The 552898-nt window shown below is 38.0% G+C and overlaps 13 protein-coding genes across 20 annotated transcripts in view; 5 read left to right on the top strand and 8 right to left on the bottom strand.

The window, feature by feature from the left end:
• Positions 1-22065, top strand: part of LOC127409789 (E3 ubiquitin-protein ligase RNF19B-like) — a 22146-nt gene extending 81 nt beyond the window's left edge. Inside the window, exons 1-10 of one of the 2 annotated variants that reach the window (XM_051644611.1) lie at positions 1-76; positions 3919-4319; positions 6448-6899; positions 10356-10558; positions 11832-11979; positions 17004-17166; positions 17881-17995; positions 19730-19861; positions 20760-21003; positions 21106-22065. The exon at positions 1-76 is cut by the window's left edge and continues 81 nt beyond it. In XM_051644611.1, the coding sequence (XP_051500571.1) occupies positions 4017-4319; positions 6448-6899; positions 10356-10558; positions 11832-11979; positions 17004-17166; positions 17881-17995; positions 19730-19861; positions 20760-21003; positions 21106-21289 (1944 nt within the window). In that variant the 5' untranslated portion in view covers positions 1-76; positions 3919-4016 and the 3' untranslated portion in view covers positions 21290-22065. Of the gene's footprint in view, positions 77-3918; positions 4320-6447; positions 6900-10355; positions 10559-11831; positions 11980-17003; positions 17167-17880; positions 17996-19729; positions 19862-20738; positions 21004-21105 lie in introns of both variants that reach the window. The other variant, XM_051644610.1, reaches the window with a different exon arrangement.
• An 8311-nt stretch (positions 22066-30376) lies between these two features.
• si:dkey-71h2.2 (low density lipoprotein receptor adapter protein 1-B) lies at positions 30377-82292 on the top strand. 4 transcript variants are annotated; one of them, XM_051644646.1, is made up of 10 exons: positions 30384-30661; positions 53727-53869; positions 56079-56191; positions 62596-62710; positions 63487-63559; positions 63757-63837; positions 64451-64569; positions 66069-66103; positions 72918-72946; positions 79254-82292. In XM_051644646.1, exons 1-10 carry the CDS (start codon positions 30577-30579, stop codon positions 79298-79300), a joined length of 840 nt encoding a protein of 279 aa, XP_051500606.1. In that variant the 5' UTR covers positions 30384-30576; the 3' UTR covers positions 79301-82292. The 4 variants fall into 4 exon arrangements, with proteins under 4 accessions (XP_051500608.1, XP_051500605.1, XP_051500606.1 ...); XM_051644647.1 differs by having other exon boundaries at positions 30386-30661; positions 72918-72955; XM_051644648.1 differs by lacking the exon at positions 72918-72946 and having other exon boundaries at positions 30377-30661; positions 62596-62632.
• Positions 82293-84372: 2080 nt separating this feature from the next.
• On the bottom strand, positions 84373-136640 carry LOC127409817 (fibronectin type III domain-containing protein 4-like). Its single transcript, XM_051644655.1, has 6 exons — positions 136187-136640; positions 117862-117977; positions 113812-114016; positions 95528-95617; positions 93621-93754; positions 84373-85671 (listed from the first exon to the last, which is right to left on the bottom strand). Exons 1-6 carry the CDS (start codon positions 136260-136262, stop codon positions 85630-85632), a joined length of 663 nt encoding a protein of 220 aa, XP_051500615.1. The 5' UTR covers positions 136263-136640; the 3' UTR covers positions 84373-85629.
• A 19948-nt stretch (positions 136641-156588) lies between these two features.
• On the bottom strand, positions 156589-172370 carry LOC127409796 (tyrosine-protein kinase Blk-like). The gene is made up of 15 exons (XM_051644624.1): positions 172069-172370; positions 171760-171801; positions 171421-171506; positions 171239-171332; positions 170977-171010; positions 170534-170621; positions 170124-170222; positions 168503-168606; positions 164804-164953; positions 162280-162432; positions 161557-161736; positions 161364-161440; positions 159952-160102; positions 159324-159455; positions 156589-158532 (listed from the first exon to the last, which is right to left on the bottom strand). The coding sequence occupies exons 4-15, from the start codon at positions 171329-171331 to the stop codon at positions 158330-158332; spliced, it is 1464 nt and encodes a 487-aa protein (XP_051500584.1). The 5' UTR covers position 171332; positions 171421-171506; positions 171760-171801; positions 172069-172370; the 3' UTR covers positions 156589-158329.
• Positions 172371-228700: 56330 nt separating this feature from the next.
• Positions 228701-233495, bottom strand: LOC127409804 (transcription factor Sox-7-like). The gene is made up of 2 exons (XM_051644636.1): positions 233051-233495; positions 228701-231884 (listed from the first exon to the last, which is right to left on the bottom strand). Exons 1-2 carry the CDS (start codon positions 233265-233267, stop codon positions 230923-230925), a joined length of 1179 nt encoding a protein of 392 aa, XP_051500596.1. The 5' UTR covers positions 233268-233495; the 3' UTR covers positions 228701-230922.
• Positions 233496-241556: 8061 nt separating this feature from the next.
• LOC127409805 (PIN2/TERF1-interacting telomerase inhibitor 1-like) lies at positions 241557-279426 on the bottom strand. Its single transcript, XM_051644637.1, has 7 exons — positions 279363-279426; positions 278890-278999; positions 278238-278330; positions 278053-278134; positions 277564-277653; positions 268095-268180; positions 241557-242390 (listed from the first exon to the last, which is right to left on the bottom strand). Exons 1-7 carry the CDS (start codon positions 279379-279381, stop codon positions 241722-241724), a joined length of 1149 nt encoding a protein of 382 aa, XP_051500597.1. The 5' UTR covers positions 279382-279426; the 3' UTR covers positions 241557-241721.
• A 12129-nt stretch (positions 279427-291555) lies between these two features.
• On the bottom strand, positions 291556-298654 carry LOC127409807 (L-threonine 3-dehydrogenase, mitochondrial-like). Of its 2 annotated transcripts, none has more exons than XM_051644640.1 (9): positions 298505-298654; positions 296557-296756; positions 296373-296415; positions 296175-296245; positions 295229-295378; positions 294754-294926; positions 294570-294660; positions 293100-293369; positions 291556-292741 (listed from the first exon to the last, which is right to left on the bottom strand). In XM_051644640.1, exons 2-9 carry the CDS (start codon positions 296744-296746, stop codon positions 292602-292604), a joined length of 1128 nt encoding a protein of 375 aa, XP_051500600.1. In that variant the 5' UTR covers positions 296747-296756; positions 298505-298654; the 3' UTR covers positions 291556-292601. The 2 variants fall into 2 exon arrangements, with proteins under 2 accessions (XP_051500600.1, XP_051500601.1); XM_051644641.1 differs by lacking the exon at positions 298505-298654 and adding an exon at positions 297333-297460.
• Positions 298655-304983: 6329 nt separating this feature from the next.
• Positions 304984-320413, bottom strand: LOC127409794 (myotubularin-related protein 9-like). 2 transcript variants are annotated; one of them, XM_051644621.1, is made up of 11 exons: positions 320283-320413; positions 319706-319911; positions 319513-319621; positions 319246-319371; positions 317656-317829; positions 317358-317575; positions 316636-316797; positions 313720-313861; positions 313346-313566; positions 311473-311624; positions 304984-305419 (listed from the first exon to the last, which is right to left on the bottom strand). In XM_051644621.1, exons 2-11 carry the CDS (start codon positions 319885-319887, stop codon positions 305256-305258), a joined length of 1650 nt encoding a protein of 549 aa, XP_051500581.1. In that variant the 5' UTR covers positions 319888-319911; positions 320283-320413; the 3' UTR covers positions 304984-305255. The 2 variants fall into 2 exon arrangements, with proteins under 2 accessions (XP_051500581.1, XP_051500582.1); XM_051644622.1 differs by lacking the exons at positions 319513-319621; positions 319706-319911; positions 320283-320413 and having other exon boundaries at positions 304987-305419; positions 317656-319160; positions 319246-319261.
• Positions 320414-334951: 14538 nt separating this feature from the next.
• Positions 334952-475725, top strand: LOC127409792 (XK-related protein 6-like). The gene is made up of 3 exons (XM_051644618.1): positions 334952-335523; positions 471771-471967; positions 474752-475725. The coding sequence occupies exons 1-3, from the start codon at positions 334952-334954 to the stop codon at positions 475723-475725; spliced, it is 1743 nt and encodes a 580-aa protein (XP_051500578.1).
• Positions 475726-485750: 10025 nt separating this feature from the next.
• Positions 485751-514283, top strand: LOC127409802 (cerebral cavernous malformations protein 2 homolog). 2 transcript variants are annotated; one of them, XM_051644632.1, is made up of 10 exons: positions 485751-486083; positions 494535-494711; positions 501470-501553; positions 501734-501917; positions 502041-502171; positions 504971-505106; positions 505370-505424; positions 505512-505647; positions 505841-505979; positions 511402-514283. In XM_051644632.1, exons 1-10 carry the CDS (start codon positions 486054-486056, stop codon positions 511686-511688), a joined length of 1359 nt encoding a protein of 452 aa, XP_051500592.1. In that variant the 5' UTR covers positions 485751-486053; the 3' UTR covers positions 511689-514283. The 2 variants fall into 2 exon arrangements, with proteins under 2 accessions (XP_051500592.1, XP_051500593.1); XM_051644633.1 differs by lacking the exon at positions 485751-486083 and adding an exon at positions 492710-492906 and having other exon boundaries at positions 494535-494712; positions 501468-501553.
• On the bottom strand, positions 505988-530441 carry LOC127409818 (protein FAM167A-like). The gene is made up of 6 exons (XM_051644656.1): positions 529184-530441; positions 523481-524154; positions 517628-519357; positions 509757-509813; positions 509589-509636; positions 505988-508828 (listed from the first exon to the last, which is right to left on the bottom strand). Exons 2-3 carry the CDS (start codon positions 523829-523831, stop codon positions 519094-519096), a joined length of 615 nt encoding a protein of 204 aa, XP_051500616.1. The 5' UTR covers positions 523832-524154; positions 529184-530441; the 3' UTR covers positions 505988-508828; positions 509589-509636; positions 509757-509813; positions 517628-519093.
• On the top strand, positions 530430-537568 carry LOC127409800 (ectonucleotide pyrophosphatase/phosphodiesterase family member 5-like). Its single transcript, XM_051644630.1, has 4 exons — positions 530430-530543; positions 532851-533714; positions 533794-533970; positions 535317-537568. The coding sequence occupies exons 2-4, from the start codon at positions 532880-532882 to the stop codon at positions 535697-535699; spliced, it is 1395 nt and encodes a 464-aa protein (XP_051500590.1). The 5' UTR covers positions 530430-530543; positions 532851-532879; the 3' UTR covers positions 535700-537568.
• A 1591-nt stretch (positions 537569-539159) lies between these two features.
• On the bottom strand, positions 539160-551719 carry eif5 (eukaryotic translation initiation factor 5). Its single transcript, XM_051644635.1, has 12 exons — positions 551645-551719; positions 551139-551374; positions 550318-550597; positions 547124-547205; positions 546862-547034; positions 545214-545325; positions 543730-543851; positions 543392-543553; positions 543107-543268; positions 542753-542917; positions 539664-539804; positions 539160-539527 (listed from the first exon to the last, which is right to left on the bottom strand). Exons 3-12 carry the CDS (start codon positions 550387-550389, stop codon positions 539429-539431), a joined length of 1290 nt encoding a protein of 429 aa, XP_051500595.1. The 5' UTR covers positions 550390-550597; positions 551139-551374; positions 551645-551719; the 3' UTR covers positions 539160-539428.
• Between the last annotated feature and the right edge of the window lie 1179 nt (positions 551720-552898).

The following is a 552898-nucleotide window of genomic DNA, read 5'->3' as shown; positions in this document are numbered from 1 at the left end:
TGTGCGTCCTCGTCCGCTCAGTGGGAGGAGCCAACTGGTGGTGCTGAGCTGCAATAAGAAAACGCGCTGAGCAGAGGTAAGAGACTGATTTCATAAAATTATTGTGCGCTACTGTTTAGTCAGAATATTTTTTCTCTTTCTACGTATGGATATAATAAGCTGCATTTAACCATGAAAGTATTATATTTGGCAGGGGTAAAAGGCAATACGTAATAACCTTGCCACTCCCTGCAGTGTTGTGATGCCCTGGTCAGACCCTCTGATTAATTATTAAAAATTCTGCTTATAAACAAAACATTGTAGTGAATGATCTTTAAAGCAAGTATAAATAGACACATGTAAGCACAATAGAGAAGTGCATGTGTTTACGTGCAGAGTCGTGTCAGTGAAATTTAAAGGTCTGTGTGTAACTGTATCACTAAAGTAACAGTTGGTGTAAATTACTGATGCACTCTTGGCCGAAATGTGGAGGTGTGTCCTCATCTAACGTCAGAAATGGCATTTTGCCACGATGCTGACCTGATCACAATGCTGATCCAGTTATTTGTCAGGAAGAGAGCCTGATATACAGTAATTGTTAAGCTGTGATGACATTGCATCAGCCTTTGATATTTTTGGTTTGCAAAGTTGTTGCCCCACTTCGTTTAATGTGGTTTAAAAGCAGTCCAGGGAACACACAGAGAGAAACAAAACACATAAAAGTCAATCCAAAAATCTCAGCCACAGGATTTCTGGCCAAAGAAGCCACATTTGAGCTCTTATCTTTGAGGTCCACTGTCACTGGAATATTTCTGTTTTCATTTGAACTAATTTGAATATTTCTTCTTCATTAATGCAATGAGCAGGTAACACTTTACAATAAGGTTCCATTCGTTAACATTAGTTAATGCATTATATGTAATGAACAAACAATTAACAATATATATTTTACAGCATTTATTAATCTTTGTTCATTTTAGTTAATAATAATACAGTTGTTCCATGTTAGTTCATAGTGCATTAACTAATGTTAACACAACATTTGATTTTAAAAATGCATTACTATATGTTAAGTTTAACATTAAGATGAATAAATGCTGTAAAAGTATTGATCATTGATAGCTCATGTTAACTAATGTGGTTAACTAATGTTAACAAATGGAACCTTATTGTAAAGTGTTATCAATAAGCATATCATAGCAATTTCAGTTAATATAACTGAAATCAGTTCAGTCGTTTCTTGGCTCTAACATTTCATTTGAATGCAGAATGTAGAAATGCAAATAATATAATTATGTTTCTATTCCAAACAAGAGTTATCTATCTATCTATCTATCTATCTATCTATCTATCTATCTATCTATCTATCTATCTATCTATCCATCTTGTAGAAGAAGGGATAGATATGTAGAATGCTGATTTTTGTCTTTTTTTCCTCAGTGTTCAGAGCATTGTTTATAAATCTTTCCTTAACTGTGGAGCCCTTGCCTAACAGGGATCAGATTTGCGCTCACATTCACTCCAGTGCATTATAAGAGCCCTGCTTGTCAATTGTGTTGAATGGCCTTGATACTGTAGGTCTGTCCTCTTCATTGGTTTCTGTTCTGTTGAGTAATGGAGCAGTCAAATGCAAGACATAGGCTCTCAGGTTTATTATGTAATGCTGCGAGAGGGCTGATGTTGCTTTTAAATGTGAGATAAAAAATGGATTTTTAGAGGATCGTGATTTTTGTAAATATTTTATGAGAACAGGGTTTTAATATTCAGCTCTCTATTACAAATGTGCACAATGCAGAAATGACATAAAATTCATGAGTTTGTTTTAAACAGGGGACAATGTAACAAATGTAGTTGCTGAACTCTTTAACGTCCATTACCATAATAATAAATCACAAGGAGTGCCAACACACTCTCACGGTGAAATCATCAGGATTCGTACGACTTTTCTAAATTTGGCTAATTCGTATGATATTGTGCGACTGCACTCGTTTGAATTCCTACGACTTTCACTATAGCCAATGACATCTGGACATTGTTTCCATCTAATACGTGACAATTACTTGCTTCTGTCACACACAACAGCTTCCTATCATGTTTACACACTCTACTGATTGGTTAAGTTTAGATAAGGGCATAATATTAATAAGTATGTCATTAACGCCTTGTACACGGAACTCGCGCTTCCGCATAAGACATCTGGGAATTTGCACGTGATGAAGTCGTACGAGTTTATGCGAACAACAGCGTGCAAGACCATACGAAATAGCCAACTCGTAAATTATTGACAAATTTTCATGAGATCGGGTTGGGAGTGCCATAAACTGGGCATGAAAGTCTTTTCAGTCATTGATTTTTTTTAGTGCTCGTTCTTTTGTTTTAATGACCATGGAACATCAGGTACTGCTTCTTTAAATTGCTTTATACTGTAGGCAGTATCACAGAATTGAATCTGCATACTGTAATAAAAGGCTGACAATCAAAATTAATGTTGGACTACATTTCCATCTGCAAAATTGTTTTTGTGAATCCCGAAAGAGATTGATCCTCATGATTATATGCTTTCTCTTTAGATAAAATTTGTATATTTTCATTCTTCAATAAAAACTATGCACAAGATGTCAAATGAGTTCAGATTTTGAAGTTAGGTTTGTCTGGTCCATTTGGATGAGTTGGGAGATTACATGATCACATTTTATGAATATCAAGTTATACTGGCTACTCACTCCATTGCACATACTGTAACAGCTTTCCTCTCTTGGTCTCTAAGAAATTATGTGCATGTGTCTTTTACAAGCCAGTAAAAATAATCAGAGTCTTTGGAAACATCTAGTTGTAGTTCATTAATCAGTCACACCTTGAAATTGAGATACACTGTTTGCTATATTAATAACACTGTTTTTAATTTCAGTTTAAAGTGATGTTATTTTATTTAATCTCCCATCTCAATAAAATAACATGTTTTTTATGATTCATTATACATTTACTGTGAGTTGCATGCAAAAAGTATTTGGGCACTTAAAGGGGTCATGACATGCCTTTTTTTTTTTTACATATATGTTCTTTAAGGTTCACTTATAATATTAGTAAAGTTTTTTGCACAAAAAACAGTCATATATTTGTAGCACATGATCTTTTTCCACTCTCATTCTAAAGCTCTGTCAGAAACGCTCGGTTTCGGTGCTGCTTCTCCTGTAAGACTTGACAGTAAACGGCCACTATTATGATTGGCTCTCTGCTCTTGACTGACCTACTCTCTCTACTTGCCATGTCACTGCTCACCGCTGCTGGGCGGGGCTATGGAAGTGATTAAAGGTAAAGTAGGAGTTGATGTGTTGAGGAGGCGGTCACTTGCAAATACCTACCACAGCGTGACATCACAATGTGGAGGAAGTAGAGAACTAGATGTTTTGGCAGCTTGGTTTCAACGTGCTCTTTTTGCAGTGAGGAGGAAGTTTTGAGTTCTGAAACTTACAGTAGGTTTTTATAGTACAATGACCTCTTATACATCAAAAGATCAAGGAAAATTTGATTCCTCATGTCATGACCACTTTAAAAATGTATGAATTTAATTGCATTGGAAAACCAAATTATCAAACCAAGTGGTATTTGCAAACAAATAATGCTAGAGCTTTTCTCAGAACGACACTTTTCTGAGCCATTTTGCAATTACTTTTAACTGACATGTTCCACTAATGTTTGACAACTTCTTTTTGTGAAATTCTTTATTTGAAAAGTGTGTTTGTTCTATTTATTTGAAATAGATTCCACATGGTTTAATATTGTGCTATGTAATGCAAACACATTCATACATTTTTTAGTGTGGCTTAAGTGTCCAAATACGTTTTGGGGCAACTGTACAGTATGTGCACTTAGACATATGTTCTACAACAATCTTACTTTCACAACAATCTTACTTTTAAACTTACTTGTATTTTGCAGGGCTGAAAATGTCTAACTGAAGGAAAAATAAATGTAGAGCAAGCCTCGTCTTTACGTGAGAAGAAAACAATGACCTTAATGAGAGAACGGTGTTGTGGATGACTTTCTTACTTCCTCACAATGGTCTCTTTACCAATATTCACTGTCAGACCATAAAGAAACAGACCCACTTCCAGAGACACACAAACAAAAGGGGCCTGACTCACTTATGGTGTTGTGGCTGGACTGTCCAGCTCTGTACAATGAAGAGACCCAAGCAGCAGTCACAGTCCCTTAGTTTTCTCAGCTTCTTCAGCCGAAAGCCCAAATCTGAGCCCAAGATTGAAAAGCCCTCTGAGACTTTGAACAAGGAGGAGGTGGCCATCACTCTCACACCCAATGAGCATAAGCATGTGGAACAAGTAAGATAGTTGACGTCTACACTTGTAATCTTTACATGAGTTTCAATTTATTTCAGTTTATTAGAATTTATACAGTTATGTCACTTTGATTATAACAACTGGCCACATTTTCATCCCTGCTGAAAAGACCAGCTTAAATCAGTCTAAGGTGCACTGAAAAAAAGTGTAAATAATGTGGTAACATCTAAATTAACTGGTTTGATTCAAGTCAAAAATATTATTTAAAATGTTCAACCTGACTACATTAGGTTTCACCAACAAAACCAATTTTAAAGGGATAGCTCATTTATTCACCCTCATGCCATCCCAAGTGTGAATGACTTTCTTTCTTCTGTTGAACACAAGTAAAGATTTTTAGAAGAATATCTCAGCTCTGTAGGTCCATACAATGCAAGTGAATGGTGACTAATACTTTGAATCTCCAAAAAGCACATAAAGGCAGCATATAAGTAATCCATAAGTCTCCAGTGGTTTAATCCATGTCTTCTGAAGTGATCTAATCAGTTTTGGTTGAGAACAGACCAAAATTTAACACCAGAGTGCTAGATGTGTAATCGAGCTTGAAATCATGATCACCAAGAAGACTGCAAATGTCAAGATTTATAGTTCTAGACATGGATTAAACTACTGAAGACTTAGGGGGTATTTACACTTGGTCATTTCATGCTTTTTCACTGATCGGATTGCTATCTGTTTGAAAATGCTGATTCCATTTTTACTTGGCCACATCAATGTGTTTCCGCCAAACGGATTTAAATCCGGTCTTTAATTCTCTTGCAATATGCAAATAAATCAGAGTTCACTTCGATGTTAATGCTAATGTCAGGCAGTGAATTTAAAAGATGTGATTTATTATTTGAATGCAAGTGACTTTGCCCTGTGCGTGTGTGAGCGTGTGCATTGTGTATTTTCTCCCTAGGGGCTTCTCGTATGTAAGATGCATCATGCGTGTCAGCTGCCATCATTTTCAGTGTTTAGTTTCAGTTTCGTCAGCAACCTGCATAAAATAAATGAAGAAAAATGTTCTGTCTCTCCTACAACGTGCATTAGTTTCTTAATTTGTTAATATGTATTGCGCAATGCGAGCCCTAAGCAAATACACGGTAGCAGCTGTAATGTTTTACATTTTCCGTATGCTGACATAGTGGTGTTTGGGTGGAGTAAAATTTCCATATGTGGCATTAACAACCAGATGCATTTACACTTGACCGAGTTTTGTTTGTTATGTGCCTCAAATCACCTCCAAAGGTAAAAACGCATGAAGTGACCAAGTTTAAGTGTTATGGATTGCTATTGTGCTGCATTTATATGCTTTTTGGAGCTTCAAAGATTTATTCACCATTCACTTGCATTGTATGGACCTACAGAGCTGAGATATTCTTCTAAAAATGTTGTGTTTTGCAGAAGAAAGAAAGTCATACACATCTGGGATGCCATGATGGTGAGTAAAGGATGAGAGAATTATCATTCATGGGGGAACTATTGTTTTAAGGTAATAATTGCAGGTTAACACTTTTTACAGTGGCATTTGCTGGACTTAGCTGGTTTAAGCTGGTCCCTCAGCGTGGCCAAGCTGGTGTTTAGCTGGTTTAGCTGGTCAGCCAATTGGTCTCCTTGCCTGACCAGTTGACATGTGCCTAAAACCTCTCCTAAACCATCCTACCAGATCAGCCTGATCAGTGAAAACCAGCCTGGTGGCTAGCTAAGACCAGCAAAACAAGTAGGGATGCTAGCTAGTCTTAAAGGGATTGTTTACACAAAACAATTAAAGTTCTGTCATTATTCACTCACATTTTGCTTCAAACCCGTATTATTTTTTCTTCTTCTGTGGAACACTAAAGAACATATTAGGCAGCAAATTAGCTTCAGTCACCATTCACTTTCAATGCATCTTTTTTCTTACAATGAAAGTGAATGGTGACTGAGGCTGTCATTCTGCCCAATGTCTCTGAAAAATGAAGATGAAAAAGTCATACAGGTGTGGAACAACATGAGGGTGAGTAAATAATGAATCAACATGAATAATTTTTGGCTGAACTAACCCTTTTAATAAGATTGAAGCGAGTCGTTACTTGTATAACATTTCTTGCAGTGCTCTTAGTAACTTTGTTTCTCCTCTCATGACCAGGCTCAAAGTGAAAGAGGTGGCAGTGGAGTGGCTGGAGGAGATCCCAGGAAAGGTAAAGGAGGTGGAGTGGGAGATAGTGAGCAAGGTGCAGAGTCTGGCAGCAGGGGCTCAATGGGAGTACTCTCCTTGTCCTCCTCCAGTCAGGAGCAGCTGCTGGAGCACCTGGTTGAGTGCCCACTCTGCCTCCTGAGTCAACCACATGGCCACTTCCCCCGTCTGTCATCCTGCCATCATCGTGCATGCACAGACTGTTTGCGCCAATACCTACGCATCGAGATCTCTGAGAACCGTGTGGGTATTGCCTGCCCACAGTGCCCTGAAGTGTTGGCGCTGCCTGATGTCCGTGCCATCCTTGATGACGGTACACTGCTGGAGCGGTTTGAAGACTTCCAGCTGCGCCGCTTTCTGGCTGCTGATCCAGACACTCGCTGGTGTCCTGCACCAGACTGCAGGTTAGCCATGTAACATCAATGTAATTAAATGCTGAAACAACCATTTTTCCATCTCTGTGTTTGGGTGCCATTGTATAGAGTTATTAGACGGCTCTCTGCACTACTTGATTCTGATTGGTCAGTAGTGGCATTCTGCAATCAAATATATTGTATAATGCCGCTAAACTGTATGGTTTTTCCAGAACGATTTCTTACATAGCTGTTCTGGTTTAATTTCTCTAGTATCACTCTCTGGTCTCTTTCTTCTCACATATTAAAGGAATATTTCGGGTTCAATACAAGTTAAGCTCAATCAACAGCATTTGTGGCATAATATTGATTACCACAAACATTTATTTTGACTTGTCCCTCATTTTCTTAAAAAAAAAAAAGAAGCACAAATATGGGTTACAGTGAGGAACTTACTATGGAAGTGAATTGGGCCAATTTTTGAACATTAAAATGCTCACTTTTTTAAAAGTATAGGCACAAGTCATAAACAATATGTACACTGCCAGGCCAAAAAAAAGTCACATACTCTAATATTTCGTTGGACCGCCTTTAGCTTTGGGTGCGCATTTGTCGTGGCATTGTTTCGACAACCTTATGCAACGTCACAACATTTATTTCCTTGGAGGCTTGTATAGTGGGTACTATGCATGACAGATGCATCGCTTCATGCGTTTCCCTTCTTACCCTGACGCGCCCATCGCTTTGGAATAGGGTAAATCTGGACTCATCAGACCACATGACCTTTTTCCATTGCTCCACAGTCTTCATGCTCTCTAGCAAACTGAAGTTGTTTTTTCTGATTAGCCTCACTAACAAGTGGCTTTCTTGTGGTCACACAGCTGTTTAGTCCCAACCCTGTAAATTCTCATCGCATTGTGCATGTGGAAATGCTCTTAATTTCACTATTAAACATAGCCGTGAGTTCTACTGTCGATTTTTTAAGATGTGACATCACCAAGCATTTTAGTGATCTCTGATCACGATCATTTAAGATCTTTTTCTGACCACATTTTGAAGCTGACAGTTCACCACTATCCTTCCAGGCTTTAATAATGCATTGGACAGTTCTTAACCCAATTCCAGTGATTTCAGCAATCTCATTAGTTGTTTTCTTTGCTTGATACAGACCAATAATTTGCCCCTTCTGAAACACAGTAACACCTTTTCCACGACCACGGGATACGTCTTCCAACATGGTTGTTTAAAAAATTAGAAGCTACACACTGCATCAGTTAGGGTTAAAATAATTGTTGTCAGCCTAAACATATTAATCACTGCAATAATGATCCAATTATAGGTTCTTAAGTATCTGCTTATTTAAATCCAAATGGCAACTTTTTTTTTTTTTGGCCAGGCAGTGTATGTTAACATGATTTTAGTGTGATAAAATTACATAATTACCTTTTTTGTTTAAAGTTATAGCCAATTTTACAACTTTGTCGCCATGATGATGTAATGTCAACAAAACCTAAAACCCAAAAAATGACAGTAAAAATTATGATTTAAACAACTTTAAAGCTCAAATAACAGAAGAATTAATGTAAGTGCTTTTATAAAATTGTTGGCTTCATATTTCTGCTTTCAAACCCTCCAAAAATTAAGTAAGTGCCTCACTGTAACCTTGATTTTTGCTTTTTTTTAAAGAAAAGGAGGGACGTGTCGAAATAAATGTTTGTGGTAATCCACATTATGCCACAAATGCTGTCGATTGAGCTTAACTTGTATTGAACCTGGAACATTCCTTTAAAATAATTGTAATTGAAATTAATAACTCCATAATAAATGTCAAATATTTCCATTTATGTGTCCATTTATTTATTTGGTAAGTAGCATGTTCTAAGCAGGATTTTTTATTTATTTATTTATTTATTTTTTTTTTTGTGAGATAATAACTGTAAATTATCCCTAATGTGTGACCAACATTAATTTTCCTCTGCTGCTAGTCACAGGAGGTTAGACTGTGTTTTCATCAATAAGCTTGCTGACATAGCAGCAACACATAATATATCACAATGCAATTGCCAGTGAGAAAGAGAATAACTCATTCAAAGAAACTAATATGAATCAAAATGAGTTCTCCTAGAAAATATAATCTCTCAACTTGTAAAGCTTTAGGAGCACTTCAGACCAAATTTATTATAGCGCCAATAAAAGCGCAACAAAGTGTCACTAATAGAGTAAAACACTGAACGTCTAGAGACACATTTGGAACAGTTGAAGTTGTTTTTAACTTGATACTACATCTAAAAAATGCGGCGCTCCTGTGCAATACGTGCTTTAACAGCCAAAGACATCCATCTAGAGCAGAGGCGTAGATTCCAGGGACCCCCCAATAATCAGAACAAGCAAACACAACCATGATCAATGGAAACATGGATAAATGCTTCATGCTGCAACACCCCCAATGTTCATGCCAAATCTACGCCCTTGGTCTAGAGCATATCTACATAGGAAAACAATTGAAAAACATAGGTGGTCTACCAGCTCTAACCAGCTAGGTTGGCCTCAACCCCACCAGTTGGCATTCTAGCTAATCTACCACTTTAACTAGCTTCGACCAGCTAGGAACTATTTAAAATCATATCAAGCTGGTTTTAGCTGGATTTTCCAGAAGACATACTTGCTGTTATTTTCTTTAATAAGCATTGCATGTGTTATAAAGAGTATAAAAATGGGGAGAAAGGCAGATCAGAGTGTCACCCGTGCTGCAGTGTGAATCACCCTCTTCTCCATGGTGCATTATGCATAGTTCTGGATGCTAGTGTTAGGTTTCGCCATGGTAACTGGATCGGAGTAGTGATGGGAAGCCATGGCTAAATGGCAGTATGCTTGGTATACCTATCAACAAGGTGGTATTATGTATCACCTCCCGCCGTCACACCACGTGGGGCCTCAGAGCATTCTCTCTCTTTACTACTGTGACTGATGAGAGGAGCAAAAGGACAATACTGGATGCTTTGTTGATAGTAAATGCCACAGTATCTGCTAACCCACTGACATATGTTCATTTATCAAATGTGTTTAAAGACCCCATGAAATCAAAATGAGAGTTTTGTGGCTTTTAGTTCATGTCTATCTGATTTGAAGCCATCTATATACTGTATAGTGTTCTCCTAAAAGTTGACAAAATTAACCTTTAGCAGATATACACATGCATAATGTAGTGTCTTCCTCTACCAAAAAATGGACCAAAAATATTGATGACTCATCTTGCACTCCACAGATTTTTGTCCAGTCCATTAGTAAGTTGCAAAACATGGTTTGTGACTGTGATGTAACAAAAGCCTATTTTAAAAAGAAAGAAAAATGAGCCCCGCAAAACTTCTTTGCATTGGAAATATGTCAACATAGGAAATAAAACTGCGTTCATCAAGCCACGTCTTGGGGTCTTTTAAATATTGATAAACACAACCAGCGTTCTTTGCTATTTCCTCATTTAATTGTGTTGTTTGTGTTGTTCATTAGCTATGCAGTGATAGCTTATGGCTGTGCGGAGTGCCCCAAACTAAGCTGTGGTCGTGAAGGTTGTGATACAGAGTTTTGCTACCACTGCCGCCAGCTGTGGCACCCAGACCAGACCTGTGACCAAGCCAGACGTCAGCGTGCTCGCCACACGGCAGGGGCCAATGATGTTTCCACACTCTATGTGTTCAACGAGGAACCTGGTGGTATGGCACAAATATTTTGATAGTGTCTTAGCCAATATATGTTGGTATATCTCAGTTTCCCAACTAAAGCTATGTTTGGAATGGAATACTTGCTTACTGTTTACTAAAAACAGTAATTGAAGTTTTAGGCCACGTCCACACTAATACATTTTCGTTTGAAAGCACACGTTTTTCTCTATGTTTTGGCCTTCTGTCCACACTGAGGCGGCGTTTTTGACAGCGAAAACTAAGCTTTTTGAAAACGCTCTCCCAAGTGGATAAATTTGAAAAAGTCGTCTTCACCTTGTAGTGTGGACAGGAAAAACGGAGATATCTGAAAATTATGACATATTTGTTGTCATGTGACCAGTCATGTGATCCATTCATCCCAAAACAATCAAGATGGCGGCCCATGTTAAAAGCGGTGTTGTTGTGCCTGCAATTTACTTTGAGAGCATTGTTAAAGATAAATGTTACTTTGTGCAATCTACACTTTGCATTCCATCAAAGGCATGGAATGCAATGTGTAGGTTTAACCGGAACTGCTGTTCTGCGACGGAACTCAAGGACAATTACGTTTCAGACTGTACATGGAACGGCTATTTTTTGCATGCGCAGTAAGGTGATTGAAGAGTTTTCACACGTTTAAGTGTGGACAAGCAACTTTTGGAAAACACGTAAAAACAGCAGTGTGGTCCGAGAGCGTTTCAAAAAAGAAAACACAATTTTCAGATGTATCCAGATTAATGTGGACGTAGCCTTAGGCATAATTCCAAGATTTCAAGTAGTATGCTACATAGTTGTCACATGACCTTACTTTGTTTGTCGCATGACATCATCACGTTGCATATGAGTAGCGTCTAGTCATCATCTAAGAAATAAAAATAGTTATTTTGCATTTTTAATCCAATTTTGTGCAAACATATCTCAACTTTCTGATCAAAAAATTTGTCAAGCAGCTGTAATAGCTTTTGGGATACAGGATTGTGCATAGTGGCTATATTCAGAATAGCATACTAAGTAAGAGTAATATGGTAGTGTGCTCATCTGAACATAGCCAGTGTGTTCTGGATGGATACTGCACATTTATTCAATTGCTGTAGGTCATTCCATACATATAGAAAATTTGCACACTGTACACAGTATACAAACTACATACAGTACAGTACAGCAACAATAGTAAGTAATGTGCTAATATACTATGAAGTATGCTGTAATAGTAAGTAGTATGCTAGTATGCTATTCCACAGCCTATGCATCTTCTCTAAAGTTTATTCTGCTCTCTCTGTTAAAGATGCAGAGGAGATCAAGCCCTGTCCACGCTGTGGTGCCTACATCATGAAGACTAATGATGGCAGCTGCAACAGAATGAACTGTACAGTGTGTGCCTGTCAGTTCTGTTGGCTGTGTATGCAGGAGATCACGGATGTGCACTACCTCAGGTAAACACACACACACACACACACACATGCACAGACGTCATGTTGCAGTAATAGAAACCCATTCTGCTGTCAAATATACCTGAATTTATTAAGTTCACACAAAATGCTGTAGGGTACACTTCACTCTCTCTAATTAACAATGCGAGAAATTGTATCCAGTGTATTTAGCACAGTGGCTTTCACAGACAAATATAAGGCATTTGCCAGCAACCACATACTGTAGCCCACATTCATCACCAGTGCCAGAGTTTGTGTGCTGTTATTAAGCTACACTTAAAACACATTCGGTCCAAGCTAAACAGTAATCCTGCAGCACAAGAATGTAAAATATGTTTTTCCAGCCCTACAGTACTGACGTTGTGCTGAGTTGCTTGTTTAGCTTTCTTCCTGAACATTTCAGATTATTAGATTTGGTTAATTACTCATTATCAAAACAAAGCTTTCAAAGGCTGATGCATTACAGAAGTCTGTGATCTTTAAAGTAGTGACTTTGCTTCCAGTTTCAGTGGACTATCACTGCACTAAAGTTGATTTCGGATAGATTTTTCCACTCTTGGATGCCGGCCAGCACAACTTTCATCAATTAATCAGTACAAATGTCTGTTAATTTTTCCCTGTCCATGCAACCTAACCCCCAGTATTTGTTAGAAGCAGATTTTCTTAATTTAATGAATACCCCATTTTGCTGGGCTCCAGCCAGGTGGAGAGAGTTTTTCAATAAACTAAATTAACTTTTGACAAAAAAAAAAAAAAAAAAACTTTTTGCCACACCTGCTAATGGCTGATGAATTAAGAATATTTAATAGGCATACATTTTTATTACTGGCAAAACTGTATTTTGCATAATTTATTATTAATTAAAAATATTTATATTTGTATTTATGAAAATGGGATTATTTAGCTGTTTTTCCTTGCATATTCAAGAATTTTAAATACAAATTCTCTCATCATTTACTCACCCGCATACCATCCCAGATGTGTATGACATTCTTTCTTCTGCAGAACACAAACTAAGATTTTTAGAAGAATATTTCAGCTCTGTAGGTCCATACGATGCAAGTGAATGTGCACCAGAATTTTGAAGCTTCCAAAAGCACATAAAGGTACCATAAATGTAATCCATTAGACTCCAGTGGTTATATCCAAATCTCCAGAAGCAATATGATAGGTGTATGGGTGAAAATCAGATCAATATTTAAGATTTTTTTCTATCAATCTCCACCTTCACTTACACATTCTTCTTCTTTTGTTTTTGGCGATTCTTATTCTTCATGTATATCACCACCTACTGGGCTGGGAGGAGAATTTGTAGTGAAAAAGTACTTAATTATTGACCTTTTTCTCACCCACACCTATCATATCGCTTCTGAAGACATAGATTTAACCACTGGAGTCTTATGGATTAATTTTATGCTGCCTTTTATGTGCTTTTTGGACATAATGTTCATTTTTGTGTGAACTATCCCTTTAATGACAAACTGTAGGCCATTGTGTCACAGGAGATTAACCCGTTTTGCTCACCCAGAGAAACTGCACAAAAACATAAAGATCATCATTTCATGGAGCTTTAGTCTTTAGTAGACGGTTTGATTTGCAATTTAATAGATGTATTATGTTGCATTTCATAATAAAGGTACCGACCAACTATGGGATCCAAATCCCGTCAAATGTATTGTGGTCACGGATCCAAAAATAATAAGCGCAGATCAAAAAATAACAAGCATGAATCAAAAATATATAAACACATTTAAAATATGCTGAAAAAAAAAAAAAACAACAGAAAAATTAAAGCGAAGTCATCAGAATTGCAAACATGTTTTCCTTGGTTATATTACTGTTTTTTGTGCTCTCTGACAATTTTGCTCATATTTTCAATTTTTTTGTACACTTACACTGTATTTTTCTTTGCTTTTGTTTCCAAGTTCTGCGCTTGCTGGCAGGCTTTTCCCCACCTCTCTAGAGCTGGGGAGGGGGACGAGGGGAGGGAAAAACAAACAAAAAATGAGGAGAGGGAAAGGGCAAGGTGGAGCGACAGTGAGAGAGAGAAAGAGGAGAGAGAGAAGAAAACACTGCTTCGCTGCCTCATGGAAATGCCACCATGTAGTCCTCTGCCAGCTGGATGGCCTCCTCCAGCAACACTGGGCAGTGGCACTGGACCCACTTGGACATGCCTCGAGGAAGTTAGGAGATGAACTGCTCCAGCACCACCAGATCGACAACTTCCACGGCGCCGCGGGTTCCCCCAACACAACCGTTTCCGGCAGGCGTAATGGAGCTACTGCCCAAAAGCGAACGGGCGGTCGTGCTTCCTGAAGCTCAGGGACCTGAAGAGCTGCCGACTCTGCTCTGGGGATGACCGACCCATTGCTGGATGGCCTTTTTCAGGTGACTGTAATTAAGGAGGCTGGCGGCGGTAAGTTGCTGTGCCGCTAGCTGCGCCTCCCTGGAGAGTAAGGGCAACAGGCGGGCCACCCACTGATCGGGAGGCCACCTCCATGCCTTGGCTGTCCTCTCGAAAAGGTCGAGGAAGGCCTCCGGATCATCATTCGGCCCCATCTTCATCAGGGCCGTAGGTGGGGTAGGCTCCAGGGAGATCGCAGCGACAGCCCCCTCTCTGGCGATCAGGCTCCGGAGCACCTGCCGGTCACATGCCTGGAGCAGGACTTGGAAGCGTTGTTCCTGCTCCAGGCATACCTCCATGAGTGCTTGATGCTGGTTCTGCTGGATGCTACTGAGGGTCTTGAAGACTTCGCCCAGCAGTGAGGACTCCATAGTGGCATTCTCCTCCAAAGCTGGGTTTTCATCACCAATGTAACAAGGTTGACGTGAGAAAGGAGGAGGCGGGAACCAGACGAACCATCAAAATAATGTTTAATGAAAACAAAAAGACACAAAACACAAACACACACACTGCAGCTGCATGTGGCTCTCTCTCTCTCGAACTGCCACGTCCTGCTGTACTTATCCCTCTGCGTGTATAGTCATGGCCCGGCCCCGCCCACCTCCTCATCACAGTCGCAAATTTAGGGACCGTCTCTAAAGATACAGGCAACATTGGAGCATACATATCAAAAACATTCACAAACATTTCCATAACATAGAGTATACAACTTCAGTAACATTTGAAGCAAATTACTTACAGTCATACAACCAACTCCAAAGTGTGCATGTATGTGTCAACAATAATGCACACCTTTTAGATTTTTGATATAATAAAAAAAATGTCCAATTATATGTAAGCATTTCTATATTCATCAGTATTGTAATAGGCCTTGATGTCGGGATCTGGATTTTATTTCATGAAAAAGCGGATCAAGTTGGGTTTTGAACTTGCGACTACATTGGTACAGCTTGTAAAAACATGCATCAAATATCCACACCAACCCAGCCTTGTTTTTTTTTTTTTTTTTTTTTTTTTAGATATGCAGCCAATAACCTACAAACAAGGAGGTCTTAAATAATGCCTAAACTAAAACTCTGCTAAATAAATTCAGCTGACTCGATACATGTGTTAACAGACTATGATAATGGTCTACTCGGACAACACATTTTTTCCTAGAGCTGGCAGAAAATACTCAAAACAGACACAAGCAGCGTATCTATCAACCACAAATAATATAATATTGAGCAGCTGCCGTCAGAGTTGCATTGGTGTGACGTCATCTCCCCTCTTCGAATGATTGGCTAGAGGAGGAGACGTCGATCAAGAACTAGTGGACCAATAGGGATGCAAAATGCCCCCTGATTTACATGAAACTCTACTCACAAGTTTTGGAAACCAAGCGCAGAACTTGGAAATAAAAGCAAAGAAAAATACAGCGTAAGCGTACAAAAAAAGAAAAGAAAAAAAAAGAAAATATGAACAAAATTGTCAGAGAGCACACAAAAAAAACAGTAATATAACCAAGGAAAACATGATTTTGTTTGCAATTCTTATGACTGCTTTAATTATTTTTTTAATTTATTTTTTTGCAGCATATTTTAAATGTTTATCTAAAAAGCTTATTATTATTTGATCTGCCCTTATTATTTTGATCTGCACTTTTTATTTATTTTTGCGCTTATTTTTTATTTGCGCTTATTATTTAGATTCACGCTTATTATTTTTGGATCCTTTAGATGGGATCCCATAACCAACTGGTGAATTGTATTTTTCTTGGTAAAGGCATTTTTTTTTCTTTCACCTTTAATGCTTGTAGAGTGTTAATTTTGGAGTCTGGATAGTATTTTAACATAATTCTATTTTAGTAGAACTATATCATTACGAGAAGATGTTAGGAGAATGCCAAATCACCAATTGTTAATAGCTCTCTTCAAAAATTAGAAAACTCTGTCATTATTTGCTCACTCTTATGTTGTTTCAAACATGTATGACTTTCTTTCTTCTGTGGAGCACAAAAGGAGATGTTTTAAAGAATGTTGAGATGCTGATTTCCATACAATAGCAGTTGATAGTGTCTCAATTTAATCTTAAAAAAAGCTCCTAAAGTTTCATAATTCATGCAACTCATGCGTCATATTCCAAGTCTTGTTATTTACTCTGAAATCAAATTAAGTTGTAAATCAAATATGGCGACACGTCAATATCATCAAGCCTCATTGGTTCTTGTGCATCTCCTGACCAAATGTCATGACGTTGTGACACAAGAACCAATTAGGTTTGATGTTACTGTAGTGTTGCCATATTTGATAGAGTTTATTAATGATTTGATTTGAGAGTGAATAACTTAAATTACTGTGTTCATAATACAAAGTGATTCTGCCTTCACAATCTTTACAGTAAGTCACTATCAACCCGTATTATATGGAAATCAGTGATTGCAACATTCTTTAAAATATATCCTTTTGTGTTCCACCAAAGAAAGAAAGTCATTAGGGTTTGGAAGGAGTAAATAATGAATTAATTTTTGGATGAACTATCCCTTTAACACAAAATGTTGTACTGTTGTACTTGTCTGCTTTATTTCTGTCTGATGGCTTTAAAAGTGCTTATATTCTCTATCTGTTTACCTATCTTTCTTTAGCCCCTCTGGCTGCACTTTCTGGGGAAAGAAGCCATGGTCACAAACCCGAAAGGTTTTGTGGCAGGTTGGCATGCTGCTTGGGGCTCCAGTGGTGATATCACTCATAGCGGGCATTGCAATACCCGTCATCATTGTGGGCATCCCAATTTATATGGGCCGCAAGGTAAAGACCTAAACTGTGTTACATTATTTAACTCAAAATACTAACCCATCCAGTGAGCTGCTATGTCTTTTCTCTCTGTGGTGAAATGGATCAGGTGACCGTTTAATAGCTTTGGACCCCTGGTTGTATGCTCATCATAACAAAAGTGCTGCTGTACGCATGAATGTAAATTTATGTAAATCAACCAGACCTGTCCCCTTTACAAGGCAGGTAAATGTAATATAAAAAACTTCTGTAGGGAGTCTTTCACTGTTCCATTTGTTTATGGAAGCCATTATGCAAAGGTGAAGTGTATTATTTTTCCATTGTTAAATTGCAGAGATAACTGTAAGTAAGCCATTTATAGGTTGATTTCCCCCCTTTTTCTCTGTGGCGCTATCACAACATTGCTCTGTTTGTTTGAGCATCCCAACCAGCCCGACATAGCAACATTGGCTCAACCAAAAGCATCAGTTTGGGGCGGGTCTATCTTTTTGTCAAACAATAGCAGATGTGTTCTGGAAACCTGTTTGTAAAACAATTGATTATTTTTGCAATTCTGTTTGGTGCTGGTAGAAGCCCACCTTTAAGGACTCCAAGTCAAGAGCAACTGCCAAGATATTTTTTAGTAAATCACATAAATCATAAAATGTGATTACTTCCCTTTGTAGGTAATGCTTTATTCTAATTCTTTTACGCACCTCTTTAAGTCTGTATTTGTTGCTTGCCTCTCAGGTCCACGGTCGCTGTAAGAAAAACAATATCTCAGGAAGTAAGCATTATTTGACAGTGGCCAGTGGGGTCATGATGTCTGTTTTTGTGTCTCCAGTCATAGCGGCTATTACTGTGGGTAAGAACCTCATCCATACATTTTGATCGAGGTTGTGTATTCATGGAATGATGAGCATTTGAAATATTGTGGTAACTTGCCCTATATGTAACTTGCTTAGCTTTGCATTGTTTTAAACGTAATTGAGGTAATTTTATTTTATGTATATTTTTTGTTTCTAATGCTAATTGAATGCAAAATGGCAATTGATGTAGAAGAACGGTCAACAAGTAGGGGTCATATTGTTGGCTTACAGCAGTGTAAAAGTGCTGAGTTGAGCAGTATTTCTTCATATTAATTCCTCTGGCATGAGTCCAAATTATAGCGACCACGAGGAGGTTACCCCATGTGACTCTACCCTCTCTAGCAACCAGGCCAATTTGGTTGCTTAGGAGACCTGGCTGGAGTCACTCAGCACGCCCTGGGATTCGAACTAGCAAACTCCAGGGGTGGTAGTCAGTGTCTTTTACCACTGAGCTACCCAGGCCCCACACAGGTTGCTTTTAAGAAACTCAGATCCTTAGATCTTTCAGCATACTGCTGTTTCATTCATATCCACACATGCATATGTGCACACACAGCAACTGCCTCAATCGTCTCTGATGACTCATCTATCTTCTGCTTGGCACCCCTATTAGAGCTGCAAAAGGGAGGGAAAAATTACAGCAGCTGGCTGCAACTCAAATGTCAGAGTGATCTCCATGGCATAACGTGAAGTCCTGAGCACAGCGCATTCATTACTCTGTCCACTCCACCCAAAACCCAAAGCTTGTGTTCCATCTCTTTCTCCCCTCTGAATAACCATGTGTGTGTTCTCCAGCTCTGACCTCTCTTTAGCAGAGCCACAGAGGGGCCTCGTCCCCTGAATACTCATGCCAACAAAGACACTCTGTTTGTATCTGTAACCCAGAGGATGATGGCCTTTTGTGTCCTGTGTTGTTTGTGGATTGTTGTCCTTGTCTTTACTGTTGCATTATGCCTCTGTGTTATGCTGCCATTTTGTGAATTATTGCCCCCATTTTGCCTTCTTCAAAATTATTTGATTCAAAATAAGAGACCGTTTATTTAACTGTGTCTAACCTTTGATCGGAATATTTCCCTGTGTAGATTTTTTTCACATAGGGACTTAACTCATACAATTATACAAGATTTACTGTAATTAATATTAATTAGGGCTGTCAGGCACTTAAAATTTGTATTATCAAATTAATTACATTTGCTGATTAATTAAATCATTGAACATAAGCCTTGCTTACAGTCCACAGCAATACATTTTGCAATCGAGATGTCAAGCCATGGTACACTTAGGAGCCGTTCACATGGGAAGTGTTCTTGTGTTCCATCTGTGCTATTTTTTTAAATTGTTTGTCTATGTATGCGTACAGATGGATATTTTGAAACACTAAAGTAATTAAAAAAGTAGATAAATAAAATGTAAAAAAAAAAAAAGCGCCTCTCAAACCCCTGCATTCTGTTCCATTCTGTTGTGTCTTGCTGTTTTGAATGCAAGAATGCACCGTCTGAACGACTCCTTACAAATTTTTGCAACCAGCTCTTGGGCTAAAATATGATATGCAGAGTTGGTGCTTTATGCTTGAATTGCTCTTATTATGGAATTGACAGTATGGGTCAGGGGGTATGATTAATTGCATTAATAATTGTTGTTTTTTTATTATTATTATTAATTGCACTAAATTAACACATTAAATTGACAGCCCTAATAATATCTAATTAAATATTTTTTTCTGTTTTAAGGGGTTGGAGTGCCTCTTATGTTGACATATGTCTACGGGGTAGTGCCCATGTCGTTGTGCCGGAATGGCTGGTGCAGGCCACAAACCGGAACTCCTGAAATACGGAATATACAGCTTGAAGATCTGGCCAATTGTAAGTTCAACTTTAAAGTCCACCTTTCCAAAAAATTAGAAAATATGATAATATATAACCCATGATGTAATCCCTTTTTACCAGAACAGGATAACGCCTTGCTGTATTACAACACAGCTAACCTTCATTGGAATAGTTCACCCAAAAATGAAAATTATCTCATCATTTACTCACCCTCATGCCATCCCAGATGTGTATGACTTTCTTTCTTCTGCAGATCACAAACACAACATTTTTTAGAAGAATATCTCATATCTGTAGGTTATCACAATGCAAGTGAATGGTGACCAGAACTACACATAAGTTCACATAAGAATTTATCACATAAATTCAGCATAAAATTAGTCCATAAGACTCCAGTGGGCTATGTCTTCAGAAGCGATATGATTGGTGTGGGTGAGAAACAGATAATTATTTAAGTCCTTTTTTACTATAAATCTCCACTTTCACATTCTTAAAGTGAAAGTGGAGATTTATAGTAAAAAAGGATTTAAATATTGATCTGTTTCTCACCCAAAGTGATTGCATCACTTCAGAAAACCACTGGAGTCTTATGGATTATTTTTATGCTGCCTTTATGTGATTTTTGGAGCTTGAAAGGTCTGGCCACCATTCACTTGCATTGAAAGGACCTACAGATATGAGATATTCTTCTAAAAATCTTTTTGTTCGGCAGAAGAAAGAAATTCATACACATCTGGGATGGCATGAGGGTGAGTAAATGATGAGAGAATTTTCATTTTTGGGTGAACTGTCCCTTTAAACCTTAGTCTGCAATACCCTTACATTTGAGTTTGCATTCGACAGAAAGTATTAGGATTGTTATATTAAGCTCTCAGTTTGGCCTGATCTGATGACATTTAAACTTCTCTTGAAGATCTTCTATTTTCTCATGTAGTCAGTGACCATTGGACTGGCCAGCCCAATCCATCTTTAACTGATGGAAGCGTACAGGAAGAGAGTGTCAGTGTGGAGGAAGTGATACCGCTTCCCGGCACCAGTGTGGTCCAGTCAGGAGCAGAGGGCTCCACTGAACCGCCAATGGATAGACATATTGACAGCACTGAGCAGGATGTCCAGTCAGATGAAGTGGATGTAGTTGAGGAGTGTGCCTTCAGTAGCACACAAACATTTGCTCTGAGGTGAGCACATTTCATATTGTAAATAAAACAATAAAGAAAGCCAGAGAACCATATTTTTATATACTGTATTTGTGCCTTTGTGTTTTTTCTTAAAACGAGTAGAGAAGGGGTCAATATTGAGGTTCGTGTGGAGATCGAGGCCCAACCACCTGGAGGCCGGAAGCCGAGTCTCAGCAGTATTCTGTCTAGTAAGAGTCTGTCCTCAGAATCACTCAGCCATCCCTGTGAACCTCTGTGTGCCTCTCAGCAGACAGGGAGCACAGCTCCTGAGATTGACAGCATCTGAACGACTCCTCGGAAACAACTGCTTCCACCACACACCAATACTCTCAACAGGTGCTTCCAGCCTCTGCCTGCTAACGTGGAGAGTCAGCTTCATGGAAACCAACAGAGAGAGAGAGTGTGTGTGTGTGAGCGAAAATAAAGACAGAAAGACAAACAAAAAAAGGGAGATGAAAGTCCAGGGCAGCTGCCAAAATACTATAAAGGGGATTAAAGACAACAATATAAACTGAAATGATCAAGCGCATGTTTGTCAGCAAGTTTAAGGAGTGCTAACCCCAACTTTTTTACTGCGTTCTATTGAAAACAATGCCAATCTGGATGCTGATCTGATTAATTTATTTGATAAGCTCTTCTCTAGCTCTTCTTAGTTAAACTCTTTTATCTAATGACCATACGGTTTATGTCCTCTGACTGATCCCAAGAAAAAAAGCGGATTAAAAGCATGGATTGTTCTGCAAGGATTGGTAGCCTGATGTGACGTGACTACCAACATGGTGAAATGCAATACCTCTTTGTCTGAAGATTAGTTTGCTGCAGGTTAATGCTTACAGAAAATTGGTAATGGGCTTTTCCCTCATGGTATTCATTAATTTGAATTCTGTAATGTTTTACATAACATGGGTTGCTGTCACATTTCATGAAGGAGCGGCGAGATCTGTGGGATTGAGATTTAGTCCCAATTCTCATTCTGTTGCTATTATATCCTGAGAATGATAAACTTAGGTCAAAGTTTGTGATCTTTGGGGAAAGTTAACATAATAAAGACTGTGATTTTGATTGCTGCTAAGAAAACTGATCAAAATAACCAGCATGTCAAATTGCTCCAAATCAGTGGTTCTTAACTGGTGTTTTGCTACTTGCAGGTCTAATGTGCAACTAAGCATATTATTGTTTATAGTTAGGATTGCAAAATAAATAGGCTAATCAAATTTTAAAAGGGAGGAGAAAACGCTTGTCTTTTGTTATTGACATCAAAGGCAATCTGTCCAATAAAACACTTATCAATCACTTAGAAGCTAACCAAATAAGGTAGATGCCAACTTGGACAAAACTTTGCAAGGTACAAGAAAATTTTACATGCAGCAAGGATAAACATGATATTTGTCATTCATAATATGTTTTGTATGGTTAATTATTTGGCAAATAAATCTAATTAATAACAAATTTGTAAGATAAACAATTTTGGTTCTGTGTTGGGTCGTCACTTGATGTCCAGTATAAAATCTGGGTCCTGATGAAAAACCAGTTGAGAACCACTGCTCTATATATTGTTTCTCTCTTAACCCTTCTATTGTCTTAGGGTCATTTTTGACCCGGGACAGGTAAAGAAATGTTCCCTATCTGTCACTCACTCGACGTTGTGTCGATGTAGTGACACTAGGGGTCACTCTTGGGAGTCCGAGACACCTCTGGTCTTTGATAAAAGGCCAATGAAAACTGGTGAGTGGTATTTGCATACCACTCCCCGGGACATATGGGTATAATAGGAGCTGGTATGCAACCACTCATTCAGATTTTCTCTTCGGAGCCGAACGGTCGATGTTTACTGAGCTGACTGTTCATTCACCTCTGCTGGATCTGATGGCGCATTTCAGCGGCTTCTCCCTCCTCTGCACTGGTGCACTGCAGAGAACGCCCCTGAGCACTTCGGCAGAAATAAGAGTATATTTTTCTAAAAGAGTATATTTCTCTAAAAGAGCAGCGCACATGGAACGTCTTTTTAAAGAGACGCGTCTTTTTAAAGATGCCTTTCCGTTTGTGTGTTATTCATGGTTGTGGTCGTTATCTCTCAACTTCTGACGGTCTTTCGTGTCTGGGCGCGACCCACGCGGAGACAGTGTTCATGGAAGGAACATGTACTCATTGCGAGAACATGACCATGGCAACGTTGCAGTCGCGGCTTGCTTTCATAAGAAAGCAAGCCACCCCAGCGGCTTTCCGCCTCGGTCCTTCTACCTACGGGTATGTGGCCAGCGCGGCTAGCACTGGGGGCGATTTGGGGACCCCAATGGGATCACCTCCGCCGGGTATCCCCCCACTGACCTCCCATTCCCCAGCACACTCGTCTGCCCAGATCGGGCTTCCGGATGAGTCTGTGGCTTGTCTCACGGTGAGTTCGACCTCTTGTTCGGAGCCCGCGAAGCTGATGAGTTCTCGAGCGCAGCATCGGAGAGCGGGCTCATCCAGTTGGACGTGGAAGCCTCAGCTGGGCTCCCCCCCTCGGGTACGGTCGCCCAGTCACAGGCTGACGCGGAAATGACGGACATGCTTTCCCGGGCAGTGTCGGGCTAGAGTGGAACCCTCCGCTCTCCCCTGAACCCTCGCGGCTCGGTGATTGGTTCCTGGGCTCGCGGCGCCGCTCACAGCCATGCCCCACTCCAGTTGACAAGGTCGTGGGAGGCACCTTTTACTGCCCGGTCCCGATCTTTCAGCTCCCCCGCCCTCACTACCCTCGATGGTGGGGCGGCCACAGAGCCAGCAGAGCGCCACCACCTGGCATGGGCGCCCAAAACTCCCGTCCAAGGCCTGTAGGTTTACATCATCCCTGACGGCCAAAGCCTGCAGTGCCGCTGGACAAGCCGCCTCCGCCCTGCACGCCATGGCTCTCCTGCAAGTCTACCAAGCCAAGGCGCTAAAGGAACTGCACGAGGGTAGTTACGCCCCAGATTTGATGCAGGAGCTGCGCTCGGCGACCGACCTCGCTCTCCGGGTGACGAAGGTCATGGCGCAGTCTCTCGGGCAGGCGATGTCCACCTTGGTGGTCCAGGAGCGCCACCTTTGACTCAACCTGGTTGAGATGGATGAGGCCGACAAGGCACGGTTATGGTAAACTGCGTCTTCCTTGGGCAGAGGCCCCTCTGCCCCAGTCCCCATGCTTGTAGAAACTCCTCCCCCGCAGGGTAGGACCTACCATGGGACTTCTCCACATGACATACTTCTGACAAAGCTCGGCAAGACCATGTGACGTATTTTCACTCAAAATACCCACCCCCCCCCCTTTGGGCGGGGTGTGGTCTCCGTGGTGTCTTCCCCTTGGGGTGACACCCCCCGACTAGACCTGGTGGCCCCAGTTGGTTAATTCCTTTTTTTTGGGGGAGAGGAAAAAAAAGAGGATAAGAGGCCATGACTGGGCTAGCTCATCTCTATCTTTTGGGCAGTCAACTTGTCCCTAAAGGACCGTTTGACACTCATAACAGTGTGGGGGGAGGTTACGTGTCGGCCTGGTGCGCTGGCTACGAGGCACACAGTGGTCTGCCCGTCACACACTGCCAGTTCACGTAACACAGTTCAGCCAGTTGCAGCATTTCCTATAGGGACCCCTAGTGTCACTACATCGACACAACGTCGAGTGAGAGACAGATAGGGAACGTCCTGGTTACTTGCGTAACCTCCGTTCCCTGATGGAGGGAAGGAGATGTTGTGTCCCTCCTGCCACAACGCTGAACTACCCGCTGAAATGGCCAGGACCTTGTCTCGGCTCCTCAGCACAAAACCTGAATGAGTGGTTGCATACCAGCTCCTTTTATACCCGTATGTCCGGGGGAGTGGTATGCAAATACCATTCACCAATTTTCATTGGCCTTTTATCAAAGACCAGAGGTGTCTCGGGCTCCCAAGAATGACCCCTAGTGTCACTACATCAACACAACGTCTTCTTCCCTCCATCAGGGAATGGAGGTTACGCAAGTAACCAAGACCTTATAAATACTCCATAGATTTTGGTACTGGAACCAAACATTGTGACTTTGTCAAGACCATCAAAACAAACAAAATAATAATAATTAAAAAAAATTGTAAGTTATTGTTCAAGAGAAATAACCATTTAAAACAAATTGTTCCTTATATTGTCTTAATGGGTTAATTATGACCCGTATGAAAAGAACCAGTTGTGTCCTTTCACCTTCTGACTTTCTGAATGTTATACAGCTTTAAATATGGGCACCTGCAGGATTTCATCTGAGGTTACCGCACAGAAATCTGCCCAATACAACCTTATCCAGGTAGGTCCGGGGGCATGCTATATATATTGTGTGTGTGTGTGTGCAAAAACAACACCAAAGAACCCGAATGCAGCACTCCCGTGAGAGATGCTAAAAACACAATGAAACATGATGCAGTTGTCAATAGACATCCATCTAGCGAAAAACAGCACGAGCGGACGCAAAAACACGTTCAGTTTGAACAGCCCCTTGTTCACATGACACAGCACTAGCTTAAGTTTCTCAAAGTTACCTCTCAAAAAGTCAGACTTTTGTTTCAGCTGATTGTAGGTAAATTTACACTGTATCCAGCGCTGTATTCGTAAATATCCCGATACTGTTTTACTGTGTGAAAAACCACTCTAAATGATTCAGTGTGAGAGCGCTCTGAACTAATTGTACTGAATCACGAATCGATTCAGATCGTTTTGCAAGCCCGTTTGGCCAATTCAGTGAAAAGAACCGACTCAAAAGAATTATTCATTCGCAAATTGGGCATTGCTAGTTCTTTTAAACAGCCAACAGAAATACGGGTCACACTTCATGATTATGAAATATTCTGAGAGTAAATATTTCTCAGGTCAGTCAGAGCGCTCATTGTACACAGTGAGTTCTTCCGTACGGCTGCAGGCGCCACTGACTTTAAATCGTTTTTTGTACATCTATGAAACGAATTTGACCTAAAAATACTTCCTCAAATTTAGCCCCGAGCCCCATACTGTTTTCCAACCCCCTCACCTGCTCCACTTGGTACTGCATCTTTTCACAAATTACTTTTTTTTTTTCTTCCTTTAAAACGGGTTTGTTCACACACCCACACACACACACACACACACACACACACACACACACACACACACACACACACAGAGAGAGAGAGAGAGAGAGAGAGAGAGTAATTTACAGTTTTGAACAGGTAGTCTATTTGTAAATAAGTTAAATAACATAATTTTATATGATATAAAATCATATAGATGATCAAATAAATATAATAGAATATGGAGTATAATTTTCTCCTAAAGCATCGGCAGAAAGGATGCAATGAATGTGCAAAGTAGGCCCATTTTGACTGCTGGAAAAGGCAACAGAGTTTAATTTGTGAAATAGGCATGTACTAAAATTGTAACTCTAAAATATACACTGTTGATTTACTACAAGCAGCAATTGTTGAAATATAGTTAAGATATTATAAAATGACAGAAGTGATTCAAATAAATGTAAATTGAGACAGCCTTGGCCAATGTTTGCCAAGTTTTTAAACTTATTTTTTATTTGTTATTCTTTAAAACGCTATGTTACTTCATTAATATTCAGTATGTACATTTCCCCCCTATCATTATACACTTTGGGACCACAATAAAACACATTTTCTTTAAGGGGGTCTTTAGTGCCGTTGTACACTAATCAGGAATTTATGCATTTGTTTTGTTTTTTAATACGGGTCAAAAATGACCCGAATGACAAAAGGAGCATGCAGTTTCGTAAGACAATAGGAGGGTTAAAACACAAACTTTTTACTTATTTCTGCAGTAAAGGCATTTTTTTTTTCCTGTTTCTTTTGGGTACTTTATGAATCAAGAGTTTTAAAAGTCCTTCAACTAAAGAAAGTACCTTATTTCAATACCTACTTTTATTTTTTTAAATGCATGGTTTCAAAGGAAAAACCCAGAATGCCAGTTCAGGTCTCTTACCCACTATCCCACACATAAAATTTTTCCAGAGGCTGACTCTGAAGGTCAAAATAAAAAAGACCTCCAGGAGTTTCAAATGCTGAATTTACACTGCAGATTGGGAAAACTGAGTAAATCCGTAAAAAGATTTGTATCAATCTTTAACTGTGCACTAATCTAATGCTAAACCGGGGTTTATAAAAACTACTTAAGGGGTTTAGAGATACTACTTAAGCATGGGGTACTTGCAGGGGTGGAAAGAGTACTGAAAGATCATACTCAAGTAGAAGTACTGTTACTTCCCAAAAAATGTAGTGTGAGTAGAGTAAAAGTAGCTGTCCTAAAAACTACTCAAGTAAGAGTAAAAGAGTAGCTCATTTAAAAGTACTCATGAGTAGTGAGTATTGAGTACCGAGTTGCAAAAACCTATGCCCCATTATAATGAACACTGTATGCCAACTTTTAAAATATATCACTTATCTATGACAAACACTACATGAATCTGATTCCAAAAAATATAAGTGAGACATGATAACAGAAATGAAAAGATTAAAAAGTTATTTTCAGTACACTGATCACCATTTTAAATCGTAATGTATGAAGCAATTACATTAAAATCAGTTTATGTGTAAGGTCTAAATTTCCCTTAATGCTGACAGAGCATTATTGTTGTGCATAAAATATGTTCAAAACAATGCAAGGAATGCAAAAAAAAAAAAAAAAAAAAAATGCTATATAAGCAGGATCACTTGGCACATCATGTCCTGCACAACAGAGGAGGTAGAGCAGGCATGGGAAAAGTTGTTTGGTACAGGGGTTACCTCACGCTTAAGGAAGGAATAATTTACACAGAAATGAAAATTCTCTCATCATTTATTCACCCTCATGCCATCCTGGATGTGAATGACTTTCTTTCTTCTGCAGAACACAAATTAAAATTTTTAGAAGAATATCTCAGCTCTTTTGGTCCATACAATGCAAGTGAATCGGTGCTAAAATATTGAAGCTCCACAAATCACATAAATCAGCATAAAAGTAGTCAAATCTAAACGCATTAGCGCCTGTCAATCAAACAGCACACGCCTGTCAATCAAACAGCTTGCAGCTACAGATGTCAGGAAATAAAAAGTCAATCTTTTATATTATATCTAGATCAACCAACCAGTGGTGCTCTTGCTATTGCGATCATTGTAATGAACACCCCTGTTCTAGATAACATAGGCTAAATATAGAAAATTACTCAAAAGTTTGATCGAGGACATCTCTCTTTTTTCCGATAAACATTTAGATCATTTTATTGATTGATAACATTGCCTTAATCTCTCACAACAGCCCAATAATCTCAGTGATAGATAGTTAAATTACAGGCTACTTTATAGACACAGAATTTAGTAAGTAGAAATATGAAATTTACCTCGATATGTTTCTTGAAATTAAAGGCAGGATTAATGCTGATATCTGGCTTGAGCAAGTTAAACTCACATGGCACAGTCAAGCAATTGGCCTTTTTCACTGCGAAATGCCCTTTCAGGTGCGGCTGTGATGTTCAGGTGTAAACAGTGCTTGAGGCATCCATAACAGTTGGCGCCAGATCTGCAGCTGCTGTTCAAGTTTTTTACGTGTGATTTGATTGGACGGGAGTCAGGAGACTCTCCCTAGCCAGTCATGTTGATAGATAAAAATAAAATCAGGACAGGGAAGTTGCGAACACAGACGTGGGAAAATAGCACAGTAAAAGTACAATTACAGCACTTAAAATGTACTCAAGTAAAAGTATACAATTTTTAAACTACTTAAAAAAGTACAATTCCTGGGAAAAACTACTTAATTACAGTAACGTGAGTATTTGTAATTCATTACTTGCTTTTGCTTATATATATATATATATATATATATATATATAAGTGAAGTTCTGTGAGGTTCATGCCATCTGTTGCAATGCTCCTTGTTCTTCTTGCAAAAGGAATGTTCAGGGATGCAAACTAAAACATATAAACAAAAGCACGCACATACAATTTACCAAAACTAAAAGTCCAAAAGTAGAAACAAAGGAGATGCACACCTAAAACAAAATTCTCATCAACAGGATTTTAATATAAATAGCAACGTTTCGAGCATTCCACTCTTCATCAGACTTATAATTCATTCTAAGAACCGCCATCTTAAATAGTAAAGTTATACTATACAATCATACAATAAAGTATACATGTATAAATATACATAAAGATAAAATACAATATATACATTTCCATGCCATTAAATATATTCAAAACAGTTGCATAAATACAATATATAAATGGCATTAATACATATTTGAAAGAATCCTGAACAAATTCAACATACACAGTCTGATGAAGAGCGGGATGTTCGAAACGTTACTATTTATAAAAAACCCTGTTGATGGGAATTTTGTTTTAGGTGTGCGTCTCCTTTGTTTCTACTTCAGGGATGCAAACTACTCACCTTTCAGCTAAAGTCACCTTTTCTGGAACTAATTTGCCCAAATTGTTTGGTAAATGTTTTTCCTTATAAAAATAACTTGAAAAGGTTACTTTTAAGCTTAAACACTTAAAATACAACAAACGCTTTTCACACAACAAGCAAATCAACTGAAAATATACATCTGGAATACTTATGACTTTCTCACCTTTTTTTCACCTCTCATGAGTTTGCTTCCTTGAATGTTTGGAAGTCTAAAATTGATATTTCCTATTCACACACTAAAGCTGAAGATATAAAAAAACTTCTTAAGACAAATGCTTTTGTGAAACATCTTAAGTGCCTAAAACTTTTACACCATACTGTATATTTAATTTTTAAATTATTATTATTACTGACAAAGGATATCCAGTATAATATGAGTTAAGTTATCGTAGTAACAGTATGGCACAGACAGAGGGCGCAAGAGTTCTAAAAACTGTGCGACTAGATCAGGAATATATCCATATTCCAACCGATTTCAGCACATGTATGCTTTTAGAAGAAACCCAGGCAATACAGAGGTTTTCTATATTTCATATATTCTATATAAGTTTTCACAAATTAATTAGGTCTAGTTAACTTACATATGAAGCTCGATACTGTAGATGCATTGTTTCCTTTTTTTTTTCAACTAGCCCATGTTTTAGTTTGTGTAGCCTACTCATTCAACGCGTCCATAATCAGTTTGCCCCTTAAAATTTAAAATAGACTTGAAGTCTATATTTTTTTTCAGATTTGTACTACCATAAGTGTTTTTCATTGGAGAGTAATCCAAAAACATAGTAGGCTTATTATGTTTTTGGATTAATCTCCAATGAAAAACACTATTCTGAATTGTCAGGGTAAATGGATAATTACTGTATGTTTCAGTCTCCGCTCCATAAGTTTTCAATGACTGCACATCATCTCATTCAATGTCACGAGAGACGTCACAAGTCATGAAACAAATGTAAACGGAGCACCTCGTGGATTCCTCACAGACAGTGGCAGGACAGCAACGGGTTAATGTTACTGTACAGATACAGAAGTGTGTGCGGTGCATGTAGGCTGCTCGTGTCCACTCGCTTCATCACTCGTTGCATGCTACTTTACTTTCCCCATTCCCACAGTAGGCACCAAAGAAGAGCTCTGCACCTGCTCTGCAGACACCATTCGGCATGGATGCGTTAAAATCAGCCGGGAGAGCAATAATCAAAAGTCCTGGAGTTCCGCGGCACACATGGGGAACCTCCAAGCATGAAAGTGAGTATGTTTATGTGTGTTTATAATTACTGAATACAGCAGCAACTAGACAACATGCTGATTACAATAACATTTTAAAATGAGAGTCTCAAGATTGCCTTCTTTTTTACAAGAAATTGTCTTCTAAGAACTATTAAAATCTATTATTTGTCCTCTCACTGTATGCAAGTGAGCAATATATTTGGTTAATGCAGTATAATTTGCACAATTGTCTGGTTTACTTATTTTCGGCTCTGCATGTTGTAAGATGTTACGCTGTTTCCATTCTACAGTTAATAAATTGCTGCTACACTTCTTCTAATGTGATAAATGCAATTTGAAATCATTCTGCAATTTTTATTACACTATACAGGAAGGATCATTGCACAAATAATGACCCTATAGGTAACAATCCGGTTATTGTATAACAAGATCTCCATCTGTTTCTCACTTTCTCTTTTTCCTAGAACTGTATAGTAAAAAACGATAACACTTTACAATAAGGTTCCATTCATTAACATTAATTAATGCATTAGGTATATGGAGGACCAGGACTGCAAAAACAAAACAAAACAAAATAAATATATAAATAAATATATCTTTCAATAAATGTAAAAAATGAAAATAGTGTACATATAAATAAATAAATGCTAAAATCTGACATAAATTAGTATTTATATTTTTATTTCCTTATTTGTGTATTATTGTATTTATTTATTTCCATATTAATTTATTTCCACATGTATTTATTTCCTCATTTATTTTTTCTACACTTATTTATTTTTACATGTATTTATTTCTACATGTATTTATTTCTACATGTATATATGTCCATATTTATATATGTCCACATTTATATATTTCCACATTTATTTATTTCTACATTTCTGTGTCTGAATGGTAATGAGGGGGCATGCTTTCCACTTCAGGCACAGCAGTCGAGCTCAGAGTGCTCCAGAGTGAAGCTTGGAGGCCACAGTGACATCTTGTGGTTGACAAATGAAATGCACAGATGGATGTGTACAATTTTTTTTTTTAAATGTACCTGTGAGTAGAGAAAGTCAAATAGGAAATTAATTATCTGTATTAAAGTAATGACTTATACTGTAGGTGGGCAAAATGACCAAAATCTTATTTCACTATTGTTTAACTAATTTTATATCTCTATGACTCTGTGTACCTTGAGTAACCATACCGGAACAGACTTTGAAAAATCCTGGCTGGGATTTCTAAAATGTCCGGGATAGTGCTGAATACTTTGGCTGATAAATTAAACAGAAACTCAACTTCAACAGATCTGATAACAGACACTTTGATATTGACAAAAAGCAGCGCATGCACGTGAAATGATCCAGCATCCAATTTTACGCAAACGTGTGAATGTTGGTGATAGAAGCTTGCCTTCATTTTGGACCAGCACGTATAGCCGAAATAGGCAGGTCAGCGAGGGTGGCAAAAGGGCAGGGTGAAAGAGTTAGAGAGAGGGAGAGAGAGATAGACACATGGCTATGCTTTTGGAATGATCACTGTCAGATCACAGAGCACATTTGATATTAAACAAGATGTGCAATGCACCCACTCAGATCCACGCCAGTGGACATGCACCTTTCAGGGCATTTTACATGGCACGCAGTAACAGAGGGTTGCCACTTCATTTTCGATTGGAGAAGGTGACAGGAGACAGAACTGAGTGTGACAATTCTAATGCTTAACAAATACTGAAGGATGGGCTACTGATTAATAAGGAGCGTGTCTCATTCAAACAGATCTCATGCATGCACCTGTCTTCTCCATACCGTACATAACATAGTGAAACACTAACACAACCTCTATTTATATAAATAAATGTTGAAATAAATACATGTAAAAAATAAATAAATGTAGAAAAAATAAATGAGGAAATAAATATATGTGGAAATACATTAATATGGAAATAAATAAATACAATAATACACAAATAAGGAAAGTATAAATACTAATTTATGTCGGATTTTAACATTTATTTATTTATATGTACACTTTATCATTTTTTACATTTCTTTAAAGATTTACAAGATAAATATTAGATAAAATATTTAGATAAAAGATAAATATCTACATATTTATTTTGTATTTTATATTTTGGCAGTCTTGGTCCTCCATATAGGTATCATGAACTAACAATGAACAATATATTTTTTACAGCATTTACTAATCTTTGTTAATACTAGTTAAGAAAAATACAATTGTTCATTGTTAGTTCATGTATATACAACTTTTGATTTAAAAAATGTGTTACTATATTTTGAAATTAACAACAAACATCTCTTTTATGCACCGATCATTGATGCAGTAAGCCCCAAGTAGCCAAATATTTCATATCTGCTTTTACCTTAGGCAGTTTTCTAAAACAATGAGCCATTTCTTACTTGTCTGTGAGCTTGCTTGGCTGAACAATCCATGTTATACCTTAGGTGTCCAGAGCAAAATATGCAGTCCAGAAGGAAAAGCATGCCAAACAAATCATCAGAAAAATATGTTTTCTATATATTCTTCTATATAACTATATAGTATGTTATATATCATTGCAATGGAGAGGATTCCAGCTTTCTAATGACACCTAGAATGAGCTTCTAGTCCACTCAGAGGCCAAGATATGTAATGAAACATTGGAGGCGGTGCATGAAATGAAAATTAGACAATGTCTATGGACGAGCACATCTGTGAGGGCTAAAATGTGTTAGAGTGCCACCTACATTTCAGATGTGTATATTATGATGGAATGTGATGGAGATAATACTTGCTGCCATCTAGTGAAATGAAATAAGACTTTTCAAAGTGAGATAGAGTAAACAGAACCAGAATAATATGCTTAACAATTTAGGAAAAAACAAACAAACAAAAAACTTTCTGTTTATCATAATATTATAGACACATTAAATAATAATTATGAATAATTTGAGTCTTTTTTTTTTATTTGGGGGTTTTTCTGAAAAATGAGTCCAATTTTTTGCAATTAGTCCAAAGTGTGTGTGAATGGTGAGCTTTTAAATGAGTGTTAAAAATTGCAGACGGCAGCCCAAAAATGCACCAGAGTTTAAGGGGTTAAACATGATTAATAAATGTTGTAAAAATATTGATCATTGTTAGTCCATGTTAAATAATGTTATAAACTAATGGATGGAACCTTATTGTAAAGTGTTACCGAAAATCCAATATGACTGTATTCTGAACATAGCCTACAGTATTTGCACTGTTAAGGTTGACTGGTTCTATGAAATGTGTTCAAACTTGGTTTAAAATATATTCTGGCCAAACTGTACAAGTGAAATCACAGCCTCCATTCCTGATGTTCACACTTTCGCTGACTCTGTTGCAAAACACACTTTCACACTTCCCCCATCTATGCTATTAATTATTAAACCAATTGGCCAGTTCTTCAGTCTTGTCAGCTGTTGTTCTGTGAGGAGGAAGAATTCAGCGCTCTTGTATGGAAAAGAGGGCAGTGGTATTAGGAGACAGCCTGTGTCACATCAGCAGTGACAGGCGTTTGTGGCAGTCTGAAGCCTGAGGCTCAACACGCTGTCATTCTGATGTGTGAGATGTGAAGTTCAGGAGACACTCTGGGCAGAAAACATCCCAGTTTCCCACTTGAACTGTGTTTCAAGCATACAGCTAGGGGGAAACTGACCCTCACACTGTGTCTCATTTATGAGAGAATGCATGTTTGAATGAGAACCAAGAAAATAAGCTTGCTGAATTATTAAAATCAACATGTGTATTGGGAATTTTGCTGTGATGTCTGAGGATTACATTTTTATGTTTTGATCTGTCTCTTCAGCAATGCATTGTATAAGAGATAGGGTGAATGATCTAGTTTCAAGCAGACAGGGTTTAATTGTTGGTTACGAACTTGACTGGCGACCACTTAATATCATCTCGCTCTACCTGATGATTTCTCACAAATGACTATTATTATGCTAATTACTCATCATGTTCATTGTATAAGTTCAAAGAAACCACTAGCAGTGTCAGAATATGAATGAAAATGGCAATTAGCCAAGATGTGATACCTAGCTTCCAACCACAACAGACATGTAATAAATGATATAAAAATAATTATTAACTTGCCATTATAAAAGAATTGCCTGCGTTAATAATGATTTGTGTGTATGGAGATGCTGCTGAAGCAATGCTGATGAATGTGAACTGGTGTTTACACGATAAGAATAGCTTTGCCTCAGATAAGCGGGTAGTGGAGGAGTGTAACGCTACATTATGTTTTATTCACCCCTCATTGCATATTTGAAAAAATGACCATACTTTGTGCTTCCATGCCAAACAACACTGAGATTAATGAAGTATTGTTAATTTAAAGGGATAGTTTGCCCAAAAATGAAAAGTATGTTGTCACTTACACATCCTCATGTCTTTTCAATGTTGTATTACTTAAGCCTAATTTATACAATGGAAGAAGCCAAACTTTTTTCTAGAACTAAAGCACCCTACACAGACGAAGTCAGCGTTTATACTATGCCTGCCATCATTTTAAAATTAGTTCGTTTAGGGTGACGTCACAGTGTTTAATATACTGTTCCAGCCACGAAAGTAATGCCAATAATGCAGTTCTTTTTTTGGATCGGCACTTTTAGTGCTGCATCACTTGTCTCTGTGATTATATATCCCTTTCACTTTTGGCGACAAGTTATCTAAACTGACATCATAAAAACAACAATCTTTATTCGTGTATTTGTCTTGGCCATGCTGTCTTTGTGGAGTTTATGTTGTGAATCATGTAAAAAACTGTACTTATACTTTAGCTATACATTTTTAACGATAGTGACCTAGGAGGCAACTACTCCTCAGCTTGCACACATGATTGTAAATAAAAAAACGCCACGTTCAAACCACACCCATGATTAGTTTAAACCAATCATCAACACTCATCAACCAGCCAAGTTATCCTAGGACAAGAACTTCAGAGATGTGTATGAACAGGATAAATATCACCAATCAAACACCTTGGCAGAACAAAAACGTCATAAATTAGCCTTTACTGTCTTCCATGAAACACAAAAGGAGAAATAGTGAAGAATGTTGATGCTGCTCTTTTTTACCCCATACAGTGAAAGTAAATGGTGACTATAGGTTTAGATTACATGAGGGTGAGTAAATGATAACAGAATTTTAAATTTTTGGTGAACTATCCCTTTAAGAGCAAGAGGGTGCTGGTACAACACACAAGTAAATAAATAAGCTGTATGTGTGTAGGTATGATGAATATTCTTGAAAGGGTGGTGTTGTCTCTCAACTGTGCATTTGAGTTTTTAATGACATATAGCTGTAGTTGTCATATAGCTTAGAGATACATGTCACATTTTCCCCTGGCACTTCTTTTATCTGCTATCAGTAAAAACAAAAGTCAATTCGTTTGTGTTGACAAGAGGAAAAGTTAGTGCTGAAATATCATGGTGAGACTCCTATAAATATTGCCATAATTTCTTTGAAGTCACAGGGTTGATATTTGTACAGTCAGGATACGTGCACACAGAGAGAGGACACTATCCCTTCTTAATGTGTCATTTACTGTAAATACTGACAGTTCAAAAGGTCACATTAGTTGCTACAAATGGTTGACACCCAAGTTTTTTACTCTGCAATGATTTGCAATTTCCAAAACAATTGTTTTGCAATTTCCTTGATTGGGATTTAACATAGAGTAAGCGGGAACTTCCCTGCTTTACTCAGGTAGAATTAAAAAAACACTATTTGAAGAATAAAGGGTTTAATGTAGATGAAACTTATGTGCTCCATACAGTAAATCAACTGATTAAGAGTTAAAGTTCAGTTAAGTTAAAAATTCTTTCATAATTTACTCATCCTCATGCCATCCCAGATGTGTATGACTTTCTGTCTTCTGCTGAACACAAACAAAGATTTTTAGAAGAATATCTCAGCTTTGTTTGTCCTTTGAATGCATGTGAATGGTGGCCAGAAATCTGAAGATCCAAAAAGAAGATGTTAGCAGCATAGAAGTAATCCATAAGACTCCAGTGGTTAAATCTATATCTTCAGAATACATATGATAGGTGTGGGTGAGAAACAGATCAATATTTAAGTCTAACCTTCTACTCTAAATCTCCTCTTTCACTTTCAGATGTGAAAGAAACTAAACAGGTGCCACATGTGACTTTCAGATGTGAAAGTAGATATTTATATGATTAAAGGACTTAAAAAAGTATCTGTTTCTCACACACACTTATCACATCGCTTCTGAAGATATGGATTTAACCACTGGAATTGTATGGATTACTTTTATGCTGCTTTTATCTGCTTTTTGGACCTCCAGATTTCTGGTCACCATTCACTTGCATTGAAAGAACCAACAGAGCTGAAATATTCTTTTAAATATTTCTTCAGCAGAAGAAAGAAAGTAATACACATCTAGGATGGCATAAGGGTGAGTCAATAATGAGAGAATTTTCATTTTTGGGTGTACTATCCTTTTAAGGCTAGACTTCCTCTGCATCAGTCAAGTGCTGATTACCTGTGCACAATGGAAAATAATGCAAGAGATCAATATGTCCGATCCGTACAGCCCAAAGGTACAGTTGAGTAAGTCCATGTTGAGCTAAGGCAAGCATTTTGGCTCCTGGATGAACATGCTGTGACCAGTTTCAGTGTGTGCTGTTCGCTTCTCTTCTCTTCTACAAACACTTTACTGGTGATACTGTAGGCATACTGTCTTACTTAGACATGTGTGCAGTTCTGGATAAAAAGACCCCATTAGGTTTTATAAGCTTGCTGTTTACTGTATTTCAGAGTGTGTCCAACAGCTTGGCACTAAGGACAGTTTTTATGAAGACTGAGCAGTATCTTTCATCCCCTCCCTTAATACTGACCTGGAAGGCACAAAGGGACAGAGAAAAATAGACACACTTCTTTATTACTTCTAATCCCTTCTGCTATGACTTGAGGCCTCGCTGACTCCCAGACATTGTTATTGCGATCACTCTCAGATCAGACACTATGACAGCTCTGCGCAACAGCATGTTTGCCTGTAGTTGTCTCAGCACAGGCCACTTATGTTGACCAATAAGGTTTTTATTTCTTTACAAGAAATCGTAGAAACGATCGCATGAATCATCTTAGAATTGTTTCTTAGACTGTTTCCCAAAAATATCATAACTTAAGTAGTACTTAAAAATTGCTGAAGATCTATGAGCACGCTAGAGTAATTGTAAAGCCCTTAAAGGGATAGTTCACCCCTCCCAAAATAAATTCTCTCGTCATTTACTCACCCTCATGTCGTCTTAGATGTGTACGACTTTCTTTCATCTGCAGAACACAAATGAAGATTTAAAAACAATATTTCAGCTCTGTTGGTCTTCACAATGCAATTGAATGATGACCAGAACTCAGAAGGACCAAAAAGTACATAAAGGAAACATAAAAGTAATCCAAACAACTCCGGTTGTTAAATACATGTCATCAGAAGTGATATGATAGGTGTGGGTGAGAAACAGATCAATATTTAAGTCTTTTTTTATTATAAATCTCCACTTTTCAGTTTGTACAACGTGCCCGCATACATTTATAAAAAAAAATTAATTCAGAGGGAATGGAGATGTTATATTTAGGTGGAAATCTTGGCTCGTCTTCTCAAATTTCTCCTCTTCTACACCCTCCTCATCTTCCTCTTTGACACGCAAAGGGTGCTGTGGTTCGCACCACAGCATTGTTGTACAGCACTGATGTCAATATTTTAGGAGCAAAGAGCAGACGACCTCTTGATCAGTAAATGTATGCACATGTACCCTTTATATAAGTGCTTCTACTGCATATTGTGCACCTTCCAACATGGTAAACCTCATTGTACTCAATATCATTGTCATTGTCTTGGACCAATCACAGGGGATCAGTGGATAAACACTTCTGTTAACATATGTCACTGACCCTGGAAGCTTGACACTCAAGCCACAAATTAATTTGTGAAAACGAAACATTGAAAATGCACATATGATGAACAAAGCAGTGATTGTGTCGAAATAATAGATCGTTCTGAGAGAATAACTTTAAACATTTCCCAGCAAGGTAAATTACAAGTATTTACAAAGTTATGCACAAAGCTATAATGAAATTACAATGACGAGTGACACTATACAGTCTCATTTCATCACTTTACTTATGTGACACTTAAGAAGCACTTAAAGTGTGTCGTTGCGTTTGTATTAAGTGCAGTTTTGGAAAAATGCACTTGAAAATGGATAGAACGTTTGTAACTTCACACGCAGAGAATGCTCATAAGAGCTAAGATCCATTGTTATTGGGAAATGCAGCCGTTTGTTTGAACATTCTGACCAGGGGTGCGTTTCCCGTACAATGATGTAACTCAATGCTTAACAACCATTGTACGATGCATCTTTGGAGAAATTAACTAGCTACACACAACTGTTTCCCGAAACAGTAGTAACTATGTCACTGTGGAGCGGGATGTGGTCGTGTGTCTGTCACTGGGGAGAGAGGAAGCGGTAAGGACCATCACTTGGTGATTAATGATGCATAACACCTGTTTCTCGTTACAGTGACCACGGAGATGGGCTTAAAAAGGCAGCTGAGAATGCCAGTGAGGAAGGGAGAGTTGCATGTAGCTGAAAGCCACGACTGTGTCTGAGAACCTGTTTAGTGTTACGTGAAGCTGAAAAGCCTGCTCTTTGTTACATGAAGCTGAAAAGCCTATACTTTATCTGTGAAGCTGAACGCTGAATAAAAGCTGATTTACCTGGACTGCCAACCCGCTTCCCGCTTCCTTCTTGGTGAAACCTTTATAGTCACACATCCACCGTTCGAGCCATATTGGTTCAGCAATACAGAGCTGTCGTTAATGATATTATGCAGGGTGTGGAGTAATAACTTCCGTAAATATATAAGAATAAAAGCTTATTCACACGTACACCAGAAAGACGTTTAATGCAAGAAAGCTGTTGAAGACAGGAATGCTGCATGCATTGTGTAGATACATACGCTGCAATAGATGGGTTTCCCTTTACATCAGACTTTGGGGTTCCCCTGACGCACTAAACGGCACTTATGCATTAACATAAACACATAAAACCCGTGTTTTCCGACAGAAACAGCGTGTGTTAAAGCACAGTTTTAGAACAGTGCTTTCTGCAAAACCTCGGAATAAGCCATTTTCTTAAATGCATGTAAACGTGGTCAAAGAAGTGTTGACAGAATGAATGAAATATATGGAATAAAAGATTTAGAAGGCTCAGCGAAGTGAAATAATGTCCACACTGCAAACTAACAAGGAACTATGCTTCTAAGTACAGGTAAAGAGCTGTCGTTCTAACCACAGAACTTTGCAATGCTGTTTGAAAATGTTCTTTGGAACTACGGTTTAGGGAAAAAACAAATCATTGAACTATGTTTCTAATGATGGAGCTTGCGACCATAGTTGGCTAACGATGCTTTCAGGAAATGCACCGCAGCCTGACACAGCAACATTGGCTCAACCAATGAAGTGAATGTTGGCCGGTGATCTGTTTGTCCCCAATGGAAGATGGGGAAAGTGATGCAAGTGGCACTGAAATGACCCATTTCAGCTTTTACATAAATTTATTTGTGAATTCTAGTAATGCATATTATCATTGTTCAAATCTTCCACTGCATGACTTCATCTGCTTAGATAAATATCTGGCTGTAAGTTTGAAATGGTGTGAACTGTGCTGTTTTGCTGTGTTGTAAAGTGAATATTATATTTTGACAGTTTTTTTGGAATTATTTTTTTCTGCTTTCAATATAAATGTATTCAGTTTGAACTGCCAGCTCTCACATCTGTCGGCAAAGAGAGATTTAGCTCAATAATTACCCGTCCCTTCTTTTTAAACCAAATGACAACCAGTCTCTCCGTTTTCCCCTCCTCTTTTGATTTGTTTACTTGCTAGCTCCCAAATGACTATCATACAAAGGCAAAATCCCCTCAGACCATGGACTAGGTCTCTTTCTCTCTCTCCTTCTTTCGATCCTCTTGTCTTTGTCATTATTTTTCCTTAGTGTCTGTGCACACAGAGGCTCCCTGTGGTTTGTTCCCTTAAGGGCAGGTTGTGAATAAAAGAGGAGAAAAGGATTTTAGAGAGAGACTAATGCACAAAGGCAGTATCTGGTCACACTCAAGACACAATCTGCAAAAACCAAGCAATCACATTCTCTCCTCTGTCCAAGATAAAGAATAAGGAATATCTATCCATCCATCCATCTATCTTCTGTCTGTCCATCCGTCCATAATGGACGTCTCTCTCTCTGTTTGGCCCATATAACCTTCAAACTTTAAGCTTCAAACTTCCTTTTCTACTGTTTATTGTAATCAGTAACATGTAATATGTGCAACATTGGCACTGTTTTACCATGATCAGTATTTACAGTATGATAGGCTAGGACAGAATACTTGTGATAAATGGCATTATTTCTCAGGTGAAAAGCATGGGGCAGTACTGGTAATGTAGGGTGAGCTCATTTTACAGTTTATAATTCAGATTGGATAAATTTGCATATCTACATAATTTTATCACGGTTTTCCCTTAATTGCATTACCTTAAACAACCAATTCACCTTTGCGCTACATTTATCTATAAAGTTACTGGTTTATGCTTATCTTCTAAGTTGCATGGGTTTTTAATTAGTCTCAGCCTGCTTTGCCTAAATTAGACTTTTGAGAGAGGTCAGTGTCACAGCCCTCCCAAATATATATTTTCTCATGTTCACCAAAACTAAACAGCATTATACACTTATAAGTCTTCACCTCTGCATTATATTATACTAATCCCATTGTCAGGTTGTGGAGACATATACAGTATAAACATCATCTGAATTTAGTTAGTTGGATAAAGTGTTAGTTAAAATGTTACTCCTCAGTTGAGTCATGGAATGTGTGCTTCTCGACAGCAGGATTTAAAAAAAAGATAGATTCTTTGCACTGGTGACATAATATTTGTAGTAATATAAAAATATTTAAAAAAAACTTTGGTGGATATTGAATGAATACAATTCTTGCTGATATAAACTGATCGATCTTTGTAACATGGTAATAGTAAGTCTAAATGGACACCAATACTCTAGAAAGAATGAAGCATTAAATTTAGTTTGCCTTCAGAAATTCCAACAGACGTTCTGAACTTTAATCAAGAGTCTCTAATAAGAGTCTGATGAAAGGAATCCAAACTCATTCGCACTTTCAGAATAATTTTTTAGCCTTATATAAATTAGGTGTTTTTACTTTTTTATGGATGTTATAGACAACCTCTTATAAATGTTACTGGTTTTAATACCAGTAAATTTACATCTGTATTCCAATTCAAAATCAATGCCTTACTGACAAATGTGCATTTTAGTTGGGCAACATATGCAATATTATTGGTAATTGCACATGTTGTTGTAATACAATAATAACATCACTTTTATTATTAGTTTCTGTCTTTAAATGTTTCATTTTATAGCCCCTGACCCCCACCCCCCACCGGTGCTACCAAATCAGGTAATGGTGCTACTATCTGAAGAACTCAGTGGCACTGCTCTCATACTGTATGTTAGTCTGGAGCCCATGCACATGCTGCATGAGAAATACAGAGTATTGAGTATCTAGAGGCCTCCACATCCTCCCTTAGAGAGAGAGAGATCAGTGACATCCAAACCTTCCTCCCAGTTTGACAACCTCGATAGGCATCAGGGAATTTGACACTCTCTCTCTCTCTCTCTATCTTTCTTTCTGTCTCATTCTCTCTGTCTGTTTCTCTCTCTCTCTGCTCTTCCCACTCATCTGACAGCTCTCTTTTCATCTGTTGATTTTAGGTACCTCTTCCCTATGTTCCCTAGATATTCCCTTGTTAATTCTATTTTTGGCCTTCCCAGCTTCCAGTATTATGAGAGAGAACCTTGTCACTGAGCCTTCTCTTGTTCTGTCTGTCAGTCTCGCTACATACTTTATTGTCTTTTATCTTTGCTGTTGAGTTCGGTGGGATTCAGACTGCTCTGAGCACCTGAAAAACAAACTGCTTCTCTCACCACTGATAGACTGATGACGGGTTAAAAACTGTGATTTGTGTGTTTCAGCCAATGCATATATTATAGTATGAATGTCATATATGCAATATTGTACAATCCATCAATAACATGTAAACTGGGCTATAGAATCAAGTAATATCACAGGAGCAAGAGTGCTAATTTTCAGTACATATTGGTGCTCTTTAACATAGCTTAATGAGGCAGATTATTGTTGTTAATTACACAGTTACCCCAAATTCCTTGTGTTTTGGTGGGAAAAAAAGGCCTTGTATGTTTTAAATCATATGACAACAGTCTTACAATCTAAGTCACAACAGTATTTCTACCTGATCTAACCTTTAATTAATTTTTACTACTATTATTATTTTTTTCTTTTTTTTTTTGGTGTAATCTAAAATAAAATCATTTAATTTAGATGTTATAGCACATGAAGCAATTTTTTATAGGTTGCATTGTTTTTCTGCGTATAGTGTAAAGCTTAGTTCCTTCAGTTTAGCATGCTGATGTTGCTGTTGCACTTCTTTCATCCTTTGGCAGTGTTTTCAATGCTTTGAACTTTAACCTCAGCCATTACTGAGTGTGAGCAGGGTGTGCGGCCTCCTGCTCAGAACCAACCAAATCCCACCAAACAGCCACACTTAGAGGGGCTGCATTTTAGAGCCAAACACCCATGGGACACCACTTATGCTATTCACACCAGCTGAGGGCCTTTGATAGACATGAGCCTGTTTCTCATAATGAGGCATCATCATAGAAAGGAAATACAGTAGTGGGCTGTTTACGCTGGTGGTGGGGGGGGGTCCATTACTGAGTTCTTAAAGGAGATTTGCTGATGCCTAAATATAATACTGTGCACCTTGAATAACATTAAACTGTGGATATGCAACAGCGATAAGCTATTTTATAAATTACATTTCATCTGACACTAGTAGTTGAAAGCATGATGTTTTAAGTGGTGGTTCAGACTATGACATTTACAGAACTACAACAAAACCACTCAAATCTAAAACATTTAACATGATTTTACCCATCACATTTGGTGTCAATATTTATATTTCTTCATGTGTTTCCCAGACAAAGCATCAGCTAAAATCAGACTATAACCAGTCAGCTTATAGCATGAAGTGAAAAAATTAAATAGATAAGTTGATGTGCATACCCCCCCCACCCCACCTCCCCCCTTATTTATGGTAAAAAAGGACTTAAATATTGAGCTGTTTCTCACCCACACATAATATAGCTTCTAAAGATATGGATTTAACCACTGGAGTCATTCTGGATTACTTTTATGCTGCCTTTATGTCATTTTTGGAGCTTCAAAGTTCTGGCCACCATTAATTTGCATTGTGGTACAGAGCTGAAATATTCTTCTTAATATCTTCATTTATGTTCTGCTGAAGAAAGTCATACACATCTGGAATGGCATGAGGGTGAGTAAAAGATGAGAGAATTTTAATTTTTGGGTGAACTATCCCTTTAATGTTCGGGTTGTATTTTCTTTTGACTTGTGTAGTTTTGCTCTGGGTTTTGAGGATGAGGGCATGTCATGCATCCTGCCCAACTAATATGACTAGCTTCTACCAAGATTACTTTGAACCAAAATACTGTAGAGATTAATTGAATACATGGCCTTTAACATCAAAAACAAAATATATGGGAAGCTTTTTCTCCTTGCTTTTAAAAGTTCTATGTTTTTTCTATGTATCTTAAAAATGTATGATTATGCCTTTGTTGTTAGTTGTATTTTATTATTTGCATTTAACATTGTTTTCCCCACTGTCTGTGCACCTCTCAGAAAAGAATCACAACCTACAGTATATTTTAGCAATCAAGTTTAGAAATTACACTTGATGCTGAGCTAAATGTTACCAGCAGTGTATTTGTCCCCTATATACAGTGCATTCAGAAAGTACTCGGACCCCTTCATTTTTATCACATTTTGTTATGTTGCAGCCTTATGCTAAAATGCTTTAAAAAAAATAAAAAATTTAACATCAATCTACACTCCAAACCCTATAATGACAAAGCAAATAGCAGATTTCTGACAACTTTGCAAACTTATTTAAAAAAAAAAAAAAAAAAGAAATATCACATTGACATAAGTATTTAGACCATTTGCTATGACACTTGAAATTTAGCTCAAGTGCATCCCATTTCACTGGATCATCTTTGAGATGTTTCTACACTTTGATATGAGTCCATCTGTGGAAAATTCAATTGATTGGACATGATTTGGAAAGGCACACACCTGTCTATATAAGGTCTCACAGCTGAAAATGCATATCAGAGCAAAAACCAAGCCAAGAGGTCAAAGGAACTGCCTGCAGAGCTCAGAGACAGGATTGTGTCGAGGCACAGATCTGGGGAAGGCTACAAAAAAATTCTGGCTGCATTGAAGGTTCCCAAGAGCACAGTGGCCTCCATAATTCTTAAATGGAAGAAGTTTGGAACAACCAGGACTCTTCCTAGGGGGAGAAGAGCCTTGGTATGAGAGGTGACCAAGAACCCTATGGTCACTCTGGTTGAGCTCCAGAGATCATGTGTGGAAATGGGAGAAACTTGCAGAAGGACAACCATCACTGCAACACTCCACCAATTTGGGATTTATGGCTGAGTGGCCAGACAGGAGCCTCTCCTCAGTGCAAGACACATGAAAAAGCACCTAAAGGACTCTCAGATTGTGAGAAACAAGATTCTCTGGTCTGATGAAATGAAGATTGAACTGTTTAGCCTCAGCTCCAAGCATCATGTCTGGAGGAAACCAGGCACCGCTCATCACCTGCGCAATACCATCCCAGCGGTGAAGCATAGTGGTGGTAGCGTCATGCTGTGTGGATGTTTTTCAGTGGCAGGGGGACTGGTCAGGTTTGAAAGAAAGCTGAATGCTGCAAAATACAGAGATATCCTTAATGAAAACCTGGTCCAGAGAGCTCAGGACCTCAGACTAGGCCGAAGGTTCACCTTCAAACAGGACAACGACCCTAAGCACACAGCCAAGACAATGCAAGAGTGGCTTAGGGACAACTCTGTGAATGTCCTTGAGTGGCCCAGCCAGAGCCCGGACTTGAACCCAATCAAACATCTCTGGAGAGACCTGAAAATGTCTGTCCACCAATGGTCCCTATCCAACCTGACAGAGCTTGAGAGGATCTGCAGAGAAGAATGGCAGAAAATCCCCAAATCCAGGTTGCAAAGCTTGTCGCATCATACCCAAAAAGACTTGAAGCTGTAATCGCTGCCAAAGGTGCTTCAACTAAGTACTGAGTTAAGGGTCTGAATACTTATGCCAGTGTGATATTTCAGTTTTTTCTTTTTAATAAATTTGCAAAGTTATCAAAAATCTGGTTTTTGCTTTGTCATTATGGGGTATGGAGTGTAGATTGATGTGAGAAAAAAAAAAAAAGAATAATTTAAAGCATCTTAGCATAAGGCTGCAACATAATAAAATGTGAAAAAAATGAAGGGGTCTGAATACTTTCTGCACTGTTGAATGCACTGTTGTAACGGGGTTCAAGGATGGGCAAGGAGGAGGCGGGAACCGGCAGAACAGTCAACATAACTTTAATGACGTAAGTCAACTTAAACAAACATAAACACACAGACACACACACAGCGGCCGCGTGAGTCTCTCTCTCTCTTGAATTGGCACCTCTGGCTCGTCTTTATCCCCCTCCCGGCTGATTAGGACAATTCACCAACTGTATATATTGAAACTTTGTGTTTCCACTTAAACAAGAGAGGCATTGTGCCTGGCCTCTCTTATCTAGCAAAACTTCCCTCTGAAAAGCAAACCTTGAAAAATGGTTTCAAACATGACCTTTGAATATGGGTTTTCTACAGCCTATAGTTTTTTGCCTGCTCTCTTATCAGGACTATAGCATAAAACATGCTGAGGAAGCACTCATAACTCAAACTAATAGAGTGTGTAACAATTCCTATACAAAGTTTTCTTCTTACCAGAAGTTAGACCTGTTTCATAATTTTTATGTGCATTTCCTTGAAATACTCAGCACATACTTTTGTTATAGAATTTGATCTTACTCCTCATTAAACAATGCGGATTCAAAATCAATGTACTTTTTATAGCATTTCAGATCATTTTTGACATATGTTAATGGTGTGCCTGGCTTCAAATGCAACAGACCTATTTTTCCTAAAAGAACTTTGTATTCAGTTGGACATAGAACAAAAGGGCTGTACAGAAATAATCCCTGTCTGTTCCGAAGTACAAATACATTTTTACATTTTCTTAGAATCAAATGTTAGCGTGCATGTTGTCCAATAGAATGTGAATTTGTAATATAAACAAAACCAGAAGGCACTAAGTTTGAGTTGCTGTTTTGCTACAGATAAGACTCAGGGCTTTTGAGATTTTGAATTTCTTTTTTTTTTTTCATCGAAGCTAAAAAAAGCTGCATTGCATTTGGATTTTGGATTAGTTTGAGATCAAAAGGCAAACATTATTATGCATTCGCTTTTTGTATATTTAAAAGGATTTGGCGGGACATTGACTTTGTTACAAATATGTAAGCTTTGTTGTGAATGCGAATGTAAAATGGGAGAAGAAAGAATGGCCATTATAAAGGATAATTCATGCAGCTCATTACTGAAGTTGATTATATTACTCACTAAGTTCTGACGGAGCAGATGCCTCTCAATGTTTAGACAAAATCTAATCATTCTAACCAAAAGAGAGGTGAAGTTGAAATCGCAGAAGATACCATTGATGAAACACATGTAAATATCTATGAATATGTGTGCTATGTTGTTAAGGCAGCTCTGTATGTATTAGTTCCCATTGGTTGGCAAGTCATGCAGCAAGTCATTAATTCATTCAGTTTTGGGAGACAATTCCCCTTGTCGCCTTGAGGCAGGAGATGTTGTCTTTCTTCTCTCAGTCATAAGATAAACCTCGTTTTCTCTGTTCATTAATTCCATTTTCGCACTCAAGCATATGAGTGATAACATTCGTAATTACAGGCCTTTGCAGACGTGGAAATACTTTGGAGTATAAGGAACTGAAGTCTGAGATAAATGAGGGTTGTTTTCAAGTAATTCTTTAGCTTTAATCAACTGTATGAATCATAAGATGAGATTACATTGAGTCTCTGAAATTACTCTGCAACTTTGTAACTCTAAATCATTTGTAACTTTTTTACATTTGTAAGTCTTATAGGGAGAAAAGAATGAATAAATAGGGAGATTACTGTAGATTAGGAAAATTAGGAATAAAGTGTGTTCTCTAAAGGCCATGTCCACACTTATACATTTCCGGTTGAAAACGAATCGATTTTGCTACATTTTCGCCTCTCATCTGCACTGGAACAGTATTATACACATATATACAGTATATATACTATATATATATATATATATACTTATATAATATAATTTTTTTAAATAAAACTATTTGTAATTATATCATCATTATATATTGAATTGTTTTATTTGAGGGGCTTAATTATTCTAATTATTAGCATATATGGAATTTTGTGACAGGAAAAAGGTGACAGAAATCTGTAGTGTTTTATCTTTCAGAAAGATATGCAATATTACTTTTTTGAAATATTGCTATTGCCATCATTTTATGATCTTCATTATGATACTTACATAGAGTTATGAGTGTACTGTGACTGTTGATGTTCACATGCTAACACCCCCATTGTAGGACTGTCTCCCATTGACTTTTGTTGCTAGGCAACGCAGCTTGGTCTGACACTACAGTGGTCTCCTTGGCATGCGGTTGTCCTGAGCAGAGATTTGATGAAGATATGGCATGTTCAACACAGCTTCTACATCTCTGTGTCTAAGAACACAAAACTATATATTGAGTCCTTCCTATTTTTCCTCCTCAGCAACATATACACATACTCAGGTGTCTTGAATATGATTGAACAGAATCTTTGTATTCCACTTATGGGTCGATAGAATCAGTTCTATTCCCCAATTGCTCTGTGCCCTCCCTCTCCACCTTATCAGTCTCCTCATGTCCTATATTCTGTTAATGTTATGCCCTAGATTCTTACCAACACTCATTATTTAGACACTCTAAATTGCAGAGGAGAGATTGCTGTCAACACGTTTGTAGCTGAATGAAGTGAATTTAAGAGGATTTCTCTCTTTATGGGGACTCCATTAGGAAACCATCTCTTTTTCTTTTGTAGACTGAAGGAAAAGCCATTCAATTTTAAGGCATTCCTATTGAACGATATACTGTATGTGATACATACAAATGCTGTCAATAAGTTTCTGTGCACATATAATGCTTCATCATTCCAGAAATCTGGGCATTTGATTTATTCGTTGCTATGGGCAACTGTCCTGGCCATGTGTCCATGTGTGAGCTCATGTTTTAATTAATCATCTCATCATGGAAATGCAGTTTTTGTATTCACTGGAGTTTGACACGCTTGAGTATTCATTTGGCTTTTGAGTGTAACTGAGACCATTAAGCCTGCAGTATTCATATCTGGTGGCCGTCTCACTCACTTTCCTTCAGTGCTACAGTTAAACGCACCACATGCACAATTATCAAATGTGTCAGTGAGTTAAAAACACCCTGATCGCAAAGAAAATTAACTGCATGTTCTTCTCTTCTGTCTAATCTGTGCTGTATTTAAAAAACAAAACATTTAATCTTGAGGCAATATTACGGTTTAGATTTTTTGCCTGCAAAAAATAATTTTCTTACTTGGTATTTTTGTGTTATTTTCCAGTAAAAATATCAAAAAAAAAAAAAAAAAAAAAAGGAAGAAGAAGAAGAAGAAAAAAAAGAAGCAGTATGATTTAAGATGTTAAGTCTGTTTTCCAGAGATATTTAATGAAATGTAGTAAGTATATACAAATATAACAGAATCTATTGGGATTTATGCTTAAAACAAGGAAAAAATCTATTTGCCAATGGTGTACATTTTTTCTTTGAATCAAGTTTTTCTTACCCCATTGGCAAATAGATTTTTTTCTTGTTTTAGACATAAATCCCACTAAATTCTGTTATATTTGTTTGAAAACAAGACAAAATATGTAATTTTGCTTCTCAAGTAAATGTATCTTGTTTTAAAAATGTTTAAATAATTTAACTGGAAATCAAGACAAATATACTTAATATTTTTTTTTTTTTTTTTTTTTTTGCAGTGCATGCAAAATGATAAAGCACTGCTCTCTCTCTCTCTCTCTCTCTCTCTCTCTCTCTCTCTCTCTCTCATATATATATAGTAATATTACATTGTAACACTTCTAAATATATATATATATATATATATATATATATATATATATATATATATATATATATATATATATATATATATATATATATATTTTAACCCTTAAATGCATTTCACCAAACACTCTTAAATATACAGGTCCTTATAGACCCGGCACGTATATCTATCACAAATGGATCTACAAAATGCCCAGATAGTGTAAAATTCTCAAAATATTTTCAAGACAATTAGAAAATAATAGAATAAAATATATTTTTATATATTTTGATGTTTTCAAATATCAAAGAGATAATGCAACAAATCAGGACAAATCTAGAACAGGATTCGTTACTTTCACACTGAAATTGCCTGAGACACAACTGGTTGTAAAACACATATTGAGCTACACATATCACATAATCTACACATAAACTACAAACAAGTATTTTCTCAGGCACTTATTGAGTCTAAATAGATGAAAAATGTAATAATTTCAGTAGTGCTGTTCATCTGTTGTACTTGTTATAGTTTACTATGTTGTTTCTTCATCAAATAGCAATGTCATATGTAAATCAAGTCAATGGGGGGGTGGGGGGGGGGGGTGCAGGCTTCTGGTAATCGCATTTTATGTTTGCATAAATCGGATCACTCTATCACGGTGACACGTACCTACCCAGACATCAAATTATGTGCTGTTAAAAATGCCACATTCACACCAAACACCCAATACTGGCTGTTTCTGTTTTCACATGCACCCTGCTGTTAGAAATAAACCTGTAAAAATCCAATTACCATCAGCCCTCTTTGCTTTATTTGTTTGTTTCACATTATTGTCATAACATTTGCAAGGTTTTAAGAAAGTAAACATGTCCTAATTCAATCTAATCTGAGCAAAGGCCTGGAGTATCAACATGAATCTGATATATTATTAATTTTAGCAGCCTGGTGTACGTATGGAGGCATCACTCCATTAAGAGAATGATGCTAGTTGTTGAAGCTGTTGTTGAAGATTTTTTTGCTCAAGTTTTGTGTGTGTCAGCATTTCCACTCTAGGATTTCAAACAGCACAACAAATGCACTGCAACAACGCAAGGAAATGTAATGAGCTTACATGCCAGGGAGGCTTCCTTAGAGCTTTTTGGCTACTTCTGTTATATTTCCTTGCCCTGAATGCCTTCTGAAACAGGCTAGAACAGTTCGGGATGGCTGCACTGCTGAGCGTTGAGTGTTAGTTTTCCTGCCTGTTGAGTGCTAAGATAGATTTTGTGTCTTTGTAGGTTAATAATTTAGTTGCAGGTGGACAAGGCGGGATGGCAGAATTGTCTTCCTAGCTCCAAACAGCTGGTGCTGCTGGGAGGGCCAGATGGCTCCAAGCACAGAGCTGTCAGAGGACACAGGACACTGTCATATTAGACGAGTTTTCTGCTCCCTAGAAGCATTTTTAGGAAAAAGAATACGTAGCAATTAGTTATAAGTGATCTAATGTATAATTCAAGAAGGTGATCTTAGCCCTTCGTGCTTCTCTGCTTGCTTAAAACGTCTTTTCAATGAATTAGTTGAAACGGTTCTCAAATCAGTCTAAATGGTTCATAAGCGAACCAGTCTCAATCAAAATTATTTCAAAAAATCTGCATCCAATAATTCCAATGACTGGAAAGGCCAAGGAAATTCATTTGTCAAAAAGTGTGGAAACCCTGTTTTTTCTTCCATAAGTAATTTAGTGTAAAATACACTATAAAATAATGTATAATATATGTGTCATTGTACAGTAAGCTAGAGGCTTAATAATTAATAAGTAACAGTGATTAGGGGTGGGTAAAAATATAGATTTTCTGATGCATCGCGATCTTCATTTGAACAATCTCGATATCGATTCTTAAATCCCAATATCGATCTTTTACTTTATATGCAACCTTCCACTACAATTAGAGGAAACTACTCGCATTTGCAACCAAATTTCATGCTATGTGACTAAAACGTATGTATTTGTCAACTGGCTAGTTAAAGTTTACATTTCACTCACCAATAATTGTGTAGTATAGTGTATTGTGTATAGTGTTGTGTAGTTCTTTCACTGCGTGTTGAGAGTAAAAGTTGTTCTGTGTAATACATGTCCAAAGTTGAGATTAATGCAACCCATCTGTCAATGAATAATGTCTCTTTTAATACTCTTTCTGTTCTCTGCAGTCAGTTGTTGATCAAAAACAATGTCAATGTTACAGATGAGATAAAGCCAATGGAGTCTTCTCCTGTTAACATGTACTCATTTACAGATGCTCTTTACAGAAATGCCGGTTCTGTTAAAGAGACAGTACCAGGGGGGCCTGGGTAGCTCAATGAGTAATGACACTGACTACCACCCCTGGAGTCGCGAATTTGAATCCAGGGTATTCTGAGTGACTCCAGCCAGGTCTCCTAAGCAACCAAATTGGGCCGGCTGCTAGGGAGGGTAGAGTCACATGGGGTAACCTCCTCGTGGTCACAATTAGTGGTTCTCGCTCTCAATGGGGTGCGTGGTAAGTTGTGCGTGGATCACAGAGAGTAGCATGAGTCTCCGTGGTATCATGCAACGAGCCACGTGATGATGCGCAGATTGACGGTCTCAGAAGTGGAGGCAACTGAGACTTGTCCTCCACCACCTGGATTGAGGTGAGTTACCGTGCCACCACGAGGACCTACTGAGTAGTGGGAATTGGGCATTCCAAATTGGGAGAAAAGGGGATATAAAAAAAAAAAAAAAAAAAAAATAGACAGTACCAGTTTTAGGACGTGTTCAACAAATCAATCTTAATACTTGTAAAAATAAAAATTATGCAATTTAACAATAAACTTGTAACAAAAAAGTTATATATGCAATATAATATCTTATTTATTGATTGAATACATGGATTTGTTCATTTTAAAAAGCTAAAATGTGACCAAAATGAAGAAACACTAATAAAATATAATTAGTAAAATTAATATTTTCCTAATGTACCTGGTCCCCTGTATAATTAACAGCATTAGATGGGAGATAATTTATTTCAGATATAAGCAAAAGGGACATTATAACTGAAATACACCCATATGAATGGATATCGAATTGGAACTGAATCGAATCAAGAGCCTGTGAATCGGATTCAAATTGAATCGGGAAATCTGCATCAGTATCCAGCCCTAACAGTGATAGTGCTTCAGTTGCTTGCTTCATATAGAAATTTGGTCCAGAATAGCACTGGCAGGGCAGTAAATGTCCTGTAGTCAGGTTCAGTCTGTTTTCCATATCTGACGATCCAGCTCTGAACTCTTGCAGGGCATTGTACTGGACCCAAAAGGAACTAAAATGCTATTTAAAGCTCACTGTGTGGCACAGTTTTTAGAATTTCTACTTACAAGGGAAGGAGCCCCACTTTTCCAAATGGAAATAGGTATAAAACCTGTCATCAATGTTCAATGAGAGAATTGTGGAAAATTTTTATTTCATCAAAAACATTGATGAACATTTTTTTTTCATTTCCATGTTTTGATCTCTTGTGATATCCTGCAGTAATAATCAATGAATGAAAAATGTTCATTCATTTTTCAGGTAATTCATTTTGACCCCTTTGTTCCTCCCAAAGTTTCTTTCTCATCTACTTAAACATCTTAGGAAGTTTGTTCTTGCCATGGCTGCCTTTAATGTGATCACTGAGGGGTTTGAAAGGCAATATTCTTTGTAAAGCTGCTTTGGAACAATATGCATTCGCTATACAAATAAATTGAATTGAAATTGATTTTTTAAGCTTTAAATATTTATTTATTTATTTATTTTGAAGACCATGCAGCATAATGTTTTATAATGTTTTATTTTGTGTTTTTAGAGCTCCCAGAGAACTGGACAGACACCAAGGAGACACTCCTGGAAGGGATGGTGTTCAATGTAAAGTATCTAGGCATGACACTGGTTGGTCAACCTAAAGGTGAAGACATGGCAGCGGCTGCTATCAGGAGGATTATAACCACGGTCAGTCACCAAAGTAACAGGGTAAAAGGGGGGTCTTGAGATTAGAAAGTAACGAACATCAAATTGGTCCAAAACCTGGTAAAGCAGATGGATTGTGTTATTTAGCTGTTACATTTTTATTCCTTTGACAGTTTGTAGTGAATGATATATAATGATGTTCATTGTACCTCCATTGTACCTCAATATATTTTTCTTATTTTTTTTATTTTCTTTTGTCTTTTGAGGGGATAGCTACTGGAGGTCACGCTAAGAACATTGTGCAGAGTTTATTGCATGAATGTCCCATTGCTCCCATTAGTGTCCAGTTGATTAACAAAACAAAACTGAAACCAAATGCTTTATTTGATCAATAGACTAGGCCCCACCTATATTCACCCTATTGTGGGTGGTAAAATGTTGCAGAGTACAAAAGTATCCCAGACTTTCAATGCAACCTGCTTGAAACACTTTGAAGAGTTTCCTTCTCAATCCTCATATTATATAGGCCCCACATGGGATTCAACTTAAAGGAATAGTTCACCCAAAAATGAAAATTCTCTCATCATTTACTCACCCTTACGATATGTCGTGTCAAGCTCGTTTGACTTTCTTTCTTCCCCGAAACACAAATAAAGATATTTTAATGGATATATGATGTCTGTTTGTCCATACAATGCAAGAGAATGGTGACCTAATTTTTAAGCTAAAAAGCACATAAAGGCAGTATAAAAGTAATCAATAAGACTCTAATAGTTTAATCTGGATGTTTAATGATAAATGTGGAGTGGTGGTGGCATAGTGTGCTAAAGCACAGAACTGATAAGCAGAAGGTTGCTGGTTTGATCCCCACAGCCACCACCATTGTGTCCTTAAGCAAGGCACTTAACTCCAGGTTGCTCTGGGGGGACTGTCCATGTAATAAGTGCACTGTAAGTTGCTTTTGATAAAAGCGTCTTATAAATGCAAACGCAAATATTTTCTGAAGCAATCCAAGTGATTTCCTTGGTGATCATGATTTCAAGCTTGATTACACTTCCTAGTGCCATCTAGCACTCTGCGCATGCCTCAAGCAATAGGAAGTGTAATTAAGCTTGAAATAATGATCGTGCCAAGAGACAGCAATGGCAAGATTCCGCAGAAGAAGTCATATGTTTTAGAGACGACATAAGGGTGAGTACTTGATGAGAGAACGATTATTTTTGGTTGAACTATTCCTTTAAGTACACAATATGAAAAATAGATGTGTTTCTTATAATAGCACAACCAAATCAGACTGTATAAAACTGACAACTTTCTGTCCAAACTAACTGTCAGCCTTTGAATCCCTGAGATGAGTATAACTGCAGTCTTCGTCATTGTCCGGGGAGGGAGAACGGCCCTCCAGATATGGTTTGCCTGATTTCCTTTGTCCTTGACACATGTCTCCTCTCTCTCCTCTTCTGCATTTGAACCATCATTTCCCCACATCCTCACCCATTTTTCTTTCATGGCAGTACACTTCAGTAATGTACCAATCTGTTCATATGGCTGGATCACAGTATCACAACTTAAGCAAGGTCGAATATGCACCATATGCATGAAGTGTCATGTCTTTTTAGCTCTTGTACCTACAGTATAGAAAACCTTGTTACAGTTAAAGGTCCACACAAACTTTGCTGACCTTTTGAGGTTATTGTTTATGGTCGATGAGTTATGAATGATGTTTAAAGGTTGAGTATGACAAATTTGTTTGTCTAAGGCTCAGACAAATTTTATTGCTCAGAGATTGCACTTTCAAAGCTCTGGAGACATAATGGAGGTCTCAGTTATGTTTTCAGTTATGTCAACTTTTTATCAACTTTGTCTCAGATGTTTTTCCTAAGACTCCATAGGAGAAATAAAAATAGCCCCAAATGAGACAGTTGTTGGCATACATTAAGAGTAAACCGCTTGTGTAAATAGAATAGCCCTGTGAATTTGGTCTTGGAAGAATTTGATAAAATAGAATAGAATAGAATTTGATGATAAATGTTAATGTCATATTCAAATTTCTGACTTGTAATTGCAGCCTTTGGTATCTTGGCATCTAGAGAAGACACATACTGTATAAGATTACTAAATTATTTTTGAGAGAAACATCTGAGAAACATAAGTCTCTCTTTGCTCTCAGTTTAATCTCATTGATGTCTTGGAGAAACTATAAAGATGTTAAAGATTGAATTTGTATATAATAATTTTTTCCCATGGACAGGCTCATGCCAGTGCGAAGAAGTTTCAAAAAGTGACCCTCACTGTCTCCCCTAAAGGAATCATCATCTCAGACACTGAGACCAATGACCTCATTGAGGACGTTTCCATTTACAGGTAATAACCCACATGAAAATGGACATCCCTCAGGTTCTCAGGAATTTTAAAAGCCATTAAGTCAATTCTTTGGATAAGCATCCCTACTTTACTCCCTCCCAATCAACTGTGTAAAGATTTTCTGTCAGTCTAGGTCTGCAGAGCTTCATGTTTTTTTTTTTTCTTCTTCTTCACTGACAACAACATGACCTCTGCAGTCAGATCACTAATCAGTGATTCATTAACATTTAAGTATGTCAATCAAATGTCCACGCAAGGGACAACATGCTTGGATATTTTGGATATAGATGTCCTATATGAGATTCAGGGTTCTTTAAAATGCAAATAATTTTTGGTTGAAATAGAAATGCTGTATTGTGCACCTCTGTTAAAGGGAGGTGTGTAATTCAAAATGGGTACAATGGGTGATTCAAAGTGCAGAGAGATTCAGATCATATTATTATATATTACTAAATCAATCTGAATACATTAGGTTAAACCAAATTCTCTCATCATTTACTCACCCTCATGCCATTCTGGATGTGAATGACTTTCTATCTGCTGTTAAACACAAATACAGATTTTTAGAAGACTATCTCAGCTCTTTAGGTCCATTCAATGCAAGTGTATGGCGACCAGGACTTTGAAGGTCCAAAAAACACACAATGGCAGCATAAAAGTAAATAATCTGAATCCAGTGGTTAAATCCATGTCTTCAGAAGTGATATGATAAGTGTGGGTGAGAAATAAATCAATATTTAAGTCCTTTATATATATATATATATATTCTCCTCCCTACCCAGTAGGTGGCGATATGCACAGAGAATGTGAATTGGCAAAAAAAAAAAAAAAAGAATAAGAAGAATGTGGAGTTAGAGATTTATAGTAAAAAAGGACTTACATATTGATCTGTTTCTCACCCACTTCTAGTATATTGCTTCTGAAGATATGGATTTAACCACTGGAGTCGTGTGGATTATTTTTATGCTGCCTTTATGTGCTTATCATTCACTTGCATGGACCTTTAGAGCTGAGAAATTTTCAAAAAATCTTTGTTTGTGTTCAGCAGAAGAAGGAAAGCCATACACATCTGGGATGGCATGAGGATGAGTATTTACTCAGATTAGATGAGGAATTTCATTTTTTGGTGAACTATCCCTTTAAGGATTAGACAAAAAAAAAAAAAAAGCTCCTTAAGGTAACAATGCAGCCTGGTGTCATAGGATCATGTTACTATACCTACATTTTTGCTAAATGATTTTTACATGGCTTCTAGTTCTTAATATTTGCATTACATAACCAACTACATTCGAGCCAGATCAAATTGTGCAGTAGCTTAATTGATAAAGCGATGCAAAGGACGGGGGTCGACATGTGAGCACAAATTGTCAAGCTTCAGCAATTTTGTTCTTTATCTTTGCTTTTATGACATTATCGTTAGGTTTAGGTTTAAGATTTAGGGTAAGTAGTTATATTTTTTATTTAAAACTCGATGGAGCGTTATATTTAAAAACCTTATCTGGGCTCATCTTACATTTGCTTTTTATGACACCATTGCTTAGGTTTAAGGTTTAGGGTAGGCAGGTAGTTAAGTTTTGTTCATTTTAAACCGGATACAGCATTAACCTCAAAAACCTTTGTAAAAAAAGAAAATGTAAGTAGTTTTTTAGCAACTTACCTTGAAACTGCCGCAAAAAGTGAAAGAAAAAATTACGCCACTGTAATTTTCATGATATCAGGCTGCAGGTGACCACTTTTTACAGTGTACCCACATACACCACACACGCCCTCTCTGTCTCTCCTCTCAATGCCAGCAAAGCATCAGGTCTGCCACCAAACACACTGTCCTTGCACCTGGAACTCTTCCATCCCTGGTACAGTCCTGCCTGCACCCTTCAGTGAGCCTCAGCGGGGCTCTGGCTATTTAGTGTAATGACATATGGATTTCTGTGTAAGACTGCGGAATGCAGAGAGCTCACATATCAGGACAAAATGCTCTTCACAGCACTGAGCTTCTGCTTATATTTTAAGTCTGTATTATTAGTCTGATTCAGGTAATGCATACTTTGGTCTAAAAGAAAACACCCTGGGGATGTGAGTCTTATATGGAAGAATGCAGTCAGAGTAGACTTTGATCATGCAGCCTCAGTCTGACTTTCAAAGGGGGCAGGAAAATAAACACAAGTGCCAGGGGATGATTCCTCAGAGTTCAGTCGAAATGCTATAGCAAATGCTGTTTCAACCCTAAGGGGGTTTTGGACAGAGGGTGAAGCACATAATCATGGGCAACTGACCCACTGACAGTAAAGAGAAATGGGGAAATTTGGAGCATTCTGAATGAAGTGGTGGGGGTTTGAAAAGAAGAAGAAACATCTTTGCCCTGATGATATGAATTCTTTTCCTCATCTTTATTCACTCTTTTGAGTCCCATTCCCCGCAGCCGAGTATACAAATAATGAAGGAAAATGACATCTCTACTATTTTTGTGAATAAGACGAGATGATGTTTTGTCTAGGCTCAGTTTGAGTTGTCAGTTTTATTACATCAGAAATTGTAAAGGTTCGAAAGGCAATCTGAGTCTTTTTTTTCCTTTTCTTTTCTTTTCTTTTCTTTTTTTTTTTTTTTTTTGCAGCTTCTGTTTTATTACAGTCAATGCTCACTGTCATTTATAATTTTTCTGTGACTTGTTATGCAGATATGTCAAATTCAATACTGCCAGCTTGTCTCTTTCAAAGAAAACATCTATATTTGTGTGCAAGACTGTATTTTGCTAAGCAACAAATCTTTCACAGTGATTTGTGTAATGAGATTCACTACGGTGCAGCATTAAGTGTATGGGGTTCATGAAAAGATTAAATGGCACTCTGGCTTTTCCCCCCATTATGTTCCACTGTAAAGTGTTCGGCAAGAGAGGGGAGGCAGCAGGGAATATGTGAGGGAGCAATCTGTGATATTGTCACACATTACCAACATGGCTGCAGCAGAATTAATGCAAACAATGTCTGAAAGCCTAAAAGAAGCAAGGGCTTGTTCTTGTTTTTCTGTATTCACAGACTGATTTCATCGATGTACAGTACGCAGGTATACACTATATTTTGCTTTACATTGCTCATGAAGCTCCTGTGAAATTTGGAAGCTCCTGTTCTCATCAAAGCCACTAGATCATGTTAGTTAGCCTTGAGTTATATGTGTGAAAGCCCCTAATTTATCTTTTTTCTTGATAATGTACAATTGTACGTGACCTGGCTGTGGGTTGTGCATTTGTTGAAATGTTAAAAACGTTTGTCTCCTCCTTGCCTATAAAAGGCTACAAAAGCTCATTTTGTAGATGATGAATGCTCAGACTGTGTGCATGGCCACTTTACTGTATCTATGCTTTCCGCTTGGCCTGGAATCAATTTCTTAGTGTTTAAACAATTAACCATATTTGTGTCCTCATATAAAGTGGGGTCCAGAAGTCTAAGAGCACAGTGAAAATCTGGATTTCTCAATTTCTTTAAACCTGAAAAAAGCAAAGTTTTAGGATTAGAAAACAATGAAAAGGTAACATTTTTGATGAATGAAATGTAATGCTACGATGTAAAATTAATAATAAATAATTAAGATTCTGCACTAAACCTCTTCAAACACTGCGGACTCGCTGGCAGGTCCAAAAGGGGGCACTATGTTGCGAAATTTTTTTACACTTAAAATGTTCAAGTCTTTGAAAACATAAGTCGCAAATCTCATGATATTTGTAAGACATCAAACACAAACCTCTCATTTATGCACCAGTCACTGCTGCTATAAGCCCCAAATAGCTAAAAGCTTTATATCTTCTTCTTCCTTAGGCAGTTTTCTAAAAAATTTGCCATTTTTACTTGTCTGTGAGCTTGTTTGTGTGAATAATCCAATGTTATATCTTGGATGTCCAAAACAAAATATGCAGTCCAGCAGGAAAAGCATGCTAAACAAATCATTGGAAATATATGTTATCAGCTATTGATGATAAAATGTTGGGGGGTTGCAGCGTGAAGCATTTATCCATGTTTCCTTGTTTTGATTATTGGGGTGGTAACTACCCCCATCCCCCCCAGAATCTACGCCCCTGGTTATACATCATCACAAAGGGGAGGACCTAAGCTTTCTAATGACACCTAGATGAGCTTCTAGTCCACTCAGAGTCCAAGATATTAGATGAAAAAATAGTTGTGGTGCATAAACTGAAAAATAGACTATGCAATAGGTCTATGCATGAGCACATCTGTGAGGGCTAACGCATTAGAGCGCCACCTAAATGCCCCAGAATTGAATAGTTCACCCCCCCAAAAAATCTGTCATATTTACTCACCCTCAATTTGTTCCAAACCCATATTACTTACTTTCTTCTGTGAAACACAAAAGTAGATATCATGCAGAATGACTAGTTGCCTCAGTCACCATTCACTTTAATTGTTTAAAAAAAGATGCAATGTACTGTAAGTGAATGGTGACTGAGGATAACATTCTTCCTATCATCTCCTTTTCTGTTCCACAGAACATAGAAAGTCACATGTGTTTGGAACAACATGAGAGTGAGTAAATGATGTTTGAATTTAGGCCTCTAAATTAAATATAAGTAAATCTGTGACATTGGCCATGTTACCGCTTCGCAAGAAAATTCCTTTGCTTCTATTGAAGATGCTCTTTGGAACATTCTCAAATCATACTGGGAAAACTAAAAAAAGAAGATTTTGCACTAAAGAACAATTTGAACTTTTCACTCCAATTTTTATATTGATAATATAATTTATAATGAAAAAAAAAAAGTTTCAATAGCAGTCTCAGACCCCACGGTATATATAACTCAGCAAAAAAAAAAAAAGAAAAAAAAAAAAAGAAACGTCCCCTCACTTTCAACTGCTTTTATTTTCAGCAAACTTAACATGTGTAAATATTTGTATGAACATAAAAAGATTCAACAACTAAGACATAAACTGAACAAGTTTCACAGACATGTGACTAACAGAAATGGAATAATGTGTCCCTGAACAAAGGGGGGGTCAAAATCAAAAGTTACAGTCAGTATCTGGTGTGGCCACCAGCTACATTAAGTACTACAGTGCATCTCCTCCTCATGGACTGCACCAGATTTGCCAGTTCTTGCTGTGAGATGTTACCCCACTCTTCCACCAAGGCACTTGCAAGTTCCCTGACATTTCTGGGGGGAATGGCCCTAGCCCTCACCCTCTGAGCCAACAGGTCCCAAACGTGCTCAATGGGATTGAGATACGGGCTCTTCACTGGCCACAGCAGAACACTGACATTCTTGTCTTGCAGGAAATCTTGCACAGAATGAGCAGTATGGCTGGTGGCATTGTCATCCCTGTAAAATTCTAAATGAAGGGCAGAGATACCTTCATCAGTTCCTATTTGATTTTAATTACAGCAAAGATTTAGATATTCATGGCAGTAGAGCTGATGTTGTTCAGGGTTGAACCTCCCCCTTTCTATCTACATTCAAACCAGCATTCTACTTTTAGAGTTTCCTTCCCTCTCTGCTTTTCTCCATTCAAAAATGAAGTTTTGAAATGTACCACAGACAGGAATAAATGACAATTCACCACACCCCCCATGTTCAGAGTGAGAAAGGGAGGGAAACATGGAATAGAGAGTCTTGGGCATTTTTATGTAGGTCGTGCATCAGAGGCAGAGCACAAACAGTTGTCTAATGCATCTCATTATTTATTATAGAATGCTTTTTTATGCAATGCTCTAAATTTCTGTATTCATTCTCTTAAAAAATGAAAGTTGTCATCCCTGATAGCACATGTACATCACCCAGATGTTTATTTGATGTGTGTGTGTGTGTGTGTTTACATCTGGAAGACATATTTTTGTTGTCTGCTCATATACAGACATACAGTAGATTTCTTTGAGATGTTTATTATTTAGAATGTTTGTAAATCTTTTTAAGATGTTTATTAAATTATGACATCTCAGACATGTACCTGTGCTATCTGGGTAGTGTGCAGACAGTCACAATTCACTAGTATGTTTCTAATGGTTCATAATTATTTTCATTGATCTTTTTTGAAAAGGCTGTGGTTATGATTTAATATCTGATAATGTCAGCATTGGGTGTGCAATTGTCATCTTTACACAGTTTTCCTCGTTGTTGTGGTGTGTGAGCTCTCTGGCCCTCCACCATTGACTGACTCATTCCTTCGCAGAAACTAATTGAACTCTTAAGACTGACAGGTTATTACCACACGACAGTGGCTAAACTAATCATTTAAGTGCAGATATATTAGGAAAACCAAGACCCAACCAATACATTGTTCATTCCCTGAAAGTTTTAAAGAAATAAGTGTTATGATTATATGAGACTTATGAGTCTGCTAAGTCCCTTATATGGGAAAAAGTACAGTCGACAATTAAATATCTTGTATTTCTTTTCTCTGCAGAATTTCTTACTGCACAACAGATAAAACTCAGGATAAGGTATTTGCCTACGTCTCCCAAAGCCAATTCAATGAAACTCTGGAGTGCCATGCCTTTCTATGCCAAAAAAAGAAAGTAGTGAGTGTCTTCACATGCATATTCAAATATAACAGATAGCACAACATACAGTAACAAAGGTCCTAGCTATCTTCTTTTATTTACACTCAGTGTCTCTGATTCACTTTTATTATTGTTTGTTACAAGTTACCATTTTGATTGTTTTGCTGTCCTGCATCACTGTGGCATTTTGCCTGATTAATGTTTAGCTGAATAACTTGCACTGTAATTTACACACTAGTTATTGGGAAAACCTTTGCCTTTTCTCTTGATCTTAAAGGAATAGTTCATCCAAAAATGAAAATTCTCTCATCATTTACTCACCCTCATGTCATCCCAGATGTTAATGACTTTCTCTCTTCTGCAGAACACAAATGAAGATTTTTAGAAGAGTATCTCAGCTCTGTAGGTCCATACAATGCAAGTGAATGGTGACCAAACTTTGAAGCTCCAAAAAGCACATAGATTCAGCATAAAAGTAATCCATAAGACTCCAGTGGTTTAAATACATGTCTTCTGAAGCGATCCAGTCGGTTTTGGGTGAGAACAGACAACTATTTAAGTCTTGCCATTGCAATCTTTAGGCATTGTATGGACCTACAGAGATATTCTCCTAAAAAAACTTTGTGTTCAGCAGAAGGAAGAAAGTCATACACATCTGGGATGTCATGAGGGGGAGTAAATGATGAGAGAATTTTCATTTTTGTGTGAAATATTCCTTTAATGTTTAGATGGTATCTAACGCCATCTTGTGGACTACAGCATATTCAAATAATTTTTGCTCCATGCATCTGCAGGCTCAGGCAGTGACTTTGACAGTAGCACAAGCTTTTAAAATAGCACTGGATCTGTGGGAGATTGCACACGAAGGTGAGGTTTTATGGAAATTTGATGAACAGATAAACATATAGACATTGCATTTGCTTTTTTGAGTGAATTGCACATAATCCAATGCGCAAACAGTGCAAAGCAAAGATATCAAATAAAATGTGTTTGATGAACATGACTATATGCATACTTTAGAATTTAAGGGAACTAGAATCATCATAAATGCTTTCCCTTTTCAGACAAAAGTAAGAAAGGTCGCACATGCTATTCCTGTACAGACCCCGAATCTCAGCCTGAATCAGATCCAAACAGTGTTTCAGGTACAAAATTACAGCATGCATTTATCAGTTTAAACACTTCTGTAAAGGTATTGCTTGGTTTGCGGTCATAATATTGTTTAATTCATTCGAATATTCAAGTTCAGTTTTCATTCACAGGCTTTATTAAAGCCTACCAACCCATTCAGAACAACCCCAGACCTAATCTGTGTATGGCAAAACATGTAAAACACTTATACAGTAGGACTATAATATGTACTGTATGTTCATACATGGTTTCACTGATATAAGAAAATATGTCACAAACTGTCACATACATACATTTATGTAACACATTTCAAAATACTTCAAAATACTGGCTGTTTTCATACATTTTCCCAAATACAAACATATATATGACATTTATTTTTCATAAATTTCTACATGTCACATGTATTGATATATGTATAAGATTGTATAAATGAAAAACCATGTTCTCCGCTTCATGTTTGCACATGTACTTTAGAATATATGTCATAAACAAATAGTGGGATTGTTAATATGTACATAAATGCACATATTTGAACTACATTTATTATATATATATATTATATTTGTATATTAATTATATTTAGGACTATTCTTTTCTAATGCAATGACTGTACTTGTGTGACAGAGGAGGAGAAGACTCAGGCTATGATGGAGCACAAACTTAGAAAGCCCTTCTTGCCTGCCTTTCTTTTACCATCTCCACACAGCAACACTAGGAGACGGCCAATCAAACATGACTCCTGGGTATGATGTCATCCTTTTTGTCTGAGATCTGGACTCTATATTAACAAAGCTCAATGTATAAAATAATATACAGTACTGTGCAAAAGGTTTAGGCACTTAAGATGTTTCACAAAAACTTTTGTCTTAAGATGGTTGTTTATATCTTCAGCTTTAGTGTGTCAATAGGAAAAATACATTTTAGACTCCCAAACATTCCATTTGCAAATAGAAAAGATTAGAATAGAAGAACAGGGAACCCTGCAACAAATGTCAGTCTGAGATTACATGAAGAGACAGAAGCAATTTAGACCTGTGGTGAATTCTCCAAGCAGCTTGGAACATCCTATCTACCAACAACTAAGAAAAACTGTTTCCAGGTGTACCTAGGAGAATTGGGGCTGTTTTAAAGGTAAAGGTGGTCACACCAAATATTGATTTAGCTTTTTTATGTTTACTGGACTTTGTATGATGTTAATTGATAAATGAAAACTATTTATGGCATTATTTTTGAAGACATCCTCACTATGCAACATTTTTCACAAGTGCCTATAACTTTTGCACAGTACTGTATCTCTACTGATTTCCTCTACACATATTCAACTGAGGTTTTGAAAATGGTAAAACTTTGCTGAATGAGGCTGAACAGATGCACCGGTACAGTAGTGCTGTGCTGGGGTTATTTTGAATCATTTCTCTTGCATGTGCTAAAATATGGCTTAAACATCAGGTCAACCTTTTCTGGTAAACGTATATATAGTGCTGCACCTCATTTGCATTTTTGATAATTAGAATCCTTGCTCATTTTTATTCATTTCCTAAAACAGTGCTACTATTGTGTTAGATATTAGCTCCAAAATTCATTTGTTTTGATATAAAGCAACATGCCAAATACAGTACAGTAATTACCATTTCCATTGGTGAATTTGTCTTATAATATCAGTCAGCATGGCCTCTCCTGTTGCGATAGCACATAGTCACCACTAAGTGGCGATCTTTATTCATGTTTTTTGATTAAACATTTGACCACTAGGTGGGGAGCTGCCTCTTCCAGTTCCATTCCACGAGTTGCCTCTCCATAGTTTGCTTACTGGGTCTCTGTTATAAAAGATTGGATCCATCAGTCTCTGTCTGTGCACTTAGTTCGGCTGTGTCTTTGTTAATTACTTTTCAGCACAGTGATTGAATTCCTTTCACTGCTGAGGCAGGTTCAATTAGAATCTTCATATGCAGGTCTCAGATAATGACTGTCAAAGAGGCTACAATAGATTAAGTGTCTGGAAATGCAGAAACAATCTAGAGCACATGACAATGACTTGCTGGAGAGATTCTCAGAGTCTGTCGTTGCTTATGTTATTTGTTTACATGAAGTTAGGGGAGAGAAGGGATAATTGTAAGACTATACATGTCGTCTATAATCTTAAAATAATGTATATCATGGTATAGATGTGATCTGTTGTGTGTTTATTTAGGTTAACACTGAAAATGTTGTATTTAGTCAGTGTTCTCTTCTTCATTTTCAGGATGTGGAAGATAGCCTTGATGATGCATTTTCAAGGTAAGTTTGTGTTGCCTCCTACGCACTTTTGATCACATCTCTCTGTCAGGCCTCACAGAAACTGTGAATTTAGAGAGAGGAGGAGGAGATCACTACTTATCTTTTGATCTGCTCACATTAGAGAAACAGTGCATATTGATCGTAGTGCATATTGAACACAACAATTGAAAGCACTCTCATGTGCTAACAGTGGTGAAACTAGGTCATATGAGCCCCAGTGCACTATTGATGGTTCCCAGTGGTTTTTTAGTTCACACAGTGAGGCTAGATGTTTCAAACAAGTGCTCTCAAACCAGCTGCATACAGTACACACAAACAGAAAACATCTAACTGTGACAAAACCATACTTTCTGTCTAATAAGAACATAAAATTAGAAATGTTTAGAGCTAGACTTTGTAAAAATGCCACCTCGCTGGCCCAATGGCGGAATCCAGCGAAGTGGTGAAGGTATCTGTGCATTCGTCTTTTACGTGCACGTGTGGCTGTAGCATCATCACTATCTGATTTAGTTAAGACTGAATCTGACTCCATTAATAATTTAATCTAACTCCAATTATATTAGACCTCGAATTTAGTTTGAGATTCCAATTATTATTGATCTTCAATTGAGATCTTCTCTAGATTTGGATACTTGATAATTCTAGTTAATTCTATACTTTACATTGCACTCATTCATTCGGATTCCTGTTAGTAGAGTCTACGCACTGGCCGGGTTATACGTGAGCCATTAGTTTGTACTAACACTGATCACAGATATGTGTCAATAAGGATTTAACATAATCTACTAAAGGCAATAATTTCAGAATAAGTCAGAATAGAATCAAGTTAACAATTTATTAATCAGGTAAATATGTATCAAGCCAATTACATAATCAATTCAGAAATAATCAATACAAAACATCTAATGCTCAAAGATGAATCTTAAGATGAACAGATGCATTCCTAACTTCAGCAAAGTACGCAGTGTAAGCACCAAGGGGGTTTCTGGCTACAGAAAATTCCAATGAACAATGTGCTAGATTTCCTTAAATACCCAGACCACAACCAAATGGAATGAAAATAAGAATTTGGGGATGAATAGGTTATGAAGTCCTGGAGTCACACCTTATCTGCATACAGGAGGTAGGCATGCCTACAGAATTGGCCAGAATAGGAGAGAGAACAGATGTAGAAAGACAACAATGAGGCAATTCTTGCTCAGTTGGGTGTGAGATGGTATCTTTGTGAGAAAGTTTCTATGCTGATTTTCTCAGAGGTCATACATTTGCTCTATGCCTCCCTGGGGAGTTTTGTCCTTTGAATGCAAACACCTTGGCACCACACCTTATAACTTCTAATCTCATTTTGCTGTGGAGATTCAAAATATCGTCCTTTATGCTTAGACGCATATGCAAATAGTCAAATTTTCTTTGCTTATGTCTCTGCTCATATGCAGGCAAGAAGAGATGGGGTTGATTTCCCCCCTAAGCCTTTAAGATTAGGTGTTTTTAAAGATTTCCTTTGTTCAGTGGTATGCCCAAAATTAAAGGCTTATTACTCTACAAAAAACCCAAAGATGGTCAATTGTTTGGTATCATTTTAAAGAACATTTCTCAAATTTTTTTAATGATATATATTATGATAAATGAGACTCTCAACTTAAGAAAATGCTGAAGGAAAAAAAAAAATTAGCCAAACATTTACTTTTTTTCTTATTTTTCTGATTTGACATTATATATATCTCAGGGTGGAAATAACGTATTATGTGTTGATACGACAAAGTAATCAAAAGTTATAGCATTACAAAAGTAATTTATCCAGTTGTCAAAATGCCTCTCCAAACAAATAAAACATGATAATTGTGCATAAGAACTCATTACACATGCAAATACAACAATGACTAAAGTTATTTTCTCTCTCCAAAGCATGCAGGCATGAGTAACAAGATTTATTTCCATTCTGTGTAATTTGAGTCATCACTGAGTCTGTGTCATGTACTTGACGCCATCTCCTGGTGGTCTTATACAATTAGAGTGAATGATCCTCTCTGCCCATATTTGGATGACTTCCACCTCTGGTTGCAGCAATCTTAATCCTAATATGACTGTTTTAGCATTCCATGAAGCTGGACAACGTACTACATAATTTCTGATTAAGTCATCTGATCCAGGAACGTTAATGTGTTTTTAGCCAGATAGCAAATGATATGTTGTATGCACATTGTGCTTTGTATGGATTATCTAATGATCTATGCATCCGATTACGTTGTGTGTGGGCTCGTTTTAATAGGAACCCCCTCCTCTAAGTAATGATATGTGGTATTTAATTTTTTTCATGAAGTTATAATCGAAAACACGGCTTATAAGCAACAACTGTGTACATGTAACATGTATGTCAAAGACATGTACTTAGATATTACTCGCTATATTTTTGTCTGAGTAAAAAAAATAGGCTGGTTTTATTCTACTTTTAGAGAGCTTTGACACAACGACATATGACACATGGCTATTTGATCAGTTTGTTGTTTTTACTGATTAAAATAGTATGTACAGTACTTTACAAAATTATTAATAATTAATCAGTTACCAAAATGGAATACTTCTGATTTGTCTGCAAAATTCAAAGCACTTGTTCAGTTTTGGTCATAATTTCTACATGCATTGTAAAGTAGAGCTTCTAAGCTTTAAAACAATTTCTATTTTGTGTTGGTTAAGTTTGTAGTTATTAATATTTTGATCATTTGGGCCAATCTGAGCTTATAGGGTTAAGTGCCTTTTGGGTTTGATGTGGAACTATTTGGAAAATATTTAGCCTCATACAATCAGCTAATGTGCTCTCACTCCCTTATATGTAAAATTGTTTCTCCATAAAGTGGGGAAAGAAAGAGATTTGCCACGCAGTAAGAGCACTGAAACACATTAGCAGCTCCAGCTATGCTTTAGATTAATGGACATGTAGAAAAAACTTCTTCTGAATGTCTCTTCATATAGAATTATAAATATAAATTCAAAGAGAGCAATGGAAAAAAATGTGATGACAGTTTGATGTTAGAAGTTATTCATGCCTAGTTAGTATTAATGGTTAGAAGTAGATGGTATATGAAGAATATTTCATGCATTTTTTATACTTTCTGTTCTACATTTACATTTACAATTATTCTTGTAGTACAATCTTTTATCAAAAGCAACTTGCAAATGACAACATTACAAGTGGAAGCAGTTCTGTTCTGTAATAATTTCCTATAACTGAACGATTGCAGGTGTTTATAAACACACATTATATGATGAATATATTCTAATTACCCAAATTAACAAACAAACAGGCAGGCAGGAACAAAACCAAAGAGAACTGGCAGAATTTTGTCCCCAATGTTAATACGTTTATAGGACTAGAATCGTTCGCAGCACATTTATTCATGTTGAATATTTGCTGTCACTTTAAATAGTCCTTTAGTTAATAATTCAACCTCATTTGCATGGTAATTTGCTCAGACGAGCTATCTTAAGTTTTTTTTTGTATTATTGAGTAAGAGTTGAGAGTGTAGTTAGGCTGCCTCAGAGGCAGTTTTTCAAGCTATCTATCAAGAAAAGGCAAACTACTGGACATTTTCTGGTGAACAAGGCCTCTGAATGTCTGTGATGAGAATACCAAAAAAACAAAACAACAACTTTGTTTTCAAGCCTGAGTTCTTGGCAACTGTTCAATCCACAATGAATCATGTTTTTCCCCAAATTATATTAGATACTTAAACAAATACAGTGAGGAGTTTAAATTACAGTCTGTTTGTATGGGCACCTAGCAAAGCAATTGGCCACCAAGCAATACAGTAACCAACATCAAGCATTCTTAAACACATGAATGTGCTTTCTAGGAATAAAAATCAGTCAAACACATGATAAATGTTATGTTAACTTTTTAAATAATTTCTCACCACATTGATTCAGGTTCTCTGCCATACTGTGGCAGCTGTAACTGATTGTTAAGCCAGTGCACTACTATGACTTCATTATTGGCATGCAGCAGGTCAGAATCTGTTCTCTCATCTTGACAATGGAGGCCATAAATTATTAGCAATGTAATGGGCAAAAAGGACCATTATATTACATTACACTACTTTTAAGTAAATCAGACCAGGTGAATTCAAAGAGTCAGCTCTCCCATTCAATGAGGAGCAAAACAGCATGCAGACAAATCTTCTAAATGCAACTTAAAACAATTACTAGACCACTAGCACAAACAAATTATATTATGTGTATTATAAAGATAATACAACCATAATAATAGATTAAGATCTTCACTTGCTGACAAAGGCCGAAGGTTGGAAGATATGTCTGGAATAAAAGGCTAAGGACCCAAGCGCAGAGATAAAATAACAAGGAATTTATTTAAATACAAAAATGAATCAAAAACAAACCAAAACTCCCTCAAGGGGGAAAACAAACATAAACTAGAGGGTAACAGAAACGAGCTGGACTGCAGAATGGGGAAAACACACAGGACATACTGGATGGGGAACAGGACCGACTGGAACAAGACCAACCAACAGGACTGACTAGAATACACACAAGACACACAAGACAAACTGGCCCTGGACAGCACACACGAGGAGACTAAAATAGGGAGAGAAATCAACAGGTTAACATGACAGGGCAGGTGTGACTTATAAACTAATAATGGGCAAACAAGGAGGCAGGGTATGACGTAAGACATAGAGACACGCAGCGATACAGAAACAAAGCAAAGCCACGTGCTCTCACAAGACAATAAAACACTGAATGTCATGAGCACACAACGCCAAGACAATAAGGACAATAATGACCTCCTTGGTAGTGAGCACTGACAGGGACAGGGGAACAGTCTCAGTGGCTGTGAGCACAGGCAGTGACATGGGAATGACCTCCGTGCTCATGGGCACTGGCAGGGGAACAGCCTTTGTGTCTGTGAGCACAGGCAGTGATAGGGGAATGGCCTCCATGGCCGGGGGCACTGGCAGTGACGGGGGAACAGCCTTCGAGGCTATAAGCACAGGCAGTGACAGGAGAACAACCTCCGTGGTCGTAGGCACTGGCAGTGACAGGGGAATGGCCTCCGTGGCTGGGGCACTGGCAGCGACTGCTGTGGGAGTGGCTGACATGACCGAAGATGCTGGCACTGGGACGGCCGAGGCTTCAGGCACTGGCCCTGGGACAGACGAGGCTTCAGACACCGTCTCTGGGACGGACAAGGCTTCAGACGCTGTCTCTGGGATTGACGAGGCTTTAGACGCTGGCTCTGGGACGGACAAGGCTTCAGGAACTGGCTCATTGACCATAGCAGGCATGGACGCTGGCTCGACCGTGGCAGGCATGGGCACTGGCTCGTTGGCTGTGGCAGGTGTCGGCACTGGCTCATTGGCCATTGCAGGCATGGGCGCTGGCTCATTGGCCGTGGCAGGCATGGGTGCTGGCAGCAGCAGGGGAATGACCTCCATTGCTGTGGGTGCTGGCAGCAGCAGGGGAACGGACTCCATGGCCGTGAGCGCTGACAGTGGCAGGGGAACAGCCTCTGTGGCCGTGGGCACTGACAACGGCAGGGGAACAGCCTCTGTGGCCATGGGCACTGTTAGCAACTGAGGAGTGGGCACCCTCCTCCTCTTCTGGGCGGAGGAAAGTACTGCTGCTGTAGCAGCCTCCTGGTCAGCAGCAGTGGGCTCAGCCAAGGCGTCCACTTCCGTGTGGAGGATGCCCTCGTCCTCGGGTTGGGATGAGGATTGGAAGTCCCCTGAGGTACAGGCCATAATGTTCTCCTCCCATTTAAGGGCAAACCTGTCTGCCTCGGGAAACTCCGCATCCCCACCCCATTCTTGGACAATGGATCTAATGGGCTCGTTCAGACCTGCCCAAAAAGATCGATTAGGCAGGACTGATTGTATCCCAGACATGAGGACAGTGATAAAAATTCAAGGGCATAACCCCACACGGGCTTATCATCCTGCTGTAGCCCATAAAGCTGCTTATCCAGAACAAGACCAACCAACAGGACTGACTAGAATACACACAAGTCATACAAGACAAATTGGCCCTGGACAGCACACACAATGAGGCTTAAATAGGGAGAGAAATCAACAGGTTAAAAAGACAGGACAGGTGTGACTAATAAACTAATAAAGGGAAAACAAGGAGGTGGGGTATGATTTAAGACAGAGAGACACACAGCGATACAGAAACAAAACAAAGCCATGTGCTCTCACAAGACAACAAAACACCCAAATGGCATGAGCGCACTCCCCCAAGACAATAAGGCAATATACGCCCATGCCAACTGACAAACAAGACGAGAGAATGCGTAGCAACGGCAAACAAAGCGATGCCATGCATTCTCACACTAAACAAAACCTGAGCAAACCCGAAACCTCAGACCAAAGTGACCGAACCTCAGTACAACATGAAGACAGCTTTCGACCCGGTGACGCAGCGCAAAGCGAGCACAACGCGTGTCCACAGTCACGAGAGACAGACATAAATTATTGACGCGAGTGCATGCCACCAAGCTGACAAGTGCAATGCACTCACGCCAATACAGGACAAGACATGGAACATGAGTGTCCGGATACTGACACCAAAACCGAAACAGAACCAGACAGAAGGGTCAGGATCCAGACACCATGCTCCAGACATGAAACAAGACTGACCGAAAACACAAGACAGACATGGGATGATAATGCCACAGTCCTGTCAGACAAAAACCCAGATTGACAGAGTGACAGGACCATGACATGATAAAGTTGCGATACTAGCTAGTGATGGAGAAAGATCTTGAATGTAATTGTTTGTCATTCTCTCACCTTCCATGCAGCAATATGGAGGTGGGGGAGATGGACACAGGTAAGTGAGGTGAGAGATTTCAAAAACATTCTTTAGAAACTGTACTACGCAAAGGTGTTTGTCATATTGTGTTATCATCAAACAAAAATAGAAGTTTGCAAAAAAAAAAAAAAAAAACTCAAACTTTCATCAAAACACTCTGAACTTGCATCACCAACAGCATTGTCTTCTGTGAAGACTTTAAAAGCTTGATGCATGTGCATGCTGCAGTATCTCTGTTTCTTTTGGTGTGATTGATATTTACAGGCACACCATTGCATTTTCTCAAATCCCTGGCAAAATGAAGTACTTTTGAGCTGTATACACAAGGAGGTCTATAATACCTCAAGAAAGTTATTGTTACCATTATCATGGCAATTTATGTTAATCAGTTGGCACATACAATGCCAGTTGCAACCCATTATTGTTGGTGCCAGTATACAATTTGAATTTTGCCATCTTTGCTCATAGACACTTAGTTCCACATTCAGGTATTTTTGAGGCAATAACCTGAGCCGTAAATGTCATATGACTAATAATTCCGGAGCTACGGGAATATGACATCATGACAGTGCTGATTGACTGTTGGCACTACAAGAATGTGTCCCAATGCCTAATTAACCCTTCATTACTATACTGAGCAAGTCAAAGCCACCATAAAAATACAGTGACAATTTGCACCTAAGTGTAAATAACACCTGCCACACAGTGCGGCTGTTTGCACCCCAATGGTCTAATGCAAACATAGAAATTTACAACAAACTGCGAAAAAATTGTGAGTGTCACTTCAGTTATATGGGCCATAACGCCGGTGATACTGTCCCTTTTCGACCTGGGTTCAATTCCCGGTTGTTGTACTCTTTTTGTCATTCTGTTTCCTGTCTCTTAATATTTTCTTTAATATTTTTTGATAAAACATAAAAATAAATATAAAGCAACTACCTTTATTTGCACCAGGGTGCAATTAGCATCTGCCATAAAAAATAAGTAATTTTTAACTCTATTAAGAAAACTGAAAAATAACATCGGTCAAAGCAAAGGTGCAAATAGCATCTGCCATAGCAAATAAGTAATTTTTAACTCTATTAAGAGAACTGAAAAATAAAATTGGTCAAAGCAAAACATCTACTATAAAGTAATGAAATATTTGATATTGCTTGCAAAAAGAAAAACAACAAAAAACACCAACAACTATTAAGTCATAATACATGGATACTGTAGTACGGAGCCCCCTAGAGGACAGGGAGGGAATTTATTTTCTATAATAGTTTTCCAGAAACTGAAGTTCCCCTTCTGTCACTCACTCGACGTTGTGTCGATGTAGTGACACTAGGGGTCACCCTTGGGAGCCCCAAACACCTCTAATCTTTGAGAAAAGGCCAATGAGAATTGGCAAGTGGAATTTGCATGCCACTCACCCGGACATACGGGTATAAAAGGAGCTGGCTCGCAACCACTCATTCAGATTTGTTGTCAGCGATTGTGTGTCAGCGAGCTGAATTCCACTGCCGGTCCATTCACCTCGAAAGAAGCGTATGCTGTTGGATATACGGCGCATTCCAGCGGCTTTCTCTCCTTCTGCACGCTTAGTGCAGACTATGCCCCTGGGCGCTTCGACAGCGCTACTAAGAGAGTACATATCTCTGCAAAGAGTATAATTTCCTCTATTAGATCAGCACACTGATGTGAACATCTTTTTAAAGATGTGTCTTTATAAAGATTCTGTTCCGTCTTTGTGCATTTCCTGGATGCGGTCGTTATCTCTCTGCCTCCGATGGCCATGGGCGCTGCCTCACGTGTCTGGGCTGTGCTCACACTGAGGCAGCATTTGTGGATGGTTCGTGTTCTCATTGCGAGAACATGACCATGGCAACGTTGTGGTCGTGGCTTTCCTTCCTCGGAGGGGAAGCCACTCCAGCCACCCACCACGCTGGGCCTTCTACCAATGGGTATGAGGTGCTTTGGGGACTCCAATGGGCGCGGCCTCACCGGGTAAATCCCCGTGGTCCTCCCGTTCCCCAGCACGCTCATTTGCCCCCGTCAATTTCCGAGGTGAGACCAGCTCGCCTCACGGCCAGCTTAACGTCTCCTTCGGGGCTTGTGAGCAGGATGAGTCCTCGATCGCTGCATCGGAGAGCGCGCTGGCAATGTCGGATGCCGAGGACTCGACTGGGCTGCCACCTTCGGGTGTGTCCGCCCAGTCTGAGTCTGACGCAGAGCTTACCACCATGCTTGCCTGGGCTGCCGCGAGTGTCGGGTTGGAGTGGAATTCTCCACCCTCCCCTGAGCCCTCGCGGCAAGATGATTGGTTCCTGGGTTCGGAGTGCTGCTCACAGCCACTCACAGCCTTTCTTCCCGGAAGTGCATGACGAGCTGACGAGGTCATGGAGGGCACATTTTTCTGCCCGAACCCAACTTGCCAGTTCGTCCGCTCTCACTACTCCTGATGGCGGGGTGGCCCACGGGTACGCGGAGATCCCTTAGGTGGATAAGGCGGTTGTGGTGCATCTTTGCCCAGCAGTTCTCGGCGGTGAAGAAGCAGACTGAGGTGATACAGCATATCGTGCCCTGGCACGGCTCAAGATCCCGTACCCCGTCTGCTCGCCGAGGGCGTCCCCCTGTGGCAAAAGCCCAGGCGGCTCCGCCACAGCCCGAGCCCGGTTCTCGGCCTCAGCGTAGAGCCCCCCGCATGAAGCCGATGCCCCCCGCCTCACGACCGGGCGCCGGGTACATGGAGCAAGGTAAGTGCATCGAGGGCCCCCTCAGCGCAGCCACGAGTTGGAGACGAAGCAAGGCTCCTTGACATGGTGTCTAGCACACTCTCGAGAGTTGCTGTGCGCACACAGGGACCTGGCGCTCAGGCACCTCAGCCATCTATGGCTTCAGGTCAACTGGGAAAAGAGCAAGCTCTCCCCGGTTCAGAGCATCTCTTTTCTCGGCATGGAGTTAGACTTGATCTCGATAATAGTGCACCTCACAAGCAAGCGCGCGCAGTCGTTGCTGTACTGCTTGAAGTCATTCAGGCAGAAGACAGCGGTTCCACTGAAACACTTTCAGAGGCTCCTGGGGCATATGGCATCCTCGGCAGCAGTCATGTCGCTCGGGTTGATGCATATGAGACGCTTCAGCACTGGCTTCAGACTCGAGTCCCGAGATGGGCATGATGCTGTGGCACACATCGCGTGGCTATCACGCCACTCTGCCACCACTTATTCAGCCCTTGGACAGACCTTGCATTTCTGTGGGCAGGAGTCCCCCAACAGCAAATGTCCAGATGCATCGTAGTCACTACAGATGCCTCCAATTTGGGCTGGGGCGCTGTGTGCAATGGACATGCAGCCGCTGGCTCCTGGACAGGACCACGGCTGTGTTGGCACATCAACTGCCTCGAATTGCTGGCTGTACTGCTCACCCTGCGGAGGCTATTGCTCCGGGGCAAGCATGTGTTGGTCCGGTCGGACAACACAGCAACAGTAGCATATATAAATTGCCAAGGCGGTGATTGCATGTTGCAGCTCGCCCGCCATCTCCTCCTCTGGAGTCAGCAGTGGCTGAGGTCGCTGCGGGCCACTCATATCCTGGGCAGCCTCAACGCCACTGCGGATGCGCTGTCGCGGCAGGCAACGCTCAGTGGAGAGTGGAGACTCCACCCCCAGGTGGTCCAGCTGATTTGGAGTCGATTCAACAAAGCACAGGTAGACCTCGTTCGTTTCCCGGGAATCCTCCCACTGCCCGCTCTGGTATTCCCTGACGGGAGCCCCCCTCGGGACAGATGCACTGGCACACAGCTGGCCCTGGGGGCTGCGCAAATACACGTTCCCCCAGTGAGCCTACTTGCACAGATCCTGTGCAAGGGTAGGTGCTCCACAGGTGCCGGTTACTCCGGTAACCCCTTGTGATGTATTTTCCACAGTACGGTCTCCCTGTCGGCAGACCCGCGTCTCCCTTGGGCAGAGCCCTCTCTGCCCCGATCGCCATGTTGTAGAGCTCCTACCCTTCAAGGTAGGACCTACCACCGCACCTCTTCCATGTGTGGCTGGTCGAGCCCACATGACGTATTGCCACATGTTACCTCCCCTTCGGGCAGGATGTGGTCTCTGCGGGGTCTTTTCCCCCTGAAAGAATAGGAAAGGGAAAGAACACCTTCCCCGATGCGTATAATAGCGTTAGATGGCCCCAGCCGAATCTAATACACTGTGGAGAGAAACATAGAGAGAAAAGGCCGTGGCTGGCGTGATCTGCTCCCATGCTAGTTACATCGCTTCCCCCCCTCTGGGATCTGGGGAACTACATGATGTCTTGTGGGGCATTGGGGGAGGTTACGTGTGGACTGATGCACCTGCTATTACGCATGCAGCAGCTTGCTTGCACCTGCATCGACAGTTCACGTAACATGGTCCAGCTGTTGTGGCGTTTTTCTATAGGGACCACTAGTGTCACTACATCGACACAACGTTGAGTGAGTGACAGAAGGGGAACGTCTCGGTTACTGTTGTAACCTCCGTTCCCTGTTGGAGGGAACGAGACGTTGTGTCCCTCTTGCCGCAACGCGGTACTATCCGCTGAAATGGCCGGGACCTTGTCTCGGCTCCTCAGCACAAAACCTGAATGAGTGGTTGCGAGCCAGCTCCTTTTATACCCGTATGTCTGGGGGAGTGGCATGCAAATTCCACTCGCCAATTCTCATTGGCCTTTTCTCAAAGATTAGAGGTGTTTGGGGCTCCCAAGGGCGACCCCTAGTGTCACTGCATCGACACAACGTCTCGTTCCCTCCATCAGGGAACGGAGGTTACAACAGTAACCGAGACGTTTTCGTAAAGGTAAAATAATGAGTCACAATAGCTCTTATAAAAATTAACCATGGTTTTACAATAGTGACTATATTTTGACCATGATATTCATGATAAAACCATAGTAATAACAGATGAAAAATGTAAAGAATAATTTAAAAAAAATCATCACTATTCTGGAAAAAAAGATGAAGAAAAAAATTGTTCCATAGTTTTGGTTCTTACCACACACACAAAAAAAGGTTACTTTATAGTTATACTACTAACAATAGATCATTTTTAGAAGGTTATTTTTGTTGTTGTTGTTGTTTTATTTTTATATATAAAAAAATTATATATTAAAATCATTACAAATTATTATTTAATATGTTATTTATTTAATATAGTATGTTTTTTTCAGGTATTTCCCATTAGGCGCAACTTGTGAATAAAGGGAAAAAGCATGGGGAAAGGGCAGAAATGTTTTTCTGCATAATTTTTCCATTTTGGACCAAATAATAATAATAATAATAATAGAAATAATGGAAAGATGACAGGTTTTGCGCTTACATCTTTATACTCTATGCGAACTTTCACACAATATACACATTGACGTTTTGATAAAAACAGAATTTCTCTCATTTTGAGACACACTTTAAAATGTTTCGATGCTGACTGCAGAAGGCCTACCACTTTGCTGGTGTTCACGTTTCATGCCCTTGTAGCACTCGTGGGTGATACTTTTCTTGTTGAGCTTCCATGATTATTAAATTCCATCATAACAGTGCAAATGACATGTTAAACATCCCATGCATGCACACTTGAGCAAGAAAGAGAAAAGCGCTGCTACTACGATCTTGATCAGCTCAGATTCCGATCAGGTTTTAGAAAGTCACACCGAACAGAATTAAACATTTTGATGTTCATTACTAAATTGGTAAAAAAATAACCGAGTTAAGCGTTGTATTATCACATTATTTTAAATAAAGAATGCACAAATTAGCTTTCCAGGGGGTCTCCTGTTGCATTTAGATGGTCTGAGACCCCCCTAGACCCCCCATAATCCACACCATGATTATAACTATGTTTTACTACAGATATCATGGTTAAAATATGGTTACTGTAGTAAAACCATGGCTAATTTTCATACAGGATTGATGAAGCTATTGTGAGGGAAGTCAGGGAACCCAAGATAATTGCGAGGGAACGAATAACTTATTGTGAGGGAACCGAAAAAAATTCCCTCCGTGTCCTCTAAGGGGCTCTGTGCTTTTCAATGGCCGTCAATGAAGAAAGCTGCTTTTGCCTCCACATGGTGTAGCTACGCTATCTACCAGCAGGGGCGAACTGCCCATGCTTACCATCCAAACAATGACCACTTGTGTATACATAGATTTACGATCTATATGTTTTATGACTTTCCATTCTCACATACTGTTTGCCTCTTGTGGACTGTGATCAGGTTTTTATACATTTGAATTATTCATCTTGGATTTTTCTCTCTCACCCTCTCTTCCTCTTCTGTCCTTCTTTCATTCCCGCTCTGCTCCATCCATCAGACTGGCCACGTCCCGCAGCAGAACTGTGTCTGAGGATGCAGCTGTGAGTCCAGCAGAAGAAAATCTTCTGTCTTTCAGCACCGAGGACTCATAATGAACACACATCACTCTCGCCAGCCTATCAGAAAGTGCCCTCAGAACACAATACATCCCAGCACTTCACACAAAGTGCAACTCATGCCTCAGTAAATGACTCACTTCTGGACTGTAGAAAAGACCACTGCCACAATATCTTCACTTAGAATCGTTTGTACTACCTAACAATACTACAGAGAAAGCAGCATAGATTTGTATGATTCAACTAGATGATTAATTAATGGAATAGTTCACCCCAAAAATGAAAATTCTGACATAATTCACTCACCCTCATGTAGTTCCAAACCTGTATGATTTTCTGTTTTCAGTGGAACACAATAAGAGGTATTTAGTGTCCTGGCTACTCTTCCATGCAATGAAAGTAAATGGGAATTGTGGGTGTCAAGCTCTCAAAAGGACAAAAAAGCACCATAAAAGTAGTCCAAACAACTCTCACTCTATTTCAAGTCTAATGAAGCCATAAAATAGCATTTTGCAAGGAACAGGCCAAAGCACAACTTACTTACTGAAAACCTGGCTGTGGTCACCATTCACTTCCATTGTATCGAAATGAACTTGGACTCTTATATATTACTTCTTTTCTACTTTTCTACTGCTAAATAACTTATTTTGTGTTCTATGGAAGATAGAAAGCCATACAGGTTTGGAACAAAATGAGGGTGAGTAAATGATGACTTTTTAGTAAACCAATGCCAATGTACTCACATGACAAAACTGTAAGTTCAGGGTAACTTCTTGACAGCGTACAACATGTATGAAATTGCATGTTTTACTACATATATAATGTAAAGAGTGTAAAAACTTTACAATGCATTGGTGCTATCTTGTAGATAATTTGGTCATGGTAAATAAATAAATACACAATAAATGGAAACATGTTCTTGAAAGAGAGACCAAATGCACATTCCAGGTAGAATAGCTGTCTATCCTTCAGCCCATCATTAAGAAATATCTATTCCTTATTTGTAATGCTCTGTATGATGCCCTCTCCAGTGTATCTCATAACTCCAGTCTATATTATATTAAACTCCCACAGCAACAAGACCCTCATCTGATAGTTAGAATGCATGGGTCATCCTAATCGAGTGTGAAAAAAAAAAAAAAAAAAAAAAAATGAGGATCAGTATTGTACTATACTTGCTTTGCATAGATCCAACCCAAAAAGCTGTGCATGTTGTTTAGATTTGCAAGGGAACTTTATGTCCAGTTATAATCTCTAGGTAAAGTGTGTAGAATTGTTCAGGATTAATTTATATTATTTATATAATAATGTTTGTATTTTTAAGCACTGTAATTAAATACATATTGTAGGTCAGGGGACATTTGCTTAGGCAATCATTACAGATGTTATTTTCTGTGTACCATGGAACTTTGATATATTGTAAATATTTAAATGTGTATACTATGGCCTCAAAACACTTTTGATTTTGTCTTCTTTTGATTCATTCTCTAATTGTCTATATATATATATATTATCCAAACTAGTCCTGTCAAGAAACTTTTCAAGACTGGCTTTCAAACATAGATTATCATTAGTTAATAACCCTTTTAAATATACACAACTTTATATGCTTAAGGACCTGGGCTGGGTTTTTGGAAATTGTGACATGATCAAGTCAGATCATTTGATGTCGCACACCACAACACATCAAATGATGTCAAAACCATTATTGGCATTGTCAAACATTGGACAGACAGTGACTTGAAAAGAATGTAGTGTCTGTGAATGCAACATCATAAAGGGAGCAATACAATGCCAGTGATGATGAAAGATATCTGTTTATCATGACAAGCAGGAATAATATTACATTAAATGAAATTTCACTGTGTTCCATGAAACATCATCAGTAGACTATGCCAGTAACTATGCCAATGGTGTGATAAGCCAGAGAAAAGGTCATAGACAACACACTGATACATTATAGAGGGATCATTTTGCTTGTAATATAATAAGATCTTATTTAATAAGAAATGTAAAAAGATCTTATTTAACATTTGTATTATTTCTGTAGTTTTGTCTGCCATGCTATCTTTGTTTTGTAAGTGCTGAGCTAAAGAATATTATACTTTGGCATTTAGAAATGAAATATGATATATTTTTCCTGGGGTTGAGAGATACCCCCTCAGTTTCCAGAAGCTATTAAGTGTGAAATAATTTTATACTGTGACTCCACTATTTTTTAACTCAAAGTTATACTGAAATGCAACCCTCTCTTCATCATTCTCTAAAATCATTAAACGTTAAGGTCTTTGAGTCCAAGTGGCTCTGTCAGCTTTTTTTCTCCTTTGTGCATTTTTGAAAAGAGGTCCGTCCATCCAGTATTTTCTCTCAACATTACAGATCTATTTTACCTTTTTCTTTACTTCTTAAATTGGAATAAGCTGAAAGTAATGAGAGAATACAGTATACAATACTGTAACAGTGTCTTAGTTCAATTAGTGGTGTTCTAGTTATTTTGATTTATCATGTTGTATATCTCAGTTCTGTATTTCATTATTTGTAATGTTTGTTATTGTTTGACTGCCTAATTTAAGATAAAGCCAGATCAATGTAACAAAGATCAATCAATCATAAAATCAATGTATTCTATGAAAGGATTTGGGAAACTTTTACAGCAACTGCTACAACCCCAGCACAACACAACATTTTTATTATTAGATCATTAGTTGTGACTTGAGATCTCCATTTAAAAAAATGAAATGGTTTCTTAAATATTGTTAAATGAGAAATAGTGTAGATTTTATAATGTGTATTTTATTTTATTGATCTTTTTCTTATAAAATTTGAGGTTGGTGCTTATTAATAACAAACTATGCAATATATGTTTGGATTTGTATACACTAATTGTATTATTTAACCATCACCAAACTAAAATGGAGCTTAAGACATTGCATACATTGCAACATTGATTGATATTTAATAATGTATAATAAAATATTTGTTCGAAAATGTGAATGTCATTTATTTATTATTATTATTATTTATTACATATGTATTAAAAGTATTTATTTATTATACATCAGTGGCATGAGGTGGACTATTGAAATGAGGCAGAGGACCATCTCAGGGTTCATGTTTTTTTTTTAGTCCAATGTAAATTCATAATTCAGTTCAATTAGACTTTACATAGTTTTCAGGCTAAACCCAAGCAGAAATCTGATATTAAAGCAATATCACATGAGTAAGAGTGCTGTAAGGCCCTATATCAGCACGGCTGTGTTTCGGCCACATAGCTGTGCTGATTTAGGGCCATAAAGCATGATTGCAAGCATGATATTGCTTATATATAACAGTTCAACGAACAAGTAAATAAAAAAATATCACAAAAATACACACTTGTGCATGGAACTTCTTTCTTACACCACTGATCAGGATCTGCCATTGCTAGTCTAAAAGATGCACACAAGCATCGGTTACTAATTAAAAATGTCACTTGAGAACTAGAAACGACGGCTTAGGCGGTTTCTTACAAGTTATTGGAGAAACAAGGATGTGTGTGCATTTGAGAGAGAGAGACAACGATTGAGATTACCTGCAGTCTGTCATGACTCCCAAACAGAGATGAACAATAAAGCTACAGCTGCTTAACTCTATTCCTCAGCTTTAGTGTAGTGTTAATAATGTCATTTTGGTAAAAACCTCTTTTACTTATTTCGTGGTTGCCGTGGCGGTGTGCAAGAGTCATTCACTATAGAAACCGTACTAACATCTGCCATGATGAATTTTTGTTTACATCTCCTCCCAAAACAGACACTCCAGTATCCAACAGAATCAGGTAAGCATATGTATGATTACTCAGTCTGTTGTCGCGCAACTCGCACATAACTCACAAAAATGGTCTTTTGTCGCCACCTGCTGGCTAAAATCTTTAATGTCACAGGGATAAATGAAAAGACACATCTAGCTCTTTTACACATCTACGCTGCTCTTACACTTTAGTTTAGAATGCCAGGAACACAAGCAGAGTGATACAAACAGTGAAGCATCTGAGCATTTTACAAGCATTTTTTTTTTTACCTTTTTAAAAAATATTTTAAACCTTGCTATATCCTGAAATATGTAGTATATAGAAGAATTGAATAAATTCTTTATCTACAATTTTAATCCACCAACAGTGCTTTTGCAATATTTTGGTCTATTTTTTCCAGTTCATGCTGCTGTCAACCATAATAATTGCTGCAGAATAATTTTTGAGTCTTGTTGGTGACCTACTGTGTCTGTCTCAGTGCTGATTAATTCTGAAGAAAAATTATACTGCATGTCTGGTTGGTAATTATCACTTATTCAGTAACTTGTTTAAGCCACAGTGAGTCAGTCCATAGTCTCCTATATCATATGCTTGAATCTGATTCTAACTGTCACAAGACAAAAAGAAAATTGATAATTTTCCAGACTATGCAGTATGCACAAGAATTGAGAGATACCTAATGGTTTTAGTAATTCACAAATTGCTTAAATGATGGACAGAAGTTTTGTACCCCCTTTCCATACTGCATTATGTGCTCAGTGAATTGTTTGGAACAAAGCCAATCAGTTTCATCCTAAATTGCACATTAAAGTCCTGAGTGATGCATTACTTTGAGCTAGCTTCTAACATATACATTTGTATCTCAGGATCTGACTGGTGAATCAGTGCACATCTTTGTAAAACATGCAACCCTAAAATGCATCCCACATCTTTTCATGTCCTCTTTATGTGGCCAATTAGACTAAAGAATATTTTTCATAGTTAAAGACAATAAAGTGAAAAGTTTATGATGAACGATAATTCTTTTTTTTTTTTTAATATATTGTCCCATGAGAGTGATTAATTACCTAATGTTTTGAAAATGTTAATGACTGTTAATGTACTTAATTTGATGTTTGAATTTACTATTAAATTACTTTTCTCTTCATGAATACATCTAAAAACACCAGTTTGTGTTTTTATGATAGTTCTATCACATTATTGTATGTGTAGATTATACTTTGCCATTATGCCAAAAGGAAAAATAGAAAACCCCAAGCTTCCATCAAGCCATTCATTATCTTTATTAAAATTGATGACAAGGAGAAGTAGAAGATACCAAAATTGAATGAACTGAGTGCAGAATGTACAATATGCATTTAGAAGAGGTAAGAACTATGCATGCACATTTCATGATGAGGTTTATGGCATATTCTTAATATTCTAAATAACAATCATCCAGTCATAATTTACACTTTTTCATGATATCTAAATTTTTTATACACTATACAATGAGATTAGTAGTTATGTACATTATTTACTGTGGCAGATTAACATATAAAGTAGTGGAAAAGACTATATGCAGTACTACTTAGGGGCACCATACAGTACACACATGTGCATAAAAAACCCATATGTATTTTCTCTTTATGAAAATCAGTTGTTACTTTGTGAAGGGCTATTTTTACCGGATCAGCTGGCTTTATGAAGAAAATGAAATCACTTATTCCTCATTCATCAAATGGTTTAAAAGGTAAATTATTTCTTTCATACTCAACATCTGTACTCCCTATTCTTGCAGAGTATCCATACAGGTACCTTATTAAATCATATTAACATCTAAAGAAACAATAAATACACACATACATATTTCTAGTTGTATTTAGGATAAGTAGTAAACACTGTTAGATGTATTTAAGAGGGTGAGCTGATGAAAATATTTGCAAGCAGAGATTACAAAATTTTGCCTCAATCTCTTCTCTCTAATAAGAAGAGCAGGCACAATTTCATCACTTTTACCATCAATTCAAAATAAGACCACAAGTTTAATCTAATGACCTGCCTCTGTACACATCTATAGTATCTGTATAATTCCAACAAGCTACTGGACAATGAGATGTGCATGCACAAACTATACAACTTAACTGAGCTGATAAAGAGTAGAAACCCTTTAATACTGCCAATAATCAAAAATACACTTCCCTTACTATACTATACACTAAAGAAAACAACCGACTTAGTCTGTTGCAATACAGTAACTAAGTTTTGGGATTTCTCCTTCCATTGTATGGTCATAAAATATAGACATACAGTCATATATTAAATGCATGATATGTTATTTGCAGCCCCACTGCTGGACTAGATTGCTTTAATATATATCTGCATGTTTGTATATGGGTGGGCTGGACATGACTATAAAATGCAGTAAATGTTGTAGTAGAACCCATGTTGATTCTTGACTGTTTGGTTATGGAGGCTTTGAGTGATTTCCTGTCATCTTGAAACTGCAGGTGGTGCACCGGAGAGTTTGACTGGCATCTACAATACTTCCATCACACATCAATGATGTTGATAGATGACACAGACTGGTGAAACTGCAACAGACACAAGGATAAAAACGGAAACGTGACTCTCCTCTGAAGGGCCCATTTCTTCAATAACTTCAATAATTTTGAAAGTGCAGCAGTCTGGGAAAGGACTTGGAAAAGATGGGTTCTTGGATGGATAGAATGCTGCTAGATATATTTGCTGCAAGAGATTATTGCCCCCATGAAATCAAAATGAGAGTTTTCTGGCTGGCTTTTAAGTCAATATGTGTTAGCTTTGAGGCCATACACATAGTGTACTCCTAAATATTGACAAAATTCACTTTTAGCCAATACATTTTTATTATTATTATTTAAAATGTACAGTCTTTCTCTTCTAGGAAAACAGAGCAACTATTTTGATGACTCATGTTGCAGTACCAGTGTCGGGGAATCTACTTTGAAACTGTAGCTTCGCAACAAGCTATTCATAACATTAGTTAAACTAAAGTCAAGCTACTCTTTTAAAAAAGCAGGTTGCTACACTACAAGCTAATAACAAAAAGTATCTCACTACACTGAACCTATTTAAAATGGAAAACATTTTAGTCAGTAATACAGCAATCAGTTCTGATTACAGAATTCAGTCATATCAGCTGATAGTTATATAATTAGGGTGGCATTCACTTATGCAAATTAACCATGGTTTTACTACAGTAACCATAGTTTAACCATGGTATATGTAGTAAAAACCATAGTAACCACAAAATTAACCATGGAAACTACAATATTACTATAGTAAAACAATGGTTCCCTGTCTGTCACTCACTTGACGTTGTGTCGATGTAGTGACACTAGGGGTCGCCCTTTGGAGCCCCAAACACCTCTGATCATTGGGAAAAGGCCAATGGGACTTGGCGAGTGGAATTTGCATGCCACTCCCCTGGACATACGGGTATAAAAGGAGCTGGCTCGCAACCACTCATTCAGATTTTTTCTTCGGAGCCGAGCGGTTGTGTTCAGCGAGCTGACTCTTCTGCTGTTCCAGTCACCTCTAAAAAAACTGTTGGATTTACAGCATATTACAGCGGCTTCTCCCTCTCGTGCACCGGACCTTCGTTAGAGGGAAAGCCACCCCAGCGGCTCCCCGCCTCGGTCCTTCTACCTACGGGTTTGAGGCTGCGTCGGTTAGCACTGGGGGCGATTTGGGGACCCCAATGGGAGCTGCTCTGCCGGGTAACTCCCCACAGACCTCCCATTCCCCAGTACGCTCGTTTGCCCGGTCGAGTTCTGAGATGAGACCGCCAGTTCGTCTCAGGTCGAGTTCGCGATCTCATTCGGCACTCACGAAGTGGATGAGCTCTCGATTGCAGCATCGGAGATCCAGTCTGACACTGAGGACTCGACTGGGCTCCCACCTTCGGGTGCGCTCAGCTGACGCAGAGCTGGCGGCCATGCTTGCCCGGGCGGCTGCAAGTGTCGGGCTGGAGTGGAACCTCCACTCCCCCTTAAACCTCGCGGCTTGGCAATTGGTTCCTGAGCTCGGAGTGCTGCTCACGGCCGTGCCCCACCCAGGTCCCTTTCTTCCCAGAGGTGCATGAGGAGCTCACGAGGTCGTGGCGGGCACCTTTCACTGCCTGGACCCGGTCTCTGAGCTCCTCCAGTCTCACTACCCTCGACGGTGGGGCTGCCAGGGGGTTCTCGGTGATTCCCAGGTGGATAAGGCGGTTGCGGTGCACCTGTGCCCGCAAAACGCCACCACCTGGCAGAACCGCCCGAGACTCCTATCCAGCGCCTGTAGATTTACGTCGTCTCTGGCATCTCAGTGGCCCAGCCCCGGTGTAGAGCCACCCGCAGGAAGCAGACGCCCCCCGTCTCACGGCCCACCGCCAAGAACCCGAGGAAGGCTTCTAGCCACCCCGTAGATGGGTGACCTAGGCACGAGGAGACCTGCTGCAGGCCTAGAGATGGTAAGCAGACCACTCCATCCCCCGGTGGAGGGCTGGGAGGAGAATCCTTTGCTGCCTTATCTTTGATTCGCCACATGCTGAAAAGCTGTGGTACCCACACGTTCAGAAAAGGAGCGGTTTCCTAATTTCCTGGGTCACACACCTGGTGTTTACGGCCATCATTATTGTGATCACCGGACACCGCACATTTATGGCAGGCACGACGCTGTGGAGGCGGGCCCCCCACCCCTGCATGCCCAGCTGCGGCATAACACACCCGCCTGGGCAGTTGTGACGGATTACAAGGATGGTTCCCTCCTTCCCCTTCGCTGACTGGTCATATGGTGGGTACCCAGAGCCAGGTAAGTGCTTCGATGTCCCCAGACTCAGCACGGCCATGAGTTCGTGGTCCGAGCCCCCTCAATGTGGTGCCTCCGGCTCTGCCCCGCCGCGAGGCCCCACCCCAATCGCTTTGGCATACCACGCCCAGGACGTGCTGCCCCCCTTGGGGCTTCGGGCACACTCCACCAGGAGTGTGGTGGCCTCCTGGGCTCTGACCAATGGCGCCTCTTTGGCAGACATTGAGCCGGTTCGTCCCGTGTGTTGTCAGGCACGAACAGGTAAGTTGGCGGGACAACTGGCCCAGTGTACCGCTTGTGTATAGCACCTTTCCCCTCCTGGAGGGGGAGACGTGCGCTTGTTAACCCCCAGTCGTGTTCACGAGTTTGTGGACCCTTGATGTCCCTCCTCGTTAGCCCCGTGGCAGGCGAGTTCATGGAGAAACTCGATGCCGGCACAGTACGTGTGCTATTAGGCCCTGTGCTGGGGTAGGTGCTCCACATGCACTAGTTGCCTGTTTGTAACCCCGTGTGATGTATTTTCCGCAAGACGGTTTCCCTGTTGGTAAACCCGCATCTTCCTTGGGCAGAGTTCCCCTCTGTCACCGGTCGCCATGTTTGTAGAGCTCCGTCCCTTCAGGGTAGGACCTACCACAGGGACTTCTCCACATGCGACACTGCCGACAAGATTCGGTAAGACCATGTGACGTATTTCCACACAATTGCCTCCCCTTCGGGCAGGATGTTCTGCTGTCTTCCCCTTGGGAATGGACACGCCCTGACGTGGACATTTATGGCCCCCAGCTGAATGATTTCCATTCTTTTTTGGGTAGAAAAGAAGAGGCCATGGCTGGGGCGGCCTGTCCCCATTTTGGGCAGTCGACTTGTCCCCGAGGTGCGGGGGACCGTACGATGCTCATAGGAGCATTGGGGGAGATTACGTGACGGCCAGGTGTGCTGGCTACGAGGCACGCAATGGTTTGCCCATCTCGCACCGCCAGTCCACGTAACACAGTTCAGCTAGTTGTGGCGTTTTGTATAGGGACCCCTAGTGTCACTACATCGACACAACGTCGAGTGAGTGACAGATAGGGAACGTCGTGGTTACTTTCATAACCTCCGTTCCCTGATGGAGGGAACGAGACATTGTGTCCCTCCTGCCACAACTCTGAACTACCCGCTGAAATGGCCGGGACCCTGTCTCGGCTCATCAGCACAAAACCTGAATGAGTGGTTGCGAGCCAGCTCCTTTTATACCCGTATGTCCAGGGGAGTGGCATACAAATTCCACTCGCCAATTCCCATTGGCCTTTTCTCAAAGATAAGAGGTGTTTGGGGCTCCCAAATGCAACCGCTAGTGTCACTACATCGACACAACGTCCCGTTCCCTCCATCAGGGAACGGAGGTTACGAAAGTAACCAGGACGTTTTCACCAAAAAAAACAAAAAAACATGGTTATTACAGTCATGGTTACTGCAATATTACTATAGTAAAACCATGGGTAATTTTAGTAAGGGTTAAAAAAATAGGATGAGAACATACGTTTATTCTTAAAGGGATAGTTCACCCCAAAATGAAATTCTCTCATCATTTACTTACTCTCATGCTATCCCAGATGTGTATGACTTTCTTTCTTCTGCTGAACATAAATGCAGATTTTTAGAAAAATATTTCAGCTCTGTAGGTTCATACAATATACATGGTGGCCAGAAATCTGAAGGTCCAAAAAATCAGATAAAAGAAGCATAAAAGTAATCCAGTGGTTAAATCCATATTTTCAAAAGCGATATGTTTAGTGTGGGTGAGAAACAGATCAATATTTAAGTCCATTTTTTTTTTCTTACTATAAATCTCCACTTTAACTTTCAGATGGGAAAGTGAAGCTAAAAAGGCACCACATGCATCTTTCAGAAAGTGAAAGTGGAGATTAATAGTAAAAAAAAGGCTTATATATGGATCTGTTACTCACCCACACCTATTGCTTCTGAAAATATGGATTTAACCACTGTAGTCTTATGGATTACTTTTATGCTGCTTTTATCTGCTTTTTAGGCCTACAGATTTCTGGCCACCATTCACTTGCATTGAAAGCACCTACAGTACAATGCTGAGATATTCTTCTAAAAATCTTCATTTGTGTTCTGCAGAAGAAAGTAAGTCATACACATCTGGGATGTCATGAGGGTGAGTAAATGTTCATTTTTGGGTGAACTATCCCTTTAATATACACTAATAAACAAGAAGAATCGCTAGTTAACTGTATATAACTGAATCAAAATATAGTAATAAACAGCTGCAACTCACGAAATATTTCGCTTTAAAAAAGAAGGCAAAGTCTCTTTAAGACTGCGCGGGGCTCAAGTGAATCAGTGAATCATTTATGTGAACTAGTTAATTTACACAAACTGTCCGACAGAACCATCTCACTAAAATAATTAGAAGTTCCCAATGCAAAATATAAGGGAATTGCTTATTTTAACCAGTTCAGCACTGATCCACTTAAATAATTTGATTTTCTCAGCACTACATGAGAGAGAAGACAGTTTAGGTGAGAGTGTTCGATTACTCCCTCCGTTCCATTATTGCATGGAATGTAGCGTTTTGTAACACTACAATGCTACATGTTAGAAATTGTAGCCTGTCACTGGAAAAGCTACTATTGTGCAAAATAGCTGAACTATTTTCACACAATTGAAAAAAGTATTTAAGTTAGTAGCATCGATACTTTTAGTTAATAATTCCCTGACACTGTGCACTACACAGATTTTTGTCCAATCAAATGCTCTGTAGTATGAGTATGTCCCTCCCCTTAATACAACCTACAACCAAATAGCAAGCAGGAAATTATGGCTCATAGCTATGAAGATACTAAATCCTATTGGCTATTTAAAAAAAAAAAAAAGTAAGAAAAAGAAGAGATGAGCCCTTCGATATGTCCCACTCAATCTTCCTGTCTGAATAGGCAGTGCTGGGCAGATTACTTCTGAATTGTAATCTGGTACTAATTACAAATTATATTACTAACATTTTAGTCAGTAATGTAATCTGTTGGATTACATTTTGAGGTAATCTAATTGTTTTCAGATTACTTTTGGATTACTTCTGGTCTAATTCTAATTTATTTGATGTCAAATGCATTTGAGTAGGATAATCTTGTACCATTTTGACATAATTTTGCTTAGATGCCTAAGGGAAAACTTAATGGATCATTTTTGAAGCTGAGTACAAAAGCATTTAGTGAAACTAAAACTAACTTTACCACACTAATGCATTCGGTTCGACATTTATGTGTGGATTACCACTCCATCTTGAGTGTAATTATGGCTGATGTATCAGGTCTGTGTATCAGGTCTGTGTCTGCATTTCCACCACAATTTGAAAACACTCGAAGACTTACCAAACGTATAACAGCTGTAGGCTGATTTAGAATGAATTAGAGGGATCAGTAAATTAATATGTGATCATGTAATCCATAAAAAGTAATCTGATTATCAGTATTTTAATATTTAATTTAATCTAATTACAAGTACTTGATTTTTGTAATCTGATTACACAATCCTGGTTACACGTAATCCATTACTACCCAGCACTGTCAATAGGAAATATGTCAACACAAAAATAATAAATTAAAGTGATGAATAAAAAACAATTTCAGTAGTACAATATGGTAGAAAACTACAATCCAAGTACAGGAAATGAAAGTCATTCCAGGGAATGGCATAATCACAGGGCCTGATATTGATTTTATCATGTGTCTGGTCTTTGATGTGTTATAAGCACTAATGGCCAGAGTGGAAAGGGTGAAATGTGAAGCATCTGTCCTTTTTTCTCATGAGAAAGTGCCAAGTGAAGAACTACAGCCAGGATGTGGGTGAAAAAGAAGCACACAAGAAGATTTCGACATTATGCTACAGTCTGTCTCTTCATGAATAAGACACAGAATAAGCAAATGCTTTGATGAAAGATCTAGTTTTATTCTAATTCAATTAAATGTGTTCTAATTTAGTAATGTTATAGCTGCTGTTCTATATTTACAAACAACCAATAATTTTTCTGGGACACTTTTGCTCCAGTAAATAAATATAAGTTCCTCGTACAATTTGTTTAGCATTACTAATTAGAGGCAGCCAATTAGAAGGAAAACAATGAATTCTAACATTGCTCCCACCAATATAAGACTCAACACTTCGCTTTGTTTATGATCTTATACAAATGGTACAAGAGAACAAGACCCTCAGGCTTTTCAAATGGGTAGAGTGAGGGAATGCAGGAGTTTGAGAAGGTGAGACAGACTGGCTGTAAACGGTGGCCACATAGTATTTAGTCTCATCCCTCACAGCTGGCAGATTTCATCAGACAAACAGCAAAAAGGTTTTATTAATCAAGGGTATTGGCAGGTCCTGGGCAGACGATTTCTGTGAAAAGTGAGATGGATTGCTATATAAATGCTTTTCTCCATTCTGTTTAAGTCTTTCTGAAGGTGTTGAAAGGGATTGGGTTGTTTTTCCCATTCTCATAGCTCTAAATGCTTATGCCGCTATTTATTAAGAACAAATGGAGAGTATGGTGTCTAAATTTACAGGGGAAAAGATTTCTCCATTTCAACTCAGTTTGTTGTTTTGAAAATGGGAGAATGGGGAAAGTCACAGAAAAAAGTACAAATCTACCAACACACTCTCATGGCTTTTCTAAATTTGGCTAATACGTATGATATCGTGCGACTGCACTCGTTTGAATTCCTACGACTTTCACTACAGCCAATGATGTCGCTGGACATCGTTTCCATCTAATATGTGACAGTTACTTGCTTCTGTCACACACAACAGCTTCCTATCATGTTTACACACTCTACTGATTGGTTAAGTTTAGATAAGGTGTTTGGGTAAGGGCATAATATTAATAAGTATGTCCTTAACGCCTCGTACGCAGAACTTGCGCTTACTTCCGCATTAGACATCCGGGAATTTGCACGTGATGAAGTCGTACGAGTTTATGCGAACAACATTGTGCAAGACCATACGAAATAGCCAACTCGTAAATTATGTCCGACTTTTCATGAGATCGGGTTGAATCTACAACTGTTTTACAATGCAGTTTACTTACTAAATATAGCTGATCTGATCTGATGCAAAAGATTTCGTTTATAGAGTGAAAGAGTTGACTCTACAGTAAAAATCAGTCACAGCACATTAATTTGCAGTTAGTCTTGCTCTTTTTGGTTTACAGTTTTCAGTGGTGATTTGCTTCATGATGTAGACAAATCTGAGAGGCAGGAGACTTAAAGGGATAGTTGCCCAAAAAACGAAACTTCTGTCATTATTTTTTCACGCTTTTGTTCAATTCCTCTGTGGAGCACAAAAGGAGATGTTAGGCAGAATGTTAGCCTCAGTCACCATTCACTTTCATTGTATCTTTTTTCAAGTACAATGAAAGTGAATGGTGACTAAGACTAACATTCTTTTTGTGTTCCATGAAGAAAGCCTTAGAGTATGAGTTTGGACACAACATGAGTGTGATACATGAACATGGGATGAACATAAGTAAATGATAACAGAATTTGCATTTTCCGGTGAAGTACAGCAAAATTATCCCTTTGCTCTCCAATTAATCTCGTTGTTTAGAAAAAACAATGGAAATATGTGTGTTCTAAAAACTATTTCTGAAAACTGCATTATAAGAACAGATGCTTTGATGTTGAGAATGAGATGCAGAGGGTCACAGATGTTCCACCTTGCTCCGGAGCAGTCCCCCACTGTGATGCTCTGGTGTGCTTCTCTCTGAAGAAGGTTTTACTTTCTCTTTACTATTGCTGGAATCATTGTCCTTTATTATGTCATACTGCCGGCAAAACAGGGCAATTACAGCTGCAAACACAAAGAAGAAATGGTGATTTTGCACTTAAGAGTCTTTATACAAATTCTAATGCAACTACACAAAGCTCTGTAGAAAAAGACTTAAAGGATTAGTCACAAGGGACAAAGCATCCAACCCTATAAGAGGAATTGTTGAATAAACGATTATTTCTCTAAGTATGACTATCTCTGTCTCATTATAGGGATAGTTCACCTAAAAATTTAAATTCTGTCTTCATTTACTCACCCTCATGTTGTTCCTAACTTGTCTGACTTACTTTCTTTTGTCGAACACGAAAGATGTATGTTAGTCCAAGTTCTTATTTGCTTTAAAGGAATATTCCGGGTTCAATACAAAATGCAATCAACAGCATTTGTAGCATAATATTGATTACCACAAAAATTTATTTCGACATCTCCCTCCTTTAATTAAAAGCAAAAATCTGGGTTACAGTGAGGCACTTACAATGGAAGTGAATGGGGACAATCCGTAAACGTTAAAATCCTCACTATTTCAAAAGTATAGCCACAAGACATAAACAATATATGTGTTAACATGATTTCAGTGTGATAAAATCACTTACTAACTTTTTCTGTTTAAAGTTAAATCCAATTTTACATCTTTGTTGCCGTGAAGACATAACGCTGTAAACCCTATAACAACCGTAAACATTATGATTTAAACAACTTTACATATCAAATAACACATGAGTTTTAACAGAAGAATGCATGTAAGTGCTTTTATAAAATTATAAGCTTCATATTTCTGCCTTTAAACCCTCCAAACATTGGCCCAATTCACTTCTATTGTAGTGCCTCACTGTAACCCCTCTGTTTTTTTAAGAAAAGGAGGTACAAGTCAAAATATTATTATTATTTATTTATTTATTTATTTTTATTTTTTTGTGGTAATCAACATTATACTATAAACGCTGTCGATTTAGCTACTGTAAATGGTGACTAAGGCTGTCCTTTTGCCTAAAATGTCTTCATGTGTACACGGATGAAAGAAAGTCAACTTGTATGAAACAACTCAAGGGTGAGTAAATGATGACAGAATTTTCATTTCTGGGTGAACTATTGCTTTAAGTATAAAATGGGAATGTACATACTAATGAAAGGTATACCTCGAATGCAAGTCGCATTGGGTAAAAGCATATGCCAAAAGAAATACATGTAAATGTAAATTCCTGTGTGTAAACATAGAGAGATGCTGAGCCTATTTTTAAATCTCTGTTTCTCAGGGTGCAGGTCTGACTCTGCTCTTCATGTTGACACGTTCTGGACTGAAAGGTGCAGACAGAATTCCTTTCAGTAGTCAAAGTTGAGCTGTGTAAGGACATTTCTTGTTTGCTGGAGGGGCTGTTGCAGTTGAGCACATGAATAATTTTGTGAAAGGGAGGCAGACATGCTCAAGTGTCTTATATAAGGAGTGAAGCGCTCCTCTGTTCTCGTGCTTTTCTCAGTATTCAGCCAGGATATTTCATATTTTATCAGTTTAATGCAAATTATGGTTTGCGTGCGTTTACAAGGTTGGCATGTACAGTGAAATTTCATGGACCACTAACCTCAATTGATTTTGAAATTATTCAAGTGAAAAATTAATAACCATTAACATATACATGACTAATAAAAATTATCTCTGTCTCTCCCTCTCTCTTTCTCTAAATCATTGTTGGTGGTTAACAATTGGTGAGGTAATTTCATGTTTGAAAGCATAGTTTGTGATTAATATGTGATTAATAGATTCAGCACATTTTCCTTGAGCTGAAATCAGTGTCTCACCTGCCCACATTAGAAGTACCACCACAATAATGATCATCTCCCCTGTCTGCAGGTGTCTAGCTTTATCCAGGCCTTGGACAGTGGGGTCATCTGTTAGAGGAGAGAGAGGGTCATCTGTGAGTGATTGTGTTGAAAATTGAGTAGTCATTTATAGCTGATACAGACTGAGCCAACTCTGAAATGAAACAAAAGACAGCATAGCACATTAATCAATTAATGTTGCACTCAGTTATTTTTTCCTACTTAAATAGTACTTAGTGAAATATGCTTAAAGGAATAGTTCACTCAAAAATGAAAATTCTCTCATCATTTACTCAACCTCATGTCATCCCAGATGTGTATGACTTTCTTTCTTCTGCAGAACACATCCAAAGATTTTTAAAGGAATATTTCAGCTCTGTAGCTCCATACAATGCAAGTGAATTGTGACCAAAACTTTGAAGCTCCAAAAAAGTACATAAAGGCAGCATAAAAGTAATCCATAAGACTCTAGTTGTTTAATCCATGTCTTCTGATGTGATCAAATCAGTTTTGGATAAGAACAGACCATAATTTTATTCATTTTTCACTGAATCTTGACATCTGGAGATTCTTTGGCGATCATGATTTCAAGCACGTTACACTTCCTACTGTGCCATCTAGTGCTCTGCACATGCGTCAAGCACTAGGAAGTGTACTCAAGCTTAAAAATCATGATCGTGCCTAGAGACTGCAATGGCAAGATGTACAGTGAAAAATTAGTTATATTTTGGTTCGTTCTCATCCAAAACCGATTAGATCACTTCAGAAGACATGGATTAAACCACTATAGTCTTTATGCTGCCTTCAAAATTTTGGTCACCATTTACTTGCATTGTATGGACCTACAGAGCTGAAATATTCTTCTAAAAATCTTTGTGTTCTACTAAAAAAAGAAAGTCAAACACATCTGGGATGGCATGAGGGAGTAAATGATGAGTGATAAGGGTGAACTATCCCTTTAAAGTCATGTACACTCACATGAGATGAAGACTCCAGTCATTTCAGTAGCCTAATAAGAGCTGTTTTAATTTACATAGCTGGGCTGCCAACACAATCACATGGGAAATCAACATGTTGCTTCAGAAAGTTAATGTACCCTGAAATCAACCCCATACTGCAGAATTACTGCCAACCCTATTTTACCATTTCCCATCTGACATTATTTAAGAGTGAACACATGGGGGTGGGGTTTACACATGCTAGGTCAACAGGTTTCCCCGAAGGGAATCGACAATTTCGAGTCAATTCTCGATTCCCAATGCCTCAGAATTGAGGAGTCCCAGCCCAACGAGGAATTAGAGCGCACTGGGAATTGGGCATGCCAAATTGGGGAGAAAAGGGGATAAAATAAATAAATAATACAACTTATTTTTTTGGGGCCTGGAAACTGAAGCTCACACCTTCCCATATGTTTAACAACTTTTTCATCTTCAGCTACTGGGGCAGTGATTAAAATTTTGGTAAACACAGATCGATTTCTGCAACAGAAATTTTGACCTCCTGTTGCCAAATTTGCAACTACTGTATGTGGAAATGTGCCCCGTCAGCACATACATCTTATCTCCAACTTCACATCTTGTGAATAATAATAGAGTTTATTCTTCATTAAATCTCATCTGGTGAAATATACACTCATTTAGCACTTTATTAGGAACACCTGTACACTTACATATTCTTGTGATTATCTAAGCATCAGCAGTGAAATGCATAAAATCATGCAGATAATGGTCAGGAGCTTCAGTTAATGTTCACATTAACATCAGAATGGGGAAAAAATGTGATCTCAGTGATTTTGACCGTGGCATGATATTTGGTGCCAGACGGACTGGTTTGAGTATTTCTATAACTGCTGATCTCCTGGGGTTTTCATGCACAACAGTCTCTAGAGTTTACTCATAATGGTGCCAAAAACAAGAAAAATACAGTAAGCGGCAGTTCTGCGGAAGAAAACGCCTTGTTGATGAGAGAGGTCAACGGAGAATGGCCTGGGCAGCATTTACCAAAAGCATAGTAAGCCTAAGTAGATTGGAGCCAATAGTCTCTATGATCAGCTTAAGCTTGCCATGCTTTTGGGAGACGCAGCCCAGACTGGATCGAGCTGACAGAAAGCTATAGTAACTCAGATAACCACTCTGTACAATTGTAGTGAGCAGAATAGCATCTCAGAATGTACAACACATCGAACCTTGAGGCGGATGGGCTACAACAGCAGAAGACCACGTCGGGCACTTTACTAGGACCATAGTGTTCATAGTGTATATGTACAAAACCCTTCTTATGGTGAATATATTAGCTATGAAAAGCTTAATTTTGTTAATTGTTAATATAGAGCATTAAAACAGGGTCAAGTCTCCATTTCAAAGAGTCCCCAATATGTTTCAGGCTTGTTTATAGTTGAAAGTCCCACGTTATGCACCAATCTTCATTTTTTTCTGGTTATTACTGGGATTTTGGTTGAACAATATACTGCATCTTGGATTTTATTCATTTTGGACTCTTGTAGCCTCTGTGTTTATGCTCATTATAGTAAGGGAAGTATAAGAAATTTTTTTAACATTCTATAAATCAATTTTAAAAAATATCGACCAATTAATCAGTTATCAGCCTTTCCCACCACCTAAGTTATCAGTATTGGCAAAATACATTATCAGTTGACATCTATTTTCAGCAATGGCATTGGTAACGAAAAAGTATTGCTTTTGCGTGATGTGGCATCCAGGACCTTAAGTGACAGTGTAAGTCCCAGACAACTGCCATATCAGCCAGTGCAACCTAAACAACATTTTAAAAAAAATACTGAGTGCCTCTTTAACGCAAAAACATTTTTTTTTCTTGATTAACACTTTGTATTGACTCCAACAAATGAAACAGAAAAACAAAACATATATGTACAGAATCAACTTTTAACCCCTATTATTCCCTTTCCCACTCCCAATCACCAACCCCACCCTGACCCCCAACAAACATCCCAGTGGTCAAAGCTAAAATACACACAAACACACACACACACACACACACACACACACACACACACACACACACACACACACACACACATAATAATAATAATAATAATAATAATAATATAATAAAAAAATAAAAAAATAATAATCACACACATTTAAAACTATAAATCCCTCTCAACTGCAACTCCCTGAGAGCCTTCCAAAAAGGTCAAATAACTGCCCCACTCCTTTTAAATACCCCCAGGTTGCTTAGCCTTCTATCTGACATTTCTTCAAATGCTGCCACCCTGCCCATCTCCGTGCACCACTCCCAAAATGAGGGCGCTCCAGCCAACCTCCATCCCCTAAGGATAATCTGTCTGCCGATCATAACACTGGCTAGAGCCCAATTTCTTATGTATTTATCCCCTATATTAATGACCACCCCATCACCTAAAATACAGAATCTGGGGCAAAATGAAATTTAAGTGCCCAATATGTCACATATAAAACTCTGAACCCTCAACCTTAATTCTTGGATCTTAACACACCACCAAAAGAGAATTTTTTTGCTCAGCCGACAGTTTAGGAAGTTCTAATGGTTCCACAAAGTTTCTAATTTCCTCTTCAGTAGACAAAGATGTGGAACTATAAAGATCAAGATAGAATTCTTTAAAAGCCTTATTAATATCAGTGGCCGAGGTAAATATTTCACTACCAGAAGATTTCACTGAGGGAATGGTAGAAAAAGACTCTCTCTGATTTATATATCTAGCCAGAAGCCTCCATGCTTTGTCCCCCGACTCAAAGTATGACTGTCTTGCCCTGAATAGCCAAAACTCCTCCTTCCGTGACAAAATAGTATTATATCTGTATTTTAGTCGGGTCAATTCTCTGAGGCCATTAGATGACATTCGGTGTTTCAGCTCTGCCTCGGCACTTTTAATTTTCCCTTCCAATTTCACGAGTTATTGTGCTTTGGATTTTTTGGTGAATGTGGCATACTGTATGATCCGGCCCCTAAGAACCGCCTTAAGTGCCTCCCAAGCCACGCCCACAGCGGATACTGAGGACCAGTTGGTCTCCATATAGACACTGATTTCAGCCTTTAACATTTGTTGGAATTCAAGATTTTGCAAAAGGGATACATTAAAGCGCCAGCTATATGATTTCCTTTTCTTCATATGTGGCAACACCTCTAAACACACCAGGGTGTGATCTGAGACTAAAATGTTTCCAATTGAGTAATCAACAACAGATGGAATGAGGGACTAAGATTTTTTTTTTTTTAAATCTATTCTAGAGTAAATCTTATGGACTGATGAAAAAAATGTATAGTCCCTCCCAGATGGGTTCAAAAGTCTCCAAATATCTGCAAGACCAAGATTTTTACACATCCTGTGAAGCGTCAATGTTGCTCTAGGGGGCTTGCACACTTTTGCTTCACTATGATCAAGGACTGAATCCATCAAAAGATTAAAGTCTCCTCCCAGTATCATATCATGAGGGGTGCCAGTGGCTTGCAGCATCCCTACAAGATCTATAAAAAAGCCCTGATCATCAACATTAGGTGCATAAATATTAGCCAAAATAAGACTTTGCCCCTGAATTTCAGCTAAAACAATAATGACTCTTCCTAATTTATCTTTAATCTGCTTGAGACATTTGAATTGTAGATGCATTTATTGAAGAGACACTATATCATATTTCTTACCCTTAAGAAGAGAAATAACCTTCCTTCTTTTTATCGGGTGCCCCAACCCATTCACATTCCACATGGAGAGAGACAATCCACTCATATTAACATTTGACATTTTAACATATAAGAAAAAATAGATTGTGTGTCAAAAACAAGATTATAAAGCCCACATTCCAACATTAGTGCATCCATCAAAGCCAGAACATCCCCGAGAACCAAACAAACAGAAAAAAGAAAAACGTACGCATTAACCCCGCGCACGACAGCGCCAACTGGCATCAAACAGTCCATGTACGCCTACGAGAACCTCTGCGACAACTTTGCCTTCGGATTACTCAAGTCTGGTTTTTCTATACAAATTTTATGAGACAGAATTACACGGCAAAAGATAATCTATAAAACAAACTCCAGGCAATTGGCGGAATAAACACAAAGAGCGTGTAGCGCCAATTCCCCAAACAGTCAAACGGATGTTCAGTGAGCTGGTCCACTCGGCTGCAACATGAGCACAACAAATTACTTAATCACTCCAATGTCTTGCAAGAAATTCTCCACAAAACAAACTCCAGCCAATAGGAGGAATAAGTACAAAGAGCATGTAGATTCATCCGTAAGCTGTCCTGAAGGTTTGTTGCTCTACAAAATAAACTCTAGCCGCTAGGCGGAACCAGCACATAAAAAAAAAAAAAGTGCTCAGTTTCCTCGAGCAGTCAAGTGAATGTTCAGTGAGCCGGTCCACTTGGCTGCAACACAAGATCTTTATCGGATGATCTCAGAAATTTGGCCAGAATTGATCGGAGCATGTCTCCCTCTGCGGATCTCTGAGCCAGAACCCTGTGAGCTCACTCGATTTCCAGTTTATGGCCTGTTATGTTGAGCAGATTTGGAAGGAGCCCATCAATGAATTTCACCATATCTTGACCCTCTTTGGCCTCAGGAACTCCGACAATACGGACGTTATTCGGCCGGCTACGGTTCTCCATGTCCTCCAACTTCTCTCAGACACGCTCCAAATCCACCTTGGTCACTAGCGGATTAGCAGATAATTCCCTCTCCGATGACTCCAGATAACCTATCCGTTTCTCAACATCCCCCACTCTTGTAACAACCTCATAGAACTTCGCCTCCATGGCAGTGATCGATCGACATATCACAGCAAGATACTCCAAGTCAGCAACGACCTTCATTAGCACTGCCGACATGCCCAGCATCTCTCGGCGCATCTCCCGCATCTCTCAGACCAAATATATTCCCAGGCTCGTGGCCCACTCGGGGATGCTTGAGCACGTAAGTGTCTTTTAATGTCTCCAGAGCCAGAGGATTTTGAATTCTTTGACATATTGTCCTCCTAGAACAGTTATGGAACAGAGTATATCGAATCTCACCGATTTATATCATTAAAAGTGTTCAAACTAACAAAGTGCGCAGAGCTCACCGTTCATCACGTCCGATCCTCGCATGGATTGACTCCCCAAAAACGTAAAAAAAATTATAATATGTATGACTCTAGAATTATACACAAAGACTAGGGCCATGAAAAAATTTCTAGTATGCCTGTAAAATGCAGACAGATGCTAATGTAATTAATTTCACTTTAGATCAGCCCACAGCTGATCAATTACCAGCATCCCAATCACCATCACCATCCAACCACAGCCCTACGGAAGTGCTGATCTAACCAGCCATCTGTCTTCATTATGAATCCAGTGTTAAAGGGATTGACTGCAGACTCATTTCCTCGTCCAAATATCTTTTAACCTGTGTGGAGTTGGTCCAGAGCACCACTTCTACCAATTGATATTGCTTTCTGGATGAAAGCAGCGCTGGCATAGAGACATCTGCTGTCATAAATTGAAAAAAGAAGGGGTTGGGGAGGGACTCTTCTCACTCAGCCAATTATGGGAAAGATCACATGTATTGCAGTGATTTTCAGTTACAGTTTCATGGTATTGAGAAGAGTGCTGCTCCCGTTTGCATTCTCCGCCACTAAAGAGTCGCAGCATAAGGCAAGCAAACTGTTCCTCTTATCAGCCTGATGAATATGTAAAATGTCAAGTGTGGAGTTATTTCACTCATCTGTGGCAAATGAATAAATAGTATCAACGCAGTATGTGCTCCACAACGTGAGATTGTTAAGCAGTTCCAGCACACCCTTGTCACCTTTCTCAACAGCAATAAGAGCCTCGTGTGGGAGGCTGTTATTTAACTGATTATATTCCAAAAGCCCAGAAAGGGAGCCCTTTAGAACCCTTTAAAGAGAGCATGCATTTGCTAGACTACATAATGCTGCCTCGCTGTACTTTGTCACTAGGATCCAAAGCAAGACATCTGCTCATAAGTTCTATGAACCTACAATCAGTTCAAAGACACATGTATGCATCACTGTGACATTCTTGTAAGAAATAAAAAGAGAATCACTGCAGTGGCAATTAAGTGCCAGCAAAACCCATAACAAACCCTGCTGAAAAGACCAGCTTAGATATCCATTTTTCCATGCTTGTGTAAAATGATTTATGCAAGTTAGGTGCTGGTCTAGCATAGCCAAGTCAACTTATATATATATATATAGACTGGCAGCCAAAAGTATGGCCTTCCACATCTCTTTCTGTCCTGGCTGGAGCCAGTTGTCCTTTGTCTTTGAAGACTGTAGTGTACACCTTTGTATGAAATATTCAGTTTTTTGGCAATTCAAGCATTGTGTAGCCTTCATTGTTCAAAACAATTATTGACTTGTACCAAATTAGCAATTTAGCATGATTATGCAAGGATAAGGTGTTGGAGTGATGGCTGCTGGAAATGAGGCCTGTCTAATGTCTAAAAAAATTACTTTTTTCAAATAGTGATGGTGCTGTTTTTTACATCAGTAATGTCCTGATTATACTTTGTAATGACCTGAATGCCACTTTGGTGAATTAAAATACCAATTTTCTTCCAAAACAGCAAAATCTGTACATTATTCCAAACTTTTGGCTGCCAGTGTATATACTCTCTCTCTCTCTCTCTCTCTCTCTCTCTCTCTCTCTCTCTCTCTCTCTCTATATATATATATATATATATATATATATATATGCAGGTGCATCTCAATAAATTTAGAATGTCGTGGAAAAGTTCATTTATTTCAGTAATTCAACTCAAATTGTGAAACTCGTGTATTAAATAAATTAAATGCACACAGACTGAAGTAGTTTAAGTCTTTGGTTCTTTTAATTGTGATGATTTTGGCTCACATTTAACAAAAACCCACCAATTCACTATCTCAACAAATTAGAATATGGTGACATGCCAATCAGCTAATCAACTCAAAACACCTGCAAAGGTTTCCTGAGCCATCAAAATGGTCTCTCAGTTTGGTTCACTAGGCTACACAATCATGGGGAAGACTGCTGATCTGACAGTTGTCCAGAAGACAATCATTGACACCCTTCACAAGGAGGGTAAGCCACAAACATTCATTGCCAAAGAAGCTGGCTGTTCACAGAGTGCTGTATCCAAGCCTGTTAACAGAAAGTTGAGTGGAAGGAAAAAGTGTGGAAGAAAAAGATGCACAACCAACCAAGAGAACCGCAGCCTTATGATTGTCAAGCAAAATCGATTCAAGAATTTGGGTGAACTTCACAAGGAATGGACTGAGGCTGGGGTCAAGGCATCAAGAGCCACCACACACAGACATGTCAAGGAATTTGGCTACAGTTGTCATATTCCTCTTGTTAAGCCACTCCCGAACCACAGACAACATCAGAGGCGTCTTACCTGGGCTAAGGAGAAGAAGAACTGGACTGTTGCCCAGTGTTCCAAAGTCCTCTTTTCAGATGAGAGCAAGTTTTGTATTTCATTTGGAAACCAAGGTCCTAGAGTCTGGAGGAAGGGTGGAGAAGCTCATAGCCCAAGTTGCTTGAAGTCCAGTGTTAAGTTTCCACAGTCTGTGATGATTTGGGGTGCAATGTCATCTGCTGGTGTTAGTCCATTGTGTTTTTTGAAAACCAAAGTCACTGCACCCGTTTACCAAGAAATTTTAGAGCACTTAATGCTTCCTTCTGCTGACCAGCTTTTTAAAGATGCTGATTTCATTTTCCAGCAGGATTTGGCACCTGCCCACACTGCCAAAAGCACCAAAAGTTGGTTAAATGACCATGGTGTTGGTGTGCTTGACTGGCCAGCAAACTCACCAGACCTGAACCCCATAGAGAATCTATAGGGTATTATCAAGAGGAAAATGAGAAACAAGAGACCAAAAAATGCAGATGAGCTGAAGGCCACTGTCAAAGAAACCTGGGCTTCCATACCACCTCAGCAGTGCCACAAACTGATCACCTCCATGCCACGCCGAATTGAGGCAGTAATTAAAGCAAAAGGAGCCCCTACCAAGTATTGAGTACATATACAGTAAATTAACATACTTTCCAGAAGGCCAACAATTCACTAAAAATGTTTTTTTTTATTGGTCTTATGATGTATTCTAATTTTTTGAGATAGTGAATTGGTGGGTTTTTGTTAAATGTGAGCCAAAATCATCACAATTAAAAGAACCAAAGACTTAAACTACCTCAGTCTGTGTGTATTGAATTTATTTAATACACGAGTTTCACAATTTGAGTTGAATTATTGAAATAAATGAACTTTTCCACGACATTCTAATTTATTGAGATGCACCTGTATATATATATGTGTGTGTGTGTGTGTGTGTGTGTATAAATTTATATAAGGGCTGTCAATTGATTAACATTTTCTATTGAATTAAATACATGAAATGTCGATTAGAGAAAGGCACCCAAATAAAATTAAATATACAATATACAGTATAATGATTAAATAATTATAATCACACACACACACACACACATATATATATATATGCTGTCAGTCAATTAAAATTGTTAAGCTAATCACAATTAATTGCAGATTTTGAAAGTGCTGAAATATGACTATACATACTTCTTTTTCTGTCAAAATATTAATAGGCCGGCAGACTGTGGCCATCCACTTTGCTATATCAGTTGTGAAGCCACATTCATGATTTGAGTCAGGGCATCAATGCCAAGCACCGCTGAACTCCACATGAGAAGTGCTGCAGACATCTTGTTCTGCTTTTAGCGCTTTCACTGCCCACATAATGATGGGCTGAATTGGCCATAGAATTATCTGAATTGCTGTTTTGGTGAGAGTGAAAATTTAATCTGCTTCTGTGTTAAATAAATTGTGCACTACAGAGGCTGCAAAATACTTGATTTCTGTTACAAGTCCCATCTGGGTTTGTTTTGTACAACAAATAGCGTTTTACTTTTATCCTTCATAATTATTTTCATTTTATAAGTACTAGAGCTACATTCAGGGGCGTATCATCTATTATAAGGGCATATGCATTACAGTGGTTACTGTACACATTGTACACGCGTTCACATAACTTATCAGTGTGCCTGATATCAACATAAAGAGTTACAGATGAAAAGCACACACATATCTTTGAAGCTCAGTTAACACAGGTACTCCACTAAAATAACTTAAAATTCTGCTCTAAAAGTAATATTTGTGATTATAGTTAATGCAAGTATAATTGGCACTTTTTAGTGCTTTCTTTTTGTTAAACTTTTTTGCGTTTTATTATCATGCATTAACACACTGACATAATGATTTATGTATGCAGTCATGAAATGAGAGACCCTCATCCTCAAAATCCAAACACAATTGGTCAAAAGAGACGCATACCAGGTGTAAATGGTTATGCTGCCTGTTAATAATCTTAACGCATCTTAATACCAGGGATCAAACAGGGCACACACACACAGCGGGAGTGTGAAGTCAAAACTGATGCACTAGGTTAAAATTATTTTCTTCTTTCTATTTTATCTGTCAAAATATCAGACAGCATTTGGAATTATCTGTCAATGTTTAAAAAAATCAGTATATGACGGAGAATTTTCAGTTAATGCAAACTGGTTCAGAACTCACATGGAGCTGAATAAAATGTAAGAATCGAATAATCGTGTTAAAGAAAATCGTGTTAATCTTGCTAAAGAAAAATTAACTTGTAAACATTTCAAATTAATCACATGCGCAAACACATTAATTTTGACAGTTAGAATATATACACAGTACATATAATTAAGACAAATAAAATACAGTACATTACATTATAGTGGCAAGTACAGCATTGGTAAGGCAATCAAAAATGTGGCTTTAGAAGCCAATATATTGTTTATTTCCATTGTTCCATATTATTACCTTCAGTGGACAGCAATCCATTTTGCAATTTAATTCGTCAGTCTGTTAGAGGTAGATTTACTATAAGAGCTTTTCTTAGGACCACATGAATCTGGCAGACGCTTTTGGAGTGTCTCACTTTGGTTGCGTCGTGCATAAACAGCCTTTTAGAACACTGTGTCAAGTTAAACATAGTTTGAAACTTAGAAATACATGTCTCGAGACCCCCTGAATTTGGAGTTGTGCTCCATCCAGCTGTGTTTAAAGAGCACTAATATATCAGATATATCAAAGACAAAAAATAAATTAAAAATATATTAAAGATATCTTTTATTTTTATCTTTATATTTTACAGTATATTGCATTCCTTTTTATTTTTTTTATTATTTTTTTTGTCATTAATTTATGTCAACACCAGCACCTAGGGAAATGTATATACAGTACTTGTACTTTTATAATTTATAATTTGTTTGACTCACTACACAAATATGCTTCTTCACGGAACCAGTCGGTGATTTGAGTCTGAACGGGACAAATCGGTCATCTTGTTCGTGAACGAGCGAGGATCAGGATCTGTTGAACGACTGAACGAGAGGAGGAAGCATGTCTTTCCTTTAGTTTGGTAATCTCGTTCAGAAAACAAGGAGTGAGATGGCCTGGATTCATTATGAATTAAAGTGACTGATGGCATTACAATGACATCAGGACTTAATCGAAACGTATAATAATTTGTTATTTTTATATATAGATACGCTTGGCTGTCATTAGTAGGGAAAATGCTTATAATGCTTAAACAATGCTGAATTATGCTAGTAGATTTGTAGACACACACATTTAAAAAAAGTATAATTAGACTTCTTTCATTCATACAGCAGTCGTAACTGAGGGCAAAAAGGAATGATGAAACGCGATGCCAATAAATAGACAGTTACAATAATATATAGTACGGTATGGTTTGTCTAGATTCTTCAAGCGGTTTCAGTTATTTGTTCAACTTTGCACATCTTATTGTGTCATTGAGGGCTAGACCTCCCTAAGATTAAATTCTAGAATCGTCCCTGCTCATCAGGATGCACAAGTTTGTTTGTTAGACCTGCAGGGCCAGGTTTTTGATATTGACTCAGCTTCTACAGACAGACTCCTTTGAAGTTTCACAGTAATTGTGTCCAATGGGAATCATCTACATCTGAGTCTGACAGCACATGAGAGATACATGAAATACCCCAGTAACATAGAGATGTGAGTGAAACTGTCGGGAGTCAGAGAAAAAAGACACATTTCTCCATGAGTTGGCACCCTTTCCTATCTCTCGATTATCTTTATTAAGAAGACTTTTTTTTCTGTTTGTATATTGCTCAGATTCCTTAGGAAATTATGGCAAGTTGACTTTGAGAGTTCACAAATTGCACCATGCATTGGACTATGTTTCTGTCTATAAGCAAATGGCAAATACTCCATGTTACTGATCAATTCATAATTTTTTCCATTTCACATCTATGCATTGATGGGGGCAGGGGAGACTGGAAAATGTACTGTATTTAACTGTTTACATGCTGATAAAAAAAACATTTTAATAGGACCAGGGAGAGATGCACTGAAGATGTCTTCTCCTTATTGATTACTAAACTTTTAACATGCAGTAAACTATTGGATGAATTAAGTGCTCGGTTGTAACAGGCTCTTCAAATGACTGTCTAAGTGTCACCCAATAAATACTGATATTTGAACGATACAGTTCAGTAATTTCTCTGGAAGCTTTGAAAGAACACTTAAAATACCTAGTGACCATTGCATTAAAAGGACTTAGCATATCTCCTTTTATGTTTGTTTGTTTGTTTGTTTGTTTGTTTCACCTTTATTTAACCAGGTCACTTAAGAACAAAATTCACATTTACAATAACAGCCTGGCTTGACGATGACAATACCATAAAAGTTAAAGGGGCATTCTCAGGAAATGGTGTCATTTGTGCCATAAAATTTCAGGGAAATATTTTTCATCATTTCATTTGAAGAAGTTACTGCTCAACTTTCAAGAAATTATTTTACAACCTCAAACCCAAAGTACTAGGACTGGAACCACCAGTGACATCAAAAATGTAATTTCATCTGAATAAATTTACCTGACAATTGAAAGGGTTAGATGGGTTAGTTTAAGTAGAAATATATCCTTGAGGAACAATTGCAGGTTACCACTTTTTTTCAATGAACACATTTTTTTTTCTTCCAACTGCCAATTCTTAAACTATTACCTTCAATCCTAAATATGTGTTCATAGTCTTGCAAAGCACTAATAGTTCTTTTTGCTACTAGGGTTAGGCTACGCGTTACATTATTTCAACCCTATCACAATGAGTTTGAAATTCATACAGTATACTTTTTTTATTTAAATAGATAACTGAGTAAATTCTGATAGTATCACTCAGTTTTGGTGTGTATTGAAATAAACCACACATTATAAAAAGAACAAATATTAATAAATGTTATGAGCCAGCCATGTTAATTAAATTTATTGGCACTGAATTTTATAGTACACCACATTATTTATATTCAGTATTCTTGCCAAATCCAATATTTTTTTTTGTACAAAAATGATCATTGTTTTTCCCAAAACAGAACAAATGAGCTTGACAAGGCAAATGTTAGTGTAATCATAATGAAATACTGATTACAATAATTAAATACTGTAAGAGAGACTTACATCTTTTTAGACCATAAAAAGTATTATGTTACATTGTTAAATATGATGTCAGAAAGATCAAAACATTATTCAATAATTAAAGCAGGGAAATATCAGAGCATAGTGGGGTTGAATTGAGAGTGCAGGGACAAGCATAAATTTTTTTTTTTTTTTAAAAACCTACTTAGCCAGTGAAAGCACAATGTTTTAATTATAATAAAAGCTAAATATAGAATTTTATTTTACATAACTCATTGCAAATTGGCAAGAAGTGATGTTTTATTTCAAAGTTATTTTGCATTACACACAAGTTATGCTGTGTGCTCTATATGTGCATGTGTGTGTGCGTGTGTGTGTGTGTGTGTGTGTGTGTGTGTGTGTGTGTGTGTGGGTTTGGGTGGTTTTTTTAGGTTACAAACTGGTAATTACAAGGGTATTATGCTATAAATGTGGTTTATGAGGACATTTCTAGTGCCCCCACAATTCAAATCGCTTAAAAAACATATTAAACAATGTTTTATTGAAAATGTAATAATGCAGAACGTTTTTTGCGAGGGTTAGGTTTAGGGGTAGGGTTAGGGTTAGGGGATAGAATCTATAGTTCGTACAGTATAAAAATCATTATGTCTATGGAGAGTCCTCATAAGGATAGCCACACCAACATGTGTGGGTATGTGTGTAAATGGTTTCCTTCATCAGAGTGGTACAAGTCTTGGTGATTTTTCCTGCATTTGCCATCTGAATACACACGCACACACACAATCTGAATTGGTGGTTTTATCAAACACTGTAACACCTTTTACTTTCCCAGTCAAATTTGAATGAGCATAAGATAAAATAAAGAATTAGACCACACACAAACACATACAGAAGAGGTAAGGTACCAAAACTACCACTCATCTATTTTGAAAACAAAATTTAATGTAAATTTATACGTGTCTTTCTTAGGCCTTGCTCACACTTCTATTTAAGCAGCACAATGATGAAATAGTGTTCCTTACATTATGGTTTGGTCATTTTTTTACCAATTTGTAGTGTTAATTTCGTTAACGAAAACTATGATGAAGAATGTTCGTCGATGACCTTTTTTTCCATGACTAACACGAGACGATGACGAGATGGCACCGACGTCATTAAACACAAACTGTGACTATCAACATGCAATATTTTTGACGAAAAAAGACGAGACTAAAATGTAGTTTAAAAAATAAAATCTTTACCAAAATCTCTCTTTATTTTCGTCGGAAAAAAAAAAGATGATATGAAGGCTAACCACAAAGAAATTGAGGTAGGTTAATGTCTTGTTGGTAATGTTAGGTTGTTGTTGTTGTTTTTTTTAGCTATACTACAACTAGTAACAACTATATTAGACAACTTAATAAGCTATATTAAGACAAGGCGGTGGTGTTACATTATGTAGGCTGTGTTTTATAGCTAAACCAAACTCATTAAGCTAATAGGCTTGCAAATTGTTGTGAAGGAGTTGAAAATTAGCGGCAAAGGTAACGTAGGATTGAGTATAGACCAATGGCTTATGTATCTGGCATGTATTTGCTCACAATGCTGTGTTTATTTGTCCTTCACATTACCATCAAAATGAATTTGATTTGGCATCAAAATGAATTTGATTTGCCATCAAAATGAATTTGAATGTTATAAAAACTAATTGCCTACAAAAGCATATCTCAAAAAAGGAGTCTGCAGTAATATGCCTGCATAAATACTTTGTGAGTATAATACCACCTAGTTTTGATTGTGTAGAATTTTCATTTTCTGGATACTCAGGGTTTGTGTTATTAAGTTAAAATCATAGCAATGATTTACTTATAGTGCAACACTTGGATTTCTTGATGCTGCATCTGTCTAAATGTGACTAAATGTGACTAAAATACGTCAACAGTTTTCATTGACTAAAACTAGACTAAAATACAGAGGGTTTTCTTTGACTAAGATAAGACTACAATGCCCAAACATTTTGTCAACTAAAACTTGACAAAAATAAAACAGGATAAGGTTGACTAAATATGATAAAAACTAACAAGGACATTTGACACAGTACTAAGACTAAGACCAAATAAAAAAATAGCTGACAAAATGAACACTACCGATTTGACTTTTGTTTTTGTAATAAAAATGGTTTCTATCACCTAAATGGTACAAGGCTTGGTGATTTTTTCTACACTTGGCATCTCAACACACACACACACACACACACACACACACACACACACACAAACACAAACACAAACACACACACACACAAATGCTAATAAGTCTGTGTGATTTTAAAGACTTTATTATTTATTATAGGACTTTATTGCAAACAAGACTTAATTCTATTCCATTTTTATTACTGTTTTTTTTTTTGAATAATTTGTATATTGCTGTTCATGATCTTGCAGTTCATTATCTTGCCATTTTTATACTTTATTTACTGACTGAATTTGAATAGAATTTTCATTTTTGCAAAATAAATGGTTTGTAAAAAAAAAAAATGCATACTCTAAGTCTTCTCTTTGTAACACCATGGTCAAGTTTGTCTGCAAACATAAAAAAAAAGAAAATGCTGATAAATGTCTGATAAAATCTAAATATATATCCAAATTCATAACTTAATATCTAGAAATGAACTTTGTTACAACCAGTGGCAGATTTAGGCATGGGCGACATGGGCAGCCACCCGGGGCGGCATCTTGTGGGGGTGGCTTCAGCACCACCCACCCGCTTGTTAGTTAAGGCGGGGGGGGGGGGTGACGTTCGCACAGGGCGCCATCCAAGCTAGAACCGCCACTGGCAACCTATGGCACACGTGCCAGCATTGGCAAGCGTAGGGGTAATCATTGGCACGCCAGCAATGGCGAGAGAGGAGTAGACTATTTTATTTATATAAATTCCGCACCTGCATTCCAATCTACATCTTGATGTAATCCTTCCTCATGATTACGCAGCATGTTTTCTTGAGCTGAATGGGAGGCTAAACACTGTTAAAGTGTGATGAGACTCGCGCGGCGCATGTAGGCCATTTGCACATCACGAGCTGGCAGCGCTTCACTTTTGGTTAATCGCATGAGTAAATGCGCCCGCTTTGCACAGCCATTGACCAGGAAAATAAAAAAATGGCACTCCATTTGAAAAAGGTTGCCAATTCCTGGTCTACAGTGACCAGGCAGCATGTGTGGATCGCTGCAGCCATCTACTGGTTATAATTGTCATTTCATGTAAATATATATATATTTTCCAGCAGATGCTCCAAATGCATGACACATTTTCTTATTTTTTCAGTTTATTGAAGTGTACTGTATGTTTTTAATTAAGTGAAAGTAATATAAAATGTGTTTATTTTATATGAAAATAAGTGGTGTATTTTATTCATTTAGAGGTAAATTAGGTCTAAATACCATACAGTTCCAAAAGAAATGCATTAGTGTTATAACTTTAGTGAAGCTACTTTTATTACATTTCTTTAAAAAAATTAAATAATATACATGATTACTGTATCTGTTCAATTTTAACCGGGGATATTAAGAGTGTCAGCCTTTAATGAGGAACGGGTTAAAATGCTGTTATCCAAGCGTACTGCACTAGAAACTGTAAAGAGTAGAAAAAAGTAAGAGAATGAAAAACAGAATCATACTTTTAAGGATCTCACGTGTGAACAGTTTGAGAGTGCTGAATTTCAGCCACTGTAAGATGATAAGAAAGAAGTATGGGGTTTGGATGGTTTTGTGTATGGTGAAAAATACCATTTTCAAAAATAAGCTTAGAAAATGAGTGGGAGCTGGCAGATCCTTTGTTTATTATGAAGAACCTTTTTTAATACCTCACTGTGTACAGTTTCTGTCCAGGTTTCTTCTGGTTGGGCAATTTTAATGACAGACCTTTCCTCTTCACTGGGATAAATTTAGACTTTGGCTTTATATATATGACATATGACAGCGAAGATGGAGCTTTATTCAGACTCATATGAAAGCAACTGTATGAAAGATAATACATTTTTACTCATTTTAAAGGTAACTTGAAGTTCTGTTGATAAATGTGTTTTCTACATACTTCCTTAATTACATGCCTTCTTGTGTCAATAAAAGTAAAAAAGTTATTTGAATATGTTATTTAGTTCAATGCAGGAGAACATTAATGAACTATTGAGCACAATACTGAACTACGTGCATTTGTGAATGATCTGATGATTAATGCCGAGCACTCCATCTGTGCGCATATGCCTGGATGTTTTGTTTTTATCAACATGGCTAGCAAAAATAGCTCTCATATCGAAAGCTACTTCATTGATCTGGTTTTGAGTGCTCAGCCGGATCTCATACTCTACATATAAGAGAAAATCACTCAAAAAACATCAGACTTAAAAACATCTCTTATCAACACAGCACTGAAAGGGGGTATTAACAATCCCCTAAACTGGACAGCTACTAGGGCCCACCAGTGCACAATGCCAATATACAGCTCATTCCCCTGAGAGGCAGTGAGCTGATTAAAAATTGGAGCTGAAACAAAAGGCAGTAACATGGTCTACCTGCATCCATATGTGAAGAGTTCATCAATAATTAATTGGGTTGTAGGACAGAGAACTATTGAACACAGTGGCAGAATCCGCTGAGAATATTAAACGGTCACTGCACTGTGGCATGCACATGCACATTTTAAAGCACACAAACTGTCAAACAATGGTGTATTGCATCTTAATGAAAAAATCATGAGAGCAGAAAACCATAAGAGGGTGTGTTGTTACCTTGGTTTGAACTGTTTGAGGGAAACCGGTCAGTTTTCTTCAAGGTTCTGAAGTGGACACGTTTGCTGGCTTGACTCTCTCCGTACAGGCCGATGGACTGCACCTGGATGATGTAATCTGTCTCCTCCTCCAGGTCCCATAGCACACAGGACCTGCTGGTAGTGTTCACCTCTCTGATAAACCTCTGCATTTTGCCATCCATTCTCTAGAGGAGTTAAACCACCAGTGGTAACAGGACCATAACCACCACAGATATTGAACAAGACATGATATACAGTAGATTCATGACATATATTTATATATATATATATATATATATATATATATATATATATATATATATATATATATATATATTTATATATATATACAGTATAAAAAAAAAGTATATAAAAAAGGTCTGAATCAGTGTTTCTCAACTGGTTTTGCATCAGCACCCAGATTTTACATTGCACATCAAGTGAAGTGATGATGATAAAAACAGTTTATCATTGACAACAAAAGTAAATCCTTTAAATTAAGCGTTGAAAATGATTAATATCACACCATGAACCATTAACCCTTAAATGCAGACTGCACCTCATTCCACCCTCTCTACCTCATCCATTTTTTTGAGTAATTTTTGGCCCCCACTTCTTTAGTATTCCTCAACTATTCTCATAGGGATAGCATAACAATAAAAAAAATGGCAAAATTGCAAAATATATAAATTTTTTAATTGCTTAAATACCAAAATTTTATAGGGTCATCAGTGATCCGAGATATGAAATAATGTTGCAATATACACTGATAAGCCAAAACATTATGACCACCTGCCTAATATGCTGTTGATCCTCCACGTGCCGCCAAAACAGCACAACCTGCCGAGGCATGGACTCTACAAGACCTCTGAAGGTGTCCTGTGGTATCTGGCACCAAAACATTAGCAGCCATGGATCGGACTTGTTAGCACATTCCACAGATGCTCAATTGGATTGAGATCTGGGGAATTTGGAGCCCAGGGCACCACCTTGAACTCTTCATCATGTTTCTCAAATCGTTCCTGAACAATGTGTGCAGTGTGGCAGGGCGCATTATCCCGCATTATCCTGCTGAAAGAGGCCACTGCCATCAGAAAACACCACTGCCATGAAGGGGTGTACCTGGTCTGCAATGATGTTTAGGTATAGGTGGCCCTCCACCGGCTTATCGTTTTCCCACAGTGCATCCTGGTGCCATCACTTCCCCAGGTAAACGGCACATGTACATGGCCGTCCACGTTTGTTCCTTAAGCTGGCACTGTTGTTTCAGTGGCTGACTTGTTTTACATTTGACATTGCTATTTGACAAAGAAGTAGTGTGGAATTAAGCTAAAGCAAGTACAACACATGAACAGTATCATATGGCTATTGCCTTTTAAGTGAATACTGAAATTTTGTAAGTTATACGTCTATTTAATCTCAATAAGTGCCAGAGAAAATACATTTGTAGCTTATGTGTTATATGTAGGTCAATATGTTTCTGATAGGGTGTTGCATTTCATTAAATTTTGGCTGGAAAACAATAAATTCCATTCTATGTTTTGTTGAATCATCTCTTTGATCAATGAAAAATAAAACATAAAAATATAACAAATCATATTCTATTCTGTTTATCTGAGCATTTTGTAGATCCATTTATGATAGATAGATGTGACAGGTTGCTAAAGACTCAAGTTATGTAATAATGATTGGCAAAACACCCATTAAAAGTTGATAAGCCAATTTGTTTTGCTATTGTAACTATGCTTATGCTATAATTTGCATTTAGAATTGTTTTTCCTACTGTCCTCGACACTATCAGAACAGACCCACTATCTGAAAGCACACTAGCAGAGATGGTTTAGCAGAGACGGGCCACTTCTATTAAAATTAATTGGAGAAACTGGAAAGCCAGTTCAGAAGTCCTGCATTACAGGTAAATGAGCCATTCACCTTTTAGATACAGAAATCGCCTGTCAATCAACTCGAGAACGCGCATGTGCAGTAATTAGCTGGTATCTATAAAAATAGCTGTCCAGCCTGCCTGGGTGCATTCCAAAGATGGCAGCAGAGTGGACTGACTTGCCTTGAAAACACCTTTGATCACTTGTCTAAACTGCCTGCATTAAGATGTTCATTCAAACAACAAAAACTTTGCACGGTTTCCCTTGAATTGACAAATTCTGAAGCATCATCTACAGTGTTAGCTTGTTATTTGCTGACATTTCAAACTCCTCACACTGTCAAGAGGTCAGCAGTACAGTAACAGTAAGCATTTTCTTTGAGGTCACCTACTGTAATAAATATAAATCACACATTAGGGCACTAAAGAATCTTCTTGAAGTCCTAAGAGTCTTTTACTTCCATTATTATTCTCCCCTTTAACTTAGTGTTGCATTTAAGTCTGGCTCTGTTGGTCTTTAAAGTCTGCAAATAGATCCAAAGCACTTTCCTCTGCCCTTGGGCTCTGAGGCTGCCTTCCGGTATGGAGGAGTCTGATGGAAGCTCATGGCTAAATGAATAATACATAACCATTACAGACATGCAGACAACCTATTGCATAACATGACTGACAGATTATTTGTAATTGCTTGAATACAAAATGCAGTTAGCCATTTAGACAGAATAAATAGCTCCTCAGGAATGTCAGAAAACAAGCATGTTAATCTTTACAATGAGGATCTGGCAGACATCACCTTACAAAATCTACATTTACTACCATAAAGGTATAACTACTGACAACATTTTAAATAAATGGAGAAAGGAGGCATGAAAGTTATGGCTCTGTTTAAATGTTAATATGATATTCAAAACAAACATACAATGACAATATTCACCCCACTCAATGACTAACACATAATGCTTAAATTGTGTTAAATTATATTTCAATTAATATTGTGGCATTATTATTGTTATTATTATTATTATTATTTTATTTATTTATTATTATTTATTTTTTTGGAAGAGTACTACAAGGGATTGTAGATTCTCTTCAGTCACTTGATGATCAAAACTGAACACTTCACGATACCTGAACATGAGATGATCTTTCAAACAAAAATGGAAATATAAAAAAAGAGATAAACAGTGAAAAAAATTTCTGGTAATAGACCTTTGAAATCCCTATCAGAATGCAATCAAAAATGTTGTGGCTTTTAGTCCATGTGTTGCCTAAACACTGACAGGAAAAGGAACGTCTTTAAAGGGATAGTTAACCTAAAAAATGAAAAATTCTCTCATCATTTACTCACTCTCATGCCATTCCAAATGTGTGACTTGCTTTCTTCTGCTGAACACAAACAACGATTTTTCAGATGAATATCTCAGCTCTGTAGGTCCATACAATGCAAGTGAATGGTGGCCAGAACTTTGTAGGTCCAAAAAGCACATAAAGGCAGCATTATCCATATGACTCCGGTGGTTAAATCTATTTCTTCAGAAGCGATATGATAGGTGTAGGTGAGTAACAGATCAATATCATATATACTATAAATTCTTCTTCCTGCCCTGTAGGTGGCGACATGCACAAATAATGTGAATCACCAAACATAAAAGAAGAAGAATGCAGAAGTGAAAGTAAAATTTATAGTAAAAAAGGATGTACATATTGATCTGTTTCTCACCCACACCTAACATATAGCTTCTGAAGAAATAGATTTAACCACTGGAGTCTTATGGATTACTTTTAAGCTTTTATATGCTTTTTTGAGCTTCAAAGTTCTGACCAATATTCATTGCATTGTATAGACCTACAGAGCTGAAATATTCTTCTAAAAATCTACATTTGTGTTCAGCAGAAGAAAGAAAGTCATACATACCTGGGATAGCATGAAGGTGAGTAAATTAGAGAATTAGATTTTTGTGTGACCTATTCCTGTAAGATTTAAAGTTATTCTCTTCCAGGAAAAGGGAGCAAAAACACTGATGACTATAAACAAATGCTCTCCAGAATGAGCATGTCCCTCCCCCAGTGCCACCTACAACCAACTAACAAGTAGCAAATCGTGATTCATGATCAAACAAACAAACAAAAATGCTGAAAACGAATTACCTGTTGGGAAATGGAAAAGCCAATGATGATGTCACCATCGGGCACCTCCCAGGACACTGTTGCTGAGTCAGCTCTCAGGTGCATGACTGACACATTCACTGGAGCAGGTGGACGGTCTAGATGCACAAGATAGAAATAAATGCTAAATACATTTTGAACCCTCACCTTGACGCCAGTTCATGTAGAATACTTTTAACTAAAGCTTGGCAAGTTATAAAAGTGTTTACATAGTTCTTTATAAATGTTCAAAGACGGAAGGAGAAAATTATATTGACAGAGTATGATTAAAAATAAGCGTACATACTGTAGAAAATAAAATGCAAATATAAATAAAAATATATACAGTAATAAAAGCAAAACTAATAAGAGATAATTAAAATGCATGAGAACCCTACTAAACAAGTGTGCTTTGAAATACTTTTTAAAAGTCCTTATTGAGTCAACTGCTCATAGACTGTCCAGCTAGAAGTTGAATAATGGCATATTTTTTCAAGTGAAAATAATATAATCTATGTATCTTAGTGTTGAACTTATGAGTAATATTACATCATTTGTTCATTACTGGAGACAAACATGCACCAGTTACTCAAAATAATTCAAAAGAAAATTGTTCTTTGTAGCGTCTGTGCAGTAATTCACAACTTGACAGGCCTCATTGCGCAGAGAGAACATGATGTATGTTATTAGATGCAGGGTGGTAGTGATGGAAATCCTTTGTTACTATATACTTAAATTTATATATTGTTATAATATACACTGTAATGACATGATGACATAATAATTTCACTCTTATCTAAGTGCGGAGACTACCATACTACATTCAAGATATATTTTCAAGAAAGTCTCTAAGCAATAACCTGGCATTTTTACTATTAAACAGAATTCCATGAAAGTCGTGGACAAGCTATTCACTTCTCCATGAAGAAACAGCAATATTCCACAGGTCTGAAAAATGTTGCCGTGCCTTATTTTTTATTTGTTTTCCTTTTATAGGCTGGCTGAGTTGCTTGCCAAGAAAGCTTTCCAATCTGGCCAATCAGATTTAGGATGTACAACATCTACTCTATGGCTTGATCTCTTCTGGCTGGTTAGCTGTCTACGAGTCTACAGTTCTCTTTAAAAGCAATCCTAACAAAGCACCCAGAGATGTGAAATGCAAAGCTAAATACGTATATAAAAAAGCTGCTCTCTTGCGCGAGATGCTGAAATAACAGGAGTTGTGGCAAACAGTAAGAAAAAGTCCCTCTAATGCATATTCACATAGAAAATCAAATGAAAATCAGCACGGACAGACACAAAAACACACTCGGTGTAAACTAAACCCTTAAATTGTGTTCTTGTCATAAATAATCAAATAATATATTTTATTATATATAATTTGTCAGTTAGTGTATCTATCAACATTTCATGTTTAAAACTTTATAACATTATTTCTGCTATAGTAATTTCTGTGTAAATGAATCTTTGCTGCTTCTGTGCAGCATTAAACAGAGTAAATGCAAGTTTTCATGGTAAACATCTACAGTCTATGCTGCTGCTTCAGATACAGCTTCAGTGCCACCCTTAAAGATGGTAGTGTAAAGATGGCATTAGTTGTGGTTTAAGTGCATTTCTCTTTCCTTATATGGTGGTCAAGGGATTGTTTTTCTTTGTACAAAAATGTAATGAAAACAAATGTGGCACTGTAAACACAGTCTTGAAATTCCCTTTTTTTAGACATAAATGTTAGGAAATCATATTGAATCAAAATCTGATTTTGTCATAGCAGTGGCAGACATCACTACCAATTTAATCAAAGAATCAAGGCTTACCATGCAGGATTCGGAAACATATAAACAAATGGAAATGGAAGGATACAAAGCAGATGTGCTCTCCTCATAACTATATTTTAATTTAAATTTCTTTCTGAAATTGACTGAATTCAGTACATTTTATGTGGGTCCTTCTTTTGATATAATTCAGCTCAGCTGTAGGGTGCTCGATCATGACTTAGGAGGCAATATACAAGATAATAAGCCTCACAAAAAGCACAGCGACACAGTAACATAACTTGTGACTTGAGCACATGCCTCTGTCACTGTTGAGATAAAAGGAAGATGGTGAACTCGGCTGAACTGCATGAGCATTTTCGAGCATCTCCTTTGAGCAGAGCTCTAATGGACTTAATGTGTTTGTGTGGATGATTGTAAAAAACGGGTAATGTACTTTTTGTTCCAGTACCCAAACCTATGCAATAACATCAATAATAACACATGCCGACTCTTAGCTTAGTTACATAACAGCCTGTTTAAAAAAAGGAAAAACTGGTTTGTTGCACAGCGATTTCATTGCAGATGTATAATGGCACCAACATGGTACAAACACATACACACAGAAAAACAAAAAGCTTCCTCAATGATGGAATAATCTTTCTAACTCTACTAGAACAGGAGCAGCCTTTAAAAATCACTAAAGACACAATTCCTCTGTGAGCATTTGACACAAAACTACACTGAAAACCCTAATAAGTTGACTTTACTCAATAGTAAACTCGTCCCTCAATTAAATTGAGTAATGCCGTTTCCAAAACTTGTGTAATTAAGTTAACTTGATGCTCATATAGAATAAACATACAGTAACTATTTAAGTTCAGACTAAACTCAGATTTGCTATTTAAATATTGTTCTTTCTACTCAATAATTTTAATTGAAAGGGCTCAAATTTAGATCATGCAATAACACAGCTCAAATAAAGTCGATTAGAACTGATTCTAGGTGAATCATAAAATAAATTTAATTCTCCACAGAAATGCATATATGCCTATATTTCAGTTGCACGTGCACAAGAAGAACTGAGATAGTGTTAACAAGGTCCAACTTTACCATTCGACCATCCCTTAGAATAGAGACATCACACAAAATAACTATTTGCAACAAATCAACATTAATAATACTACAAAAGAGCTATAATTCAAACTTCTATGAATTCTTAATAACACCTATTTAAATGCCTCTATAAGTTCCCTTTGACCAAGGAAGCATAATTTTGGATATTCCACATAGCCTTAGTTTTGTACGCAATCGTTTGAGAATTTAACTCTATGGATTTTTAAGATAAATAAGTTCAAGGAGCATAGATATTTGAGTTATAAGCCCAAAACCTGACATTTCAAGTACTGTTTAATTAAGACAACTGGATTTTTCCAGTAAAGACAGCATTAGGGTATACAGTGTATTAAAGGGATAGTTCACCCAAAAAAATAAAAAATACAAAAATACAAAAATGAAATTTTGTCATCATTTATTCACCCTCATGATGTTCCAAAACAGTATGACATTCTTTTTTCCATGGAACATAAAAGGAGATGTTATGCAGAATGTTAGGAACTGACATCCTCAGTCACTTTTAATTTACATTACATATTTTTTTCCAAACAATTAAAATAACTTTTTTCACTACAACTCTAAGTACTTTTGTACTTTTGGAACTTTGTACAGCACTTTTTATTTTTCTGTTCCCTCTATGAATCACTTTGGTTGTTTTATTCCTCATTGTTGGATAAAAGCATCTGCTAAATGAATAAATGTAAACATGAATGTAATGCTTCTCTTACTCTAAGCAAAACTAAAAAACAAAACTTTTTTTGGCATGTATAATCTTGCATCTGCATTTATTTTTCTGTTGTTCTCCAATGCATGCATTCCTGCATTTATCTGCAGAAAAAAGAAAAGAAGAAGAAAAAACAAAACAATGCATCACAATGCTGAAGGATCACACTCCGTATCAGACTGATAATTAATGTCCTGTGTTGATGCAATGGGAGATCACAGGTCTGATGCGATGGCAGGCACTCCTTACATTTCAGCTATGATCACACACAACAGGGGTCAGGGCTGCTTATGCTGGTCTTCCTTGCATGGAGTCATCAGCAATGGCTGTTTAAATTGGATGGAGAGAGGTCTGACTCCAGCTCTGCACCACAGAGAATCATTCTGAGGGGTGAGAGGGCCACCTTGGTGCAGGCAGATTGTGACATCATAGTGTATGTGGGTCACATGCATCAAACCATCCATTTTAATGAATATCCTATGTTTCTTTTTATACACTTTATAAGGAACACTATACTAATACTGGGAAAGGCCTCCTTTGTTCTCAGAACAGTCTTTGAAAAATTCCTTTGAGATTCTAGTACGTTGTTATGATTGCATCATGCAGTTTCTGCAGATTTTTCAGTTGCACATTCATGCTGCAAATCTCCCATTCTACCACATCCCAAAGGTGTTCTTTTGGATTCAGATCCAGTGACTGGGAAGGCCACTGAAGAACAGTGAACTCATTGTCTTTTGCTTTGTGACATGGTGCATTATCATGTAGTAAGTAGCCATTAGAAGATGGGTAAATTGTGGCCATGAAGGCATGCACATGGTCAGCAACAATATTTAAACACGCTGTGGAATTCAAGCGATGATTGATTGGTATTAACGGGCCCAAAATGTGCCAAGAAAACATTCCCCACCCCAATACACCACTTCCACCAGACTGAACTGTTGACACAAGGCAGGTTGGGTCCATGGATTCATGCTGTTGGCGCCAAATTCTAACCCTACCATCTCTGTGCCTCAGTAGATATCCAGATTCATCAAAACAGACTACGTTTTTCCAGTCTTCAACTGTCCAGTTTTGGTGAGCCTGTGCCCACTGCAGCCTCAGCTTTCTGTTCTTGGCTGACAGAAGTGGAACTCGACATGGTCTTCTGCTATTGTAGCCCATCAGCCTCAAGGTTCGATTTGTTGTGCATTCTGAGATGCTATTCTGCTCACTACAATTGTACAGAGGGGTTATCTGAGTTACTGTAGCCTTTCTGTCAGCTCGAACCAGTCTGGCCATTCTTAATTGACCTCTCTCATCAACAAGGTGTTTCTGTCTGCAGAACTGCTGCTCAGTGGATGTTTTTTGTTTTTGGCACCATTCTGAGTAAACTCTAGAGACTGTTGTGCATGAAAATCCCAGGAGATTAGCTGTTACAATAATCCTCAAACCAGCCCATCTGGCACCAACAATCATACCACGGTCAAAATCACTGAGATCACCTTTTTTCTTCATTCTGATGGTTGATGTGAAAATTAACTGAAGCTCCTGACCCATATCTGAAAATATTCAGTACAACAGCACAATTGCAAGTGTGATATTGCCTTTATACAATAGTTTTATAAACAAAAAGTTATTATAGATAAACTTTTATTTTTGAATAGGGTCCCAACTGTCCCGGGACGTCCCTTATTTTTGCCAAAAATGATATCCTGTACGGGAAGCCTATTGTCCCATATTTTAGCAGCGAAATGCTTGAGGGGAAACCCTGTCCTGAAATTGAAGCACTCAAAATGCAAAAGCGTCCCATATTCGTGTGACAAAAAGTTGTCAATTTAGACAAAATATTGCCAGCCATTTTATTTCTTTTTGCTGCACCAACAAAAATAGTTCCAAAAGAAGCCAATGACCAAAAGGATCAACCACTGTGTGTTGGAACGCAGTGCGCAGCTGTCAGCTAGCAAACATGCATAGATATCCAAATGAAGATACCACATTCAGCACGTTTGGAAACGGCAGTTGTGCCACCATCTTAGAATCGTCAACAACGAGACCGGTTTGAATGCAAGTCAATGGAGAAGAAGTCTTAGTACGCTGCATAAATTGCTTTTGTGTGGAAACAGTTCCTCATATAATAAACTGACTGCCGGAGTGCTCATTTTCAATGTTTCCATTAAATATTCATTTGTAGGGAACTTTTTTTTTTTTAGTTTGCCAAACTTCTCTTATAATGCTGTTTTATAAGAGAAGTCATGGGAATTAGTAGGATTTATTTATAGCACTAAGTGTTGAAAGCATTTTCATATCAATGCTTGTTATAATCAGAAATAAAAAGACTGGCTAACGTAATGTAAATTATGTATACTGCACTGTAATTATTTAATAATTATTCCTCATTTGTAAGTCGCTTTGGATAAAAGTGTCTCCTAAATGACTAAATGTAAATGTAATAATTCTGTTTAATACAAACTCATTTTATGGTAAGAATATGGATGTCAAGGATTTATTATGAATGAGGACCCAAATGCAGGAATGAGTGAAAAATAATATTAAACAACAGAACAAGCAAAACAAAACTCAAGGGAGAGGAAACAAACAAAATAAACCAGAAAAAGATATAAACAGGAACCAACTGGAAACAGAAACACGACAGGAAAACAAACCAACTCACAAAAACGATCTGACAAATACAAGAGGGAAGAGGGTGCAATATATAGAGGCAAGGCACATGAGGAACAGGTGAAGGCAATTAACATAACGAGGACTAGACAAGAGGGTAAGGCCAGAGGGAATAAGGAGGTGGGTTCAGGAGAGAGCATGACTAACACAAACACAGACACAGCCAATTGCTCATACACATGACAAACATACAGAAGGGAGGGCAGAAGACAGATCGAGGAGGGGGTGGGTGTGGGAGACCTGGGGAATAGAATAGAACAGGGCGAGGGGAAAATGGCAGACCAGGGAGGGTGGGTGGGGGAGACCAGGGGGTAGTTTAGGCAGGACAATGGAAGGACCAGGCAGAGCAGGAGACCATGGTGGAGCTGGAGGAGAGCCCGGAGAGCAGGATGAACCAGGAGGACATGACAGACCAGGGAATCAAGGTAGAGCTGGAGGATGATAAAGGCCAGAAGATGACAGGACTGGCTTGCTGACCACAGGAGAGGTGGAAAGTGAGTTGATGGTGGTAGAGGAAGGGACTGGGTCAGACTGGGTTGCTGGGAACAGAGAAGGGTCAGGCTTGGCGGCTGCAGGGAATACAGCAGATTGGGTGAGGACAGCAGAGGGCTGGACAGATTGAACAATACCCCCAGAGGGATGGCCAGATTGGATGGAGGCTGCTGGTGAGGGGCTAGTCAGGGTGCCGACCGCTGGGCAGGGGTCAGTCTGGGTGCAGGCCGCTGGACAGGGGCTAGACTGGACAGCGGCTGCTGGCATGGAGACCGACTGGACAGGTTTGACGACGGCCACAGGGGACTGGACAGGTTGAGTGGTGACCGCAGAGGGCTGGACGTGGTCAGACTGAGCGGCGACCACTGGAGACTGGATAGACTGGGCGGCGGCCTCTGGCACCTGAACAGACCGAGTGACAGCTGCTGACGAGGGGTCAGAGTGGGTGACAGCCGTTGGCGACTGGACATGCTCGTCGACCCCTCCAGGGGGTGCTGCAGTGGGCTCGCAAATAGGGACCCATTTCCTCCTTCTCCTCTTCTTGCCGATGGTGGGCTCCCCCGCCTCCTGACGGTCCGCAGCGGGTTGGACGAGCGACCAACCTGTACACTGCCAATGAGGGAGTATCGTTGTCCTCGGGCTGGGATGAAGGAAGGAAGTCCTCCGAGGCACAGGCTGAGATAAACTCATCCCAATTCATGGCCAACTTGATGGTAGCGGTAAGACTTCCCCCTACACCCATCTCTGGGATACAAGATCTAATGGGCTCATTCAGACCAGACCTAAAGAATTGCATAAGGCTGGACTGATTGTAACCCAGACCCGTGGACAGCACCAAAACTCCAACGTATACCCCTTCACTGACTTATCCTCCTGCTGAAGTTCAAAGAGCTTCCTGGACTGCTTAGCTCTATGATGTGCGGGAGGATGTGAACGAAAAGAAAAACTCATTCCATCTGGGTCCATGGTTGGTCAGATCATTCTGTCAAGGATTTAGTAGGAATAAGGACACAAATGCAGGAATGAGTGAAAAATACATTATTTTATTAAACAACAGGAAACAAAACAAGCAAAACAGAACTCTCACAGGGGAGAGGAAACAAACAAAACATAAACCGACCAGAAACAGGAAGACAACAGGAACAAACAAATTCACAAAACGATCAGACAAATGCAAGTCAAGTCAAGTCAACCTTTCTTTATAGAGCAGTTTTAAAAACAACAGAAGAGGGAAAAGGGCACAATATGTAGAGGCATGGCACATGAGGAACAGGTGAAGGCAATTAACTTAACGTCGAAGACAAGAGGGTGAGGCCAGAGGGAATAAGGAGGCAGGGTCAGGAGAGAGCATGGCTAACACAAACACAGACACAATTGCTCATACACACAACAAACACGCACAGACAGAAAACAGACAGGGACCTCAAAGCAAACAGTGCGGGATCATGACAATGGATGTACATGTCTGCTGTATTGCACTGCAATGATTTATTATCTCAGTTTAATACAAGCCCAGGATCAGGTTTATAATAAATTTACATATGGATAAAAAAAATGTCTAAGCAAATATATTATGGATGTTTTTGGAGCTAGATTAATTTATGGTTATGACCTATCCATCCCATTGCATTTAAGATCACTAGTCCCACCGCTTTTATTAGAAGCTTCAAGTAATCAGGATGTGCTTTGATGATCAATATTTTTTATTAGTGGTACCAATGCTCTATTTAGTTTTGACTTAAGTCATCTATAATAAGCAGAACTGTCTGACATATACTGCATGACAAATCAAATTTTGTGAAAACTGGTTTGAAAAGACTGTTCTTGCCAGTAGCAGACACATCTGTCAGTTTTCTTTCATGTGTTTACATATTGGAACGCGCTCGTTAAATCAAATTAGACAACCGGAACTAACTGTTTCATAAAGTGTGTTGATATATAATTTGGAACTATATGTCAAGCCAGATTCATTTGTCCAGTTTAATATCAACTTTCAGAAAAATGAAAGATTTTCATAAACGTAGAGTACATCTGCAGGGGTCATGTTTGGCACATTAACTAGATATGTATTGTGTTTGTGCCTCAGGGTCAGCTATTATCTGTCATGATTACAATGGTGATTCATCAAAAAAAAAAAAAAAACATTTTACATTCAACTTTTTTTTCAACATATTAAACACAGTCACAGATAATTCAGTCTGTTAACAGCACAGTTTGATGCTAAACGAATATAAAGCAGGTAATATATTGCCAAGCACCACATTACGTACTCACAGGTCCTCCTCATATATATATATATATATTCATAAATTCACTTAATGTAGTAAACATTCCCCACTGGCCAGGAACAGAAGTTTATGAAATCATTCATCAGGCATATTTCATTTTAGCCATGACACTTACCTCAATTCAAGCTCTTCCTCCCAGAGAGCTCATTGTCCTGGAAGTAATAGGGGTTACATGTGAAGGTAGTTTAAGTTAAGGTAGTTTAATACATGGCTATGCATATGCTCTATTTTTTTATGTGGAAAATAATTTTGTGTATAAAGGAAAACATACATTATCGTGGCACTGTCAGTATTTGCTGTTCACAGATGAAAACAATGTTTTGTTTTACTGCCTGAAAGTGCTGTCAGTCGATAAAAATGTTAAAATTGCAATTAATTGCATAATTTTCCGTAGTAAATCATGATTAATCGCAGATTTTATTAAGTGTTGAAATTTAATTCGCAATATACTTATTTTCCTGTCAAAATAAATGTATTTCCTTCTTAGAAAGAAAACAAAACAAAATGTAACAATATAATGCTTTATTAACATTTTCCAAACAAAGTCTTCCACAGTTTAAAGATAAAAATGCACTAAAATAGCACCAATTCAAGTAACTTTAAATGTTTCCCAAAGTCTAAGTGGGAGTTTGACTAATTGAAAGAACTAGTCCCCACATAGGTTGCATATTTATTGCAATAGGCAATAAATCTCTTTACCTCTTATCCTCCACAATATTAATCAGCCAGCAGACTGTGGCTATCCGCTATGTTACAACAATCGTGAAGCTGTGTTCATGATTCGCATCAGGGCGTCAAAGGAAGTGTCAAGTACCACTTTAAACTCTACATGAAAAGAGCTTGCAGACAACAAATAGCATAAAGAGCTCCTTTCCCCATCACTTTATCACTGAAATTGAATCACTGCTGTGTGTGTGTATAGTGTGTGTCAGTGTAATGAGTCTGGGCAACACACTGCAAAGGTTCTGCCCTTCCAACCAGTGTTTATGAAGGTTTATGCCACATTAACGGTAAATGCGTTAAACCTTTTAAATTAATCACATGCGTTAATTTTGACAGCTCTAATAGAAATATTTAAAGGAATAGATCACCCAAAAATTTACACTTTGTCAATCAACGCAATCCTGTATTGTTCTTGTCACATTTATATATTTCTTTCTTGAAACACAAAATGAGATCTTAGGCAGAATGTCCAAGCTACTGTTTTCCATACAGTACATGATGATTAATACTGCAGTTCCAAAATTTGGAAGAAAGTTCCAAAAAGGACACACAAGCACTATAAAAGTATCATAAAAGTTGTCTATTCCTATTTGGCCCTGATTTACTAAAGGTTTGCATGTATAAAATTGTGCAACATGCAGACTTTACAGCACGTCCAAACTGATCTACGTACTAACGTACTGTAGTCTTCTACGTACTGTTGTTTGAGTATACATTAGTGGTGCTGTGTGATGGCTTAACGCGTTCTTAATATTGTCTTCTTTGTGAATTATGAATTGAAGCAATTTTAATCCTTAGCAACTACTATGCAGGCAGGGATTTTATGATGATATTGTATAATCCTAAAAAAAGATGTTAGTAAATCAGGGCCTATGTATGTTTCAACCAGACCAACGTCATTGATAATCTTCCTCTCTGTCATAGCTCTGCAGTATCAATGAGCCAATGGTGTTTGGAGTCAATGACCTCAAACTTGGCTCGACACATCTCAAAGGAGCATTTCTGAATTGAACACAAGCGTGAAAGAGATTTGAGAGCTCCAACAGAGGGGGAGATTATCAGTGAACATCAGCCTAATTTTTATCTGTTCCTCACACCAAGCTATCCTATGTCTTCAGAAGACTTGCAATATACAGTAGTTCATGAGTAGTATTGACTAATTTAATGATACATTCTTGTCCTTTTTGGAGATTGGCAGATTAAATCACCTTGCACTTTCATTGTATGGAACCTCAGGCATTCTTCCTAACATCTAATTTTGTGTTTCACAAAAGAAAGAAAAATACCACAGTTGGAAAGACAAAATTTTCATTTTTGGTTGGTCTAACTTTTTATTACATGTATTCTCTGTCGAAAATCCTGCCAAGCCTCAACCACCCAAGCACAAATCAGAAGCACTCAAATATTTTACTTAACAGAAAGCTGTGCAAAGTTCACTCTGGGTAATACACTGAGCATAGAGTTAAATACGAAAGCCCTGAACCGCAAGGTGGAAAAAAACAATTACGGTGAAAAAAAAAAAAAAATAGTGTCTCAGTTCCTTCCTGAGCCTAAATCTTACATTTTTTTCTCTCTTCCTAAAATGTTTTTTTCTCTCTTCAAAAACATTTTTTTTCTCTCTTCAAAAAAATGCATGCGGTACCAACCTTGGCCACCAGGTGCCACTATCAGTAAACATGTAATCTTATGCTTTTAATGCTTTCTCTGTTGCTATATAGCTGAATAATACATTTTGTCTTAAGGCTTGCAAACCCTTAAATAAATAATAAATGTATTATTTAAGAAAAAAAAAACTTTGAAGAGAGAAAAAAAAATTTTTTTGAAGAGAGAGAAAAATTATTTTTTTGAAGAGAGAAAAGAAAAATTTTGAAGAGAGAAAAAACTATCTTGCGGTTCAGGGATTCTGTAAAAAAGCAAGAAGTCAATTGGGACACAGGCATCCTGTCAGAGTAACTCAAAAATAGACATAGTAGACTTCAGCTGCTCTTCATAGTCTATCCTGGGAGCAGATACACGCACTTTCATAAATTTTATTTTTTATGATTACTTAATTTTTATATAAGTTTACTATCACATGATATATATTTCTTTGTTTATTACTAGAGAAATTAATACTATATTCATAAAAAAAACGCTATCTATTAAATATATATATATATATATATATATATATATATATATATATATATATATATATATATATATAGACTCAATAAGTGCCTGAGAAAATACATACTGTATGTGTAACATATATGTAATTTAGGATTAGCTGATGTGTAGATTATGTGTTATGTGTAGCTCAATATGTGTTTGACAACCAGTTGCATCTCATGAAATAAAGAATCCTGTTCTATTTGCACTATCGCTCTGATCTATTAAAAATAAAACATCAAAATATATCAAAATATTTTTTCTTTTATTATTTTTCTAATTGTCTTGAAAACATTATGAAAATTTGACACTATCTGGGAATTTTGTACATCCATTTTTGATAGATATAAGTGCCGTGCCAGGTCACTAATGACCCGAATATGTAAGTTTTTGGGGAAATTACCATGCATTTAAGGGTTAAATCAACCTAGTCTCATAGAATGAACATTACTATAACTAAAATTATGCAAACTGAGTTTTACATGCTGAATTCAACATTTCGTTGCAGTTTCCTGGTGAAATAAACACTAGAGGCGCTAAACAAATTGTGTGTTTTATTCACTTTCACACAAATTATGACTACAATGGCTGATTATGACTTTATAAACACTTATTATTCACTCTATTATCACACACTGCTATGTTATGATATGGAAACCCTTTTATTATAATGCATCATATGAAAAACGATACAGTAACGCTTGTTTGACAGACTCACCTATATTTACACACTTATTCCAACCTCTCCAGTAGATCACCTGATACAGTGTTGGACTTTGGACTTGGAAGTCCGCAGTTCAAGATCACTGATCTAAGACTAGCCAGCACGCAAACTGACATGTGGGACGGAATTGTCGTAGAAGTGACACAAGATAACGTGGTTGCTTTAGAAAATGTGCTTTTCATTTCGCATTTTGTTTTTGGACACTATTTGTTAGGTTTAGTTTAAAGTTTTAAGTTAGGGAGGTACGTTTTACTCCTTAAAACCTTCATCTAACATTCACCTTAAAAGCCTTGTCTTATTACGACACCGTTGCACTCGCTTTTGGCGCCCCTCACTGGACATTTGACTTAGAAACTGCAGCGAAATGTTTAATAAGGCACGCAATTTCCTTTTGCAAAAACATTGCCAGGATCACGTAACGTTCATGAGATCAGGCTGCTTTCAATTCTGTCACAGGCGTATTTTGCATGGTTTTAAACCTGCTATAGCTAAAAATACACATGATGTTTATGTAATTCTTTTCCCTCCTCTTTTTCTTTAAAATTCAAGAGCAGTACTCCCAGTTGAAAACTGCAAGAGTATATATTGATTCTTTGAACAACTGCTTTCTTGTCTGAATTGTGGATTTAAATGAATTGTCTTGCTACAACAGAAGGTCCATTTGGTGAGTGCAATAAGAGAACACAACAGAAAATAATTTGTCTTCACAACCTCAATCTGTCATCTCTCTCGCACCATCTTGGTCCATCACCATGTTATCTTTCTCAGACTCCAGTAATCTAATGACCTCAAGGCATGCAATGGATTGTGGTGAGGGGTTAGTACTGCATGACAGATTTCAAGAAATGTTGTACTGATCCTCTCAGGATAGACAATGCACTCAGAGATGAAGCTGCAGGATTTTATCAACACAAAGCCACAGTGGGAGCATTTCTCAGCCTCAGAGGAGCATTACACTTTCCCTCTGGAGTGAGGTACAGTACCTCACTACAGCACCCCACACTGCTCTTAAAAAGTTATCTGTAATCAGCCTGCAAGGTTTCCTAAGGACAAGTTGAAGAATTCAAACTCAGGGTTATGCTTGAATGTATAAATGCAGGAAGATACGAGATATTATGCTGTCTTCTATAAGATCTTAAATTCCCTATGTTTTATGTTCTTCTCTGATCAAATTCAGATTGATTTGTATAGTTTGATTATAACTGTATGTAAGGCCTCTTGACCTTGGCGGAAATTCTTAGCCATTGTTGCTACCGTATGTTCTTATATCAAGGCAAAGCACTTTTCAAAGACACGTAATAGAAGACTCAAGCACCACTGAATCTTTAACTCACTGTTGAAATGTTTTTCTTTTTTGTAGAATTATACTGTATAATTCGTGTAAAAGAATTGTAAAATGGATAATTCCAACACTTTGTTTGAAGCTGTTGTAAAATGATTATAAATACATTTACATCAATGGACCCATTTTACATTTCTGGGTTCAGAACGCAGAATTAATCTATGGGGGGTTAAATCTAAATATAGAGAGATGGATGGCAGTCAGAAAAGAGAAATATGACAAATGTAATGTCACTTCCTCAGCAGCAGTATTAGAAACCCCATCACAGCAGTGGTGACTGTTTTTATTTATTTATTAATGCCAGGGCAATATAACACAAAGAATCATATATTATTTTTATTTAATTTACATCAAATAACAAAAAAAATTGAAAACATAAAAATGTGATAGATTTACACTGCAAATACAGGTAGAAATGAGTTATACCAGTCATAAAAGTTGCTACATTGCTTGGCGACCACAAACAGTCTACTGTTAGGGTAATGAAGCATATTAATACAGGGAAGAATTCATTATTCCAATATCCATTAATAATAAATGTAACTCTTTATTGAACATTGTTTTCTTTTATCTTAAAAGGACAGTTTACCCAAAAATGATAATTCTCTCATCATTTATTCACTCTCATACCATTTCAAATGCATGTGACTTTCTTTCTTCTGCGGAACACAAACAAAGATATTTTGAAGGATGTATGATGTGGTTTTGTCCATTCAATATAAGTCAATGGGGTCAAAAACTTTCAAACTCCAAAAAGGACATTAAGGCAGCATAAAAGTTATCTACAGGACTTGAGTGGTTTAATCCATGTCTTCTGAAGCGATACGATTGCTTTGGGTGAGAAACACACCAACATGTAAGTCCTTATTCACTATAAATCTTCATATCTGGCCTGATTGGAACACTGCAGACTTCAAAAAGACGTTTATTATTATACATCAAAAAGACATTGCATTTTAATTTTCTACTGTTTACAATCAACATTGGTAACTGTGGTACGTTTTAAAGGTGCAATCAGTAATTTGGGGCTAATTTAAAAAGTTTCACACATTAACAAATTAATTGTGTTTTTGTGAAGAGTGATCTGAATGGTGTACACTCACATGAGGTGAAGACTGTATATTCATAACAGTTTTCTATAAAAAGTGTTTTTATTATACACGGTGCGGGTCACCCCCTTCAATGTGTTTTGCCATGTTGAAATGACATGACCCGCTGTGTTTCACTAAACGTCGAAGAAGAGAATCCTCGCACTAATTGGCTGCCGCCTATGTAGATACGCTTAGCTATGCTTAGAGCAGTGTTGTTTGGTGATGTGAAGAGCGAAAAGAACACAATAGGACATACTTATTATCGTGCTTTAGAAGCGGAGACAATGGGAGATTCAGTGGCTGTACTCCCGAAGAAGGTCTGAAGCAAGAAAACAGAAAGACCAGCAAAGACAAAAAACTAAAGTAAACATCGGTACAGCATACACAAGGTGGAAAGATTTGATGATGGAGATCAATCTGAGTAGTGATGCCAATGTTGCTTCTTTTTTGTTGGACAGGTCAGAAATTATTAATTGTTGACCACTCTCTAAAATAGTATCAGTGGAATTGATAGAAAACTCATGCAAGTTTCCCTCAAACTTTTTAAAACATAGTCAGCGCACGTTTGTAATGGACAGTTTTCAGCAGTGTTTACAAACACAACCAGAAAGTAATGTGTAATTTTCTTTTCTTTGATATCACAGCTATAGTAAGGGGGTCCCATCTACCTCCACCTCAATGAAATGGCATACGTCTTCATTCGTTTAATGCAAAGTAGCTTGGCACAGCGATTGTTGTGGATTTTTTGTAAACCATGGTTTTGGTTGCTTCGAAACATAAAAAGTTCGCCAAATACAATATTCATGGACATGTTAAATTTGATCATCAAAAACAATTCTAATCTTTCCTAAGTTATGACTCGATCAGTTTAATTTGCGTCTGCATTTTCATAAAAGACCAACTGTGCTTAAAAACGGCAAAGCTTGCATGCATCAAGCATGTAGAAGTGTGTAAACGAGCTTCTCTCATCAGTGGCCGGGCCAGGAGTTATTCACAGGGGTGGCCAGGCAGGGGCCAGTGATCAGTCTGTGGTGGCACAGACATTTTTGGGCAGCATTTTCGTATCGTTGGACAGGGGGGTGGTGGTTGTTGGTGTAGAAAGTGGAGGCACGTGGATACAAAAATGGAGGGGAGTGGATATAGTGACACCTGGGACGGAGAGGTGCGGCGACCTTGGTGTGAGCACATGTTAAGTCTCCTGTGTGTTGTGGTTGTACAGAGATGGTTCCACCTCTAAAAAACTAAATTGTGCCCAAGACAAAAAATGATCAAAATGGCAATTGAGAGTGGGGTTGCCAGGCTTCGGTCCATGGTGGCCATCCCATAGCTCCGCCCCTGTCTCTCATGAATGTACCAAGGAGACTGTGGATGTCAAGATTTTTAGGGAATAAGGATTTACATTTTGGTGTGTTTCTTACCAAAAAAGATTGTATTGCTTCAGAAAACATGGATTAAACCACTCAAGCCTTAAGGCTTATTTTTATGCTGATTTTATGTCCTTTTTTCGGAGCCTGAAAGTTTTGGACCCCATGAAAATTTTGGATTGACTTACACTGTATGGACAAAAACACATCATACTGTAAATCACTCAAAATATCTTCATTTGTGTTCTGCAGAGGAAATAGAGTCATACTAGTTTGTGAAGGCATGAGAGTGAGTAAATGAGGGTGAACAGTCCCTTTAATGCTGTTGCTCGCATGTTATAAAAGCAATAAGCTACTAGAGCCTGTGTGTTAGAGTGATTTTACCATGGGTTAGAAGGGCTTAACGTCATGCCTAAGAACACGCCTTACTCACTGTAATGAACAGCCCCTCCTGACTTCTTGCTTTACTTTTCTTTGTTCCAAATGTTATCAATAGCCACACTACACACAACACATACTATCATACATGCATGTCACCTGTGCACAAGTGCAGCCTTATATCCTGCTGACAATGGCATCCCCAGTTATGCAAACTCATTTGATTGGTTTGTTTCTGCTCTAGCAGTGATCCGTGAAAAATTCCCTTACTGGGTGCACAAGGGGCAGAGTAGGACTATGTGACAGTTTAAGGTCAATGTAATCGGTTAACACAGTCCACCAGGTCTGGCCTGGAAATGCAATTCTCCTATCATCTCACCACTGGCCAGACAAGGTGTTGGAAGACTGACAACTTTTAACAGGCAGCTGATTTCTGCCTAAATTATCTGGATGTACAACACATTGCTCTATTTCACCAGCATCAAGCTGAGTCTTGATCTACATTGAGTTTTATCAAGCTTGGTTTTCCTGTAGTGTCAAGAGCAATGTTCTGCATGACACTAACAACAGTAGCTCATTCCAGATGTCTGTTGATGAATTTAAATTATTCTCCAATCCAAAATCTCTGTCTCTGCAAAGAAGTGTATCTAGATACAGATTTCAGTCCGTTTGATCACTTGTAAATTGATCCGTAATACAAATTTAATCCAGTATTGTATAGTAGACACACTGGACACAATTATAGTATCTACAGTTTACATATATTAATGTTTGAGATTCTGCTCTTATGTCGAATGCATAACTGGGGAGAAATGAATACAGTATAATGGCTGTTAAGTGTTATGTGATAAATTACTGAATTTAATAAGCAGTCAATGATAATTCTATTATGCTACCTCTGACAGTTCTTCATTATTTTGCAGTGGCATAGATGTCCTGCTTTCTAAAGAGATCTTAGCAACTTCCAGCACTGGGAGCATTCATACTTGCCAACTACTGCCTTATTAATGCTGCCACAAAATCCCAGATTACTCAATTAGGAAAAAGCAAGGGAAGGGATTAGAACAATGCAGATAAGAACCTCCAAAACAAGGTTAAAAATTATAAAAGTGTTCACTATTTATTTTTATTTTTTTAACATTCAGAGGATTTGAATTAGAAAGAAATGCAATCAATATTCTGAGGTAAACTCTTGGGTCAGTGCATTCGAAGTGTTTCGCTAATTTCTTAATCTGTCAAAGCACACCAGAAGTGGTCAGCATGTTAACATATGTCCTTGGCATTGTTAAAGCATGCATGATACTGGATATTGTTGTAATTTAATCCTTTGCATTACATGATTTTGCTCATAGATTTACAGACACACAAAACCCACCAACATACAGCATCCATGCAAAATCAAAATAAAAGCAAATGTTCAGTTAAATCCATTTCAAAACGCTCACTGTCACGCGCATCCAGGCAATACAGGACAGTACACTATCACAGACAATTACGGGAATGTTTCACAGTAAGTATAAACTTACTTGCTCCCACCAGAAACATTTCACTACCGAAGAGCAACAGTCCGACAGAGTTAACGAGGACAAGAAGGCGAGCCATTTCTAGACCTGACTAGGTATTTTCCTCCACTCAAAACGCCAAAGAATCCAAACGGATGTTGTTGTCGTCTTGTTGCTTCTGAACGGCTTCGTTTATAACATGATAATTGATCCGTCCAATCAAACACGGCTTAAATAAAGTAAAGAAGCTGAAAGAATCTCACGATGGACATAATGTTCAGAATTCTATAAAAACACGTGTCGGAACGTCCATGTCAGCTGTGGGTTTAATATTGAACTCCCCTTGTCTTCCGAAATGCAGTGTTTTATGTTTCCTCTATCTCATGTTGAAATTCTCCGCCGCTTCACTTTACTCATGATGTTCGATTATTTCTCGTTTTCCCTCGAAAATCCAGGTTGTGACAAGCACTCCAGAGTGCAGTCTGGACGATGGGGCGTGGCGACACAAGTAGCTCCGCCCACATCTGCTTTCATTGGTTTATACAGAAGAGCTTATTGGTCTATAGTGCTGAGAAGTATGACGCTTTAAGCTAAAGACTAGTCTCTAGTTTTATGAGTACATAAATCATTACGTCTGTGTATTACTGAATGATAATAAAGCTCAAAAATGAAAAAAACATAAATGAAGAGAAAGAAAGCGCTAAAAATCGGTGCACATTTTCTCTTCATTATAAGCAGTGAATTATAATCAAATGTGAAGTCCAGTGTTATTTTAGTGCAGTGTCTGTAACTGAGATTCTCATGTGAGTGCATGCCTCTCATATCTGTCCCTCATGTTGATATCATACACACTGAATCATTTCGTGAAGTTTTTGTGCATGTTCATGCATTTGCTTTTTAAAATGCATGAACATGAACGTGCGGTTATTTCCCTTTTAAATCCTCACATAACTGGCAAATTGTAAACTCTTGTTTTATTATGCAACGCTCCGCTGCTGTGGAGCAACGAGCTCAATGTCTGAATGTGTTTGCAGTGGACAGCACAGAACTGTCACAGCTCCAGCTGACTATTATTATGCTGCTAAAATACTTTACCTAATTTCACTTTTAATGCTTAAGGTTACAAATATGCCTAGCAAATAAGTGTCATATGGTTTTTTAACATCAAAAGCTTAAGAATAACATTTCAGCTTTAAAAAATTAAAAGAACCAACATACTGGCCCGTATACATATTTTATTAAAAAGCAAATGAGGGACACATGTGATGAGTTTGCCATATCTTTTTATTAGCATGTATTCTGCAATGCAAAGTAACTTTATTATTTTATTTGGCTTGCATTGTAGTGGACATCTTCTAATAATATGTCTCTTGCTGTTGCTGGAGAAAAAAAAAAATTCTCTCTCCTTCTGCTCCTGTGAGCGTGTTTTATCAATTTAAAACTACACTATGTACTTTTGACCCTCTAGTGGTTGTGCATCTTGCAGAAGAACATTGTTTTGTTTGTGCTTCGGCTCTGCTCCTCTGTGCGGATGAATGTGGTTTGAGGCACCGGTGTACACATGGATACAGGACATCTTATCAGAGCGAATGGACACATAAATAATGAAAGAAAGGAAAAGACGGATATCCGAAAACATGTCATCTGAGCAGGTATTGCCATATATTATGCTGTTGTTTTGACTTATTGGAAACATTGATGTTTTGAAATAAATGACATTATAAAAGTTAGGCAATGTTCGTTAACATTAGACACAATGATTGCTAGTCTGATAAGGTCAAACGTTGTAAAGTTTTTATAACTGCAGGATATTCTGGCCAAATAGACCATGGTAGTTATTAATTTATAGATTGTCATTGTTACCAACCAGTGGTCAACATCATTTCAAGACTCACATGTCCTTGACAAGACTAGGACTAAAGGATTTATTTACATATATTATTGCCATTATAAAGAAAAATACACATGTGTGCTAGGAAATGAAAAGTTCTGCACCGATTACAGTATAATTATTGTATTACACTACACACAGAAGTGTGTGTGTGTGAGATTACACAACTATTCATAAACCACATCAATAAAATATCTTACCTGATAAGTAAGAAAAAAGCCATCTCTGGGTCGCTTTTAAATCCTTTCAGATCTTGGAGTTGTCGCCACCTCTGAAAAGCCAAGCCGATTCGGGTTTTATCACGGAATCTGTCGCTTTCCCTTTTTGCTTGTAGACTCTGTTCTGTTTGGTGTTTCTTTGTTTTTACAAAGTGATTCCCTGGAGGTTTGAAGTTTTGAATGATCCATGGTCAATTTTTCTCTTTAATTGTGGCAACAAACTTTCAGCTTCAGCTACTCCCACACGCGCGCTACAGTAGCCGGTAGTGATGGGTCGTTCATGAACGATTCGTTCATTTTGAATGAATCTTTTATGTGACTCAGATGAACGAGTAGTCTCAGAGAGTGATTCGTTCATTTTGTGTTGGCCACGCATTGCGCAACCTCCGTTCATTTGTTACGTGAAAACCGCATAGGCGCTATACAGGAAACAGAAATAATTAATTCACCTTTCAACTCCTTTTTTTAAATTTTTTTTTTTTTGTTTTTTTTTTTGTTGTTTTTTTTTTTTTTTGGCTATTGAAAATGTAACATTTTAATTTAATTCTGTTCAAATTAACAAAATGACTTGAATAAAGATTTGTTCATTTGACTGAACGAGACTCAAAGATCCAAGTCAGTAAAATGATCCGATATTCCCATCACTAGTACCCGGATCTTCTTTTCTATGTGGATATGACATCAACACGCATGGGCGAATGACGTATGTATGCAATTTCCCGCAAAATCCGTCTCGACAGCTCTAAAATATTTATAATATAATATCATTATTATAGGTTTATCAAAGTGTACTGGGTAAAGTAAATACATGGTTTGGAAGATGGATTTTTGTTACACTCTCTCATTAATAACATTTTATTTTTTTAACAAAAAAAAAAAAAAAATTACATAGTGTAGCTTTAATATAGCTACCAATGTATTGAAAACCATTTTACAATATGCCTTCTACTGCTTACGTTCTGTCTGTGATAAGACAGTATGGTGCTTCATATTTGATGTGAATGACACTGAGCTATGCTTAAGATTTTAAGCCGCATTCGATTCTCGAACATCGCGTTATTTATTTTTTGAAAATATATGAAAATATATTAACTTTACAACGACCAGTTTCTCTAATCTCTCGCACCCAACAACGTCCTCACGTTCACCCTCCCCTAAATCGTTCAACTGTTTTAAGTTTGAACTGCTGCATGAGTCGGAGCTATTTGGTATTTAGGGGCGGGGCGCCCTGCCCATCGTCCAGACTGCAAGCTGGGGCTACTCGGTTGTGAGGGAGTCAAGTTCAATATCAACGTCGGAGGTGCTCAAATCTAAAGCTCGTGCAACAGAAATATTTATTTCTATATGTGCTCCTCGTATCAAGTCAATGTGGAGATTTCATTGTCGCAACATTCCTCTCTCAGCGTGCGGTGATTGTTTAATTCCTCATCAATCTTACTTCGCCTCCTGGCCACAGAGAGAACGAGAACTCCAAACGCTTTCTCGGCGAATAACTCATTCATGAGGAAAATGACATGGGCCATAGACTTCATTTTCCCCCACCTTCTGTTTGTGTCGTAGTATTAGTTTGCCCTGAATACAACTGACTTGTATGTGTGCTAAGTGTTCAAGGCAGATCTAAAGACCGTTAGTTTACCTTCAATTGGGTGGCAATATGTGTATTGTGAGTAAACTGAGGTAGCTAACAGCTAACCTGTTGGGATTTCATGTTGAACTAAATATTTATTTTTATTTTATCTTAATGCTTAAACCACAACACAAACCTTTCAAATGTAAAAGAACATAGCGTACTATTTTTCTCTTGACTCATTGGGTGAATTCAGAAAATCTATTCTAAGAACTAGCTGTTCCAATCCAACATACAAAATCACTGACAGACAAAACACACATTTGATTAATTGGATTCAAAACCTTAAAGGGATAGTTCACAAAAAAAAAAATAATAATAATAATAATAATAATTAGCCCCATTCACACATGCAACCAGTTAAATTACAGTAAAATCTTTTAGTTGCCTTTACAGGTAAATGTACCAAATGTGCTGTTCACATATGAAACTACTTTCCATCTTTTTCCATTTTGCTACCATTCACACATCAGCACCAAATGCCGTTAAACTATGTGATGTTGTTTGCCGGAAAAGACGGCTGTGCCGGAAATGTGGGCTTTTAGTTTGAAAACATGATGGAGTACGATTTTGTAGCTGAATGTATGCGGTCAGAAATGTTGGTGTTTTTTTTTTATATATATATTTTAATTTACGCACTTGCTTGAGACTCAACGACACCATATGCGACGACTTCAAATGAGACTGTTGAAGTACAGAGAACAAAATGCTGTCACTAGCATCCGGAGATGCTATCTGAGGCTGAAAAGCACAGTAAAGGCAGTTTTACACGGGACGCGGCCACCGCGCGTTTCCGTTTTATTTTCAATGAGAGAGAGGCGGCAGTTGAAGCAGCGCCACTTTCCAAGCTCGTACACGAGAATCCTGCCTCTTTGTTTTGCACAACTCTTTGCGGCGCACACCACGCAAGATGCAAATATTTTATCTCTCTGCGGCTGCCGCTTGTCATTGTCATAATTTATTCACAACCAATCAAATTACATTTAGCTTTTATATGGTCAAACACAAAATGGAGAAGACGTGGCCTGTCGAGACAGGGTATGGGGTGTGGCCTGGTGAGACAGGGCATGGGGCGTGGCCTGGCGAGACAGGGCATGGGGTGTGGGAACAGGGCAAAGCCAATGGAAAGTGGGGCCCTGAGAGGCTCGAGGGGCAAAGCCGATCGTGATGAGAACCAAGGCAAAGCCGCAGGGATGGAGGTCCCCGGTGAATCAGAGGTGGGCCTGGACCATGGAGCAGAGGCGGGCCTGGACCGTGGAGCAGAGGCTTGCTTGTGACATGGCATGGAGCAGTCTGGGGCTTGGCTGAGACATGGCATGGAGCAGACTGAGGTTCAGCTGTGACATGGCATGGAGCAGACTGAGGTTCGGCTGTGACATTGCAGGGAGTAGTCTGGGGCTTGGCTGTGACATGGCATGGAGCAGACTGAGAATTGGCTGAGACATGGCATGGAGCAGGCTGAGGTTCGGCTGTGACATGGCATGGAGCAGACTGAGGCTTGGCTGAGACATGGCATGGAGCAGACTGAGGCGCAGCTGTGACATGGCATGGAGCAGGCTGAGGCGTGACATGGCACGGAGCAGACTCTGGCGTGGCGGTGACATGGCACAGAGCAGACTCGGGCGTGGCTGTGACATGGCCTGGAGCTGACTTGGGCGTGGCTGTGACATGGCCTGGAGCTGACACGGGTGTGGCTGTGACATGGCCTGGAGCTGACACGGGTGTGGCTGTGACATGGCCTGGAGCTGACTCGGGCGTGGCTGCCATGACGTGGAACTCAGGCTTGGTGGCCATGACGTGGAACTCGGGCTTGGCAGCCATGATGTGGAACTCGGGCTTGGTGGCCATGACGTGGAGCAAAGTCGTGGAAGTTGGAGCCATGGGAGGCTCAAGGGATGAAGCCGTGGCAGGCAGAGCCGTGGTAGGCTCGAGGAGTGATGCTGTAGAAGGCAGAGCCATGATAGGCTTGAGACTAAAAGTCCTGGATGACTGGGAAAAGACCTCAGTGGTCGTGAACATGAGCAGAATCTTGGGAGCGTCCTCTGTGGTCGTGGGTATGGACTGAGTCTTGGGAACGACCTCTGGGGTCGTGGATGTTGACAGAGACTCAGGAATGACCTCTGTGGTCGTAGGCATGGACTGAGACTCGGGAACGACCTCTGTGGTCGTGGGTTTAGACAGAGACTCGGGTACAACCTCCGGGGTCATGGGCGTAGACAGAGACTCGCGAATGACCTCTGTAGTCGTGGGTGTAGACAGAGACTCGGGAATGAACTCTGTGGTCGTGTACATGGGCAGAGACTCTTAGATGACCTCTGTGGTCGTGAACATGGGCAGAGACTTGGAAACGACCTGCGTGGTCATGTACATGGGCAGAGACTTGGAAACGACCTCCGTGGTCGTGTACATGGGCAGAGACTTGGAAACGACCTCCGTGGTCGTGTACATGGGCAGAGACTTGGAAACGACCTCTATGGTCATGTACATGGGCAGAGACTTGGAAACGACCTCCGTGGTCGTGTACATGGGTAGAGACTTGGAGACGACCTCTGTGGTCATGTACATGGGCAGAGACTTGGAAATGACCTCTGTGGTTGTGAACATGGGCAGAGACTTGGAAACGGAAGCCTTTCTCCTCCTCCGGGAGGTCGAAGTTGGCAACGCAGGCTCTAGGACGGACGAGGCTGGCAACGCTGGCTCTGGCCGTGGCAGGCATGGGAGTTGGCTTGTTGGCCGTCTCCCATACGGTGAATGGTGAACCACCCATCAATAGGGCAAGGTCAATATACCGAGCAAGGCCATCGGCACACCGACCATCAGGCATCAACGAGGAAATCGGCTCATTAAGCCCGAAACGGAAACAGTCCTTGGGGGCCACCTCATTAAAATCCACCCTGCAGGCCAGAGCGCAGAATTCCTCCATATACTCCTCCAGGGGACGACTCCCCTGGCATAGACGAAAGAGCTGAACTACTGGGTTCATTATGAGCAGTCATGTATTCTGTAACGATGCTGGCAAAGACAATGATGAAGACAATGATGATGAAGTGACGAACCCAAGTGCAGTTTATTTCCAAACGTGATAACCAGTAACCCTAACTATAAATGTGAACAAAACAAAACATATACATTAACGACTTAACTAAACTTAACTTGACATGACATGACTATCGACTTGACTTGACTTGAAACATGACATGACATGACATGACTTGACTTGACTATGGACTACATTACATTAACAATACCTGACACTAGACAATGGCAAACATGAGGGCTTAAATACAAGGACATGGGTAACAGGTGAACAAGACAACCAATCACAAGACTGAACTATAAACAAGATAACAAGACTAAATGAATTTAAACCAATGAAAAGACAAGACTAATAACAAAGTAATCAAACAATGAACCAATGAAAACAAGATACATGAGCAGGGGAAACACATGACAAGATCACATGAAGGAACAGGAAATCACATGCCATGACAGGAACAGGAACTAAATTTGAAAATAAAACACATGAAAACAAGAACAAAATATATAAACATGACACTTGCATAGTTTCTGTTGGAAGACAGACGACTGTGCACTATATGCAAATGGGCCGTATACTTAAATTTTCTCTTCTGCAACAGGTGTCTGAAACATCAACTTTAGATAAACATAAAATACCATTTCCCATGTTTATTAGCAGAGTATTTTGTGGATTTTGAATGTTCATTTGTAGCCCTCCCATTTTAATGATTGATGTGTTGTTATTTATACTAAATCAATTTGGCAATAGAAATATAAAGTAATGTAGTCTGTTTCTAAAGTCATTAAAAAATGTGGAATTCATCAAATGTGGAGACAGATGGCAAGACGCCATCAATACTTACAGTTATATTATTTAGCTATTTAACCTTGATATTTTACATTAATTAAAAAAAATAGATTATTACAATATTTCTAGTTATAACAAATTTTTTGGAGAAATAAGTGCCATTTTATTTATGTGCAATGACTTACATGAAAACTAATACAGTATTTACAGTAATCACCTTAGAGATCCAGTATCTGAGCAGAAGCAGTAGGGGGCATTGTTGCACTTCTACTGGCGTGTTTCACACCGCATCTCGTGTGAATGGAAAACGGCTGTACAAACGAGAAGCGGCAAGGTCACAAGCAAATCCTTCTGCCCATCGAGTCCCGAGTAAAACCGCCTTAATATGTATGTATTTCGCTACACAGGTCTGCGTGAAGAACAGAGAATACATGGGAAATCGCTAACTGTTCGTTTCAGCTGTCTGGAAATGTATTCATCCGCTTGGATTGAGAGAAGCGCTCTAGTATCACTATCTGACCAGTTTGTTGACCGGTGTTAAACGGCACAGAGTAATTGCGTTATCTCCATCAGTCGTTCTTACGTCAGTGCGCCCTGAACTCGTACGAACTCAAACCGGTAATCTTCTGGCTCTGTTCGCACATACCATCAATAAGGAAATTTATAGGTAATGATACAACTTCGCGTTAAGGAAAATTGGGTCATGTTCACACATGACCTCTAAACTGGAAATTTTAGGTCATTTTCTGAAAAAGGCTGTATGTATAAACCTGACTATTATTTACTCACCTGTGTGTTGTTATAACCCCATATGACTTTCGTACATTTTCTAAACACAAAGGGAGAAAAATTTTTTGTGCTTAGTGATGTCATACAGTTTTATGGTGTCCTCCTCTTCAAGCTTCATAAAGGATGCAAAAGTATAATTCAAAAGTCTAATAAATGATTGTGTTCTGAAGGAAAATGATATGGTTTGGTGAGAAACAATCTGAAATCAAATGTATTATTTGTGGCATTGGGGATGGGGCACAGAGTACTCCAGTTCAAACAAATAAGGCTGGGCATAGAAATGCATCTTCTCGTCGACTTCAAACTTTTCAGACATGTTTTGTAAGATCGGTTTTCTGGGTTGTGTGCAGCTGTGTTGTGTTTTCTGTTGTTAATATCTTTGGTGGTCCTGTTGAAGTAAAACAAAGTGGTTTCTCCCTTGAATGCCCTATCTCGCGAGCATAGCCAGTGTAACTGCTGCTCTCGTGCACTCTCATGAACATGCACAGGAGACCAATGGTAGGTCAGACTTTTCACTAAATAATACATTAGATTTTGGTTTGTTTCATGCCAGACCATATCATATTACTTCAGAACAAGGCATGAGTCTTATTCAATAATTATAGACTTCTGAATTATAGCCTACTTTTGCATCCTGTATGAAGCCTGAAGAGGTGGTCACCATAAACTACCATTGTATAACATCTCTGAGAACAAATTTTTTTCACAATTTCTTCCTTTGTGTTCAGAAAAAGAAAGAAAGTCATATGAGGTTATAACAACACAGGGGTGAGTAAACAATGACTGAATTTTCATTTTGGGGTGAACTATCCCTTTAAGGAGCAAATAATGACAGAGTTTGAAGTTTGAACTAGGCCTAAATGATCCACGGAACATGGAACTCGTGATTTCTACCACAGCATTTAGGACAAACACTTTTTACCTTACAATAATCTAACTTAACTTAATTGGAACTTGACTAATTTAAATTAAGTGTAACTTAATTATCAAAGATGTATATATTTTGGTCATGATGCTTGTTTTTTGCTGAACCTTTAATGTATTTTACTGATGAAACAAAGTTTTTTAATGTCCTTTAGACACCCATGGAGTAGTAAAAGACTCCTGGAGACAGTAATCAATACATGGGTAAGTAATATGTCTTTCTTTAAAGGCATAGCATTTAATACATTTATCAAATGTTATACATTTCTAATTGTTTGTAGATTTTTTTTCTTCAATTTGTCACACTCATATTCCACAAGCTCTTGAAATATGATTTAACTGCTTTAGAAGCACATATAATATTTATAGGTTAGATAATAGAGTTAAGATTACTGAGCACAGAGAAGCCACTAAATGCCACAACTGGTTTTCTTTTTCATTTTCATTTTAAGAAGCCATGGAATGAGATCAAAAGACGGGAGCATTACAGTGGCTGCATGTTTATTTTTATAAATGCATAAATCATACGCATGTGTGTGTGTGTCTGTATGGGCAGGTTTTGGTGGTTTACGTGGAAATTTTTTATGTTACAAACTGGTAATTACAAGGGTATTATGCTATAAATGTGGTTTATCAGGACATTTTCTAGTATCCCCATAATTCAAATTGTTTAAAAAACATACTAAACTATGTTTTGTTTTTTTTTGAAAATGTAAAAATGCAGAACGTTTTTTGTGAGGGTTAGGTTTATGGATAGGGTTAGATGATAGAATCTATAGTTCGTACAGTATAAAAATCATTATGTCTATGGAGAGTCCTCATAAGGATAGCCACACCAATGTGAGTGTGTGTGTGTGTGTGTGTGTGTGTGTGTGTGTGTGTGTGTGTGTGTGTGTATGTGTGTGTGTGTATGTGTGTGTGTGTGTAAAAAAAAATCTTAAACAAATAGAATGTTTACTGAAGCTACAACGTGTCAAAGTGAAGCTTTTGGAATAATATGATGTAGAAAGATTCTAATCAGGTCTGTCCTGAACCTCTTATTCCACTCAGTTCCATTATTCCATTATTTTTATACTTTGAACTACAGGGAATAACAAAATATTACAGATGTTTTGCTGTGAAGAAGGCAGACATGGTCTCATCATTATGAATTCTACTCGTACTGTGAAGTGTATTACAGCCTGATTTGCGAGAGAACTGGAGAATGTAGATCTGAAGATGAATGTACTTACCTTCAAAGAATAGCTGTAAAAATGGTTCTTTCCCATTGGTTTCAGTCCAAATAAAATTGATTGCAAAAACATTTAAATCATGGGATGAAACAGCTGAGAAACTAAATTCTCGCCATGAAAGTAAAACTTTCAAAACTGTCTTATCTATTTGTTTGGTAAATGTTAAAGAATAAGCACGTATAGCTATTGATTTTTGCTGCAACATGCTCCTTAGAGATTTATTGTGCTGGTTCCGCCTAGCGGCTGGAGTTTATTTTGTGGAGTAACAAACCTTCAGGACAGTTTTATGGATGAAACTACATGCTCTTTGTACTTATTTCTCTTATTGGCTGGAGTTTGTTTTGTGGTGTATTTCTTGTAAAGTCATTGGAATGAGTAAGCCATTTGTTTGCATTCATGTTGCAGCCAAGTGGACCGGCTCACTGAACATTTGCTTGACTGTTTGAGGAATCTGCATGCTTTTTTGTGCTGGTTCCGCCTATCGGCTGGAGTTTATTTAGTAGAGTGTCACACCTTCAGGACAGTTTTATGGATGAAACTACATGCTCTTTATGCTTATTTTGCCTTATTCTGAGTTTGTTTTATAGATTATCTTTTGCTGTGTAATTCTGTCTCAAAAAATTTGTATAGAAACACCGGACTTGAGCAATCGAATGGCAAAGTTGTCATGGGGGTTCTCGTAGGCATACATGGACTTTTTGAGTTTGGAGGGATGGATGCCAGTCGGCGCTGTCGTGCGTGGGGTTAATGCGAACGTTTTTCTTTTTTCTGTTTGTTTTGTTCTGGGGGATGTTCGGGCTTTGATTGTTGCACTAATGTTGGAATGTGGTCTTTATAATCTTGTTTTTGACACACGATAAATTTTTTCTTATATGTCATAATGTCAAATGTTAATATGACTGGATTGTCTCTCTCCATGTGGAATGTGAATGGGTTGGGGTACCCTATAAAAAGAAGGAAGGTTATTTCTCTTCTTAAGCGTAAGAAATATGTTTAAATAAATTTTTCTCTGCAGGAAACTGAAAAATTTGGATGGATATGGGGTGGGCATGTTTTCTTTAATGCTGGCTTGAGTAAGAGCAGGGAAGTCATTATACTGATAAGTAAACATCTACAATTCAAATGTCTCAAACAGAGTAAAGATAAATTAAGAAGAGTCATTATCGTTCTAGCTGAAAATCAGGGGCAAAATTTTATCTTGGCTAATATTTATGCACCTAACATTGATGATCAGGGCTTTTTTATAGATCTTGAAGGGATGTTGCAAGCCACTGGCACCCCTCATGATATAATATTGGGAGGAGACTTTAATCTTTTGATGGACTCAGTCCTTGACAATAGTGAAGCAAAAATGTACAAGCCCCCTAGAGCAACATTGATGCTTCACAGGATGTGTAAAAAATCTTGGTCTTACAGATATTTGGAGACATTTGAACCCTTCTGGGAGGGACTATAAATGTTTTCATCAGTCCATTAGATTTACTCTAGAATAGATCCCTCATTTCATCTATTGTTGATTGCTCAGTTGGAAACATTTTACTCTCAGATCACGCGCTGGTGTGTTTAGAGGTGTTGCCACATATGGAGAAAAGGAAATCATATAGTTGGTGCTTTAATGTATCCCTTTTGCAAAATCCTGAATTCCAACAAATGTTAAAGGCTGAAATCAGTGTCTATATTGAGACCAACTGGTCCTCAGTATCCTCATTAGGCGTGGCTTGGGAGGCACTTAAGGCGGTTCTTAGGGGCCGGATCATAAAGTATGCCTCATTCACCAAAAAATCCAAAGCACAAGAATTCGTGGAATTGGAAGGGAATATTAAAAGTGCGGAAGAGCTGAAACACCGAATGTCATCTAATGGCCTCAGAGAATTGACCCGATTGAAATACAGATATAATACTATTTGGTCGCAGAAGGTGGAGTTTTGGCTATTCAGGGCAAGACAGTCATACTTTGAGTCGGGGGATAAGGCAGGGTAACTTTTGGCAAGATATATAACACAGAGAGAGTCTTTTTCTACCATTCCCTCAGTGAAATGAACATGCTGGTGGTGAAATATTTACCTCGGCCATTGATATTAATAATGCTTTTAAAGAATTTTATCTTGATCTTTATAGTTCCATGTCTTCGTCTACTGAAGAGGATATTAGAAACTTTGTGAAACCATTAGAATTTCCTAAACCGATGGCTGAGCAAAAATATATCTTGATTCTGAGATAACCTTGGAGGAGCTTGGCGAGGTAATTAAGGCCTTGCCTACAGGCAAGTCTCCAGAGCCAGATGGCTTTGCTGCTGAATTTTTTAGATCTTATGCTACAGAACTGGCTCCACTTTTGCTAGAAGTTTATACAGAATCAGTGAAGAATGGAAAGCTTCCGCCATCCATGACACAAGCCCGGATCAGTCAGATTCTTAAAAAGGACAAAGATCCAAGCGAGTGTAAGAGTTACCGTCCAATTTCCCTGATCCAGCTAGACATTAAAATATTGTAAAACAAATGTGGCTAACCGATTAAGTAAAGTTATGACATCTCTTATACATATAGATCAGGTGGGGTTTATTTGGGGCCGTAACTCTTCTGATAACATTAGGCGTTTCATTAATGTCATGTGGGCAGTAGCGAACAATCAGACTCAGGTCGCTGCCATCTCGCTTGATGCCGAAAATGCATTTGATATGGTAGGATTGGAAATTACTGAGGAAATAAGGAGGAATGAGATCAGAATACATCTCAGGACAGATTCAAATCTGCATCATCCATGTGAGCACCTTGCCTTCACATGTTGGGGGTTTTAAAAGAAAAGTTTACCCAAACATTATAATTTTTGGGTGAAATATCCCTTTAAAGTCAATCTGTAACGTTGTTTGCAACCCATTTTTACATCTGTAAGCTGATGTATTTTCAGAGTGAAAAGGAACATTCAATGAGGAAAAAATGGTAACACTTTACAATAAAGTTGTATTTACTAACAATGAGTAATAGTTTTACAGCATTATTAATCATGATAAATGTTTTTAAACATTTTTAGATAAGGTACATTTGTATAAAGTGAGAGTTTGGGCAGTTTGCTAAAGTTTCAAAGAAAGAAAATAATTTCACCCTGGATCTGATTATATCCATCTACTGCTTTGTATTCATATCACTCTCTTTCCACTGATGGTGAGTAAAGGAGGAAGGGGTGGAGTGATTGTGAGGAGAATATTTTGATCTTCCATCTGGGGGATGTAAATGAAACAGAGCACAACAAAGTCAACTGAAGTGCATGCAAATGCACTATGTGCTCTAAATGAGACCCTCTTGATGTCGTCTGTCTACCAATAGGATTTATCATTTCATTTTCTATTAATACATTTATAGGAAAGCATTTAGTCTTACAAGTGCTTAAACTTCCCTGAAACTCTGTATACACTTCAGTCCCCATTCATTTTTTCTTCCATATGTCTCAGATTTTCAAAGAAAAACCTCTAGTGGTAAGTGCACCCATTAGGCCCATACCTTTTAAGCCCACTTTTAACTTTGAAGTGAAATAAATTTAATATATATATATGCATCTCAATAAATTAGAATGTTGTGGAAAAGTTCATTTATTTCAGTAATTCAACTCAAATTGTTCCTGCTGGAAAATGAAATCAGCATCTTTAAAAAGCTGGTCAGCAGAAGGAAGCATGAAGTGCTCCAAAATGTCTTGGTAAACGGGTGCAGTGACTTTGGTTTTCAAAAAACACAATGGACCAACACCAGCAGATGACATTGCACCCCAAATCATCACAGGCTGTGGAAACTTAACACTGGACTTCAAGCAACTTAGGCTATGAGCTTCTCCACCCTTCCTCCAGACTCTAGGACCTTGGTTTCCAAATGAAATACAAAACTTGCTCTCATCTGAAAAGAGGACTTTGGACCACTGGGCAACAGTCCAGTTCTTCTCCTTAGCCCAGGTAAGACGCCTCTGACGTTGTCTGTGGTTCAGGAGTGGCTTAACAAGAGGAATACGACAACTGTAGCCAAATTCCTTGACACGTCTGTGTGTGGTGGCTCTTGATGCCTTGACCCCAGCCTCAGTCCATTCCTTGTGAAGTTCACCCAAATTCTTGAATCGATTTTGCTTGACAATCCTCATAAGGCTGCGGTTCTCTCGGTTGGTTGTGCAATTTTTTCTTCCACACTTTTTCCTTCCACTCAACTTTCTGTTAACATGCTTGGATACAGCACTCTGTGAACAGCCAGCTTCTTTGGCAATGAATGTTTGTGGCTTACCTTCCTTGTGAAGGGTGTCAATGATTGTCTTCTGGACAACTGTCAGATCAGCAGTCTTCCCCATGATTGTGTAGCCTAGTGAACCAAACTGAGAGACCATTTTGAAGGCTCAGGAAACCTTTGCAGGTGTTTTGAGTTGATTAGCTGATTGGCATGTCACCATATTCTAATTTTTTGAGATAGTGAATTGGTGGGTTTTTGTTAAATGTGAGCCAAAATCATCACAATTAAAAGAACCAAAGACTTAAACTACTTCAGTCTGTGTGCACTGAATTTATTTAATACACGAGTTTCACAATTTGAGTTGAATTACTGAAATAAATGAACTTTTCCACGACATTCTAATTTATTGAGATGCACCTGTATATATATATATATATATATATATATATATATATATATATATATATATATATATATATATATATATTGTTGCTTTTTTATATTTACATTTTTTATATTTTAATTTATATTTAAGTCTAATTGCCACTTGAATGTTATTTTAATTGCAAGCCAATCGGATTAGCCAAAATTTAGTTTAGGGCTGCTTTGTGCAAGCATTCCCTGGCGACCACACGATAAGTGGAAAAAAACCTTTGGTGTGAAGAGATCCTGCAAATGAACACATATTTAATCTATTAAATAAATAAATAAATAAATAAATAAATAAATAAACATATATATATTTTTATTATGTACAATCTACATAAATTTAAGAGATTAATGGTTTGTTTATGCATGTAATGAAATATCAGTATGACAATAACTAACCTTTATTTTGAAATGGAGAGATGAATTTATATATATATATATATATATAATTTATTTTTATTTTTTTTTGTTTTGTTTTTGTTTTTGTTTTTTTTTAATCTAGGCCTTGTCAGTGAATAGGCTTCATAATGTTGTGTACTGCCTCAGCATCAAACACATTAACCTTTACATGATGTCTAACTCATAAATAAACCATAAATAGATTTTATCATTTCTTTCAGGTTGGCATAAATGGTACAGTAGCACAAAAACCAAGCTGCACATGAATGAGAATAGCAAATTATTTTTAAACATGAGCGGATATTTTTTTGTCTGATGTTTTACTTTACCCAAAACTTCTCTCATTATTCACTTAGCCTGATGCCATCCCAGATGTGTATGACTGTCTTTCTTCAGCAGAACACAAATTAAGATTTTTAGAAGATGACAGAGCTCTGTGAGGTCCTTATAATGAAAGTACACGTGTGACAGCACTTTGACGGTCCAAAAGTCATATTTAGGCAGCATAAAAGTAATCCATGTGACTCCAGTTGATCAATGAATATCTCCTGAAGCAAATCGATATGTTTGTGTAAAAAATAAATATTTAATTTGTGTTCTGCTGAAGAAAGTCAGTCATACAAATGGATGGCATCAGGGTAAGTGAATAATGAGTGAATTTGTATTTTTTGGTGAACTATTCCTGTAAGTGTTCCTGTAGCTCAACTGGTAGAGTATGGTGCTGGCAATGCTAAGATTATGGGTTCATTTCCCAGTGAACACACAAACTGATCAAATGTATAGCATGAATGCCCTGTAAGTCACTTTGGATAAAAGTGTCTGTTAAATGTAAATTTAAATGTAGACTCTAGATGTTTTTTATAACTGTCTTGCATGTAGTAACTAATATTATTTCTTTTTTGCTGTACCATTGAAACCCACTATTCTCCCCACATCAGTGTTTTTCAATGGGGAATTTCTTGCTTTTAAACCTGAATCAATTTTCACTGTACTTTTGCCAAATGCTTATTCATCAAAAAAAATTCTTTGCATTCAATATTCTTTCTTTATCTGTAGTCTGCGGTTAGGTCCTCTGACTGAGGTCAGTTTAATATGCGTTAATGTTTGTTATAAAACTGCTTAGAATACTTGCTGTCTCCTGCCTAGTTAGGCAGCTGTCTTCTATGGCAGCATCCATAAGACAGATCAACATTTAAGTCCTTTTTTATTACAAATTCTCCTTCCTGACCAGTAGGTGGCGATATGCATAAAGAATGTGAGTCACCGAAAACAAAAGAAGAAGAAAGTGGATATTTATAGTAAAAAAGACTTTAATATTGATTTGGTGAGTGTATATATCGCACCAAATGCGTGTTTGAACACAGCGCTGCAACAGCTGGCTGATCAGATCACAGACATGGAACAACAATAACCGGACTCAGTTATTATTATTCTTGGGGATTTTAACAAAGCAAATCTCCCACGTGAACTGCCCAAATACAAACAGCACATCACATACCCCACCAGAGACATACTGGATCATTGTTACACAACAATAAAGGATGCATATCGCTCTGTCCCTAGAGCAGCTTTGGGACTCTCTGATCACTGTCTTCTTCCAACCTACAGGCAGAAATTAAAATCAACCAAGCCAGTAGTAAGGACTATAAAGAGATGGACCAATGAAGCAGAGCAGGAACTACAAGCCTGCTTCGATTGCACGGATTGGAGTGTTTTTGAGGCTGCAGCCACAGACCTGGACGAGCTCACAGATACTGTTACATCATATATCAGTTTCTGTAAGGATATGTGCATTCCTACTAGGACTTATTTAAAGTTCAACAACGACAAACTGTGGTTTACAGCAGAGCTCAGGCAGCTTCGTCAGGCCAAAGAGGATGCTTACAGGGGTGGGGATAAAGTATTGTACAATCAGGCCAGGAACACACTGAACAGGGAAATCAGAGTGGCTAAAAGAAGATACTCTGAGAAGCTGAAAAACAAGTTTTCAGCTAACGACCCTGCATCAGTGTGGAGTGGCATGAAACAACTCACAAATTACAGGACTCCTACCCCCAGCCCTGTGGTGGACCAACAACTGGCTGACGACCTGAATGTGTTCTACTGCAGATTTGAAAGGCCCAATCTCACACCCCACACCCACTCTGACCTTCACTTCACACAAACACCAACACCTCCTGCAACCTCCTGGAGCAGTGTGAAGTCCCATGCTGCTTCAAACACTCAATCATTATTCCTGTCCCAAAGAAACCAAAAATCACAGGACTTAATGACTATAGACCTGTCGCCCTGACGTCTGTGGTCATGAAATCATTTGAGAGACTGGTGTTGGCCCACCTGAAGAACATCACTGGACTCTTTCTAGATCCCCTTCAATTTGCTTATCGAGCAAACAGGTCTGTGGATGATGCAGTCAACGTAGGATTGCATCATATCCTGCAACATCTGGACAGACCAGGGACATATGCAAGGATCCTTTTTGTGTACTTCAGTTCAGCTTTCAACACCATCATCCCAGCTATACTCCAGAATAAATTACACCAACTCTCTGTTCCCATGTCTATCTGTCAGTGGATTACCAGCTTTCTGACAGACAGGCGGCAGCTTGTGAGACAGGGGAAACTCATTTCTAGCACCTGTACAATCAGCACTGGTGCCCCCCAGGGATGTGTGCTCTCCCCACTGCTCTTCTCCCTCTACACCAATGACTGCAACGCAAAGGACCCTCGTTCAAGCTCCTGAAGTTTGCAGACGACACCATCGGCCTCATCTGAGATGATGATGAGTCTGCATACATAAAGGAGGTTAAACAGCTGGCTGTCTGGTGCAGTCAAAACAACCTTGAGCTGAACACACTCAAAACGGTGGAGATGATTGTGGACTTTAGGAGGAACACCCCAACACTGACCCCCTCACCATTCTAAACAGCACTGTGGCAGAAGTGGAGTCATTCAGGTTCCTGGGCACTACCATCTCACAGGACCTGAAGTGGGAGACCCACATTGACTCCATTGTGAAAAAGTCTCCATTCCTTCGCCAGCTGAGGAAGTTCAACCTGCCACAGGCGCTGCTGATACAGTTTTGCTCAGCAGTCATTGAGTCTGTCCTCTGCACTTCAATAACTGTCTGGTTTGGTTCAGCTACAAAATCAGACATCAGAAGACTACAAAGGACAGTTCGGACTGCTGAGAGGATTATTGGTTACCCCCTGCCTCTCCTTCAAGAACTATACACTTCCAGAGTGAGGAAAAATGCTGGAAAAATCACTCTGGACTCCACTCACCCTGTCCACTACCTTTTTGAACTGTTGCCTTTTGGCCAACGCTTCAGAGCTCTGAGCACCAGAACCATCAGTCACAGGAACAGTTTTTTCCCTCAGGCTATCCATCTCATGAACAGTTAAATTGCCCCATTGAGCAATAACTATTGGCAATACACAGTTTAGTCTTTTTTATATTTATCCAACACATCCAACCTCTTCTGCCATTTCATTCCTCTGAAAAAAAAAAAAAAAACATTTGCACTGTACATAACAGATTTGTATTTGCACTGTGCATAACAGATTGTATTAGATTTGCAATACCCATGTGTATGTGTGTATGTATGTATGTGTGTGTCTGTACGTATGTGTATAATTAGTTTTTTTTTTATTATTATTATTATCTCTGTCTTGCTGCTGTTTTTGTATTGTTTTTGTATTGTTGTACACTGGAAGCTCCGGTCACCAAGACAAATTCCTTGTATGTGTAAGCATACTTGACAATAAAGCTCATTCTGATTCTGATTCTGAATATATGGATTAAACCACTGGAGTCATAATGACTACTTTTATACTCACGCCATTGAGTCTTTATGTGCTATTTGGAGCTTCAAAATTTTGGTACCCATTCATTTGTATTGTATGGACCTACAGAGCTGAAATATTCTTCTAAAAATCTTAATTTGTGTTCTGCTGAAGAAAGAAAGTCATACACATCTGGGATGGCATGAAAGTGTGTAAATAATGAGAGAATATTCATTTTTGGGTGAACTATCCCTTTAAGTTTGGAAGTCCAGCAAAGTGCTGTGTGTGAACAGAGAAACAATTAAGTATGTCAAATAATGGTGGACATTAGTGACAAAGTTTATGTGCATGAACTGAAGTGCTAATACATTGAATTCAACATGAATGAGGTGTTTCAGTCAAATGGTCCTGTACACTCTTAAAGTCTTTTTCCTTTCATATTTTTTTTAACATTTAGAATTTTAAAGATACAGCAAATCTTTGCAGCTTCACATCCAATCTATACGGTATTACATGACTTTATTTTTGCTGAGCTTAAATTCATATATATCAGAGAGTTTGCTTCTGCTAGTAAGTGATATAAGCAAATGGAACAATTTGTAGTCTGATGGCACAATGCCAACGTGGACATTTAAATCAAAGAAGTGCTTGTTGTATAATTTTCAGAGAAACCTTCTGCTGTAATCTTTATAATGGGTTGAGATTTTGCAGATAAGCAATTTCTGATGATGCATTAGAATAATTGGCCTTTAGTATGGAAATCACACCAGTGTTCAGAGAGTTGGCAAACACAGAGAGCATGTAAACACTCACGAAAATTTCCTCACAAACGTGATGATGCATCTACAAACATAATGATTAATCTATTTAATATTGAAATGAAAAGCTAGATAAAGTGGCCTCATTATGAGTAAGACAGTAAAATTACCTCCAGATAACATTTCCCCCCTAACTGCTTAAGTCAGTCAATCAGACTTATCGTAACTGATGAGCCAGTTAATTTATCTACCACTGTTAATTCCATCATTCAGTAAAAGCAATGCTGCTTCACATAAATAAACAAAAAGTAAGAATGGAAAAAGAAGAAGAAAAAAAGAAAGTTCAGTCATCATTTATTTATGCCATTCAAAACCTAAAACGAGATGTTAGGCAGCATGATAGCCTAATAAGGGTTTTTCCATACAATGAAAGTTTTTTTTTTCCTTAGAGAAAGGACAAGCATACATGTTTGGAACAACATGAGGATGAATTAGGATGGACATGAGGCTAATTATTAAACCCTGCACTAAATACAGTTGGAAAAACCAACTAAGTTCACGGAATAAGTCCAGAATTCTGTATCATTCATAACACATCTTGAGAGCATCACTGTAACAGGTCTCAGCATGCAATTTCCAGATAAACCTTCCTGTATGCATTTGCTGAACTGGGCACCTTTGAAACCTCTGCTGCATGTTTGGAATTCCAAGCCATAGAGTGCTTATCGTAAGAGGAATGCTGACTCACTACTTCCTGTTTCCACTGAGGACTGGCAGGCAGGAAACCACAGGAGCAACTCTTGGGTGTTGGTTGCATTCTCACTTAGTTATCTCTAAACATATAAAAGCCCCAGGGGTGAGTTTAAGGCAAGGAGGGGTGTTGTATGAGTGCATGCGTTCCTCACATTCATTGGAGTACCCAGTACCAGAACTTTACACTAAGAGGACAGATTCGCCCCAAAGCTTAAACACTACACTTTTTAAATATCTATTAAGAATATAATTACACACTCTTTCAAGTGAACATTTGGAAAAACATGTATTCTGTATAGCTTTCCAGAGCCTTTTTGATGAAACAGTAGTTTAAAAACTGCACAAATAAGAAAGGTAAAAACATTTTCTAAGGATGGACAAACAGAGTATCAGTATGTAAACATACAAATGCTATATGTTAGTAGACAATAGCCATACACTTTACTGTATTATCAGTAAATTCTAAATCTTTACTCTTGATGAACGGAACATTTAATCTCAGGAGAAAATCTGAGTAATAACTGTTCATTTGATAGTTTCCTGCATGAAACCTCTGATGAAGTAGTCAGTGGTCAGATCTCTTGAGAACATGTCCCAATTTATTTAACACACATTCACTTCAGTGTAAATGAGCCACAGATAATGTGCAGTGATAAAGTTAAATAGTAGTAAATGGTTTTACTGAAACTTCAGAGTAAGATATAGAAAGATCTTGTTTTTACTGGCAGTTAAATGCTAATTGTACTATGGTTCTGTTTTTTGTGCGGTATGGTTATGAGTTTTAAGAATGGAGTGTGTAATTTCAGCACCTCTAGCATGGAATTGCAAAAATAATTTTTTAAACAGGTTTCCTGAACAGATAATGCCCCAAAGTCATGCCATTGAGCCAATGTTGATATATCAGGCTGGTTGGGGTGCTCTAACAAACAGGGCAATGTTTTGAATGTGCCACAGAGCCATCTGTTTACACTTTTGGGGGGAATCACCCAACAAATGTCCTACTTATGTTTCTTTACACATTAAGCTGGGATAGTAGAATGTATTTTTAACATTAACAAAAATTACACACATCACCTTTAAAAGATTTATGAAGTACCAAGAAGATCATGAGCCACCAAAGAATTACATTAAACCATGAGAACAGAAACAGTGACAAATAAAAACCATTATAAAAAAAACATTTACTGACATACAATGATGGGTATTCCCCATAATATATTCTTTGGTCCTTGGCTTAGTTCGTCCTTCCATTTCACATTCATTCCATGTGTATATTTGACCATCCCACTTTCAGTCCATCTATTTATTTAGAGCTTAACAGTGGGAATGCAAGGGCTATGGGTGCATCTCGTACTGGCCCTCAGTGGCAATGAAGAAGTCATTGAGTATGTCCTGTAGGTGGTCAAAAGTAGGTCTGTCCTCTGGCCTTTCGTTCCAGCACTTTAGAATGATATCATAGAGCTCCCCTGGGCAGCCATCTGGACATGGCATCCTGTAGTTCCTGTCAAGGTTACGGATCACCTCTGGATTTGTCATGCCTACAGTAAGACCAGTGAGGAGAGCACAGCCAGGTTTTTAAAGATTCAGAGTTTTGGAAGATCTAATTATCTAACCCCTGTTTCACTTTTGAGCATGCATAAACTTTACACACACTTAAGCTAATCTGAATTGAATTGGCCATATTCCACTTCATGCTGAATTTTAAATTTGAATTTGAATTTGAACTGGAATTTGAATTTGAATTTGAATTTGAATTTGAATTTGAATTTAAATTAGAATGACAGGAAGAGGAATTTACTAATTGCACTTCAAAGAAATTCAACAGTCACAAAAAAGAGAAATTGTATTAATTCAGCACAAAAACAAAATGGGACAGAACAAAGGTTGCCATCTTGTAAGCCTGCATTATGTCATTATATTTGGCTCAGTTTTTAAGACTTTGTTGTTAAATTATAGCATTCAGAGAAATTATGTGTTATTCAACCATGGTCCATATAATCAAAGTTAATTTATGGAAATGCCCGTATGTTGTGTGTATAATAACATGTTTATGGGTAATTCATTCAGAAAATGTTAAAAAAAAAAAAAAAAAACACACACTTATAGCAATTAAATTAATTCCTTTGAATTGCAATCCATTTTAATTTCACTTCCTTAAATTCACATTTGAGCTACATCCTGTTTGCTACCTCAATTCTAGAATTGAGCTGGAATTTAAAAGTCATTCTCAGTTCATTTCTGTGTGGTGCAAAACCCTGATACACACACAAGGACAACCTATAACATACCAAATGGACATCAAAGCCCAAGAGAGAGAGAAACCTATTACCTGGATAAGGTACTCTGCCATATGTGACAATCTCTGTCAGAAGAATTCCAAAGGACCACACATCTGACTTGATGGTGAAAGTACCAAAGTTGATGGCCTCAGGGGCTGTCCACTTAATAGGGAATTTTGCACCTGATGGTTCAAAAGACGTGGTGACAGGCCATAAAAGGGAGAGAAAGAGAGAGATTTTTTTTTTAATATAGGGGTGGCATTGAACAGAGATACATCCATGAAGAACTACTTTGTAACTTAGGAGCAGGGGTGGTGCCAGGATTTTTTCACAGGGTACCGTGATCAGTCTGTGAAGGCACCACGGGGGCTGGGGGGGGGGGGTGCTGGGGGGTGCTGTGACGGGTTGGAACCGCCCCTGCGCCCTGCTTAGGAGGTGGAAAGTGCTTTACACTGTTGATGGTATCAACTAAAAACAGCTATTAATACAACCACATGGAAAGCAAATTCTACCTTAAAGTGGTAAAAGTAACAAAAAATGCAATATAATTTCTAATCAGATAAACATTTCAACACAGAGAGTAGATCCAAATCGTTATATCCGAAACCAAATGTCAACAGTTACTGGTGCCCATTAATCTGTGGCAGTGGAAATAAATGAGTAAATGAGTATAATTACCTTCTTGTGCAGTGTATTCAGATTCGATAATCCTGGCAAGGCCAAAGTCAGCTATTTTGCAGTGCAGGGTCTCAGAGACTAGAATATTAGCGGCACGCAGGTCTCTATGAATGTAGTTTTTCCTTTCTATGTAAGCCATGCCTTCTGCAATCTGTTATACAGAGTGGAGAGTGTTCGGTAAACAGTGTTTAGTGTAATCCAATTACAAAGTAATTAGTTACTGTTATCAAATTACTTTTTAGTAAAAAGCAGTGTAATGCATTTACATTTTAAATTATTGCAATCAGATTACAATTACTTACTTTTAATTAATTTCATCACTTTTAAGTACTTTATGCTTAATTCTAATACATCCTTTATGTAGAATACATGAATTATAGCCCCGTAACGAGTTTGTGAGGAGCTGTGTGCTTGTGTGTAACAATGAACAAGAAATATGGACATTATTTATAATTTTTTGAACTTAAAAGTAAAGTAATTTGTAATGTGATTTCTTTTTCAACTAAGTAATTATTAAAGTAATCTGATTACAATTTTAGAGAAATAATAAGTAATTTGTAGTGGATTACTATTTTTAAGTCTAATTTGTTTAGATGGGTTACAACATTTAATGTGAAAAATTATTTTATTAGTTGCCTCTTAAGAAAACAGCCAATCATGAAACGTTTTTTTCAGAGAATCTGTAATATTATTAAAATGAATGCAAAATGTATTTCAATGTGGCTTAGCCTCTCAAATTACGAAAAAGAAGGACCTGAATTCTCAAGCAAACAACATATTTCAAAGTTTTTATTTTTGTAATGAAATAATTTTTAAGAGTCACTGTTTACAATAAAAAAATAAAATCATAAAGATTTGTGTCTGAGCTTCAACAGATTGTCTCATCCAATAGCCATAAATTACTCAGTTCAAATATTTGCAATGCAGACCATGAAAAATATTTCGTGGCATCATCAACAAAGTGGGCTCTAACAGGAAGTTGCTTTCTCAAAGAGAGCGAAAATGCAGTCACGCTTGGTTGGGGGGTTCTGGTGGATGGAAAAGTTGACGCAAGTTCCTGCCCGGAAGATAATAATCTAATTTTGTTGAGGCTGTTAACTTTAGTAAGCTAAGAAAGCCAAAGTCTATTTCCTTTACATGTCCCTGTGACTGTCTGATGTGAGACAACAGTTCTTAAAATAGTTCGCTAAAATGCATGTACTGTACAGTAGGTGTCTAAATTAACTGCAAAAATCTAAATGCAGGTTTCCATGCAATGTGTGAAAATGTATCCTGTTCTTGAAAAACAGGACAATGAACTCTCTGCTTTCAAATCTGCATTGCCATAAAAATATCAATTATTTGCTAGCAAGCAATGAAGACAATCAAGAGAAATCATAATTGATCTATATAAATGTTTAAATTATTCTTACTTGAGCAGTCATATCAATCAGCTTGGGAAGTCTTAACTTATGGCCATCCTCTGTCTTCAGAAAATCTAACAAGCTTCCTTAAAAAAAAATAAAAAAAGCAATGTATAGTTTGGATAGTCAATTCATAATTTGAAAAACAAATAGTCTACAACTGTGGTTGAGTACTCATTTGTTATTTTATTGTAATACTAACCATTTGCCATGTATTCTGTGACAATGAGGATGGGCTCCTTGGTGACCACAGCGTGCAATTTCACCAGTCTCTCATGTTGGAGCTGCTTCATCAGATTAGCCTCTTGTAGGAAAGCCTCTGGCTCCATGGTGCCTTCCTTTAAAGTCTTAATGGCCACTTTCTGGTTGTTTTTATAAAACCCTACAAACAAGAGCCACAAGCACACGTACAGTTGTGAGGTAAGGTTTATAACAAAGCTCATGGCACAAATTGACACTCGAACCACGGCAGCTCAATGAACACAATTTTCACTACAGATATACTTTTAGCCTCATAGTAAGATTCTTGAGAAAGAGTCTCAGAATTAATAATTTATTAATTCAAAATTATGTTATGAATAAAAGAAAGTTTGGAGAAGTTGTTGTTAAGTTTGCAGGTACACATACAGTAGGAGAAATTAGTTTATAAGTGTTTGTGTCTTCTCATTAATGTGGTGGTCATGGTCAAAGGCCCTGTGTGGTGTAATTCATAAAAAATTTGTGTGGCTGCAATTTGACAATAACACACAGAGCCACATGACACGTGGGCACACGCCTTTGAACGTAGAGCAATAAGGGACAGATTTCAAGGGACATTGAACTAGTCTGAAATGAGGAGAACAAAAGGATATTTTGGTAATGCTAAATCATTATAATGATTTAAACATTTAAAAGAAGTAAAAAAAAAAACCAGAACTTTACTTACCCATCCAGACTTCTCCAAACTGGCCAGCGCCAAGTTTTTTCACCATCTTCAGAGTCTCTCTGGGAATCTCCCACTCGTCTTGAGCCCAGGGTCTCTCAGGGGCAGCAATCTTACAGGGACTTCCTAGCCTCTGGCACAGACCATCTGCTGTCCCTATGCACATTAAAGAAGTTTAGGAAGATAATAAGAAAGTTTACAGTAGAGTAAGGGGACGTTCACACAGACTGCCTGTCTTGGATTCCGTCTGCACTGTTTTCTAATTGTTAGTCTAATTACACATGCATCAGACAGACGTCTGATTTATCTACATCTTGCACCATGAGTGCTGTGTTTTTTAGTCTGCAAAAAAAATAAAAAAATAAGTAAAATGTTTTGCTGACCATAGCTGGTTCTCCCAGCCTGGTTAGGCTCATCTGCTGGCTTCTTTTAAAGGAGTTTTGGGCACTTTTCAGTTTGTTAGACTGGAAGACCAGCTGGCCGTCCAGCTGAATCAGCTAAACTATATCCTGACATGCCTAATCTTAATCTCGTGCGACATGTGTGTACATTGCATTTTGGCTTCGCTATACGCAACGGATAATATAAATTAATTTAATCTGTCTGAATATTGTTCACAACACTTTAGACTTTCATTTAAGAGTTAAACTTCTGACGCGCGGAGTCACGTGTCACAACAGCATGGCGTCGATTTCCGTGAAGTGCTTCTACGGGTGCAGAGCCAACAAAAGTGCCTCTGGTAAGAAACCTCTTAAAGTTTTTTCATTGGAACCTGTTTGGGTGTAAAGTGTAGTGTCTCTAGTTTTGTTTGATATGACTCTTTAAAAAATGCATTCATTTTTCACGTCAGCGCACTGATAAACATGATGTCCACATGCGTGTATTGTGGGACATTATTCCCACAAAAGATGAAAAAACATGTTAGTTATTTTGAATAACTTTCCACATTAAAAAGATCTGTGGGTTATTTTGCTTCATTTTAATATAATTATTTTTATATTTTATTTTGTTATTACTGTACAATACGATTCTATTCATTACATCAGTAAATTAATTCCTATATTCACTGTGCATTTTCACATTGATAATCAATGGGTTCATCCAAAAGCTGAAAAATGTTGCTTTCAGAGGCTTTATATGGCATTAGGATGAAAATAAGGTGCATTCGAACTGTTCTGAGACCAGTGCAGACAGACAGCACATTGGAAGTTAAGTCATTTACTAAATAGTGAGCAAGGGAGCGTCCTATAGCTTTCTATGCAGCTAAGTGCATTCAATCCTAAAATCTGGTCTAAATTTCAGTTTCAGGCTGCAGATGATGTTTGGACCACATGGGACATGTTTGGCAGACATGGGACAATGGTAATCAGTACATAGATTCAGAATTTTATAATGCTACATTTATTTTAACATGGTTGGCAGTGATTGGATGATGCTGGACATTACTTTGTATTAGAATTGTTTATTCAGCTTTACAGAAAATCAGCTGTAATGTCTGTAATGTCTCAAAAACATGAATAACCAACACTTCTGGAAACATAATAAAGAATTTGATGAAAAAAATCAGACTTTTATTATTATTATTTAAAATTCTACAACTTAGTTCCACTGTCCACATATGTTGCCATCAATTTTTTGCTTGTTTATTAGGTGCTACCAATTTTAAACCAGCTAAGACCAGAAAGCCAGCTAAGGCTGGTTTAAGATGGTTTTTCAGCAGATGTGTCAAGTTAACAGTCATTCATTAAGTTCAAAAAATACGTCTCGAGCGCCCTGCATTATATTCCCTTCCGCTGTGCTGTTTTTGAATGAAAGAATGTGTCCTGTGTGAACGAAATAAACAAAACCAGCATCTAACTTGCTGAAATTTATATTGAAATGAAACCGCATGATTACATGTTTAAGATTTTGTAGGTACAATTCTGTTTGGAGAACTGGAATCCTATCGCGCCCAGTTACAGCTGAGAACAAGACCTGCTGAAACCAGAATATGGAAATAAGGTGTGGCTTTTGTGACTTATAAACACTTCTATAAAAAGACACAGCTAACCAAAATGGGGTGAAGATGCAGAATACAAACTGAGACTGAAGCTGACCTGTTTATGTAGTGGTTAAAGCAACAGTTCTAATACCTCATCTACAACCACAGAAAGCATACAGTGGAAAGGACTGCAGGGACCTTTGGTGCAGATTAGCAAAAAAAATCTCCCTCTCTTTTGATTTTATGTTCAATATACATAAATATAAACCTGATTTTGTATTACTGAGGAAAAGTTGACTGTTAATTAGCATTGTTATATCAACTTCTGGGGTAGGAGGCTTTTGTGTACAGATGTAGTTTGCTGCTTTACAAAGAGGAGGTTTTAAATTAATATACTTATATTTCAGTCATGAGTAGGTGTATGTGGTTCCTTTTACTTTTATATATTTGGAGAGCATTACTGTGTGATGTCTTAAACCATTATTATCCAAGTAGACTTCTTTCATTCAAGTCACATTATTCAAGTGGCATTCCTATTGTACTTACTAGAGTAAAACTTCACTAGTTCCTGTAGAGAAGAAAAGGTTGTGGATGGAGAGATGTAGAAACCGCCATTATCAAGAGCACGGATCTTATAGTGCTTGACCACATCACCTTGCTCTGGAGTGGAATCTCTTACGGACAGAGAGAAAGCACCTGGACAGGAATATTTAGAAACACAGCAGTTAAATGAGAAACCTGATCATTAATTTGTACTCAGTCAGCATCCAGCAGAACCAGTCTATTTCTGCTCAGAAATAAATAAAGGAATAGTTCACAAAAAATTCTGGATGACTTTCTTTCTTCGGTGGAACACAAAAAAATATTGACAAAATTTTCATTTTTGGGTGAACTATCCCTTTTAGTGATATTTGTGATGGAATAGCAAACATAGTGATATTTTTGGGAATAGCAAACACAAAATGTCGTTACTACCTGACACATATCACTGAAATACAGTAGGTGTCCTGAGAAATCCCACCTGTCTCTGTGCCAATCAGAAAATTAGTGAATTAAAAACACTCTCTGCCTGTGAATCATTTTGAGCGTTCAGGGTTGCTAAGATCTGGTTTGTTGACTTGTCTGGGGTGGATTTGGATAGAGGGCTGTTCGCAAAATGGCTGAAATCACTAACAGCACCTTTCAACTTAATTTATTAAAACATTTAATGTGAATAAATTGCTGGATGAGTAGGTGTTTTATTTTTATATTTAGAGATTAATGTTGTATTTACTGTATGTCTTATTTAGGTTAAAGAATAGTTCAACAAGAGTTAATGTTCTAACTAACTTTTAAAAACAAAGTAAAACCATCAAAACACATTTATTTGCATCTCTGTTCTTTGTTGCAAAGGTCACATCTTTGAAGTTTTGCTCAAAAAGCCACCATACTACTCAGCACAAAGCAGTAGATTTGCACTCACATTTTATTCCCTTAAAATCTTGATCCTTAGTGGTGGATCTGGCATGGTCTGAACTTTGGTGGGGACAATGTATTTATATAAGTATATATATATATATATATATATATATATACACACACAGTTGTGCTCAAAAGTTTGCATACCCTGGCAGAAATTGTGAAATTTTGGCATTGATTTTGAAAATATGACTGATCATCCTTTTATTTAAGGATAGTGATCATATGAAGCCATTTATCATCACATAGTTGTCTGGCTCCTTTTTAAATCACAATGATAACAGAAATCACCCAAATGGCCCTGATCAAAAGTTTACATACCCTTGAATGTTTGGCCTTGTTACAGACACACAAGGTGACACACACAGGTTTAAATGGCAATTAAAGTTTAATTTCCCACACCTGTGGATTTTTAAATTGCAATTAGTGCCTGTGTATAAATAGTCAATGAGTTTGTTAGCTCTCACGTGGATGCACTGAGCAGGCTAGATACTGAACCATGGGGAGCAGAAAAGAACTGTCAAAAGACCTGCGTAACAAGGTAATGGAACTTTATAAAGATGGAAAAGAATATAAAAAGATATCCAAAGCCTTGAAAATGCCAGTCAGTACTGTTCAATCACTTATTAAGAAGTGGAAAATTCGGGGATCTCTTGATACCAAGCCAAGGTCAGATAGACCAAGAAAGATTTCAGCCACAACTGCCAGAAGAATTGTTCGGGATACAAAGAAAAACCCACAGGTAACCTCAGGAGAAATACAGGCTGCTCTGGAAAAAGATTGTATGGTTGTTTCAAGGAGCACAATACGACGATACTTGAACAAAAATGAGCTGCATGGTCGAGTTGCCAGAAAGAAGCCAATGCCACAAAAAAGCCCAGTTACAATATGCCCAACAACACCTTGACAGGCCTCACAGCTTCTGGCACACTGTATTTTAGAGTGACGAGACCAAAATAGAGCTTTGTGGTCACAACCATAAGCGCTATGTTTGGAGAGGGGTCAACAAGTATATATATATATATATATATATATATATATATATATATATATATATATATATATATACACACATTCCATTTACAGTAACTATACATAAATATACAAAATTATTGATTCATTTTAAAATCCAATAGATATAAATGCAAACATAACCCATATGGCCCTCGTAAAAGATTTGAAGTCTCATGAAGTCTATTGGTGTCAATAAGAGCATTTAATGATTTCTTAATATCAGAATTAAGTGGTATTAATATCATTACTAATATCATTAACAGCATTTGAAAGTAAAATAATGCCTCCTAAGATTTGCCTAGACTGTTAGTAAAGTTGTATTATTAGAGTTTAATCTTACTATTCTCATCTGTAAAAAGTTTCATTACCTTAAACATCCCTTTTGATGAACAAGTATTAATAAAATAAGGACAATTAATATCTCCACTTATGCTCTGAGCAAAAGCTCATGCACATCTCTGTACATGACTAAATTTCTGTGGTCTTTCAGTTCTTAGCATGATGTTAACTTAAGCATGATAAAAGCAGTAGATGTGTCTCTATAAACTTTGAAAGGTTCAGGTATGCCTACTTGGTAAAAAAGCTCAAGGATAGGTTTGACCTAAATCAAAAACTTTTTCAGTTATATTATATCTTAATATTATTATTTTTTATTGAAGTCAGTGATTTCTTTAGTATTTACTTCTGTTTTATGGTATTATTTTTCACTAACACTCTAATTCTCAGTGCACTTAGTTTGGGATATTTTAGGTCCAGGTCCTATTAGCTGTGATATAATAGGTCCTAGTTAAATTGCTCGAAAGATAATAGTGATATGGCAAGATAACTGTCATAAAATATTGTCTTGTCCATTTTGTGCACTTTCAGATATGTTGATAGGACCCTCTACTCTGTAGGGGAATTGTAAACTTCTGTCATGGATCTTCAGTACACTGAAGAAAAAAATGGTTTTGTGGTGAAGTAAATATAGCAGAAAAGAGTACTTAAGTACTTTCTACATTGAATAAGTTAGTTTAAGCGTGAACTTGAAAATATTAAGTAAATTCTACATTTGTCCTCAATGCTCTAGCTTATAAGTAAATATTATTTATGATTGTTTGTTATCTTTACAATACGTCATCAAGTATCAATCCTAAAGTACTTTAACTTTGTCATATTTATTCGCTAATTTGAGTAAATTTCAGAGGTAAATAAAATAAGTACATTTTACTTAGTTCATTTACTACTCAAACTTAACTGTTCATGATATAAAAATAAATTGTCTGCTGATTGTTACCATCGTTGTCCAAGTGTTGAGGTCTGTGTGCGTAGCTCTGAATCTTGTTTCTTTTGGAAGTAGCGCAAGGTGATATTGTCTAATAGACTACATAGCATGCAATAAGCTTCCCTGAGGAAGGCTTCAAGTGTATGTCAAGTGGTGCATGATCAAACATGTCTTTATAAGGAATGTTCAAAATGTGAATTTTGTGAATTTTAATTTTACTAGGTTTATTTAACTACCATGTCCATCAGATTTGTAAGTAAAAGATACTGTATTAATAGAAGTTTTTAAGTAAAATTTACTCACTTAATTGTATCAATATAATATCTTGAAGTTAAATAGATTGTACTAATTTTATACCATTAAAATGTACTTAGAAAACTGCGAAATAAAAATCCTTATTAGTATTGTTTATTGTTTTGTTTTTTTAGTGTAATCAACTTTTGACTGAATAACATTAAGTGATCATGTGAAAACATTTTCAGAAACACTAAAAGTTCTTGGCATCTGACCTTTGGTTGTTTCACTTTCTCGCACAAGAAATGAACCAGACTTGTTTCCTGGGGCCAGTAAAAGACGCTCTGTGTCTCTGCGGCTCATGTTCTTGAAAAACCATCTGAAACAGAAAACGCATAATTATTTTTAATTTAATTCTTCATAGATTAAGTCTGTACATTACATAACAGTTAGTTCCAGTCCAAAAGTTTGACTGGACAAACAGCGTTCCAAGTGTGCTGACATTTTGTATGAATGCCCAGCAATGTTTTACTATTTGTATCACTCCACTCATCTGTGTTTGCTACACAGAAGTCCAACAATTGATCTTGGCTCATTTTGGAACAATTTTATTGGCGGAGCAAAAATAAACAAAATAGCTGGCCATATTGTGTCTGAAAAGTCAGTTACTCAATATTAACTAATAGGTGCACTCATTAATTTTCCTCATTAAAACTCTTTATTTACTCCAAAAGAAAATTTGAAATATACACTCACTGAGCACTTTTTTAGGAACACCTGCAAACCTACTTATTCATGCAATTATCTAATAAGCCAATCGTGTGGCAGCAGTGCAATGCATAAATCATCCAGATACGGGTCAGGAGCTTCAGTTAATGTTCACATCAACCATCAAAATGGAGAAAAATGTGATCTCAGTGATTTGGATTGTGGCATGATTGTTGGTGCCAGATGGGCTGGTTTGAGTGTTACTGTAACTGCTGATCTCCTGGGATTTTCACATACAAGAGACTCTAGAGTTTACTCAGAATGGTGCCAAAAACAAAAAACATCCAGTGAGCAGCAGTTCTGCAGACAGAAATGCCTTGTTGATGAGAGAGGTCAACAGAGAATGGACAGACTGGTTCGAGCTGACAAGCTATAGTAACTCAGATAACTCACTGTACAATTGTAGTGAGCAGAATAGCATCTCAGGATGCACAACACGTCGAACCTTGAGGCGGATGGGCTACAACAGCAGTAGACCATGTCTGGAACTTTATTTGGACCATAGTGTTCCTAATAAAGTGTTAGTGAGTGTATGTATATAAACATGTACTCTCGAATGACATGAAGACTGCAGTCATTTCAGTAACCTTATAAAAGCTGTTTTATTCTACATGGAAAGGATCCTCTCATGGGGGCTGCCATGTTAGAATTACATAACCAGCCAAATACTTCTCAGTAACTGCCCTGTTAATGGACACTTTCACTCATGGATTAAATTAATCATAACTAGTGAATAGTGAATTTCTACAATGGCATTGGTAACTCCAAACTATTGCGTTTGAAGGATGCTGCACCCATGAACCTAGGTGTCAGTAGAAGTCCAAGATGACTGCCATTTTGGCCAGCACAACATAATAAAAAATATTACTGAGTGCATAATTAAAGAACTGTTGTACAAAAGCAATATCACACACACACTCATGCTGTTGTACTGAATATCAGCACAACTGTAATTACTGTAGCCTCGTGACTACGGCTGAATCACAGTTGTGCTGATATTCAGTACAACAGCATTTTTCCTTGTGTGATATTGCTTAATTATGTCCATATCTACAGTATATTCCTTTTTTATCTGGTGTATGCTTTGATCGTAACAATAGATTTATGATTTTGTCCTCAACAACCTACCTCTCCACCTCCAATGTTTCTGCTCTTGCCACATACGTACTTGGAATATATCCCTCATAACCTGTGACCAAAGACTTCGCCAACCACCATTCCCCAGTTCTGAGGAAAACATGAGACAGAATATGTAATAAAAACAACAAAATACATTTTAGGTCATTTGGCTATTAACATGACATCTCATGTTCTGATAGTATAACTTGGCCCGGATTTTTGACCACTATTCCACACACTTTATAAATTTTTCCGGTTCTTACTAGTTTACATCTGGCGCAATGGTCTCTTTTATAATAATTTCGCTAAACCTTCACAAATGGAGAGTTTCTCCTAATGTAACATGGAAGCTGAGAGACTTCAGTGTATTTTCAATGTGTACTCAAAATATCAAGAAAGTATCAGCAAGGTTTACTCACTCCTGAATAATCTTGAGTCTGTCTCCTTTTTTGAATTGAAGATCACTGTCACTAGCAGGCTGGAAGTCATATTGAGCAACAACAATGTCTTCATATAAAAAAGAAAATTAAGCTGTTTCAATTACACAGATAAACAAATATTAAAAATACTTCCACCTGTCACATTTAGCACTTTTCTCAGTTCACATGTCCCATATATGTCATGACAATTTGTATTTAAGTTTTTATTCTCGTTTGTATGAACACAAGCATATATTCCGGGTAAAACTGGCATAACAACGCCATTATGACCATAATACAAGTGATCTACCCGCTGTTGGTGTTTACAAAATTATTTTTTCATACCAAATTTTTGATGCTCAAGGAAAAACACTCCACACGGACAATCATCCAAAATTATTTTGCACTGTACGCATGTCAAAAAATCATATTATTATTATTACCTTGATTGTTGTTTTGCATGTGCTCTCTTGATAACTGCAAATAAAATGATTCATTTACTGAATGATTGTAACAAATAAAAAAGCTAGCATTGCTGAATGTAATATTCAACCAATTATTACAGTCAAACAGAGAGAATCAGCATTCATCAAGAGCCAAAGCAACAGACTAAACTGAAAACAGTACAAAGAATACTCTCTCAGCAAAATCAAGCCTGCCATAATTACAAATGAATATTTAAGTGCACAAACCAGCAACACTTACATGAGATGCATTAGAGTTTGTAGAATTAAAATGGTCATGTCCTTTCTTTTTTGAGTCTTTGCCATGTTTCTGGTCACTACAAGCACAACCCATTCTTTAAAAAAATAAAATAAATACATTTCAAGTCTTAATCATCATTCATTCACTCTTATTTGTAAAAAATCTGATCTATTTCTTCCCACCTATATTCACATGTGCCAGTCTCCCCAGTTCTCTACTTTGATTTCTGTATTAGTCCACAAGAGAGTCTGAGGCATCATACTGCATGCTAAATATAAGAAGAAAACATTTTTTTATTATTATTCACGAGCCAAATACGATGATGATTTTACCATAGATTGGTGGTTTACACTTTGGTCTTTTATAAGAAACAAATACAGTAATGTTTCCATTAGTATAACTATAAATAGATTGCATGACATTTATTTTAGCAGGCAGTCATTTCCAAATGCATATTTCTGACACTACAGAATGTACACAAAATAAATCAACATGCAAAATACTTGATAAAGACTGCTTACCCTTATGGTATGAAAACAGTTTCCATTAGATGAAAAGATCAACTAATGCAAAAGATAAGCAGACCAAAAAATGAGATATGGGTTTTAGGGTTTAACATGTTATAACTTGGTCAATTCAAAATAATAAAAACATTTTTTTAACTATGATGTAATTCAATTTTTGAAAATGATTCTTCCCATTTAGATAGGGTCACTCAATACATGCATCATCTTAAAAATAAATTAAGAAATTAAAACAAGTATATAAGTGAAAACATATGATCAATTTAACAACTGTCATACTCCTACAGCATTTAAGTTTATACTCACATCTTGTGTGGCCTCAGCATACTATCAGACGTAATCCAACTTCAGATCCTTAACAATTTCTTAACTAAATAAAGCGTATTTCTCTCTTTCACGTTCACGTACTCGCAGAAACACACATATATAGACATACTAGGCAGACTTACTCTCACTCACACGCAATCAAAGATGCATTTGAGGCCCTGCATAAGCCCTGAGAGACCACATTAGTGGAAAGAGATAAACAGACAGCAATGGTTCTGTTTATTTAGCCTACCCCTCCCTCCTTTTCCTCTGTCAGTGCTTAATTCACAAACTGTGCAAATGCCTTAGAGTACAACAAACATATGATGAGCATGTGATGTCAGACATTAAACTTGTGGACAAAAAAAAACAAAAAAAAAAAAACGTTTCATCCTCTTTCTCAGTAACTGGTGTCACTTTTGGAAACAGAAATAGCACAGATTTACACACATTTATGATATGATACTATTTGGCATCAAGAAGCCTTAAAGTTTCTAAGAAATACAGAAATAACCATTCCAAAAAGTGAAATGATGAATGGGGAAACATAACTATTCAATTTCACTGGAAGGCATGTTGAAATGAATTTGTTAGGTTCCTTTTTTATTTTATTTTTTTCATTAAAGTACACAGAATTTTGCCAACTCAACTTAATCTACTCTAAATATGCTCATCCTGAACTAGATGTAACTTTCTCTTGGAGAGTGTCAACAGCTTGAGAGGGGTGAAGTGCTCGGAAGCTAGATGAGTATTTTAGCTCTCAGCAGAAGCTTTGTCACAGGATGTTGTTGACTAGCCCATACCGACGTATTTCCCTTTTTGGGCATTGTGGTTTTCATCAGTTACTCTTAAAGCTAATTTGATCTCTGCCTTAAGCCCTGTTGTTTACTTAGCATAATTCATGGATTTTATGTGTTTTGCCAGATACCATGCATGTGTTTTTGTAGTTTTTTAGGCCTTGATCCTGAATGCTGTTGGGCCTTAAAATTAAATTAAATTAAATTAGTTTTGAGTGCCCAGGAATAAATAAATAAGTAAACACATTAGTTTATTAATACAATTACATAAATAAATAAACAAATAAATAAATATGTAAGCATTTTGGCCATACACTTTCATTTTGGATTAACACTTTTAGCACAAAATTTAGAAATGGATTTTGTGAGTTATGCCAGAAAACATGCATGTGTTTATGTTGTTGTTAGGCATTAATCCTGTTGGGCCTTTAAATTATATTGCCTGGGAATAAATAAATTAAATTAAATTAAATTAAATTAAATTAAATTAAATTAAATAAGAAGGATTTTGTCATAATTTTTGGTCACTTTCAGCACACATTTAGAAATAATTAGTAATACATACTGTCCAGTAAAACAATTCAAAACACTTACTGAAAACATTAGACTACAGAAGGGAGCAGACCAGTGGGTGTCGCTTGACTCCGTACAGTTCAGCTGTGCCCCAGTACAATTTTAGGCTATTTATAAATCCTTGTCTCATAGGGACATTACAGGTTCGACCTGAGAAATAGTTTCCCTGACAATGTTTCAGCAATCACGTCGTGTGACTTGTATTTTCTATCGGCTGTTGTTAAGAAGAACTAGCGATGATTTGCTTATGAACCACTCTTTTAAGTCACTTCTATTCAAGTAATTGGTTAAACGGTTCACCAAAACTGGATGAATTGATTCGCGATTCAGTCCGATTCATTCGGAGACTCACGTTGTGCGAAGAGTTTGTTTTACCTACAATCCACCAAAACAAAACATGTAATAAAGAATCAAATTTATGCTATCGTTTGCAGCGAAGGTGTCTTACACCTGCATCTGAAGGACACCGCAACAGGTAAAGTTATTTTTCCAACCAAAAGAGTATCAAAACAAACAGTAGCCCACATGAATCTCCCAAAGCACTAAAAGTGCGATTGAATCACCATGTTTTTTACATGGAGCTTCCACTGGAGTTCTATGTATAACCATTGTACATGAATACACTAATCATTCAGTACCATGGTGGGCCTAAATAACAAATTTACGGTAGGTCTATTACTATACATCACTGAACCATGTAGTTTTTTAAAGGTAATTGTTGTGTCAATGTAGCAAGTAAACTGTCCGTTTAAATTCGTCAGATAAGTACTCGTCAGTCATCTGGTGGCCAAAAGATGAAGCGCATCTTCAATGCCACTTTGGCCATTTGTGTGAAGGTATTGTCGGTTGTAACTAAAGTTAGTAAAATAGACAATGTTTTAGAAAGTAGTAGATTTTTTATCCTTTTTGCGGAGAAAAATGTATGTGGCCAAGTGTTAATGGAATGTGCAGACTCGATTCCTGTAAAAACGCATTCAGTGAGCAAGTGAAAACCCCCACATGAACACTAGAGAGCAGCACATCTTTTTTTTTTTTTTTTTTCAGAATAAGACCTTAAGCAGGATTTGTCACATAGGGCTAGAATCTCAGCATGCAGTTGAAAGATGTGCTTAATATTGATTTTATGAGCTTAGTGCAACAGTGTTTTCCTTTTTCTTAAAGGGATAGTTCACTCAAAAATGAAAATTCTCTCATCATTTACTCACCCTCATGCCATCCCAGATATGTATGACTTTCTTTCTTCTGCTGAACACAAATTAAGATTTTCTGAAGAATATTTCAGCTCTGTAGGTCCATACAATGCAATTAAATGATCACCAAAACTTTGAAGCTAAAGTAATACATACGACTCCAGTGGTTTAATCCATGCCTTCTGCAGTAATCTAATCAGTTTTGGGTGAGAACAGAACAAAATTAAACTATTTTTTCACTGTAAATCTTGCAATCTCTGTACAATCTGCAGTCTCTAGGCACAACCATGATTTAAAGCGTGATTACACTTCTGCTTGACACATGCACAGAGTGTTAGATGGTGTAACACTTTATGTGCTTTTTAGACCTTCAATGTGGGAAGTGGTGGCTCAGCGGTTAAGGCTCTGGGTTACTGATCAGAAGGTCAGGGGTTCAAGCCCCAGCACCGCCAAGATGCCACTGTTGGGCCCTTGAGCAAGGCCCTTGACCCTATCTGCTCCAGGGGCGCCATATCATGGCTGACCCTGCACTCTGACCCCAGCTTAGCTGGGATATGTGAAAAAAAGCATTTCACTGTATATGTGCAAAATGTATAATGTGTGATAAATAAATATAATTATAAAAATTATTATAATTAATTATATAATTATGTAATCGAGCTTGAAATCATAATCACCAAGGAGACTGCTGATGTCAAGATTTATAGTGAAAAAGGAGATATATTTTGGTCTGTTCTCACCCAAAGCCGATTAGATCGCTGTCAGAAGACATGGATTAAATCGCTGGAGTTTTATGGATTACTTGTATGCTGTCTTTATGTGCTTTTTAGACCTTCAAAGTTTATGTCACCATTCACTTGCATTGTATGGACCTACAGAGCTGAAATATTCCTTTAAAAATCTTTATTTGTGTTCTGCAGAAGGAAGAAAGTCATACACATCTGGGATGGCATGAGGCTGAGTAAACAATGAGAGAATTTTTGATGGAAAATAATATTTTATTATGAAGTTAGAATTTGTCCTTTGAAGCTTAAAGGGATAGTTCACTCAAAAATGAATCATTTACTCATCTTTATGTTCCAAACCCGTATGAGTTTCTTTCTTTCATGGAACACAAAAGAAGATGTTGAGGAATTTTACCCTCAATTACCATTCACTTTTGTCTACCATTCATTTTTATAAAATGAAAGTGAATAGTGACTGAGTCTTTTATTGTGCATTACATCTGCTTGTGTTTTCCATGGAAGAAAGAAAATTATACAGCTTGGAACAACATGATGAGTAAATGATGATGCAATTTTCATTTTTAGGTGAACTATCACTTTAATTCAAAATTAAATTTAATTTTATTCAAATCTGTATGTCATTTTGTCTGAAATAATTTTTTATATGATAATATAGAGTGTCTGGAATTCTAAAGATGACATCATTCCACTTGATACATTTCCTTCTGACACATTTGAAGGACTGTATGAATCGCAAAGGAAAAAATTATCATAAACATCAAACAATAGGTTGTTGATTAATTGTTTTATCCTTCTCAAACTCCCTTTTTCTCCATATAATCAGGAAGACATTTATCATATTAATACAAGCACTATATAAACAATTATATCAAGGAAGTACAATAAACATTAAATCAGTTCAAAGTTGTTTCCTGTCAACTTTTTCCCTATGGGAATCACTTTTTGATTACACATAAATGAAGAGTACAATGTCACACTCTAGCCAGGCACTTTTAGGTTTTTGTGGACCACCTGTGTTTGTGATGTGTAAGGGGCCCTCTGACATGCAGGTGTGTGATGGGAGATTTGTTGAGGGTGTCCTGACAACAAATTAATCTTTTTCCCACTCTGGTTTTCCCAGAGATTGCGGATACTGCATCCCCACAACCCAGGTCCCAAGACACTGCATCCTGTCCATCAATATAACCTGAATAACAGTGGGAACAAAGGAGCAGAGAGAAAAAGAGAGAGAGGTAAGAGAGAAACTCTGTGTCCTGCCCATATTGACGACAATGTGCTAACTGTGCAAAATTCCTCCTGCACCTTCAAATTGTGTTGTGTGTGTATATGTGTTTGAATATAGATGTGAAAATATTGTACAGATACAGTGGGGTTAAAAGGTCTAAGTCCACTTGTTAAAATGCTTCTGTTTTGCGTTTTCTAATTTAAAACAGTTTTTTTTTTTTTTCATTCTCCATTGGCCTCCTCATCAACAAGGTGTTTCTGTCCACAGAACTGCCGCTCACTGGGAGTTTTTGGTTTTTGGCACCATTTTCAGTAAACTCTAGAGACTGGTGTGCATGAAAATCCCAGGAGATCAGCAGTTACAGAAATACGTAAACTAGCCCATGTGACACCAACAATCATGCGACGGTCAAAATCACTGAGATCACATTTATTCCCCATTCTGATGGTTGATGGGAACATTAACTAAAGCTCTTGACCGGTATCTGCTTGATTTTATGCATTGCACTGCTGCCACATGATTGGCTGATTAGATTATCGCATGAATAATTAGGTGAACAGATGTTCCTAATAAAGTGCTCAGTGAGTGTACATCAGCATTAGAGGTCGACCGATATATCGGTTTTATTGATTAATCAGCACCAATAGTTTCTCTTTGGAACTACTGGTTATCAAAAAAAAAAAAAGCACAGACATTTAAAAAAAAAAAAGAGAGTACCCGGTGGATTTTGGGCTTGTTTATAATTAAAAGTCCTGCGTTATGCACTAAATCTTTGTTTTTTTTTTTTTGTTTTTTTTTTTTTTGGTTATAATTTATATTTTTTTATACAGTAAACTGCATCTGGGATTTTATTCATTGTGTACGCTTGTAGCCTCTATGTCTGTTCCCGTCACAGTAAGGAAAGACTAAGATTTTTTTCAATCAATAAATCGATTTTTAAAAACTATCGGCCGATTAATCGGTTATCGGCTTTTCACACCAGCTCAGTTATCGGTATCGGCTAAATCCAGTATTGGTCTTCCTCTCATCAGAATAACAATTTGTGTGAAAAGTTTAACTGAGAAATTATTTCTTCATATTTTTTTTTGTCCCTTTTGCTGTAATGATAGCACAATGAGAATAAAAATGTTCCAAAGAGCATCTTGTGAAATCTGAACTTTTGCACAAATGAGGTAACATGGTCAGTGTCACAAGTTTGCTTATTTGATTAGTGACTTAGAAATAATGCAGAATAGTAATTATTATTATTATTATTTTTTTTTTTACTCTTTTAACGTCATAACGTTTATTTGTTTTAAACTATTAAAACTCCTAAAACTTTCTGTTTGTTTCCAGGTTAAAATCTGATTTTTAATCCCAGGCTTTCAATGTGGCATCAGACTTTTGAACCCCACTGTATATGTAAGTAAAAATATCTAGTACATGTGTAACTCAGACAGTGCAACTCACTATTAAAGGGACAAGTATAGTTTAAAAAAAGAGTATGCTTTCTCACACTGTTTGCATTCACCCAGTTCTAACCATGCCAGTCAACCAGCACATGAGGACAAATAGAGAGAAATCCTTATTCACAGCCTTGTAGGGTGCTTCCTCAATGGAAAGGGGGAAAGCAGCATATTGTGAGAACATTTGTTCTCTTCCTCTCACCGTGTGGGAAAACTCCTCTGCCCCTCTCACACATCGAGCTGGACAGGGACTCACTCATTTATTTGCCTTTATTAAATGAGACCATGGACACATCAGTTACAATAACAATAAACAGAACAATGCCCTCAAGGGCTTGTTGTTTAGCCCTGGCTGCCAGGACTTCTTTATACATGGTACTTCCTCTGTGGAATAACTTTTTGTCAGGAGTTGGTGGTCTGAAAAGACATGTCCTTGGCACTGGTGCCATATCCTAGAGTAAAACGACATGCCAGGATTGAAAGTATGATTAGTGATTGGCTCCTTCATGGGAAACAATGCCATTTGTGTATCATTTGTGTTCCCATGAATTTCTACTGATACCTGTAAAGATAAATCACAGATACTGAATTTTTAATCAGTCTCACTCACATTATTTTAGAAATTTTAGTTTAGTGTGTAATGTGAAACCCTTATATTGGCCTCGTCAAGCTCAGTACTTGAAATCTGTCATAAATTTTTTTGCATAGTTTTCTTTCTTGACAGTCATTGTAAAAATATTGTCTGTGAATAATGTGCTATGGAGTGATGTTATTTGCAAGTTACGTTTTTGCACTGACATTGAAACCTGTAACATTCAACCCCAAAATATTTTTAATGTAAAAGGGTTGGCACAAAATAAGATGTCATGGATTTTATTATTATTATTATTATTATTGTTATTATTATTATTATTTAAATAATGTGTGATTTACTTTGTGATACTACCAGAATTTACACTTTTATCTATTCAAATAAATTATAAGTGTTCAAGTTTAAGTTATTTATTGTCATGTGCACAGAGTAGCAGGTTATACTTTATAATGAAATTCTTACTTTGTGTTTCTACCTGATTTTGGCATTTTACATAGAATAGGAAAATAAATAGCATACAAAAATAGAATCTTTAGAAGAAAGAGAGTAGATGTAAAAAAAACTAGATGAAAAAGTTTGCGGACAAACTTTAGGTTGGCTTAAAAAAGCCTAGTCTGAAAGTTTATAGATAGATAGATGATAGACAGACAGATGGATAGATAGATAGATATATAGATAGATAGATTGTTTTTCTACTTGGTTGCTAGGGTAACCCCATATGGTTGCTAGGCAGTTAACAGGGTGATACTCTAAAGGCTCCTTGCCAGCCTGAGTCTAATGAGACAACCCAGAAGTCTCTACAATGTTCTGGTGCAGAGATATGTGTTTTGTTACTTGGTTGCTAGGGTGAGCTCATTTGGTTGCTAGGCAGTTACCAGGGTGATACCCAAAAGGCTCCTTGCCAGCCTGAGTCAAATGAGTCAACCCGGAAATGTCTACGATGTTCTGGTGCAGAGATATGTGTTTTGTTACTTGGTTGCTAGGGTAACCCCATCTGGTTTCTAGGCAGTTGCCAGGGTGATACTAAGAAGGTTACTTGCTGTCCTGAGTCATACAAGCCAATAATGAAGTCTCTACAACATTCTGATCCTGAGATACCCATCTAAGTGATTTTGAATGGAAGTCAGTGGGGTTTGGTAGCTAGGGTGCTCTAAATGGTTGCTAGGGCGTGGCTAAGTAGTTTCCATGATGATACTTGAAGGCTGATTGTTTTACTTGGGGGAGCAATCAGTCTCGCCATTTACAAGATGATACTTAAAGACTGATTGGTAGCCCGAGTGAAATTAGCCCGCCTCCATGTCTCTACAACATTCTGATTGGGAGATATGATCCACTTTTTCAAGCCAACCTAACAAGAAATGGCAATACAAAACAATTATATATGTATAAAAGTTGTACAGTATGTACAGATAATGAGGTAGTATGGTAGGTGGATAGTGCAAATATTGTTATGCAATTATTACTGTATGTTAATTTTATGATTAGTCCTGGATATATGAATTCCAAACTTACTATTGTGGGATTGAAATAATGCTGATAATAAAATAATAAGTGCTTTAGGGTTAGGATTAGGGTAAATAACTATATACTTTTCAAGGCTGTATTTTGCGTATTTATGATTGAGGGTTATATTGTAAGAATTGGCAATTGAAAGTGAAAAATAATTCAAATGAAAAAAGGGTTGAAAAGAGAGGCTATAAATTATACGTCTTGTCCAAATTATAATAAACACTCATAGTTTTGCAAACCATTTAAATCTAATGATTTCAGATGATCTTTTTGAATGTTTTTTCTTAATGCTTGGAGCTAAGTAATATACTGAAAAAGAAAAGTGTGCTCTGTTACACTTGTAATTGAAATGCACCTGTGTAGTGTCTGAGGCAGGAAGTCCTGGCACACAGCTTAAAATGTCTCTTCTCCTGACCGACAGGCTGGCACACTTGTTTTTCCTGGAACATCTGGAGGCATGGGAGTTTGGAGTTGCAGTAAGCGGATCTTTGCAGCTGGCCACAGGCATAACACTCAAAGGTAAACAGGGAAAAACAGGGAAACCCCCTTGCATTATCCTCCGGAATAGATGTCTATATCTCCCTGTGTTGAGGGTGGAAATAGCCCCCCTGTCAATGAGCAGATGCTTCCTCCGACTAGCCTTCTTATTTATCCACGTTTCAGGGCTCCAGACTACGACTAAAATGGTTGTAAATGCGACCAAAAGTAATTGATTGCGACAATGATTTAAAATCGAATGGCCATTGGCGACAGTTGGGTTGTGTGCGTTCATATGTGGTTTCGTCAAATATCATCTTGTGAGTTATTGAATACATCTTTAGAGCGCACACCAGTGTGTCTCGTGGCGCTTTTCACCCGTTCTGTTTCTGACGAGCTCGCTGCACCACACGCAACAACAAACCCAGTGCGAGAGAGTCGTGAACGAATGACTCTTTTGAACCGGGTCTTATTCATGAATCGCCTGAAAAGAACTGAGGGTGTGAACCCAGGAGCTCAGGTTAGCAGTATGAAACAGTGTGCAATTTCCAAACTGCGTTATTGTGCCCTTGAAGGGCACTGCAGGGAGGGGACACCACACGAAGGGGTGTTTCAAACGAAAGTGAGCAACTCAAGCCCTCCATGAAGGGCCCTTCCTCAAGGCCGTTAGCGAAGGGTACATGCGATGGTCACTTCGAGGAATTAATTTGACCGTTTATGATCACGTGACCTTGGGTGGCGTGTCCTCGGTGTTTATTTTAAAGCTAGGTTGTCTGTCAGAACATATTACATGTTCAAACGCTCGGGCAAGCGCTATAGCCCTTTTATGAAATGTTCATTCATGTATTTTATATACATTTATGTACATATGTTATTATTATTATTATTATTATTAAAACAGCAACAGTAAGATATTTTAAATAATACACAAAGGTAATGTTTGAAAAACATTCATGTCGTCATGGTAACGTTCAGGCGAAGATAAAATGAAAGTGACATATGTCTTTCATTACTCCCTTCATCAAGGGTGTTCCAAACGGCCATGCATGAGACGCGAGTGCCCTGCTCCCTCCAGAGTTCCCACTTCCAGGGCTCAGCCCTTCGGAAGGAGTAGAGCATAGGGATGCTCACTACCATTTAGAATTCGCCCATCAGATCCAGCTTTTGACACTTAGGACAATTGAGGGACTTTTACACAACTATTACACAAGGTGCAAACATTCATTGATGCTCAAGAAGGCAACACACTACTATATGCATACTATACTTTAAGTAAATATCTGCTTAGGTACATGTTGAAGGGCAGTACTAAATAATATTTTTTTTTTTATCTCTTATATTTGTATAAATTATGAAAGGGGTTGATGAGACAAAAGGGGAATGCAAACTTATCTTGTCAACTATATATACTGTTTATTAAACCTTCGCTGAATGGGTTAACAGCTGTCTTCCTTTTCTTCTGCTTTCTATCTTGTTTCTGAACAACAATCTAAATCTAGCAATTATATGATTTGCTGACTAAAAACAGCCAAAGTCACACAGATAAACGACTATCAGCCTTTAACCTCATTCGACCCTGCACACACATGCATGGACGTTGTATTTTGGCTTCGCTATATGCAGCACATAATTTAATTTCATTTAAACCGACTGATCTCAGTTCAGAAGACTCTGGGCTGTCAGTAAAGGGTTAAATTTTGGAGTCATGTGACAAAACAACATGGCACCGATCACAGCAGAGTTTGTCTTTGGGAGAAACACCATCAAAACTACATCTGGTAAGAAACCTAATTAAGTTTTTACATCGAAACCTGTTTGAGTCAAAAGATTAGAGTCTCTAGTTTCATCAGATATGCCATTTTTTTTATTTGAGCGACTTATCTCTAAACGCCACACTGCTAAACACAATGTACAGTAATGTGTACAATAGCACAAGGTTTTCATTAGAAATCTTATATTTACAGTGAATTTTCACATTGAGAAAACTTTTGCTTTCAGAGGCTGTATATGGAGTTAGGATGAAAATATGGTGCCTTTCTAACTGTTCTGAGACCAGTGCAGACAAGGGAGCATCCTATATCTTTCCTATGAAGCCAAGTGCATTCAATCCAAACTTCCTATCAAAAATTCAGTTTAAGGCTGCAAATGATGTTTGGACCACTCAGCATGTTTGGCAGACATGGGACAATGGTAATGATTACTTAGATTCAGAATTTATAATGCATAATTTTAATTTATCATGGTTGGCATTGATTGGACGATGCTGGACATTTGCATCAGAATTAATTATGCTAATTTCTGATTGGTAAAATGCTTCAGCACTGGCTATCATTTGTTTGTTTGACAGTGCAAAGAGAAAATATTGAGATTTTGTTACCAAAGTAGAAAAAAAAAAACATTGTAACATAAAAGTCAAATCAAGACAAATAATTTTCATTTGTATAGTTTTTTATTTGTGCTTTTCCTAATACACATTGTTCCAAAGCAGCTTTACAGAAATAAGGTGTGATGTCTGTAACGTCTCAAAAACAATTACCAACACTCCTGGAAACAGAATAAAAAATTTGATAAAAAAAAAAACATAGGACTTTCTATAGCTTGGTATTATTTAAAATTTCACAACTTAGTTTCACTGTCCACATATGTGTACATCAATGTTTAGGAAAACTATTTGCTCTAGAATTTTTATTTTCTTTTGCATGTTTATTAGGTGCTACTTGTTAGAAATCAAAAAGGGAAATGGAAAATGAACACAGCAATCATGCTCGGATCTCAGTAGGTTAAGAACTTAATTTCAAATAGTGATTAATGATAATGTGATTAATGAGAAGGGCATAGATAATATTGATTCATGTTCAAGTTAAAATACTATCTGAATTATGCAGATTATAGTATAGTAAATAGTAATATTAGTAATATTAATTAATAGTAAAATTAATTAAAACTGTTTCCATTTTTTTTAAATGTTTCTTTTTTTAGGCTCAATCTTAAGGTAACCCACCTCACATTACTGCACTATTGTGATGTGGAAAATGTATCCAGCATTGTGTCAAAATGTAAACTAAGCATCATTTGGCATCATTTCTAAAAAAGCTTTTAAATGATTATGGTGTATTTATAACTGAAGTTTTAATTAAAAGGAAAAAGCCACAAACCTAACACTAACCCTATATAACCCTTACTCTAACCTTAACCAAACCTTATTATATACTAATATTTCAGTTGACAGTTCCTTAGTTTGGTATTATATTATGCCATTCATATTATGAAGTTAGTTGTGCTTGAATTAATGGGATTATAAAAATAGATTGTTTGACGTAAAGATTTAAATAATGGGTACATTATATTATAAACATGTATATTTGTATTAATACAAAACCTTATATAACAGGACCTAATACAATACATTTATATTATATTAAAAGTTAGTAATAAAAATACTTAAGAAATCCTAAAATCACTTTTGTATTTCCTGTGTAGAATGCATACTGTACATAATTATGTATTTTCTTCCATTGTTTCCTCTCACTTTTAAGTCACAAGATGCTAAAATGCAAATGTATCATTGACTATCATATTGTCTGTAAGAAGATGGAAGGCACTCTAGGTTATTGTGAAAACTTGTGAGATTGGACAGCTGTGTTTTGTCAGCTGCCTCAGCCCCGCCTTCGAGTGTGGCACTCGGTCGATGGGAGTGACACCAATTATTTATGTCACATTCCCTCTGGAAGCAGAGGATGGAAACTCAACAAGAGAGGACCATCCATCAGACTTGTCCAATGGGGCTGAATACCTGTGACTCCTGCACTGCAAAGGCAGGGAATGAAGTCTCTTAGGACAGTTTTAAATAACCAGCCACACACTTACACTGTCAGAAACAGACAGTAATTAAAAGTTCCTGAATATATATAATGCTAGTCTGCAAATCTCTGTTTTGGACTAATGGATTTGAAAGGTGATACCATTTTGGGAGATGTTAACTTGTTGGTCGTTCGGAGTAATTGGAGTTGTCGTGGAATGGGATCCTTAGGTTCTGCCCCTGTTTAGTGAACTGGCCAGCCTGTTAAAAACACAGCCAAGTTGGGGAGCAAAAACAAAATGCAGGTTGTTGCTGGTGTCTCAGTGGCTGGGAATTGACTCTTAACTAGGTGGTTGATGGATGAGGTGGGGCAGGTTATTAATAGTTTGCTGATTTTCACCTTCAATATTTTCTGGGGGCATTTTTTATTGTGTCATGAATGTCATAGTATGATCTATTGAAGGTTTGGAGACAAAGTCAGCTCCCTTGAAATAATTTCTCTGTTATTCAAAACTTCTGAAAGGCAAAAGGGGTTTTATAATGTGAGTGGACAGCATCTTTCTATTGCAACATAAGAGTAATACTTAGCAAGTGCCAGTCATAGCACATATTTGTTTTTTACTGCAAGAAACATTGAGCTACAAATTTTGAGTTATTATGGTTACTTATATATTGTGATATAATGAGAGTTTGTATCACCATCTTACAGCAACTTTCAGGTCAGACTGACTTCTCTACAGAGAGACATTAATAGCAACTGTCTTGGCTAATGCGTTAGAGATACTTTTAGACTTTAATTCAATTAAGCAACTTCCCTCTGAAAGGATTCTATTTGTAGACATTGACAGTTTATCCTTGATCTAAAAGCGGTTTGGAAACCAGTAATGGGGATCTACACTGTTCCGTCACCCTAAAGTTATATGAGAGTTTTTATCTTTCTTTCTTCTTGATGGGGATATGAGGTGTTTTTGTCATAATGCAAGTTAGTGGGGTCCAACCCTTTTCAAGCTCCAAAAAGGACATAAAGACAGCATAAAGGTAATCCATATGACTTAAGTGGTTTAATCCATGTTGAAGAAGTTTAATGTAGTATGCAGGAGAATGCAGATGTCAAGATGTACAGTGAAAAAGGAGTTACATTTTGGTCTGTTTCTCATCAAAAACCGACTGTATCTCTTCAGAAGACGTGGATTGAACCACTCTAGTTGTAAGGATTACCTTTATTCTTCCTTTATGTCCTTTTTTGGAGCTAGAAAGTGTTGAACCCCATTGACTTGCAGTGTATGGATAGACACATCATATCTTCATCAAAAAGTTTGTGCATAAGGGTGAGTCAGTGATGTGAGAATTATCATTTTTGGGTGAACTATTCCTTTAATTTTAAGAAGTTCATCATTTCTTTGTTATTTTAGGTTGATAAATGAAAGTAATTTGAATGTCATAAACAATAGCACTTGTAATTGATTCTTTTGATTTAACACAACTGGTGAAAGGCCCCACTCATATACACGGTCATACACTTCTTGTATTATCGAATGACTTATCTATCGGTAACATTGATTTATGTGATTATGTTATTTCCGATCACAGCCCTATTCTGTTCACTGTTCCCCTCATATCTCATACTGACAAGGCTGCTAAATCTATGCATTGGGCTCGGATATTTACATCTACTACCAGTGGTGATTTTTCAGCAGCATTTAAGGAGGTTTCTCAATCCTGTGTTCTCCCTACCCACTACCTGAGTACTGATGAGCACCTCAGCTGGTTTAACTCTGTCTACGCTACTATACTAGATTCAGTGGCTCCTCTAAAGCCCAAACATCACAAACCTAATTCTGAGCCCTGGCTGAATGACACCACCCGTGGTCTTAGACAGGCCTGTAGAAGAGCTGAGAGAAAGCGGAAGAAAGACAAGCTCCAGGTCTCCTGTGAAATTCTGAGGGATCCTCTTTCTCAATTCCAGAGAGCTGTGAGATCAGCTAAAGCAAAGTACTTTTCTGACCTCATTGAAAAGAACTGTCACAGACCTAGAAACCTCTTCACTATCATAAATGCTGTTGTAAATCCTTCTGTCAGTATATATCCAGCTGAGTCTTCAGCTATGTGTGAAAGTTTTTTGCAATTTTATGTTGACAAGATTAGTAACATCATATCGAACATTATCCCCTCTACTTATGATCCCTCTGTCCCCTCTACTTGCTCTGCTGTTCTTAACACATTTGAAACTATTTCCCTTCCTCTTTTACAAAAAATTGTGAAAAAGCTGAAGCCCACTGGTTCCTCTTTCAATATTACAATTATTTTTATAATTTTTTATAATTTTATAATTTATAATAATTAATAATAAATATTATTCCCCAACATCTTTTTAAACAAGTTTTTGATGTGATTGAGGCCAATCTTTTAATTTTTATAAATAAGTGCCTTGAAACTGGAATTGTACCCGATTACTTGAAGCATGCCTCTGTTAATCCCCTTCTTAAAAAGCCAAATTTAGATCCTACAGTTTTATCTAATTTTAGACCCATTTCTAATCTCTCCTTCATTCAAATTTTTTTTAGAGAAAACAGTTCTTCAGCAGCTACACGGTTTCTTAGAAGAAAATAAAATCTTTGAAGTTTTTCAGTCAGGTTTTAGAAAGTACCACTCTACTGAGATGGCACTAGTAAAAGTTTTAAATGATGTCTTTTTATCTACTGATTCTGGTAATTCTGTCATGCTTGTGCTTTTAGATTTAAGTGCTGCCTTTGATACAGTTGACCATGCTGTCCTGATCTCCTCTTTAGAGCAATGTGTGGGTATTCAAGGAAAGGCTCTGAAGTGGTTTCAATCCTATTTTAATAATAGGAGCTGCTCAGTTAATATCTGTGAATTTTCCTCTGGTTCGGCTCCACTTATCTGTGGTGTCCCCCAAGGCTCTATTCTTGCTCCTGTTTTATTTTCTCTCTATATGCTTCCTTAAGGTTTTATTTTTAAGAAATATGATATCTCTTTTCACTGCTACGCAGATGACACCCAAATCTATCTGCCTTTGAAACGTAAGAATTGTATTGACTCACTTCTGGCCTGCCTCTCTGACTTAAAGTCTTGGATGCCCTTACATTTTTTAAACTTGAATGAAAGCAAGACTGAGATCATCGTGTTTGGGCCCAGTGAAGCCTTTAGAACCTCTGATCTTAATTTTGGCTCTCTGTCTCCGCATGTTAAATCGTGCGTGAAAAATCTGGGTGTGTTCTTTGATAAACAAGTCAACTTTGTTGTCAAATCTGTTTTTTTCCATCTACGAGCATTGGCCAAGGTGAAGACCTTTCTGAAGAATTTTGAAAGGGCAATTCATGCTTTTATTACTTCACGGCTTGACTATTGCAATGCAATTTATATGGGTATTAGTCAATCATCTCTTTCCTGGTTGCAAACTGTACAGAATGCAGCTGCTAGGCTTCTGACTGGTGTCAGGAAACGTAAACATATCACCCCTGTTTTAGTCTCATAACACTGACTTCCAATTCGCTACAGAATTTATTTCAAAGTCCTACTCCTCGTTTATAAATCCTTAAATGGTCTAGCACCGTCTTACCTCGCTGATCTCCTGTCTGAGCATTACTCAGTGAGATCTCTGAGGTCCTCAAACCAGAGGTTATTAACAGTCCCAAGAACTAGACTAAAATTTAGAGGTGACTGTGCATTTGCTGTAGCTGCGCCACAGCTTTGGAATTGCCTGCCTGTTTTTATCAGCCACAGCTTTTTACGATTTTAAATCAAAGCTCAAAACATATCTTTTTTCAATAGCTTTTAACCAGTGATGTTTTCTGCTGTCTGCTGTTTTACATGTTATGTATTGTTTGTATTGTGTTTTATAACAGTCCATCATCGTGTACCACATTATGTACATCATGTACTGTAGTTTGTTCTATTATATTTTTATAATATTATGTACAGCATATTGGTCAACTGTTGTTGTTTTTAATAGTGCTCTATAAATAAAGTGACATTGATATTGACAATAGTATGTATTTTACTATGTTGAATACTAATAATGCACCAAAATTGCTCTTTATCATTACTGGAATGCGTGAGCAGTCAGGCTGCTGGGATTAATCAGTTCTCTAAACTGACTCTACATGCAGATGCAGATTACTGCAAAGGTGAGATCCTTGGCTCAAGATCAGGAGTCTCTTTGGCAGTGGATTAGCAAAGGCCTAACCTAGGGTAGCATTGTGCTCTAGGATCCTGAATTGGTCTTATATTAGAACAACTTACATCTTACAACTGATACATTGCTGCACGCAAGTCATATTTCAGAGGTTTAAAGCCTTTGTAAGTCCATCTTATATATACTGTATATTTGATTACATACATTAAAATTGTATTCTCGAGACCAAAAAAAAAGATGTTATGCATTTTATCTTAAATACATTTATTTCAGGCAGAATATTAGTATACATTCAAGTCACATAGAATTGTCAACCTTTAACCATTTGGCCAGCAGCAGAAAATAAATTAAAATAAAGGTACAAAATCCCCACATTTGCATCTGCATTTCAGTAAGTTGTGCATGAAAAACATGAAGATAATTCTTTAGATGTGCATTATTTATGATGCCACATAATGGTACAATAATCCTACTTACCTACATACTATGTAGGATTGTGAAAATCAACTAATTATAATTATATGATTAATAATAGGAAATAAATGTAATTCAATTACTGCTATTCCAGTCCTGTGACATTTATATCAGTATACATGAGATTAGAGGATGTGAAATAAAATGTTTAAATGCATGAGCTAAAACATCTAAGGCATATCTCAACGTGTGCACATCAGTTCTTGATATGGGGTATTTTGGGACATTTCATAAATCTTCAAGTGATGTCAACACTGTCATGAAAATATAAATTAGAGGCCTACATTTGTATTTGTCAGAGTACACTTACTTTAAAAGTAAGCACTATGTGTTCTGTATTCCAACTAAGTCAGGTGGATATATTTTAGCAGGGGGGAAAAATGTCTTTTTCATGCATTTTAAAAAGATTCGATCTCCCACAATTAGATTTTTAACCCACATTTTACAATAAGGTTCCATTTGTTAACATTAGTTAATGCATTAGGTATCATGCATTAGGTATCTGTATATTTTTACAGGGTCTATTAATCTTTGTTAATGTTAGTTAATAAAAATACTTTTTTTCATTGTTAGTTCATGTTCATAGTGCATTAACTAATGTTAACATATACAAATTTTGTATTTAAAAATGTATTACTATATGTTGAAATTAACGTGAACCAAGATTAATAAATGCTGTAAAAGTATTTTTCATTGTCAGTTCATGTTAACTAATGTTATTTACTAATGTTAACAAATGGAAACTTATTGTAAAGTGTTACCAGCAAATTCAAAATATGAAGCTATGACAACACATTGTCAAGTGCCCTTCGATAGACATATTCATTCTCATGCATTCACAAAGGTGACACAAATGTCAAGCCCCCTGATTTCCATTATGATGGTATGATATGTGATTTTTTTGTATACAGTATATTTAAATAAATAATTTTATTTGGTGCATTTACATAGCAGGACACAGATACAGGATATTTTAACTATACTGTATTAACCTTTTGTCAGCAGTCCCTTGCAGACATGTCTAAGGCTTACAACTGAGTGCATTATACAGTACAAATAAATAAATAACTGCATTTTAATAAGTTGTTTTAACAACATAAATGTCTTAACCTTAATAAAACTCCAAACGTTTTGCTTTCCATCAAGCCAGAAAAGCTTACTTTATTTATTACTATGTTCAAGTTTCAGCGATTCCCTTTTTCACAGTACCTGATAAATAATGTGCATTTGGATATTTAATGTGCATATATAATGTAACCATAATCAGTAAAGTGCATCATATGTTACTCTTAAGTAAATAAAATAAGTGATCCAAAAGATTACTTTTAAAAAGCCAAGCTCATCTTGATGAATCTAAACTTGGGTGTACTAGATTTCTAAGGTCTAATGTTTAGCGCTAATATAGCAGTAACATGCCCTTTTGGAACCTCAGACCATTTTAGACAATGTAGAGCATCTTTAATTATTTTTTCAGAGTTTGTGTAATGATTCTACTGGTTGGCTTTCATTATCAGATGATTTGAACCTTTCTGTTCATCGAGAACCTCATCCAGGGATCCTGGCTGAGATTCCATGGATGACTTTGTGAACTGTTTTACCAAGGTGTTTTCAGATGTTTCCTCTTCACTATCTTCGGAATCTTCTGCTGTATTCTCTGTAATATCGAAAAGCTTCCACTTCTCTTTTCCATCCACCTCTTTGACGTCTTCTTTCTCCACACAAGAACTGTCTTCTGTGCTATCACTTCCTTCTGTAGTCTCTTCATCTTCATCATCCTCTTCCTTCTCTTCCCTCCACTTTGGTCGTTCAGCAGAAGTGAGTTTTAGGAAAGTCAGAGTGTGAATGAGCTTCTGGAAGGTTTTGCATGCAGTCTTCCTCAGTGGCTTGCTCTCTGGCTCTGAACTCAGTTCTTGGACTTGGTTGTGTACCTCTGTTTCAGAGTCTTCAGCATCAGCATCAGCACCATCCTCAGATTCTGCATAGTGATTTGCCACAGCATCAAATGAACTGACTGTTGTTTCATCTGGTTTGTCATCATCTTGTTTTGGCTGTAAAACTGGAGCCTTCCTATCGTGCTCCCCATAATCTGTCTCCGTATCTGGTTCAGTATCATCCTCAGCTTCATCACCCCCTTCAGCTGATTCACCAATGTTTGCCACATGAGCAACTTTGTTTCCTGTTATCTCTTTGTTATCATCCTCTTTGCCACTTACTTGACCTTCTCCCTCAATACTATATTTGACAACATCACCTTCGTTCTCAAGGAGAGTTTCCTTTTCAAAAGTCTCATTATCTGCTTTTAATTCAGTTACACAATGATGCTCAGCATCCTCAAGATTAGAAAGAACATCTCCCTCTGCTGCCTCATTTCCAGTTTCCCTGTCCTTCTCATCTTCTGATTGGCTCTCAGCTGTATTTTCTCCATCTGTCCCAGTATCAGGAGTTTCCTTTTGCTCTGCCAACTCTTCCTCTCCATTCTTTTCATCTTCTGTTTCATCTTCACTGTCTGGAATTTCAGCTTCAGTGGTCCCCTCATCTGCTTCAGAAGTCTCTTTTTCCTCAGCTGACACATCTGCAGTTTTCTCATCATCTGTGACATCTCCAGGCACATCTCTATCAGCACCAGTTCCTGCCTCTTCTTCATCTGCTGTTACTTCTTTCACATTGTCTCTTTCTTCAACCAATTCGTCTTCATTTTCAACATAATTTGTCCACTTGCCTACTGTTTCACCCTCAGAAGTATCTCTCTCTGCTGCTGTTTCATCATCAGCTGCCTCACTGTCTTCTGCAGTTTCAGCTTCAGCAGGTTTCCCATTTTCTCTTGTTTCATCTTCAGCTGTCTCACTCTTTTCTGCAGTTTCAGCTCCAGATGGTTTTCCATCTTCTGTTGTTTCATCTTCAGCTGCCTCACCCTCCCATGCAATTTCAGCTTTACCAGTCTGCTCTTCATCTGCTGTTTCATCATAAGATCTCTCACTCTCTTTTGCAGATTCTGTCTTCTCTCCATCTTCTGCAGTTTCATCTTCAGCTGTCTCATCCTCTCCAGCAGATTGTCCATTTTCTGCAGTGTCATCTTCAGCAGTCTGCCCTCCATTTGCTTTTTCATCATCAGTTTTATAACTCTCTCCAGCAGTTTCACCTTCAGCAGTCTGCCCATCTTCTAAAGTGTTATTTTCAGCTGTCTCACACTCTTCAGCAGTGTCATCATTAGTTGTTTCACCCTCTTCTGCAGTTTCATCTTCAGCTGCCTCACCCTCTCCAGCAGTTTCCACTTCACTAGTTTGTCCATCGTCTGTAATTTTATCTTCAGCTGTCTCACCATCTTCTGCTGTTTCATCATCAGCTGTCTCAACTTCTTCTGCAGATTCTGTTTTAGAAGTGCCTTCCTCTTCTGCAGTCTCATCTTCAGCTGTCTCATCCTCTTCTGCAGTGTCATCATCAACTGTCTCTCCTTCTCCCATAGCAGCTTCAGCATTCTGCCCATCTTCTGCTGTTTCATCTTCAGCTGTCTCACCCTCCCCTGTGGATTCTCTCTTAGCAGTCCCCTCATCCTCTGCTGCCTTATCTTCCAATGTCTCACCCTCTTCTTCAGCAGCTTCAGCATTCTGCCCATCTTCTGCTGTTTCATCATCACCTGTCTCATTTTCTTCTGCAGTGTCATCTTCAGCTGTCTTACCTTCTTCTGCAGTTTCATTATCAGCCATCTCAGACTCTTCTGAAGTTTCAGCTTCAGCAGTCTGCCCTTCATCTGCTGTTTCATCATAAGCTTTCTCGTCTTCTTCTGCTGTTTCATCATCAGCTGTCTCACCCTCTTCTGCAGATTCTGTCTTAGAAGTCCTCCCATCTTTTGTGGATTCATCTTCAGATGTCTCACCCTCCCTTGCAGTTTTAGCTTCAGCAGTTTGTTCATCTTCTGCAGTTTCATCTTCAGCAACCTGCCCTTCATCTGCTTTTTCATCATCAGCTGTATAATTCTCTCCTGCAGTTTCAGCTTTAGTAGTCATCTCATATTCTACAGTTTCATTTTCAGCTTTCTTACCTTCTACAGTGTCATCATTAGCTGTTTTACACTCTTCTGCAGTTTCATCATCTGTTATCGCATCCTCTCCTCTATCTGTGGTCTCACACTGTTTGACAGATACTGCTTTAGCAGTGTGCCCTTTTTCTGCAGTTTCATCACCAGCTGTCTCTACCTCTTCATCTGATTCACCCACAGGGTTTCTGTCTTCTTCTGTGTTTTCTTCAGTTGCCTCTTCCTTTGCCTTTTCTCTTACAGTTTGAGCTTGCGTTATATCATTATCATCTTCACTTATGTCATCCTTTCCCATGTCCTCATCTGATTCATCATTCATCTTAGAACTAGATTTACTTTCTTTGACTGCTGTTAAGCCAGAATCAACTTCTTCATTCTCCTTTTCCTCTTTTTCTTCATCTAGTCCAGCTGTCTTATGTTGCACAGACATCTTACTATGTGATATCTCAGCAATTTCACCAACTTCAACCAACTCTGTGCTAGCAATTACTTTCTCTTCTTCATCCACGTCTTTCTTGAAATTTCTATACTTATCCGATTGATTCTCAGAACTATCTTCGTCATAAGTCGAGGCATCCTCTTCTTCCAGTCTTTCACTGTCTTTCTCTTCATCTTCTTTCTCTATGTTTTTAGTGCCAAGATTTTCTTTATCTGCCCCCTCCTTCTCATCCTCTTCCTTGACAACCTCAAGAGCCAAATTTTCTTCTGGAGCCTCAATTTCATTGGTTTTGCATTTGCTGTCAGTCTCCTCAATCTTATCATTGTTTGGAGGCGATTTCTTCATCTGCAGAATTTTTCTTAAATCAAAGTCCATCATCACAGGGGCAGAATTCAACACTTCCACAGGTAGCATAGGCTTTGATGCCATTTTCTTTTTCAAGCATGAGTCACAAGGGCAATAATCATCATCACTGCGTTGGTCACTAAAATCTGTCTCTGTCATTGTGTAATCATCTTCACTGTTTGGTTGTGGATCAATTGATTGGTTGCGCATTACTTTTAGACATCTACGTCTTTGCTCTGTTTGAATGGTTGATTCACGTGACATTGCCTCTTTTGGTGGTCTTGGTTTTCCTGCTCTGCCTTGAATTTTCCTTAGCTCCTTGTCTATGCTTGATTGTATCCGTTTGCGAACTTCAAAGTGTAATTCGCTTATCATGATGTCAAGCTGTTCATTGTCATCCAGATTCCACCGGACTTTGAACTCGGCCATTGCATTGACATAATGGTTCATAAATTGCTTTTCTAATTTAGTCAATAAATTTAACACCCATATAGGATCAGGGTCTTGAGAAACCCTTTTTGTTAATGGAGCTCTTTGTAATGCTGGAGGGCTGCCTGAACTTGTATCCTCTTGAGGGTCAGTTTCATTTTCCTCTTTTTTGGGTTTAATTCCTGAACTCTTATTTGATGAGGGTGATGTTTCAATGAGTTCCCTTGGACTATGATTATTCCTGATTGTCTCATCAGAGTCTGGAACATCATCCCTTAGCTTCTCTTCAACTGTGTCCTTTTCCCAAGTCTGAGGGATCCACTGAGCTTGACTCGCTTTATCTGGAGTGGCTAAATCATGTTTTGATTGTAGTGTTTTGGAAGCTTCTTCTTCTACACTTTCATCAACATTCTGTACATTTGTCAGTGGGCCTTCACATTCTGTGTTGGTTTGGGCCTGGGTGCCATCAAAAACACTACTTTTCCCAGATCCTGTTGAGTTACTGTTAACATCTACCCCTGAGGATGACCTGGCTTTGAATTCCTCTTCCAGAGGCTGTTGATCTTTAGATTTCATTGACTCAGAAATGTTTTCACTGTCTTTTGGGTCACAAACCCAAAGGGATTTAAGCATGTTAATAAGTTCTTGGTATCTTGCTTTTTTACAGTTTTCATTACTGGAATCAAAGTCTAACAACTGAAGATTTGCCAAGCTATCTATAAGACCTTGTGCTGAAGTGCTGAGTTTACGTCCATATACAGGAGACATCTCTGGTAAGCTGTTGCATCTGTCAAGTTTGGAGCTCAGCAAGACTTTCATCACAAGAACTGATGAATCAAAAATATTTGGTTCATTCCCACCCTGTGGCTGAATGCATTGGGGATCATCCTCAGCAACTGCAACACTCTCCTGATGTTTTATGAAAGTTTCTTCTCCATTCACCATATGAGCATCCTCAATCTCATTTTGACCTTCAAGCTTGGTAACATTACATGCCTCCAAACTTTTATCCTCATTTTCATCTCCAGAAGGCACATGTGATGTGCAAAGAAGTTCTTTTACATCAAAGTTGTCATTGAACTCATCCCCCAGATCACACAAAGCAGTGTCTGATGGAATTTTCTTCAGCCATTCATTCACCACTTCAGTTGGAGAAGCATTTGGCAAGCAAGAAGGACCCAACTCAGATATGTCATTATCCATCTTCTGGCATAAAGAGCTGCTTCTTATCCTTTTTCTACATCTGCTACTGTTTTCACTCTTATTGTCGCTGACATTTGGAATGCAGTCTGTAGTGTCAAGTGGGCAGTTGTATGTCCGATTATATCTATTTGATTTAGGTTCTTCTGTTGCTATATTCAAATTGACAGCATTTTCTTCCCTTGAGTCTGGAGTAGGGACAGTCTGAGACAACATGCTATCGTTAGAGCCGCCAAGTAGAATAACAGGTTTTTTGGATTTTTTGGGAGACTTTGGTGGGCTGGGACTGAGTCGGTTCCCAGAGGTAACAGAGAAATTTGCTGAATGACACCTGGATATGTCCTTATCTTTCTGTGTTAAATTGTTGCTTAATTTATTGCTTTTTCCTGAATTCATACTCCCATTGACAACTGTAGATTCCTCATTAGTCTTTTGATAGTTTACTTGCAAATTAGATGATAAATTGGACAAATTACTGTTTGGTCTGTCAATCATTTCTGCAGTGTTTCGTCCTTTAGTTTTATATTTCCCAGAGTCTGAGATGGCTGAGGCACTTGAAATGGGTGAATTAGGTGTGACTAGTCCTGTTGAACTTTTTCCTTTCTTTTGTATCGAGCTGCATTTTGAACAGATACTCTGAGATTTTTGGGCAACATCTGGACTTTCTGCTGCCCCTTGGCCTGTCCTTTTAGTGTTTTCCTCTGAAATGCCTCTGCATGAGTGTACAGAAACACTGGAATCTTTACTAAATGATCGAATTTCTTGGGTTGATGATTTTTGCCTCACCAATGCATTGGCTGATGGGTGGCTATCAGCTGAAATAATTAAATACTTTGTGCTTGAAGATTTATTGCTTGTTACCTCACTTTTGTCCTGATTTGTGTCTAGACCTGTGTCTGTGGACTGTGTAGAGCTGCAATGAGAGCATTTTGATTTATTAGAGATATTTGATTTGGCTGATTCAAAACTTTTAGGTCTTTCTTCTGGTGTCTGTGTTGTCCTCTCATTTGTGATTGGTACTGGAGATTCTGATAAACCTTTGTCAGATGTACCACATATTTCATTCTTTGATGAAGCAGATGTTCTTGAGTTCACTGAAACATCACCTCCATCTATTTCCTCAACATCATCAGCCTCATTGTCTTCTATAATCCCAATAGACACTGAGGTGCTTGTTGGTGTTAAATCTCTTTCAGAGGCAGTACAAGCTGAGCTTAATTTGGGCTTTGCTGTCTTTTTAGACAAAGGACTGGCAGGTAACTCTTCAAGGTCAGAGTCTTTTTCAGATGATGCCATTGGACTCGATAACTTTTTTATTGCACCACAAACACATTTATGTGTGTTTGCTGCTTGAGATAAGTTTGAGTGACCCGACACTGCACTGTCATGTCTGTTAAATTCCATATCTACATTATTTGTATAAGCATTTCCATGGTTCTCACCCTCAGAAACTTTAGAATTTTTGGATCTTGTAGATACCTTTGACATAGCTGACAATTGGCTTGGTGATCTATTTGCTTTTTTCTCTAAACCTGCTTTAGAGTCTGCAGATGCACTAGACACCACACTTGATCTTCCATCTGGCTCTTCAGCTTTCAAAAAGAGTGAGTTTTTTGACTTTGCAGAAGCATTTGATTTGGAAAGCACAGCACCTGAGGCATTAGATGTTACAGACATCTCACTTGGAGCTTTTTCTCGTGTTCCCTCACATTCTAGCTCATCCTCAATATCTGAAAAATGATTGCAGATGAAATCTGGAGGATTTGTCTTTTTGGATCTTCCAGATGTGTTTGATTTATTGGAAATTACACTTTGTGCTCTTTCACTAATTTTTTCTATATTCATTTCTGGCCCATTAATAGCAGAAATGTTTGACTTTTTGCCCACAGAGGAAGCATTGGATTTTTCTGATGCTGCACTTGGTGCTCTGTCACTAAATTGCTCTCTCACTACTACTTCACATACTTCAGATGGTTCCTCTGAGATCTTTGACTTTACTGACAAAGAGCTTGGTGTTCTTTCTACCACTTTATTCGCTCCTGCCTCCTCTTCAGCTGCTCTTTCAGAACCTTTTGACTTCCTAGATTTTTCAGACACACAAGATTTCACAGACACTGCGCTTGATGCCCGATCATCTTCATCATCTATGGTTCTAGTTTCTTCACAAACAACTTCTGAAATATTTGACTTCTTAGATCTTGCAGATGTATTAGATGTAACTGATGCTATACTTGGTGATCTCTCTTCTATATTAGGTTCTGTTACACCAGGTTCACCAGTGATTGGCTCTGAATCTTTTGACTTACTTGATCTTGCCGAAACATTAGAAATTGAGGACAAAGCACTTGCTGTTCTTACCTCCTTTGCTTTATTTTCATTGACAGGATCTTCTGGACCAGCTTCTGAAATGTTTGACTTTTTAGATCTTCCAGAGGCATTAGATTTTAATGACCTAGGACTTGGTGCCCTCTCCACTTTTTGTTCATCTGGCTCATTAATCAATACTTCTGAAACCTTTGATGTCCTGGATCTTACAGAGGAATTGGACTTAACAGACATTAAACTTGGAGATCTTTCTTTGATTTCACCATCATTTTTGCTTTCATTTTCCATTGATGTGGCTTCAGATATTGTTGATCTCCCAGATTTTGCTGAGATATTAGATTTAGATGAAATTGCACTTGGACATCTGTCTTTGTTACGAATCTCTGCTTCAACATGGTCACCAGTGGTAAGTTCTGAATGCACTGACTTAGTTGATCTAGCTGAAATACTGGATTTAGTGGACATGACACTTGGAATTCTTTCTTCACCTCCTTCATCATCAGGCTCTGAAACATTTGATGCTTTGGATTTTGCAGAAGCGTTTGATTTAGCTGATATTGCACTCAATGCTCTTTCGTCTATTTGCTCTACATCTGATATATTCGTAAATTGTTTTGACAATGTGGACACGTCAGATTTAACAGACATAGCACTGGAGACTCTTTTTTCAGTTTCCTCGTTCCTGTCCATATGTTGTTCAGGGGCTACTGATGACACCTTGGACTTATTTGACTTTAATGAAGTTTTTGATTTGCTTGACATAGCACTTGGAGACCGTCCCTTAATTTCTTCTGGTCTTTCAATGGCTGTTGGTGTAGTCTCAGATTTTCTCGATATTGCAGATGAAGTAGACGTTGCAGAAATAGTGCTCAATGCTCTTTCCTGAATTTCTTCTTTTTCCTGTGCTTTGATCTCTTTTTGGTCTACCGCTGCAACTTTAGATGTGCTGGATCTTGCAGAGATATTTGATTTTGATGACATGGAGCTTGGTGATCTGTCCCCTGGTAGAACATTTTCCACTTGAGGTGCTGCTTTAGCTTCAGGTGCATTTAATTTCACTGAAGTATTCAATTTAAAAGACATGGGACTCTGAGCTCTTTCCTTTGCCTCTACATCATGAGGCTGCAGAGTCATTGCTGATACATTGTCTGAAAGTGTTGATTTGAATGATTTCACTGATGTGGCTGACATTCCACTTGCAGCTCTTTCTTGCAAGTTTCTTTCTTCCTCCCCATCATGGAAAGATGCTGCTTCTAAAATGTCAGGCTTTGATATATATGAGGCATTTGATTTAATAGAAACTCTACTGAGGGCTCTGTCTTGGTCATTACCCTCAAGCTCACTCAGCTCAATTGACTTTTTAGATCTTGCAGAAGTATTTGATTTGATTGAAATGGCACTAGGAGCTCTCTCTTCTATTTGCTCCTCTACTTCTTCCATCTCTTTAGGTGCAGACTGAGGCTCTTTAGAGCAACTAGATTTTGCAGAAATATTTGATATAGATGACATGGCACTCACTGCCCTCTCCTCAACATTGTCCTGTAATTTATCAAGCTCATCAGAGCCATTTTCCGATACTTTAAATATTTTTGATTTCACAGATGTTTTTGATTTAACAGACATGGCACTTGATGCTCTCACTTCTGTCTCCTGTTCCTCAGGCTGATTTACTGAGGTTTCAGATTTTCTTGAGGTGTCAGATTTCTGAGATTTTATCGATGTGGCACTCGGTGCCCTTCCATCCTGTATAGCTGACCGTTCCTGTTCAAGTACTTCTGAAACATTGGATTTATTAGACTTGATGGAAGTAGCAATTGATGGATACTCCTCTGTTATATTGCTGTTTGCTTCAGTACTCTGAGTAGCAACACTGTTTTGATAAAATGCTGATAACTCAGACAGGGATTTTGTAGAAGTTTTAGATATGGCTGACATTGCATTTAGTACTCTCTCATCTGTTACATTCATTATGGGCTGAATATCTTCTTCTGGTTGATCATTTACCATGAATTTGCTATTTTCTAAAGCCACTGGAGTTACTCTGTCCTTTGAGTCTAGACATTTACACTTGGCTCCAGATGAAGCAGACACTACACTGCCAGACCTGACATTTTTATAATCTTGGCCTACATCCATTTCTGGAGAGGCAAACTTTATGGACTTTTTTGACCACCCTGAAGATGAGGTTTTGCTTGGTGGTCTTGGTGACAAATGTGTCATAGATGCAGGAGATTTACAGGGTGTAGAACATGGGTTTGATTCAGCATCTTTGTTGTCCTCATCATCCTGTTGGCCATTACCATGGGATGCTCTTGAGATGCTTGAAGGGAAGTCTACATCTTCCTCATCTTGATCTTCCCGTAGTGATGCTAAAATTTGGGAGGAAGAGCTCACACTGGATACAGGACTGTCATCTTCCTCTATTGGTTGAGTGATCTGAAGACTTAATTGATCTTTTTGTGAGTCTTTAGAGAAATTAGACAATATATCATCTGTTCTATTCTCATCATTATCAGATACCTGAGTATGTTCATCCATTCCAAACTTTTCTGTAGAACCTTTTGTTTGTGTGGACATTGAGCATACTTCACTTCGACTGCAGCAACGGTTGATGGTACAATGTTCAATTGTGGTGTTGCCCTGCAGCCCAACGGTCTGTTGAATGCAAGTTGCCTTTTCCACTAAATGCTCGGTGTACTCCTCGCTGGACATTGTGCGCATGCTGTCAGTAGATGCCTTTTTGTATACTATTCTACGTGATGATGCACTTGAGCTTGAGGATCTAATGCGTCTTATGGATTCTTGATCAGGAAGTATGGGATTCTTCCAGATGTCATACTCCTGGCAGTGAGCACAGCAGTGCTGACAATGAGGCTCTTCAAAATGTCTTTGGTAATGTTTGGTGATGTATTTTTTATCTGCCTCGCCACCTGAGAGAGACTCTGCTTCTGAGAAGCTCTCTCCACTACCATGCGAGTGGCAACAAGCATCATCGTGTACTGTATGGGATTTATTAAAAGTTCCGGATGACTTCTTGATCTCTGTGGACCAGTGCAACATCTCGTCATGTAAAAGTCTAAAGCGCACTTTCATCTCCATTGACAGGCTTCCGTCTTTGTTCACTAGAACTCGCTTTTCAATGTCATCATCCATTAGGCTTTCTCTTGCATGAGGACAAGTGCCTGTATGCCCTGGTTGCAATGGGTTTAGTTTATTTGGAAACACCTTTTCAGATGACACGGACAGCTTTGCTGACCTGGTGCTTGAATCACTTCTTGGATGAATGACGCTTCTCTTTGTTTCATGTCCAAAGTTGACTACAAGTAAAAGTAACCAAAGTCAATAAGCAAGTTACAAATAATACAAGTAAAAGACGAATAAAAAATTGGGCATGTATAAAATATTGCATTGCCATTCAGGCTGGGCGATAGGACGATGAAATCGGATATCGACAATAACTGACAAGAACCTCAATGGCAATTGTGATAGTCACTGACAGACAATGATCTACAATGGAGCTTGGAAATTGCCAAAAATATTAAACAATAGCATGGTAATAGTTATCATGGACTTTTTCCAGCATTTTAGTTACAATCCAATTATTAAAATGTTAAAAGCATTACGGAGTTAAGAGTGCTGTGGTGTCTTCTTTCACTGCAGACATGTCTCTAAGTAAGACTAAACATTTTCCATAGCAGTTATAGCCTACTTTAAACTTAGACATGAATTGCAACAAATACACCATGGCTTGGCTATTTGACAAAAACCAGCGCAAATATCAGAAATTTCATTCAAAATTTCAAAGAATTTCATTAAAAAAATCTTATGATAACACCAATAAGAACATAATAAGAATGAGAATAAAGTTTTTTTTTAAAAAACTGTTTGATTCAAAACACGTTGCTTGTGACAACTTGTTTTCATCATTCACTCGATAACAAAGTAGGGATGGGAAGATATATCGAATTTTGATATATCGCAAACCAAAAAAATGACAAACCATATCGAGGCAAACTTGATATTTCGAAATTTGCAACGTTGTTTTCTGTCCACGTGATCATAAATGAAATGACCCGTTAAACATCATAATCTCTATATCGCTTGATTTTACACCTACTGTGCTTTTTGTCTTCACTGTTTACAGGGGTTGCACAAAGTCCTTGAAGTGCTTAAAGTGCTTGAATTTAGCTTTTAAAAAAAGTAGGTACTGGAATACCTGGAAAATCACCTTGTTTTGTTGAAAAGTGCTTGAAATTAAAAAGGACCATTTCTTTCGTGTGTCCATCAAAGATGTCATCCACACACTCCACTTTCATTGAATAATATGTCTTTTAATATACTTTGTTCTTTACAGTCAGATAAAAAGTAATATATATATATATATATATTTTAATCACAAAGCATGGATGCGCTAAAAAACAGACAATTCTCTCTCTTTAATAAACAGGAACACTGTGAGATGCACGTTGGACTCTCAGTAACCTTTTATATACAATTTCATGTTATTATATAATTTATACAATATTTATATTTGTAAAAAGTTAAAATGTGATTACAAATTATATATATATACACTTTCACATCATTTTTCAGGACATTTTCTGTTCAGTTCTATTGCTCGTTCTGCTCCTGATCAGCCTGAATGTACCCCACTATTTTTAAAGGCTTACTTGTTTGTGATCTTTTCTTATAGAGGAAGGTACATGAGAAACTCTTATTGTTTAAAATTTTAGCATTTATATTGCGTATTAAAGAACTGTATTTTGATTAGAAATTATAATGTGCATTTTGCGCAAACATTTAAAAAGAAAAATGTTTGTCATACTTTGTCATTTAAGTGTTATTTGATCGAATCAAAATTCTATCGAATCGTGAACCTCATATTGTATATCAAACAGAATCGTGAGATAACCATATCGTCCCATCCCTATAACAAAGTGTTGGCTTTCCAAAGTTAATTTTTATTTAAGATGAATATATAGGCCATGGAATTATGCTAGTTGTGACATAGCATATAATGACATGGCATATAATGCAATGGTGAAAAAAAAAGGTAGTCGTGGTGAGGTGTGTACAAAGTAATTTGTTATCGCTATGTTTTTTATTTATTTATTTTTTACTTATCACCCAGCCGTAAGTGCCAGTAAATGCGTGAGTGGCCATATCTGAAATAAATACAGACACATAGTGTGTTTTATCCAGATATTAAGTGATCTACCATTTTTCTTGGCTCCCTTTTCATCACTGCAGACACTAGAGCGTGACTTTGTTTTCAGCCGTGGAAGTTTGTTGTTAGAGTTTTTCCTGAAGCTATCCCACAAAAGTGGGTGGAAAGGCTCACGTCCCACACAAACCAAAATGCTGGGGCACTGCAGCAGACTTTGCATGCTGTCAATCTGAAAAATAGGCAAGTCACTCATTAGAAAGACTGCTAGTATATCACAATATATGATATGAGGACATAATTGAATTGATCAAGATCAGCAATATCTGGCTATATAGAAATCAGCAGGGATTAAGACAGTTGCCAAATTCTGATGAGGAAATGTGGTATGATGGATTGAAGCCATTCCAATTAAAGGTTAATGGCCAGGGGAAGTGCAACCATCTGGTATATACATTTTCCCACACAAATTAATCATTAAAACAGCAATCTGAAAATGTGTGTGATCCATTATGCAGGGTGTTTTCAGTGTATGAGTCACTACCATGGGTCAGCACAAACAAGAAGCGTGCAAACAAAAATACAAACGAATAATGGGTCAATCAAGGTTTCATCCCTAATTTAAAATTTGTGTGAATATGTCCTTGAAACAACACAAGCAAAACAGTAAAAAATGTAATTTTTTTAAATAGAAGTCTTCTTTATTGTATTAAAAGTATTGTGGGTATTTTGGCTATTAGAGGTACCAATGGCCCAGGGATTAGATTATTCAAACTTGTTCGGATGTGATCAAATTGCGCAGTAGCTCAACTGGCAGAGTGTTGCATTTGCGATGCAAAAAACTGGGGTACGATTCCTGAAGAGCACACAAGTCAACAAGAGTGATGAGTTGGATGTATCATAGAAGCACCATAAAATTCCGTAGTTGCTTCAGCAATTGCGTTTTTCATGTCACAGTTACTTTTTCTGACACTATCAGTAAGGTTTAAAGGAACAGTTTACCCTAAAATGAGAATTTATTATTATTCTCTCACCATTTACTCAATCTCATGCCACCAGAACTTTCAAGCTCCAAAAAGCACATAAAGGCATCATAAAAGTAATCCATATGATTCCAGTGGTTAAATCTATGTCTTCAGAAGCGATTTGATAGGTGTGGGTGGGTGAGAAACAGATCAGTATTTAAGTAATTTTTACTACAAATCTCCACTTTCACATTCTGAAAGTGAAAGTGGAGAATTATAGTAAAAAAGGTTTGAAATATTGGTCTGTTTATCAGCCAAGGTGATTGCATCATTTCAGAAGACATTTATTTAACCACTGGAGTTGTATGGATTACTTTATGCTGCCTTTGTGATTTTTGGAGCATGGAAGTTCTGGTCACCATTCACTTGCATTGTATGGACCTACAGAGCTTTGATATTGTTCGAAAAATCTCAGTTTGTGTTCCGCAGAAGAAAGAAAGTCATACACATCTGGGATGGCATGAAAGTGAGTAAATGATGAGGGAATTTTTATTTCTGGGTGAATTTATCTGTAAGCGATTTTAGCGGTTCTGCTTCCACGAGACTGAGCCGTTGGATTAGCCACACCCCTCTTTCCAAAACCCCGATCTCCAAAGATATCACAATGAGCTTTATTGAGACTGATATCGTGCAGAAATGATTGTCAAAAACAACAGCAGCAAAATAGCTCCTCAACTGACAATTGTTATGAACAACATGGCTTAGAAATTGCAGTAAGCCTCAATAATTCACTGAAACTACAATACTATGAGAACGTCCAAAATGATTAACAGGTCGAAAGCGTCATTTTCTGCGGTACGCGGACACATTTTTGTTTGCTCTTTACAGAGTCTAGCGCTGTCACAGAGACATCTTACAACACTTATTTCAGTAAAATATTTCAGGGAGTATACATTTTTTGCATCCATTTCCATGACATTTTTATTTTTAAATTTTAACACCTTTTATGTTTAGGGTGGGAAGGTAGGTTTTGTTGATGCGAAACGTGATAGAGCATTAAACAAACAAAACAAAAACAAAAAACACATCTCTTTGCAAGAAACTATTATTGTCTTTTAGTACCCCTAAGTGGACATTTCACCTCAAAACTGCCATGAACATGTGAGGAGCAAAGTAATAAAATTTTGCAAAAATGTCACCACAGTCACTTTTTGATTAAATTAGGCTCAAAGAAGATATGGAGCTCCAGTGTTGTCCAAATAACCCTTTTAACTGTAATACTCTAACAACGTTTAATGTTGAACCAGTTTCCAAACCAATGAAAGTATAGCATATTTATAGAATAAGAGTACATGCATCAATATCACATTTCACTCTTTAACACAACACCTACTTTATACTAAATCTGTATGCTTTGCAGTTTCATAGTTTTTCAAAGCATTTCAATTTTCCAGTAGGTTTGAAGATAATTAATTGGAACTGTAGAGGATGCGAGTACCTCAAACTGTATGTTTTCATGGCATTGACCTGCTTCTGTTGGTTCAAAATAGCTCTGATTTGAGCAAGATTAATAGTTATTCTCTGGATCACTGCTGTGCAAAAATACAAGTGAAGGAATATCCCAATTGCCTCAAGAACAGCAGGAAAGTATTATACAAAGATGTTGCAAAAGAAACTACTGAAGATTAAAAAAAAATACAATACAAAAAAGAGAGTGCAAACTGTAAACTGTAAAAAGGAATAAAAATAAAAGCAAATCTGGAATGGAAATTTCTATTATGTGTTTTTTGGGGCCTGGGTAGCTCAATGAGTAATGACGCTGACTACCACCCCTAGAGTCATGAATTCGAATCCAGAGTGTGCTGAGTGACTCCAGCCAGGTCTCCTAAACAACCAAATTGGCCCGGTTGCTAGGGAGGGTAGAGTCACATGGGGTAACCTCTTTGTGGTCGCGATTAGTGTTTCTTGCTCTCAATGGGGCGCATGGTAAGTTGTGCATGGATCGCAGAGAGTAGCATGAGTCTCCACATGCTGTGAGTCTCCGCGTTGTCATGCACAGCGAGCCACGTGATAAGATGCACGGATTGACAGTCTCAGAAACGGAGGCAACTGAGACTTGTCCTCCACCACCCGGATTGAGGTGAGTAACCGTGCCACCACAAGTACCTAGTAATAAAAGGGGATAAAATAAAAAATAAAATAAAAATAAATAAATGTGTTTTTGTCAAACAGTCTGTATGCAGAAATATTGAAATATTGTGTATATCAGAGCAATGCTGAATCCTGTTCAATAGAAATGATCATCAGTTTTAGAGAATATACAATATCTTGCATTACAAATAATATACAGTAGCTGATGTTCGAACATTTTTATTATTATTATTACTACTACTACTATTTTTATTTTTACACTTCTCCAAATCACTACATAACTTTTTCATTTAAAGATCTTCAAAGCAACAAGGGTTATACTGGATTCGGTAAAAGTTCTTGTTCTCTTGCATGTTCAACTTTTAACCGATGACAAATACACCTACTGTAGCCCTTGTAAAGCTATTTCTGGCATTGTCTCAGTGCCATTCGTAATGTTATCCATGTATCAGTCAGGCCCCTGTGGAGGGGTGTGTGCTGCTATACAACATGTTTTCTATGGGAAGTACATGCCTGTGGCAGTGCTAATAGGATGTGCCTGAGAGGACCAGCAATGGTGACCAGAGTCAGCAATGACTAGTGAGTCCAGCTTTCTGATGGGGAGAAAATGCCTGGATCAACTCCAGATATTCTGTGGACTCTTAGCCAAGAAATCTTAAAGGGGTAGCACTTTCTCTGTTTAGCGTGATGCCACAGATCAACACATTGAACGGCTCTAATAGCAAGTGGCATATTGTACTTTATCATTGCGTGCGAACACTTGGAGACGTGTCTTGATTTTGTGGGACAGCCTCTGGTTGCCCTCAGAGCTGTAAAGACTCCTAGCCTCTCACCTTTTATCAGGGTTGCCATAGCTCAGTCCCAGAGGGGCTATTTCTTACATGGCCCTGGCCACCCTGTCCACCTCTTATCTACACAAACCACCTGCAGACTGTTATTCTTTCATTTTTCCTCTTCCGTGGTCTGTGGCATTTGCCCTTAAGCGCTCGTGGGAGTGATAGTGCCTAAAAGGAACTTTACGCTGACTGACCTGCTCAACAAATTTTTGTATTATGACCACTCCATATATTAACAACTGACCCTGTGGTGACTATCATTCTGTTTGGTAGACTTGAATAATTGTTTTGTTTTGTTTTGTTTTATCATAGTGGTAGTATTGCACAAAGAAGGACTGCCAGATGTGCCATCATTTAGACATACTGTACATACTTTAGTTTCCTGTATATATGTGATTTTAACTAAAGAAAAAGCTGCGCTTTCAAACCAAGAAATACAAGATTTGATAGTGTATAGCCTTCAGAGTCTGTTATTTGTGTGAGTGCGGTAGATAGTTTCCAATTTCAACCACAAGAGGCCTCTGTGTCCTTAGCACATTTGCTTTTCCTGCAGACCAACAGCCAGTCTTATAGCATTAAACTAAATCTTCATTGAATGTAAATAACATCATGTACATTATTTAAATTCTTTTTTAATTATACTAAAATTGTCTCACAACACCACACCACTACACTGGCACAAGTGAGCAAGCCTGAACCATGAACAATATTTGTGATGTGAATTTTACATCAAATTTGTTGAAACATTGACGTTTCATCAAAATTTCAATGTTAATGTTGCAATCTGATGTTGATTCTACATCACTTTTGTACCCTGCATTAATGTTGAAACAACAATGAAATTTCCACAAAGATTAAAAAAAAAAAATGGTGAAAAACAATGCAATAAATGAAAACAACTTTTACATAGTTTCTAAAGTTTATATATCTTCATTACAAAAGTAATAACAGTAAAACATTTTGCGAAATTGTTATTCAAATTTAATCCTTTCCTTACCTAATATAACTACAAGGATGTGAGGTGCAGGTCGGTCGACAACACATCAATGTTATTTTTTCTTTGTCTTTATTCTGTCTTTTTCTTAACTCCTTACTCGTAAGAAACGAGGAAAGAATGCAAGGATGCATTGTAATTGCAGAATCAAAGAATGAAGGTGACATCTAAGTGATGTCAATCAGTGATGATTTTGCATAGAATGTGTTACCACTGCGCTTTAAGGGATCTGCCATAATGTTGTTTAAACTTTTTTAATGAAGACATTTCTAATAAATCTTGATAAAACAAGATCCACTTTTAAAGTATGTGGAAATGTTTTTTCAAAGACTTTAAGCACTTTTAAAAATGAATGAATATGGTTACTGTCAGTAACAGAATCCAACACCAAACACAAACAACAAGCCAGTGAAACAAAGGGACAGAGAAATAATGAACATGAACACCATTGTTGTGCTAGAGATATGATGTGAGTGTGTCAGGTGTTTCAACAAACAAGACTTCTGTGTAGGATGCACCTGTGTTTCCTCACTAAGGAGGAAGCATCAATTAAAGTATTGAGAAGAACGCTTGAACTTGTGGTCATCAACTACAAATCAATGTTAATTTAATGTCACAGTTACCACCCATATGTGCTATTGGCTTTCATCAAAATGTCAAAATGTTGATTCAGCATTCTTTTAACATTTAAATTTCAATCTCAACCAAAACGATGATTTGGATGAAAAATCAACATTGTATCAATGTCATCTTGCTATTTTGGTAAGCTTAAAGTGATTCAGTACTTCACCCATAAAAAATTCTAAATCCTGCCATCATTAATGCTGCATTCACATCCTATCAAAATTACTGTAATTTCGAGATAACAACACAGAGATTCTACTCTGAACTGATTTTATTCTCAAAAAAAAAAAAAAAAAAAAAAAAAAAAATATATATATATATATATATATATATATATATATATATATATATATATATATAAATTTCTATAGCAATGCCCATAATGCCAAAACAGATGCAAAAGTGGCTTTGTTGGTGATGTCAGCAAAATATGTAATCACCACATTATTTCATTAATTCACCTCTATATGTTCTTACAAAATGTTTAAGAATAAAAAATGCACTCCAGGTAACACTGGCTGTAATGTATGATGGCGTTTTAGTGCCACGCTAATAAAAAACAGTGTCCTATAGTTGTGATAATGACGCACTGTTTAATATTGTGATTTATTTTTCTCTAAATATTTCTACTTTATTCACGCAATATATGACTTTTATCTCATAATGCTACAACTTTATTCAATTAATTTTGATTTTATTCTCAAACAATTATGACTTTATTCTCATAATGCTACGACTTTTCTCAAACATTTACGACTTTATTCTTGTAATTTTGACTATTCTCAAAATATTAAGATTTTATTCTCAAAATATTAAGACTTTATTCTCAAACATTTACGACATTATTCTCATAATGCTATGACTTTATTTTAAAAATATTATGACTTTAATCTCTAATGCTACGACTTTATTTTCAAAATAATACGACTTTATTCTTGTAATTTTGACTTTATTCTCAAACATTTACGACTTTATTCTCATAATGCTACAACTTTATTTTCAAAATATTAAGACTTTATTCTCAAAATATTATGACTTTATTCTCATAATGATACGACCTTATTTTCAAAATATTACGACTTTATTCTCATAATGATACAACTTTATTCTTGTAAGTTTGACTTTATTCTCATAATGATACGACTTTATTCTCAAAATATTACAACTTTATTCTCATAATGCTACAACTTTATTTTCAAAATATTAAGACTTTATTCTCAAAATATTATGACTTTATTCTCATAATGATACGACCTTATTTTCAAAATATTACAACTTTAATCTCGTAATGCTACGACTTTATTCTTGTAATTTTGACTTTATTCTCATAATGATACGACTTTATTCTCAAAATATTACAACTTTATTCTCATAATGCTACAACTTTATTTTCAAAATATTACGACTTTATTCTCATAATGATACAACTTTATTTTCAAAATATTACGACTTTATTCTCATAATGATACAACTTTATTTTCAAAATATTGAAATAATGATACAACTTTATTTTAAAAATATTACAACTTTAATCTCGTAATGCTACGACTTTATTCTTGTAATTTTGACTTTATTCTCAAACATTTACGACTTTATTCTCATAATGCTACAACTTTATTTTCAAAATATTAAGACTTTATTCTCATAATGATACAACCTTATTTTCAAAATAATATAACTTTAATCTCGTAATGCTACAACTTTATTTTAAAAATATTACAACTTTAATCTCGTAATGCTATGACTTTATTCTTGTAATTTTGACTTTATTCTTGTAATTTTGACTTTATTCTCAAACATTTATGACTTTAATCTCGTAATGCTATGACTTTATTCTTGTAATTTTGACTTTATTCTTGTAATTTTGACTTTATTCTCAAACATTTATGACTTTAATCTCGTAATGCTACGACTTTATTTTAAAAATATTAAGACTTTATTCTCATAATGATATGACTTTATTTTCAAAATATTACAACTTTAATCTCGTAATGCTACGACTTTATTCTTGTAATTTTGAATTTATTCTCAAACATTTATGACTTTATTCTCATAATGCTACGACTTTATTCTCAAAATATTATGACTTTATTCTCGTAAATTTGACTTTATTTTCAAAATGCTACGACTTTATTTTCAAAATATTATGACTTTAATCCTGTAATGCTACGACTTTATTCCCGTAATTTTGACTATTTTCAAAATGCTACAACTTTATTCTCGTAATTTTGACTTTATTGTCAATTGGGACTTTATTCTCATAATGCTACAACTTTATTCTTGTAATTTTTACTTTATTTTTTAAAATATTACGACTTTAATCTCGTAATGCTACGACTTTATTCTTGTAATTTTGACTTTATTCTCAAACATTTATGAATTTATTCTCATAATGCTACGACTTTATTTTCAAAATATTAAGACTTTATTCTCAAAATATTACGACTTTATTCTCATAATGCTACGACTTTATTCTCAAAATATTGACTTTATTCTCGTAAATTTGACTTTATTTTCAAAATGCTACGACTTTATTTTCAAAATATTATGACTTTAATCTTGTAATGCTACGACTTTATTCCCGTAATTTTGACTATTTTCAAAATGCTACAACTTTATTCTCGTAATTTTGACTTTATTCTCAATTGGGACTTTATTCTCATAATTCTAAAACGTTATTCTTGTAATTTTTACTTTATTTTCAAAATATTATGACTTTAATCTCGTAATGCTACAATGTATTCTCTTCATTTTGATTTTATTGTCAAAATATTACAACTTTAATTTCATAATGCTATGACTTTATTCTCATAATTTTGACTTTATTCTCAAAATATAATGACTTGAATCTCTTAATGCTTCAACATTATTCTCAAAATATAATGACTTTAATCTCTTAATGCTTCAACTTTATTCTCAAAATATTACGACTTCATTCTCGAAATCTTAGATTTATTTATTTTTTTGCATGGCACTAAAACGCCTTTATAATTATGGCAAATGAAACAGTAATATGTTTAACTACCTTTAACTCTTGAGGCCTCTGTCATTTTGATTCTTTTTACATGACGTCACGACTGTCAAGTTGGAGCTTTCATTGAATTCAAAGTTTACAACTTGTAATTACGAGTTCTCTGTAGACGTGAACAGTTTTTACAAGCTAGAATATCATAATAAGGCTAATTACGACATGACATGAACGTACCGTTACTCACGGTGATGTTTCAAACCCATATTACTTTTTTCTTCCTTCCATTGAACCCAAGAGAAGTCATAAAATTTTGGAACAAGATGAATATATATTTACAGAATTTTCATTTATAGATATCCCACTTTACCAGTTGTCCCATTTCATCTATATTCACATAAATAACTTCAGAATTTAGAACTGTCAAAAGAGTAAACCCACCTTGTGGCCTTCAAGTGTGTACAGCTTCCTGATGAGACAATGCATGATTTCAGAGACCTCGTCCAGGAAGAGTCCAAGGCTGCGCAAGCTCCTGCGGTGCAGCACAATGGTCCTCCGGACAGATGGGTCACTGTTCTTCACAAGCACAATCCTTCTGGAGTGCCTGTGATGATGGTGATGGTGGTGACCCTCAACCTCTGCTAAAGCATCTTCTGGTTGAGTGGGCCTCCTGATTGAATGTGAGTTAGTGTGTGGATGTGTCTGGAAATGATACCATGGGGTTGAGTATGCTCCTGAGGCCTCTGAGGCCATCAACTTGGCCTGCTGCTGATCGGCACACAAATAGCATCCACGATCCTCCAGCGGCTCTAGTCTAGTTGAACCAGAAGGGCCTCTGAGGGACGCTGCGGAGCAGTGCCCATGAGGTAAAGAGGGCTTGAGAGATGGGTCATCCATAATGGCGTCAAAGCATTGAAAGCTGTGCTTGTGGGAGGCCATTTTAACTTCAACCAATGTTCCAATTAGAGAATCACAGGAGAATATAGTAGCGCTGCACTCTCCGGCCCAGCAGACCACACTCATTTATCCTTTCCTTGTTCATTTCACTCTGGAAAATGACACCCAAAACACATGCCCAAGTTAACATTGCAAACACTGCAATAAAAATTGCCAGTAAAAATGTCCTGAAAGTGCGCATTTCGTGTCACAGTACCGGCAGTAATTTTAACTGTTATAAGATACCAGTACAGTGTCCTGTCCGCAAAACGCACAGGTAAAGCGCCGAAGGGGTAGAACCACCACAGATTTCTTTCCACTTCGAGAACTGCCTTATGGACCACACGCACAGTCTGAACCTGTAGCCGATGAGGCACAGATGAGTGCTCCTACACAAGCAGTGCTCCAAGCACGCCTTCAGTTCATCCAACATCTACAGTTGTACATATTATAAAATCTTTCTAAACTGTAATCCTTTTCTGCGCTGTTTTATAGTGTGATGTTTTTTGTTTTGTTTTTTGACCTTTTGCTACTGTACAGGTGCAGTGGTGTTAAAAGCTCAACAATTTTGTCTGGCAAAGTCTATGGCTGAGGGTGCATTGTTGAACTAGCAACACAGAAATGATGGACAGATATCAGAGACTAAGCTGGGATAAAAAGAGCAGACACTGAAGGCAGGCTTCACCTGAATTAGACTTAAGAGCTTATCAAGTGCAGGGAGAAAGTGGAAGCAATGTGTGACAGGATGAGGCTGGAGTAGAAGCCTGTTGTTATTTTTGATTCAAGTATAAATGTAAAAATGAAATACTACCAGTTCGTATGATTAAGTAAAGCAAAAGGCATAAGGTTAGAAATGGTAAAAGCAAAGGTAGAACTAAGTAGATGGAAGTAAAATGAAACCAAACAATTAACACATCAAAACAACAAGTCTGAGTTCTCAAACAAAAGGATGTCAGGTTAATCAATACGCTGTTTTATAATCTAATCCAGATATAAAGGTTTTCTGTGGAAATAAATTGAAGAAAAACACCATGATCTCTTTTTAAAAAAATTCTCTGTGCCTGCTCTTTTTCCACTCATGTTATCAGAACAATAACAGGGAAAGCCTGAGAGGTTCATTGCTTAACCGGACCAAATCAGACTCAGACTCTCTAAGTCTTGCAAAGCACAGGTTATAACAATCAATAAAAAATAATTAAGTCAATACAGATAATCAAAAAACTAGGACACAATGGAAAAAATCTGACTTGCTAATTAGTTTGTGTCAAATATGTGCAATATATTTTCTGAGTATCACGAATAATGAAAAAAGTAGACAGTGGCCCCATGATCACAATGCCCAATTATAGTAGAGCAAAACAATGACTAAAAGGTTATTTTCAAAGACACTTATGAATGTTAAAATAATTCCTCAAAAGAAATCAGATCTAATCCCACCTCACTTTTTAGTGACTGTGGGAACAGGAAAACTAAAGCGCAGTCCTTTTTTCTAGCGAAAAAGATGTTCTGAATAATTCCAATTACCCAGAGGCCTGTTCCAATATCTGCTTTTGATGAAAGCATTTTCAGAAAATTAAGTAAACAAATAACAGATTGTATGACATCAATTATGTTTCCAAAAACAAGTAAATTCCTGTGTTGCTGGTGATCTGTAAGGTCAAATCAGCATATGTAAAAGATGTTAAACAAATCTGAGCTAAGAACGGCATAACGCTTTAAGCATCATGGATATGCAGAGAGCAGCCTTTGTAACCTTCTGAACAGCACTAGCTCTGACTGGTGCAATCCTTTAAATATAATGCACTACAGATAACCGAAATGATGTGCCTGATTTTTCTTTAATACTTTTACATGCACCTGTTTAGATGCTTCTAATAATTTTTTTATTGAATTCTTCTTAAAAATGATACTTTCATCAAATGCAAAGATTTTACAAACCAATATGGCAATGTAATATTTGTAGAAGGACCACTGATAGTCTTAATTGTTTGTTTTCTTTAACTCTGGCCACTTTTATGTCCCAGGGGTTGATTTTTTTAAAAACAGATTAATTTTTTAATTTTAATTAATTTTAATTAATTTTAATTATTATTTACTATAGATTTTATTGTTTTACCCTTAATTGTCCCAGGCTTTCAATCTCAAAATACCCAAAGACTGAAAGCAACAAACCATTTATTGTGTGAAAATGATTACAGGTATATCCATTTTATCCTCAGTTGTAGCATTATTCTAACCATGACCGAAAATGTTGCCACTAATAAAGTTTTTAAAAGTTAGTGTACTTGATTACAAATAAAAAAGTGTCATTGAAGAACAAGCTTGAGATGAAATATGAGATGTGGGAACAAAATAAGGAGAAAAAACAAGGTAAATATCGGTGAACAGGATATTCGGATGCATAAAATGCAAGCTATGAAATTAGCCTTATGTGCACAATGCTGTCTGTCTTTTATTCCGAAAATATTGAAAATGTCATTTCGATCACTGTCATTTCCACCACAAAATCAATGGAGATTTGTTCATGGTGGTTCAGAGAAGAAAATAAAATATATAGTATATATATATAAGAAAAATTGTTTTTTTCACACCCAATTAAATTTTCAATTAACTGCAATCCAAATGAACCAGGAAAGTCTTCAATCCAAACTCAAACTATCCCTAGCAAAGCATTGCAAAATACTCACCATGATGAGAGCCATGTTGAAAAAAGCATTCTCTGTGTTGGAATGAATTCTTCAGGACAATGAGAGCTGAGCTGGAGCAGGAGCTGCAATGAACTGCCAGCTGAGAAGACCTTCTCCCACTGCGGTCCTAACTACTTGGGAGGCTAAGGATAGAACGAAAAGCCTTCCTAATCACCCTGAGATTGCTGAGGCTTTGGACACATGACAAGAACTTGGCCATTGCATAAAAAGAGCAAATAAACTTAGCACATTGTCAGTAAAATACCTTGGAAGCCACTGATACTGTAGCAAATATTTATATTTTTGCTGAGGATCAACAAAACAGTAAGTAACCAGTTCAGGCCTCAGCAGGTCATGGACAAAGGTTCTGTTAAATGTGGGGTCTTAACCAGTCAAACAGCTCAGAAGCCATAATATATTTAATGTTTTGGCTCACTGGATTTGACTGTTAATGTAAATAAACTTGATTAGTACAGTTACTCAAGTAGACTAATTGTGAAGGATCAAGGCTGCGATTGCTGCCCACGCAGAGGTGACCAAGGAAGTGTGGAGACCAAAGACCTGCTCTCGGATAAAAGGCTCTTTACACCACTTTGCACACAAACTGTGTAATTCAAGTCACTTGAAAAGGCAGTAAGACTAACAGTGCTCAGGAGGGTATCTAGGATGATCCAGTTAACTTAATGAGTGACCCAGATGGGAATGGATTAATAGCTGTCTTGTTCAGCAGTAATAAGAATAATGCATATCACTTTGCTGTCCTGAGGCAATAGTTGTAGTCTAAACCAGCATTATTTACAGTAAGGCCTTGCCAGCAATGAAAAATTTAACCGATCATCTCCATACAGCAATAGATCTTACACTAAAATCATAATATGTAAAAGCTACATTTTCAAACAGTTCCCTTAGGCTTTTGTTTGCACAGTGTAGGGTTAAGACAACTGGCACATGTAGAGCGTTCACCAACAGGTAGAACAAATCTACTCACATGAGATGTATGTAAAAGCATTCATTGTTAAATCAAGGTAAAATTGTAAGAAATGTGTGATTCAACTTTTTTTGTTTCAGCAGTGTTTGCTCTGGTTACATACAGTGGCCCCAGAAAGTACTTGGGCACTTAAAGGAATATTCTGGGTTCAGTACAAGTTAATCTCAATCGACAGCATTTGTGGCATAATGTTGATTAACACAAAACATTATTTCGACTCGTCCCTCCTTTTCTTAATTTTTTTTTTTTTTTTTAAATGAGGTTACAGTGAGACACTTACAATTGAAGTCAATGGGGCCAATTTTTGAAAATAAGCAATTTAATAACACTAAAATCATGTTAACATGCATATTGTTAATGTCTTGTGGCTATACTTTTGAAACAAGTATTTTAGCGTTTACGGTTTGGCCCAATTCACTTCCATTGTAAGTGCCTCGCTGGAACACAGATTTGTGCTTTTTTTAAAGAAAAGGAGGGACAAGTCAAACTTAAGTTTAATGTAATCAATATTATGCCACAAATGTTGTCGATTGAGCTTAACTTGAATTGATCCCGGAATATTCCTTTAAGCCAAATTTTAAATTATAAAACAACAGATTGCTCAAAATTAAGACCTGTAATTGGACACTTTCTGGTTGTCAAACTTTGTAGAACATGTCTATAATGACATGTTATCAACTGACTTCATACATTCACTAAAATGACCATGAGAAAAACCCCACAGACAAATTGTTAGTTCTGAGAAAAGCTCTAGCATAATTTATTTTCAGATGAAACTTGGTTTGATATTGCAATGGCAATCAGTAATTTTGTGTGACTTCACTGTCCAAAAGTGTCCAGATATTTTTGTTTGCCACTGTATATCATGAAAAGAGGCTGTAAGATGTCTGGGAATCAGCATATACAAACACAGTATAGGAAACAGCTTGTTGCTGAATAATGGCCGCACAGAAAAAGCGCGTCACCTAATGACTCTCTTATCAGAAAGTGCACCGTGTAAAGACATTCCAAATCCTTGTGACCACGTACATTTTGGTAATTAGAAAGGAAGAAATGCTTATTCACCAGAGAGAGCCTCTTCCTACAAATACACTCACACACAGTAAGGGTGAACTTGGCTGTCCTGCCATCTGTCTGTGTCATAAGAAGCTTGGCTGAGCAGATGGGTGAGTGGGGTCAGAAGATTCTTCTTCTCATGAGTCATGTGCTGTAAGTCCCCTGTAGAGTTGTCCCCTTGAGTCAGACTAACAGGAGTTGACGTATTATCCAACTCAACTTTGCTGTTCACACCCCTACCTCCTCTCTCTTGGTGTTTCCCCAATAAAGCTGGAGCCAGATTGGCACTTAAAGGATTTTAAAGGCACATGACATGGTGATATCTTTTTAAGATGTTTTCTGGACAAAAATTATGGAAACTTAGATATAGAAATAGTTGTTTATTATTGTCAACATGAATTTTGTCTTTTTGAAGAGTTAAAATTTACTAAAGATGAGTATATATGTAAATATCTTCTGTAGATGAATAAGACTGCAATTTACAGTCATCTGGTCATCATCACAAAATGAACCATGACAGGTTGATCAGGTAAAATAAACTCGGATGTCAAGTGTATATGTTTTGTATCACCCTATAGGGGTTTATTTTGTGATAATATATGTGAGAAGAAAGAGACTGCAGAGCCTGAAACATTTATACAGGTTAATTGACCACAGAATGCTGCAGATGACCAACCCAAATCAAGTATTCCAGAGAGATATGCACTAAATATAGGTAAACTAATTCATATATGATCCTAGCAGCCTCTTTCAAATGAGGGACATTATCTCAGCAAGAGTCCTATTTGTCTGTCAACACGTGAGTTCTAACACCTGAGCTTAGCTGCTGCCTTCTACATTGGCATGTCAGGCCTATTTACTGCAGAAACCTCTTTGCTACAAGCTGTTGTTTAGTGTTTTATTAAAGGGATAGTTCACCCAAAAATGAAAATTCTCTCATCATTTACTCACCCTCATGCCATCCCAGATGTGTATGATTTTCTTTCTTCTGCTGAACACAAACAAAGATTTTTAGAAGAATATTTCAGCTCTGTAGGTCCATACAATGCAAGTGAATGGTTGACAGAACTTTGAAGGTCCAAAAAGCACAAAAATGCAGCATAAAACCAATCCATATGACTCCAGTGGTTAAATCTTCAGAAGCGATATGATAGGTCTGGGTGAGAAACTAATAATATTTAAGTCCTTTTTTTAAAGGCGGGGGGGGGGGGGGGGTAGTGATTTTTGTGTATATCGCCACCTACTGGGCAGGGAAGACATTTTTTTGGTAAAAAAGGACTTTAATATTGATCTGGGATGGCATGAGGGTGAGTAAATGATGAGAGAATTAAAAATTTTGGGTGAACCATGCCTTTAAGCTACACTTTATATATAGATTATAATTTTATGGAAACATCTTAATAAACTTTTTAAAATCTTTTTTTTTTTTCTTCTTTTTCTCCCAATTTGGAATGCACAATTCCCAATGTGCTTTTAAGTCCTCGTGGTCACGTAGTGATTCACCTCAATCCGGGTGGCGGAGGACCTCCGCGTCTGAGACCGTCAACCTGCGCATCTTATCACATGGCTTGTTGAACGCGTTGCCACGGAGACATAGCGCATGTGGAGGCTTCACGCCATCCACGTGGCAGCCACACTCAACTCACCACGCGCCCCACCGAGAACGAACCACATTATAGCGACCACGAGGAGTTTACCCCATGTGACTAGCGAGCTAGCGAACTCCAGGGGTGGTAGCCAGCATCTTTTACCACTGTGCTACCCAGGCCCCCTTTTGTAAACATTCTTAAAAAAGCAAGTGTTTATAATAAGGTTCCATTAGTTAACATTAGTTAACAACATTAGTTAACTCGAACTAACAATGAACAATACTTTTACAGCATTTATTAATCTTGGTTAATGTTAATTTCAACATACTGTATAGTGATACATTATTAAAACGAAAATTTGTATATGTTAACATTAGTAATGCACTATATGAAATAACATGAACTAACAATGAACTACTGTAGTATTATTAACTTTAATAAATGCTGTAAACAATATATTGTTAATTGTTAGTTTGTGATACCAATACATGAACTAATGTTAACGAATGGAATATTATTGTAAAGTGTTACCAATACAAGTAACATGACTAAAACCTTGCAAGTATGATTGTGAATTGTTCGATATACAATTTGTATAATGTTGAATTAACAAAATACACTAACATATGGTTGTCTACATTTCATTTTGACTACATTTGAGGGAGAGAAGGATCCCAAACCATCAAAATGCAATTTACACAATTCTGCTTTGTCATGTAAAATGTATTATACATAGCAGGGCAAAAACTATTATAAGGCTTTTTCGTGATTGCATTTGCTAACAATTAAAGGAATATTCCGGGTTCAATACACATTAAGCTCAATTAACAGCATTTGTGGCATAAGGTTGATTACCACAAAAAATAATTTAGACTCATCCCTCCTTCAAAAAAAAAACAAAAAAAATCAAAGTTACAGTGAGGCATTTACAATGGAAGTGAATGGGCCAATTTTTGAAGGGTTTAAAGGCAGACATGTAAAGTTGATGTTTATAAAAACACATTAATTCTTCTGTTAAAACTCATGTATTATTTGAGCTGTAAAGTTGCTTAAATCATCATTTTTACAGTCATTTTAGGGTTTGTTGACATTACATTGTCATGGCTATGAAGTTATAAAATTGGCTATAACTTTGCACAGAAAAGGTTAGTAAGCAATTTTATCAAATTTTATCAAATCATTATAATACGCATATTGTTTATGTCTTGTGACTATACTTTTGAAATAGTGAGTATTTTAATGTTTACAGATTGTCCCCATTCACTTTCATTGTAAGCGCCTCACTGTAACACAGTTTTTTTTTTTTGTTTTTTTTTTTAAGTCAAAATTCATGTTTGTGGTAATCAGTATTATGCCACAAATGCTGTCAAACTTGTACTGAACCCGGAATATTCCTTTAAGGCCATGGACAGTAAAGTAGAAAATAGGTTGTCTTCACTTATAAGTGAAATCCTTAATAGGTTTGCCAGTCTGTAATGCTAATATGTAAAACTTATATTCCCATGCAACATAATTACAGAACATTTTATTAGGTCAAACAGTAGTTGTTTTTGTAGGTGTTTGCATATGTAGGGAAGGCGAGAGAGTGTGTGTGTGTGTGAGAGAGAGAGAGAGAGAGAGAGTAGGACGAGGGCAAAGAAGATAAGTATCACCAGAGAGGGTGGGGAGCTGTGTGAACATGAGACACTTACTTTATCAAATGCTAATTTCAGTATTTTTTCCATAATCAACCTCACTTGCATAAGCAAGCAGCTGAATTAATTCTGACACATATGCAAGGTTGCATTCAATGGTCACATAACACATGACTCTTTTGTATGCTGTTCTGCTCTTTGCCACTGACATTGTGCAGCAGGTGTTACTGCTGTTTACTGTGAATCATATATCACAATGCATTTTACATCATATTTTATTGTTGTACAAATTTTACTGTACTATATGTATACACGATTTATCTGTCTTGTTTTTTCTCTGCCCTGACTGCTATAAATGAAGCACCCAAGAATGAAAACATTCCAATACACTAGTTTTAAGGGCAAAAAAACATTTATTTTTAACTCAAAATAAACATGAATTACAGTTACCAGCTCATTCTATTTCTGTAATCTGACATATATGGCTAAGAGTGAAAAAGGATATCTGAGGAGGAAAAAATGTAGGAAGAGACTTGATTACATTGTGAATTAGACTCATTAAAAGTGGGTCTTAATGTTAGGACCTTGTGTGCCGAGGACTTTTCCTTTCTTATTTTTTAAATAGGATATCCACCCCCACCCCCCCCCCCCCCCCCCAAAACATATTTTTTGAAGACTGTTCTAATCTCCCAACTGTTGCCATTACACATTTGTAGTCTTTGTACCTCATATGATTATCTATGCACACTATAGTGAACATCCTGTTATGCACCTGTCAAGATGTGTCATGACGAAATGTCAGACTTCAGAGGCACTGTGACTCATTTCCATGAGTTTCATTTGAAGTGAAGTCTTAAGGAAACAGGTTTGACTATCAGCCAGGAAAAGATTCCTTACGAACTCATAAACAACATTGGTCCATAATGTTTGCTCACATGTGAGGAAATTATATTACTTTGTGAAGTGGCCAAGGTCAGCTGCTACTGATCCTCCCACTGTCACACTGTAAACACATAGGATCAAGGCATCGGAAATTCTCTTTTGTCAGAATAACATATTTGAGGATGAACACAATGTTTTTTGCCATTGCAGTTAGATTGGGAGGGGAATTTGTGTTGGGGAAGACTATTTGTCACTTTAAATGTGTTTTGTTGAAGTTCGACCCTCTACATCTTCACAGGCAAAATGCTTGAATAATGATGCTGATCACTTATGGGTTCTCACTCATGTGGTTTGTCAACAAAGCAGGTATAAAGTCCTGGATAGACATAACAGGATAGAAATGTTAAACACATCACTCATCATATTCATTACTGTGCTTTCAGGAAATTAGTTGAGTAAACACAGACAGAATTGTTACTGGCTTCAGGCAAGATGTTGGTGGTGGGCTGAAGTGTTAGGAGTAAATCTAAATGCAGCTAAATTGTCACTTTTCCAGTAACAAGCTACTATTTCCATTGACCGGTGCAGTGCAACAAAACACTACATCGCTGTTATAGTCACATTGTATTGTGCATGAAGCTTTACTGCCGATCTAGCTGAATTGATAATCATACGTGCTCTCCTTAAATGTCCATTCTGTTCTCATATTTAATGTTGATTTAGTGAATTGTCTGGATGATTCATGTAAATTAACTGTTTAGAAATTTACTGGTTCTGTGCATCATGTGCTGTATTATTTTTTGTAGCAAAATAATTAGGTGAATTCTGCTGTTCATCATATGTTTTGACTTGGTTAAATACCTTTTATTACTTTTATTTTAATATCTGTTAAAATGTCAAACTGATCTCACAGTAAAATCGGTGTCAGGAGGTCGAATATTTTGGCTGCTGAAATCAGTCTATGCTTTTTGAATGTCTTTACTGCATTTATTCTTTCCTTTGATTCAATATAATGTGAAAGGCACAGTGCGTCTGATTTTCTGCAACATCTGAGTAGTAATTACATTAAAGGGATAGTTCACAAAAAATGAAAATTCTCTCATCATTTACTCACCCTCATGCCATTTCAGATATGTATGACTTTCTTTCTTCTGCTGAACACAAATTAAGATTTTTAGAAACGATTTATTTTCTGTAGGTCCAAACAATGCAAGTAAATGGTGACTAGAACTTTGAAGGTCTAAAAATGCATATAAAGGCAGCATAAAATTAATCCATTTGACTCCATTGGTTATTTATCTTCAGAAGCTATATATAAAAGGTGTGGATGAGAAACAGATTAATATTTAAATCCTTTTTTACTATAAATATCCACTTTCACTTTCATATTCTTCTTCTTTTGTTTTTGGCGATTCGCATTCTGCGTGCATATTGCCACCTACGGGGCTGGGAGGAGAATTTATAGTAAAAAGGACTTAAATATTGATGTTTCTTACCCACACCACTGGATTACTTATTAATTACTTTTATGCTGCCTTTATGTGCTTTTTGGACCTTCCAAATTCTGACCACCATTCACTTGCATTGTGAGGACCTACAGAGCTGAGATATTCTTCTAAAAATCTTCATTTGTGTTCTGCAGAAGAAAGTAAGTCATACACATCTGGGATGGCATGAGGGTGAGTAAATGATGAGAGAATTTTCATTTTTAAGTGAACTATCCCTTTAATATATTCTGAACCCAAACATTAAGCCTAACCCTATACCAATACTGAGACCAAAATAGTGTTATTTCACTTACTTCTGTGCAAATGTTGTATCCCACTAGCCTAAAATCAAAAGGGATGTGATGTCAAAGGCACAGCGCGGGCAATTTTTAAGGCATGAACATTGGCACATTGTGCAAAAACCATTCCTGTTTACTGTAACTCTATGAACTGTCAAACCTAATAAATATTCACAAACACAGAGGATACTGACATTTCCTTTTCTCAGTGACTGAGTAACCTCAGTTGTCCAGGGTGTCCGGGATAATTCCTCTGTTCATGTTTTTGATATTATTATTAATAAAAAATATTAAATAAATTGATGAATACATTTTTGCAAATCGAGAAAGTCATTAATCAAAGGAATAAAAAATTCCTTAGTGTTTGGCTGTCACCGAAAACTATTGCCAGCAGCAGGGCAGGAAATAACGTGACTTTTACACAGACTAAATGAAAGATCCACATTGCAATTAGGAAGCACAATAGGAACATCCTCCTCCACATTGGGGTTAAGAGTTATAACACTCCTGGGAGCTCCTGTGCTTCACAAAAACAAGCATGTAGCCTGCTAACACTGACATTGGTAGGATGTACACATTCTCTGCATCTCACTCTGAGACTCTGATTACACCTACATGTCAGCTCCTTATGGTTTTGTGGGTCACAAGTGAGGAAGATCTTCACACCAATGTCACGTCAATTGCAAAAGAGAAACTATTCTTAGCTTTGTCAGAATGCTTTTCATATTTTGCCAAGATAATTTTAAAATTGTCAAAGCCTTATTTAAAGGTAAACTCAGTATTTTATTTTTTATTTTCCTAAAGAAAAATATGTTAAAAATCATGTATGAGACTCCAGTATCAGTAGCCTAATAAAAGCTGTTTTACTCCACATGGAGCTGGGCTGCCTCATGGGGGCCGCCATGTATAGATGGCATGACCAGCCGCTTACTACTAACTTTATTGCATTAAGTGTCCTGTTATCTGACATTTATTATTAAGTATTAGTGTGTTTTCTGCACCTCTAGCATCACCAAACAGAATTGCAAAAATAAACATTGCTTTCAACAGATTTTTTTTTAGAACACTCCCCCCATCTGCCATTGATCAAATGTAGTCATGCCCCAAATTCACACCAAACTCATGGTCTTGCCAATACTGTTGTATCGAGGTGGATGGGTCGCTTAAACAAACAGTTTTATAGAGCCAAATAGACACAGTGTTTACAGTTCTTGGCTTAATTATAGTTGTCTCTGCATAATAAAGGCACAGCCACATTTACCTTCAAACGGTAAAATTCCTCGGGTGAAATACAGTCATCACAGTGGGAATCTGCTCGATTGTTAATTTTACACGATGGACTTCCGGTGGTGAAGAATTTACCCTCGCGGATGTCACGTGGATTTCAAGTTTGGTTAACTTTGAAAGGCGAATTCGCTGCGTTGGCCAATGGGAAGTTGTTTGGTTTGGCAGTGACCTATGTGTGGGCGGTGCTTTGTACACATCTACACTAAATATTAACAATGGACAAGGGTATAATTTAGCGGCAAGTTTATTTTTAACTTCACACTCCCAGAGTATAAAGTGCAGCAATAAAAAGAGGCTGCTTAGCGATGAGTTTTTTCTGGTTACACACACCCACGGAATTTCAGTGTGCAAAGGTTAGTGTGATCTTAAGTCGAAATAGGAGAAAGTATTTTAACATCAAAAAATGGCTGCCTGACTGCGAATACCAAATTTCTACAATGACATCGGTAATCAAAAACTATTGTTTTAGCATAATGCTATATCCATGCTGCTAGGTGGCAGTATAAGTCCAAGACAACTGTTATATTCAAACTGTTATTGAGTGTACAATTAACCGGTTCATGATTTGGGGAATTTTTGCATGATATAGAGGTGCATTTGTTTAGTTGTTTCATATTTAAAAAGTCAGATTTACAATTTGCATTGCAAAAGTATTCGGATAAGTATTGTATTCTGCAGGAGAAGACAAGGCGTAAAATGTTGATATTGGAATTGCTTTCCTCTGACAAGGAAAATGAGGATCTGTATTCCCTGTTCCATGGCTGGCAGTAGAACTCTAGCCTCATTTTCTCAGTTAATGGCACCTTTCAGTATCTGCAGTAAACAGGTGCTGGACTGAACATGGCTGGCGTATTCACATGCAGGTACAGGTGGGTGGCCGCTGGCTGCTTGCTCCATCCCTCAAGTTTTCCAGGGGTTCCCATCTGTACCCATGCGCTGGCTCCACCACATGGCACCGGGCCCTGGGCCGGGTCTGGTCCATTCTTTAGCTGGCCTTGCACCATGCCTGCACCACATCTGCTTGCCGAGTCTGTTGTTCTACCACAATAAGCAGGAATGCACGAGAACAACTAGACCTATAATCCCTTGCCACCAGTAATGGATGCCAAGTATGAATAGTAAGCAGGTTATTATTCTTCTGGATCCACATGCTGGTATGTGCGATGACCATATTGACAGACACAGACTCTTGTTCCATTTGGAAAGTTTGAGCATGAGGATATGACATACCAGAGTGATTAGGAATTATGAGTACCTTCTCAGACGAACACTATTTCTGTTTATGAGCATTTATTTACCACAAGGTAAAACTATGTGCTTAAGATAACTTACAGTCTAACATTTGTGGTTACTGAAATGTAAAAAAAAAAAAAAAGAAAAGAAAAAAATAAAATGGTTAAAATGTATATCAGTATGTCCTAACTTCTTGTTTTGACTTCTCTTGGAGCGGAGAGGGTTCTCAACCCCCATTACATACACCCTGGATATTTGTGGTTACAGTTATAGTTTAAAATAATCCATAACACTTATTCATGTAGTACTATTGCAGAACACTTCCTCAGTCTCTTCCCTGATATGGATATAACACAAACTTCCAATAAGACAGCTCCAGATTGTCTGAAGACCAGCCCTATAAGCTATGTAACATATTCATTTTAGCCTATGGAGTGACGTTATAAGTTGGCTATTGTCCACACCCTGCAGGGCTTCTGATCAGAGCTCGAGCCAGTATGTCTACAGCAGGGGCGTCAATAAGCATGACCCACTCTCCCTAAGGACACTTAATACTTTACCCAGATGCGCTCAGCAAGGTTGTCCACACAGTGTCACACCCTCAGATACCCGCTGTTAGGAAGATGGCGCGTGCTGCAGCACTCAGTCGCATATTTGCCCAGCGAAGTGACGTCACTGCTGGGGAAACAGGAAACAGTTTAGACTACCTGACATCCACGTTCCAGAGAATTGACCTGAAAATGGAGCTGATCCAGGGAGCAATCAGGGAGAAAAAACAAGAAGAGCCCATTAAAAAAGGGAAATTTGTTTACTCAAACTTTGAGACCTTTGAGACATTTGAGACGTGTAAATGTCTAAAGTGGCTGTAGTGAAGCAGATGCAAATTCAAACATACATTTGTATATAGAGCAGAGCTACAAGGAGGTTGTAACAAGGGCTGTATCTCAGTAACTTCAGGGTTTTGAATCAAAAGTCCAATTACACAAATGTGTGTTTTCTCTTGCAGAGGTTTTGTATGCCGTCTTCAAACGCCTAGTTTAAAATTTGAATAATTTAAAAATAAAACTAATTTAATTGTATATTTTGAATTGCTGTTAGGTAAACAAGTTGACACAATAAAACGACTCTGGCATACATTCTGTACGATAAGTCAAGGCCGGGTCAAATATTTCAGGTAGGCAGATTTTAACTGAAAGGCTGGACTGTGTTTATACCAATAACTGCAACAAAAACATACTGACAATTTATGTTTTTCAACTGAATAAAGAATATGTCACTGCATTAATTCTGCTCACATTACAGATATCATAATATTCTGCACTTGAATGTCAATCCCTGGCCATGTATTGAGACCAGCCAACACTCCGGCCTATTTAAGGCACATGGAAATAGCAGCCATTCTGTGGGTGACACTGAGTGCAATGTATTCTTAGTATGTTGCATGGAGAATTTTCAAGTTGCACACAGGAAAAGATTGAAGCAGATGAGTTGATTGTTTGCCCTGGTTTCCTGAGAGTCAGCAGTTTCCATAGTGACTACAATGGAGCATGGCTGTGGTGTTTATGTGAGTTATGGGATGGGGTAATATTTCAGTGAAAACCTTTTTGAATCAGGGCTTACTTAACCCCATGGTTGGGGGGTTAAGAAAAGCACAAAATGTACCATGGTTTTACTAAGTAAATATAATTCAACTATGGTATTTTTAGTAAAACCATTAACACAAAATTGACCATGGTATTACTGCATTTATATATTAACCCTGATATTCATAGTAAAACCATAGTAATAATACAGGAAAACTAAAATTATGATAATAAAAATCATAATCATTCTGCAAATAAAACAAAACAATAATAATAAAAATATTATTTTATTTCCTTAGTTTTGTTTTCTTGTATTATTACAATGGTTTTACCACAAATATCATGGTTAAAATATGGCTATTGTAGTAAAATGGTAAATTTTATGACTAATATGGTTTTACTACAAATACCATAGTTCAACCAAAGTCAATTTTTGTAAGGGAGGGATCACAAAATGTATTGCAAGGTAAGGCAAACTATTTCAGAAGTGTAATACCCTTCCTAAGGGGCTCCATAATTTAATGTGTCTAAAGAATGTAAAAGTTGGATTAATATTTCCAATATGGCACTCAAAAAAAGGATTTTTGCTGCTTGTTCAATTTACTTAATTAAAAGAAACTAAAGCAACACAGTTCTTGAACATTTTGCCACAACTTGATTTCACTGAGTTCTAAAATGGAAGTTTACTTAATCCATTTGAGTTGGGACTACATGAATTCTTTTTGGGTGTTAATGTAGCATTGATGAAACTGAGCAGGTGATTTCCATTTCCCAGCATGATTTGCATGGGACTCGATAGGGAGAGTTTGTTAAAATTAAGTGTTATTTTATTATTATGTTCTTTCGTGCGAGACGAATACAAAGGGGGACTTGTTAGTGGTTAATGAGATTTAGAAGCGTTTCTGTTATGTTGGAGTTTTGGGGCTTACCATTATGGTGACGAGTAGAGCTTAAACTATCCAGTGCTTGAAATTAATTGCTTGCTTTGTTGAGCAAATGCTGTGCTGACTATAGCAAATTTACTACACTACACTCTGTAGTACTTCCAAACAGCACGCTAACATTCACTGGTTAGTACATAAATAGAAATAAAAGAGATTCATTTGAGTTACATTGACACATCTAATTTTGTTGGGTTTTCCCAATTCAACTAGTTTATTTCTACACAAATTGTTTGTGTTGAGATTAAATAGTAATTTTAAGTTAAGAAAACTTATTTCAAACATATGGAACCAAGAGCTACCTGTATATTTTGAGGGTAATCTAGATCACTCACTTATGTTGATCTCTTTGTTTTTTACTGTGACACAATGCCCTTCCTCCAGGGCAGAGGAATAGGTTGTATTGCACCCACTAACCCTGACCCTAGAATTGTCTGGGTCATAAACCACAAGTCACCCCCCTTCTGCCAAACACAACGTCCCACCTTAAGCATTCAGCCACAGGCAGGTAAGAACAACCTCACTTGTGAAAAGAAACTGGAGTCACTAGCACATGATGAATGTTCACATTTTATTGACTCTATATGGACCAAAGGTGAGTACACTGAATCAGACATTGACTGAAATGTTTCATAAAAAATGAATACGACATGATTTACTAATCACATCATAACCATGAGCTACTATGACTTGTCTTGGTTGCCACTGACAGAGACAGATTAAGAAATCTGTGCTGAGCTCAATGTGTGGCCAGACCAGATGAGGGTCAATTTGAAGGCCTAAAAAACCACGGTGTGAGATATTAATCAATGAGAGCCATGTTTCCTCCCTGCTAAAACTAACTGCAGGTTCCCTTTCCCTCGCCACGGGCTCTTTTAATGTAGGGACCAGCCGGGCCCAAACATCCTGACAGAGAGAGGCTTTACTCTTATCAGGCAGGAAACACTGCCTCTCCGCCACATCCTTTTTACAAGAAACACGACTCAACCGTTCCCAAAAAATGCAGGAAGACCAAGCCAGACTCCAGGATTTGTCAAACACCCTCCACCACCTCCCTCTTTCCCCCACTTCAGATTCCTTTTATCAAAAAAGAGGAGGAATTTGAACCGAGAGTCAGAGAGATGGAGGGAGAAAAATAAAAAATGGTGAATGTGTAAAACAGTTGACAGGGACAAGGTGTATTTATTTATTTATTTATTTCGCAGAGATTATGAAAGTCTGCATCAGCAAGATAGGACAGGCAGTCGAGGGGGGCGAAGGCAGGGTAGGAGGACAGTTCCAACATTCTGCTTAAGACACGAACCCAGAATAAGACAGGGGGAAACAAAAGGCTAGTGGAGATGGAGGCGGGGAGAAAAACAGCAGAGCCTGTTTTACACTAATCCTCTGATCCGCAGAGGAGTGAAACTGAGTGCATAATGGGTGTTGGTGATTGCAAACTGGGAACACAGGGTGGTGACCGCCAGTTGCCAGTGCAGTAGTTTTGACAACAACCCCTGTCACATACAACAAAATTGCAGATGTCAGTTCCTGGTTGCAGCAAAACCCTTAAGTATTGAATGGTATCATCATTAAAGATTTTCTAAACTGGCTGCAGGTCCTTGCGGGAACGTAAAATTTTACTACAATAAATCAATACTAACAGAAATAAATATGTGCAAAAATCTTCTAAAATTATAAAACATAAATAGTTTAGCTGTATATAAAATATTTCCCATAAAGCAGTTTATAGAGACTATCATTACTACTACTACTACTACCAATAATAATAATAATAATAATAACAATAATAATAATAATAATAATAATAATAATAGCAAAATTGTACTGAAAAAAGTGCAAAAACTGCTAAAGTCAAAGTGTGGTCTATCAGTAAGTACAAAAGCTTGAGTCTTTATATTGTGTTTTTATTTAGCGACATCTAGTTCAGATGGGACCCCAGAACATTCCATTTCTTAAAACTAATTTTTTTTTCTTTGTTATGTCCAGATCAACATACTAATGTCCAGATGCTATACTTATATGGGCATACACAATGCAATTCATCGTGACAAGTCTAAGTCCATCAACAAGATTGGCCAAACAGAACGGTGTTCAACAAATATCAGTATTGTTTCAAAGCTGCTGTATTTTCATCTGCCTGTTATTGACATGGGTGAGGACATCAAAGTTAAGAATGCTAAATGTATAAACTCAATATTTTATTTGAATTAAATTAAAATGAAAAACCTAAACAGGCATACAGTAGTATTTCATATTAATATTATTATTTTAACTGTTTATGAGTACATATATTTCAAATGAATGTAAAGGGAAAAGAAAGGGCAACTGAAGAATATCCTTCAAAACTATGTACTATAAAAGATACGCGGAAGAGACCAGCCTCACTTAAATAATAATTGAGGTAAAACAATTGAGGTTTAAAAAAACAAAAGCTAATGAATATATCTGGACTGAATAAAAGCAACACAATAAGCTCTAATGCAAAGCAATTAGATATATAAATAAGCTTTATAGCATATGTACATGCTTTTGTGGCAAGATATGAGCAGTTCTATGTTTGTCCAATTTATTTATTTATTTATTTTTACTTCCGTTCTTCTTTTGGAAACAAAGATGGGAATGAACTTTAGTTTTTTTTTATCTGTGCATCCCTGAGGTGTCCATTGACTTCCTGTAGCTTCTCTTTTTCCGCTTCCTCCACAGCCCCCTTCTGTTTACCTGCCAGTCACACTGCTGACCCATGTAAAGCCCACAGTCTCTGTCTGTGTTAATTGTCTTTGTTTCTTTTGCCATTTATGAAATGCTGTAGTTGTTGTAGTAGGCTGCCGTAGCATCGGCCAATACGGAGATGAGACTGGTTTCTGTTGCTCTGCTGGAGCAAACGGAAGCCGGCGTTACTTGGATGTGTCCTGTGACTGTCATCCCAACCTGCTCTGGGTGATAACTATTGGAATTTAGGTACTGGTCAAACTCATCTCGGTCTACCTCACCCAGCAATTCAGCCTGGCTCAGCTGATCCAGACTTTCCAGATGCCCCTGTTCTGGAGGTGGTGAAAGCTGTCCCAGGTGCCCCTGGTGCCCATGATGAATCTGAACCTGGGGGAATGAAGGGCTGTAATAAGACAGTGAATGAGCAGGGATGAGGGTCCCCTCACTTCCCTGGTGAGGCATCGGGATGTGGCCCATATGTGTGCTCCCACAGTGCAGAGATGCTTGTTGGGAATAGTCAGGATGGTAAGGGGGTGGACTGCTCATGTGGACTGGGGTGGGACGCCGGTCATCCGGGCAAGAGGTGGAAGATGAGCAGGAGCTGGTGGAGACTGAGCTGGAGGAGGAGTAGTAGGACTGGTGTTCGTGATCCACGACATCCAGAGGTGACATCTCAGGTGGTGTGGGCAAGCCGTATGGGTACGTATCGAAGCTGCTATTTGAACCTGCGGGATCTCTAAAGACCCTCACACCCGGTAGAGCTGCGGTGGGAGAACCAAAACCAGCACTGCCACTCATGCCACTCTCATCGTCTTTATCAAAGGGGTGACAGCAGCCACGCAGATCAGGCAGGGAATTCTGGTCTGGACCTAGTGTGGTCAGGAGGAAGCCGGGGTCCACACGTTTACAGATGCGCTTAAGCTGCTTCTTCCTGCGTGGACGGTATTTATAGTTGGGGTAGTCCTGCATGTGCTGCACCCTCAGCCGCTCTGCTTCCTCCACAAATGGCCTCTTCTGCGGTGGAGTTAAAGCTTTCCATGATTTTCCTGTTAGAGGGAAAAAAGAATGGACACATTAGACTTTAAACTTTATACTATATCTTTTTAAATGTTCCATTTAGAGTTTCCGAAAAGAGAAAAATGAAGATTGTTGTTGGAGTTTATTGGAGATTCCGTTTTAAACAATTACAAACAATTTGTTTAACAATCACATTACCACTAGCAAAGGATCATTTCATGGTTTATTATCAGAAAAGGCATGTTCATTTTGGCTGATTGAAACGGATACAGATACTGCTGTCCTGTAGGTTTAAATAATGTTTTCATAAGCATTTCTTCCTTCTTTTTTTTTAATGTTATCTAAATAATCTACTATTATATCTGCTCATCTTTTTGCACCATAGATTTCCACCAAACTTTTATCTCTTACAGATGAAAAGATTTAATTATTTGTAACTTCTTGTTAATTTTTTTATGTTAGCAATTTTAATATTGACTAAAATAATATTTTAGCATTTAAAAATACATGCAATGAATTTGTCTTAAAGCAGCGGAATGAGAAAAATGTAAATGAATTCCATATCAGTGCTCAACTGTTAAAATTTAGGCTACAAACTTAATTTTGAAGCCTCGATGGAAATATAGGCTAGCTAATAAACGGGAAATTGTTTTACACATATGCCAAGACAAATAATAATTTCAGATGTTCTTATTAATTTATTATTAAACGATTAAGCTTTTTATTTTCACTTTCTTTGCAACAAAAGCGAATTCATTAATTCTCATTCAAGAGCACAGCGAAATGTCATAATCTCACACAATAATTTCACACGTATGTAATGATAAGTGATTTTCATAGCCCACGATTAAATACAATGTAAATGTAATGTGTCAAAACATAAATTTAATTCAGGACTTTTTAATTGAATTAAAATAAAAAAGTTCGTACATCAAAGTTCTCTCAGTATACTTTTGAAACCTCACAGCTTCCAAAATATTTGTTATTTTATATTACAAATAATTGAGAAGCAATTAGACCTCAATTTCTGTAATTCTTAATCCAGAAAATACAAGACAGCATATCAAACACAGGCGCTTTGTAACAGTAACCGCAGATGAGGTAGCACAAAACTTTAGTCAGTGAAATTAATAACAATCCTACTACAAAATGATAATACAAATTATTATTATTATTATTATCTCAAATGCCTTACCCAGCATCTTGCTTAGCTCAGCATTGTGAAGATCTGGGTTCTGAACTGCGAGTCTCTTGCGCTCATCTTTGGCCCACACCATGAAGGCGTTCATGGGTCTCCTGATGCGCGGCTCCGACACCTTGTCCGCAGGAGCTCTGTCAGGTACATCCCCGTTTCCCGCAGAGCACTCAAAACTCTCCGGCCAGGAGGAATACGCGCTGATCAGAGCAGCCATGCGCTCTCAAAACTTCAGCTTCTTTTCTTCTCAAACTTTGTCTGTCAGGTGTGAATGTGACCTGTAGTTTTTCTTTTGTTTTTTTAAACTAAGAAAAAGTATTATTATTTTTTTTAAGCAATAAGAGATGACTTTGAATGAGCAGCTGGTGGTTGAGAAGAGCACTCTGCGCAGAAGTGTGTTCGGTTTGAGTGAGTTCAGTGTGTTGTGCTTGACTCCCCCCTCTGAAGCTGCGATTCACTGTTTCCTCCGGCATGGGGAAGCGCTTTATATGTGAGGAGCAGCTTCCAGCACAGGCCCACGGGAGGATTCTCAGCTCCTCCTTGACTGCAACCTGAGATCCACGACAGAAAAAATGGTGACAAAAATATTTCAACACGCTTTACTACAAAATCACGTCATTAGCTGCTGGTTGGGTCGTTTTCATGACATTATTTTGATGGTACCGAAAGATATGCAGCATTTTGAATGTTGTGGATTAAAGGAATATTCAAATTGAGCTCAATCAACAGCATTTGTAGCATAATGTTGACTATATATATATATATATATATATATATATATATATCCTTCTGGTCCTTCTGATTCTGGTCATCTTTATTATTATTATTATTATTTTACAATTTGTTTTTACTTAATCCAGTTGGAATAAAATTAATTGACTTCATGTATGTTCACTGAAATTCATGTTCACATATGGTATCTGAAAACACACACACACACAAAATGTTACCATTTTCTTAACATTTTATTGGTTTTATTTCACTTTGTCACAACTATTATGTTCCCAGTCAAAATTAACCAGCCATTCTAAATGAATGGATTAGACTACAAAATACTGAAATATTAAGTGTTCAGGAGTATCCCAGTCCTTTAGCTGAGCATATCTACTGATCAGACACAACATTAATACCACCTGCCTACTATTGTATACAACCCCAATTCCGAAAAAGTTGAGACAGTATGAAAAATGCTAATAAAAACAAAAAGGAGTGTTTTGTAAATTATATTCACCCACTGCTATATTGAAAGCACTACAACTAAACATAATATGATGTTTTACCTTGTGAATTTTATAGTTTTTTTGGTTTGTTTTTTTAATGTACAGTAATTTAAAATCAGATGATTGCAACACACTCCAAAAAATTGGGACAGTGTTTACCACTGTGAAACATCACCGTTTCTTCTAATAACACTTATTAAGCATTTGGGCACTGAAGACACAAGTTTGTTAAGTTTAGACAGTGGAATTTTCCCCCAATCATCCATTATGCAGGTCTTCAGCTGCACAATTGTATGGGGTCTTCGTTGCCGTATTGTGCGCTTCATAATGCACCACACATTCTCAATTGGAGACAGGTCAGGACTGCAGGCGTTTTTCAAAAACTATTTAAAATGTGGATTCATCAGACCAAAAAGCACAGTTCCACTGTTCTACTTTCTATCTAAGATGAGAACGAGCCCAGAGAAGTTGGCAGCGCTTCTGGACAGTGTTGATGTAGGGCTTCTGCTTTACATAATAAAGTCTTAACTTGCATCTGTGGATGCAGCGGCGAGTGGTGTTGACTAACAAAGATTTACTAAAGTAATTCCAAGACCATGTTCATGATATCCATTACAGATGAATGATGTTTTTTAAACAGTGACGTCTGAGGGATCAGAGATCATGTGCATTCAGAAGTGGTTTTCGTCTTGCCCTTTACGCACCGAGATTTGACCAGATTCCTTGAATCTTTTAACTATGTTGTGCACTGTAGAGGGTGAAATGCCCAAAATCCTTCCAATTTGTCTTTGGGGAACATTGTTCTCAAAGTGCTGGATTATTTGCTGAAGATCTGTTGACAAATTGACAAGTCTTGAACAATCCTTGCTCTTGAAGGACTAGGCTGTTTTTGAAGGCTCCATATACAGTATACAGTACTATGACATGATTGCCTCACCTGTTTAACATCTCCTGTTTCACATCGCCTTGTTATTTTAACTTGTCAAATTGTAATTAGTCTTAAATTGCCTGTCTCAACTTTTTTGGAGCATGTTGCAGTCATCTGATTTGAAATTACTGTACATAAAAAAACCAAAAAAAAAAACAAAACAAAAAAATGAAATTCATAAGGTAAAACATCATATAATGTTTAGGTGTAGTAATTTACAAATCACTACTATGTTTTTATTAGCATTTTTCATATTGTCCCAACTTTTTTGGAATTGGGGTTGTAGGTCCCCCTCGTGCCGCCAAAACAGCTCCAACACGCATCTCAGAATAGCATTCTGAGATTATATTCCTCTCACCACAATTGTACCGAGTGGTTCAAATCAGTCTGTTGATTCTCTGTTGACCTCTCACATGAACAAGGCATTTCCATTCACAGAACTGCCGCTCACTGGATGTTTTTTGTTTTTGGCACCATTCGGAGTAAATTCTAGAGACTGTTGTTTTTGAAAATCCCAGGAGATCAGCAGTTACAGAAATACTCAAACCAGCCCATCTGGCAACAATAATCATGCCACGGTCCAAATCACTGAGATCACATTTTTTCCCCATTCTGATGGTTGATGTGAACATTAACTGAAGCTCCTGACCCATATCTGCATGATTTTATGCACTGCACTACTGCCACACGATTGGCTGATTACATAATCGCATGGATGATTGTTGGAGCCAGACGGGCTGGTTTGAGTATTTCTGTAACTACTGATCTCCTGGGATTTTCATGCACAACAGTCTCTACAATTTACTCTGAATGGTGCCAAAAACAAAAAACATCCAGTGAGCAGCAGTTCTGTGGACAGAAATACCTTGTTGATGAGAGAGGTCAACAGAGAATGGCCAGATTGGTTCGAACTGACAAAGTCTATCGTAACTGAGATAACCGCTCTGTACAATTGTGGTGAGAAGAATATCATCACAGAATGCTATTCTGAGATTTGGGTTGGCGCTGTTTTGGTGGCACGTGGGGGACCTACACAATATTAGGCAGGTGGTTTTAATGTTGTGGCTGATCAGTGTATGTGGATGTGTTTTTGAAAACACAAAGTCCTCGGACACACACACACACACACACACACACACACACACACACACAGTACCATTTTGGGCATCGTCTTTCCATGTACACACTTTGAGGACTATTTCAAGATCTACTTATCATATTATGTTTTGTTTGGGCTCGTTTGAATTGGGATAGTCTGCTGTAAGTTACGATATGTTATCTATGTTATATGTATTTTTCAGGAAAAGGAAAAAAGGAAAAACGTAACAAATAGGCATTCCTGTGTATTATATTTATGTGTGCAAAAAAAAAAAAAAAGGAAAAAAAAATCGAGGTTACAGTGAGGCACAATGGAAAATACCAGAATATTAATACAAAAATATTTTGGAGGGGTTAAAAGACAGAAATGTGAAGCTTATAATTTTGTAAAAGCACATTAAATCTTGTGTTAAAACTTGTGTATTATTTGAGCTGTAAAGTTGTTTAAATTGTTGTTTTTTAGGATTTTAGGGGTTACAGTGTTACGTCGTCATGGCAACGAAGAATTGGCACCATTCACTTCCATTGTCAGTGCCTCACTGAACCCAGATTTTTGCTTTTTTTAATGAAAAGGAGAGGCAAGTCAAAATGATTTTTTTTTTTTTTTTTTGGTAATCAACATAGTCATAAATGCTGTGAATTGAGCTTAACTTGTATTGAACCTGGAATATTCCTTTAAGGGGCATTCAGACTGAACATGTTTTTGCAGTAAAAAAGAAAGTTGGATGCAGCAATGAAAATATAACAGAACGCAGGTGCCTCTTATTTTTTTTATTGAACATTCACAATTGTTTTTTTTAAAGTTCAAGTTTCTTTTTACTTGACACAACTTCTAAAAAGCACGACATTCTGATCTAGATGCTGAAAAAACAGTGAGATGCGGCGCAACGGTCAAAAACATCCATCTAGTGCATGTTTACATTGAACAACAACGCAAATGGATGCAAAAACAAGTTTGTGTGAACAACCCCTAGTGTTTTAAATAAGACCTACAATTCTTAAGACAATGATTCCAAAATCAATTAATTGGATTGATGGAATTTCTGTATTCTAGATGCAGCCTATTCATTTACAAAAAAGTCTTAAAAACACTAATAAATTACTATTTTCCTGTGGACCATGTGTAAGAAGTAGTTTACAATTATGTAACTTATGCTATTTGAAAACATGTTCCTAAAATTATGTGTCCATAGCATTGATGTTGAAATGTACAAATTTTTTTAGTTGGGCAAGAGTTTTAAACCTGTTTTGATGAGGCTGTTCAGTGTTTACGCGTGTCCTTTGAGCAGGTTCAACAGATCTGATGACGTGTACGCTCTTCAGCACAGCGACTCATTATTCATTTGGCTGTTATGGGGGTAACTGTTATTTAACTTCCGTTCGAGAGTGAGACAAGAATTTTCCCTATACAGGATCTGCATCATTTACTCATCAAAACCATTCATTCTACTACTGATTCTCATAGTTCAGAGCCTCTATGTATAGTCGTTCAGGCGCACTGTTATGATTGACCTAGAATAAGTTATAATTTTCTTTATTAAAGCTGTGTTATTGCATTACCTAAATTTGAGTCCAGTCAATTAAAATTAATAAGTTGAAACAACAACATTTAAATAGCGAATATGAGTTAAGTTTACTTGCATCGAGTTACCTTAACTTATACAACGATGAGCCAAATCATTATGATCACTCACAGGTGAAGTGAATAACACTGATTATCTCCTAACATGGCCACGTGTCAAGGTCTGGGTAGATTAGATGGTAAGCGAACAGTCAGTTCTCATAGTCAATGTTTTGAATGCAGGAGAAATGGGTAGAAGTAAAGACCTGAGTGACTTTGACAAGGGCCAAATTGTTATGGCCAGACAACTGGGTCAGAGCATCTCTGAAATGTTAAGGCTTGGGGTGTGCTCCCGGTCAGCAGTGGTGAGTACCTACCGACAGTTGTCCGAGGAGGAACAAACCAGCGGCAGGGTGTTGGGTGCCCAAGGCTCATTGATGGCTATCCTGTCTGGTCCAAACCGACAGAAGGTCTACTGTGACACAAGTCATAGAAAATTTTAATGATGGTTACAGGAAGAATGTGTCACAACACACAGTGAATCGCACCCTGATGCGTATGGGGCTGCGTAGCCGCAGACCGGTCAGCGTGCCCATAATGACCCCTGTACACCGTCGAAAGTGCCTACAATGGGCACGCGAGTGTCGGAACTGGACCTTGGAGCAGTGGAAGAAGGTCGCCTGGTCCAATGAGTCCCGTTTTCTTTTACATCATGGGACGCCCGTGTACGTGTGTGCCATTTACCTGGGGAAGTGATGGCCCCAGGATGCACTGTGGGATGACGACAAGCCGGTGGAGGGAGTATGATGCTCTGGGCAATGTTCTGCTGTGAAATGCTGGGTCCGGCCATTCATGTGGATGTCAATTTGACTCGTGCACCTACCTAAACATCGTTGCAGACCAGGTACACCCTTTCATGGCAATGGTATCCCCTGATGGCAGTGGCCTCTTTCAACAGGATAATGCGCCCTGCCAAACTGCATACATTGTTCGGAAATGGTTTAAGGAACATAATGAATAGTTCAAGGTGTTGCCCTGGCCTCCAAATTCCCCAGATCTCAATCCAATTGAGCATTTGTGGGATGTTCTGGACCAACAAGTCTGATCCATGGCGGATCCTCCTCGCAACTTACAGGACTTGAAGGATCTGCTGCTAATGTCTTGGTGCCAGATACCACAGGACACCTTCAGGTGTCTTGTAGAGTTCATGCCTCTGCAGGTTGGCGCTGTTTTGGCATCACGCGGAGGAACAACAGCATATTAGGCAGGTGGTCAATGTTTTGGCTCATCAGTGTATAGTTCATTCTATATGATCACCAATTGAACCTAACTAAGTTTTTGGGATGCCATTACTCAAATCAATTGAAGGAACGAGTTTTCTCAATAATTTCAGTATAGTCAATTTATTAGGGTTTTCAGTGCAGGATCAAAGCACATGCTTATGCTCTACTAAAAAGAGAGCATCCTCATTTTTTAGGGTGGTGTAATTCTGAAACTTTACTGTGATAAACCCTTAGAAAAACTGATTGGAACGAAATTAACCGGTTATTAACCAGTTACCAGCATTTAAAAATAACGTTTTCACTCCCGAACATTTGAATGGGACTTTGTTCCTGTTTTTGATTACGTTCTGCAAAAAAAAAGTTTTGTTCCTTGAACCGTTTTTAGTCCCTTGTTAGAAGAATCATTTTGTGACTAACCCTTGAAATTCCACTTTGCTGTAAGATCGAGAGGTTCCAGAGCAATGAAGGGCAACCAGAATAACCAAAGGATGGACACCATTAAAATGTGGGATTGGTTCCATGCAGGAACAGGAAGAGGAGCTTTATGCCCCAGATTGCTAAAAACATAATACAGAACAACATGACACTATACACTTTCTCATTTCCTTGCCCTACCTGCAGCAGTCTGGGTGTGACGAACTGGTGTTGACAAATTGTTTCCTCATTTGCATGGATGCAGCATAAAAGACAGAAACTCTTGATCACAATATAAACATATTATTCTGGTTTCACATTCTGAGGCAAGATTTCCTGTTTCATTTGATTATTGTTGGGGAGTGTATCTGTCCAGTGGCTATCATGAGCATAAGACTCAAACAATTATATCGATAATGCAATACATAGGGCAATTACATGTTTTAGAGCAACTAAAGGTATAGCCTACATATTTGAGGATTTGATCGAATAATGTGCTCTTTAAAATGTTATTTTTAAGACACAATTGAAATCATCTCTGAATCTTTTTAGGTGATTTCAGTACACAATATGGAGAAAAACATTAATATCTTCCCATCTGACAATCACATCAAAAGATTGTGGACATAAACCATGGGAATAGGTGGGATGCAGCACTATTATTTCAACATCTCAAACCGGTTTGATGATGCTTTCAGATTTACTCTCAGAAGCAAAAACCATTTTTAGTGGCAATCATGACATGTACACTGACTAAGCCGTTGGCATGTAGCAGAATCTACGATTATTGTAACATAAGCTGTCCGTTTCCTTTTCCCTCTTTTTGCTCCATACACCCACTCACACTCCAAACAAGATTATCTTGTTAGGGTTTCTGCTGTTCTTTTAAAAATGTCATATTCTTGAGTTTTTGTTTTCAAGCCATGTCTTTAATGAATTCTAAGCAGATGCCCACGAAGGTGAACAAACATTGCAAGAGAACATTAGTTCTCCTGGATATGATTAATCGTGTAAAGCAGGACATCCTCTGGTATTACAGATTTCCAGAGGATCAATATTGACCATGTGACAAGGTCATTAGGATTTCAAACAAAAGCTCTGTATTTGTTGCCAGTTATACTCCACCAACTCAAGACTTCAGCCATATATACTAAACATACATTGGTTAAGCTGGGCCCAATGGACAACATAATCACTACGAAAACACCTCAAAGCTACACACTAGTGTAACAAAGAAAAGCATGGTTACACTGAATGGTGTTTCATCAATCATCCTTAAAAAATAAAGAAAGCTTGTTTGTTTAGCATCATCATTAAGGATGTGTGTATAATAGGTGAGATTAAACACAAGTCCCATGTTCCATGTCCCAAAACTGTCTATTTGTATAAATACTGACTGTAAACACTACCAGCATGTTGGGCCATTCAAGTAACTCCAAGGTAGACAAAGCTAATTTTGGGTTATGGGCAAACAGCAGGTGTCCCTCTATTTAACAGTGACCTTTTAAAACTGATTAAACTGTATTGCTTGATTGCAAGACTGGGGTTTCCTGTAGTACAGCTATGGTTCAATCACTGGTATCCTGCTCTTCAATCATAATTTGATGCAAATGTTTAAAAGAAGAAAAAAAAAGAGGGGAAAAGGGCAGACACCTTCACTCAATTTCACTGCAATATTCACAAAACTGTTTTTTCATGCGTTCGAGGGGGTCAATATAAAAGTGTTACGAATATATAAAATGTATATGCCTATATACAAATTTCTACAGGTGACATTTCAAAGATTGATTATTAAAAAAATAGTGCCCTCAACTGACAACTGTTGTGAACAACATGGCATAAATATGTATTATGCCTCAATAATTCCCTGCAACTACAATACTACGAAAACGAGCAAAATGATTGACAGGCAGAAAGCGTCATTGTCCCCCTCTCACTATACACACACACACCATAAGAAAAAACACATCTCACTCTCATAAATAAAAGACATAACTGCATATACAGTTGAGATCATTTTTAATGATGTTTGTCATTCAATTTAAATATAGAGATACAAACCAATAATGAATTTAATAAATTCATGGGCTTCATTTTGGTTCTCAATATTAAAATGATCACGGTATTAAAAAGCTGACCTTTCAAGAGTAATCAGACCTACAAAATATCATTCATCCTTTTTTCTCTTCTTTTTCTTGTCCTTTTTGGGCATGATTTCCTCAGTCACTCTCTCCTCCTCCTGCTCTCTTTTTTTGTTCTTTTTTTTCTTTTTATCAGAAACTTCAAGGTCTACATTTTCTATTTCTACCGTTTTATGTTCTTCAACTGTCTCTGCATGAATCTCTGGAGATGTTTTTATCTTCTTCCTCCTCTCTGAGCTTAGAGCCTCTTCCGATACAGTAGGGGCGCTGCACACTTCAACTCCATCCTCACCCCTCTCCTCTCGCTTTCTCTTGTTCTTTTTCTTCTTTTTCTCTGAGCGACTTGGCTCTTCAAAGCTGTTTTTCATTACTGAGGTCAGTGCAACAACATCTACCATTTCATCAGTGCCATCTCTGTTCATTTTCTTATTTCTCTTCTTTTTAGACTGTTCGATATCTCTGGTGTTTGGGGAGCCCTCCAAGGAGGCAGCTGAAGCCTTGCTGCTGACACCAGGTGAAGATGCGGCCGAGTCACTGCCCACCTGAGCCTTCTTGAGCTGGGCCATCCGTTGGGAGAAGTACTCTTGCATGGTCAGTGTGCTGGTCACTGTATTTAGTTGCTCCTCTGGGTTGGGGTTATTTTCTGTGTCATTGTCCCCCTCTCTCTCTTCTTGAGAGTCAGGTCCACTGCTTTCCTAAATAAAACAAGAAATGGGAAAATACGAGAAGTGTTATAACATAAGCAATTCAGAAAATGATTTACACTACTTAATTACGGTCAACTAATGCATTATTAGACCAAAAAAAGCAATACGGGATGAGAGGCCGTATATCACAGTGGTTTTACCATGGGTAATAGACGTTGAGTGCCTAAAACCCTCTTTCTGTGGTAAAACCACTGTAACATATGGCCTTAATTGGCTTATTGCAGTCTAAAATTGCTGCAACAGCATTATGATAAAACACAATGATGTTCAATAGTTACATACAGTATATTAATACCAATAATTGGAAATAAGCAATTTTTTCCACCAAGTGAAATAGCTCATAAGTCTAAATGTAGGCAGTATACCGTTGACAAGGAACATAGCAACTTTACACATTAATATAGAATGTGCTGCCCCAGGTGTGCGCTTATCGGCATATTACACTTTGAACATAACTTAGTCAATCAGAATTTAGAATAGAAAGATAAGCCATAGTCACAAACACTGAAGTAGAATTCGCAGACAAATATACATCAAATACTGAGAAAGAAGACCTGTCAGTTAGGAACAAACAGGACAACCCTCAATCCCAAATCCCTTTTACATCCAATTCACCATCGTTCACACACCCACACACAACTCCTCCCTAACTACATGTGTAATTAAATGCAACAACAGTAGCTGTCAATCAATGTCCTGTCATGCTGAGACTTGTCCCAAGTATCTAATGACATCACGGAACATAGTGTTTGAAGTCGATCTGATAATTGATATTTAAGTAACACTCTTTGCTTAAATTTTAAAAATCCTGGAGACACTTTGAAAACAAAATATTACAAACTTTCCATTTTAAAAAAATATAGTCTAAAGTGAAAAATTTTTATTCCTCTAATCTTCTGTGGTCTGACAGATTTCTGTTGATTTCGTCATATTTCTACACCATGTTGTAAATTATTAGTTGTGTTAATTACTCGTATTAGTAGTGAACCAAGAGGAAAGAGACCGATTAAAAATGGGCTGTCTCAGTGAGTTACTGTGTAAATGGCTGGATTAAACATCCGATTCCTGAAAAACTTGCCTGATGAGTGACTATCAGTGCTTGTGCTGGCAGAACTAAGACAGTTATTATAAGCATTAAGGGAGAGAAAGAACTTTCTAGCACAAGATACAGCTTAATCATAACAGGCCATTGTATAGCAAGACATAGTGACGATGTTGAAAGACCACAGAGGAACGCTTTAGATAAAACTGTCGTCCTCCAATACTTTATCACGGAGACTCTCTCTCCCATTCGTCTTCATTTTGCTAATGGCCTCCTCAATGCATAATGATTTGCAGTGAAGAATACCCACTCTGAAGCCTGCGCTAAACTATGCCGGTGCTCTACATTACGCCAGAGACGCTGTGAAAACGGCATTTTTCAAAAGATGTATTGAGGGACCAAGCGGCGGGGGGGGGGGTGGGGGGGGGAAGCTCACTGTGTTTGGGCTCATTTTCTAAAAAATATACACAGGTTGCAAGGGCTTTGTACAACCATGAAATAACAGCAAAATACATTATCACTACCTGTAAATGCTTCAGAGGTTTAAATCATTCTTTAATATAGATTGCAGAATGCAAATTATTACATTTTGATTGCTCAGTTAACTGAGCAGAGTCTTGATGCTCTCAGCCTCCACTGGCTTTTAACGCAGTGATTAAGCTACCGCGTATTAAAGAAAAATAAATATTCACATTATATGTATCCGAGTTATGCACATTAGTTAAATTGACTATAACAACTGTTAATTTTATCGCTTTAGTTGTTACATTAATTTTTATACATTGAGGATCAGCCGTCCTTATACCGCAAATGTATACAGTATAATACGAAACACTACTACTGTTATTACATGACTGCATGTTGGTACTCTGTGTGAATGTCGCCAATGGGTGAGAAAAGTCTCAAGTTCAAATCATGATGAAGCATTCTCCAATAAACCAAGTAAAATCTCAAATGTACATAGGTGGATGTACACTCATCGACCACTTTAAGTAAACCTGTACTGAACTGGACTAAAACGGCCATTGCCCAGACTGGTTTCGAGATGACCGATAAGCTACGGTAACTCAGATAACCACTCTGTACAATTGTAGTGAGCAGAATAGCATCTCAGAATGCAAAACACGTCAAACCTTGAGGCGGATGGGCTACAACAGCAGAAGACCATGTCGGGTTAAACTTCTGTCAACCAAGAACAGAAAGCTGAGGCTGCAGTGGGCACAGGCTCACCAAAACTGTGGCAGCAGTGGAGTCATACAGGTTCCTGGGCACTACCATCTCACAGGACCTGAAGTGGGAGACCCACATTGACTCCATTGTGAAAAAGGCCCAGCAGAGGTTGTACTTCCTTCGCCAGTTGAGGAAGTTCAACCTGCCCCAGGCGCTGCTGATACAGTTTTACTCAGCAGTCATTGAATCTGTCCTCTGGACTTCAATAGCTGTCTGGTTTGGTGCAGCTATGAAATCGAATATCAGAAGACTACAAAGGACAGTTCGGACTGCTGAGAGGATTATTGGTTGCCCCCTGCCCTCCCTTCAAGAACTGTACAGTTCCAGAGTGAGGAAAAAGGCTGAAGAAAAAAAAAAAAAAAAAAAGAAAAAAAAAAGAAAATCATGCCGGACCCCACTCACCCTGCCCACTACCTTTTTGAACTGTTGCCTTCTGGCCAACGCTTCAGAGCTCTGAGAACCAGAACCGTCAGGCACAGGAACAGTTTTTTCCCTCAAGCTATCCATCTCATGAACGGTTAAAACTGCCCCATTGAGCAATAATTATGTGCAATTCACAGTTTAGTCTTTTAATATTTATCCAACACATCCAACCTCTTCTGCCATTACATTACCTTGCACTGTATATAACAGATTTGTATTTGCACAACGTATATACACTACCGCTCAAAAGTTTAGGGTCATTTATTCTTTATTATTTTTTTCACATTTTAGAATAATAGAAGTCATCACAACTATGGAATAATAGAAGTGGAAATATGGGAATTATGTTGTGACCAAACAAAATCCAAAATAAATCAAAACTGTGTTATATTTTAGCATCTTCAAAGTAGTCACCCTTTGCCTAGAATTTGCAGACATGTACTCTTGACATTTTCTCAACCAACTTCTTGAGGTATCACCCTGGGATGCTTTTTAAACAGTATTGAAGGAGTTCCTATCTATATGTTGGGCACTTAGTAGCTGCTTTTCTTAATTATTCGGTCCAAGTCATCCATTTAAAAAAAAAAAAAAAAAAAAAAAACAAAAACAAATTTAATAAAATTTTATTTTGTAATTAAATTAATATGTTGGCAAAATTATATTTTTGTCTACAAAACTAATTTCAAACATTTAAGCAACACCTTCAGATCAAACGGTTTTTAAGATCATGAGAAACATTTCAGGCGAGTGATCCCAAACTTTTGAACAGTAGTGTATATATATATATATATATATATATTCTTATTGTGTATTCTATATATACTTTTTCTATCCAGTTTTTATTCTTATACTATTTTTTTAAATTTTTTTATTATTATTATTATCATCTCTGTCTTGTTGCTGTATTGTATTGTTGTGTACTGGAAGCTCCTGTCACCAAGTCAAATTCCTTGTACCTGTAAGCATACCTGGCAATAAAGCTGATTATTGATTCTGAAAACTGGACAGTAAAAGACTGGAAAAATATAGCCTGGTCTGATGAATCTCGACTTCTGCTGAGGTACACAGATGGTAGACCCACTGCAGCCTCAGCTATCTATCTGCAGACAGAAGTGGAACCCAACGTGGTCTTCTGCTGTTGTAGCCCATTCGCCTCAATGTTCGACATGTGCATTCTGAGATGCTATTCTGTTCACTACAATGGTACGGAGGGGTTATCTGAGTTACCGTAGCCTTTGTCAGGTCGAACCAGTCTGGCCATTCTCCGTTGACCCCTCTCATTAACAAGGCTTTTCCATCATCAGATCTGCCGCTCACTGGATGTTTTTTGTTTTTGGCACAATTCTGAGTAAACTCTAGAGACTGCTGTATGTGAAAATCCCAGGAGATCAGCAGTTACAGAAATACTCAAACCAGCCCATCTGGCACCAACAATCATGCCACAGTCCAAATCACTGAGATCACATTTTTCCCCATTCTGATGGTTGATGTTAACATAAACTGAAGCTCCTGACCTGTATCTGCTTGATTTTATGCACTGCTGCCACATGATTGGCTGATTAGATAATAGCAAATAAGTAGGTGTACAGGTTTTCCTAATAAAGTGGTCGGTGAGTGTATATTAGGCACTGGATACATTTTATTTTGTGATTTGATTAACTTGACATGTACTGTATAGGCTATTATTATCCTTTTCACAATGTTTGGCTTTCAACAGGTAAAGACTGTGGGCAGACTGCTTTTCTTATTTCTGTGATGCAAACAGATAGCAGCTGAAGTGAGACCGGGCGGTGAAATAAAGCACATGGAGCCGCTCGAAAAAGTTCACAAAGTCACAATTCATTAATAAGAGGGGCTAGCAGAACGGAGAACTAAACTGTCCCGAATATGCTGCACGTGTCTCATGTCAGCAGAGGGAGCAAACTGCCCAAGAGAACGCTGCCGGTCTGTGTGACCGTCTATATCGGCAATGCCAGGATATGCTACTGCTCGAAGCAACTAGTACATTTAAAGTTTCATATTAGTTAATTTACAGATTTATTCATTGCATACAGTAATATATTCACATACTTTTCTGTTAAGCAGAATTAAAACACGTGAAAGATATAACAGTTTGGTCAAACATTCAAGTTTGGCTAGGGGGGGAACAGGGGTTCAGCATCGGGCTAGCATCGTGGCTAGATGTTGCTTCTACAGGTCTCGCAAAAGTTTAAAGTTGCCCTGAAAGAAGACCACGGAACTGGAGAACTGCAGATGTAGGCTCATTAAAACAGAAGTCTCACTTTTCCCCTCCAAAAAAAAATAAAAAATCTTTACTTCCAGAGTCCAGCACAATGGCGTTCCCTCCAGTTTGGTAGAACCGAGAGAGGTCTTCAGAAGAGATGCGGCTAACAGTATGTAACAGGGACTTAGAGAAACAACTGGGGGGCATTTTAGAGTGAACTGTGAAATTACTCTTGGGAGAGAAAGAAGAGGAAGAGAGATGGAGTGAGTGGGGAAATCCTCTTCATCAGAGAGATGGTGATAGTGTGTGTGTGTGTGTGTGGTGCAATGTCTCGCCGCCTGGGGACCTCCATTAGGCTTATCTCTCTAATGTGCTGAGAGAAGTGCTGCTGGTAGCATTCCCTCAACAATGCTGAGTGCGGATCGGGTTATACCACACACATGCAACCACATACATGCACTCACAAACAAACAAGGCACACACAAGCAGGAAAGCTGACACACAGATAACGCAAGTCCAGGTTTCATGACTGTGCTTGGATGTCTTAATGAGGGTGTAAACATGTACAGTGTTGAGTCCAAAATGTGCTCTACGCAAGTACAATGATGCAGACGCTTTTTAGATATGCAAGCTCGATTGGGGGCGTTATTAGAGGAACAAGAGTTTAAAAAAAAAAAAATGCTGAACAATAGTTAGTCAATACTGTATATTTGTAGCAACCTACCTCAATAATAACATGTTTTATAGCACAAACTTTTGAAGATAATTCTATTGCCCCCTTGAGTACTGAGGTTTGTTACCACCACAGTAGTGTAAGAATGCACATTAGCATGTTCAGCCACACCACGTGCTGGCAACGTGTTGCCAAGCACTCGGGTCTGTGAGGGTAATGTCTCTGGCTTTAATCTCATCAGCTAAAATTACTGACAAAAATGTTTGTTTGAATTAGTGCTATTTAATGCATTAATTTAGTATGATTAGGAATATGAAAAAATGAATCATGCCCCTCTGACCCGTACGTAAATTTCGTAATTAAGGGATATCAAGACGTGCTTTCAAAGTTTACAACTACATTTAACTTGACACAGGGTCCTAAAAACACACCATTTATGGCTACGACCAACCAATGGTGATGCAACCAAAGTTAGACGCTTCAAAAATGTCCATCTAAAGCCCCTGTCAGACAACGCTTCACGCTCAATTACAAAGTCAAACACATCCGAAAGCTTTGAAAAGATTGGAAACGCAAGCTAATGTGAAGAAATTTTGCACTACACAACAGATAAAAGTTCAAAATTGGTGAACTCTAAACCAGGGGCTAAAAACGGTTCAAGGAACAAAAAGGAAAACGAATTAAATGTTTTGAAGAACGTAACCAAAAACGGGAACAAAGTGATTTTCAATTGTTCCGGAGTGAAAACGTAATTGTTAAATGCTGGTAAACGGTTAATTTCATTCCAATAATTTTTTCATGAAACCAAAAGGCCAAAGGGTTTAATCACAGTAATTTTTTGGAAATACACTACTTCATGTTGCCCGAAAAAATAACGTGCTTTGATCTAAAAGGAAACCACTGCATCACACATTTCTTTGCCTAATTGCCCATTTTGGATGTAGCATTCTCTGAACGAAGACCTTTTTTAACAACTATGTATAATTACCACATATTCTGTACATGCACGGCTAATCTAGATACAAGGAAAACAATTAGTAAAAAGTACATTTCTCAGTTGTTTCCAACTCTTCACTGAATTATTGTTCGATATGCTGCATTTATTCAGATTTGATGCTGCTGTGTTTTGACTGAGAAGTAGATCTGTAATTAAAATTATACTTAACTGTTAATTAACTGTATGCTTATGATTTCTATGCTGATAAATCCACCACACAGGGGGAAAAACAAAATTGCTTATTTCACTTATCTTGGTGAGGCAAGTGGCTTATTTTGGGCTTGTTTTTCCAGACCATGTTGCTTGTTTCTCTTGCGAGATCTGGCAACACTGCAATTGGTATTTCACCTACCCCTTAGCACAGAGTACTGTCATTTTAAAAAGAACATTATTAACCGTACTTTTATTTTGTTCTAACCGGTTACCATTTGGAAAGAAGGCTGCGGAACTTCTGAACCAGAACGAAAAAATACAGTTTTTGCTCAGAACGAACCGAAAATATAACTTTCATAAACTAAAATTTGTGCATATGACATGATTACATAATTACTACATTTAAAAGGACATTTTCATAAAAAGACAAACTACGACTAAAAAAAAAATTAAAAAAAAATAAGACTAGAGCACACTAAAAACGGCCCCCAAATTTCCTTAAACCCTCTCTGCCTCTGTTCTCCATTGCTCCACATTCCTGCTCCATCGCCTTCCCCTCTCTTTTTCTCTCTCTCCTCCTGGCAGATGGGAGGCCCCAGGAAGAGGATGCATTCCCTGAACTGTGTGCAGTGTTCAGATAAGGCCCCTACAGCAGGAGCAATGGGCTCTTTCCTGCTTCGCTCTCCCCAGGCATGGGTGGCTCGATGGGGGGGTGGGGGTTGGCGGAGGCAGGGCAGGGCCCTGTACTGGGGGGGGATTTCAAAAGGCCACACTGAAGAAACTGAACAAGACGACATCGGTGCTGACGCCAACACATTGCAACAGACAATCCAAACCAGCCAGAGAAGATGAAAAAAGTGTTTTGTCGAATGCCTTTGAACGTGTTTTACAAACCAAAGAAACAAATTGTGACGACACTTCTTAATTTACTGCTGAAAACTGCAACTAATTTGTCCCACTCTGTGCGATGTCAGACAGTCCCTAATTTATAACACAAAAGTTATATTCCTCACTGTATAGAGACACGGTGCTCTGACTATGCTAGTTTAGCACTGCAAATGCTGCATCAGCAATGAGAACATCTAGTGTCCAGGGATTAAAGACTGCAATATGGTACAATAATACAGTGCTATATATAAATTATGATTATTTCTAGTAGGGATTTTTTCAATACTTTACAAATACTCCAAACTGAGGATGTCAAAAAATAAATGTATTAATTGAACATTTAGTACAACCAGGGTAAAGGTAAAAAACACATTTTTTTAGCAGTTTATTAACCTGTTGAACCTGTTGGTTGAGGAATGTCAAATTGTTTTATATAGGGGGAAAATCATGCAGTAATGGTTATTGAAAATAAGTTAATAAAAAAATGACTACAATTAATTGAATGTAAATTCTACAGATCATGGCAAAATTATGGGACTGTTGTAATTTAAATTGTTGGATACAGTCAAGAGAGGCAAGACCTCTGATGTGGGTAGAATTATAACACTATTTGGTAACACTTTACAATAAGGTTCCATTTGTTAACATTAGTTAATGCATTATATATCATGAGCCAAAAATGAACAATATATATTTTTTTACAGCATTTATTAATCTTTGTTAAGGCTAGTTAATAAAATAAAATTGTGCTCCGGTTTCCCCCACAGTCCAAAAACACATGCAGGTTAAGTTAACTGGAGACCCTAAATTGCCCGTAGGTGTGAGTGAGAGTGTGAATGTGTATGTCTGTGTGTGTTGCCCTGTGATGGACTGGCCACCTGTCCAGGGTGTTTCCCTGCATTCGGCACGAGACAGCTGTGATAGGCTCCAGCACTACCCGCGTCCCTGCTTAGGACAGGCGGCTATAGAAGATGGATGGATTAGTTCTAACAAAACAAAACAAGTGTGATTTGTGCCTATAATGCCTAAAAAACAAAGTGTAACCCATTAGTTGAAAGCATAGTTAGCCTTTTTTTAACAGTATTTATGAATAAAAATAAAAATGTGTATTACATTGTTGATGCAGAAACATGGCAATTAACCAATTTAAGCCAACATTTTTCCTTGCAAAGAAATTTCTTTTTCCTCATTGGATAGCCCAATAAAACAAACTGCAAGCCTTTTTTTTTTTATGTAGTAAAGGAATGTGCTTTATTCTATCTCAAAGGGATCTTTCCCAGATATGTGTTTCAAGTTCACCAATTAACTGTAGTTGTGACTCCGGTATTTATAATTTAGATTGTCTTTAAAGGAGAAAACTTTAAAAATAATAATAAAATAATAGCCCTAGACTGAATGAATAATAGCTCTCTGTGTGGCATGGACTGTAGAAAACAGCACTAGATAAAAAGCATTTATGATCAAATCAATCATTCAAAAAAAAAAAAAAAAAAAAAGTCTAGACTCAAGACTGTGTTTTCTCTTTATATCCCCCTATTTTTTTGAGGATGGAGGCATTGAGGATAATTTACTCCTTTGAGGGTTACAAGTTAAACTATATTCAAAACAACATGGCTTACAGCCCATTACGCGCACAGACCGATGGATAATATCGAGACGATATTGGGAATAGGGCTGATTGTGCGAGTGTGTTCTCATTGTCCTGCCACTATTATAAATTTGATGGTGGCCTGGGCTTATGGATCGGGACCCAGATTACCCAGCTGTCCCTCCCTGATGAGGAAAAAGGACCCGCCGCACCATCCTTCATACCATTCATGTGGGCGGACAGCAAAACAGGTGGCACCCATGCATTACAGCGCTTCGCATGGTTTAATGAGCATTTTAACATTCATCATAATTTAAAGAGATCATAATGTAAAGAAGCAGAACAAAGAAATTACACCAATAACATGCCATATATTCAAATTCAATTACTTTGAATTTATGTTTAGCTCTTTGATTAAGCAAGTGTAAACAAAACTTTAGATGACTTGTTATATTAAGGTCCTATGGGTGGCAATCAAACAACAATAATTTAACCCTTTAGTGCTTGGTGTCCACTACAATCGACAGATTTTTAAAAGCCATTTTTAACACTTTAGTGTGTGATGTTACATCCAAATCACCATGGATGTTTACCTTTAGACATTTTTCATAATTCTATATAACTGTCATTGTGATTTTTTTAATACGACAATATAAATTTAATATGATGACTAGTGGTCGACCAGTATGGGTTTTTCAATGGCCGATGCAGATGCCGATATCTAGAGCAGGAAGGCTGATATAAATGGCGATAAATTTATGGGATTAGGAATTAATTTATTCTTTTTTTTTGGTTTTTGGTGATTTCATTATTTATGCATTAGTAGGTTAAAAATACATTTGAATGTTGTATTAAATGGCTCCATGGCAGTGGACCAAAAGTTAAAATGATATATGGACATAAACATTTCTATATACTGTTTAAGATAACCTTGAACAATGCCTTCATGCTCCATAATAACAAATAAAAAAAAACAAACCAAATGAATAAAACAGGTCATATGAATGTGCATTTGAATAACAAAGACCTACACCTAATGCACCTAGTAAGCCAGCATGATGCAGACCTCTCCACAAACCCTAGACTTTATTCCTTATCATGAGTAACAAATGGCGACAACACAATGCATAGGGCATCATCACTAAACTCTGCTTGCTTTACAATGTAAAGTGCTTGCCTTTCTGTGCCCTCCAAGGAGCTGATGTGTCAGCCTCAAGATGGAGGACACACCATTTATTCTCTGCCCTGCTGTGATTTATTAGATTAAACTGGCGGTGATTAAATGCAAGCCTGAGCCGATGAAAACAGCAATGGTGGTGGCTCTAAACAGCATCAGGCAGTTAGCTTCCTCTGTTCGTACTGTAATCACCATGCCAGGGCCATCCAGCCCAGGCCAACAATGACTGCACAGGTTAGCCATTTCAGTTACCTATTTTTGTCAATGCTCTTTTAATTTTTGCACTAATTTGTACGTGTCAGTGGTTCGGCATGGGCGTAAAACCAGTTGCCAGAGCAAAGAGTAATTTTGGTCTGCTATATATTATTAATCTGTAGCGGCAGCAACACAGCCCTGTCAACAGCATGAGGGAGGCCATGCCTTTGTTTGAGGCAATTAGATGTTATCTGAGAACATATTAGTGCTCCCCGCATGAAAACAAAGATGTCTTTGAACACCAGCACAAAAAGGCGTCGGTTACTGCATTAGTTGAGTAGTTAAACATGCCGGACCACATGGTCGCAACGTGCCAATTTGCACTGGTGTCTACTTGTCCTGAATGGGTACAAATCTGTTCTGGTCATAGTATTCAGGCCTAGAATGGTTTGGTAATTAATATTAATGTGGAATTATAATTTTTTTTTTACATTATTTTATTGTTGGCCTTTTTCACCACTTTTTATTGAGATGAAAGTAGAGAGGTGAGGAAATTATAGGTATAGAAGTGTTGTAAATTGTGCAATCTGGATTAAAACTTGCATCACCTGCATGCGAACCATAACTCTACGCTAACTACCTGACCATGGCTCCAACATACTTACCCCTTAAAGTAAAAAGACAAAGCCTTATTAGTTAGCAAGTAAATGTTGGAGGACTGAAGCTCAACGTTATAGTTAAGAGTCTATAGCCTTTGAAAATTTGACTCACGAATATCCTTAAAATAGATGGTCTTCAGATGTCAAACAAATGTATGTAATAGTATACTGAACATTGATGAAACACTGCGGTTTTGCTATTGGAGCTCCATTGGCCTGCTGGTGTATTTGGAGCTCAAGTTTTGCATCCTCAGCAACATTTCAGTGTTCCACCCCGCCCACTAGCTGACTCCCATGCGGCAAATGGCTGCCTCTCACCCCTTCACCACATCTGCGAAATGGTGGAGCCTCTTCTCCTCAATTGGTGAGGTGGCGACGTCGGGGGAATGGACGAGTCAACTGGCCAGCGATCCTTCATGAGGACGGGCGTGGGCTGATTTGGAGCAACTACAGGTACAACCTTCTATTCTTGAGGGCTTTGTGTTAGGACTGGTGTAGGAGTGGGAGAGGCCACAGGGGGTCACGCCAACCCCTGGAAGCACAGCGAGAGGAGATGCCTGACCGCCTGACTGGAACCATGGAGACAGCCCGAGAGGCAAACTGTCTCGGCACGCACTTTGATAAAGAGAATCACAAATATACATTTAGTTTTAACATTGACTGACATATCTCCTGTCCCAAATACTAAGTCAGCCAGTAGATGACTCCTATGTTCCATAAAATGGATCCATTGCAGTGGAACAAAAGTTAAAACACAAACATGTGGACATAAACATGCCCATTTCTAAAAAGGCAATCGAAAATAATGCCTTTTTTTTTTTTTTTTTAAGAGAATAAAAAAATAAATAAAAGGTACACAATAAAAAAGGTACAAATACTAAACAGTGAGTTGGCCAGTAGATAAGTATTATTAATGAACAGAGTATGAGGAAGACCATAGTTTAGAAAAATATAAAACGTAATTTCCTGATACATTTATTTTTTTGCAGCTTATATGGAAAAACAAATATAACTGCTGCATTTAAAATGTTTAAACACCCACTCTCAAATCTCTATTTTGTGGATTATAAAATATTTTAGTAAAACTAATTAATATTCAATAAACTATTCAATAAATTACAATTAGATAGTATTCTAAAATACGGCTTAGATTTTTGCAAGGAACTTCCAGCAGCAGGTAGTTAAGGAGCTTTTTTTTATCCCATTATATTAAAAATAGCACAGAAATAAACAGGAAAAGATAAAGATCATAATTTAATTGCATACTACCATACTAAACAAAATTTAGATGAATTACAAGACAAAGTTTTCATTGCGATTTCAAAACTGAACAGAAACAAAATTGACAAAGTCTACTATAAGCAGTTTCAAACTGAAAAATCTGAGGCATAATACTTGTTATGGGCATTATGCTAAACAGACAATATTAAGGAATTTAAGCGGTCAAACCATATCAAAGGATTGTATGAAATGCATTTCACACATACCGATGAAGTTTTGCGTGAAATACAAGTGTAGGCCTTAGCAATCCACCATTGACGCAAATAGCAGTGGTAAAAAATGACTAAGTTTCGCTGATGTATGAAGCAGGTGGGAGTCCATTTATCAGCGGGTCCTCAGTGGTCGCCTGCTCGGGTCCCTCAAGTCACAGGCCGCGACGCTCCCCTTTTGACTGATTAATTAGCCAATCACAGGACATTTTTCACCAGCAGCAGGAGGGTTTATTTCAGCTAATGCTGGGGCCTCGCAAACCGAGCCACGTTCAAGCAAACTCGGCTCTTTCTTTTGGGTCTTCAGGAGTGGAGGGGGCTACAGAGGGACCAAGGGAGATAAATCACACCCACTCCTCATGACTCCATACACACTAGCCTACAGCCTAACTAAGGCCCCCGAGAAGAGAGAAATAAGGGAGACATCAAGAATAAACCCTGAAAGCCAAGAATTCAAAAATGTGAAGAGGTGAGGTTCAATTACAATGTGAGGAAGGCACGACTATGAAAATGTATTGGAATATTTCAAAAGCACTGGTCATGGGCATCACTATCCCAGTCAATGAGATCTTGCCATGTCGTTTTGTAGAAAGAGTGAAAGCCAGAGATGGATGGCAGCAAGGCCTCCAGACTGATCGGTTTAGACAATGCAGCCTCTCCAACAAACACTTGCAGGCCATCCATTATGGTGTTCATCATGCTCTTTCAAATTCAAGTGTGTGTGATTGAGAGAAAGAGAAAAGCTACTGGATTTTGACACAGACAAATATGATTAAGCTATTTGGTCACCTTTAATTTTTGTTGAACTTTGAAAGGCATTTTTTACATCACCTAGAATAAGGGATGTGCACATAAAAAATATTTATAATCAACTAGTAATGAAATGGAGAAAGAAAAAGAACCTTGACAGCCTTGGAGGTGTTTTGTTTTAAAAGCTGAATTTTGAGGTGCGATGCAGCAGCCAAGGATGTTGGTCTGCATCCTAAAATCCTCTCCGAGAGGATTAATTCAGTCTTAAAGCATTGCCATGCAATATGTAAAAGCTTAAACAAAATTTTGAAAAAATAAATCTGCATACACTAGACCCATCAAATTACGAACAAATTAAAAAGTGCATCAACACCCTATTAAAGTTAAAGCAAAATAAATCAATTTTCATAACTTAAAATTATTTACTATTCTAAGATGGAAAATACCTACAAATGCCTCTGCATAACAGCTCTATAAATCAAGGTAATGAAATGTCTGCCGAGAAGGGACAACTTGGAATAGCCTCCTGTGTGCATGCTTGTGTGTCAGAGAGAATTGTGACAAGAGATAAGGGACTGACAGGAAGCTCTGGGAGAAGTGAGGAAAACCCCTGGTGTAAGAGGTGGGAGAGAGGGCAGCCAAGACACAGGGCAGCAGATCACACTACCCAGCCGCTGAGATCACCACTTAGCATGAATGCCAACTCCATGCTGCACTAAAAAATAAGATACTTGGTGTAGTTTGTGGCCATTATGGATCGCCCCGGGCCAGTGTTTTGGGCCAGTTGATAGAACGGTCACTTGCCCTAGTGGGCCTGTCCTGTGTTGTCACATTTTGCGTTCGTTGATCATGTGCACGCGTGTCTTGCACACTTAAATATTTGGTTTTCTGTGATGTATTGAACATTATTGGTTGTGAATTATGCTGATTTAAATATGTGGCCAAGGCTAACGTTATGGTTTTGTTATCTGAATGGGTTGAAAATTATAAACAAATCACAGTATGCAGTTGTTTTCCAGCATAAGTGGGTTTATGAATTGATAGCTGTTGGGGAGTTACATTATAGCTGTGTAATTTCCAGCTATTATTGACAATTATAAAATTATTTGTTATAAATGTTTTAATTTTTAATCAGCCTTAAATCATGATAGCCAAGGAGACTGCAGATATCAAGATTTATAGTGAAAATTTAGTTACATTATGGCCTGTTTTACCCCAAAACTGATTGGATCGCTTCAGAAGACATGGATTAAACCACTGGAGTCTTGGGGATTACTTTTACGCAGCATTTATGTGCTTTTTGGAGCTTCAAAGTTTTGGACCCCCATTGACTTCCATTGTATGGACCTACAGAGTTTAAATATTCTTCTAAAAATCTTCGTTTGCGTTCTGCAGAAGAAAGTCATACTCATCTGGGATGGCATGAGGGTGAGAAAATGAGAATTTTCCTTTTTGGGTGAACCATTCCTTTAACAACCTCTAATAATCATCCTCCCATGTGTGATTCCTTGCTAAGAGTAATGCCTTTACGATTCAGTGTAGGTTCATGTTGTCCCTTTATGAACCCAGGATGCACCTATGAACCGAGGTAAAAATCTTCCACTGGCAGTACCGCCGCACAAGCACACAATACACACATAAACAACGCCCCCTCATTGCCTTCCTATTCTGCCCTAACTGCATCTCTTTTTCAGAGCTCGCCACCAGCCCTTCACCACACGGCCTCTTGGGATGCCATTGTGAGCCTGTTCAGATTGGTTTTCAATCCGGTCAATGAAGTCCCTCCAGAGCAGGACAATAACAAACTGCAACAAAACGATTAGCAGGAGAAAACAAACACGTATCACACTGCCGGCACTTCCAATTTCAAGCAAAGCATAAACCGCTGCTATTGTGTGGTGGTTTCTCAGTAGACGTTGTTCAGTGGGAGCCACAGATTTGGGGCTTCAGACCCACATCACATACATTAACTGTACTTGAAACTGCAAAGTCACAAACATTGAGCCAGTTTACATGCACACTAATACACCGATTTCTCTCTAAAAATCAGCTTATTTAAAAAAAAAAAAATAAAAAAATCTGACAAGGCAAGAAATCCACGGTTACATGACATTTGAAATAATCGCGTTATTCTCTACTTTTGACGTCAAACCGTGAAGAGGCATGCGCTCAACACGTGCGCACATTGGATGAGCCGGCAAGAACACCAGGTAAGGCGTTTACAAAAATGTACCCGTGTCGACCTGGTTATTCATAAGCCGTTTATGGCCTTTATGCTGATATAGGAACACGGTTTATTGCATTTACAAGACCGCACGCGTTGTTGGCTTAAGCATAATCGCTGTAAGAACGCGCATGTAAATGCACTCATTGTGGTAACCATTGTCATCTAGAGGGGTAGGTAAACGGATAAAGAAAATAAAACTGGTATTTAACATGTTTAAATATAGAGTGTGATACCAAAGCTGAAAATGGATGATACATACAAATATACCGTGTATTTATCCACATACCGTGACTGTCATATAGCACTGAAATGTTAAATACTGACTGATATGGGTTTTTAAATAGCTGATGCCGAAAAACAAATACCTCAAGAACTGGGTGGCTGATATAATGCTGATAAATATAAGGTTAATTAAAAGTTAAAACTTAAGTGTGTAATTTATGTGCTGATTGTACAAACACATAGTCCTGCCCCCAAATCAAAGATTGGTCAAGCCGATGTTGCCATATCTGGCTGGACTAGCCATTCAAACAAACAAGAGGTATGTTTTGATAGTGCCTCAGAGCCACAGTGTTACATTTTTAGGTGAAATCATTCTACAAATGGCTTACTTATAGTTTATTCTGCATATATCTGGGATACGAGAAACAATCTGAATACTTATAATTTAAATAAACACTTATTTTACGAAATATTTACAGATCACATATATTAATGATCATTTATGAGTATGGCCTTATATTATTCCAAACATATTCTATAACCAACAGATCACCACAATTAATTTTGTGCACACTGTATCTTTGTAATTATGTTGATATGATCTCCTCCAATTCAGACAACCTCACTTTTAATCTAAAATGATTTCTATTCTAGTAATTTTATAAAATATGCCATCACCATGTAACAAACATGTTCACAATAGGCTCTGTCACACATACAGCTAACCTCATTAACCCCATTTTTCTGTTTAGGGGTCATGTGTGAAAAGGAAAGGGAAATACCGGTATATCAGCCATGGCAATTTCCCGGAATGAGAAGTTCTAACATTATCCTAAAGCAGGGCTATTCAACTTCATAGACAAGTGGGCCAGATGGAAAAATCTCCAGGGCATGTGGACCAAGCCAGAATATTTTGTTAAAATATATCTCAGACATTGTGTTTTAAAAGGCCTATAATATTTGTTAACTATAAATAAAACAGAATTTTTTCCTTCCAGCAGGAAATTTTGGAAAAAATAAACTAAAAAGTGCTTTAAAATTGGAGTAAATTAGATTGATGCTAACATTTTATAGAACAATAAGAGTGAAGTTTGTTATAGATGCATTGATTTAAACTTTTGACTCAAATTGAAAATCAAATTTATTGATCAAATTAATAAAGAGCTTTTCTGTTTCTCCAAACTCACGCTTGTCAGTCATGCATGATTTTAGTACTTTAATCTTCCCATTTTGTCAAAATGTATGGATTATTTTAAGTGCAACCTCTGAAAGCATCTAAAAACCTGGCGCGTCTCCACGAGACATTGTAAAAACACAGAGATCTGTTGCGAAATCTGTCTAGCACAAGTTTACACATGAAAACAAATGAAAAACAGCACGATCAGACACAAAATGCATTTGGTGTGAACAGCCCCTAAGACAACTGACAACCTCACGTGAGTCACTGAAAATTTCAAAAGGGCCGGATTTGGCCCATGAGCCGCCAGTTGAATAGGCCTGCCCTAAAGTTTCATTTTGATGCGATGCGTGACCAAAGCCTTAACATGATAGGTTTGTCTGCTTTGGCACAAACTACACCAAGTTCTAAAATCACAAAGACTCCAAATCTAAAATAAAGTGCTTCTATCGACAGCTTACGGGAACAGTAAATGATTCCATTAGTTATGATAAAACAACTAGCCTCCTTTGGGAACAAGGTATATACAGGACCAAAGCCTTTACGGAAAAAGACATGACAGATTTTAAAGGAATATTCCGGGTTCAATACAAGTTAATCTCAATCGACAGCATTTGTGGCATAATGTTGATTACCACAAAAATTAACTGACTCATTTCTCCTTTCTTTAAAAATTGTGTATTAAGATGTAAAGTTTTAGGGTTTTCGTGTTTACGCCGTTACGGCAACAAAGTTGTACAGAAAAGATAAGGAAGTAATTTTATCACACTAAAATCATGTCTTGTGGCTATACTTTTGAAACAATGAGTGTTTTGACGTTTACGGTTTGGCCCCATTCACTTCCATAGTAAGTGCCTCACTGGAATCCAGATTTTTGCTTTTTTTTTAAAAAAGAAAATGAGGGCCAAAATATATTCTGGTGGTAATCAACATTGTGCCGCAAATGCTGTCCATTGAGCTTAACTTGAATTAAACCCGAATATTCCTTTAACAGAATTTTAGTGTTGATGTGTGAATGGTAGCAAAACAGATAAGACAGAAAGCCATCACATATGTGAATGGAAGATATGGTACATTTACCAGAAAAGGCAATCAAGCCATTTTACTGCAATTTAATGTGTTATGTGTGAAAGTGGCTTATATTAATGAGCTTATCTATGGGCAAAGCCATACACATTGGCGGTTAGCACCTAGATCACTACAGCCCAAACACACAAACTCCTGAAGAGCAACATTAATAATCTGAGCAATTACCTGTTTAATGCTTTTCCTGAGAAATAGTGTCCTGAGGAATGCATTTAATTACAGTGCTTAGAATGCAGCATTGTATTGATTCATACTTCTCAAATTTTATGTCTACACAATTTTCTACAATTAATTCAGAACTGCTTAATGTACAGACTCCACTCAAACTTTTTTCAGCCTTGGGTGTGCCATCTTTTTTTTTTTTTGGTTTTCATAAACTTTGCAAATCAAAACCACCTGCGATGACATCATTACAATATTTGCATACTGAATTGAGATTAGTCTTCTTGCATTTATTTGCATGCTGAATTGTGACGGAAAAAGAACTATGAGCAACTATAACCACCTTTTACACTGCAAAGATGGTGTTGCATCATATGTTGATTCCCATGCATAGCGAACAGGTTCACTGACAGCAGCAAAGCAGCTCTAATGCAGCATTTCATTTACGCAGAGCCAAAGTCTAATACCTAAGCTCACCGAAAAACTTTAACACTATTGTTTTGCTACCTTGCAAGCACTGGTAATCCCTTTTCAGGGTATCTGCAGGTATCAGCACATCCAATTTAATACTTTTTAATACCCTTTTCAAAAATATTTAAGACCTGCACGTCACTTCAATCACTATCGGGGTAAATGTAAATATATAGCCACCACTAGTTGCAACATGAATTCACATATTAAAATGACACATTGCTAATGTGAGAGTAAAGGGCTGGTTTGACACTATATGCCTAATGTGAGCATTTTTATGCAGACATCTACAGTAGTTATTAAAGTTAATTAATTATGCTGCTTATGTCGACTGGATGTCACTCCAAAAATCTTTGTTTTTCAGTGCACTCATTGAGGCTCTCGTCAAACATGAGCACAAGTGGCCCTGGATTAACACTACTAACAAGCTTCTCCTCGAAACTAGACAAAATCTAATTATATATGCTGTCATGCCACATGTGAAACCTTTTGCTATATCGGAGCTACAGTATATTTTTGCTATATCGGTTAACATTGTAAAAGCTGGCAAATATCTTCATTCAACCTAAATAAGTGATGCTTTACACCACATAATTTCAGCCTGCAATAAAGTGGTCACTTTCTCAGAAAAAATAATTATTGCTAAAATATTGATGCAAATATATAAAAAGGCCTTATATTTATTTGCATCAATACAGTTGGCCTAATAAAAAGCAGTATTTACCAACATTTATCTTAAGAAAAAAAAAAGTGAATTAACAGGATGTACAAACTTCAGTACAGCTTCACTCACTTTTTTTGTAACCCATTTGAATATTTTATTATTAATAATATTATCATTGTGGGTCAAGTTTAATATTATGATATAAAATGTAATTATAATTTTGAGGATCACATTTGTTTTATATAGTTTCTGTACTATTTCATCTTCACTTGGAGCTTTTATTTTGGCAGAAATTACAGTGTTTTTGTAACAGTTTATATTGTTCCTCATCTCCTTTTCTGTGATGCTGTGTCATGTTTTTAGATTTGTATAATAACTAGGGATGCACCAATATTTATCAGACAATTATTGAACAAATTAAAACCATCAGCAAATTGGTTAAGCATGAAAACGGCAATATGAAAAACTGATGGATCATTTACAATTATCAACAAAATTTGTAAAAACTCTTTGAATTCAAATGTACAATCCAGAAATAATGATAGCAACAGAATGTAGAAGAATTGGTACTCCTAAGAACACAATACGTAATTTATAATCATTCTCGTTCTCACACTGAGGAACATCTGTCGTTATAGACGTGACAGTTGTGAAAGCGGCACTTACCTACAGGCTACATGATGAGGGAAACCATCCAAAAACTGACTTCTGAGACTTTGGTATGGTATTCGTTAAGGCTGCACGATTTATTGAATTAAGATTGAAATCACAATAAGGTCTTGTACGATTACAAAAGCTTGAAAGGCTGCGTGTTAAAATAGACTGCAGTCAGCGCTTCATTCAGAATTGTGTAAACAAGTGTTGCCCTCTAGCAGTCTGGATGGTATTTTCCATCATCCATTACACCACAATAAACCTTAAAAAGGCGTTTTGTTCCTTTGGTGACTTTTTATTTTTCCATGATGTGGTTGACATTTCTGTGGAATTGCAACATATTCATGATATGAATTTATGTTCTATTATAACCAGTACAAACGTGTAAAATGTGAGTTTTTATTGTTTTGAACTGAAAAAACAAAAAAGTTATTTTTCATTGTGGTTCTCTTTAAAATCTTGGCCTGTCATGTGTTCAACATATCCAATCCATGTTTAATGGAAATGATTTATTGTTAGAGAAGAAGCTTTTGTAGCTTTTAGTACATTTTAAATCATAATTCCTGAGCAAAACAGTGCTCTGATGACAAAATAAGTGGCAAAATATTGGTATCGGCCAATAGTTTTTTTGTTAAAATCGGTATCTGTATTGGCCAAAAATGTTCATATCCCTAATAATAACTTGGTTTTGACTTCGGCCTTAAAGACAGCCGATGAAACAGCACCCTCTTCAACTCACTCCTCCTGGTCACCTCTCGCTCCCTGCGATCTAAGAATGAGCGACGCCTGGTGTTCCAATGCAATCAGGCACAAAGTCGCTCTCCAGATCATTCACATTCTCTGTTCCTCAGTAGTGGAATATCCAACAGATATCAGATATCTATTCTACGGCTATCACAAACATAGTTACCATTATCTATGCAGCAGAAATTGAAACTCATCTTCAATTAAAACATATGAAAAAAAAAAACATATGAATATAAAATTAATTCCACCATATTGTGGGATATTCTAAAATAATCATGTTGTAAAATATTAAATATTTACACTTGTAATTCATGTTCGTTTAGATTTCAAAATAAACTCATTCAATGTGAGACTTCCATTTCGAAAAATGATGTCCAGAAACACTTGTCGGCATCTCATGAGACAAGTTTCGAACACATCTCATCTCATTCTTATCTACACACATACCAACACCGAGTGAAAGCACAAAACAGTAGTGTTGGGTTCGAGTCCACTTTAGTCGAGTCCGTGTCGGACTCAAGACCGAGTCTATAACAGGCCGAGTCCGATTCAAGTCTGAATGAATCTATTCATGAATCTGAATAAAAATTAACCGTAAACTCAACATCAATATTTTAAGCTTATTCTAACCTTCACAACTAAGAAAAAAAATTTGTCAATATAAATGCAACAAAAACACCTCTGTTGCATTTCATAATCACATGTTATGATGAGTATCCTGCTGAACAAATTTCAAAGTTGTTTCAGAATGAAAGCATATGCTTTAGGTGTATGAAGACAAAACTGTCCTTCAACACAATTCTTGAGTTCTGTTGACCTTTTAAATTATTTGTTGATTTTTTTCCCTCCACTCAAACATGGACTAAAGAAAGTGAAAGCTGCGTTAGTCATTACAACCAGAGTTATTATTTCAAATTTTAATTTAGTTTTTTTCTACTTAATTTTCAATTTGTTCATTCAATTTGGTTTAGTTTTATCAAATTATGGGTGAAATACTTGTAATTAATTAAATAAATTTAATGTGTTTAATACATTTAATAAATGGAAATATTAAAACATTTAATAATGCCCATAAAACTAAAAATAAAATCAGAAAATATTAGATACTATTAGAAATTTATTTTTATTCTACTACACTTCACACTTTTCAGTCCTCCTGCTGTGCCCATGTGTAGCCTACTTCCCTAAAGTTAGGAATTTTTCTTATGACAAACTCTCCTTGAGCTGGCGTGTTCTTTTCATATTATATTTAGTATGGATAATAGGTGAATAGAGACTTCTCCCCTCACTTGTGTTCTTCATTGTATTTTCTAACTTTTTTTCTATTGAAACGCAAGTGCCAGTTTTACAGTTAACACACAGAGGTTGCACTACAAATATGTAATGGACTGAGTAGTACAATTTCCGTGGTCTATTTCATTCGTCATTAGTTTAAATATCCCTAATACGTAGCATATTTGATTTTGTCTCGATATAGTCAACATTTTCAGTTAGAAATGGCTTTGCATAGTAACATGAGTCCGATAAAACTTGTTCTATTTAATAATTTGCAGAGTTGGGGAACGTACTTTTAAAAGTGTACTTACGTTATTGATGTTTCTGGAAGAGAGTGGCAGAGCATGTCTGATGAATGGCGATCTTTTTCCCGCACACATACAGCACGCGCGTGGGCGAGAGTTTAAAAAAAGTTCTTTGAAAGAGTGCGCGCTGCTGCTCTCAGCCAGAATAATCACACGTAAGGACATACACGCGTGAAAACTGATACACAGTATCAAATACACAGAATGTATGATAGTACTAACTGTAGAGAGCACATCAATATGAAGACAAAGCCAAATCCCAGACAATTAGAGGCAATTGAAGCTCCACAAAAGGAGATAAAGTCACATAAAAGCAATCCATCAGACTCCTGTGGTTTAATCAATATCTTCTGAAGCGATCCAGTTGGTTTTGGTTGTGAAAAGACCAAAATATAACTCCTTTTTCACTGTACATCTCTAGACACGATCGTGTTATCAAGTTCAATTACACTTCCTAGTGCTTGACGCACACACAGAGCACTAGATGGCGCTATAGGAAGTGCAATCGAGCTTGAAATCATGATTATGCCAATGAACAGTGAAGAGGAGATACATTTTGGTCTGTTCACAAACAAAACCAACTGAATCACTTCAGAAGACATTGATTAAACCGCAGGAATCTGATGGATAATGTTTATGCTGACTTTATCTCCTTTTTGGAGCTTCAAAGGCCTGATCGCCATTCACTTGCATTGTATGGACCTACAGAGCTGAGATATGCTTCTAAAAACCTTTGTGTTCTGCAGAAGAAAGTAAGTCATACATATCTTATATGGCATGAGGGTGATTAAATTATGAGAGAATTTTCATTTTTGGGTGAACTTTAAAACATTTTAATACTTTTAAATGATCAGCGGATTCCCTGCTTTTGGAAATAGAAATCTAGTTGTGAAATAAACAACGGAAGTCAGTATAGCCTGATATCACAATCAAATACACTAAAACAAAAATGATGGAGCAACGTTGAGCTCTAAAGCACCACTGTATTTCTGCTTCCAAATTACTAGGTGCAGAATTAAAATACAAGTCAAAAAGGACCCACAAAGAAAATAGACACATGCAACAAGAGCTGGTGAAGCAACCTTCAAATTGTGTCAAAACTGCTAACTATTAATGTCATGTAGCCAGAAACTCAAAATAATCCCCCAAAACCAAGTTTCAGGGGTTTCAAGTGATTATCAGCAATTCTGTTTTTTTACTCATTTCACTGCATCCTGTACCCGGGAGATGATGGGTACAATGTTGTTTGTGCCCACTAGCATCCTATCCGAAGTACACTACCTGATTTGACCACAGAGGTGGCTAACAGGTCTCTGGGGGTGAAAGAGAGGGTGCAAATCCGTTAAGGGGATTTAAGCGAGATCCCTGCCTACAGTGACTCATGGGTGGAGTCAGACTGCACGTTATGACACGGCTGATTATCAGCCTGCAGCTTTCTGTGACAGGTCACATGACAGCAGAGTTCAGTGGTGCTTAAATGTATGCTCAACTGTCAGGTAACTTGTCGATCTCAATTTTATTCACAAGTTTTATGTAACAGCTGTACATGTGTAGTAATCAAACATGACATGCCACTTTTTCAATCTGGTCACAAAAAACACAGGTTAGACACAAGCTTTGGGAGAGGGGAAGATTATCAGAAGGTAACTACTTAAATTGCATTTGGTTCCTCACACATAGCTGTGGTATTGTTCTTTTTGGAGCTTGACAGTCATGGTTACTATGATCTGTCATTGTACGACAAGAGCTCTACAAACATTCTTCCAAAATTTCTCAGTTTGTGTTACAGAATAAAATAACAGAACACAGGTTTAGAACTAGTGGTCAAACGATATGGGTTTTTTAATGGCCGATGCCGATACCCAGACAGCAGGGTGGCCGATAGGCCGATATATCACACAATTTAATATAATAAATAACAAACATAAAATTGCTAAATTATATTTTATATATATATATATATGTATATAAACTCTTATTAGCACTATATTTACTCAATTTCACACAAAACTAAAAATTATTATTGTATTTTAAATGGTAGATGACAATTCAAACCAATTGTACATACAGTGCATAGTGAATAAGACATTTACATATAGCACACGTGAAGTGCTTTTACCTTGGGCTGCATCCGAAAATGTAGGCAGCTGACTTGCAACCTTGCTGCCTAATCAGTTAATATCTTAAATGACAGCTGTTATGAATGAATGGAACTCTTAAGGAAACTGGTCTCCAAACCATTTACTTATTTTCATCCTACCTCCGTATACAGCCTCCGGAGGCAGCACTTTCCTGGTTTCGGACACAGCCTTGAAGTTGCACTCACGCACTTGTGCGAATCCAGAGTGAGCAACAATCTCCTGACAGTTTAAACGGCCTGGATCGCCTGTTTGGACTGACACGGAGTGACCATCATGATTTGTGAATCAGAGGAACTTTTGATCCTGAAGTTCTTGATTCTGGCTGATGGAATGCATGCTTCAGAGGAAGATATTAGATGAGCGCTCGACGGGAAGAAAATGCTGGATTTTTGTGAGGTTTATGAATAACATGTTTAAATGAGATATCTGCATATTTGCAAACGGAATATAATACAAGTTTTATTGATATTTGCCTTTTATCATTAGAAAAGTTAAGTGACAGGGAACTGTTGAGGAGTGACTGTTAATATGTGCTTTAGAGGTAAATAAATGAGCGCTCCACAGGATGCTGGATCTGCTCAAGTTGTGAGGTTGGGTTATTACATCTGTTTAAACAAGATGTGCATATTTGCAGATGGAATATGATATTTGCTTTATTGGTATTTGCTTTTGTATTATTAGACAAGACAGTTAAAAGTTACTGTTTAAATGAGACGGTGTTGCACACCGGTCTATTATTGTAGTAACGCGATGGCACTTAAAACAAACCGTGACTGAGACATGTAAACGACCAGTCACTTCACATGCAAGCAGGTGATTCTCAGTGCCCTCAAGAAACAAATCGGCTCATGCCGATAATTTAAAAAGTCTGAATATCGACCGATTTATCAGCCTTGGCGATATATCAGTCGACCACTATTTAGAACGACATGAAAGTTAAGTAAATACTAAAAGAATGTTCATTTATGGGTGAATTATTCCTTTAAATTAAGTATGAGTCAATTCTGAATGGAGGGGAATAAAATATAAAACAACATGTCACCACATCAACAGGGCTCACTACATTGCTTACCTCATCTTGGTCTCTTGTTTCTCGTTTCAATCTCTTCCCAAAAATACAAGCCAGGTCTGTTTCACTGCGACTGGACAAGTCCTTTCCTGTGAGAAAAGGTTAAAAACATGGTGACTTTTAATAGATTTCTGACATTATACCACACAATAAAACATGTAAACATTAAGTGCTCTGCTTCAGTCTTGCCCAATGAGGGCAGCAGGGTTCATATCACTTGCACACTCTAACGCCAAACCTGTCAAGCAAACATGTGCTCTCCCAAATACACGCTATTGATAATTGAAAGATGTTACTGAAAGCTCATCCTGGATGACAATCTCTTCAATTTAAAGTCAATATGAATCCCTGTTTGCAACCCATTTTACTTCTGTAAAGGGACTTTTATCCATCTGGAACTGTTTGGATCACCTGAATCAGAGTTCTCTAAAACAATGCCAAAATAGCAATTTGGCTATTTGTTTAAAAAAAAAAAAGAACGTAATTGAAAAAACATGCACTTATGATTAGTTCACAATAAGACCAGGAACATGCAGTCAGTTTTGAACTTTAAAAGGTGTGTGTGTGGGTTTATTAACATTTCACAAACTTTTGGAGAGATAAAAAGAAAATGTTTCCGGTCACAAACTGTTGTCAAATGAATATTTTTCAAGTGGGATTCAACTACATAATTTATTGATTTAAATGGATAACTGGACAGTCTTGAACTCCTGCCGAGAGGAAAGGTTTAGAGGTAACAGGGCATGTTGCGCAGTCGCAGGGGATGAAACGGCCGAGGAAAAACAAACGTGCAGGGACGGCCCCGTTTTCCAGCATCTCAAAGGCTCCAGGAGAGCCTGGGCGCCCATCTCAGCCGCAAGTCCTGTTCGTCCAGCTGCATCCTCTTCCTTCAAGCAGCTCCTGATAACACTCTCTTATTTATTGCTCTAGGGTCTGTTTCACAGTGGCTTTCAAAGGAGAAACCTTGCCTACAAGTTTGTTTGTTTGTTTGGTGTTTATTGCCATATCAGCTACAATGGCTATTTCATGGCAAATACAGGTGGCAATCAAACAATTCATAAATACAACACACCTTGCAAAAACAATACATAGAAAAAAGGAAGACTATTCAATCCAGTACAGTAAACCAATTCTATAAAAGATCCTTTAGTTGCACTTTTCCTTGCCTTCAAATAACTACGGTATCCTGTGAGCAGGATAAGCAAAAGGCCAGGCTGAACAGGCATTTCACTGATTAGAACAGACATCAAGTGGAGCACAAAAATGACCTCTTCACATTTGGCACAGTGATCAATCAAGCAACTCAGGCTTTGGGTGTAAATACAAGTGGCACAGAAAATCTTTAAGAAATTGAGCTCTTCAAAGTGACCAAAAGGCATTGAACAACAGAGGTACAGATATATTAATTATTCATGATACATTCGCAATGATTGTGCTGGCGATATAAAATTAAAACAACATTGTGAATATAGACTGCGTCTTATAACATGAAAGTATGAGAGCGTTAAGACAGAGATTTTATGCTAATAGCATATTTGAATGACATTTAATAGCAAAAACAATTTTGTAAATGCTATTTTATATTCAAAGTATTCAAAACACAGATTCAGCCATTTTTTTGCATAAATATCTAAAAAGTGTTCACTAAACATTTTGTGGCAGTTTTACTAAAAATGTCTGTAGGTAAATATATGTATTTTTATTAGTGCTGTCAGTCGATAAAATTTTTTAATCACGATTAAATCGCAGATTTTAAGTGTTTAAATTGGACTCTAAATAAACTTATTTTGCTGTCAAAGTGCATTTATTTCTTTAGGAAAGAAAACAATGTTACAATATAATGCTTTAACATTTTCCAAACAAAAACTTTCACAGTATTAAGATAGAAATGCTCTAAAATAGCACCAATTCAAGTAACATTTAACATTTCCCAAAGTCTAAGGGGAAGATTCACTAATTGAAAGAACTAGTCCCCACATAGGTTGCATATTCATTGCAATGGGCATTAAATCTCTTAAACTCAACCTCCACAATATTAATCAGCCAGCAGACTGCTATCCGCTTTGCTACAGCAATTGTGAGGTGTTCAAAATGTTCACGATTCACGCCAGGGCCAGTGTCAAGCGCCACTTTGAACTCCACATGAAAAGCGCTTGCAGACAAAAATGTCTAATTCTGCATTTTGGTGAGAGATAAGACTTGATGTGCTTCTGTGGTTATTAAAATGCATCTTACTTAGGCTGAAAAATCCTTGATTTCTGTCACAAGTTCAATCTAGGCTTGTTTTGTACAACAAATAGCGTTAAGAACTCCTTTCCCCATCACTTTATCACTGATACTGAATTACTACAGTGTGTTTGTGGTGTGTGCATCAGTGTAATGAGTCTGGGTGGACACTTGACAAAGTTTTCTCCCTTCCAACAAGTTTTTAAGCTTGTTTATGCTGTATTAACGGTAAATGCATTTAGAGCGATTTAAAAAAAATAACACGTTAATCTATAATCACATGCGTTAACTCAATTTTGACAGCTCACATTTTTATATTGGTGCATATAAAATGAAAATGATTAAATATTGTTCCTGAAGATCAAAACTTGATCATGTATTTTACATCTTGCATTCAACATTTTTGTTTGTTTGATTCCTTTAATAGGGAAAAAAAAAAAAACCACCCTTTAAGCCATTTCAAAGCAAATACATTTATATTGACATATATATTGAATATTGTCAAAAAGCTGAAAAATATCTTGAATACTTTCAACTATATTGCCCAGCTGGTGCATATGAGGTTATGAAATCCTGCCGGGAGCAAGGTCACCGTTGAGATGGCAATGAATGTGACGGAACTCTGGCCAAACCAGATTAGCAATCACAGAGGCTTTTTCGGATCGATTTGCTAATCTGACAAGCAAAATACTAATTGACTGCCTCATAAGACACCTGGATGAGTTCAAAGCTCTTAATTTACAATTAAACAAGGAAAAGGTGTTTTCTGGAACAAGAAGTGCCAGATCATAAGTTCTTTTAACCATCTAAGCAGGCCATGGTCATGATAATATATTATTTGCACTGGTTTTGTCTCACAAAAGAAATCTGGTTAATTATTCATGAAAGAGTCCAAAATGGTTTCGTTCATCTGTATATCAGCTTGACCCACTCAGCCACACAGATGATGAAGTGCTTACAGTTCAACTCGCATCAAGAAATACTGGATCAGATGATAAATGGGTAGCCAATTAAATCTGGGTTACTGGTTTACACCGCTTGTGGCCAAGATGGGGTTTGGAGATGCTGGTGCCTTTCTCCAGTTCTGAAAGCCATCAATCTTTGAAACAAGCTACCTCGCGGTAAAAACAGGGGTTCAGCTAGCCACTTTCCTGAAAGATTAGTCCAACAGAAATGTATCAATTTAGATCAAGAGGTTTTAGAGATCATGAGAAACACAAATTGTCAAATGTCTCCAAACCTTTGACTGGCAGTGTATATCAGACTAAAGTATTTAAATTTGCTTTAAAATGACAGAGGTAACTTATCAAAAGTTCCAGGACAAGAGAACAACTTTTAAATGTTAGAAATAACTAATTTACCTCTTTTACATTAATTACAGATCTTAACCTAGCAACGGCTTCAGTGGGGCATAACCAGGAAACATACAAAAGGTGAGGCTTTCTATGGGTTACAGAGCAACTAAAATCAGCAAAAGGTGATCCAATCACCAAAGCCGCCCCTGGGGGCCTGGGTGGAACCGGACTAAGTGAGACAATGAGCCAATTGGCATAACAAACCACAAGTCCATTATCAGTTGTAACAAACAAAGTCATGTTTGACATTTCAAAGACAGTTAACAATGTTCAGTTTCACTTTTAGACATGGCAACATAACCCTTGCGAAGATTGATTAGATCATTTTTGGATCATGTTACACAGAATGTATGTTAAGAGAACAGTCTTCTTCCACAGAACCAGATGAGCTGTCATAATCCAACAGTTATGATTAAAATAAATCAAAGAAAATTTTATCTAAATTTCTTTATCAATATTTTTAACTGTTAACCTTTGAAGGGCTAACTGGTGACGCTTATACAATTTATTGTCAATTAAGCCAGGATATTCAAATGATTTTGCTGGTGATATAAAATGAACCAATACTGAATGTTGCAATGATTTTAATGCATTTTTGGGGGGCTATTGTATTTCCAAAAAAGTCTGAGTACTTTTGCAATCTTTGTCTTGCAACAGACTAATGAAAGTGATAAGATGTTTTAATGTCTCCAAATGAAATTTCAGTAGCAAAAACTGCAATTATTTTTAACTAGATTTTTACTGAATTGTATTACTGTCTATTAATTCTTACATTAAACATTTGGAATCCATTTGGCTGCAACAATGGCTGTTTGGTTGAAAGGTTAAAAACATGCAGAGCAAATAGACTAGATAAACAAATATGGCTGAAAAATATATAAATACATTTATATACAGTTGAAGTCAGAAGTTTACATACACTTAGGCTGAAGTCATTAAAACTCATTTTTTAACCACTCCACAGATTTAATATTAGCAAACTATAGTTTTGGCAAGTCGTTTAGGACATCTACTTTGTGCATGACATGAGTAATTTTTCCAACAATTGTTTACAGACAGATTGTTTCGCTTTTAATCGACTATCACATTTCCAGTGGGTCAGAAGTTTACATACACAAAAATAACTGTGCTTTTAAGCAGCTTGGAAAATTCTGCTTAAAAAGGTACCACGTTCATCTGTACCACACAGCCATCATACAGCTCAGGAAGGAGATGCATTCTGTCTCTTAGAGATGAATGTAATTTGGTGCAAAAAGTGCAAATCAATCCCAGAACAACAGCAAAGGACCTTGTGAAGATGCTGTGGGAAACAGGTAGACAAGTATCTATATCCACAGTAAAACAAGTCCTATATTGACATAACCTGAAAGGTTGCTCAGCAAGGAAGAAGCCACTGCTCCAAAACCGCCATAGAAAAAGCCAAACTACATTTTGCAAGTGCACATGGGGACAAAGATCTTAGTTTTGAAGAAATGTCCTCTGGTCTGATGAAACAAACTGAACTGTTTGACCATAATGACCATCGATATGTTTGGAGGAAAAAAGGTGAGGCTTGCAAGCCGAAGAACACCATCCTAACCATGAAGCATGGGGGTGGCAGCATAATGTTGTGGAGGTGCTGCAGGAGGGACTGGTGCACTTCACAAAATAGATGGCATCATGAGGAACAACAATTATGTGGATATATTGAAGCAACATCTCAAAACATCAGCCAGGAAGTTAAAGCTCGGTCACAGATGGGTCTCCCAAATGGAAAATGACCCCAAGCATACCTCCAAAGTTGTGGCAAAATGGCTTAAGGATAACAAAGTCAAGGTACTGGAGCGGCCATCACACCTCAATCCGATAAAAAAAAAATGTGCGGGCAGAACTGAAATAGCATGTGCAAGCAAGGAGGCCTACAAACCTGACTCAGTTACACCAGTTCTGTCTGGAAGAATGGGCCAAAATTCCAGCAACTTATTGTAAGAAGCTTGTGGAAGGCTACCCAAAACATTTGACCCAAGTTAAACAATTTAAAGGCAATGCTACCAAATACTAACAAAGTGCATGTAAACTTCTGACCCACTGGGGATGTGATGAAAGAAGTAAAAGCTGAAATAAATCATTCTCTCTACTATTATTCTGACATTTCACATTCTTAAAATAAAGTAGTGATCCTAACTGAACTAAGACAGGGTATGTTTTCTACGATTAAATGTCAGGAATTGTGAAAATCTGAGCTTAAATGTATTTGGCTAAGGTTTATGTAAACTTCTGACTTCAACTAATATATATATATATATATATATATATATATATATATATATAGGGCAGCTCATAACCTGCAAGAGTTGAGCTGAGGTCATGGACATGAGATTAGTGAGGTAGTCCAATTTCAGAGGGGGTGGTGATGAGCTTTTGAGTGAGATGTTCATTCCTCATTCTCGTGAGATATCTAGACTTGGGACACATCCAGACTCCCACATCCATGGAGAGCATGGTCTTCCTTCTTGTAGTTAAACAAAGGCTTAACAGAAAATCAGAGACAACGACAACAACATTGTCCTGGATGCCGTGTTATCTGTGGGACTCATCAGGTGCTGATTGAAGCCATTTTTGAGAAGTAAATGCACTGGCCAGTGCTCCTCACAGGAAACAGGAAGTTGAGCTTAGAAGCGGTATGCTACGGTGTCCTCTCAGGTGATAAGTGATGGAGATTTTTTCCCCAGATTCCTGACATTTTTTAATTAAAAATGCATTATGGAAAATGAGAAGAGCCTAAAAAACAGCCCTTCAAAATTTCCAACCATCAACTAGAGGTAGACTGATCATTTTTACTGATTAATCAGTGCCGATAGTTGCTTTTTGGTTATCTGCAAAAATCTATACCACAATAACAATCATGTGGGAATTTGCTCTAAATCGTTCATCATTGAAAATATTCATCCATATTTTTATCCTAACTTCAATGCATATTTTGTTATTTTGATTAGATATGTAAGTGCTTTAAATGGAAGCGAGGGCATGGCAAGAGAAATGCAACTATGGAAACGTCCACCGCCATCACATGCATAGTGTCTCCAACCTCATCTGGTGAAATATATATAATATATATATAAAAACTCTTCTGGTCAATAGGCTTTAAAAAGTTAAGTATTTACCAAATTAAAAGGTGCACTCAGCAATTTTTTCCTCATTAAAAAAAAAGTTTAATTCCTAAAGACATGAATTGTAATTTTGCTGTATGTAGAAAATCATGACCACTCACATTAAAATGAAGAGTCCAGTCATATCAGTAACCTTATAAAAGCCGTTTTATCCTACATCAAGAGGGTCCGTACATGGGGATGCCATGTTAGAATCACATGACCAGAATCGCATAATCTCAGTAACAGTCCTGTTATTTGACACTTTCACTCATTGATTAATCATGACTGACTGTGAATACTACATTTCAACAATGGCATCTGAAACTGAAAATCATTGATTTTAAATGATGCTACATCCAAGCCGCTAGGTCCAACTGTAGGTCCAAGATGACACAAAGACAAAAGTTACTGAGCATTGTAATCAAAGTCTTTTTAGCAATTCAGTCCACTTGGCGCCATCTTTTGAATGCTCCCGGGCAGCTATTTTTCTATGTAAACAAGCGGCATACAAGTTCAGCTCCTATCTACTTGAACGGGGAAAGACCGAAAACTCCAAAACGGTTGGTCAAGATTATGATCAAAGAACATATTTCAAAACAGTAGTAAAACCTGACAACACTGGTGTCATAAATTGTGCTTCTTTACATCAGATTACGCAAAAAAAATTCAATTTTCCTGGCTTGTTACGCTAATGCGCATTCTCGAGTTGATTGACAGACGATATATGTATCTAAAAGGTGATTGGCTCTTTTACCTGTAAGGTGGGTCCAATGCCATTTTGGCATCAATGACGTTAACGTGGCATTTTTTTTTTATCTGGACACGAACACACACTAGACACAAACTCCAGTAGAAGGGAAGATAATCAGTGAATAATGACTTACATTTTTATTTGTTCCTCACAATATTATCGTATAGCTTTAAAAGACTTGGAATATCAAGGATGAGTCATATTGACTACTTTTATGTTGTTGTTTATTTTTTTGTCCTGATGAATATGTACTGTCATTGTATGGAAAGACAAAGATTCTCCAAAAAATATTACTTTTATGTTCAATGCAAAAAATTACAGCATATTGGTTTGTAACAACATAATCATAAGTAAAATAGACAGAATTTTTATTTTTGGGTGAAATATTCTTTTAAAAATATAGACTTTAGGCCTAATAAACTTCCTGCTCATAAGAGACCACCATCAAACATCAGACTGCCCTGAGTTTCTGTGAGGTCAATTCTATGTGGCAAAACATTTAGTGAGATTGTTCACAAACTGCCAGATCACTCTCAGGAGCACTTGGTCTAGCAGGTTACATGTTCTGGTTTTCTGACTCACATGTAGACAAACAAGCCAAGTGCTTTTATTATGACACAACTCCCTGTTGTTGGGGTGGCCCAAACCTCTGGTTAAGTTGACCTTCCAGCTTCATGCTGATCTACTGCAGCAGTGACCCATGAGCTACTGTTGCTCAAACAAATGCCAAAGCACACAGCGTTCAGCTACTGAATACAGGAAGTGATGGATGGGTGGTTGGGTGGGTGGGTGGTGGGGGGGGGGCTTTATTTATAAAGGAAATTAAAAAACTGCCTTGGCTGCATGAATGTTTTTCAAATTAACACAAAACAAGTAATGCAAAACATAACCTTGCACATTTCAACACCAGACTTGAGTAGACAACCCTGACTATGTAAAGAGCAACTCAAGTTCTTTTTGTTAAAAGGTTAACCACCAGATAAAGGCCCATAAATACTTTTATTAAGTCTGGAATTATTTTGAATTGAATTATCTGAAAACAACCTATTAATTCTACAGTAAAATCAGGCTTCCCACATTTTTTAACCAGTTTAATTCCAGTGATTTATTACACCTGGATCCTTTTACAGAGATTGCCAGGTGGATTTCCATTTGTATGTCAAATCCACTCTTTTGGGGGGTCTGGGTAGCTCAGCGAGCAAAGATGCTGACTACCTCCCCTGGAGTTGCGAGTTCGAATCGAGTGACTCCAGCCAGGTCTCCTAAGCAACCAAATTGTCACGGTTGCTAGGGAGGGTAGAGTCACATGGGGTAACCTCCTCGTGGTTGCTATAATATGGTTCTCGCTCTCGGTGGTGGCGAGTTGTGCGTGGATGCCTTGGAGAATGGCGTTAAGCCTCCACACACGCTACGTCTCTGCGGTAACGCGCTCAACAAGCCACGTGATAAAATGCCCAGATTGACGGTCTCAAACATGGAGGCAACTGAGATTTGTCCTCCACCACCCAGATTGAGGTGAGTCACTACACCGCAACGAGGACTTAGAGCACATTGGGAATTGGGCATTCCAAATTGGGGAGAACAAAAAAAAAAAAAAAAATCCACTCTTTTGAATTAACAGATTTGAACTACAGATTATACATAATAGATTATACTTAACCCAAGTGTTCAAATCTCCAAAACGTCCCTTAATGTACAGACTGGTGTCATCACACTGGGTTGCGGGCAAGTTTTACTCTCAAGCAATATCAGGCTAATTACATATTTTATAGGAGAGCAAAACTGGGGGGAAAATCTCACTATATATTTTTTTTTTTTTTAGCACTGTCATGACTTTTCCAAGCCTGGAAATCACAATTATAAAAAAAAAATTAAAAAAAAAAAAAAAAAAAATCACTGATATTCCCAGGTTTTCCATGACAGTGGGAAACCTTTAAAGTCCTCTAATAATAAAGTTCTATAGCAAAATGGCAGATTTCCAAGATATTATGACACTTTGAAAGGCTCACCCTTGGTGAATTTCATGTAATGGACCCTTTTCTTTGATGTTTTGGATTTCTCCTCCAGACTGAAACTCTGTGCATGATCCTGTGTGGGCTCTGAAAGTGCACAGAAAGATATAGCAAAATTAACAGCAAAAACAATAATCACAACAATAAATGACAACACACATAATCCTTTCCACATTAAGGTTGATTCACACAACTAAGTGAAACAGACATAAAACATACAGATTGCACTGAACATGACAATGACAAAAACATTGTTCACAACTTTTCACCATATCTATTACAACAGCACCACCTAGTGATCATTGAGAATGAACACATTGAGCTTTGAAGATTAATTGTTCTAAAAATATTTCAAAAAATCATAATTAAATACTTACATTTCACATTTTTAACTCAATGTTTTTTTTAACAATGTTTAATACAGGAATTTCTACACAAGTGCTTTGTCTTTTAACATTTGATGTATAGAATACAGAATGAGCTTACCGTTTGTCTGGTTCTGTCCATGGCAGTTGTTTAGCTCAGCAAGGAGTTGATTAAAATCATCCTGATGGGCAATCCAGTTGTCCTAAAGCCACAAACAGCATCAACATTAACAAAGACAGATGTGACTGCAATAGCCCAAAGCAAAATACTGCAGCTCATAGAGAAAGGGAAATATTGTTCCTCACCTCATTGTTTACTGAAGTGCCCAGACCCAGGCTGTTGTTCTTGACTTTAACCTTTATGTGTTCTGTGGACCCCTGTTCACTTTTGCCAAGACCCTGCCAGGCAAACAAACCAGGAAGGATATGTGAAAACATGCAACTATCAGAAATGTTACATTTCTTAAAAGGGGGCCCACAAATAAAAAAAATAAATAAAAAAAATACCACTAGTAAAACTTTTTTTTTTTTTTTTTTTTTTTTAAAGATAGCTATAACACCAAAATAATGTGATTCGATTTTATTAAATCTAGTTCATTAAGATTAGTTTTAATATTCTTAACACAAAAAGGCACAATGCATATTTAAAAACAAAGAATATTAAATGTGTTACAAAATGCATAGCTAAATAAAAATGGAGCCTTTGTGGCCTGTGTGAAAACTTGCAGCTAAAAAATTATGTCCAACACAGGTGCATCCATAATAGTAGAGGGCTTCTGGGAACTATAGTAGCAGCACTGGGCATAAAATGCCAAAACAACATTATTCCAAAGGTGCTATAATGCCACAGAGAACATTTAACACTGTTTACTAAAGTGACTACTTAACTAGGAGTCAGTGGCAAGATGACACGTGACATAATTTACTTCAAAGACTTTAAGGTACTTCACCCCGTTACCTTTCCTTTGGACCAGCCCATGCGTTCCAGCATCTTCTGTCCAAATTTGGACTCATCATTGCTCCATGCACTGTTTCTGGGGTCAACAGACCACTTCTGTTTACGACGAGCTAATGAAACATAAAAACAATAAGCTGTAAATTACGTAACAAGCTTTACACACCGGGCGACTGCGTCAAATTTATTTCATTAGTTAAGTCTGGTTACGAGGGTAATCGGTTCATGAGGTACAGAATAAACGAGCATTAAAGTATTTGACAAGCCATATAAGTAGTCCAGATAATTAAAGAGTCTTGATTGCTAGCCCGTTAGCAAACATGCTAAACAACTCATACAAGAATGCAAAACTTACATTAACTGGCGCTTTTCATACAAAAAAAATACAAATTCTCAATGTGATTACAGAAAACAATTAAAGCTAATGTCTTCAAACATATAAATGTGGTAAAATACACTCCAGATTGTAAACTCACGTTCGGCGAGCATGGACATCTTGAGGGGTCCTCGAACACATGGAGGAACATGCAGGACTGTCCTATTTGTGCCTGATTGAAATTATGTATTTCACCCCATATATGTTATGCCAAACATTACAAAAGTCTTATATAATATAAAATCATTCAAAACCATGTCAAACTTAATCGATATCATAAACATTATTTTGATTTTTCACGTAATTTATACAATTAATCGAATGTGCTCAGTTTGAAACAGTAGATGGCGTAAGTGGGTTAGCTTGACAATAATTTTGGGGAAACTATTCATTAAATATATATATAAATATATACATATAATTACACACACACAGCGAGAGAGAGAGAGAGAGAGAGAGAGAGAGAGAGAGAGAGAGAGAGAGAGAGAGAGAGAGAGACTCAGAAGGAGAGAGTGAAGGTTAGAGAGAGAAAAAATGGCTTGAGCTCTACTGCAGGTGTACCCTTGAGGAAGAATATTTTGTACAGGACATTATGATAACACCTAGTCTAACTTTAACTAACTGTCTAACTGTTAATACTAAATTTCAACTGTGGCATCTGAAACTGAAATCTATTGATTTTAAATGATGCTGCATCCAAGCCACTAGGTGTCACTGTAGGTCCAAGATGACACAAAGACAAACGGTGAATGTACCTTTATTTTAATTTTAAGAGGACTAGTTCTAGCTTGTACTTGCTATTTAGGTTCCCTCTACTGGAAGTGTTTCAACTGATCTTACATGGTAATTTTATGTTCACCCAAATAGCTAAATTTAAGGTTAAGTTCCATCAAAATGTATGAGTAAGCTTACTCAATGTTTCAAGTTAAGAGCAATTAACAAGCATGTGTATTACAAAATCAAAATCTAAAAGTACTATTAACTTCAACTTGGGAGTTTATTAACATTAAAAATAAATAAATACATATGTAACTGATTGCCTCAAATGTTTTTGAGGGTTTGCTTATGAGGGTTTACAGTGAACCAGACAGTTCAGATGTTGTAAATAGGTCTCACATTCATTATGCATTGCACAGCTGTACTGTTATAAACTAACAGTAAACTCTAAACTGCAGAGAAAAAATATGATATCAGCCATGAATTGTCTTGAACCTATAATTTCCTCCAAATTCATCACTTTAATTATGTGGTGTATTTCTGTGTAAACACAAAGACATGAGCTAACTACAATAATTACCAGAGAATCCTTTGACCTTTTTCCAATCCAGCTACAGTATGAATTAAAGAAAAGGTCAGTGTGAGGAAAATAATAGTCTGAGTTTACACAAAGATGACAAAGATGGCTGCAAACAGTTCCTCTTAGTCAGAATGAGAGTGAACTCTCGGTCACCTTTATGACAATAAGCTGGATCAATATACAACAGATGACAGATTAATTTACAGTAATTTTAAACAGTATGCTCTACATTGAACTGCTTGTACTGAGTGGTTATTTTGTGATTATGAGAACTATTTCTTCCAACGCTCATTCAAAGAAGAGGGAGCAGTACCATGCTGAGGTAATGAGAAAAAAACAGAGAAACTCCTTCTGGAGTAAATTTACACTAAATAAAAACATATCTAAAGGTGACCTTTATTATCATGTGTTTGTGTGATGTTTGTTACAAGTTTATTTTAAAAGTTGTTATAAATTTGATAATGTTCTGTAATTGTTGTTAATAAATAATAATAATAATAATAATAAACTAATTAACCATGGTTTCACTTAAGTAATATTGTAGTAGTAACCATGGTTAATTTTTGTAAGGGTAAACAAAGCAGAAGTCTAATAATTTTTTGTTTAGGCTCATAAATGTACAAATAAATTATGACTTGAATAATAATAATATTTTAAATTACCCATTTTATCCCAAGAAATTGCACACAAAAACAAAAATAATAATAATAATAATAATAATTTTATATATATATATATATATATATATATATATATATATATATATATATATATATATATATATATATCATAGAGGTATCAGTATTGGTATCGGTATCAACGATGTTGGACTTGATGTTATTGGTATCAGATCTAAAAGAAGATAAGTGGTATTGCCCATCCCTAGCAGAAAGCATTTATTGTAATGACTGATTGAAATACAGGAAATCTTCATATCCTGTAAGCAGGAATGTTGTTAACTGAAGCGAGGTAAACGTCTATAGCGATGAATGGGAGACCACAATACATTTTATTTTTGTGTTCCCATTTGCTTCAACAGCAAAAGAAAAATCTGCTATTACATTTCCACGATTTACTAAAGGAAGGAAAAAATAGAGCGGTGGATTATGGCAGTCAGAAAGGAGAAAAAGGCCAAATTTACTTTTTAAAACCATATTTGAAACCCCATTATAATAAATTATAATAACTTTTATTTGTACAGCACCTTTTAGCAAATTACAATATAAAATTAAAATATAAAATTAAAATTAAAAAACACATAATAAAACATGACATATTCACATAGTAAGAGGTAACATATAAAGAGAAAATAATATTGGCTCTAACAGTGAAACTTGCGGAACCCCACAAATAATTGTAGAAGAGGAAGCAGTGTTGCAAACAGTGTTGACCTATTTATTTATTTATTTATTTATTTATTTATTTTTTAATGCCAGGGCAATATACCATAAAGAATAATGTTATAAATATACACTAAATAATAATAATAATAATAATAATAATTTTATATATATATATATATATATATATATATATATATATATATATATATATATATATACACACACACACACACACACACACACACACACACAGTTGTGCTCAAAAGTTTGCATACCCTGGCAAAAATTGTGAAATTTTGGCAATGATTTTGAAAATATGACTGATCATGCAAAAAAAAAACAAAAAAACAACTGTCTTTTATTTAAGGTTAGTGATCATATGAAGCCATTTATCATCACATAGTTGTTTGGCTCCTTTTTAAATCATAATAACAGAAATCACCCAAATGGCCCTGAGTAAAAGTTTACATACCCTTGAATGTTTGGCCTTGTTACAGACACAAAAGGTGACACACACACACAGGTTTAAATGGCAATTAAAGGTTAATTTCCCACACCTGTGGCTTTTTAAATTGCAATGAGTGCCTGTGTATAAATAGTCAATGAGTTTGTTAGCTCTCACTTGGATGCACTGAGCAGGCTAGATACTGAGCCATGGGGAGCAGAAAAGAACTGTTAAAAGACCTGCATAATAAGGTAATGGAACTTTATAAAGATGGAAAAGGACATAAAAAGATATCCAAAGCCTTGAAAATGCCAGTCAGTACTGTTCAATCACTTATTAAGAAGTGGAAAATTCAGGATCTCTTGATACCAAGCCAAGGTCAGATAGACCAAGAAAGATTTCAGCCACAACTGCAAGAAGAATTGTTCGGGCTACAAAGAAAAACCCACAGGTAACCTCAGGAGAAATATAGGCTGCTCTGGAAAAAGACGGTGTGGTTGTTTCAAGGAGCACAATACGATGATACTTGAACAAAAATGAGCTGCATGGTCGAGTTGCCAGAAAGAAGTCTTTACTGCGTCAATACCACAAAAAAGCCCAGTTACAATATGCCTGACAACACCTTAACATGCCTCACAGCTTCTGGCACACTGTAATTTGGAGTGACGATACCAAATAGAGCTTTATGGTCACAACCATAAGTGCTATGTGTGGAGAGGGGTCAACAAGGCCTATAGCGAAAAGAATACCATCCCCACTGTGAAGCATGGTGGTAGCTCACTGATGTTTTGGGGGGGTGTGAGCTCTGAAGGCGTGAAAATTGATGGCAAGATGAATGCAGCATGTTATCAGAAAATACTGGCAGACAATTTGCATTCTTCTGCACGAAAGCTGCGCATGGGATGCTCTTGGACTTTCCAGCACGACAGCGACCCTAAGCACAAGGCCAAGTTGACCTTCCAGTGGTTACAGCAGAAAAAGGTGAAGGTTCTGGAGTGGCCATCACAGTCTCCTGACCTTAATATCATCGAGCCACTCTGGGGAGATCTCAAAAGTGTGGTTCATGCAAGACTTTGCATGACCTGGAGGCATTTTGCCAAGACGAATGGGCAGCTATACCACCTGCAAAAATTTGGGGCCTCATAGACAACTATTACAAATGACTGCACACTGTCATTGATGCTAAAGGGGGCAATACACAGTATTAAGAACTAAGGGTATTCAGAATTTTGAACAGGGGTCATTTCATTTTTTTTCATTGTTGCCATGTTTTGTTTTATGATTGTGCTATTCTGTTATAACCTACAGTTGAATAAGAATCCCATAAGAAATAAAATAAATGTGTTTTGCCTGCTCACTCATGCTTTCTTTAAAAATGGTACATATATTACCAATTCTCCAAGGGTATGCAAACTTTTGAGCACAACTGTATTGTTGCAATGAGGGAGGTCACGAGGGCAGGATCTAAGAGCAGCTATTTTAATAGAATAAAACTAAATACAAAACAGGATGAACACGGAAACAGCGCAAGACAGGAAACCAGGAAGCAAAACAAACAGGACTGAAACCGGAGCATGAACTGGGGAGAAACATTAACAACTGACAAAGGTGAACAGAAAACAAGGCATTATATACTGAGAGATAATTAGGTAAATGACACACAGGAGAAAATAATAGGGAACACCTGGTAGCGATCAGGGCAGGGAATCATGGGAAGTGTAGTCCAGGGGGAAACAGATGACAGAGGCAAAACACAGGGCAAACAACAGAGAATCGTAACAGAACCCCCCCCCCCCCCCCTTAAAGGGTAGCTCCTGATGCCCAAGGAGGGCAGGAAGGGGAGGCAGGGCCAAGATGGAGCCAGAGAACAAAGAGTCCAGAGCAGATCGAGCTGATGGCCAGAGGACCCAGGAGACCAGGTCAGCTCAGGCAGATGACCATGGGACCAAGGAAACCAGGGCAGATCAGGCGGACAACCAGGGGACCAAGGAAACCAGGGCAGATCAGGCAGACGACTAGGGGACCAAGGAAACCAGGGAAGATCAGGCGGACGACCAGGGGACCAAGGGAACCAAGGAAACCAGAGCAGATCAGGCAGACGGCCAGGAGACCAGGGAGACCAGAGCAGATCAGGCGGATGGCCAGGAGACCCAGGAGACCAGAGCAGATCAAGCAGATGGCCAGGAGACCCCGAAGACCAGAGCAGATTAGGCAGACGGCCATGAGACCAGGGAGACCAGAGCAGATCAGGCGGAGGGCCATGATACCCAGAAGACCAGAGCTGATCAGGCGGATAGCTAGGAGACCCAGAAGACCAGAGCAGAACAGGCAGATGGCCAGGAGACGACCTCTGTGGTTGTGGGTGTAGACAGAGACTCAGAGATGACCTCTATGGTCATGGGCATGGACAGAGACTCGGGAACGACCTCCGTGGTCATGTACGTGGGCAGAGACTCGGGAACGACCTCCGTGGCCGTGTGCGTGGGCAGAGACTCGAGAACGATTTCTGTGGTCCTGGGCATGGACTGAGACTCGTGAATGACCTCTGTGGTCGTGGGCATGGGCAGAGACTTGGAGACAACCTCTGTGGTTGTGGGCATGGACAGAGACTCGGAGATGACCTCCGTGGTTGTGAACATGGGCAGAGACTTGGAGACGACCTCCGTGGTCATGTACATGGGCAGAGACTTGGAGATGACCTTCGTGGTCGTGTACATGGGCAGAGACTTGGAAACGACCTCCGTGGTCGTGTACATGGGCAGAGACTCGGAGACAACCTCTGTGGTCATGTACATGGGCAGAGACTCGGAGACAACCTCCGTGGTCATGAACATGGGCAGAGACTCGGAAACAACCTCCGTGGTCATGTACATGGGCAGAGACTCGGAGACAACTTCCGTGGTCATGGGCATAGGCAGAGACTCAGAGACGACCTCTGTGGTCGTGAACATGGGCAGAGACTCAGAGACGACCTCTGTGGTCATGGGCATAGACAGAGACTCGGAGACGACCTTGTGGTCGTGAACATGGGCAGAGACTTGGAAACGACCTCCGTGGTCATGTACATGGGCAGAGACTCGGGGACAGAAGCCTTTCTCCTCCTCCTTCTCCTCCGGGCAGCCAAAGTAGGCAGCGCAGGCTCTGGGATGGATGAGGCTGCCAACACAGTCTCTGGGATGGATGAGGCTGGCAACGCAGGCTCTGGGACGGGCGAGGCTGGCAACCCAGGCTCTGGGACGGGCGAGGCTGGCAACCCAGGCTCTGGGACGGGTGAGGCTGGCAACGCAGGCTCTGGGACGGGTGAGGCTGGCAACCCAGGCTCTGGGACGGGTGAGGCTGGCAACGCAGGCTCTGGGACGGGCGAAGCTGGCAACGCAGGCTCTGGGACGGGCGAAGCTGGCAACGCAGGCTCTGGGATGGGCAAAGCTGGCAACGCAGGCTCTGGGATGGGCGAAGCTGGCAACGCAGGCTCTGGGACGGACGAGGCTGGCAACGCAGGCTCTGGGACGGACGAAGCATCAGGCTCATTGGCCGTGGCAGGCATTGGTGTTGGCTCGTTGGCCGTGGCAGGCATGGGCTCATTGGCCGTGGCAGGCGTGGGCGTTGGCTCATTGGCCGTGGCAGGCGTGGGCGTTGGCTCATTGGCCGTGGCAGGCGTGGGCGTTGGCTCGTTGGCCGTGGCAGGCGTGGGCATTGGCTCGTTGGCCGTGGCAGGCGTGGGCATTGGCTCATTGGCCGTGGCAGGCAGGAGTGCTGACAAGCTGTGAGGAAGGGTCTTCGTGACCCTACGCACCAACATCAGTGGTGGAGAGTTCAACTTGAAGACAAGGGCCGAAAAAAGTTTTGAGCAGGGAGCCGCGGAAGGCAAGGCTATGATATGGTGTGGAACCAACTCAGGCTTGTCTGGGACATGGTGTGAAGCAGACTCAAACTTGACTGGGACATGACATGGAGCAGACTCAAACTTGACTGGGACATGGAGTGGAGCAGACTCAAACTTGTCTGTGACATGGCGTGGAGCAGACTCAGACGTGGCTGTGACATGGCGTGGAGCAGACTCAGACGTGGCTGTGACATGGCGTGGAGCAGGCTCAAATGTGGCTGTGATATGGCATAGAGCAGACTCAGGCATGGCTGAGATGTGGTGTGGAGCAGACTCAGGCGTGGCTGTGACATGGCATGGAGCAGGCTCAGGCATGGCTGAGATGTGGTGTGGAGCAGATTCAGGCGTGGCTGACTCAGAAGTTGGGATCAGGATTGATTGAGGAGGATCCACTGAAGCGAATGTCTCTAATACCAGCGTAACATATTCCTCCCACGTGTAATCTCCAGTCGCCGGCACTCCCTCCACTGGTGAGCAATGAGACCGATTGAATACATGGACTTCAGGGTTGAATCAGAAAAGTCAGTGTATTTGGCAAGGACACAAAAGAGACGGGAATATTCTGGGATGGGTAAGTTCCCTCGGGTCAGCTGAATAAAGGGAGCCGCTAGATCCATTTTGTTTGGGTCGGTTGTTCTGTAGCAGTGAGGGAGGTCACAAGGGCAGGATCTAAGAGCAGCTATTTTAATAAGAATAAAACTAAATACAAAACAGGATGAACACGGAAACAGGGCAAGACAGGAAACCAGGAAGCAAAACAAATGAAAACAAACAGGACTGAAACCGGAGCATGAACTGGGGAGAAACATTAACAACCGACAAAGGTGAACAGAAAACAGGGCATTATATACATGAGGGATAATTAGGTAAATGACACACAGGTGAAAACAATAGAGAACAGCTGGTAGCAATCAGGGCAGGGAATCATGGGAACTGTAGTCCAGGGGGAAACAGATGACAGAGGCAAAACACAGGCAAACAACAGAGAATCGTAACATATACATCAGTGATATCCAGGGTGATACCTCAAGAAGTTGGTTGAGAAAATGTCAAGAGTACATGTCTGCAAATTCTAGGCAAAAGGTGACTACTATGAAGATGTTAAAATATAACACAGTTTTGATTTATTTTGGATTTTGTTTAGTCACAACATAATTCCCATAATTCCCATATTTATTTATTTATTTATTATTATTTTTATTTTTTTGCCTTATTCTGTTAAAAAAGGCAAGGAGGTGTCATTATGGTCTGTGAAAAGGGTCCATGTTCCATGGTTAGTTATTGCTGACCAGTACTGAAAGAGGATGTTTTCATGACCCCATTTTTTGCATAACACATCAGTTCACACTAATCGGAAGCACCTCAATTGTGGAGGTGAAGGCTGAGCTTTAGCCTGAGGTTGAAGAGTTCATCTGCTGTCTGTGGTGATATACAGTGAAGGTAGATGAGCCCGGGTGAGTAATGTTACCCCATCTCAAGCCAGCTGCTGATGTCTTATTGAATTCCCATCTTACTGGTCATTGATCCCGCAGCACTGCCAGGACCTGGAGGTGAAAATGTCACAGATCGAAATGCCACCAGTGATCACTGAGAATTATGGTAAGAAAGGGGCAGTTTCTTCTGTCAAAGGGGTGTTCAAGAATAAATACATCATTCTGTTCATTCTTTTTGAAAGGAACTTGAGAATCCTTGAAAAATGCAAGTAAAAATGGTTTGACTGTTTAAAAGACCAGACATCAGATCATAGCATTATGGAAGTCCTTATATGGGTTGTTAAGCATGGTTGCTATGTGTTCCCATAGCAACAGGTTACCATGTGACAGCTGTAGCACAGATTTCCCACTTTATGAAACTCACCAGGCATGTTTATATACAGACCCCTTCACTCTATACAGTTCTGCCAGCTCTGATATTCAATACTCATACAGCAGGAAGGGAGGATGGAAAACCATGTTGACATTCACCAACTTCTCATATTTGTCATGAAGCATACACGTAGGGAGGTGTGTCAACACAATGAAGTCTTACATAACTTGGCACACCCCATGAAGAAGTATAGAAGACTCTCTGCTCTCTGCCCCCACAGCACAGACATTCTAGCTCTAGTGCTCAGTTCTAGGAAACTCAAGGGGGTTCCTTGTATTAGGTTTGAGAGAGTATCATCTGAGAGGAGCAAGTGGGAGGAGGTTATGCCTCCATATGGGTGGGCATGTAAATGAGTGTTATGCAATATATTTCTTTTGCATTCCACTTATATAGGTTTTGGAAAACATTACTGTCCTCATAGTAGTGCAGATCTGTGTTCATACACTGTAAAAGAGTGGTAACCTGCAACTGTTACCTTTAAGCTGAAGTGTGTCATTTCTGCGCCACGAAAGTCATCAAACAGAATTGCAAAAATAAACATTGTTTTCAAAAAATGTTTGTTTTCGAACACTCCCCATCTAACATTGATCAAACAAATAGATTGTCCCATCCCGAACTCATGCCATTGGTTAAGTCAGTGTTACTGTGTCAGGCTGGATGGGTCACTCAGAACAGAGCAATTTTGAGACAGAGTGCTTACAGTTTACGAGGAAATCAACCTTCGAATGGCTTACTTATAGTTGTCTCTGCGAAATAAGCTGGGACAGGTGAAAGTATTTTAACATTGAAAAAGTTACACACTTCAGCTTTAAGGAGCTATTCTTACCTGATCTAACCTTTCAGATTAGTTTTGTTGAGCTTTGAAAGAATGTTGAATTGTACAAACCTAAGTCCCATCACAATGATTTAGCATTTCATATTTAATGTGCTTAAATCAAGAGGCATTTATTGTTTTACACCATTGCTGACACACCATTGCCAAACACTGAGCAGTTACTATGCCAAACAGAGCTTGAACATAATGAATGATGTGTGTTTGTGTGATTCTTGGTCCCATTACAGTAGCTGACCTGAATGATTTATGACTCCTCATATAAACAAAGGTGTGGTTTTCTATTGACTGGCTTTTACAATTCATCATTACAGTTGCCCCTTTGGTAGTCAAGGAGAGGGCAATATTTGTGTTTAAAAGCCTGCCTCATACCATTGAGGATTCCAGACAATCTGATGTGTCACAACATACAATCAACAAAGACTTTATACAATTATGGAATTTGCAAATATGACAAAAAAAATAAAAAATAAAAAATAAAAATAAACAGTAATTTTGTAACAGGGCTATTGTAAGAGTTTGAATTTCTGACAAATGACACATATAACAGATACAAACACAGAACGACTGAACTACAAGGAATATCGCATACAATAGGTAGATTTTGAAAAACAATCTTTTACATCAATTGCAGTAATGAATGGTAATTCAATTTTTTATAACAATATGATTTATAGAAAATAAATAACTTCAAGTGTTCCTATCTTTTTTGTTAAAGGGTTAGTTCAGCCAAAAAAGATAGTTCTCTCATCATTTACTCTCCCTGCCATCCCAGATGTATTTGACTTTCTTTCTTCTCCGGAGCACAAACAAAGATTTTTAGAAGAATATTTCAGCTCTGTAGGTCCATGTGCAAGTGAATGGGTACCAAAAAAGCACATAAAGGCAGCATAAAAGTATTCCATAACACTCCAGTTATTAAATCCATGTCTTCAGCTATTTGATAAGTGTGGGTGAGAAACAGATCAATATTTAAGTCCCTTTTTACTATATATTCTCCTCCCTGCCCAGTAGGTGGCGATTTGCACGAAGAACGCGAATCTGCGAAAACACAAGGAGAAGAATGTGAAAGTGGAGATTGATAGTAAAAAAGGACTTAAATATTGATTTGTTTCTTACCCACATTAACCATATTGCTTCAGAAGACATGGATTTAACCACTGGAGTCATATTAATTACTTTTATGATGCCTTTGTGTGCTTTTGAAGCTTCAAAGTTTTGGTACCCATTCACTTGCAATGTATGGACCTACAGAGCTGAGATATTCTTCTAAAAATAATTTGTGTTCAGCAGAAGAAAGAAAGTCATACACATCTGGGATGGCATGAGGGTGAGTAAATGATGAGAGAATTTTCATTTTTGGGTGAACTATCCCTTTAACTAATTTTTGTCACATATTTCCTCGAACTGAAAAAAATAAATAAATAAATAAATAAATAAATAAATGGTAACCTGCAGTTGTTATCTAAAAAAGGGACCTATTTCAACTTCATCTAATCCATAAAAACTGCCTTCGTTGGTGTAGCCTAATTTGTTAGGTCAGTTTTATTTAGATCTGTCGACATGAAGCACATTTTTAGGTTACCTCACAAAATATTTTTACAAGGTGCAACACTGCAGACAAACAACGCTATTCGTGTTCACTGATCACACGATCATTAGTTGCATGATGTAAGAGTTTATTTTAGAAGGGCTTCTCTTTCAGTTAAAATTGCCCTCAACCGAAATCTGGCTGGATCACACAGAATCTCTCATATTACAGGTGGCAAAGAGGCTCATCCTTCACAAAACCACTGAGTGAAGTGTTTTCTTTTTTTTTTTTTTTTTTTTTTTTTGTTGTTGTTGTTTTTTTCTCTCTCTCTTTCTTTTCTTAATAATGCAACGTGTTGGAGCTATAGTGACAAATGGAAAGAATCTTTAGAAAAGAAAGGATAGCTGCAAAATAACTTTCAAAAGGCAAATGAGTTGCTTTAGTCTCTATTTATCTATGCTAACCTGCTAAGTATCTCCTGTAACATATCTACATTTAGCTTGGTAGCGTGCCAAAAACTTTACTTAACTTGCACCATATCAGCATTATCTGGGGCTTATATTTATACTGTAGTGAAAGAAAAGCAAATCTTTTGTTACTTGACACAGCATTGTAATAACACTTATAGAACCTACTTTTTTTCTGTGGCATGACTCATCAAAACATGCTTAAGGCATTGCTATGGATTATTCATGGATAACTGAGGAAGATTACAGTCTTAAATCAATGCATCCTGGACCAATCACTTTAAAAAGTGTAAAAAAAAATAAAAAAAACCTGTGAAGTGAAAATTTAAATTAATGTTTTGTGCAGTCATTATTAATGCAGCAAATACTGTAAACAAAGATGGATTACCATCATAAAGTTAATTATATACCGCACAAATTAAACTCATGGCTTAACAGATTTGGGACTAAAATGACCAGTGGCACTACAGTCAATCGAGTAATCATTAATAAACACAATGAGAATGAAATAATTGAAATGTACCCTGTAAACTATTCCAATTGCATAGACTTTTTTTTTTTTTTTTTTTTTAAATGTTTGAATTCATCTTTCCATCTCCCTTAAACTTCAAATCAAAGACACCGCAAACTATTGGTGATAAAAAAAGCTTTATTAACACAAGTTTTGTGACCAAAAAGACAAAAGATGTGCATGCAAAGCTTAATTAAAAAATAATTTACATTTCTTTTCCCACTCTCCCCTTCATTTGGGATACTATATTCCATGTGAGAAAATGTTTGATCAACTGAAATACTGGGGGGTATTTTAACAAAATGTGACCTTAGTAATGTAAAGAGCAATGGTGCTGAGCAAGACCAGATCTTGCAGGAGTAAATTTAATTTGCTTACGAGCAGAACTGAATAAATAGATAGTGCACAAAAGAGGAAAAGCAGCCAAGAGGGATACGATAACATAATTTATCATGATGACCCTTACTTCCCCTTTGGACCCCCATTTAAGTCCCCACCCTGTTTAATCCACAGAATGTTTTGGCTGTTTACTTAATAGGCTTCAGCTTTCAACTGGTTCCTTTAATGAAAGAAACAATTCTTATGGTCTTAAAGAACTCATCATAAAACATTTTCAAACCAGATAGTATAAACATGGCCATCAACTTCTTGCCTCATTTCTAAATTGTATTCCTCCAAAATAGTACAGTAAAATGAATTCTTTTAAACAGAACAAAGTGACAAAATTAGAAATCTTGAAAGCAGAATTTAGTAAAATAATGTTTAAGGGCTGCCACATTCATTGTTGGATTTTCATTTATGTTTGGTTTGTTCTGCCTGGAAACAGACACAATGATACTTTTTCCACTAAAAGCAGTGCACAAGAGGATCACCCAGGGTTTAAACCCATTCCCTATTATCTCTTTCACCATTCAGCTTTCAAAAGACCTGTGGGTCACTGATAGAAACCTTCCAGAGAGGGAATTCAACCCTGACCAAGAACAAGAGAGACCCGACCCCTTGGTATAATCTACAATTATACGTTATCATGTGCTAGCCAATAACGGTCTATACAGATGACACACAATTGAACAGGGAAACGACTATTTACAGACCATGGATCTCTCTTCTAGGTTGCTATCAATCTTTTTGATATGTATGTATTTTCAACGACCAAGATCAGACTCAGTTGGCATGGGCAATGCGAGAGTATGAGCCGATAAAGTTGAGCATTGTCTGGACCAACTCTGGGAGATCGTAGTCATGTTTCCAACCCCAGTCATTGCGGGCATTGGTGTCATCAAAGTTCATGGGCCAACTGTCGGCTATGGAGACACAAACCAAGAAATTATCAAAAGTTGTGTTAATTGGCTGATGAAAATGTACTGGATGTACTGACGAAAGTTGTGAGCCTAAGGTAAGACCAAGTTAAAAGGTAATTAACCCAAAAATTTAAATTCTGTTAGGGACTGATAGGGCCTCTGCACCATTCACTTTCATTGTAAGGTAAAAAGACCCAATGAAAGTAAATGATGACCCTAACATCTCCTTTTGTGTTCCACGGAAGAAAGGAACTCATATGGTTTTGAAACAACATGAGGCCGAGTAAATGACAGAATGTTAATTTTTGGGTGAACTCTTCCCTTTAAGCTTAGATGTGTGGTGCAATTTCCAGGATCATACCGATGGCCTGTCGCACATGGTCAATCTCATATGTGACCTGCAGGTCAGGCAGCTGTTTCTGGACCTCCAAGGCGAGTTCCTTGGGAGTGAAGCTCATGGCATTGATGTTGTAGGTGCGCATGCTGAGCGTTTCTGCTGGAGCCTCCATTACCTCCAGCGTGGCCCGCAAACAGTCATCGATGTACATCATTGGCAGCCTTGTGTCTGGCTTTAGGTTGCACTCAAACTTGCCAGTCTTGACGGCGTCATGGAAAATTTGCACAGCATAGTCTAGAAAAGCCAAAGAGACAGACTGTGAGGATTCACTATTATCTTGCGTGCTGTTTTTTTTTATTTTTATTTTTTATGTCAAATATATCTGCTTAGGGTCAGAAATTAACAGGGGATCAGAGCACAAATGCCTCAAAGTAACAAAAACACCACTGAAATTTGAACTGTGGAGGCAAAAAAAAAAAAGAAAATTCCATTGTAATAATTTTCTTATTACTAATATTTGATAGATGTCATTCTATTCTATTTTATTTAAAAATGTCCTTTAAAAAGGAATATTCTGAGTTCAATACAAGTTAAGCTCAACCAACAGCATTTGTGGCATAATATTGATTACCACAAAAAATAATTTTAATTTGTCCCTCCTTTTCAAAAAAAAGAAAAAAAAAAAAGCAGCAAACATCAAGGTTACAGTGAAGCACTTATAATAGAAGTGAATGGGGCCAATTTTTGGAGGGTTTAAAAGGCAGAAATGTGAAGCTTATAATTTTATAAAAGCACTTACATTCATTCTTCTGTTAAAACTCATGTATTATGAGATGTAAAGTTGTTAAAATCGTCATTTTTACAGTCCTTATTTTTACAGCTGTTTTAGGGGTTGTTGACATTAAATAGTCATGGCAACAAAGTTGTAAAATTGGCTATAACTTTACACAGAAAAGATTAGGAAGCGATTTTCACACTAAAATATTTTATCACACTAAAATAATGTTTACACACATATTGTTTATGTCTTGTGGCTATACTTTTATAAAAAGTTAACATTTAACATTTACGGATTGGCCCCATTCACTTTCATTGTACATGCCTTACTGTAACCTTGATTTTTGATTTTTTTAAAGAAAAGGTACTTTTTAGATACATTTTTGTGGTAATCAACATTATGCCACAAATGCTGCCGATTGAGCTTGACTTGTATTTAATCCAGAATCTTCCTTTAAAATTAGCAACTGTAACAAAAAAGATCTTTCAGACTCTATAACTGAGGCACACATAAGGGTGTTGCATGACGGAGGTGTGGTCTGAAAGACTGGATAACACTGGTGCAGGTTATCAGTACAGCCAAAAATACTCAAAGGGAATAACACCCTATTCGGAGCATGTGGCAGTTACATAACTTCGATTATGTGTGCCAACAATGACGTGGGCCCCCCAAAAAATAAAATACACATAGTGCAGCTGGAGCAGGGTGCACTGTACCTGTTGTGCCACCACCGGGCTGAGAGTCTGCGGAGATGATGCCAGGGTACCGCAGACAGCGGAAGTCAAGGCCATAACGGTGATGGTAGTACTGTAGATTAGGAGGATAACTGAAGGTTAGAGGTCACAGATATTATGAATGGAGGTCAAATTTGAAGAATGGCAGAAGGGCGACCGGTCATACCTCCCCCATTAGCTCAGCATGGACTTTGGAAACCCCATAAATTGTTCGTGGTCTCTGCACACATAGGTCAGGAGTGGGATTCCGAGGTGAAGTGGGTCCAAAAGCACCAATGGTGCTGGGGACAAATAGCCGAAGCCCGTGTTCTGCTGCAATGTCTAGAATGTTGTGTAGACCTAAAGAATATTGGACCAGACGATGTACCACTTAATCAGATCTCAGATTCTCATGACAAATCGTTTCAAACACGCATGACTTTCTTTCTTCTGTGAAACACAAAGAAAGATGTTAGGCAGAATGACTGACAGCCTCAGCTGCAAAGATGCAAAGAAAGTGAATAAATGACTGAAGCTGTCAGTTCCAAACATTCTGCCTAAAATCTCATTTTGTGTGCCATTTAAGAAAGAAAGAAAGCCATACAGGTTCGGAACAATACGAGGCAGAAAACAGTGACAGAATTTTGATTAAAAAGTCTTACCTGTGATGTTGACTGCTCGTGCCAGCGGTACATTAGCTTCCCCAACAGCACTTAGAAGAGCACTGTAATGCACCAACCAGGTGATCCTGTTATTTACCACAATCTCTCGCAAGTTCTTGTAGTCCAGAATGTCAGAGTAGATGAAGGGCCCTGTGTAAATGTGGTTGAGACGTATTCATTTACAAGTCAGCACTTGTGTGATCAGTCACTTTGTCAAACTACTATGCCTAAAGTCTATAGTGGTTATTAATTTTCCTAACACAACATTAATTTCTATGTAATTTTTAAAACCACTGAAAAATACTTCAATTAATTAGACTATTAAAATAAATACAACAGTTCCAATCACTAGTGTGAAAACAGATGTTAAATCAATTATCCAGGCTACAAGTTACATGACATTGTCAACTATAAAAAAAAGGTAATTAACCACCATAATTTGCTTTTGATCAAGGCAGATCATATAGCACACGCTCGATTAGCATCATTTTAGTATTATTTAATATAACAGAATACACTGTAAAATATGGCAACCTGCAATTGTTACCTTGAGCTACCTGATCTACCATGAGAAATGCATTATACCACAGTAATGGCGTCTTTGCAGGCTCTTGATCACCAACTATACATCATGACAAGCAGTTCACTTCCATGATCAGCAGCTAACCGTACCCCCAGACCACCTTTTCAAGCGGACTCGGGTGCGGTTCGCAACAGAGTTTGGATATCAGCGTTCATATAATCCAAAGGAACTGAACTTTGATGTCATTCGAACCCTGGTGCGCACCAAAAGTGCTAGTGTGAAAGCACCCTAAGAACTATAATAGTAGGTGTCAAACCCACTATTGGAGTGCAAACTATTCCCTAATGAAATTATAAATATACTGGTATATACAGAAAAAAAAAAAAAAAAAAAAAGACTCTATTTGAGATGAATGGGACTCACCACTGTGAAAGACATTGCTTGGGGGTTTCCTGATATCTGAGAGGATCACATTGTTTTTTCCAAATTGTTTCCTGTGAAACAGGAGGGATAACCTTAAATTATACACATTCCTCATAAAACTTAATGTTAGAAATGTTACTCTTGTAAAAGTACCTACAATACTTAGACGGAACATGCTCATTCACAAGATGTGCTTACCTTAATAGTTTAGCAAGCCCAACCCCCAATTGTCCAAGGCCACCTAAAAGGAGAGCAAGAAAAGAGAATGACCAAATATTTTGAAACAACACAGTTCTTAGAACTGTGCTGAAAACATGCTGAACAACATGAGCATTAGGTAAGTCACCACATTTAAATGACAGAACACAGGTGTTTCTCTTACCTGTAATAAGAACTTTGGGGTGGTCCGTCTCAGAGAAGGACCTTGAGTGAAAGCTGGCATCAGACCCGGAGGTGACCTGACGCGGGGAGAAGCTGATGTTGCGTACTGCCACGGCCAGAGGCTGGCATCCACAGGCGGGGGCCAGCAAGGCCTGTCTCGCCACCTTACTCAGGGCTCTGACAACTGGCATACTCAGTTACCTGCAAATACAAGATGGTAGACAGAAATTGAGACAATGATAGGTGAAATCATGTATGGTCATGTTACTTGGCTATCGTCATAAATCACAGATTTCTCAATCACAGTATACACATCCAATGTCATTTCACAGTAGAACTGTATCACTGTAGAAAGAAAGCTGAGGAAACTACATTACCCATTAACTTAAAGAAAGAGGACAGGATTCAGCCGAGCACTGAGATTCTCAATTAAAATTTAGGCTATTACAGGACTTCCTAAAACGTTTGATCTGTACTTGGACTAACATGCTACATCTCGAGCCAAATATCTAACATATGGTTCTCTTACATCAACGCTATTTCAATCGTATTGTCACACGCGGCTCAAAATAGTCAATTTAAGCAGGACGTCCACGCGCATAATACCGTATGTGTGTGTATATGTATGCGTTGCTAAGAAACATATTGTAGCTTATGAAAAAACAAAACAAAAAAACAAAAAAATTCTAGGTCGCCTTAAAGTTCGTCCTTCCACTAAAGTCATAATGTAAACTAAGAAATAAGTAAAATTCCACAATGTCAAAGTTGAGCTCTTACCTAAGAGATTCAAAGGCTCGAAAGGAACGACGAGTGTAATTTGAGAGTATTTATAGCGCCCTGCCTTCACGAGCAGCCAATCGGCACGCGAGATCTGTACGCGAGGGCTGCTTGGACTCCACGCTGAGCACGGTGCCAAGATGCCGAACACATCCTTCAGTTACGACTTTTAAAAGAGTTCATTGTGGCACGTTTGTGCGGACTGTCCTGTTCGTGTCCCCTGTTTTGCCACTTAAAAACCTTGCCCTCATTCAGACTCTCAGTATCAGCCAGTTTGATGTTGAACTGGAAGGTTAGTGGGGCTTCTGGGGGTTTACACGGTTTAAACTAGTTTAGGTTACACACAAAGTTAAGTAATAGACGGAAGTAAACGTTTGCTGGATAAACTTCGACAGCAGTGAATGGGAGATCACAGTAAATATTATTTTCACGTACCCGTTTGCTCCAAGAGCAAAAGAAAAAATCCACTATTACATGTGAATGACTTTCCACAAGAGGAAAAAATAGAGAGCGGTGGATTAAGACAGTGAAATGGGAGAAGAGGCCAAATTTACTGTCATTCTCTCAGCAGCTGTAATAGAAACCCCCTCGCAGCTGTGGTAATTCAATTTTTAAAACTAATTCCAGGGTAATTTAACACAAAGCATAATGTTATAAATGTACACTCAATATTTAAAAATGTATAATATAAAAAAATGTGCGAGACTTACGCTGCTAAACGAGGCGGAAACGCGTCATCACAGTCTGTGAAACAGGTATATTTACATAAGCAATAAATGAACAACGTGAGCGAACTGACGTGCTGCTGATGACGACTACACAACCTGTAAATGAACACCTCGAAAAGCCGGTCTTTAAGGCAATCAGGATTTCGATACGTTTTCTTTCAGGAACTAACATGTTATGTCACATTAAATGGAAGTCTTACGTTTTCTAGAATTAAGTGGCGCGATGAGGAAGCGACAGCTTGTGCTTACCGAAAAATAAACGAATTGGCAGGTTTAACGTGAAAATGATCGACATACTGATGCTGTAAAATAAGACAAAACACCACCTGATTATGCGTTTTTAATCGATTTGCAGTACAGGCCATCGGAAACTAGCGAACAGACAAGATTATATCGCTAATTGTAAGTAATCTTAACGATTTAAATAAACAGAATTTCACTCACCTATTGGCTGGAATAAGAATCAGATTTTTCGAAAAAAGTGAAATCTTCTAGGGATTTTTTTTTAGGGGTTCTAAGCAGCTTTCAGTATCTTGCTTTTCCTCACACCGAGGCTTCTTTCACCATCTTCCAGTATTGCATCAGCTCACAGCGGAGGTTTTATACCCGCAGTCCAAGAGGCTTTCAAGAGAAGCCGGCTGCGCTCTGATTGGTCGGTTCCGGAGGTGAGGTCTTCGCCACGCCCTCTTGACGTCTGTGAGGGTCTCATCAGGGTTGCACACGTTCAACCCCTCCACTCCTTGACATGAATGCAGTCAACATACAGCGGGACAGTAGTATGTTTGATTAACAAAAAATAACATACTATAAAAAGCAATAATACAATACAGTTTTTTTTCTGACAATTTTGTTTGCCACAACCTATCCAAAGAATGCTATAAAATACTTTTGTCTTCATGTAAACAGTAAAATTGTGTAGATGTATACAAACAATGTTGTTCAAAAGTAGAATAAATTTGTTGTTGTTGTTGCTAAATATTTTCCTCTAACACGTTTAGGTTGTTGCGTTTATCATGAATAGCCTAATGTCTTTCACATTAATTCAATAAACGTTAAGTAGCTAACATACTAGCTGTCTGACTGATAAAAAATGACTAGCGAGTACTGATGCTGACTACCACCCCTGGAGTTGCGAATTTGAATCCAGGGTGTGCTGAGTGACTCCAGCCAGGTCTCCTAAGCAACCAAATTGGCCCGGTTGCTATGGAGGGTAGAGTCACATGGGGTAACCTCCTTGTAGTCACGATTACTGGTTCTCGCTCTCAATGGGACGCGTGGTAAGTTGTGCGTGGATCGCGGAGAGTAGCATGAGCCTCCACATGTTGTGAGTCTCCGCGGAGTCATGCACAGTGAGCCACGTGATAAAATGCACGGATTGACGGTCTCAGAAGCAGAGGCAACTGAGACTTGTCCTCCACCACCCGGACTGAGGTGATCCCACGTCACCACGAGGACCTACTAAGTAGTGGGAATTGGGCATTCCAAATTGGGAGAAAAGGGGATTAAAAAAAACACATTTGCTACAAACCTAAGGTGGGTTTGTGATGATTATCACTGGCCAGCAAAAAAAGCTTTCAACATACTAGCTAGTAGTAGGCCTTACTTCCCATACTTCCCTGCTTGTATGTCAAAAACAGCATGTCAGTGGAGTAGGGTGTCCGAATCCGCAGTATTCATAAAGAGTAAGAGAGAAATACCTGATGACCTACTACATCCAGCGACATTCTGAAGTGCGCAACCACTTTATTATCCCATAATCCCACGGGATCTGAGGAGACGTCACATTCAAAATGCTGGATTTAAAAAAACGGTCAAGTCAAGAGCTCTTTTCACTTGTAAGCTCTATACCAAGAAACTTGTTTCCTTGTGGTTCAATTGTGCCTGTTTAACTAACCCAGAGCTAATTATTTTTGCTATCATTATTATTATGATATATATTTGAGTCACAGGACAATGCCCATGTTCCCGAATGAAGTATATCCTGGAATGTATTCATACTACTTACCCGTATACCTGGCCGAGAACATGCATTCTTTTTTAAATGCAGTGCATACTCTGACAGCATGTGATTTCGGATGCAGCTTAGGTGTTTTTAATAACATTTTGGACATTTAGCCTACTATCTACCTGTTCTATAAGGCTCACTAGATGTCGTGCTTAAGGCACTCTTTTTCACTTTTGTTAAACAGCATTGAGATTAATAATAGGCTGAATTTAGAATCGCATACTACCGTACTACTCTTACTGTTCCTGCCATATCTTTAAATGGCAGAAATAGTAAAGAGTAAACTATGGTAGTATGCAATTCCAAACTCCACGAAACTCCACGAAAGCATTTGATGTGTTCAAGTTATGTCGGAATGACATTTATGAGATAAGCGCACATGAACGCCACCACAAAGTCATAATTACGGGTGGGAAACTCTGGATTTTCTTTTAGCCCCAACTTACCCAGTTGGGGGTGTCGATTTAAGAATCACGGCAGAAGCAAACTGTTATTGGTAATAATTCAGTTTTACTTGAGGATTTGTACTGTACAGTTTAGTTTGCATGTATTATTATTTATTTTTTTGTACTGTTAACGAAGAATGACAATAAAACCTGCCAGAAAATAAGACTCATTTAGCTGGTTTATGCAGCGACAAATGTTTGCAACGAGACATTTCCCATCATTATATGTGGCCGCACTAGAATAATAAAATGGATTAAGCATTAATTACACACCTAATGTGTGGCTTTGCTCTATATTTTGTTGCATTGGTGCTAATAAAGCTTCCTGCCTCAGCTAGTAATCAAAAAAGTGAGAAAGGGATATGAAATTCAAAATGGGTCCATTCTTTCTGACTAAAATCACTTGAGCTCACATCACATCATATTTACGATTTCCGACCTCATAAATACGAACATCCCAGTAGGACTTGAGCGCACCAATGATCCTCTTTGCTGCCCCCACCAGTTCTGGAACACCCATTGTGTTTATTTTACGTTTCCGCAAGTTGACTGGTGCACAGCATAAAATGATGACGCTCTCTGGAGTATGATGATATTTGAATTTGAGGTAATTTAGTGTAAAGTTTGTATTTGTCAACTGCAAGACACAGCTGGTCATGTAATTTCAACATGGCGGCCACCATGAAGGGGCAACTCGCATTATGTAGAATAAAATAGTTTTTTCAAGGCCACTGGTTTTACTGGAGGGGAGGCCTCATCTGATGTAAATGCTGATAATTTTAAACACATTTTTAAAATAAAAGTAAAATGTTGAAACCTTAGAGCTTTGATACCAAAACAAAAGAAGAATGTTATTTTATTTTGTATTTATTTATTTTTTGCATAAAGTAGCCTTTCATATTGTGGCATCTGCAATTTTTCTAACAATGTTTGGAAGGGAAATCAGATCTACTGCAGTTTATTGTCTGCCAAACACCATCAATATAACAAAGCCTTCCTGCGATGCTTGAGGACCATTTCCAATACATTTGACGGTGTCTTAAGTCAGTTAATCTTTATGCTGAAATTGTCTGCAGGTCATGATAGATAGACGACGAATCCCCCTTTCTGTCAACATGGTTTAAAAAAAAAAAAAAAAAAACATTCCTCACAAAACAAAATGGTGAATAAGTAACTCAGTGACACACTCTGCATGAGATGTTTGCCGAAAGTGGTTACTGCGGGTCAACTACGGTCTCTGTGAGCGTAACAAGTGGTTCTCTGAATTAGTCTTTACATAAACGCAAGAATATAATGTGCTTTGGTCCACAGTCACACTTTATTTCCAAATATAGGTGTGAGGAGATCAGCGCTGATCATCTGCACACCCTGAAGTGCGTGACTGTAGTCATTTAGCTTGGGCATATCAACATAGTGACAGAGATATGGTCACGTGGAAAGTGCTGTATAGCGGGGATATGAAACTTGACTATATGTATAGCTAGAGCGGTGTGTTAGGCACATCTCCCCCCCCCCCCCCCACACACACAAGGAAACATTGCATGTTCCCGATAATGGGTGGGGAAAGCACACAAATGTTCATAACACGAAGTCGAGATATGGTTTACACAACTTGAGTTTGTATATGCAGAGGCATGTAAAATATTAAATAATATGATTCAACAAGTATGTTACCGTCAAGTTATTATAATTTTTTCAATTTAGCTTTCAGATTAACAAAATACAAAGTGAAAAAGGCAGTTGGGTATTAACAAATACAGGTGAACTAAGTCTAGATACTGTGTAGACATTGTTTAATTTTTTTTCTAACACATTAATTAGAATTGTTATTTACCAACCTTAGTTAAACCTGATCATCTTTCTTTTTTATGTCATGCTGATAAGGTTCAAATTAAAGTCAAATTTACTACTAATAATTATCATTTTATTGCTATTTTTTTTTTTTTTTTTTTGAACTGGTACACATGTAAATGGTCATTTTAAATATGAAAACACCAAACTGCACATTAAATTGTTTTAATGCCCGTAGAATATAACATTTCATCAGTTACACATTTTGTAAAACAAGACATGACTCTGTACAGACAATTTTAAGACAATGTTACAGTGACAAATCTTATATAAATGTCAGTTATGCTACTGAAGTGCTAGAATGCCATTAATTAATAAACAATGCGTAATAAAAGGGATCGTTTACCAAAAAATGAAAATTCTCTCATCATTTACTCACCCTCATGCTACCCCAGATGTGTATGATTTTCTCTCTTCTGCTGAACACAAATTAAGATTCTTAGAAGAATATTTCAGCTCTTTAGGTCCATACAATGCAAGTGAATAGTAATCATTTAAAGGTCCAAAAATAACAGAGACAGCTTAAAAGTAATCCACACAACTCTAGTGGTTAAATCTATATCTTCAGAAGCGATATGATAGGTGTGGGTGAAAAAAAAAAATGTTTATATATATATATATATTGAGTCCTTTTTTACTATTAATCCTCCTCCCTGCCCAGTAGGTGACAAAATGCACAAAGAATGCGAATCGGCAAAAACAAAAGATTGTGAAATCGCGATTTAAAATAAAAAAATTACTCAAATATTCCACCATTCACCATTCACTTGCATTGTGTGGACCTACACAGCTGAAATATTCTTCTAAAAATCTTTGTGTTCAGCAAAAGAAAGTAAGTCCTACACATCTGGGATGGCATGAGGTTATTGAGTAAATTATGAGATAATTTACATTTTTGGGTGAACTGTCCCTTCAACCTGTGCACATGTACATAACAAAAACACCTAATAACAATGTCCAGTCTATACCCAGTATCAAAACATATCAAACTAAAAGATATAAATGCAGTAGAGTGTATTAGATGGTAAACACCCCATGGAAAAGTAATATAACCTTTATAGGCTAGAGGAGTCACTACACAATAGATTTAATAAGTAATGCATATTTATGAAACAAATGGACCCAAAAACCTTTAAATGGTACATTAAGCATGTATATTCATTGTTTAACATATTATTAGGAACTAAATGATTAGCATTAATTTACAGATATGAGTTTTTGCAGAAAAAAATCCACCGTCTACATGATAATGGACAGAATTAAATGCTTTATTGCTGAACGGAAATTGTAATAATCCCAGTGGGCTTTTATTTTTAGACATTTCCAAACAGCTGCTTTGTGTATGCTAACAAAGATCTTAATATTTTGACATTCAGAATATCTCCAACACAAATATGCATTGAACGCGTTTATCAATACTCTAAATACCTTTACTCTATAGAAATATGAATATTACCCATGCACAAAAGATCTAACATGTATAAAAAAAAAAAAAAAAAAAAAAAAAAAAGTGACACTATGGCAATCTCTTAATCTTGTGGTCAACGTCTCTTTGGAAGAAAATAGGGTTAGGGATTATGTAAAATCTAAATCACTGATGAGAATTTCCAGCTTCCCATAGTCGCTGCCTCAATATTTCCCTTTTAAAACAGCTATCGTTTTATAGCTATATTGCACTTTGTGGCACAGAATTTTAAAAGTAACTATGACACATTAGCAGTCCCCTGTCTCTAGGAATTTGTAAACCACAGCAAACAATCTACAGTCAAATAACATCCATTTCATAACCTCAACTTCTTCAGCCAGTCAGTTCAGAGTGTTTTACATTAGAAAGTAATAAGGACAAGTGTGGCATTGGCATAGTGTTTTATGTGAGAGAACTCATACACTGATCATACGCTAATAGAGAAGCAGATCTAGTCACAATATAGTAGAATCCATGTCTAATAACTGTTGGAGGTGAATTAAACATGTTAACAGGAATACAGTTAAGCAATTGTATTAAGTATTTACCTCATTCTGAGAAAGGGGAAACACAGTCATAAGAATAGCATTCTGAGCTCCTATTCTTCTCACCACAATTGTACAGAGCGGTTATCTGAGTTACCGTAGACTCTGTCAGTTCAAACCAGTCTGGCCATTCTCCGTTGACCTCTCTCATCAACAAGGTATTTCCATTCACAGAAGTGCCGCTCACTGGATGTTTTTTGTTTTTGGCACCAGTCTGAGTAAATTCTAGAGACTGTTGTGTGTAAAAATCCCAGGAGATCAGCAGTTACAGAAATACTCAAACCAGCCCGTCTGGCACCAACATTCATCCATGCGATTATCTAATCAGCCAATCGTGTGACAGCAGTGCATAAAATCATGCAGATATGGGTCAGGAGCTTCAGTTAATGTTCACATCAATCATCAGAATGGGGAAAAATGTGATCTCAGTGATCTGGACTGTGGTATGATTGTTAGTGCCAGATGGGCTGGTTTGAGTATTTCTGTAACTGCTGATCTCCTGGGATTTTCACACACAACAGTCTCTAGAATTTACTCAGAATGGTGCCAAAAACAAAAAACATCCAGTGAGCGGCAGTTCTGCGGACGGAAATGCCTCGTTGAGGAGAGAGGTCAACAGAGAATGGCCAGACTGGTTCGAACAGACAGAGTCTACAGTAACTCAGATAACCACCCTGTACAATTGTAGTGAGCAGAAAATCATCTCAGAATGCTATTCTGAGATGTGGGTTGGCACTGATTTGGCAGCACAAGGGGGACCTACACAATATAAGGCAGGTGATTTTAATGTTGTGGCTGATCTGTGTATTTTAGTAGTACAGAGATGACAAATCAGATCTGTACCATTCTGTTTAAATCTCTCAGTATGCTGGACTGGCATGTTTTATGGAGTCTGCAGTGGGCTGTCTTCCGTCTCGAGCTGGGCCAGCTGTCTCCGGAGGCTGTTCACTTTGTTCTGCAGCTCCTTGTTGTACTCTATAATATGGACCATCTCCTGATAAGCCTCATCAAAACATTTTGTGGAGCGATTCCAGCGAAGGAACACCCCTACAGAAAAAAAGAACACACATTCAAATGGGAATGTTAAGCATCCAGACTAAATATGGCAACAGCTCTCCACAAGGTGCCAGAGGAGATGTGATGTCATCATGTGATCTTGTGTTGCTGTTTAATGATCTTTCCTGTCATGAATGGATAGTTGTCTGCGATAACAAAAAAAACTAGGTCAGGTTGAGGCTGCGTCAACCCTGCGTGAAAAATTTAAATATAGTGCCTTGAAAGACAGGTATCATTCATATAGAGAAATGCCAAGAGGCCAAACAAACAGTAGTGAGCAGGCCATATGTTGATATCCAATATCTATACCAAGCATATTTATTCCAACATGATCAAACAGGAAATCGACATGTTGCTTCCAAAAGTTCATGTACTCTGAAATCAACCTTATTCAGCTGAATTACTGACAAGCGAATTACTGATAAGCCATCAGCCATTTTTGCATCAATTTAAGTATGAACACACTGCCCTCTAGCACTACTGAGAGCAAACTCCGAGACCCATAGGAACCAGGAAATAATCACATTCACATAAACAATGGTGAGCGTGATTCGGAGGTTGCATTTTCTTTTTAAAATGACATTTTTACTCTGCTGACAGTTAGGTTTAGGGTTGGGGTTTGAGTTAGGGGCTAGGGGTTAATAAAATGTACATTCCTGTTGACTGTATTACATCATTTACAACTTAAATTACAACTCGCTTTTGGCGCCACTCTGTGGATATTTCACCCAGAAACTGGAGCTCACATGTGCTCATTCGTTCAACATTTCCAGCTACTGCCACTGTGGACAGTGGTTTGAATTTTGGTAAGTACAGATTTCAGTAGCAAAACTTTCCACTTACCGTTGATTAATTCACCGTGTAATTAGTCTGATTTAATAGCACTTGGTGTCTCATGTCTATTTTGCAAAACCCTGCAGTACCTTAAAGACGTGAAAAAGTGTTGTAGCTTTTAGTCCATGTCTGATAGCTTTGAGATCTTCTATTAGTGTAAAGCTAAAAGTTGACTAAATTAAGTTTTAGCAGATTTAAATACATAAATATTTACATATTACATATAAAGAGACAAAAAATATTAATGACTCATCTTGCACTCATGGGTGTTTTCAATGTTTTGTCCACTAAAACACTCTCTAGAATGAGAATGCCCCTACCCTTAACACCACCCGTAACAGACTAACAATAGCAAGTAGCAGATAACAGTTGAAGGCTGTGAACTAAGGGCTACAGAGCGCAACAGTGCCCACCCACTTTTTCAGCATCTTCCTTCAGGAAGTATTTTTTCCATAGGGATTTTATACAGTACTTCATAAACGAGTTTTAAGCCATGAATCAAACAAACCAGCTCTGAGGTAAATCACAGCTTTACAAACTTCGAACTGAAGCAAAAAAGTATTTGTAGATAATAAGTATAGAATCAATATATTACAAGTTTATTGCAAAATATTCAGATATATACAAATATATATGCAGTCTGAGTGTTTAGGGAGATTGACTCGCAGTGCGTCATGGGATTACGCGGTCGCTGCTGGGCTCTTTTGCTGCTCTTTGTTTGATGTTAATTTCTGATTGGTGGATCATCTTTCTCTGCTGGATCATGCATAGTGCAGTTCTTCACCAGAAAATTTTGCTCTTAAACACGATCTTTAAAAAGCTGTTGAAATACATAGACTGGTGTCTTCAGGAGCAGCATATACCATCGATTAGTAACCATGCAGCTCACGGTAGGTCTGTCTCAAAGGTTTAAAAGTTACCATTATAACTTCTAAACAATTATAAAAATAGAATAGAACAAATTAATAGGATTTTTACTTCTGGAACTGTTGCGCTCTATAGGCTATTTAAAAAAATGGGGCAAGCCCTTGTTTACTTGTCTGTGAGCTTGCTTGTGTGAATAATCCAATGTTATATCTTTGATGTCCAGAACAAAATATGCGGTCCAGCAGGAAAAGCATGCTAAACAAGTCATCGGAAATATATGTTATCGACTATTAATGATGAAAAGTTATATACCATCGCAAATGGGAGGATCTCAGCTTTCTAATGACACCTAGATTGAGTTTCTAGTCCACTCAGATGCAGAGATATTTGATGAAACAATGGGGGGGGTGGTGCGTGAGCAGAAAATTCGACTGAAAGTCTTTGAACGAGCACATCTGTGAGGGCTAAAATGTGTTAGAGTGCCATCTACATTTCAGATCGCCCTTTTGTGATGGAAGGCGATGGAGGAAAAACATATTTTTTTCTAGTACTTGCTGCTAGTGACATAAAATAAGACTTTTTGGAGGGAGATGGAGTGAACAGAACCAGAATTACATGATTACAAAGTTAGAACAACAACAAAAAAAAGATAATAAAAAAAATCATATTCATCATAAGGTTGTAAACACATACAATATTATTTATTAATAATTTGAGTCTTTTTTTAAGGGGCGGGGCTTTTAAATTTGACTGTGAAAAATTGCAGGCGGCAGCCCAAAAATGCTTGAAGTAGTGAAGAGGTTAACTTGAGGCATCGCCACACCCGTGTTGCTTAACACGTACAGCTGTCCATTTTAAATGTTAACACAGCATACTGGTCAATACTCGTCCAACTGTGAAATTAACATTAGATTGGTAGTTTTGCCAAGGACTTTGACACTTCAATTTTCTGTGCACGTTTTTTTTTTTTTTTTTTTTTGAATAATTAGTGCATTAGATATGCATTAATTAAACTGGAATGCAGACTGCTTTTGCTTCTACACACACTGGAATGTAAGCTAAAGTTTGGACACACTTGACTGAATTCATGATTCTCATAATCTTAGTCTTGATCTGAAGGCTTATACTTAAATGCTTAAAATTGGTTTTGTAGGCAAATATATATTGTGTCTACATATGAATTTCTTTACAAAACTTTTATTTTAATAGACGAGTTGGACCAGATAGTGAAGGAAAATCAGCCAACAAGTGCCCAACATAAATGGGAGCAAAGTTGGTTGAGAGAATGCATCGTGTGTAGAGCTATAATTTAGGCAAATATTTTAGCTTTTTTAAAGTAGCGACCATAAGAGTTATAAGAGTTTTGTTTTTTGATCACTACATAATTCCCATACAATGTGTTATTTCAGATTTCTGATGTTTTTACTGTTATTCAAAAGCATTGAAAATTATAATAATAAAGAATGAGTAAGTGTGTCCAAACTTTTGACTGATTGCTGAATGGGCTAAACATACAGTATCTGTGAGTTCTTTGAGAGCTGCTCATGTGACTAAAAGTGAACCCCCCATGGCATTAAACTCAGTGTCTGCTTGGCTGCTTCGGCTGAAAGAGAAGCTTTCACTGCACCCTTTAGAATAGAGGCATGACAGGCTCCAGAAGTGAGGACTAAAAAAAATGAATGTCATTGAGGTCAAAGGGGTTAAACATTTGTCACGTCTGCTAATTCCACATGACTTTAATCTGTATTGCACTGATAGATTTTTTACAATAATTCCAAACCCTAGAGCTGCTAAAGGTTTACTATGAAACATGACTCCAAGCGCCTACTCATTTTCAAGTGTCACCTACATTAAAGTGACGTGGCTTCTTTAAAGCTCTTTGTAATGTCATTGTATCCTAAACAAGCAAAGAGGGGCAGTTTTCCTGAAATGGATTATAAAAGTGATTATCAACGGAAATTAACATTAACTGAGAAATGTAGCTCAGTTTAGCTTTGCCTAATGTATCTCTGGAAAGCCACTCCTATACTCCACTCCTCCATCTTGGTTGCCATTCAAACGCTCTAAGATAACTCTGCTTTAGTCAAATGATAGGCTTATCTCAAGAGCACCAGAACTTGTAATGGCAGCTAAGTACTGGGTGGGTTCCATTCAAAAAAACAAAACAAAACTTTATATAATGGCCTCATTATATCATGACAAGCATCAATGCTTAGCTCAGCTTGTTTTAACAAATGTAGATGAATATAAACTCTATACATTAGCGGTGGGCAATATGACCAAAATCTATCACGATATGAATAATATGATATCACGATAATGACATATATCACAATATAATACATATTTTCTGGAAAATTAATAAAAAATGTTACATTTTAAATAACCATATTATAATGTTTATTTTTGGACAATCCAGTTAGTGAATTAAATACTTTATAAATGAAAACTGCTTCCTCTTATATAATTTTGTCTTTATTTGGAACTTGTAAAAATAAATAAATAAAATCAACTTGGTTTTAAATCAACCTTACCCTAATACCAAATTTCACATTATGCCACATTTCAGTCTGATATGTTGTTGACCATTATTATTATTATTATTAACTTTCCTCAAGAAACTCAACATTTTCTCAAAGCAATGCAAAAATAAAGAAAAGAAATACATAAAAGAAAATCCAACAAAAATAAGCACTTCAATAGGCTCCAGTCATCAAGTCATCTCTATAGAGAATATATGAATATGTCTTAATATCAAACATCATTGAACAGAATTTTATTAAGGTGATCATGTTTAGTTTAAATCCCCTTTAGTTTGGCGCATGACACATTGTTTTAGATGATTTCCTCGTCAGTGTTGGTTAGAATGTCAGGTTGTCTAGCCGTTTGAGATGTTTGACTTCCTCCACAGTGATAAATGTAATTAAATTTGCTGAATGTCATTGAATTTGCTAAATTTTTAATGCCAGAAAAACTCTGTCCATGTTTCTTTAATTCACTCAGTCTCACGTGAAGCCCTGCCAAACATATGCACATGGATATTTCTGTATTGCAATATACATAATATAGCAAAATCTCTATCAATTGACACTTTATATCATCGTTATATACAATCCCAGGAGATCAGCAGTTACAAAAATACTCAAACTAGCCCATCTGGCACCAACAATCATGCCATGGTCTAAATCACTGAGATCACATTTTCACCCATTCTGATGGTTGATGTGAACATTAACTGAAGCTCCTGACCCGTATCTGCATGATTTTATGCACTGCACTGCTGCCACACGATTGGCCGATTAGATAATCGCATGGATGATTGTTGGTGCCAGATGGGCTGGTTTGAGTATTTCTGTAACTGCTGATCTCCTGGGATTTTCAAACACAACAGTCTCTAGAATTTACTCTGAATGGTGCCAAAAACAAAAAAACATCCAGTGAGCGGCAGTTCTGCAGATGGAAACGCCTTGTTGACGAGAGAGGTCAACAGAGAATGGCCAGACTGGTTTGAACTGGCAAAGTCTACGGTAATTCAGATAACCAGTCTGTACAATTGTGGTGAGAAGAATATAACCTCAGAATGCTATTCAGAGATGCGGGTTGGCGCCGTTTTGGCGGCACGAGGGGGACCTACACAATATTAGGCAGGTGGTTTTAATGTTTGAGCTGATCTGTGTATAGTCATACCAGCCCTTGTATAAATGTTTTAATTTCTTTACAAACCCAACACTTGATTTTTTTTTAATGGATGAATTGGATTAGATAGTGAAGGAGAGCAGCCAATAAGCGCCCAGCATTCAGAGGAAACCTTCAATACTGTAGGAACAGTAGTCCAGGTGGATTTGAAGTTGTGTGAAAAGCTATAAACAAGTAACTACATAATTCCCATACCTCCATTTGCATCATTTAATACTTTTGCTATTATTTTAAAATGTGGAAAATAGCCATAATAAAAAATAAGTATCCAAACTTTTTGAATTGTATTGTGTCACAGCTGCACAATATAACATTAGGTCTATTTACAGTATGTCACAACATTCTCTTCATTTGAAAACCCACATATTCTTTAAGCATCTTACACCACTGAAGCAGCACTACAGAAATGCAGGTACAGCAGGAGGCATTACACTAAACAATACACAACTGCCCCCTACAGGTTAACCGATTAAACACATGTTGTTAATTATTTTCATGATGAATGTCCATGGTTATACAATTAAAAAACAGAATTATTATTTTACATATTTATAGATGACATGCAGAAACAGAGACCAGAAATCAGGAAGAGATGAAAGAAGACATTACAGAACAGTCACAGAGTGTGGGAGACAGCAGTTACTCACCCTCCCACAGCAACAGGCTCTGAGGGGCAACAGAGGGCCAGATCACCAGGTTATTGGGCTCATACAGTGGGTTGAGAAATCGCTCCAACTCCTGAGGTCTGTTCACCCATGACCACAGAGATACGGTTTTCTGAGACAACTGTAGCTTCACCCTGAAACATTATACAGATTTTAGAAGTTTAAATTTTCATGCAAGCTTTTCGGAAAAGCCAAAGCCTTATAAATTCTATTATTCAAGCTTATTTCCAAAGCTCTTACTAATTTTGAGCTCATGAATCTTACATATTAAGAATTCAGTATTCAGGAGTTGTTGCATATTAAAAAACAAGCATACAGTCCTCAGATAACAAACACAGGGTAGCGAATCAAAATGGAACATTTCCTTCTGGGTCTAAAGGTCAGATTAATAACATCACAATAACACGGCACATTATTTTCTGTAAATGACTGCCAATTCCAGTCATATCAAAGTTACATGATATGCTGATTAATCAAATTAATCATATTTATAAATATTTGTTGAGAAAGGCTGCCAAATAACAATAATTAAATCATTATAGTTATAATTAATTATAAAGTTAATATACACTCACTAAACACTTAATTAGGGACACCTGTACACCTACTTATTCATGTGATTATCGAATCAGCCAATCGTGTGGCAGCAGTGCAGTGCATAAAATCAAGCAGATACGGGTCAGGAGCTTCAGTTAATGTTCACATCAACCATCAGATTGGGGAAAAATCTGATCTCAGTGATTTGGACTGTGGCATGATTGTTGGTGCCAGACGGGCTGGTTTGAGTATTTCTGTAACTGCTGATCACCTGGGATTTTCACACACAACAGTCTCTAGAGTTCAAGTGTTAAATTTTTTTAAGCGTTCATTTTTATATTTTTAATGGCACTGAATTAATGTGTTAAATTAACAGCCCTATTAAGAAGTGACAAATACAGATAGGTCAGAGCTAGCTACAAGCTAACAGTCTGCTGTTGCAAGAGTGCTGACAGAAGGGATCATGACCTCTGCCCATGACCATATCTTTCCATAGTCAAGAGTTAGGTTTCCAGTCAACAACTATCCAACTTCAAAGTGATACACAGTTTACATGCAGGTGTCAAGATTTGACTGGTCAGAAATCAGGTGACCTATCAGATTAGGCAGAAATAAATTGCAACATGCTTGAAGTACAAGGTAATACACACTACCGGTCAAAAGTTTTGAGACACTTACTCTATTATAAAAAATTTTTTTCATGTTTTAGAATAATAGTAAAGTCATCAAAACTATGGAATAACATAAATGGAACTATGGGAATTATGTTGTGACTAAACAAAATCTGTGTTATATTTTAGCATCTTCAAAGTAGTCACCCTTTGCCTAGAATTTGCAGACGTGTACTCTTGACATTTTCACAACCATCTTCTTGAGGTATCACCCTGGGATACATTTTAAACAGTATTGAAGGAGTTCCCATCTATGTTGGACAGTTATTGGCTGCTTTTATTATTATTTGGTCCAAGTCATCAATTTCAAAAACTTTTTATTTTATTTTTATTATTACATTTTAGTTTTATAATGAAATAAATTAATATGGTGGCACAATTATATTTTTGTCTACAAAACTAATTTCAAACATTTAAGCATACGCCTTCAGATCAAAAGATTTTTAAGATCATGAGAAACATTTCGGTCTAGTTTTTCAAAACTTTTGACCGGTAGTGTATGTAATTAAGGAGAAGATACTTTGTTACATCATTTATCTTCTAGTAAATTATATAATAAAGGAAATGAGACAGTATCTGAGAATCTGTAAACGGATTTCATGTCAGCACTGTGCAGGAAGCTGACAGTGATGGAGCGGAATGCTAACCTCTCGGCCACTCTGTTTCCAAGGAAAGTGCCAAACTGTGAGGCATAGGCATGCTCGAAAAGCATGATCAGGAAGTTCTCGTTAAACTGGAAGGAGCATGGGAACTGACGCAGGATCTGCCACACACAGTCCAGGAAGAGCAGGAAGACAGGCGCTTCACTGCGCAGCTTTCCGTTGGAGTACGCAGACTGAGCACAACGCTGCTGGAACGGGTGACCGGCCTGGAGGTAAAGGTTACCGTGTCCTAGGTCATCACTTGCTTTACTTCGAAATATTGAAAGTCATGTGTTGTTAATTTTACTAAAATAAAGACTTGACAGCACTGATTTTCTAAGATGCATCTGAGGCAGAGTTGTCCAGGTAACCTCTCTTACCTGTAACCACTCTTGTTCAATCAGAGCCTCAAAGCCACGTATGGTCCTGCATGCTGGATCGAGGATGATCTGGGCTAGTGAAGTCACCTGCAGTGTGGAATCTGTGCCCTCTGTGCCATGAACTAACACCGAAGCCCCTTCCCTACAACAAAACACATTCTATAAAGAGACTAATGTAGTAAATAGCAGAAAGGAAAACAAAAAACAACATACTTTTTAAAGCTTAAAGGTAATTTTTTCGATGTTAAAATACTTTGCCCTTCAAGTAAGCCATTGAAAGGTAGACTTCATAAAAATGTATTTGCTCTGTTTGTTTCAGCAGTCTTACGTGTAAACTTCTGGCTCAACCAATGGCATGAGTTCTACCTGTTTGACAAATAAGGCAGTGTGGGAGAGGCAGCAGGAGTGTTTGTGTTTGAATGCAAAGTATTTTTGCAATTCTGTTTGGTGTCACTAGTGAGAAAAAATAATAGGAACAAGTGCACTCTAATTGCGGTAATAAATATTCAGAAAGCCGATTACAATTTCTACTCTTTAAACGGATAGTTCACCCCAAAATGACAATTCTCTCATCATTTACTCACCCTCATGCCATCCCAGATGTGTATGACTTTCTTTCTTCTGCTGAACACAAACAAAGATTTTTAGAAGAATATTTCAGCTCTGTAGATCCATACATTGCAAGTGAATGGTGACCAAAGCTTTGAAGGTCCAAAAAGCATATAAAGGCAGCATAAAAGTAATCCATAAGACTCCAGTGGTTTAATCCATATTTTCATAAGTGATAAGTGTGGGTGAGAAACAGATAAATATTTTAGCCTTTTTTACTATAAATCTCCACTTTTCACTTTCACAATTTCTTTTGTTTTTGGTGATTCTTATTCTTCATGCATATCGCCACCTACTGGGCAGGGAGGAGAATTTATAGTAAAAAAGGACTTAAATATTGATCTGTTTCTCACCCACACCTATATTATCGCTTCTGAAGACATTAAATCACAGATGTCTTATGGATTACTTTTATGCTGAATTTATGTTCTTTTTGGAGCTTCAATGGTCTGGCCACCATTTAAATGCATTGTATGGACCTACAGAGCTGAGATATTCTTCTAAAAATCTTTGTGTTCTGCAGAAGAAAGAAAATCATACACATCTGGGATGACATGAGGGTGAGTAAATGAGAATTTTCATTTTTGGGTGAACTAACCTTTTAAGAGTAGAAGCTCTTACATTTTGAGCTACGGAATCTTAAACAGAAAACATTAAGTGCTCTTGGATTGTTGTATCTTGAGGAATATCAATTTAGTATATATATATATATATATATTTAGCTACTGAGAGAAAACAATACAAAATAAAAAGTGAAAAACCAAACTGAAACATGTTCTATTGGGTTTAAATATCTGGTTTATGACATCACAAAAAGACACATGCCACATATTGCCAGTAAAAGACTGTGCCAAGTCTTGACATCTTGAAATGTAATAAACATTTGACTGGTTTGCTAAAATTGAACAAAACTAATTTACTAAAATTATTGCTCCGAAGTAAAAGACAAATACAAGGAAGGAATCAGGGCGAGCTACAAGCTGACCTCTGTTGATTCATAGGTGTTGACTGCTGCAGAACATTTGGTGAGACAAAAATTTCACCTTCAAAAACTTGCACTTTAAAGGCTTTTCACACCAGAGGTGATGCTATTATGCAAGGCAAATCGCAGACGAATGGCCCTTTGACATATAAAATGACGCAAAGGTTCACCATTAACAAATTAACGGCTTTACAATAGATGGCAAATCGACAGGCAAATTTACCCCGGTACAGGTGGTGGCTCAACGCACCTTTCAGCTGGACTGCCCTATGACGGAGGAGAGGAAAAATGATCATGATCATTTTAATCAATACTTCAGAATGTCTGTTGATGAGCTCGCGGCTTTGTTTTAGCTGTTAGCACCCTTGTTAATTCATTCTCGAACAAACTACCGCAAACCCATCGACACTGAACAGCGTTTGGCCATGCGTTTACAATGAGTTTTTAGGCTTATATGTGGATCATACCTACACTTCGGTGACATTTCAGTCCTCAAGGCAAGCTGTGATATTTATATTTATATTTTGTGTGCCCCTCTATTTATTTTCCACCCTGTCATGTCATGATACGGTGGCATTTAATTGAAGATATAGGTTTTGAAATGTCATCACACGCAAAGGTGGTGACATTAGCTTTTAGCAAAATTATTTTAAAGTTATTTGAAGTACGTATCTTTTGTTTTATTTATGTTTCTTTCTTCTTCTGTTTTTAATGTCGGTGGTCAAAACAGCTTTGTGCTTTAGCGCCACCAAATGCGCTGATTTCAGTAACTGCAGCAGCTTCTGACATGTGATCCACAGCTAAAATGTTATTGTTCGGGGCGTTTCATCACCGGGCAAAGAAAAAAAAAATCAACACACTCACCGTAAAAAAAAAAAAAAAAAAAAAAAAATTTCGCTCCAGGTGTGAATGGCTCATTAGAAATTCATTGTTTCTATTCAAAATATTCAAAAAGATTTTCGGCTTGTGTGAAAAGGCATTACCACACAGGAATTCATCCACACACACCCAGTCTGACAAATGTGATAATGAACTGTGTGCCAAAGGCAGCGTTTAAAACGTCGGTGCCAGAGTGTCATGAACATAACGCTGATTACAGCATGACAACAGCAATAATTATCACCACAGTGAGCTTTGTAACAAATGTGGTGAGAAACAGGGCAACAACAGATTTTGTAATTAACTTAAGAGTAGAGCTCAAGGAATTAAAGCAGTAATTAACAGTTGTACAATATGGCATATGCAGCAAAGCTTAGATTTCTGTCTATGGGATAGTGTGTCTGTGTGATTGTGTGAGTGAGAGAGTGAAAGAACAACAAATATACCTATCAATGCACTGTGCAGCCAGGCAAGCAGTAGTAAGGATTTCCTTTACATGACTCTGCCAGTTGGAGGCCTCAAGTTTACTGAGCCAGCGGTCCATGCTGTGAGATTGATCATTGCACGCCTCCACCAGCTTTATCAGACTCTCCTGCAGAACAATGGACCTGTGAGAGAACAGGTGTCAGATTATAGACCCAGTTATGGAATTACTTCATGCGACCCATGTTTGTTTGCTTACATATGATATGCCTCAGTACGAGGCCAAATCAGCATTACTTCGAGCTGCTATGGATGTATCCTTGCACGTAAATCTAAAAGAGTTTAAAATGTTCCTTGCTAAAAATGTTTTACCCCTAAAGAAATGAATAATACTTTTGAAATTTTTTTTTAAACCATGTACACTTACATGACATGAAGACTCCAGTCATATCAGTAGCCTAATAAAAGTTGTTCCATCCTACATGGAGTGGGTCACCTCGTGGGGGCCACCATGTTGGGATCACATGACCGACCAAATAATACTCACTATATCTCTGTCACCCCTCATCGGAAACTTTTGCTCACAGAATAAATTCATAATGGCTGTGAATAGCACATTTCAACAATACCATTGGTAACCAAAATCTGCTTTTGCATGATGCTGCATCCGTGCCACTAGGTGTCAGTATAAGACCAAGAATCAAAATGAATGAAATCCTATCATAGTTTAACAGAGGGTACATGCCTCTCAATAGCTTTATGGATCCTCCTCCACTGTGGGTAGTTAGCTTCCTGTTCAAATCCACCTCCACGAGCTTTAGCCTGCTGAGCTACAGCTATCGTCCGAGTGTCAATGATGTAACCACGCTTCCCTGCGGAAAGCGTGGCATTGATCAGTTTCTCATCCTCTTTGCAGCGACGCCCATTGGTTCCTGTTAGTGGCTGCCCTGCTCGCATCATCACCTGGGGACATTGGAGAGAACTGCGTGATTAGATAGGTATTAAATAAGACAGAAAAACATTTCCAAAAGTGCACTGCTGACCATGCCATTTTTCTTGTGGTAGTAACTGAGCACAGGGAAGCGGCCACCATGGCGGAAGGAAGCAGCTTTGCAGAGAGTTTCATCATCGATGTCTTTGGGCACGGTCAGCAGGGAGGGGTAGGAGGGGCACACGCTGAAGTCTTTATTTACCTTGCTCAGTCTCCATTCATCTGTCTGAGGGAGGACAGCATAACTCTGTATCAACATTTGCCCTAGTACATTAAGGGTACTATTTAAAAATACTGATATCAATGTAAGAATGCAGGGGCAGATTGCCATATTTTAAGGGCCTTTCATAGCACTTTGTGCCTCCAAGTTTTAGCAAAGACTTGTAAATGAAAATAAGAGGAATCTTGTAAGCTTTAATAGTTTAGTTCATCCAAAAAAGGTAATTCTCTTCTCATTTACTCACCCTTATGCCATCTAAACTGTTTCTGCTGTGAAACAGAGACAAAGGTATTACGTTTTTGTCCATACAATGTGAGTTAGTGGGGTTCATAACTTTCAAGCTCCAAAAAGGACATAAAGGCAGCATAAAGGTAATCCAGATGGCTGGTCCCCTTTAAAATATCTTCATTTGTGTTCCACAGAAGAAAAAAGTCAAATCTTATTGGCTGGTTTGATGGAACTTCCACGAGTAGAAGCGCACAGGATGTTTTATCAGTCTGCCTGGAAACAACTGTGTTCACAAGGTTCCGTGTTGAGATAATGAGCGCTTTTGATAACAAAATAAACACCAGATTTGTCCAAGCTTGCTTGGTTAGTAAACTCAAATCTTTTAAAGATATTAAGAGTTTTGTTTGAGGCACGTTGCAGATATCCACGTGCAGAACTGCATTTTCTGCTTTGTTTATTTGGTTATGTCTGTGAAATTCTCTATAATGAGGTTTTCTGTGCTGTACTTGCACTCTCTACTAGAGGTCAACCGATAAATCTGTTTTAAAGATTAATCAGTGTTGATAGTTACTTTTTGGAACTGTCGGTTATCGGAAAAAATCAACACCGGTAGTTGCTGATAGTTTTTTTTTTTTTTCACCATATTCCTCTGTGGCAAAAACCCTTCATCTGATAAATATATATAGGCTATAAAAAGCTTTATTTGTTGAATATTTAACAGAGCCATGTCACTGTCATCACTGTTTATGGAATAAATCAGAATTATTAATATAAAATATTTCTAGTATTTTTTTATTGTAATACACTGTAGATGACTGTTAAAGTGCATGTTTTGTTTGGAGGCACAGACATTTCAAAACCGACTGTGACTGATCGCTTTACATGTCAATTAGAGGGCTTTTTCTGTCCAAGTGGGCGGTTCTTGGCCAACTGAAACTGCTATAGATCCCAGATCTTTAGTCAAAGGTCAGGCTACGTGAGACTAGATTTGGGGTGACCAGGTTTAAAATGAGTTGATATTAGAAATACTAGATTTATTTGTATTAAAACTGGAAACTCAGAACATGCAGTCCCAAATATTTGTTTCCTGGCATCCCACAGAGAACATTCTGAAATAACGAACAATGATACTAAGATAAATATTGATTCAAGGTGATGATCTCAAAGTCAAGGCTTCCAGTGATAAAACAATACCATAGACTCCAGGTCTTTGAAAGCATCCTCTTGGAGGGACAACTGCCATCCATCCTCTATGACCTCAAACAGAGGACGATAGAAGAAGGGATACATCAGGGAGACAGAGCCCAGCGTGGACAGAGCCTGAAAGATTAAAGTACACTGACATTAATTGCTTAGCTGCACACAGAGGCCAACCCTAAAATTATGAACCAATCATCTTCAGGTTATCTTAGTCCACCTATGGTTATTCTGCTGCATGAGTAAGTATTAATGCAATCTCACCTCAACTGAGCTGGCAATATTAAGACATTCCTCCATGCCAGGTATGTCCAGCTGAATCACTCGCAGGTCTTTACACTTTACAATAATAGTTCCAAGTGACCCGATAAATCTGCAAACATAAGTCACTCGTTATTTACAACGAATCACACAAGACTTATTCTTTAAATGTAAACTGGCATGTCATGGCATGTACCTTTTCTCAGTAGAGTCAATATTGGCATGTAGCAGCCAGAGTTCTTCAGTGTTATCCTGGCGAGAGGACAGGATGAGGTGATGTCCTGTTAGACACAGAGTTCCCTCTACTGTAGGCATGAAGGGACGGTGGAGGACAACCCCGTCCACACGAGGGGTTTTGATCAGCTCAGCAAACTCCATTGTGTACAGAGAGGTGTCTGAAGCCTATGAGAGTCAGTGAGACATATATACCACAATATATGAAACAGTAATGAATGCTGCAGCAATTTAGAGGAAAAAGTACATGTTATTAGGTTTGTTGTTGTTTATATGCCTATCAGTGGTGGATTCCCCATCTGCTGTTGGTTACAAAACACTCGCTACATTCACTGCACGAATGAGACAACAATACGAAATAGCACATTCGCATTTTACTTCAATGTACACAACTATGAGAGAGGCATATCTTCACAAATAAATACTGTAACAGCATTAAGGTATTTGTCCAATCTATCTCGGCTCGATGTGTCATAACACTGAAATATGTCAACAGTGAAAACTTGAATATTGCTTTAAGCAAAAACATGCACGTGCACCTAAAACTGCAGATGTAATCTGACGTCCGTAACAAGACTTGCATAAAAAACATATGGTCAGATTAGATTATCTCTGTAACAACAGCATTTCTCTCATCTGACACCCTTACTTCCTTGTCTTCCACTCCTTTATCTGATTTCTCAACAGACCGCAGATACATTTTAAGCAATATCGCCACTTACTGGCTTGGGTGAAAACATGGAGAGAGCGAGCAAAACCTATTTTTTTGAGGGTGGTCACAAGCTCTAGCTAGCACATGCTCTACAGTTTCTGATACCAAAAAATGATCACTAAAGACGGCTGGATGTTTTCCTATAATGTGAAGTGTACTATTCAGATTACTGTGTCCTATTCTTAACCTAGTCTTGATTGTTTTCTCTTTTCTGTTTCCTCCCCTACTTTTCACAATATCAACTCTATTTTGAATGGAATATAAATATCTTCCTTTTATCTCCCGATCCCACTGCTGCTGCCACTCTTTAATGATTTTTCTCCATACAATGCTCTTTCCTTCTGATTTTGAGATACTTATATTTGTGTCTATGTTTTCTTTTTTAACAGCTTGTTTGGCTAGTTTGTCCACTCTTTCATTACCCATAATGCCTGTATGAGCGGGAATCCAAATGAATATGATCTCAGTGTCTTGTTTCCTTTTTCTTTAGTGTAATGATATTATTTCATAGATAAAATCCTGACGATTACTGGTCATACCTGATATAAGACTGTACAGGGCAGAGACTGAATCACTACAAACTAGGACTCTGTTTCCTTTGTTTTGTTTTGTTCCACCCATTCTAATGGCATCAACATGGCATATAATTCAACAGTATACACACTTAAGTAATCTGAAGTCCGTCTGCATATCTCACTTCTCTGGTTAGGAACTACAACCGCAGAACCTGTACTTCCTGTTATTGGATCCTTTGATCCATCTGTAAAAATCTGCTGATAGTCATTATACTTAGATTGCTTATATCTATAAAACTCACTCACCAGATCTATACTTTTATTTCTAGCCTTGATTTGAAGCAGTTCCAAATCTACCACCAGAGTTTCTAGCATCCACACAGGGGTAATTGGCCATATTACAGTTGGACAGAAGTCCTTTCCATGCACTCCCAAGTCTCTTGCTGCTGCATCTCCTGTCCAAAACGTAATTTTTTCACTCTCTCCCTTTTCCAGCTGGCCTGTTACACACTTTTAGTTGGATGACTATCTCTATACCCCCTCAGATTTATCCAGTAATTTACAAGCAGCTGTTTTCGGCGGAGACTCAATGGCATTTCTCCTGCCTCAACTTGAAGCGCACTCACTGGTGATGTTCTCACTGCCCCTAAACATACTGTCAAGGCTTGAGCCTGTATTACATCCAACCTCGCAAGCACAGATTTTGCTGCTGATCCAAATGCCACACTCCCATAGTCTAGCCTTATTCATATTAGAGCTACATATACAGTATATATTTCAGTGATTCAATATCAGCTCCCCATTTCATTCCTGCAAGACATCTCATAATATTTATATACTTTTTACACTTATTATCCACATTTCTAATATGCTCTCTCCAGGTTAATCTAGAGTCATATGCACTCCCAAGAAACGTAATCTTTCAACTCGTTCCAGGTTACTTCCATATAATTTCAGATTATTACCTTCCCTGATTTTCTTTCTTGTAAAAAGCATCACTTTGGTCTTCTCCATTGAAAATTTAAATCCCCATTTCATCCCTCACATTTCAACCGGTTGTATCCCATCTTGTATTTTCTTAACTATGTGTTCCACAATCCTCACTTTTTTCCACAGAGCCCCGTCATCCGCAAACAGTGATCTTCCCATGTCCATTGGTATATTTACAAATATATCATTTATCATCACAGAAAATAAAGTGGGACTTACAACACTCCCCTGAGGTGTTCCATTCTCTATAACATGTTTGCTTGACAGTTCTGATCCTATTTTAACTTAGATGGATCTTCCATTCAGAAAATCCATTATCTAGTTAAAAATGTTCCCTCCAATTCCCATACCATATAATTTAATCATCAATCCCTTTCTCCATAGCATGCCATATGCTTTTTCTACGTCAAAAAAAAACAAAACAAAAAAAACAAAAAAAAAAACACTGCCGCCACTGTCTCTTTATTTATTTGAGCTTTTCTGATTTCATCCTCCAGACACAACACTGAATCTATAGTACCCCTTCCTCTCCTAAATCCACATTTGAATTCAGTCATCATCTCTCTTTTCTCCAAGAAATACATTAACCTCTCACTGACCATCCGTTCCATCAACTTGCAGACATGTGGTGTCAAGGCAATAGGTCTGTAGTTTGTTGGCTTACTGGCATCCTTTCCAGGTTTCCTTATCGGGATAATTATCGCTTCCTTCCATCTCTCTGGTAATCATCCTTCTTCCCACACTTTATTAAATAACCTCAACAGCTTCATCTGTCCCTCCATACTTAAATGCTTCAACATGATGTAGCATATTTAATCTTTCCCTGGTGCAGTCTTCCCAGTTTTAGCCAGCGCCTTACTTAAATCTCCCATCCTAAATGGGACATTTGGTTCATCTTCAATGCTTTCCTTTCTCCTTAGTGCCCCCCAGTTTTCAGATTTGGTTTTCTCTCTGTTTCTTCTTCCCTCCTCAGACAAGTTATTGGAACTGTATACATTAACAAAAGTATTTATCATCATCTCAACTTTTTCCTTATTGTTTACTGCAACCTCAATTCCACTACTCAAGACAGGATAGCTCCACTCCCTCCTATCCCCACACATCTTTTTAATCATCCCTCACACCTCTCCTACCTGAGTTCCCAATTGAATCACAGTACTTCCTCCAATATGTTCTTTTTGTCTGTCTAATTGTTCTCCTGACTACTGCCTGAGCTTGTTTGTATTCAATCATATGCTGAAAATTATGGATTCTTTTCATTAACTTAAATGCTTTATTTCTATTTCTCACTGCTGCTTTGCATTTATCATCCCACCATGGTACTGCTTTCCTCTTTACCTTTACTTTTAGGGATGTATTCTCGTGCTGCTGATATTATACCTTGTCTTATTTTATTATCAATTGTTTCTATATCTCTATTATAATCAATCTGATTCAGATATCTATCACTTTCTTTCTGAAATTTCTCCCAGTCAGCATTCTCAAATACCCATTTTCCTCCCCTACCATCTGTGATCTGTGACATACAAATTTTAACTTTACATAAAACTAGGTAATGGTCACTCCCTATAGTTCCTTCTTGATAAACATTCCAATCACACAATGGTGCCATATTATTGGAAACCAATGTAAGATCAAGCACAGATTCCTTTCTGGAACCAACATCTATCCTTGTTTTATTTCCATCATTTTAACACACTAAATTTTTCCATCCAACAACTCTTCTATTACTTGACCATTATTATCAATTTTCCCACTCCCCCACAATGTGTTATGTGCATTAAAATCCCCACACCATACATTATTACTTCTATCCTGACCTTCTGTTTCCTCAAGCTTATTTAGCTCTAGCCTTTTACATGGGTTGTAGTAATTTATAACTACTAACTTTATCCTTTCACACCATACTTCTAATACCACGTATTCCTGTCCATTCCCTATACCTAGTGTTCTGTAAAGAATCCCCTGTTTTACAAATGTGACGCACCCTCCACCTCCACCATCTTTTCTATCTTGCCTAATTGCCACATATCCACTTAAGACTAAATCCAAGTTAGGCTTTAACCAAGACTCTTGGATGCATATAATGTCTGGTTTTTCTCTACTGCTGGCTATAAACTGTTTAAAATCTTGACCATTTGCAATCAAGCTTCTTGCATTCCACTGAGGGAATAACATTATTAATGTTATCAACCCTCACATGCTGATTCTTGACTTGACTGTACATTGAGCTCATCCCTTGCTTCTTCCCATTTCAACCCTACCATTTCCAAATAGTGCACTGCTGCTTTAACAATAATCTGGATCCTTTCAGTTTTAGATCTGACCTCAGATGTTGCATTTATCACCCCCGCTATAAATGTTACCAGTTTCCTCTTTTCGCCCCATACTTTTTCCGTTCGTGTTGTTCATCCCTATTCTGCTCTTTATCATATTCTCTGTCATTAATCTGTTTTTTCTGTTCAGCCTTCTTAATTGCCTCAGCATAGGAAACATTTTCCTTTAATTTTAGCTGCTGCACTTCCACCTCTCGCCTCATCTCGCAACATTGTGATTACCTCCACAGTTTGGTTTCACTCCCTCTCCACATTTTCCATATTCGTGATCTCCACCACATCTCCACCACAATAGATATAACACCTCATAGGCTTATGTATGTACTCTCTTATCTTGTATCTCATAAATCCATAATATAACTCCTTTGGAATAACCTTTGTGTCAAACTCAACCAAAATGGTTTCCGTCTCCACTTTCTCAATTCCCCTTGACAATCTTTTAGCACTTTTTAGGGAGTTATTCTGCACCTTCAAATTCTCCACTAGTTCTTTCATACTAACAGCGGGAGGTACTTCAAACATCACTCCCTTGCATCCATCAACCCTCTTCTCCCCCACTCTTACCACTTTTACAATAAATTTTTCAACACCACTCATTTTCTTTGTCTTCTCCATCTGCGTTTCAGTGCTACAACCTATAAGCAAGTTCCCATCTCCCAAAACTCTTGCATATTTCACTTTTCCAATTTGTCCTCTGATGATTTTTGTTAGCTTTAGCAGATCAACTCTCTTTACCCCCCCCTCTCCTTCAAGTCGTACCACCACATTAAGCAGCCCTGTTTTCGGATCTTTCTCCACATCTTCCCTTCCCTCACTCTCCGTTTCGTCTGGACTAGCTATGTCCTTTTTTTCTCTCTTACGGCTAGCCGCCTTCATAGATCTACTCCCTCTTACAACATCCTCCCACTCACTTTCCCTCCTCTCATCACTATAGTTTCCCTCTTGCTCACTAAACTCCATGCTGTTATTGTCAACATCTGACTCCCTCCCTGCCATCCTGTCAGTTTGTTGGCACCGCAGTCAACAAGAAGCAGTGAAAGAGTATCGCTACCAGACCTATACAGGCCGTCGGCCGACACTCCCACACTACACTCCTTAATTGATTTACCAGTTACCCAGTCAACAGTCCGTAATCCAATATCAAAATCACTTAGTCCATTTAAATATATTCCTCCATTTAGAGAATCTTCATATACGTACGATTGCTTCCGCATACACCGACGTCACCAAGCCTCTTGAGGTGAGTGACACTTTTCGAACTATATCTTAAAATAAAAAATAAGTATAATTATATAATTACATACGTAATTATTTAATATATATATATAGTTATTATTATATAGAAGTCGGTGTGCAGGTGTTCTCACCAGGTTTCTAAAATAGCATGCTAGTGCTTTTAAACCATGCAAGTAGCCATTGACAATAGCTAGTAACAAGCCATAAAACTAATCACTCATTGTTGCCTGTGGCAGTAGATTAAAGAGATAGTTTACACAAAATCAAAATTCTCTCATCATTTTCTCACCCTCATGCCATCCCAGATGTGTATGACTTTCTTTCTTCTGCTGAACACAAATGTAGATTTTTAGAAAAATATGTCAGCTCTGCAGGTCTATACAATGCAAGTGAATGGTGACCAGAACTTAGAAGCACATAAAGGCAGCACAAAAATAATCCATATGACTCCAGTGGTTAAACCAATATCTTCAGAAGCAATATGATAGGTGTGGGTGAAAAACAAAGTTCTTTTTTTACTTTAAATCTCCACTTTCACTTCTACAATCTTCTTCTTTTGTTTTTGCCGATTTGCATTCATCATGCATATCGCCACCTGCTGGGCAGGAAGGAGAATTTATAGTAAAAAAAAGGACTTAACCCCTTCGCACACACAATGAAACCGGTGTGATTACACTAGGCTGGGCTCAGACGCATACGATCAAACCTGTGTGATCTGCATTCGTGCTGCTTTTTACCAGCAAAAGAGGGACTGAATCGGTTGTCATAATGAACCAGCTGCTCAAATAGTCTTTTCAACATCACAATATCTTTATTTGTATATGTTACAAACATTCAAACAATCACTAAATAAAAGTTTAAAGCCAGTACCGTTGGAGCACTCTGTTTTGATGCAGGAATGCGGCGCTGTTTTCTGATGTTAAACAAAGAATATACAAACTAGTCAGTCCACTCGGGCCTTCTCCCATTCTGTCTGTCACTCATTCTAACCACTTCCGGTGCTGGGAAAGTGGAAGAGCTAGACTTTTAGAAACTTCAATATAATACTGTAATAATCCTGTATATTAGTTAATGTATAGACTCAGGACCTCATTCCATCCCCTGTAGCTCATCCATTTTTTGGAGTTCTGCCCACAACTCTTTAGTATTCCTCAACCTGAATAGTATAACAAAAACAAACAAACAAACAAAAAAATACACACACACACACACACACACACACACACACATGTTGGTGCAGCTATCATTATGAGGACTCTCCATAGACATAATGATTTTTATACTGTATGAACTATAGATTTTATACCCTAACCCTAACCCTACCCCTAAACCTAACCCTCACAAAAAAACTTTCTGCATTTTTACATTTTCAATAAAACATCATTTAGTATGTTTTTTTTAAGCGATTTAAATTATGGGGACACTAGAAATGTCCTCATAAACCACATTTATAGCATAATACCCTTGTAATTACCAGTTTGTAATCTAAAAAAAAGTCCTCATAAACCACTTAAACATGCCCACACACACACACACACACACACACACACACACACACACACACTTATATATATAGCTGCTTAATTACAAAATGTGTATAGGGTCAATAAAGACCCTAGTTCTGTAATAATGTTATGATTATTTATTTCAAATCTATATAAGTTTAATATCAAGGGATATCTTTTTCTTTGTTTATTACAAGACAAATGAGTACTAAATGACTACAATATCACATTGATTTTCTGTGTGACAATGGTGAATTATCAATATCCTATATGCATGTACACATACTGCACATATTATACATGCTATTTCTTACTCAAGGTGGCGCTGTTGTTTCAGTGATTGGCATGATTTACATTTGACATAGCTATCTGATGAAGCAGCAAAGTGGAAGTAAACTATATCAAGTAAAACACATGAACAATATGATTTGGCTATTGTCATTTGGGTGTACTACTGGAATTATGAAAGTTGTGTGTCTATTTAGACTCAAAAAGTGCCTGAGAAAATACATATATGTTGCTTATGTGTGTCTTATGTGTTATGTGTAGCTCAGTATGTGTTTGACAGCCAGTTGCGTCTCAGTAATGAATATTTGTTGCATCAGTTCTTTGATATATGAAAAATAAAACATCAAAATATATCATAATATTCTATTCTTTTATTTTCTAATTGTTTTGAATATGTTTTGAAAATTTGACACTATCTGTGCATTTTGTTGATCCATTTGTGATAGATATATACATGCTGGATCACTAAAGACCCGAGTATGTAAGAATGTTTGACGAAACACTGATGGATTTAAGGGTTAAACCGTAAAGGTACTACTGAGAGTACCTACATTGTTAAGAACACAGCTGAAAAACTTCATTGTAGTGACTAATGACATGAGCTTTTTTAACTAATATAAACAAATAATTAATTTAATGTCAAAGTAATTAAAAAGACTGTAACTACTTGGAACTCCCTTAAGTTCAGCAATAACAAAGTCATGACTTAAATTTGTAATACATACTACAGGTGCATCTCAATAAATTAGAATGTCGTGGAAAAGTTCATTTATTTCAGTAATTCAACTCAAATTGTGAAACTCGTGTATTAAATAAATTCAATGCACACAGACTGAAGTAGTTTAAGTCTTTGGTTCTTTTAATTGTGATGGTTTTGGCTCACATTTAACAAAAACCCACCAATTCACTATCTCAAAAAATTAGAATATGGAGACATGCCAATCAGCTAATCAACTCAAAACACCTCAAGAGGTTTCCTGAGCCTTCAAAATGGTCTCTCAGTTTGGTTCACTAGGCTACACAATCATGGGGAAGACTGCTGATCTGACAGTTGTCCAGAAGACAATCATTGACACCCTTCACAAGGAGGGTAAGCCACAAACATTCATTGCCAAAGAAGCTGGCTGTTCACAGAGTGCTGTATCCAAGCATGTTAACAGAAAGTTGAGTGGAAGGAAAAAGTGTGGAAGAAAAAGATGCACAACCAACCGAGAGAACCGCAGCCTTATGACTGTCCAGCAAAATCGATTCAAGAATTTGGGTGAACTTCACAAGGAATGGACTGAAGCTGGGGTCAAGGCATCAAGAGCCACCACACACAGACATGTCAAGGAATTTGGCTACAGTTGTCGTATTCCTCTTGTTAAGCCACTCCTGAACCACAGACAATGTCAGGGGCGTCTTACCTGGGCTAAGGAGAAGAAGAACTGGACTGTTGCCCAGTGTTCCAAAGTCCTCTTTTCAGATGAGAGCAAGTTTTGTATTTCATTTGGAAACCAAGGTCCTAGAGTCTGGAGGAAGGGTGGAGAAGCTCATAGCCCAAGTTGCTTGAAGTCCAGTGTTAAGTTTCCACAGTCTGTGATGATTTGGGGTGCAATGTCATCTGCTGGTGTTGGTCCATTGTGTTTTTTGAAAACCAAAGTCACTGCACCCGTTTACCAAGAAATTTTGGAGCACTTCATGCTTCCTTCTGCTGACCAGCTTTTTAAAGATGCTGATTTCATTTTCCAGCAGGATTTGGCACCTGCCCACACTGCCAAAAGCACCAAAAGTTGGTTAAATGACCATGGTGTTGGTGTGCTTGACTGGCCAGCAAACTCACCAGACCTGAACCCCATAGAGAATCTATGGGGTATTGTCAAGAGGAAAATGAGAAACAAGAGACCAAAAAATGCAGATGAGCTGAAGGCCACTGTCAAAGAAACCTGGGCTTCCATAACACCTCAGCAGTGCCACAAACTGATCACCTCCATGCCACGCCGAATTGAGGCAGTAATTAAAGCAAAAGGAGCCCCTACCAAGTATTGAGTACATATACAGTAAATGAACATACTTTCCAGAAGGCCAACAATTCACTAAAAATGTTTTTTTTATTGGTCTTATGATGTATTCTAATTTTTTGAGATAGTGAATTGGTGGGTCTTTGTTAAATGTGAGCCAAAATCATCACAATTAAAAGAACCAAAGACTTAAACTACTTCAGTCTGTGTGCATTGAATTTATTTAATACACGAGTTTCACAATTTGAGTTGAATTGCTGAAATAAATGAACTTTTCCATGACATTCTAATTTATTGAGATGCACCTGTATAATTCCACAAAGGTTGTGTGGTATCCTAACCTTTTATTATGGTGGGATAATTTAATTTTATTGAGTTTTGAATATAATTAAAGAAATGTTTGAGGGTATAGAATCTTTTTCTTTCTATATGATCTTGGTTCCATTATTGTGCTGTATTATAACATTTGAAGCATCTTATACAATATATTTTTTAAAAAGTAACATTTTAAGAAAGAGCTTTTGTCAGTGTTTATACTGTATATGAAATCTGTTGAGAGATCCGAGAGATTCCAAGTCCATGCAGTATTTACAGCACTGGATATTGACAAATATAGACCAAACAGTGAAAAAAAAATTCTCAGTGACTAATTGTATAGGCACATGTTTGTGAGTGTGTGTGCATGTACTTGTGTACACCTGTATGAATCTGCAACACAGCTGTAGTCTTAGCAGAATCCTGCTGGGAGCAGAGTGGCCTCCTTTTGAGGAGGAAGACGAGTGTCTGGTGTCTCTTGAGGGCTGTTAGCGATTACAGTCACTGCATTATTTAGCGTGAATTACATGTGAGCCATGAACCCCACACTCCCCCCCCCAAAAATATGTGGCTCCATTTGCTCTCATTAAAAATAAATGCAGTTTGTGGGGAAAAACACTCCCCTGACTGAAAGCTGATATTTTTGTATCATTCTGGAGGGTTGTCTGTCAATGGAGCCTGGCACACAAAAGCACATTATCAACTCATGTAATAGCAAATCAATCCTCAACATAGTTGCATCATATATCACTAACTGTCTGCGAAGGATTGCTGTTGTATGGCCATGGAATAATTGTCAGTTATCACTGTGGCGTGACAGAGTGCACCAGTTAAGGTCCCAAAGGCCATGAGACACTGTATCTCACCCAAACTGTTTCTCTTCATTTGACGCCCCTTTGATAGTGCCTTTGTAGGTTAGAGGCAGATAAATGCTAGTTATTCCAGATTACGCTGCTTATCAAACATTTCTGTGAAGTTTTCTCAGCTCTGAACCCCGAAGAGACACTGGCAGCGTGCTCTAATGTAAAAAAAAAAACTTCTCACTAGACCTGCAGCACAGTGCAAAGAGTTCATAGTCACTGCACATATGAATCATTTTGAAACATTCCTTAAACGAGGCAAAGGAACTGTTTGTGAATGCTAGATGAGGGACTAATGTACAAAGACCTGCACAATTGAAACCAATTACACTTGATCAATGACAGGAATGTCATTCTCCCATATATCTTTTTACAGACAGTGTGCAGGAGCAGTCTACAACTTAATTAATGGGTAAGGATGGGCAAGGAGGAAGCGGGAACCGGCTGAGCAGTTAACAAATCTTTTAATGACATAAATCAACTTAAATCAACTTAAACACACAGACACACACACACACAGCGGCTGCGTGTGTCTCTCTCTCTCTCTCTAAAACTAGTGCCTCCGGCTCGTCTTTATCCCCCTCCCGGCTGATTAGGACAATTCAGCGCAGGGTGTGCGTCCTCACGGCCCGGCCACACCCTCCTCCTAGTCACACTCCTACACTGCCTGACTCAGGCCGGGGAAACCTCCGGCTTGACGAACTCCCCTCCCTTCCTGGAGGGGAGGTGTTGCTCTTCCGGCTGTCGTTCTGCCGGCAGGTCTTCCCCGCCTCTCTGGAGCCTTGGGAGAGACAAGGGGAGGGAGGGGGAGAGAGAAAAACTTGCTCGCTGGTGTTCGGACACACCGTCGCCTGGTCCTCAACCACTCCTTCACCCTCTGGTGGACGACAACTGGTCCTCCCCTGGTGGCCGGCAGCGACTCCTCCGTCCCCTGGCAGACGGCCGCGGTTCTTCCCCTGGCTGACGGCAGCGAGTCCTCTGACCCCTGGCGGATGGAACGGCTCCTCCCCTTCCTGGTGGATGGCAGCGGTTCCTCTGACTTCCGGTGGCCGGCAACGATTCCTCCATTCCCTGGCGGATGGCAGCGGCGAGGACTCCACGAGAGCGCGTCCCTCCTCCTTCCCGGGTTTCAGCACCAGTGTAACAAGGTTCTTAAGATGGGCAAGGAGGAGGCGGGAACCAGCTGAACAGTCAACATAAACTTTAATAACAAACTGAACTCAAACATAAACTGCAAAACAAACAAAGACACACACACACAGCTTTGTGCGTCTCTCTCTCGAACTGGTGTCTCAGGCCCCCCTTATCTCTCTCCCACTGATAACTCAACTCAGCGCCAGGCATCCATCATTACGGCCTGGCCACACCCTCCTCCTCGTCACACACTGTAATAAAGATTATGATTACCATAAAGCCATCATGTCTGTGCCTCATGTTAGGATCTAAGCCTGTTGGCAGCCAAGGGGACTGTAGTGTGAGATAGTCTTAGAAATGTAACAGTGGCACTGTCTTAATCCTGATAATGCTTCCCTGGTGCTTCTACAGGGGTTGAGGATTTATGACAGCATGTCACAACACTTCATTCTGTAATCAGATCTTGTCTTTTTTTCTTCTTAGGATAACAGTGATTCTTTGGCAATAATTTAAATCAGTCTTTTTCTTTCTAATGTTCCCTCCTTCTCTCTTTTCACATTCTGGCCATGTTAAAGAGTATGACTGATATCTGGAGGAAAACTGATGCAGGGCACTAAAAAATAGTTCATAGTGTGTTTTTTAAAGAATAAAAGGCTGAATTTAGGAGTCTAACGAATTACACATACCCCATGTGATTTTCAATGCAGTCACAAAGGAATAAGTGACAGCTGCAAGCAAATAAAAGTCCCGACTGGCCACTTAATGGAGTGTCAGTCCCATGGACAGCGCACATGCATGTTTCTATAAGGACAGTGTGCCAAAAATAAAAATTCTCTCATCATTTACTCATCCTCATGCCATCCCAGATATGTATGACTTTCTTTCTTCTGCAGAACCCACATAAAGATTTTATAAAGAGTATATCTCCGCTCTGTAGGTCCATACAGTGCAAGTGAATGATGACCAAAACTTTGAAGCTCCAAAAACCACATTAAAGCATCTTAAAATTAATCCTATGACTGCAGTGGTTTAATCCATGTCTCATTAAGCGATCTAATCGATTTTGATTGAGATCAGCCCAAAATGTATCCTAACTCCTTTTTTCACTGTTCATCTTGCCATTGCTATCTCTAGGCACAATCACGATTTCAAGCTCGATTACACTTCCTAGTGCTTGATGCATGCGCAGATCGCTAGATGGCACTATAGGAAGGGTAATCAAGCTTGAAATCATGATCGCCAAGGAGACTGCAGATGTCAAGGTTTATAGTGAAAAAGGAGTTACATTTTGGTCTGTTCTCACCCAAAACCAATTGGATCGCTTTAGGCTACATCTACATTAATGTGGATAAATTAAAAAACTTGTTTTCATTTTCGAAACGCTCTATGTCCACACTGCCGTTTTCAAAAGTTTTCCAAAAGTTGTTCGTCCATACTGAATCGAATGAAAATTTTTAAATCCCCTTACTGCACATGCGAAAAATCGCATTCCATGTTCAAGCTGAAATGCAATTGTCCTCGTGTTTCCTCGCCGGACAGCGATTCCGAGTAAACTTTGCGTCACCTTTGAAGGAATGTATTGTGAACATTTGTCTTTAACAACACTCTCAAAGTGAATTACAGACACAAAAACGGTGCTACAACATGGGCCGCTATTTTGATTGTTTTGAGTTGAATGGATCACATGACTACGTCACGACAGCACATACCTCTTCGTTTTCGGATATCTCCGTTTTCCCCGTCCACACTTCAGAAAAGCTCAGTTTTCGCTGACAAAAATGCCATCTCAGTGTGGACAGAAGGCCAAAATGCAGAGATGTGTTTTCAAACGAAAACGTGTTAGTGTGGACGTAGCCTTAGAAGACTTGGATTAAACCACTGGAGTCTTATGGATTACTTTTATGCTGCCTTTTTGTGCTTTTTAGAGCTTTAAAGTTTTGATCACCATTCACTTGCATTGTATGGAGCTACAGAGCTGAGATATTCTTCTGAAAATCTACATTTGTGTTCAGCAGAAGAAAGAAAGTCATACACATCTGGGATGGCATGAGGGTGAGTAAATGATGAGAGAATTTTCATTTTTGGGTGAACTATCCCTTTAAACTTTACTGCTACTTCAAGCCATGGAAATGAAGTTCGTTTACATATACTGAGCTTTTTTTGTTTTCACTGACGAGAGACATTTGTCTCAAACAGCTTGCGACCCGTTCAAAGACTACATTGCAAAAGTCGTTCTCTGTGTTACGTAGCTTGTTTATATAGCAAAAAAAACAAAAAACAAAAAAAATAAAATAAAATAAATAAATCGAAAACCAGAGAAGACGAACGCAAAAAACGTGCTCTGTATCGATATTTAGGGGTCGTTCAAACAGAACGCGTTTTTGCGTCCGTCCGCGCTGTTTTTCAATCGTTTTTCTCGCACAGAAGCGCCGCGTTTTTTAGACGCCGTGTCTAAAAAGAACTTCAACTGTTCAAAACGGGTATCGAGACTCTGTTCTGTTCATTGCACTGTGTCTAGCTTTCTTTTCTTTTTTTTAGCACAAGGACGCGTCCCTCAATGCTGTTTTTCAATGTCAACATGCGCTAGACACGCGTCCTTTTTTCTTTTTAGACGCTGTGTCAGGTTAAAAAGAACTTAAACGGTATAAAACGCGCCTCGAGACACCTGCGTTCCGCTTTATTCCAGGCGTTCGGTCCTTCATTGTACTAGATCCAATTAAATTTGTGAGTGGATTTAAATGTGTCGTGCTGCTTTAGCCAGGATGTGAAATGCACCTCAGTGGCCATAAACATGACGATGACACCCAGCCCATTTGATAGCCTAGTGGAAAGAGTTAAGAAAGCGAGTAGCGCGCTCACCAGAGCATTACATCATTCAGCAAACCCCCAGTTCTCGGGCGCATATCAGAACACTAGGTGGCATCATCGATGAAACACGTCTTCAGTCCGATGGACAGTCAGCTGCGCCGGGTGGCTCAGGGAACAGACTGTGTATCGCCACAGGGACACTGCAAACAGACATGTGCAGGTGACAGCTGCAGCGCAGTCCCAACAAACTGCTTTCAGGAGCTCATCATCTCTGACCTGTGCCGGTACGAGGTCCACATCAGGTGTGCGTCAGGCTGTTGTGGGCTGCACTAGAGCACTGAAGGAGGATGCTCAGCCTCTCTGCCGCGGAGAGGCATACTGGCCTATGGAGGCATCACTGTCACCCCACGACTACATGGCAACCTCACTAGGGGTACTCTGAAAAAACAGGTGTCAGGGAAGTGACGTCACGAGCCTTGAAACCGGAGGTGTGAGCTTTGGAGAGCAAGATGGCAGCGAAATCCGACGGTCGGGGGGTCGTCACCGGTTTCGCCCAGCTGCACAACCTGGACGAGGCGGTGGGGAGCTGCGAGGACGACCCGAGGCACGGCAGCTCCTTCCACATCTGCCACTGCTGCAACACATCATCGTGCTACTGGGGCTGTCGGAGCGCCTGTCTGCATTACCTCCTGGGGAAGGGGAGAGAAATCCGGCGGCCCCCTTACGAGGAGCGCCTGTGGTTGGACTGCCTCTGGATCGTCCTCGCGCTGCTGGTCTTCTTCTGGGATGTGGGCACTGATTTGTGGCTGGCGGTCGATTACTACACCAAGCAGGACTACCTCTGGTTCGGACTCACGCTGTTCTTCGTCCTGGTCCCGTCAGTTCTGGTCCAGATCCTGAGCTTCAGGTGGTTCGTGCAGGATTACACGGGGGGCGGTTTGGGGTCCGTGGAGGGTCTCAGAAGCCGGATGGCCACGGGGTGTCCGAGCACAGGGGTGTACGGCAGGGGCAAGTGCTGTCGCCTATCAGTGTGGGTCTGGCAGACGCTCATACACATCCTTCAGATGGGACAAGTATGGAGGTAAGCGCTGTGCGAGCCTTTAAATAGTGCAACCTTGTGCTCCTCTCCAGACTGACACTTTCTTTCCTTTACTTTTTGAGGAGATGAAAGTGCTACTGCCTGCTCAGTCTCACAAGTGAGATTATGCATGCATGCACCCACATGCAATTACTCTCCCTTCACATCTAAACCCACGGGGTTATGCAAAACAGCAAAATCTCGACATGTGCTTTTCTGTGAATGAAGACTGACTGCAAATCCTCACCTCAAATCAGTTGCATTAGTATGCGTAAGGGTGCCGTGGAAAAGTACATAGTGTATTACACAGTGCATCTGAGGATTCATTCACCCTCCTGCATGAAAACGGGCTGCTCAACTCTGAGACCACTAGCGAGACATGCATGCATCTGGTTTCTCAGGCTACCCGAGAACCCCTTCTTAAGATCGATCATCATTACAATTGGGAAATAATGTACCACAGTTATTATCATAAAGTGCATAATAATGTCAGTCAGTACAGGGTGTGCTTCGACTTGAATCAGGAGCATGTTGCATGAAATAATTTGGCGTTGGGAATCGTCCATGGCATATTGTACTTATGTCTGATCCGCTAGAAATGATGCGACAGTTTTCCTGCAGCAGACAGACGCAGTGGCTGCATTCACATTTCTGTGGAGGCGTTCAATTTCGTCGGGCGACTGCGCAATTTAGCTTGATTTGGACGCCATTCATTATTCATGTTTGCTTGCGTTCATGTTTCCCACCTTTATGCTGTGATCATTTATAAAGGTGAAGTCCTCTGTGATCAGTGTCTCTCAACTGTCATGATATCATCGCTTTAAAAGTGCTAGAGCATCTAGCTCTCTTTGCGCGCGTGTGTACCAAAGAAATTCCATCTCATCTTTCATAGTCATGAAATTACTGCTTTAATGTGTTTTAAGATAAACACCATGAAACCTAATAAAAAAATAAAAATAAATAACAAAAAAAAAAAAAAAAAAAACTACTAAGGATTTGTTTGCGTAACACTAACTTAAAATCAACCACGCTAAATAAAACTTGGTTTTCACTGGAAGATTTGAACTGGGAATTATACATAAGGCAGGAAGATTTTCATTACACTGGGATATACACCTGATGATGACTTTCTGTGGTTGCTATGCAACCAGTGGTACATATTAGTTGAAAGCATTAGTTGAAAGCTCAGGAGACAAGTGTAAAGAGAATGTTTAGCTGCATGCCTTGTTTGCAATATAACTTTTTTCTTTTGAACCTTTTAGCTCTTTGAATTTTTTTTTTTTTTTGGATTTTTATTTTGTTTTAATGTGACTCAAGTGCTGCTGACAATACAAAACAGCAAACCGTTACTTCATTGTGCAATAAATGCAAAATTCTAATTGCAAAAGTCAGTGGAAAGGCGATTTGAGGTAAATCATCTTGAAAAAAGAGCATCCTGCTGTGAAGTGCCAGTGAAAGTGGGTTAGAAGAAGCCAACATCAAAGAAGTCCTGTTTTATTCCCTTTAAAACTGTGTGAATAAGGTGCTCACATTTAGATTCATATTTAGACACATAACCCTTAAGATTAAGCCAAGTTAAAGGAATAGTTCACCCAAAGATACAAATTCTGTCATCATTTACTCACCCTCTTGTTGTTCTACCACTTCCTTTTGTAGAACACAAAAGGAGATGTTAAGCAGAATGTTACACTGGAAAAACACAGTTTGTCCAATTTACTAAATCATATTATTTGTAATCTACACAACAAAATTGTGTTGCTCTTCTAAACTTGTTTTCTTTGCTTTCAAATAATGTAATTGTCTAAAATGTGCACTCTACTATAGATTACATTATTTAGGGTAAATGTGAACCAATTAAGTATGTCCAACAACATGCACAAAAAAAAGGATTATTGCTGCTTGTTCAATTTACTTAATTAAAATTAACTAAAGCAACACAATTCTAGAACATTTTGTCACAACTTGATTTCATTGAGTTCTAGCCATTTGAATTTGTAAAATGTAAGTTTACTTAATCCAATTGAGTTAGGACTACATTAATACTTTTTGTGCTGTTAATGTAGCATTGATGAAACTGAGCAGGGGATTTCCATTTCTTGTCATGCTTTGCATGTGACTGGATAGGTAGGGAGAGTAAATGTTAAAATTAAGGGTTATTTTGTGTGTTTTTATGCAAGATGACTATAAAGGGGGATACTTGTCAGTGGTGAATGTTTTGTTATGTTGAGATTTAGAAGAGTTTTGTTGGAGTTTTGGGGGTTACCATTATGGTGAAGAGTGGAGCTTGAGCTAACGATGAGGACAGGTCAAGGTCAAGTGAAATTGATTGTTTGCTTTGTTAAGCAAATACTCCACTAACCGAAGCAACTTTACCAACTACACTCTTAGTATTTCCAACCAGCATGTATCTAGCATGCTAACATTAACTTCCACTAGTACATAAATAAATAAATAAAATAGATTTATTTGAGTTACATTTACACATCTAATTTTATCTAGGTTCTTTCTACGCAAAGTGTTTGTGTTTAGATTGCATTGTGATTTTAATTTAAGAAAACTAATTTCAAACATGTGGAACCACTGTCCACAGTTGAATCAAGTTCAGCAAGTTAATTTTTTTTTTGAGTGTGGGCAAGAGGATTTGTAGTTCAAGCTTTACAAGGGACTTGATGCAGAGTGTAACATTTTGAAATTAAGTGTTATTTTATGCATTTTTGAGCAAGATAAGAAAAAGAGTAGAATTAATAGTGTTTAGTTTTGTTATTTTGGGATTAAGAAACATTTCTGTTATGCTGGGTTACCTTTGTGGTGAAAAGTTGAGTTTTTCCCTAGGTTGAGGACAGGTACACAAACATCATGCTGTATGTTGTTTTACTCAAGGAGCAATTACTACTTAGCATTTAGCATGTTAATGTACAGTATGCTGTTGCTTGCTAAAAGTTAGCTAATTAGTATAAGGTTATAACAAATCAGGAATTTGAAACAAAAATATTATGTAAAACTGAAGAAATGAATCATGTTAGGGATACATATAAAATAACTTTGAGGCTTCTTAATTAGGTCATTTAAAAATAACTTTATTTCATTATGTTGAAATTACATGAACAAATTATGTTTTCTGACAAAGGATTAGTTAGCTAAACCAAGAGGAAAAATATGTTGATGCAACTTTTGCAAATCAAATTGATTAACGTGGAACCAATGTACATGATTAAATCATGTAAATTCAAATAATTTTTTTCCAGTGTAGGGTCTTACTGACTCAGTCACCATTCACTTTCATTGACTTATTTTTACATGGACACCAAAAAAACGCCCTATTGCGAGAAAGCAGGTTATTGCGAAAAAGCAGCATTCCTGTTCACATGCACTGTATAAGCGGCATACTCTTTTGTATAAATGCGGCTTGGTCAGTGAGCAGCTTTCTCTACAGCAATGTAATTTACCCACGACGCTTGTTTAAATAACAAACATGGCATCCGAGGAAGACTTAGCTATTTTAGTCCTTGTTGCTTCGCTTAATTTCCAGATATTCCAGAGTTGTTGCTGTGTTTGTTTCCTTAACTTTCTATCGCAACCTGCACCTGAATTGCGCTGCAATAGAGGTGTTTCCCTCTTACATAAAACTCCGGGATTCCCCCAGTTTATGAGCATATGCGAACGTAAGGGACAATCGATATTTTACTTTGTTGTGTATAAATGGGTATAGATTTTAGTGAATGTGCTTTTCCCACCATAGTCCCAGAAATGTTAAATCTTTCCACTGTGTTGACTAGTTCTTGGGCTCCATCCTATGATGTTTGTTATCCAGTCTGTTCACACACATGCGCATTCCTCAGAAACCTGTAAGAACTCCACTTATGTGTTTACATGACCACATTATGCCGCATTCTCCGGGAGAAACCTGAGTGTTTTAAACCACTTTCTCTTAATCCCTTAAACGGCGCAAGGAAATCAGTGTTCTTGTTTACATGATGTTTCAGAACGCCGCTTTCTGCAAAAACCCTAGAATAAACTGTTTTCTTAAGTGCATGTAAATATTATCATTGTATGGAAAAGAGGGCAGTGTCAAAGTTTTTCAGAATTTCTCCTTTTGTCATCCACAGAAGAAAGTCATATGGTTTTGGAACAACTTGAAGGTGAGTAAATTAGGACACAGTTATAATTTTTGGGTGAATTATCCATTTAAGTAAAAAGATATCACCCTCATGCTCAATTGTCTTGTTTTTAATTTATTGTAAAATCTGAGCAAAAGTCATGGTCTTTTGTTTCTTAGTGAGCAGTCTGTTTTGTAATTTTTATGAGGCCAGATGGAACCATTTCAACACATATAAGGTCCTGAAACTATTTCATGATTTGCATCTATTCGCTTTCATATTTTAATGCTCAAATTATTACTCTCTAGTATCTTAATATCTCTCAAATCTGCTCAGTCTAGACCAGGGCTATTCAACTTGTTTGAAAAGTGGGCCAGATGGAATAATCTTCGGGGCATGAAGGCCAAGAATAACATGTTATAGTAGGTCTATAATGTTTGTTTACTATATAAATAAAACATCTGTGTTTATGAGAGAGAGTAATTAAGACTGATAATAAAATTTTGATTAATAGCAACATTGAAGTTTGTTATATATGGAGAAAATTGCTCTCTCTATGCACCTTATTTGTTGGTGAAGTTGCATCAGATGCTAAACAAATCTAAGTTTGTTATATACTGTATGTTATGATTTAAACTTTTGACTTTCCAAATTGAATGTTTTCTTGACCAAATTAATGAACAGATCTTTGTCTCCATGATTTTAGTTCTTTAATCTTCCCATTCTGTCAAAATGATGGATAATGATTATTCGTAGCGCAGTCTCTGAAAGAGTCTAAAAATGCGGCGCTCTTGAACGAAACACTGTAAAAACATCAAGACGTGGCACAGCGTCCGTCTAGCACATGAACAGATACAAAATGCATTCTGTGTGAACAGCCCCTAAGACAACTGACAACCTCAAGCCACTGAATATTTCAAATGGGCCGGGTTTGGCGCAGGGCCACCAGCTCAATAGCCCTTGTCTAGACACTGATATTTCTGAGGCCACACTGCCATCAAGTTTTATCACAAGTTTTACTACCAAAACTGAACTGAAAATGTCACACCAAACATTAGCAAGTTATTAAAGGTGCACTGGAATTGCAGTGACACCTAGAGGCATGGATGCACCATCATTGAAATGCATACGTTTTTAGTTAGAGATGCTATTGTAGAAATTCACTGTTCACTGTCAGCCATGATTAATTTAATCCATGAGAGAAAGTATCCAAAAACAGGGTGGTTACTGAGATTATGCAAATAGTATTCGCTGGTCATGTGATCTTAACATGGCAGCCCCCATGAGGAAAACCTTCATGTAGAATAAAACAGCTTTAATAATGTTACAGACATGACTGGACTCTTCATCTTATGTGAGAGTACATGATTTAAAAATGTTTCAAAATTACTAATTATTTTTTGATGAGTAAAACTTTTTTTAATGAAGAAAAAAATACTGAGTGCAGTTAAACACCTTTAACATGATTTCAATGTGAAAACCAAAAATCTGTGAAGTGGGATTCCACAAATCTGTTTCTGCAACAGCCCCAGACTACTAGACAAAACCTTCTGTAAATGAGGCACAAGAGCCTGATGACATCTTTGTTGGTTTCAGTAACTAGTCTGATGCAGCACCAGCTCCACTGCTAAGACCTCCAGCCAAGTCTTGACTTGAAAGTCAGTCAGCACAAGCGTCTTGAGAGATAAATGAAAGATAATGCTCGATTAAGCAGCTTGAGGCATATTTTCTGAGCTGGTTACTGAGACTTTGGGCTGCAGAGACATAACAATTGCTCTCCAGTTGAGGCAACTTTGTACCACCTATCACAGTCATGCATTTGCTCAGGATTCTCATGCTCCAGCATGTCTGAAATGCCCTGTGTATCACTAACACATAACGTTGTGGGCCTCTAGAACTCTAAACAGTATGGAACATTTTTAAGAAATTACAGTATGCGAGAGGCCTGGGTAGCTCAGCGAGTATTGACGCTGACTACCACCCCTGGAGTCACGAGTTCGAATCCAGGGTGTGCTGAGTGACTCCTACCAGGTCTCCTAAGCAACCAAATTGGCCCGTTTGCTAGGTAGGGTAGAGTCACATAGGGTAACCTTCTCGTTGTCGCAATTAGTGGTTCTCGCTTTCAATGGGGCGCATGGTAAGTTGTGCGTGGATCGCAAAGAGTAGCATAAGTCTCCACATGCGGAGTCTCCGCTGTGTCATGCACAACGAGCCATGTGATAAAATGCGCAAATTGATGGTCTCAGAAGTGGAAGCAACTGAGTCTTGTCCTCCGCCACCCAGATTGATGTGAGTAATGACGCGACCACGAGGACCTACTAAGTAGCGGGAATTGGGCATTCCAAATTGGGAGAAAAAGGGGATAAAAAAAAGAAAAGAAACAAAGAAAATAAATTACAGTATGCTTCAGATTAATTTTTGCGACCATCCTGTTCCCAGGGAATGCACATACTGATAACATTTGTGCCTTAAATACACTGTAAGTTGCTTTGGATAAAAGTATCTCCCAAATGAAGAAATGTAAATGTCCACCAGTCATCATATATATGAGCTAACCACTGATTAGCATGAGCCATGATCATCAGCAGCAATGCTCTAATCCACTCCTTCACCACAGTTTTAAGGTGTTTTCGCAGCCTTTTTTCTCTCTCTCTAATTCTGTCTAGCTAAAAATCATTGCTCTGCTTCTCTGGCCTCCCCATCCACTAGTTAAAGTCATAATATGCACCTTTCCCTTATCTCCCTCATAGCCTGTTTTCCCTTTAACATAAATCTCCACTTGACCTCCATTTCTGTCAAGGAAACTGGAACGTCTGTTGGCCTTCCCATTATTAGAGACTTTTCCCCCATCTGTGACGTTTAGAGCACACTCCACAGCCCTCCCTCTACACTCCATCACCTCTAGTAAGCTCGAACACACACACACACACACACACACACACACACACACACACACACACACACACACACACACACACACACACACACGCACACACACACACACACTCTCTCTCTCTCTCTCTCTCTCTCCCCATTCTCTCCTGTTTGCTCTCTCAGTGTCACACCTCTCACAGGGGCTCAGGTAGGATATATAGTCAGGTACTTTATATGGTGTTTGATTGAGAGTGAGTGTTTGGAACACCAGTTAATATTGGCTCTGTAGAACACCACCACACACACACACACACACACACACACACACACACACAAACACACACACACACACACACTGACAACTTGTGTATTACTCTTGTCTTACTATGTTCTTGATGAAATGTCACTCTTTAAATGTCTCACAGTGGTTCAGGAAGGGTATATATTCAGGTAATATATGGTGTTTATTTGAGCCTGATGCAAAACGATATTGCATGGTTTCCTGCATGTCATGGCAGATCCTAGGTGGCAGAACTCAAATGTTTTTTTTTTCTTCTGTGGAGCATAAATGAGGATTGTTGAAGGATATATGATGTGTGTGTTTGTCCATAAAATGTAAGACAATGTGATCCAAAATGTTTAAGCTCCAAAAAAGAATTTAAAGGTAATCCACACATCTCTAGTGGTTTAAGCCATGTCTTCTGAAGCGATCCAATTGGTTTTGGGTGAAAAAAAGACCAAAATGTAACTCCTTTTTCACAATAAATCTTGACATCTGCATTCTCTTTGGCACGATTATGATTTGAAGCTCCATTACACAGAGGAAGTGGTCGCAAGTGCAACGCTCTATCAGTTGAGCTACTGTGCAATTTGATTGCACTTCAGCAAGCTTGTAAATGCAGCTGGTGATGTAAATGTAAAATGTATTGCCTTATATTTCATATGCTGTAGTAAAAGCTCCCCTTTTCTCCCCAATTTGGAATGCCCAAATCCCAATGCGCTCTAAGTCCTCATGGTGGCATAGTGACTCATTTTATCACGTGGCTTATTGAGCGCTTTACCACGGAGATGTAGCGCCACACATTATAGCGACCACGAGGAGGTTACTCCACGTGACTCTACCCTCCCTAGCAACCGGGCCAATTTTGTTGCTTAGGAGACCTGGCTGGAGTCACTCAGCACACCCTGGATTCGAACTCACGACTCCAGGCCCCCAAACGTTCATGTTTTTACATTTGAATAAACATTAAAACTTACAATATGGACGTTTGAAAGCATCTAAAACGTAAACATTTTTATGTATTTGCAGCTTTAGATATGTAAAATATTGACAAATCCATTACAACTATATTTGAATACGCGAATCGATTATAAATATATTTGTAGATTTTTACTGTTTTATAGATATTTTAGATCCCTTAACCTTACCCCAACCTCTAAACATAACCACATTTCAACAATATAAAAACATGTAACATGGGCTCAAGCCTCTGTCTTCCAAATCCAAAGTCCATCACTCTCTCAGGTGAGCTACTGTGGAATCATGCTGGAATAAGTGTGTTAATGTAGGTCAGTCTGTTATACATGCATGAAAATTTATTGTTTTTCAAATGATGCATTATAGTAAAAGTGTTTCGATTTCATAACATAGCAGTGTGTGAGTAATAGAGCAAAAAATAAGTGTTTATAAAGTCATAATCAGCCATTGTAGTCGTGATTTGTGTGAATGTGAATAAAACACACAGCTGTTGTAGTGTCTCTAGTGTTAATTTCACCAGGAAACTGTGGCAAAACATAGAATGTGGCACATAAAATCCAGTTTGCAAAACATGTGTTATAGTAACGTTCTGTTTTTGAGAGTAGGTTGCTTTAAACACAGCTAAACTGAGTGTAACTCCAAATGCAGGGGTCTTGAGATTGTTTTTCTGAGTTTCAAACTACATATAACTTGACACAGTGACCTAAAAACTCTGTTTATGACTCAATGCAACCAAAGTAGTGTCTGTCTTATGCAAATGTACATAGACAAATTTAATTTGCAAATGGATTGCTGTGGACTGTAGGTCTATGATAGTGTTTTTGTATTGCCTAATCAATGCTTTACTCATCTGCAACAATAATGTATTTTAGTTAGCATTAGAGTTATTATATTAATTACATATATTTAAATATTTTTTATTATTAAATATTCATATACTGTATATTATTAATATATTATTATATAATATATTAATTATTTAAATATAATTATTTTAAATATATATTTTTTTTATTGATATCAATTAAGAAATCAGCATTATTTAAATTTAAAAAATGTAGCTATATACCGAAATTTTCATAAGGTAGCATCATCTCAAATGGACACTATCTTACTATTTTTACAACACATAACACGGTTTTCCAGTTTAAAATTCATGTGATGTGTTGCCGCTAGCCCATTCCACTATGTATATGGGATAGCTGCTGCTGTGCATGGTAAAAAATTGCCAGGATTTTACAAGATTTAACAGTAATTTCTTAAAATATAATATACTGTTTTCAATATTTTACTGTAAAATCAATGCAGGCTAGGTCATTTTCTGTCACAACACAACAAATGACTGTGAAAAAAGACATTTAAATATCACACTGCATTATGGGAAAATGGTGTTTCGTTTGAAGTCACCATTACGGTGATTAGTGTTCCCATTGAATGGGACCTTATTTTATTTTATTCTAATAAAATTTCTTCCAGTTGGTGCAATTGTGTTTAAGAACACAATTTTTTGGATGATTGCTGAAGAAATTATTAAAATTAGTGGTTGACTTTATGTCAGCCCATGATGTATAAACTACACCATATGGTGCATTTTTAAGAAATTATATAGTATCAGTAATTTAAATGATCAATGAGAAAGGGATGTTTGCAAAGCTAGGCTATAATATGATTGGTTTTATCGCTCATGAACTCTTTTTATCATGAGTTATCAATCAGGCACGCAAGATAGCAACAGTCAGCATACAAAACTCAACAATGGTGACAATTAACAAACACTGTAGATAAAAAAAATACAGATGATCATTGTGATTCTACAACACAGCACTGCTACTTTACAGTAATTTATTGGTCCTGTTCACTGTGAAGTCACAGTATACAGTTGTCTTTTAATTTTAATAAATTGTAGAAATACTAATGTAAAATATACTGTGTCATGCAACTAGTAACCAGGAATTTACTGTAAATTCACACTAAAAATCTTTACAGTGTAGAGCACATAAAGTGTTTTAATTACACATCATCCAGGTACTCATTTTACACTGTCTTGTTAAATTTTTTAGTGTGAACGCACAACTCACACTTTCTATACTACAAAAATGGAGTAGAATAGTGGAGAAGTATGCAAATTGGGACATACTGCACCTTTGGTCTCTAGTGCAGGGCTGTAAAGAGAGGTGCTTAGTTTTTTTCTTATAGGTGCCACTTCATAGTTCAACTACCTCCTCAAGAGCCCTTTTTAGTTAACACAGCCTTTATTGTTTAGCGAGTACTGAAGACAGCACTTTTCTCCTCAGATGTGCTTACTGTAAACACTACTAGGTTTGTATTCACAGCGACCTTGCAAGCATTGTAGAACATATTCAGAGTCAAGACATCCTCAAAGACCAGCCACACTTAATATAGCCTATTCATTCACCCACAAAGGTGGTTTTAACTCTTGCCAAATTGTTTCAGTACATGATTGTTTCATAGAAATGTACTGTAGAGTATACATAGCATACATATGTGTGCTGGTAATATATGTAGGTAGGCTAGTTTGTATGATAAATTGTTGCAGTTTGTTTACTAAGACAACCTTGGCACTGAAGGCGGGCGGTAGAGGTTTACATGATGCAGTCATGTTGGACTCATTCTTGCTTACAAAAGCCAAAAGCACAATGGATTGTTACTGTGTGTGTGTGTGTGTGTGTGTATATCTATATCTATATCTATATCTATCTATCTATCTATCTATCTATCTATCTATCTATATATATATATCTATATCTATATCTATATTTATATATATCTATATCTATCTATCTATCTATCTATCTATCTATCTATCTATATATATCTATATCTATATCTATATTTATATATATCTATCTATCTATCTATCTATCTATCTATCTATCTATCTATCTATCTATATATATATATTAGTGACTCTTTCAATTACAAAAAAATACAAGAAAAATCCTGTTTTACATCCATGTCCACACTGCCTTGAGGACCATGTGAAAGTCAAACTACTATTAAATTTGTTGAACTAGGAATGACGTGATCATACTTGATGATGTGATGTACTTTGAGAGTTTGTAGCTAATAAGGGTTACATTTTTAGTAATAAAGACTGGATAGGTTAATAACCATAAGGAGTAGTGCTGTACAGTTAAAAAAAAAAAAAAAAAAAATAATTATATATATATATATATATATATATATATATATATATATATATATATATATATATAAGCTACATAGTCATAATCGTAAACACAGCAATATTCATAGCACTCTGTGGTTCAATCTGTAAACAAACTCACAAATTAGTCATTACAATTTACCACCATGATGATAGAAACACTAATAACACTCTTATAATGGAATACATAGACTATCAATTAACTGCCAACAAAACCCTTCATCAGTCAACTAACAAATGACAGTGCATCTATGTGAATTTCTGCAGTTAATCCAGGATGAACTTCAAAGACATTAGTCATTAATCTTACAGTTCTTACAAAATCTTTGTTTAAACACTGGCCCTTAACACTTACTTAGTTTAATCATTTTAAACCATGACTTGCACTGCACATTAATAAGTAACATTGGCATTATATTTATGATGTAAGCCAGAGGGGAACTGGCCTCCACAGTGAGCCTGGTTTCTCCCAAGGTTATGTTTCTCCATTAACCAACATCTTATGGAGTTTTGTGTTCCTTGCCACAGTCGCCTTCGGCATGCTCACCGGGTTTCTAAATACAATTATTATTTAATTACTTATTTTTAAACACAATTCATAATCGTATTTTATCAAACTACACAATGATGACTCTAAGACTTTATAGATATTACAGTTTCATTTTCTGTTAATGCATGATCTTCTGTAAAGCTGCTTTGAAACGATGTGTGTTGTGCTATAAAAATAAAAATGACTTGACTTGAAATAAATGACCCAGGACAGTCTTCACACCAACACAATAAGTGAAAACACTCACAAATGATTCATACAGTATATATACACAACATAAATCTCTCCCAGTCCACAAAGACCAATTATGCAAAAAGAGGTAATAAAGAATTGCCACACTGTAAAAAGTTTGTTGTAAAATGAACAATAACTGGGTGATTCTCACAAAACCTGGCCAAAAAAATAATAAATTCGGGTCATATTTAACCCTAAATCAAAAACTAAAATATTAAATTACAGTATATTTTGCATAATGAAAATTAAGCCGTCATTTAGGACAATTACGTTTTTTTTGGAAAGTTATTTTTTTTTTCCACGACACTCCCTGTTCTCATTTATGTAGCATCCTGATGTTTTACTTTTACTATATTATTATTATTATTTTTTTTTTTTTTACTGTATTACAGTGCAAAAGATGCTGTTGAGCAATGATTTTTTTTTATTTTATTAAAATATGCAAAAATGAAAGGCAGTACCAAGGGAATGCTTATTTGATATATAAATACTTTACAATGTAGATAATAAATAAAAAAAGTTTTAGGTCTGGGTAAAGAGAATAAAATAATGACCATCTTTTTACACATTACGGTAATGAGAATGCGGTAAAATGTGTGTAACTGTCATGGAAATAATGTCACAATGTAAAAAATCTTAATGGCCCTAAAAAAGCTTTATTTTCATTATTCAAAATGTCATTTCTTATTTTTTTCTCTTGATTTTGGAGTAAAATTGGACCAGGACATTTTCATGACAGGTTTTGTGAGAATCACCCAAATTACAGGAAACAAACAGTAAGTAAGTTGTGGTATTTCACATCACAGTAAATCAGGAGATGGGCATAGTGTTTTTTTTTAACCAATTTTTAAAATTCATTTCCATAAGATATTACCCCAACAACCCCCACCCTCCCAGACACACACAAATATGCGTGTGTATATAAGAGTTTGGTACTGAAAGGCTCAGAGTTTTTTTACATTTTAGCTGACAGTCACTGGTAGCCATGTCATTTTATCTTATCACTCAGTGTGTGTGATGACAGATAGATGGATGCCCGGAGGCCTGAGAGAGACAGAATCCACCAGTCACCCATTAAACATTAGCTATCACACAATGACCCACAGCTACATACACAAACACACACATATGTACACACATGGATGTGATCTCAGACTTGTTTATTCAAATTATGATGATGATGGATGTTAAATTTTACACTCTAAAAATGGCTGGGTTAAAAATAACCCATTTGGCAACCCAACCTGCTGGGTTAAAATGCCAACTTTGACCCAACTTTGCATGGTTCATTTATCCCAATGTGTGTTCAGTCCATTATTTACCCAGTACATTTAAACCAACATGTCAGCTCATAGTGATATTATGCTGGGCTAATTTTATCTCATAAATGGATGTTTTCATTTTTCTTACAGCAAAATTAATATATAGTATACGGATTTTGCTGTAATATTCACGTTTTCCAGGTGATGTCAAAGAAAAATAGCTTCACCTTGTGTCATCTCCCTGTTGGACATTAAAGTCTCACATCCTGTCAAACGAGTGACGCGACCACATTCGTGACATGACCCGTACATATTCAATCACTTCCATCATCAATGGCGCCTTAAAGTGCAAGCGCGTGACTTGCGCAGCTTCATTGATTATAATGGAAGCGATCTCTCGTTGCGTCGCTGCCATAGTCGCGGCACTCGCTTGAAGCCCCGTACACACATGCAGCGACTTCATCGCTTGATATTGCTAGTCTCTGTACTATGAAGTCGCTAGTGGGCGTTCTTACTGCTGTTGCTCTAACATTATTGGTGGACTGCACGTCTTGCCATGTCTTCTGAAAATATGATCACAGATGAGGCATTTTGCTTGTAAAACTATGATTTCATTCTAATTTGACAAGGAATCAGTTTTCTTGTCCCTAAAATGCACATACTGCAGGGGAGAGTTTTTTTATCCGAACTGCAGCAGTGCTCATTGCATCATCAATAATAAAATGAATGAACAATCAATGTACGAATCAAACTCAATCAGACTGTTGACAGTTTCTTTTCATGTATCATTTTTTATTATATCCATGTATGTGGATACAGACGAATCATATAGAACAGTGAAATCACTCACAGAAACTTCTCTGTCTTGCCTGCACTCGACTCAGTTACTTCAAAGGAGATGGATGACGTGAGCTCCACTGACACCGTCTTCACTCCTATTGGTTGTAGCTCACGAAACTACCCAGCACTGTGAAAATAACCCAACAAAATGACCCAGCAGACTCAATCCAGCATTTTGGTTAAAAAATAACCCAGAAAAGTTATAGTGTAAATGTTAAAATACCTTCTTCTATCCAAGCACAATATGCAGAGAAATCCATAAGTAAGCCTTTTGTAGGTTGATTTCGCTAAAAAAAGTGTAAACACTGTGGCTCTGTAGTGCTATCAAAACATTGCTCTGTTTGTTTGAGCATCCTGACCAAACAGACACAGCAACATTGGCTCAACCAGTGGCATGAGTTTCTATCCTATCTTTGCATTGCAAGTCCATTTGGTGATGCTACTGACGCAGAAATTACACGCTTCAGCTTTAAAATCTTGTGCTTTTTAAACCTATTACACAAACACACAAACTTATCACCAAGTCAAACCATTCCTTTTTTCCACATTGCATTTTTAATCCCAAAATCTGACAGCTTTTATCCGCAAACCAGGAATAAGACCTGAAAGGAGATCATTTTAACAGAGCGAGATAATTTAGAAATACATACCAAAGGATTCTGTTTCTTTAACAGCATTCATCCACTTACATAATTATTTGTGCTATTTCTGTGAGAGTCAGTGCGGGACAGATGAAGCCAGTTTAGACATCCCTGCAGCGCAGAAAGAGACTCCCTGCTCTGTTGCTGTCTCCATCCTCAGCTTATATACCGTGCATACATCTGCTCTTTTACTACAAGAGATCGTTAAAATTAGAACATGCAAAACAAGAGTTGAACTGTAAGCGTGTTCAAACAGAGTATTAAATCTATAATAGGCATCTGACAGTGAGCAGTTTTGTAATGGTCTACATCTATTCTAAATCTTTATATGAGCATGCCAATTTACAGAGGGAAAAACATTAAATATTTTTGAGGCAATCCTGCTATTAAGAGAACCAGATCTATGACTGATGATATTTCCTCATTATGCAGAGAGAAAAGAAAAGACACCTCAGTCTCTTTTTAGGGGAACCTGACTGTGAAGATGAGTGACAGTTTGTAAAATGCATTTGATGTAGAGATTTATATAGCCATGATAAAAGTGTGATATTTATATAGCCATGAATTAAGAACCTCTGATTATAATTAATTTGATAAGGAGTTGGCTGCAGGCTGTCTGAGATAGGGAAGCAACCATATTTCTGTTGTGTTATTACAGAAACTGCTCCATTTTCCTGTTTAGGGATAGAGCTTGATTCCTGCTGTGGTGAGTTTTTAAATGATTTCTGGATATAGATCAGTCACCTGTAACCTTAGGGCAGCATAGACAGTATACATGTACAAACTGTAAAATGAAGTATGTAGTTATGCTGTATATTAAATTACTGTGCTTGCAGTACTGGCTAAATACGAGTTAAGAGGAAAATATTTTTTACAAAAAATGCACTGTGTATCACAGAATAATGATATTCGGAATATTAAGTGATATTCAAAATAGTGATACCCCAAAAAACTAGGGTCTCTGTTGCATACTAATTTACAAATTGAGAGCAAAATGTAGTGTAAACAGTTTTTACAGTGAGAAACTATTGAAAATACAGAAATTCAGTGAAAACAACAAAAATCATTTACATTACATTGTTATGACATCAGAACCATGAGCACATTTATATATGACTGCCCACATTTACATATTAGCACCTTTCCTGCATTTAGCAACTTGACCCATCCTGATGAATGACAGTGTGAACTATTCCAGTATGCAGAAGTAAGCCAATCATATATAGATAATCTATATATAGAAGTCTTAAAGATAGAGTAGCAAAAACTACCGTACAGTTTTTGGTGGAAGTCACCTTGACTAATATTATACAGTGACGGGGTTGGGAGGTTTACTTTTAAAATGTATTCCACTACAGATTACAGAATACATCCTGTAAAATGTAATTTGTAACGTATTTCGTTAGATTACTCAAGGTCAGTAACATATTCTAAATACTTTGGATTACTTCTTCAGCACTGGTAGATTTTTTCACTTGTTTTGACTATAAAAACTCTGTCAGTACAGTAAGACAAAATACACATGTTAAAAATACATTCTCTGAAAAACCTAAATATCTTATGCAGTGTTGTTTCTAAAACAAGATCAGTCAAATTGATCTTGTTTTAAGGAATTTTAGATATTTTTACAGGAAAACAATACAAAAATTATTATCAAGAATACGATTTTTGCCCTAATATCAAAGGTCTTACTAGAAAAAAGAAATTATGATCCAAAGTGAATTGTCTTGATAAAAAAAATATGATCGTGCCTGGTAACAAATGCATGTAAAATGGCTAGAAATAGCATTTTAGCTTAGCGTAAAGCTGACAATTTACACAAGATTTATTTCTATTTCTTGTGCTACAAACTTACTTCAATCTTACTTCTCTGTCTGCTCGTATGAATGTAACACATCATAAGAAAGTGTTTCACCGCTGTTCAAATGCACTTTGGATCACATCATTTATATGTATAAATGTTTTCCATCTGAAAGGATTAAATATTAAATGAAACAAATAACAATGAAATGCAAAGTAATCTCTTCAGTAATCAAAATACTTTTTGAATGTAACTGTATTCTAATTAACAATTAATACAATTGTAACAGTAGTGGAATACAGTTAAATACAATATTTTGTATTTAAAATACGTAATCCCATTACATGTATTCTGTTACTCCCCAACAGTAGCGGTTTTAACCACCACGCAAACCACGCAATTGCGAGGGGCCCCGGACGTCGGGACTTTCCAGTAGGAAAGCTCCGCAAAAAAATGCTTGAGGGGTGACATGTTGTTCTGGGTACACGCGTGAATACGCTGTTGTCAGCGTTCTTAGAGCGGTTCACGTTAGAAGCCGCTGGAGTTGGGACAGCTGAGTTTTTTTAAGTAGGGTTCGGGTTTGTAATTTATGAAAAAATATATAGGCCATCCGAAATTGTTTCGCACATGCGCTCTCACTCACAGATACGTGCGAATGGATGAGTTAGGGGCTGTTCACACGAACGTGTTTTTGCCTGCATCTGCTCTGTTTTGCCATTGGTTTCCTGTGTAAACACGTGCTGGACGAACCTCCATACCTGCTGCACCACATCTCGCTGTTTCTTCGTGTCTCACGGAGGACTGGAACATTTTTAGACACTGTGTCTAGTTAATAAGAGCTTCAGGTTTCAAAAATGCACGCCGAGGCACCTGCGTTCTGTTCTGTTCAGTCGTTGAGCTGTATCTAGATTGTTTTTTTAGCACAGGTGTCACAAAGATTTAACGTTCTGAACAAGTTCAGGTTGCAAAGAGGTAACTGTTACAATTATTCCAGATTGTTCTGCATCAAGCAAATTTCAGCGCTTGATAAACTGCAATGTTTTTTTTCCTTCTGCTCTAGTGTGCTGAGGGGCCGCCGTGCTTTGTAAATTTATTGTTATTTACGAATGTTGCCTACAATGCTTACATAAAATACAGCCTCAGCATCAGAATATAAGCTCCAGGTGAAAGTAAAGTAAATAAGACAGGAATATATTACTATTGTATACAACAAATCCTCAAAGTAATAATACTGTATCATATTATAATGGCAAACTGGACAACAATAAATCATTGTTGGGTTATAAAATTAATAAATAACAACTGCATTCCAAAATGTTACTGGGTGAAGTAATAGGTTTTGCACACCCTGTTTAGAAAAATTGTTTTGTATAAATTTATGTAGGTAAATATTGCTTTTTTTTTATTACTGGAAAACATGCATTAATTATCTTTAACTAGATTTTTATTTCATTAAACATTTTGAATGTACTTGGCTACAATGGTTGATAGGATGAATTTAAAATTATGATTTAAAATAAATGTTATGTAATTTTTTAAGCAAATATTTTCAAAATGGGGCCCCAGCTTGGTCGGTGGCTTGGCGCCTCAGAAATCGTAAACCCGCCCCTGCTCCCCAACCCTGTACAGTGGCAAGTAAAAGTATGTGAACCCTTTGGAATTGGCTGGTTTTCTGCATTGATTGGTCATAAAATGTGATCTTCTCTTCATCACAGTCACAAGAATAGAAAAACACAACATGCTTAAGCTAACAACACACAAATATTATAATCTTTCATGTCTTTATTGAACATATCCCATTAAACATTCACAGTGCTGTGGAAAAAGTAGGTGAACCCTTGGATTTAATAACTGGTCCATCCTCTTTTTGCAGCAATAACCTCAACCAAGCATTTCCGGTAGCTGCGGATTAGACCTGCACAACGTTCAGAAGGAATTTTGGATTATTTTTCCTTACAGAACTGATTCAGCTCAGCCATATTCTTAGGATGTCTGGTGTGAACGGCTCTCTTGATGTCATTTCACAGCATCTCTGTTGGGTTAAGGTCTGGGCTTTGACTGGGCCACTCCAAAAGGTGGATTTTCTTTTTTTTGAAGCCATTCTGTAGTGGATTTACTTCGATGTTTGGGGTCATTGTCCCGCTGCATCTCGTAACTTCTACTGAGCTTCAGCTGGTGCACAGCCACCATCACATTATCCTGCTGGATATCTTGATAAAATTGGGACTTAATTTTTCCTGCAATGATGGCAAGCGGTCCAGGCCCTGAAGCAGCAAAGCAGCCCCAAATTATGATGCTCCCTCCAATATACTTAACAGTTGGGATGATGTTTTCACATTGGTATGCAGTGCCCTTTTTACACCATACATAGTGCTGCGTGTTCTTCCCAAATAATTCAACCTTAGTTTCATCAGTCCACAAAACATTTTTCCATTAGCATTGTGGAGTATCAAGGTGGTCTTTGGCCAACTTCAGGCATGAAGCAATGTTTATGTTGGAAAGCTGCGGCTTCCTTTGTGGTGTCCTGCCTTGGACACCATGCCTATTTAATGTTTTCCGTATAGTAGACTCATGAACAGAGATGTTAACCAGTTCCAATGATTCCTTCATGTCTTTAGCTGTCACTCTTTTTTACCTCATTCAGCATTCTGCGATGTGCCCTTTGAGTCATCTTGGCTGGACAGCCACTTCTAGTGAGAGCAGCCAAATACTAAGTTGTCTCCATTTATAGAAAATTTGTCTAACTGTGGACAGGTGAATATCTAAGCTCTTCGAGATAACTTTAACCCTTTCCAGCAACAATTCTTGATTGTAGCAAGGCATGTTTTTTTTGCGAGGCATGGCCCCCACCAGCAGATGCTTCTTGTGAATAGCAAACTCAAAATGTTTGAGTGCTTTTTATAAGTCACAACTCTAACCCACAACTCCAGTCTCATTTCATTAACTGGATGCCAGGTTTGCCAACTCCTGACTCTGATTAGCTTTTATTGACATCTTAAGCCTAGGGGTTCACTTACATTTTCCACAGCATTGTGAATGTTTAATGGGATGTGTTCAATAAAGAGATATAAGATTATAATTGTTTGTGTGTTGTCAGCTTAAGCCCATTGTGTTTGTCTATACCTGTGACTTTGATGAAGATGAGATCACATTTTATGACCAATTAATGCAGAAAAACAGCTAATTCCAAAGGGTTCACATACTTTTCTTGCCACTGTAAGTGGACTTATAATAAAGGCTTAGTTCACCCAAAAATAAAAATGTTCCAAACCTGTATGAATTTTTTTCTTCCGTGGAACACAACAGGGATGTTAGGCAGAATGACAGCCTCAGTTACCATTCACTTTCACTGTATGGAAAAATGTTTAAATGAAATTGTATGGTGAAAGTGAAGATTATACCTATATTATCTTTTGTGTTCCACAGAAGACTGAAAGTAATCATAAAAAATGAAAAAAACACTAGCTTTTTTCTCCTGCAATGGGGAGGTTGATAGCGCTCTTTTGATAGCGCATTAAATGTGGACACGGCCCTCTCACTAGCAATGCCCTGGTGCTAAAACTGACCTACTTTTAATGGAGAGCATCGCAGTGACCATTCAAGCTGATGGTGCTTAAATTTAATGCCCTACAACCATACGCACTGCTCGCCACTCATGTGTATTAAGTCATGCCAGAAGTATCCACTTTCTTTATCACAGTTTCTTTCTCTTGCAGTCATTTCCCACCTCTCCTTTTCTTTCTTTCGCTCATTTTAACTTTTTCTATCTACCAATTTGGTGGTCTCTTTTCCCTTCTCTCTCTTTCACTGTGTGCATGTGTTGGAGAGTCTTGACATGAACTTATTTATTTATTTGATTGTTTTAAGTTGACTGTTATTGCTTACAACCCCAGATAGGTTGAAATTGTGCTGTCTTGAGCAGCCAATCCTGCGCTTTGAGGAAACCCAAGACGGAAATCTCACACCATGTTAAAATTCAAGGGTTAGCTCCATACTAAATCATATTCTGAGAGTTCTGTTATGAAAAAGCATATGCATAAAAGAAAGATTATTTTATACTTTGCAGGAAACCTAGACTGTTACCTCTGAAGTAGTGGGATGATTCCTTCATGTCTTAATTATACAATAATCCCTTTTCATAGAAATATATTGTTGTTGTTTTTTATATCCTGGTACACTATAAATATTCTCTCCATCTGTAGATTTGATTAAGACATATTGTGAAACATACTTTCTAAATTATTCTCTTCTCATTATATGTCAGTTCATTTGTTTTGAGGCATCTTTAAACAGCCAAGTTAAAGGAATATTCCGGGTTCAATACAAGTTGAGCTCATTCAACAGCATTTGTGGCATAATGTTGATTACCACAAAAATGTATTTCGACTTGACCCTCCCTTTCTTTAAAAAAAGCTAAAACATAAGTTACAGTGAGGCATTTACAATGGATGTGAATGGGGCCAATCTGTAACCGTTAAACTACTCGCTGTTTCAAAAGTATAGCCACAAGACATAAGCAATATGCATGTTAACTTGATTTTAGTGTGATAAAATCGTGTACTAACCTTTTCTGTGTAAAGTTTACAACTTCATTGCCTTGACAATGTAATGTCAACAAACCCTAAAATGACTGTAAAAATGATGATTTAAACAACTTTATAGAACAAATAACACAAGTTTTAACAGAAGAATTAATAATTTATACAATTATAAGCTTCACATTTCTGCCTTTAAACCCTCAAAAAATTGGCCCCATTCACTTCTATTGTAAGTGCCTCACTGTAACTTTGAATTTTGCTTTTTTTAAAGAAAAGGAGGGACGATTTTTTTTTTTTTTTTGTGGCAATCAACATTATGCCACAAATGCTGTCAACTGAGCCTAACTTGTATTGAACCCAGAATTTTCCTTTAAGAGAAGGCTTTGTGCTTGCTCTAAATTTAAATATGCAATGTTGCATAAAAGACAAACAATGCCAGCTCTGACCTACCTTTACTTTTTTGTAAGTGAAATGCAGCATCAGTGCAACCTTAAACGTTGTCATCATGACAGTGCAGGTGTGACGTTCTCTATCATTTTAAGTAATTTTGACCCAGAAACACATTTTGAGTTTTATGCACTAAAATACAAGGGAAAGTCTCAGCCAAGGTTTACTTTTTTTTTTTTTTTTTTTTACTTTACTGCATAAAACTCAAAATGTGCTTCAGGGACAAAGTGACTCAAAATGATGGAGCAGGTCACATGTATTTTTTTTATAATGTCTAATTTCATTTTTTTTATAATTTTCTATGTCCATTCAGCATTCGTCATTTCTATGTTTCAGTATTCATAATTTCATTTTTAAAACATTTCATAGCATTATTTTTTGTGTAAAGGCACCTTTGTGTATAGGATATGCCACTTCAGAGTCTAATCTATTCTAGCTTCTGTGCTGTTTTTGCCATGTAAAGACAGCATTAGAAACACAGCACAGATTGAAAACCATGTCACACTATCATGAGAAACAACATTAGACATCAGGAAAAATACACTTATCTGCATATATATGTGTTTTTAGAGTTTAAATATAGATCTGTTTCTCAGCCACACCTATCATATCGCTTCTGAAGACATGGATTTAACCACTGGAGTCATATGGATTACTTTTATGCTGCCTTTATGTGCTTTTTGGAGCTTCAAAGTTTTGGCCACTATTCACTTGCACTGTATAGACCTACAGAGCTGAAATATTCTTCTAAAAATCTTTGTTTGTGTTCAGCAGAAGAAAGAAAGTCATAAACATTTGAGATGGCATGAGAGTGAGTAAATGATGAGAGAATTTTCATTTTTGGGATAACTATCCCTTTAAGTGCAATGACCTATTTCTCACAAAAACAACAAATGTTTTGTTTTGCACCTCTTCATTAACATGGACCTCCTATGTCTTTATATGTATACACCCACAGTTTGCACATACACGGCCACAGATAATGCGAGCACTCCCACCCACGCCTATTTGCGTGTTCCCCAGGTATGAAAAATTAGCACCCTCACGAAAATTGTTAAGACGTAGCGCATTGTCGTGGCACATTGCCTAACCACAAACTCGTTCCATGTTTTAACCCTCAGTGCATTCACTGTCTCTCACTCTCCCACTCTCTTTGCCTTCCCCACAGACCCCCTCCTCATGCTTGTTTCTAGCGTGTGCTGTGAGGCGATGACAGTTGTATTAGCAGTCGATTGCGAGGTCACTCTCGCTCAGCTCTACTGAGACACAGCGGTACAACAGAGGAGCAAAGCAGGAACAAGAGAAAGTAGATAGAAAAAGAGATGCAACAGCAGACAACTGAATTTTGCTAGCATTATTTTAGTCCTTTTGAAACCCTTTGTAATGGCACATCTCTTGTTTGGAATCCTGTAACTGCACATAATTACAACATCTTACCAGGGATGGACACGGATGCTGACCCAACACAACCCACAGTGTACTTAAGTTAATTGAACATCAGTACTTGTACATGTTGTAATATTACACTATTGGAATATTGGAATAATTAGACTTTTGTTTCAAAACCTTATAGTTTTTGAAATAAAGCCCTTGTGACAACTTGTCCACATGTTACAAATATTCCTGTTCTCCCCCATATCACTTATGCATATAATACAAACTATTGCCTGCTTATTATATAATTGATATACATTATATTTATTTTCACTGTACTTTGATGTGTCTCAAATGGCTATAATTACATTGAAAAGGTAGCAAAATTAAATGGCACAATACATTAAATATAAAAACAAAAACTATATGAAATATTTAGGTGGATGAAAGATAAGATTGGCCTGGCTGGTGATGGCAGAATTGTTTTTCCACTTTTAAAATAATAGTTTACCCAAAATGAAAGTTTTATTTACTCAACCTTGTGTTGTTCCAAATCCTAATTACTTTTTTTTTTCTTTTTTTAGACAGAATGTTAGCCTCAGTTATTATTAATTTTCATTGTGTGTCCTTTTTTCTTACAATGAAAGTGAATGGTGACTGAGGCTAAAATTCTGCCTAATGAGTTCAGAATGACATTAGGATGAGAAAATAATGATATCATTTTTATTTTTGAATGAACTCTCCCTTTAAATATTAGTACATTTACTTTGCACAAACATTTTTTTGACAGCCGACCCACAAGTGCAGTGGCGCAAAAACAGGGTATGCAGGGAAAAGTCCTGGTGCTCTCTATTGCCAGTTCAATCCTGGTTGTCTACCCAGAAAACACAAATTAGACAGTGAGACATGATTTTGACAAGGAAATCCATTTTGTCAGAAGGCAAGGGATTCCCCTTCACACTGATGCAGGTCTCTGCTCAATGTGACTCACATCAGGGTGCCAATCACAGGATCAGAGACAGCAAGGAATCCAGAGCTGGCTGTGTATCTCCAGACAGAGGAGGACACAGTCTGGTAAACCTATACCATTAATAGACTGATGAGAAGACTCCTTTGGGGGAAAAATTCTGAGTCTGGGTTTATGGGCTGTTGAATGTTTGTGATACAGATTCGACAGATGGTGCAGTTGGGTTGACAGTGGGGCACCATGTCCTAGTTTAAAATTTGAATGCTGTTCTAAATTATAATTTACAATGTCTCTTGTGCAGGGTGTATTCATATCCTTCAAATACATGGCTAACTCATCAAGGGATGTGAAAAACAACTTATTTTCAGAATTGATTAGTAGGTAGGTTGCCTGAATGACTAGTCGACTAATGGAACAGAATACAAGGGTCTTGAGACACTTTTTTTAAAAGATTATTTTCAAGTTGACATGGGGGGCTCAATTTTCGTGAGTGCTATACCGCACGCAACGTCTTACTCAATTTTCGTGAGAGCGCTAATTGTAAGTGCAATTTTCATGCCAGCACAAAGCACAAGTGTGCATGGGTGGGTGTGTTTGCACTAACTGTGGGTGTATGAGCGCAAACTGTGGGTGTAATGTATGTAAATGAAGTGGCGCAAAACGCAATTTTCTGTTTTCCTGAGAAATAGGTCATTACATCAAGAAGTTTCAAAAGCAGATCTGTTTTCAGTGCAAGTCTAAACTCAGATCTTGCTTTTGCAGTTTGAAGATTCCACCAGCAGTTGATACAAAAGTTCATGTCCAAACCTAAAGTGGAACAAATTATGTCCATGACGATCACTGTTGTAGCCGTATGAAGCAAATATTTGTATTAAACTATCTCTAGTTCATGGTTTATTTTTCAATTCTGATTATTATGTTTATATTTACAATTGTATTTATGATCTAATTTGTATTTTTCCACATGTTGTCATAGAGTGATTTTTGAGTCACTGCCCTGGAAGTTCAAATCAAAATCAAATCACTTTTATTGTCACACAGCCATATACACAAGTGCAATGGTGTATGAAATTATTGGGTGCAGTTCCGATCAACATAGCAGTCGTGACAGTGATGAGACATATACCAATTTACAATAACATCAAATTAACACAACACAATTTAAAGTCTAATATACACATAATTACACACAACACAATATACAAATAATAACATACACTGTACAGTATACAATACACACAATATAGATACATATTATTCAATAAAAAAAAGTATATATAGTATATACAGAATGTACAGTAGGTTGTATCGTACTGTATTGACATTCAGGTTGTCGGTTGATAGTAAGTTGTTAAGAGAGAATATAATATAATAATAATATAATTTATGACAGTCCGGTGTGAGATATAAGAGTAAGAGTAATAAAGTGCAGTGCTGATGTATTTTGATCGTGGGAGATCAAGAGTTCAAAAGTCTGATTGCTTGGGGGAAGAAGCTATCATGGAGTCGGCTGGTGCGGGTCCTGATGCTGCGATACCACCTGTCTGATGGTAGCAGTGAGAACAGCCCATGGCTCGGGTGGCTGGAGTCTCTGATGATCCTCCGAGCTTTTTTCACACACCGCCTGGTATATATGTCCTGGAGGGAGGGAAGCTCACCTCCGATGATGTGTCTGGCAGTGCAGTGCTTTGCGGTTGTGGGATGTGCTATTGCCGTACCAGGCGGAGATGCAGCCAGTCAGGATGCTCTCTACAGTGCAGGTGTAGAACCGTGTGAGGATGTGATGGTTCATTTCAAACTTCCTCAGCCGTCTCAGGAAGAAGAGGCGCTGATGAGCCTTCTTCACAACGGCCTCAGTGTGGATGGACCATGTGAGTTCCTCAGTGATGTGGACACCCAGGAACTTGAAGCTGCTGACTCTCTCCACTGGTGCTCCATTGATGGTGATGGGACTGTGTTCTCTGTCTTTTCTTCTGAAGTCCACCACAAGCTCCTTTGTCTTACTGACATTGAGGGAGAGGTTGTGCTCCTGACACCAGTGTGTCAGAGTGTGCACCTCCTCTCTGTAGGCTGTTTCATCATTGTCAGTGATCAGACCTACCACCGTCGTGTCATCAGCAAACTTAATGATGGCATTGGAGCTATGTGTTGCCACACAGTCATGTGTGTACAAGGAATACAAGAGTGGGCTGAGAACACAGCCCTGTGGGGCTCCAGTATTGAGGGTCAGTGATGAGGAAATGTTGCTGCCTATTCTAACCACCTGGCGTCTGCTTGACAGGAAGTCCAGGATCCAGCTGCACAGTGAGCTGTTTAAGCCCAGAGCCCGGAGTTTCTCATCTAGCTTGGAGGGCACTATGGTGTTGAATGCTGAGCTGTAGTCTACAAACAACATTCTCACATAAGTGTTCTTTTTTTCCAGGTGGGAGAGAGCAGTGTGTATTGTAGATGCAATGGCATCATCAGTGGAGAGGTTGTTGCGGTAAGCAAACTGCAATGGGTCTAGAGAGAGAGGCAGCACAGAGCAGATGTAATCTCTGATTAGTCTCTCAAAGCATTTGCTGATGATGGGGGTCAGAGCAACAGGACGCCAGTCATTTAAGCAAGTGATTTTTGATTGCTTTGGAACAGGCGCAATGGTGGACATTTTAAAGCATGTGGGGACTACAGACAAAGAGAGGGAGAGGTTGAAAATATCCGTAAAAACACCAGCCAGCTTGTTCGCGCACGCTCTGATGACGCGGCCCAGAATGCCGTCTGGGCCCGCGGCTTTGTGGATATTCACCCGTCGGAAGGATGGGGTTACATTCGCTACAGAGACGGAGAGTGAACTAATCAGAGGCGGACCGGAACATCTCCCAGTCCGTGTGATCAAAACAGTCCTGTAGCGTAGAGTCTGATTGGTCCGACCAGCACTGGATCATTCTGAGAGTGGGTGCTTCCTGTTTCAGTTTCTGCCTTAAGCGGGCAGAAGCAGAATGGAAGAGTGGTCCGATTTGCCAAATGGTGGGCAGGGGAGGGATTTGTAGCCATCCCGGAAGGGAGAGTAGCAATGGTCCAAAACCCGGTCCCCTCGTGTGTTGAAACTAATGTGCTGGTGGTATTTTGGTGCGACTGATTTGAAACTGGCTTTATTAAAGTCCCCGGTCACAATGAATGTGGCCTCAGGGTGTGCGGTTTCCTGTTTGCTTATAATCCCATACAGTTCCTTGAGTGCCCGGTCTGTGTTGGCTTGTGGCGGGATGTACACAGCAGTGATAATGACCGCTGTGAATTCCCTCGGTAGCCAGAATGGTCGACACAGAAGCATGAGAAATTCCAGATCAGGAGAGCAGAAAGACTTGATAGAATGTACGTTCCTCTGATCACATCAGGATTTGTTGATCACAAAACATACACCACCACCTCTGCTTTTACCTGAGAGGTCTTTCGCTCTGTCCGCTTGGTGCATGGAGAACCCCGCGGGTTCAATGGCTGAGTCTGGAATCTCCGCAGACATCCAAGTTTCCGTAAGGCAGATAATGCAGCAGTCCCTCTTCTCTCGTTGGAAAGAGATCCACGCTTTCATCTCGCAGAGCTTGTTATCCAGAGTCTGAACATTTGCCAGTAGAATACTGGGTAGCGGGGGTCGATTTGCGCAGCGTCTTACTCTGATGAGAACGCCGGCTCTGTTTCCCCTTTTCCTCCTGCGTTTCCGTGGCCGTGCAGCCCAGACAAAGGGCTCCGCTTGCGTGTTTGTAAACAGTGGGTCGGCATTGAGGAATTTGAAGTCCGGTTTATGGTGTGTAATTGCTGAACCAATGTCCAAAATGTTTGTCTGTCGTAGACAATAAGGCAGACAACATCCAAGACAAAAAATATGAGAATTGTAAACAAGTTGGAGAGAGTAAAATGTTTGGATTTGGTATGATTCTTTTGATCACGTTGCCCTTGTGGCTGCGCCTGCCGGCAGGCTTTCCCTGCCTTCCGAGACCTGGGAGGGAGACAAGGGGAGGGAAAAGAGGAAAAGGAAAGGGCAAGGCGGAGCAAAAGTGAGAGAGAGAGAGCGAGAAAGAGGAGAGACATGCCGTCACCTGGTCCTCGACTACTCTTCCACCCTCTGGCGGACAACAGCCGCTCCTCCCTGGGCAGACAGCAGCGAGTCCACCGACCCCTGGCAGATGGAATGCCCCTCCACGTTCTGGCAGCCGGCAGCGAGCCCCTCCGCCCCTGGCAGCGGCTCCACCGCTTCAGGTGGCCAGCAGTGACTCCTCCATCCCCCGGCGGATGGCAGTGGTGAGCGCATCCCTCCTCCTTCCCTGGTTTCGGCACCAATGTAACAGGTAAACATCGGGAAAGGAGGAGGCAGAAACTGGCTGAACCATCAAAATAATGTTTAATGAAAAATTAAAAAGACACAAACATAAATACACACAACAGCTCTCTCTCCCGAACTGCTGCATCCAGCTCGGCTTTATCCCTCTCCTCGGCTGATCAGCCCGATTGGGGGCCGACCGTGCGCACTCACGGCCCGGCCCCGCCCTCTTCCTTGTCACAGGAGCATGTCACATTTAACATGTAACTGCTTAGTTAATGCACAAAATAATGTAAGTCCATATTTCTATTCTTCTAATTAACTGCATACAGTCTATTTACACTACCAACTTCTTATGAATGTGGTGCCTTATTTTATATCTGTGTTGTTTGACAGGGAATGGACAATATAATAGGACAGTACTGGAGAACAAACTCAGAATTAAATTGCACTTGACCCAGCCCATTAGTGCTTTGTGCATGCAACTTGGCCAAACCCACTTGCGCCTAGACTTAGCGCATACTTGCACGAAAATACAAAAACTTCCTGGCAACACCCCTTTGACTTTGCATGTATGACTTAAAGCATAGTGCTGCGCTTAACACTAGCACTCTTAAAATAGGGCCCAGTCTTTTTTTTACAATGCTTGTGCAGGGATGCCCAAAAAAACAGCTCAAGGCATAACGCAACTTCCATCTGAATGTGTATAGCTTTTGCAGTGGTACTTATAAGGGGATGAATTATAATTTCATTTTTTGTCTTTATATTTGAGGGAGAGAAAGGAAAGTCAGACTAATTCGGCAACAAAAGGTCAAAAGTACTGCTGCTGAAATTGCTTACTCAAATTTGAACAACTGCTCCCAGTGGCCAAAGCTGAAAGAATTGTAGGTGTGAAATGTCCACAGGGTGGCACCAAAAGTGAGTTGTATTTTTGTTGTAAATGATGTAATGCAATCAACGGAAATGCATATTTATTAAAACTATGCCCTAACCCAAACCTCAACCCTAAACCTAACCGTCTGTTAAAAGAATTTTAGAGCGAAAAACAAACCTAAATCATGCTCATCATTATAAATTTGAACGCGATTGCTTCCTGGTTTTAATGGAACCAAAACTTGTTTCTCAAACCTGCAAGCTCTTTCTCAACTCATATTAATAGCTGTCATTTTGCTTATTAAGCCACTGCCTCTTGAAATATCCAAACTAATATATGAGAAAATAAGACTAAAAATAGTCAGTTGTAATATCACCATTCTGACTGATCCCTAGCATGTTTTCCTGCTTGACAAGGGTCCTGTTTTTTGTGCACAGACAGTTTGCCCTTACAGTATCTGGACTGTGTAATAGTACATCGAGGTTTGAGCATTGTACTTGCTCTTCCAGCTGTGAACTAACAAGAGAAAGAGAAAAAAGATGAAATCACTAGATCCCACTGAGAATACTCTGGAACTGTGCTCATCATGGTTACTATACTTTGACACAAGGCCCCTGTGAGGCTGTCGCAGGCTGTTTGCATGGCCCCAGGCTGTGCGGGAAGCCGCTATGCCTCTGAGAACATCACACTCTGCACTCCGATGGAGACATGCAGGGAGATTGAGAAGCAGAGGGGTGAGAGAGGAGGGAAAACGGGGTGATATGTGAAAGGGGGAGTATGCTGTAATTAAATTAAATTAAACTGAGAGTGTGGCAGACTCTGCCTTCCCTACCAAGGAGGAAGAGGGAACTGGAGTGAACAATCAACAGAACTTTAATTTCAAACTCAAATTTAAACAGTACAACGAAATATAGATGCACACACACAGACACGTGGGTCTCTCTCTCTCCTCAACTGGCATCTCTGGCTCATCCTTAACCCCTTCCAGGATGATTCTGTGCCGGGCGTGTGTCCTCACGGCCCGGCTATGGCCTCCTCCTCATCATACTCCTCCACCACCCGATTCAGGCCGGGGAAACCTCTGGCTTGACATACTCCCCTGGGGTGTTGCCTTTCTGGCCGCCCTTCTGCCGGCAGGTCTTCCCCACCTCTTTGGACCCTGGGAAAGAGCGAGGGGGAGAGACAGAGAGAGAGAGAGAGAGAGAGAGAGAGAGAGAGAGAGAAAAGAAACACTCCAGTCCCCAACCACGCTGGCACCTCGCCTCCTGGTGGACGGTAGCGAGCTCCTCTGCCTCCCGGCAGACATCAGTGGCTCCTCCACCTCCCGGTTGATGGCAGCGAGCTTCCCCGCCCCCTGACGGATGGTAGCCCTGTAGACACCGGCAGCAGCTCCTCCACTTCCTGGCGGATGGCAGCTAGATCCCCTGCCCCCTGGTGGACGGCAGTGGTCTCCTCTGCCTTCGGGCGAACTGCTCCAGTACCATCGTATCATACCTTCTCAGAGTCACATCCATCCCCCAGTGGCAAGGGCTTTTCTGACAGTGTGTCTTCCTCTTATCCCGGGTTTCGGCACCACTGTGGCAGACTCTGCCTTCCCTACCAAGGAGGAAGCGGGAACGGGAGTGAACAATCAACAGAACTTTAATTTCAAACTCAAATTTCTCCTGCTCGTCCATTCAGCACCGGGCGTGCATCTTCAAGGCCCGGCCATGCCCTCCTCCTCGTCACAGAGAGTAATATGAAATTCAATCCTCGTCAACTGTGACGAGGAGGAGGGCATGGCCGGGCCATGATGGTGCATGGCTGGCGCTGAATCAGCTGATCAGTGGGAGAGTGAGATAAAGGGGAGCCGGAGGCGCCAGTTCATGAGAGAGAGACGCATGTGGCCGTGCTGCATATGTGTCTGAGTTCGTTTATGTTTTATGTTGTTTTAAGTTCATTTTTATCAATAACCTTTATGTTGACTGTTCAGCTGGTTCCCGCCTCCTCCTTGCCCATCCTTATACTGTTACAGTGGCATAAAGATGCACAAACATCAAAGAGAGAATGAAGAAACTGCCTGTTTTCCTCTCTTTCCTCAGTTAATTGATGTGCTTTCCACTGTTCATCTGTCAGTAAATGTTCCTTTAAAAAGTTACTCACAAGTCTGTTACAAAGCTAAATGGGTATATATAAGATTGTAAAATGCTAAAATGTTTTAAGCACTGATGAATTCAATGCTAATGCACGTAATCTGCCCAAATAAGTAAACTGTTCCTAAAATGTACAATGTTTGAACAATTTTCAAGGATCAATTAACTTTTAAATTACCTTTTTAGAGAAATGTACTTTTTACTTTATTTTCTGTTTACATAGGTTAGATCTTGTTCATCTCCCAACATATTTATGACTTTTTTGTGACTCTCTATTGACTTTTCACAAAGCTCCACCCCCTTGGTTACTGTTGCTCACTCTGACTTTGACAAGCTTTGTAGAACATCCCATAGGAATGAATGGGAGATTGCCTTGAATGGTGCTGTTTTTGGCTATATATTTTCTTAATTAATTGATAATATTGTTATGTGGGCTGGAATGAAGAGTGACATTTGAAAGCATATTTAACTGACTTTTTTATATATATATTTATTTATTTATTTATTTTATTACACAGTAATTTGATTGAAAAGGGAGTTAAATGTTCTTCAAAACAGATGAAGTTTTAAATCAACATATTGATCATACCTCGCTACCCTAAGTCTTAAACCTAAACCTAACCCACAGTATCATAAAAAGCAAATGCAAGATGAAAAACACAATTGCTGAAACAACCACATAATTTTGTAGACTCTCACACAAGTGCAAAGTTCTATCAGTTTGTTTGTAAATGTATTACCTTACAAGTCATGCACTATATTAAAAGTGTTTAGATATCATAAGATAGCATTGTGTGAGCAACAGAGAGAAAAGTAAGTGTTTATGAACTGATAATCTGCCAGTTTACACATGATTTGTGTTAAGGGTGCTTATTTCAGCAGGAAACTGCCTTTATATGTACAACAAGCCACATAAAAATAATTTAGCAAAAATGTAGGTATAGTAATGTGATTCTTTGAAATCAGGTTGGTCAATTGGCTAGTTGCATCTAGAGTGCAACAGTGACATAAAGGATGGTACAATATACATTTTAAGTAATTAGCCGTGTTCAATTATCAGGCCAAATGAGGTCATGCTAGTGCATGCCAGGGCCAGTTGTGTTCCCACTGTCACTTCTGGGGCTTCATCGTGCTTCCTTGGGGCCAACGGCTAATCGCCCTTGCCTGCCGATTACCCTTGGGCCAAAGAAGGCCAACTGGTGATAGAGGCGGGGTCAATGTCAAAGGCGGAGTTTCGCTGTGTCAGGTCAGAGGGTCAGCACCAAGATACTAATTTCCCAATTTTTCATATCTATCTACAAGCTTACCTCAACAGATCAATGGAGAATGGAGAATCGTTAGTGCTGGTCAGTAAACGAAATCAGGGCTTGTCTTCTTTTCTCTAATTTCTTTTTTTTTTTCTAGATTTTCTCCCCTTTTCTCCCCAGTTTGGCATCCCCAATTCCCAATGCGCTCTAGGTCCTCGTGGTGGCGTAGTGACTTGCGGAGGACGAATCTGAGTTGCCTCTGCATATGAGACCGTCAATCCGCGCATCTTATCACGTGGCTTGTTGAGCGCGTTACTGCGGAGACCTAGCATGTGTGGAGGCTTCACACTATTCTCCGTGACATCCACGCACAACTCACCACACGCCCCACTGAGATGGAACCACATTATAGCGACCATGAGGAGGTTAACCCAACGTAACTCTACCCACCCTAGCAACCGGGCCAATTGATTGCTTAGGAAGCCTGACTGGAGTCACTCAGCATGCCCTGGATTTGGAAATCAGGGCTCTTCTGAATATTTGGGCTGATGAAAATGTGCAACGTCAGGTCAACAGCATCTACAAAAACGAAGATGTATATTGTCGCCAAACTAGCCAAGTTGTGTATCCAGCACACAACGGCACTGGTCTGAGAAAAATGTAAAAAAAAATTGCAGGCACAATACAAATACTTGTTCATTTGGAGGTCTAGCTATTCTCCAGAGAGTTTCCCTCTATCTTGTGAAATGAGCTATGCGTGTGACATTGGCACCATGGGTGGCGTGTTAAGGGTGGGTTTTAGGGCAACGCTGCGGGGCAAATGGCAAATAGGTCGGAATGCAAATTTTGGTCTCGTGGCTCGAGGTCAGAGTCTATTGGCCCCGGCTCACCAGGGGCCGGATTCACGAACCGTTCTTAAGAAGAAATTTCTTCTTAACTACCATTTTCTTCATAATTTCTAACATAAGAAAAAGTTACGAATATTTTGTATTCCTGAAAAAATTCTTAAGAATGTTCTTATAAGCATTCAAATTCTCGAAAATAAATTCTTAAAAATCGTTGTAAACAACATCTTAAAGTTAGGAAAACATCACAGTTTTCTTAAATTCAAAAAGGTGAGATGTTTCATGTTGAGTCTGAAGTCGCAATGGGCTGTTTATGTAGAAATGTGATTTTAGACCAAAAAACATTTTTGACTGTTTTGACAGCTTTCTATAACATTAGAAAGCTGAGACTTTCTTTTCTTTTCCCCATCCACATCCCAATCGCAATTGGTCACAGTGGAGACAGCCTTTTATCATTACGATTTACCAGTGTTGAAGTATTGAATTTGTTGTAGGCTATTAGACAAGGCAAGCTTATGAGCAGGCTGATCAGACAATGTCAAAGCCTGTCTTTTTATTCTTAAGAAAAAAATTAAGATGTTGTTAAGAAAATATTTGAGAACTTCTTAAGAATTTTTCAAGAATTGCACTTAGGAACGTTCTTACGAACTTCTTATAATTTATCCTAAGAACTTTCTTAATTTTTTTCTTAAGAACATTTTGGTGAATCCGGCCCCAGTTGCTGGCCCGATAGTGGAAAAGCGGCTATTGATTCTAAGTCACTGAGATATAATATAACTGAAGTTTATTGCAAAATATTTGAATATAAAAAAATATAAAGGTAACACTTTTTTTTGCAGTGTACTTGTTACAAATATTACATGTATTGACTATAGTAACAACAGTCAATTATGCATAATTACAAGCAACTAACCCTAAACCCAACACTTACCCTAACCCTAAATCTATAGTAAGTACATGTTGTTAATTAGTAATAATCAGTTATTACTTGTGTAATTACATTGTAACAATGACAAAAAATAAAAGTGTAACCAGTATAAATTTTTTGAGGGTGTATAAAGACATTCAGTTACATCATAATGCTTTAGTGGAGTGGCCAGTCACTGTTTTCATGGTAACAGCAACTTGTCAGATCGGTGGAGCTTACTTTAGGATTATGGTTAGTGTATTTCTTTAAAATGAATTTGGCAATTAAACAAAATTTGAAAATGTTTTGACTTGTGGCCTCTACAGGAACTCTATAACTTGACAACCTTGGAATTAATGGTATATCTGTCTTGAAAAGTTTAAACATTATTGCTGAAAATAAATGTAACTAGGGAGAAAATTTATGGGATTTTTACCTCCAGAATGTGACTGTTGTGCTCTATACACAGCTTACTCAGTAACACTAAGCATTGTGTTTTAGGTGTCCCTTTTATGTGATAAAGATCTCTCTCACCTGTTTTTTTCTCTGTCCCCAATATCTTATACTGATGGAGATGGGAGGGCTTCACAGAGCGGGTCACTTTACAGCATCACAGGCCTTCAGACAACTAATGACTTATTGACTGTGCATGCTTCATCATGTACTGTGAAATTTTGATCAGTTAAGGGAAAGCTGGGAATGGGTGCTAAAAACACACTCATTCATATTGTGCCCACATATGTGCATGCAAATTCTCTGACGTACACATAAATTCCATATATGGGTGATTTTTCAATTAGGACTTTTGGCTACTTGAAATCTGGAAAAATTAAACTTCTTCAAACCATGTTTTAGGGATATGAGTAATTGATAAATCGAATACTCGTTCAGCCTTAAATATTCGACTAGTAAAAACACTACTCAAATATTGCAATTTTATTTTTCGATGTGCCTTTTCCTGCTGTGGGCAGCAATAAAACTGCTTCTCTCAACTAAATCTTGCCATTACAACTCAATGCATTGGTCAACGCTGTGGATGCATGACGTTGTTAAAGGAATAGTTCACCCAAAATGAATTTATGTCCACATATGTGGACAGCAGCACTAAGCTGTGAACTTTTAAATAATTCCAAGCCATAGAAAGTCCGATTTTTTTAAAATATTGTTTATGTTTACAATTAAATATTGTGTTGGTTATTCATGTTTTTGAGACATTACAGACATTACATCAGAAATTAACATAAATAATTCTGAATCAAAGTAATGGCCAGCATAGTCCAATCACTGCCAACCATGTTAAAATAAAATTTTGCATGAAAAATTCTGAATATTTGTACTGATTACCATTGTCCCATGTCTGCCAAACATATAGAGTAGTCCAAACATCATCTACAGCCCGAAACTGAACTTTTGACCGGATGTTAGGAGTGAATGCACTTGGCTGCAAAGGAAAGCTATAGGATGCTCCCTTGCTCCCTATTTAGGGAATGACTTAACCTCAAGTGTGCTGTCTGTATACACTGGTCTGAAAACAGTTTGAAATGCACCTTATTTTCATCCTTACTCCAGATACAGCACAGAGAACATAGGATATTTTAAGGAAAATGAGTCTAAGGTCCACGTATGTGGTCATTGTGTTTAACAGCATGCCATTTCACAATAAATCGATGAAATTTTTAAAATGGCATAAAGGATGAAACTAGAGACTCTACTCTTTTTGACTCAAACAGGTTTTAATGTAAAAACTTAATGAGGTTTCTGACCAGATGTAATTTTCTTACTGTTTCTCCCAAAGACAAACTCAGCTGTGATCGGCGCCATATTGTTTTGTCACATGAATCGGTGTGTCCAAAGTTGAACCCTTTAGTGACAGCCTAGATTCTCCTGAACTGAGATCAGTCGGTTTAAATTAAATTAAATTATTCATAGCCTATAGCGAAGCCAAAGCGTAATGTCCATGCATGTGGATGCAAGGTCTCAGAAGGTTATGCAAAGTGCTCATTTTTAACTAAGAAAAACAGGTTCAAAGGTTGAAGGTTGAACTTAAATTCAAAATTTCAAGTAATCGATTGGTTGTTTTCTTATGTGTTAGATTGCAAAATTGCTCAAAATGCCCATCCCTACAATGTTTCATCTATGTTAAAATATCCTGCACTAAAATAATCTGACGTTTTCTGTAATCTTGACGTTAGACGGTAATCACATTTTCACTTTTTGGAGGAAAAGTAGGGTAAGCCTTGTACTTACTAAAATAACAAGTTAGCTAGCCTTCAATGAACTTTTATTTTATAAAAAATGATCATTTCTGAATTAAAAACCTGATTGATAATAACACAACATACTCTCAGATCATGATGTAAAAATCTTAAAATTATTAAGGCTACATTTGTATTCTTCAAACTGTCATTCTGCTGCCCTTGCAGAGATGTGCTCCCCTATCACTTTTCATTTCCATCATAACCAAATAGAAACTTTTTTGGAAAAAAAATGTATCCTTTAAATATTATCTTTAATAATCTTTAAACCTAAACATTATTCCAGGGTAATAATGTTAAGCCACCTGTACTAAATATAGACAAATATTTATATGTGGATTTCATTGACAGTGATCATCTCTGACCACATCCTGCTACATTTTAAGATGCAATATCTAAATGGTGAAATAAGTGAATGCAGCTACGATTAATGCAATAATAGACCATGGTTTTAAATGACTTCATTTTAATTAAGCAGTCATATTAATGCAGCTATTTTTCTGTAGCATACAACATCGCAAGTGTCTGTTCCCATTTCCATTCTGCTTTCTGTCCATTTCATTTACCCACCCACTGCTTCCATCTCCCCGCCAAGTGCCTGCGGTGGACGTGACACCAGAACTTTGATCAGGGAAAATGTTCATTTTCAGTTTTCTGCATGCACTGCAAGGTCTGGAGGACAACTTTTTTTTTTTTTTTTTTTTTTTTTTGCTTTCCCTTGCTCCAAAAATGTCTCTGTCCAGGTGTCCAGCAGAGATACCCCACAGAGAGTGTTTGAGATTGATTGTCAGGGATGAGTGCTTAAACCAGTGCAGAGGAGAGTGTGGGCTTGTCTGTATTTTCTGCCCGCTGTTGGCGTCAGCTAATTTTTTTTCTGCTCAAAACCAAGCGTTGCATTCTGAGGGCTTGTCTTCTCCAATTTGTTCTCAATGTGTCACTCTGAAATTTTTTTCTTAAAGCAAAATGCTTCAGGGGCTTGGAATGGAATGTGCAGTGTTTGAAGCATGTTAGGAACGATAGCAGTCTAACGTTTCAATTGAGAATGTCTCTTACTTCAGAAAGGGAGAAAACCTCACTAAAAATACTGTGACTCACTCAGTGTTTCTTCAGTGCTAACACATCACAATTTAATTTTCTTTAAAAAAAAAAAAAAAAAAAGGATAGTCATATTTTTTTAGATGAATCTAGGCTTTTCGCTTAAGGAGCAGTGCATGAGGGGCAGTTTGCATGTATGAATGTCTGATTTGAATGACATTTGAGGTTTTAGTAATGCAGCACACATAAAAACCAGGAAGTAATTGCACACCTTATCAATGACGAGTGCAATTTGGAGGTCACAATTCTCCATTAAGATTATATTTGTACTCCATTGAGGGTACAAATATAGGGTTGGGGTTTTGGGTTTGGGGGTACAGTTATTAAAATATGCATTCCTCTTCAGTGTATTGCATAATTTACAACTAAAAACAACTCGCTTTTGGTGCCCCGCTGTGGACATTTCACTCGGAAACTGAAGTTGATACATGCCCATACCTTCAAAAACACTTCCAGCTTCGGCCACTGGGGGCAGTAGTTCGAATTTCAGTAAGCACAGTCCAAGTTTAGCAGTAGAAATGAAAACCTACTGTCGCCAAATTTACAGTGAGATCAGTCTGTGCATGGCTGCGTGTCATGACTAAACACTCTTTAGCTGTGAATTTAGCATGACCTCTGATACCTTCTTAAATAAAATGCACACAATCAGACATGCAAATAAAGAAGATACTAAATGGAAATATGTTTATTTGGGGCCAGGAAGGTGAATTCATTTGTTCTTATTTCTACTTTGTTGATTTTTAAAAGTAATTTGTTGTTGTTGTATTAAATTGTTGTTAGATGGTTAATAATTTAATATAAGATGTTTTGAGCAGCTTCATCAGCCTTGTTTAATATTCATTGCTCAAGAAGACATTACTATGTTTTCTTATGCCCAAAGTATATAAATAATCCCATAATGATGTCTTTATATTCCCTCAGACTCGAGTTAAACAAATGCAGGTATCTCCTGACATATCCACAAATGTGCTCTTGACGTGCACATCCACTTTTTGTTTCCACATTCATTTCCTGTTGTTTAGCAGTGATTACATCTCTTCTAGCTCTTCTTTGTGAGAGCAATGGCTCAACTATGAGTTTTGCCACCTTGTGGACCCACTAATTAGTGCAATTAATTACAGGCACATGTACATACTGCACGTTTAAAGTACGAACGGTTAGAAAAATCGGGCCGCATGCATTCAGTGCTCGAGCTTTCTGTTGATGACGAAATTTGCATCATGCATCCTGTACGCAGATGCCTAGCATTTGTGCTTTACTCTATTGTACCTTAAAAATGTTACTAGTAAAAATGAACATGGATGTTCACAAATTCATTAAAAATGAAGAAATTGCCTTTTCTCACAGTTATTATGCATTAGAATATTAGTAGGCAATAAACCACACACAACATTGCCTTTGCAAATGTGCACCTGCTAACTAGGCTAGTTCATGGATGCCTCACTGTAGTCGAGGACAGAAATCAATAATGTTTTTTTTAGCATGGAACATGTGCCAGTATTATATTATAGCCAGCCTCTTGAGTCAGTCCAACCCTAGCATTACCTAACTTATCTCTCCTTCAAAACCAGACACACTGAATGTAAGGCTGGTATCAAACAGACAGAAACTGTGTTAAAGCTGATGTTTATAATTTTTTCGATGTTAAAATAGTTTCTCTTATGCCAGCATAATATGCAGAGACAGCTATGAGTCAGCCATTCTTAGCTTGATTTCCCCAAAAACTGTTAACACTGTGGCTCTTTGGCACATTCAGTATTGCTCTGTTTGTTTGAGAAGCCTGGCCAGCCTGACTCAGCAACCAGTGGAGTGAGTTTGGGATGGGACCAAGAGAAGATGAAGGGTGTTTTTGTAAAGATGTTTGAAAACAATATTTATTTTTTGGATGTCCCGATACCATTTTTTCGAGAATGAGTACTGATATGATACCTGTTTAAAAAAATAAAAATACAAAAATAAATTATTGAGTTACTACATTTTTTTATCAAAATGGTATCTAAATAAATGAATTAATCAAAACTTTAATAATAATAATAAAAAAAGATTTTCTACATAATATTGTATTAGTTTTATCAAATGAAGTGCTTTTATACAGAAGCTCACAGCATAGTCCAAAATACAACATTGGAGTTATATTTTGGTCAAATAAAAGTGCTGCACTACAGAGCATCACATATGTGAGATATTGCTTAAATATAATACAATTACTATTGATTTATTATAATTATAATAATAATAATTATTATTATTAGTATAACAGTGAATATTACAGTAGTGGTACATTTTTGTTGCACTTTTTTACATTTAAATTGAGCTTTTATTTTGGCGGAAGCTTTTATTTTAGAGTGAAGCCATATCTGTTTCTGTGTGTTTTTGATAGTAGCTTCTCACCTCTGGAAAAGCAGGTCGCAACATGACCCAATGTGATTATTAAACCACAAAAGGCTGCTATTTAATTAAATAAATATATAATCTGTATGTACCTCATGCTACAAAGTGAAGCGCTCTGCTCGCAGTCATCTGCTACAAACAGCGTTGCTCATGATGGTGTTTTCCGTGTATGAGCCAGTGAGCTCTAATAGGTATGAGCAGCCGGTATCAACACATATTCCACATATTCACTTTGAAATGCGCAGCACATGCAAACTATATATTTATCTAATTAAATCGCAGCCTTTTGTGGTTTGATAATCACACTAGGATAAACCGAGCAATGTTTTGATAGTGCCACAGAGACAGTGTTTTTGTCATGCATAGGACTTTCCCCTTGCGGCCTGTAGAGATCACTAGGAGGCTGGGCATTTATTTTGAAAGATTGTTCCTTGGTTCTTGTTTTGTCTCAATTCCTGGATTGCTCTTTGATTGTTCCCTAGATGTGGCTTGTTTACATAATTTGTTCTTGTATTGCCCTCATCTTCTCTCTGTCTTTGTTGGTTCTTGTCCTTGTAAGGCTGTTGTGTTGGAGTTGTCGTTTTATGGTTTCATGAGTTTGTTTGCTTTCTATTAAAGCAGCACTTAGATATTCATCTTGCTTCTTAAGAATCCGTCATTATAGTTTACACTTTTAGTAGACTCAACCTAAAATGGCTTACTCATATGTGTCTCTGCATATTATGCTGGGATAGGAGAGACTATTTTAACAGAAAAAAAACCCCACATATCCTATACTCAGACAGATATGAATTTGTTTGTAGTGAGCTGAAATTGGCTGTTAATGCGCGTTCAGATAGGCACATGCATTCACTGACTCAAAGCTTGTAATGTGATTCACAGTGAATCATAGGCCACCATGTAGGTGGCAAACCCAGCAGGAAATTCTAATGTAATCCACCTCAAAATAGTGGGAGTCAGCCTCTGCTACTTGCTACGTACTGCAGATTACTGATGTGATGACCTGTTATCGACCTTCTCCTGCAGCTGTTGGCATCCATTCCCCTGGGACCAAAAGAAAATCCTCTGCGTGTCTTTGTATGAACACCTGACCTGTAATGTCCCTGTTCCATTATTAGTAAGTGTTGCTATTATAATACATCTGCCTGCATGACTCAGAGGTAACACTGATATTGCCAGTTTGTGCAAGTGGGATCATAATGTTTTGACAGGGAGCTTGTTTTGCGTGTGCTTGCTTTTTTGTTGTTGGAGCAGAATGCGGTTGACTAATGGGCTTTGATTTGGGTGATTGATAATCCAGAAGGTTTTGCCACTGATGTTTACTTGACCTTTCCCTCCTTCTCTCTTACTCCATTTTCTCAGTCTCTCTCTCTCTTCCTGTCTGTATTGATGTTCATTATATTGTGTTTTCTAGTCACTACACCCCTTTCTAGCCTATAACCTCTCTCTCTCCTTCTTTTATTCTTCACTTATCTCTCTTTTTTCCTCTCTCATTTTCCCTCTCTTGTTCTTTCTTCCTTTCTGTTTCTCTCACACACTTGCTTTGTCTTTGTACTTACTCAAAGCCCTTAAAAGATCAATGAAGGATGTGGTTAGTGCTTGCTACATGCAGCTCAGAGTTAAAGGGAGTTCAGTATGTTCACATGTGCAAGAATGTCCATATGTACATTATCTGTGTGTGTGTGGTCAGGTTTTTCCCTATATTATTAGGACCAAGTGTTGTCACAGGAAAAGTAAAACATTATATCAGTACCCACATGGAAAACTGCTTAATAAACATGGTAAATAATGTTAAACTGAAAATTAGTGAAACTGCAGAAAGGTTGTGTGTGGGTTATTTTAGGGGTAGGGTCAGGGGATAAATATCATTGGCTCAGTATAGGTAAAAATTCCTCCATCATGATAGAAAAACATGTGTATGCATTAGGGTTGCCAACTTATAAAGTATAAAGTATGGGATGATTAAGCATTTTGAACACTTCAATAAAGGACGTTTCCCCCACAAGCAGTTTACTCTCTGATAGGATAGTTTCCCCCTTGAGCATTTTGCTGCTTCAATATGGGACAATAGACGTCCTGTACATGACGTCTTAATTTCAGCAAAAATACGAGGTGTCACGGCTAATACGGGACAGATGGCAACCCTAGTGTGCATGTGTTCGTAGGTACTTAACTGTTTTATGGTAAAGTTGTCCTAAGATGTTCTGACCAAACCTCCCTTTAGGGACGTGCTCAATTGGAAAAAACACTTCATACATAAAATACATATTTTATTTTTTTATAATAATACCACACATTTTCTTTAGAGGTAAAGTTTGGGTTAGTGTAAGTCTTTTGTAACTATACTAAGCACTGACGTGCACATAACGGGGGCCCATTTCGTTCACAACCCCCCCCCCCCCCCCCCCCAACTGCTTTTAGGTTGGTTTCTGTTTCAAGTCCCAGACCGTTTTCTCTTCCCACTCTCTCCATTTCCTTCAGCCCCTGTACCTGCTAAGGTCTGTGCACGTCACTGATACTAAGTTTAATTAGTCTATGGTGTGTCCTCATTTACAGCAAAGCATTAGGATTGACTTACATCTTTTTTGTGAATGAAATGAAAGCATTTCACTTTTCTCAGTCTTTGACTCTCAGTCATTCAGAGGTTTGTGTGAGAGAGTGTGTGTGAGAGAGAGTGACAGAGTGTGAATGAATTGCATTAACTGTAAGAAATTATCAGACTGTTTGTGATCTACAGGATGAAACAGGAGGGCGTTGGAAGATAACATATGTTTATTTTACATTAAAATGCTATAGCAGAGCATTATCTCACTGACTGTTTCAGCAGGGTTTGAATAATTTCAGTCCTAATGATTGTTTATGTTAATAACTTTACCACTGGCCAGTGACCTCTTTTCTTCATTGGACCCAAAAGGTTCTCTTTCCTTTCTATTTTTTCTTCCATCACTTCTTCCTGATTTAGGGTTTTCCTGGGATTGTCAAGTCTGCACCACTATTGTCAACAAACTGGAGGGCAAAAAACAAACAAACAAACAAACAAACAAAAAACTGGTTTCCTGAACAGTTCCCACATCTGCCATGGTCGCCCAGACAAAGAAATTCCATCCCAAACTCATGCCAGTGTTGTAAGGCTCCACACTAAAAAAAGGAATACAGAGCTAGTCGCTCCTAAATTGAAACCATTACAGAATTGCTTGATTTAGATAGTTGTTCAGAAGCAAAATACACTGTAAAAACTGATTTTAAGGTTTAGTTTTATCGACTAGATTTTTGGAATTGACATAACTAAAATGTCATGCCAACTTGTTAAGTTTTGATTCTATTAACTGGTACATAAGTTGGATTTACAATTGTTTTTACCATTTCAACTCACTTAACAAAGTTGACTGAAAAAGCAAAGCAGTGTTTCCCACAGAAATTTGTGAGATTGTGGTGGGTGGACCTCGGACCCTCTAGGGGGTTCCAGGGGCATGCTCCCACATAAGAAAATGTTGTACATTTTAAAGTTAAATGCATCAATCTGGTGCACTTTGAGAGCAAAATTAAGAGGCTAGATCTATGAAGAACTTTGTGCTCTTGTAAACAATTTTGTGCTCTTGCAGTAATTAAATCATAAATGGTGATGAAATGGCAAAAATTCACACCCACAAAGCATGGTAAACGAGACGGAGTTTAATGCAGTTCACAAATGGCCAAAACACAAAATCGACTAGAGCATACATTTGAGCCAGGGCTCGACATTAAGCATTGCCATGTGCTTGTCCTTTGGACAAGTAAATTGGTCATTCACTTGTCCGAGTAAAAAAGTTACTTATCTGGAGAGAAAAAAGGACATTTAAGTTACATGCTCAAGTAACATGTCAAAGTTTATGTTGTACATTTTTCTAAAATTATGACCAATGTCCAACCTAATAGTGTACCTATGCAATTAACTCTTCTCAATCAATCAGTTCTCTGTGACAGAAATGTAAACTGCACTGGGTAGGGGAGGAGGCTGTTGTCATATGGTAATTATGTCATGTATGGTAGTCAAATAAAGAAAAGCCTCCATCGCCATCATTTACAGCAGGGGTGCTCACAGTTCTATGGAATGAGATCTTTTTCATCATGTTATTGCAGCAAGATCTGCCATGTAAAATAAAGACTATATATTATCACAATACCAAAATTTCAGTAGTCTGTAGTGAAATTTGATGATTCGCAATACCTGCTTCAATACCAAAACAAATAATAACACTAATTTGTTAATTATGGAAGAATGATTTCAGGTTCTTAAGTAATTTATTCAAGACTAGTAAACAGTCAGTAATAAAATAACAATAAAATACAGCAATGAACAGAAATAGATTAAAAATAATATATATATATATATATATATATATAAAGAAAATACAAATTAAGAAAATTCAGTGCTTTTTTAACAGCTTTAAAAGGTTTTTACAGCAGTAGGCTATCAAGTGTTCAAGGAAACATTCAGAATGAAATGCAACATAAAACTACTACTGGTCTTCACTGTATGATTATAATACATTAATACTTTTTAAAGCTACTAAAGTTACCCAGTCAAGAGCAGTGTATTCTCGTTTTCTTCTTATGGTTGTTTGATTATTATTATGACACACTAGACAGCAGCTGGTCTATTAGCTTACATTTATACTTACAATTCTGACATTTGAATACAAATCCACTTTTTTCTCCGCTGTTTACATTCACTTTAGACATCACTCTCTGTGTTTACACGAATACCTCACCAAGACGGGCATTTTGGCAGAATTTTGAAATGTATTTGACCATTCAGGTGTGCATTAGCGCGAGCATTTTTGGAACACGCGAATGTTCAGCACATGCACATACGCTGCCTGCCAATTAAACAGGGCATAGCTGTTCCTGACAAGTGAACTAGTGATAATGTCGAGCCCTGTGAGCCATCAAAGAAATGAAGCAAAAGTGGTTACCTGTGTTGAACTTGCTCCTCAGCTGCTGAAAATTGTTACATTGTCAGAGCCACTGGTAATAACATTTACATTAGATAATTAGCTAACGTTAGCTAGCTAGATATAAGGTTACATACGTTATACATTGTTTTCCACGACAAGTAGCCGAATATGTCAGTCGACATAAGCGAGGAGACTGACAGCTTATGTTAACATTACCTAACGTTAGATAATGTTAATTATCAATGATAACTTCTGCAGTAACGTTATTTGTTTGCTGTCATACGTTAATAATGATAAAATTGTGTTTGGACTAGTGAATAACTGCAGTGGATACTGTAACGTTAGTTAACGTTACTTACCTCAAATTATGTTTTGTCCTCAAAATGCCTTGGTGTCTCATAGTGTGTGTGAGCATGTGCACGTACAGCAGGGGGAGGCTGAATGACTAGGAGTGAGAGATGCTTTGCCGAAGCAACGGTGCAAAACACAATGTTAGAGATCTTTTATGTTATTAAGAGACGTGTACAAATATTTTCGGTTCATTATTAAACTTTGGTGGGACAAATTAGACTGTAACGGGCTGCCACAAGTCAAGTCAAGTCATTTTTATTTGTATAGCACCTTTCAGAACACACATCGTTTCCAAGCAGCTTTACAGAAAATCATACATTAACAAAAAGTTAAACCGTAATATCTAGAGTCATCATTGTGTAGTTTGATTAAATACAATTATGAAGTGTGTATAAAAATAAGTAATTAAATTATAATTGTATTTAGATACCCAGTGAGCAAGCCGAAGGCGACTGTGACATGGAACACAAAACTCCATAAGATGTTGGTTAATGGAGAAACATAACCTTGGGAGAAACCAGGCTCACTGTGGGGGCCAGTTCCCCTCTGGCTAACAGCATGAATATAATGCCAATGTTACTTATTAATGTGCAGTGCAAGTCATGGTTTAAAATTATTAAACTAAGTAAGTGTTAAGGGCCAGTGTTTAAACAAAGATTTTGTCAGAACTGTAAGATTTATGACAAATGTCTTTGAAGTTCATCCTGGATTAACTGCAGAAGTTCACATAGATGCATTGTCCTTTGTTAGTTGACTGATGAATGCTTTTGTTGGCAATTTATTGATAGTCTATGTATTCCATTTTAAGAGTGTAGTCCATCATTACACCAAGGTGATGCAGGCCGGGATCAGTGAGGTGCTTCGCAGTTCAACCGGCCTGTAATTTCAGTGAGGTCTATCCTAAATCCAAGGTTCAGGCATACATATGAAGTATCCCATGTCTTATGGTTGGAGTTGGCTTCAGTTCATCCTCTGAGGTCCATCGTAATAGACGAGTTCATCCTCTGAGGTCCATCGAAATAGACTGAAATGATGTCTGGCTGCATTTTGTCGTCATCACTCAGAGACAAGTAGCAGTGGAGTCCGATACCAAGCAGGAATGGAGCTGGATCTGGACGGCTCTAGTGACCTCGGGATAGGAGTCCTGAGGTTGAGACATAGAAACAAATAGAATAATATTAGCGTAGATGCCATTACATTTTTTTGCAGGGTTATAGATCATGATCAATGTTTCAGGTTCCGGCAGACCTAACTAAAGCAGCCTAATTGTGTGGTGAAGAATAAATTAAGTGCATGCCTGGCTAAATAGATGAGCCAAATAGGAAAAGGATCTACCTCCTTTTGTGGATTTTGATATTCTAGGAACTATTAACAGGCCAGAGTTTTGTGATCGTAATGAACATGATGGAATATAGCGTGGTAGAAGGTCACTTAAGTACTGCAGAGCTAGACCATTCAAAGCTTTGTTTGTAGTTAACAGAATTTTCAAATTAATATGAAATTTAACAGGTAGCCAATGTAACGACGATAAAATGGGGCTAATATGATCATATTTCTTGGTTCTAGTCAGCATTCTGGCTGCTACATTTTGAACCAATTGAAGTTTATTTATTGAACTTGCTGGACATCCTCCCAGTAATGCATTACAATAATCTAGTCTTGAAGTCATGAATGCATGAATTCGTTTTTCAGCATCAGCAACAGAGAGCATGTGTCATAACTTAGCAATATTTCTTAGGTGGGAGAATGCTGTTCTACAAACATTGGAAATTAGATTTTCAAATGACATTTTGGTATAAAATATAACACCTAAGTTCTTTGCTGTTGAAGATGATGTAACAGTACATCCATCGAAAGTCAAATTATATTTTAGCGGCTTATTTTTAGAGGTTTTTAGTCCAATAATTAGTACCTCTGTTTTGTCAGAATTGAGTAGAAAGAAATTTCTGGCCATCCAATCTTTGATTTCATTGATACACTCTGCTAATTTGGAGAATTGTGAAATTTCGCTGGGTTTCGAAGGAATATAAAGTTGGGTATCGTCGGCATAACGGTGGAAACTAATTCCATGATTCTCCCAGGGGAAGCATATATAAGGAGAAAAGCAGAGGCCCTAAAACTGATCCCTGTGGCACTCCATACTTAACTTTTGTTTGATTTGAGTCCACAAATGCCAACATAATTCTCTAGCCTATTCAAGAGAATGTCAGGATCCATCATGTTGAAGGCAGCACTAAGATCTAAAGACACTAGAAGAGAAATAATGATAAGAGCAAGTCATTAGCAACTCTGATAAGTGAAGATGCTGTACTGTGGTGTGGCCTAATTCCTGACTGAAATTGTTCATATATATGAACATAATAGGGAGGACACAACCTTTTCTAGTTTTTTTCGACATAAACAGGAGATTTGAAATCGGTCTATAATTAGCTAATTCTCCAGCATCAAGCTGTGGCTTCTTAATAAGCAGTTTGAAAACTGCCATTTTAAAGTTTCTTGGGACATGTCCTAAGGATAGCGAGGAGTTAATAATATTAAGAAGAGGTTCTTAGATTACAGGGAATACCTCTTTTAAGAGCTTAGTTGGTATTGGATCTAACATACATGTTGTGGTTTTTGATGTTTCGATAAGTTTTGTTTGCTCTTCATGACCTATGACAGTGAAGGATTGAAGTTTCATGTGTGGAAAATTATGAGACACTGTTTTCTGAGGTACTGTGACAGATGATTGCATAATTCCAATATTATTTCTGATTATTTCTATTTTATCAGTAAAGAAATTCATGAAGTCATTACTATTGTGCTGCGACGGAATATCTGGTTCAGATGAGGCTTTATTCCTAACCAATTTAGCCACAGTAATGAATAAACACCTAGGATTGTTGTGGTTATTTTCTATGAGTTTGCTAAAACATGCTGACCTGGCAGCTTTTAGTGGCTGTATGTAGCTACAGACACTATCCTTCCATGCACCGCGAAATACCTCTTATTTTGTAGTCTTCCACTTGCGCTCCATTTTCCGAGCCACTCTCTTGAGAGCATGAGTGTGATCATTGTACCATGTTTTTTTCTTTAATTTTCTTTAATCAAAGGGGGACGACACTATCAAGAGTGCTAGAGAAGACTGTATTTATATTTTCTGTTTTTTCATCAAGTTCTTCTGGGCTAACTGAGTGTATGAGATAGATCTGGAAGATTATTAGTGAAGCTATCTTTAGTGGTCAAAAGAATTGTTCTACCTGAACAATAGCGTGGTGTAGATTGAGTAACATTATCTGATTGCAACATATAAGAGAGGTAATGATCTGAGATGTCATCGCTCTGCGGTAGTATTTCTATAATATCAACATCAACTCCATATGACAGAATTAAATCTAGGATATGATTATGGCGATGAGTTGGTCCTGTCACATTTTGTCTGACTCCAAGCGATTTGAGAAAATCGATAAATGCTAATCCCAGTGTGTCATTTTCATTATCTATGTGAATGCTGAAGTCACCAACAATTAAAGCTCTATCTACAGTAACTACTAGATCTGATAGAAAATTTGCAAAGGCCGAGGTGATCTATATGCTGTAGCAAGGGCAAAAGATGACAGAGATTTTTTATTTATATCTGACGGTGTTACATTAGGCATTATTAGTTAAAAAAACTTAAACTTATATCCTGTCCTCAGAGTATCAGCAAAAATGTCTCTATATTGTAGCAACACCTCCTCCTCGAACCTTCAGACGAGGCTCATTTTTATAACAATATCCTGGGGGAGTAGATTCATTTAAACTAATATATTCATCCGGTTTAAGCCAGGTTTCAAACAGAGCACATCCAAATTATGATCTGTAATAATTTCATTTACAATTAGTGCTTTGGTTGAAAGAGATCTAATGTTTAGTAGTCCTATTTTTATATGATGTTCATCTTCAATTTTTCAAGTATGACCTTAGTCAAATTTTTTCTAAATGATTTAGTGAGGGGTGTGCGTTTGGTAGTTCGGGGAACAGTCTCTTGTGTTGTAGTTTATGTGACCTGTGTGACGTCTCAAGGCAGCTAGCAGATGTTTGGATTAGCCAGTTTGTCTGCTTCCTGACCTGACCACTATTAAGACTATGAGCCAAATTACTAGAGAGGAGAGCGGCACCTTCCCTGGAGGGATGGAGTCCATCGCTTTTTAACAGGTCAGGTCTACCCCAAAAACTCTTCCAATTGTCTATAAATCCTATACTATTCTCCGGACACCACTCAGACATACAGCCATTCAGTGACACTAATCTACTATAAATCTTGTCACCACGATGAGCAGGGAGGGGGCCAGAGCATATTACAGTGTCTGACATCGTTTTTACAATTAACATTTTTTATTGATTCGTAGATATAATAAAGAAAAACAAAACATACAGTATATACACTCAATCAGCATTTAACCCCCACTATTAGCCCTCCCCAATCACCAACCCCACCCTGACCCTCAACGAACATCCCTGTGGTCACATATAACAATACACACACACACACACACACACACAAAAAAAAAAAAAAATATATATATATATATATATATATATATATATATATATATATATATATATATATATATATATATATATAATCATACACATTTAAAACTATACTTCTCTCTCCACAGCCCCTCCCTGAGAGTCCCCCAAAAATGGCAAATAACTGCCCCATTTCCCATTAAATGAATCCCAGATCCCCAGCCTTCGACATGACACCTCCTCAAAAGCTTCCAACCTCCCCATCTCCGCACACCACTCTTGTAATGAGGGCACTCCAGCCGACTTCCATCCCCTTAAAATGATCTGTCTGCCTATCATCACACAGGTCAGAACCCAATTTTTTATGCATTTATCCCCCATATTGATGACCACCCCATCACCCAAAATACAGAGTCTGGGGCAAAATGAAATTTGAGCGCCCAATACGTCACACATAAAACTCTGAACCTTCAACCAAAATTCCTGGATCTTAACACACCACCAAAAATCATGGGTTGTGTCTCCATCTTCTGATTGGCATCGCCAGCAGGTTGGTGTGTCTTTAAGACCAAGCCTATACAATCTAGAGGGGGTCCAATAGAATCTATGTAAAATCTTGAATTGCACAAGGTGCACCCTTGCATGTCTAGATACAGACTTGACATTTTTTAGAATCCTAGCCCACACTCCCTCTTCCAATACCAAATTTAAATCTTTCTCCCATAATCTCTTGATAGAAGTTAAAGCAAGTTAAAGTCCCCCAGTCTCTGAATTAGCAGGGAGTAATACACTGATGCCTCATGACCTTTTCCAAAAGCAGTAATCACCTCTCCCAGAGTATCTGCCGGTTTAGGGGGGTGTATGCTACTCCCAAGAATAGTATAGAGCAGGTGGCGCAGCTGTAAATACCTAAAGAACTGAGATCTAGGAATCCCGAAATGTTGAAACAAATTTTCAGAGGATATCATCACTCCACTCATATAGGTTCCAAGTGTATTAACTTCCCCCACAATCCACTCTGACCAACAGAAAGTGGACTTATTAATATATAATTTGGGGTTCAGTGATATGCTCGAGGCAACATTTTAATAAATGTCTGAATTAAACACACTTTTGTCCACACCGAGTGCAAATGCAAGATAACGGGGTGTAACTTAACTTCTCCGATTAGTTTGATAGAAAGGCTTTGCAATGGCGAAATATGGGCAAGAACTTCCTGTTCAATACAAAACAAGGGAGGGGATCTGACATCGTTTTTGCAAGTTCACACACCTCTTTAACATTATCTCTAGTGATCTCCGACTGGCAAAGCCGGACATCATTAGTGACGACATGAATAACAATTTTAGAAAATCTACGTTTAGAATTAGCCAGCACTTGTAAATTTGATCTGATGTCAGACGCTCTGGCACCCAAAATGCTTTTAACAATGGTAGCTGGAGTCTCTATTTCCACGTTCCTTACCATAGAATCACCTATGACCAGGGCTCTTTCAACATGATTCTCAGTGGGTGCATTACTGTGTGGAGAGAATTGCTGTGTGGTGTCGCTTTGCTGAGCGAGTATGCCGCCGAGATGTCACCCAAACACCCTGCTGCAGGGGCTCTAGAGCCGGAACCAAAGTGTGTGTGTTGCTCGCTGTTCTACCCGCATCCGAAACAGTATCTACTGGCTTCTCTTTCTCCACTAGCATTCAGATGTGGGTCTCTAACTCATTATCTTTCTCCGTCAGCCTGACTAATTTCTTACATATATCACATGTGAATCCCTCACTGTTGACGGAAGAAGTAAACATGTGGCATGTAATGCAGGAAGCAATAATATGAGCGGATGCCATGACTTACCGCAATTGTTTGTTGTTGTTGGTTGTTCTTGATAAGCGGTGCTTTGAGATCAATGCAATAATCCATGTAACACGGGTGTGCGCTGTAAAATGCATGCAGTTTAATCGTGATAAAAATAGAAAGCGGATGCACGTGGAAAAATGCACGTTTCCCATGTGGGGGAAAACCTGATGCAGATATTAAATATTAAAAGCTGAAAACAGATAGATAAGCGATGCTAAAAAAGCTACAAACACAGACTCAAGCTAGGCACCAGCAGCAACAGGAAGTGACATCAAGCCCTAAGACGGTAGTGTAGAGTTCTGACCAAAAGAGTGATAGCCACTGGCAAACACTGGCAAAGATTTTCCAGCTCCCAGAATGAATTGCACCATGAATAAATAATGAGGCTAGTGTTGTTGGCTTATTTTTTTTTTGTGATTTATTGACTTTATTTGTGCTGTTTTTGTTGTGTTTGTCATTACTGTTAGTTAATAGTTGTGTGGTGATGTTAATAGCTTATATTTTAATTAATGGTGTGTGTTTAGTTAATTTTAGTTAGTGTCACCATTACTGAGCTTTGTATTGAAAACTATTGGATATCCAGCCTTTGTTGGTGTTCATAAAATTATTTAATAAGAACTTAAACATCAATACTTTAGGTGCTGCAATGCATCCGGGGTAGGAACGAGTGTCACAATATTAAAGTTATTTAAACAAAACCTGTTAAATCCAGATAACTAAAGTTAAACAATTTTGTCGATGGAATATTTAGTTGTCTCGATATTAACATTTTTTGTTAATGTAACTTGACTGAGTCAAAGCAAAAAGACTTTTATAGATTTTTTTTTTTACAGTGGAGAAGCCGAAGAAAAGAAAGACAGCTACATATATGTATCATCTATGGTTACTCACCTAACCTCGGTTCCCTGAGATAAAGGGTAATGAGACATTGCATTTGAACACTATGGGGAATATCCCTTTTCCACTATCTAGTTGAAGCCCTTGTATCATAATGCCAATCTTATGATTGGCAATGATGTTTGAGCTCCGCCCCTTTAGGCGCGCATTTTAGAGGAACCAGCCTCTGGGGCGTGAAATGCAGATATGATCTCTACATAGACCTTAAGCGTTGATGAAGTAAGACCTGCGTTCAACCGCTCTTGAAGGAATGTAAGGATCTCCATTATGGAGCAATTCACTGGGTATTTGTTGCGTGAAGAGCACCAATCCTCAAACGCACGCCATTTTAGTGCATAGAGGTGTCTCTTAGAAGACACACTAGCTTGCAAAATGGTGTTCCTTATAGACTGAGCCAATTCCGGCTTGTGCGCTGTGCTCCGTTCAGGGGCCATATGCGTAGGTTCCACAGCTCTGGCTGGGGATGCCAAATTGTGCCCTGCACTTGAGAGAGCAGATCCCTCCTCAGAGGTATTTCCTATGGATGGCCGCCTAATATCTCCATAATTTATGGAAACCATGGCTGGTTGGGCCATTTTGGCAGAACCAACAGAACGGTTTCCTTGTCCTCTCGGACTTTGCTGATGACAGAGTGGAGGAGATGTACTGGGGGGAAACGCATATTTGAATTTTGTCGGCCACTTGTGGGCCAAGGCATCCACTCCCAGCGGGGCTTGGGACATGGAGTACCAAAGAGGGCAGTGGAATTCTGCTTTGCCAAACATTTCCCAAATCCTCAGAACCATCTCAGGATGGTTTACTCCATTCCCCCGCCATCGGCCCCTGGACCGACAGCATATCCGCTCCACAGTTCAGACGGCCCGGAACATATGTCACACGCAGGGAGAGGAGATGGCGCGCGCTCCACATGAGGACGCGTTGCACCAGGCTCATCATTGGTAGCGATCGACTGCCGCCCTGGCGATTTATGTACACTACCACTGACATATTGTCTGACCGAATCAGAACATGATGATTCACTATGTCGGAATGGAAAGCTTTCACCGCTAAGAAGATGGCTAGCATTTCAAAGCAGTTGATGTGCCACGCCCATTTTGCACCTATCCAAGTGCCGAAAGCCAGACATCCATAACACAGCGCATCCCAACCCGTGTTGGACGCATCCATGGTCACCACTTTTCATCTGAAAACCTGACCCAGCATCACACTCTGCTGATAAAGGTATGGAGCTGTCCATGGTGCTTGAGCAGTCAGGCAGCAGCGAGTCATGGTGACGCACACGCGCCCCCGACGCCAGGCGTGACTCGGTACATGGTGTTTGAGCCAGCACTGGAGAGGTCTCATGTGTAAAAGACCCAACGGTATGACGGCGGATGCTGCCACCATAAAACCCAGCATTTTCTGAAACAACTTCAGTGGAAATGCTTTCCCCAGTTTGAACTGAGACAGACACTGGTAAATGGTCTGTACGCACTCACTCGTGCTCATGTAGTCGAGTCGAACCCCCAAAAAGGAGATTTGTTGGTTTGGAGAAAGTGTGCTTTTCGCCCAGTTGACATCGAGACCCAGGCTGTTCAAATGGTGAAGTATTAATAGTACCCTGTGCTCGCATAGTAGAGCCTCTGATCGGGCCAGTAATAGCCAATCGTCGAGCTAATTCAGAATGCACATGCCATTCATCTTCAAAGGGGTGAGCGCTGCATCGACATATTTTGTGAACGTGCGCGGGGCCAGAGACAATCCGAAGGGAAGGACTTTGAATTGATATGTCATCCCTTCGAATGCGAATCTCAAGAACAGCCTGTGATGCGGTACAATTCGAATAAGAAAGTATGTGTCCTTTAGATCTATTGACACAAACCAGTCCTGTGGGAAGATGCGCGATAAGATCTGTTTCTGAGTTAACTTTTCAATGGGCATGCTGTTCAAGTGTCTCAGATCTAAAATCATCCGAAGCCCACCACCTTTCTTCGGAAAGAAAATGTAGCAGCTGTAAAGCCCTTTGCGGGTTTGGCAGCTCGGAACAATCTCTTATCACATCTTTAGCAAGACTGTAAATGTCTGCATGTAATACAGGTACGTCCCATGACAGAACCATCAAGGACAAAATGCTGTTGAAGCGAGGCGGTCTGCGTGTGAATTGGATTGAATACCTGTGTTCGGTCATTTTAAGCAACCAATCTGACATACCCCTGAGCGCCCCCCACGCGTTCACATAACAGGATAGTGGGCGCTTTATGTTTGACACTAATTGTGATAGCGCGCCGCTTACCATTGGGAAGTGGTTGTGTACAGTGTGTGAATTGAAGAAGCAAGGCAAATTCTCAAGAATGACCTGAGCCAAAGTTAATAAATACGGTAAGGTATGGTTTATGAGCGTGCAAACATAAGAGAGAGAATATTTTGTACTGAATGTGATCATTATGAACAGAACCCAAAGAATGCTCAATTCAAATGTCACAGATGCAGATAGGCCGGAGGCCACTGTCTTTCTGTGTTTTGATGAGAAAATAACAGCTGTGACATTCTCTCTGTGCACCATACGGGGAATGACCCCTATTGCATCTCTCACAAGGAGATTTGCTACCTCAGAGAGCAGAATGGCCGTGTCCTGCACTGCAATGTGGAGGATAGAACACTGTTGAAGTGAGGCGGCCGCATCGCGAACCGGAATGTATAACCACACACTACTGTTTTTTTAACACACTGAGAAATGCTCGGTAACACACGTCACGCGACCGCGTAATGCACGGGTGGGCGCCGAGTTGCGAGGGTGAGTTGAGGGGAGCTGCCATTTATAAGACGGGAGCATTTTGTGTGGAGTGTGGGTTGATTTTTCTCTGAGATACCCAGAAGTGCGCCACGCGATCGTGAAACGTACGAGTGGGCATGGATAATGGGCACAGATAGCTGCCATTTATCAGACAGCAGCTTCTCACTCAGAGTGCGTCACGCATCCGTGCGCAGCGCTAATATTGTAAAGGCTCAAGCGAGCTAACAATAGACACCAATCACCCACGGTTATCATGGCAAATCTGTTTGGTTGGAGAAGAAGAAAGAGCTTTTTCAGACTTCAGCGTGCATCAAGCAGCTGCAACGAGGTATGTGCACTATTCAAGCAATGCAAGGAAGCATTGCAATAAAAACTGACACATTCTTGGTGAGAATAGCGGGGAAGAGCGAGCATAATAGAAAAAAGCAGGAGCTCTAGATTCCTATAAACGCTATACTTCCAGGGGGATTCTTCCTGCTGGGGACTAACAGCGATATTTGTGCCACAGTACGAAGACGCTAAAATATGCCTGAGGACGGCAGCCCCTCCAATCTGGGCGCACGCAGTGTAGGGCAGGTGCCAGGTCTCAGTAAGCTTCCTGTGAACCTTAGGGAAGAACGACACTGCTTTTCGAACCATGGTCTAATGATGACGGACGGTGTGCAGGAATCATTCACTCAGATGAGTATTTTCCGGCTCGACAGGAGGCGACCACTCAAGGCCGAGCTCCTCATCCGCAATGATGTGGAGTAACTCAATGGCCAGTGCATGCTCCTCATCCCCGGGGGGGGGCTGCAACATCCTCCATGGACCATTCTCCAATGCTGCGAGGGACACGGCATCATTATCATCGTCATACGACAACACCATGCTCATTCATAGAGGACCAGAGGTCATCACGTGCGTACTGCACTGGCGAAGATGCAGCGTGGGAAGATCGAGGGGCTCATGGGGCTTGCGCCGGCACAAGATCCTCCTCAGGTTCTTCCATCTCTACCTCTTGGCCCCGCCATGCTTCCTCTTGTGGTCCCTCGAGACTTAACACAGTGGAAGCGGTCGGGAGGGCATGGGAGGGGAAATCGTCCCTCAGAACGAGGGCAACCCTAGAGTGGAGTGTCTTGAGACTCATGTCCTCACAGTGAGGGCAGTCTGTCCCCATGAGAGCTGCTTCGGCATGGGTGCGGCCCAGGCAGCGAACGCAGCTCTCTTGTTGGTCTGATGGAGTGATGTGTCGCTCACAGGAACACTTGTGATATGGCTCTTTTATGTGTGTTTTATGTCACTTGGAAGGAATTATATTATATATATTGAAAGGATACTACTCCTGCCTGGATGCTGCGGGAAGCGAGTAGATGTCTCGCTAAACAAAGAACCCGATCCGGCGGTGAGATGGAGAAACTAATTCGCTGGAACACTAGAGGGGGCAGATGAATCTTTGCTGCGTCCTGATGCGACTGCAGAGAATCCTGTCTGCTGAAGGGTGTCCATCGACAGCAAAGAGCGGGCTGATCAAGATGAGATGATACAAGGGCTTCAACTAGGTCATAGAAAAGGGATTTTCCCCATAGCGTTCAAATGCAATGTGGAGTGAACTGAATCGATAGGAAACTACGAATATTAGGGCTGGAAAATAAAACTAAAATAATGTTTAAAGAAATTAACGCAATTAATTTTTTTTTTTTTTTACTTTCTGAATCTTCACTAATGTTTTTTCCCTTGACCTGTGGCTAAAATGAGAATATATACATTTCCAGGAGGTACACACTTGATTCGACTGCACATTCTAGCACAGAAACTGATCCCAAAACAAAGTAGAAAAAAATGGCATTAATATTTTACAGTGATTATGGATGGCACAATTTTATATTTAAACATATTTTAATGTGCAAATACTGAAAATCAAAATGAGTTAAAATAATTAACTTTTACAGTTAATTTGACACCATGAAACATTGTAAAAAGGTTAGGTTAGTACTTAAATATTTTCAACAACACAATACACTTCTAACAACCAGTAGTGTAATGATAAATAAAAGGATGGATAAACTATTCAGTTATTTATTATTTTAAGTAGGCTATAACAGTCACTACAACCAACAACAATCAATCTTCTGAGTGCAACTACAAAAACAGCTGTCACAACTGGGACCGACATCGTTAAGTCTACGAGTGTCCCAACGTGCAATCAAAAGTCATACACGCACTTGCAGTCTTCACGTCTACATGCACACTGTGTCCAAACACTGGAAAAACATAAGACAAGTTGGTAAGTAGGCAAGTCTAAAACGACAAGTGGGGGTATTGGGACAGGGCCATTGTGCAGAGCAGTGCATGCTTACTCATCAGGCACAACACATGTCCCGGGCATAAAAAGCATGGGCGCGGATTTTCTAAGCAGAGAATTGAGTCTTTAACTGCAAGTGGTGAGCCAGGTGTGTGAGAGATACGGGCAAGCTGCCATGATCCTGACTGTTGCCAATGGCGACTAGATTTTAAAATATTGTCGCAATTATATATATTTTGTCACATTTGTTACTATTTAAGTCACAGTCTGGAGCCCTGTGTTGGTATTTTGGGCTGGTTGGGATGCTCTAACAAGCTTTACAATTTTTTGAAAGTGCACAGAGCCAAACTGTATTTATGTGTTTTAGGGGAAATGGTCTAAAAATACTTAAATTTGTCCCTGCATATTAAGCTGGGACAGGATAAATGATTTCAACATCAAATACTACACACTTCACCTCTAACTTAGACTTAACTTCGTTTTAGGCAGCATCCGCATTCGCATACTTCTACTACCCACTAAAAGTACTTTGCTGGTGATCGAAAAAGTACATACTTTTAAATATGTATACAGTATTGGTTCATGCTATTGCATCATACAATGGAGTCTTGATACCATAAACCACTTTGTAGCGTACCGTTTGTGCTTGCATGTAAGCATTATTTTCACCTTTATGTTCACACATTTAAAAACATTCCTCACCATTTTTCTACAACTGAAAAAATAGAAAACCATCACAGCACAAGCAGTTGTTAGCATTATTAGCCCAAAAAGCATACACATACATGCACACTTTAAACAATTGCATATATTGTCATATACTATTTTCACCATGATTTAAAATGCATTAATCCAAATCCTGCCCTCCAAAATAATCCTAATCCATTTGGGATGGATAGTATGCAAAGCAGGATGTAACCTTTGTATTCTTAGTACAGCTAAGCATACAAAGTCACGTCAGTGTGACTCGAAGATCCTGATATTTAGCAGCACAGCAAGCTTATGAGTTGTCTGTCACCGTCTGTCATCATGGTCAGTCTGACTCATATGACATACGCTTTGTTTCAGGAGATGCCCTGTGGTCAGCAAGCCTCCAGTATTAGCCAAACGAGGTGAGAGCATATGCCCAGGGCTCAGTGACAGGGCCAGGATAGTGTATTTTGATAAATGATTTGAGAATCAGAAATCTGATATATGGCCATGTAAGAACATAAATAAAAAAGTATAGTTCATATATAAGCTTATAAACTGTATGTACATACTTACAATTCAACTATTTGTTTGTGATGTACTAAAGTTTATGTGCAAACATGAGGCGGAGAACATGGTTCTTCACTTTTACAATCTATTCATATTGTAACGTAGGTTGGCAATGACAGGCAGACGAAGACGATGATGATGTAAAGGACCCAAGTACAGTTTATCTATAAACGTGATAACCAAAAACCATGAACAGAAACATGAACTAGACTGGACTAGACTTGACTTGACTTGACATGGCTTAACTTGACTTGACTTGACTTGACTTGACAACCAGCCAACGATACATTAACAATACCTGACCAAGGACCATGGCAAACATGAGGGTATAAATACATGGACAAGGGTAACAAGACAACCAATGAACAGACAGAACTATAAACAAGATAACAAGATTAATAAACTAAAACCAATGAAAGACAAGACTGATAATGAGAAACTCAAACAATGAACCAATGAAAACAAGACACATGACATGAAACACATGACTATAGAACAGGAAATCACATGACATGAAACACAAAACATGAACAAAAACACATTAAACATGACATATCCCCCCCACTAGGGGCGGCTTCCGACGTGGTGACTTGACGTGGCTACATGGCATGACGTGGTAACATGGTACAGCAGGATCCTGACTTGGCCATAGTAGGCATTGATGCTGACTCATTGGCCATGGCAGGTGTGAGCGCTGGCTTGTAGAGTGGAGGCTGGCCTGGACCATGGAGCAGAAGCAGGCCTGGACCATGGAGAAGAGGCGGGCCTGGACCGTGTAGCAGAGGCGGACTTGGACCGTGGAACAGAGGCGGGCCTTGACCGTGGAGCAGAGGCGGGCCTGGTCCATGGAGCAGAGGCTTGCTTGTGACATGGCATGGAGCAGTCTGGGACTTGGCTGAGACATGGCATGGAGCAGACTGAAGCTTGGCTGTGACATGGCATGGAGCAGACTGAGGTTCGGCTGTGACATGGCGTGAAGGAGACCGAGGCGTTATTGTGACAGGCTCAGGCGCAGACTCATGGCATGGAACAGACTCTTGCGTGGCTGTGACATGGCATGGAGCTGACTCTGGCGTGGCTGTGACATGGCACGGAGCTGACTGTGGCGTGGCTGTGACATGGCATGGAGCTGACCCTGGCATGGCTGTGACATGGCATGGAGCTGACTGTGATGTGGCTGTGACATGGCATGGAGCTGACTCTGGCGTGGCTGTGACATGGCATGGAGCTGACTCTGGTGTGGCTGTGACATGGCATGGAGCAGGCCAAGGCGTGGCTGTGACATGGAATGGAGCAGACTCAGGATCCAGGGCAGAAGGTAGCGCAAGCTCTGCGACCATGACGTGGGACCCTGGCTCGTCATCCATGACGTGGGACCCTGGCTCGTCAACCATGACGTGGGTCCCTGGCTCGTCCACCATGAAGTGGGACCCTGGCTTGTCCACAATGACGTGGGACCCTGGCTCGTCGACCATGACGAGGGACGCTGGCTTGTCGACCATGACGTGGGACCCTGGCAAATCGACCATGACGTGGGACCCTGTCTCATCGACCGTGACGTGGGACCCTGGCTCGTCGACCATGACCTGGGATCCTGGCTTGTCGACCATGATGTGGGACCCTGGCTCAGCGGCCATGACGTGGGATTCTGGCTCTTCGGCCATGACGTGGGACTCTGGCTTGGTGGCCATGACGGGGAACTCTGGCTCGGCAGCCGCTGTAGGAGTGACTAGTTCCTCATCAGTCTCTCCTACACTGAAAGAAGAACCGCTCATCTGCAGGGCGAAATCGATGTATTGCACCAGACTGAAGGTACTCCGACCGCCAGGCATCAGACACCGGCTCATTCAAGCCTGTCCAGAAGAAGTGTTTGAGGGCGATCCCATTAAACCCAACCTGGTTGGCCCAAGCGCAGAAGTCTTCTACGTATTCTTTCAGGGGACGATTCCCCTGATGTAGGCACATTAGCTGAACTGCTGGGTCCATAGTTTTGTCAGGTATTCTGTAACATAGGCTGGCAATGACAGGCAGATGAAGACGATGATGATGTGAAGGACCCAAGTGCAGTTTATTCATAAATATGAAAACCAAAAACCGTGAACAGAAACATAAACATGAACTAGACTGGACTAGACTTGACTTGACATGGCTTAACTTGATTTGACTTGACAACCAACCAACGATACATTAACAATACCTGACCAAGGACCATGGCAAACATGAGGGTATAAAAACATGGACAAGGGTAACAAGACAACCAATGAACAGACAGAACTATAAACAAGATAACAAGACTAATAAACTAAAACCAATGAAAAGACAAGACTGATATTGAGTAACTCAAACAATGAACTAATGAAAACAAGACACATGAACATGGAGGGAAACAGGATATCACATGACCAGGAAACACATGACTAAAACCAGAAAATCACATGAAATGAAACACATGACTATAGAACAGGAAATCACATGACATGAAACACAAAACATGAACAAAAACACATTAAACATGACACATATGATATGAAAAATTCATAGAAATATACAGTGTGTGAAAATGGCCATTTTTGTAGTATCTCAAAAAGGATGTTTCATCACATATATACATGAAGTATGTGAATTTTTTATATCAGTGAAAACCATACATGAACATAAATATTATATATGTGTTTTACATTTATTGCGATATACAGTTGAAGTCAGAAGTTTACATACACCTTAGCCAAATACTTTTAAAGACTTTTTTTCCCACAATTACTGACATTTAATCATAGAAAACATTCCTTGTCTTAGGTCAGTTAGGATCACTACTTTATTTTAAGAATGTGAAATGTCAGAATAGTAGTAGAGAGAATGATTTATTTCAGCTTGTATTCCTTTCATAACATTCCCAGTGGGTCAGAAGTTTACATACATTTTGTTAGTATTTGGTAGCATTGCCTTTAAATTGTTTAACTTGGGTCAAATGTTTTGGGTAGCTTTCCACAAGTTTCTCACAATAGGTTGCTGGAATTTTGGCCCATTCCTCCAGACAGAACTGTTGTAACTGAGTCAGGTTTGTAGGATTCCTTGCTCACACATGCTTTTTTAGTTCTACCCCAAAATTTTCAATCAGATTGAGGTCAGGGCTTTGTGATGGCCACTCCAATACCTTGACTTTGTTGTCCTTAAGCCATTTTGCCACAACTTTGGAGGTATGCTTGGGGTGATTGTCTATTTGGAAGACCCATTTGCGACCGAGCTTTAACTTCCTGGCTTATGTCTTGAGATGTTGCTTCAATATATCCACATAATTTTCCTTGATGCCATCTATTTTTGAAGTGCACCAGTCCCTCCTGTAGTAAAGCACCCCCACAACATGATGCTACCACCCCCATGGTTCACGGTTGGGATGGTGTTCTTCGGCTTGCAAGCCTCACCCTTTTTCCTCCAAACATAACGATGGCCATTATAGCCATACAGTTCAATTTCATTAGATCACAGGACATTTCTCCAAAAAATAAGATATTTGTCACCATGTGCACTTGTAAACTGTAGTCTGGCTTTTTTTATAGAGCAGTGACTTCTTCCTTGCTGAGCAGCCTTTCAGGTTATGTCGATATAGGACTCGTTTTACTGTGGATATAGATACTTGTCTACCTATTTCCTCCAGCATCTTTACGAGGTCCTCTGCTGTTGTTCTGGGATTTATTTGCACTTTTCTACATTCATCTCTAGGAGACAGAATGCATCTCCTTCCTGAGCAGTTTGATGTCTGTGTTGTCCCATGGTGTTTATACTTGCGTATTATTGTTTGTACTGATGAACGTGGTACCCTCAGGCATTTGGAAATTGCTCCCAAGGATGAACCAGACTTGTGGAGGTCAACATTTTTTTTTCTGAGGTCTTGGCTGATTTCTTTTGATTTCCCCATGATGTCAAGAGGCACTGAGTTTGAAGTTAGGCCTTAAAATACATCCACAGGTACACCTCCAATTTAGTACACCTCCTATCAGAAGCTAATTGGCTAATTGTCTAAAGGCTTGACATCATTTTCTGGAATTTTCCTAGCTGCTTAAAGGCACAGTTAACTTAGTGTACAGTATGTAAACTTATGACCCACTGGAATTGTGATATAGTCAATTAAAAGTGAAACAATCTGTCTGTAAACAATTGTTGGAAAAATTACTTGTGTCATTCACAAAGATGTCCTAAATGACTTGCCAAAATGATAGTTTGCTAATATTAAATCTGCAGAGTGGCTAAAAAATGTGTTTTAATGACTTCAACCTAAGTGTATGTAAACTTCTGACCTCAACTGCATCAGATTTCTGTATGTGGACAAAAAAAAGTTAATTTTGATGTTTGGGGTTCCATTTTGTTTCATTAACTTGAAAACAGTATAAAAAATTTAACAAAAATATTTTTTTTACATTATTGGCCTTACTTAACATGATTTTCATTAGTGATTTCAAAGTGATTTTCCATCTGGAATTTTTAAACATGCCCAAGTTTTTGAGCCATTTACTTAATTGGACTGACATCATGGATCCTCATATTCACATTATAAGAGTAAAGTTTATTTGCTACATTGAACCAAACTTTATTTATGTAATTCTATTTTGTATTTTTCCACTTACAAAAAGGGGGTGTTGGAGGAACCCCCTCGCATAGGGCTAACATGAACAATTTCAGATTAACATTTTTATTGGTTGCTTCTCAAACATGACACATAACAAAGCAAAACATTCATGTATAGAGTCAACCATTATCTCCCTTAAACCCCATTATTTCCCTTCCCCCCTCCCAATCCCCAACCCCACCCCCCAACAAACATCCCTGTGGCCAAAGCCCGAGTACACACGCAGATAAAAAAAAAAAAAAAAATAATAATAATAATAATAATAATAATTAAAAAAAAAAAAAAAAAAAAAAAATATATATATATATATATATATATATATATATATATATATATATATATATATATATATATATATATATATTTATTATAATGTTTTTTATCTGCGTGTGTACTCAAGCTTTGTATTAATAATAATAATAATAGATGTTTACAGATTAGCAGCTAATTCCCTCTTCGATGACTCCAGATAATTGATCCGTTTCTCGACGTCTGACAATCTTGTAACCAACTCAGAGAATTTAGTCTCCATGGAAGTGATCGATCGACGTATCACAGTAAGATCTTCCAAGTCTGCAACGACCTTCATCAGCATTGTCGACACATTCACCAGTTCACGCCAGATTTCTTTCAGTTCACCGTCCAAATTGAGACCGGGGCTTCCGGCCTGCCGCTGCGGGGAATCAGCTTGAGCACATAAGTGTTTTTAATGTCTCCAGAACCCGAGGATTTAATTTTTTTTACATATTGTCTTACTAGAACAGTTAAGAATCAGGGTGTATCGAATCACACCGGTTTGTGACACAAATAGTGTTAAAACTAGCTTGCCGCTCACACGTCCGCTCCTCGCATAGCGTCCTGTATTTGTCAACATGAGCAATTTCAACATTAAAGAAAACCTCTCTCAAAGGTACAGGGCAACATAAAAAAATCGCTACATCTTCATTTGTTAGAAATATATCAGAGACAAGTAACTGATTCATGCTTGTTCTTTGAGTTCCCCAGGATTCCTCCCAAAGGGAAGCAGTTCAAAACTGTAAGGTTGTTCCCCTTTGTTATCACTCGAGTTTCTCCAAGCTAAGGATGTCAGAAATGAGACACATGAGGTATTTCTACCCTGATTTGTGTGTTTTGACAGAGAAAACCTCTGAGCATTGCCAAGAAAGTGCTAGTGAGAGTATGCAGATGTTCTTCATGCAAACATCTATCATCATCGTCACAAAGGCACAGCTAAGCTGTGAGGTGCCTTGGGAGAGAGGAACACAATCAACATGCCCTGAAACGTTACAGATGCACTATCAAACGCTCCCTCCTGAGAGACCTACAAAGAGCACAGAAGCTGTTGTTCAATTTCATGATGCCCTTTTTCTCGCTACATTACAGTGCTGCTTAAATACAGTCAACAGTTATTCCCAGAGCACACAAAAAAACCCTCCCACCATCCTGTTCTTCTTCTAATTTACCTCTCCTGTTTCTCTGCTCCCAAACTCCCCTGCGTGGGAAGGCAGAGTGGATGTGTCCAGTAGGATTTTTCTGGGGGAGGGGGTGGTTGTGAAATGGTATAGTTTGATAGATGGAGTGGGCATAAGACTGTGTGTGTGAGCAGAATAGTAAAGGAGCCCGGGAGACGGGAGGATGGAAGCACAGAGCCAGAAAATTGCATTGTGTATTTGGTGATTAGTTTACCTCATGGGTCTCTTTCTTCCTCTATCTCTCTCTCTCTCTCTCTCTCTCTCTCTCTCTCTCACTCACTTTATTTAGGTATTCTTTTTCTTCTTTTGCACTTATCTTCATCCTAATAATTTCTCTATTGCCCTTATCATCTATGCTTTCAACACTGACCATTTAGCATTGCCCTTTTCTCCAATGCCTATATCACCAGCCTTTTTTCATTCATTCTCCTTACTACTACTGCCCTGTTTACAAGTACTTAATTTGTTTCACTGTCCTCAAATGGATAGTCATGGGTTGCCTGATCGACAAAATGACTAATCAATCTTAAGTAAGCCCTGTATGGTTAGGCTGGTTTTGGGTTCACCTGACCCAGATCGGATGCGTTTCTTAGGTAACTTTCACATAGGAAAAGTTATTGTGTTCAAAAATAGCTGGACGAAGTGCAATGGAATGGAACAGAGCACATTTGTTGAACAAACTTTTATTATTTTGATTATTCCGGGTTCAAAACAAGTTAAGCTCAATTGACAGCATTTGTGGCACAATGTTGATTACTACAAAAATTAATTTCGACTCGCCCCTTCTTTTCTTTAAAAAAAAAAAAAAAAGTACAAATTTGGTTCCCAGTGAGTCACTTACAATGGAAGTGAATGGGGCCAATCCGTAACCTTTTTTTGAAAGATTTGAAATCATCAGATTATTTTCAGATTTTTACGTCAAAACATAAAACATACAGGTTTTACATAAAACAGTCATGCGAGCAACACTTGCTCACAGTGGATAAACCAGTAAGAATGGCAGTAAATGTGTTTACATGCAACACGTAATAATGGGCAAAAATCTATGTGTGGCAATTGTTTTTTGCTTTAACCGTTTTATAACCTTGACCCTGATAAAGGAAAGCCATTTACATGACCAGACAGGATGTCAGTTTATTAAGCATAATCGCTGTAAGATCATGTATGTAAATGCCTCGCTGTGAGTCACGATGCAATAGCCAGAGACATCCATCTGCATATGTATGGCTGTAGCACCAGTGCTTCAAAGGCGATTCATTTAGAGATGCATCTTCTCCAAGAGAGTTTTACTATGCCAACGTTCTAACAGCTTAAGTACAGCATGCAGATGCTATGCTAATTAAAATCAAAACATGAAAACATCTAAAACTAGTTGACCACTAATCAACTACTCAGTTGCTGGACATATAGTCAACCAGCATAACCCATACCTAGCTGTTACATCACAGATTAGCTCTTACCCAAAAATAGTGTTTATATGCATGAGTGTAATATATCTCCATGACACAATCCTGAAGAAGATGTCAGGCCCTGTCTACTCAACATATAGGTAAATTTTAGTGATCCAACTGCTGAATACAAATTTCACCGCAGCTCCCAAAGTCAGCTATTATTTGAGGGGGAAATATCATTTTTTAGACATTTTAGCTCAGCTTTTGTGAGGAACTCAACAGTGAAACCATGCTACTTAGAATGACAAATTGCCTGCTTATAAATGCAGACACTAGCAAATGCTTAGTGTGCTCAGCTAGTATGCAGGCGCTAACTCCAGTCTAGCAGGCAGATATCTAATGACCCCCAGCCTCCAGGAGATAGTATTGTAATTGATTTGAATTACTTTGCTGTCACCAAGGTTCCCTGAAACTGTAAGCCACCTGTCGTAATTACAGTCTTAAACAGAAATATAGCTGCAAGCAGTGATAACAGGCCCAAGCACCATGGGTCCATTTGCACCTGGTGGCTTTCAGAAAACAATGCAAGGTGGACATATGCATTTGGCATTTGACATTATTCTAAACAATTTTGAAGCACTTTGGGTAAATATAAGAGGACTATTTTAAAGTCTGTTGTAAGAGCCACACTTCCTGCTGCCAGGTGGTGGTGGAATGACCATGACCCAAAATAGTCACATCCATGTGATTAGCCCCCAAGACTTAACATACATCTCAATTTTGATCTAAATCACACATTGCACACAGAAGATATAAGACATTTCCTGTTTCCCATTTTTCACAATTAATTTAATATATCAAAAATATGTTCACAATTTAGCATCTTCAATGTCTTGGCATAATGTTGTCTAAATGTGGTGACAGTCTCATGAATCCCCTAGGAGGAGTATTTAAAAGTTCAGAGACTGCAATATTCAAAAAATCCAAAAATGCTTCCTGTTGGGCAGAGCTAATAACTATAATTATGAAAGTTGTCTGGCTTGATGAGAACTATAAATATCCCAATTTTGGTGACTGTAGGTGAAAATGGGGGTGCTACAGAGGCCATCTTACATGCCTATTTTAAAGGGGGTGCTACAGAGATCCCCCTACACGCCCATGTGCGAACTTTTGCCCAGCCCTAAAGGCCAATGACTCTGATGTGTGTGCAAAATGTAATGAAATTTTAAGCATGTGCCTCAAAAACACCAAAATATAGGAAGGAATAATAACAATTAATGTGTTGCCATGGCAAGACCATTTAAGATATCAAATATCCCTTGACAATTTTATATCTGCAATGTCTTGACATTATTCTAAAGAATTTTGAAGCAATTCATGTAAACATAAGAGGGCTATTTCAAAGTCTGTTAAAAGTGCTGTACTTCCTGCTGCCAGTTGGTGGCGCTATGACAGTGACCCATAATAGCCATATCAATGTGATCAGCCTCCATTACCAAACATACATCTGAATTTTCATCAAAATCACACAATGCACACAGAAGATATAAGGAACTTCCTGTTTCACATTTTTGCCCTTAAATTGTATCGCCATGGCAACACCGTTCAAAATATAAAAAAATCAGTTCACAATTTAGCATCTTCAATGTTTTGGCATAATATTGCCTAAGTTTTGTGCCAGGTACATGAATCCCCTTTGAGGAGTATTCAAAATTTCAGGGCCTGCAATTTTCAAAAATTGCACATTCAATCCAAAATAGCCGACTTCCTGTTGGGTGGAGCTAATGACTGTAATTTTGAAAGTTGTCTGGCTTGATGAGTACAATATATGTAGCAAGTGACTGTAGAAGAAACTGACCCCACCACTTGTGTCAAAAGGTGGCACAACAGAGCTCCCCAGCCATGTGTTAACTTTTGCCCTGGCCTAATGGCCGACAACTCTGATGTGTGTGCAAAATATAGTGAAAATTCAAGCATGTCAAGTACCTCAAAAACATGTGAATATACATAAAAAGGAATAATGACATTTAATGTATTGCCATGGCAACAGTATTTAAGATATCAAGAGTTCCATCAGAATTTTTAAATCTGCATCTGTCTTGACATTATTCACTTCCATTTTAAGTGCCTCACTGTAACCTCGATTTTTACTTTTTTAAAGAAAAGTTGGGACGAGCCAAAATACATTTTTGTGGTAATCCACATTATGCCACAAATATTGTTGATTGAGCTTAACTTGTATTGATCCTGGAATATTCCTTTAAGTGCTTGTACTATGTAAAAAGTGCAGTGTAGTTGTCTGAATGTGACACTTGTCTGATTTACCTCTGTGCTTGTGGGAAAATGAACATTCAGAAAACACACCGCTTGTATTTTCACGAGTTGTGCGAATACATGGATTGGCTTCTTTCAGCTTGTTGTTGAAAACACATTTTTGCATTATTTTGGGCATTTGCGCTGACTGACAGGATGACATAGAGCACGAACGCTAAGTGCATGACATCATTGCCATGGTAACCAGATACCTTTCAGCTGATTTGCTGAAGACTAGAATGAATGTATTATAAAATCAACGTGCGACACACTAAAATTGATTTTCTTCTCTGCAAATGATACCAGAGACAATAGTGAGAAGGACAATGAGGATATTTGATTTAAGAAGAAAAAATCAGTGGCCCTACCAAAAACTGGGACTGTCCTGTGTAATAAAATGTGACATCTAGTCACTCAATCTATAATTAAATTATAAAAACATTTTGCTGCCCAAAATAACTTCATATTTCATTGTGTATTTTATTGTGGGAAAATATGGAGCTACATTTATGAATAAAGTCTTTGAATGCATTGCATTTACAGTGCTTGCATTTTGGGAGGCTGAAATTTAACATGGTTGTATTTTTAAGCATTGAATATTTCATTTGGAAATATTTCACAACTAATTTCATTATTAAAAATTAAACAATAAATATTCACCTTCCAAAGTTCGTTTCCAAAATATTCAGTTAATTTGAAAATACAATCTAGATTTTCGACAGGTAAAATTCAGCCCGTTCTATTTCGCTTAACAAAACTCGCTTCCTCAAATTCAGTGGTTCAGATTTGGTTGGAAATTCAACCTTCCACATCCGGGAACTGCAGGAAAAGCAGCAGAGTACCGATGCACAATCTCAACCTGGTGCTATTCGTTCTCACCAGTAGGTGGTGCAATGGAATCTGATATTGACTGCTGAGGACCAAAGCTACCGGTAGAGAGAACAGTCATGTATGTTTTGATAGTTTGTTTTTCAAAAGTGTTCATGGGTAGAAAATAGATACATATTTGATTTGCACATGTGGGTGGGCATGAAACGCACCATTCCACTGATTGGTCAGCCCACGTCATCATCAGTTCCTCAATGCTGTGCAACAGAATAATTATCCACCGCTGCTCAACTTTTAATGCAACTGCATATTATCTCTCTCTCATTAAGCAACCGGACTAAGGAATACTTGTGACACAAACCGTACTAGTCAGGGAAGCTGCACACAGCATGACCCATTGGACCACACAGAGCAGATACATTTATGTTGTAGTGAAGTGCAGACCATTATGTGGAATGCATTGGCTTTTAAAAATGTTTATAAAAAGATTGCCAATACATTGTCCAGGTTATTACATTAATGTTTGAAGCGCTGATTGCTGTGTAGGTAGGCATTACGTATAATGTAGTAAGGTGACCAGTCCCGAACTGGAAACATTTTTGTCTCATTTCACTTATTTGTCCATGGCTGGGTTTCCCAAGGCACTACGTAGAACGTTAGTATCACTAAAGTAGTACTTAATCTCTTCAGCGCATTTCCCAAAAAGCATCAGAGTAGTAAGGTAAAACCTAAGGAAATTAAAGAGGGCTTTGAACCACTCTAAATTCATAAACGCAACTTAAATGTATATTTCTGACATTTTCACAGTTTATCAGAGAATAAGGAATGTTTAATAAGTTGTAGCAATACATTTGAATCATTGGAAAGCCATTGTTAGAAACAAGCTTTGGGTGTGCCAAGGGAAAACTGTGTTCAAGAACTGAAGCACAAAAAATGACATTTTCTTTGTAACTTTAACAACAATTGCCATTCACAAATATAACCATTTTTAGTGCTGTTTTTTTTTTTAACTTTCTATTTAGCCCCACATTACATTATAATGAATTTATTAGCCTAAACAAATTAATGACACTTTTATCAATGGAGTTGGTAGGCCTGTTAATATATCCAAATATTAGTCTTAATATTTAGTCATAAAATGTGATTAAATTATTTTAGAATGTTACATAATTATTTTCCAAAATCCAGAAGACAAATGCACAGGTAAATGAAGGGACAATTTGCACTAACTGACAAAAAGTACTACACCAGGTTTTACATTCACTGATTCAAAAACTTAATTTAGGAAAATAAATAAAAGTGTGATGCATTTTATGAAATAGAAAAGTGACAATACCGTGTGCATTCAGTTTCCAGCAAAAGAAACAAACTTTTGCATGTGTTCAAATACATACATTTCTATCATTAATCTCTATAAGGTGAGCATCAATCTGAAACCCCGTTTTACCAAAGTCATCATTATTTAATTTAATAAAATGCTGTGATTGTCATTAACTTTCGGCATCTCGACAAGGTTACTTATAATTTCCAAGCTTGTCAGTATTTCCACATTATTGTCATGTTGAGAAGACAAACTCATGGACATATTGGCCAAGGTTTCAGTGTTGGACCAGACAGCTTCCATAATGAAGTATATGTTCTACTTTATAACGAGCAATCTAAGTGCGGTTTTGGGAAACAGGCGTTCTCTATGTAAAATAACGAGCACCGTTAATTAAGATGATCATAAAAGTTTAAGTTGCAGCCTATATATATATATATATATATATATATATATATATATATATATATATATATATATATATATATATATACTTTTTTTTAAATTTTTTTTTTTTTAAATACACATAAATTTATTCCCACTTATTCTATGTAAGGTCACGAAGGTACTGGAGCCTGTCCCAGGAACATGTTTTTTTTTATTTTTATCTAACATTAGAAAAGCTGAAAACTGAGCTTTGACTTTTACAAATGAAGATAGGCACATGTCTCTGCTAGAAATTAATATACTCTTAGCCTAGATAAGATTATTTGAATTTGTATAAAATTTTTTATGCCTGTCAATTACATTTCTGATTAAAAAAAATCCTCAACTGTGTAGAAGTCCTTGGTTTTTTGGAATTATTTACTTCAGCACTGGAGATTAATACGCAGGTATTGACGTAGTTCAGGAAACGCAAATAAATAAATAAGGCTCAGTTTTCACCATGGTATAATGTTAAATAAAAAAAATACATGTTCCAGCAAATCATATTAATGGAATAATTGCATCTTACATATTAATTTTTTAAACTGTGGTCACCCTACTTTATTATGTCTACACAGCAATCAGTGATTCAGGGCCGGTTCTAGACACTGAGAGGCCCTAGGAAATTTCTTTTGGAGGCACCCCGAATGTTATTTATTTATTTATTTATTTTACTTATTTTTATTATTTAATGTGACATGACATACAACAAAGTGGTAGCTCATTCAAATAATCGCTTTAACAATCTGTTTAAAGCAGTACTCTTAAATGCTATTAATATTCATGTTCAGATAAATTCTAGCCATTTCTGAAACTCCAACACACCAAAGAATATGCATTTTCCTATTTCCTGCTTTGTAGTAACACTATAAGAATACATACAACCATTTTAATAAATATTTTTTTTAACATTCATTATACATTATATTACATTGCAGATGTGAGCGCACTGCACAGCTCTGGTCCTCATTTCACAAAATCATTGTAAGCCTAGATCGTAGAATTCATCTTAGTTTTGCCTCCTGTTTCCCAAAGCCATCATAACTTAAGTAGTACTTGAAAATGCTCGTAGATTTACGAGTGCTCTGGAGTGATCCTTCGGATAAGAGCATCTTAATAGACAAGACTGGGTTTCCTGATTACATTGCAACTTAAGCTTTATGATCATCTTAACTAATGTCACTCGTTATTTTACAATAGAGTAACGCCTGTTTCCCAAACCAGCACGTATATCGCTCATTATAAAGTTGAACTTAAGTGCTTCATTACAGGAGCTGTCCAGTCCAAAGGTGCAGCTTGTCTTCTCAACATGAAAATAAGGTGGAAATACTGACAAACATGCAGTTGTTTGTAACCTTGTCGAGGCGCCAAAATGTATTACCTAACTATTACAGAATTTAATTAAAGAAATTAGGCATCATTATGCATCATGCCATTTGTTACTGCCTTGTAAAAAGACTATAGGTGAGCCGATTTGAATCAGCCATTGCAGGAAGGAAGAAGAGGAGGAGGAAGAGAGAGAGAGAATCTCTCATTGCACACTCTCACTCTAATCTCCTCTGTTAACCATATTTTAATTATTTATTAAGGCAAATTTATTTAATTTTTAAACTGCGTGATCACATTACTCACGTCTTCTTAAATAATATGTTTAATAAGAATATATCATCTTTCTATTGCCATTACAATTATGCCTATCAATGAAGCCTAACATAATGTTGTACTGTATAACATGTCTTGTAAATTTAGATCTATCACGTTGCATGTGCAGACTGCAGAGACTGCCTATTCATTTCAAAGCGATTTTTTCAGCACTTTTTTTATCCTATGAAGTAGTTTACAATGGCTTTCCAATGATCAAAATAATAAAATGTATTAAATGTCTCATTGTCTTTGATAAACTATGAAAAATGCCAGAAAGATATATTTAAGTTGCACTTAAGAGTGGTTCAAGAGCGTTGATTTACGAAAGTTTTTACGAACTACTTGGATAATAATGCTTCTGGGAAACGCAATTTAGAGATTAAGTACTACTTAAGTACTACTACCGTCCTACTTAGTGCTTCGGGAAACCCAGCCAAGTTTAATAATAATAATAATACTTATAATGCATGAAATAGATATATAAATGGATGAATAGATAAAATAAAATCATAGAAAGCAGAAAAAATGTCAATGACTTCTCTCATCGTCTCCTCTTCCTTTCTGACACCCAAGGGCGCTCTTGTCCACACCACGCGTTGTGCAGCACCACATTTCTGTCACCGTTATCACCTCTAGGAGTAAAGAGCAGACCTCTCGATTGGTGAATGTCCCTAAAGCGCAGGTTCCACATGTCTCCTTGTTTGGTGCTCTGCAATAACAAAGTGAGTTATATTCAGTTAATGTCATTGGCAGGACTATACAGCCTCCACTGTGTTTATTGATCCTGAAAGCTTTCATCTCGACCCACAGAGCTATTTGTGAAAACTAAACATAACAAATGCACATAAATGCACAACTGATGAATGAAGCATTGATTGTGTAAAAGAAATGCACAGTCGTTCTGCGCAAAACAAAATGTAATTTTGTAGTTAATTAGGATGAATTTATCTTAAAACATTTCCAGGGAGGTAAATTACAAATGTTTATAAAGTTATGCACAAATATAATGATGTTACCATGACGAGCAGCACTGGTCCACCCAGATTGATGGCTGGTTCAACCAATTAAATCTTCCAGAATATACTAATAGTTTGCAAATAAAAATAAACTGCATTTTATTGCATGCAGAAAAGCTCACATGATAATAATCATATTCCTGTTAGAAAATGTAGTTAGACAATTGTTTTTATTTCAAATAAGAAAATTGATATGGTTTTGGTGAAATTGAATTATGGTTTTTGTGTCGCGCTTCTCACCGAATCGGTTTGTTCCGCTCAGCAGATAATTGATCATGTTTTGTGTCTATAGAAATAGGCTACTTAACATCCAACACACAAACAACAGCCACATACAGTGGTGTGAAAAAGTGTTTGCCCCCTTCCTGATTTCTTATTTTTTTGCATGTTTGTCACACTTAAATGTTTCAGATCATCAAACAAGTTTAAATATTAGTCAAAGATAACACAAGTAAACACAAAATGCAGTTTTTAAATGAAGGTTGTTATTATTAAGGGAAAACAAAATCCAAACCTACATGGCCCTGTGTGAAAAGGTATTTGCCCCACCTGTTAAAACATAACTTAACTGTGGTTTATCACACCTGAGTTCAATTTCTCTAGCCACACCCAGGCCTGATTACTGCCACACCTGTTCTCAATCAAGAAATCACTTAAATAGGACCTGCCTGACAAAGTGAAGTAGACCAAAAGATCTTTAAAAGCTAGACATCATGCTGAGATCCAAAGAAATTCAGGAACAAATGAGAAAGAAAGTAATTGAGATCTATCAGTCTGGAAAAGGTTGTAAAGCCATTTCTAAAGCTTTGGGACTCCAGAGAACCACAGTGAGAGCCATTATCCACAAATGGCGAAAACATGGAACAGTGGTGAACCTTCCCAGGAGTGGCCGGCTGACCAAAATTACCCCAAGAGCGCAGCGATGACTCATCCAAGAGGTCACAAAAGACCCCACAACAACATCCAAAGAACTGCAGGCCTCACTTGCCTCAGTTAAGGTCAGTGTTCATGACTCCACCATAAGAAAGAGACTGGGCAAAAATGGCCTGCATGGCAGAGTTCCAAGACGAAAACCACTGCGAGCAAAAAGAACATTAAGGCTTGTCTCATTTTTGCACGAAAACATCATGATGATCCCCAAGACTTTTGGGAAAATACTCTGTGGACTGACGAGACAAAAGTTGAACTTTTTGGAAGGTGTGTGTCCCATTACATCTGACGTAAAAGTAACACCGCATTTCAGAAAAAGAACATCATACCAGCAGTAAAATATGGTGGTGGTAGTGTGATGGTCTGGGGCTGTTTTGCTGCTTCAGGACCTGGAAGACTTGCTGTGATCAATGGAACCATGAATTCTGCTGTCTACCAAAAATTCCTGAAGGAGAATGTCCGGCCATCTGTTCGTGACCTCAAGCTGAAGCGAACTTGGGTTCTGCAGCAGGACAATGATCCAAAACACACCAGCAAGTCCACCTCTGAATGGCTGAAGAAAAACAAAATGAAGACTTTGGAGTGGCCTAGTCAAAGTCCTGACCTGAATCCTATTGAGATGCTGTGGCATGACCTTAAAAAGGCAGTTCATGCTCAAACCCTCCAATGTGGCTGAATTACAATAATTCTGCAAAGATGAGTGGGCCAAAATTCCTCCACAGCGCTATAAAAGACTCATTGCAAGTTATCGCAAACGCTTGATTGCAGTTGTTGCTGCTAAGGGTGGCCCAACCAGTTATTAGGTTTAGGGGGCAATCACTTTTTCACACAGGGCCATGTTGGTTTGGATTTTGTTTTCCCTTAATAATAACAACCTTCATTTAAAAACTGCATTTTGTGTTTACTTGTGTTATCTTTGACTAATATTTAAACTTGTTTGATGATCTGAAACATTTCAGTGTGACAAACATGCAAAAAAATAAGAAATCAGGAAGGGGGCAAACACTTTTTCATACCACTGTATGAGCAGTAGCCTAATAGGCTGACCGCATCCTCTTTTACCCGAGCCTGCCCTTTTTTCGGACTTCTGATCGATTGTCTGGCATAATCAATGTTGCTGTCTACACTGGTTGCGCAATGCGCCGTGACGGCTTGAAGCTGTCTACACTGGACACGTCAAAGTGAACGTTCTAAAGGCCGTTACACACTAGCAAGCCTTTAGAACGTTCGCTTTTACGAGCACCTAGTTCATTTTCTTATTATTAACTATTTTATTGATTCCATTCAACAAATTAAATAAACATAATATAAAATGCTGAATCAAATTATATAAAATGAAACCCTTCCCCCCTGAACAACCCCCCACCCCTACCCAACACAACCACGCACCCCAGTGGTCGTAAATATATATATATATAAAACACAACACACACACACACACACACACACACAAAACATAAAAAGTATTCTTTCAAAAAACAATAAAATTGCACACACACATTTAAAACTAGAGATCCCTCTCCACTGCCCCTCGCCGAGAGCCTTCCAAAAAGGCCAAATATCTGCTCCATTTTCTATCAAATAACCCCAGATTGCCCAGCCTTCTATGCAGCATCTCCTCAAATGCTGCTACCCTGCCCATCTCCGTGCACCACTCTCGAAATGAGGGCGCTCCAGTCGACTTCCGTCCCCTGAGAATAACCCGCCTGCCGATCATAGCACTGGCCAGGACCCAATTATTTATGTACTTATCCCCTAAATTAATGGCCGCTCCATCACCTAAAATACAGAGTCTGGGGCAAAATGAAATTTGAGTGCCCAGTAAGTCACACATAAAAGTCTGATCCCCCAACCAAAATTCTTGGATCTTAACACACCACCAAAAAACATGGGTTGTGTCCCCATCTTCTGACTGGGTGTGTCTTTAAGACCAAGCCTATACAATCTAGAGGGAGTCCAATAGAATCGATGTAAAATGTTAAATTGCTAAAGGCACCCCTTTGCATCTCTAGATGTAGACTTGATGTTTTTTTAGAATCCTAGCCCATACTCCCTCCTCCAATACCAAGTTTAAATCTTTCTCCCATAATATCTTGAGAGAAGCCGAAGCTCCATCCCACAGACTCTGAATTAGCAGGGAGTAGTACACTGATGCATCATGACCTTTTCCAAAAGCAGTAATCACCACTCCCTATCTAGTTCATTTTCAATGAAAGGCACGTGGAAAGTGGCAAATCGAGGGCGGTATTGCTAGCGGCACGGAGGCGGTGCACAAGCGGTGCTCGTGCACCCGATATCCTGCCTCTTTTACGTGCACGGCTCTTCGCGACAGGCGCCTCGAGAGGAAAAATATTGTATCTTTTTCTGAGTCTTTGCAGCAGTCATTGAAAGGCTTATTGTTCACAGCCAATCATACAAGAATTTACTGAGCTCATATCAGATTGCTGAAAGCATGGAAAAGATACATGTCATTAAAATTCCCGAACTATACATGATCCTTCAAAAATCTCATAAAGAGATATTTAAATGCAAGCACTGATAATACAATGCATTTATTTTTTCGATTAGAGCAATTCAACATGCTTTTATGCTTCAAAGACTTTAGTCATGAATTTAGCTCCATAGAAAAAACTGTAAAAACATATTTTAAGCAGCTCGTCAATGCTTTTAAAATAGAAAAACAATACATAGGCATTGTTTATCTGTTTTTCAGAATTTCAGTCTGCTTTAGCAATAAAAAAAAAATAAAAAAAATTCCCTGACTATTTAAAAAGTTACAGTTAATTAATCAAGGACCAGTTTAAGTGACAACACTGCGTGGACCACAAGAGACTACAGATGCTTCAAAAGACATGTGTGGATACATTACACCTAAAAAAGACTTAATATTCAATATTAATAATATTTTTCTGAATTTTATTTTTATTTTGTTTTAGTAAACTGTGAGAGACATGATGTGGGTGACTTGACTTAATTAAGTTCTTAACCACGACGAAACCACGATGCGAGCACCGTCTTGACTGCACAAATGCCACGTGCGATTTTACCAGTTGTCTGGGTAGGGTTGCACCAGCTGTGCATAAGGTCTTACATAAGTTGGGATGGAAAGTTCACACTAAGGGCTTAGTAACTACTAGTTAGTTTGTAACTAATTCAGTGCTTAATTTGGAACACCACCTGTTCTTAAGTCAAGACTTATCTAGTAGGTCGTAAGCTCTCCGTAAAGTGATGCGTAGTCGCATAATATGATGTTTACCTGTATTTATCCAATAAGCAGCCTTCAAATTTGTACACAGAAGTGTTAAAAAGCCGTGAATTTCAGTTTGATCTTGTTACGGTTGATGTTCACGTAATTGTCAGCTGTAATACATTATATCCGCATTAAAATACGATACGTAATAAAAGTAGATTTAGTAAATAGTATATTTTCCCTGTGTAAATAACAATATATAGGCTAGGAACTGTATCTAAAATAAATAAGTGGTGATAAATAAATACTAATACAACAGGCTGGGAAAATAGACATTTATTCATTTTAATATCCTATATATAAACTCAGCAAAAAAAGAAACGTCCCTTTTTCAGGACACTGTATTTTAAAGATAATTTTGTAAAAATCCAAATAATTCTACAGATCTTTATTGTAAAGGGTTTAAACAATGTTTTCCATGCTTGTTCAGTGAACCATAAACAATTATGTACATGCATCTGTGGAACGGTCATTAAGACACTAACAGCTTACAGACGGTAGGCAATTAAGTTCACAGTTATAAAAACTTAGGACACTAAAGAGACCTTTCTACTGACTCTGAAAAACACCAAAAGAAAGATGCACAGGGTCCCTGCTCATCTGCGTGAACGTGCCTTAGGCATGTTGCATGGAGGCATGAGGACTGTAGATGTGGCCAGGGCAATAAATTGCAATGTCCATACTGTGAGACGCCTAAGACAGCGCTACAGAGAGACAGGAGGGACAGCTGATCATCCTCGCAGTGGCAGACCATGTATAGCAACACCTGCACAGGATCGGTCCATCCGAATATCACACCTGCGGGACAGGTACAGGATGGCAACAACAACTACCTGAGTTACACCAGGAACACACAATCCCTCCATCAGTGCTCAGACTGTCCGCAATAGGCTGAGAGAGGCTGGACTGAGGGTTTGTAGGCCTGTTGTAAAGCAGGTCCTTACCAGACATCAACGGCAACAACGTCGCTTATGGGCACAAGCCCACCTTCGCTGGACCAGAGAGGACTGGCAAAAAGTGCTCTTCACTGACGAGTCACAGTTTTGTCTCACCAGGGGTGATGGTCGGACTCGCGTTTATCGTTGAAGGAATGAGCGTTACACCAAGGCCTGTACTCTGGTGCGGGATCGATTTGGAGGTGGAGAGTCTGTCATGGTCTGGGGCGGTGTGTCACAGCATCATCGGACTGAGCTTTGTTGTCATTGCAGGCAATCTCAATGCTGTGCGTTACAGGGAAGACATCCTCCTCCCTCATGTGGTACCCTTCCTGCAGGCTCATCCTGACATGACCCTCCAGCATGACAATGCCACCAGCCATACTGCTCGTTCTGTGCATGATTTCCTGCAAGACAGGAATGTCAGTGTTCTGCCATGGCCAGCGACGAGCCCGGATCTCAATCCCGTTGAGCATGTCTGGGACCTGTTGGATCGGAGGGTGAGGACTAGGGCCATTCCCCCCAGAAATGTCCGTGAAATTGCAAGTGCCTTGGTGGAAGAGTGGGGTAACATCTCACAGCAAGAACTGGCAAATCTGGTGCAGTCCATGAGAAGGAGATGCACTGTAGTACTTAATGTAGCTGGTGGCCACACCAGATACTGACTGTAACTTTTGATTTTGACCCCCCCTTTGTTCAGGGACACATTATTCTATTTCTGTTAGTCACATGTCTGTGAAACTTGTTCAGTATATGTCTTAGTTGTTGAATCTTTTTATGTTCATACAAATATTTACACATATTAAGTTTGCTGAAAATAAAAGCAGTTGAAATTGAGAGGACGTTTCTTTTTTTGCTGAGTTTATTTTGAATGTGTTGAAACTTGACACTGGGCGATGCACCCCGAAAACTGCACCATTAGAACGGTTTCATGCTGAAGAGCTGTTTAAAAGTAAGTTGTTTTTTTTTCTCTCTGATAAATGTAAACAAGTGTAAATGTCAACATCATAATGTATGTCAAAAGGACTGAAGCCTGTCACGCAAAATATGAGCTCATTGATGTCATAAAATATCAGTTTGCTTTTTTTATTCCAACCGTTACTCCTGGTCAGAGGCTTCCGTAAATATTTAGTTTATACCTAAGATTAATGGTGCAATGCTCAAATATTTAGTAGTGCATAAATTGTGACTTAGTGCCCATTTACGCCACAACTAGGCTAAGTTGTAACTTATGTATAGATGGTGCAGCCGGCCCCTGGTCCCGTGCTGTGCGAAACTGCCTTGTAGTTTCTAGTACATTTGCTACATACCTGAATTTATGTGTCCGTTGTGCCAGTCACCTTGGTAATCAATGTTATACAGCAGTCTCTGTAGTAACATTTAAGCGTATTGGTTGACTGAGTGTTCTGCTCTGCAGGTGTGTTTGCTCAACACAGTGAAACAAACTCTGGCAACGTCTACGACATCAGGGGGTGCTACAACAGCTTGCATTCCGAGTCCAAACTCGAGTACCCCAACTCTACTATGTAGCCTCCTCTCCATGTCGGGATCCTGATCTCCTTGTCAGGGTTATTTTGTAATATTGGCTGTAGATTATCCCTTACATAATTTCTAGCTACCATTGCAAGTTAAAAGTCTAACTATTTTTTAAAGTAATTGTATAGTAATTTTAGCAATAATTGTTGCTAAAAATAAAATGTATCATTAGTGAACATGGTGGTAGGGCAAGTTAAAATCTAAATCACTGGCCTGACCGGCCCAGCAGAAAAAAAAAATCCTTATTGTTGAGCATTTCATGGCTCAGGCATGTAGATGCATCAAAGAAAAAAATCTATGAAAGTTTCAGCATGAAATAATTTACTGCGTACACAAGACTTAATAATCAACAAATATTCCTGCAAACAAAATGAACTAAAAACTGCACTTATTAGCCCACTGTTAATGGATTCCTTATTATTTGCAATTGATGGAGAAGCATCGCCATAGGCAGGAAACTACATTTACATTTGAGTGAAGAATCAGAGCATTCCTTGGCAAAATCACTGCAGCCTCTCATTGGCTGGAGAGGCAACTCAAAAGACCAAGACTTTCTACATAATTAGCTGTTCTCAGAGTCCCCAGGGCAGAAACAAGCAATGCGTGTACTCTCTGACCAAGATGATGGAGTAGCATGTAAGGCACTTTTGTAGCTGAGGATTTGTGTTGTGGAAGTGGGACACAGCGGCACAATGTACAAGGACAAGTATGAAATGTGTCTAACAGCGGTATTGTTAATGGTCTAGAGTAGACTACTGCTAGATTGTGGCCTTATCCAAGTCTGCAATTAAATAGATAAATTAAATAGATAGTTCACTCAAGACATGAAAATTTCCTCACCCTTATGCCATCCCAGATATGAATGACTTTTTTTCTTCTTCTGAACACAAACAAAGATTTTTAGAAGAATATTTCAGCTCTGTAGGTCCATACAATACAAATGAATGGTGACAAAAACTTTGAAGCTCCAAAAAGCATATAAAGGCAGCATAAAAGTAATCCATAAGACTCCAGTGGTTTAATTCATGTCTCCTGAAGTGATCCAAACGTTTTGGGTTAGAACAGGGCAAAATGTAACTCTTTTTTCACTGTACGGTACGGTAATTATTTTTTAAACTCGATTATACTTCCTAGTGCTAGATGCATGCACAGAGCACTAGATGGCGCTAGGAAGTATAATTGAGCTTGAAATCATGATCATGCCTAGAGGCAGCAGTGGCAAAATGATTTAACCACTGGAGTCTTATGGATTACTGTTATGCTGCCTTTATGTGCTTTTTGGAGCTTCAAAGTTTTGGTCACCATTCACTTGAATTGTATTGACCTACAGAGCTGAGACATTCTTCTAAAAATCTTGGTTTTTGTGTTCTGCAGAAGAAGGAAAGTCATACACATCTGGAATGGCATGAGGGTGAGTAAATGATGAGAGGATTTAAATTTTTGGTTAAACTATCCCTTTAACATTTTTGCACATCCAAATCTTATGTATATGGGAGATCTCATTAGTATTCATAGATATTTGTGTGTAACATTACATGTACATATTTGTATGTTTGGATAGACACTGAAACGTACAATATCAACTTATTTGCAGCATCTAAAACATAAGCATTTTTACCTATGTACAATTTTAGATACATACAAATCTTAATGAATTCTCTAATGACTGGTTGGAACAGAAATTCCTGGAACCTTTATGAGAACACCGCTGCAGGTAAACGAATTCAATACTCAGACACAATCTTGTAGCGGGATTTTTATTTATCAGTAAATGATAGAGAGCCTTTGTCAGAGAAAGATCTTTTTTGCATATTTATGTATAAATGACATCCAGACAGAACTAAAAAAGAATAATAATTTTCACTTTTTGTATGGCTGTATTTAATTATTATGGAAGCCATAATTTTTTTTTTTTTGGTGTCTTAATGCCTTACTGAGCCAATGTCAATTTTTTTTTTTTTTTTTTTTTTTTTGTAAAAAAAGTGGGGTTTTTTTCTCCGGATTTGTTTGTTTGTTTTGTTTTTTGTCTGATTTTTTTTATTTTTTTATCTCCGGAAAGTGTTTTTTTGTCTGTATTTATATTTTCCCTCTGAATTTTTTTTTAAATCTCAGAATTATTATTATTATTTTTATTTATTTTTGTCTGAGGAAAACTCAATTGTAGGACAGACACTAAGACACCTAAAAAAAACATGTTGCCTAGTTTATTTCGTTTTTCACCCTGCAGTTCAGGGCTTCCATAAATTATCATCAAAGCTCAAGTATGAAACATTACTGAAAGACCGTTGGTGTTACAGTGTCATATTAATGTGTATTTCACTCATTTCCTGTCTTGTGTTTGAGTGTGATGTTGCAATTGTTATGAAACTTTTAATTCTTTCAACCTAAAAGGATTCGTAAACATTTGTACGTTTCTAAAGTTGTTCAGATGTTAAAGGGTTTACGTATCAGATGCTGTCAATAAGTCAGTATTGTATGTGGAAATTCATGCTGGTCTAAGCTTGTCTTTTCAGCTGGGTAGTGTATGACAAACTGACTGTTTACCAGAGACACAGGATGATGACTTCATCACCCCCTCATTTTGACAGGCTGAGGTACGAAGCCCTCTACACAGTGACCACATCCTCTTCCCTCTTCTCAACATGAACTCATTTGATCCAGACTCTCGCTTTGATATGAGCGGGCGGTTGCTAATAGTGACAATAGACCATGAAGAGAATCAGAGCGTGAGAGACTCATAGCTTCATTGCCTATGAGCTGTGAGGGCAGTGGGAGACATACACACACACACACACACACACGCACAAACTTGTTTTTATATCATTGTGGGAACTCTCCATTGACTTCCACGCATTTTATGGATTTTATACAGATCTAACGATAATTTCTATCCCCTAACCCTACCCCTAAATCTAACCCTCACAGAAACCTTTTTGCATTTTTACATTTTCAAAAAAACGTAGTTTAGTATGTTTACTAAGCCATTTCCCTCATGGGGACCGCTGGCTGGGCCTCACAAGGTTGGTGATCGCAGGTTTTACTATCCTTGTGGGGACATTTGGTCCCCACAATGTTGTATAAACATGTACATACACACACACACACACACACACATATACACATCTATTCACAAACAAATGCACAAATATTCTTTTCTCTCTCTCTCTCTCTCTCTCTCTCTCTCTCTCTCTCTCAATGTAGTTTATGTATTCTATTGAAGTTCTAATAACATTTCCCAAAATGATTAGTACTGATTCAGTACATTTGATCATAGGTCTCACATGTACTGTAGCTTAACTAAATTTGACACTGAATTAGCTCGAAAGAAGCTGTATACTATTTCTAGTGCTTGCTATGGCTCTGCTAGCTGGATTGTAGTTGAAAGATTATTTTAACATGACAGCCTATCACTAATAGATCATGACACCACTGTGAGACTTTATGACTAACAAAGATATGTGGAATATTCATGCTATTTCCTCTACTAGACCAGCCTAAAAATGCACGAATTTTCATAGGCTACAGCCCATAGCATCAGTCACTAGTGCGCCTCTTGAGGCCAGGGGAGTGAGGTTTACACACTGCACAGCTACCTACCAGGGGCCGGTTGCACCAGCTATACGTAAGTTACAACTTAGCCTAGTTGTGGCGTAAATGGGCACTAAATCACAATTTACGCACTACTAAATATTTGAGCGTTGCACCATTAAACTTAGGTAGGACGTAACCCTACGAATAAACTAAATATTTACGGAAGCCTCCAACCAAGAGTAACGGTTGGAATAAAAAAGCAGACTGATATTTTATGACATCAATGTTCTCATATTTTTGCATGACAGGCTTCAGTCCTTTCAACATACACTACCAGTCAAAAGTTTAGGGTCACTCACTCATTCTTTATTATTATTATTTTTCACATTTAAGGATAATAGTAAAGTCATCAAAACTATGGAAGAACAGAAATGGAACTATAGGAATTGTGTTGTTTCTAAAAAAAAAGATGAAGATAAATCAAAACTATGTAATATTTTAGCATATTCAAAGTAGTCACCCTTTGCATGGAATTTTCAGAAATGTACTCTTGACATTTTCTCAATCAACTTCTTGAGGTATCACCCTGGGATGCTTTTTAAACAGTATTGAAGGAGTTCCCATCTATGTTGGGCACTTATTGGCTGCTTTTCTTTATTATTTGGTCAAGTCATCAATTTCAAAAATGTTTTTTTTTAATTTATTTTTTTTTATTATTAAATTTTCGTTTTATAATGAAATAAATTAGTATGTTGGCACAATTATATTTTTGCCTACAAAACTAATTTCAAACATGTAAGCATACGCCTTCAAATCAAAAGGTTTTTAAGATCATGAGAATCATTTCAGTCAAGTGACCCCAAACTTTTGAACGGCAGTGTACATTATGATGTTGACATTTACATTTGTTTACATTTATGAGAGAGAGAGAAATAAAAACTTACTTTTGAGCGGCTCTTCGGCATGAAACCGTTCTAATGGTGCAGTTTTCGGGGTGTGTCACCCGGTGTCAAGTTTCAACACATTCAAAGTATATATAGGATATTTCAAATGAATAAATGTCTATTTTCCCAGCCTGTTGTATTAGTATTTATTTATCACCCCTTATTTATTTTAGATACAGTTCCCAGCCTATATATTGTTATTTACACAGGGCAAATATGCAACCAAATTAAGCACTGACTTAGTTACAAACTAACTAGTAGTTATTACTCTCTCTCTCTCTCTGTCACTCTCCCTTTTTCTCTCTCTCTCCACACAGTGGGAATGTAGTGACGTACATCACATCTAATCAATTCCTTGTCATACTCTCCCATGAGTGTTACCTGTGTGTAGAACTCATGGAAATAGGAAAAAGCGGAAAAATTGCTAGTTAGCATGTTGCAACGGCCTGGATGATATTCTGATTTGTCAGGTACAATGACGTTTACTTTTCTGACGTCAATGGTCACATGCCAGTGGACAGATGGCAATGATTGAAGTCACAGAAATATTATATTTAGGGCTGCCAGTCAATTAAAAAATGTTATTGAATAAATTACATGGTATGCCAATTATTTAATTGCAATTTTTATATAAGACAGTATATCAGCATTGTCAAGAAATGCTCCCAAATAAAAACAGTTCAATATATAATGATTAAAAGAGTAAAAATAAGGCTCAGGCTATTTTAACTAAGTGTCAATAGCAACAAAAAGCATCTTCTTTGCACTTAGTGCAAATAGTGTTAGATGCTATTTACACCCCAGAGCAAATATTGGCAGATACTATTTGCACCCATATATAAATACAAACATGCAGTGTAGTGGCATCACTGCAGTGTGTTTATTGTGTTTATTTAGTGTCCCACAGACACACTATGCCAACCCCCTACCCCTAAACCTAACCTTACCTTACAAACCTTTACCATGGTTTTACTACATTAAACATAGTATCACCATGGTATTTTGTAGTAAAATCATAGTAACCTCAAAATGAAACATTGTTACAATATTAACACCATATTTTTGTAGTAACACGATGGTTAATTGCTTCTACATAAAAACATGGTTACTACAATATTACTATAGTAAAACCATGGTTAATTTTACCCAGATCAAACCTTTCTCTCAACTCCCAGACCTTCACCATGACCAAATCACTGCAAGGCATTCAACCTTTATATTTATTTTAAGTAGTATTAAAGGAAATATGAAACAGAAAAAAATGATGGGAAACTGTGGGACAAAAGGGGAAATCAAACCCGGGTCATCCACATGCAAATAGCACATTTTCACCATCTTTACACACTACACCATTGCAGCAACACTGGGGGTGCAGTTTGTCTTCTATTTCTGTGGTTCCACCAGACTATTTGAGTGCAAATAGCCGCCCTGTGTGGCAGGTGCTATTTACACCTTATAGTCAAATAGTCACTCCGTAAAAATAATCATATTTAAATAATTTTAAATATATGCAAAAAATATAGTAATTCAGATAATTAAAATACATTACATTAATGTGGCCACCTAGTACAACACTGATAAGGCAATACAAAAGTCTCTTTAGAAGGCAGTATATTGTTAATTTCCGTATCATTTAACATAAGTTATATGAATAAATAAATAAATAAATGGTCATGAAATATTGATTTGAGTTTAAATTATTTTATTATCTCATTTGTAGAGATCCCAGAGTGATACAAAATGTAGGAGAGATGACTCGCAAAACCCAGATGACCAGTCTGATATCATTTTATCCCATGATGTGTGGTCATTATCGTAAATATCAGACCGCTGGATGGCATCACTGACCAATCAGAACTGAATTCCTGAAAGCCATGTAATAAGTATTGTTAATTTAATGCCTATTTAACTTTTTCAGTTCAAGCCCTTCCAAAACATGTATGAGCAGCATTGTCACATTGTATATGTTACTTTTCTCAGCACTAGCAGTAATAGACTGGATAGACTACAGTTATTTGTGATTATAGGATGGGGCATTTTATTTAATCATTTTCTAGATAGAGACATTTTTCCTTAATTGAAAATTTTTTGTGGATATTTTAGGGTTGCTGAAGCAAATGTAATTATATTTCTCGTGTTCTGTGCTTTGTAAGTGCTAAGTATGCTTCGCATCTGAAACAAGCATGGGAAGCCTGGCTTCATGTGAGTTCCGCGCTAGCCACATAGTGAGCGGGGATTTGAGGAGAGAGGCGAGATATTCCAAGTGTATTCCAATGGAATAATTCAAAGGATGTTGTTCATTGTTCGAATTATATTCCAATTATTATATTACTGGGGGGAAAAATCTACAAGGCATCTGCTTTTTAAATTGACATTGTCTTCTAGGTCCACAAGAGTGCACAACAAATCAATATTAACCAATCAGCACTGTGTAATAGAGATTGTTTGGGTAAATTGCAAAGAACATATCTGGCTGTTAACAAATGTGCGTGAAATGAAGTCAGAAGATTTAACCCAGTTCATATTTTCAAATATTAAGTAAAAAAAAAAGTAAAACGAGAAAAGAAAATGCTTCAAGTGTCGGTTCTGTGTTAACATAGTGTTGCACAGTAGCCTGTACCGGTGCCATAGTACTACCACAGACTCAAGCTTCATAATACTGGCAGTACCACAGTGTTTTTCATTTCAGTTGTATGTACTGTGACAGATGACTAACTCTCTTTGAAGGAGGAAGCGGGAGATGGGTAAACAATCCAACGTGAGTCTTTTTATTAACAATAATTTTCAGCTTAACACAAACGGGTTGCTTTTCAGCTCAACATAAACACACACACAGTCAGATCTGTGTGTCTTTCTCTCTCCTCCGGCAGTTTGGACTGCCCTTTTATCCCTCTCCAGCTCTCATTGCAACACAAAACAGCTGTTAGAGGTGATTTTTCACAGGTGTCAATCCTTCCCGCTCTTCCTCTCCCGGCCTCGCTCTCCACAGACGTTGCTTGGCCACGCCCACATCACCACAGTATGTACCCAATGCTTATACAGCGAGACACTGATAAAAGAGCAAGGCATATTCAAGACACAACCCCCAGAGACCTCCACATCTGGGGTCCATTTACTCCAAATGCGTCCATTTACAACCCCAATTCCGAAATAAATTGGGACAGTATGAAAAATGCTAATAAAAACAAAAAGGAGTGATTTGTAAATTATTTTCACCCTTTGCTATATTGAAAACACTACAACTACACATTATATGATGTTTTACCTTGTGAATTTCTTTGTTTTTTTTTTTTAATGTACAGTAATTTCAAATTAGATGATTGCAACACACTCCAAAAAGTTGGGACAGTTGAGTTTTTACCACTGTGAAACATCACCATTTCTTCTAATAACACTTATTAAGCATTTAGGCACTGAAGACAGAAGTTTGTTAAGTTTAAAAAGTGGAATTTTTCCACATTCATCCATTATGCAGGTCTTCAGCTGCACAACTGTACAGGGTTTGCGTTGCCGTATTGTGCGCTTCATAATGCACCACACATTCTCAATTGGAGATGGTCAGGACTGCTGGCAGGCCAATCTAACACCTGCACTCTCTGCTTATTCGGCCAGTATGTGGTTTGAAGTTGTCCTGCTGAAAATGCCGGGACGTCCTTAAAAAACATGGTGCTGGTTGGCAGTATATGCTGCTCCAAAATTTGTACGTATCTGTCTGCATTAATGGTGCACTCACAGATGTGCGAGTTACCCATGCCATGGGCACTGACACACCCCTGGCCCATACAGACACTGGCTTTTGGACCTGACAGCTTGGATGGTCCTTTTCCTCTTTGGCACGGAGAACACAATGGCTGTGTTTTTCAAAAACTATTTGAAATGTGGACTCATCGGACCAAAAAACACAGTTCCACTGTTCTACTTTCCATCTAAGATGAGAACGAGCCCAGAGAAGTCGGCAGCGCTTCTGGACAGTGTTGATGTAGGTCTTCACCTGCATTGTAAAGTCTTAACTTGCATCTGTGGATGCAGCGGCGAATGGTGCTGACTAACTAAGGTTTACTAAAGTAATCCCAAGACCATGTTCATGATATCCATTACAGATGAATTATATTTTTAAGACACTGATGTCTAAGAGATCAGAGATCACGCGCATTCAGAAGTGGTTTTCGTCTTGCCCTTTACGCACCGAGATTTGACCAGATTCCTTGAATCTTTTAACTATATTGTGCACTGTAGTGGGTGAAATGCCCAAAATCCTTCCAATTTGGGGATGTCTTTGGGGATGTGGTGAGTAGGGCGTGGCTGAGCAAAGACGGTGCAGAGCGAGTCCAGGATGGACACCTGGGGCGACTTACCTCTCGCAGCTGTTACCGATTACGGTGTTAGTGGGTGAGAGATAAAGCCGCAGCGAGAGACACACGGCACTCGGCATGCAGCCGAGTTGACGTGTGCATTTCGTGTTGGGCTGAAAAGCCAACAGTGAGAGAGACACACGGAGCTGTGTGTGTGTGGGTCGAGGATTGTGTGCTGAAAAGCAATTTTATTTTATGTCACACTGAAAAGTGTTTTTAATAAAAGTCTTATGTTTTGGATGTTCACCTGGCTCCCGCCTCCTCCAACTTTAAGAGAGTTCGGGATTTGCCACAGGGGAACATTGTTCTCAAAGTGCTGGATTATTTGCTGAAGTATCTGTTGGCAAATTAACAAGTCTCGAATGATCCTTGCTCTTGAAGGGCTAGGCTGTTTTTGGAGGCTCCTTATATACTATGACACAATTGCTTCACCTGTTTAACATCTCCTGTTTCACATTGCATTGTTATTTTAACTTGTCTAATTGTTATTAGTCTTAAATGCCCTTGTCTCAGCTTTTTTGGAGTGTGTTGCAATCATCTGATTGGAAATTACTGTACATTAAAAAAACAATGAAATTCACAAGGTAAAACATCATATAATGCGTAGTTGTAGTGTTTTCAACATAGCAAAGTGTGAATATAATTTACAAATCACTACTTTTTGATTTTATTTGCATTTTTCATACTGTCCCAACTTTATTGGAATTGGGGCTGTATGTAAACTTGTGCTAGACAGGTGTTTTTGACCGTTGTGTCATGTCTCGCTGTTTATCAAGTCTCGTGCAGTAACAATGCATTTTTGGAATGAATGAATGAATGAATGTTACATTTATATAGTGCTTTTTTCTGACACTACACTCAAAGTGCTTTACACAGTGAACAGGGGACTCTCCTCAATCACCACCAGTGTGCAGCATCCACCTGGATGATGCGACGGCAGACATAGTGCGCCAGTATGCTCACCACACACCAGCAATTGGTGGAGAGGAGAGAATAGAGTTATAGAGCAAATTAATGGATGGGGATTATCCCCTCATCCGAAGGACAGTGTTTTTTTACAGTATAGTGTCTCCGTCACTATACTGGGGCATTTAGGACTCACACAGACCACAGGGTGAGCACCCCCTGCTGGCCTCCCTAATGCCGCTTCCTTTTTAGACGCTGTGTCAATTAAAAGGAAATTCAACCTTTAAAACACATCTCAAGACACCAGCATTCTGTTTTATTTGTTGCACTGCATCTGTTTTAGCCCAAGAATGCAAGTTGTTATCAGTACTTGGCACACATCCAACATTTGAATACTCATTTTTGCATTCTAATGTCCATTTTTATCTTTAATTTGATTAATTTCTAATTTTAATTTGACAGCCTTAGTGTCTGTTGAGTTCTTCACATTGCAATGCCTGGATAAACAGAAAAAAGCCAAGAACCCACAACAAAGTGCTTTAACAATGGATGATTGTGCAACCCCAGCACTTAATTAATTACTTGCGTAGTTGTATCCAGATAACAAAAACGCATTTGCACCTTCTTTGAATGTGGTCAGAATCCGAGCCTGACAGCCTCTGAATCAAAGAAAGCATCTTGGGTGCATTTACACCTGACTAGTTGGCACTACACGACTCAAGCTCATCTCCTTTGATGTTTTGAGTTGGCGACTGGTCTGCGACGAGAAGTCTCGGTTCTTACAACAAAACTTCTTGTTGTGTGCGCACTCCTGCGACAGGCCATGACGAGTCACAGATGCTATGACTGTTTTCAAAACTGCTTGATATCTAGATGTCTTGTCCCGATGAGCGAAAGACAGACAATGAGCCACAGCTAATGAAATATAGAGAGAGCGCAAGAGGAGGGCAAGGTATTAGGAAGTAGAAGACAAAAAATAATTAGAATATAATAAAATTAAACTTCACCCACATCTCCCTATACCCTCTGTCTTTATTATTAGGGCCCAAGCACTGAAAGTACAGAGACCCTATTGTTCTTCTAAGGATTATTCTTTATTCTTCTTCTTTTCAAGGTTTTCGATATTTTTGGGATACTTAAGATGCATGAAAACTCTTGAAAGTTTGCACACACATCAGAGTTGTCAGCCATTAGGGCTGGGCAAAGTTGCGGGGGGTTGGGGGGTTCTGCAGGGGGGCTCTGTAGCGCCACCTAGAAGATGGGCATGTTTGGGGGGCTCTGTAGCACATCCCTTTTGAGCTATGTCACCAAACTTTGTACGCATATAGATCTCATCAAGCCAGACAACTTTCGTGCTGATAGTCATAAGCTCCGCCCAACAGGAAGTTGGCCATTTTGGATTGTTTGAAAAATGCATGCTCTGGAATTTGAAATAATCCTCCTAGGGATTTCATGTTACAGGTACCATCAATGTCTTGGCATTATGGGCAACATAATGCCAAGACATTGATGATGATAAATTGTAAACAGATTTTTGATGTATCAAATGATGTTGCTATGGTAACGTGATTAAGTAATGTAAAAAAATTGGAAAAAGGAAGTGTCTCATATCTTCTGCATGCATTGTGTGATTTACATCAAAATTGAGCCAAATGTTTGTCCTTGCAGGCTGATCACATTGATGTGGCTATTGTGTGTCATGGTTGTAGCGCCACCAACTGATGGAAGGAAGTGTGGGACTTTTAACAGACTTTGAAATATCCCTCTTATGTTTACCTGAATTGCTTCAAAATGTTTTAGAATATGTCAAGACAGTGCAGATTTAAAATTCTGAAGAGATTCTTTATATCTTAAATACTGTTGCCATGGCAATGCATTAAATGCCATCATTCCTTTTTATGTATATTGAGGTACTTGGCATGCTTGAATTTTCATAATATTTTGCACACACATCAGAGTTGTCGGCCATTAGGCCTGGGCAAAATTTAACACATGGGTGTGGCTGGGGATCTGTGTAGCACCACCTTTTGACAAAAGTGGTGGGGTCAGTTTCTTCTATGGTAACCACTATTGCTACATATATTGTTCTCATTAAGCCGGACAACTTCCTAAATTACTGTCATTAGCTCCACCCAACAGGAAGTCTGCTATTTTGGATTGAATGTGTATTTTTTTTTAAATTGCAGGCCCTGAACTTTTGAATACTCCTCCTAGGGGATTCATATGACTGGCACCAAATTTAGGCAATATTATGCCAAGACATTCTTTAGAATAATCTCAAGACACTGCTGATGTAAAACTGTAAAGGGATATTTGATATCTTAAATAATGTTGCCGTTGCAAGTGAAAGCAGTTTTTAAAGTGAAATAAAAAAGCTATAGATGTCTAAGTTTATTGTAATGAAAATGTACTGCACAAAACATTGTATTTTTTATATAAATAAAATATAATAAAAATATCAACTGAAATGTAAAAATACTAGAAAATCAAAGTCAGTTCTGTTCCAATTTTTTATCAAGTGCTCCGGCGCAGTACCAGAAATGACCAGTAGAGGACAGCCAAACTACATTTGTCAGGAGGACAGCCAAGCTCCAAGAGGTCCTCACTGCAGCCTGAAGTGCAATGATGTACTGGATTAGATTCAATATGAACTAGATGTTGTAACACGCATGCGCCGGAGTGGATTTTGGTGACGTCATGATTGTTTGAACATGCATGCGCTAACTCAGTGGCAGCGATGAACTCTTATTGTATGTGTTTTTAGTGCTCATGTTGTCTTTGTTTGGTAAAATTGTCTTTGTTTATGTCTGGATTAATGAAAAACATATATATTTGTTATTGATGTTAGAATACCCCCACGCAAAATAGATTGTTAATATTTCATGATATATGCATGCTCAATGTTTGTGTTTGTTGCAGAGCTTCAATAAATTTTTAATCACGTGATCTTAGGTTTAAAAGCTAAATGTATTTTGTGATTAGTATAAACTCATAAGCAATTAGTTGATTTAATGTGTGTAAAATGCTTTGTCATTTTTAACATGCTTAGTAGTGTATAAATAGCCAGTATGAAACAAACCACCTCCGTGAATTTGGCACCCCATATAATTAAGTCATTACCAAATCTATACCATTCGTTTGTGCTGATTTGTGTTGCAGAAATTAATGTTTGTGCTGGTTCGGTGTTTGAGATATTAGACATAATTTTTTGGGCTGTGTGACGTCACTTTCCACCCCATGTGGTCCAAACCGCTCCAAACCGGTGCCATTTGTTTGTGCTCAATTTGTGCTGTTAAAATTAATCTTGTATCTATTTCCCTTCATTAGAAATAATAGCTTGTATTCGGGAGCAGTGATGTCACTCTCCACCCGATGTGGTCCAAATCATTCCGAACTGGTGTCGTTCGCTTGTGCTGATTTGTGCCGTTAAAAGAAACACTGAAACTATTTATCTTCCTTAGAAATATCCTGAAACATTTCAGGAGCAGTGACGTCACTCCAAATCGCTCCGAACTGGTGTCATTTGTTTGTGCTTGATTTGAGCTGTTAAAAGAAACATCATTAACAAAAGCCGTGAAATAATTCCAAGTTTTTTCGCAAGTAAACAGCCAGAGTATTCAGCTCTGAATTCCTTTATTAGTTTTAATTCTGCTAGAAGCTGGTGCAACTTGTGTTGACAGTGTTTGTGTAATTTCATAGTCCTACATGTTAGCTAATATTCAAAATATTTATTTGAAATTTCAGCACAAATGTTTGAAAACATGTTAGGTGCCATTCACATGCTGAAATGCTTTGTTGTTCCACTAAAATTACACGCAGCGCCACAAAAGAGCAAAACGTAGGTGCCTCGACTTGAGACGTTTAACAGTTTAGATTCTTTTTAACTTGACATGGCATCTAAAAATACGAACGAGCAATCAAATACGTCTATCTAGCACATGTTTACATTGAAATCAATTATAAAACAGTGCGGACGGACAAAAAAACGCGCTCAATGTGAATGGGCCCCTCAGTGTAAGACTAGAACTTTTTAGAAAAGTTTGATCACACTTGCCTAATCTTTATTATTTGTTACTGCACATTTTAGATTTTAGAGTATAACATTATCAGAACTAAGAAGTAACACAAAAGTATGGAAATTATGCAGTGACCAAAACAAATTAAATCAGAAATATCTTCTATTTGAATTCTTTAGGGTAGCCTTTTTGTCTATTCCAGCTCTGCACACAGTTCATTTTCTCAATCAACTTCAGGTGCATCCTGGGCTGCTTTTTAAAAAGTATTGAATGATTTCATATGCTGGACACTTGTTGGCTACTTTTCTTAAATAATAAATAAATAAATAAAAGGTTTGTATATACATCTATAATTAGGCACAATTTATTTTTGAAATTATCACAAGCGCTTGAGCATAAGCTTGTAGATCAAAAGGTTTTAAGATAATTAGAAACAAACTTTGGAGTGGTTGTGTAGGCTATATTTATTTTATTTTTATAAGTTCTTGATATTAATTTTATTTACTAACATTTTTATTTGATTTGTATTGATTTTATTTTTAATTTGATATGTATTGTATCTTGCTATGTTTTACTATTGCTGTAGATCAATCGAGGATAACCGAGTTTCAAGTTTTTAGTTTACATTTTTATGCTTAAAATAACCATTTAAAGTGATTTTAATATGGACAATTTAGAAATTTACCAAACAATTTGGTCAAATTAGCTTCAGAAAAAGTGACTTTAGCTGAAAGGTGAGTAGTTTGCATTCCTGGTTTAAATATCAGACCAAATCTGATATTTCCTGACAGAGAGATGTGTTTGAGTGTGATGCGGTGAAAGTTAAATCTTTGCCCAAACATTTATTCTTCAACAATACCAAACACAGCACAAACCAGAAGTGAGCACAAACGATGAAGTTGGCACCCCATATCCCAAGGAAGTGCCTTTTTCACACTTAGGGTTTTGGGACGCGGAAGTAAACGTTTGCAGGGTGAACTTCGACAGCGGTGAATGGGAGTGAATGGGAGATCACAGCAAATATTATATTCACTTACCCATTTGCTCCATACCAAAATGGAAAAAAAATCCTCTATTACATTTGAATGACTTTCCAGAAGATGAAAAAAAATAGAGAGCAGTAGATTAAGACAGTAAAGTGGGAGAAGATGCCAAATTTACTGTCACTCTCTCAGCAGCTGCAATAGAAACCCCCTCGCAGCTGTGGTAATTAAATTTTTAAAACTAATTCCAGGGTAATATAACACAACACAAAGCATAATGTTATACATTTACACTCAATATATAAAAAAATGTATAATATAATTTTTTTTCGAGATTTACGTTGATAAATAAGGTGGAAACGCATCATCACAGTCTGTGAAAAAGGTCTATTGAGCTGCATGTTTGGTAATGGGAGATGATCACAAAGATGTGGCTATTGTGGGTCACGGTCATAGCGCCACCAACTAGCAGCAGAAAGTGTGGCACTTAAAACAGACTTTGAAATAGTCCTCTTACTTACCCAAATCGCTTCAAAATTGTTTACAATAATGTCAAGACACTGCTGATGGTAAATTGTGAAGGAATCCTTGATATCTTTAATAGTGTTATGATGGCAACAGATTAAATTACATGGTGTTGTTGTCAAACTGGAATGGTGGCATATATCTGTTATACATTGTATGATTATGGTCAAAATTTACATAAAGGTTGAGTTGTTGCAGTGTCCATCATGCATTGTTTTCCTAAAGCCAATGGGTGGAAATGGACCCAGGGTGCTTGGGCCCATCATCGCTGCTTGCAGCTATATTTATTATTATTATTATTATTATTATTATTATTATTAATAAGGTTTTCGGTACTTTTGGGGTACTTAACATGTGTGAAAACTCTTGAAAGTTTGCACACACATCAGAGTCGCCGGCCATCCCTTTTGAGCTACTGTCACCAAACTTTGTACACAGATAGATCTCATCAAGCCAGACAACTTTTGCGCTGACAGTCATAAGCTCTGCCCAACAGGAAGTTGGCCATTTTGGATTGTTTGAAAAATGCATGCACTGGCATTTGAAATACTCCTCCTTGGGATTTCATGTTACAATACCAAATGTGGGCAACATAATGCTAAGACATTGACGATGCTAAATTGTGAACTGATTTTGGGTATCTCGAGAACGATGTTGCCATGATAATGTGATAAAGTTACGTAAAAAAATGGGAAATGGAAGTGTGTCATATCTTCTGCGTGCATGGTGTGATTTACATCAAAATTGAGCCAAATGTTTGTCCATGCAGGCTGATCACATTGATGTGGCTATTGTGGGTCACGGTCATAGTGCCACCAACTGGTGGAAGGAAGTGTGGCTCTTACAACAGACGTTAAAATAGTCCTCTTATATTTACTCAGATTGCTTCAAAATTGATTAAAATAATGTAAAATGCCAAATGCATGTGTCCACCTTGCACTGTTTTCCGAAAGCCACCGGGTGGAAATGGACCAGTTGTGCTTGGGCCCATCGTCGCTGCTTCCCGCTATATTTTTAATCTGTTTTTCTTAAATGTTTCCTTTTGCAAATAGCAAAATGAGCATGAGCCGTTCTTTCATGTTTGTTGAAAGAGGAGAGCAAGATTTGCATTGCAGGAGACAAAAAATAATTAGAAAATAAAATAATAAATCATCCACATCTCCCTACTGTCTTTATTATTTTTTTAAGCTGTTTTAATTTTTTTTTACTTTGCAATTTAGAGCAAATACGTGTAAAATGGGAGCGAGCCATTCTTTTGTGTTTGTCAAAAGAGGAGAGCAAGGTATTGTGTAGAAGGAGACAAAAAATAATTAGAAAATAAAACAAAAAATCATCCACATCTCCCTACCCGCTGTCTTTATTATTTTCATTTGTTTTTATTTTTTTTCCTTTGCAAAGTAGCGCAAATACTCGTAAAATGGGAGCGAGCCATTCTTTGTGTTTGTTAAAAGAGGAGAGCAAGGTATTGTTTAGAAGGAGATAAAATAATAATAAAATAAAATAAAACCTCACCCACATCTCCCTACCTGCTGTTTTTATTATCAGCTGTTTTTATTATTTTTTTCCTTTGCAAATGGTGCCAATAATGCACGAAAACTGACGAGAGCCACTCTTTCATGTTTTTTGATATGAATAAACTGCGAGAGTTTGTGAATGAGTTTCGTTATCTTAATTTTAAGATGCATTTTTGGCGATCCGTTTGAAATGGAACTGCGCCAAGGGCAGCTGAAACAGTCGGTTTTTCATCGGATCCATGTGGATTTCAAGGGAATAAGCATACGATTGGAAATTTTTAAAAAGCAAACACGTGAACATGTACAATAGGGACACATAAATGAGCAGCAGGCACATTAAAAGCTAGATTACAGATACTGCTCTAAAATAACTCAGAACTCTGCTCTAAACATAATTTTTGGGAAAATTAAGAGAAACTGTGCTCCGGTTTTCAGCACTTTCTAATCTTTTACATTTTTGTGCTTTATTATCATTCAGAAAAACACAGACGTGATGATTGATGTATGTCCTCATGAAATCAAAGCTCTCTCCTCGAAATCCAAACACAAGTGGTCTAAAGAGTATAACGACCAGGTGTAACAGTGATGTCTTGCTTGTACATTTGTGATCGGATCACCCAAAATTAATCTTAATACCAGGAATACACATGGTCTCAGTTGTGTAGTTGATACACTACAGTCCTGAAGTTTGCACCAGCATGACTAAAATCATCTCCGATTACACATGTAACCTCGGTTCCCTGAGATGAAGGGAACGAGACATTACTGTAAGCTATGCATAACAGATGCATAGACTGCTCTTCATCCGAATTAAACGTGATGGACAGAAGGTTTGCAGACGGACCACCTAAGCCCTGAAGGGCATTGAAAAAACCTTAGGCACGTAGCCTTTTCTAGGTTTAAGTATGGCTTTTGAAAGCCCTGGTCTGACACTCCAAGCATGAGCTGTCAGTCGACAGCGCCTATATGTCACTCACTCATTTGAATGAGGCCAGAGCCAACAGGAGTGCAGATGTTTTTGAAAGCACATGTAACTCAATAAATTCTAATTGCTCATACGGGGCCTCTTTAAGTGCTTTCAGCACTAGATTTAGGTCCCAAGTCGATACCATAGCAGGGCAAGGGGGGTTCAGACACATCACTTCTCTAAGGAATTTTATGATCAGATCATGTCTGCCTATAGCAGAACCCGCCTCTGGAGCATGGAACGCCGAGATAGTTGCTACCAGCATGGGCGCCTGCAGGATTTAATCTGAGGATATGCACAGAAATCTGCCTAGATGTCTGCACGGGCCTTAAAATGAAATCCGAGACCGTTTGGCCCGACCCTACCCGGTCCGAACGATACTGTCAGATTTTAAGCCCGAACCCCACTCGAATATCGCTCACTATCTAATTTCTTCTGCTAGAATCTTCTCCTAGTATAGCTGTATTTTATGTAAGCATATAGGCAACATTCTTAACAGTACTGAAATAGTAAACATACACAGTTTTAACAAGGCACGGCAGCCCCTTAGTACACTAGAGCAGAAGGGGAAAAAAGCATTGCCTTACTGTTTATTTAATGAAACTTCACTTGGTGCAGAACAATTTGGAATAATATGAAACAATGCAACAGTCCCCTCTTTGAACTTTTTCAGATTGTTGAATCTTTGTGACAACTGCAATAAAAACAATCTAGATGCAGTGCAAAGAATGAAACAGAGCTCAGGTGTCTCAACATGCGTTTTTGAAAATATGAAATTCTTTTTAACTTGACATGGTGTTTAAACAGTGCTGGTCCTGCACAAGATGCTGAAGAAAAAGCGAGATGCGGTGCAAATGTCAAAGACATTCGTCTAGCAAGTGGTTAAACAATGGGGAAACATAACAGACGTGCGCAAAAACACATTCGGTGTGAACGGCCCCTAACTTGTCCGTTCGCACGTGTCTGTGAGTGAGAGCACGTGCGTGAAACAAGATCGGTAGGCCTGTTTATTTTTTCATTAATTACAAACCTGAACCTGACCCGAAACCTGGCGGATTGCAGACCTCTAAATCTGCCTAATAAACTGTATATCTAGGGGGGTCCGGGGCATGCTTCCCCATGAGTTTTTATTTTTTTATTTTATTTTTTTTGCAAAAACAAAAAAACAAAAACACCAAAGCGTTCAATTCTGGTGACTTTGAGATAAGCATTTATTTATTTTCTCGAGTATGAGTAGCATTCATGTAACTATTGGCTAAAGCATTTCTTCCAGTAACTGTTCAGAACAAACGCATTCTCATGCTAAAAAAGCAAAACATGCAGGTGTCTCGAGACGCGGTTTTATCAGTTGACGAGGTTCTTTTTAACTTGACATGGTGTCTAAAAATGCACCGCTCCTGTGAGAGATGCTAAAAACACAGTGAAATATGATGCAGTTGTGAAATTACATCCATCTAGCGAATGTTTACATGGAAAACAATTGAAAAACTGCACGAGCGGACACAAAAACATGTTCAGTTTGAACAGCCCCTTGTTCACATGACACAGCACTAGCTGAAGTTTCTCAAAGTTACCTCTCAAAAAGACAGACTTTTGTTTCAATTGATTGTAGGTAAATTTCCACTGTATCTAGCGCTGTTTGTTCTGTGTTTGTAAATATCCTGATACTGTGTTACTGTGTGAGAAACCGCTCTAAATGATTCTGTAAGAGAGCGCTCCGAACTAATTGTACTGAATCATGAATTGATTCAGACCGTTTTGCAAGCCCGTTTGGCCAATTCACTGAAAAGAACCGACTCAAAAGAATTATTCATTCGCAAATTGGGCATTGCTAGTTCTTTTAAACAGCCAACAGAAATACGGGACACATTTCATGATTGTGAAATATTCTAAGAGTAAATATTTCTCAGGTCAGTCTGAGTGCTCATGGTATGCACAGTGCGTATGGCCATACAGCTGCAGGCGCCACTTGCTACTTGCTACATAAACTTTAAGCATAGATGGGGTAAGACGAGCATCTAATCACTCTTGAAGGAATGTAAGGATCTCAGCTATGGAGCAATTTACTGGGTTTTCACCATGCGAAGAGCACCAGTTTGCAAATACTTGCTATTTTAGCACATAGAGGCATCTCGTGGACGGTGCTCTAGCCTGTAAAATGGTGTTTATCGCCAACTGAGCAAGTTCTGGCTGTTTCAATGTGCTCCGTTCAAGGGCCACATATGTAGGTTCCACAGCTCTGGCTGGGGATGCCAAATCGTGCCCTGTACTTGAGAGCGGAGGTCCCTCCTCAGTGGTATTTCCTACAGAGGGCTGTCCAATACCTCTATCATCTTCGGAAACCAGGACTGATTGGGTCATTTCAGCGCCATCAACAGAACCATTTCCTTGTCCTCTCTGACTTTCCTGATGACAGAATGAAGGAGGCATACTGGGGGAAATGCGTATTTGCATTTTGCAGGCCATTTGTGGGCCAATGCGTCCACGCCCTGCAGGTCTTGGGGCATGGAGTACCCGAGGGGACAGTGGGCATTTCCTGTGGAGGCAACTTAAGTTGACTTCTGCTTTGCTGAATACTTCCCAAATCCTCAGAACTGTTTGAGGATAAAGTCTCCATTCCCACGGTAACATTCTCTGCCATGACAACAGATCTGCCCCATAATTCAGGCGGCCCGAATTACGGAGAGGAGATGACACCCGCTCCATTGGAGGAGGCGTTGTGTCATGCTCATTAATTATGGCGATTTTATGTATGTCACTACTTTTGTGTTGTCCGAATGAATCAGTACGTGGTGATTCAAAATCCCTCAAGGCTAAAAAGACAATAGTTCTAGGTGGTTGATGTACCATGCTCGCTTCAAACCTGTCCAGGTGCCGAAAGCCGGGTGTTTATTGCACACCAAGCCCAAACTGTGTTGGACGCGTCTGTGGTCACCACTTTTCATCTGTGTACTTGATCCAGAATTACACCTTGCTGATAGAAGGCTGGAGCTGTCCAAGGTGCTAAAGCAGCCAGACCCAATGCGCATGCACGTACACATCGTTTGAGCCAATACTGGAGAGGTCACATGTTTAACAGACCTAACGGTATGATGGTGGATGCTGCCACCATAAAATCCATATCTTCTGAAAAGACTTAAGTGGACATGCTTGAACTTGGATAGACACTGAAGAATATCCTGAATGCGATCGCTCGTAAGGTGCGCACGCGTGCTCACAGAGTTTAGCTGAACCCTTAAAAAGAAGATTTGTTGGCTGGGGGAATGTGTTGCTTTTTGACCGTTTTACATTCAGACCCAGGTTTTTCATATGTCAAAGCAATAAGTTTATGTGCTCGCTCAGCATGGATTCTGATTGGGCTAGAACAGCCAATAATTGAAATAATTCAACATACGCACACAGTTCATTTCCAGTGGGGCGAGTGCTGCATGATACATTTCGCGAACATACGGGGAACCAGAGACAGACCAAAAGAAATGACTTTGAACAGATTTGCAGTTCCCTTGAACGCGAATCTCAAAAATCCGCCTTTAATGCGCCGCAAGAAAATAGCAGCTGTAAGTCCCACTGTGGACGTCGCAGTCCGGGACAGTCTCCATCACGTTTCTCGTGAGGAGATTGTGAATATCTGTGCACAATACTGGTGCGTCCTGTGGTGGGAACACAGATGACAAAATGCTGTTGAAGCGGGGTGGCCAACATACAAACACGAATTTAACACGCCCGTGAGAGCTTGCCACACATCCACGTAGCGGGACAGAAGGCTTATTGATTCGCTCACTGTAGGGGACAGAGCGCCGCTCGTCACAGGGAAGCGGTTGATCAAATTGTGTGGGGTGTGATAGACAGCGGGCTCACTACAGGAGACAGAACGCCGCTCATCAAAGGGGAGTAGTTGATATAGTGTGTGTTAAATGTTTATGTGAACACCATACACAGAAACACATTTGTGCGCTATTCCGGTGACTTACGGTGGGGAATAAGCAGCGTGTAAATATGAGCATCTTGAACAGACTGCGAGAATATCTCTGACACAATCACACAAAAACTACATATGCGAGACCTCCAGGTGAACACCAGCAGGAAGGAGAGTGAACAGTGAACTTTTCTGCTCATGTGAGAATATAGTTTGTGGACACAATCACTCAGAAACCACATATGCATAATCTCCCGGCAAACTCAAGCAGGGAGGGAAAATGAACGGCACGTAAATGTGTGTGCGTCTCGATGCAAGTGCAGCGAGAGCTGACGTAACAAACACTTTCTCTATTGAGTAATAACACTGTATATGTGAACACAGTGCACACAGAACCACATTTGTCTACCATCCCAGAATCCTCGGCAGGGATGTGCAGAGTGTGAGGAGCTTCTCAAGCAGCGAGCGCATTTCTGTTTCTTGTGAGAACATTCTATAATCGAACATAACACACAGAAACCGTTCGGGCCACATTTCTTTGCGTTGCTTCACCGATGGCTCGGCTGTCTTTGGCGAAGCCAGAGCAGCAGGGGCGGGGGTTCTCTGTGCTGACCCAAAGTAGAGCAATGAGTCATAGACTGAGTCACCGGTGACTTTTTTGTGACCCGCAGCACCCTCCTGAGGAAACCACGACATTTCTTGTCACATCCATGACTCTGTCATGGTACGTGTCATCTTGAGTTGACGGCTGGTTTTAACTGTGGTCCTCTGACACTTAGGCCAACACTTTATGGGGCGAGTTAACATGCAGGTCATCATTTGATGGCAGCTGGACTGTTGAGAGAACGCGAATCAGCTTTTTATCAGTGGCTTGTGCACGCACCTCTTGTGCGTTGGAGGATTGAGAGGTTCACAGTGTTTGTGCCCACGCGAGATCCTCCTTAAATCCATCCAATTCAAACTCGCGGACCCACTGTGCTCCCTCATGTGTTCCCTCCCACAGAGGAGGCAGATGGGAGGGCACAAGAGGTGGAATCATCCCTCAGAACAAGGGCAAATATTGAGTGAAGCGTCCTGAGACTCATGTTCTGACGGCGGGATGTGCCGCTCGCATTCGGAACACTTGCTCGCAAGTGGCTCTTTTTGTAAAAAATCATGTAAATAAAATACTATATGCAGTATATACAGTACTGTGCAAAAGTCTTAGGCACATAAGATGTTTCACAAAAGCATTTGTCTTGACATGGTTATTTATATCTTCAGCTTTAATGTGTCAGTAGGAAATATAAATGTTAGACATTACTTTTGCAAATAGAAAACATTAAAATAGAAGAACAGGGAGCCCTGCAACAGATGTCATTGCCTCCACAAAGCCCCCCCACTGAACATCGTGTCAATCTGAGATTACATAAAGAGACAGAAACAATTGAGACAGCCTAAATAGATAGAAGAACTGTGGCGAATTCTCCAAAGAGCTTGGAACATCCTATCTGCCAACAACCAAGAAAAACTGTTGTCCAGGTTTACCTAGGAGAATTGGTGCTGTTTTAAATGCAAAGGTGGTCACTCCGAATATTGATTTAGCTTTTTTATGTTTACTGGACTTTGTACGACATTAAGTGATAAATTAAAACTATCTATGTCATTATTTTTGAAGACATCCTCACTATGCAACATTTTTCACAAGTGCCTAAAACTTTTGCACAGTACTGTATATATATATATATATTGATACACAATATATATATAATGATACACAAATTTCATGATGTGATACGATACGAGCATCCACTAATGTTTCGCTCAAACTTATTCAAGGACTCAACATAAATGTCTTTTAAATCATAAATGCCACAAAAGTGTCTGACATTGACAACAAAAAGCAGAGCTCTAAGTAACTTACAAATGATACAATACTATACAAAAAATTTTACACCCCTAATATAAACAGGATTGGGGTGACGAAATACATGTAACGGGAATATGTATTTAAAATACAAAATATAAGTAACTGTATTCCACTACAGTTACAGTTTAAATCATTGGTATTTAGAATACAGTTACATTCAAAAAGTATTTTGATTACTGAAGAGATTACTTTGCACTTTGTTGTCATTTGTTTCATTTAATATTTAGTCCTTTCAGATGTAAAAACGTCCTGATTACATGTGTAACCTCCATTCCCTGATTGAGGGAATGAGATGTTGTGTCGATGTAGTGACACTAGGGGTCACTCTTGGGAGCCCGAAACACCTCCGGTCTTTGAAAAAAGGCCAATGAAAATTGGCAAGTGGTATTTGCATACCAGTCCCCCGAACATACGGGTATAAAAGGAGCTGGTATGCAACCACTCATTTAGGTTTTGTGCTGAGGAGCCGAGACAAGGTCCCGGCCATTTCAGCGGGAAGTCCAGCGTTGTGTCGATGTAGTGACACTAGGGGTCCCTATACAATATGCCACAACTAGCTGAACTGTGTTACGTGAACTGGCGGTGAGTGAACTGGGGCCTCTGCCCAAGGAAGACGCAGTTTACCAACAGGGAAACGAATTAGTTGAAGATATACATTGCATGGGGTTACCTATTGGGAACCAACACATGCGGAGCACCTACCCCAGTACAGGGCTTAGTTAGCACATGTACTGAGCTGGCAGCAAGTTTCTCCGCAAACTTGTCTGCCACAGGGCTCGGAGGAAGTCATCCAGGGAACACAGTTTGTGAACACTACTGGGAGTCAACAGCGCACGTCTTCAGCTCAGGGGAGGTGAAAGGCGCTACGCGCAAGCGATACACCCGGCCAGCTGTCCCGGACTTACCTGCTTGTGCCTGCCACTACACAGGACAAAACCGGTTCCACCCGGAGATTGTAGAACCTCGCAAAGGTGTTGGGTGTTGCCCAGCCCGCTGCTCTGCAAATGTCTGTTAGAGAGGCGCCACTGGTCACTGGTATATTTGCATACCACTCCCCCGAACATACGGGTATAAAAGGAGCTGGTATGCAACCACTCATTCAGATTTTCTCTTCAGAGCTGAACAGTCAATGCTCGCTGAGCTGAATTCCACGGCTGTTCATTCACCTCTGCTGGATCTGATGGCACATTTCAGCGGCTTCTCCCTCCTTTGCACTGGTGTACTGCAGAGAATGCCCCTGGGCGTTTCGGCAGAAATAAAAGAGTATATTCTAAAAAAGAGTATATTTCTCTAAAAGAGCAGCACACACGGAACATCTTTTTAAAGATGCCCTTCCGTTTGTGTGTTATTCCTGGTTGCGGTCATTGTCTCTCACCTTCTGATGGTCATGATCGCTGTCTTTCGTGTCTGGGTGCTGCCCACACGGAGACAGCGTTCATGGATTGGTCATGTACTCATTGCGAGAACATGTCCATGGCAACGATGCGGTCGCGGCTTGCCTTCGTAAGAAAGCAAGCCACCCCAGCGGCTCCCCGCCCCGGTCCTTCTACCCCACGGACCTCCCATTCCCAGTACGCTCGCCTGCCCCGATCGGGCTTCCAGATGAGTCTGCCGGCTCGACTCACGGCGAGTTCGACCTCTTGTTTGGAACCCGTGACGGTGATGAGCTCTCGAGCGCAGCATCGGAGAGCGGGCTTGTCCAGTCAGACGCGGAAGCCTCAGCTGGGCGCCCCCCCCCTGGATTGATGCAGGAGCTGTGCTCAGTGACCAACCTCACCCTCCGGGCGATGAAGGTCATGACGTGGTCTCTCGGGCGGGCGATGTCCATCTGGCACCCGCGACCAGACCTCTGGAATCTCCATGTCTGGACCCTGGACAGAACACTGAAGACTTAAGTGGCCTACCACCCACGGTGGTAGACACGATCACTCAGTCTAGGGCCCCCTCTACGAGGCGCCTGTATGCCTTGAAATGGCATCTGTTTGCTAAGTAGTGTTCTTCCCGACGCGAAGACCCCCTGAGATGCGCAGTTGGATCGGTGCTTACCTTCCTGCAGGAGAGGTTGGAAGGGCGGCTGTCCCCCTCCAACTTGAAGGTGTATGTAGCCGCTATAGCGGCACACCAAGACACAGTGGACGGTAAGTCCTTAGGGAAGCACGACCTGATAATCAGGTTCCTGAGCTGAAGACGTGCACTGTTGACTCCCAGTAGTGTTCACAAACTGTGTTCCCTGGATGACTTCCTCCGAGCCCTGTGGCAGACGAGTTTGCGGAGAAACTTGCTGCCAGCTCAGTACATGTGCTAACTAAGCCCTGTACTGGGGTAGGTGCTCCGCATGTGTTTGTTCCCAATAGGTAACCCCATGCAATGTATATCTTCAACTAATTAGTTTCCCTGTTGGTAAACTGCGTCTTCCTTGGGCAGAGGCCCCAGTTCACACACCGCCAGTTCACGTAACACAGTTCAGCTAGTTGTGGCATTTTGTATAGGGACCCTAGTGTCACTACATCGACACAACGCTGGACTTCCCGCTGAAATGGCCAGGACCTTGTCTCGGCTCCTCAGCACAAAACCTAAATGAGTGGTTGCATACCAGCTCCTTTTATACCCGTATGTTCGGGGGACTGGTATGCAAATACCACTTGCCAATTTTCATTGGCCTTTTTTCAAAGACCAGAGGTGTTTCGGGCTCCCAAGAGTGACTCCTAGTGTCACTACATCGACACAACTTCGAGTGAGTGACAGATAGGGAACATTTATACATATAAATGATGCGATCCAAAGTGCATTTGAACAGCGGTGAAACGCTTTCTTATGATGTGTTACATTCATAGGAGCAGACAGAGAAGTAAGTTTGAAGTAATATTGGAGCAGAAGAAATAGAAATAAACCTTATGTAAACTGTCAGCTTTACACTAAGCTCAAATGTTATTTCTAGCCATTTTACATGCATGTTACCAGGCACGATCATATTTTTATATCAAGAAAATTCATGTTGGATCATAATTTCTTTTTTTCTAGTAAGACCTTTGATATTAGGGCAAAAATCATATTTTTGATAATACTTTTTGTATTGTTTTCCTGTAAAAATATCTAAAAATCCTTAAAACATGATCAATTTGATTTGTCTTGTTTTAGAAAAAAACACTGCATAAGATATTTAGGTTTTTCAGAGAATGTATTTTTAACATGTGTATTTTGTCTTACTGTACTGGCAGAGTTTTTATTATTAAAACAAGTGAAGAAATCTACCAGTACTGAAGAAGTAATCCAAAGTATTTAGAATACGTTACTGACCTTGAGTAATCTAACGGAATACATTACAAATTACATTTTACAGCATGTATTCTGTAATCTGTAGTGGAATACATTTCAAAAGTAACCCTTCCAACCCTGAATATATATATATATATATATATATTATATATATGAAAGGATACAATGCCCCTGATGGAATGCTGCGAGGAAGCGAGTAAGTGCTCGCTGAGGCGCACGTGTTCAAAGCGACAAGCGTCTGAAGCGAAGACCCGTTCACTGAGAGCATTTTCGACGGCGAGGTGGCAAAAACTTCACCAAAACACAGAGGGGAGCAGTAATCCTTCTTGCTGCATGCACAAGAGCACAGGCGACGAGTCGCCCTGTTCGCGTCTTGCAGAGAAGAACTGTCCGTTGAAAATTTATCTCTACAGCGAAGCAGAGAGGGTTCCCTAGCTGATGTCAAATGTTCGTAGTCATGAAGGAAGAAAAATCTGATGTAATGGGGATTGAGCGCCCCCTTATAGGCTGACCGCGCACCTAACGGGGCAGAGCTCAAATCACCATTGCCAATCAGAAGATTGGCATTATTGTATAACGGTTTCAACTAGGTCATCAAGGAAAGTATTTCCCCATACTGCTTACAGCAATGTGAACTGTGAGTCACAGGACGCCGACTGCAAGTCGTGTAGTGTATGCTTGGCTTAATGTGGTCAATAGCCCCCTATCACTTGTTTGCACGTTTTAGCATAATAGGGCCCACAGGCTTGTTTCTTATCTTTGAGCCTCTTTAGGTTTGCTTAGTATCCACTTTAACTCTTTGTAAACTTTATTCACTGTGTGCAGTTCTGTACATTAGCAGTGATTAAGTATGGCTGTCAGTCCCAAAGGCCCCACTCCTGGTCTACACATATATAATCATGTGTATATTTGATTGTGTAATGGTGTAACCATGTAACTGCTCTGTAGTGTGCAGAGATTTAAGGGCCCTTTTCAGCGCTCTGTGATTCTGTCATAAAAGTGTTCTGTACTACTCTAATACATGTAAAGCTCTTTGTGCCCATTGGGAAGCATTTATGCCCACACTTTTGCCATCATGGTAATGTAACGGGAGGCACTTTCTTGCTTTTCTCCAGGGACAACTGGTCGCCTCTAAATCTGGCCCTGTCACACTTTCATAAAAGCTCCAATTTAATTTGCAGCCATTTGTGTGTTTCTCCCTAACAGTGATTTGGACTGCAGCTATAAATACTTAAAATGCACAGGGACAGAGACACTTTGCATAATCAAAGAGAACCTGAGCAGAGAAAAATAATCAGGAGAAAGGAAGAAATAGTACAGGAAGGCAAGAGGGGGAACGGGAAAAGGAGACAAGATAGGAGAAAATGGTAAATAATGATTAGAACTAGGAATAGAGGTGGAAATATTATCATAAATTAACAGATAGTACAGAATAAAGAAACAACACTGCAAAAAAATAATTTTTAAATATGTATTTTTGTCTTGTTTGCAAGTTATCTGAACATAAGATAAATTTACTTGTGATCCACAATTGTGTATAATAATAATAAAACTTGTTTTCAGAGAACATATTTAGAATTAAGTTTATTTTCTTGTTTTATGCATGGATAACATTGTTAGATTTATGCTTAAAACAAAAAAAACATATTCTCTGAAAACAGAGAAACTTATTGCCTTACATAATTTTCCAAGATAAAGTATAGCTTGTTTTAAGGATGTTTATGTGTTTTATGCAAGACAAAAATCCTAGTTAAAATTATTTTTTGCATAATGAGCTGTCCATGGTGCTATCGCAGATAGACAGTGATTGGTGACTACAACGTGATGGTGCCTGTAGCGCTATGCCCGTTGAGTAACTTGGCGGTTGAGCCAGTATTGCAGAGGTCTCATGTGTAATAGGCCAAGGGGAGTGACCACCGCTGTGGCTGCCATAAACCCGAGGAGTTTCTGAAAGCATTTCAGTGGCAGAGGCCTGCCCAGTTTGAAACTCACTGCCGTGCTGCATATCTAGTGTATTCTCTCGGCCAAAAGCGAAGCGCGCATTCTTTCAGAGTTCAAACGCAACCCCTGGAAGGTTATTTCCTGACTGGGAATTAATGAGCTCTTCCTCACATTGACCTGTAGGCCAAGTGTATTCAAATGCGCGAGCAACTTGTCCTTGTGCGAGTGCACCACAGTCTCTGACTGTGCTAAAATGAGACAGTCGTCGAGGTAATTGAGTATGCGCAGCCCCTCCGCATTCAGAGGGGCTAAAGCTGTGCATTTACAGTTGTTAACACCCAATTTGATATGCTGGGAAGGGATTCCCACGCTTTTATTCGCTTGGACAGCAGGGATAGCAAGATCACTGAAGAGCTTAACACGGCACGCGGCCCAGGGGCGGGGCTGACGGTTTGTGGGATGTGTGTGGGTGCTTGAAGCGGAACATAGCTCTTTTCGTGAGTGTTTGGTATTTTTTTTCTTTTTGCACTGCTGGCAAGGTGGACAGAGTGTACATTTTTTATACACTTTATACCGACTTGTCCCCATTGCGTATGTCAGTCAGCATCAGCCAAAGGTGACGGTCTAGGATGACCAGATTTCCCATGGAGCGCTCAGTAGTTTCGGCAGTGGCCTTTGTTGCTCTTAGCACCAAATCGGTCACGACGCAAAGTTCTATGAACATGGTCGGGTCGGGAACGGATTCATCCATTGTTTTTAGAATTTTGGCCTGGTAGACCTGGAGCACTGCCATCATGTGCAAGGTGGCACCAGCTTGCCCAGCTGTATTATTGGCGCGTCCCTCTAGTGTCAAAGTATGGCTTAGATGGGAGCAGTGGGTGGGATCTCAGGCCAGTTTGAGTCGAGGGGCATAAGTGGGCTGCTACCGCTTGTTCAGCGGGGGGAAGCGAGCCATATCCCATTTGGTCTCCGCGGTCGACGGATGTGAAAGCTGCTGTATTGTAGAGGTGCAGCCTCACCGAGTATGGTTCATCACTCCACGATTTGGAGAGTTCAGTGTGGACCTCGGGGAAGAACGGGCCAGGTCTATGCGGGGCGGTCTTAGTTTAGCAGCCCGGCAAAAACCACTTGTCCAGCCGAGAACGAGTTGGCTCTAGCGGAGGTGACCATTCGAGCTCCAGCTCATCTATAGCCTTAGTGAGAATGCGGACAAGCTTCGCATCCGCCATCGAAGAACGGTCTCCACCTCTTGGGGGAGGGGGAAGCAGCATCCTCTATTGACGTGGACGAGGTGACAGTGTCTGAAGCCGTGAGAGATATGCCGTCGTCATTCTCCTCTTCTTTTCCATGTTCACCACTGCCGAGCTGCACGAGGGCGGAAGAGTCGTCAGGCAGGTGAAGACATTTAGTGAACAGGATGGGGGAAGAAGAGTGTGGGGGTGTGGGTGCATGCGGGACCTGAGCCGGCGGTACAGCCTCACAGTCCGTTTGCTCCATATCCTCGCCTTGAGCATCATCGTTCCCCAGGTCCTCAAGGGATGGGGGAGGCAACGGAATGAGAGCGGTTGGGTCATTGCGCTTGAACAGCGCTATCCAAGCGTGGAGCGTTTTGAGGCACATTGCCTCGCAGTGCGGACATTCAGCCTCAACCAGCACTGCTTCTGTGTGGGCACGCTCCAGACAGAACACACTGCTCTTGTGGCCATCAGATGTGGGAACAGGTTTCCCACATCAGCACTTACGCGGTGGCATCTTGAAAAAGACGGTCCAGTCAGCGCAAGTGTGGAAATTGTTTAGCTATTTTAGATCACCGGAGCACGGCAGGGGAGTGGTCGTCTCCAGGATGGGAAGCACCGTCCACTGCAGGTAAGTGCGATTTGACGGTGAAATCCAAGAATGAAGGAGATAAATTCTGACTGATGGCGTTATGCAGCCCGATTATATAGAGAGCTGAGCGCCGCATGCTCAATGTCACTGGCAAAGCGGACGTGAATGCCATTGGCTCAATTCAGTTGCATCTGAATTGCCGTGAACCAATAGGAGTTCAGAAATCGGAGAAAAGGAGTTTTTCCCATAAGTGTCAGCAACGCGATGTAAGTGACCGAAATAGAAAGGGAACTGTTTCGCATACAAATGTGAATTTAGCACATATTTTTTGCTGTGCTGTTAATGACTCTTTGTCTCAGTGTGCCAAAAATGCTACAGTCATCTATTAATTAGGTGAAGTGTGTAATTTCTACGCAACTTATTATGATTGTTTGTTTCCAAACAGGTTTTCTCAAATATTAAAAGAATTGCAAAGTAGTGTTGGTTGTACAGAAATACAGAATAAAAGGTGATGACTTTAGCCCTATTTGGATGGGATTAGTTTTCTAAACAAGGTTTGTGCTACAATTAGTATCACCCGATGTCTGAGATTTAATATACTGATTCGGACAGGACTAAAAATCTCCTTGTTTATTACAGAGTTGGGTTTGTCTGTTTTCTAGATATGGGCATTACAGAAGGTTGAACACATAATTTAGGTGATAAAATTAACATATCTTTTAAACTTTATTAGTTTAATTTAAAATTACTTATAATTTTAAAAATTCATTTAAAATAATGAATATAATAATAAAAATTTAATTTATTGATTTAATTGTAATTTATTGATTATACCTTATAAAATACTTATTTAAAAAAAGCCTATTAAAATACATTTTCATGAGTTTATAGAAGTGGCTGCTCATAATAAACCCAATAAAACAAACAATTCTTACCTATGAATTATATAATTATAACATTACGTAACTGAGCAGAGAAGTTAAGGTGAGTATCTCACCAGATATTACAGTGGCCAGTCTTAGCTGTTTCCGTGATTTGGCTCTCTTTGTTAATTTTATTTTCGTTTTTTTTTTTTTTTTGTAGGACGACAAAAACTCTATATCCAAATTGAAAGGCGCGCACCAGGCAGAAGATTGGCACACATAAGTGTGATCTTAACATTAGTTCATGTAGGTCAAAATACATGAGGAGAAGCGTTGTGAAAATTCAATATCAGCAATCACAGACATTAACATTCGGACAGGATTAGATTTCTCAGAGGACCCCAGAGTTAGCCAAAAAACAGTAGGTAATTTGCTCTGGAATTTTCACAGAGGTTGTGTGAGAAAAACACAGACTTGTCAGATTCGGATGGGATTAAAATCACCAAGTATGTCTATGGAAATCTACCAACCTACTTATGGAAATCTAGTCCCATCCGAATGGGGCTTTTGCGATCAAAATTTCTATCCATCCAAAAGTATTAAGTACTGATTATTTCCAGCCTGATCTCATGAAAATTATGGGACTGTGGAGGCATTTTTGCAACACGATATTACATGACTCCTGACACGTATCACAGCAGTTCAGAGATGAAATGTCCACTGTGTTGTGCTAAAAAGCAAGTTAAATGTTCTCGTATTTTTTAAAGGCTATGTCCACATTAATCCATATACATTTGAAACTTTTTACAAACTCCGTCAGTGTAAGTTTCTCGTCCACACTGAAACGTATGAAAACTCTTAAATCCCCTTACTGCGTATGCGAAAAATCGCCATTCCATGTGCGGATTTTCCACTTGTTCCATCGCAGAACAGCAATTCCGAGTAAACTTCCCGTTAATTTGAAGGAATGCAGGTTGTACAAAGTAACATTTATCTTTAAAAATGCTATCACAGTGAATATCAGGCACAACAACGCCACTTAAACATGGGCTGCCATCTTGATTGTTTTGGATTGAATGGATTGAATGGACTACCTCCCTACCTTAAAGCAATACCTAACCGATAGTGTTATAAAATCTGAGATGCTTCTATGACACTTTCAACTCATGTGTTGACTCTTCGTCCTTCGCAACACCATTTGATAGCACTCGAACAAGCTTGTAATTGTAGTTATTTATGTAATGTTAAAAGCTATGCTAACATTAAAATGTATTGCCTTACAAGTCATGCACTATAGTAAAAGTGTTTTGAAGTCATAAGATAGCATTGTGTGAGGAAAAGGGTGGAAAGTAAGTGTTTATGAACTGATAATCTGCTCTGTTACTAAAAGTAATTGTTGTAGTGCCTCTAGTGTTTATTTTAACAGAAAACTGATACAGTATGTACAATGAGACTCACAGCAATTATTTTGCAAAAATGTAGGTGTAGTAACGTGATTCTATGAGACCAGGTTGATTATTTCAGAGACATAACTGTTCTGCTCTTTATATTTACCTACAATCACTTGCAACAAAAGGCTATTTTTTTGAGAGGTAAATTTGTAAAACTTCAACTGGTGCTATGTCATGTAAATAAGGGGCCGTTCAAACCAAACACATTTTTGCATCCATACATGCTGTTTTTCAGTTGTTTTTTTTATTATGTAAACTTGTGCTAAATGGACATCTTTGATTGTTGCCCCACATATCGCTGTGTTTTCATTGTCTCACACAGGAACGTAGAGTTTTTTTGCACTATTCATTGAATCATCTTGCTTTTTTAGCGCAAGAACGTTTTCAGTCTGAATGGTCAGTAAGTCTTTAACAAATGCTTTAGCCATTAGTTACATGAATGCTTCACATGCTGAAAATTCTTCTCTCAGTCTCCTCAGAATTTAATGGTTTGGTGTTGTAAAAAAAAAAAAAAAAACCTCTGAGATGAAACCCTGTAGGCAGAGGTAAGCAAAAATGCTTAGTTGACTGATAATGAATGGAATATAATACTGAAGCAATTGAAGAAATTGGAAACAAATTAAAAATAAAGGTTTAGATTCACTTTCTGTGTAAACAGTATGTCATATTTAATAAATTATTGTTTGGTTTTTAGGTCCATTTTAGTTATAGTACAGTAATACTGTATTTTATATGGCAGAAATGTTTACTTGTCGTACAAGGAATGGAATAATAATAGTACACTGAAGCTGGTAGTTTGTAATGCACCTTTGATTTAAGTTTTTCACTGATATATTTTAACACTATCACGTAGTAATTGTAATACAATTGTTCACTTAACCTAGGATGTGGAGTATATTTCATTTTTATTCTCGACTGGTAGTATTGTTTAACCAACATAAGCTTAAGCAAATAATATATGAGGTGTATGAGATAAATGAGCCTAGAGTCAATAGTTGTTTAAACTTTAAATATACATTTAACACTAAGAGTCTTGTCTTCTGGCCTTGGACTTGACTCGGACTCGGCCCTCTTCTGGTCTTGGTCTTGACTCGGACTCGACCCTCTTCTGGTCTCGATCTTGACTCAGACTCAACCCTCTTCTGGACTCGGTCTTGACTCGGACTTAACCCTCTTCTGGTTTCGGTCTTGACTTGGACTCAACCCTCTTCTGGTCTTAGTCTTGACCCTGACTCAACCTTTTTCTGGTCTCGTCTTAACTCGGACTCAACACTCTTCTGGACTCGGTCTTAACTCGGACTCAACACTCTTCTGGACTTGATCTTGACTTGGACTCGACTCTCTTCTGGTCTCAGTCTTGACTCTGACTTAACCTTTTTCTGGTCTCTGCCTTGACTCGGACTCAACCCTTTTCTGGTCTCAGTCTTGACCCGGAATCAACTCTCTTCTGGTCTCTGTCTTGACTTGGACTCGACCCTCTTCTGGTCTCGGTCTTGACTCAACACTCTTCTGGTCTCGGTCTCGACTTGGACTTGACCCTCTTCTGGTCTCGGTCTTGATGCAACCCTCTTCTGGCTTCGGTCTTGACTTGGACTCAACCCAATTCTGGTCTCAGTCTTGACTCAACCCTCTTCTGTTCTTGGTCTTAACTCGGTCTCGAAAATTTCTGGTCTTGGTCTTGACTTGGACTCAACCCTCTTCTGGTCTCGGTCTTGACCTGGACTCAACCATCTTCTGGTCTCAGTCTTGACTCAGACTAAACCCTCTTCTGGTCTCAGTCTTGACTCTGACTCAACCCTTTTCTGGTCTTGGTCTTGACTCAGACTCAACCCTCTTCTGGTCTTGGTCTTGACACTGACTCGACCCTCTTCTTGTCTCAGTCTTAACTTGGACCGACCCTCTTCTAGTCTCAGTCTTGACTTGGACCGACCCTCTTCTAGTCTCAGTCTTGACTCGAACTCAACCCTCTTCTGTTCTCGGCCAAGAAATGGACTCAACCTACTCTAGGCTCAGCGTCTCAAACAAAAATCTGAATATCTTTCAATGATTTGATAGCATAAATATGGCAAATCTAGTGATTATTTTATTGTAAAAGCAACTTTGTTTCTAGACGCACTGGTGCACGATGACTGGCAGAAATTGCATTGAAGCCAGCCAATCAGATTGTCAATTTTTGGATAGTGCTTACCAATTTTTAATGATCCGTGAATGGACTGTGGGCATGTTGTTTGAGGCTGACACTGATTTATGAGTGAATAACTTGCACAGTTGTCTTCTCTCATTAAACTGGGATAGGAGAATGTATTTGTAACAAAAATTACACACTTTACCTAGATTGTTGAGCATAGACATAGCTTGATAGGTTTAGCTAATCCATACTGCTTGATATTGACAAACCCGCATCCCTCAAACTCCTCATGTCTATCCAAACAATGTTGGGTCTTTAAGCACAAGTTAATTAAGCAAGGCTGCCCCACCATATGCCCCATTGAACCATTAGTCATTAGCATTGATGCGTGTGCAGCAGGAAATGGGCTGTATCTGTGGTGCAAATGGGAAGATGGGCAGGGTGCTCAGACATGACCTGGAATGGCAGAGGCCAAGTGCAGGGCTAGCTAACAAGGCGTGAGCAAGTGCTATGATCTCAGGCCAAATAATTGAAGAGGAGCCATGTTTCAGACCACAGTGCCAGTGCAAGTGTCCCCATGAATTGGCTTAACAAGCACAATTTTCTTTTTTTTGTTGACATATATCCTATTGAATTAGGAAGTTGGGGCAGGACCTATCGAAATGGTCATCTCTTTAAAAAAAAAAATTAATTCAAGTCAGAAAGTCAGAATTTTCAACCTCCTACTTAGGAAGTCAGACTTCCAACTTGGAAACTCGTTCGGAATCAGCTCCGATTTCGCCGAAATGCAGGGGGATGTGCAAAGTGCATGATAAACATTAGCCCCTTTCACACATGCAGCCAGATAAATTACAAGAAAATTGTTGGGTTGCCTTTACTGGTAAATGTACCACATGTGCCGTTTTCACAAACCTTCAAAATTAAAATGTATAGGTACTAATGATACAACATCTCATTAAGGGAAATTACCAGAGCAAAATTTACCAGTATTTTGAAAAGAATGGAACGCAGCATTTGTTTATGTCACATCCACGAACCATGATTTGCTACTTGCTATCGCTAGTTAGAGACATGTTTTACTTAACTAGTGGGAGGGACATTCTCATTTGGTTGGTCAAAATGACTGCTGTGTGAGTCATCAATATTTTTGGTTTGTATTCCAAATTTGTATTGTATTTGTGTTTAGGATTACACTCGCATATAGATCTTATTCAGAGTAGCTACATATTTATTTTTTGATGGGAATGAAAACAAGGCTGTGAGGGATAGAGTGACAGTCTCTTCAATGCAGTTGTTTGGTATTGATCATTCAGCTGAAAAAAAACTTTCCAAAAAAATTCAGTAGACAGAAATTTGATTACAATTTTATTTGTTGTACATCCTTTATAAAGCTTTATACAGTGCATGCCATTGAAGAGACTGTAAGCTTATCCCTCACAGCCTAGTTTTCATTCCCATCAAAGATTTAATATGGTGCTCTGAATAAGATCTATAGACAGGGTTGGGGAGTAACAGAATACATTTAACGGGATTACGTATTTAAAATACAAAATATAAGTAACTGTATTCCACTACAGTTACAATTTAAATCATTGGTAATTAGAATACAGTTACATTCAAAAAGTATTTTGATTACTGAACAGATTACTTTGCATTTTATTGTCATTTGTTTCATTTAATATTTTGTCTTTTCAGATGGCAAAATTTATATATATATATATATATATATAATCCAAAGTGCATTTGAACAGCGGTGAAACACTTTCTTATGAGGTGTTACATTCATACGAGCAGACAGAGAAGTAAGTTTGAAGTAAGTTTGGAGCAGAAGAAATAGAAATAAACCTTGTGTAAATTGTCAGCTTTACGCTAAGCTAAAATGCTATTTCTAGCCATTTTACATGAACATGTTACCAGGCACGATCATATTTTTTTATCAAGAAAATTCACATTGGATCATAATTTCTTTTTTTCTAGTAAGACCTTTGATATTAGGGTGAAAATCATATTCTTGATAATAATTTGTTATTGTTTTCCTGTAAAATTATGTAAAAGTCTTTAAAACAAGATCAATTTGATTTATCTTGTTTTAGAAACAACACTGCATAAGATATTTAGGTTTTTCAGAGAATGTATTTTTAACATGTGTATTTTGTCTTACTGTACTGGAGAGTTTTTATAGTCAAAACAAGTGAAAAAAATCTACCAGTGCTGAAGAAGTAATCAAAAGTATTTAGAATACGTTACTGACCTTGAGTAATCTAATGGAATATGTTACAAATTACATTTTACAGCATGTAATCTGTAGTGGAATACATTTAAAAAGTAACCCTCCCAACCCTGTCTATAGATGGCCTCAAAGCTAATAGACATAAACTAATATCCACAAAACTTTGATTTTGAATTCATGGGGTATTTAAATGCAGTATGAACATGCCGAAATCAGGGAAATTGTAAGGAAAAAAACTGTTAATATAGGCAAGACTGAATAGACGGGGGATTTTTCTCTGTCTGTGTGTGTGTGTGTGTGTGGGCGGGTTTGGGTGGTGTACGAGGACACAAACCGGTAATTACAAGATTATTATGCTATAAATGTGGTTTATGAGGACATTTTCTAGTGTCCCCATAATTTAAATCACTTAAAAAACATACTAAACGATGTTTTATTGAAAATATAAAAATGCAGAATGTTTTTATGAGGGTTAGGTTTAGGGTTAGGGTTAGGGTTAATCTATAGTTTTTACAGTATAAAAATCATTATGTCAATGGAGAGTCCTCATAAGGATAGCCACACCAATGTGTGTGTGTGTGTATGTGTGTGTGTGTGTGTATGTGTGAATGTACCTGGGGACTGAGGGTGTGCTTGTGAAAATAAATTAACAGTTAGTGAAGCAAAGGTTTACATAAGCTGTTAACAGTGTTAAAGGGATAGTTCACCCTAATCATTTACTCACCCCAATGCCATCCCAGAGGTGTATGACTTTCTTTCTTCTGCTGAACACAAGTGAAATCTTTAGATTTTTAGAAGAAAATTTCATCTCTGTAGATCCATACAATGCAAGTGAATGGTGACCAGACATTTGAAGCTCCAAACAACACATAAAGGCAGCATAAAAGTAATCCATTAGACTCCAGTGGTTTAATCCATAACTTCAGAAGCGAAGTGATCACTTTGGGTGAGAAGTTGATCAATTTTTAAGTCCTTTTTTACTATAACTCTAGTGAAAGTGGAGATACACTACCGGTCAAAAGTTTTGAAACACTTGACTGAAATGTTTCTCGTGATCTTAAAAATCTTTTGATCTGAAGGTGTATGCTTGAATGTTTGAAATTAGTTTTGTAGACAAAAATATAATTGTGCCACCATATTAATTATTTTCATTATAAAACGAAAATTTAATTTAAAAAAAAATAAAATAAAAAAAAAACATTTTTGAAATTGATGACTTGACCAAATAATAAAGAAAAGCAGCTAATAAGTGCCCAACATAGATGGGAACTCCTTCAATACTGTTTAAAAAGCATCCCAGGGTGATACCTCAAGAAGTTGGTTGAGATAATGTCAAGAGTACATGTCTGCAAAATCTAGGCAAAGGTTTGAAGATGCTAAAATATAACACAGTTTTTATTTATTTTGGATTTTGTTTAGTCACAACATAATTCCCATAATTCCATTTATGTTATTTCATAGTTTTGATGACTTTACTATTATTCTAAAATGTGAAAACAAAATATAATAAAGAATGAGTAAGTGTTTCAAAATTTTTGACCGGTAGTGTGTATAGTAAAAAAGGACTTAAATATTGATCTGTTTCTCACCCACACCTATCACATTATTTCTTCAAAATAATATTATCTTCAAAATGTTATAATATACAGTATACTTACTTTCCAGCAACAATAAAAGCACTATTTCTATTGGTCACACGTCCTCTCGTTATCCAGATTCGCAGTTCAGAGTTCACAAAACTTGTACTTTCCTCTGCAACAAAGTGCAAAATTTCTTCACATGAGCTTGTGTTTCCGTTCTCCCGCATTTGGATGCGTTTGAACAGGAGTGAATGGAGAGCAAAGTGTAGTGTGACTGCCCCTTTAGACTGCAGGGAAGAAAATGAACTCTTCATATGATCCACCCATTCCAGTCAGGTATCAGGAAACAGAGCGTAGGCCCACAGCAAACAAAGTCAAAAGTGGGCTTTCATGGGTTTACACTGCTCCAACATTTGAGGAGCATGGGAGTTTGGGGACAAGGAGCATATTGGTGGGTTTGTTTGTTAGCACCCCTGACATTTACCGGGCTAACAGAAAATGTCATTGAATGCCAGATGTTACAGCTGGTTATGATACAGCTCTTGAAAAGCCTGAGCTATTGATCTATAGTTTCCCTCCCCTCACCCAATTCAGTTCTCATCTCACCCTGGCCCCTTTTCTTTTCTCTCTCCAGTTCCTATCCCTCTCTTTCCTCTTGCCATATGTGGCTTTCTGCTGGGCAAACAACACCTGTCAAAGTTCAGATGTCATAAGGCTGAATAATGTGTGTTGAAAACAGTTGGCATGTACTACTCTACCTGAGTTCTACTGATATTTAGCCCTGTTCATGCTTGGGAAGAGGAACTTTGTCTTACATGAGTGGGCTACATATTATACCATAAGAGGACATGAATTATGTATGTCAGGGGTAAATGCTTTGAGCCCTACCTGAATCAGACTTTGCACTATTCTCTGATGGAAAATTGAAAGTTGACCTTCCCAGCTTTGATATACCATCTCACATTTCTTCACCCCTAGAGGGAATTGTTTTATTGATTAGAGGTTGTGCTTTCATAGCTTAGGAGATGTTATGGCATTATCAGTTATGTTTCATATGATCAACTTTGTCTCAGATGTGTCTCCTAACAAAGAGACAATTGTTGAAATACAGTATAGAGCTATAAAATTAATGTGGAAGCATAGCTTAGATAATTTGGTCTTGGAAGAATTTGATGAGAAATGTTTGCATTCAAATCTTTGACTTTGGAAAATATGAGCACAGTTTGAGAAATCGTTTAGCTTTTAGTAGAGGAGTTTCCATTAGCACTCCATATTTGTAATTCCAGTCTTTGACAAACAATTGAGATGATTTCAAGAGATCTTCTTTGTTATTTTTCTTTTCCATAGACTGAAAATTTTTGTGTCAACCACAGTCACAATTGAATGATTTAGTGATACAATGGTGATAAAACACTAGCACGGTTTGAAATGCTCTCTGTGTTGAGGAAAAGACAGACAAGTAGAAGTTGCCTTGTTCATCCTGCAAAGCTCTGGTGACAATGTGACAGGTGAAACTCTGCTGAAACGTACTGTGCAGAATGTGGTTTTCAGATGCTTGTGCAGTGTTGCCACTTGAAAGTCAGTCTTCAGAAATCTGATTCATGCAGTGAAGTGGTAACTGTGCTCTGTGCATGATGCATTCAGACATACAGTGACAGCAGAATGGAGCTATTTTCAACAAATTGACAGCCTGTCACAAATGCATGTCATGGGTTATCTGTCATCCAAGAGTACTGAACAATTGCTCCCTCTCATACTTAGATGATTTTTTCATTGCATAATTTTTGTTTGAAAATATGATATTCATTTATGAACATAAACATCACAGCATGAAGGCATATAAAAAACATAAAACACACCAAGTCAATCTACAGTCAGCTTAATATTTTAACCTAGGACCACTTGTATTTCCTTTTTTCCCAATCAAATTTGCCTGGCCAATGGGGGGTAATTTACTATATATATATTTTTTAAAAGTCTACAGTATGTCCTCATTTAGATCATGTAAACGTGTGTTGAACACAGACACTGTGGTGCTCTGGTAAAGATCATATTGTTTTGACCAATTAGGCCTACATGGAACAGAATGGCACAGTTACTGTATAGTTTATAATTAGTAGTGCTGTCAGCCGATATTTTTTTTTAATTGTGATTAATCGCATCATTTTTTGTAGTTAATTTGTTTTTGAAAGTGCTGAAATATGACTCATATTATTATTATTATTATTATTATTATTATTGATTCTACTATTATTTCCTTCTTAGGAAAGAAAACAAAACAATTTGAAACAATATTGCTTAAAGGTGAAGTGTGTAACATTTTTTATGTCAAAATATGTTCTTCTATCCCAGTTTATTGTTCATTGACAACTTTAAGTAATCTATTCGTGGGTTTACCTCCCCCAAAAGTATAAACACGGAGCCTCCCAGACACTATCAAAACACTGATGTTTATATTTTGAGCGGCACGCTCAGCTCCACCCATCCCTTTCTATCTCAACCTATAGCTTGAGTTTGGGGCATGGCTACTTGTTCAGCTGGTGGAATATGAATATTCATGGCAGATGTGTACAGAGGAAAATAAATTTTGCTTCGCCTACAGTGTTAAAGCCAAAATTCAAAGACTTGCTAAAAGACACAGAGACAGAGAACGGAGTAAAACTAGAGTGAACTTTGGCATCGCATTTACAAGGTGGAGGAATTTGAGGTAATTTGCAGAGGTTCTTTTCAACAGGTAAGCTGCATTCATGGTATTACCACATAAGTTAGCTCATTACTGTCGAGCTCTAGATAAATTCGTAAGATACTCAAAATATGTATCGTTACGCTTACTAGTTACTGGAAGATCCATCCTACCTCATGTGCTGAAACCACAGCACATCCAGCTGCTCACCTGTTCAATCCGGCGATGTAATCCGATTCCTCTGCCACGCTTTCTGCCTGGTGTGTAAATGTTATAGTGGTCTTGTTTAATATGACGTTAAACGTTTATCGCCTTTTATTTATTATGGCCTATTTGTTTATAGGGAATCGGAGAGTGTGAAAGGGCATGATGAGTCTAAGGGGTGTTGGGAAAGGTTGTTTGAAGCATACTTTATTTTTGTAATTCCGTTTGGTGCCACTAGTAGTGTAGAAATTACATAATTCACCTTTAACATTTTCCAAACAAAGCCTTCCACAGTATTAAGATAGGAATGCACTAAAAATAGCATCAATTCAAGTAACAATAAGTGTTTCACAAAGTCTAAGTGGGAGGTTGATCACACGCACTCCAAGAAAGTGAATGCGGGAGACAGGAGAAGAAACTGTGGCTGTTTCTATTTCTTCTGCTCCAAACTTACTTCAAACTTACTTCTCTGTCTGCTCGTATGAATGTAACACATCATAAGAAAGTGTTTCACAGCCGTTCAAATACACTTTGAATCGCATCATTTATATGTATAAATGTTTTCCATCTGAAAGGACTAAATATTAAATGAAACAAATGACAATAAAATGCAAAGTAATCTGTTCAGTAATCAAAATACTTTTTGAATGTAACTGTATTCTAATTACCAATGATTTAAATTGTAACTGTAGTGGAATACAGTTACTTATATTTTGTATTTTAAATACATAATCCCGTTACATGTATTCCGTTGCTCCCCAACCCTGGTCTTGACTTGGTCTCGGTTTAGGTGGTCTTGACTACAACACTGTCAGCCGGCATACTGTGGCTATCCACTTTGCTAGAGCAATCATGAAGCCACGTTCATGATTCGCATCAGGGCCTCAATGCCAGCATCAAGAACCGCTTTGTACTCCACTTGAAACAGACAACGTCTCGTTCTGCTTTTTTGTGACTTGACATGCTTCTACGGTAATTAAATTCTGCCTTACAGAGGCTGCAAAGTACTTGATTTCTAGAGTCACCGAACAGAACTGCAAAAGTAAACATTGTTTTCAAACAGCTTTCCCAAATACTCCTGCCATCTTCTGTTGATCAAACAAACAGATAGTCCTGCCCCCAACAGACACCACTGAACGAGTCAGTGTTGTTGTGTTGGGCGGGACAGGCTGCTTAAAACAAAAAGAGAAATTTTAAAGCACCACAGAGACAAAGTGTTAACTGTTTTCGAGAATACTAACCTACAAATGGCTTATTTGTCTCTGTATATTAAGCTGTATAGGAGAAAGTATTTTAACACTGAAAAAGTTGCACACTTTACCTTTAAGAATATTAAAAATAAAAATAAAATAAAATATACCAGATAATCAAACACTTAACTAAAACTAACATAAAAAAGAAGTGAAAAACTAAAGCTAAACTGAAACTAGCAATCCAGAATACTAAAACTAAAATAAAAACGAAATATACCGGAAATGCAAAAACTAAATGAAAACTAACAATCACAGAATGAAAACAACTGCAATAAAAACTAAATGAAGCAAAATGTATCATATGAATTATTATTTAAATAAAAACTAAGATATACAAGTAGCCCACTTTTTTTCAGGCCACTCCATTTACAGCTTTGTCTACTGGGCTGAGCTGATACAACACAAAGAGCGGTTAAAGGGCCAGGAAGTTAAATGAGGGGATTTTAGAGGCATCCAAACCCTCAAACACACATCAAATAGAAATAAAAGAAGAGAACACATGCTTCCGTAACATTTTGTGCTGAGACGTGTTGTAGCACCCACGGTTGTGGAGAATTAACTCTCACAAAGAAACATAATGTGCTTTGCCGGTGTGCACAATAATGTCTTTTTGTTGCTGTTGTTAGTGGTGTTTGCCACCAAACGTTCCTCCTACTTTTACATAATTACCGACTCTTGTTGCAGCTATTAGGCTTTGAGACAAATGCAAAGATGATTATAGTTGTAATTAGCTTCATGAGAGCAGCGAGCAGCAGAGAAAGATTATGCACATTCTGGTGAAGATTCGAAAGGCACGCTCATTTAAAAAAAAAAAAACTTGATTCTCAAGAGTCATTGAGAAGAGCTGTCATTGCAAATGTGCAAGAAACAATAGCTACAGTACACATTAGTCATAAGACAATCAGGCTATTGTTAGAAACAATGATGGACAGTCTTGACAGGATGTTATTAAAGAATAGACAGAATGGTGTTTCAGAATTAAAGAATAGTTAAAGAAATCTAGAAACATCCAATTAAAGTAAGACATTTTAAATAATTAGCCCAATTAGCATATCTTTGTGCATTTTTCAGTATTTTGTATAATGCACAACAAAAAAGTACCATGTTATGTCATTTGCATGGACAATGGCAATAGCAAGGTGCTTTGGACATGTACCATCGTAATGCATTCCTTGCTGTAGGCATACCTTGAAGAATATTTTGATGTAAATACCAAGGTATAAGAAAAGAGTAACCATTCAATACCATAGTTTATGGGGCAATGACAAATAAGGATGAGAAGATGATGAAATGAAAAGTATTTTTAAAACATTGTTTAAAGTAATGGTGCAAAGTTCATAGAAATTTAGTTTTTTGATTCATGTTTTGTTATAAATGTTTGAAAAATATTTCATACATTTTATGCCAATTTTTATTTACAACCCCAATTCTGACAGTATGAAAAATACAAAAAAAAAATAAAAAGGAGTGATTTGTAAATTATATTCACCCTTTTCTAAATTGAAAGCACTACAACTACACATTATATTATGTTTTTCCTTGTGAATTTCATTGTTTTTTGAAAATGTACAGTAATTTCAAATCAGATGATTGCAACACACTCCAAAAAAGTTGAGACGGGGGCAATTTAAGATTAATAACAATTTGACGAGTTGAAATAACAAGGCGATGTGAAACAGGAGATGTTAAACAGGTGAGGCAATCGTGTCATAGTACTGTATACTGTATATGGAGCCTCCAAAAACAGCCTAGTCCTTCAAGAGCAAGGATTGTTCGAGACTTGTCAATTTGCTAACAGATCTTCAGCAAATAATCCAGCACTTTGAGAACAATGTTCCCCAAAGACAAATTGGAAGGATTTTGGGCATTTCACCCTCTACAGTGCACAATATAGTTAAAAGATTCAAGGAATCTTGTCAAATCTCGGTGCGTAAAGGGCAAGACGAAAACCACTTCTGAATGCGCGTGATCTCTGATCCCTCAGACGTCACTGTTTAAAAAATATCATTTATCTGTAATGGATATCATGAACATGGGCTTGGAATTACTTTAGTTAATCTTTGTTAGTCAACACCACTCGCTGCTGCATCCACAGATGCAAGTTAAGACTTTATTATGTAAAGCAGAAGCCCTACATCAACACTGTCCAGAAGCGCTGCCGACTTCTCTGGGTTCGGCCTCATCTTAGATGGAAGGTAGAACAGTGGAACTGTGTTTTTTGGTCTGAAGAGTCCACAGTTCAAAAAGTTTTTGAAAAACAAAGCTGTCGTGTTATCCGGGCCAAAGAGGAAAAGGGCCATCCAAGCTGTTATTAGTGTCAGGCCCAAAAGCCAGTGTCTGTATGGGCCAGGGGTGTGTCAGTGCCCATGGCATGAGTAACTCACACATCTGTGAGAACACCATGAATGCAGACAGATACACTATATTGCCAAAAGTATTCGCTCACCTGCCTTTAGACGCATATGAACTTAAGTGACATCCCATTCTTAATCCATAGGGTTTAATATGACGTCGGCCCACCCTTTGCAGCTATAACAGCTTCAACTATTCTGGGAAGGCTTTCCACAAGGTTTAGGAGAGTATTTATGGGAATTTTTGACCATTCTTCCAGAAGCGCATTTGTGAGGTCAGACACTGATGTTGGACGAGAAGGCCTGGCTCACAGTCTTCGCTCAAATTCATCCCAAAGGTGCTCTATCGGGTTGAAGTCAGGACTCTGTGCAGGCCAGTCAAGTTCTTCCACACCAAACTCGCTCATCCATGTCTTTATGGACCTTGCTTTGTGCACTGGTGTGCAGTCGTGTTGGAACAGGAAGGGGCCATCCTCAAACTGTTCCCACAAAGTTGGGAGCATGGAATTGTCCAAAATCTCTTGGTATGCTGAAGCATTCGGAGTTCCTTTCACTGGAACTAAGGGGCCAAGCCCAGCTCCTGAAAAACAACCCCACACCATAATCCCTCCTCCACCAAACTTCACAGATGGCACAATGCAGTCAGACAAGTACCGTTCTCCTGGCAATCGCCAAACCCAGACTCGTCCATCAGATTGCCAGATGGAAAAGCGTGATTCGTCACTCCAGAGAACGCGTCTCCACTGCTCTAGAGTCCAGTGGCGGCGTGCTTTACACCACTGCATCCGACGCTTTGCATTGCACTTGGTGATGTATGGCTTGGATGCAGCTGCTCGGCCATGGAAACCCATTCCATGAAGCTCTCTACGCACTGTTCTTGAGCTAATCTGAAGGCCACATTAACTTTGGAGGTCTGTAGCGATTGACTCTGCAGAAAGTTAGCGACCTCTGCGCACTATGCGCCTCAGCATCCGCTGACCCCGCTCTGTCATTTTACGTGGCCTACCACTTCGTGGCTGAGTTGCTGTCATTCCCAATCGCTTCCACTTTGTTATAATACCACTGACAGTTGACTGTGGAATATTTAGTAGCGAGGAAATTTCACGACTGGACTTGTTGCACAGGTGGCATCCTATCACAGTACCATGCTGGAATTCACTGAGCTCCTGAGAGCGGCCCATTCTTTCACAAATGTTTGTAGAAGCAGTCTGCATGCCTAGGTGCTTCATTTTATACACCTGTGGCCATGGAAGTGATTGGAACACCTGAATTCAATTATTTTGATGGGTGAGCGAATACTTTTGGCAATATAGTGTATGTACAAATTTTGGAGCAACATATACTGCCATCCAACACCGTCTTTTCCAGGGACGTCCCTGCATTTTCCAGCAGGACAACTTCAAAACACATACTGCCCGGATTACAAGTTCATGGCTGTGTGAGCAGAGAGTGTGGGTGCTAGATTGGCCTGACTGCAGTCCTGACCTGTCTCCAATTGAGAATGTGTGTGTAACAGGAGCCAGCTGGTAGATAGCTGTGCAGTGTGTAAACCTCACTCTCCTGACCTCAAGAGGTGCAATAGCGACTAACGCTAGAGGCTCTAGGCCGGTTACAATTGTGCCTCCTTGTTAGTGCACCCGCCTCCCATGCCGGAGACGCCGGTTCGAGTCCCGTTCGGAGCAGGGTGACCAGGGCCGGTTACAGTGGTGCCATGACCCGGATGGGAGTGAGGTTTAGGGGGGTGAGTGTAATGGGAGCCAGCTGGTAGATAGCTGTGCAGTGTGTAAACCTCACTCTCCTGACCTCAAGAGGTGCACTAGCGACTGACGCTAGAGGCTGTAGCCTTTAGCCTCCTTGTTAGCGCACCCGCCTCCCATGCCGGGGACGCCGGTTCGAGTCCCGTTCGGAATGGGGTGACCAGGGCCGGTTACATTGTGGCACATTATGAAGCACACAATATGGCAATGAAGACCCCATACAATTGTGCGGCTAAAGACCTTCATAATGGATGATTGGGGGAAAATTCCACTTTCTAAACTTAACAAACTTGTGTCTTCAGTGCCCAAATGCTTAATAAGTGTTATTAGAAGAAATGGTGATGTTTTACAGTGGTAAACACTCGACTATCCCAACTCTTTTGGAGCATGTTGCAATCATCTGATTTGAAATTACTGTACATTTTCAAAAAACAATGAAATTCACAAAGTAAAACATCATTTAATGTGTAGTTGTGGTGCTTTCAATATAGCAAAGGGTGAATATAATTTACAAATCACTCCTTTTTGTTTTTATTAGCATTTTTCATACTTTACCAACTTTTTCGGAATTGGGGTTGTATGTAATGATTAAAAAATAAAAAATGTCCAGTTGTATTACCATCACACATTTTGTTTTACAGTGTTCATGTTACTGTATACTTAGGGAATTACTGAGTAAAACTAATTAAATACATGTAATTACTGTGTAATCATTTTGTAGAGCTGCTTGTATTTACATATTATTATTGTTATTATTAAAGTTAGTTATAAATTAATTATAACAACATAAAAAATGTGTAATACAGACACTGTAAAATAAAGTGTTGCAATTAATAAAATATTTTCCTTACTCTTTGATTAAATGTACACATCTTAATCACTATTTTTTTTAAAAAAACATATTTTGTTCAAGGTAGTTTTTTTTTTCTGTTTTTTTTTTTTTTTACAAATATTATGAATCATATTATTTATGAATCATCAAGTGTTCTCTGGGTTTAACTGTTCCACAGCCTGTACGAATCTTGCCATTGGGGTTGCAAATTTTAAGGAATGTTCCTAATCGATTTTCATTCCTAATTAGAAATGATTCCTAATTTTTGTTAATCATTAACAAAAATAATAATAAACTTTAAGTTGTGAACAGCCTGAATCTCAAAAATGCGAGATGAAAATGTTTCTTCAAACAAAGCTTTATTTATACAAAGTTTGATTTTTGACTTACCAACCATACTAATGCATACTTAAAAAAGGTCAACATCAGAGAAAAATGTGTTATTGTAGAAGGTGAAAACACGAAAACAGCCACCGAAGAAAGTATGTACATGTAGCCAAAACAGTATTTTTTAATTCCGGCGTTCCACAGCCTCTTTTCCATTTGTTAAAAGGTTAGAATGAAATAACAGTACTCTGTGCTAAGGGTAGGTAATATACCAGTTGCAGTGTTACCAGATCTCTGAAGAGAAACAAGTGACCAGGGCAGCGTTTCCCAAAAGCATTGTAAACCTAAGTAGATCGTAGAAACCATTGGCGCCAATGGTCTCTGCAATCAATTTAAGCTTGCGATGCTTTTGGGAAACACAGCCCTGGTAATTTTTTGGACAACAGGAAGTGGTGTAATTCTGAAAATTTACTGTGATAAACCCTTTGGTTTCATGAAAAAAAAAAAAATATCGGAACAAAATTAACCGGTTATTAACCGGTTACCAGCATTTAAATATAACGTTTTCACTCTGAAACAATTGAAAGGGACTTTGATCCTGTTTTCGGTTACATTCTGAAAAAAAAAAAAAAACGATTATTTTCAGTTTTCATTTTTGTTCCTAAAACCATTTTTAGTCCCTGGTTTAAAGATAATTTAAAGAAATAGCCTGCACTTAAGAAATGTGAGTATTGGTATTTTCCTCTTAATATATTTCCAGTTCAGTGTATTTTTAATACATTCAGGCTCTGTTTAAATTAATTTACATTAATTTACTGTTAATGTATTACTATTAATCATAACTTGTATAGAAGATACAGATTCGAGTTCATAAAAAGTTAACTTTGTAGACTATTGACAAGGTGTCAACAACCATTGCATGACAACAATTGCTTGTTGTCAGGGGCCTGGGTATCTCAGTGAGTAAAGACGCTGACTACCACCCCTGGAGTTTGTGAGTTCGAATCCCAGCCAGGTCTCCTAAGCAACCAAATTGGCCCTGTTGCTAGGGAGGGTAGAGTCACATGGAGTAACCTCCTCGTGGTCGCTATAATGTGGTTCACTCTCGGTGGGGCATGTGGTGAGTTGTGCGTGGATGCTGCAGTGGATGGCGTGAAGCCTCCACGTGCGCTATGTCTCCACGGTAATGTGCTCAACAAGCCATGTGATAAGATGTGCGGATTGATGGTCTCAGACGCGGAGGCAACTGAGATTCGTCCTCCACCACCCGGATTGAGGCGAGTCACTACACCACCACGAGGACCTAGAGCACATCGGGAATTGGGCATTCCAAATTGGGGAGAAAAAGAAAGAAATTGCTTGTTGTCATGTTGTACTTCAACACACTATCACAGTTTATGCAGTAAATGTAATGTTAATCTAAGGAGAAACAGTCCATGATTACACAGACCCCCACTTTATCTTTACAAGCTGTTTTTATTCTGTGTTGCTGACAGGATGGTACATGCAGCACGCAAGCGGCAGTGCGCCATCAAGTGGCAGATGACTGTATAGAGAGTCTTTTATCTATATGCTGGTATGATTGCATTTTTGCTGAAACTGATTAATCGATGATTGATAAGCTTAATCGATCAAATTATTAAAAACAAATAATCGATTATTCATTAACATCCTTACTTGCCATGTCATAAAAAGGTAACAAATATTATATTTTAAGAGACTTAATGACCTTGACACGGAGCTAAATGCGGTTACACTTTCTTGACAACTTTGACCAAGAAAAATATAAAGATATTTGAATTCAGAAATTTACATGTCTATCACAGAAGAGGTGAATTTGCATCATATGTAAAAAAAAATACAAAATAAAAAAATAAAATAAAAATAAAAAATAATTAAGTCCAGACAAAACAAATTAGCTTCACATCATTGACCTATATATCATTGTATCATGGCATTACCATCTGATACCATCATGGTACCACAGCATTGAAAAATGAGCTTCACAACAATTACGGTCTTTAGGAGCAGACAGCATCTGCCTAGGTGTTCAGTAATCAGTGTGTGTGTGACTATAGAGAAGCTGTAGCTGTGTTCTCTAGTTAATGTGTACATTTAATTGTAGAGCAGCTGTAGCAATGTTCAGTAGCTGGTGTGTAAACAGAGCAAGTGAGTCGCTCTCAATGTATAAGTAGCTCTGAGCAGATGGCACAGTTATGGCAGCCAGAGAAGTGAAGTCACAGCAACTTTAAGCACCAGCTGCCTGTTTCATGCTGATTTAGGACGTGCTGCACTGAGTTTTTTAAATCAAAATCCATACATGAAGCTTTAAATATGAGAAGTAGCTAAAATTCACTATAGATTAGATTTCAGTGTAATGTACATGGTGAACACAGCTTATTAGTCCAGAGAGAGGCGAGGGAGATGGGTGCATGTGCAGATGGTGTGGATGAGCAAACCATGAGGAGCATATTGTATGAACAGAATGGAAAAACCAGACATGAAAGAAATAGAGCAGTGACGGCAGGAGATTACAGTCGTAAACATTGTAATGGACTGGAGCCAAAGAGGTGGGGCAGCATCTGAGACAACTTTGAAGTTTGTGCATAAGTGTGTGTGTGTGTTTTCAATTGGTTCCTTCACTAATACACTGTTTTCTGAGTACAAATGCATGTTGTGTAATAAACTGTTTTCATCTATAACTCCCTAAATCAGTGTTTCTAAACTTGGGGTATGTGTAACCCAGGTGGTACTTGGAAGGATTTTGGAAGGATTTTTTCTGTAGGCTTAAAGGGATAGATTCCACCAACATGAGAGTGAGTAAATAATGACAGAATGAAATTATTTGGCTGAACTATCCCTTTAAACCTGTAAAACAAAATATATTTATATCCTCGTGTGACCCTGCGTACACATGTGTGGACGTTGTATTTTGTCTTTGCTATATGCAAAGCATGATTTAATTTCATTTAAACCAACTGATCTCAGTTCAGAAGACTCTGGGCTGTCATTAAAGGGTTGAACTTTCGATACACATGGTGCAGATGACAGCGGAGTTTGTCTTTGAGAGAAACGGCAACAAACCTTATTAAGTTTTTACATTGAAACCTGTTTGAGTCAAAATGTTAGAGTCTCTAGTTTCAGCCGATATGCTATTTTAAAAATTTGAGCGATATATCGTGAAACACCACACTGCAAAACACACTATACACTAATGTGTAAAATAGCACATGGTTTTCATTAGAAATCATATATTTACTGTGCGATTTCACATTGAGAGAAAAAATTATGCTTCAGTGGCTTTGTACGGAATTAGGATAAAAATAAGTTGCATTTCAAACTGTTTTGAGACCAGTGCAGACAGACAGCACACTGGAGGTAAAGTTATTCACTAAATAGGGAGCATCCTATATCTTTCCTATGAAGCCAAGTGTATTCAATCCAAACTTTCAATCAAAAGTTCAGTTTCAGGCTGTACATGATGTTTGAACCACTCAACATGTTTGGCAGACATGGCAGACAATGGTAATCAGTACTTAGATTCAGAATTTATAACGTACAGTATAATTTTATTTTAACATGGTTGGCAGTGATTGGATAATGCTGGACATTTGTATCAGAATTAATTGTGCTAATTTCTGATTGGTAAAATGCTTCAGCACTGGCTATCACAAGTTTGTTTGACAGTGCAAAGAGAAAAACTTGAGATTTTGTTACCAAAGTAGAAAAAAACATTGTAACATTAAGGTCAAATCAAGTCAAATCATTTTTATTTGTATAGTTTTTTATTTGTGCTTTTCCCACTACACATTGTTCCAAAGTATCTTTACAGAAAGTCAGCTGTAATGTATGTAACATCTTAAAAACATGAATAACCAACACTCCTGGAAACATAATAAATAATTAGAATTAAAAAAATCTGAGTTTCTATAGCTTGGTATTGTTTAAAATTTCACAACTTATCCCCGCTGTCCACATACACAGTGTGTACATCAATTTATAAGAAAATTATTTGCTCTATTTTTTTTATATTTTTATTTTTATTTTTTTGCATGTTTATTAGGTGCTACTAGTTCCAAATTAAAAAGGGAAATGGAAAATGCATGCAGCAGTCACGCTCGGGTCTCAGGATGATATATGTAATATTAAACTGTATATAAATCAGGGATTCCGTTAGCCGGTAATTACCATTTTTTGACAGTTAAAATGACCTAATGTCCAACAAATTCAAACATGGTCAGACACAATGTCTGGTAAAAATATTAACACGAAGCGTCAGCAACCCCTTTTGTTGATGCCACAAATGCACAGTGTGACACCACTGTAATGATTACAAAGCTTCACTGGCACGGAGGTTTAAACTTTCCCGAAGCTGAGTCCTAATTACACAACCAAAATCTTTCATCACTTATGAGTAATTTTATCATGATAACGATATCTAATGATATAGTATTTTTTTAATCAATTAAAACTGGTTTATATATTAAATGACCATATTGTTATGCTTATTTTTGCATATTGTAACCGGGCTTTTTTGTGGCATTGGCGCAGTAAAGGATACTTTCTGGCAACTCAACCATGCAGCTCATTTTTGTTCAAGTATCGTCATATTGTGCTCCTTGAAACAACCACTTTTTCCAGAGCAGCCTGTATTTCTCCTGAGGTTACCTGTGGGTTTTTCTTTGTATCCCGAACAATTCTTCTGGCAGTTGTGACTGAAATCTTTCTTGGTCTACCTGACCTTGGCTTGGTATCAAGAGATCCCTGAATTTTCCATTTATTAATAAGTGATTGAACAGTACTGACTGGCATTTTCAAGGCTTTGGATATCTTTTTATATCCTTTTCCATCTTTATAAAGTTCCATTACCTTGTTAAACAGGTCTTTTGACAGTTCTTTTCTGCTCCCCATGGTTCAGTATCTAGCCTGCTCAGTGCATCCACGTGAGAGCTAACAAACTCATTGACTATTTATACACAGACACTAATTGCAATTTAAAAAGCCACAGGTATGGGAAATTAACCTTTAATTGCCATTTAAACCTGTGTGTGTATCACCTCGTGTGTCTGTAACAAGGCCAAACATTCAAGGGTATGTGAACTTTTGATCAGGGCCATATGGGTGATTTCTGTTATCATTATGATTTAAAAAGGAGCCAAACAACTATGTGATAATAAATGGCTTCATATGATCACTATCCTTAAATAAAAGAATGATCAGTCATATTTTCAAAATCAATGCCGAAAGAAACAAGGATGTGTGTGTGTGTGTGTGTGTGTGAGAGAGAGAGAGAGAGAGAGAGAGAGAGAGAGAGAGAGAGAGAGAGGGGTGTGTGATCACCTATTGATGATGCTGTAGTGTGTTAGTCAGCTTTCTGAAGATTATGTCATTTTGGTGAAATGCATCCTATTTTCTCAGTGGATAAATAGCTGTCCAAGCAGGGGTATTCCTCCCTATTTCGCGGTAGTCGGTGCACAAGAGTCTTTCACTATATAAACCGCAATCTCCGCTGCCATTCTTTCCTCTCCAGTGTGGAAAGTCTGGTAAGAGGTAAGCGCCTTGTGTTTGTGTAATTAATCAGTCTGTTGTGTCTCTCAGCTGTGATGAGCCTTAATGCTGAAGTTGTTAGTTTAATGCCATTTAAAGCTATTTCCTAGCTTTAATAGTGTAGTAGTAATATGAGCGATCACGGAGCGCTGTTGAATATAAACAATGAGTGACGCTGATTCACATCGCGTCACCTGTCTCATATTACACGCAAAAATGGTCTTTTGCCTCCACCTGCTGGCTAAAATATGTAATGTCACAAAATTAAATGTAAAGAAACAGATGGCTCTCAACACATCTGCACTGCTCTTACACTTTAGTTTAGAACAGCACGAACACAAGCGGAGTGATACAGTGAAGCATCCGAGTGTGAGACCATCAGTACTCATGGAACGTCTCTTGTCCAATCAGATTCGAGGACCAGAACTAACTGCTGTATATATATATATATATATATATATATATATATATATATATATATATATATATATATATACAGCATACTGTATACATATACTGTATATACATATTAGGGCTGTCAATCGATATTTTTTTCATTGAATTAATCACACATATAAATATTTGTGTCTCTTTGGTTACATCATAAACAGAGCGTTTTTAAGTCGCTGTGTCAAGTCAAATCTTTATGGTTTTTTTAAAGATTATGTTGAGCAATTTCTTTTTTACACAACAGTGAAGTGAAAACTCTAATGGTGTGATCATATCAATACAACTTTTTAATTTTCTTAGATACTGTGCCTGTGAGTGCCATTTACCTCCTGTTGACCTCAAAATCTAACTCCTGATATTAACTGAATGTAATTTGCTCCTCTCAGCACCAGTGTTCTTTATGTATTGCAGCTTCTCACATGAAAGTGTCATAAATGAGTTTTAGGCAAATGAGAGAGAAATGTGGCCGAAGGTTGCGCCATCCAAAGGCTAAATACTGTGTGGCTGACGAGCTCTAGAAGATCATCCAAGCCAACGATCACAGATAATGAATCTCTTACAGTCACTGACACAGAACACCCTGTCTCCATCCCAGCCTAGACAGATGCTTGTTGACCACTGGCCCCAACTCACACACACAGACTAATGGATGTACTATATACGGTGGTTTCTCTCACACAGGATGAGCAGAAAGGATAGGACTAAATCGGCAATTCATTATAAAAAAAATAATATATATATATATATATATATATATATATATATATATATATATATATATATTATATACTTTGTATATCACCCTTTGGCTTTAATGTCAGCATGTACTCCCGCTGATATGGACTCTACAAGTTTGTGCAAACCTGCTGATCCATGTTATCCCAGCAAGATTTGAGAATATTACAAAGATATCTTGTGTTCTTCAATGTGTGCATGGAAATCTGACCTTCTGTACATAGGAATTAACATGGTTAGTGTCACAATTTGCTTATTGACCTAGATATAGTGCAGGATAATTTTTTTTTTTTTTATTAATTTAACATCATAATATTTCTGTTTTAAATTTTTCGAAATTATAAAATTTACTGTTTTATTTCCAAGTTTAAAGTAGATTTCGAATCCTAGATTTTCAGGGTGGACTCAGACTTTAGGAATTTGCTGTATATCCATAATGGATATATGATATCAGTCTGGTTGATTCAGCCCTTCTCTTGTCTTCTGTTTTCTCTATGTTTCCATTCTTTGCTTGCTCTCTTTTATACATCTGAAATGTAATATATGCAATCCCCCTCTGCGAATTCCAGTCTCTTATCATCTCTGCTTTCCTTCTGTATCTGCACTTCTGTAGGTACATCAGAACAATGTACCTCGGAATCCAGAGCCGCAGACAGAAGGAGAACCAGCGACGCTTCTACTGGGCCATGATGTACGAGTATGCCGATGTCAACATGCTCCGACTACTAGAGGCATTTCTGGAGAGCGCTCCACAGCTGGTGTTGCAGCTCTGCATCATGATCCAGAAGAACCGGGCCGAAACACTGCAGTGTAAGGAGTGCCTCAAGGCTCTATTCTCGGACCTCTGACGTTCTTTAAATGTGAAAATCTGAAACGTTAAAGATTACAAGAATTTTTTTTTTTTATTTTGTAGCTTTAAGTCCATGTTATCTATATGCCAGGGTACTCCTAACTGTTGAACATTTCCTTTTAGCAGATGAACACATTTAAAATGTTACATTTTGCTGATTTTTGGTGACTATGTCCTATTTAAAAAAAAAATGGATGAGTGCTTTGAAATTTCCTGACCAAGCTTAATGTTTCTCTAGGAAATACTGTATGTCAACACAAAACAGAAAACTGCACTCATTAAGTGCCCCCCTTGCATTGGTTAGACAAACAGATAGTGTCACGCTAAACACACGCCATTGGCTGGCCAAAGTTATGTATTGGGACATTCAAACAAATAAAGGAGTATTTTGATAGCTCCACAGGGCCACAGTGTTTACACTTTTCAGAGATATCAAACTATGAATGGCTTACTAATGGCTTCTGCATATTAAGCTTGGATAGGAGTATTTTAATATCGAAAAAATTAAAATTGGTGAAAAAAGAGAAAAATTCAATATAATTTATACATTTGAGTAGGAAGAATTACTCAATATGCTTTTGTATTACTTGACTGTGGTATAGCAGAATTCAATTATAGGTTAATTATTCCATTAGATAGAGCTGTTTTAAATTGACTTGATTGGCTTTGCAACAGTGGAGGTAATTTGTCATATGATCAAGCCTTTCTGTGTCCTGATTAGAAATGTTGCTGAAAAGGCACCTTTAATTTTTCATGAGTGTGGCTCAAAGCTCAGTAACAACAACATGATGCAAGGCCAAAATCTGTAGTCTGGTTAGCTTTTCAAGTGACAACAAAATATGACCAACTGGATCTCGCAGCTTTGTGTTGTATTAATTCATCAACAAGTTCAACAGCCAACTTAATCATTCATTCACAGAACAGTGTACATCATGGCAAGTCCATACTGTGCATCTGAAAAAAAGGCTGTCTTGTGTATGAATCTGAAAGACCTGCCTTGGCTGAGACTTTTTGTAGGATCAACTGTGTTTGCCTGGCGACAATGTTTTTCTGCTGTGCAGCGAATAATCTGAAGTGTAGAACCATTTCTCACGTTTGAGGTGACAGCACTGCCAGCAGCGCAGAGTGCTTTATGAACACAGTGAAGAACTCTAAGTTCAGCAGGATGAATTGCTACAGTATAGCATGGCTATGTTAGACAAAATATAGCCTACTGTATATAGCATAAGGCAGAGGTAAGTAATTAGAGAACAGCTCCAAAAATGCCAGGCAGGTGTTGAAATTATAAGACATAACGATCAATGGTTCTTGTATGTGTTAGTCTGTTTTTCATTTGCATTACTGGATACGGATATTTATTATTATTCATTACATTTTTAATATACATTGTATTATGCTTTTGTGCTTTTTCCACACACAAACAGTAACAGAGCTTACAGCATGGTAGAATAACAGGCAAATTAATGTAGGTTATTAAAAAGGTTTGTTAGAAATATTTTAATACGTGTTAATACATTTTTATTGTGGGCCTGGTCTTTGGAATATCCCCAAACCCCAGTTAAAAGAAACCCCTTTAAAAATAATAATAATTATAATAAGTTACAGTATATGTAATAAATTATAGAAATTATAACTATAGAATTATAAGGGCATGTCCAATCAAATAAAAATTTACTTTGGCTATTAATTTTCTCCTTTAATTAAATATACATTTTATAATCATTGAATAATAAATTATCTAGTTATATAATTGTATTTATAAGTTAATTGATTATAATTATATTATAAACATAAAATTTTATTATTAAGGACTAATTTTAATTAAGCAGAGTGTTATTGCTGTACTTTGATTATTAAAAAATCCCTATTAATTCCCTATTGAGAAAATATATGTATATTAAATGAATAGTTATTAAATAAGAAAAGTACAACATCAATAATAAAGAATCATACATTTAAAAAAAAAAATTTATATACTCAAGTAAATTATCCTAATTATAATATTTAATTATCAATTATATTATAAATACAATAATATTATTAGATTATTTATTTTTATATAAAATTAAGAATAAATACTGGAGAGAATGAATTACAAAGTGAATGTAGAATTTGATTGGACAAATGAGCTACGACAAAGATAGAGAAATATTATAATTATATAATAATAAATAATTTAATAATATTATTGTATTTATAATATCATTTATTTTAATTATAAATAATAAATAATTGTAATTAATATAATTCTAAGTATATTAATTCATATATTTAAACAAAAATCATTATTTATAATTATTTCATATTTATAATTATTGCTGTACTTTGCTTATTTAATGATTATGAATTAAATATAAATATAATGAATTAATAGGGCCTAATTTTAAATAATCAAAGATCAGCAGTAACACTTATTTAAAAAAATAAATTAAAATTGGAATGACGATGTTCTGTTGCTGAATAGTTGAAGGCGGAAGGGCATTCACGTTCTAGAAAGCATTTGATTGGACAAGGTTTCTCAATCTCTATGTGACGTCATGGATGTTCCTGTGTCTTTTTAGCTGGAAGAGAGAGACTGCAAATATGAAATGCTTATATCTTCAGAAAACAACTTTTGTCAACATTTAAAAGTACACTAGCATATAGATGACCTTAAAACTAGCAGATATGGACTAAAAGCAGCCACATTTTAATTTTGATTTCACAGTCTTTAAATCTTTTTGTCCCTCCATACTGTCCTGCAGGTGTGTCAGCGGTCGCGTCTCTCCTCTCTCTGTCTTGGGTTCTGGCCTCCTACCACAAGCTTCTGCGTGATTCCCGTGATGACCAAAAGAGCATGAGCTACCGGGGAGCACTGGTGCATCTCATGTGGCGTTTGTTCACCATCTCTTCTCGGGCTCTGTCTTTCGCTCTATTTGCCTCCATTTTCCACCTCTACTTTGGCATTTTTGTGGTGCTGCACTGGTGTGCCATGGCCTTCTGGGTAATCCACGGAGGCACCGACTTCTGTATGTCCAAATGGGAGGAGGTGCTATTTAACATGGTGGTGGGCGTGGTCTACATCTTCTGCTGGTTTAACGTCAAGGAGGGAAGGACCCGATACCGCATGGTGGTCTATTATTCGTTGGTGCTTGTGGAAAATACCATCCTGACTGCGCTGTGGTATGCCTACAGAGACCCAACCACTACAGACTCATACGCTGCATCTGCCCTCTGTGGCGTCTTCCTGTGCTTTGCCTCTGGAGTGGCATGCATGGTCCTTTATTATGGGGTGCTGCATCCCATGGGGCCCAGGCTCAGGGTGCTGGCCAGTTCCTGCTGTGCTGAGCTGCTCTGGGGCCTCCCCTTACCACCAGAGGCTGAGCCCATGGCTCCCACTCCAGGGCCTAGGGGCTCCCAAGCCACCCCCACCAGGGGCATGGCTTCAGAGGACTATGGAGAACCAGAGGAAGCTGCCACGGACACTTGCCTCCCTGTGTTCCAGGTGAGATCCACAGAGCCCACTGATGCAGCGGGGAGACCCATTCCTCCCGAGGGGCCCCTAATCAAGATTGACATGCCCAGGAAGCGCTACCCGGCCTGGGATGCTCACTTTGTGGACCGACGTTTGCGGCGGACCATAAACATCCTCCAGTACATCAGCCCCAATGCAGTGGGCATCAGGTACAGGGATGGGCCTCTCCTCTACGAGCTGCTCCAGTATGAGTCCTCCCTATGAAGGCATTCAATGCCTCTCTACTCTCATGCCCTCTCTGGTTCTCCACTTCCCTTGGTGCTTTTTCCTTCAAAGTTTTTATTTAGTTGTGCCCTCAAGCTATGAGAGTGCATCTAAGGTCTAAAAAAAGAGTTTAAACAGAGAATATTCAACATATATTTTGACAAACACAGTATAGAGATGGAGATCAAATAGTCAAAAATGCATTCCCTAGTTTGGGTTATTAATGTTAGTGTTCAAATAATGTGTATGGTTGATGGTGTTTGTGACATGATGGGAATGATGGAAGAACATAATCTTTAGCATACTCATTCTGATTTCAGTTTTGCCATTTTGTGCCTACTTTTTTCCAAATAGATGTGATGACAAATATAACTGAGGTAAAAGAATCAAAAGATGCTAAAAAGCACATTTGATTGTCAAACAAAAGCACATGGTGCCCCCCTCCTTTCTTCCTGTGACGATGGAGGAAAGTGACTTCAAATTGTTCCAAATAGGTCAAGTCACTTATTCAACATAAATGAAATAAAAATGGAATTTACGGAATTAATAAGTCACTAGTTGAACAGCAATGATGTCATGTAAAATCTGGTGTCAAATTTAGGTGTTTGTGTACACTGCCACTGGCATTTTGATCATAAGGGCCTTAAAATTTGCATGTCTCTGAAGTTGTCTTTTCTTACTAAAACCTACTAGTGATGTGATATCTACAACTCTGCAATCTGAGTGAGCTGAATATATGAGTCATTACATATGGCCCACTGTTATATTTATTTAAGCCATCTGTAGTAAATAAGAGCGCACTTGATAAAAGACAGATTGCAAAAATGGAACATATTACATTAAGTTTAAAACCATTCCTTCCATACATATTGTAAACACACACACACACACACACACACACACAAACAGACATAAACACAAAATAATAGTTTAAAAGAAAAGAAATGTTTGCAATGTCTGGTGCTTAACTCTTATCTTTAGTAATCCTCCATCATTCCCTGTTCAAATGAAAATTGAATTTCTATGTCCATTTAAACCTTTATTTCATTAACAGGCAAACAAATTCTCAGAGGAAGAATTTTGACACATTGACACATGTAAATGGTTTGCTATTCTAATTCACAAGTCCCTTGATGTACTATACTCATTTTTATAAGGCAAGTTAATTTCTTTGAAGTGTGCAATATCTTTTGAAAATGTATTTTGAAATGATTGGAAAAAGGGAAATTAGCCAAATTTATACACCATAGAATGCTTGGCAAGGTTGCAAATATTGAGTATTGACTGGGTTGCCAATATGTGTCAACCAATGAATGAGGGCTTGTTCTCATTTGTCCAAGATAATTGGATTAAACGTCCCATTTTATACAATTTGTCAATATCCTATATACGGTGCACTTAAAAGAACGTGTCTGTTTAATGGCAGACCTGAGGGTTACCTCTAGCAGAAGCCACTTGAGCTTGTTTACTTCCAATCTTGAGGTAATTTCCCCCCAGATTCCATCAGTTCAGTTGAGAAAGAATGAATTGCTCAATGAGGGCTCAGGTCATTTTTGTTGTTTTTTGTTTGAACTGCTCAAAATTCCAATATATTTTCTAGCACACAATTTGTCTCAGCCGGATAAGTGAAGACATTAATATGGGATGCCAAGTTTCACTGCATGGGCTGCTACAAACCCCTTTGTGCCTGCTGGAATTTTAAAAGCAGACTTCAGATTGGTTGTAGTGGATGAAGTGGAGGGTTTTTGCCAGGGATGAAAAAGAACATGAGGATAGACAATAGTGATCTGTGTGAGTAAGCACGAGTGTGTGCATGATTGTTCATGTGTGTGGATTTGGTTTGTAAGTCTTACCTCTAAATTCAGCTCCATCCTTGGTTGCTGCTCTGACCCCTCCACCTCTCTCATGTGAGTGTCATCTGGGATAATCTGATGCAAAGACTATGTTTCAAGATAACAACTTGGATTTAAAACCTGGCCAAAGGGAACTGGGTATGGGCAGTCAACTTCATGCAAGGAATTCTTATTCCAACTTCACATTGCAAAGGTTCACGGGTTAAAATACTTGTTTAAAGAAATAGTTCACCCAAAAAATGATTTACTCCCCTCATGTCGTTCCAAACCCAAATTACTATCTTTCTTATGCAGAACACAAAATCGAAAATCTAATAGCGATAAACACAGTTCTCGCATGAACACATGCTTGTCGTATACTGCCAGTTACATTTACTTGAGTAACTTTTTGGAGAAAATGTACTTTAAAGTAGATTTAATGGAGGGTACTTTTTACTCTTACTCAACTGAAATTCTAATGAAAAAAATTTACTCTTACTTCGTTACAACGGGGGATGTTACTGTCGTTACATTACTGATTTAATTCAATAAGTGTTAATAAATGCGTAATTTATTTAGAGTTTTTTGAATGGGACTTTTACAGCACCGGAATTTACAGCGTCGCTCTGTCACTCGACTCAAGTTCATCACTGCAACAACAGCAGTCAAGCGCTCAAAACAAACACTTTCTTTATTTCACACAATGAAAATGAAGATTTATGTTCATGCAATGCCTTCATTTCAGCATACAGAATTACGGATTCAACTAAGAAAACACGTTGCGGTAAGTTGTGGTGATAATGATAACGCGGGCTTGTTTGTTATGATAATGGTCAGTTTCAGCATGATTCTGTACCTACGGGCTCTGTTGATGTTAGTTATGAAGTATACATTTTCTTATGTCAGTGCTGTAATACATCAATGCATATAAATCCATGTTACAAACTGTCTACATCGGACGCGAGCGACATCGCATCGCAACATCAAGTGGACTAATCAATTGTAGACAGCATCATTGATTATAATGGGAGCAATTTTTTTTGTCGCATCATGCCGCCCTGCTTGCATCTGATGTAGACAGAACGTTATTTCCCTTCTGATTCAGTACACATGACATTGCGTCACTAAGCTGACACTACGGGGAGTGTCCTTCTACATGACCTAGTTGAAACCTTTCCACAATAACAGCAGGATTGGCTATGGTGTTTAAGCCCCACCCTCTGAGGCACAAAGCTGTCCGTTATAAAAGCAGGCACGCAAACATCATTCCTCAGAATTTTCTTCCTTAAAGACAGCGATTCATCTCTTGTCTAGAAGCCTTCTACTACTTTCTGTGCCGCGCCCAAGTAGAGACAGCTCTCATAAAGACAGACTGCCCTCACTGTGAGTCTCACGACGCTTCGCTCGCGAATCGCCCGAGTTCTGCGGGACGATTCAGCCTCCCGCGCCCTCCCTCTCACCACTTCTGTGACTCCCGAGGGATCACACGAGGTATGTTCACTAATTGGTGCTTTTCACATGGCAAAGGCCCAGTGAACTGCCCCTTACCTGAAATTCATACATTTATTTAAGAGCGATTGGACACAGGGCTCACTCAAAATTTATGTGGCAACTATATCTGAGTATCACGCACCTGAACAATGACAAACATGATTTAATCATAAAATTCCTTAAGGGGGTGGGGCAGCTAAATCCCCCTCATCCGGCTACAGTCCTGACATGGGACCTAACTTTCGTCCTAAAAGCGCTTTTGGGACCCCCCTTCGAGCCTCTGGACTATGTTGAATTGTGTATGCTTTCTCTTAAGACCACATTACTGCTAGCTTTTGCCTCAGTAAAAGCTGGTCGATGATTTGCAAGCACTGTCAGTTGACAGTTCATGTCTGGAGTCACTGTGAGACCCAGGAAAAGCCATGTGCCAAAGGTTCTAACCACACCCTTCAGAGCGCAGGTAGTTCACCTTCAAACCTTTTTCCCTCCTCCATTTAATTCGGATGAGGAACAGTCCTTGCATTTGTTATGCCATTTGGGAGCACTACACACATACGTTGAGCGCACCCACCAATTCAGACTGTCTGACCAGCTCTTTGTGAGCTATGGAGGACACACGAAAGGAATGTCCGTCTCCAAGCAAAGACTTTCTCACTGGATCGTTGATGCGATCGCTCTGGCTTACGAGTCTCAGGGTGCGAATTGCCCAATTGGTGTTAAAGTACACTCAATTAGAGGTGTGGCCTCTTTATGGGCATGGACGAACGGTGTGTCCTTACAAGACATATGTTCTGCAGCAGGATGGTCTTCTCAAAACAAATTCGCAAGGATTTATAACCTAGACGACATGTAATGTCTCTCTCATAGCAAGTCCTCTCTGTCTAGAGCGCTTGCTATTTCATTGGCCAAACATATACTTATGCCCCTCTTTTTAAGTACGGGCTCCCTGTCATTTTACACAACCGCCTGCACTCAGACGGTTGTATTTCCCAAAAGTCACAGGCACTTTCATTACAAATAAACTTCCTTCCCAACTGGGTACATGAAGGGGTTAAGTCATACTGTATGACCATAGTTCATATATAAATTCTGCATGTTCCCCTCCTGGCTCACCATGAGGGTCATTCACTTGTGGCATACTCATTTCGGTCACCGTCCCAGGGGACTGCGGCGTCATGTTTCCTCTCTGGGAAGGTTGTGTCGTGTAGTATGGTGTGATGGGAATCAATTCCCCATAGCGTCAGCTTAGTGACGCAATGTCAATGTACTGAATTGTAAGGGAATGTCTCGGTTACGTATGTAACCTCAGTTCCTTGGAATGAAGGGAATGAGACGTTGCATAAGCTGGCCGCACTACGGACTCAGGGTTTTTTGAGGTGCGAGCAATGCGCTCTTTGTCCCTCAGTCAGAAAATTCTGAGGAATGGTGTTTGCACACCCGCTTTTAGCTCCCATCATAGCTTCGTGCCTAAAAGGGTGGGGCTTAAACACCATAGCCAATCATGGCATTATTGTAGAAAGGTTTCAACTAGGTCATATCGAAGGACACTCCAAGTAGCGTCAGCTTAGTGATGCAATGTCTCGTTCCCTTCATCTCAGGGAACCAAGGTTACATACATAACCAAGACGTTTGCCCTTTGCCTTGATAATGCAGCACAAGCATACAGCCATATGCGTTATAAAGCACGCGTGCGTGCGAGGACAACAGAGAACAAGCTCTGAACTAAAATAAGCCCAATCACACTTCTAAACACAGAGATAAGGTGCAACTTGAGTGGAAAAGGATGTTGCTGTCAAAATAGGTGGAGGACCGGGTCACACCTAACGAAACAAACTTTTCCTGAAAGTTTGTGCTTTAAGCTCAAACCACCACATCAAACTCAAAAATACCTTCTTTTAGCCAGAATTTGTTCTAAATGCCATCACAACCGTTTTTCAGTTTCGCTAAGAAGCTTGTCAGTATGTTGGCATGTTAAGATAGAAATGTATACAGGTTTAGAAACGACATGAGGGTGAGTAGATTTTGAAGGAATTTTACTTTGTAAACTATTCCTTCATCACATTCTTGTAGGAAATAGTCCCAGCTAGTTCCAACAGCATTTTGTGTTTAATCCCTATGTACCTGCCATAGCTCCTTCCTGTTCCCTTATAGTGCCTGTATAAGTGACAGTACTACACTCCTGTGGATGCTTTGCACATTAATGCACTGTTGTTTGCTGGGATATCACCAACCCTGTTTAGATATGATGTGTAATTGTTGGTTACTTGGCTGCCTGGCATCCCATGATATGTTCACAGTCTAATTACAGAATAAGTTGAGGTGAAAGAGATACATATTTAAACAGGTGATATATTTTCAACTACACTGTGATATTTTCTTCTTCTGTTTCACTTGCTCATTAGTTTGATGTGTAGTGTACAACACTGCTGTGTTGGAATAGATATAGGGAAAGGATGTGCAGCAAATCCGAAAACCACGTTGGTCCCATAGAGCAATTCTGAATTGGTTGGTTTGTTTAGATTACTGCCTTACTAGTTAAACAAGTTACTTGGTCTATGGCTGTATTTCTATAAGAAGGTTCAGTCAATACTAAAGTCATGCCACCATTTGTACATGTTGAGGGTAGGGTGGGTGAGTGGGACCAGTCTATAATATCTGATTCTTTGTGGTGCCTTGTCTTTTTGGGTGCTTCTATGTAGCCATGGCAGCCAGTGCAGCAAACAACAATGCCAGTGTCTCTATCTCCTTTCATATTTCACTCAGTACTGTAAACAGCCAATAAATATTGTCCCATACTTTCAGAGAAAATGCGCTCAGCAGAGCTCACATTTCTGTTTTGGGGCAAGTCTTTGCAAAACTAAATTATCAGCATATTATAAATTAAAGGCAATACTTACCATCTACTTGAACAATGGGTTCCACATATTTCCATAATACACTGACCGGTTCCATACGACTCAACTGTTTTGTTTGCAATTGGATTTGAAAGGAAATGAGACAGTCTCTTGATTTAATTGGTTGGTTTGGGTACTAGATGACAGTTATGATGAAGTTAGCAATTTATTTGATGATTGTTGATGTACTTCTGCCTATGCCTTCCTCTGTCTTGCAAAATGAATGAGCTGTAGTGCCGACAAGTTAAACTTTTCTCTCTGTCGTTTGTCTTGTGAACAAAATTGTCTAGCCAAATGGATTTATGCCTGCAAAAAGAAAAAAAAATGAAGTAAAAAAAAAGAAGAAAAATATGTGTGTAGACCAGTAAGAATAAAAGAAACGGGATGTGAAGACATGGTGCTCACTGGGTCAAACATTTTAAGCTAAATTTGAGATGGCATTGGACACACGAAGTATTTAAGTCTTTTTAAAGGCCTATAGAGCTAAACCATCTATAGACTGCTTATACATCTTTTGGATTCTTAGCATGCCCTCAAAATGCATCTATGGTGACCCCTCCAACATATTTGCATGTTAGCGTTCTTCAATACAATGTTCCACCCATTTCCAGGGTTCTCTGAGAGCATTTACATGCTCATTGTATCCAGTCAATTTTGATGTGTACAGTGGTTTTACAATCATCGGTATTTAAATACAGCCAAAACAAAACAAAAACAAAACGGTGCATTTTTGTTTCTTGATCTGGTGCTTATTAACATACTAAAGGTGCTACCACTGAATGTGGACTGCAGGACCCATGTTGTGGCTCACTAAGCAAGGCCACCATCTGATACACCTGCCTCTTTAAGCTCACGGACACTTTCCTCTTTGGAAGAACAACCACCTCGACACAGTTTACAGCCAAACATCACTCTTTGAAATATGGTGCCATGTATTATGTTTCAAGCATTTTTGCAGAATATGTGTTCATTTTATGTATCTTTGTTTAAAAAGTGTTTGGATTTTTAAATCTGCACTAGTATTAGAGAATTTTTTTTTTTAAATGTATAATTTTGACATTCATACACAGGCCTAAAATTACTTCTGATTAAAGGAAATGCTATATAGAAGGTGATCGCTGTGTTGTATATTCCTGTCATCTCTATCTGTATCTCTTCTGTTATTGTAGATCTGGCTGTATATTTTGTTGGAAAATGTTCTTATTAACGATTATGGTTGTTAGATGAATTGCTGCAGATTTTAGAGTTGTTATCCATGCTATTGGAGACAGGTAAATGACCTGTATAAAGAGATTGTGTTACATTGTTATTGTATTTCTGACATGGGTTATTCAAGAAAGATGGCACAAAGTTATTTTGCAAATTATTTGCTACTATCTGTAACATTTTTCTTAACTGACTGTATTAATTACTTATGTTGAAAAAAAAAAGATTTATTTGATGTTGTCAAATACAAATGAAAGTAAATTGTTTTGGTTGATTGCCATTATTTGAGAACAAAGCTGGTGTCCAGTAATGCATAAGATCTTATTTTTGGGGGGGGAAATATTACTAATACTGATGACAAATGGTGCTACAGTTGTTTTTGTAAACTTTGGTTTTTAGATGAAAAAGGGAATATCATAGTGAAAAAGAACATGTTGAGCCTTGCTGTAGATCTATATATGTTCATCTCTGAAGACTGGAAAAATAAGTATAGCATTTGAAAGTAAGTACATATATACAAAAATTTATACTTTACATTTATGCACATTTTCCCAATGACAGGTCAAAAGTGGTTATATACTAATGTATATGTTCAGATGTGTGTGTGTGTGTGTGTATGTATACTGATATGATAGAGATAGATTTCCCAGAGTAACACATTGTTGTTTAATAAAGATACTACATTATTATAATTCATTATTATCATCAAATTGCTTCAATCACATTATACTGACCAAAATGTGCTGAGTTATGAATCCTCTTCATTCAAGTAGATTCATATCTCCAAATGAAGGGCAAAAAATTTATAAAAAACATAAATGACCATGTTAAACCAAAAAAAAAAAAAAAAAAAAAAAGAAAAGAAAAAAAAGTAACTTATGGGTGTTGTTTCTACAAAAATCTATTGTTCTTTGTAAGCCACCACTTTCAGAAAGAAAGAAATATTTGAAAAACTTAATTCTTACACTCTTTGAACATGACTAAAAACCTTAATGAGTTGACTTTACTCAACTGTTTAAGTAAACTCGTTCTCTCAATTGAATTGAGTAATGGCGTCTCCAAAACCTGTGTAAATAAGTTCACTTTGTGTTCATTTAGAATAAACATATCTATTTAAGTTAAGGTAATTAGATGCAAGTAGACGTAACTTAGATTTGCTATTTAAATGTTGTTGTTTCTACTTAATTGAATGGACTCAAATCTGGGTCATACAATAAAATAGCTTAAATAAAGATTACAACTGATTCTAGGTCAGTCGTTAAACAAACTTATTTTCTCCACAGATATGCATATGACTGAACTTCAGTTGCTCATCAAGAAAGAGAGCTGAGATAGTGTTAACAGGTCAAACTTGACCAAAGGGGACACAGATCACCTTAATGGTGACATCACACGAAACAACTATTTGCAACAAAACAACATAAATAATACTACAAATGAGCTAAAACCTCTATGAATTCTTAAAAACAACTATTTAAATGCCCCCATATGTTCCCTTCGACAAATGAAACATAATTAAATAATTCAAGTACAAGGCATTATGGGTATTCCCCATAGCCTCAATTTTATAATCAATAGTTTTAGTTATTAACACTTAAAGTCTATTGATTTTAAAGAAAAATATATTCAAGGAACATAGATATTCATATCCTCAGTCCAGTCAGCTCTGTTTATGGCTTGAAGTCACAGCCATCTACAGGAAACCTTGAAATAATTTTTCAACAACAGAATCCGATTGAAGTTTACTGTTTGCTGACAGTTTCTGCCACCACTTCCGTGTATGATGTAAGTGGTGACGTTGCCAAAGGATTGGTCTATAAGTCCATTGTTTGTAAATAATTACTAGGCTATAGAAAATAGAGGAACAATAAAAGTTACAGTGGAAAGAATACACAGCCCTTTAGAAGGCTAAATCTTTAATTTTCAGTTTTAATGAATGGGCCTATATCTCTCCGGGCTAGTTGTCACAACAGCTATAAATTATCTCAGTAAGCACACTAGCATACATTCATGCAAGTGTAAACTAAATGTATTTTAACTGAATAGTTGAACTTTGTTTTCAGAACAAGTGTATTTATTCATATATATCAGGTCATGGCTAGCTTTCAGATTTGTATTGGGTTACGTGTGCTTTAAATGTAATGGGCTAAATCTATCTAAAATCTATCGTTTTAATTTTTAATTTTAATATTTGTTGGTCACAACAATAATTAGATTTTTGTTCATTACTTTTTACATTTTTGCTGTTTTATGAAATGTTTTGTGCTTTATAATGATTTTATTAATTGCAGTTTGCTGAAAAGCCTATAACAGGCTGTTTATTGCAGGATACATTGTGACAACATGCCCCGCTATTTGACAATGTGCGTTCAATGAACAGTATCTTTTTTCCTGGGCAACAGTGCTGGAAATGTTTAATAGCTATTTTGTAGCTAGGAATTCAAGGTATGCGCCTACACAGAAACATACTTTCAAGAATAAACCTACACTGAGCAATATTCACTGGAGTAAACAGTATCACAGCCAGCCCTGCTCTCCCCTATATTTAGTATGTAGTGTGTAGTATGCATGTTCTCTCTCGCGCTGCACTGTGGGTAGACGTCCTACGCCCAAAATGGCGGCAGTATTGAAAAGTTTGCTGATGTTTTTGTTTTATTTTAATGTATTTAAATTTTCAGTTTTTGAATAAATCCACGATTTGCACGCAATAGAGAGGGTTGATCGTTTATTTCCGATCCACGTACATGTCATATGGATCGGTGTATTTTCTCCGCCGGGGCAGGTTTGTTTAGTTTAGGTCTGTGAAGCGCCACTGTTGACGTGAATGAGCCAGATGGCGCTGAACCCGTGGACGTCACTCCTATGAACTTCATGAGGTTAAAATGAAGAGCTTCTGTACGTAGAGATGGAAGAGGATGTAAAGAAAGTCAAAAAGGTAAGATTATGAGATTTTACACCTACTTGATCCGCAGCTGAAAAAAGGTATTGGCCTGTCCACAGACTATTTAAAACTATTGTATTAATCATATCACTGATTGTCTTTAGATGTGTATCTAGTCATTCTCTCGTGGTCAGACTGGCTTAGTAGGGAAACTACCGAAATAGTGCTAAAGGTGACTCAACTAAAGAAAAACACTGATCCGAGAATCTCAGGATGTCACATATATGTCGCTTGTCTTTTAGTCCAGACGCACTGCCCAGCTTTGTTGCTTGTATAATTACTATTTTATCTAGTGATTGGTTTTAATAAGCTTGCAGAAAATGAAAGTTATCTGATGTGACCAATGGCAGAATTACAGATGGGGTTCTTATGTGTGGCATGTTTACATGCGGTGCTCATATTATCGGTTGGGTCTAAAGGGGAACCCTAGGTCTGAAATATTTATTTATTCATTTATTTTTTGAGCGCCGAAACCCTGCTCCTATCTTACCCTACACCTAAACTTTTAGTAAGCGTGACTCTCGCGAGACTTTCATAGGTCTAAGGTTCCCTTCTAGACACAACCCAGATTTTCCTTACTGGAGAATGAAGGGCCGGACTCTCCAGAGACTCCAGACAGGATGTGACGCCCCTTGTGTCTGCGTGCTCAGGGGTCAGGAACTTGTTTGCCACTGGGAAGCTGATAACTTCTTTCCCTCAAAGAGCACTCGTCAACTCTATATGAAGCACATCATTTGATTTATAAGCTGGAGTTACAGTCAGTGTTTCATACGTTGGAGTGTCAATCAGATATCTCACCCATAACTACTGTAGAATGTTTGTTTGGTTGTCTAGTTTTTAAAGCAGATTTGTTAGGTAAGGTATGAGACTTCATATTAGTTGAGATAAAAGGACAAGAAGTTTCCCCAAGTGGTCACAGGATGGAGCCATTGAGTTGTTTACTGTCAAAGTCGGTGTTATAATGAAAAATATCAACTTTATTGCTGGGTTTGCCTGGTTAGCTTATATTTTTTAATTGAAAACTCCCTCTAAAACTCTCTGCATATACACATTTGGCAGTTTAAATTGTAGTATAGGTTAAATGTTTCTCAGTTTTGTAAAGCACAGACACAAAAATAGTGGCTTCATTAATGTAAACGACAGCAAGGCACAAGTTCTTACTGCGATGCAAGCTGCTCTCCGCAAAACCTGATATGGCTAAAGATCAAATAGAGTTTCTATTTTTATTTCACATATATAATTCAGGTGCGGATCACTTTGTTTTCTCAGATTTCGGAAGAACACACAGACTCACAAGTTCCTTTAGTGTCTCTTTCCTTGGCTTTTCAATAATTATGTGAGTGAGCTTGTAGGGGGTAGAATATATAATTGCATTTTAGTATACAGATGCATCTCAATAAATTAGAATGTCATGGAAAAGTGCATTTATTTCAGTAATTCAACTCAAATTGTGAAACTTGTGTATTAAATAAATTCAATGCACACAGACTGAAGTAGTTTAAGTCTTTGGTTCTTTTAATTGTGATGATTTTGGCTCACATTTAACAAAAACCCACCAATTCACTATCTCAACAAATTAGAATACATCATAAGACCAATAAAAAAAAAACATTTTTAGTGAATTGTTGGCCTTCTGGAAAGTATGTTCATTTACTGTATATGTACTAAATACTTGGTAGGGGCTCCTTTTGCTTTAATTACTGCCTCAATTCGGCGTGGCATGGAGGTGATCAGTTTGTGGCACTGCTGAGGTGGTATGGAAGCCCAGGTTTCTTGGACAGTGGCCTTCAGCTCATCTGCATTTTTTGGTCTCTCGTTTCTCATTTTCCTCTTGACAATACCCCATAGATTCTCTATGGGGTTCAGGTCTGGTGAGTTTGCTGGCCAGTCAAGCACACCAACACCATGGTCATTTAACCAACTTTTGGTGCTTTTGGCAGTGTGGGCAGGTGCCAAATCCTGCTGGAAAATGAAATCAGCATCTTTAAAAAGCTGGTCAGCAGAAGGAAGCATTAAGTGCTCTAAAATTTCTTGGTAAACGGGTGCAGTGACTTTGGTTTTCAAAAAACACAATGGACCAACACCAACAGATGACATTGCACCCCAAATCATCACAGACTGTGGAAACTTAACACTGGACTTCAAGCAACTTGGGCTATGAGCTTCTCCACCCTTCCTCCAGACTCTAGGACCTTGGTTTCCAAATGAAATACAAAACTTGCTCTCATCTGAAAAGAGGACTTTGGACCACTGGGCAACAGTCCAGTTCTTCTTCTCCTTAGCCCAGGTAAGATGCCTCTGATGTTGTCTGTGGTTCAGGAATGGCTTAACAAGAGGAATACGACAACTGTAGCCAAATTCCTTGACATGTCTGTGTGTGGTGGCTCTTGATGCCTTGACCCCAGCCTCAGTCCATTCCTTGTGAAGTTCACCCAAATTCTTGAATCGATTTTGCTTGACAATCCTCATAAGGCTGTGGTTCTCTCGGCTGGTTGTGCATCTTTTTCTTCCACACTTTTTCCTTCCACTCAACTTTCTGTTAACATGCTTGGATACAGCACTCTGTGAACAGCCAGCTTCTTTGGCAATGAATGTTTGTGGCTTACCCTCCTTGTGAAGGGTGTCAATGATTGTCTTCTGGACAACTGTCAGATCAGCAGTCTTCCCCATGATTTTGTAGCCTAGTGAACCAAACTGAGAGACCATTTTGAAGGCTCAGGAAACCTTTGCAGGTGTTTTGAGTTGATTAGCTGATTGGCATGTCACCATATTCTAATTTTTTGAGATAGTGAATTGGTAGGTTTTTGTTAAATGTGAGCCAAAATCATCACAATTAAAAGAACCAAAGACTTAAACTACTTCAGTCTGTGTCCACTGAATTTATTTAATACACGAGTTTCACAATTTGAGTTGAATTACTGAAATAAATGCACTTTTCCACGACATTCTAATTTATTGAGATGCACCTGTACATGGGAATTATATAAATTAGCCAAGTACTAAAACTGGATTTTTTATTCTTTTCAGCTACTTGGTATGTGTTTATACTGCTGTGCAAAAATCACAGTAATTACACATTTTGTCAAAATTGTGTTATGAAAATAAAAAATCTGGTCCTTTAAAGCAAAAGTATATTTTGGTTTTCTGTATTCCGGTATGGCTCACGCACATTATGCGTGAGGCAAATTTTGTCATCAGCACAGTCTGCAGGGGCCAGTTTTTTTTAGACATGCAGACAGTTCTCGTCTGTGCGCATCGTCGGCACATGCGTCTGCCATTGACTGCACTAAAGAGCAGTGTTTCTCAACTGGTGGGTCACGGACATCAGGGAAAGAACAATGCCGTGGTTTTTTTCTAGGGCTGGGCGATATGGCAAAGAATATTATAATTTTTTTCATATAGTTAGATATTGATATTTATCACAATATACATTTCTTACCATTAATGGGGTAGGAAAGACATTCCACAAGTTTGTTAGACCTCAAGTATTAATGTAAAAATAACTTGTTTGTTTACAACTAAACTCCACAAGGTAAGCTACTTTTTATTTTGAAGTTCAAGAACTATACTGTTTAGGATTTAATCCTACTTAAGGTGTTTGACCTCTTTTTGATGAAATTTCGTTCATCATCTTCAGCTGACATTTGAATCCACTGAAAGACTTTCTTGTGACGTTCCACACTCCAGTTCAGTAGGTGGCAGTAATGCACCATAAGCTGGAATGCCAACCGCCAATAAACATCACAAGAAGAAACACTTTATTGCCTGTGGCAGTGTTATGTATCATGAAAAATCTGTACATTAAATAGTACATAAATAAACAGCAATGGTGTTGATGTCAGAGTTGTTGTTGTGTTCAGTCGATAGCTGTATTGCATTGTCAGTTTTGTCTTGTTCAGTACACAACGATATCATATTAGCCGGATAGCTAGCTAGTGGCTACCGAGCCTCATTGCCAGTTTCCATGACAGCAGAGCTATGTAGCCGCTAGCCTGCTAAAGACCTGGGTATACTTCCATATTGACGCAAATGCTCAGCGTCTGCAGACAGTCAAACACGAGCCTGTCAAAGTGTACTCCATATTACTGACCGCGCATTCACAGCCATTTGGGGCATGCGCACTACGACTGCTATGAGACACCAAACTTACTCTTCAGAAGTTTAGACCCATAAAGATGTCTTTATATTCCTTCAGACTTGAGTTCTACAAATGCAGGTATCTCCAGACCTCCTCACACACACAACATATCAACAACAACGTCACATGATGCATGCCCTTATAATTGAAAACCATGAACAAAACTATGCAACAGAAAAGATAATTCGACCCAGGCTACTTTAAAAAAACAAGGTACGTTTTTTACTGTGTTAGTTAGCCACTTGATGTCCAATGTAAAATCTGGGTCCTGAAGCAAAACCAGTAACTACTGCTAAAGACAATCACAAAGCAGTTGAACTGTGCATGCTTTGAATGCGTCCATTTGCACTCACGGTCAAAAGAGTATACTTTGAAAGGCTGAGCGCTCGAACGTGTGCGAAATGAAATGGCACTCAGAAAAACGAAGTAAACCCGAGCCTTTACACTATGATCTGTCCTGTGACAGACAGGTTTGGCTCAACTATGCAGAAATTTTGAGAGAAGTATAGCTACTGCATCTTGCCTTTGTAGGGCAATAATAAACAGTTGAAATCAGAAGTTTACATACAATTAGGTTGAAGTCATTAAAACGAATTTTTTAACTACTCCACAGATTTAATATTAGCAAACTATAGTTTTGGCAAGTCGTTTAGGACATCTACTTTGTGCATGACATGAGTAATTTTTCCAACAACTGTTTACAGACAGATTGTTTCTATATCACACTTCCAGTTGGTCAGAAGTTTACATACACTAAGTTAACTGTGCCTTTAAGCAGCTTGGAAAATTCCAGAAAATGATGTCAAGCCTAACTTCTAGCTTCTGATAGGCTAAATGGAGACAATTTGAAGGTGTACCTGTGGATGTATTTTAAGGTCTACCTTCAAACTCAATGCCTCTTTGCTTGACATCATGGGAAAATCAAAAGAAATCAGCCAAGACCTCAGAAAAACATTGTGGACCTCCACAAGTCTGGTTCATCCTTGGGAGCAATTTCCAAACACCTGAAGGTACCACATTCATCTGTACAAACAATAGTCATAGTATAAACACCATGGGACCATGCAGCCATCATACCGCTCAGGAAGGAGATGCATTCTGCCTCCTAGAGATGAACGTAGTTTGGTGCGAAAAGTGCAAATCAATCCCGGAACAACAGCAAAAGACCTTGTGAAGATGCTGTGGGAAACAGGTAGACAAGTATCTATATCCACAGTAAAACAAGTCCTATATCAACATACCCTGAAAGGCTGCTTAGCAAGGAAGAAGCCACTGCTCCAAAACCGCCATAAAAAGCCAGACTACAGTTTGCAAGTGCACATGGGGACAAAGATCTTACTTTTTTCCTCTGGTCTGATGAAACAAAAATTTAACTGTTTGGCCATAATGACCATTGTTATGTTTGGAGGAAAAAGGGTGTGGCTTGCAAGCCGAAGAACACCATCCTAACCATGAAGCATGGGGGTGGCAGCATCATGTTGTGGGGGTACTTTGCTGCAGGAGGGACTGGTGCACTTCACAAAATAGATGGCATCATGAGGAAGGAAAATTATGTGGATATATTGAAGCAACATCTCAAGACATCAGCCAGGAAGTTAAAGCTTGGTCACAAATGAGTCTTCCAAATGGACAATGACCCCAAGCATACCCCCAAAGTTGTGGCAAAACAAAGTCAAAGTATTGGAGTGGCCATCACAAAGCCCTGACCTCAATCCGATAGAAAATTTGTGGGCAGAACTGAAAAAGCGTGTGAACTAGGAGGCCTACAAACCTGACTAAGTTACACCAGTTCTGTCTGGAGGAATGGGCCAAAATTCCAGCAACTTATTGTGAGAAGCTTGTGGAAGGCTACCCAAAATGTTTGAACCAAGTTAAACAATTTAAAGGCAATGCTACCAAATACTAACAAAGTGTATGTAAACGTCTGATCCACTGGGAATGCGATGAAAGAAAGAAATAATTCTCTTTACTATTATTCTGAAATTTCACATTCTTAAAATAAAGTAGTGATCCTAACTGACCTAAGACAGGGAATGTTTTCTACGATTAAATGTCAGGAATTGTGAAAAACTGAGTTGAAATGTATTTGGCTAAGGTGTATGTAAACATCTGACTTCAACTGTACATTAATTGACTTTTAGAATACTAGACTTGTATCCTTAAGAATTTAGAATTTAGAAGAATTTAGAATGACATTTTGTTTTTGTTAGATCCTTATTATTGTTACTTATTTTCTACCTAGCATAGTTGCATTAATTTTAAGAGTTTTTCAATAGTGTACAATGTATAGACCTGAAGACTTATCTTTCCACAATGCAGTCATTTAAAGAGAATGCCATTGTCCGCAATTAACCTAAAGCAGGACTGCAGTTTCACTTTTTTTTTTTTGTTGAGTGTTTCATCACAGGAAATGGTGGTTGCTGTTCTTCCTGATTGCAAGAACTATATTTTGTGGCAGAACGTGATAATTTGTGTGTTGAGACGCGTGTTTGTCGTGGGTTGTGGTTTCTCTCGCTGTTTGGAGGGAGTTGGCATCCATCTCATTTGTCACAAGGCACACGCAACCTGTTTTGAGAGCAGCATGCATCAGCAGTAGTTGAGGAGCCCGTCGTAGAGGACAGCTGGCGTATGTCACCAATTTTCATTGTATTGTCGTGGTGACCAGTCATGGAGACAGAGGTAGGGTTCACAGAAAACTTGTTTCTTGTCTGGAGCGACAGACTTTGTAAAACAATGTGGTTGCTTTAACATTTGGACTGATTTCAGTTTTAAGCCTTGACTGCTTTGAAAAGCTTCAAAGAGGAAGAAAAACACAGACTTTTCTGTTGAATTGCAAGCTGACATCGTAAGGAATTATACGATTACGGTTCGGATTCCTCTTAACGATTCCAGGAATTCTTTTAGTACTTAAAAAGAAAAGAAAAATAACTAGAATACAATTCTTATTGTATTTACTACCCTCTGTTGTCTGTTAACAAATAATGAGATCATTTCAGATTTCTACAGAGCAGATATAACAAATCAGAAATAATAAAATACATTTTATACAGTTCTTGTAAAAGGTGTGTTTGCAGACTTTTTAGAGACGTAAATACAATCCAATAATAGATCCTTACTATATTTTAAATAAAGAAATCTAAACCAACAAGAAATGTAATGGCATATTTCATTAATTCATTTATTATTTTATAAAATTCCACTTATTACAACAAAACTCATGTATCTTTAATTATACATTGTCATATGAACATCCAGTCAGTAACTGCACAGCTTGAATTAATAGAGACACAGCAGGTCATCATTAAATAAACAGTAACGGTTCCAGAGAACAGTTTAGACTGTGTTATGTAGCCTAATGTTGTACTTCAGGCTTGTGAGACTTCAACAGTTCTTATTTAATTTCGAGCTGGACATGCATAACTTGCACATCAGTATAAGATTATTAAAGTATGTTTCGCGCTGTAGATTCAAAAGAACCGGCTCATTAGAATGGTTCTTTCGGGAACGGACTATACTGGAAGCGCATATGTTTCGCGCTGTAAAAAGAGCCGGCTCGAGACTCGTACGATTGGGAATTAAATACACTGGTAGAACTGTGTGTTTTTATGCTGTTTTTAGTCAGTAGAGGGCAGCGCTGCTGCAGAGATGTGCTGCTGGAAACACGGTCAGATTATTTGATAGCGGTGTTCCAGCTACATCGGCGGAAAATTGCACGCTGGAGAGCCATTAACGGAACTGAAAGTCATGAAGATCATACAATTCTGGTCTTTTTTAAAGAATGGTTCCCAACCCTAGTGGTAGGGTTTACCACAGATTAAATAGTAGTCTTTTTTCCATGAATGATGATTTCATTAACCTTTGCAATGGTATTTGGTGTCATTAAAGCCCTCAAGCCAGTATAGTTGATTAGCTTCTTGGTTTTAAGCCAGGGGTGCGTTTAAGAGAAAAGGGAAGCACGTTAGTTAGCCATAGATCTTTTTGCAGAGTTACGCCGAGTGCTGTAATGTAAAAGAAACCACATGTTACAGAACTTGTTTCAGTGTAACGGACACTTCCGCAGAGGCTGTTAGATTCGGAGGCTTGAGATTGTTGTGGTAACAGTTGCCTCGTCAGCCAAGTCACTGAATTCAAAGATGTCGTCAGTGGAAATTCAGTATGTATTAAATGTGTATTGTATACCTCATATCAGCAAGATCAGCTGCAAATCAACTGACCACACACAAATTATAGTTACCCTAAAAAAAGCTCTCTTGCGTTATGATCGTCCTCTAGTCGTGATGTGATTTCCTCTTTCTGTCTCTCTGCAGCCAGGTATTGTGTCTCCGTTCAAGCGGGTGTTTCTGAAAGGAGAGAAGGGGAGAGATAAGAAGGCCCTGGAGAAGTCCACAGAGCGCCGGGCCCTACACACCTTCACCCTCTCTCTCCCGGACCACCGCATCGACCCTGACATTCTCCTCAATGACTACATTGAAAAGGAAGTTAAGGTATTGCTCACTTTCTAGGTCCTGGTTTTGTATTCTGTCCTCATTTTACATTATTCAGTTGAAAGGTGCACTCCGTAATATTCTTGTTTTTGTTGCAGTGACACCTAGTGGTGGAGATGCAGCATTACGCAAAAACAATAGTTACCGATGTTATAAGCTGGGTTTCCATCCATGTGTTTTTATGCAAATGTTGGGTTATCACATAATAATGCTGGATAGAAACACCAAGATGCGAATAAAATCTTTAAAAAAAAAAATTTATTCGATACGAAAATGTGCGCATAAACTATGATGGAAAAGGAGCAGCCAGGGCCGTTTCTACCTATAAGCGGTATAAGCGGCCGCTTGGGGCCTCTGAGCCACAAGGGGGCCCCGCAAAGAAAGGTATTTTTTCTTTTTTTTTTATATTTGTAAATATACTATAAGCTGCGAGTAAGACTGAGGCTTAACCCTTTAAGCTCGGATTGGCCTGCCTTGAAAAAAATTATCGTCAAAATATGAATAACTATAGTCTTGACCAACACAAAATAGGTATTGTTTTAAAGCTTAGAAGTAATGCATGTAGGCATTATGACCAAAACTGTACAAGTGCTTTTGAAATTTGCAGACAAATCAGATGTGTTCCATTTTGATTATTTATTTTAATTTTGCACTGTACATAGAATTGTAATCATTAAAAGCATCAAATTGATCAAATAGCCATGTGTCATTGTGTCAAAGCTCTCAAAGAGTAGAATACAACCAGCCTATTTGTTTTACTCGCAGACAGAAATATAGCAAGTATTATCTAAGTATATATCTTATGGAGTTTTGTGTTTCTTGCCACATTCGCCTTCGGCTTGCTCACTGGGGTTTTAAATACAGTTATGATTATACACAATTTACAATCATATTTAATTAAACTACACAATGATGACTAAGACTTTATAGATATTACCGTTTTCATTTTCTGTTAATGCATGATTATCTGTAAAGCTGCTTTGAAATGATGCGTGTTATGAAAAGTGCTGTACAAATAAAAATGACTTGACTTTGACATACTTGTTAAATGTAAACAGGTTTTGCTTCTAAGCCGCGTTTTTGCTTATAAGTTCATGAAAAATAGACAGAACAAAAAATATCACCATTACTTGAAGGAGGTGATTATCTTTCAAACTAGCCCACACAAAGTATTCGGATGCATAGATCATTGGATAATACACACAAAGCACAATGTGCACACAGCACATAATGTGCTATATGGTTAAAAACAAGTTAGCTTTCCTGTATCAGATGATGTTATACATTGTCCAACGTCATGGAACCCTAAACCAATTGTATTAGGATTCAGATCGCTGCAACCAGAGGTGGAAGTCATCCAAATATGGGTAGAGAGGAACGTTTACTGTAATTACATATGACCACCAGGAGACGGCATCAAGTACATGACACAGACTCGATGGCTCAAATGACACAGAATGGAACTGAATGAGATCTCATTACTCATGCCTGCATGCTTTGGAGAGAGAGCATACCTTTAGTCGTTGGTGTATTTGCATGTGTAATTAGTTCTTATGTACAATTATTATTTTTTTATTTGTTTGGAGAGGCTTTTGGACACTTGGAGACGTTTTTGGACTCTAGGAAAAATTATTTTTGTAATGCTTTTGATCAGAAACAAAACAAAAGCAGTTTTTCGGAGCTATCTTATTTACATGCTGAGATATATCATGTCAAATCAGAAAGAAAAAAAAGTACATTTTTGGCTTTTTTTTTTTTTTTTTAAGATTTCTTTAAAATGATACCAAACAGTTGACCTTCTTTGTTTTTATTTTTTAATTTTTTCTAGTGTTATAAGCCCGAAATCTTAAAAACACCTTCAGAGCTTAAAGGGTTAATGAGATGGCCCCGTTGTAGCCTGAGAGGGGAGGGAGAATGTAACTGCAGTTCATGGGTGGCCCTGGATCCAGAGTGTGGGGCCTCCAAGAAGGATTTCGCTTAGGGCCCCCATACGCTCACAAACGGTCCTGAATGTAGCTAATATATTCCCGTAGAATTTACACAGGAATACACATGTGCATCAAAAAAGTAATATGACTTTGCCTCAACAAGCCATATGAACAAATAATTGCTCAGAGAAAATTATTAATATCACCATATAGCATCTCAAATGTTGCTCTGGTTATTCTGAAATGCCAAAGACTGTCATCAAAATATTTGGCTACCATTACGTATTGCAAAACCCAGCCTTAGTCTCTTTCCTCTCTTTCTTCAAAATAAATGATTACAAGTTATTAAATGTATTTCATTTATTCTCCTTGTGCTGTTCTTACATAGGTTAATGATCCTTCTCCAATCTGCTTTTGATTTGTTGAATAATTCTGATTGTGTTTTCCTGTTTTCTTGCCACACTGCATTTGTTTCATGTTTATGTTTCCCTCTAAGTTATGTTGTTTCCTTATTTTGTATGAAAGCCACGGAGTGCCGATTAAAAAGAATGAAGAAACAAATGATCAATCTATCAATTTGAAAATAAAAACGTGGATAAACCAATTTATAAATGGACAAATAAATAGATACATTTAATGTGTTTATTTAATTCACATTTAAAAATTTAATTATATTTAACAAAAACTGTGCATTAATAAATAGTGTATTTAATTAATGTTTAAAATGCAATTAAATGTAACAATAAAATAGCACATTAAGTAAGTTTTAAATGCACCTTTTAGTTTGCATTTTAAAACATGGGACCAACCAATGAACTTTTGACTCAGTTTAAATACACACCCCCTCTCCCACGTCTCACTCGAATGAGATGTAAGACGGTCTGTCATTGGACGGCTATTAATAGAGGTTTACGGTCTATGAAGCCTGCACAAAAAAAACGGACGCGAGGCGTATCAGAAGTTAATGGTCACTTGTTGTTTCTGCTGCAGTTAAATGCCGAGCGCGGGCCTCCCCGAAACATGCACAGTGGTACGTGTCCAGGAAGGGAGCCGGTAACCGTGATGCCATCAACAGAACCGATCCGTGCCACTGACTGAAAGCACGTGGCCGTCATGCTCGCGCTCAGCCAGCGTGAGGTACCGAGCAGCTGGAGAAAGATGCCGGACCTCCGGGCTGCAGTGATCGCTAGATCCTCCCTGAAATGAACGCTTCCCCGTGCGGCCAGAACATCCCTCATCTGCTCCTATCAAGTGATAACACCACGTCCACATTCAGTGATATCACATTCCACTTAAGACACTTTATGTCCACCATTTTACTATTTTAAGTTCATTTTTTATTGAAAAATGTCTTAAGTAATGCCTTATTGCCTTAAGTATGATTGGGAAAAGGTGAGCCAGCTGATACACAGAAGGCAAGCACACTTTGTTGAAAATGGTAGAGCTTAAACTACTGTTGTGTTTTACTTGTTGTCAAGTATTTAAAAATGGTCTGTTTGGAACGCTAATTTAAAAATACTCTATAATATTAGAGATTATTTAGCAGAGATGGGCCAATTCTATTAAACTGAATGCGAGAAATTGGAACGCCAAACGGCAGCCAATGGATGTAGAAAAGTCCCACCTTACAGGTAAAAGAGCCAATCACCTTTTAGACACAGACATTGCCTGTCAATCTATTAGCTATACAAGCCGAGAAAATTTCAGATATGTAATTTGATCATAATCTTGACTAATGGTCGACCGATTTGGGTTTTTCAATGGCCGATGCCGATATCCAGAGAGTAGGGTGGCCTATAGGCCGATACAATGCCGATATATCACACAATTTAATATAGTAAATAACATAAAATTGCTAAAAAAAATAAACTCTTATTTAGCACTAGATTTACTCAATTTCACACAAAAACTTTCTTAAAAAAAAAAAAAAATTTAATTTTAAATGGTAGATAGCAGTTTCTTCTGATTTGTTTAGTCATCAAATTGTAGTTATTTATTTGCACATGAAGTAATTGTAAGTATATTAGAAAGAAGGAAATAACAGTACACACTGTAATAATGGCATGTCCACATTAACAATCGCATTTACTCAAAAAATACAGTATCAAACCAATTGTACAGTTGCACCAGAGGCTATTTAGCAGAGATGGGCCACTTCTATTAAAATAAATGGGAGAAATTAGAATGCTCAACCAAGAAGCTCTCGCGCCCAACGATCAGTGGATGTAGATAGGAAGTTACAGGTAAAAGAGCCAGTCACCTTTTAGATAAGACATAGCCTGTCAATCAACTCGAGAACGTGCATGCGCATTAGCTCTAAAAGCTGGGAAAATTGCTTTTTTTTTTTTTGTGTAATCTGAGGTAAAGAATCACCATTTATGATACCGGTGTTGTCAGATTTGACTACTGATTTGAAATATTTTCTTTAATCATAATCTTGAGCAACCGTTTTGGAGATTTCGGTCGTTCCCCATTCAAGTAGATAGGAACTGCACTGTCATGACTGGAAAAAGTCTCCCGAGAGCGTTCCAAACATGGCCGACAGTGGACTGGCTTGCAAGAAAGACTTTGGTTGCATTCACAAGCTTGTGCGGATCCAGCGAGCAGCAGTAATCTCTTGACAGTTTAAACGGCCTGGATCGCCTGCTTGGATTGTGACCACTGACCATCATGATTTGTGAATCAGAGGAACTTTTGATCCTGAAGTTTTGATTCTAGCTGATAGAATACACGCTTGAGAGGAAGATATTAGATGAGTGGCTGACAGGAAGAAAATAGAGGTTGACCGATATATCGGTTTTGCCGATTAATCACCCATTGGGTGCTTTTGAACTGGACCATTGCCTCCTGTCTTCTTCTGGAGAGAGTCACAACATTACAGTATGTATACAGTACACTACAGTACACATTGTCATATCATAATAGGGGAATTAATTTGTTAACCAGATGCTGCGTTAGTAGAGAACAGGCAGTATGTTTGCCGACAAGGCTGAGAGGACACTAACATTAAAGCTAACCTCAAGCAGTTAGAACAATGTAACAAAAATACATGCAAGTCCTACCCAAATGTTGAAATGTCACTATTGTTACCATCAATTACCATCTATTTGCATTAGTTTATATCCAGCTGGTCACGTTTATGCATTCATTTGCCAGCTAAGTTGCATATTTAAAGCTAGTGATGTGAGAAAGCAAATTAATATCTTCATGCAGCCAAGAGAAATGTATAAACAAATCAGAAACGCATCATAAAGATGTTTTTCTGACTATAAAAGTAGCTATACCCACATTAAACACACAATGTACATTGGCATTAAAGTGCTTTGTGAAGTATTGCTACTTTTATCACATAACTCTTGCAATTGTAGTCTGGGTGTTATGGAATTAATATTAATTAATTTACAGTTTAATTGTATCAGACTCTATTTGTTTTACATTTAATTGACACAGATAATGGCAACTAACATGTCATAGATGTTTGAGGTAAAATGTCAAAGCTTTAGGCAAAACATTTTCTGAATAAAAATGATCAAAAACCAACATATTTATTACCACTGCTCTCCCCTTTACTGCTTGAATTGTGTGAAATGAAGCCATGTCACTTAAAAGATATAACTTTAATTGAAAGAAGAAAAAAAGAAATGTCTGGTTGTGTAAGCGATCAGCAATACAACTTTATCAAGCTTCAGTATATAAATAGAAACAGTTTAGTAAAGTTTTATCGAATCCCAATGGTTGTGGATGATCCAGGTACAGTATATGAAGGGTTTGTTCACAAGTATGGCAGAGAGAGCGGTCATACAGTAAAGTCATATGAAATAGATTAAAAACGGGAAGGTCTGACCACACAGAGAAGCGATAACTTCAGGTAGGATCTAGCGGTCACTGCAGCCCGGAAGTACGGCATCTTCTCCAGCTGCTCGGTACCTCACGCTGGCTGAGTGCGAACATGACGGCCACGTGCTTTTAGTCAGTGGCCTTGATCGGTTCTGTTGAAGGCATCGCAGTTACCGGCTTCTTTCCTGGACACATACCACTGTGCAGGTTCGGGGAGGCCTGCGCTCAGCATTTAACTGCAGCAGAAATGACAAGTGACCATTAAATTCTGATAGGCCTCCATCCGTTTCTTTTGTGCAGGCTTCATAGACCGTAAACCTCTATTAATAGCCGTCTAGTGACAGACTGTCTTACATCTCCTTTGAGTGGGACGTGGGAGAGGGGGTGTGTCTTTAAACAGTCGAAAGTTCATTGGTTGCTCCCACGTGACAACTGTCTAATGGCATTTTTAAACTCGATTGTCAAATGGATAAAGAAAAGCCAAAGTAAAAAGAAAAAAAAAAGCCATTGACAAATAGATGAAGAGAAGCAACTGGCATATGAATGAAGAAAAGCAATTGCCAAATGCATTTTAAAAATGCTAATTAAAAGGTGCATTTAAAAATTACTTATTAATGTGCTATTTTATTGTTACATTTAATTGCGTTTTAAACATTAATTAAATACACTATTTATTAATGTACAATTTAATTGTTAAATATAATTAAAATTTTAAACGTGAATTAAATAAACACATTTAAATATGTCTATTTATTTGTCCATTTATAATTTGGTTTATTTATTCACGTTTTTATTTTCAAATTAATAGATTTATAATTTATTTCTTCATTCTTTTTTAATTGGCACTCCGCGGCTTCCATCATTTTGATGGTCTTGTATTTTCTAATTAATTTTCCTTCATGCCATTTCCATATTTGGTTATCATGCTCTTTAAAGCAACCTTTGTCTCTAGTAAGACTCTTTATAAATAAAACATTCTTCTCATTATTGGAGTATCTGGGACAGCTAACCTCAGTTCCTGGATATCTGAATCCCTCCAGTCGCACTGAAGTTCTGCAACTTATTGACAATGCCAGGGTAAGCTTGGCCTTACTTACAACTGTTCTTATTCAGTATGAATTGCCTTGTTGGTTATGTTTCTTTTCTTATTTTCATCTAGGTATTGGTCTTAATGAGACTTTAAATGGCTTGACTTTCTTTTACCAGTATGCAGCTTGCATTTGTGAGATGTAATATCTTCTTTCAAATCATTTGTAGAAGTCTCATCAGTTAGCAGGGCAGCTGACAACAGAGCAGGATGCTGTTGTCAGTCTGTCTGCATATAATGTGAAGCTTGTGTGGCGTGACGGAGAGGACATCATTCTTCGCGTGCCCATTCATGATATCGCGGCTGTGTCCTATATCAGAGATGACTCACTTCACCTAGTGGTGCTAAAAACAGGTATACAAGTCATGTGGTCAACGAACAAGCATTGTACAATATTCTAATGGTTGATTTTCAGGGTAATAACTTTAAAAATAGGCCATTGTTTCCTTACCTTGAAATTTGAGATTATATCTGTAGCTCAGGAGCCTGGGGGTTCTCCATGTCACAGTACAGAGATGTCAAAGTCTCCCACTTTGAGCTCTCTATCAGAAAGCGGGGCTGTGCTTGTGGAGGTCTGCTGCCTACTCGTGCTGGCTGTCGATAACAAGGTATTTGAAAGCTGTCTCTTTTTTTGAAGTTATTTAAAAGTATGCAGTGCAATCATTTTCTTTATTAGACTCAGAAAGTGCATATTATATGAATATTTGTGCTGTCAGTTGATTAAAAGTTTTAATCGTGAATAAATGCATCATTTTGCATAGTTAATGGCATATTGTAAAAGTGCTGAAATTTGTTCTATATATATATGGTTGATGTCAGAAGTTTACATACACTTGAAGTCATTAAAACTCATTTTTTAACAACTCCACAGATTTAATATTAGCAAATCATAGTTTTGGCAAGTCGTTTAGGACATCTACTTTGTGCGTGACATGAGTAATTTTTCCAACAATTGTTTACAGACAGATTGTTTCACTTTGAATTGACTATATCACAATTCCAGTGGGCCAGAAGTTTACATACACTAAGTTAACTGTGCCTTAAAGCAACTGAAAATTATGTCAAGCCTTTAGACAATTAGCTTCTGATAGGTGGTGTACTGAATTGGAGGTGTACCTGTGGATGTATTTTAAGCCTACCTTCAAACTCCGTGCCTCTTTGCTGACATCATGGGAAAATCAAAATAAATCAGCCAAGACCTCAGAACAAAAATTGTGGACCTCCACAAGTCTGGTTCATCCTTGGGAGCAATTTCCAAATTACTGAAGGTACCACATTCATCTGTACAAAAAATAGTACACAAGTATAAACACCATGGGACCATGCAGCCATCATACCGCTCAGGAAGGAGACGCATTCTGCCTCCTAGAGATGAACGTAGCTTAGTGAGAGAAGTGCAAATCAATCCCAGAACAACAGCAAAAGACCTTGTGAAGATGCTGGAGGAGACAGGTAGACAAGTATCTATATCCACAGTAAAACGTCCTATATCGACATAACCTGAAAGGCTGCTCAGCTAAGAAGAAGCCAATGCTCCTACAGTTTGCACATGTGCACATGGGGACAAAGATCTTACTTTTTGGATAAATGTCCTCTGGTCTGATGAAACAAAAATTGAAATGTTTGGCCATAATGTTCATAGTTATGTTTGGAGGAAAAAGATTGAGGCTTGCAAGCCAAAGAACACCATCCCAACCGTGAAGCATGGGGGTGGCAGCATCATGTTGTGGGGGTGCTTTGCTGCAGGAGGGACTGGTGCACTTCACAAAATAGATGGCATCATGAGGAAGGAAAATTATGTGGATATATTGAAGCAAAATCTCAAGACATCAGCCAGGAAGTTAAAGCTTGGTCACAAATGGGTCTTCCAAATGGACAATGACCCCAAGCATACCTCCAAAGTTGTGGCAAAATGGCTTATGGACAACAAAGTATTGAAGGTATTGAAGTGGCCATCACAAAACCCTGACCTCAGTCCGATAGAAAATTTGTGGGCAGAACTGAAAAAGCGTGTGCGAGCAAGGAGGCCTACAAACCTGACTCAGTTACACCAGTTCTGTCTGGAGGAATGGGCAAAAAATTCCAGCAACTTATTGTGAGAAGCATGTGGAAAGCTACCCAATACATTTGAACCAAGTTAAACAATTTAAAGGCAATGCTACCAAAATACTAACAAAGTGTATGTAAACTTCTGACCCACTGGGAATGTGATGAAAGAAATATATAATTTTCTCTACTATAATTCTGATATTTCACATTCTGAAAATAAATTAGTGATCCTAACTGACCTAAAACAGGGAATGTGTTCTATGATTAAATGTCAGGAATTGTGAAAAACTGAGTTGAAATGTATTTGGCTAAGGTGTATGTAAACTTCTGACTTCAGCTGTACTTATAAATGCACAATTTCCTTCTTCTGAAAGAAATCAAAACAATATGTAACGATATAATGCTTTATTGACATTTTCCAAACAAAGCCTTCCACAATATAAAGATCACCAATTTAAGTAACATTAAACGTTTCACAAAGTCTAAGTGGGAGTTTGACTAATTGAAAGAATTAGTCCCCACATAGGTTGCATATTCATTGCAATGGGAAATAAATCTCTCAAACTCTCACTTTGAACTCAACATGAAAAGCGCTGCAGAAAAAAATGTCTCATTCTGCATTTTCGTGATAGTTAAGACTTTCGTGCTTCTTTGGTAATTAATTTAATGGGCATTAAATCTCTGAAACTCTCATACTCCACAAAAATAATCTGCCGGCAGACTGTGGCTATCCGCTTTACTACAGCAATCGTGAAGCCACGTTCATAATTTGCACCAGAACGTCAACACCAGCGTCAAACACCGTTCTGAACTTGAAAAGCTTTTGCAGACAAAAACATCTCATTCTGCATTTTGGTGATAGTTAATACTTGCCGTGCTTCTGTGGTAATTAAAATGCGTCTTGCAGAGGTCCCATCTGGGCTTGTTTTGTACATCAAGTAGCGCTAAGAGGTAATTTCTCCATTTTATCACTGACACTGAATCACTGTTGTGTGTGTTTGTGATGTGTGCGTCAGTGTAACGACTCTGGGCGGACACACGACAAAGGTTCCACTCTTTCAACAGTCGTTTATGCTGGTTTAGCTGTATTAACGGTAAATGCATTAATCGCGATTAAGAAAAAGTATCGTATTATCGATTTTAATCGCATGCGTTAACGTGTTAATTCTGACAGCTTTGAAATATTTTTTTTAACAATCTTTAAAGATTTAAATATTAACAACAGTATCCTGTTTTTACCATTGGCTAGTCTCTAACTCATCATCAGTGTCTTTTATGATTCTGTATGATCTAAATAATAAATTTTTACATCTAGTGTTTCAGTGGTCTGATTATTGAAATGGCTTCTGGCTTTGCAGGCTGCAGCAGAAGAACTCTGTCTACTCCTCAGTCAAGTCTTCCAGATCGTCTACACAGAGTCAACTATTGACTTCCTGGACAGGGCGATCTTTGATGGAGCCACAACGCCAACCAGGCATCTCTCTATCTGTAGTGGTGTGTAGAGAAGCACACTATGCTCCTCTTTTGAAACATTTGAGTATTTCCCAATAAATTTGTACTTGCCCAAAGCCACAGACCACATTCAGTTTCACATCACTGTGCAATATACTGTAGTTTATTGGAAACATATTTATGCTTCATGAAGCTTAATCTTGTTAATTTTGTACTGACCTTGTAAATGGAAATGTTTTGTGAAATCTTTGACCCCATCAGATTGGTTATTTCTAAATGCTTTCCTATGTTTGTTTCACATAAAGAGGACTCAAGCAAAGTAGATGTCAAAGAGGCATTTGAGGCAGAGGCAAGCACATTGTAAGTCTCGTTTCAACTTTCCTCTACAGAGTAGTTAGCACATTATCTGTTGAATTGAGCAATTATTGTGTTTTTGTTCAATCATAGTTCATTCCAGAGTTCTCTAGAGGCAGGGCACTCCTCTTGCCCCTCCCCTTCCTCCACCCCAGCATCACCACAAACTGCCAGTGAGAGTGAACTGAGCACAACAGCTGCTGAACTGCTGCAGGACTATATGACCACAGTGAGTGTGTGTGTGTGTTGTGTAGAACTGAATACAGTTATACATCTTATTTTAGTTGCTCATCTATGTGTCTGTAATTTCTAATTGCAAATGTCAAGATATTTTTAAAAAGTGCAGTTTTAGCCCATGATCCCATCATTGTTTTCAATTTGAGTTTTTCACTGCATTGTTTTCCTTTAATTCTCTGTATTAGCTGAGGACAAAACTGTCCTCTCAGGAGATTCAGCAGTTTGCGACACTGTTACATGAGTACAGAAACGGGGCCTCCATCCATGAGTTCTGTATCAACCTGCGACAGCTTTATGGAGATAGCAGGAAATTCCTCCTCCTTGGTTAGTTACATGTTCAGTTGTTAAATTTATCTTAAATATACCTGGTTTTCGTGTGAAGTATACAGAAGCTCTATGCTGACCAACTTTATACTAGGGATAGGCATTTTGGTCATTTTGTCTACTCGAGTACTCGGTATGTGTGTGTTACATCACGCAAACATGTCAGCGCCCAGGGCAGGAGGTTTACAGTCAGTGACAAACATTTACTTTTATTAAATAATATCCATTAATGAGTCAAAGTTCTTACATTAAAGGTGGAGTAAGTCATTTTAATCCAATACACTTTTTGTCAAATTCCACTAATATCTCTTCACGGCCCGTTCTGTTTGCACTGAAAAAAAAATCTGGTGTTTGTACACAGCCCTGGCTCTGTAAATGGGAAAATAAACAAAGTGGATCAGACCGATCCACACAACATTATTGCGCGTGCATGAATTTAAGAATTTTTGAAAATAAGTAATAAATAAATAATAAATTCATTTAAACAATGCACAAGACATTATTTTAAATATATATATTGAACAAATGCATTTACACTGCTCAAGAGTTCAGCATGAAATCATGAAGACTTAAAACACATGATTTACACAGTACAAGGGATAACTGTAAAATGATGAAGCATTTAAAGATATTTACACAACAAGAAGAAACAATGGCTGCTACGAGAGCTCAAATTCTTAATGTAATAAAAAAATATAAAACAGCTTAAGTGAATTCATTTAGGCCCACAACAAGAACACGCAGGCTTATTAATTTTAAAAGCTTAAATTTATTTAAAATATAAAAGATTTTATATTTATTTGAATGTAACACTATATATCATTCAAAACTATTACAGATAAATAGAGGCTACTATTGATTACAAAACAAATAGAGTATAAAGACGAATATTCTCCCCAAGTTTATTTTCCTTTTTCAAAATCTACCAGTTAGTATATTAAAACGTGTTTTAGACAATGGAATAAGCTACTTTGTAAATATATATGGGATAATAGGAAACTTAAATTCTTAAGTTGTCAAAAAGGCTTGGAGGACTAGAACTCCCAAATTTAATAAATTATTATAAAGCTGCCCAAATTCAACCTATATTGATTTGGATGAACGAAGAATCTAAAGTGAAATGGAGGAAGATGGAAATTTATCAAATGGGGGAAACTATTAGTATATCCCTGTTAAAGCAACAAATTTAAATTAATAGATAATATTTGTATTAATAATACTTTTAGAATTTGGTTAGGAAAAAAAGAAAATATTACAATTTAGAAAGATATAGTTCATTTACAAGAAATTGCTAAAGATCCTGATTTCATGCCAAATACATTAGATAAAACATTGAAGTTTTGGGCAGATTGAGGTCTGAAAACATATCACCAACTGTTCACTGATAAAGGAATGGATACCTTTTCAAACTTAGCAAAAAAGTATGAGCTTCCAAATTCACATTTAATTATTTACAGGTAAGATGATATTAACATAAGTTAAAGTAAAAGAAATAAAAAAGGAAATGCATCCATTAATAAATTATATAATTGATACATACAATACAACTAATCTAATAAAAATGTTAGGAATTTTAAAGAGTGCACTTGAAAGAGACATACAGGACACTCTGAATAAAATTATATGTAGGTGTGAGGATGAATTAAAAATAAAAATTAGTCAGCAAGACTGGGAAGAAATATAATATAATACATTCCACATTACTCAATCCCAGGAAATCAGCAGTTACAGAAATACTCAAACCAGCCTGTCTGGCACCAACAATCATGCCACGCTCCAAATCACTGTGGTGGTTGATTTGAACATTAACTGAAGCTCCTGACCCGTATCTGCATGATTTTATGCACTGCTGCCCCACTGATTAGATAATCGTATAAATGATTGTTGGTGCCAGATGGGCTGGTTTGAGTATTTCTGTAACTGCTGATTTCCTAGGATTTTCACACACAATAGTATTTTATTTAGTCATTTAGTCCTGTGGCTATAACCTCAAAAACACTCCAATCAGTGCAGTCAAAGCTGGCTTGTAGTTCCAGCTCTGCTTCATTGGTCCATCTCTTAATAGTCCTTACTACAGGCTTAGTAGATTTTAGTTTCTGCTTGTAGGTCGGGAGAAGATGAACCAGACAGTGATCAGAGAGTCCTAAAGCTGCACATGGGAAAGAGCGATATGCATCCTTTACAGTGGTGTAGCAGTAGTCCAATATATTTCTGTCTCTGTTGGGGCATGTGATGTGTTGTTTGTATTCTGGCAGTTAATGGGTGAGGTTAGCTTTATTAAAATCTCCCAGAATAATGATAAGAGAGTCTGGGTGTTGCTCCGTGTCTGTGATGTGATCAGCCAGCTGTTGAAACGCTGCACACTTGTGGCGGGATATAGACACTCACCAGAATAAATGAGAAAAACTCCTGCGGCGAGTAGAAAGGCTTACAGTTTATGAAGAGCACTTCTAAATTAGGACAGCACATCTTCTTCAATGTTGTTACATTTGTACACCAACTTTCGTTGATGTTAAAGCATGTTCCAACTGCTCTAGTTTTCCCCGATTACTCCATGATTCGCTCTGAACAGCTGAAAGCCCGGCAGATGTAACGCGTTGTCCGGGATGGCTTCATTCAGCCAGGTTTCTGTGAAACACAGAGCAGCGGAGTTAGGGAAGTCCTTATTTGTTTGAGTGAGAAGAAGTTCATCCGTTTTGTTGTGAGGGAGCAGACATTCTCCAGATGAATACTCGGCAGCGGAGTCCTAAAGCCGCGTTGACGAAGCTTCACAAACACGCCAGCTCGCTTCCCTCACGTGCGTCTTTTGGATTGCTTGTAGAGCACCACTGTGCCTCCAACTAAGATGTCTAATAAAGCATCTGAATAATCAAACATTGGCCTTAACTTTCCACTTTATTTGAAATAAAATATAACATGTGAATGAATGAATTACACATGTTGTTCATAGAATATGTTGTGAATGGTTATTCAAAATAACAATCCTTTGTTTTTTACTTCTCTTTCTTGATGTACAATTTGTACATTGTCTTTAGTAAAAATAAAAAGCATAAAAAAGGCTACTATTGATTAATTAAAAAGTGAGCACTTGGAATACTGTATGCAAAAAATTGGTATGCAATAATAAGATGTATTTGTTATTTTTTTATAAAAGACGTATTTTGTGTACTGCTTATATTGCTTATTGCTTATATTATTATAACTTCAAGTAAAATACAGTATGTTTATCTTGAGTTCATGAAAGAAAGAAGGGGTTTGGGTGGCATTCACCCCTTTCCATAGCAATCTTGAACTTTTAATATTTTAAAAACGATTATGTTTTGCAGGTATCATATTAATCCATGTTACTGGCTGTTTTATAGATGGCCTAATATAGTATGTTTCTATTTTCAAAGATATTTTTTGCTATGGCTAAAAAGGGTAAATGAAAAGCAATACAATTTTAAATAAAATACAACACTATCTGCTGAAAATCTACATTTAGATTCTCAAATAAATAATTTATCACGAAGAGCCGATTTTGCGGATTTCTAAGATTTTATTTGTAAAATGTGCTTTAAGAGACATGGTGGAGTGACTTGATTGAGTCAGAGATGTCATTTTACTCACAGCTGATTGGTTCAGTATCTGTTAGCGATCTGTAATCCAGAACGAAACCTGCAACGGAGCAGGTTAGCCGTATATCATAAGTTGCTATGGAGATGAAAACCGCTAAAAGCCGACCAACTTTCATGGTACTGAAAACGTGGGGTTGAGGCAAACTAAACTAAAACTTACCTGGCTAACCACCGAAACCGGCTTCATGGTGCAGGCCACAGGAATCGCTTATTCCACCTTTAAATGATAATAAAACATGTTTAGTAAATGATTTGTAGAGACAGGTGTTCAAAACACTGTTAATTACACTCTCTTTTGATTATTGTATTGATAGCATTGCAGCGTTGTATATCAGTTTGGTTGCTATGAGACGTCTCTGACAATCAATGTACCCCTCAAAAGCACAACGTAATCAATCTCAAAATTAAAAATAAGCTCCCTCTTTGACATGTTTGTGTTTAGTTGTCAGGTAATTGTCACTGAATTTCGAATTAAGTGAAGTCACATCATGCATGATCACCATCGATCATCGTTTTCATGATCGATCATTGCTGCCACGTCCGAATACTCGAGTACTCATGCCCATCCCTACTTTATACTCAGCATAATAATGCAAAATAATATTTTGACACCTTAGCACCTTTTATTATCTTTTAGTTATTAATTTAAAATGATAGTAAAGGTGGTTTTTGTGCCAAAATAGTTCATAGTTAAAGGGATTCACCCAAAAATGAAATTCTCTCATTTACTCACCTTCATGCCATCCCAGATGTGTATGACTTTCGTCTGCTGAACACAAACAAAGATTTAAAAAAATGATTTAGCCCTGTAGGTCTTTACAATGCAAGTGAATGGTGACCAGAACTTTGAAGCTCCAAAAAGCACATAAAGCATATAAGTAATCCATCCTCCAGTGGTTAAATCCATTCCTTCAGAAGTGATAAGATAGGTGTTGGTCAGAACAGATCAATATTTAAGTCCTTTTTTACTATAAATCTACACTTTCTCTTTCACATTCTTCTTTTTTTTTGGTGATTCACATTCTTTGTGCATACAAAGGCAGGGAGGAGAATTTATAGTAAAAAAAAACTTAAATATAGATCTGTTTCTCACCCACACCTATCATATCACTTCTGAAGATACGGATTTAACCACTGGAAGATGGATTACTTATATGCTTTGTGCTTTTTGGAGCTTTAACGTTCTGGTCACCAATCATTTGCATTGTATGGACCTTCAGAGCTGCAATATTCTTCTAAAAATCTTAATTTGTGTTCAGCAGAAGAAAGAAAATCATACACAAGGTGAGTAAATGATGAGAGTATTTTTATTTTGGGGTGAACTAACCTTTTAAATACGTTTTTAATTTAATTCATGACCATTTTACACTATCTTTCCGACCATCAGAATTAAATGTTTATTTTTTCGCTGTGCCTTTAAGATTTTTATGTAAACATCTTTTTCACATGTGAAATAGGTAAGTAACAACCTACAGATTGCGAATTTGCTGCTGGGTCCAATATTAATCACCAAATAGACATCATTAATGTCTAAATGTGTGTGTGGTCGTGTGATAATGTGTGCGGGTGTCTGACATCAGAAATCCAAAAATATTGTATTTCAATAATGGTCTTTTTGCATTGAGGAGAAAGAGATTTTTTTTCTTCTGAAAAATACAGTATGTTCACAAAGTGGCCTACATTGAGCTCTTTTATTTCTTTAGTCATGATTTGACCTCTTTAAAGTCAAACATTTGGGCTTATGTTGGTTCAAGTGTGGAGAATCACATCATCTGTGAAATTCACTTCTGATTTCTCCATTCTAGGACTGCGGCCTTTCATTCCTGAAAAGGACAGCCAGCACTTTGAAAACTTTTTGGAAACCATCGGCGTGAAAGACGGTCGCGGCATCATAACAGACAGCTTTGGGCGTTACAAACGCACGGCAAGCTCTGCATCAGACTCCACCACTAATGGTAATGGAGCTGCGGGCGGTTCGGATGAAGGAACAGCGACCTCTGAGGGCGATGAATGGGACCGCATGATTTCAGACATCAGCAATGACATAGAAGCGTTAGGAACCAGTATGGACCAGGACGGTGTGTGCTCTTGATGTCACAACACTAGGTCAGGGACTCAATGTGTCCTTAGCCAATCACCACTTGATATAATCACATGGGCCATTGGTCCATATTGCTGTTCATCGAATCTGACAATGCTGGAGCTTGGATACTGTATGGATAACATGTCCTGGCTGTCATCCTTATTCTCATATGTTGTGCCATAGGACCACAACTTTGAAGTTTTGATAATTGTTTTTTTATGATCCATGATGTAAAAAAGGATTGTCCTTTGCTTTGAACAGCAGTTGTATTTCTCTAGGTAATGTTTATTGGCAGTATCTGGTACCACTATAGAGGACTTTGGGGCTGGTAGATGTTGCTCTTTCGAGAAGGATAGAGCTGCAGGCCAAGCTCCAAAAAGGGGCGAGAGCTCCAAACCGCCAGCAAAGATATACAGATCCCCTAATCTAACCCTTTCTCTAACCCTAATAATGTGTGGAAGTGACACCCCCTTTTGGAGTTGCCCTGCCCTCTTTTGAGGGTTTCCGCCCCCATATGGAGATCTCTGGGTTGCAGCAATACCTGCTTGGCTCTTTCAAACTGATCTGAGACCAGTTTGATAGTATCTAATTTAATAGTTAACTTTATGCTTTGAGAAGAGAATGCTTCTCCTTATCAGTGTGAAGGGGTAAATTCTACCTGCAGTGCGGAGTTTCTGCAGTTTCTGGATGCCTTTTAAAATGGTAATACAGTATGTGTCTAGAAACCTGATGGAAGTGAAGTGCAGTATATTTCCTCCTTTACTGAATTGCTAATCAAAACTTGACCTTTAGAATTTTACACCCTTATGTTATCTGGTCAAAGTTTGTGTTAAACTGGTTCTTCCTTTGACATTATAAGCATAGTTTTCACGTAGTTATATTTTTTCAGCCAGGATTGGTTTTCTATTACCCAGTTACTATCATGTGGGTTTCTTAAGGCAGAAAATGTAGCACTATATATTCTGTAGGGGTGTAACGGTTCTCGGTAAAAAAAAAAACGAACCGTACGGTTCGCCAACCACGGTTCGGTAAGCATTTGCTCCGCGGTTCATTTCTAGTTTAATAACGCATCTGGATCATACAGTTTGGCGAAGAAAATAAAGCAGCAAATAGATAAGCGCAGTTGTAACCTCCGCTAATGCACCTAGGTGGACACACTCTGCCTGTGTTTCATGTGGGTCAACTTTCTGCAGAGAGAAGCTGTCCTATTAACTGTTAGTATGTTAAATCAGTTGATGACATCACAGTTCTGCACACGTTAGTTGGCAAAATGGCAAGCGGAGAAAACAAGCTGCAAGATAGAAGCCCCTGTGTCATTTAAGTCTCCTGCTGAGAACTTTTTCCGTATGCAGTCAATTACAACAGCAATGGTCAAAAAACTTCTACAACACAGGCACTGTTTGCCAACATTGCTTGACGCGAGTGCCGTATACTGGTAATACATAGATATTTGATTATTTATTTACGCTGACATCACCTGGGAATATATAGTGCGCGGTGCGCACAGCCACAGGTGAGCCCGAAACTGCACACAGACACACTCCCTTCCATCTTTAAACAGGCACTCGGTGCTAGTTCGGACAGACATGAAACAAGAGCTAAAGTGCTCGGGATGTTCATAGCCAAAGTTATGTTGCCCTTACTGCATCGATGAAGATGTGGGATTTCCGCGTATGATTAAAGTGCTCATCACGTTGCGACATCCATTCTCGTATTCATTTTAATAGCAAGTTTATTTCTTCTGTATTGATGTACAGATTCAGAATGCTGAATATACGTTGAGTATGAAATGTACTTTATGTTGATGCATGTTTCGTAATAATACAGGTATTAATTTAAAATGTTGAGTTAGTAATTAGTGTTTTGTTTTTTTTGTTTTTTTTACGGACCCTAACGAAAATTAACCATGGTTTTACTATAGTAATATTGTTGTAACCATGACTGTAATAACAAGGACTGCTGTCACTATTGTTTTCTTGGCAGAAATCATAGTTTTGATACAATTAACCATTGTTTTACAACAGTAATACTGTAGTTTCCATATAGTAACCTTGATTTTACTATAGTTTTGTAACCATGACAGTAACCATGTTAATTTTGTGGTTACTTTTATTTTACTACAAATACAATGTTTAAACTATGGTTACTGTAGTAAAACCATGGTGATTTGTAGTGAGGGCAAATCTCTTAAAGTGTCTGTTACCAATAGAATATTTTTACTTTGGATTTGGCAGTCATATTTTTTTTTTCTTCCCCTGAACATAAATACCAAACCATACTGAAAGCGTGACCCTAAAACCGTGAGAAATTTGAACCGTTACACCCCTAATATTTTGTTTTTGGACTGAAACCTGGAAAATTTGGATATTTGACAAAGTCAGTTTTCTGGCTGATTGAGGATGCAGTTTTGTGTACACTGCATTAATTTCATGTCTTGTTATTCATTGTATCCTTCTCAGAGTTTTCAGTAATCTAACATTGTGCCTTGCTGTATAACTGCTCATTATATCATCCAACAGGGATGTAAGAAGTATTCTGTAATCTGTACAGAACGTGACTGAAGTATGAATTTATTAACAAAATGCAACACTTAAAGCCTCTTAACTCATTGCATCTTTTCTTATTTGAACTACTCAATGGGTTATTTCATCTGAGTGGATTTACCTGCTTTACATTAGAATTTGTAACTTGCCTTTAACCCTGGGTTAGTCTTTAAACTCAGGTTAAGTAATGTTTGACGTGTAATTTTGACAGGAGGATCGCAGTGCTTTTAACCCAGGGTTATAAATCCTTACTCCAGAACAGGGTTAGCTTCCTGAATTGTTGTACTGTTCAGTGTAAATTACAAACACAGTGATAAATGAACAGTGACCCAGAATGTAGAAATATCAATTAAGCGTGAAATGACAAACTGAGGTAAATTCAGCATCTAAAGGAAATTTCCACTTGAGAACACTGATGGATAATTCAAATGGTTTACATCACTTTGACAGTAAAATAATAAGGTATCTCTCTGTATATAGAATTTTGTGACGAGGAGGGCGGAGCCGGGCCGTGACTACGCACTCCCCGCCCCCAATCGGGCTAACCAGCCAAGGAGAGGGATAAATGCAGCGGGATGCGGCAGCTGTGTGTGGCTCTCTCTCTCCCGAACTGCCGTATCTGGCTGCATTTATCCCTCTCGGCTGATTAGCCTGATTTGGGGCATGCATAGTTAGACCCGGCCTCGCCCTCCTCCTCGTCACAAATTTACATAGAATTTCTAGTGATTAGAAAACAGACCTGGAGAGAGACACCAGATTCCAAGTGTATTCCAATTGAATAATTCATGGAATATTAATGGGTTACTTTTTTTGCTATAAATCTTCACTTTCTATTTTCTATGATCCTTTGTGTGCATTTTGGAGCTTCAAATATCTGATCACCATTCGCTTGCATTGCATGGACCTACAGAGCTGAAATATTCTTCTAAAAATCTTAATTTATGTTCAGAAGAAGAAAGTACATTTTCATTTTGGGTGAACTATCCCTTTAAATTTGGCGACAAGATTGCAAGTCTGCAGTGTCAGTTGTGTTCTTTACATTGTGATAGCAGAATAAACAGAAAAATGCAAGAATCAGCAACACGGCACTTTCTAAGGTTGACTAGCGAAACATCATCACAATTAATTACTTGCTTAGTTGTATCCAGATAATGAAAAAACATTTGCATTTACACAATTTAATGTGGTCAAGTGCTATCTGATTGCAGTCTGATCACCAAAAATTTATGTTTAAGGGATAGTTCACCCAAAAATGAAATTTCTCTCATCATTTACTCAACCTCATGCCATCCTAGATGTGTATGACTTTCATCTGCTGAACACAAACGGAGATTGTTAGAAGAATATCTCAGCTCTGTAGGTCCATACAATGCAAGTGAATGGTGATCAGGCCTTTGAAGTTTCAAAAAGTAGATAAAGTTAGCGTAAATGTAATCCAAATGACTCTAGTGGTTTAATACATATCTTCTGAAGCAATCCATTTGGTTTTGTCAAATATAACTCCTTTTTCACTGTACATCTTGCAATTGCAGTCTCTAGGCACGATCATGAGTTCAAGCTCGATTACACTTCCTACAGCACCATCTAGCGCTCATCTGCAATACGTCTACGTATGTCAATATGTCTCGGATGTCAATAAGACATTCAGCAGATGTCTTTGAGATGTTTATGATTTAGAATGTTTGTAAATCTGATCTTTTTAAGATGTTTAGCAGATGTTCATTAGATTGTGATGCTTTCCAGATGAAAAGATCTAAATAATAATAATAATAATAAGACATCTCGGAGGTGTACGTGTGATATCTGGGTTTCTTCAATGGGTTAATGGCTGACGTACATAAAACTAGAAAGATGTGATCTAGGACGTTTAAACAGTACATGCCATTAAAGAGACTAAGTATTTTCCTCACAGCTTCGGGTTTATTCCCATCAAAAAATTAAATATGGCGCTACTCTGAATAAGGTCTAGTTTTGCAGTACATTAAAACAAATGTGGACAAGGAAATACTTGCTTTTTTAAATAGTTAGAGACTGCTGCATGTTGGCCATAAAATGTTCGCCAGCAGGGGGCACTCGACCTACAGTTGTCTAGGCACCCGAAAGCATTAGCTAATCCAGTTTGCCAACCATTGCCTTCGCCATTATAATTCAGACCATTAATCCTTGACATACCTGTTTTACTCATTGAGTTTGTCCCTGCATGCTTGTGTATTTACTTTTATGACTGGAGTAATGCCTTGAGTAACGACATCAGTTACAAAAAATGTTTTGGCATCACTTTCTGTTTTGAAATCCACAGAACTGCCTGAAGGACACATACACACACATACGCAATCTATAAAACACAAGCATAAAAGTTGAATGTCTGTATCCTTGAATGAAATCACTTTATACTTTGAAGAGATTGCTCACTACACCCTCGTAATAATTTACAAAAGGCATTTTTGCCTCATATTTTAAACTAACAAGCATCAAAAGCCTTGACCAAAACAGGCATGTGAGCAGAATTCCTAACATAGGCATAAGCCTGCCTAATATATCTTAGCATGTAGCTATCAGGGAACCATAAGGAGGATTAAACGTATCCCACAGTGCAACAGTAGATTCCTTCTCCCTCATTAGTTGGCATTTCCCTCATGACCTCTTCTGAGGTTACCTAGAGGGCTAATTTTGGGTAAAATAAATATGTGCTGTAATTCTGACTTTTTACATCTTTTATGCTACAGGCCTTGCCCTCAAATCAAAATGAGTGTCTTCAAAGAGACAGACACTGATATTATCACATGGCTCCAGGACAGGCTTTAGCACCCCCTACATAAAATCACATTATTGTTTCTGCCCATCTCCCATTGGTGGTCCTTAAAATGACTCAGCCAAAAGTGTATCCAAGCAGAAAACTTTGGCTTCAGCAAAGCTGTTCATTCATAAAATGGCTCTTGAAGACAAACACTGAGAAAGAGATTTTGGGCACCAAGAGACACCGCCATCTGTCTACTCATTTAACTCACATAGCACATACTCACATTCCAGGAAGCATGCATGTGTAAGACCATCATTACTCACTGTAACTAAGGAGCACATCCTGACTAAAGGAACTGCTGTAAGGACACACAAATGGTGCCAAGGGTCAGTGCCCTGAACCTAAGCTAACAAGGATCTGGGACCATATGTCTTGTTAGATGTCAGTGGGATAAGACAGCTGGTTTGGAGACAGTGACACACAGAGACTCAAACTCTCATTAGAGCTAACATTGTTTGGTAAATAGTGGCAGACAATAGTAAAAAAAAAAAAAAAAAGAAAGAAATTGTTTATAATTTAGCAACACCACAAGAGCAAGAGTGCTGATATTTAGTAAAACAACACACAACTGCAGGTATGATTTTGCTTTCTTCTACAACACTTACTGTAGTTCCGGTCCTCGAATCTGATTGGGCGAGTGGCATTCCAAGAGGGCTGATATACAGTCCAACAGCACTGGGACGCTTCACTATTTGTATCACTTTGCTTCTCCATGTTTGTGGCTTTCCAAATAGTGGTGGGGATTTTTATTAATCGTTTAAATCTAAATAATCATTTATTTAGATTTCATTCACTGATTCGTTCAGTGACCATTTCTAGTGATTGCATATTTACTCCAGTAGGTGGTGACAAATAAGCATATTTTATGTTATGAATGAATCATTCAATCTATGAGCCCATTTACATGCACACCAATACACTGATAACTCCCAAATATCAGCTTATTTAAAAAATCAGACAAAGCAAGAAAAACATGATACATGAGATTTGAAGTAATCAAGTCATTCTCTGCCTTTGATGTCAAACTAAGAAGAGGCACGTATGCGCAAAATACATGCACACACTGAATAAGATGGTAAGAATGCTGGTAAAGCTGGTTACATGCGATGCAAAATTGGGGTAATGGGCAAAAATCTACCCAAATCAATTGGTTTATTCTTAAAGAGGCTAGTTCACCCAAAAATGAAAAAGACTTCTGAAGCGATCCAGTTGGTTTTGGGTGAGAACAGACCAAAATATAACTCCCTTTTCACTGTACATCTTGCCACTGCAATCTCTAGGAACGTTCATGATTTCAATCTCGATTACACTTCCTAGTGCTTGACGCACGTGCAGAGCGCTAGATGGTGCTATAGGAAGTGTAATCGAGCTTGAAATCATGATCGTGCCTACAGACTGCAATTGCAAGATGTTCAGTAAGTTCAGAGTTATATTTTACAAAACCAAATGGATTGCTTCAGAAGATATGGATTAAACCACTAGAGTAATTTGGATTGCTTTTATGCTAACTTTATCTACTTTTTGAAGCTTCAAAGGCCTGATCACCATTCACTTGCATTGCATGGACCTACAGAGCTGAGATATTCTTCTAAAAATCTTCATTTGTGTCCTGCAGTAGAAAGAAAGTCATACACATCTTGGATGGCATGAGGGTGCGTAGATGATGAGAGAACTTTCATTTTTGGGTGAACTATCCCTTTAAGGCTGTTTGTTGTAAGAAATAAACAGGCTCATGACAAGGATTGTATCTAAGGTATAGAGCGGCTAATGGGTGAAATATTTATTAAAAGTAATTGGCTATTGATTATTTGATCAATCCAAGTGGTTTCACCAGCACAAGTACATGGAGAATGAGGCACAGGATTTTCTGTGGCAGGTCATCTTCTCTTGAGTTCCAGAACACTTTACTTTTCAGTCAAAGATTATTTACTCAAACCTTTCTTCTACCGGAGTAGTCGCTTTTCCGTCACATTTTCTCTTTTTGCAGTTGGATCAGTCAGTAATTTGCCTTCATCTTGCTCTTTGCTTTTTAAATATTTATAGCATTGTTACAACCTCACATTTGTCTCCACTAGCAAAGGGAGAACCGTCTGGAGTTGATGTTCATCTTTGTGACACCAATGAGACGCAGTGGTGAAGAAAGGCCAAATCCCGGAGTGACAGGTCCATCACACATAAGATCTGACAGCTCGTCGCGCTCCTCCAGGCCAAATGTGGCATCGTTGAGCATTCGGCGATGCAGGTGACATGTCTGCTCGACTTTGAGTTTGTTGATGTCACCACGTAGTCGCATGAGCTGGCGGGCCAACTGCTGGTCCTGAAGGCGCATCTCCTTCTATGAATCAATAACAGGAAGGAGAAATTAATTAATCTTCATTAAAGGGTTATTAGCTTGCTTACATTATGCATTGCTTATCCTGAAATGTTTGTGCATGCAATATAAAAATGTACAGTCATGATAATTTAGTCCAAGAATGACAAAAAAGCACCATAAAAGTAGTCCATACAAAACATGTGCTACATTTGAAATGTTCTGAAGCAATATGATTGCTTTGTGTGAGGAACAGAATAAAAATGAAGTTGTTATTTACTGGACATAGCTCTCAGATTTCATTCGAAAAGACACATTCAAACTTGGCTTGTCACAATCATGCTAGAGCCAATGTCATTTGACATCATTAATATCAAACCTCCTCACACGAAGCTATTGTATGGGTTCAGAAGACTTGGAATGTAGTGCATGAGAAGAATGTACTATTACTAAGTAAAATGAAAAGAGCAGCTTGGCCATTTCAGGACAAAATAAAACCTCTTTTTGTATTTTACAAAAGACAGAAAATCAAACAGGTTTCCAACTATAATTTTAGTTTTAGCCTTGTGAAAATTAACTGAATCCTTGAAAACAAGTTTAATATGAAACCAGAGTGACGTCTGAATGTCGATTAAATACAAGAGTATACTTTCAGTGGTGCAGGATCTCCTTGGCTGATTAGCCCGATTGGGAGCCGGGCTTGCATAGTCATGGCCCGGCCCCACCCTCCTCCTCATCACAGTGGCATAATGTTAAATACCACAAAAATTAACTCCTTTTCTTTAAAAAAAAAGCAAAAATCTGGGTTCCAATGAGGCACTTACAATGGAAGTTAATGGGGCCAATCAGTAAACGTTAAAATACTCACTATTTCAAAGTTATAGCCACAAGACATAAACAATATGTGTGTTAACATGAATTTAGTGTGATAAAATTGCTTACTAACCTTCTCTGTGTAAAGTTATAGCCAATTTTGCAATTTCGTTGCCATGGCGACGTAAGGCTGTAAACCTTAAGATGACCGTAAGACAGATGATTTACACAACTTTACAGCTCAAATATTAGAAGAATTAATAATGTAAGTGCTGTTATAAAATTATAAGCTTCACATTTCTGCCTTTTAACCCTCGTAAAATTGGCTCCATTCACTTTCATTGTGAGTGCTTCATTGTAACCTCGATTTTTGCTTATTTTAAAGAAAAGGAGGAACGAGTCAAAATAATTTTTTGTGGCAATCAACATTATACCACAAATGCTGTCGATTGACCTTAACTTGTACTGAACCAGAAATATTCCTTTATTTGCTTAATTGCTTCTGACCATTTGAATAAAGTGGAAATGTATATCCTACTTTGTTAACAAACATGCTTTTGTTCATTTCACACTGATAACAGACTCAGAATTAGGGTTTGGCGATATGGATTCTCAAAAGTCCTCTCTTGCCATGCATAAATGTCTCAGTTTCTTTGTTATTGTGTCTAATTTTCTTTGTCCAAATGTTTGTGGACACATAAAGTGGAAAACAGCATCTGATGTGGCTAAAGGAGCCTCATTGCGTGCCTTGGCTATAATAGACTGTGCATTCAAATATGCTACAATCAGCCACATGGCTGAGTGGAACCAAAATGATTACACTCACAGGAACAGAGAGCGAGGAAACAGACTGATTGCCACTCATGGTCATCTGCTCAGCATCCTTTCCACTCACTTTAACATGAATGGCAAGCTTGCACAGTGATGTGGTAATGGAGGCTTGCACATTCACTCCATTGTTTTATTGAAATTAGCTAAGGGGATGCACTATTTTTTTCTTTTCTTACAGAAAATGTGTTTCTAAAATATGTTTGCTGGAAAAAGAATATTGCTTAAAGGAATAGTTCATCCAAAAATGAAAATTCTGTCATACTTTACTAACCCTTATGTCATTCCAAACCCATATGACTTTCTTTCTTATGTGGAACACAAAAGGAGATGTTTTAATTAATATCACAGCTCGTCTTGTTCTCAATACAATGGCAGTTGATAGTGCCTTACTTTAAAGCTTAAAAAAAAAGACCCTAAAATGTGATAGTAGTCAATGCAGCAAAGTTTTCTGAAGACATTTGGTTTTGGTGACATACAACTCAAAATTGAAGTTTTTAAAATAAAATCTTGACGTCCATTGCGTGTTCATGAGTGCATGAAAGAAGCTGGTTTACAGTATGCTTGAACTTAAGTTGTTTTTAGCGCTAAACAACGTAAGTTCCACTCTAAACGAGCTTCTCTCAAATCTAAGGGTTCACATACAGTGCATCCGGAAAAGTATTCACAGCACTTCACTTTTTCCACATTTTGTTATGTTACAGCCTTATTCCAAAATGGATTAAATTAATTATTTTCCTCAATTCTACGAACAATACCCCATAATGACAACGTGAAAGTTTGTTTGAAATCTTTGCCAATTTATTAAAAAAAAAAAAAAAAAAAACACACCACATGTACATAAGTATTCACGGCCTTTGCTCAATACTTTGTTGAAGCACCTTTGGCACCAATTACAGCCTCAAGTCTTTTTGAGTATGATGCTACAAGCTTGGCACAGCTATTTTTGGGCAGTTTCTCCCATTCTTCTTTGCAGGACCTCTCAAGCTCCATCAGGTTGGATGGGGAGCGTCGGTGCACAGCCATTTTCAGATCTCTGCAGAGATGTTCAATCGGGTTCAAGTCTGGGCTCTGGCTGGGCCACTCAAGGACATGCACAGAGTTGTCCCATAGCCACTCCTTTGTTATCTTGGCTGTGTGCTTAGGGTCGTTGTCCTGTTGGAAGATGAACCTTTGCCCCAGTCTGAGGTCCAGAGCGCTCTGGAGCAGGTTTTCATCAAGGATGTCTCTGTACAGTGCTGCATTCATCATTCCCTCGATCCTGACTAGTCTCCCAGTTCCTGCCACTGAAAAACATCCCCACAGCATGATGCTGCCACCACCATGCTTCACTGTAGGGATGGTATTGGCCAGGTGATGAACGGTGCCTGGTTTCCTCCAGACATGACACTTGCCATTCAGGCCAAAGAGTTCAATCTTTGTTTCTCATGGTCTGAGAGTCCTTCAGGTGCCTTTTGGCAAACTCCAGGCAGGGCTGTCATGTGCCTTTTACTGAGGAGTGGCTTCCGTCTGGCCATTCTACCATACAGGCCTGATTGGTGGAGTGCTGCAGAGATGGTTGTTCTTCTGGAAGGTTCTCCTCTCTCAACAGAGAAACACTGGAGCTCTGTCAGAGTGATCATCGGGTTCTTGGTCACCTCCCTGACTAAGGCCCTTCTCCCCCAATCGCTCAGTTTGGCCAGGCGGCCAGCTCTAGGAAGAGTCCTGGTGGTTCCAAACTTCTTCCATTTACAGATGATGGATGCCACTGTGCTCATTGGGACCTTCAATGCTGCAGAAATTTTTCTGTACTCTTCCCCAGATCTGTGCCTCGATACAATCCTGTCTCGAAGGTCTACAGACAATTCCTTGGACTTCATGGCTTGGTTTGTGCTCTCACATGCACTGTTAACTGTGGGACCTTATATAGACAGGTGTGTGCCTTTCCAAACATGTCCAATCAACTGAATTTACCACAGGTGGACTCCAATCAAGTTGTAGAAACATCTCAAGGATGATCAGTGGAAACAGGATGCACCTGAGCTCAATTTTGAGTGTCATGGCAAAGGCTGTGAGTACTTATGTACATGTGATTTTTTTCGTTTTTTATTTTTAATAAATTTGCAAAGATTTCAAACAAAATTCTTTCACATTGTCATTATGGGGTATTGTTTGTAGAATTTTGAGGAAAATAATGAATTTATTCCATTCTGGAATAAGGCTGTAACATAACAAAATGTGGAAAAAGTGAAGCGCTGTGAATACTTTCCGGATGCACTGTACTTTTTCCAGCCTGCACTGTGGATGTTTACACAATGTGTTCAATAAATACATGAAAATGTACCACTATTTGTGTGTGACTTGATAAAGCAGACTGTGTTTGTCTATTGTTGTGACGGTCAGATCAATTTCATGATGTATTTATACAGAAATCCTGGTGAGGATTTAAACTATCTGTGGTCACAAAATGAAGATAAGGATCAATTGTATACAGCAAAAAGAATCTGATATTTAAAAAAGAACTTACCAGTTCTTTTCTAAGCCAAACAAGAGCCTCTTCAATATTTCCAAATTGTCCCAGGCTTGTAGATGTCGATTTGTTTCCTGCTGTCACTTCAGAATTCTGGATGTTCTTCTGAGGTGTTCCACTGGACTTCAGCTTGGCACCTTTCTCCTGCTCTGATGACCCCTCTGAAACCACTATGCCTTTTGAGCTTTGAACTTCTACTCGTGCCATCCACTCAAGATACGATGGCCTTCTGGTTTCAAGTCTTAACTTCTCAGTCAGTGCTTTCAAGGTTCTCAGGTGATCATCTGGGGCAACCTCAAGGCCATCATAGTCCTCTATATTAACCTGTGGTATTGAATTCGCATCCATGGCCTTTCGAGGAAGTGGATAGTGTAGCCAGAAATAAACTGTGAAAATCAATTTAAGTGTTCATATGATCTTATTGCTTTTTTGATCAATAAAGATGCTGTGAACCTTTGGATCTGCTTGCTGATGCACGTTTGTGGGGCTATAAATTAAATCAATGAAGCAGATAATGGCATTCCATTTTTTTTAGCAGTATCATCCCTGTAGCTTAGCCATCCAAGAACAGCACTTCCACAGCTTGCCTCTATGACCATATCCTTTCTTGCAATCGAGGCAAATTGTTACTTTTAATCACTTTTCACAAGTGAAAAAGTATATAAAAGACTCTGAGGAAAAGAAAATGGACATATATTGTAATTAATATGTATAGAAAAGTTAGACAGATAACCATACAGTTCGGTTTGACAGATATTTTTACACAATATTTTAAACTTTCCCACATAATCGTTTATTTTAATTTAAGGTTTAACAGTAAATTTAGGCATAGCCCAAAACAGCTCTGTGCCTGCTCAAAATATGTGAGTGGTGGTAGCATAGTGGACTAAAGCACTGAACTAATAAGCAAAAGGTTGTTGGTTCAATCTGCACAGCCACCACCATTGTGTCCTTGAGCAAGGCACTTAACTCCAGGTTGCTCCAGGGGGATTGTCCCTGTAATAAGGGCACTGTAAGTTGCTTTGGATAAAAGTGTCTGCCAAATGTGTTAAAAAAAATAAAACAATAATTTGTTGCAAAGATGCTCAGCCCCAGTAGTATCAAAGGCAGTTCTGATGCTGGTTCAGTGTAAATGAAATGCAGCCATAAACTTGGTTTTTGTCATGGTAGAGTATATATATTTAATAATTTATCGTTTCATATTTAAAGGTATAATTTCATATTTTCATTCATTTCATATTTCTATATTCATAATTTTATATTTAAACCGTGAATCTCATAACATTCATCATGCAATTGTAATTACTGAGTAGAATTAAACAGTCTGCTTAAATACACTTTTTCTTTGTTTATATGCCACTTCAGATGCAGCTTCTGTGCCATCTTTGCAGTGTAAAAAAGGCTTAAGATTACAAAAAATTAAACATTTTACGTTAATTCCGAGAAGACGCTTGTTCAAGTGTATACGCCTTCTGCCAATAAAACAGGTTAAATTTATTTTTGTTGACTATGAACAAAATTAGACTCATAAAGCAGGGTGTTCCCCTACAGAAGTTACTGATGAATGATTTAGTTATTATTGTGTCCAAAAGCACAATATCGGACACTTAAACATAAAATAATTAGTACTGTATCGGTCATTAAAAAAAAACAAAACAATATTGGTTAATCTCTATTAAAGGAATAGTTCACCCAAAAATGAAAATTCTCTCATCATTTACTCACCCTCATGCCATCCCAGATGTGTATGACTTTCTTCCTTCTGCTGAACACAAAGATTTGTAGAAGATTATCTCAGCTCTGTAGGTCCATACAATGTAAGTGAATGGTGACCAGACCTTTCAAGCTCCAAAATTCACATAAAGGCAGCATACAAGTTCTCCACATGACTCCAGTGGTTAATTCCATAACATCAGAAGAGATATGATAAGTGTGTGTGAGAAACAGATCTATATTTAAGTCATTTTCTACTAAAACTTTTCTATTCTCCTCCCTGACCAGCAGATGGCGATATGCACAAAGAATGTGAATCGCCAAAAACAAAACAAAAAAGAAAAATGTGTAAGTGAAAGTAGAGATTTATAGTGAAAAAGGACTTAAATATTGGTCTGTTTCTCACCCACACTTATCATATCACTTCTGAAGACGGATTTAACCACTGGAGTCATATGGATTACTTTTATGATGCCTTTATGTGCATTTCAAAGTTCTGGTCACCATTCACTTGCACTGTATGGACCTACAGAGCTGAAATATTCTAAAAGTCTTAATTTTTTTCTGCAGAAGAAAGTCATACACATCAGATTTTAAATTTTTGGGTGAACTATCCCTTTAATTTGTATTGAATGATTTAGTTTTAATTTGTCTTTATCAGTGAAATCTGGTGCAGTAAAATCAAAGCTATTGCCTCTCTCTGAATCAGTATCTACAAGACAGAATTATGGCTTAAACGGGAACTTGGATCACATGGACCCTTTCCGTCTGTGCCTCATATCACACTCTGGATCTTACAAAGCTAGTGGTTGCCATAGCAACAAAGCACAGCCTATGAGTCAGCACAGGAGGACTAAAATGTCAGTCCACACTAACAGCCAGACCTGTGACAAACACCAAAGAATATAAAGCTACTGCTTTGTAGTCTCATAATGAAGGTGAAATTATGCCAAGTGATGTTGATAAGCAGCACCACTACTCTTCCCTAAAAAGCCAGAATGCAGTAACCATACCAACACTTAAACTGAAAAATATGGCTTTGAAGTTTATTGACTGTCAAGCCAAATGTGGATTATAAAATAGTCTCACTCCATTTTCACTGAACCTGAGCATTGTTGAGCCAAACCTGTCTGTTACAGGACCCTCTTTATTTGGACATAATGTGTAGTTACTGCATTTTGCCTTTCCAGGGCAGTACCATTGACAAAACATAATCACATACCCAGGAGTCATACTTTTACATGGCAAAGAATCAGAATTGTGCTTATAATGTAATTAGTCTCAGGACCACCCACATTTTTAATGCTTTCCCGCGAAGCTCTCCATCTGATTTATGAGTGATATAGTGTTTGGCGCATCGCCTTGACGTATTACATCATCCCAGGCAGCTGCTATAGGAATGCTGCCTATAAGAGGAGTTGATGTTAAAGAACGTTGGTCCTTAATTGGCTTCGCTTTAACCTCCACGCAGCCCCTGGGACTAATCACACTCCCGACGGCTCGGCTCATATAATGCCTTGTTCCACTCCCTGCACCTTCTGTGTGTGGCGGCAGTAACATGACTCATCTCACACGGTGATCCAGTCAACCCTGACAATTCTCACTTTAGTCTGAGAGATGATTTGTTAAAAAAAAAAAAAGTGCCTCAAAACCCTCAGAGACTAAAGAACAACGCTTTTGGTTAGGCTTTTAAATATGGCAAAAGGGGACAAGACAACCTAGTGATTATTCATTGTGAAATAAAGTATGTGAAGTGCTGGGTCTCTACAAAGAGCAGGGCTGTTTCTAGCTATAAGCGGCTGCTTAGGGCCCCTGAGCCACCAGGGGGCCTTACAAAACTAGTTCGTTTTATATATATATATATATATATATATATATATATATATAGTTATTTATTGTTATTTATAGTAATTTGCACTTATGTTTATGCTCATAATTTTTGAACCATTAGATTTAGAATCAAAATTATTTTTTCTTCTGATTCATTGGCTCATGCCGAGTCGAATGGTTTCAATTTCCGGCAACTAGATTTTCCACCATTTTGAATTTTTTCCAACTCCTCCTTCTTATTCCAACTTTGCGTGAGTCCGATTTGCATGAAATTTTGCACCTATCATCTAGAGACACTCATGACAAAAATTTACAGGAATTCATGATGATAAAACAAACTGTTCTCGTATACAACATCAAAAAAATTTATGGCGAGCATGCCCAAAATGGACATGAGACTGTATCTTTGCAACGTTTTAGAGTAGTGACAAGAAACTTGTTATATGTCATCACATGCATGACCTGAGTGTACCTGCACAGTTTCAGCACAGCGCAACATAGTGGTCAGGAAATATGAAAAATTGCTATTTTTGCTTAAAACTTTTGAACAGTTTGGCCTAAAATCATGAGACTGTACTCTTTATATTCCTTGGGGCATATCAAGTCGAATGATACTCAATTTTCCTATGTCGGCCATATTGGGCATTGGCCATTTTTAATTTTTTCTTAAATTGCTGAATATTACAAACGCATTGGCGTATCCTTACGAAATTTGGTATGTGCCATTGGGGCCATGCTCTGAGGGCACCTGTAAAGTTTTGGGCCAGCGCCACCTAGTGGTCAACAGGTATAACAAATTCCAAGTAGGAATTCGCTTAGGGCCCCCAAATGCTCAGAAATGGCCCTGACAAAGAGAATGAAGATATTTAATCGAATGTGAGAATAAAATGCAGTATGCCAAGGTTCTGATTAATATTCACACTCACATGAATTTGTAATAGAAAACCAAATTATCTATATAAGGATGAATATATAAAAACACAAGCTGTCACTATGACACAATTTAAGCTGGTAATAAAGGTCTAACATTAGCTAATAAAAGTTTTGTAGCCTACTTTTAATATTTAATAGACTAAACAAGCTCTGTAGTTTCTGCTTTCTGTATTTACATAAAGATTTGTAAGAATTTAAAGAATATTGAAAAACGTTTATTTTTTTTTTACTTTTAACAATTGTTTATTATATATATAATATTTAACTTTTTCCCCCTAATAACACATGCTTCCAGAAGCTACTTGAAAATTTAAACCAAAACATTGCTAGTATGTTTTTATTCTCTTCTTCATGCATAAAGATTAGTAATGGTTTTGTTTGCTGTCTCTTTCCACACTCGCTAAAGTAATGTTTAGAATGCAGATCTTATGGGGAAAATTCTCCTTTTCCCAGACATAATAAATGCTCAAATCCAGTTGAAATAACTGGAATAACTGCATTCATCCATGTCTAACTAGATGTCCTCTTTGGAGTGGAAATGAACTATTCCAGCCAAAGTCTCGTTTCATGACCAGTATTAGACATGACTGGTCAATGGCTTTTCCTAAATTACTAATACATTTCCATTGGAGCCAGTTATTCATGATGGGCACATTTATCTTTTATCACTCATGTCATAAATAATATTTCTTTGATTATTACCAAATAGTTAATTTATTACACATCTATCATATAGTAATGATTAACTATGTAAATACACCCTACATGAAAACCTGTTTGTGTGTTGAATAACTTGTGTCTACAATTCAGGAGGAACATGAAACTGGTTGACTTCAATCTCAAGACAAAAATCAAATCAAACACTTTGAGATACACCAGCAGCTCATTAAAGAGAGATGCAATAAGAGTCAGTTATGAAGGGTCAGTGAATACAAATGATTCAAATATAAAGTTAAGATGAACATGATCTAAGTGAAGTGGATATATCATAGAAAGGCATTTAAGAAATTTCTCACCATTCAACCCAAGCGTCCACCAATCGTGACTTTTAATCAAGAAGCTGAAAAACTGTGCTCGAGTTTGATCACTTTTTTTCTAATGCAAGACCCAGTTAGCTTGGGGTTCAGAGAGTCTGAACACTCCCTTCATGCAGAGAAAATATTAAGGAAAAGATGAGATCTAAAGTTGCGAATTTACAACTTCTTAAACCAAACACAAACTTACCTTCATAGCAGTTTATCAGGCACTGATTGTACTCTTCTGCTGGAGGGCAGAATCAACACTGCTTTTACTCTTGAATGAGATGAGAGGCTTGAATGGAGGAGGGGCTTAAGTTGCGTCAGGTTGCTGGTTGTCGTAGAGACGGTGAAGAATCTGCTCAAAGGCGCTAGTACAGCTGCATCCCCGGATCTCATAGTGAGGAAAGTCCAACTTACTCTTTACAAACAGTTATGGAAGATAGCCTACCAGCCGTTCATCATTTTACATTAATGATTAAATAATTAAGCAAATTGGACTAGCAGAGAATGGGTGTTATTATTAATATTTCAGTTCCTTTAAATAATAATAATAATAATAATAATAATAATAATAATAATAATAATAATAATAAAAACACCAAGAAAGGGTCAAACACCAAACCTTTCCGTGATATTAGGTCTATTTTCTAATGCATATTAACAAATACTTTAAAACGCATTAAATTGGGTTATGACCGCTTATTATGTTTGCCTGACCTCTGGTGGAGAATTTGTCAGGGGCCGTTCAGACTAAACACGTCATACGTTGCAAAATAAATAAATAAATAGACAGAACGCAGGTGTCTCGAGACGCGTTTTTAAAGTTATTTTTAACGTGACACGCGGCGCTTCTGCGCGAGACGCTGAAAAAATAGCGAAACGTCCGTCTAGCGTATGTTTACGTATGTTTAATTGAAAAACAGCGAAAAAACGGATTCGGTGTGAACGGCCCCTTACATTTTCCTTCAACTGGCAGCTATATACTGATCAATAATTTGATTTAAAAGGGCGAATTCCAACCGAAAGTGATCATCACTATGCCCTACTCACTACGAAGGGCAGAGCCCTTGATGTGAGCACTCTGAAGGGAGCATGACATTACAGTTTGAACGTAGTCGTCACTAAAAGTCTTGTGACAGGGCCCTTTGAGAAGAAAATAATAACTTTCTTACTTTTGTTTGGACCGACGGGCGCAAAAAATACAGTTTGTCTGCTGCTACTGTATACCGAATACTAAAATAGTAGCCTAATATTGTACACGGCGTAAAGCAAAAATAAATAAATAAAATACAAATACAAATGTAGGAACGCTTCATTGACATTTACGACTATAATTTAGATTTATAAGTCGACTAAATGACATCAGGTGCATTAATAGCTTGTAAATGTTAAATAAAAATACAGTTAATTGTGTTGTTGGTATTTAGCGCCTTTCAATCATTTTCTGATGGCTTTTGAGGAAGCTTGTCATCTCCTAATGCGATTTTTATGAGAGAGCAATAGGCGGGACTTCCTGTGGTCGACCCTCTGTTTATTTTTTGCAGAGCCAAATACCGTCCACTGAGGTAAGCTGAACGATTACTTGCACCCGCACACTCTGGGTATATCTGTTTCGTTTTGCATGCACCCGTTTTAACTGTGAAGGCTCGTCATATCAAGGACATTTTCATGATGTAATGCAAAGATATTTAAGGATGTCATAGCCAATGCACTGCGCTAACTTGAGCTGTGCATTGTTCCGTACGTTCACAGTAGCTATACCGTTAAATTGAGAAGTCCGCGGGTGAATTGAGGTAGCTCGGTTTATGTAATAGAATATGATTTTTGATGCGACTGGAATTATGTTGTAGATTAATTAAAAAACATCAGTAATCGAGTGAGCGGCATTCCAGACGTACGGCTGAAATGCGCTGCATAATGTGTGATGTCATCATGCTCCATTTTCACTGACGCACTGTAAAATTGTCACATTTGTGTTATTTTGATACATTTGCGCGCGGTTTCAAACGGTCGGGACGTTTATAGTCTGATATGTATCCAGTTAGTTGTTACATTGTGTATAAGAGGAATGCACCTGTTAACTAAGCATGCACACTAAGAGTAGGCTGCACTGCGATGGCTGAATATGAAATCTAAAGCGAAATTAAATACATACATACATAACCGTACATACATGCCTGTAGCTGTTACTATTGCTGTATACATACTAGGGGTGTAACGGTTCGAATTTCTCAAGGTTCGGTTTGTATCACGGTTTTAGGGTCACGGTTTCGGTACGCTTCGGTATTTGCTTACTACCAAATCCAAAGAATAATCTATTTGGTAAACACTTCAACAGGTTTGCCCTTAAATAACAATCATTGTTTTACAACAGTAACCATAGTTTAACTGGTATATGTAGTAAAATTATAGTAACCTCAATATAAACATGGTTACTTTCATGGTTACAATATATAGTAAAATAATGGTTACTATATAGAACTACAGTATTACTGTTATAAAACCATGGTTAAATGTATCAAAACAATGATTTCTGCTGAGAAAACCATGGTGACAGCAGTCATGATTACTACAATATTACTACTATAGTAAAACCATGGTTAATTGTACAGAGTGGTTATCTGAGTTACCGTAGACTTTGTCAGTTCTAACCAGTCTGGCCATTCTCCGTTGACCTCTCTCATCAACAAGGTGTTTCCATCCACAGAACTGCCGCTCACTGGATGTTTTAGAGACTGTTGTGTGTGAAAATCTCAGGAGATCAGCAGTTACAGAAATACTCAAACCAGCTCATCTGGCACCAACAATCATCCATGCGATTATCTAATCATCCAATCGTGTGGCAGCAGTGCAGTGCATAAAATCATGCAGATACGGGTCAGGAGCTTCAGTTAATGTTCACATCAACCATCAGAATGGGGAAAAAATGTGATCTCAGTGGTTTGGACCATGGCATGATTGTTGGTGCCATCTGTGTCTACTCTTTCAAAACAGCAATTGTATCGTAGTAAACTCCACACACAGTTCACTCCAAAAGAACTGTTTAGTGCAATACATGCTGAAGATTAGTGGACAGGCAGTCAGTTCATTAAATTATGAGCTGTTTCCTCACAAAAGCAGTTTATTCAGCGTAATGAAGCATCTCCTCCATTGATATCCATTCAAAAAGAATGGCCTGTTGTCTCCTCGCCAGTGTACCGTCCATAGAATATCTATGGGACTGCAGCGTTATACTATTTTAGGTTAAGCTTGAAGGCTTCCCTTTATAGAAGTGATCTGGTCAGAGCTACTGGTTACAACAACACAGAAACACTTCAAAATAAAAGCTCAATTTAAATTAAAAAAGTATGACAGAAATGTAACATTCAGTGTTATACTGCTACTACTACTACAACTAATAATAATAATAATAAATGAATAGGAATTGTATTATATTTAAGCAATGTCTTAATTCTGTGATGCTCTGTATTTGACAAAAATAACTCCAGTGTATTTTAGATTGTGCTGTGAGGTTCTAAAAAAAAGGCACTTAATTCGAAAAAATAATAATACAATATTATGTTGAAAATTAATTGTTATACTTTCATTTGATTAAAGTTTTAATTAATTTATTTAAACACTATTATGATGATATGTAAATAAAAAGTTGATAAGCAGTTCAGAAAAAAGCAAAAACAAAACAGGTACGGACTGTATCGGCGAGTACCAAAAAAAAAAAATGGTATCGGGACATCCCTAGTAAGCAGCAAATCATATGACACTAAATAAGACATTCAAAATTGAGTTTTAAGCTTGTTTAACATGCGTGGTCAAAACCTTCTTTCCTCTTCAGCTCATGCTTACAATTAATTTCTTTGTTGTTGTTTTTTTAGGTCCCTCTTTCGTAAAATATCTTGCCATCATGCCAAACCTCTTAGTGAATAGGAGCTGCTTCCTGAGTTGCTTATTAGTTCTGTTATGGCCATCTAGCTCTCTGCAGGAGGAGCAAAGCAAGCTTCTACTGGTGTCCTTTGATGGCTTCCGCTGGGATTACGTGAATCGAGTGCCCACACCCAATTTTCGTGCCCTGATGGATGAGGGTGTGCAGGTCGAGCAAGTGGAGAACACATACATCACCAAGACCTACCCTAACCACTACACCTTAGTGACAGGATTACACGCTGAAACCCATGGTGTTGTTGCTAACGAAATGTATGACCCCATTCGTAACCAGTCCTTTTCCATGGAGGGGCCAGAAGTGTATGATTCGTGGTGGTGGGAGGAGGCTGTGCCGTTGTGGGTGACCAATCAAAAGGCTGGGAGGAAGAGCGGGGCTGCCATGTGGCCTGGATCAGATGTAGCAATTGGTGGAACATATCCAACACATTACTTGATCTATAATGCATCAGTGGCCTTTGAGACCCGAGTTGAGAAACTCATTGACTGGTTCTTAGGGCCTGAAGCAATCAATTTTGGTGTCTTATACTGGGAGGAGCCAGATGAGAGTGGGCATAATTTGGGGCCAGAGAGCCCACTGATGGATGTAGTCATAGCAGATATTGATGAGAATTTAGGATTCCTCAGGGAAAAGCTCAAAGCAGTTGGCCTTTATGACAAAATCAATCTCATTGTTACAAGTGATCATGGAATGACACAGTTATCACATGATAAGATCATTGAGCTGGACACATATGTCAGCCGTGATCTTTATACATGGATAGACAAGAGCCCTGTAGTTGGTATTTTGCCCAAAGAAGGTAAGAAGGAATATAAAGCATTCTTTTGTCATTATATTGCAATAATTGTTGGTTGAGTGTTATCCTTTCCTTAACCTAGGCAAACTTGAGGAGGTCTACAGCTTGTTGAAGAACGCAAACCCTAACATGGTTGTGTACAAAAAGGAGGAGATACCAGAGCATTACCACTACAGACACAATGTCAGAATAATGCCTCTTATTCTAGAGGTCAAAGAGGGATGGACAGTCATGCAAAACAGAAATGGATCCTTCATGTGTGCGTAACAGTATTTATACATAATTTATTGAGTGCATTGTAAAATAGCATGTTTACAAACTGTTTTGCTAAGTTAAGATACTGTGAATGTGACATACAATCTTTTAAAAGTTATTACACCCAAAAATTCTGTCATTTACTCACACTATGTTTGTTCCAAACCCATATGACTTTCTTTCTTTTGTGAAACACAAAAGGAAATGTTAGGGAGAATGTTAACCTCAGTCTCCATTAGGGCTGGGTAAAAATACAAATTTTCCGATGCATTACAAGCTTCATTTGAACAATCTCGATTCATAAATCCAAAGATCGATCTTTCACTCAATGCTGCATCTCTCTATAATGCAAGTAAATCATTCGCATGTGCAACCAAATCTCATGCTATGCAACTAAACATTTTTAGGATTAGCCAGTGTTTTGTAAATGTTCTGATTTCACTCACCAGTGATTGTGTAGTTTAGTGAAGTTATTAGCACAGAGGTCCTTTCACTGCGTGTTGAGAGTAAAAGTGTGGTTTCACTCGTTCTGTTTGTCCAAGGACGATCATTTAATAATGTCTCTTAATACTCTTTCTGTTCTTTCACTGTCAGAAAAGAGTACAAATTATGCAAGAAAACAATAAATGTAAGAAATATATACGCAGCATAATGCATGCAATTTCAAGACATTAATTAATGGAATAGACTGAATTTGTACATTTTTGAAAAGCTAAAACGTGACCAATATGATGAAAAACTAATGATAAAATATAACTTGTAAAATTCATATTTTTAGATTGTACCTACAAGGGTTGCCGAGAAGGTTCCTTTATAATTAAGAGCATTAGCTGAGAGAGAATTTCTTTTATATGTAAGCAAAATGGACATTGTAACAGGAATCGATATTGAATCAAATCGAGATCGGAATCTAATTAAATCGGGAGCTTTTGAATCAAATCGGAAAATCTGTATCAATACCCAGGCCTAGTCGCCAATCGCTTGCATAATATGGGAAAAAATGCAATGAAAGTGAATGGTGACTGAGGCTAACATTCTGACTTATGTCTTTGTGTGTGTGTGTGTGTGTGTGTGTGTGTGTTCGTGTTCCACGGACGAAATAAAGCCATACCAGTTAAGAACAACATAAGGATGAGAGAATTTTCATTTTTGGTGAACTATTCCTTTAACACTTCAATCTGTGACTATTTTCCCAATTCAGTTAGGACAAAGAAATATATTTATATTTATTTATTCATTACTTAGTCATTATTTGACTGAGATATTTTTATAATGTGTTTTTTTTTTTTTATTTTTATTATAACACTTTATTAACACATTTATAATGGCTATGTGCTTGATTATTTGCAGTCGGAAACCATGGTTATAACAACAGCCTTCCCAGCATGCAGCCTGTGTTTGTTGCACGTGGACCAGCTTTCCGTCGTGACTATACCAAGGCCACCATGCGCTCTGTCGACCTCTATCCTCTCATGTGCAACATACTTGGTCTCAGGCCCTTGGCCAACAATGGTTCTTTGGCAAGTGTGCAGGATCTCTTAGTGGAGACTTCAACCCCAAAGCCAGTGGTCCCACCAGTGCCCAAGGAGCCTTCCTATGCATGGGCAGTGGGGACCATCCTTGGTGCATCCCTTGTGATTGGTTTCCTATTCATTTTTGTGCAACAGGTGACACAAAGGCAGCTACCCCCTTTCCATCTCTCCAATAGTGAGATAACACAGCCCTTACTGTAGGATCAGTTAACACCTATGATGAAGATTCAGCCTTTCTTATTCAAACATGAAGGTTGTGGTCACTTTTTTCATGTGAGGTTTTCAAAGCATATAGCACTGACCTGTTTCACTAAATTCTGATAGTACTTGGCAGGTAAGATTTTAAGGAGTCAGCATGGTCACTTTAATGAAAAAAGTGATCAATATCCACGGTACCATGCCAAAGCCGAATATACCAAAAGCAATATAGGAAAAGATGCTACAGTTGGACAGATGTATTGCCATCATCAAAATCTTAGCTGACTTAGCCAATAGTGCCCTCTTCTGGTGAAGCTGTCCGTGAAAACTTTTATTCTTGTCACCTATAATGTAGGAATCAAAGAAAAAAGATGTTAGCATCCCCATGCTTTTCCTTTAAATTTCAATCTGATAATTAATTGACAAGAGAGACATCTGCCCTTGTCTCTGCATTAAACTGAATGTTTAACAAGGAAGTTTAAGGATGAAAATATCAAGGAACGTTAGTAGCAGTCGGTTTTCGAATGTGTTGCTTGTTCTCATACTCATCGTTTTCTTTGAATAGTTAAATGCTGTTGTTTGGTTTAAGTTGGCAGGTTAATGTTACTAAGTGTTAATGAAAAAAAAAAAACAGGTAGTTTTCATGCTACCTCTGTGTTGCACTAAGATAAATGTAAGTTCAGGAGAGATGAAATATTAGAGTAGTAAGATGTTTTGCACAATGTAATACCATTCAGAATTGATATTAAAAAAAAAAAGAGGGGGTTGGGTGTGATGCCAAAATCTTCATTTATCTATTAATTTTGAAATAAATCAAGTAGTAATAGTATAGGTCCTGCATTAATGTATTTTATACTTTTTGGAAAACTCATTTAACAAAAGGCCCTTTGTAGGGCAAAAAACACTGTGATCTGTCTTCTACTGGTGAAAAGACTAAAGGAAAAATTATTATTTATGCTCTTTGATATAAATGTTGCTGAAATAGTTTGTTGTTGCTTGCAGAATGATAGGATTCTTTCTATAATCAAAGGGATAGTTCACCCCAAAATGAAAATTCTCTCATCACCCTCATGCCATCCCAGATGTGTATGACTTTCCTTCTTCTGCTGAACACAAACAGATATTTTTAGAAGAATATCTCAGCTCTGTAGGTCCATACAATGCAAGTGAATGGTGACCAGAACTTTGAAGGTCCAAAAAGCACATAAATGCAGCAGAAAAGTAATCCATAAGACTCAAGTGGTTAAATCCATGTCTTCAGAAGTGATATGATAAGTGTGGGTGAGAAATGGATCACTATTTAAGTCCTTTTTACTATAAACCTCCACTTTCAAATTCTGAAAGTGAAAATGAAAGTAGAGATATATAGTAAAAAGGGATTGATATATTGATCTGTTTCTCACCCATAGTGATTGCATCATTTCAGAAGATATATATTAAACCAAAAGAGTTGTATGGATTACTTTTATGCTGCATGTATATGCTTTTTGGAGCTTCAAAGTTCTAGTCACCATTCACTTGCATTGCATGGACCGACAGAGCTGAAATATTCTTCTAAAAATCTTTGTACACAGCAGAACAAAACAGTCATACACATCTGGGATGGCATGAAGGCGAGTAAATGATGAGAGATTATCATTTTTGGGCGAACTATCCCTTTAAGACGGAAATGATGACTTTCTATATTGACATGTTTTCTGAGATTGTTGTGCTTTGTGTCAAGTATTTCTATGATTTTACTGGATTAGTCTTACATGTTCTGAATTTTACTGACTAATGTCTGATTTTTCTCTGTCTAAAAGTCTCATAACTGAAACATTACTTTCAATGTATGTGCTACATTAAAGGTAAATAAATAGCTGGTTTGGAAAAGCTAAGTTCCAGAGTGAATATCTGGCCTTGTGTAGATCTTAGTGGCATTCTCAACTCATTCCCTTGAAATGATACACTGAAAGCTGGCACATCTTAAGACATGTAAAGTCTGGAATGGTGGAACAAGCATTACTCAGTTTAATTTTAATTGGCTGGCTGCTATACAACTTTAAGCGCTCTGGGTGCAAGGGGTTTTAAACATGCAATAAAACAAGGTTGTTTTACAATATATATGGCTGCTACAATCTCCAAAGAAAGAAATAGTAATTTACAGAGTTCATGACATAAAATCTTCGATTTTTGTTTCATTCATGAAAACATACTTATGGATATATGGAAATTCTGACCAGAAAATAAATCCGTTCTCTGCAAATCTGCAAGTCTTTTTTTATACAGCCTCTATTTGTTTATATTTGGCTTGGGATCGATGCCTTTTACACGCATAATCAGAAAAGTTTTCGAATACTGAACACGACCCACCAGCTGCACAAATGTAGGGGTGATAGAGGTGACAATAATTTAGTATTAAAGGAATAGGTCGTTCAAAACAAGTTAAAGCTCAATCGACAGCATTTGTGGCATAGTATTGATTAACATGTACATTTATTTTGAATCGCCCCTCCTTTTCTTTAAAAGAAAAGCTAAAATCTTTGTTCCAGTGAGGCACTTATAATGGAAGTGAATGGTGCCAATTTTTGAACATTAAAATACTCAGTTTCAGAAGTATAGCCACAAGACATATGTGTAAAATTATTTTAGTGTGATAAAATTACTTACACTGTGTGGTTTAGCCAACTTTACAACTTCATTCCATGACGATGTAATGTCAGCAAACCCTAAAATTACTATAAAAATGACAAATTTAAATGACTTTTCAGCTCAAATAATATGAGTTTTAACATAATTAATGCAAGTGCTTTTATAAGATTATAAGTTTCACATTTCTGTTTAAACCCTCCAAAAATTGTCCCCATACATTTTCATCATTGACCCCATTCACTTCCATTGTAAGTGCCTGACTGAAACACAAATTTGTACTTTTTATAAAGAAGAGGGACAAGTCGAAATAAATTTTTTGTTGAAATCAACATTGTCTCAAATGCTTTTGGTTTAGCTTAACTTGTATTTAACCAAGAACATCCCTTTAAGTACAGTAAATGTTATATCACCCCTTATGGTATCTCCAAAAGCTATTATGCCAGACTACATAAGCACACAAATTAGCCTTCAGATGTAAATGTCGGCTAATGTTAATGTCTTTAAAATAGTATTGAGAAAATAACATGCTGATCATTTTATGACGTTCCTAATTCATATGGTATGGATTTCACACCCCTGAACATAAAAAAAAAAACAAACAAAAAAAAAAAAACACATACTAAGTGTAGTTGGTCATTTTGTATAAGACAGACTTTTCCGCTCCAAGATGGTGGTTTTTGGCTATAAGCTGCAAAGTGGACCATACAGACTTTATAATGACAGACAAATGTTAGGCTCCGAGACTAATGTTACTTTAAATTAAATACCTGAAACAGCACACCCATGCTAACTAATTAAACAGTAAAAGCATTAGAATCAACTGGACAGCAGGTTGAATTCACAGGCAAATCTTTATTAGTTGCAAAAATACAAGGGGAAATCATGTGCATTAAATGCCCTATAATCTAAGAAATCCATGCATAAGAACAGCAACAATTCATCAAGAGAGCTGGTGAGAAGACTAAAATAAGAGGCTTTCTGCAGAGCACTATCCCAGGCCTTCAGCTGAAGAGAAGGCCAATGGAGGTGACAAGGCATGCATCTCACAAAAATAAGCATAGCAATATATTAAGAGGCAACTTAAGCTTTTTGGTTTTATCTTTAAATGGCATCAATATCAATGTCCTCCTCCTCATGGTCTGGCTTTTCAGGTTTTGTGGTCTCCATTTTCAGCTCACGGGCGGAGGAGGAATATACCACCTGGGAAAAAGGGGGAAGGGTGAATTTCTGCCCTTTTCAATGATGATGCTGATTAAAGAAACTGAAACTTTGTATTCCATATAATTTTAATTTTCTTAAAGTCCGGTAACAGAACATATAACAGCTTAATTGTTACCTCAACATTGTCCTTGTCGTCTTCCGCCTCTTCCTCACTGCCCTCACTCTCCTCTTCTGCCTCCTTAAGCCATTTAACAAAGGGCTCTGCCTTGGCATGAATCTCCTTAGCCAAATCTTTGGACACATATTTCTTAGAGACCTATAGTAGAAACATTAGTAATCAGATTGGGCTTTAGCAAGCAGTATGCTGGTGACAAAATGTACTGAAACACATCCCCTTTGGACACACGGGTTAAATGACAGTTCAAGTGTTGCCTAGCAACTGGTAACTAACCGAATCTGCCCTACACCTGAGGCTACATTTATGCCATCAACCAATTCATTTTTTTACACCACAGACAAAAGGTATAGACTGGACTTTGCTGCATGCTTGTAATCAGCACAAAACACTTTTTGGCATCTGATTTGGTCCACTTTCAAATGTGGTTCCAAAACCGATAATAATCTGAAATCTGATTCAATTCTCCTCTTAATTCAGGATTGTGCCAGTTACATGACAGATACATGTAATGTGTGCCACGATTGAGCGATAAGGGTAGAGTGATTAATATTACAGATGTGAGAGACATCAAAAAACAAAAGTCGAATCACCAATCACGGTAATACTTCCGTATAGTCATGCAGATGTTTTTGATGTTTTAATAAACATCTGATGCATGTCAATGCCAAATCTGAGCATTAGGTCTTGCAGTGGCAGTGTGAATTCAGTTTACATGTCATTTTAGAAAGTCTAGAGGGTATAATGGTAGGGCTGGGTATTGATAGATTTCTCGTTTTCGATTCACAAGCTCTCGATTTGATTCCGATTCATACGGGTATTTTAGTTATAACGTTGATTTAACATTTTGAAAATAAATTTCCCCCCAGCTAAAGCTGCTAATAATACAGGGGACCTTCTACTGTTAAAAGGTACATTTTAAAAATATGAATTTTACAAATTCTTTATCATTAGTTTACCATTTGTCATATTTCCTTGTATTCCTTCAGTAAATATGAGGTCTTGAAATTGCATATATTATTATATTTAGGAATACACAGATATAAAAACATTTGGCCGATACAGATACATATATTTTTTTTTAACGATATGTTGATACTGATATTTTGTCACTTGCCTTATTTTGTCATCAGATCACTCTCAAGAATCATGCTTTAAAAATGTACTAAGAGGTACAAAAGCTTTTTTATTGTTCTAACAAAAAATAATTCCCATTATACATGGATTGGATCTGTTGAACACATGACAGGCTAAATTTTATAAAGAGAACCAGCCACTGTGAAGATCAAAAGATGATAAAAAAAATAATATCATAGCATGATAACTGTTGTGACAAAAGGTTATTTTGTACTTCCAAAACATTTTTGCACTTTTGTTTTTGTAGCTGAAAACAACAGAATTCACATTTTAAATGCATGGTATGAATTTGTAATGTTCTATCATATACAGAACATGCATATGTTGGGCAATTTCATGGAAATGTCAACCACTTCATGGAAAAAGAAAAAGTTTTAACTAAAGGAACAAAACGCCCTTCTAAATTCTATCGTGCTATAACAGATAATGGATATTGCAGTCCAGACCGTTAGAGGGCACCGCTTGGTCACACAGCGTTGACTGAAGCACTGAAATGCATACTATAATTCAAAATGCAGCCTTTAAGGTTTGATAATCGTGCAAGACCATGTTGCGATTTTAACCCCTTAAACTCTAACCCTGATTTTCAAAAGAACCACAAACTGAAATCTGATTGCTTTAAGACATCAAATACAAACATCTCTTTTATGCGCCGATCACTGCTGCCCCAAATAGGCAAAAATGTTATATCAGCTTTAACCTTAGTGAGTTTACCTGTCTGTGAGCTTGCTTGGCTGAATAATCCAATATTATATCTTGGATGTCCAGAAAAAAAATATGCCATCCAGAAGGAAAAGCATGCAAAACAAATCATCAGAAAATATGTTTGACTATTGATGATAAAATGTTACATATCGTCGCAAAGGGGAGGATTTCAGCTAATGAAACCTAGATTTAGCTTCTAGTCCACAACAAGGGTGGTGCTTGAATTGAAAATTAGACTGAATGTCGATGGACGAGCATATCTCTGAGGGCTAAAATGCGTTAGAGAGCCACCTACATTTTAGATCTGTATATTGTGATGGAATGTAAGAGAGAAAAAAATTCTCTAGTGCTTTCTGCCACCTAGTGGAATAAAATGTGACTTTTCAAAGTGATGTAGAGTGAACAGAACCAGAATTACATGTTTACAAATTTAGTACAAAAATAAATAAATAATACATATATATATATATATTTTTTTTATCCATTTATCATAAGATTATAAACATATACAATATTATTAGTCTTTTTATTTGGCAGGTTCTCTGAAAAATTAGACCAATTTTTGCCATTTGGCCACAGTATGTGTGAATTATGAACTTTTAAATTTGAGCGTGAAAAATTGCGGGCTCAAAAATTCTTGGTTTGTCCAGTTGAATTTACAGAGTTTTTTTAGAAATGTGTTGATAATTACAAATAAAGAATATATTGCATATGTATTTTGTTACACGTTTATTGTACACATGCATAATTTGTACTATTTACATTGATTTGTAGAACAGGTGCTAAAATGGTACATTCTCTTTCAGAATACCAGCAGTTCAGTGAGTGTCACAGAAGTGTTTTGGTAGAGCGCACATTAACGAAAGCTTCTTCCACATCTGTGCTATTTTTGATTAAAATTACACTTAAAAATAAAATAAAAATTTTAATCATCAACTGAGTGTAAAGAACAAAGCATATTAAAGACAATTCAATGACAAATGGATTGCAGGAATCTCGCCTTTGGCCACTATACAACTCAATCACTCGTGAGGGAAATCTGAACATTTACCAGCCACTGGCTAATCACAAATATTGCAGTCCATATGCGAGGGATTTACTCACCCTGTACAGGGTTACTGCTTAGAGTTAAAGATCAAACTTAGCATTTTAAAATTTTCAAGGTCATTCAAATCAAAGATCATGATGCATCAGAAAAACTATTTTTTCTCAGCCCTATATAGTGGTGTGTTGTGTAGGTAGGTTACCTTTTCAGCCCATGCAAGGATGATATCTTCCTCCACCAGGTCTGCATCATACAAGTCTTTGAGTATAACGGAGACTCGCGGCAAGAGCTGACTTTGATGCAGCTTCACTAGGCACTCAAATCCACCCAGCAGATATTTCTGAGCTTTCTTATTGTTGTGGCAGAACTGTGGACAGATATGATCTAATCGCTCAGAAACGTAAACAACGTTTTTTTTTTTTTGTAGCAATTGAAATGCAATGTGTTTTACCAACAGGAATAAGCTTTGCATTTGGTGCCTCTGGTTCATTTTCTAACCATTACAAATGTTTTCAGATGTCTGGGGAAAAACACAAACAGAGCACAGGGGACATACCCTGAGGAAGTGGCGCTTGTACTTCTTGATCTGTTCTCGAATGTTCTCATCAAAGAGCAGCTCGCTTAGGATGAGAGGACCCATGGCCTTCACATCCAGTCTCTCAGCCTCAGCCAAAATCTCTTTATCTGCAGAGTCAATCGATCCACAGTCCTTCTTTTGCTTTAGAAAGGAAGACAAAGACAGTGACTGGATAAGCATATTGTGTGCTATGTAAATGAACCAAATCAAATGTCCCAACCAAGACAATCTTCTGCAAGTTTTCCAGTAAGATTAGACAAACACCTTCACGAAGTTGTAAAATATGTTGACCCTCTCCTCCAAAGACTTCTCCAAGTCTTCTGTGAGCGTGAGGCCTTTGGCATGCTCACTGATCTCCTCCATCCTGCGACGCTGGGCCTCTTCTGTGGTCTCCTCAGCCCAGTCTTCGTCATCATCATCCCCATCCTGCAATGACAAACTCACATTCAACACCAGCACTCCAGACACCAAAGTCCTGTGCCAGTACTAGCATATCTAATAACCTGGCCAATAAAAGCTTTAAGTTTTGTCACACTGATATCCTACACCGTTCAGACTGAAAGAATCTTCATTGTAGAAGATGCTCTCAAACCAGCACTTACCACAGCATCAGGGGCATCTATGTCATTATGGTTACCAGCCTCTCCCCCACTTGAGCCATTCTCTTTGTCCTTCTTTCGGTTCTTCTTTTCTTTCTCCTTCTTCACAGATCCACTTTCATTCTCTGCTCCAACAGGATAAGAGAGGACATTAACAAAACAGCAATAGGACACTTTGTGAACTTCAATTAACATGCCTGTTTATGTCAGGAGTCACAAGATCAAAGTGTTTGCATCACCACTATAGCAAATGCTACTCAAAAACACATCCCACAAAAAATAATTCATAGATCTGGATTTCTTTCCACAACAGTTTTGATTTAATAGTGTGTCAGGGGTTTACTTTTGCATGTGGCATTGGGGTTGGGTTATTGCAGGGACAGCAGCCCAGTGCAGTCTGGGTTTAGGCGCTTTGTTCAAGAACTCAATAGTAACAGAGGGTCAACTAATTCTCCAGTTCATGGATAGCGCAAATGGATTTTGGAACCTCTAGGTTACCAGGCCCTTTAAGCAGATGGTCTAGCAGGTGGGACCGCATACAAAAAAAAAAAATTATCAAAATGTTAATAACTAAAGTCTTGACCAACACAAATAGGTATCGTTTTAAAGCTTAGAAGGCAGTTCTGCGGATGGAAACGCCTTGTTGATGAGAGAGGTCAACAGAGAATGGCCAGACTGGTTCAAACTGACAAAGTCTACGGTAACTCAGATAACCGCTCTGTACAATTGTGGTGAGAAGAATAGGAGCTCAGAATGTTATTCTGATATGCGGGTTGGCACTGTTTTGGTGGCACGAGGGGGACCTACACAATATTAGGCAGGTGGTTTTAATGTTGTGGCTGATCAGTGTATGGCTACCAGGAGATGGTGCCAAGTGCATGACAGACTCAATGATGACTCCAGTGGCACAGAATGAACCTCATTCTGTGAAATCTCATTACTAAAATCCTATCTGCATGCTGTGCAAACCTTTAGTCATTATTGTGTTTGCATGTGTAATACAATTATTACTTAATTTTATTTGTTTGGAGATGTTTTTGGACACTAGGATAATTTTTTGTAATACTGTAACTTTTGATTGCTTTGTCGTATCAACACCAAATTTTACTCAGTTACAGTTTAACATGATTGGGAACAAAACAAAAGTTTTTCGGAGCTACCTTAATTACACCCAAAGATATATAATGTCAAATCAGAAAAACAAGAAAAAAGTTGTGTGTGATTTTTCAGCAGTTTCTTAGGCTGAGAGTCTCAGAATTTATCATAATCCATATCATTAAAAAATTTGAAACATTTTCTTTAAAATACCCTCCATGTTTTGTCAAGTTATAAGCCCTTAATTTTGGGTACGCATCTAAAACAGGAAATATTTAACAACCTCGCTTAAAGGGTTAATGGATACAGTATTAGGACATGAATATGTTCATAATTTCATTGTTTTTCACTACTCAAGAATAAACAGTCATTATCATTGTCCCTGCATTTACCAGGTGGATTCTTGAGAATGAAGGTGCACAGTTTGTGTCTGGTGTCCAACATGCCTCGGTACCCACAGGCCTTGCAGGAGTTTCCAATGGTCTGCTTCTTGGGATTAATGTGCTAAAAAAAAAAAATAAAAATAAAAAAAAAGGTATGATAAAGACCTTACATTTTATATTGTTTACTGCAACTGTAACAGGCTGCAAATGCAGCTCCTTATCCTTCCTAGGACAAAATTTAAAAAGCTGTAAGACAAATTACAGCTCTCATAATCAATCAACCTCTAGTTTTCTGTAGCGAAACCTGTGGAGAGACTTTTGTATGCTTTGGCCTGTGTGTTATTTCTAATTTATGGTGGAGAGCCTTACAGTAAGGCTACAAAGAAGACTGCAGCATGAGACAAACTAGGCCAGCTGAGACCATGCAAAATAGCTGCAAGTCATACAGTACTGTACTGCACAGAAATGAAAGTGGCAAATAAACCAACGGCTTTTGCTGAAAAATTTAGACAAAGCCCCTTCTGTTAACGGCTCCATTATTGGTTTTGAACTTTAACAATAAATGGCCATGAGAGATTGAACGTGGCCATGTAAACAGCTAATGACGCTGCCATTATTCTCTTTGCACCTGCAAAACAATCTCAGCACATACAGGCTATGTGGGTGACCCTAAAGAGACCTGCACACTCAGCACATTATATAACACAAAAACATAAGAGGGCAACCAGTTCAACAGTGCATCAAGGACACCCAGTTCACAATTTTGTCCAGAACTTGGATGTTCATCAATTGGCCTTGGTCAAAGTGAGATGTTCTATGTATTATGGGTAGGGCCCTATGATTTCGACGTTGTGAAAAACACGGACGGAATCGCAGAATCCATTGATAAAAACGGAATTAACTATAAAATGCGTAATGTCATGGATTTTGACATATTTGGGATGAAATTAATGTATAAATGCACAATCAATTAGATTAAAATTGTGATATGTTCTAGTGTGATGCTTTAACCATAAAAGGCTGAGATTTAATTAAACAAATAGCCTATACGGTCTGCATAAGCTTCAACAGAATGTGCTAATGTTGAAATAACACCAGTATTGTCAGATTTGAAATATGTTCTTTGATCATAATCTTGACCAACCATTGCTGAGATTTCAGTGTTCCCCCATTCAAGTAAATAGGAGCTGCACTGGCATGAATGGTAATAGTCTCCCGAGAGTGTTACAAACATGGTCGACAGTGGACTAACTTGCAAGAAAGACTTTGCACTGAACGTACACGTGAAAACCACACGCCCACTCTATTCTCTGCAAGGCGTGAAAGGTTTTCATTTGTAAGGTTTTCTTTCAACTTTATGACCCAAAGAGGGAAATGTAAAAAAAAAGAAAAAAACTCTGTATTGTAATTTAAGACTTCAATGGCCTTATTTTTCACCAGATTGATTTAATACCTTTTAATGACCCATGGATACCCTGTGTAGACAGCCTTTACTAACTATATTACAAGGCAGAAGAATTGTTTATTCCTATTATTATTAAAATCACTAACTAACAGCCTTGAGTGGCTCATTGCCTAGTATATTATCTTCACTGAATAATTCAAATCTTAAAATTGAAAAATGGACATTTAAATGGAGGATTGCTTGTTTACTTACCAAATCTGTTTCAGGATTGTCACACTCAGGACACAGCACAAACTTGCGAATGAATCCATCTAGCATGTCTTGCAGTTTGTTTGCCTCGTGAGATCCGTTGACAATGTAGCGGTCATTCTTGACATCAAACTGGGTCTGGGCTCCCAACTCACAACCAAAGAACTTGGTGGGATCTAAACAGATGTAATAGCATAAAGTCTTGTGAAAATTTTGCCACACTCCAATCAGAATCTGTTAAATGGCTAATAAATGCAACGCTCACATGTCGGAGGCCGATTCAGAGCCTTGGCAACATCAACCATGTTGACAATGACGGTCTTGATTCCATTCCCCTTGCCTTCCACCTGGTGAGAAAAAGAAACATGATTTAGGTCTCCCAAACCTTGGTGTGGATCAATCATAATTACAGGGATAGGTAAATTATTGCCAAAGCCGATTAACAAAAGTTTTTCCAATGGTTTAAACTAGGGTTGCCAATTAAACGCGTTAATTCTGTGTAATCATGACAACAAATAACATGTTAAAAAAAATTTTTATGCAAACAAACATGTCGCCGTCCTGTATAAGGAATATTCCTAACATTGGAGCAATTCAAGCTTAAAGTACCACCTGTTTAAATTTTAAGGCTGCTAAAATTTTTATTTGAATGTCAAATTTAGCTAAAACACATTTTCGATTACTAAAACTGTGCATTTGAATTTTGGATGTGTGCCAAGCACTGACGATGACTTCAGACCAAACTAAATCTTGTGCTTAAAAAGGCTAAATGCAGCGCAACAGTTTAAACAAACACTGGTGTCTCGAGACGCATTTTTCTTTTAAACTACATCTAAAAATGTTTTTTAAAAAACACAACGCTCCTTCACGAGACGCTGAATAAACTACAAAATGCGGGGAAATGGTCAAAGACATCTGTCTAACATGTTTACATATAAAAACTACTGAAAGAAATGTGTTAATGCAAAAGCGCTCGCTGTGAACGACCCCTTTGAGGCAACGGTCTTTGGCCGTTGCGTCTTGCTCTCTAAACAGCATTTCTGAGATTAAGCAATATGTTTTAAATAGGGATGCACCAATCTGATACCTGGATCAATATCGGCTCCAATACTGAAGCTTTTAGACGGATCGGGTATCGGTCCGACGAGCCCGATCCAAATCCGATACTGTGTGTTAGTCATGTTCGTTACTGTCAAGCTCCAAAAATGACATAAAAGAACCATAAAAACACCATTAAAGCAGTTCATATGACTCGTGCATTTTATTCAAAGCCACTTGAAGACGTGCGATAGCTCTGTGAATCACAAAAGGCTGTTTAATAAGTAAATATATAGTATGCGCAGCACCCACACGTTAGTGAACGGTGCTGCTCTGTTGACACAAACTCACGCACAGGCTGGTGATGCACTCGTGGCTATTTTTAGCCTTCACAGCGGTTACTCAAGAGCAGCATCTCAGATGTAGATGCTCAATAGTTCGGTTCACTTATAATATGCATTTAGAACGGCACCGGAGGTGCATTTTACTAGAATCTGAATAAGACGCGAATTAAACTACTGTGAACTTGCCTACAAACACACACATACAGGACTTCCTGGAGAGTTTAGAATGTCAAAATAAAAGCATGAGGGTTTAAAAAGTGCACGATTTAAATATATTACTGTTATATTTCAAATTAAGTCAATAATAATAATAATAATAACAATTTATTATTAATATTATTATTACTGTCATCAGTATGTTTACAATTTAATAACTTCCAAAAATAAGTTCCAAAAAATAACTGTGTGAATGAAAAATGGACTGATGTCTTACAACTAAATTGAACAAAAAAAAAAAAAAGAGATCTGAATCTTTAAAGTCCATATACAAGTTAAAAATTTAGAAAAAAAAAAAGGCAAAAATAAAACACGTTTCTTTTCTACTGTTAATTTTGCTGCTACATTATCTAGTATACTAGTTAATAATAAAGTGTTTCTTAATAAGCTATACATTTATATTGAAATAATGTGTAGTTAGAGGTTTGTGTTTCTTTACATATTAAAGAGTAATCCCAATTAGTTCCACACAATAATGTAAAGATATTCTAAACTGATTATGCAAAAAAACAACACTGGTATCGGCTTGGGATCGGTATCGGCCGATACTGAGATTTCCGATATCGGAAGAGAAAGTGGTATTGGTGCATCCCTAGTTTTAAAAACGTTTTGTCAGGAAAGTTTGTTTGGAAATGTGTGTCTCGAGATCCTCGTGTTCAGTTTCATTCTGTTGTACGGTGTCTGTTTGAACAGCCCCTGCCTGGGATAATAGTCTGAGCCGCTTAACCACCGAGTTCAGCCGAATACCACAACTATATAGGAATATTGCTACTGTACATACAACTTTAATGAATGAAAAACACTGCGGTATTACTTATTATAAAGCTTGAGTCTGGGGTAGTACTGTGGCACTGAGAGCAACACCATCTTAACACAGAACTGAAGATTCCCCCCCACCCCCCCCCCCATTATACTAAACATTTGAGAATATGTACTGGCTAAATCTATTTATTTTTGTTATGCACTTTAGTTTAAAATAAAATGCACTTTTTTTTAATAGCCAGGAATGTTCTTTGTAATAATGTAACACTATACATATTTATATGTAGTTGTTGCACCTTCATGTGGACTTAGGAAACAACGTCAGTTTAAAAATTTGGTGACTTTAAAATTTGAATTTAATGAGATTTTTGGTAGTATTTAAGGTGAAAATTCAAATTTAGTTTCTCAGAACAGCTGACAGCCCTAGGGGACAGTAAGTGAAACTCCAGCTGTTTAGGCAACACGCAGCTGTACAGAGAACAAACCAAACTCAGTCTTGCTTGACACTAGTGACAGCACGAGATGAGAAAGCATTTTTGCATTCAAACACAGCTGGATGGAGCGCAGTTCTGAATGCAGGGATCTCGAGATGTGTTTTTCTTGACACACAAAAACGCTGCATTTGATGCAAAGCAACCAGAGTTAGAAGCTCTAAAAGCATCCGTCTGACATTGACACATCCTCTGAAAAGCACTTGTAATAAATCCATCTCTGACAGATTGACGAATTCACTTGCAAAATGGATTGGAGGGCAATGATAGGCTTATGTTCAATAATATGTAAAATATTGCCTCCACTTTTTGTATTGTCTTATCAGTGATTTACTCCTCTGCCACAATAAAGTAATGCATTTTAATTATCTGAATTATTATATTTAGTTAGAATATATATATTTACAGTTATTTAACTATAACTATTTAATCATTATACATTGACAGTTATTTCAGGGCCTTTCTCAGCATATATTTATATATATGCAATGAATTCGATTAAAACATTTAATTGCTTGAAAGCCCTAGTTAAAACAACTAATCTCAGACAGACACTGGTACTAAACATTAGTTGTTGTTGTGCATGGGCCACATTAATAAACACCCACCTTAGCAATCAGACGGGGCATTTTATAGCGGTAGAACTGGTCTAACACGCTGCGGTTGACATTGATGGACATTTTGGCTTCCCGTATGTTTTATCAGCAAGACGAGAAGATCTTGAATTGGCTATTATTGGTATCTTCTGTGTGGAGAGGAGGGGATGACATAAACAAATGCAAGAGTACTCTGTCTCTGACATGAAAAGGGTACGGCCACTGAGGCGCCAGGCTTCGAGCTCGTTGACTAAGTTCCCCCCAAACAGGTTCCGGCAGCTGCACTATAGCACTGTGAAATGGAAGACAAAATGAGAGGGATGATTAAGAAACAATTTGATACCATTACATCCCTAAAAACTGGTATCAACAACAGCAGACAGGGAAATCGAGGCTGATGTTAAATGAATGCCCACTTCTCTCTTATGAACACCTGTCTTAGTGATATCAGGCTACTCATGTTCTGTGAAACAATTTACAATCTACTCCATTAATATGCTATAATGGATTGTAAACACTGATATAATCATTAATTACTGCGTATGTAACGACGATTATATCATTTCTAGGATATTTAGGTGCAATAATCAAGCATGTGGCTGCATGGCAATGGGATGCAACCCCAAACAGGCCGCAGTTGAGCAACCCCATGCTGCAGAGTGCGTCACACCATGGGAGAAATGGAAACAGGACGCCATTTTATTCGGTGCAGTATACAATACATTAAGACTGATATGCACACATTACACACATGAGTTCACATACCAACTAACGCGAGAGTACCCGCAATCGCGAGAGAAAAATATACATTGGAAACATCAATATCAACGTACCTTTCCCATCCGTAGCTCCTGTCGTCCAGGTACTCGCCGTTTTCACAAAACAACGACATAAACACACCGCTGGTCGCCCTGAGAAGAGGTGAACTTCTGGTTTAAGATAGTTCAGTTTAGTTTGAACCGCTAGATAGGGCTGGACTCGGCGGGTGCCTGGCGGGTTGGGTTACACCTTGCGAAGCAGAGTGATAAACCCTGGGGAGAAAACTCACGACGCCCTCAATGAAGAGGATCTGAAATAAATCAGCATTAAAAAGCAAACCAAGCAGATTACTACTTAACACCACCAACAAATGAATGCTGTCGCTTGCTAACTCGTCTGACGTGCTATAGCTAGTAAGCTAACATATGGCAGGATTACTAGAAAGCTAGCACGCTATACATCCTCACTTTGAGTACACATATATATACACTTATTTAAGCCAAATACGACATGAGAATTTAAAAAAAAAAAACAATACGACAAGGACTGTGCCATTTTGTTTTCAACAAGTTTAACTCACCTCACGTACTCAAAGCCACAATGAGCGCATAATAAGACCGCGTGACTTCCAAGCTTAACTAGACTTCATACTAACCCCGCCCCTTTTCTCTTAACTAATGTTTTGATTGGCTTGCGCCTGTCTGATTTATTTTCTATTTGTCAAATGTTCTATCAATCATATTGCACTGAGTAGTTTTCTTATAAGCGTGTTACTTATAAATACATTTGTAAACTTATACATAGATTCTATCCAGCAAGTTATTGTTTACAGAAATTAAAAAAGATGATGATAATGATACAGTGAAACATGAATACATTTGTTTTGGCATTGAATTCATTCAGTTACACGGTGAGGTAATGTAAAAAAAAAATAAAAAAAAAAATAATAAAATAATAATAATAATAATAATAATAATAATAATATATATATATATATATATATATATATATATATATATATATATATATATATATATATATATATATCAATGAAAATATTCAGCGTTTAAGACCTTTTTCACTGTTGTGGGAAAATGTAATTTTTGGCTTCATCAATTATCCAAAAGAACATGAAAAATTAATCTAATTCTATCCTGACTAAATTTCATATTCATAAATGCAAATTCACTAATAAAAACCCCAACTTTATGGTTTTACTGACTGAAGTAAACCTATACACTGACGATATTAGAGACTATTTAAATAAAATAAAAAAAAGCTATAAAGACCTTAAACATTTGTGAAATTTTCAATTTAATTACTTGAATTATATATGTATTTTATACCTTTATTTTGCTTCTATTTTTACCTTCTCCTGGCACTTTTTATTTTTCCTTTTTTTTTTTTATTATTATTAATGTTATACATTTCCTGCTGTGTAATGTTTAATATTTGTAATTATACAAAAGAAAATTATAATCCTAAGGTTATTTGAATAATAAATAAAAAATAAAAAAATAAAAAACCTACAAACTACATTATTTCATCTGTAGATTAGTAATTTTGGGATACCTTAATTTTTCCTAAAAAGCATAAAACAATTCTAGAGAATTTATATCCTTGTTTTATTTCTTATAGATATATATAATTGGCTAAAAATTGCCCTTTGTTAGAGCAATCTCGATAAAATTATATATATATATAAAAAAAAAAGTCATGTAAATGCATTGGTCAAAAGGTATGGAGAACACAGTTGAAAAGTTTAGTGAAGTGTATGTGTGTGTGTAAGAGAGAGAGAGAGAGAGAGAGAGAGAGAGAAAGAGAAAGAGATTTA

The sequence above is a fragment of the Myxocyprinus asiaticus genome, chromosome 19 (genome assembly GCF_019703515.2).
Source record: "Myxocyprinus asiaticus isolate MX2 ecotype Aquarium Trade chromosome 19, UBuf_Myxa_2, whole genome shotgun sequence".
In the NCBI taxonomy this organism is placed as follows: Eukaryota; Metazoa; Chordata; class Actinopteri; order Cypriniformes; family Catostomidae; genus Myxocyprinus; species Myxocyprinus asiaticus.
This window is presented reverse-complemented; position numbering and strand designations above follow the sequence as displayed.

What these genes read in the sequence shown, in the direction of transcription:
- LOC127409805 (XM_051644637.1), bottom strand. An exon ending in TGGGCTGGTCCAAAGGAAAG is followed by an intron (nt 278,331 to 278,889) that starts GTAACGGGGTGA and finishes TTTGCCTGGCAG; the next exon opens with GGTCTTGGCAAAAGTGAACA. An exon ending in TTACATGAAATTCACCAAGG is followed by an intron (nt 268,181 to 277,563) that starts GTGAGCCTTTCA and finishes CTTTTCTCACAG; the next exon opens with GAAAGGACTTGTCCAGTCGC.
- eif5 (XM_051644635.1), bottom strand. Translation starts at nt 550,389, where the DNA reads ATGTCCATCAATGTCAACCGCAGCGTGTTAGACCAGTTCTACCGCTAT. An exon ending in TCTGAATCGGCCTCCGACAT is followed by an intron (nt 547,035 to 547,123) that starts GTGAGCGTTGCA and finishes ACATCTGTTTAG; the next exon opens with ATCCCACCAAGTTCTTTGGT. An exon ending in ACAAGCGCCACTTCCTCAGG is followed by an intron (nt 542,918 to 543,106) that starts GTATGTCCCCTG and finishes ATCTGTCCACAG; the next exon opens with TTCTGCCACAACAATAAGAA.
- LOC127409807 (XM_051644640.1), bottom strand. Translation starts at nt 296,746, where the DNA reads ATGCCAGTTGTCAGAGCCCTGAGTAAGGTGGCGAGACAGGCCTTGCTG. An exon ending in AAGCAATGTCTTTCACAGTG is followed by an intron (nt 295,379 to 296,174) that starts GTGAGTCCCATT and finishes ACATTTACACAG; the next exon opens with GGCCCTTCATCTACTCTGAC. An exon ending in ATGCTGAGCTAATGGGGGAG is followed by an intron (nt 294,661 to 294,753) that starts GTATGACCGGTC and finishes CCTAATCTACAG; the next exon opens with TACTACCATCACCGTTATGG.
- LOC127409792 (XM_051644618.1), top strand. Translation starts at nt 334,952, where the DNA reads ATGGCAGCGAAATCCGACGGTCGGGGGGTCGTCACCGGTTTCGCCCAG. An exon ending in CAGATGGGACAAGTATGGAG is followed by an intron (nt 335,524 to 471,770) that starts GTAAGCGCTGTG and finishes GCACTTCTGTAG; the next exon opens with GTACATCAGAACAATGTACC. An exon ending in CCGGGCCGAAACACTGCAGT is followed by an intron (nt 471,968 to 474,751) that starts GTAAGGAGTGCC and finishes ACTGTCCTGCAG; the next exon opens with GTGTGTCAGCGGTCGCGTCT.
- LOC127409800 (XM_051644630.1), top strand. Translation starts at nt 532,880, where the DNA reads ATGCCAAACCTCTTAGTGAATAGGAGCTGCTTCCTGAGTTGCTTATTA. An exon ending in TGGTATTTTGCCCAAAGAAG is followed by an intron (nt 533,715 to 533,793) that starts GTAAGAAGGAAT and finishes TCCTTAACCTAG; the next exon opens with GCAAACTTGAGGAGGTCTAC. An exon ending in CAGAAATGGATCCTTCATGT is followed by an intron (nt 533,971 to 535,316) that starts GTGCGTAACAGT and finishes GATTATTTGCAG; the next exon opens with TCGGAAACCATGGTTATAAC.
- LOC127409802 (XM_051644632.1), top strand. Translation starts at nt 486,054, where the DNA reads ATGGAAGAGGATGTAAAGAAAGTCAAAAAG. An exon ending in ACATTGAAAAGGAAGTTAAG is followed by an intron (nt 494,712 to 501,469) that starts GTATTGCTCACT and finishes TCATTATTGGAG; the next exon opens with TATCTGGGACAGCTAACCTC. An exon ending in TGCAGGACTATATGACCACA is followed by an intron (nt 505,648 to 505,840) that starts GTGAGTGTGTGT and finishes TCTCTGTATTAG; the next exon opens with CTGAGGACAAAACTGTCCTC.
- LOC127409818 (XM_051644656.1), bottom strand. Translation starts at nt 523,831, where the DNA reads ATGGATGCGAATTCAATACCACAGGTTAATATAGAGGACTATGATGGC. An exon ending in TTTGGCTTAGAAAAGAACTG is followed by an intron (nt 519,358 to 523,480) that starts GTAAGTTCTTTT and finishes ATTGATTCATAG; the next exon opens with AAGGAGATGCGCCTTCAGGA.
- LOC127409804 (XM_051644636.1), bottom strand. Translation starts at nt 233,267, where the DNA reads ATGGCTGCTCTGATCAGCGCGTATTCCTCCTGGCCGGAGAGTTTTGAG. An exon ending in TGAGCTAAGCAAGATGCTGG is followed by an intron (nt 231,885 to 233,050) that starts GTAAGGCATTTG and finishes TCCCTCTAACAG; the next exon opens with GAAAATCATGGAAAGCTTTA.
- LOC127409796 (XM_051644624.1), bottom strand. Translation starts at nt 171,331, where the DNA reads ATGGGTTGTGCTTGTAGTGACCAGAAACATGGCAAAGACTCAAAAAAG. An exon ending in AGACTCAAGATTATTCAGGA is followed by an intron (nt 170,223 to 170,533) that starts GTGAGTAAACCT and finishes TGTTTTCCTCAG; the next exon opens with AACTGGGGAATGGTGGTTGG. An exon ending in CACAGAATACATGGCAAATG is followed by an intron (nt 161,441 to 161,556) that starts GTTAGTATTACA and finishes TTTTTTTTTAAG; the next exon opens with GAAGCTTGTTAGATTTTCTG.
- si:dkey-71h2.2 (XM_051644645.1), top strand. Translation starts at nt 30,577, where the DNA reads ATGGATGCGTTAAAATCAGCCGGGAGAGCAATAATCAAAAGTCCTGGA. An exon ending in TATGCCAAAAAAAGAAAGTA is followed by an intron (nt 62,711 to 63,486) that starts GTGAGTGTCTTC and finishes ATGCATCTGCAG; the next exon opens with GCTCAGGCAGTGACTTTGAC. An exon ending in GTGGGAGATTGCACACGAAG is followed by an intron (nt 63,560 to 63,756) that starts GTGAGGTTTTAT and finishes TTCCCTTTTCAG; the next exon opens with ACAAAAGTAAGAAAGGTCGC.
- LOC127409794 (XM_051644621.1), bottom strand. Translation starts at nt 319,887, where the DNA reads ATGGAGTTTGCTGAGCTGATCAAAACCCCTCGTGTGGACGGGGTTGTC. An exon ending in ATATTGCCAGCTCAGTTGAG is followed by an intron (nt 319,372 to 319,512) that starts GTGAGATTGCAT and finishes TTAATCTTTCAG; the next exon opens with GCTCTGTCCACGCTGGGCTC. An exon ending in GCTGCACAGTGCATTGATAG is followed by an intron (nt 313,862 to 316,635) that starts GTATATTTGTTG and finishes GTTTTGTTGTAG; the next exon opens with GGAAGGGGCTTCGGTGTTAG.
- LOC127409817 (XM_051644655.1), bottom strand. Translation starts at nt 136,262, where the DNA reads ATGGCTCGCCTTCTTGTCCTCGTTAACTCTGTCGGACTGTTGCTCTTC. An exon ending in AATGTTTCTGGTGGGAGCAA is followed by an intron (nt 117,978 to 136,186) that starts GTAAGTTTATAC and finishes TTGTGCATCTAG; the next exon opens with ACCGTCCACCTGCTCCAGTG. An exon ending in GGTACTTCTAATGTGGGCAG is followed by an intron (nt 93,755 to 95,527) that starts GTGAGACACTGA and finishes TTGTGTTTGCAG; the next exon opens with CTGTAATTGCCCTGTTTTGC.